Here is a 576,716-nt window from a genome sequence, read left to right as displayed (position 1 = left end):
AAGGACTTACTATACCGGCCTCTCATATTTTGTCAGTGAAACAAGTTTTGTGCTTCTGTGGTTGTTTATTTAATTTTGAATGAACTTCTTGAAGTTATTGTACAATGAATGTATTATTGATCTGTAAAGCACCTCACATTTTAGATAGTAACTCACAAGGCAGCCAGAGTTTGGCACAGTGAGAGTTTAGACTCTCACACACAGACCTTACTTATCAAGATCTCTTTTTCAGTCTTTCCTCAGCATGCTGCCCCCAGCTAGAGTTTTAAATCTTTATCAATGAAGCTTCTCTGTTTTAGCAGCTCCCCTCAATGCAGTAGTACTCAAATTGCCGCTGTAATAGACACATCTGAACAAGTACTTCAGATCATGGCACAAACTCAAAATGTTAACCCTGTTCTGCTGTTGTCATCCAGTTTGCGCCACTTTGGAAGTTCTCAATCCCCAGTTCTCATCTTCTGGAAGCATGTACAGTGGAAAGAAGAGCATATTGTGACTTAAGTACACATTTAAATTTCCTAATATCATGGATTTTACCAACCAATTATGTGACCTGCTTCGCCCAGTCAAATGTGCTGACCAACATTTAGAGACACCATATGGTAAACCAACTTAGTAGAGTTTTTGATATTGGATATTAATGAAGATCAGTAAAAGCGACCATCCCATGTCCTTCAGGAAGCCATTTATTCTCAAGTAAACAGCTGATTGCAAAGGGGACACTACCCACCCGCTTTACTCCGGCTTCAGGATGAGTGCACAGTAGTTTAATCCATCGGATTACTTCCCATTCAAAGTTCATCTGTCTCAGTACCTTGAATAAGGGATCCCATCCCACTCTATCAAAAGCTTTCTCAATATCAAATCAGCCACTGCAGTGTCCCTCATCTCCTCGTGAGGAGTGTTCCACCTGTGCCAGTCAACAGAGATTAAATACTATACTCCTTCGTGGGATAAATCCCATTTGGTCTTCTTTGATTATTAATCACATTACTCCCACCTGACCACGTGCCGAGAGATTACTGATTATTTTGGTGTTTGTGTTGACCATGAACAGCGGGTGATACAAGCCCAGCAAGGTGGGGTACTTACCAGGTTTGGGGATCACTGACGCCTCTCTCATCGATGAGGGTAGGAGCCCCTCTTCAGAAATCTCCTCCACCGCCTCCCTCAGCTTTTTCAGTGGCAGCCTGGGCGCAAGTTTATTAAATTCAAGGAGCAAACCGCCTGTCCAGGCTGTCTTCCCATTCTGCATGACACTGGGGGCTGCGCAAAGTTCGTTACTAGTTATCGGTGATCTAGATCCTCCCGCACGTCCCTCAATAGGAGGGAAAGCTACACCGATTGCAACTAGGCAGTTATCTGGTACCGCCCTTTATGTGTGTGTACATGTTGCAAGTGTAACCAATCGGTCTCATTAATGTCTGCTTGAGTATGGTGTACCCGGCCTGCAGCATCAATTACTGTGGCATTGCAGGGTCTATTGGTTTCTCCACCAAGGAGCCAGGCCAGCAGAGATCCAGTCTTGTCTCCCTCTCTGTGTAATCGCTGTTAGAACCTTGTATATGTGTATTTATCTAGCCTATGATATGCTGCATTTAGCTGACATTTTACGTCTACCAGAGCCTTCGCGTCCCACCTGCCAAGTACAGGTAGTGATGTATTTAAGTCCACCAACCGATGGTCTAACTCACGGATCTTCTGGTCGAATTGTCTGGCATCTACCACTGTGTCCGCATACCACCACCTTCATAGCCTCCCCCTCTGCAGCTCTGTGGGCGGCTGACACCCCGTTTCCCTCAAAATGCCTCGGCAAGGTCTGACGGAGACAGTTGGTTAACTCCATATTTGTAAGGGTCTGTACCCTCCGTCTCTTGGTGGGTGAGCGTGCCCATATCCTCCTGTGCTGGAGCTTCAGGATCAAAGGGGAGTGGTCTGAGGAGTCTACCCAGATAGGTCACTTCATTACACTCAGAGCATTACCTCTGGCTGATATAAAAGTAATCCAGTCTGCTGTTGAGCCGTGCAGTGGCGAGTGGTAGGAGTAAATCCTAGCCTATGGGTTTCGAAGTCATCACAGTCCTAGTAACAGCATCTGAGTGGTGGCATCTATAAGTTGCATAGTCATTTTGGATGGAGGTTGTCCTTTGCTGGGTGCCTGCCAATTATCAGGATACCAAACAATTAAAGTTGCCCGCCTCGATCAAGGGAGTTCCTAGTTGTGGCAGCATCAACTCCTAGAGTTTATGTATAAAGGTGGCATTGTCAGTGGTGGGGTTATAACCATCAAGGAGACAAACAGGTGCCACACCCAGGGCCCTGACTAACATGAGATATCTACTCCCAATCCCTGATCACCTCCCCTGCCACAAAGGGCACTCGTCCATCCACCCAAAATGATACCCCCTGGCATGTGAGCAGTATACCGCAGTGCACAGCTGTCCTGTCCATTTCACAGCCAATGTGCCATGTTCCTGCAGTGTTAGGTGTGTCTCCCCGGAGAAGCACTATACTTGTGTGGTGTCACCTCATGTAGGAAAAGACCCTATGGTGCTTAGTACAATCCTTCAATCCCTGGAGTTTTCAGGTAAGTTGAGTATTCTCCAGGGGCACTGCATTGTACCACACCCAGATCCCGCTCTTCTACCCAGCCCAGTGATGAAGGAGAGATGCAATGGAAAGTCAGTCCTTCACCTTGAGGGTGCACAGAGTGCCGTGGATCCCTGTGTAGGCGCTATGCAAAGGAAATAGACAACAAACACCCAACCCCCGACCATGGACCCTAAAAGGGACTATCATCCCAAGAATATTAGTACATGGACTTGTCCACCACATTCTGCATAGTTCTGGTCCTGATACCCAGCCTTCCTTCCAACCTCAGGCCCACATTACACAAAACCAAATAAGCTATCAGTCCCCAACCATCAAGGATGAACCCACAGACAACACACGTGAGCACCAAGTCCCCAGTCCCGAAGGACATATAGGTATTGTAGTGCTCAGCAAGTCTTTATCCGTGGCAGCCAGGGTTCCATCGGCAGCCGCTTCAATACACTGTGGAGGTGCCTCCAATGATGGTGTTATGTGGTGTCATAGTGGGCTTGTTCCGGTGTTAGTCGATCCCTGATAGCCAGTGTGGCTCCCGCGTGATCATAACCGTCTGACCAATCCAATGCGATTTCAGGAATAGAGAAGAAGGGGTCGTGCTGTCCTGGATTATGAAGGGACCCGCGGAGAGAGAGACGCAGTCTAGTCTCTCCACGGGTGGATTCGGGACGGGGGAAGTGGCACGCAAGGCACCCGATTGGTTAGATGGTAAGTGGGGGCGGGGATTAGGTTAGGCTTATAAGAGGGGTGGTGGGTGGGGTCGGCCCTTTTGCGCGCCGACTTAGGAGGGAAGGAGTTTAATTTAGTGAGAGGTAAGGAGGTTCCCCAGTTAGGTCAGCTAGGCCTTATAGCAGCGTGGGGCTACTCGGTTGCCAGGGCACCGGGACGCGGCTTATAGAGAGAGGAGGGCACCGGAGGAAAGGGGGGGGCGGCCCGAGGGTAATTTTCAGTTCGGTTTCGAAGTCGGGAGGCGGGGGAAACCATCCCCTTGGGCCCATAAGAGCAGCGCCGCTTCAGAGGGAGCCGGCCCCTCTGGCACTTTAATTTCCAACGCGCGGAGAGCGCGCGCGGCGGCACGAGGCGGCCCCCTGGACCGTGGGCAACACCAGGAGGCCGCATATTGAAGGCCAACTACTGCAGGCCCAGCGGCACAAGCGGCGACCCCGCACCCTTGCGGAGGGCCCCCAGAACAGGCAGCAAAAGCGCACCGGGTGGCGAGGGCCCCTCGGTAAAAAAAAAAAAACAAAAAAAAAACGTTTTTTGCAGGAATTGGGTAACTACAGCTTTAGACCCCCTTGCCACCCCCCAAGCAGGTGGGCCACTGGGGGAAACATTGAGCACGAGGGCCCGGGCAGGACAGGCACCTTAAAAAAATAATAATAATAATAATAATAATAATAAATACAAATAAATAAATATAAAAAACACACACAAGGATAAAGATATAAGACCATATATACATCTATCCAGAGCCCGGGGAAGTGAGAACAGGACCATATTAGAACGGCAGCTGATAGTGCCGGCTGGCGGTATGGCCACAGGCCACGACGCAGAGGCAGTGAGGGCCGCGCTACGCGTACTGGGCGAAGCAGGCAGGGCAGATTTGCTCAGGCCAGGGGTTTTAGATCAGGCTTGGGTCGGGATGGCACGCCCCACCAGGGCGGCATCTGGCAGGGTCGCGGCCGCCGGGGAAAAAGATGAAGGGCCTATACCCCCCGGACAGGGCACGTCGGCACAATCGCTTCAAGGTGCACAGAGCCCGCTGATGTTCGGCGAAGAGACACAAGCTTCACAGGTCAAGGGCACAGACAGCGCGCAGGCAGGTTTTGACCCCGCAGGCCCGGGTGGGCAGGCGGCGGGGGGGCCGGGTTCGAAGGACAAGGCAGGGAGGCAGAGCAGCACATACCGGGGACCAGCGGGGTTTGCGCCCCCCTAGATTTGTCATACCACAGAGGGGAGGCCCCCAACCCAGGTTGGTTTGGGGCGCCAGTAAAGAAAAGATGCAAGTACGCCGGAAAAAACAGGGGAGGGCCGGGGAGGGCCAAGACGGCGCCCCGCCAGGCATGGGGGGGGAAAGTCAAGACACCACAAGAACCAAGGGCCGTGGTGAGCCAGAGATCGCACACACAAGGGAACTGGGAACAGGCAGATACCTGGGACTTAGAGGCCAGAATCAAGGAACAGCGCAGGGTGGTATTAGAGACGGAGGCCAGGTGGGCACAGCTGTGCAAAGACAGGGAAGAGGCGAGCACCTACAGCGAGACAACTCCTAAAACTAGAGAGGCCAGAGGGCAACCAGGTATGCGGCAGCCAGGGCAAGAGAGCGGAACCTGGGTATGGGTGCAACAGGTAAGAGGAGAACAGGGTCAAGAGGTTAGAGCGGCTGAAGGGTTAGTTGGCGCGGGGAAACCCGGTGACGCAGACAGTCACGGGGACAACAAGGCAGCAATGTCAACGACAGAGGTTGGCAAGAGGCGGTACACGCCGACTGGGCGCAAGACGGCCCAAACTCGTTGGCACGAAGCACTGGAGGGGTCTACGGCGGCCTTCTCCACACCGAGGGACCAAGGACACCGTCACAAGGACACGCCTTCAGCGGGCAGGGAGGCAAACGAGAGTACATCAACCAATGTGAGAGATGTGGGCCAACGCAAGGGCCAGTGGGAAGGAGAGGATGAGTTGGAATTGGATTACGAGGAGGAAGGGGATGAATGGGAGGATGGCGAAATACGTGATTGGGAGGTGAGCGATGTGAAAAAGGGTGGCGGGCGAGGGCGCAAGAGCGGCGCAACCTCTTCTTCGTGCTCTGTTTTACAGGTTACAGCTCCTTTAGAAGGCCCCACTGGGAGTAGGCAAGTCATGCAGCGTGGCAGGAGCTGGAAAGGAGTGCCAAAGAACCTGGGGGACACCGCTGAAGGTAAGAAATGGTGGTCAGTATGGGGTGGGGTGGGACAATAAGGGAGGCTAACACGAGTAGGTCCATCGGAGTAGGTGACGGGTCAGTGTTGGAGGTAACAGGCAATAGCACTACGCAGAAGGCGGGCGAGAACAAAGAGAAAGAGGGTACCGCCACGATAGATACAGCCACAGCAGGAAAGGAGGATAAGGGGGAAAAAACGGTAGAAGATAAGGAGGGGGGAAGTCACAAGAAGAGGCTGCCGTACATGGGTTTAGCCATGCCACTGGGTTCACATGTGGCAGAGAAGACAAAGAGCAAGATATGGAAACACGAATACGTAGATGTGTTTAAACTACTACATAGGGACATACAGGTGAAGGAAGGGTCCAAAGAGGAAGAATGGGAGCTAGCACGCAGGCCCCGGGTACCCATAACAATGGACAACTGGACGTCGGCCTTTTTGATATTCGGAAGTATATACTGCGAGAAATACCCAGACAGGGCTATCGCCCTGTTTAAATACGTGGATATAATTAGAAAGGCTCAAATGCATTTTGGGGGCTTCGCGTGGCTCAGTTACGATGAGGAGTTCAGGGCCCGGGTAAGTGTTAACCCAGAAAAGCCATGGGGTGACGTGGACTCCGAACTGTGGATGCAATGGATGGCATCGGCACAGACAGCGGCGTCCACTCACACGGCGAGCGGACTGCCGGTGACCTACAAGCCCTTTCAAGCGCGCCCCGCCCATGGAGGGGTGGGCAATTCAACTAAGACAGGGGGGGCAACCGCGGGGGCTTGCTGGAACTTTAACAAAGGTTTTTGTTCCAGAGCACAATGTAGGTTCAAGCATGACTGCTCCAAGTGCGGGGGTCGTCATCCAGTCACACAATATTTCTCATTGTCCAGCCCAGCGGAACAGTGGAGGGCTTCTAGGGGGAGAGGGGCACATGGCGCTCCTGCGCCAAAAGGGGCCTACACCAGTTAGACTGGAATTTCTGCGGCCATGGTTGCGCATATACCCAGATAGGGATAAGGCACGACTATTGGAATGGGGCTTTAGGGAAGGTTTTAGATTAGGTTACCAAGGCCCCCATCAAAGGAGATGGGCTGACAATTTGCGGTCAGCCAAGGAGCATCCGCAGATTGTGCGCGACAAAATAGCAAAGGAGGTAGGGTTAGGCAGAATAGCAGGCCCATTTTACAAGTGGCCAAGTGACGCTCTAATGATATCACCATTGGGAGTGGTACCCAAGAAGGCGCAGGGAGAATTTCGTTTGATTCACCATCTGTCATGGCCCGAAGGGACGTCAGTCAATGATTTCATTGCCCAAGAGGACTCTAAGGTAATTTACGCGTCAGTCGATGATGCGATAAAGCTGGTCCTAAAGTGCGGTACGATGGCGGAAATGGCAAAAAGTGATATTCAATCAGCTTTTAGATTGCTTCCTATTCATCCAGCAGACTTTGACCTCTTGGGCATGCAGTTGGATGGCAACATCTACGTGGACAGAGTGTTGCCCATGGGTTGCTCAATATCATGCGCCCTTTTTGAGACGTTCAGCACCTTTTTGCAGTGGGTTTTTGTGAAGACAAGGGGGCATAGGTGGGTGACGCATTACTTGGACGATTTTCTATTCGTAGGAACGCCGGCATCTGGGGTTTGTGGGCGGGCCCTGGACACGTTTCAGAAGCTAACACAACAGGCGGGTGTGCCTTTGGCCCCGGAGAAAACAGAGGGCCCCACGCCGATCCTAACCTTTTTAGGCATTGAACTAGACACGAGGACGTTGGTCGCTAGGTTGCCAGCGACAAAAGTAGGGGAGATACTGGATTTCTTAGCAGTGGTGCGCACTCTGCACAAGATGGATTTGCGGACAGCTCAAAAGCTGTTAGGTTACCTCAATTTTGCATGCAGGGTAGTTAGGGGAGGTAGGACTTTTTGCAGGCGGTTGGGACTTTCCATGTCAGGTGCCGTACTTCCGCACCACAAGATACGAGTGTCATTGACATTACGGGAAGACATTAGAATATGGGAGATTTTTCTGAGAAGGTTCAACGGAGTACCAATGTCTTTTGGTGAGTCAGACACAATATGGCAAGTACAAATTTTCTCGGACGCGGCAGGAGCGTCGGGGTTTGGATTATACTGGGATGGGAGGTGGTGTGCGGAGTCTTGGCCGACATCCTGGAGGCAGCAAGGGAGAAGCATAGCGTTCTTGGAGTTCTTTCCCCTTTTAGTGGCACTAGCAGTGTGGGGACAGGAATTAGCCAGCAGGACAGTGATTTTTCAAATAGACAACATGGCGGTGGTAGAGCTGGTGAATAGACAGAGACCAAGGGATATCAGAGTTTTGCGTTTGTTGCGGCAGTTTATGCTTTTATGCTTATCTTTGAATGTCATATTTAAAGCTGCACATATACCAGGGATTTACAACGAGATTGCAGACTCCCTATCTCGTTCACAGTGGCGGCGTTTTCGCGAATTGGCCCCAGGAGCAGATCAGAACAAGACTGTGGTCCCGGCAGACATCTGGGAATGGGGGGCATGACGATCACGGGGCTGGTGGAGATGTCATTAGCAGTATCCACGCGGCGTAATTACAGACTGGCATGGTTGGAGTTTCAATCTTAGAACAGTTTGGGGGCAATTTTTTGGAGCAAAGCCTGCGGTACTGGAGGCACGGACCAGACGTTTCGTGCTGTTTCTGATCAGGGTGGGTTTATCTCCGGCGACAATTGGTGGGAAACTGGCTGGAGTGTCTTTTTACGGAAAACTGTTTTTTGGATATGACCCAGCACACAGTGATTTATTGGGTAAAATGCTGAAGGGATGGAGCAGGGTTAGAACGAGTGGGGATAGACCAGCAAGAGAGCCCATTACATTCGAAATGTTAGTAGAGATGACACAGGTGTTACCAAGTTGTTGTAGGGACGAAGATGAGGTGGGTTTATTTCGTTTATGCATGTTGTGGATGTTTTTTGGTGCATTTAGAGTATCAGAGTTGTTGGGGGTGGGTAAGGATATTGGAGTAAGGAGAAAAGAGGTATGCATGCACAAAGACAGGTTGGGGATATGGCTAAGACGGTCCAAAACGGATCAGCTGGGTAAGGGCAAGTGGATATGGCTTGAGAAAGGAGGAGTCGAAGCGGCTTGCCCGGTAAAAGAATGGGTCAGTTTCAAAACAAGGTGGCCAGGGGCAGGTGAATCAGGGGTTTTTATGCATGTGTCGGGGAAAAAGCTAACTAGTTATCAATTGTTACAAGTGATGAGAATGACCCTTATAAGGATAGGGCGGCGCGCAGGGGATTATGGAACACACTCATTCAGAATTGGCGCAGCGACGGAGGCAGCACATATTGGCTGGGATTGGGCTAAGATCAAATCCATAGGGAGATGGAAGTCTAGATGCTGTGAGCGGTATGTCAGGCCTTGAAAAGTGCAGAACGAACAGGTTGGGGGGGGGCGTTTGTGGTTAGTTTATCAAGACTGTGGTTACAATGTTTTTTCTTTGCAGGCTTTGTGGCCGGGCCAGAGAAGGAAAAGATGACGACGTGGTTGGTCGGCCATTCGTTCGTTCATTGGGCGGCGAAATTTGCAGAGAAGCAAATTTACGGCAGATCATTGGGACTGCCCAGCAGAAGCCATGAAGTGCGTTGGTGGGGCAAGAGTGGTATGAGGTGGGGGAGTCTGCTCCCATTTATCACGGGTAACTTGCCGCAGTGGGGATGCCCAGATCTTTTATTGATTCACCTGGGTGAGAATGATTTAGTGAAGCTATCGGGGCTCACTTTGATACAATTGATGCAGAGGGATCTGGAGCTCTTGAAATGGAAGCTATGCGGGACAAGCTTGGTTTGGACCGAATTTGTGCCAAGAAGGGCATGGAGAGGGGCGATCAATCATGGAGCCATTGAGCGGGCTCGAAAGAAACTGAACAGAGCCATGAGAGTTTTTTGTTGGGCTCAAGGGATCAAGGTTTTAAGACACGGGACATAAAAGAAGGAGAGCAAGCGTTATTTCGTGATGACAGGGTGCATCTATCACAGATAGGTAACGTGTACTATATCACAGAACTGAGAGTAATGCTGGAAAGCATATGGGGTACAAATATGTGTACCCGAAAATAAAAGGGGGTGGGGCAGCGAAACGCCTCACGGGTTTCCCTGGGTGGCAGGAGATGGGGGAGGGTGGAGAGCCAGGTGCGGGCTTGTCCACCATTCCAGGGGGAAAACAAGGAGGTGAAGCATCAGAGCGGGGAGGGGTAGGCTACAGGCAAGGAAGGCATGGGTGGAATAGGGGAGCATATACAGCAGGAAAATTGAAGGGAGACATTTGAGGAGAAAATGAAGGCGAGGGAGTTGTAAAAGTTAAAGTCTGCTTTAAAAGATATACAGTTAAAGGTTTTGAAATATTGTTTGTGTTTAAATCCTGTTCTAATAAAATGACCTTTTACACCAACAAGAGTGTCACGTATGTATGTCCCGATGAAGGGACCCGCGGAGAGAGAGACGCAGTCTAGTCTCTCCGCGGGTGGATTCGGGACGGGGGAAGTGGCGCGCAAGGCGCCCAATTGGTTAGATGGTAAGTGGGGGCGGGGATTAGGTTAGGCTTATAAGGGGGGTGGAGGGTGGGGTCGGCCCTTTTGCGCGCCGACTTAGGAGGGAAGGAGTTTAATTTAGTGACCACCCACCCACCCAGCTTAGGAAGACAGGGGGAGGAAGGGTTTTTAGTAGGCAGGTTAGTTAGGTCAGGTAGGGGGGGGTCAACAGTCATTTAGGACAGGTGAGTTGTGAAGAGGTAGCAGGAGATGGGGGAGGGTGGAGAGCCAGGTGCGGGCTTGTCCACCCTTCCAGGGGGAAAACAAGGAGGTGAAGCATCAGAGCGGGAAGGGGTAGGCTACAGGCAAGGAAGGCATGGGCGGAATAGGGGAGCATATACGGCAGGAAAATTGAAGGGAGAGATTTGAGGAAAAAATGAAGGCAAGGGAGTTGTAAAAGTTAAAGTCTGCTTTAAAAGATATACAGTTAAAGGTTTTGAAATATTGATTGTGTTTAAATCCTGTTCTAATAAAATGACCTTTTACACCAACAAGAGTGTCATGTATGTATGTCCCGAACCACATTAATTGCTTGCGCTGCGACGTTGTCTATCTATTTAACATCTATCGGTCCCGAAGCAACCTGTTTTATGCGCAGTACCCCTCAGTGTCAGCAGAGGGAGCCCGGGGACCAGACATAAAGCCGGGGCTTCGGCGGGAGAAAAGTTACAGCGAGCTGGGTTAGCTCTAACAGTGCACAGTGTACGAATACTTTGTACATTTTTATTTTCCTATGGCATGCAGGTGTCAGCGGCATATCTTTCCTCAGAAGCCGTTTCCTTTTTTTTTATGGGCAGTCAGCTATTGTAGCAAGCATAACCTTTTCGACGTTTATCGGGAGGATCTGTCCGGCAATTAACTCCGCAGTGCTCTTGGCCAGAGGTGCTGGTTATCTGTGTTGCAGCGGTGAGATGGCCCCGAGTACAAGCGACGAGCCATGACCAGGGTGCGGTAAGGTTTATTGGGGTCTCATACACCTGCCCTCCGAGCGCCGCTTGTCCCTGCTGTGTTCCGCTGGTGCTGCCTTCATATATGCCGCAGCAAAGTCGGGGGTCAAAGGGGCTGATTCATGTATCAGGAGCTCTCTGTACTAAGCCATAGGTGACCCCTCAACGCAGGAAGAACTGCGCTGTTTTGTTGAACTCTGGAAAGCGGCAAAACCCTTGGCATCGATTGGGCCCTGAAGATGGTTTCGGAAGCCCATGAAAGGACCACCAAGCAACCGGGAGCTTCCCCTAATGGCAAAGAAAGGTGCCAGACCACAACAAAGACACCCTCCCAGCCCTAGGGGGTGGAGGTGTGAACCAGCTGCTGGAGGTCTACAGGTGAAAGTCCACTGCTCCCTCCCCCTCCCCCCCCCGGGTGTGGCGGGCCTGTTTATGATGCCAATGTGATAGTGGTGGGACAAGGTAATGTAGTTATACTCCCTACACCGCAGGGTGAAAATAGCACTGCTAAAGTGCCTGCTGTAGAGAACTACCCGGGCTCTCCTATACTTTGTTGCCATTGCCGTGCGCTAAGGCGGTGCCAGGACGAAGGTTATAAATAATAGTTGGGAGCTGCACTAGGCAGCCTCCACTTGTGCAGCAACTTGTGTCCATGTGTTGTTCTTGTAGGTCTCTGCAAAAAGGCCTACCTACACTGGCGACGAGCGGGGACAAACAACGGCGCTCCAGTCGAGACACCCCGAGGAAAGGCGCCCACTCACCCGACAGAGACCGTTGGTGTCTGATCCCCACCCCGCCTCCTCTACCAAGAGCGGTGCGGCGTGCGCTCCGCAACAGCGATGCAGCAAGAGGGCGTGTGGGACCGGCAACACCCTACCGTGAGCTGGCGGCGTCCAGGCTGCATCTGCCGTTTCGCTCGCCAGGTCGGGCGAGGACTGCAGAACCCGCTGCGTGGCGCCGTTGGTCCGATGCCCGCAATCCTGACGAGTCGGCCACGTTGACAACGACTGAAAAGAACAAGCATTTACAATGCAACGGGTCTCGCGTTTGCTCATGTTAAGAGCTGATCGCGTTGTAAACTCTTAACCCGACTTTTCACCTATCGGGCAAAAGTGCATTTATGTACATAACCCGAAAAAGTGAAATCAAGTATGTAAAGCGCTCGACTTCTGCCAAGCGAGATCGCGCTCGTAAATTAGAGAAAAAACAAGTCCACGAGCCCGATGGAAAACAGCGAGCCTCACATGTTTTCTGTACTTGGTCGCTGCGCTCGAGGAGGGCTAGCCACCGGAAAAGGCATGACATATGGGTGCCTTCGACTAATGAATGCAAGCAGATTTTATTAGGGAAGCCCACAAACCAATAAAAAACACTGACGTGAAGTTGACAGGGCTCCGAGCCCTTTTCTAAATACAAAAGAGTCTCACTGCGATATGCATGCGCGATCGCATGCAACGCAGGCTTGACCCTAAAAAGGTCTGAGGAGCGCCTGTAGAAGTGCATGTTGCCTGGATACGGCTACGCGCATCTCAGTGCACTCCGTATAGCAGAGGTGAGAGTACCCCGGGAGCGCCCATCGCATGCCTGCAGGGGGAGGCGTGGCCACGTAGTTAATCCAGCAGCATCCAATAATAAGCTCCAACACGGTGGGGAGAGCTGATTACCCAGAGAAAGGAGAAATACAATACAGAGACCAGCTAACAACACAATCTGCCCACCAACAGCACAAGATAGCCCACCTGACCTGCACCTGGGGCCCAGACACATAAACCCTCCATGAGGTGAGCGCCAAGACAAAGGGAGAGGAACACTCAACACTCAACACTAACATAGCACAGTTCTGCATGTGTCTAATCTCACAACGAATGGCAGCATGAGTGCACTGCAGCAGGAGAATGTACAGCGTCCAGCGCCCGTCCATACCAACGCCCACCCATCGGTCACTGCATTGCCCCCTTTCAGCCAACTGATAGACCCGGCCCCGGCGGTGCCACGATGGCACCTGTGGTTAAATCGCTTGGACAATTATTTCTGCGCCACAAGAGAAACCGACGGAGCGGTGCGCAGGTTCCTGATGTTACTGATGGGTGGCAATGAACTCCAAGAGCTGTTCGATTTACTCCCGGACACTGGTGACAGAATGGATTACGACGCTGCTGTGTCCGCCCTGAACAAACACTTTGACCCTCAACTAAACCCTGATTACGAACGTTTCAAATTACGACAGGCCCAGCAAATGGACGCTGAATCATTTGACATGTTTTATGCCTGACTCAGGAAGCTAGCCAGCACGTGAGTGGGCCTCAACCAACAAGAGGAGATCGGAGCTCAGGTCATCCAGGGGTGCCGGTCCAACATGCTTAGGAAGCTGATTATGAGCCAGCCAGGCATTTCCCTAGACGAGATCCTGATCTTGGCACGCTCCCACAAACTGTCAGCTGTCTGAGCAGATGCCATAGCCACAGCGCGAGGACAATCCATGTCAGCTGCATCCGCAGCGCATCTGACCCAATTGAAGGAGGACGCCATACAACCCCGCCAACCATCAGGGTGTCGACCACCCACCTCCAGACCAGAAGAACGGGTGTGCGGAAGCTGTGGTTATGAGCACAAGTCGGCGATGGGATGCCCGGCAAGAGGTAAAACATGCAACCGGTGTGGTAAAAGCAACCACTTTGCCAAAATGTGCAGGTCAGGAAGGATCCGGCAAGGAGAGTCAAAGGGAAAAGAGGCCAGGATCAAGAATGTAACCACCGACAATGACGCTCCCAGGGAGCAGGCAACCACCAGGGTGTCCACTTTTGAGGAAGACGAAGAAGAGGACATTTTCGTTATCTCGTTTACTGGTTGGAGACAACAAAAGAGGCGACCGCCCCCCAAGTGCACAGTGAGGATCAATGACACGCCAGCAACAGTGCTCATAGACACGGGGCATCAGTCAACGTTATGGATGATGTCATCATTCGACAGCTGTCCCCCACGCCACATCTAACCCCAAGCACCACCAAGATATATACTTATGGAGGACGAGACCCACTTCCCCTCAGGGGCAGAGTGGAGGTGTCTGTGACCAGTGGGGAGCTCTCATCCCGTGCGAGGTTCTACATAGTAATAGGAGACAGTGGCACCCTGCTAGGATGTCACACGGCGAAAGACCTAGAACTGGTGTTCTTCGCACGTCAGGTGCACAACTCTCATATCGAATGCCTCCTCAGCTCTTTGAAGGGCTATGCAGATTGAGAGGAAAGTGCGTCAAGCTACACGTCGACCCGGATGTCACCCCGGTCGCGCTACGACACCGCCGTGTGCCCTTCCACCTCCGACCGGCAGAGGAGAAAGAACTGCAGTTGCTTGAAGTCCAAGGAGTAATAGAAAAGGTGGAAGGGCCCACCCTGTGGGTTTCGCCCTTGGTGGTAGCGCCAAAGCCCAAACAGCCGGGAGCTATTCGTCTATGCGTCGACATGCGCCTGCCAAACAGAGCCATCCAAAGAGAGTGACACATAACGCCCACCAAGGACGATATAATAGCAGACCTCAATGGAGCACAGTGGTTCACAAAGTTAGATCTAAACTCTGGTTATCACCAGATGGAGCTAGACCTCAACAGCAGGAACACCACCACCTTCTCAATGCATGTAGGGCTCAGACGCTACAAAAGACTGAGTTTTGGGGTAACCTCAGCGGCCGAAGTGTTCCAGAACGCCATTAGGGAAACATTGTTGGGGCTGTCAGGGGTCATCAATCTGAGTGATGACATCTTGATATACTCCAAGATGCGAGAGGAGCACCATCGACATCTGAGGGCCACCCTGCAGAGACTAACAGACGCAGGCCTCACGCTCCACAAAAAGAAATGTGCATTCTACCAGACATCCATAGAATTCTTTGGATACATCTTTTCAAAGGACAGTCTGCGCGTGGACCCATGCAAGGCTGATGCCATTCACCATGCTCCACTTCCTCAGAATGCTACCGATGTCAGGAGCTTCTTGGGGATGGCGACGTACTGCGGCAGATTTATACTCCAGCTAGCTACCATGGCAGAGTCTCTCCGACAGCTCACCAAGGCAACACACCGGTGGGAATGGAGCCCAGCTGCGGACAAGGCCTTCTCAGATGTGAAAGCTGCACTTCTGGATAAATCTACCATGGCCTACTTCAACTCCCATAAAAGAATGGAGGGAGTGGTGGACGCTAGCCGGTGGGGCTAGGAGCTGTTCTCCTACAGGAGCAGCGTCATCAAGAGTGGACTCCTGTCGCATATGCCAGCAGAGCATTGTCAGCTGTCGAGACCCACTACGCCCAGATTGAGCGAGAGGCATTGGTGATCCGATGGGCATGCAAGCACTTCCATTTATACATTTATGGGCACGAGTTCCAAGTGGTAACAGACCACAAGCCTTTAGTCTCGTTGTTCGCAGGAAGCCTGCGTTTGGCGCCTCCGAGGATTGAATGATGGGCTGTCCTCCGCCAACCCCACCGGTTCAAAGTCATCTACCGTCTGGGGGTGAACAACCCGGCCGACTATTTGTCCAGACACCCATCAACCAAGACACCCGAAGAATCCCACGAAAGAGACGAGGAGAACACATTAAGTATTCGTGAGAATGGTCATCCAGTCCGCCTGTCCCAGTACCTTAACGGTGGTGGAGATTGTAAAAGCCACAGAAATGGATGCGGTACTGAACCAGGTCAAAGAAACACTTGAAAACAGGCGATGGAAACATTTCCTGGGGAACACAAAGTCGTGTGGCCAGGACGACAAGGCAGCTATGCAAGGGATGTGGAGAGTACGGGATGAACTATCGATGGGAAGTGAAGGCCTAATTCTTCGGGGAAGAAGGATAGTGCTTCCTCAGAGCCTGTGGACTGGAGTGGTGGAGTTCGCCCATCAAGGTCACCAGGGTGCGGCCAAGACAAAGGCAAGACTCCGCGCCAAGGTGTGGTTCCCTAGCATGGACGCCAAGGTTGATGCCAAGATCCAGAGTTGTCACTCATGCATGATCACATCAGGAGAACCGCCTGGTTGCCCGGTAATCACCGAACCTCCCAGCCAGAAGCCATGGTTGAAACTGAGATGGACTTCGGGAGTTTCCCGGATGGAAGGCTGACCGCAGTCTTGATGGATGCTTACACCAAGTTTCCTATTGTGGAGCTCGTAACATCCACCTCTTTTGAGAACGTAAGGCCAGTGCTTGACAAGACTTTCGCGATGTTTTGGCTCCCGGAAGAAGTTAGAACGGACAATGGGCCTCCATTTCACAGTTTCAGTCATATCTGGACAGTCTGGCGATACGCCACTGCAAGATCATGCCGTATTGGCCCCAGGCCAATGATGACATAGAGAGATTTATGAGAACTCTAAATCGAACACTGAGGATTGGTGTGGAGCGAAAAGAAGATGGTGAGCAATGCCTGCATCAGTTCCTAAGCACCTATCGGCAGACGCCCCACAGTACGACGGGGTGCGCCCCAGCGGCGCTGCTGTTCAAGGCTCCCCACAGGACTGTATCCTGGCCGATCCCCACTGTGAGTCCTGGATGTGGAAGCTACCCAACGGCTCTGGCAACAAACCAATCGAAAGGCCAGCGAAAGGAGGCGGGCCCGCTGTTGCGATTTTCAGGAAGGTGATCGGGTGGTTGTGAAGAGTTGGAGGGCAGGATGAAAATTCCAGACGCCGTTTGAACCAGAGGCATGAGAAGTAGTGGCTGTTCGAGGCTCCATGATAACGGCCGCTCAAGGCGAATGGCGAGTGACCAGGAATGCCTGCCATTTTAAAAGAGCTGGTGCTCTGCCCACATCTGAAGATGATGAAGAAGAAGGAGGGGATGCAGGTGCACCGGAAAGCAGAGACGAGGGAGTGGGGGATATTCCTGGAGTGTGTCCCTCTGCTAGAGCCAGCCCATCTGGTGACCGGAAAACTGGGAGCACACTCAGTCGGTGTGAGAGGTATCATCTCCGACCCAACCCAGCACCGACCAGTCAGCTGAAAGACTTTGGGGGTGATTTGCCAGAGTTCCCCGGTCCAGAACACCGCTCCGCGGTCAGGAGACCGCTGCGGTGATTCTGTGTTTCCCGCTGGGCTGGCGGGCGACCGCCAGGAGGCCGCCTGCCAGCCCAGCGGGAAAACCCTTCCCACGAGGAAGCCGGCTCCGAATGGAGCCGGCGGAGTGGGAAGGGTGCGACGGGTGCAGTTGCACCCGTCGCGAATTTCAGTGTCTGCTGAGCAGACACTGAAATTCTTTGTGGGGCCCTCTTACGGAGGCCCCTGCAGTGCCCATGCCATTGGCATGGGCACTGCAGGGGCCCCCAGGGGCCCCACGACACCCCATACCGCCATCCTGTTCCTGGCGGCCGAACCGCCAGGAACAGGATGGCGGTATGGGGTGTCGGAATACCCATGGCGGCGCAGCAAGCTGCGCCGCCATGGAGGATTCCTTTGGGCAGCGGAAAACCGGCGGGGGACCGCCGGTTTTCCCTTTCTGACCGCGGCCAAACCGCCGCGGTCAGAATGCCCTTTGGAGCACCGCCAGCCTGTTGGCGGTGCTCCCGCTGTCCCCTAACCTGGCGGTCTCGGACCGCCAGGGTAGGAATGACCCCCTTTGTCTGTTGAAAACAGCCACTACTTCACTATACTCGTCACTCTCGGACATATACCCCTGATCCAGCGTGGGTGCCGATATGGGGCGACTGCGGCTACAGTCGAGAGCCGGAAGGGCGCAAGGAAGTGCTACTGATATATATGTAGTTTGTCACTCAAGTTAGACAGGTCTCGTATTTTGCTTCGGATTTTCCTTCTCCTTTTTTCTTTCTTCTCTCTCTCTATCCTTTTTACTTCTCTTGTTTCTTTTATTTAAAACATGGGAGGGATGTAGAGAGCCACCCGGGCTCTCCTATACTTTGTTGCCTTTGCTGTGGTGTAAGGCGGTGCCAGGACGAAGGTTATAAATAACGTTGGGAGCTGCACTAGGCAGACTCCACGTGTGCAGCAACTTGTGTCCGTGTGTTGTTCTTGTAGGTCTCCGCAAAAAGGCCTACCTACACCTGCCACTCCTCTCACACGGGTAACGGGGTAGATCCTACACCACAGGGCTCAGGCCCAGTCGGGGGGCTACGGTTTCAGTTCCCTCTCATCCAGCACCCCAAGTAGCGGGTCCGATAGCAGCATCTTCGGGGGTCGGGGTAGTTCCCAATAGCACAGCAGCCCAGGTTTTGTCACAACCAGGGCACAAGTCCTAAAAAAAGAAGTGGGGGACTAACCAAGTTAGGCAGTATGCAAATAACATCTTGGGGCGTGACGTCACACTTGACATCACAACCCATGACCTCACAGGAAGTTGCATCAGATCTTAACACCTCAGACATATATTTAGAAGTTCTGTCACAACTACATTTGAGTGCCTTGTCAGAATTAACAAGTGAGGATTTGCTATGGGGTTTGGCCCAAAAAGTTACATGACCTTGACTCGAAAATCTGGGCCTCAATTTATACATTTTTTTTTTAAAAGCTCTACCACAAAGAAATTGGCAGAAAGTTTAAACATGGTAGTAAATCAATTGCAAAGTCTGCATTTTAAAATATCTTATGGGGATAAGGCACCTGCTGCAGAGAGGTAACTGGGTTACAGTTTTTAACACAAAGATGCTTTTGTAGGCTGCAGTTCACAACCTGTAATCCTCCTAATATAGCATAGTGAGCTATGAAGGACCTGTGACTCCTACACCTTATAACTCTCATTGTATTATGTAAAACATCCTGTACATTGATTTCCACACATAAGTTATTGTCAATGTTAATGTTTACATATGATGTAAAGCACTTGGACACCCTGCTTTGGGATGAGTAGCGCTATAAAAGAAATAAAGCAAAATAGTGGTATTTTGATTGTTATTTGTGTAAATGCTGGGACACACCTACACATCAGACATTTTTACAGTGCATGCATACCTCTTGTATGAAGGGACTGAGCAAAGTGAAATCCATGCAGCACTTAAGTACACGTGAAGTGATAACAAGCTGTGTGCCTTTGTTTCCTCCATTGCAGCTAGGTGTGAGGCTTGAGACTGCTTCCAGTAAGGCCAATCAAACAAAGGAAAGGCTGATGGCCCCTTAATTTCAGCCTATGTCCAGGGCCAACAGGAATTTAAAATAAGAAAGCCCTCTCCTGTCCTGCATGTTGCTGCTCAGAATGACCAAAAGCACACAACGTGCAGGCGATGAAGATAGTGTCCTGCTACACCCCGACAAATTCACCACATTTTACTGGGGCCCAACTTCTTGGCAAGGTGGTAGGCATCCACCCTGTGAAAGTGGTGGGCGGAGGCCATCCACCCAGGTGTACCCCGACTTCTGGCCTGGGCACACCCACAACAAGGACGGCGCTCACTAGCGGGGGTTCAGAGCAGGCCTCCTTTAATCCTAGCCCCAGTTGGTTTGGCACAGCCTCACCCACCCTTGCTCCCCGATCACTTGGCATGTTCCCGCAGAAACCAGGGACAAGATAGAAAAAGAGGAATTCTGTGACGTTTTTGACCTAAGTGCTGGGATAATACCTGGTAAGGGAAAGGTTAGTAAGGAGGGAGAGCATAAACTGAATAAGGTTTGGGTGGAATGATCCTTAAAGAACTGGGTGATAGGTTTCTCCATATATCCAGCAATTCTAACAGAGAAGTTCCCCGTCCTACCCCCTCAGTTATTTGGGTACATGTCCTTGACCCACAGTGCAGCTTCCGAATTCCAGGGCTCAGCTTGGCTACAGAATGGCTTTAAATTTAGGCAGATGAAAGCAATAAGGCCATAGGTTGCTTGCAACCAAAAGGAAATAAATGCCTGTTCCTCTGAGTTTATCGTGGGGACAACACATGGGAAGTACCCGCAGTCCTGTTGGACAGGCAGTGGCATGGGGACAAGAGAGCAGCCTCCGGGCAATACAACAACAAAGAAAGAGTGCCTTACAGGGTCTAACTGCAAATTCAAACATCTGTGCCCATTCTGTGGAACCCAGGGGCACCCAGAAATGGACAGTAATGATCCTCATCCTTGGTCAAAGCCCCCAAGGCCCAAAATGACAAAAATACACCTTCCTCCTTGGTCAAAGCCGCATCAACAATACGGTTACACATTTTGGCACATTCTCTGGGAACATATAGACACGGTCAAGACACACATCTCCTTTAATTCGGTTTCAGGGATGGCTTCACATCCCATCTAGACATCCCATCCAGAGCCTTACCCTCTTCAGTCCCCCCTAGGAGTCAGCAGTCTATTGGGCAGCAGTCAGAGTTAGCCAGGGAAACGTTACAAAAGGAAGTGATGGCTGGGAGAGTAGCAGGTCCTTTTGATCCCCTGCCTCTAGAAGGCCTGGTCTGCTCACCTCTGGGGCTAGTGTCAAAACAAGAGCCAGGCAAGTTTAGGTTAATTCACAATTTGTCCTTCCCAGATGGGCATTAAGTCAATGATGTCCTCCAGCAAGAATGGTGCACCGCCAGCTACACTTCCTTTGAGGCTATTCATAAGCTCCAAAAACGGGGGTGGGGAGCATTGATGGCGAAATCAGATATTGAAGCTGCATTCCGCTTACTGTCGGTGCACGCGGAAGTCACTCGCCTCCTAGGTTTCACATTTGAGGGCCAATACTATGTGGACCTGTGCATGCCCATGGGCTGCCCCACAATATGCTCACATTTTGAGACCTTTGGTGGATTCTTGGAAGGGGCAGTAAAGGTCCTAGTGGGCTCAGATGACATAGTGCACTGTTTGAATGACTTCATGTTCATGGGGCTGCCGGGATCCCTCGCTTGTGGATGGGCCCTTAAAGGTTTTCACGAACTACCGCAGGCTTTTGGGGGGCCTCTGTCAGAGATAAACTCAGTGAAGGGGTTTGTAGGTTACCGCAGAACAAGTTCACAGGATTTCAGACATCCCTGGCTGCATGTCTGGCTGCCAAAAAAGTCACTCCAACAATCGCAGATCTTTGTGGGCCTACTGAATTTTGCCCTCAAAGCCATCCCAATGGGGAGTCATTCTCCAAAAGCATTGTCAGGTCTATGGAAGGCCTTCCAACCCAACATCACCACACACGCCTATCTACAGAGGTCAGAGATGATATGGTCATTTGGAAGGAATTCCTGCAGAAATTTAACATTACACTTGTGTGGCGCCAGCTTGCCAAATCCAACTCTAATTTGGCTTCTACACAGGCACAGAGATCTCGCAGAGGCCACAAGGTCTTCTTCAAACAATCTTAAGGGCTATAGCTGAGGCAACTCAGCAGTCTTAGGGGGAAGGGCGAGTTTGCCAGTAACCTCATTGTCCTGTGGCAGAACTGTTGAGCAGAAGAGAATGGGGGCTACACAAAAATTGGATTGGATTGCAGATTTGTCCCCTTGTTGGGGTGTTTTGATCTTTTGGGGCACGGGGCTGGCGGGAGAGAGGACAGATCTGCTGGTTGTCCTGGACCTTTCCGCCCTACCCTGAGTTGCCTGGAATTGATGATTGGAGGGGACTTCGCCTGGTGCGGGTACCCCAGCATTTGAACAAAACAACACTTTTTCCTCTCATTTCGGAGACAGAAAGTTCTGGAATCTGAGAGGAGCCACAAATTTCCACTTTGACCCAGCGTTCCCCCAAGTCTCCCAATAAAAATGATACCGCACATGTGTGGGTGGCCCAGGTGCTTGCAACAGAAAAATGCCAACAACCAGTACAGATTGAAGGGATAGGACAGCGAGTTGATAAGCACATATTTTAATGTTATATATCTTTTAGGCTGACTCTGCATTGGGGACCGCCACAAGTGAGGTATCATTTTACTTGGGAGACTAAGGGGAATGCTGGGTGGTAGGAAATTTGTGCCGCAACGGTGATCCCACAAAGAAAAGTGAGGACAATATGCTTTTTTAAGCAAATTTTGCGGTTTGCAGAGGAGTCTGGGTAAGAAAATGTTGGGGGATCCAGGCAAGCCACACCTCCTTGGACTCCTTGGGGTGTCTATTTTTAAAACATGTCTGGGTTTGGTAGGTTTCCCTAGATGAAGGCCGCACCCGGGACCAAAAACATAGGTGCCCACCCCCCCAAACACAGATGGTTTTGCAATAGATCATTTTGGTGTGTCCACATACTTATGTGATGTTCCAAACACTAAAATTGTGAAAACAAACGCTCTTAGGTTATGTTAAAAAGACCCCTCACCCACCAACCAAATTGGTGGCATGCTTCATCATCGGGGTCCCACCCGAGACACCTAGTGTGTCACAGGTGTGAGGCAACGCCTGATTACAGCGGAGCAGGTTTTGTCATTTTTACCACACATACTGGTTGGATTTGGCACGAGGGTGAGTGACGGTTCAGTGGACCAAATTTTATTAACAAGAGATTTCACAAAAATTAAATGCACTGTTAATAACGGAAAGGCCAAAAAACTGAACCAATGACTCACAGCTCGAGAGCTGTAAAGCCACGACAAGGCACCAACCGCTTTACAGTCCATTCACACACTTTTCATACATGACATGCACAAGACCATTCACACCGCCAGCCACGGGCCCAGCACATTACAACACTCGCATCAACAGACAGCACCACTGAAGGGCCCATCATTTACAAACGCCCACATGCATGATACAGCAATCACACTAGCTGATGGGAGTGTGTGGACTGGCGTTTGGCTGGCAGTGTGTTGCAGTAGCCAACAGCAAGACAATATGTACACCGTCAGCCAAGCGCCACCCCACACACAATGGCATCGCTTTTTTGTTTGTTTTAAAGACAAAGAAACCACTAACTAATTAGAAATAATTACAAAACTACAAACACAAAAGCTCTAACTAAGTACATGACAGAAATGCCAACCATGAAACTGAACACATGAAAATATAAAACAGGCAGTTTACACTCATGGTAGTTCCCAGTAATTCTTCTGGGTGTGGTAATTCTTGAAACAATCACCTAGGCACAGCCCAGGCTTTGAAGGACAATCTGGGCAGTACATTTGAGTCTCCCTCCGGATACCTCGTCGAGCACAGACTCTACATTTCTTAGTTGGAAAGTCTTTTTTGGGCGTGGGAGCAATGTGCTCAGCAAAGTGGCGAATATTCAATCTAGCCACATCCCCCACCACTGCTTCTCTAGGAGCTCTTGCCTGTTCCACCACAATAAGGCTCCCTATCACCGACTCCTGAAATTTCACAAATGTCATCTTTGACTCTGGAGATCTATCCTTAAACACAATAAAAGCATTAAAAGTCGCCAAGTGGAAGACGTGAATTGCTAACTTCTTATACCAAACGTAAGACTTACGAATAGCATTATAAGGTTCCAACCTCTGATCAACTCTATCTACACCTCCCATGTGCTTAATATAATCTAAAATGCACACAGGTTTGCGCAATTCAGCAATCTGGCCCCAAACAGTCACGAGGGAAGTACTCTCATCATGGATGGTACTTAACATGTAGACATCCCTCCTGTCTGAAAATTTTAAAGCTAGCAGCTCATCATTCCGCAAGGCACTGCACTGTCCCCTCTCAAGTTTTTTACAGACAAGCTCCCTTGGATAGCCTTTCCGGTTACAACGAATTGTGACCCAAGCAACAGTGTCCACTCTAAACAATTCCTTGAACAACTGCACTCCAGTGTAGAATTTATCTACATACAAATGGTGACCTTTTTTGAACAGTCGTGAACCAAGTTCCCACACAATTTTCTCAGTAACTCCAAAAGTGGGAGGACAACCAGGGGGGGTCAATACTGGAATCCCTACCAGTGTAGATACGGAAACTATACACATATCCTGTACTACTTTCAGACAGCATATACAATTTAATTCCATATCGTGCCCTCTTGCTAGGAATGTACTGCCTAAAAATCAAACGACCCTTGAAGAGGACCAAAGACTCATCCACAGCTATTTCTTTGCCTGAAACATAGACCTCTGAAAAACGATCTACAAAATGATCAAGGACAGGCCTAATCTTAAAAAGACAGTCAGAATCAGGGTGATCTTGTGGCAAGGCTAATGCACTGTCAACATAATCCTAAGAAGAAGCAAATACTGATTACGACTCATGGTTGCAGGAAATATAGCTGTTGTCATCAAGAGACTAGTAGACCAATAAGAAGCCAGTGACAGCTTCCTTATCAACCCCATCAAAAGAGTCAAACCCAAAAACCTTTTCATCTACTCCAAATTTGTGGGAATCCACTGGGTAGCTCTAGAGTGTGCCCTAAGTCTAGCAGCGTTGTCGCTCAAATACTGCTCCGCATATAAATTAGTCTGCTCAACAATCTCTTCCAAAAACACATCATCCACAAATAACTCAAAGAAATTGACAGGCAAAAAGTTCTCCCGATTGACTCTGCACCCTGGGAGACCAGTAAAGGCAGGCAACTCTGGCTGCTCCATGTTTTGAGCAACCCATAGTTCAGGTCTTCTAACGGGAAACCTTTCAGCCCCAGGTTGCTCCACTAATGACACATCAGTGTCCTCCTCTAAAGCAGGGCCCTCATCTGCACTGAGAGTGGCTTCCTCATCAGAAGATTCCTCTCCGACAGAAACTTCACTGCCAGAATCTCTCACTTCCTCCTCTGCCTCAGATGCAGAGTCCGTCTCATAATCATGATCAGACAATGACTCAAAAAGCATACCAACCACCTGCTGAGCGGTCATCCTGCGGCTAGCCATGATCTTTCCTACGAAAAGTAACTGGGCAAATGCACCACCAACAACCAGCACTGTGTAAGATAAGTAATAAAGTGTAGCTTTATCAGTAAGAGATATAAACTCAAAAACTATACCTCTCACTTGCCTGAAAAAGCTTGACTCACCAGCAACTACTCTGCACAGACACAGCAATCACCAATGATATCCCACTAAAAAGAAAGAAGTAAAAGCAAATTAAAAATAAGACAACACCAATATCATTGTGCACAAATCTAAGGACAATTTCACACACAATCCTGAATTTAGTACACCACCTACAAACATGTCATTCATGCATGGCAACAATACTCCTTTGGAGTAAATTGTTTTTACTTACCTAAAACATGCAACTATGCAAACCGCAGGTCAGCCACCGCCTAAACCGCAAGGAGCCACAGCAAAGAAAGCAAAAGCTTTGAACTAGAACAAAAAGGAGACTTTTTAAAATCACAAATGCAAATATTTCACCAGTTGACGAACACCCCACCATCAAGCATTTAGAAATTGGTGCCTAAGTGGATTCTGCCTCCCATGGGGCAGATGGACCTACTAAAAATAGGCCTATCTGCCCCAAGCGGGGCAGAAAATACCTGTAGTAGTGTGTCCACATGGGGAACTCCCCTTGCCCAAGGGGCCACCCCCAAACAAAAAATACACACACACATACTATCCCTGGTGCCTAAGTGGCTTCTGCCCCCCATTGAAGGCAATGGGCCTAAAAATAATAGGCCGATCTGCCCCAAATGGCTAACAGTTCTATGCCCCCTTGGGGTGGCGCCCCTTGCCCAATGGGGCACCCCCCACATAAATAAACAAATAAAAAAACATCACTGGCGATCCAGTGGTTTCTGCCCATCAGCCTAAAAATAATAGGCAGATCTTCCCCACAAGGGGGGCAGAAATGTCCATAAAACACATGTCCCCAAAGGGGAGCGACCCTTGCCCAAGGGGCCGCCCCTCCATCCACTAAACACACACACACACACACACACACTATCCATGGTGCCTAAGTGGCTTCAGCCCCCTTGGGGGCAGATGGGCCTAAAAAAAATAGGCCGATCTGTCCCAAAGGGGGGGCAGAAATGGCCAACAGTTCTATGCCCCACTGGGGGGGTGCCCCTTGCCCAAAGGGGCACCCTCCACATAAATAAACAAATAAAAAAACATCCCTGGCGGTCCAGTGGTTTCTGCCCCCTTTGATCAGCCTAAAAATAATAGGCTGATCTGCCCCCAAGGGGGGCAGAAATGGCCCCAGCATTGCGATCGGGCAGCAGGAATGCTCAAAGAGACACCGGGGGAAAGGAAAACCCTTTCTTTTCTTCTGAGGCCTCTCTGATTCAAACCCCCCACCCGGCGGAGGAGAAACTCACCTGTTTCTCCTTCAATTGCGCTGGAAGCAAATGGCTTCCAACGCGACCGGCACCCTGTAATGATGTCAGCACGCGATCGTTTGCTGACATCATTAGGGGGAGGGGAGGCAGGGGTGGAAGGGCTTCCCCTTCCATCCCTGCCTTGGGAGGGATTGGGTGGGAGGGAAGGCCACGAAGGGAGCGCTAGCGCTCCCTCAGAGCTCCAGGCCGAGGACGTAATGGTTACGTCCTCGGCACAGGAGCACTGTGCCGGTGGACGTAACCATTACGTCCCCGGCACAGAAGAGGTTAATATATCTAGACTATACCTTGGAGAATGGGGCATTCTGCATTTCCCTTTTTTTCTATTCTTACTGTGATTAAGACCCATTCGAGGAGCTGTACAGTTCCTGATATCATTTTAGTTCTAACTTTAACTTCATTGCCTAGATTGCTAATGGTGAATGCTGATCCCTTGGAATTTGTTTCCTAAATGGTTCAGTTAGCTTAGAGCCCAACTGTGGCTGAGCCATTCCCTTTCACTGTCCCCTTGCTGAAGCTGACCAGACGGATGTACAACTGACGAAGAGAATCACAGCTTGCTGACCCTTTGAGGAGAGGTGTACGAAACATCAATATGCTTTACAGGTTTTGTTTTTCTTTCTGGGTACCAACCGCTATTTTGGTAGAGCCCTAGTCAGATGTTTTCCAGTTTAACTTTTGACTACATTGTTTTTGAGGTCCAAGCATGCTATTCTAATTCGAGGGTTAGTTAGAAATCTCAGATGTTGATGAAAGGTATTAACTAAGGATTGATTTTGCTCTTGAATTTAGATGTATGTCATTTCTGTTACGCAAATAGTGTTGTTATTAATTTGTACCATAACTCTTGAGTGCTTGATAATCAATGCTTTGATTAGATTGAGATTCTCTCAACAATTTGGTCACCGGGTGTTATTCGTATATGTGTATCATTTGGTGTTGAGATTAATTTGCGTGATACTAGCATTGTTAATATAGGGAAATAAACTTTCTAACTTTACTAAATGGTGTGGTTATTCGTGGCCACCTGGGTCATGGTGGGTGAAGTCTTCTGTTTCAGGGTTTCTGACAAATTGATTGTTGTATATGTTAATGTCACTTAATTTGGTTATGAGCATTGAAGGAAAGGATGGTGGAACCACTCTAAGCGCAGTCGAAAGGTCCATCAGACCTCTAACACATCCCCTTATAAATAGATTATATAAGATCACATAAGGTCAGACTGACTTACAAAATTAAATTCGTTATTATAGAGGCATTTCTTTTAAAATACAGCAGACAGGGCATTTACTAATCAGAGGATGTACATGATCATAATACGTTTATTCGTTTTTTATTTCTCGTCAGCATACTCACACTGTTTACATACTTCTTAAATTCTCATACTTTTTCATTTTCATTTCATATATTTTTCCGTTTTTAAGTTGGTGAATAAAAGGAGGGCACCTTTTATTCGTTCCTCATCGTTTGTTTTCTTATCACCAGCTCTGAGTCCATTAGCATGTGTTTCTGTGCTGTTCGGACTATTGATGTTCTGTCTACTGTGAACACTACAGAGATTCTTGGGTAATTAAGGTCTGTTGTAAGATGTTCACCAACAAGTGCTTTTGTCATGCTGGACTATTCTCGTGAATAACACAGTAATATTTAAAGCGTCTGCGGGTTGTGTTGCAGTTCTATTGTTTGTTGTTCTGTTGCTTTTAGCAAGCACAGGCTGCGAACCAGAAACAGCTCTTTAGAATGTAGTGTTGCCACCACCAGATGGCATTAAAAGGAGTTTGGGACTAGATTGTAAGTACTTCTCTAACAAAGTGTGTGTAGGAATGCACACAAGACAACATTTTCAAATAGCAGTAGGCTCTAGAGACTGCCCTGGATATGAACTTTCGAAACAACCCTTTTGCTAATCACAAGACTGTGCCAATATAAATATAAGCCCCCAGATAACATGTTTATGCAACATGATTACAGGTGCCAGTGCGATGCACTGCTTCCCAAGAAACATTGTCCGCCACCAGTCTTCGACAGAAACAAGATAGATAAACAGCTTCAGACTGTGCCAGCTGATACCATGTCCCACACCATTCCTCCAGTGCCAACATCTCATCAGAGTGCCTGCATCAGAACAGAGATCACGTCATGTGCTGGCATGATGTGCCAAGGTGCTGGCATCACATGCCTGGGTGCTGACATCACAGAACAAAGGACTATCATCATTTGTCAGAGTGGTTTGATCAGATGTATGCCAACTTAAGGTGCTGATATAATATACCAGTATGGTTCCTAAAATATCAGGGTAATTTCATTATATGTCTGTCCTGACTTCATATGCCAAGGTGCTGGCATCATTTATCAGAGTGCTGACATAATATGTGAGTTGAGGTGCGGGCATCATATGCCAGGGTGGCGCATATAAACTCTGAGTGCTGTTGAATGCGCTAGTCAGGTGGTTTACATATACCAGGTTTCACCTTTTTATTAACTAGTGTCTATGGAGCCAGTCATGCAGCTATTATGCAAGCATAGGGCTCTTTGTAAACCGGGCTTTATGTTTATGTGAACTCAAAAAGAGTTTCCCGGCGCTACACGGTAGGTTAAGGAAATCAGGACCCAAGCTTACTGTGAGAGGAGAAAAGTCTTAAGTTTTTTTCTTAAAAGAGCCTTCATCCTGTATCTGCCGGAGGAACAGAATCAGAGAAGTATGGAGGAAGCCATATTGCTTGCGCCCTGTCCTCAAGAAAGGACTTCAGCCAATTCCAGGCATTATCTCTTATCCTGATTTCATTAAGTCGGGTGAGCAGTCTGGCATGTGGAACAGTATCAAATGCTGCTCAAAGGTCCAACAGTACAAGAACCGCTCTGCCACCCGCATCCGTTGTGGCTTTGGTTGCTTCTGCGACTCCCAGCAAGGCAGTTTCCGTACTGTTACCTGGCCTAAAGCCTGATTGGCTAGGATGGAGTAGTATGTTGGTCTCTAAATAATTAGACATCTGCCGATTAACACATTTTTCCAGAATCTTGGCAGGTGCTGGAAGAAGGGTGATGGGTCTACAGTTCCCCGGGACATCAGGATCCGTGTTAGGCTTCTTTAACAGTGGGACCATTTTTGCCTTCTTCCATCATTCAGGGACCTTCACATAAACCAAAGACTTATTTAGCAATGCATTTAATGTAGGGTTAATAGTGTCAATACCCAATGCTAAAGTAGAGGGGGGCTTGGATCATCAGGAGAGCCCGATTTATTGTGCAGAATGGCTTTTCTGGAGTCTTCCAATGAGATAGTATTAAATTCAGACAATGCACAGGGTGGAGTGGCATCCGACTGATTTTGCAGCCACAGCTCAGTACCTTCATTGGCCTCTAAGATTAGGGAAGCAGAAAGACTTAGCTTGATGTCCTGGGAGTGAAAGAAAGCAGCAAGTTCCTCACACCACTCAAGAGACAGGGGCTTCCTTCTGCAGCATGCCACCGGATCCGTGAAATCCTTTACCGTCTAAAAGGTTTCTTATTTGCTTCCTTATCAATCCTTCTTTTGAAATATCCTCTCTTCTTATCAAATTGACATATATTTTAATGCCTTTTTGTGTAGTGCTTTAGCTTCAAGGCTGTAGCGCTTCCTCCAAGCTCTTTCTGCCCTTTTACAAAGTTTTTCTTCCCCAGTTAAAGGTTCTCATTAAACCAGGGGTTGGAAAATGACTTCCTGTTGGGCATCCCATTGGGGAGAGGGGCAACACTCCCCACAGATCTGTGCAGCCAATATTCATATCCCTCACTGCCTGAATCAATGGAACCTAAAAATGTAGACATGTTGCTTTCCAAAGAACACTGCAAACTATGAACTGAAACTATGAATGTTAGTTTTTGACATACAGAGTAGTCAGGGGAAACATGGCGTATGCCCTGTCTACCATTATGTGCAGGGCTGTGACTATTATGCATTTATCGTACTGCAAACTGAATATCTACCATGTTCTGATGGAGGATGAACAAGGCAAGCAGGGCACATGTCACCCATACCTGTAGCTGTGGGGGCAGAGTTCTCCGTATTGCATTGTGAGTATGTAAAGTGCACTATCACTCTGGAGGGTATCCTGTGTCCCATGTAGGAGCAGTCCAGGCAGATCCATGAACTAACCTAGTTGAAGAGCCAAGTGTTCAGCTTCGTGCAGAATACAATCGTTTTAGAGGCGGTGCATATGCGTATGGGCAGGTCATTCCAACCTTTGGAAGCAAGGTAGGAAAAGTCACTACTGCCTCCTCTGGTGCTGCATATGCATGGAATGTATGCAAGTATGAGTCCTGCTGGGCCAAGGTGTCTGGCAGGTATCTGAAATCTTTTGAGGATTGCTGGGCCAGTGCTGGGTAAGGCTTTGAATGTATGTGTCAGGAGTTTGGAAAGAGCTACGGATGGTGAGCCAGTGAAGCTGTTTGAGCTGCAGGGTATGTGCGTGGTGGGGTGTTTAGGGGCAGGCTGGCTACTGCGTCCTGTATGATTTAGAGTCATCTGTTTAGCTGAGTGAGGGAGTTATTCCATATCGTGTTGAGTGTGGCGCGATAGGCTTGAGCCCATTGGTGAAGATTAAGTGATAGCTTGTGTATCTGTACTACTTTGACTACCTCAAAAAAACACAACATCCCACTTGACCTGTACTTCTTCAATTGTGAACTTAATTCACTATGGACTTACCAGAAACAATTCCGACATATAGAGAATGCATTAGCATTACTTTTATTTGCTGATATTTTCACAGAATATTCACAATTTTTTCAAATATTAATTTGATTTCTTTTTTGTCGTATATCAAAACAATTTTATATAGCTCAAATCAATCTTATCATGAGCTCACAATACATTAAAAATATTTAATTTTAGAAAACCAATGCAGTACATCACAACAACTACATATACTTTGATCCACCCCGACTTGTCAGTCCACTCTCACACTTCAACACTCATCCTTATCCATTCACACTATCATACTCTTTACAAGACCCAGCAACAACCTTCATACATAAAAGACAAACTGGAATAGCTCTTCTTTTTCTTACCTGGTGTAGTGTTGTAGGCTGGGTCCACACATAAAAATAGTTGATGCACATTTCGGTGGGTAAAGGTTATTATAATATTTATCCAACTTCTTTATGACCAGAGTTTGGTACAAAATCAATGCTGATTGACTAATGGGGACTTATAGCGATCCCAGAAGGTCTACTCCTAATTTTTTTCAGGGGTGGTGAATGAATACCCTCTATACATAGAAGATCTGTACACTCTTTCCATGAAGAAAAGACTTCCTCAAAATAACTGTACATGATGTCTTTTCAATGTTTTCATCTTCTCATGACAAATGAGCCATCTGCCATTTCTGATCAACAGTCCAAAAGGATCTCTTTATAGATTATAAAGGCTAACCTTTACATTTTTTGTTTAGTGTTCCAAGTTCAGCTGTGGACCTTCTCAGACATCAAAATAAAGCCACCTGCCTTCTACCTATGAAATATACCTGTCAAAGCACATGTAGCCTACGCTTTTCCTACCTGTTTATGTCTCTGTCCCCTTCAAAATCCTGACTACTACTGTATACTTTCCAAGTGAACCTTTACTACTTGAAGCTCAAGAAAAATGTCTTTCATGCATCTTCAGCACACGTACTGTGCTAAATCCAACTCCTTCCAGTTTGTGGATGGAAGCTGGGGGCGTCTAAGACTGCCTTGCTAGGCACACAGTTCCAAAACTGAGTGACCATATCTACCTTTGAAACTAAAGCAAGAATTCTGGAGAAGACTGCCTAAATTCCCTAAGAAGCACTTGAAAAACATCTAAAGACTTTATGTTTTTGCCACACAGGGAGCTCCATGGCAACATGGCTTATGTTCCATCTACTGTCATCAGTGTGGTGACTATAATGCACTTGTCATTTGGTGAACAGAACACCTACCACATTGTGACTGTGGATTAAGGGTGTCCAGCAGGCCCTAAGCAAGCTCATGATTTCCTCAAGTAGAGGAAAAACATTTCTATGGCTGCTTGCCTAGTGAAGTAGTGGCCCATGGAAAGTATGTATTCATGCACAGCGATTGAAAGGTATATGTTAAGGCAGCTCCACTCTAGATAATTTCCCAATACTTCCCTTTCGCATGGTAAAACAAAAAGCAAGTTGGAAAACAGGGCTGGCTGAGATGGGCACTGAGGGAAGTAAAAATGACTCTCCTGCCTCTTTCCTGGCTTAGAGCCGACTCTAAAATGACAACATGGTTGAGTCTTTTTGGCTATTGCAGGAATGAGGTTGGCAAAGTGTAAATACTGCAGCCTTGCCACACCCTCCATAGCAAATGAAGTGGAGGCTGCTGATTCTTCCTGTGGTGGTCTGACGATAAACAACACACGCCTTGTTTGATGCCATCTGGATCAGATAGGTAAACATTTTCTTATACCAAGCGCACGTTTTACAACTCAAATTGTATAGCTGAAGTATCTGGTCATTCTTACTCACTCCACCCATGAACTGGTTGTAATTAGGTATATAGGTGGGATTGTAAACTTTGGCCATTTGTCCTCAAACTGTGAGTGCACTCATCATGAATTGTAATCAGCATGTATACATCATGCATATCAGAGACTGTGAGCAGTTTGATGAAAAGCAACACAATGCTCTGGGAATTTCAGAGCTTCTCACAAACTATCTCCTGCTGCAGTCCTCTGCGTGGACAAAGAACAGTACTGCATGCCACAGTGCCATCTTTGTCCAGCTCGCTGAATAGTCCAACTTCATTATAAAAGTTGTCCGCATTACCTTTGTGAAGGAGTAGCTAGACAAGCTCCCATACAATATACCCCATGATTCTCCGAGTGTTGGAGGGTAACCTACAGGGTTTAGAGTCTTGTCTTTCCATGTATACACTCTCACTGTATACATAGCCAGTCAATCTCTCACACAGCATGTACAACTTTATGCCATAGTAAGCTCTTTTGCTTACAATGTACTGCCTAAACAGCAGCCACCCTTTGTACAAGATCAATGAACTTATCAATGGCTATATTCTTTTCAGGAGAATTAATCTCTGGAAACTTAGCAGACAAATGTTACATAACAGACCGAATTGTGAACAACCTGTTCAATCACTGGAAAACGAGTTGTCAGGTGAAACTCTGTCAACTCAAAATTCACTTCCAGATTCTGTTCCATTGTCCTCCCCCTCACATGCTGTTACAGTATCTGATCCTGACTTAGAGCTGTCCTCCATACCTCATGTTAAAGACTATGCAGCAGTCATCCACCGAAAAACTATCTTTACTGACTGGCTAAAACCTTCCTTCTAAAACACTGTTCTACATAGAATGTAGAAGTATTGTTCTAAATCAGTCAGTTGATGTGTGCATGTGTGAGATGTGTGCAACAGTAAATAAAAAAGACATATTTTTTGCTGAAGCTGCAGGTTCTCCAAAAACACTTTAAAAAAAGACAGTATTACTTCATCTTCCCACGTACCCCATACAACAACATACGTTTGCCATGGTTTATGGAAAACTTTATACTTGGGGAAGATACTGGGCCATTGCCAATATAAAAGTAATTTACCAAATCAAAAAATCTACCTTGGATCTCAAGAAGCACACATTCATATAGTAGTCCCTGCAACTTTGTGCGCAGGCGTGCTCCTTGTAGAAACTCACAGTTCTATATCCCGGGTCACTGGATTATGTGGCAGGAGAGCACCAAATTATGTGATAGGATTCACTAAATCATACATCAAGAAAAAGAAAACTATGCAACTTAATGCAGCTACGTTTTTTTATGGTATTACTTTGTTATTTTGTGATTTGAAAACATACTAATACTACCTGAACAAAGATTTTATCTCATTAGCGCCAGTATAGCAACCAAATGCAGAGATAAGCAACTGAATGATGACCAGTTAACCTTTGTGCATGACCTTTCACTGTGTGCGAACATATGTAGCCACATTTTTAGTATCTTTTGATCGTTTTAAGCTACACATTTTTTTTATATTATAAATCTTCAGATTATGCAGATTTGATAGATTATGTGGCATTTATTTTTCATAAATGATTCACACACCCCCCCCCCCCCCCGGCCCCAATAATTCCCTCCCCCCAGGAAACAAATTCCACATAATCGATAATCCCTTGCATAATCAGAAGATTTATAGACGAGAAATGTAGCTCAAATGGATCATAATTTACTAAAGGAGGCAACCTATATACTGAGGGCTGACCCCTAACTGCATTTTTTTTGTGGGGGTGAATGTGTGCTTTCTGCTGGGGGGTCACGGTTGGCCCCATAGAGAAAACAGACATTTCCGCAACAAACAAAAAAAATGTGGGGTCGGCCTGTATGCCTGAATGACAATTTCATCACTATTTATTTATTCAATTTTAACATCCACCTTTAAAAAAAAAATATATATATATATATATATATATATATATATGTGCCACCAAGGGGAGGGGGCTGGGGTTGGCCCATTTACCACGAGGGATGACCCCTCCACAAACACAGGTCCCTGGTGGCTTAGTGGACTTTCTGGCAGTGTACCATGGTGCTACCACGATCCAAACCCAGGAAACCATTTCAGGAAAACATTGTTGGGGAGGAGAAACCCTTCCTTTTCCAACAATGCCTCCTGGAAAGCTGGGGAGGCATTGTACCCGCACCCAACCTTACTGGGAGGTGGATAAAGAACTAATCTGTTGTCTCCCCTGCCACGCAAGGAGAATTTGAAGTCAGCGTGCATCACAGTGCGCTAACATCACCAATGGGCTGAGAAGGGGACAGGGGCTAACGCAGACCTGATTACATGTTACTCCCGCCCTTTGTGAAAATAAATAAGTACATTAAAAAAAATTAAAAACAAATCTGCAGGTGCAAAGCACCATCATACACAATGGGGGTTAGTCGGGTGGTGGGGAGTTAGTGCAGGTGTCCGCTATTGGCCGACACCCTCACCCAAGGGATTACATTTTACTCTGTTTTTGTAAATAATCTAAAAAATAAAATAAAAAAAGAATACTTACCTGACACGCCGTGCCACCTTGCCTCTGCTGCTGTTGCTGCCTCAGTGCTTCTGCCTTCCTCCCCCCCACCCAATCCAGATACTTCTTTCATGCTGTTATACAGCATGAAAGAGGCGCCAGGATTGGTCTGAGCGTCCAGGGAGGGAGTGGGAGTCTGCACTTGGTCTCCACCCGGCTGTGAAACACAGCTGGGTGGAGAGTTCCAAGTGCGCATGTCAGTTTGGCAGTTTGGCCGGCCTCGGCACTCCTCCCCCCCGTGACACAGAGAGTGCTGGCCCCGCCTCGCCCTACCTAAGCAGCAGAATAAAATGATAATAAAAATGCTTTTATTATCATTTTATTTTTCTGCTTCCTCCTTTCAGCAGGGGGGCGACGTTTCTCCCCCATTGGTTTCAAATTCCAGGTTTAGGGTTTTTTGCTGCTGCCACTAGTCTCTTTTAGGTTTGACAGATGACTTCCTGGCGGCCCTCAAACTGTGGGATGAGGCTACAGTGTTTTCATTTAAAGTTAAGTATTCCTGGAGGTAGCCAAGCAGTGTCTTCTTTTCTTCTGAGAATTTATATTTTTAGTGTGTCAGTCCTTCAGGTCTTACCCTTAGGAACCTCTATTCTGAGATCTAATAACCGTGCAATTGGGGCATGATCCAAAATGCATTGGACGCTTATGTTGCACAATGTGATTTTATTCAATATCACTGCATTTGTCAGAAAGTAATTGGTTCTGGTCTCAGTTCTACAAGGGTATGAAAAAAACATATATTCTGAGTCTCTCTGGATTAGGGCTCTCATTGTGTGCATCTTTGGTGAATTTTAGGTGGCAAGTTTCCACACTACCTTCACGTTTTGAAGTTGCTTTTTGCCAATTTTGATATGGCCAGATATATCGCCCTGCACTAGGCGTAACCCCTTGGTAAGTGTATATAGTCAGGAGTTCTTGTGATGTATAAAAAAGAGAAGGGGAAGGGTTCAGGAGGCTCAGAACAAGTGGGGGGATATGCCTCTGGATACTGTGTGCTGCCTTATATGGGTGAGCAACTTACTGTACACAGTGCGGGTCACTCCTACTTCTAATTGGTTAAGAATGTAATGGACGTCTTGATTGCAGAATCTGGGCTTTAATGGGGGACCATGATTTATCTCTTTTTCTTGAAGTATCCTTCCTGTGATTTGTCCATGATGAGAGGATTCCTGTTCCTGGTGGACACAGAGGCAGGTTCGGCAAATTTTGCAGTGTTACAATCTAACATGTTGGACCATGATGATTCCGCACCTCAGTGAGGGGAATGGTACCACTTCCATCGAAGTTTCCCACAGTGTTTCCAATAGGTCTTTGAGTTCTTGTGGGTCATACTGTCCCTATGTTTTGCCAACTATCATAACCAGCATAGTTACAGGATCTAGTCTGCCATACCTGATATTTTTTAGTTTCAGTGCGTGGCCTTGAGCAAGGATTTTATCCCATTTTAGGTGGGTATCATAGGAGAAGCCCGCAGCAAAGTAGAGTTTCCTATCTTTGTAGACACAGACACAGGGGTGATGCTGCTTGACTGCCTGCAGGATGATTTTGGCATAGTAAGCAAATAATGGTGACTTAGTGAGGTCAGCGAGAGAGGATTTGACACTTTTTCTCAAACTATGAGCTCTCTGGAGCTAAATGGCTGAGCCAAATGCAATGTTCAGATTTTTAGGCAGGAAGTTGGCCAGAAAAGCGAATAGGTTACCTCCCTCGACATACTCAGGCAAGCCATATAAGCAGATGTTGTCCCTCCTACTTCTATCAGCAGTTTTTCCCAAACTGTGGGTTGTGTCCCACAGGTGGGTTGCCAGACATTTTTTGATGGGTTGCAAAAGTTCAAGCAATAAATAAAGATGCCTTTAAATTCTGTATTTATCTTATCACAGACCCTTCACTTTCAGGCTATGTGGTCTGACGAATTGCTGCTTATTTTTTTTACATGGGGATTAGTGTAAAATGTATTTTTTGTAATACAACAAAATGTAAATACCTGTAAATGAACTGCGCGCTTCAGGAGTTAGGGAAGCATAATTTTTTTGTAATCCTGAAGTGTGCTGGAAACAAAGAGTTTAATAGGAACAAAACAAATCAAGAAATTTTTCTTGGTGATACACAAATGAGAAATATTCACTGAAGCCCAATTTCCACAAGTTATTGTTGGTGTGCAATACAGTTTTATCAGTAAAACTGTATGTCTGTGCACATTTAGTGCCCGTTTTAATGAAAAATGTGCTATAAGTAAATGACAGTGCACTGCCACACAATACTTTAGTTGTATTAAAATATTTCCTGCCTCATGCCCATTAAACCTAGGTAGGTCGCAAATGTTTTTTGTTGTGAAAATTGGGTCCTGGTTCTAAAAAGTTTGGGAAGCATTGGTTTGAGGCGCTGTTTCCAGGCATTTGTTGAAAAAATGTATTCTCCTATATAAAATATCTCTATGTTAGGAAATGTATATATGGTGACTATATGATGGCGAATATTGTTGATGTGAACAGAGTAGTTGAACCTAGTCAATTCGCAGTACCCATTCACTGCCACTAGATGGGTGTTTAGGATAGCTTTAATCAAGAGTTCTGTCTCCAGGTACAGTGACAAGTTCTTACACAGCACTAGTGACGTAACATTAGCCCCGCAGTGTGGGGTAGCCCCGAGCTCCAGGGGGCCCACTCAGCAACACACAGTCACGCACTGTGCATTGTCAGGCACTGTGGACAGGCTCCTGACTAGGTCGGTAGAGGCTGGGAAGGACGTGACCCCTCAAGTTTCATTACACCACTGCCCAGTACAAAACTGCAGCCATCAAGATTGAGAGCACAGACTCTCAACAGGTTAGATGGAATATTCTCTTTCAACACCAAGTCAAACAGCTGATCCGCGTCGTTCTCCCCAAATGCTTCTGATTAGAAAAGGTTTTAGAAGAGCAGCAGGGCTTCGGATGTTTTATTTCTTCAGTTGAGAGCTTTGCAGTGTTGTCCCCTCAGGCGGTAGTACCACACCGTGACTCCGGGGAGGGCGGGGGAGAAGAGGAGTGTTTCCCCACATGGGTAGAGTAGAATGGTTTGGCCCAGTGTGTACCTCCATTCATTGTAAAAAAAAGTTGCACCTGAAAAACGGGCGGGGTTATTTGAAATAAAACATACTTCCAGCATTGACGTGTCTGCCTCATCTGTTTTCTAGGCCGCGTTGGACCGCAACACTACACTGGTGACAAAGAGGCCACGCATGCGTCCCTCCGTTGTATCGCGTCGTCCCTCTGTGAGTGCGCCTCAACCTCTTCCCACCTTACGGCCTTCCAGTGAGAGCTGACTTGCCCCGACAGCACCTTAACTGCCCGACCTCATGTGCCTCCGTGCACACACGGCCCATTGCAGCCCTTCTTTAGCTACACAGCTACTGGCGCCCACCCGATTCTAGCGGCCTGCATGCTTATCAGCAACCCTCCTCGGTCACTGGAACGTCCTTCGATGACGTGCCCACAACGTGGAAGGCCCCACCAGTCAGCATCCTGACGGCTTGCCCCAGGGAGCAGCAAGCTACGCACCTTGGCAGCACCTGTTGCACAGCCATTTCTTCATTGGGCCACCCGAGCTTCGGGGAGTGGTAGCCAACTCAAATTCCGGCCTCCTTCCACACCGGACATGCCACACCCACAAGTATTGGCACCTACCTGCCAGTGCCCGTGCCCTGCCTCAGCTGACAAGCCCCTCTGCCTGGGCCCCGTGCCACACCCGGAGGGCTAGAATGCCTGCTGGGACATATAGCTACTTTGAGGAGATCCCTGCATGCTTTGAGGTAGGCCTTACGCCAATCTTGCAACCAGCGCTGCACTACAGGGAAGGGCATCCCATGCACCTGTTAAAGCCTTCATTATGTCAACCATCTCAGCCCTGTAACCATTCGTTGTTACAGGGGCCATGCCCACGCAAGCTGCCAGATAGAAGGCATGGGTAGAACACCTAGAGACCTATTTTGACGCTATTTACGTTGATGCTGAAAGGAAACACACCCAGTGCGTCATTTGGGAGGGGCAGACATCCACAAAATATCTAAGATGTCATCGAAGCGGGACCTCCACACACGTACACAACGCTAAAGAATGCCATAACTGCGCACTTCAAGACTTATGCCAAATCAGATTACGAATGCTTTCTGCTGCAGCAAGCACCCCAAAGACAGATGAATCAGTTGATATTTTCCATAGCTGCTTAAAGGAACTCGTTAGCACCTGTACACTTCCAAATGAGGATGAAACAAGAACACAGTTCATACAAGGGTGCGCATGGTCCAAGCATTGCAAACTCATCCTCCAAGAACCAAACATGGCCAGGACAGACATTTTGACCCTCGGTCAATCTAAAGAATTGTCCAAAGCATGTACCGCCAACATGAGCCCAGGAAAGCCTCCCCCAGTCAAAGTTGAACCAGTCAATGCGGTCCACAAAGACAGTGGCCAGTCCAGACCCAAACTCCCCATGCAAAAACAGGGAACTGGTTGTGCAAATGGTGTGGGGGTTCCCTTCCCCACACGGGACTGCCCAGCATGCTGGAAAACTTGCAGTGTTTGCGGCAAGCTAAACCACTTCTCCAATGTGTGTTTCTTCCATGCCAAAACCATCTGTAACTACCCCCAAAAAAACGGTCAAAGCCATCACCACTCATCCGATGGTGCTGACAGCAGCATGGATGATGATGACCAGGAGGTAGTCCCCATCGTTCAAGCGCTCGACCCTATTGGCAGCACCCACCGGCTCCTCCCCATGTGTCGTTTCAGCCCACTGTAACCTCCATAAACCTCATGGCCGCTGAGGTATACATCAAACTGTCAAACCCACCAGCCCTAAAAACCACAGGAGTTCTTCTATGCCTTTGGCAATCACACGCAACTCCAACTAGTGTGCGTATTCACTGCATAAATCACCCATGACTGTGCAAACCTCAACTCCAAAGTGTATGTCTCCCAAGAAGGGTCCAGCTTCCTCCTTGACTGTCAAACTGCCAGAGACCTCAATCTGCATGCCACTGATCTCGATGAGCTTGTCCAAGAATTAGCATTCCTTTTTGATCGCAAAGGGTGACTTACTGGTCAGTCCGCCTGCCTGCACATCAATGACTCGGGCACCCCTGTAGCACTCCACCACCTGCATGCAGCTTTCCACTTTTGCCCCAAGGTTGAACATGAGCTACAGCTCCTGGAATAAGCTGGCATTATCAAGAGGGTGACTGTCCCTACCACCTGGGTCTCTCCAATTGTAGTTCCCACGAAGCCAAAGCATCTGGACACCAATGTGCATCTGTGTCGGCATGCGGCTACCAAACCTCACCATCAAGGAGAGAATGGCATTTAACTCTAACAATAGATAACATCATTGGCGACCTCTCAGGCTCAAAGTATTTTTCTAAAATGCATCTTCGATCTGCCTACCACAGATGCCACTACATCCAGAAACCTGGCCTATTGCAATCTTTTACAAGCACACCGTGTTCTGGAGATACCCTCAGCTGAACTTCAGAATCACCAGTGTCACCAAAGTATTTTGGCACATAATTAAAGAAGTCCTAAGTAGTCTCTGGGCATACTCAACATGAGTGATGATATTCTAGTACATGCCCCGCCATTGGAGAGCCACCTCACCCGCCTCTGAGCTGTGGTCTCTTAAATGAAAGAACACAGCCTAACTCTTCACAGACGAAATGTGAATTCTTGAGAAGTGACATCTGTTTCTTTGGCTATTGGTTCTCAGCCTGTGGAATAGGTCCCAACCCAGCAAAGGTCTAAGACATCAAGGATGCTCCTGCCCCCTCATCTGTATCTGGTGTCCACAGTTTCCTTGGCATGGTGACATACTGCAGGCGCTTCATGAAGAAGTTGTCAGACTTCACCGGTCCTCTCTGTGAACTGACCAAAAACACCAGACTGTGGGGGTGGGGTGAAGAATACATGTGTGTGTGCGTTCATGAAGACCAAAGAAGCCCTCTCTGCCAACATAATGCTCGTCTACTTCACCCCCAAGCATGAGTCTCAACTAGCAGTGGATGCTAGCACCACTGGCTTAGGAGCAGTGCTGGCCCACCAACACGATTGTGGTGAATGGGGGCCAGTCGCCTATGCCAGTAGAATTCCCACAAACTGAACAAAAGTGCTCCCAGACCCAACGAGAAGCCATCGCAATTCACTGGGGACACCGACACTTTCTCATCTACTTGTACGGACAGTCCTCACAGATCATAAATCACTAATACCACTCTTTATAGGATCATCATCTAAGCCACTCCCACAAATGGAAAAGTGGATCCTGCAGCTGCATGAATTCAACTTCAGTCGAATACCAGACTGGGACGCGCAACCCAGTGAACTTCCTGAAGCGGAATGTCCACCGTGTTACCCCTTCGGAATCCCAAGAAGCCCAAGACACAGAAGAATACGTCGGACTAATACTAGACATTGCAAGACCCATCGCAATGTCACTCATGGATGTTGTAGAAGCAACCAAACATGACGACTGCATACAGCTGGCCATCCAAGCTGTCCTGTCAGGGGATTGGCAACCCCTCCAGTGCCCTGCAGTGTACTCAATCGAGGAAGCCAAAATAACTCTGCAGTCATTCAACCACTTCTGACACAAGTTGTCTGTCACAGAAGAAGGCTGCCTCATGCGTGGCCCACACCTATTCCTTTCCGTAATACTCTATGATGGGTGCAAACTGCACCCATCATAGAGTATTCAAGTCCAAAAACAGGCTCAGGAGCAAAGTGTGGTTTCCCAGCCTTAACCAGCAGGCAGTGGAAGTTGTTAAAGTTCCCCTGCCTGCCAAGCTGGCCACCTGCCTGATCCAGCTGCACCAGTAATCATGGAGGACAGCCCTACAGTCCCCTGTCAATGGGACTGTGTAGACTTTGGGAGCCTTCCCGACAGCTCTCATTTGTTCATTGTAATCAACAACTTCTCTCGATAGCCAGAAGTGGAAATATTCCAGACAACCTGTAGGAAGCTGGCCTGGCTTGTAGTGGGTACCAAGGAGTACTTACACTCTGTACCAGGTCCAGTTATCCCTTATTAGTGTAGAAGAGGTGTTTCTTTCAGCTTAGACTGATAGAAGGTAGCTATGGCAAAGCAGCTTAGGCTGAACTAGGAGACATGCAAATCTCCTACTATACCACTGGTGTCATATGCACAATATCATAAGAAAACACAATACACAGATATACTAAAAATAAAGGTACTTTATTTTTATGACAATATGCCAAAAGTATCTCAGTTAGTACCCTCAGTATGAGGATGCCAAATATACACAAGATATATGTACACAATACCAAAAATATGCAGTAATAGCAAAAGGAAGTAATGCAAGCAATGTAAAGTTACAGTAGATTGCAATAGGAGCACATAGGTATATGGGAAACACAAACCATATACTCCAAAATTGGAATGCGAACCACGAATGGACCCCAAACCTATGTGAGTTTGTAGAGGGTCGCTGGGACTGTAAGAAAACAGTGAGGGTTAGAAAAATAGCCCACCCCAAGACCCTGAAAAGTAGGTGTAAAGTGCACCTATATTCCCCAGAGAGCACAGAAGTCGTGATAGGGGAATTCTGCAAGGAAGACCAACACCAGCAATGCAACCAAAGTGGATTTCCGGACCTGAGTACCTGTGAAACAAGGGGACCAAGTCCAAGAGTCGCGACAATGTCGAAAGAGGGCAGATGCCCAACAAATGCCAGCTGAGGATGCAAAGAAGCTGCCACCGGAGGGTAGAAGCTGTGGATTCTGCAAGAACGAAGAGGACTAGGAACTTCGCCTTTGGAGGATGGATGTCCCACGTCGTGAAGAAGCTTGCAGAGGTGTTCCCAAGCAGAAAGACCGCAAACAAGCCTTGCTAGCTGCAAGGGTCGCGGTTAGGGTTTATGGATGCTGCTGTGGCCCAGGAGGGACCAGGATGTCGCCACTTGGATGAGGAGACAGAGGGGGCGCCCAGCAAGTCAGGGAGTCCTCACATAAGCAGGCAGCACCCGCAGAAGTACCGGAACAGGCACTTAGAAGAGGAGTGAACCGGAGTCCACGTGAAGTCACAAAAGGGAGTCGCACGACGCCGGAGGACAACTCAGAAGGTTGTGCACTGCAGGTTAGAGTGTCAGGGACCCAGGCTTGGCTGTGCACAAAGGAAATCCTGGAAGAGTGCACAGGAGCCGGAGCAGCTGCAAATGACGCGGTACCCAGCAATGCAGTCTAGCGTGGGGAGGCAAGGACTTACCTCCACCAAACTTGGACTGAAGAGTCACTGGACTGTGGGAGTCCCTTGGACAGAGTTGCTGAGTTCCAGGGACCACGCTCGTTGTGCTGAGAGGGGACCCAGAGGACTGGTGAGGCAGTCTTTTGTTGCCCGCGGTTGCAGGAGGAAGATTCCGTCGTCCCACTGGAGATTTCTTCAGAGCTTCTGGTGCAGAAAGGAGGCAGGCTACCCCCAGAGCATGCACCACCAGGAAACAGGCGAGAAAGCAGCAGGATCAGCGATACAAGGTTGCAGTAGTCGTCTTTGCTACTTTGTTGCGGTTTTGCAGGCGTCCTGAGCAGTCAGCGGTCGATCCTTTGGCAGAAGGTGAAGAGAGAGATGCAGAGCTCTGGTGAGCTCTTGCATTTGGTATCTGGTATCTGGTGTAACACCCTCTCTCTGAGGAAGTCCTTTGTTCTGCCTTCCTGGGCCAGGCCTGGCTGGACCCCAGGAGGGCAGAAACCTGTCTGAGGGGTTGGCAGCAGCAGCTGCAGTGAAACCCCGGGAAAGGCAGTTTGGCAGTACCCGGGTCTGTGCTAGAGACTCGAGGGATCATGGAATTGTCTCCCCAATGCCAGATATTGGGGTGACAATTCCATGATCTTAGACATGTTACATGGCCATGTTCGGAGTTACCATTGTGACGCTATACATAGGTAGTGACCTATGTATAGTGCACGTGTGTAATGGTGTCCCCGCACTCACAAAGTCCGGGGAATTTGCCCTGAACAATGTGGGGGCACCTTGGCTAGTGCCAGGGTGCCCACACACTAAGTAACTTAGCACCCAACCTTCACCAGGTGAAGTTTAGACATAGGTGACTTATAAGTTACCTAAGTGCAGTGGTAAATGGCTGTGAAACAACGTGGACGTTATTTCACTCAGGCTGCAGTGGCAGGCCTGTGTAAGAATTGTCAGAGCTCCCTATGGGTGGCAAAAGAAATGCTGCAGCCCATAGGGATCTCCTGGAACCCCAATACCCTGGGTACCTCAGTACCATGTACTAGGGAATTATAAGGGTGTTCCAGTATGCCAATGTGAATTGGTGAAATTGGTCACTAGCCTGTTAGTGACAATTTAGAAAGCAGAGAGAGCATAACCACTGAGGTTCTGGTTAGCAGAGCCTCAGTGAGACAGTTAGTCATCACACAGGGAACACATACAGGGCACACTTATGAGCACCGGGGCCCTGGCTGGCAGGGTCCCAGTGACACATACACTAAAACAACATATATACAGTGAAATATGGGGGTAACATGCCAGGCAAGATGGTACTTTCCTACACAACCCCCCCCCCCCAAACGAAGGACAATAAGACTAGCCATGACCTGATGAGCCTTCATTGTCTAAGTGGAAATATCTGGAGAGTCCATCTGCATTGGAGTGGGTACTCCCAGGTCTATGTTCCACTGTATAGTCCATTCCCTGTAGAGATATGGACCACCTCAACAATTTAGGGTTTTCACCTTTCATTTGTTTTAGCCAAAGTAGAGGTTTGTGGTCTGTCTGAACAATGAAGTGAGTGCCAAACAGGTATGGCCTCAACTTCTTCAGTGCCCAGACCACAGCAAAGGCCTCCCTCTCTATGGCAGACCAACGCTTTTTTCTAGGGGTCAACCTCCTGCTGATAAAAGCAACAGGTTGATCCTGGCCCTCAGAATTGAGTTGTGATAAGACTGCCTCTACCCCTAATTCAGATGCATCAGTTTGAACAATGAATTTCTTGGAGTAACATGGGCTTTTTAGGACAGGTGCAGAACACATGGCCTGTTTGAGCTCCTCAAAAGCTTTCTGACAGCTAGCTGTCCACAATACCTTTTTAGGCATTTTCTTGGAGGTGAGGTTATTAAGTGGGGCTGCAATGGAGCCATAGTTCTTAATGAACCTCCTGTAATACCCAGTGAGGCCTAAGAAGGCTCTCACCTGGGTCTGAGGTGTAGGGGGAACCCAATCTATGATAGTTCGGATTTTCCCCTGAAGTGGTGCAATCTGTTCTCCACCTACCAGGTGTCCCAGATAAACCACTTTCCCCTGCCCTATCTGGCACTTTGGAGCCTTGATAGTGAGGCCTGCCTTTTGCAGGGCCTCCAAAACCTTCCACATGTGGACCAGGTGATCATCCCAGGTGGAGCTAAAGACAGCTATATCATCTAGATATGCTGCACTAAAAGCCTCCAACCCTTGCAGGACTGTATTCACCAACCTCTGAAAAGTGGCAGGTGCATTTTACAAACCAAAGGGCATTACTGTGAATTGGTAGTGCCCTCCAATCGTCAAAAATGCAGTTTTTGCTTTAGCATCCTCTGATAACTTGATCTGCCAATACCCTGCAGTCAAATCAAAGGTGCTTAGATACTTGGCAGATGCCAGTGTATCTATGAGCTCATCTGCCCTGGGTATAGGGTGAGTATCAGTTTTTGTTACCTGGTTGAGACCTCTGTAATCTACACAAAACCTAATTTCCCTTTTTCCATCTTTGGAGTGAGGCTTTGGTACAAGCACCACAGGAGAGGTCCATGGGCTTTCAGAATGTTTAACCACTCCCAGTTCAAGCATTTTCTGAACTTCTTGTTTTATGCAGTCCCTGACATGGTCAGGCTGCCTATAGATCTTACTTTTGACAGGCATGCTGTCTCCAGTATCTATAGTGTGCTCACACCAAGAAGTGGTGCCTGGCACAGTAGAAAAGAGTTCAGAAAACTGACCCAGGAGATTTATGCAGTTGTCTTTTTGCTCAGCAGTGAGACAGTCTGCCAAAACTACACCTTCCACTAGAGCATCCTGCTCTGTGGAAGAGAAGAGATCAGGGAGAGGGTCACTCTCTTCTTCCTGTCCTTCATCTGTTGCCATGAGCAGGGTGAGATCAACCCTGTCATAGTAGGGTTTAAGGCGATTGACATGGAGCACCCTAAGGGGACTACTGGCAGTGCCCAGGTCAACTAAATAGGTGACCTCTCCCTTCTTTTCAACAATGATGTGGGGTTCACTCCATCTGTCTTGGAGTGCTCTTGGGACTATAGACTCCAAAACCCACACCTTCTGTCCTGGTTGGTACTGAATCAGAACAGCCTTCTGGTCATGCCATTGCTTTTGGAGCTCTTGGCCGGCCTGAAGGTTTTAACTGGCCTTTTTCATGTACTCAGCCATTCTGGATCTTAAGCCAAGTACATAGTCCATTATGTCTTGCTTAGGAGCTTTTAAAGGTTGTTCCCAACCCTCCTTTACAAGTGTTAGACCTCTTACAGGGTGTCCAAATAGGAGTTCAAAGGGGCTGAATCCCACTCCTTTCTGGGGTACCTCCCTTTAAGCAAAAAGGTTGCAAGGTAACAGGACATCCCATCTCCTCCTGAGTTTTTTAGGGAGTCCCATTATCATTCCTTTGAGCGTTTTATTAAACCTCTCTACCAGTCCATTTGTTTGTGGATGATAAGGTGTGGTGAATTTGTATGTTACACCACATTCCTTCCACATGGCCTTCAAGTGTGCAGACATAAAGTTGCTACCCCTGTCCGATACAACCTCTTTTGGGAAACCCACTCTGGAAAAGATTCCCAGGAGGGCTTTTGCCACTGCAGGAGCTGTAGTGGTCCTTAGAGGAATTGCTTCAGGATATCTTGTGGCATGGTCCACTACCACCAAGATAAACCTATTGCCTGAAGCAGTAGGAGGGTCAAGGGGGCCAACTATGTCAACCCCTACCCTTTGAAAGGGAACCCCAACCACAGGCAATGGAATAAGGGGAGCCTTTGGGGTGCCACCAGTCTTGCCACTGGCTTAGCAGGTCACACAGGACTTACAAAAGTCTTTTGTGTCCTCTGACATCCTAGGCCAGTGAAACAGGGGGACAAGCCTTTCCCATGTTTTAATCTGACCCAAATGTCCAGCCAAGGGAATGTTGTGTGCCAGAGTTAGGAGGAACTCTCTGTACTGCAGGGGTATGACCAATCTCCTGGCTGATCCAGGTTTTGGGTCCCTTGCCTCTGTGTACAAGAGGTTGTCCTCCCAGTAAACTCTATGTGAGTCACTGACATCCCCATTTTGCTGTTTGACAGCTTGCTGTCTTAGACCCTCTAATGTGGGACAGGATTGCTGTGCCACACTCAGCTCCTCCCTGGCAGGCTCCCCTCCACCCAAAAGCTCAGCAGTGTCTGCTGCCAGCTCCTCTGGTGAAGGTTCTGCACAGGGGGGAAATTCTTCTTCCTCCGAAGTAGAATCATCTGTAGAGGGAGGGATAGTGGGTAGGGATTTACCCTTACTAACCCTAGCTTTAGGGACCACTTGGTCCATTGTTCCAGGATCCAAGTCACCCTGTCTTTTTTGCTTTTTGGCCTGAGCCCTTGTCAAAGCAAAAATATGCCCAGGAATGCCCAGCATTGCTGCATGAGCCTCCAACTCCACTTCTGCCCAAGCTGATGTCTCTAAATCGTTCCCTAGTAGACATTCTGCAGGTAAATGTGAGGCAACCACAACTTTCTTTGGATCAGTAACCCCCCCCCAGTTGAGATTCACAACAGCCATGGGGTGGCTAAGAGTGTTGTTATGAGCGTCTGTCACTTGGTACTGGTGACCAAGGAGGTGTTGTTCAGGGTGTACCAGTTTCTCTATTACCATGGTAACTCTGGCACCTGTGTCCCTGTAGGCCTGAACCTCAACACCATTGATTAGGGGAAGTTGCTTGTACTTATCCATATTAAGGGGACAAGCAACCAAGGTGGCCAAATCAATGGCACCTTCAGAGACTAACACAGCCTCTGTGGTCTCCCTAACAAGACCAACCCCAACTAAATTTCCAAAAGTGAGCCCAGCTACTCTCTTGGTTTGGCTATTAGTAGGTTTGCTCCCACCACCACTGCTATTACTAGGGGCACTAGAGGTTGCAGTAGGGGTTGTGGTAGTGGGAGGCTTGGTGCATTTCTTTGGACAACTGGCATCAGTTGTCCAATGGCCTTTTACTTTACATAAATAGCACCATGGTTTCTTTACTTGATTAGAAGAGGATTTGGACCCACCACCCCCACCAGAGTGTTTTTGTGGGCCCGATGAAGACTCATTTTTAGATTTGTCCCCACCCTTGTCTGAAGACTTACCATCCTTCTTCTTGCCATCCTTGTCACCCCCTGTATGAACTTTTCTGTTCACTCTTGTTCTGACCCATTTGTCTGCCTTCTTTCCCAATTCTTGGGGAGAGGTCAGATCTGAGTCCACGAGATATTGGTGTAACAAATCAGACACACAGTTATTCAGAATATGCTCTCTCAAGATTAGATTGTACAGGCTTTCATAGTCAGAAACTTTACTGCCATGTAACCACCCCTCCAAGGCCTTCATCAAATAGTTAACAAAGTCTATCCAGTCTTGTGAGGACTCTTTTCTGGTTTCTCTGAACTTAATACTGTATTGTTCAGTGGTTAAGACAAATCCATCCAAGAGTGCATTCTTCAAAACTGTAAAATTATTGGCATCACTTTCCTTCACAGTAAGGAACCTATCCCTACCCTTTCCACTGAAAGATAGCCATAGGATAGCAGCCCACTGCCTTTGAGGGTCCCCTGTACCATACAGGCCCTCTCAAGTGCAGCAAACCACTTGTTAATGTCATCCCCCTCCTTGTAAGGGGGAACTATCTTATGCAGATTCCTAGAATCATGTTCTCTCACAGGATTGCTATCTGGAATACTGCTGCTGCCACCATGGGGTCCAAACCCCAACCTCGGCCTCTCTTTTTCTAAGTCTAGGGATTCCCTGTCTAGAGCCAGCTGTTGCTGTTTAAGCTTCAGTCTGGACTCTTCCACTCTCAACTTATTGAGTTCCCTTTCTAACATCTTGTCATCAGGGTGGGTGGGTTGGGAATGTCTTGACACAGAAGAATGATGTGAATGAACAGAGGGAGACCTATCCCTAACAGTTGGAACCCTAACAACCTGGCCTCCAGGAACAAAAACATCCCTACTGTGATGGGAGCTTCCATTACTACCAGCTATGCCAGGTGGTCTGCTAAGGGGCAGGTTAGGAAGGGCACCCTCTAACACTCTTACTGGGGGCTCCCCTGAGTCAGAGTGTGAGCTATCTCCTAACTTCTCAATTGAACTGCCAGCTAAGGCCTTATCATTTTCAATAAGCATGTTAGACAATAATTCTCTAGAGGGGTTCTTTCCTACCACTAAACCTCTATCAATGCAGACACTCTTTAGGCCCTTAAAGTTAATGTGGTCATAAGCTGTGCTGACCAAATTAAGAGGAGTTCCTACATCAGACATGATAGAAAAGGTTTAGGGACAGATAAAAGAGAGAAAAAAGTTTTAAGACTTTTTAAACCACAGGAAAAAAAACTTTTTCAACTTTTTGAAACTTTTAGAAAGTTTAGGAGTACTTTTCAGCACTTAGCAGATAGTGTAAGAGAAGAAAAGCAAAACTTTTTGGTTAGGTGTACATACACTGAACTTGTTTTGTATATTATTCTCTTATGAAAAGTACAAAATGACAAAGTGGTAAGTAGTTGCAAGTACTTATCCCACCGCTGCACAACCAATGTAGGAGGCTGGCCTGGCTTGTAGTGGGTACCAAGGGGTACTTACCCTCTGTACCAGGTCCAGTTATCCCTTATTAGTGTAGAAGAGGTGTTTCTAGCAGCTTAGGCTGCTAGAAGGTAGCTATAGCAGAGCAGCTTAGGCAGAACCAGGAGACATGCAAAGCTCCTACTATACCACTGGTGTCATATGCACAATATCATAAGAAAACACAATACACAGATATACTAAAAATAAAGGTACTTTATGTTTATGACAATATGCCAAAAGTATCTCAGTGTGTACCCTCAGTATGAGGATGCCAAATATACACAAGATATATGTACACAATACCAAAAATATGCAGTAATAGCAAAAGGAAGTAATGCAAGCAATGTAAAGTTACAGTAGATTGCAATAGGAGCACATAGGTATAGGGGCAACACAAACCATATATTCCAAAAGTGGAATGTGAACCACGAATGGACCCCAAACCTATGTGAGTTTGTAGAGGGTCGCTGGGACTGTAAGAAAACAGTGAGGGTTAGAAAAATAGCTCACCCCAAGACCCTGAAAAGTAGGTGTGAAGTGCACCCATATTCCCCAGAGAGCACAGAAGTCGTGATAGGGGAATTCTGCAAGGAAGACCAACACCAGCAATGCAACCAAAGTGGATTTCCGGACCTGAGTACCTGTGAAACAAGGGGACCAAGTCCAAGAGTCGCGACAATGTCGAGAGAGGGCAGATGCCCAGGAAATGCCAGCTGAGGGTGCAAAGAAGCTGCCACCGGAGGGTAGAAGCTGTGGATTCTGCAAGAACGAAGAGGACTAGGAACTTCCCCTTTAGAGGATGGATGTCCCACGTCGTGACGAAGCTTGCAGAGGTGTTCCCACTCAGAAAGACTGCAAACAAGCCTTGCTAGCTGCAAGGGTCGCGGTTAGGGTTTTTAGATGCTGCTGTGGCCCAGGAGGGACCAGGATGTCGCCACTTGGATGAGGAGACAGAGGGGGCGCCCAGCAAGTCAGGGAGTCCTCACACAAGCAGGCAGCACCCGCAGAAGTACCGGACCAGGCACTTAGAAGAGGAGTGAATCAGAGTCCACGTGAAGTCACAAAAGGGAGTCCCACGACGGAGGACAACTCAGAAGGTTGTGCACTGCAGGTTAGAGTGTCGGGGACCCAGGCTTGGCTATGCACAAAGGAAATCCTGGAAGAGTGCACAGGAGCCGGAGCAGCTGCAAATCACACGGTACCCAGCAATGCAGTCTAGCGTGGGGAGGCAAGGACTTACCTCCACCAAACTTGGACTGAAGAGTCACTGGACTGTGGGAGTCACTTGGACAGAGTTGCTGAGTTCCAGGGACCACGCTCGTCGTGCTGAGAGGGGACCCAGAGGACCGGTGAGGCAGTCTTTTGTTGCCTGCGGTTGCAGGGGGAAGATTCCGTCCTCCCATGGGAGATTTCTTCAGAGCTCCTGGTGCAGAAAGGAGGCAGGCTACCCCCAGAGCATGCACCACCAGGAAACAGGCAAGAAAGCGGCAGGATCAGCGATACAAGGTTGCAGTAGTCGTCTTTGCTACTTTGTTGCGGTTTTGCAGGCGTCCTGAGCAGTCAGCAGTCGATCCTTTGACAGAAGGTGAAGAGAGAGATGCAGAGGAACTCTGGTGAGCTCTTGCATTCGGTATCTGAAGAATTCCCCAAAGACGCTAAATAGCCAGAAAAGGAGGTTTGGCTACCTATGAAGGAGGATAGGCTAGTAACACAGGTAAGAGCCTATCAGAAAGAGTCTCTGAAGTCACCTCCTGGTCCTGGCCACTCAGAGCAGTCCAGTGTGCCAGCACACCTCTGAATCCAAGATGGCAGAGTTCTGGGGCATGCTGGAGGAGCTCTGGGCACCTCTCCTGGGAGGTGCAGGTCAGGGGAGTGGCCTTTGTCCAGTTTCGCACCAGAGCAGGGCTGGGGGATCCCTGAACCGGTGTAGATTGGCTTATGCAGAGATGGGCACCATTTGTGCCCATCAAAGCATTTCCAGAGGCTGGGGGAGGCTACTCCTCCCCAGCCCTGACACCTTTTTCCAAAGGGAGAGGGTGAAACACCCTCTCTCTGAGGAAGTCCTTTGTTCTGCCTTCCTGAGCCAGGCCAGGCTGGACCCCAGGAGGGACAGAAACCTGTCTGAGGGGTTGGCAGCAGCAGCAGCTGCACTGAAACCCCGGGAAAGGCAGTTTGGTAGTACCCGGGTCTGTGCTAGAGACTCGGGGATCATGGAATTGCCTTTAGACATGTTACATGACGCTATACATAGGTAGTTACCTATGTATAGTGCACACGTGTAATGGTGTCCCCGCACTCACAAAGTTCGGGGAATTTGCCCTGAACAATGTGGGGACACCTTGGCTAGTGCCAGGGTGCCCACACACTAAGTAACTTAGCACCCAACCTCCACCAGGTGAAGGTTAGACATATAGGTGACTTATAAGTTACTTAAGTGCAGTGGTAAATGGCTGTGAAATAACGTGGACGTTATTTCACTCAGGCTGCAGTGGCAGGCCTGTGTAAGAATTGTCAGAGCTCCCTATGGGTGGCAAAAGAAATGCTGCAGCCAATAGGGATCTCCTGGAACCCCAATACCCTGGGTACCTCAGTACCATATACTAGGGAAGTATGCCAATGTGAATTGGTGAAATTGGTCACTAGCCTGTTAGTGACAATTTAGAAAGCAGAGAGAGCATAACCACTGAGGTTCTGGTTAGCAGAGCCTCAGTGAGACAGTTAGTCATCACACAGGGAACACATACAGGGCACACTTATGAGCACTGGGGCCCTGGCTGGCAGGGTCCCAGTGACACATACACTAAAACAACATATGTACAGTGAAATATGGGGGGTAACATGCCAAGCAAGATGGTACTTTCCTACACAACCTCTGTGTCAGAAGTCGTTCCAAAGATAGAGAATATGATAGCCATGCAAGGTCTGTTTGAGGAGATCCGTACAGACAATATGCCCCCCTTCAATAGCCACAAGTGGGCAGAGTACCTCTGGTCTCAGAACACCAAACATTGTTGCATTACACCCTGGTGGCCCAAAATGAATGGAAAAGTTGAGTGTTTTGCATGAATTCTGACAACAGTCATCTGTATTGTTGTGGCGGAAGCCCACAACCTTGAAAGAGCCATCTATAATTTCTTCTGAGACTATAGACTCACACCTCATTCCACCACTGGCATTGCCCCCTGCCAGTTGTGTTTAGGAAGAGCATTGACTGACTCCATCCCACAAACAACCCCTCTTCTGGGCTGGCCAGCCAACTCCCCCAAACCACTCTGAGTCAAAGAGGGCACATCACAATGAATACGCCTCCTGTCGTCAGAGGGCGATGAAGAGTGCCATACAGATCAGCGACACTGTACTTGTTAGAGATCCCCACCCAGGGGGACATTTTCAAATGCCCTTTCAGAGTGACCCAAGGACGGTCACCACCATTAAAGCCACCATGGTGACAGCAGAGAAAGGAACAGACCTAGTCACCAGGAACATGTCCCAGTTCAAGAGTGCCAAGGAGGTTATCAGAGTACTCAATGGCCGGCGACCTGTTGGGTGACAAGAACTGGACCAGCCGCCCTGAGTGTGAGAACACTCCTAGCCAATCACACCTAGGCCCATATTTATACTTTTTTTTGCACCGCATTTGTGTCACTTTTTGACGCAAAAGTCGCGCAAACTTACAAAACACAATTATATTTTGTAAGTTTGCACCGCTTTTGCATCAAAAAGTGACGCAAATGCGGCACAAAAAAAGTATAAATATGGGCCCTAGTTTCCTGGGATCTGAAAGGAGACTTCCATCCAAACCAGAGATCCTGTCGCCAATCTACATCACCCAGTCCGAAGTGCGTCACCCTACAACAACCAGACCCCTAGAAATAGAAGAGTCCACTGTTTAATCCTCAGCCAGGAGTAGCCAGAGGCAGTACCATCTGTGACCCAACCTCAGCCCATCCAGACACTATGCTGACTTCCTGATTTACTGAATGTGAGTGACCAGTGAGACTAATCTTGTAGCAGACCATTTGACCTGCTTTCGCAATACTCACAAACTGTTCATTTTAATTGACTGTTGAGACATTAAGTTTGGCTCTGAAATTATGTTCTGTATTGTTGTTCAATCATATGGCAAAGGAGGAATGTAGTGCTGCCCCCTCAGGAGGAGGTACCACACCATGACCCAGGGGAGTGTGGGGGAAGAAGAATGTTTCCCCATATGCATAGTATAAATGGTTTGGCCCAATGCGTACGCCCATTCACTGTATAAAAGTTGTGCCCGAGAAACTGGTGGGGTTCTTTGAAATAAAGCATACTTTCACTATTGATGTGTTTGCCTGATCCACTCTCTAGGCAGCACCAGATCAACTCTACAAGCTTTAATGCCTCGTCAGAGGGAGAAAGTGCTATAAAAATACAATGTACAATTACAAGAAGCTCCTTACCGCCGTACATTCCTTGCTGCAGCACCTCTGGCAAATAAAAGCACAAAGAGCCCCCCCCCCTTTGTGTTATTTACGTTGTGTGAAGCCGGTCGGAACTGTGCCCTGCTTCATTCTCTCCTGAGAGCGCCACTTACTGGCATTAATGCAGATAGGGCCCGCATTTATTTAATACTTAATTCATTAAAATAGAAGCAGTTACGGGCAGAGAGAGACAAAATGCAGCTATATTTTTACTGCCAGGCTGTTCCCCAGACTGGTTTTTAGGTTTTGCCTGCACAGTACTTGCACTGTGCTTTCAAAATTTCTTGTATTGAAAAAAATCTTATATGAAGCATAGAACCCACAGATTACTTACCTTTACTTACTGCTTGTTGGAATCAACATTACTTTAATTTCCATGCTTCTGATTGGTCAGTATGTCATCTGATTTCCTTTTGCGTGTCTTCCTGTGGCTGCTGCTTTGCCTTTACATGCTGTGAAGCATGGCCCAAATACAGCTATAATGGCCATTGGCTAGTGACCAGTGTCCTTCCACTGGCTACGCACTTTGGGAGGTACTTTTTTTATTTGGTATCTAGCACTACATATGAGTGCATCTGCAGGCTGTCTCCTCTCTGGCGCTCTTTGCACTCTGAAGGCCATCTCCTCTCCTCCCCGGCACTCTACCCACATAGATGCTAGCACCGTCCCCTACTCATTATTGCATCCTCTTTCCCTCCTCATTGCATGCCCGTCCCCACCGCCACCTGCCTTATATTTAACCTGTCTCATCACTCATTTCTCCCATCTCTGCTAGTTTTTATTTTCTGCCAAGTGCATGGCTCTCTACAGTTTGTCTCCGTCCCTCATGTTACTCCCCCTTCACTCCTCCCACAGACCGTGTTGCTTGGCCATCCATTGTTGCCGCTCCTACAAGCCGAGGTGACCACCTGCCTGCGCAGCATTAATTTCCTTTTGAAGATTGTTTACATAGCTCCCTGTGGAAACACGTCCACATTAAAAATGCAAGGGATGACTAATTAAAATAATTGAATGTGATAAACATCTGCCCTTGGTTTTTCTTTCAGTTTGTCATTATGTAACGTTTAACTGATAACACTAAACATATTGTGTATCTTTTTGGTATGATGCTACTGGGGCATCCTGAAAGTTCCGATTTCAGTATTTCCAAACTCCAAGGGCATGCAAAAGTAAATGCTAGTGAGTGGATGTTTAAGTGTGTGTACATGTTATCTACCTCACAGAGGTGGCTTTTGGAAATACCAAGGCGGAACAAGCATTGGTGAAGCCAATAGGTTTCACCTATGCAAAATCTATTGGCTTTGTCAACGTTTGTTTACAATGTCGCACAGCAGTTGAGCTGCTGTGTTACATGGTTTATAGTTTAAAAAAAAGTCATATGACATAGCCAGCTTTGGGCACGTCATAGCACCTTTTTTACGTTATCATGTTGCACATCAGATCAACTGTTGTGCAACATGTTAAAAAAATTGACATGCTGCAAAGTGGCAGGGGAACTTTGCTATGCAGAAACCTACTATTCCATAGTCACTTCTCCTTACCCATTGGGTCTTTCTTTCCGCAAACTTACATGTTCAGCATTATCAAACATGCTTTGTTCTCTAGTACATGCCGGGAAAGATAGCTAGGTGGGGGGCGGGGAGATAAAAGGACTCAGTGCCCGTGATGCCAATTCTATGTGGCCGATGCAATCCACATGTTCACTGAGTGCCCAGCTCTATCTGGGACTTTAGATGAAAAGCTTAAACTGGGTATTTCCCTCTCTCCCCAGTTAGTTTTACTTGGCATCCAGAACGAAGGGGTCCCTAAAAGAGTGCGCCTGTTTTGGTTTGCTGATATGGTGGCACTTTGGCTGTGTATTGTGTAGAGTGGCCCCTCTCCATGCCTCCTAAGGAAGATTTGCAAAGATCACAAGTTTCCTTGCTCCTTCAGGTCCCAAAATAGAAAACACACCAACCCAAAGATAGAAGCAGTAGGCAGAATGGCACTAACCAAGGACCTGCTTCATACTCTATAGGCAATCAAAAATGAAGTTAGAGAGGAGATTAAAACTGATATGATAAAACGTATGGCTGCCCTCTAGACTGATCTGGCTGCAACACTGATCTCCTTAGAGACAATGTAGACTCGGTGGGCTGTAGGGTGCAGGAGATGATTTCCAAATTTCTTCAACTAAAAAAAAGCAAGTCCACCCTGAGAACTGAGCTTACCCTTCTGAAATCCCAAATGGAGGCAACATATCTTAAATGGGAAGACTTCAAAAATTGAGCGGGGCACAATAAAATCAGTGTTAAACATCTAATAGAAGCTGCAGAAGGAACTGGTACTACCTTGTTAATAGTACTCGTTTCCTCAATCACGGGAGACAGACATTCTTCAATCTGCATGGAGAGAGCACACAGTCGGTGTGAGAAACTGGATTAAAGATGATGGGGGGGGTAAATCTTTCTCAAGCAGCAACCACAATCCTTATCAGTGTGAACCACAAAAGTCACTGAATTATTCTTTGCTTAACCCTCTAGTACAGAGGTCTTCAAACTGCGAGGCGCAACCCCCTTGGGTCCATGGCTGCATCCCCAGAGGCAGTGGAAATGCATCTTGAACAACGTTTTAAACCAAGATGGCCTGGAAGGATGATTTTCTTCATTCAGCCCATTTCCAAGCTGTCTTTATTCACATAGAAAAGTATGTGCACTGCCATCCTGAGTGTCCTAGGGCAGGGTCCGTGATTGGAGTGAGAGGGTTAAAGAAGTGACTAAAATAGCAATATATTCTGTAACTATTTTGTTATGTTTTCACTTTCAAATAGCCACATATATAGCAACAGGTGCATGTTAAATGAAAAATGAATGCAAGTTAAAGTAAAGGATGGGAAATGTACTATTTTAGGTTATGAAACCTCAGTTGGCTAATGTGATCACTGCAGAGTCCCTGTGTCTGACAAGACAGTCACACAAAGTATTCATAGTTGTTTAGTGGGAAATAGTGGCTGCTTATTTATAGTGCTATTAGGTCCCAAACAGAATATTTATATATATATGGAAAATGTCACTTACCCAGTGTACATCTGTTCTTGGCATGAGACGCTGCAGATTTACATGCTGTGCATTATCCTGCCATCTAGTGTTGGTCTCGGAGTGTTACAAGTTTTTTTTCTTCGAAGAAGTCTTTTCGAGTCACCGGACCGAGTGACTCCTCCCTTTCGGCTCCATTGCGCATGGGCGTCGACTCCATCTTAGATTGTTTTCCCCGCAGAGGGTGAGGTAGGAGTTGTGAGTATACTAGAGGTGCCCATGCAATGGAGTAGTAATGTATGTACCTAATGTCTATTAAAATAATATTTATTTACATATTTACAATTTTCATGCAACTAAAAACGGCTACAGGCTACCCGAGGAGGTGGGAGGGCGCATGTGAATCTGCAGCATCTCATGGCACAAACAGATGTACACTGGGTAAGTGACATTTTCCGTTTGGTGGCATGTGTAGCTGCAGATACACATGCTGTGCATAGACTATCAAGCAGTAATCTCCCCCAAAAAGCGGTGGTTTAGCCTGTAGGAGTTGAAGTTGTCTGAAATAATGTTCTTAATACAGCCTGTCCTACTGTGGCTTGTTGTGTTGCTAACACATCTACACAGTAATGCTTAGTAAATGTATGAGGCGTAGACCAGGTGGCTGCCTTACAAATTTCTGTCATAGGTATATTTCCAAGAAAAGCCATTGTGGCGCCTTTCTTTCTAGTGGAATGTGCTCTTGGTGTAATAGGCAATTCTCTTTTTGCTTTAATATAGCAAGTTTGAATACATTTAACTATCCATCTGGCAATGCCTTGCTTGGATATATTACCTGCATGAGGTTTTTGGAAACCTACAAACAATTGTTTTGTTTTACAAAATTGTTTAGTTCTGTCAATGTAATACATTAGTGCTCTTTTTATGTCTAATGTCTGCAAGGCCCTTTCAGCTATTGAGTCTGGTGGCGGAAAGAAGACTGGGAGTTCCACAGTTTGGTTTAGGTGGAATGGTGATATGACCTTTGGTAAGAATTTTGGATTGGTACAGAGAACCATTTTATGTTTATGTATTTGTATAAAGGGTTCTTGAATAGTAAATGCTTGTATTTCACTTACTCTTCTAAGTGATGTGATAGCTATTAGAAAGGCTACTTTCCAAGTCAGATATTGCATTTGACAAGAATGCATGTGTTCGAATGGTGGGCCCATGAGTCGTGTTAATACAATATTAAGGTTCCACGAAGGTACTGGTGGTGCCCTTGGGGGTATGATTCTTTTTAGTCCCTCCATAAATGCTTTAATGACTGGGATTCTAAAAAGTGATGTATGTGTAATCTGCAGCTATTGCAGTGAGATGGATTTTAATGGAAGAGAATGCTAGATTAGACTTTTGTAAGTGTAATAAATAGCTTACAATGTCCTTTGTGGAGGCATGTAGTGGTTGAATTTGATTAGTGTGGCAGTAGCAAACAAATCTTTTCCACTTGTTTGCGTAGCAATGTCTTATTGTAGGTTTTCTCGCTTGTTTGATGACCTCCATACACTCTTGTGTAAGATTTAAATGCCTGAATTCTAAAACTTCCGAAGCCAGATTGCTAGATTGAGTGATGCTGGATTTGGGTGTCTGATTTGTTCTTTTTGTTGTGTTAACAGATCTGGTCTGTTTGATAGTTTGATGTGGGGTACTACTGATAAGTCCAACAGTGTTGTGTACCACGGTTGGCGAGCCCAGGTTGGTGCTATGAGTATTAGTTTGAGTTTGTTTTGACTTAGTTTGTTGACCAGATAAGGAATGAGTGGGAGAGGGGGAAAAGCGTAAGCAAATATCCCTGACCAACTGGTCCATAGTGCATTGCCCTTGGACTGAGGGTGTGGGTACCTGGACGCGAAGTTTTGGTATTTTGTATTTTCTTTTGTTGCGAATAAGTCTATGTTTGGTGTTCCCCAGCGGTGGAAGTGATTTTGTAGGATCTGGGGATGTATTTCCCATTTGTGAGTTTGCTGGTGATCTCGACTGAGATGGTCGGCTAACTGATTCTGAATGCCTGGTATGTATTGTGCTTCTAGGCAAATGTGGTTGTGAATCGCCCAATGCCAAATCTTTTGTGCTAAGAGACACAGTTGTGACAAGTGTGTCCCCCCTTGTTTGTTGAGATAGTACATTGTTGTCATGTTGTCTGTCTTGACAAGAATGTGTTTATCGGCTACTAGTGGTTGAAACGCTTTTAATGCTAGAAAAACCGCTAGCAGTTCCAAGCGATTTATGTGAAGTTGTTTTTGTTGATTGTCCCATTGATCCTGTATGCTGTGATCGTTGAGGTGTGCTCCCCACCCCACCATGGAAGCATCTGTTGGGATACCAGCTTGAGGCACTGGGTCTTAGAATGGCCGCCCTTTGTTTAAATTTATAGTGTTCCACCATTGAAGCGAGGAGTGTGTTTGGCGGTCTATCAACACTAGATCTTGAAGTTGACCCTGTGCTTGTGTCCATTGTTTTGCTAGGCACTGTTGTAAGGGCCACATGTGTAATCTTGCATTTGGGACAATGGCTATGCATGAGGACATCATGCCTAGAAGTTTCATTACAAACCTTACCGTGTAGTGTTGGTTCGGTTGTATGCTTGATCTTACATTTTGGAACGATTGGACTCTTTGTGGACTTGGAGTGGCAATTGCCCTTTGTGTGTTGAGTGTTGCTCCCAAGTATTGTTGTATTTGGGATGGTTGCAGATGTGATTTCTAGTAATTTATAGAGAACCCCAGTTTTTGTAGAGTTTCTATGACGTATTGCGTGTGAAGAAGACACTGTTGTTGAGTGTTGGTTTTTATTAGCCAGTCGTCTAAATATGGGAATACGTGCATATGCAGTCTCTTTATGTGAGCGGCTACTACTGCTAGGCATTTTGTGAATACCCTTGGGGCTGTTATACCAAACTGTAGCACTTTGAATTGATAGTGTATGCCGTGTATTACAAACCTTAAGTATTTTCTGTGAGAAGGAAGGAAGGATGGTATGTGGAAATACGCATCCTTGAGATCCAATGTTGTCATGTATTCCTCCTTTTTTAATAAGGGAACTACGTCTTGAAGTGTTTCCATGTGGAAGTGGTCTGATTTGATGAAGAGATTCAGTGTTCTGAGATCTAAGATAGGTCTTAAGGTTTTGTCCTTTTTTGAAATCAGGAAATATAGTGAGTAGATGCCTGTTCCTTTTTGATGATTGGGTACGAGCTCTATTGCTTGTTTTTGTAGAAGTGCTTGGACCTCTATTTGTAATAGGTCTAAGAGTTATTGGGACAGTCTGTGCGTTTTGGGTGGCACATCTGGCGGGAATCTCGTGAATTCTATGCAATAGCCATGTTGGATAATTGATAGGACCCATGCGTCTGTGGTAATATGTGTCCAGTTTTGGTAGTATGTGGTTAGCCTCCCCCCACTGGTGACAAGTGTTGGGGTGTTGTGACATTGAAGTCACTGCTTGGTCTGGCTTGGTTTGGTTGTTTGGAATTTCCCCCTTCCTCTTGGGAATTGTCCTCTATAGGAACCACAAAACCCTCCCCTTTGGTATTGTGCCTGATAGGTGGGTCTGGTTTGAGAGGTGTAAGGCTCAGATGTTTGTTGCCGAAATCCTCCTCTGAATTGTGGTTTTCTAAAGGTGCCTCTGACTTGTGGGGAATATAGCGCGCCCATGGCTTTGGCCGTGCCCGTGTCTTTTTTCAATTTTTCAATGGCTGTATCGACTTCCGGCCCAAACAACTGTTGTTGATTAAACAGCATATTTAACACTGCTTGTTGAATCTCTGGCTTGAATCCAGAATTTCTCAGCCATGCATGTCTGCGAATGGTCACAGCTGTGTTGACAGTCCGTGCTGCCGTGTCTATTGCAGACCTTACCTGTCGTAGCGTGCAAGTAGGGCTTGTGAATTTGCTATTCGCCATTGATTGGCTGCTTGTGCTGCCACTCGCTTGCCCGCTGTGTCGAATTTTCTACTCTCTTTGTCAGGTGGTGGAGCGTCTCCTGACGATTGAGAGTTTGCTCTTTTCCTTGCCACCCCTACAACTACTGAGTCCGGTGTAAGTTGCTGTGTTATGAACACAGGATCTGTTGGGGGAGGTTTGTACTTTTTCTGAACTCTAGGCGTGATAGCTCTTCCCTTAACAGGCTCCTGAAAGACCTATTGCGCATGCTTGAGCATGCCCGGGAGCATCGGCAGACTCTGATAGGAAGCGTGGGTGGATGCCAGAGTGTTAAAAAGGAAGTCATCCTCCACTGGCTCTGTGTGCATTGCTACGTTGTGGAACATAGCTGCCCTGGATCGTACCTGCGTATATGCAGTACTGTCTTCTGGTGGTGACGGCTTTGTTGGAGAACATTCTGGACTGTTATATGATCCACCAGTATCAGATAAGTCCCATGTATCAGTATCGTCCTGTGTCATCTCCATATGTGTGGGTGACTGCATTATAGGTGTTCCCACTGGTGACAATTGTGGTGAGTGAGGTGGGGCCGGTTGTGGTGAGAACATCGGTTGTGGAGATTTGTCTCTAACCACTTTTGCCTTAGGTTGCATTTCTGTCTCATGAAATGCAAGTTTCCTTTTTGATTTGAGTGGAGGTAAAGTTTGTATCTTGCCAGTCTCTTATTGAATGTGTAACCTCTGTTGTGTATGGTCAGGCTCTTCCATACCTAATTCTTGCTCAAATCGATGTCTTTCCTTGAGTTGGCTGGAAAGTCCTTGCTCTTCTGTAAAAGAGCTTTTTTTAGGCTCCGTGGCTGCTTTTTTCAGTACCGAGGTTTCTGTCGTTACAGTCTTTTTCGGTTCCGAGGAGATTTTCCATGGTTTGGTTGATTCGAAATCTCGGTGTCGAAATCGTTCAGTGCCGGATTCTCAACCGGAGTCGGAAGTCTTCGGCAATTCTTTGGACTTTTTCGGTGCCGATGTTTGGTCACCTTCCTTTCGGTGGGTTGAGCCATGACCTGCTGGCGGTGGCGTCCCCATGGCCTTAAATGTTTTGGTGTGACCCTGAGCTTTGGACGGGTCAGGTTTACTCACGGCTCGTTGCACCGTCGAGGGTCGTTCACCTTCGGATTCATCCGAGTCCATCTCTTGGATGGAGATGCTTTCCTCCTCTCCGACGTCAAGCTGTTCTTTCGGTTTCAACGCCATTTGTAGTCTTCTTGCGCGTCGATCCCTCAAGGTCTTTTTCGATCGGAACGCTCGGCAAGCTTCGCAAGTATCCTCTCTGTGTTCGGGTGATAAACACAGATTACAGACCCTGTATTGGTCTGCATAAGGATACTTTGCGTGACACTTAGGGCAGAAATGGAAGGGGGTCCGGTCCATTAGTTTGAGACGAAGGGTGTGGTCGGGCCGACAAGGCCTCGGTGAAGAGTGGAAGCCCCGAAGGGCCGCCGAAGCGGTCTTGATGTCGGTGCCGATTCACTAACACTAACCCGGTACCGAGTGATAACAATACCGTCGAATTTTCAATACTTTTGCTAACTTTCCCCGATTCGAAATACGAAGTGAAGAGGAACATGTCCGAACCCGATGGCGGAAAGAAAACAATCTAAGATGGAGTCAACGCCCATGCGCAATGGAGCTGAAAGGGAGGAGTCACTCGGTCCTGTGACTCGAAAAGACTTCTTCGAAGAAAAACAACTTGTAACACTCCGAGCCCAACACTAGATGGCCGGATAATGCACAGCATGTGTATCTGCAGCTACACATGCCACCGAACATATATATATATATATATCACTTATTTCTCCCAATGAAGAGAAAAACCAGCACTCTAGAATGAGAATAATGTTCTTTATTCACTCCAGCAGTCTCTCACTCAGAACGTTTGTCAACTGAAAAGAGCACAGTGTTAGAGTCAAGATTAATACTTAGCACATGTTAATTAGACCAAGATGGTAGAAATACTTACGTTTTTCATATTCGCCTGAAATAGGCATGATCCCCAGTCACTGTGCAGTGAATGTGTATGATAAACAAAACCAGCATTTCTTGATAGTTATTGCAGTCCTTCAAAGTAAGTAAATAAATCCCAAAGATATAGGCAAGTCAAAAATGCTTTTTCTATGGCAACATGGTCCTAACTATAACTACCTAGTGGCAACAGCCACTAGGTAATTATTATTATATATATATATATATATATATATATATATATATATATATATATATATTTATATTTAGTGTTGGAAATGGCCTCTCTGCCAGGTCAACCCCAAACCTTTTGCCTTTCTCCTCTTCTTTTTTTCTGACCTCATTTTTGCTGGTTTTAGGACTCTGTGCACTTTTCCACTGCTAACCAGCGCTATGCTCTCTCCCTTAAATATTGTGACATTGGTTCATTCCCAATTGGCATATTTTATTTACTTGTAAGTCCCTAGTAAAGTACACTACATGTGGCCAGGGCCTGGAAATTGAATGCTAAAAGTGAGCCTGAAGCACTGGTTGTGCCACCCACATAAGTAGCCCCTTAGCCATGTCTCAGGCCTGCCATTGCAAGGCCTTTGTTTGCAGTTTCACTGCCACTTCGACTTGGCATTTAAAAGTACTTGCCATGCCTTAAACTCCCCCTTTTGTACATATAAGTCACCCCTAAGGTAGGACCTAGGTAACCCATAGGACAGGGTGCTATGCAGGTAAAAGGCAGGACAAGTACATGTGTGTTTTATATGTCCTGGTAGTGGAAAACTCCTAAATTTGTTTTCCACTACTGTGACACTCGCTCCTTTCATAGGATAGCATTAGGACTACCCTCATATACTGTTTGGGTGGTAGATTCTGATCAGAAAGCAGTAACCAGGTCATATTTAGTATGACAATAATAGTAATAGAAAATCCTGCATTTTGGTGAGGTTGGATCTTAAATTACTATTTTAGATATGCCACGTTTGGAAAGTGAACATTTCTCTGCACTTAAAATCCATCTGTACCTTACAGCCTGTCTCCAATCAACGTCTGGGCTGGGCTGGTTGACAGCTTACTTGTGCCATTCACCTAGACAACCACAAACACAGGATACTCAGTCACACCTGCACTCATCTGCATACTGAATGGGTCTTCCTGGGCTGGAAGGGTGTGTGACCTGACACATACATTTCAAAGGCTAGTGGCCTGCCCTCACACAATGGACTGCCAAACCCCGACCGGGACCCTGGCAGACAGACCTTTTACTGAAAGGGGACCTTGTGCACTTCAAAACCACTCTTTGAAGTCTCCACCACTTCAAATGCAGTCTTGGGTATATAAACTGTGACCCTAACCCCACCAAATCAGAGAGTTCTGGACCTAAACCTACAACTGCCTGACTGCCCAAAGGACTAATCTGGACTGCTTTGCTGAGAAGGAGTGCTGACCTCTGACTTTGCTGAGAAGTGCTCTCCAAAGGCTTGGTTTGAGCTTGCCTCCTGTTTTCTGAAGTCTCAGGTCAAAAAAGACTTCATCTCTTGAAGAAACTCCTTGTGCACCAAAAATCGACGCACAGCCTGCCGGAAACGATGCACAAAATGCTTTGCGACAAGAAATGCACAACCGAACCGGAACAACGCAGCCCGACTTCCCAAATGAAGATTAAATGCATTGCCTGCCTTGCAACCGGAAATGTGATGCACAGCCCTACCAGATCGACGCACAGCCGAACCAGAATGACGCAGCCTGACTTCCTGAGTGAAGAATCGACGCAGCGCCTGCCATGCAAAATAAAATTTGATGCATCACCTACTGGATCGACGCAACGCCTGTGACTTCTTCCCGCATGCCCAGGATTTTCCCCGCATCATCCCTGGGCGTCAAAAAGATTCCTGCATCACAGTGAGGAACCAAGACTGTGTGCTGGAAATTGACGCAAAGCCCCTTGCAGCGTGGAAAGAAACTATGCATGGTCTGTCCCATGCCGGAAACTCCGACACACGCCCTATTTTTCCACGCATCTTCTCCTCTGCGGTCTCCATGCATGTTATTTTTGAGCCAAACCAGGTACTTTGTGCAAACAAGAGACAACTGTTGATTTATAATATTTAAGAGTCTTTTTAATCTTGTAAAAATGAGATCTCAACTTGTGCTTATTGAATCATTATCGTTTTGACCTCACTTTAACCAGATAAATATTTTTCTAAACCTGTGTGGTGTTTTTCACTATTACTGTATGATTTATTGTACAAATGCTTTACACATTGCCTTCTAAGTTAAGCCTGACTGCTCAGTGCCAAGCTACCAGAGGGTGAGCATAGGATCATTTGGATTGCGTGTGACTTACCCTGAATAGGATTGCGGTACCTTGGTGAATACCTCTGCCAACTAGAGACTCAATTTCTAATATATATATATTAATTAAAAAGTAATCAGGCTATACCTCAACACATTTTTATAAGTGGCCTTTAAAAGGACACACTGATGTCTTCTTTTTCCAGAAGTAAGGGCAGTCCTTCTTCTGCAGGTCCAGGTGTGTTGAGATTCAAGGTTCCGATGGTGCCATTTTTATACCTAGTGCCAGCCCATATGTGGGAGTCACTCTCTTTGTCTACTTCTCAACTGTTCCTGGTCAGTTCTTCCCCCTCCCTAGAATGGTTCCAGACTGTTTAGAGTCACAAAAGGCAGGGCAGGCAGCTCCAGATGTGGGCTGCATTTGTCAGTGCCAGGGCAGGCAGCTTCACAAGTCAGGAAGGGGTGGGGCAACAGCCCCTAGGTTACCTTTCCAAACTCAAGAAGAGCTGAGTACAACCCCTAGGCCATCCTGCTCCGGAGAAGAACACACTCCCAACACTCAAGGTTCTTCTGTCCCTTGTCTGGAAGGAATACACGCCACACCACTGGGGAGCCGTTAGGAATCTTGGAACAGGAACACTGGCAGAAAGGCACATTTGGTTTACACCTAAAAAAGGCAACTTTCTAAAAGTGTCATTTTCAGAATAATAAATTAAAATCTGACAAATTAGGGTTTTGAGTCACAATTTAAATGAGTGGAAAAGGTATCTATCTATCAGCTTCCAAACTGAAGTTATTAGTTATCAAGTGTTAAAAGGTAACCCAGTGTTAGCCAATGGGAGAGTTAGCCTTGCTACGACCGTGGGAGTTTTTCCATTGCCAGGATATGTTAACCTTAAATACACATGTCCCACTTTTTAAATACCATTCACCCTGCCTTATGAGATTTAAGCACCTGTCTGAGGGATGACCTATAACTATTTAAAAGGAAGGTGTAGGCTTGGGAAAAGGTTCATTTTGCCAGGCCGAAATTGTAGCTAAAAACTGCACTACAGTGGCAGGCCAGAGACATGGTTTAAGGAGCTACTTTAGTGGGTGGCCAATGAGTGCTCCAGCCCACCAGCAGCATTTGAGTTACAGGCCCTGGGTACATGCAGTACAGAACTTACTAGGGACATATACGTAATCTAAAAGGACCAATCAGATGTTTACTAATTTTACTCTCTTTAAAAGGGGGGAGCACAAGCCCTTTAGCACTGGATAACAGGGGTAAAGTCCTAAAAGATAACAAAAACTAGGTTAGCACAGGGAGGCAAAAATCTTGGGGGACCCTGCAGAAAGGGCCAGGTCCAATACTCTTTTATTCTCACAAGTAGAGAGATGCCGGGGGGCTTGAAGGGTACATCCTAAATGAATGATGCAGTATGACGGACCAGCTTAGTTTGGCCCGTGTAATAAACCCTGAAATGGGCAGGCACCAGTCTCTGTATCACATTGCATGGTTAATTTTTTTAATGTGTTTGGTTCAGAATAGTTTAGTTCAAGTTCTAGTTCAGAGAATATTCAGGAAGGACACAATTCACACCATGAGGCTCAAAAAGACTACCCTCTTCTGTCCTGGATGGTTTGCTTTATTTCTAACATCATAGCATTTTCACCTTTTCTAAAGTCACATTAAAGTTAGAATACTTTCACTAAATACAAAAGGGTTACATTCTTAATAAGAGAACTAAACTCCAGCAGCAGATGTGGGGTAAAAATATTACCTCCTAGATCTCCAAGAAACACACATGAAAAGGAAAGAAGAACATCAACTTAAGCAAGCAAGTTACTCACCTTCAGTAATGTCTCTTCTGGTAGAGCTTCCAACTAGCTGCAGATTCATCACAGTGTAAATTTCCAAGCCTCGATCCGAAAACCTTTGAAGCAATTCCATGTTAAGGTAGGAGCATTGTGCAGCTCAGCATGATTGGTTGGTGTTAGATGTGACGTTGCAGTTACTCTAAGGCCACCACCTCTGCATGTTTGTGTCATTTTCCTTCTCATAATCTTCCATGCCTTCTGACCTGGAGCCACTGAAATCAGAAGTGAAGTGTGCAGATGTTTTGAATATGGGATCTTATTAATGGACTACATTAGTCTATTCCACTGAACAGGGAGGAGAGAGCATCAGTGAGGAATCTGCAACTAGATAGTGTCTCTATCTGAAGCTGCGTTACGAAAGGTTGTGGTAGAGACTCGCTGCAGATTTGTCACCTTGAGAAAATATACCAAAGCAGTGTCTTGACCTGTGGTGGGTCTGTGGAATGATTTAGGCCAAGAAATCCTACAGGACAGATCAAGCAAAACGCCCATCCTATGGACCTGGGTGTCCAGGCAATTGTGCTTTGTGAATGTAGGGAGGGACATATAGGTGGCAGCCTGGCAAATGCCCATGATTGGTACCCCATGCAGCAGTACAGTGTTAGTACCCTTCACTCAGATTCCCCAGAAGGGGCTGAATTAGCTGAAGGGCTTACTCTGCGCTCACCCTTTATGTCCTTGTGAGCGTGTTGGTTTACAGCAGCGGCTGCTGGCAAGGGGGGTGGGGGGGAAGAGGCAAATAATGGAGAAAAAAAAAGAACACTTACCTGCCGCGCCGTGCCACCTCGCCTCCGCCGCCTCTGTGTTTCTGCCTTCCTCCCCACCCAATAAAGAAGTAGTGACCTCATGTTAAATATGGATTTGATAATATAACCATACAATATGTTTGTAATGTTGAATTAATATATGCTGACCAGATGGAGGGCAGAGTACTGATTCATGCTTTCTGTATTGTATTCTAAGTGCTTCTTATTTCAATATTTTGTCCTGATGATGACCCACCTGAATTAATTTATTTGATTGGGGTTGAAACGTTGACATTGTATTAGAAATTGCGGATTGACTTTTGAAAAATTCAGCAGGCTCACAGTACCTATGGTTATAGGTGCTTATTTGAGACCTCATGCTTTTCACCACAGTTTGGTTTTAGTTTTCATATAAACAGCACTGCAACACTTATACTAACACATAATTCACTCACACTGCGCTGTTATACAGGAGCACCTCAATTACTTTACTTTAAATTGTTGAATTTAAGTTTCTAATAAATGTGATATATTACTCACAAACCTCACCGGTACAGAAAGTTCTTTATGGTACAACCACAGTCGCAGAGGTTAATTCATATCCTTCCCCCAGAAGGACCAAAACATTTTTTGTCTCTGAATAAACATCTGGGTAGGTGACAGATGGGCTTTGTGCATTTCCTTAAGACAGCCAAACACAAAGGGAGCTGAGGTGTGTCAGTCAAACTCTGATGGTCCATCACCAGGCTGGTTGGTCTTTCTGAGCTAGATGGGACGCTAGGAGCTGAATAGGACTGCGCCTGTCCTCACACAAAGAGCTGAATAAACCCCTCTGGTGTGCCTTGAGCCAAGGAAAGAATGGCAGGGACTTTGTGCACTTCAAAGGCACAACTGGGTATAAGTACTGGACCCCACACCCCACCAAGTCTGTACACTTCTGGACCTGAGGATATTCTGCCAAGAAGGGCTGCTGTGCTGCTGAAAGGACTGTCACTCTTCTGGACTTGCTGGACTCCTACTTTGCTGTGCCTGCCCCGCTGCCCTCCTTGCCTGGTAGTGAGAAGGACTGGACCTAAATCGTTACATCCCCAGGACCAAGTGACTCCAAGGACTTGCTGACTTGTCTCCTGTTCTTCTGCAGTCTCCAGAACATCAAAGACTGCAACTATTCAACAGCACCTGTACTCTACCATCTGTGAATTCTGCCCTACCAAGTTGTGCCAATCCAGTCCTGGGCCCTTGGAAGTGGGTTCTGCAGCTGTGTGCCAATCAGAACCACAACATCTCTCCTCAATGCAGATACATCGCTGCTGAGGATGAGGACTTTGCATCGCTGATAGCTCAGCTCAGGATCGATGCATCATGATCAGCCCCGGCGCATCACCTTTGCATTGCCGGCTGCACGGCTCAATGATGACACATCACGTTCATTATAAGGGGTTCAACGCCACACCTCGAAGACATCGTATTGACTGCACGGCTCGACAACGACACATCTCTCCAACTGTGAGGACTGGAGCTGACTCAACTCCTTCGCATCAGCCCTCCTTGCTTCCAACATCAGCTCTTCAGCAGGACAAGGCTGGTCCCTATAGCTGACCCAAGCTCCATCGCTGTTGGCCTGAACTTTGGATTTATGCCAGTCTAGCGCAACCAGATAGCCCCGGTTGGCACTTAAAGCACTACATTTGCAGCTATTCTTAAAAAAATTCACATCTCGACTTCAACTTATTGGATTTTTGTCATTTTGGTCTTTTTTTTGTTCATTAAATTAAGCTCTACATCCTTCCAACCTGGTGTGGATTATTTTTGTGTGGTGTTTTTACTGTTTTACTGCACAAATACTACACATTGCCCCTTAAGTTAAACCTGACTGCTCTGTGCCAAGCTACTAAGCACAGGTTTATTTAGGGTTTGTATCTGACTTACCCTGACAAGAGTGGTGGTCCCTACTTGGACAGGGTGCATATGTCTGCCAACTACAGACTCCATTTCTAACAGTACACAATAATAAGAAAAAACAAGTCATTGTGAGGTGCTGCTCAATTGTCGACTCTGGATATTGCATATTTTTGGAGAATCTACAAACACTGATATCTTTGCATCCAGACATGTCTATTGGATGTAATGGTATATTGCGTTGGTAAACTGTTCATCATTACAAGAAGCTACGGATGAAAACGTTGCCACAAATAGCTTATTTTTCCTACTCATTTTCATTAATTTTTCATTTCAACACTAAGGGGGTTATTACAACTTTGGAGGAGGTGTTAATCCGTCCCAAATGTGACGGATATACCACCAGCCGTATTACGAGTTCCATAGGATATAATGGACTCGTAATACGGCTGGTGGTATATCCGTCACTTTACCGTCACTTTTGGGACGGATTAACACCTCCTCCAAAGTTGTAATAAGCACCTAAGTTTCTTTAGTAAAACCTAGTGGAATCTACACAAATGACCCTTTGCTGCACTCAGAATCATATCTACTTTTCAGAAATGTGTACCACGACTTTCAAATAGGTTGAAACAACAAAAATGGGCTACTTCTAAGAACAAAAACTGTGGTAAAAAGAGTTTGGTTGATACAGCCCTGCTTGTCCCTGATAGCTAGGAAGATGTGATCTTAGTACAGCGTACCTTTAATGCCATGTTTGGAAAACAAGTTCTTTCTTATACAGTGCTTTTTCTCACTTTTTTGTTTCCAAAAAACATAAACAATGTTGAGTTATATTTTAGCTATTTTCTTGGTTACCCTTAAGGGAGTACATTTAGAATTCCCTGACTTTAGGAAAAAAGGATGCAAATTTGGCATAGACACCTAATGCAAAAAATAAATTATGAAGTCATAAGCACAAAGTACCCCCCGAACAGCAACCAGCACTGGAAAGGCAATAGGTCTCATCTAGGCAAGAGCTATTTACTTTGTTTTAGCCATATTGTACACCAGTGTTGGACCTGGCCCTTTTTACCACCCATAGAAGTAGTCTTTCAAATCTGTGTCAGGCCTTCTGCCGCAGGGTCTGCGTGCACAGTTTACTACCACAGGGACCTGGCATTTAAATTTACTTGCCAAGCCTGGAACTCCCCTTTTACTAAATATAAGTCACCCCTAAGGTAGGCCCTAGCTAGCCCTGTGGGCAGGGTGCTATGTATGTAGAAGGCAGGACATGTGCCCGGCTGTGTGGCCTGTCCTGGTAGTGACAAACAGCCTATTTGTTTCTCACAGCTGTAAGTGCTGCCTTGCTCATAGGACTGCATTGGAAATGCCCTGCCTTATGACTAGGGGGGATTGTCTGATCTAAGAGGGGTAGCGTAGGTATGTTTGGTATGGTTGCAATGGTAGTGAGAAATGCTGCTTACTGATGTAGGTGGATTTTTTTATTCCCATTATAGAAATGACACTTTTGGAAAATGGGCATTTCTCTGTGTTTATGACTGGTGTTTTGCAGTTTGACTCCAATCCACGCCTGGGGCAGAGGAACAACTGGACTTTGTGCATTCTTTTCAAACAGCCTGTACACAGCGAGGGTGGAGGTGTCACAGCGGTGCATCTGCAAATTGAATGGTCTTCCTGTGCTGAAAGGAGAGGTGGGACACACCTGCATTTGTAAAGGCTAGCCTCACACAAAGGGCTCATTCACCCCCTCCACCCCCTCCAGTGATGTCTGGAGCCTGGGCTGGAGCAAAGAGGGGAGACTCTTAGAACCAGTTAGGACTGGTTGAAACCTCTCCCCTCCCCCCCACTTTTGTAATGCTTGTGAAAAATGAGTATAAGTACAGGAGATTTCCCCTTGTAGAAGAGACACTAATGGACTACTAAACTGGACACAGAGGCTGCTGGAGAGACTCACCAGGAACCGCCTTGGACTGCTGCTGTTGTGCTGACTGTGACCTGCTGGGCCACTAGGAGGAACTGACGCAGGCTGCAACTCTTTGTGCTGGCCTGCTTGTTTGGCCCCTACCGCCCTTTGCTGCTCCCTTTGACTGTCTCCAGGGGCTGGATGCTGAGGCCCTTGCTGCCTGCATCGCAGTTCTATAAGAGCCCTTTATTCTCTGCTTTCCCAGCACAAGGGAAGAGTTATGTTTACCTATGGCGCAGGAAGAGCGCTCTGCCTTCTGTACATTTAAGCGCAGGAAGAGCGATTTGCCATTTGTTCTCCTAAAGCGCATGAAGAGTGCTCCCCCTTGTCTTCTTCGGCGCTCGAAAAGCACCCTCTGTGTGTCCGTGCGAGAGGTCCCCCATCATGGGGGAGGTCACGAGGAGCTCTGCAGGACCACGCGGCCAAGCGGGGCACAAGCAGGAGCTGCTTTTCAGAGGATCACCACAGCAGCCCGGCCAAAGAAAGAGGAGCCGGCTAGCCGCAAAGTCCTAGCTGGGATGGGTGAGCTGCCTCGAGGAGAAGAAGGGAAACAGCTATGAGGCCCCCGATGCGCATCCCCAAGAGGGACCCGGGTAGTCAGGTGCCACCAGTCTCTCCCACCCGCCTCAAGAACGTGGTCGGCAGCCGACTGCCGTGCGGCTCTACACAGGAGGCCTAGGAAGGTCTCACAGATGCGAGGAGAGTTGCCCCACGCTGGGGCAGACACCCAGTAGCCTTTCTCCCTGACACAGGAGTCAGGGGTGCCTCGTCTGCCTTGCAGCTCATGGCCGAGTAGGAAGGGAGCCTCACCAGATGCTCTGCCCAGCTGGGGATTACTTGTTAAAGGGACCCCACCGTGTGAGGAGTGGGCCCGTCTCCCGCTGAGGTGCAGACTTTTTCTGTGCCTGTAATATTTTTGTCTTTCTAGTCTCCTACCCAGGTGGTATTACTTGCACAAAGTTGGTGATCAGCATACCTCAATTTTTCATGACCTGATGCCACTGATATGTTGAGCTTCTTCTGATAAGAGCACCAGTACAATCTTCAGGGGCTATAACCATTGTGCAGTAGGAATGATGTGTGACAAGACACCCTGAAGGAAAGGTTTTCCATGCCATATATCTTTATGTTGGTAATAAGGAGGACCTGCCACTTAGGGGTATGTTTTATTACATGGGCATTCATGATAGTGTTTCTGCATTCGGGCTGATGTGTTTTCATGATAACGTGGTACAGTGATAATGATGCCATGAGCTTTTCTGATGTTTCATTTTTGTGGGCAGTCATGATATTGCGTTGGCATTTATGAGGATATGTTTGCCATGACGTGCATTTCTAATAACAATGTTTTCCTGACTACCGCTTAAATTGCAGAATATGTTTTTTATGAGACTACTACTGGCTTTTGCAGAGTAACAGTAACTGAGTACTGCTTTTGTAGCAGGGTATTACGGACATGTGTTTGGTCTAATGATGTTGTGTACAATACAGTTTATTTTCATAAAACTTGTTGTGTTTCCTTTGTGGTGTATTTATTGTGTCACGTGTGTTGTGTCTGCTGTGCAATCGCTTTACACATTGCCTCTGAGATAGGCCTGACTGCTCATGCCAAGCTACCAAGGGGGGGGGTGCGCAGGGGTTTTCTTGGGTGTGTAACTCCCTCACCCTGACTAGAGTGGGTAGGTTCTGCCTGGCTTAGGTGCATACCCTAGCCAACCAGAAACCCCATTTCTAACAACCAGCGAGGCTGCTGTTCAGCATGGCTTAAAGTTAGTGGTGTAGAGGAGAGTTGCGTGGTGTATCATAGAGTGGTATGTCGATGAGTGGGGTAAGGTGTTGTGGAGTGGCAGAGTGTTGTGTATTGAATTAGCATTGTGTGGAGTTGCATAGAGCGGCATGGAGTAGAGTGGACTGGAGTAGCTTCAAAGTGCAGTGGCATGCAATGCAGCATCGTAGAACGCAGTGGTGCAGAGCGGAGCGGCACAGAGTTGAGTGATGCCGATGGCAGTGGCGTGGAGTTGAGTGGCAGAGTGAAGTAGAGTGCAGAGTTGAGTTGAGTGGCATAGACTGGTGCAGAGTAACATAGATTAGAGCATAACATAGTGCCGTAGAGCGCAGTGGCATAGAGGGGCGTAGTACAGAGTAGCTTAGAGTTCAGTGGCAGACAGTGCAGTGTTGCAGGGTAGAGTGTCAGAGTCCAGTGGTGTGGAGTGGTATAGAGCAGTAGCATAAAGTACAGTGATGCAGAGAATGCAGTGACAGTGCAGTGGTGAAGAGTGCAGTGGTGAAGAGTGCAGTGGCGAAGAGTTGCACAGGGTGCTGTGAAGAGGCATAGAGTATACTGTTTCAGAGTAGAGTGAAGTGGCATAGAGTGGAGTGGTGCAGAGTAGAGTGCGGTTGAGTACATAGAGTGTAATGGTGTGAAGTGGTGTAGAGTGCAGTGGTGCAAAGTAGATTAGAATGCCGTAGGGTGGACTGACGCAGAGTGCAGGGGCATAGAGTTGAATGTTAGAGAGTAAAATGCTTTGGCGTAGAGTGTACTAGCATAGAGTGCAGAGTGGAGTTATGCAGTGTAGATTTGTGTGGAGTAGAGTGCAGTGGTGCAGTGTAGATTAGAATGGGGTACTGTGGATTGAGAGAGTGCAGGGGCATAGAGTTGAATTTTACAGAGTAAAGTGCGTTGGCGTAGAGTGTAATGGCAGTGGCTTAGAGTGAAGTGTTGCATTGAGGTGTAAAGTGGAGTTGTGCAGTGTCAATTGGGGTGGCCTAGTGTGGTGTAGAGTGCAGTGGTGTACAGTAGAGTGGCAAAGAGTGCATTGGCGTATAGTGGTACAGGATAGAGTAGAGAGGCGTAGCCTGAAGTGGCATAGAGTGTAGAGTGCAGCAGCGTGGAGTGGTGTAAAGTAGAGTGGTGCAGAGTTGGGGGCAGTGGTTTACAGTGGCACAGAGAAAATATGGTAGCACACTGCCATTACATAGCAACACTTTTTAAATTGAAATGACCATTACATTTGCACAGACATACAGTTTTTCTAATAAACCTATACCGTGCACAAAGGAAAATGTGTGGAATTTGCATTATCTAGTGTAAATGATTTGTTTTGATCATATTAAAGTATCTGTTTTCCCACACACTTCAGAAATAACAAAATTTGGGCTTCATTTATGTTCCTAATGCTAACAGGTTCATTTAAATGTAGTGTGCTAAAAAAACACCTTTCCTACCCCAGTACCCAGCAAGATTGTCACATAAATCCTCTCACTTTGAAGTCAGAAAAAGAAAAGTAAACAAGCACCCTTGGAAGACAGCACCTAACATTTGACCTTGGTCTTTGAATGCACAGCAAGTGTGATGAGATTAAAATAAGATTTAGTGGCCTATTTACAGAAAGGGAGTTAGTGAAAGAGTACAATAAACACGGTTTAGGCAACGGGAGGGACGAATTGAACCTAAAAGAGCCTAGAGCAAATAAAGCCAGCAAATAGATAGTCATAAAATGTGAGTTCCAACCCACAAAGCCAATGGTAATCAACAGGCAGAATGCATTCCTAGGTCAAGTTTCTGAAAGTTCCCAAGATGTATTTAGCAAACCAAAGAGCACAGCTGTCTGGTAGGCTGCAACCCAAAAACAGGGTTCAGCAAGGGATTGGAAAAGCTTAAGCAGTTACAGCAAACACAAGGAATCATTCTCCAACAGTTCATGGCTATGCTAAGGAAGCCTCTAAGAGCCAATCCATACTGATGCTGTATTGGCCCCACTTCTGATGCTGACTTCAATGACAAGACTCAAACAGCTGTGTTATTTCAAAATACATGTACACAAGTTCAGGAATTACTGCTTGTGCTTGTCTTTTTTTTTTTTTTTTTTTAACAGTACCTCAGCAGGCTACAGGAAAGCCATACATTAAACTATAACAGATAGCATAGGTGGAACCCCTCTGAAAATCAAAAGCCAACTTTTACCATACAAACAGTTGCCAAATGAACTTACATTTTTAAAAATGTCAGAAGTTTTGTCAAATATCTTTTTATTTAGAAGCACTGTTGACATATGAAAGACCACCTATCATCGCTGTAAGCTGCAAAACGCTTTTGGAATGAAATAAGTATTGAGCAACATGTTGAGGTCTGATAAAATGGTGTCCTTCCAGACCGTGAAAGCTTACATTTCAGTTATCTGAGTGGACTCCGATCAGATTCAGTCTCTAGAGCAGTGGTTCCCAACCTGTGGTCCGGGGACCCCTGGGGGACCACGACTACTTAGAAAATTAAATAATATTAACAGATTAGCTCCCAGGCTTTCAGCAATGACTCATTGGGGGGGGTCTCCAAATTCCAATAATGATTCAGTGGGGATCCCCAGGATCCAGTAATGATAACGTGAGGGTCCACAGAAGTCAAAAGGTTGGGAACCACTGCTCTAGAGGTTTTGAGCTTCTTCCTGACTTATTCAATAAATCCAAAAACAAGGTTTGTTCAAACGAGGACTTGACAACCTTCATCAGAGTTTATGACTTCTGTATTACATTCAAAGAGAAACAAAACAGACCTCCAGTGACCAATTCTAAATATTTGTTTCAAATTATAAATAATTAAAGTCAAAAAATTGTGTTAGAAACATAATAAATAAAAAACGCAAAGGTTAACTCACCTGTAATAGTTTTTCCGGCTTGAAGACTTTTCTGGATTCACATGCTGTGCATTATTCCACGAACTAGACATTGAGTCCAGAGTTGTACTTTTTTTCATCAGTGGCAACAATTTGGTGGCCATACCTAATCGCTATTGATATCAGATGCATGCTCGTGAAGTCCCTGTGCAAGGTTGCCATCTTACGATGCTTTTTTTCAATTTTTGGTGACCTATCACATCTTTGTGCTTAATTACTCTGTTTGGTACACAACATTCTTACCCTTGTTTATTCAGACTTCTTCTTTCGGGACATGGAAGAATAACATATGAACCCAGAAAAGTCTCCAAGGAAACAGAAGTATACCTACTGGCGAGTTAACTTTTTTGTTTTGCATTGAGAATCTTTTGTGAAATAACATGCAGTAAACAGATTATAAAACGGCATTCCACCCACATGGAAGGATGGCTTGAAGGGAGTGTGAATTCGCAAACAGATGAACTTTCTGTCCTACCAATGTGTCTCGCTAGCCTATATTTCCAAGGCAGTAGTGTCTTGTGAAAGTGTGGACTGATGACCAGGTGGCTGTCATGCAAGTGTAATTTTTGAGTATGTTAACTATTAATGCTAACAGGACTCCATACTTCCTAGGTGAGTGGGATCTTGGTTTTGTCTCCAGTGACACCACTGCCTGTTTTTAATGTTTGGATTGCTTGCACTATCTATCTTGGAAAGTGCCCTTTGGGACTGGTAATACCTAGTTAGTGTGTATGAATGGCAGAAGAAAGTGGTTTTCTTTCCTACATGGTTTGTTCCCTACATGTAATACATCACAGCACCTCCTGATGTCTAATATGTGATGGGGTCTCTTGGCTGTTGGAAGAAAATTGTCTTGCGTGGTTAACATAGAATTGCGAAATGGCTTTGGCTGGGACCGACTCCCACTTAACTAGATGCTTCTGTCCCTTTGCACAGGATAGTGGCTTCTCCATTGCGATATTGGCCATGGTCCCTTCCACAGTAATGCCTCCCCTGTGGTGGTTTTCATTCTTCCACATCCAGTCCACCTACTTTTTCTGATCCCCCATGATGTGTAGGTTGTAGTGTCTCATCTCATGTTACATGAGCCAGCTTTCCTGTCTCATACGCAGTCCGTACTTTCCAGAATCAGAGTCTGCTTTTCAACTTGGCACTCATAACTTCTGTCATCCTGTCAGTAGTTTAAATGCAGCTGTGACTCCTGTCATTCATGCAGAGACTCAGGAAGTCCATCATGCCCAGGAGACTTGGTAGTTCTTGCTGCTGTTTCCATAATAAATACCTTTTTTATGGGGGCAGATTTGTCACCATTGTGCTATACCCCAACCTGGATGACCAATGGATTGTGCTTCATCTGGTCTCCACCCTTTGACCTTTACAATGTGGGCGGCCCTGCCAGGAGACTAAGCTCCCACCAGCATAGCGCTACAAATAACTAAGCTGACTCATGACAGACACATGACATGAAGGAGAGGAAATAGTCATGGGCATATTCTACCAAAAGATGCAGGCTGGACACAAAGCACTGCCGAACCACTAACTGAAGATCATGATGGGAGAATTGAATGCTAAATTGGGATATGACAAACCAAGACAGAGGAATGGTAAAGGAAGGTTGTGGAACAATGAACAACAATGGAGAAAGTGTTGTGATTTTGCACTGTAAATGATCTGGTTGAGGAGACGGTCTTACCCCACCGTGATATTCATAAACTAACTTGGTGCTCACCCAAAGGCAGAGAGAGAAACCAGATTGTCCACCGATGATAACCAGCACCTAAAGATGTGAAATACACCTAGAGATGCGAAATGCAAGATGACAGAATGAGAAGGGGAGTGGATGTCGCCAGTGATCACCATATAGAGATCATTATTGTGAAGCTAAAGCTCAGAAAAACAGGATCCAAAACATCAGGACTGCACTTCGATGTGGCACAGTTACAGGACCCAAGACCAAAGAGGCTTTCATCTCATAAATCAAAAACAGACTCCCAGTCCTGGCAGACAAGGGAGATGAGCCTCAGCCAACTGCAGACGCAGTCATAAAAAATGTGAATAGGTCTCTTCAATATATGTGAATAGTCTCTTCAATATATGTGAAGAGCAGTGAAACATTCCTGGTGACCAAGACAAGGAAGAGGAGAGAATGAATAAGAGTAGACTATTGTTCCCTGTGGCCTGCATGCGTGAGTGCGCATAAAGTCCCTTTCCACAGCGTGCACACACTCGCAAAGCGTGCACTTCACTCCTTCATGTGAGATTGAGACCATTCACCAGCCATGGCCTTTAAAGAGTAAGCACTGTGAAAAGTATGGCCTTTTTCTTGGCGGTGAATTGCAGTGCACATTTACAATGCAGGGTGGACAGAAGTTATGTACCTTCAGGGTAAGCCCTGGGCGTACTACAGCTGTTCGCATTGTAGAATCAGAGCTGCTTTCCATTTCAGAACATGCACTGTACAAATGCCTCGTCTCTCTAGTTCCTCCCCTCCACCCTCTATACATTCAGGCACAGAACAGCCTCTGGTCAGGGCTGCTAAAAATAAACATCAAACAAAAAAACTACTTTGGTTTACCAATGGACTGTGAGCCTGGTTCCTGGACCGGCCTCTGCCCAGCATAAATGAGTTGGTAAATACTGCCATTCTTCCAGAAGTTCACTGCTGCTTTTTAAATCTTTTCTTTGATTCACATGATGGATTCCTGGGATTTTCGTATGCCATTGCTCCATTGCTGTGTGTTCAATCAGTGCTGGCTTTAAAGCGTTGGTGCCGTCGCACCCGCCACTGACCTTTTGGGGTAGGTGGGGGCTGTGTAACAAATAACTTTTGGGCTTAAAAGCAGGTGCTGCAGATTTCCAAGGGCAACAATAAAGATATCAAGATAACTCTGGTGATTAATGCTCCTGCTGGAGAGAGAGCGGAGCAGAATTTTTGTCCAGTGGCAGTTTCGGCTCACCCTAAAGCGGCACAGAGTATTAATGTGCCCGCTGCAAAGAACGTGTGACTGACGTGTACCATGCAGATCACAGAACTGAGTGTGAGTGAACAATGAGTATATCTATGAAAAGGAAACGTCTGTCAGAGACTGACTGTGGATATATAAGGGGCACTGCTGCCGGGTGGTATTGAGAGACTTCAAAGGTGGGGGTGGGGCGCCAAAAAGACTGACGCACTGGGCTCCACCAGCGCTACAGCCGGCCTGGGGTTCAATTAACTTTACAACACAATTATTAATTTTAGGCACTGTCTATCAGTGCAACATTCCTAAACGTGATGATCATTTTGCATCTCTTCTGTTGACCCTGTATCTACTGATGTGTTGCTACCTGTTTTTCCACCTCGTCCGGTAGTCCCTGCTTTACATAACCCACCACCATTTACAGCATAGATAATAGTTTTCAAGGTAGCATACATCATTCCCATACTCTTTCTTTTAATGGAAAACCATGTTGTGATACATTACGTCATCACAAACTAGAAGGCCTGCTTGCCCCTAAGCACTTAGTAAGCCTCTTATTACAGTCTCCAAGAATGAAATCTTGACTCCATGCGTTCACGTGGCCCTGTGCCAAGATTTCCAGGGTTTCTGAATGAAATTATTTCATAGGCCTTTTTTAAACCAGTCTTTCAAGGTAATATTGACTATTTACAGCTAATGCACTGATGCCTTTTTGCTGTAAACCACTTTTTCTAAGAAAAGAAGAGCACATAATGACATCAACATTAGCTTAAACGTAAGTGCTGGTTAAATCTGCCATAGGTTTGCGCTAAGTAAAAATGCCCAAAAATAAATCTGGTTGTCGAACTGCAGTGTGCAACTGGGAAGCTTGGGATCGATCAATCAATCATTCATTCAATCAGTTTTTGTAAAGCGCGGCTACTCACCCTTGAGGGTCTCAAGGTGCTGGGGGCAAGGGGAAGGGGCCACATCTGAAGAGCCTCGCCGGAAGTGCTTCCTGAACATGGTAAGCAACTGGCTTTGTCTGAGGTGCAGATGGAGGTTGTTCCAGCTCTTTGCTGCAGTGTAGGTGAAAGATCGTCCTTCAGGGGTGGTTTTGCAGATGTGAGGTACGGTGGCCAGGGCCATCTCGGCAGAGCAGAGGGATCTGGCAGGGGTGTGGAAGGAGACGCAGTGGTTCAGGTAGGCTGGTCCTGGGTTGTGTATGGCCTTGTACGTGTGGATGAGAAGCTTGAAGGTGATTCGGTTCTTGACTGGTAGCCAGTGGAGGGTCCTCAGGTGTTGAGAGATGTGTTTGAGGTGAAGGAGGTGAAGGAGGTTCAGAATGAGTCTGGCGGTGGCGTTCTGGATGAGTTGAAGTTTTTGATGTTCCTAGTTGAGGTGCAGGTGTGGAGGTCCATGTTTGACCAAATTGTGTGATCCTGTTTAAATAATTCTTCCACTGATTATCCTATTTGTTCTTTATCATATATGAAAGCATTTCCAAAAACTTGCATTCAGAATGTGTGCTGAACAACAACAAAAAAGTCTTGTGTTCACAAACATTTGCCAAGTAAACGTGGTGGATGGGTGGCGTTGATTCCCAAGTTGTCGCTATCACTTCTGTTCCAACACCGTACCTGTCGGGCACTCTACTTTTCCAAAGGAGCTATGAAATATGCGGCTGTCCTGTAAGACTCATAGCATGGACTTCTACTCCTCTATTCTCCTTCATTGAAATCTTATAATGGTGCTACCTTCTGAGTTCTGCCCTTTTCTAAACTGGATGTATAAGTGCAACTAGAGTAAACAATTCGTGTTATGATAGTCTGTATCCACAATGCAAAACTGTCTCAAAACCCTGTTAAATAGAGCTATATCTGTGAAATGTCCTGTTTTTTTTCTCATTGTAAACATAAGTTTTGAATTGTAATTGCCACAGATTTATATGCTCTCATTCCAGGTGCACATAGCCTTGGTTGCAGCTCTTCTGTAGATCGTGCACTGCTGCACACAGGGGAAACAAATTAGAGGGAACATTGGACAATACACATAGCAAGCTATTAAAGACAGGAACACATCAAAAAATAGAAAAGAAACTCATGAAGGCAAAATCTGAGAGGCTGCAGTAGAGGGACAAGCAACAGTACATGGAAGCAAACAGGGAAGTCAAACAAATGACTAGAGCAGACAAGCAAGTGTACATGGATGGACTTGCCAGCCATGCAGAAGAGGCAGTCAGTAGAGGAGAATGTGGAAGTTTTTCAATATTCACAAAGCTAGCCACTGGTAAATCGTTTGCAACATACAACACCCCTCATGGACAAGCAAGGCAGACTACTCACAAGAGGAAAAACAGGAAGCATCCTGAGTCGAACACTTCCAAAAAGCAAAGTGGACATCCAAAAAGCAGAGAAAGACTTGGATATGAACACCGGCTCACTACAGAAAGAAGAAATCATCACTGCCATTCTAGCTCTCAAGAACAGAAAAACTCATGGACAAGACAACCTAGATGCAGAAATGTTCAAAGCAGACCCTGAAACATCAGACAAGATCATCCAGCCAATGTTTATATTGATTAGGGAGGAAAAGACAGTAACAAATGACTGGAACAAAGGCATCATTGTCAAGATTTCAAAGAAGGGTGCATTAACCAACTGTAACAATTGGTGTTTAATCACGCTTCTGTTAATCCCAAGTAGCAAAAATTATTACGCTTTTCTGATGCCATGGACAAGCAGTTAAGAAAAGAATAGCCTAAATTTCCGAAGGGCAGAGGGTGTATTGATAAGATCCTTACTCTACACAACAGCAGTGCACAGAGCGGCACAGACAGCTATAAATCAACTTCATTGATTTTGAGAAAGCCTTTTGGCATATATTGAAACCCTATGATATACTTCAGCAGATAGTTCTCATCATGAGCTTTTATGATAACTTTACTTGCAAGGTGAAAGGTAGTAAGTATAACTTTGCAGTCAAGAGCAGTGTGAGACAGGGATGTGTGATGTCAGGGTTGACCTTCAACGTAGTGATAAACCTGGTGATGCGCCACACAACAGAAGACCAAGCCAGAGACATCAGATGGACCTTATTCTCTACAATGGAGGATGTTGACAGTGCAGATGACCTTGTCTTGGTCTCTCTCACACACACCAACATATGCAGGAAAAGACATCTCAACAAAATATCTATGCACAGCAAGCGGGCCTAAAGATCAACACTAAGAAATTAAGTCATGTCACTCAACATCCTAAGCTCTTCACCAATCACGGTGAATGGGGAGGACCTAGCCATGAATGAAGAGTTCACCTTCCTAGGCAGTACTATCAGACAAAATGGAGTGGCAAAACAGTGACATCAAGAGCAGACTGAACAAACATAGAAATGCCTTCTGTCCATATTCTGGTCTGGATCAAAAATCTGGCGGATGACAAAAAGCAACATCAAACTGTCAGCCTTCCACACCAATAACCTGAAGACTTATATGCATTTTCTGGCTGCAAACCATCTCCAACCAGGAACTGCTCACCGCTCACCAGATGCAAGCAAGGGAGAATAGATACCATCATTAAGAGATACAAGATGGAGATGAATAGGACACACCATCAAGAGAGAACAAGTTCACACCAGAAGAACTCTCCACTGGATTTCAGAAGACAAATGGAAAAGACGCAAGCCAAAGAATGAGTGGAGGTGAATTCTGGAAACAGATATGAAGACCATGAACCACAGCTGTGGCACCACACAGAAACTTACCCTAGCTAGACATAAGTGGGGGTCTTTTGATGCTGCCCTACATGGGATTCAGCATAACAGTCAGTAAGAAAGATTTGGGAGTTTGTCCTCATGACCACCTTTTCCTTATGTATTTCTAAGTATGGTTCTGTGGACTCTTCGCAGCGATGTAACCTGAAAAGCTGTCTTGTAAGACATTTGAGTCCAGCCAGGTTCAAATGCTGCCTTTGCAAGTTGTATTAGCACCAGGCTGAAGTTCCAAATTGCAGTATGTGCTGACCTTTGTGTTTGTGGTACTATTTCTTTATACATCTTCTAGGAACCCAGAATATGTGTTAGATATAAAAAAATAAAAATAAAAAAAAAACAGTGGTAGTGTTCTGGTCCAATAAGGTGTATTTTTTCTCTTTTACACCAATGGGGGATTCTGATCCATTTGAGTGTGTAACGTTTTTGTGCAGTTGCTCTCCTAGCCTCTAAGAATTTTCATGCATCTCTGCGTTAAGGCCAAGTGTCCAAAATTTAGGTATTTAGTAGCTGTGCTGCTAGACTGAGGCTGGCTGGTTGATATAGCAAACGTGCCCCCCCCCCCATGCATAAGGAGTAGATTCTGTGGTGAAGGTATCTTTAACACACTGTCATCTGTCATCTCTACCAGGTTTGAGGACCATGGTTGTCTTGCCCAGTGCAGGCCAATTACTATAATTGTCGTGGCTGTCTGTAATTTCTCTAGTGGTAAAAATAGCATTGGTTAAAAGGGGTATTCAAATCTCCCTGACCAAGTCATCAAGAGGGCATCTCTTTCAGACAGCTGGCATGGGTACACGGACACACAGTCTCGATATACTGAGTTTTCATGTGTTGCAAATAAATCTGCATGCGACGTGCTCCACTCTAGGAAGATTGCAGGGTTGAGCTCCTTTTCGAATGAGGCTCTTTGTTGGCCATATTGTCAGTCTGCCTCTACAATTTAAATGCCTGGCAGATGTATTGTTATCAGTGTTCTCTTTCTTTATACAGATCATCTCCATATCTATTGTGCTAGTTTTACTAGTGTAAATGATATTGTTCCTCCTTGCTTGGTTAGGTAGAACATTGATGTAGTGCTGTTTGTGTATGTATTGTCTTCCCAAAATGTTTGTTTCTCTGGCACTGAAAGCATTCCACAGTCTTCAGTTCTAGAATATTTTAATGTATGATTTCCTGCAGGTTCTGTTGACACCTTATGTGCAGTTTTCTCAACTGTGTGCCCCCATCCCATGGGGGATGTCTGTTGTGATGATCGTAGAATGGGTGTTGGGGATGACAATTTCTCCATATTCAATAATTACCCTAGTCTGTGTAAGGTTTAATCTTATGGTTGTGCTGATGTGTACTAGTGGTCTGGGTGATGTTACTTTTGTGGAGTGAGAGTTTGTTGTAGGACTGGTTGACACACCCCATAGGTTTCTTGTGTCATGCTCATCCTGAATGTGCCGCTTAATTGTAGGGTCCGCATTTCCTGGGTTATTTTGTTGCCCTTTATTTTCTGCAGTAACCCATCCACACAAGTTCCAAACAGACTGTCCCCTGTGAATGAAATGTTAATGATGGATGCCTGGGCTTTTTATTTTAAGCCCGAGGCCCTCACTCATGTGTGTCCTCTGAGCATGGAGCCGGTGCACATTTGCATGCTGGCCGTTTCTGCAGCACCAAGGGCTGATTTTAAGCAGGTTTTCATTATGGCCTTCCTCTTTTATTAACACTTTTGTCTTCTTCTTGCATTGGCCACGGCAGCTCTGTATTTAGTCCTCCATTGTTCAGGAGGGCCCCTGAATCGGCTTTACACAGCCGTGTTGCAGCAGATCTTTTGATCTTCCTTCTAACCATCTCAATTTCCTTACTATCCTGAGTGGAGTGCTTGTATTTTATCTCTACGCTGGGCTGACTGTTTAGTAAATCTGCCTCTTTGAAGGCTTCTTTTCCATGGGATTTGTTTCCTGGGACCAAGGGTCGGGTAAGGTAGGTTATACCTCTGTACATGCCATCAAGGTTTTGAATAGGAAGAACACCTGTCTCCTACTCCTGAAATGCACCCTGTAGAGATCTTCTGCTTTTTTGACAACCACATTGTACACCAAGATGTCATCTGAAGGTGATGATCTTGAGGGGTACAAGTCTATTCCCTCTTCTGGCAAAACTGCAGCTATATTTTACCAACCCTCTTCTACAGCATTTTCCAATTCCCCTAATTGTCCAGTGCTTCGCCTACTCAAAGAAATTATCTTGCTCTTTCTGAGATTTAGGAGTAGTGGGTGGTTCTAGATCCATCTACCACGGTTCTGTTTTCTTGTACCGGTTCTGTTTTCTGACAGGGATCCTGAACCATCTAAGAGAACCACTGAACTCCTTCTGAAGTAATGCTGCCATTTCAGCTTCAAGTCACTGCTTGTTATTGATTTCATCAAGCACACTTGGTTTAGCGTCCAAGGAGTCTTTCTCTTTGGAGTTCAACCTCCCTTGCCCATTGACTCCTTCAGGTCTCAACGGTTTGCCCATAAAGGTGTCTTTATAATTCAACCCTAGGGGTTCTTTGGACTAACATCTCTTTTCGGCAGCTGGTAGTTTGGGCATCAATAGTGTCTACGCAGACTTCAAGTATGATGGTTGTAGCTCTGTACTTGAACATCCATGGGGCCTTTGACACTTTTTAAACATGTTTTCTTGCTTTAAGTATCTGCATGAGTTTCCTCAAAGCTAGGGCACTATGTTAGTGATACCTTGGTCTCTTCATCTCATAGTTTCTTATTAGTTGTAGCTCCTTAACGGAGACTGACTTGGTCCATGAGTGCTCCATGGTGTAGTGCACACCTCTGTATCTCCCTCACCATAAAGATTATTTGGAGGATTTCTTCATGAGTTCTACGGTCCTTGGGTACAGAGGTTAAACATATTTGTGGTGGCAATTTGGGTAGAACCTACCCTTGATCGTCCATTCTGTGACCCAATTAGTAGAAGCCTGAGTAAAAAACTTGTGTTTCAGTAGTGTTTTTAGTGCCTTTTGCCATCTGTCGTCAATTCCAACGTGGCAATTCTCTCTAGTTCCTTCAATGCCCTCTCTACATTCTCTCTGGATTGCTGGGTCCTACTTCCGAACCAAATGATGGAAAAAAGAATCCAAAGAGGGAGATCGTACATGGGGATTTTCATGGGCATGCGTCTGACATCGTGGGGGATGGACACAGCCACCAAATCTTCAAGAACACCAAGAACAAGGGAAAGAAAAAAGGTCCAGATGCCTTCAAATAGCAGAATAATATTCAGCATGCAAATTCAGAAACGATCCACACTGCAAAAATGGGAAACATTTTGGTAATAAAAAGGCAGTCAGAAAAACAGCAAAGTAGAATAAAGAGAGGAATTAGGCTCAGGCTGTGGTGTAGGAAGGGGGTTAATGAGAGTACCAGCCTGTCACAAAATAAACTACTGGTGGAGAGGAGGATTAGAAAAAGATGCACCGGGTAATGAAATAGTGAGAAAAGGTGGATAGTGTGTAACAGTGTTCGTCAAGTTGAAAGAGGGAAAAATATAAAACGTAGGATTGAAACAAATCATTTTAAATTCATTAATTATTAATACATACATGGATTTTTAAACTGCCTTGAACAAGATATAATTCACACTGATTTAAAATAATCACATAGGAGCCACAAATGTATTTAAATGCTTTCTTCCAATAATTGCTATATACAATGGTTTTCTGGTACTTTACAGAGCAATACATGTAGAGAGATCATTCTAGGACCATAAATTTCCCCAAAACAAAAACAACAAAAAAACCTACTACACCAAATGCAATGTGAAATGTAAATCGCGAGGGATGCTGTTGTAGCAACCCACTCTTTGCCAGTACCAAAATGTCAAGTTGCGTAGCTGAGATTTTCATACTTGGAATTTTCTTTCATAATTTGAATTTGTTTGGCGTCTCTTGTTAAGACTGTTTTGTAAATGCTATGGAGCCAATTAATGAATCGTTGGATACTGTTATCTAAATATTCCTCATTTTGGCCATCAGTTCTTCAAGACTTTGCTCTGAATCATCCACTGTTTCACCAGCAGCCGCGTTGCCTACCTATAGGCAAACAAAAGACACTTGGTTAACACCTTGTACACACTGCAGTAGATTAATGGTTTAACACTACTCCGCTGTTTACCAACAGGGAAGGGGACACTTAAGCAGAATGTGTCATTGCTGAGAGCTATCAACCTTTAACTTCCACGTGCACTGGCACCTACAAATGGAAGGAATTTGAGGAGTAATCAAATTTCTTCTACTCAAGAAAGCTTCCAAAAGGGTACATACAGCTGAACAGGAGATTAGAGACTAAAACTCATCTCATCATTGGTGAGGGGAAGGGGGATGTCTCCAGACTATCAAGATGCACCTGTAGCACTGCAGAGAAAACAACTTCTGCATCACAGTATAAGCACAACAGTGTCAGGCGCTGAGGGACTACACCGATTTCAAATCTCCTTCTTGCCATGCAGATGTTAATTCTGTGTAAGTAACAATCTGACCAAATGATCCTGAACAATTTAACATCAAAAATGCATTAGGAGCTGGCTCCACTAGCTGAACATATGGCTGGTAACATTATTAAAATGAGTTTGAAATTCAGAGTGAATTTAACAAGTGCAGTTAAAACCCATTAGAAAACAAAACTGCTAGGGTAACACAATGCTATACTGTTTATGGTTTTACTTTTGTAGCTTATTGCAGATTATGCAAAGGTAGAGAGACAAAATCTGTGAACAGTACTAGGAGACAGTGCATTAAATCACAACAGGCAACTAAACTGCCACAACTACAGCAAATAAAAACACTGCTAGTCGTATTTCCATGTAGAAATTGTCTGTAAATGTAAGTTATGATTGTGTTTACTTCTGATATAGGTATAACCCAGAAATCACACACCTTTTACCATCCCACATCGCTTAATAGTACAAGTAGATAACAAACAAAATGTGAAGTAGGTACTAGTTGAGGTGGCAGCAAATCAATAATTCAACCCAGTATTCAAAATATAAAATGGTCCATGGACCTCACAGGAAGAGGGACGGCATAGCTGGCACACTACTAAAAAAAAAAAAAAAAAAAAAAAAAATATGACAGACCCCTTCCCTCCAGTTTTGTAATGTGGTCCCAGAGCATATCTAAGTGGTCTTTTATAGGTAGTCAGATTTTTGTCTCCTAGTTTTCTAGAGCATGGACTTGGTATGCCCAAAATGGTGCCGGCAGTCTGCAGCCTTGTGAATAAGGCAGCATAGTTGATGATCACACCCATAGTCAGCAGTCTAGCTGTCAAGGCCCAAACTGTGGGTGCCATTTTAGGTGTTTTGAGCACACAGCCTGGAAAACCAGTCTTAGGTGTACCAGCCAGGAAGATGATTATTATTATTATTATTTTTTTTAAAAACGTTTTTACTTCTTTTGGGTGGTGCCCACTTAGGGTGAAGTGGCCCTCGACCCAAAAGTCCTGGGCGTTATGGTGAGCCCACCCTGCTACCTTATGTGGCCGTTAACCTGCTATGCCAGGTCCTCCTTGAACCGAAACACAAGCATCCCAGGACTGGTTTCGCCCCGGTTATGATCTCATCAGCCAGGCATACCTTGGTTCCAGGGACACAGTGTGCATAAAAACGATGGACTGGGATGCAGCCCCCGAGTAATTACCAGTGGCTGATTCAAGCATGCAATCTATCACTTTTTGTATACTTTAGTATATTGTCCTAACTCAGATGGGTATGCCCAGATTTGGGTCCCATGTACACTGTGTTACGGGAACCAAGATACACCTAGCTAATAGCCCACAACATGGGCCAAACTGATCCTAAGTTGCTTGTGTTCTGGTTCAGGAAGGACTTGGCTTGGCAGTTTGGGCTGGACTGTTCCCTTTGGACCAGGGTCAAGACTGATTTGCATATAGATTGGCCCAAACCGAGGTGGCACGGCATGCAAAATAAAGATGGATTGGGATGCAGCTCTGAGTAATTACCAATGGCTAAGAAGAATTCATGCATTCCAGCTATCATTTATGTATTTTATATTTTACTAAGTCCTGTAATGGCAGATGATAGCAGACACAAAAGTAATTTTACTCTTGTGTTTAGCAAATCAGTGTTGTCTGATCCACTGCCGGTATTTTGTGCACAGACCACAAATGGTCGATGGGAGCAGAAAGCTCCATCAATTAATGGGCAGGCCTATATTTTTTTTAAATGTTAGTCTGGACAGTGTCACATTTAGTCTTCGGGGCAACAGCCAAGATATACAAAAGTGTTAAGCCTGCCTGGCACCTTTCTTAAATGCATATATCGCCAAATCTGTGAAACAGATTTACATGAAACTACTGAGAAAGTGTGCTTTCATCAAAGTTCTACTTTCTTGCCAACTTTGACACTCATATGTTCGGTGTTATCTGCTGTATGCATAAGCAAAATTTCCAATGGGAGCCGGAATCGGAAGAGACATATTTTTTTGACCCAACCCTTAACTTATCTTCTCTGGTATGGAACCACACAAAATTGGCATGCTGGACCTTAGCCGACTACGCCAAGCGACTGCTAATCTTGGAACAGATCTGTCCATGGGATCAAAAGTTACAGACAATTACAAAAAAATGCTGTTTGAATGGAAAATGAAACTGAACCAGTGCAAAGAGTAGGCGAAAAGTGCTAATTCTGTCCCACATTTCATGCAGATCCATGTAGGTACCATTTTATGTAGATCCATGTATGTTCCATTTAATGTAGATCCATGTATGTTCCCTTTTATGTACAGATCATGGTGGCAAAGTTATTAGTAAATCAAAATAGTTTTTACCGTACCCCTCCTAAATATTCCTTCCCTTATTATATCTGCACAAACCTGAAGTACCGTCACCAGTAAGATCATGCTAACTGCCTCAAGCATTTGACGTAGACTAATCAAACATAACTGAAATAAACAATGGAAAATGTTATTTAACTTTGCCCCTGCTGTATCTTCATGAAAACTGCCCTGAGTTGTGTGGATATTTCATGGCCGGTGCATTGAGATATGAAAGTATGTAAGTCAGCAAATTATGGTGTTTGGACCAATGATGGCATCTCTGTGGCTTTATGATGGAGGATGTTTTAGCATACAGTTGCGTGGCACTGCCCTATGATGTTGGTTGCATAGGTAGATGATGCTGGTTGAGTCACATATGATGGTACACATGTATGAAACTACTGTCCCATGGTATCACACAAGCTTTCACTGGGTAGTTAGTGCAGTCCCGTGGGGTTAAAGCTTGAACAGTGGGTCTAAGGACATTTCTTTCTTCCTTTTAACCTCGGGGGAGGGAAGGTGCTCTCAGTCCCACAACATATGTTCTTTCCTACTTCTGAACTACAAATATTCAAAGCACAACTGAAAAGAAACTAAAGCTACTGAAAGCTGTAACTTACACTGAGAATTACTGTGCATTTATTCAGAAAACATGGATAAACTCAATTTTTCTGCGGTTCCAAAACCTGTACATGAAAAGTGAGATTACTGATATGGTTCTAAAGAAAGGCTGGGCAATGTTTAAGTATTCCATCAGATTTTTGTATAACTCATCATGGCGACTGATTTTACAACCAGGTATCTTACAGCCAATATTAATATCTTAATTCATTCATTCATTAAGCTGAATATTATAATCACCCTTTTTGCCTCACAGGACCTACTTGGAAGCTCTTGCTGGATTTTATGGTACATTAGACATCACATTGGCTGCCCACTGTGGAACTTCGTTTTGAATAAACATTAACAGTTTGGCAAAGCAATAGTATTAATTTATATTAACAAAACAATTTAGCAGTGGTAAGACTTTTTTTTTTTAAGGTCCGATCAAAAAGCGGGAACTAATATGCTACAAATAAGTAATGAGTAGTAGAAGAATCAGTTTATTTGCGTCTGTCTTGCTGCTATCATTGTGACGTGCGGTCTTTTCGGTCTTGGGGAAAAAATAAATTTGAGTGTTGCAAAGGTGCTTTTCTTAAGGCCGATTGGCAAGCAGCAATTTAGTGCATGTCCCTCCGAAATAATTAAAATTTGAATAAAGGACCGCACTGCTTGGATGGCAACTGGGGAGAGGGTGGGTGGTAAAGCAACATGGAGAGGGACGGGAGGATAAAAAAAGCTGTGCTGGCAGAGGAGGGAACAAGGGGGAGGGAGCAACACAGACCGTGTTAGGTATTTGGAAGGAAAAGAAACACAAGGGAGGGAAAAAGAAAATACATGTAATCTTAACATAAGGAAAAAAAGTGGCTCCTAAAAGTGAGCACTGAAAGTATTCAAGTCAATTAACCAAAAGAAGGGTAAAGAGGTCATAGGCCAGAAGAGGAACAAACACAAAAAGAAAAAGGAAAGTCACTGAATAAGAAGCAACTCTATAATAGCGACATGAAAGCCCAGCAATGGAACCAGATGATAGACGGGCTATAAGTCCACTGTAAGTGCTTGGAATAGCCCACAAAATGTCTGCCGCAACCTGCCTCGTAGGCAAGACTTAAGACTTCAGTGCACTGTGAGCATTTCAGGCTAATCTCAAATACAACAAAAACAATTCAAGCAAAAACAGACTTCTTGTCAAATGTCAATATCGATAATAATTTTGTTGCAAGTAAACAGTGGGACTAGACCACGTCTTTGGCAGGAAGAGCCTTAGAAGACAAACCTAGAAACAAGCAAAAGCTTATTTATAGCTTTCTAAAGAAACTATTTAGCAATAAAGTTTAACACTGATAAGAGTCCATTTATATGTATGAAATTTCCCTTGAGACATTCCTAGGTATTCTTTTATTGTGTGGAATCTATACAAGCACGCACATGCCTTTAATGACTAAAATATACTCGAATGGTCTATGCATGCCCAGACTGTTCCCTATATAAGGGTCGCATTTAGTAGGACTGTCTTTTTGAAGGACATCCTAAGTATTCCTTTCTGTCTTTAAAAAAAACTACAGTATTAGAAGATTTTCAACCCCGGAATGGGTGGTCTGCAAATGTGATAGTTTAGCCAGCTACACCTCAAGTACAATGATCGAACTACATTGATGAAACAGTACATTACTACAACATTACATTGCCTAAGTCAAGTAAGAAACTACAGCTTAAGGGTAAATAATTATTTATCAAAAATAGAGAAAGGTTTACTCTTATTTTTTTTTAAATGGGGATTGTAGGGTCTTCTCTTATCTCCAAGCTGAGGGAGTGGAAGCGAGATGTGGTGGCAGGCAATGCACTTAGAAGAGATTTTGAACATACAACTGATTTGACACACAAGTGCTGCCACTACATTGATGTAGCCACTACTGAGCTAACACGGACTTGTACATTAATTAAGGCAAATATAACTTAGTTAAGGATGAGTTATTTAATATTTACTCAGTTTAATATATTATTTATGTTAATAACAATATAATGCAAATTAATTGGAGGTTAGGGTAGGTTTAGTATTAGGATTATTTAAGTGTGTAACCTGAATTCATTTTAATACACAATGATTCTGAATTAGGATTATATTAAGGAAAAGGGGCAAGATATTTATTCCATTAATCACGGTAATGAATTATCTTTGTCAGCGTGAGTGGGGTCAGTGTTGATAATTTGGGATATGTATATTATGTATATGTTTGTGATCTCATTGGTCAGTTGGAGGATGGGTTGAACAAGAGTCAGCAAGCTCTTGTGGGTATAACCTTAGACTAGACCAGAGTCTGCACTTGAGTTTAGCTTGAAACCCTTACTCTGACGTGGACTTACTATACAAAAAACATCTAAAACATAAAACATCTAATGTACCTCTACTACGTGGATTATCTCATCTTAATTATATTTTTTTAATGAGTTAAGGGTTTGGATTAGTTACCAATGAATAATTTTACAGCTAGAGTTAGCATTAGTGCTAAGAATAATCAACAAAGATAATTTATTTACAAATATTTAGGTAAGGTTACTACTATGGTTTGCTCAATAATAATTAGCATATGTAATAATTTAAATACAATTATTTATGGGTGGGGTTAATTTCGGAGTTTGGTTGAGGATAATTAATTCTTTAATTTGATTAAGACATAAATAAATGATATTAGGGTTGCGGTTACTATTAAGTTGAAGTGCGCTTATTAAAATGGATTAATCTTAAATTAATTGAAATGAATTTAGGATTACATTCAGTATTAGGGTTGAATTGAGTAAATGTATATCAATTTAACTGCAATCAATCAAAGGTTAGTTTTAGAGTTAAGGTTAAGATAACTATGATTCATTGATACAAATGCAGTTTAAAAGTTTTAAGTGGTAAAGTTGGTAATAGGGAAATGTAAAGGATATTAATTTACTCCTACTAGAAACTTAACAGACATGTTACTATAAGAGCCAAGACAAAAATGATTACTTAACTAAAATTAAAAATAACAAAATTTAAATAGAAAAGGTTGCGGTAAAGTTAGGTTTGGGTAGTGGGGTTAGCATAGTGGAAAAATATTTAAAATTAATTTATTTTGTAAATTTAGTAGCCATCAATGTAGTGACCCATTAGTGTGTAATGAATTATATCAATTTCAAGGCTAAGCTATGATTTGTTAACAGTGTTAGCACAAATAATGATTCATACATTTAGCATTAAATTATGAGAAGCATACAAAAACAGCATTTATGCATGGTTTCCACATTTAGAAATGGGAAACTACCACCAGCATTATGCTGGAGATAACTGGGGAGTTGATCAGTGCCGTAATGTCGAACTGCATCATGTGTAAATCTATGCTAATTGTCAGAAAATACATTTAGCCCTGGTTGACAGTTCACAAACTGTGTTAATTTTGTGGTAAAGTGATCTACTTACTAGCCTGAAGCCAGTGCAGGGACACTGCACCTCCAGAGTAAATGTTACGTTCGAGATTAGAAATAGGAATGTATTAAAATGCTAGGCAGTGCAGAGCTGTAGAAGAGGGAATAAGTGTAAGAATGAGAAAATATGATTTCTCAGAATGAAAGCTGAAAAACCCCACTCTGAGGATTAATAGCCTGTATCCTGGCTGCAGAAAGCCAGCCTTAGCCATGGACAACCATCCAACAGCTATTCAGTACATTTTGTGTTTCAGCTGGTCTGATTGACAGTTCATTGGAATTATCAGGAAGGCAAGAAGGAGCTATGCCTATTCTGCAGTGAGTGGGGACATGTACACAGAGAATAAAATACATTTGTTTCATGGACATGGAAAGGCTGCACAGTAGGGCAGCCAATGACTATTTTTGTCTTGGTACTGGAGCCTTGGTATTAACTACACTTAAATGTATCATTGTCATTCACAAAAGGCAAAAGATGAGTCAAATATACAATACCTTATTTGGTACAGTGTATGCTACTGTTATTCCCTCTGGAAGGTCAGGTACTGGTCCAGAAGCAGCCTTCAACTCCTCTTCCGAAACTTCAGACACCAACTCAATACCTATAAAAAAAAAACATACACGACTTGTAAGCAACAATGACTGCCGATTATCTCACAGTCTGACTGAAAACTTAAAATATCATTAGTTTAGTACCGGCAAACAAAATAGACTGCCAGAACTGCCTTTATTGGAGGCAGTATGGAGCTAAGATCAGAATTCTAACCTGGTTTCCCACTTGGCAAAAAAAAAGAGACACGATTTCCAGCTTACAGTAACTATAAACAATTTACTGGAAAAAGCCCTTAGAAACATTAACATTCAAAAGAGTAAACAATTAAAATCGTAACCATTACATTATCCTAAAACATACAAATAAATGTTAGGGTGCAGGAATAACCTTGACGATTATAGGCTTAAACTTAAGAGAGAGATCTGACCGTCTATCAAATCGTTTATGCCTCAAAAATTCCTATGCAACTAAACGTAAAATAAGGCACGTAAGCCACTGAATCAGTATGTAGGTGCCTGACAAAACCTTCAGCCTAACATCACCAACACATGATTTCCAACATTTGAGTTCTCCAAAATTCGTTATGGATTAATTGGATAGTCGTGGACATCTTGTACCATGTGTACATATGTTGTGAGATGTTTCTTACCCCATTCATTGTCCTCATGTACTACATCCTCTTCTAGCACCATCGCCTCTTCTTTTGGCTTGGCTGCTTCTTTTGCCTGCCGATACAATGAGAACATAATGAAAAATATGAAAAATTACCTTTACAGAGATCACGCTGCTCTTAGTCCTTCCTTCCCTCCTTTACAGATGGTTGGCCGCAGGAAAAGAAATGACCTTTCTACAGAATCTGTGTAGTCTATTTTTTTATTTTTAGGATGGGCATATGAAGTACTCCATGTTCCTGTTCATTACTACCAATCATATTTTGATCCTCAAAATACAAATGAGTCTTGCCAAGGAAACTGTTGGGTGCACGTTATGAAGGAAGGAAAGCAAGGACAGACACTATCAGAAGCATGAAGAAGGTAATATTTCCTTACTATCTTTAGAAATCTACTTAAAAAAATGTGGTGAGTGGCAAGTGTATATGCACGTCCCATTTTTAAGCATATATCTTGTAGATAACATCCGAGGAGAAAGATACATATTTCCTAGAAATTGCAAGTAAAGAATAGTGCTCACAAACGATTAAATGTGGCTTACATTGCGGTCTCCAAAAGGCCACTGAAAGCTAACTTTATACATGATGTCTCAGGATAGCCCTAAAATGCCCTAATTTCATATGGATTTGGAATGAAGGATCACTATTTACCTGGCAATTGTTGGTATAACACTTTCTTGATCATGAAAGCCTTGGAACTGTTAAAGGATTGGGAACACATTACTAAATATCTTTCCAGCTTGTACTGCTGTAGATTCACATGCTTGCCTCTAACACCGCTCTAAAAATTTGTGGTCCACTTCGAATCCAAAGCAGTAGCATGTGAGTCGATGCAAACATTTCTCTTCCGTAGTGCTGTAGTTCCAGAACTCAAAAGCGATGTTTAAACCCAAAACAGAAAAAAAACAATCTTAGGAAGGGTTCTATGTTCAGGTGTCTTGAGGACTTGGAGGAGGGATTATGAGTGACCTCAAAACGAAAACCTCTACTTCAAAGAAAAACAACTTGCAAATTTGCGTTCACACTAGATGGCAGCAGTGTGCAAAGCATGTGATCTACAGTAGCACATACTGCCAATATGAGAAAACCACTTAGAGAAACTAAAACCTACTAAGAATAGGATAGCACTCGAGAGACACAAAACGATCTACAAAGATCAGTAGGCAAACAGATATAGCAGTGTAAAAGGTCAACAAACAAACAACTTTCCACACTTCATGCTTCCTTTTTCCAATGTATTTCTTGACAAATTGGCAGAGACTCGATTGCACATTATGCTGTTTCTGCCCCATGGTCTGTATTTGTTGATTTACTGAAGTAGATAAGGCAATTGTCTTAACCTTGTATATTTCCTGTTGTTTTCTACAGTAACTGTCATCGCAGTTTGGATTTGGCTTCATGATCATCGTAGGAAAGAAATCCTGCATTGCATTGTAGCCTAGGTAATAGCTTACGGTGCCAAACTTCAACAAATACCTACGAAAGAAAAGATGAAACATCCTATACATTAAAGAGCACAAATATTTTTACAAAACGTTTACCATAGGTTCGCAAGATACACTTCCCACACATACCCGAGTAAGAGGTGTGTATGGCCCTGTTTGCAAATATTTATGAAAAAAATAACTATTACAAATATATAACTATCAGAGGTGACCAATAAGGAACAATGTATGAAAAACATCACAACAGAAACACTACATACTTTTGCCAATAACATGTTAAAAAAATACCACAGTTCCCAAAAATGCCACTTTGGCTAGTCATTCCTAAATGCCCGTCGAGTCATTCCTTGATTTCAATTAATCAGGAAGACAGACTGGAGCGAAGGGGGGCGAAAGTGGGGGCCGTCAGGCTGCTGTGGAGAAGAGGGAAACAAAGCAGGGAAACAGCAGTAAGTATGAAGCACTCATTGGCAAAGTCAGTAGGTCTCATGTCTACAAAGCAGAGCTAATTAATTTGCTAATGCTTTTTATTACTGATCGCATGAAAAACAATGTTTCTGCAAAATAAAAGCCATTGTAAGAGGGCAATCGAAAAGCATGTATACACATGCGTAGTGACCTACAATGCCCTTTTGTAATTTACCGTTCTGAGACAGCAGACGGCTGCGATAGAAGAGTAAATTTAAATTAAAAATTAAATTATATACAACCCCATGGGATGCTTAAAACAAGTCCCAGCCATAAGGCCTGTAGTGAAGGGATAAAACCCAAGAACACCAGGACTTAAATGCTTTGAGTGGGTCAAACACAAGAATTGGGAAGAAAGTAATAAAAGCAAACCAGGCACATGAGGCAGACAACAGAGCCATTGAATCATGAGCATGGGATTGACCGAAGACCACTCCAAATATATGTGAATGTGTTGGAAACAATAGGTCTTGTCAATTAGAACTCTCAGTAGATCTTTAGTAAAAACTAAAATAAGTCAATCACAATGTAGAAAAAAGGGTCAGAAATAAAGTTAAGCCATGTCCTGAGTGAGAGAAGATCTCGAAGCTACAGGGCAAGCCTAGGCGGTGGAAAAAATGTGTTTGGCAGCAACTCAAAGGGAGGGGGGTGAGGGGGGAGGGGGCACAGGGAGTGTCGGCCTACATGATTGTGTCTATTACAATGTGATTGATGCCGTACAATAACTTTTCTGTCTTTGTGATATTTATGATCAGAACTGCCTCAGTTACTTAAACTTGTTATGGTGGGGTGGCCGTTTTTCCAATCGGTTGTATAAAAATATAATAAAGAGGTTCAAAATAAATGAATAAATAAAATGAAGCAGAAACAAATTAGCAGTAACCACTCCCTTCTGTAAGAACATGCTTTTGGTGCTAGGAAAACTGCCTTGAGAACATTAAAATGAGTGACAAGCAGTCACACGGACGCTGCACCCAGATCTTTCAATACTACACAGAGGTACACCCAAAATGGAACCCCCTCTGGTTCTAGTCTAGCGACTTGTTTACTGCTTTTTGAGCAACACAAAGCAAAACTCTAGACTACTGAGTATGCTATTCTATTTAGATGTCTTAATTAAGTACTTTCAAACTAAAATTGTCTGCACACTCGAGCAATTCATAGTAGTCCATGTTAAGCAGCCTAAGCAATTTGACACCTTGGGATCCACCCCCTCATTACACAACTGCATTGTAGCTCAAGGATGCTACTCAACTGGCACATCTTTACTGTCACGAAGACGACAATCTGGGTATTAGATACACAATAGGGGTCAAAAATAAACTGCTTCGGAGTAGGAACTGAAATTTTCAACAATGTATTTTGATATGTTTCATGAATAAGTTGTCTAGCAGCCAAACCATATTCTTTTTTTAATGCTTTATCATTAGTCTATTCATTTTATTGTGTCCACATGCCTGTAGACGAGCTTCCTGCGCCACTGTATATGTTTTTTGATACAGTATATTCCATTAGAAGACTGGGTAAAAAAAAACTGATCCCTACCAGTTTCCATCGTGAATTTAAATAGTCTAAAATGGCATTAACTTTTTTCCCAAAAATAAATCCGCTGCATTATTGAAAAATCTAACTCTAGCAATCACAGAAATGTAGGTCTTGCACTCCAATTTATTTACTGCTAATGTTCTGTTTCATGTAGACAAACTTATATTTTCATTTCTAAATAATACTGTCTAAATGTGTTTTCACAGGGAAGAACACACCCTCCTTGAGAATATTAACATTTTGTTGGAAGAGAATTGTATGTGTTCAAAGTCTCACCTAGCTTTCTTAGCAGAACTACAAAATATATTGCAATATTTCTAGTAAAGCTCCAGGTTGTAGAAATATGAGAGACTTTCAAAATGTATTTTATTGCAACTGTTTCATACTACATAATTTGGATTGGTTTATTCTGTGGGAACCCTGTACAACTGTATTATTAAATAAATATATGAGAACTTTTGTATAAGACCATTTTAAAAGTGCAGTCTTTTTGTGTGTGTTAGAAACCTGTTTTTTTCTAATCTAGGTGTAATCTAGGATTGCTCTCCCATTGTATTCTTTGTATGTTGATGACTTGAACTTTACTGAGTTATTTGATTGGTTCTGTAATCTAACTGGGCTTTGCACTTTGATGTATTGATTTTGACTATGTTTTTTTATGACTTATAATCGGAAAATAAACCTTCATTGTCTGTCATCCTTGTAGGACCAATTAAGTTGTATTTGTCTAAACTGAAATTGTCATTTATAATGAATGACCGAGGAACAGATTCTGCAGGAGCACCAGAATTTGATAGGGATTAACACTGCTGCTAGTCCATCAGTTGTGCAAGAGAGCGAGGTGGAGCGTGCCATCAAGGGTCTACAACCTCTTCCCCTCCGGTTACTTCCCAAGAAAGAGAGAAATAAAAACATCTTTAAACTTCTCTATTTCAATGGGATTTCTCCACAAACCAAAGTGCATCCATGACAACGTATCCTCCCAATAATTTATGAAACTACAAAAATATCTTGCAAGCTCATCTGGATTCTCTCAATAGGTCAGTGAAGCTATGGCCAGGAACAATATTATGGGGATTATTTTGCCAAAGCACTTCTTTTAGAAATGGTCTGGCCTTAATGTGCTATCTTCTCCTCACTTGTATAAAGCACTAAAAGTCTGATTTTGTTCTCCATACCTCAACACAGAGCATAGAACTGATAACAATGTGAAATTGGCAATTCCGAAACTGTAAGGCCCAGAGAAGTAGACAGTCCTCTGTCACCATTAATCTTCATAATCTCCTATCAGGCGATGGCCCTGCTGTTGATACTAGATTAATAGACCTCTTTTGTGTTGGGATATACCTTCCAGAAAACTGGGTCTTCTGGAGCTTGTTTTATTTCTTAACTATTTTAATGAACACATTAATTGCTGCTGGCCCTGTAATAAAAGGCCCGGGGGGCTATTTTGTGCTCTTGAACACCCCTCCAAAAAGGGACACACCAACTCTTAAGAATGGTTAACTGTTGTTTTCCTAATATGAAAAATATTCTTAATCTGAGTTATGGTTACTGTTTGCTGCTTCTATGTGTATAGCTGAATAACAACTAGACTAATCACAGTGTGAATACCCTATACTCTTTCAAGTCACTGAAATGTATCATATTTTTGTTCTTCCTCTTCAATCTGGATCTACTAGAGGACCTGTGTCAGAGAGAGAGAGAGAGACAGACGGAGATAGAGAGGGAGAGAGGTTCTTTTGGTACTGGAGTGTATTCTCTGCTATACTTGGAGGGTGTGTATCATTTGCTCATGAAAACAGAGGCATCATTGATTATGAATCTTTAAATTGGACACAAATGGAATCATACTACTTGATTCCGAAATAAAACAGCTATTGACAATTATTACAGCCAAAGATTACTCCCTCCACAACCTACAGAGGAAAATCAAAAGCCCTAATACTTACAACTGAACCTAATGTTTGATACAAAAAAAAATCTGCTATGGCACAGACATAGCTTCTGATGGAGATTCATGCGACTTCACGGCATAGTCTTGCTAAGAAAATGCCTGTATTTAACAACCACAAGTCTTGGCACCTTTTTATGGGCATACTGTGTTGAGCTGACAGTATAATGTAAAAGCCATGTGCAATTGTTTTTTTGGGTCTCAATAATAAGAAAGCAGCACCCCTTGTTTTATAGAAAGCACCAGCATCTCTCAAATCAAAAACATTGCAAACAAGTAGTAGCACATTTTGTTGTTTGCCACACTTTCTGGAGATGGCAATACCTTTGTTCCATGCACCTTTCGGTGTTGTAAAAAAAGGTGTGCACCCTCGCAAGGAAATATGTAATACACTAATGAACTCATTGTAGAACTTATCAGCAATGATTGTACACACAATGGCTACTTACTTCAGAACATTCTGAACAAGAATGCCTGCAACAACTCCCATGGTGGTTGGTAGACTGGCTGCGCAAACTCCCTCTCGTTTTAATGTTTTCTCATCAATGTTTGCAGCAACAACAAGGGGAGGTGCACACTTGAACAAAAGATAAACATGTCACTTTAAAGGGCTACTTTTTATATGATTCAAAGTGTTTAATCACAGAAATAATATCAAAAACTCAAATAATATGCTTAATAACATTACTGCTCGGAATGTTTCAGGTCTAAGAGGAACCATATACTGTTTCTATTCATAAGTAGAAAAACAAAAGGCTGAACACATTCATGAGAAGAAAAGGCCACATGTCTGTAATAATGGGAGAATTCAAAGGAGCCTCTGTAACGGCCACAAACCTCCTCATCTTCAAGTAAAAATGTTTTAAACGCTCCACTCCCCTCGATTCAGCATAGCTCTGTGCAAAACTTCCAACTTCTGATCCTTAACAATCCTGAAATTCAACACCACTGTTCCAACGCAAGGAGAGGTGATAGAAAATGTGACTTCCCTGCAACAATAATTTTACTGCTTGAAGCTATTCCAGATTCACATGCTGTGCGTTCCTCAGGCATCTAGTGGTTGAGATCCTCCGCTGTGGTGACTGGTGACTCTTAGTGCATTACTTTATTTGTTCTGGGGTTTTACATTTTTGTTTCCCCCATGCTCCCCTTCACTGGGAACGTGCTTCAAACTGCAAAACTATTGTTACAGATAAATAACCTTTGATTTTGCATTGAGAACCTTTTATGGATTCACATGTTGTACATCAATTAAGTGGGGTTGAATGATGGAACCACGCATCCTGGAACAATGCTTGCCCTAACAACGTGGTCGCAACAACGACTGCGTCGTTTCCACGCATGCCTATACAAGGAATTTAGTTGTAAAAAAACATTCCTAGTAAAGGCATGTGTGGAAACGCATGCGAAACAGCATGCGTGGTTCTGTCATACAACCCCCCAACTGCCCTGAGGCCCAAAACTACCCCCACCCCTAAAACCTAACCTGAACACTAAAAAAGAAGAAGAAAAAAAAAAACACTACCCCCACCTCTAAAAAGTAAACTACACCGCCCACCCTGAGTCGGACACCCTCCTCTCCCCTGGACATAAAAACGTAAGGACGCATTGTTAAGGAGGTTTTCCATTAAGTAGCAGTTGCAAAAGGAGTGGTTGCAAAAACGTGATTAAGATTCTTCTGCCTCTCTGCCTCTCCCACTTTGCATGGATATGCACAAAATAATGCTTTGTTATAGTATAGTCTGAGGACCATCTGGCAGCTGTGCATGTCACTGACATATATTCTCTAGAAATGCTAGTTTCCTTTCCTTTTTCCTTGTGGAATGCACCCTGTGTTTGTGACTAAGGGGTGTTGTTGCCAGGGTGTAACACTATCCTTCTTGTATCACTTCTTTCAATTACTATGCTGAAAGATGTTACTGTGAGTAAAAAGGCAGTCCGAAGAGTGAAATACTTCTTTGGTGCATCCATTCAAAAGGATGTTTCATGAGATGTGCCAGTACCAGGCTGAGGATCCACATAGGTTTAGGTTTAGGGGTCATTTTGGTGAGGAAATTCTCTTAGCTCCTTCTAGCAGTCTTTAACTGATGGAGTGCCAAAAAGGTTCCTCCCAGTGGAGCCTCGGGAATGAGAGACTAATACAGAGAAGTGCACCTGGACAGAAGCGTAAAGTATTTAATAATTATTTCCAAACCATAAAACCAGGATAACTACCTTGTTTTCTTTTGCACAGCAGTTGTGTGTGGTAGGCCCTGATGCCTGCCTCCCTCAGCACTTCCATGAATTTAATAGGTAATATAAGGTGCATAGGAGCTCACCCGCTAGGCCAAGGCTTGTTGACTCTTAATGACACTTTTTCTTTTTATAAGGGTAAGACGTTTTGAAAATCTGTTATCTTTCTACAGTAACTGTTCTGGAGCATTTCTATTAAATCAGAGTATCATGTTTGATTTGCCCGCTGTGGGGCTATTGGAATCAATGTTATGCTTGCATTTGTTGATCACAACGGGTATCATGGCGGTTGGTGGAACAATACAGGTAAATATTCCTGATCCGTTATCATTATTGCATATCCTGGGATAGGTACTTAGGGCACCTGGATGCTAAGCTTTGGCATTTTGGGTTTGCTTGTGCTGTGAATACGTTGTCCTCTGTGTATTGTCTGCCTGGATTAAAATTATTTCCCCAGCAACCTCACTGGGGAATGCTTTCAGTGCTTGGAAAACTGAATTAAGCTTCAATACATGCAAGTGTTTTACTCCTTGTTGAGTGCACTGTCCACTGAGCTTTAGATTCCGTACATGTGCACCCCTCCCTGTGTGGGATGCATCTCTGGTGATTGTTACTGCGGAGACTGACTGCTTGAACGGCATGCCATTGGTTACGTTTTGCAATGTCCACCACTGTATCTCTGTGACCTTTGACTCTCCTATCACTCTTGTATGCGTCACATATGTAACCTGGTAAAGGGAGCAACGAAAATTCATAAAATCATCATCACTAAGATTCTCATCACGGTCATATTTGTGGCATCTGGAATGGTAAGCTTGCTCCGACAGTGCCACGGTTCTTTTGAACTGAGAAGGGTTTGGCCGTGCTTGAGTCTAGTTCTGCCTCCTAGAAGTTCTCTCTTCATTGAGTTGCAGAGAAGTTCTCCACGCTAGTATATGGATATTATTTCCATTACCTGGTCTATGATGTGCTGGCATTGTTTGAATGAGCTTTCCTTTACCAGCCAGTCATCTAGATATGGGTAGTTATATTTAATCTGCCTTCAAAAGTGCACAACCACCACCATTAGACATTTTGTGAACACTCTCAAATCATACTTCATCCTAGTCCCTCAAAACTGTGGACTGGTATTGCATACTCCAAACCACATAAGATTTTTCTTGTTGCTCTTATTCACCAGGGTATGGCAGTAGAAGTCCTTCAGATCATATCACCATATAGTCTAGCTTCTGTAACAGTGGGATCACTTCATAAAGGGATGTCATTTTTAATTGCTTGGTCCTGACAATTGCTTGGGAATCTTTATTATTGGTCTTAAAGTCTGGTCTTGTTTTGGGATGAGTCTTTCCCCTACTGGTGATATATGTTGGTGGGTATCCTGCTTGAGATGCCAGATCCCTGTGGACTGGTTCTTGCCTTATGCTCTGGCACAAAAGAAGTGTCTATTCTGTGCAGTGTGCTATCACTATGGAGTTGTTCCCTCATTGTCTGTCCTGATTGGTATGGCTTTATTGCTGCTGTTTTTGCAAACAAGGCCTCCCTATCAGTTTTGAAAAAACACCCTGGTATGTAGTGCTACGATTGCCTTAGCAGTGCTATTAGCCATCTCCAGTTGCTGCATGGATTCCTCTTGGTTTTTCCATTACGGCTATCCCCTGTGAAAAGCTTGTTGATTATGGATGACTGATCTTCGGGCCTAATCCTGACACTCTGAACCAGGTGTGTCGTCTTAGTGTGGGTCCAGTGCACAACTGCCTGGCAGCTACGACTGTGACACCCAGGGAGGATTTCAGGAGTTTGTTTGCAATAGTTTTCCCTTCTTGGATGACTTTTATTTTAATTGTTTGAGCAGAAGCTGAAGGAAATCTTCAATCTTATCCTATTGCAGGTGATCAAATCTTCTGAGCAGGGCATCTGAATTGGCAATACTCCACACGGTGGCTGCTGCCCTCTCCATTTTTCAGTCTGCTACCTCCAGCCTTTTGCTCTGTCTATAGGTGGATGCCAATACATTAGCCCTTTTTCTAGCTGTGGACATTATAGACGAGTCCACATGTGCATTGGTTTTTGTGTATACTGGATCCTAGCTTGAAGGCTTATATTTCTTCACCACTCTCGAGTGACTGCCTTCAAAGAAGGTAGATCTTCAAAGGCTTCTTTGCCCTGGTCTACAATGCTAGTGAGCAGGGATAGGAACTGGCTCCTCTTCTGAGATGGTTAAAGCATCTCATAGGAACAGCCTGCATCTGTTCTACCTCAAGCTACAACCCGTATGTATCTTCTGCTCTCTTAATCACTTCATTATACAATAAGGAGTAGAGTTGCTGTCTCTAGAGAAGATTCAGGCTCTACCTCCTGTTGTACCTCTTCCTCCCCATGGGGGCCTTCCTTTAAAAAGGTTGACTGCACTCCTCGTAAAGGTCCTCCAATTCATCTTCCATGGCACTCATGTTTCTGTCAATCGGTGTCTCATCCCTATGCCACTTTCCCTTGTTTTAAAGGCATGCTACAAGATTGTATGGAATTAGACTTTTTCTTCTGAGTTGTGCCATCTTAGCCTCAGGCCACTGCGGTTTCACTCTTGACGTCCAGCGATGGTTGTTCAGCCTTAACCACCAAGCCATTCATCCTTTCTAGTGGCATCAGCGTATCCTTTCTCTTGTGTTCTTTTCCCGACCTAGAAAATGATTCCTCTTTCGGAGTCGAAACATAGTTCAAAAGTTTCTCTCACTGCTGTCTTCTTGGTTCAACCCAGGGGCCTCCATTATCTTCGAAACAGATGCCTCATTGTGGAAGGTTGTAAAGGTTTCTTTGAATTCAATGCTTTTGGCTCAAATCTGGTAAGCCAATAAGTTACTGTACGAGTACACTTTTCTGTACCAACACATGCTCTTTCAGTGCCTTTCCCGGTAAGTTCATAGTCTCCAAACCTACCTACATACATCAAATTCTGTGTGTCATAATTTTGCACTGCCTTGGTCTCTTCTGCTACCACATAAGTCCTTGGCGTCGGACAGCCCCAAGACTTTCACAGACACTTGTCTTACCTGGAACATAGCATAATGTGCTGAAAGTTGTTTATGCCTGACCTGTAAAGTTCTTGCAAAAAAAGTTGTATAGCCTTTAGACATATGATCCTTTGGGAGAGACAGATTAAAGTCCTTATGGATGCCAATCTGTGATGTCGATTCAGACAAAACCTAAACATGGTATTTGCTATGAATTTCTGAATTCAAACAAGTCCCAGGAATTAGCCCCCACTGCTATGCATTCTCTGATCCCACACAGCTGCAGCCCAATAGAAAAAAAAAACTGTCACCTTTACATTTTTGGACAATCTTTTCGACAGGTCACCTTGATCCCCATTTTTTTAAGAATGTGTTTGGATTGCCTGTCTTTTTGAACCCAAAAGTCTTGTGGCATCCATCTGTTTTTCCTCAAGTAGCGTTGATCTGGAGCCCTCAACAGTACTTTCAATCCATACGTCAGGAAAGAGAATCTAAAGAAGACATGCTTGTCCTGGGGTATTGTGGGCTTAAATTCAACATCACAGAAGACTGGCACTGCCCCCCTCTCATATGGAAACCCATATTGGGGGGTTATTGGGGGGGGGGGGGAGAGAAGGGAAGGGGGAGAATAGGTACACTTCTGGAACCAACAACTAGACAGAAGAACCTAGAAAAGATTCATATTGCATAAATACCAATGCCTATAAAAGCCTACCAGAAACTTCACATCAGGATCTCTATCCTATCCTCTGACCTAATATCCCTGCATGAAAAGCACTTAGGGCCTGATTATGAGTTTGTCGGACGGGATGACCCTTCCGCCGAACTTCCGACGGGGAGGCTGCTGCCTTACTGGCTACCTCCCACTGGTCCAATTACGACTTTCAGAGCAGCGGCAGTCCTGACCGCCACCTCAAGTCTGGTGGTCTAGTGACTGACAGACTCTTAACTAGGACCTTAGTCTGAAACACATCTAAGGAAACACACCAATAGAAAACACCAGATGCCCCTTAAGACAAAGAGACGTCACACAAAGAACATCTTAAAAACGGACACTCCTTTCAAAGAGTTAAGCTGTACATGCCTATACCTATCACGGACAGCAGAACAGAGGAACAAAAATAAGTACCGCAAAACAGGCAGATTCCCCTGGTATTAGAAGCTGTATATGTCCTGAAACTGCATTTTCACTGACACCAGACTCCATCCATATTTGGCCAAGCTCATTACATGCCTAAAAGACAATAAAGAAGTGCAAATTAAAAAAAATATATAAGTAGATAGCCAACAGCGGAAGAAAAAAAACTTTTAAACGCAGGGGTCATTATTTCATAGTAGTGTGTCTGCATTATTATATTAGCACTTCTATTTACATAACTGTCAGAGAACAGGCAGATTACATTTTCTTAAGATCAAAAGACTAGCTACACAGCCTTCATTCTGGAATGCAAAACAGTACAAGAAATATCCTACAGAGGTCACTCCTGAAGACAGGGGCACATTCAAATTACTACTATCATAATGCATTTACAATAAAAACAGCGTTAGGTATTCTGTAACCTAAACTGTTGTATTCAAAATAAGAGAAACACAACAAAAACATGTTCTCAGTTTAGAGCAACTCAAAATATATTTTAATAGGAGGCAGTTATTTTCAAAAGGCCTGCAGCTCAAAGAAAACAAATGGTCCCAGTACTAAATCAAAACATAATTCTGGGCCGTGCTTCCAGTGCGATCAGAAGAGAAACGCTTTTGCATTTCTATTCCGACCGAAAGGTGGGGGCAGGCAGAGGCATGAAAGGAAAGGCTTTTCCTTTCAAGCCTCTGTGAGCATTTTTGCAGCCCGATCATGAAGCGATCGGGCTGCAGAAATGCCCACTAGACACCAGGGATTTTTTGTTTTGGGCTGCTTTTATGTGTTTAGAAATAAGTGGAGCGGCTGCTCCCCAGGGCATCGGCTATTTTTAATTAGACACCAGGGATCATTATTTTTTTTTATTTATTTTTTTTTACATGTGGGGAGTGACCCCTTAGGCAAGGGTCATTCCCCTGGGGGCAAATTATTTTTAGGCTATTTCTGCCCCCCCCCCCCAATGGAGGCAGATCGGCCTATTTTCATTAGGCCAATCTGCCTCCAGGGGGAAAAAAAACCACTAGACACCAGGGTTTTTTTTTTTGCGCCAATTTCACGCAAGAGGAGCGACCCCTTAGGCAAGGGTCGCTCCCCTGGGGGCCAAATTTATTTTAGGCCATTTCTGGGGGCAGAAACCACTTAGGCACCAGGAATTGATAAGTGTATTTTGTTTGGTGGGGGCAGCCCCTTGGGCATGGGTCCCTCCCCATGGGGGCACATTACTGTTGGCCATTTCTGCCAAAAAAAATAAAAAAAAAATAATAATAATAAAAAATAAAAAAAAAGAAGGAGGATGGTGGTATGGCCATAACCCCACCCAACATAAATGGGGACAAAGTAGTTCAGCCCACCAGTGGGCAGATGGGGCAATTACCCTGATCAACTCCTGGGGGGGTTGGGAGGGGGCAGAAAGCCTACTAGATGCCAGGGAATTTTTTTAAAAAAAGGGGGGGGGGGCTGATGGCTACCAACGAGTATGGTTATGCCCCCACCCCAACTGAAGGGGGTAACAATATTTCAGCTCTCGCCCCGCACACTAAAATGTCTTATCCCACGGCAAGCAAAAGGACATTTGATTATTTTGGGTTTTGGTTTTACATTTGGGCCACGAGAGTTAGTTTTGTATTTGATAATTTTGATGTGTCCACATAGTGTTTTGGGGCATTTCCTGCCGTGGGCACAAGGCCTACCCACCCAAGTGAGGTACCATTTTTATCTGGAGACTTGAGGGAATGGTGGGTGGAAGGAAATTTGCGGCTCCTCTCCGAATCCAGAACTTTCTATCAGCACAATATGAAGAAAGTGGTTTTTTTTGCCAAATTTTGAGGTTTGCAAAGGATTCTGGCTAACAGAACCTGGTGATAGCCCAACAAGTCATCCCCATCTTGGATTCCCCTAGGAGTCTAGTTTTCAAAAATACCCAGGTTTGGTAGGTTTCCCTAGGTGCCGGCTGAGCTAGAGGCCAAAATCCACAGCTAGGCACTGTCAAAAACACGTCAGATTTCAATGTAAAAATGTGATGTGTCCATGTTGCGTTTCCTGTCGCGAGCGATAGGCCTACCCACACAAGTGAGGTGCCATTTTTACCGGGAGACTTGGGGGAACACAGACTAGCAGAACAAGTGTTATTGCCCCTTGTCTTTCTCTACATTTTCTCCATCCAAATGTAAGACAGTGTGTAAAAAAAGACCTCTATTTGAGAAATGCGCTGTAATTCACAAGCTAGTGTGGGGATCCCGGAATTCTGAGATGTGCAAATAGCCACTGCTTCTCAACACCTTATCTTGTGCCCACATTGGAAATACAAAGGTTTCCTTGATAACTATTTTTCACTCTTTATATTTCACCAAATGAATTGCTGCATACCCAGTATGCAATGAAAACCCACTGCAAGGTGCAGCTCCTTTATTGGCTCCGGGTACCTACAGTTCTTGATGAACCTACAAACCCTATATAATCGCTGCAACCAGAAAAGTCCAGCAGACGTAACGGTATATTGCTTTCAAAATATGACATTGTAGAAAAAGTTACAGAGCAAAACTTGGAGAAAAATGGCTGTTTTTTTCAGCTCAATTTCAATATTTTTTTATTTCAGCTGTTATGTTCTGTAGGAAAAACCTTGTAGCATCTATGCAAATGACCCCTTGCTGAATTCAGAATTTTGTCTACTTTTTAGAAATGTTTAGTTGTCCAGAATCTAGCACTGGTTTCACACTCATTTCTGTCACTAACAAAAAAAAAAAAAAGAACAAAAAAAAAAAAAAAAAAAAATGGGGTATATGTTCCAGTAAAATATGGTTTTCTGATTGAAGTCTGCCTGGTCCTGAAAGCTGGGAAGATGGTGATTTTAGCACAGCAAACCATTTGTTGATGCCATTTTGAGGGAAAAAAACAAACAAAAAAACAAACCACCTTCTGCAGCCCTTTTTCCCCCTTTAAAAAAAAAATATATATCTATATAAATTTTCGATGTATTTTAGCTAATTTCTTGGTCTCCTCCAGGGGAACCCACAATCTCTGGGTACCTCTATAGTCCCTAGGATGTTGGAAAAAAGGAAACAAATTTGGCGGGGGTAGCTTATGTGCACAAAACGTTATGAGGGCCTAAGCGCGAAATGCCCCAAATAGCCAAAAAAGGCCTAGCACTTGAGTGGGAAAAGGCCTGGCAGCGAAGGGGTTAAATAGTCACTTATGTAGCACTAATATGCGATGGCTAGATTACATGCCTGCCAATGGAGTGATGCTACATGCTCGTAAACCTAGAATCAAGATACACTAACGTTGGGACCGTTCAGAAAGGGGGCTATCACCTCTTTCTAAGCACTCTGCTGCACCATTCAAATAAGAAAATAACATTTAGTTACCTGAAACAAATCACAAAATTTAGTTTGTGCAAAGCGGGCAGCTCTTTATTAACAGAAGCTTAATAAATGTTGAAATCAATATTTATTGTTGGCGTTCATGCGCCAATATCTCTATCCCTTGCTTGAAACAATCTTTCCCTAATTCATCCGTTAACCATTCCACTCAATTTTTCAATAATAAAATTAAAGTTCAATTGTTAGATGTAAACTGTTGTGTTATTTAAATGAAGTTCTCAAGAATTATTGTCTAAACAAAAGACACAACCCCAAATAATGCCTCAAAATTATGTATGCACCCATGTAACTGACTCATAACAAAGAACTTGAGATGAATCTATTAAAAAAACATAAAAATAAAGGAATAGCTCATATCGCTAACCAGGAGCACATATTATGTGCCCTGTTGGACAAATGTTATGGGCTGAATATTCTGTCACTCTAGAACAGCATTTGAAGGGATCAGGTGCATAAGAGAACTGGTCACCACTACTTATACATAGAAAATTAGTATGGGCAACATAGGGAATACACATACTCACAGTATTGATTGCCATACGAGCTTCAAAGTTGTCAACACAGCTTAGGACAAGATCAACTGGCTTCCCTTCTTCAAGACCACCAAAGCTGAAACACAAAAAAAAAAACACAGATTAATTCCAAATATTCGGTCATGGACTATCCAATTGCTGGCCATCAATTTGTAAGCAAACAGGGTTTTTAAGATAAAGGTTTTTCCACAAAAGGTTTCTGCAAGCTGGTCAAGTTAAATGTATTTAACAACTTTAACAGAGTTTGCCTTTTGTGAACATAATGAATATTTGGTGTAGAGTCATCTCAAAGGATGGTTGCATTTTATTACATGCTTAACAACTGTTGCATGTGTGAAGGAGTGACTGCATAGATGATATGGCAAGATCTGAAACCGAGCATCCAGATGGGAAACAGGTGCAATATTTACACTCAGCAGCCTTGAAGGTGGGTTTATCTCAGCCCTAAAACAGGTTGGGATTTGGACATCACAAGGAAGACTGATACTTCAGAAATTAGATAACCAAGACCATAGCTCCAAAACAGATTGTTGCACAGCATTAATACTTCGAGGTTCTGTATCTGAGGCAAAGTCAGTGACAAACGCCACAGTAAAACAAATAACTTTCACATCTTATATATATATAAAAAAAAAAAAAAGACATATTAAGCTAAACCCAATGTGTCTATGTGATTACACATGCTACATGTTTACAAGTAGGTTACTGACATTCAGGCCTTGTTCAGGTACAAGTTTCCACAAAGCTATTTAAACCCAGTGACATCTGCAGGAAACACACAAAAGTGAATATTGTAGTGAAGTCAGAAATCTAGTATGGCCATCAAACAAAGGCACCAGAGGGAGTTTAATGACTGTGGAGTTTTTCTCAAAAGGATATAAAAAGGAGTTCATGAAACAGTGCAATAAAAATCCTCACAAAGTTCATATCAAAAAGAATTTCTTTACAAAGAACATGTTGAACTGATGCTTTACAAATGAGGTTTAGAGTTGTTGGAAGCAATTCAACTTGCATCTCGAATTCCAAAGTCTTACCTGAGCCTGTCCATGAAATGTTGGAAATTATCGACAGTTGTGATGTTGTAATTGTGAACTTCGAACTGGACATCAGGATTTATATTCCTTAAAAGCAAATGGTTACAATCACATAGGTTACTATTTTGCCCACCGTTCAAAGCCAAAAAGCATGTAGCCAAGATATCACACACCGAGAGTCACCTCATATCATCATAGGGATGGACCTTGTCACACCCTTAGAACTTCAACAGCCTGCAATCAGTGCACAGTCACATTTACTTTCTGCACCTTCATGTTACCGAGGAAAAGAGGCAGCAAGGCAGCGCCACGAGGAGCAGCTGCTATTCACAGGTACATGCACCTCTAATTGATATCCATGTTCCTTGTTTCAAGTTATTCTTCAAATGTATATTCTCAATTAAAGGCATTATCCACCAGAGAGGAAAAGCTCAGTAATCTTGATGATCAACATAATACACTCAGATTCAAATATATGGTTGATGCCATGTTATGTTATGCCATCATGTGCATCACTTATGAACAAATCTACTATAAGGATCTGTTCCACACATTACGTTGATAAACGAGGTCTTTATTTCAGTGTAAAGTAAAACAACTGCTCTCTCACGAATAGGCTTCAAAGGACAAAAATGGAACACGCAAATCATCACACTACAGTATGGTACCACTGTGATGTTGGGGAGTATTCACTAACAGATGTCACATCACTTCCTTTCCGAGCATCGGAAAAATGTAGTCAACATTAAACTGTACAATTAATCCAACATGTCTAAAAAGACACAAACAAAGCAAAACAGAAAAGAAATGGAAAAAATGTGGTGTCATGCCAGTCATGGACAAAGGAGGTCACAGGTAAATAACCATATATATTCAGAGCACAGGGGGTTAGAGCTATGTAGTAATATACCTAAATAACTATCTGTTGCATGTATAACATATGTAGTAATATACCTAAATAACTATCTGTTGCATGTATAACATCCCTCTTCTGTGATCCGATTGTTTGAAACCGGAGACAATAAGCACTGTTTTCTTGGGTAATTCAGGCTGTACTGTTGTAATAATATGGAATTCGAACTGATGTACTAAATGAGTAAGATGTGCTTGGTGTGCTATTTGGCCACATTTATTTTCAGTTGCATACATAAGTAATTCAATGAAAAAACGAAGGTTGAAGTAAAGATATATTTAGCTTTATTTACAACAGTTTAACTTACGTTTATAAAATCTTGCAACCCAAATTAAGTGCTTGTGACCGCATCCTTGATGTGAAAGATGCAATTACAGTTGTTATAGTTAAGCTTACAGATGTGATTACAATTCATATTACCCGTAACACTATAAGAAGTGACAACATGTAGTTTTATTTTTTTTGTTCAAGTATCTATTGTTACCTAATTATGTTGAGCTTCCATGGATGGTTATCTATTAGTATAAATATTGTGAAGTCATGAGCACTGCATTTCATGAGCGAGTAATTACAAACTTTTGCTTATTAAGTTATAGAACACAGCCATAACTTGATAATTTCAGTTGATTCTCGGTTTTAATTCACAAATATAAGTGCACCATAACTCTGGGTTTCATTGAGTTTCTAAAGTTGTACAATGTTTTTAAGTGTTATAAAAATGGTGATGCATAACTTCAACCTACCAGATGCGAGGTGCTGCAGGGGTTGAGAACACTGGAGGTGACCAACCCTTGCTGGGCACTGCGTAAGGCCCTGCGCCAAACCCACCATGGGTGGCCAATCCTGGAAGCGCAAACACTTATGCTTTGGAATTCAGCATCTGGGTCCACAAATCCAGTGGCCTTTTGTTTCTTTTTAATTAACCACAAGGAACTTCCTTTTTGGACTCCCACAACCAATTGGCATGCTCCTTTAAGCTTTTTTCCTTCATGAAGTGGGGATGATTCCCCAAGTCCTGCAATGGTGGCTGCAGCATTTTTGTGCAAGCCAAGGCCCGCCAATCAAAGTTTCCGCTAGCTTGTTTTTTTCTACGTCACTGTCAAATCTTTCTATCAGAGATAAAATGGCAAATCTTCAGATGGTTCAGTATGCTGGGTGCTGACCAGAAATGTAATGGTCACAGATCTGTATCTAGTATGGCCGACTAGGTTATGGAAGTGCATTCTAAATGCCTACAAGGCTGCTCTTGTTTGCCTACCAATCATTACAAATAACGATGCAGGACTGATGATGGGTAAATCAATATTCTCCTCTGTGCTGAGGAAACTATATTGGCTAACAAATGAAACTAGATGTGTATTCAAGGCTATGTGCATCACACCATTAATAACCCATTAATGGGTCAACCTTGCTGTTCCTTGAGAAGAGGAAGGAAAAATCCAGTTCGATGGCATGTGTAGCTGCAGATACACATGCTTTGCACATCCCGCCATCTAGTGTTGGGCTCGGAGTGTTACAAGTTGTTTTTCTTCTAAGTCTTTTCGAGTCACGAGATCGAGGGACTCCCCCCCCCCCCCCTTTCGGCTCCATTGCGCATGGGCGTCGACTCCATCTTAGATTGTTTTCTTTCCGCCATCAGGTTCGGACGTGTTCCTTTTCGCTCCGCGCTTCGGTTCGGAAAGTTAGTGAAAAACTCGGAAAATTAGACGGTATTGTTTGCGTTCGGTATCGGGTTAGTTACAACAGATCGACACCGAATTTGGAAGAGCTCCGGCGGCCCTTTGGGGTTTTCGATTCCCCAGCGGGGCCTGGTCGGCCCGACCGCGTGCGCCTTCAAGGCTAATGGAACGGACCCCATTCCGCTTCTGCCCTGAATGTCACAACAAGTATCCTTATACAGATCAGCATTTGGTCTGTAATTTGTGTTTGTCGCCAGAACACAAAGAGGATACGAGCATTTCGGTCCAGAAAGACCTTAAGGGACCGAAGAGCAAGAAGACTACAGATGGCGTCGGTGCCGAAAGGACAAAAACACACGGAGGAAGAAGAGGAAACCTTCTCCATCGAGGATTCAGACTCCGAAGAGGTTGATCCTGAACAGACGCCGAAAACCGTGAGTAAGACGTCGATACACAAGACTCACGTAAAGACCAGTAAAGCCCAGGGGACGCCACCGCCAACAAGGCCATGGCTTAATCCGAAAAATAGGTGACCGAGCATCGGCACCGAAAAAGGGCATGCATGTGTCGAAGTCATCCAACTCCAGTCGACATACCGGCACAGAGCACACTCGACCCCGAGACACTGGGTGAGAGCAGACTCGACCTCGAGACACCGGGTCAGAGCAATCTCGGCACCGAGAGAGCGGCACCGAATCAAGTCGGCACCAAGAAATCTGTACGCCGAAAAGCAAAAAAGTGTCGTCGGAACCGAAAAAGACAGCCAAAAAGGTTTCGATACCGAAACATCCGGCCTCGGAACCGAAATCAAGTTCCTACACAGAGGAACAAGGCCTGTCCTCACAAATGCACACACAGATTTGGACAGGAACTAGAGACAATGGAGCCTCTTGCATCCGGCAAACTCCTTGTTGGTGTGTCCACATTCTGCAACAAAAAAAGTGTGACACGTGTCCTAAGTAACTAGCATTGAGACCTGGCTCATTTCAATTCTTTTTCTCATCTGAATTTCACAGCTTAACTGCTCATTAAATTGCTCAAACTAAATAAATAAGCAAATCAGTTAATAAATAAAGGAGTACCACTGAGTCGGGGAATTAATGAAAGCCATAAATGATCTGCTAAGATTGACCCATCAAATCAGAAGAGTTAAAATGGAGAGAACTATTATTGTGTGCCAGTAATATGTTAATTAACAGTGTGGGAACAGAACATGAAGCAGACTGGTACAGTGAGCATGTATCAGCATTGCAATGGGAGACAGGTGGCTATGGCCTATTTGTCCACCTGGTGCCAGGGATTAGCAGCTGCCAATTTCTTTTACCCTCATTATATCTCCTTCCCTTGGCTGTGGACCATAATTCTAGGTCAGGACATTTATATCTGCTAGTGTTCTGTTATGTTATCAGCTATGGCTGTAGTGATTATCTTTGTACGGAACCCAAATAAAACCACTAGATTTAGCAGTAGTCTAATTTCTGTTTTTTTCCACCACTATCACTGCTACCACTGTAATGAATTTCCTCCTCAAAATGTGCTGGCAAATAAAACCTTTTTCAAATTTCCAAGGAGGCTCACCTTAGTGTGTGCTCTGCAGCCTCCACCTTGCTCAGCCCAGCTTGATGTGGTTGGAAGAAGAGCCGGTTCATGTTGGCAAGTTCCACCTTGTCATAGTCAAAGAGGAGAAGCTGCAGGAAACAGACAGTAACTGTTAAATTCCTAGGCACAAACATTATTATCAATAAAGAGCACAATCATCATATTGGTGAGAAATGATAAAGGAAATGTCACACTAAAGCATAGATGGAAGCGGTGTGGCACACTCATAGGTTAGCCATCATACTGCAAAGTCAGCCCTTTAGGATAATTGCTCCTATCTCAAGTCATAGAGGGTGGTTACACTCAGTTTCTACCACATTGCTTTTTTTCTGTCTGCAACTTAAAAGTGATTCACACAATCTATTTTGTTGGTGATCAGTGGAGATGGAACCATGTCACATTCAAACACAAAGGACCATATGTTTTTACAAGGGGTTAGAGGAAAAGAAAGGAGTTGAGGCAACTGAATTCCATTTGGCCCAAAAATGATGAGAAAACGACGAATACAGAAACCAGTATACATACATATATTGTAAAAATATGTTTTCTAAAGATACACTTTGGCTCTGTTACTCTTCCTTCTGTAACAACCTATGTGTATATATCGTCATAGGACAGAAACAATAACTAAACTCCTGTGACAAGGTTATTTGTTTGTGGGAAATCTGGATCATTGAGAGCATGGTCACTGAGTTCCTGGTCAAAACATGAATCTTTGACAGACAATGAACACATTGCCTGGCTAAATATAATGTATACCATTAAGCTAATATGCTACGACTAAAGAATTTGTTTTGTGTCTGTACATTTATACAATATTAAACACACCCTGGAAGATAATAAATTAGAGAAAAGAAAGTTGCATATGAAAATGCAGACTGTAAAAATTAAGACAATAGAATGTAGAGCGTGTTGCAGACAAGGTAAGTCTACACACAATGTATAGTGATCTGTGGATGTTGCAACAATATTATTTACACCTTGGGGGTTACACCAAAATTAGGATTATTTCCTACTTTCTTTGGGACAGTGTTCTCTCTTGAGATCTCAATCACCATCCTACATGTGTAACATTTGATAGGGTTGGCGGCAACCACAAGACCAACCACAAAATGACAAAGGAGAACATAAGGTCTGAATCACAACCTGAAGCTACGCTGGCCTCTTCAACTTCCCACACACAAAATGGGATAGAGGAAATGTGTGCAATAAGTCTATCCACTTGCAATTGCTCTGGGTAGCATTCCAACCCATCGTTCTTTTGCCCACCATGCCGCCTCAGTTTGGACCCAGCATTACGAAATCAGTCTTCGCCTTGTTCCAATAGGAATGGTCCAGCCTTAACTGCCAAGCCAGGTCCTCTCGGAACCGAAACACAAGCAACCCAAGACCGATTTTGCCCTGATTGGGGCTCTTCAGTCAGATGTAGTTTGGTTTCAGCAGCACAATGAGCAGGGAACCCACATCTGCTCATATTCTTGGCATTTAGAGCTTTACATCAAACACACAAAACGCATTAGGAAAAGTGCTTGCAAAATTCTAACCACTGGAAATCGCTCAGGGTAGCATTCAAAACCTTTGTTCGCCATGTCACCTCGGTTTGCACTCAGCAATATGCAAAACAGTTTTGAACCCGCTCCAATAGGAACAGTCCGGCACAAACTGCCAGGCCAGGTCTTCTTGAGGTTCCTTCTAGACGGGGCCTTGCCTGGCAGCTCAAGACGGACTCGTCCAATGAGGAGCTGGGTCGGTATTGATCTGCATATAGCAGGCCTTTCTCTAGAGTGGCATAGTGGGCAAAAAACAATGGACCAGAATGCGGTCCAAGCGACTGCCAGTGGCTGAGATGTATTCAAGCATTCCATCCATCGTCCTTGTTGTTGTTACAATCGGCGCCCAAAGTGAAACAGGTATGCCCAAATGTGGTCCTATGCTCAGTGTGCCATAAGACTGAAGCAACACTATACTGACAAGGACCAAGCAGGGCAAACCGCATCTGAGGTTGCCTATGGTTCCTTCTGGGGAGAGCCTCACCTCGCAGTTTGGGACCCAATTACCGTGAGGAGCAGGGTCGGTACTGACTGGTATAAGGTGGGCCTTTGTCTACAGTGGCAGAGAGGGCAAAAAAAAGAAATGGTCTGGAATGGGCCCGAGATTAATCAAGCATTCCACCCGTCACTCGTTATTGCTCTTCAACTTCCCAACGTGGATTTCTCTCATCTCTACCATTTAAGGTGAATTATGACCACACATATGCAACAATATGAAAGTGGCCAAGCAGGACACAATTATTTTTTGCTTTGAACAACTATGACTTAAACAGCTTTTGCTCTTGCAGCTTAAGGAAAGGGTTCTGCCTGCCCATCACCACAAGAATCAAACAACAAACTGTGGGGCATGTCCTGGAAACTGAAATCAAATAAATTAAGGATGCAGACTGAAAAGAAGCCACTATAGTTGTCTCAATTAAAAACACTGTGCTAAGGACCAGGCTTTAGTCTATCTGTCATAAATAAAATATTGTATTGTAAGTCATTTGTAAAGCGCATTCCGGCCGTAGCATCGAAGCGCTGAGGCGTACCAGTGAGTCGTAGGAATACAAAAAAAGAAAGGGATCAGGCGCCATGGCCATTCCATAGTCGCCATCCTAATGGGAGAACAGCCAAGTTTTCAATCTCTTTCTAAAACCAAAGTATGACTCCACCTGCCTAATCGCATGAGGGAGGAAGTTCCAGACTTTGTCTGCCCCCACCAAGAAAGCTTTGTCCCCCCCCATTTCACCCTATGACAGCAGGGCACCGAAATAAGCTGCCGAGATGAAGATCTGAGCAGCCGAACTGGCTGGTAGGGCTGCAAAACTGATCTAAGATAATCGCAGCCATCTTGATGGTGGGCCTTATCGGTTAAACTTAGAGACTTAAACTTAATCCGTTTTTCCACCGGGAGCCAGTGGAGTTGTTGGAGGCAGCTGCTAGCTGATGCAGAGCGAGGGAGGTGTAAAACCAAACGGGTTGCTGCGTTCTGGATTGGTTGTAGTCTGTGGAGTGCGGATTTGCTAATATTCAACATTAAGGCATTACAGTAATCCAATCTAGACATCACCAGCGCCAGAACCACCACAATTTTCAGGTCTGGAAAGATTTTCTTAAGGGTTCTTAATGCCCAGTAGCAACATTTAACTGTCTGGTTAATTCGTTGCTCAAATTAGAGGGATCTGTCGAATACAATGCCCAGGTTTCTAGCCGAGGAGCGCGGGGCTGGGCACTCACTACAAGACACTGGCGACCAACGGGGACTCCATAACTTAGTATCTAATCCGAAAAAAATTATTTCAGTCTTTTCCCCATTGAGTTTGAGCCAATTACTGCTCATCCAACTTCTGATCTCTCTCATACATTGATAGAATCTGTCGGCGGCCTCCTCCCAGTTGTGAGAGACCAGAACAATCAGCTGTGTATCGTCCGCATACGACACAATCTGAAAACCGAATGAACGTACTAGTCTGGCCAGTGGTGCTATGTAAAGATTAAACAGAGTAGGGCTGAGCGAAGACCCTGTGGGATGCCACATAGCAATTGAAAAGGAATAACCCTGTAATCCCCACAGGACACAGTAATGGATCTGTTAGTGAGAAAAGACTGGAGGATATCAAGTGCCCTATCTCTTACTCCTGCCTGATGCAAACGCTGAATAAGGCGCTGCAGGGATATAGTATTGGAAGCCACGGAAAGATCCAGTAAAACAAGGATGGCGCCTTCCCCCTGATCTACTTTTCTGCGAATGCTATCAGCTGAGGATATCAAAACAGATTCCGTGCTATGAGCTTGTCGGAACCCCTGTTGGGATGGATCAAGTCCCCCATTAGCTTGCAGGAAGTCAGCCAGTTCAGTATTAAGATGTCTTTCCAAGATCTTGGCCGTGGTGGCCTTCCCATTTTCGGGGGGAGTTGAGCAAAATTTGCATGCAGCTGGACAATTTTATTCTCACAAAAGTCAGCAACTTTTTGGCAGAAAGTGGAGTAATTCTCCAGACCAGGAGGAGGGGGCGGAAGGGTAAGAGTTCACACCACTTTAAAGAGTTCCCCGGTACACTCCAGGCTTCTCTAATAATGCAGGAGAAGTATTCTGTTTTAGCTATTTTAATGGCTAGTTTGTATTTCTCGAGGGAAGCCCTGAGTTTACCTCTCTCTGTCATGGTCTTGTTAAACTGCCATTTACATTCCTGACGACGATATAATCTCTGCAAATTTTTAAGTTCCTCTGAATACCATGGAGCTGAGGTAGTGCTCCCCGTTTGGGACCTAGTATGGCAAGAGGAGCCAGTGTGTCGATGGCCACTCTGATCCCCTTTTCAAAAGCCTCCAGTCTAGGAAGACCTTGTGCTTTAGCCTGGTCCCAACCCGACTTAAGTGCCCTGGCCAGGCTTGCCTCCTACACCTTGTGCCATGGCCTCCCAGGTCTAGGAGCAAAGGGGTGTTTTGATGGTTGCTTCCGTGCCAGCTACCTTAAAGGTTAACAGGTGATGGTCTGTCCAGTCAAGGGCCCTGTTGTCTAGCCTAGTGCAATTATCATGCCGGATAAAAAAATAAAAAATAAATACCATCCAGCATGTGCCCAGCACTATATGAAGGAGCAAAATCAGAAAGATCCCAGTCAAGACTTGTCTTCAGGCCCAGAAACTCGCTGGTAGCTGGGTCCGACTTATCTTCCAGATGGAGATTTAAGTCACCCAAAACTTTAGCCTTAGGAGACAGGGCAATCGGTTTGATTATAGTCGGCCAAGCCGAAATAAAGTCATTCTTGGGGCCTGGTGGCCTGTATATTAGCAGGCCCTCAAAAACAATGGTATACTGAAAGCGTAGCTTAAAGTAAGCCCCTTCACAAATGGCCTGGGCTCGCATTTAGCTCCTCCAATGAACAGTAGAAGTTACTCTTAAAGATCACGCAAGCCTGCCTCCTCTCTTCCCCAGCCTATCCAGTCTAGAGAAAGAGTAGCCTGGAGGGGAAGACACCAGGAAATCTGGGTTAGAGTCTTCTTTGGCCCAGGTTTCCATAATGAAGAGGCAGTCAAGATGAGCCGCTTCAATCAGGTCCCTTATTTCAAGCGTGTGCATGCCCCGGGAACAAGCATTAATTAACCTGCAGATCAAGTGTGACCAAATATAGCCTGCCTGGTTATTACTTCGAGGCCCAATCTGTATTTTGAGTTTAGGACACACCTTATAAGATGTTATTTTGGGATGCCAAGCGCATATCCTGCACTTCCATCCCCTTAATTAGTCAGGATCAGCGGGCTTACAGCACCTATGTGTAGTCTCAAATTTAGGAGCTAAGAGCTCCTGTGTAGAATATTTCCTATCCCAAGTGTGTCATGTAGTTATCAGAGCTAATGGGGAAAAGAATGAGGATAACTATGTGAGTGACACCCAGTACCCCTCCTGCTTTGTAGATGCGACTGTTAATGAATCTTTTAGACTTTACTAAACGTTCTCTTCCTTCATATCCACCACCATAAAGGACTTCATTTGCTTACTAATGCATTTCACTTAACAAGCACACAGGCGTAACTGTGTCACAAATTTATTGCATAGTGGAATACTGCTTGAAAGTTGCCAATCAAAAACATCTAAGCCCACCTGAGTATTAACCAGTGAATGGAAGCAGCATAGCAAGAGAAAAAATACCCCCTACTTTTAAATAAGGAACCTAGCAGGTTGACCAACTCTGTAAGAGGTTCTTGCAACAAGTAAAGATCAACTAAGTATTAAATCACTAAAAATGCTTGAGCTTTGACGGTCATGCAGATTTTTGTTTGAATTGGTGGATTAATTGTAGAGAACGTGAGATTGAATAAACAGAGAGAATTTACAAGACTATGTTTTTCTATTTTGCACGTGTACCTTTTGGAATCGTTGACTGCAAGGACAAAAAGCTGCCTAGAACTTTGAAGACAGATCAATGTCAGTCAAAAAGATGTGATGTCAGAGAACATCCCACAGAAGTTGTGCTTTGAAGAACAGATTGACCAAACAAAAAATGGACTGCATATTGAAACAAATCTACATGTAGGCTTTCCATAAACCTAGCAATAAGTTAACAATTTCCTATTGTGGGGGACATCTGGAGAACAGGGGAGCTGGTCTCTCTCGAGGACCTGCGAAGGGAATATATAATGAGGGCGTCTGTTGATTTCCAATACCCTCAATTGAAACATGCACTAAAGAAGCATATACAGGTAGGCGAACAGCTTCCGGAATCATCTCCGCTGGAAGATCGGTTGCCGTCAGAGCCAATGCTGGAGAAAGCAATTTCCCTGACCTATAAAAAAAAAAAAAAACACATGAATAACTCGCCCGACCCTGGGCATTCTCTGCAAGAGGCTTGGGAGGGCGACCTAGGAACAATAGAGGAGGAGGAGGACTAGCAAGAGGCCCTCCAGAGTCCAAGAGAGGTGGCAATCCATTCTCAGTTTTGCCTAATACAACTCAGAATCCTTCACAGATCATATTACTCCAGATCTCTACTACATTGCATTGGCTGCAGCGAGTCTGCATTGTGTAAGAGGGGATGTGGCATGGAGGGCTCATTCCTTCATATCCTGTGGAGCAGTCACACAGGAATTCTGGCAGCGAGTGGTCCGCATCATGACTCAGGTGACGGGCCTTGCGGTTCCCTTGGAGGTCAGATGGCTAGTACTGCACATAGCTGGTGAAGACAGGTGGCCGCGATATCAGAGGCTGTGGCTAATGCGAGCGGCAGGAGTAGCTACAAGAGATATAGCAAGAACAAGGGAAGCGGCCGAGCCTCCAGACATACAGGGCTGGGAAAATAACTTGGACTGGTGTCAACGAGCAGAACAGATGATTTATATGAGCCGCGGATGCCCCCGGAAGTATAAAAAAATCTGGTCTCAATGGGAGGAATATAGAAACTGGTAATGGAATGGAGCTGAAGGGGAGGACTAAGTGGGCAGTAGCATGAGCCTACCATCTTGAACTACAATTGTGGGGTAAGTAATATACTGTGCATTGTAGACTTGGGGAGCAGACTATGTCCCAATCGTAGATACTGCATCGAGGATGCATTGATAATTGCTATGTAGATACGAGAACCAAGTTCAATCCTCTGCAAAGACTTGGTGTTGAGTGTTATGTAGTGAGCAATAAAAAGAAGTTACACCAATAAAAATAAGTTTTTTTAAAACTATTTCCTATAGGATACCACGTACTTGACAACATCTTTTTTAAACATTCTTTCACCATCACCCTCACAAATATAAGGAATACTAGAATGTTGCAAATAAACCAAAAAAGTGTAGTGTTGTAATTCTTTTATGGTACATTAATATTAAATCATTATTAGACATATGTATTTTTATACAACATTTTCTTTCGAACAAACACAGTTTCCACACACAATCGTCTCTTGTCTCTCAATGTTTTGCACTGTCGTCAGTAGGCCCAAGCCAGCGGGACGGGACGGTGCTTCGTGACCCTCACAAGCAGTGTCCACAGGCCACGGTGCAGGCAGAATGCCTGGTGATGACACAGGAGTCGATGGTGCTGGGGTGTGAGCAGGCAATGCCGGAGTGTGGGGCCCACAGGTCGCGGTTCGAGCAGCGGCTCGGTGAAGTCGTCAGATGACGGCGTCGGGGAGACCAGGGTCGCGGTGCGAAGTGCGGCAATGCGACTCCATGTGGTGTCGCAAGGTCACGGTGCAGGCCAGCGATATCGTTGGCGGCATCGCAGTGGTTTCTCCTCTTGAACAGCACAAAACACACAGTTCCCAGTGCTGCAGGTTGAGGAAACTTAAGTCTTTGGTGTCCCTGAGACTTCCAACAGGAGGTAAGCTCTACTCCAAGCCCTTGGATAATTTTCTCAAGCAGGACACACAGCAAAGTTCACCCTTTGCACTCTTTTCAGGCAGAAGCAGCAACTGCAGGCCAGTCCAGCAAAGCAACACAGCATAGGGACAGTACTCCTCCTTCAGCTCTTCTCCTGGGCAGAGGTTCCTCTTGGATCCAGAAATATTCTAAAAGTCTGGGGTTTTGGGTCTTCTTCTTATACCCAGTTCTGCCTTTGAAGTTGGCAAACTTCAAAGCAAAGTCTCAAGTCTTTGCAATATCCTTCCTTGTCCACTCCAGGCCCCAGACACTCACCAGGGGCTCGGAGATGACATTGTGTGAGGGCAGGCACAGTCCTTTCAGGTGTAAGTGACCACTCCTACCCTCCCCTCTAGCAGAGATGGCTAATCAAGATATGCAGGCTACACCCCAGCCCCTTTTGTGTCACTGTCTAGAGGAGAGGTGTAAACAGCCTAACTGTCGAACTGACCCAGACGGGGAATCCACAAACAGGCAAAGTCACAGAATGGATTAAGTAAGAAAATGCCTACTTTCTAAAAGTGGCATTTTCAAACTAACAATCTAAAAACCAACTTCACTAAAAGATGTATTTTTAAATTGTGAGCTCAGAGATCCTAAACTCCACATTATTATATGATCTCAAAGAGAATCTGCGCTTTAAGGATATTTAAAGGCAGCCCCCATGTTAATCTATGAGAGAGGCCTTGCACAGTGAAAACCGAATTTGGCAGTATTTCACTATTAGGACATTTACAACACACTTGTATATGTCCTACCTTAAACATACACTGCACCCTCCCCATGGGACTACCTAGGGCCTAACTTAGGGGTGTGGCTTACATGTAATAAAAGGGACGGTTGAGGCCTGGCAAGTGGTTCGAATTGGCCCTGCAATGGCAGGTCTGAGTCACGTTTACAGGGCTACTAATGTGGGTGGCACAACCAGTGCTGCAAGCCCACTAGTAGCAATTGATTCACAGGCACTGGGCACCTCTAAAGCACGTTACTAGGGACTTATTAGTAAATCAAATATGCCAATTATGGATAAACCAATCCACAGTACAATTTATATGGGGAGCACTTGCACTTTAGCACTAATTAGCAGTGGTCAAGTGTGCAGAGACAATAAACCAGCAAAAACAGAGTCCAAAACCAGGAGGTCAGAAAGCAAAAAGACAGGGGAGACGTGCTAAAAGGCTGCCAGGTCTAACATAGTCCATATAAAGAGCAAGGAAATCTGTAGAGAAACAATCTCTCCAAATGTAGCTTTCAATTCCTCGTTCGTGTTGTAGTACATGTTAGTACAATCTTTGACGATGGCACCTTGGTTCGTTTTAATGCATGCAAGGGAGAGGAGACATAGCTATTAAGAGTGGTGATAGGACTATGGCGAGTCATATTTTATCAGGTCGAGCTATTTTTAGGACCTACTCGCCCGCAGTTAACAAACAGATGTTCTGTTCAGTCAGAAAGTGAAGGAGGCCTTTAAAATGTTGTTCTTATCACAAGAGCTCTGTGTTCAGAGACAGAGGTCAAAGGTCAGTTTGTCTTACAATTAAGTTTTCTTCTGACTATAGAGTTCCAGGATTTTGGCAGCTTTTTTCTAATAGACAACATTTAAATAGCCAAGTCAACTGTACAAACATTTCAAAATATATTTCAGTAGTTGTGAAAGCCCATTGTTTGTACCTGTGTGATGAAAAACATATTTTACTAGGATGAAAACAAATCATAACACTTTACTTGGTGATGTGCAAAGAATGAATATGTTCTTTGAAACCTGATTTACACAGATTTTTAATACATTAAAAAAAATCTCAGTAAAGCTGCAAGTTATTGGGAAGGATTCTGGATATTTCTTGGAAATATTCTGCCTGTAAATGACAGTGTGCAATCACATCATGCTTTAGAAATGTATTTATTAAAAGAGCACTGTTTCAAGATTTATATTTAAACACTCAATTAGTAAACTAAGAGGCAAGTAATGGATTGTGTGCCCCTATATGTGGCCTAGATTATTTGTATACATGGATCAAACGTTTAGTCTGTTTATTCAAACAACAAAGTTTTTTGTACACCAGGAATGCTAAGCTCACATATTTGAATGTACACTTATACGTGAGAATGAAGAAAAAGAGGACTCTGTAAACTAAGATATTTGCCTAGGATCACACAATTTGGGACGGGTCAGGCACATTACAGTTATGGTCAACTACATTTTTCAAGTTATTTGACCTGCAGGTCTAGTAACATTTTCATGATTTTTTGAGGTCTGATTGTGGTTTGTACATAAATTGTTCTTGTCCTACTGTGGTCCTGAGGAAGCCAAGAATGTTTGGGCCCGAAACGTGTCGAACTTTCTTGCAGAGAAGTCCAATGATTATAAATGTGATATAACCTACAATACGAACGAGGAATTGAAAGCTACATTTGCAGAGACTGTTTCTCAAAGGATTTCATTGTTCTTTGTATGGACTACATCCTGGTGTGTGAGGGGATGAAATATAGCACCTACCACCTGTTTTCAAAATATGTGCTAGTTTCAAGATGCAAGAGTGAAAGCCCAGAATATTAGTGCTAAAGTTAATCTCTTCTCTTATAAAAAGTTCTCATGTTGCAAACATCCTATGCCGACAAAAGTTCAGAGGCAGTTCCATAAATAAAGGCTCACCACTGACATCAGGAGTAATCTCCAGATCTAGTGTTTTCTTTTTATGTATAGCACAGCTTTCCTTCCAAGGTTTGTAAATTGAGTACCACAAAATTGATTGTTTTATATCACTTAGAAACAGATATCATTCCGATTCCATAGTGTGGCATGAGGAAACACCAAGAGAACCCAGGAAGGAAAATTAATTTGAATACACTCCTTTTGAAGAAAGTGCAAGACTGGAAAAGATATATCAAGTTCCTAAAATGCTGCATCTTATCCGAGAAAGTGTAAACACATGGTGTCTAGAAAAGCATTGCAGAATTACAGTTTTCTCTATGGAGTAACACTGAGCCATCAACTATGGCAGAAAGAAACGCAAAAGAATGCATTATATCTCTGAAGATTATATTCGAACGCCATACCTATACAACATTGCAGAGACATGCCATATCACGGCACAGTACTTACTGCATTAGTCACTTTAAAACGTCGCACAAACATGACTTAACACAAGCATTAACCACCAAGATGTCATGTATCAAACACAAAGAGCACATTAGACGGCACTTCAACAGAGCTCACACGCACACACACACTATTTAACTAGTATATCACACTACATCTGTTTTTACTGACATGCAATGGGCAGGTTGCCTAAAAGATGCATCATTAAAAGTAATCAACCTCATATCTCTGACAGCAGTTTACACACACACAGCTCAATGAATGAGACAGCGGCACCCACACTTCAAAATAGCCACAGAACTTACCTTTGCACGTGAATCAAATGCCCAAACCCACAGCAAGCAAGTTAAACTACACAGTTCTACAGGCGAATCAGAAGACAATGCCAAGAATGTATCACAGGACTACTCATACTCCGGTCTAAGATGGAAACCAAACATACATCATTACAGAACTTGAGGAAGCTCCTTCGGAGGCAAGTTATTATTAGCCAATATTTTTCACTGATAGACATTAAAAATGTATATTACCTTACCAATGCCACATCTTGTCAGCATTTCTGCAGTCACACTGCCAACTCCACCAACACCTACCACAGCTACTGAAAAAGTACGGATTTTCTGTTTAAAAAAAAAAAAGAAGTTAAATATACTCTGCACCATTTGATGTGTATGTGAATAATTATTCTATCAGAAGGCAGCATCATACCTCATAATCGTTAACAATCCCCATTCGCTTCAGTGCCATCAATCGACTGCAATGGAGAGGGAAAAAATGTGACAAGTTAAAAGAGAAAATGCCAGTAGGCTATTTATAAGGTACAATAAGCAGAAAACACCATTTTGTGTTCCTAAAAAAGTATGCAATAATAAGGCATCTAGTAAGATGAATGTGAGCTCATGAGACTTATGCAGAGGTCTGGGGTTTTAGGTCAGAACAGCTAAAGGGTGAAGCGCAAAAATTAAACTGAAATGTACACATTAAAACGGGTTATTATTATAATCCTAAAAAGGTCATCGGAAATGCCTAAAAAAAAGGCAAAGAAGCAAATGTAAACAATACATACTAAACCTTAATCTAATGCTTTCTGTAAATTCTGAAACTGTGCATAACGCCAACATTAAACTAAGAAGAGTGATGTGCCTTAACCTAATGGTAACATGCTTAACCTCAGAGCCAATTCGAAGCATAATGCTTACCCTGAAATTAATCAAAGCCTTGAGCTCCAATGCTGAGCCCGATGCTACCTTTGAACCAAAAGTATTGCTAACTTGAAGCCCAAGTGAAGTTCAGAGCATTACCCCCAGCTGAATGCAAAGACAAATCCTTGCAGCTTGCAATGCAGACTCCTATCAGCTAGGACATACAGTTTCCACGTTTAAAGTTTAAAAAATAAGGCAATTAAAAGTGCATTATGAAAAAACAAAATCATCTTAGGCGGTCAACACAAGTCACACCATCAACCTCGACATGTACCCTAGATGTAGAAATGCCACCACTTACATCCACCCTGAGACCGCTGCCATCAGTTCTGCAACTTATTAGGGCACAGAGGAATCTAGTATGCTACCAGTGTCTGGACTCTTACTTTTTAGTGACAGAGTTTCTGGTCTGAAGTCACTTTCTATTACTGGTAAATTACAGTTAGAGGGAACTGGCCTCATGCGAATGTAAAACGCTCTTATTTGATGACCAAGTGGTTCTGTTCTTCTGCCAGACTCAGGTATCCTGATTTTAACACTACGCTTCTTATCTGTTGCCAATGTTAGAATTTCCCAGTTTTAATTATAAAGGGCTTCTTGCCTGCTGGCAGTCACGGCAACCCTCACTCTTAAGGACTGTGCGGGGCTGAACTGCAGCAAGTTGCTAAAGCACCTAGTTTTAAAAACTGTAGCATTTTGGCTCTGTGCCTTAGGCCCTGTACAAGGACTGAGATGGGTCATTTGAGGAAGTGAAGTACCAGTATGCATTGGGATACAACACAACATTAAACTACTGTCTCTGAGAATGAGAAGGTGGAAGGGCAAGAAAGCAGTCAACCCCCCAAATGTGTTGCAACACACTGCCTGATAAAAATAAAATAAAAAAACAACACATTACATGACTGAACACCAGCAATACGCACCGACTCCACTGATATGTACAGTTTGACAGCAGTTGAGCACCACCCTTTATATAGATCTTAACACGGAAGTGTGTATCTTAAAGGAATGATGGGATATGGAGGTGGCTAGAGGGTGGGGATTACAATGATGAAGCATGACAGAAACAGCCTATCATAGTGACTGATCTGGGCTCCACAAAAAACTGTGACAGCTCCCGGCACAGCAGGATTGAAGTCCAGCATCTCCACACTTCTGGTATCCAATTTTTTGGGCTGACTACGTTTTACTATGGATAGTGCCTGTAGTTGCACTTCTGTTCTTATGGTGCGATGGCTGGCTCCCTGGACATATAAGAATTCTCAAAGGTGCCACCTGTAAAGGTGATATGCTGTAGCACTTCTGCATTAAAGTTCTCCATTTTGGTTCTCTGGATGAATTAATACCATTATATAGAGAACCTCTATAGATCTAAGTGCACCAACATTTTTGCATGGATTCGCTACTTTGTGGCTTTCTGGCACCACTAGTTTATACTTGTATAGTTCAGACCAACATGGACTGAAGAGCAGTATAGTATCTGAGCTCATGGTCGGAAGGGACTGAGGCAGACATGGGCCCAACTTTAACAACTGGGGACTTTCCCCACTAGTGTCCCTGTATTGCATAACCACCAACTGGGACTCAAGTTCCTCTTTTTAGCTCTTGATTCTAACGACTTAATAGAGAAAGTCAAGTGGGCTAAAAACTCAACAACACTAAATAATTGCTGTCCAGTCAGTGTTTTTACTTATAAAAAGTAGAACGGTGACAAGCTCTAACAAGCCTCATAACCAAAATGGGGCGCACACACACACACACAGAAGAAAGGTCCAACAGTGAAGGTATTCCCCTAAATGTACCCTAGGTTCATGTTACAGCACGGAAGGCAAAATGGTCTATGACAGTGGTTTTTAAGCTTTTGACTTCTATGGAGCCCCACTTAATCATGATTGGAATACTATGACCCCCCACTGGGTCATTACTGGATACCGGGACCACAGTTGAGGCAATTTCATTATTTGAATCTCAAAACAATACACTAAAACATTTTTATTTTTTTTAAAGCGCATTCAAACAAATACACAAATTATGAAATATCATCAACATTTACATTTTAATAATAGGAAGGCTGGGGCTTTTCGAAATTCAACTGAGGCCACCAATCATCCATCATACATACAATATTATGTGCACTGCTCCCACAAATCAATCTGAGGAAACCAACTTAATTTTAGCCTCCAATTGCAAATTCCTGCACAGTTACATAACATTTTCAGTTTCACATTTTGCTTATTTATTTACATACACTTTATTAATCTGTTAATAGTATTCCATTTTCTAGGAAGTCATGGATCCTCGGAGTAGGCACTGCTGACCCCCAGTTATCTCTTGGCCCAGAAAGCGTACTTTTGCAATTTGGTGTACATTTGTCCAGTAGTTTTAGAGATATTAAATGAAAAAGAAATATAGATATACGGGGAGCCGGAGGATCCACAGATCCTCCACGGCATGCCAAAGAGAGGCCTTCATTGGATTGGGCGCAATTTGAGAAAAAAGTTGTGGCTGCCATTTTGTTTATCGGCTCGGTGGGGGAAAAATAACAATGCATCCTGACCCCATAGGACAGATGAAGACCTGGATTTGGCACCACTTAGCAAGTCAGGACCCTCAGCTAGATATCCCAGGTGCTGGCAGATGAAGTCTGATGTCCCTGAGACTGCTTAACAGGAGGCTAGCTCAGGCCAAGCCCTTGGAGAACCTATAGAAGTGAAGTAGTAATATGGCTTTTCCTTGCTGGCAGAGCTCAGCATACTTTCATCTTCTAATGTTGATAAAGTCAGATTAGAATGGGACAGCAGTACATGACAAGTTGTTTAGGATAAAGCAAGGCTAGCTGAGACATTGCTACTAATGTGGTAGGAGGTGCTCCAAGAGCTCCCCATATTTGCACCTTCTAATGCTGATAAAAGCAGATTGTGGGCCATATCTCTGAAATACCGAGGGTCAGCCGGATGGGATCAAGACTTGGGCATCAACGAGGCTAGCCCAAGACATTGCAATCAGCCTAGGGGGTAAACTGATTTGTCCTAGCTAGTAGGGCTCAGATTAGTCCAATCCATAAAGGCATATTAGGGTCATATCTTCACAATGGAAGAATCAGTAGACCGGAACAAATTCTTTAGAAATAGCTAGCAGCCTTAATTGAGGCTTCCTGCCAGGGCTCAGGAAACTTACACCTTTCAATTCTGAGAAAAGCAGATTGTGAATCAACTCTCTACAATAAGAAGTGTCCACAAGAGGAGGTCCAGCACCCAGGAAACAGCAAAGCTAGCCAGAGACATAACAACCAGTCTTAAAGTAGTACTGGGAAGTATAATTTTGTCTGTGATGTGCCATTAGTGGCATAAGACTAAACTTCTTGAATGAACAAGGCAGCCAAAGGTTGTACGCTACCAGAGCAGACCAATGCTGAAGTGTCCATTAGACTCAATCAACACACTACTATGCTGGCTGGAGCGAGCATTTAGAGAGGTTGAATTAGGCGTTGTCTAGGACAAGGAATAATACATATTGGCTTATATTTCAAAAGCCAATGGCTATAGGCGGAAGCAGAATTAATGAGCAGCAGAGTTAGAACAGATCCACAAGAGTTTGGAAAGGACGTTACCTGTGGAGGCAAATATAAACAAAACATATTTTTCATAAGGTGCATAATGTCAGAAATAAGCTGAGCTAAAATGGAGAACTACCAAATCTGTGCCATGCTGCTCTCCCGGTCGAAATAACAGACGAGTAAGTCTCCTTTTACTAGATGGTCTCATTTGTTTTACCCTGAAACATCATTCACTACTAATAATTAATGTGGAAGTTTTTTCTGGGAGCAATTTCTAGAAGGTCAGGAGGATAACTTATTATGTAAACAAAAAAACTATAAGTATCTCTGGGGTCACAAAACTATTGGGTGTGCACAGATGGGTGAGGGCAGAAGAGATGGGTACCAGAAGGCAATCTGATTAGCTCTTGTCCTGTCAGAGCAGCAACCTAATGTGGGCTTCATTTCTCACCCTCTCATCTGTAGGGTACTTCTCAGCTGGGACTTCAGCTACAACCCACCTGGTGTATCCCTGACTGGTGCTTGGCCATCTTTGAGTGCCTGGGAGGGGCTTGAGGCACAGACCCCTGCTCAAGATATTACTCCCATTGGCCTAGCAGGAGTAGGAGGAATATGGCTCCTTAAAGTTTGTAGTTTCTAACTAGGTTGCCATCCTTAATAGCTCTTCCACATCCTTCCTCCTTCATGGACTATACATGTTCAGCAGTAGACAGCATGGTGCGTGGCTACTGATTTTATCACTAATTCACATTCTTGCACTTTTAGTATCCTTTTAACTCATTTGACAGCATCTCTGCCTGGTGCTGTATGGATTACTAGGCCTTCTTTTATTAACTACCCCCATCCTTTTTTAGTGCATGTAGGAAGCTGGCTCCTTATACACTATATCAAAATGAGATAGTGTGCACGGAGTCCAGGGGTTCCCCAGAGGCTTAACAGAGGTTAAAGTAGATAACACTAATGCTCTCTTTTATGGTAGTGTGGTCGAGCAGTTAAGCTTATCAGAGCGTAGTGCAAATCATTTGTTGTACACACACACAGACAATAGAAAAGGTACACTCAATGACTTAACTCCAGACCAATGGTTTTTATATAGCTAAAATATGTTTTCTTAATTTATTTCTAGAATCATGATTCAAGTTGCAGGTAAGTACTTTTAATAGGTTTGTATTTCATACATATATCTATAATACTTTATTTGAAATCGATAATTTATACAGTTTTTGAAATATTGCCAATTATCTGTTTTAAATGTTGACAGTGCAATTTTCAGAAATGTCCCAGTTTGGGGGGGGGGGGATGGGGGGGGGGGGTGATGTGGGGGGGCGAGAGAGATAGTAAGATTTACGGTTAAGTACTTGAATTACAGTTCCAGACTCCGGGGGTTAGGAAGTCCACAGGGTGGGGTTCAAGTTTACCCCTCACACCCACCGCCAGCAACACAGGGCCAGCCGGGTACAGAGGTCAAAGTTGAGGCAAATTTAACATGTGCTCATAAGGAGACTGGGGGAACTCGATTTCAGATCTGCAGGCAAGTAAGTACCTGTGTCTTCGGATGGCAGACCTGGGGGGGAGGGGTTTAGAGGTTTGGGGGGAGGGCCACAAGTAGGCACCAAACACAAACCCTCAGCAGCACTGAGGCGACCAGGTGCAGGGTGCAAACAAGGCGTCGGGTTTCCAATGCTGGTCTATTAGGAGGGACTCTGGGGGTCACTCAGATGCTGGAGGCCGGGTCCAGGGGGTTGTCTTCGACAAACCACAGGCTGGATAGGGAGGAGGGCTGCCTGCTGAAAGAAGCTGCACCGGAGGCCTGGGGGCTGCGGGTGCAGTGGTCTTTTAGGCGTTAGATATTTTCGTCCGGAGCTTTCGCGTACAGGGGGTCCTTGGGATTCCCTGTGCAGGTGTGGTCGTGGAGAGGTCAACCCAGGGAGGGCACTGGCTCACAATCACCTGGGGACTCTTTCTAGCTGGTTGGGCCACCTGGTCACCGGCCACAGGAGTTGGGTGCAGGGTGGTCAGGACTCATGGATCTGGGGTGGCTCTGGAGTCCTTTGGCGAAGTTCCTTTTCTGGACAGGGCCGCTGTCCTCTGGAGTTCTCAGTCCTTTGGGGTGCAGGGCAGTCCTCTGGAGCTTGGCAGAGGTCGCTGGTCCCACTGGATGCATCGCTTTCTTTGTGCAGGTTCTCTGAAGAAGTAGACAGGCCAGTAGGGCTGGGGCCAAGTCAGTTTGCATCTTCCTTCTTCTCTGCTGGGGTTTCAGCTTAGCAGTCCTTCTTCTTTGTCAGGTTGCCATGAATTTTATGAGGTGGGTTCAGGGAGGACCTTAAATCTTGGAGTATGGGGCGTTACAGAGGTCAGAGGGCAGCAGCCAATGGCTAGTGTCCCCGAGTGTGGCACTCCCCTTTGGGGAGGAGGACACAAGCCTAACCCTATTGGTCCCTGTCCTCCAAACCAAGATAGGGAATTCTGCAGGGAGGGGGGAGTCACCTCAGCTCTGGACACCTTAGGGGTGCTCACTCCTCCCTGTTTTCCCTCATTTTCCCTCCGGACTTGCAGCCAAAAGTGGGGCTTTATCCAGAGGGGCAGGCAACTCCACTAGCTGGAGTGCCCTGGGGCACTGCAACCAGAGGCTTGGGCCTTTGAGGCTCACTACCACGTATTACAGTTCCTGCAGGGAGGAGGTGTGAAGCACCTCCACCCAGGACAGGCTTTGTTTCTGCCCACAGAGAGCTGAAAGTGGGAAGCTGGCACAGACTGGTAAGTCCTGCACTACCGGTTTGGCTAACATACAGAGGGGCATCTCTAAGATGACCTCTGGGTGCATTGGTCAATAAATCCCACACTTGCATCAGAAGTTTGATACCAAACTTTCCAGTATTCAGTAAAGCCATTATGGAGCTGTGGAGTTCGTAATGACCAACTCCCAGACCATATGCTCAATATGGCTACTCTGAACTTACAATGTCTAAGAATGGACTCAGACACTGTAGTTGCATATTGCTCATGCAGCTATGCCCTCCCCTATGGTATAATGCACCCTGTCTTAGGACTGTAAGGCCTGCTAGAGGAGTGGCTTACCTATGCCACAGGCAGTGGTTTGCGGGCATGGCACCCTGAGAGGGGTGCCATGTCGACTTAGCCTTTTTCTTCCCACCAGCACACACAAGCTGCAAAGGCAGTGTGTATGTGCTTGTTGAGAGGTCCCCTAGGGTGGCATACTACATGCTGCAGCCCTTGGGGACCTTCCTTGGCCACGGGGCCCTTGGTACCGTGGCTACCTTTTACAAGGGACTTAACTGTGTGCAATGGGTGTCCTAATTGTGGGAACAAAAGGTACAGATTTTAGGAAAGAAGACTGGTGCTGGGGCCTGGTTAGCAGGATCCGAATACACTTTCAATCAAAGAAAGTTGGCATCAATATCAGGCAAAACGTGGGGTTGGGCGGTAACCATGCCAACAGTGACACTTTCCTACAATGTACGAGCATGTGGCATCCCACTGCCCCATGGGTAAAGGGGTTAGTCCTCATTAGTGTTTTTATAATATAATGAGCGAACCTTTCACATACTGTAGGAAGTTGGCTCGGTATGTGCTATTTCAAAGTAAGGAATAGCATGCACAGAGTCCAAGGGTTCCCCTTAGAGGTAAAATAGTGGTAAAAAGAGATAATACTAATGCTCTATTTTGTGGTAGTGTGGTCGAGCAGTAGGCTTATCCAAGGAGTAGTGTTAAGCATTTGTTGTACATACACATAGACAATAAATGAGGTACACACACTCAGAGACAAATCCAGCCAATAGGTTTTGTTATAGAAAAATATCTTTTCTTAGTTTATTTTAAGAACCACAGGTTCAAATTTTACATGTAATATCTCATTTGAAAGGTATTGCAGGTAAGTACTCTAGGAACTTTGAATCATTACTTTAGCATGTATACTTTTTACATAAAACACAATAAGCTGTTTTAAAAGTGGACACAGTGCAATTTTCACAGTTCCTGGGGGAGGTAAAGTAAAGTTAGTTTTGACAGGTAAGTAAGTCACTTACAGGTTTCAGTTTTTGGTCCAAGGTAGCCCACCGTTGGGGGTTCAGAGCAACCCCAAAGTTATCACACCAGCAGCTCAGGGCCGGTCAGGTGCAAAGGTCAAAGAGGTGCCCAAAACACATAGGCTTCAATGGAGAGAAGGGGGTGCCCCGGTTCCAGTCTGCCAGCAGGTAAGTACCCGCGTCTTCGGAGGGCAGACCAGGGGGGTTTTGTAGGGCACCGGGGGGGACACAAGTTAGCACAGAAAGTACACCCTCAGCAGCGCGGGGGCGGCCGGGTGCAGTGTGAAAACAAGCGTGGGGTTTCCTTCAGGTTTCAATGGGAGACCAAGGGGTCTCTTCAGCGGTGCAGGCAGGCAAGGGGGGGGGCTCCTCGGGGTAGCCACCACCTGGGCAAGGGAGAGGGCCTCCTGGGGGTCACTCCTGCACAGAAGTTCCGTTCCTTTAGGCGCTGGGGGCTTCGGGTGCAGGGTCTTTTCCAGCCGTCGGGAAATGGAGTTCAGACAGTCGCGGTCAGGGGGAGCCTGGGGATTCCCTCTGCAGGCGTCGCTGTGGGGGTTCAGGGGGGACAACTTTGGTTACTCACAGTCGTAGAGTCGCCGGAGGGTCCTCGCTGAGCTGTTTGTTCTCCACCAGTCGAGTCGGGGTCGCCGGGTGCAGTGTTGCAAGTCTCACGCTTCTTGCGGGGAGTTGCAGGGGTCGTAAATCTGCTCCTTGTAACAAAGTTGCAGTTCTTTTGGAGCAGTGCCGCTGTCCTCTGGAGTTTCTTGTCTTTTTCGAAGCAGGGCAGTCCTCAGAGGATTCAGAGGTCACTGGTCCCTTGGAAAGCGTCGCTGGAGCAGGGTTCTTTGGAAGGCAGGAGACAGGCCGGTGAGTCTGGGGCCAAGGCAGTTGGTGTCTTCTGTTCTTCCTCTGCAGGGGTTTTTCAGCTCAGCAGTCCTTCTTCTTGTAGTTGCAGGAATCTAGTTTCTAGGTTCAGGGAAGTCCCTTAAATACTAAATTTAAGGGCGTGTTTAGGTCTGGGGGGTTAGTAGCCAATGGCTACTAGCCCTGAGGGTGAGTACACCCTCTTTGTGCCTCCTCCCAAGGGGAGGGGGTCACATCCCTAATCCTATTGGGGGAATCCTCCATCTGCAAGATGGAGGATTTCTAAAAGTTAGAGTCACTTCAGCTCAGGACACCTTAGGGGCTGTCCTGACTGGTCAGTGACTCCTCCTTGTTGTTTTCTTTGTTTCCTCCAGCCTTGCCGCCAAAAGTGGGGAGCGTGGCCGGAGGGGGCGGGCAACTCCACTAAGCTGGAGTGTCCTGCGGTGCTGTGACAAAGGGGTGAGCCTTTGAGGCTCACCACCAGGTGTTACAGCTCCTGCCTGGGGGAGGTGTTAGCATCTCCACCAAGTGCAGGCTTTGTTACTGGCCTCAGAGTGACAAAGGCACTCTCCCCATGGGGCCAGCAACATGTCTCTAGTGTGGCAGGCTGCTGGAACCAGTCAGCCTACACAGATAGTCGGTTAAGTTTCAGGGGGCACCTCTAAGGTGCCCTCTTGGGTGTATTTTACAATAAAATGTACACTGGCATCAGTGTGCATTTATTGTGCTGAGAAGTTTGATACCAAACTTCCCAGTTTTCAGTGTAGCCATTATGGTGCTGTGGAGTTCGTGTAAAACAGACTCCCAGACCATATACTCTTATGGCTACCCTGCACTTACAATGTCTAAGGTTTTGCTTAGACACTGTAGGGGCACAGTGCTCATGCACTGGTACCCTCACCTATGGTATAGTGCACCCTGCCTTAGGGCTGTAAGGCCTGCTAGAGGGGTGTCTTACCTATACTGCATAGGCAGTGAGAGGCTGGCATGGCACCCTGAGGGGAGTGCCATGTCGACTTACTCATTTTGTTCTCACTAGCACACACAAGCTGGTAAGCAGTGTGTCTGTGCTGAGTGAGGGGTTTTCAGGGTGGCACAATACATGCTGCAGCCCTTAGAGACCTTCCCTGGCATCAGGGCCCTTGGTACCAGAGGTACCAGTTACAAGAGACTTATCTGGATGCCAGGGTGTGCCAATTGTGGAATCAAAAGTACAGGTTATGGAAAGAACACTGGTGCTGGGGCCTGGTTAGCAGGCCTCAGCACACTTTCAATTCAAAACATAGCATCAGCAAAGGCAAAAAGTCAGGGGGTAACCATGCCAAGGAGGCATTTCCTTACACAACCCCCGCCCAAACGAAAGAGGATGAGACTAACCTTTCCCAAGAGAGTCTTCATTTTCTAAGTGGAAGAACCTGGAAAGGCCATCTGCATTGGCATGGGCAGTCCCAGGTCTGTGTTCCACTACAAAGTCCATTCCCTGTAGGGAGATGGACCACCTCAACAGTTTTGGATTTTCACCTTTCATTTGCATCAGCCATCTGAGAGGTCTGTGGTCAGTCTGAACTAGGAAGTGAGTACCAAAGAGGTATGGTCTCAGCTTCTTCAGGGACCAAACCACAGCAAAGGCCTCCCTCTCAATGGCACTCCAACGCTGCTCCCTGGGGAGTAACCTCCTGCTAATGAAAGCAACAGGCTGGTCAAGGCCATCATCATTTGTTTGGGACAAAACTGCCCCTATCCCATGTTCAGAGGCATCTGTTTGCACAATGAATTGCTTGGAGTAATCTGGAGCTTTTAGAACTGGTGCTGTGCACATAGCTTGTTTCAGGGTGTCAAAGGCCTGTTGGCACTCTACAGTCCAGTTTACTTTCTTGGGCATTTTCTTGGAGGTCAATTCTGTGAGGGCTGTCACTATTGATCCATATCCCTTCACAAACCTCCTATAGTACCCAGTCAAGCCAAGGAATGCCCTGACTTGAGTCTGGGTTTTTGGAGTTACCCAGTCCAGAATAGTCTGGATCTTGGGTTGGAGTGGCTGAACTTGGCCTCCACCTACAAGGTGTCCCAAGTAAACCACAGTTCCCTGCCCTATCTGGCACTTGGATGCCTTGATAGAGAGGTCTGCAGATTGCAGAGCCTTCAAAACCTTCTTCAGGTGGACCAGGTGATCCTGCCAGGTGGAGCTGAAGACAGCAATATCATCAAGATAAGCTGCACTACAGGATTCCAACCCAGCAAGGACTTGATTCACCAACCTTTGGAAGGTGGCAGGGGCATTCTTTAAACCAAAGGGCATAACAGTAAACTGATAATGCCCATCAGGTGTGGAGAATGCTGTCTTTTCTTTTGCTCCAGGGGCCATTTTGATTTGCCAGTACCCTGCTGTTAAGTCAAAGGTACTTAAGAATTTGGCAGCCCCTAATTTGTCTATGAGCTCATCAGCTCTAGGAATGGGATGGGCATCTGTCTTGGTGACAGAGTTGAGACCTCTGTAGTCCACACAAAACCTCATCTCTCTCTTTCCATCTTTGGTGTGAGGTTTGGGGACTAAGACCACTGGGCTAGCCCAGGGGCTGTCAGAGTGCTCTATTACTCCCAATTCCAGCATCTTGTGGACTTCCACCTTGATGCTTTCCTTAACTTGGTCAGACTGTCTAAATATTTTGTTTTTGACAGGCATGCTGTCTCCTGTGTCCACATCATGGGTACACAGGTGTGTCTGACCAGGGGTTAGGGAAAAGAGTTCAGCAAACTGCTGCAGGACCTTCCTACAGTCAGATTGCTGTTGGCTAGAGAGGGTGTCTGAGTAGATCACTCCATCTACTGAGCCATCTTTAGGGTCTGATGAGAGGAGATCAGGGAGAGGTTCACTCTCAGCTTCCTGGTCCTCATCTGTTACCATCAACAGATTTACATCAGCCCTGTCATGGAAGAGCTTAAGGCGGTTCACATGGATCACCCTCTTGGGGCTCCTGCTTGTGCCCAGGTCCACCAGGTAGGTGACCTGACTCTTCCTCTCTAGTACTGGGTAAGGGCCACTCCATTTGTCCTGAAGTGCCCTGGGAGCCACAGGCTCCAGAACCCAGACTTTCTGCCCTGGTTGGAATTCAACCAGTGCAGCCTTTTGGTCATACCACAACTTCTGGAGTTGTTGGCTGGCCTCAAGGTTTTTACTTGCCTTTTCCATGTACTCTGCCATCCTTGAGCGAAGGCCAAGTACATAGTCCACTATGTCTTGTTTAGGCTCATGAAGAGGTCTCTCCCAGCCTTCTTTAACAAGAGCAAGTGGTCCCCTTACAGGGTGGCCAAACAGAAGCTCAAAGGGTGAGAACCCTACTCCCTTCTGAGGCACCTCTCTGTAAGCGAAAAGCAGACATGGAAGGAGGACATCCCATCTCCTTTTGAGTTTTTCTGGGAGCCCCATGATCATGCCCTTTAATGTCTTGTTGAATCTCTCAACAAGGCCATTAGTTTGTGGATGATATGGTGTAGTGAATTTATAAGTCACTCCACACTCATTCCACATGTGTTTTAGGTATGCTGACATGAAGTTGGTACCTCTGTCAGACACCACCTCCTTAGGGAAGCCCACTCTGGTAAAGATACCAATGAGGGCCTTGGCTACTGCAGGGGCAGTAGTCGACCTAAGGGGAATAGCTTCAGGATACCTAGTAGCATGATCCACTACTACTAGGATGTACATATTTCCTGAGGCTGTGGGAGGTTCTAGTGGACCAACTATGTCCACACCCACTCTTTCAAAGGGGACCCCCACCACTGGAAGTGGAATGAGGGGGGCCTTTGGGTGCCCACCTGTCTTACCACTGGATTGACAGGTGGGGCAGGAGAGGCAAAACTCCTTAACCTTCTGGGACATATTGGGCCAGTAGAAGTGGTTGACTAACCTCTCCCACGTCTTGGTTTGTCCCAAATGCCCAGCAAGGGGAATATCATGGGCTAAGGTCAGAATAAACTCTCTGAAACCCTGAGGCACCACCACTCTCCTAGTGGCACCAGGTTTGGGATCTCTTGCCTCAGTGTACAGGAGTCCATCTTCCCAATAGACCCCATGTGTTCCATTTTTCTTGCCTTTGGACTCTTCAGCAGCTTGCTGCCTAAGGCCTTCAAGAGAGGGACAGGTTTCTTGTCCCTTACACAACTCTTCCCTTGAGGGTCCCCCTGGGCCCAAGAGCTCAACCTGATAAGGTTCCAGCTCCATAGGCTCAGTTCCCTCAGAGGGCAGAACTTCTTCCTGAGAAGAGAGGTTCTCTTTTTCTTGTTGTGTTGCAGCTGGTTTCCCAGCTGACTTTCCTTTCCTTTTCTCTTGGTAGGCTGGGCTATTCTTCCAGACTCCAGCTCTACTTTTTCACCCTGTGCCTTGCACTGTGCCCTTGTCTTGACACACACCAGTTCAGGGATACCCAGCATGGCTGCATAGTTTTTAGTTCTACCTCAGCCCATGCTGAGGACTCCAGGTCGTTTCCAAGCAAACAGTCTACTGGGATATTTGAGGAGACCACCACCTGTTTCAGGCCATTGACCCCTCCCCACTCTAAAGTTACCATTGCCATGGGATGTACTTTAGTTTGATTGTCAGCATTGGTGACTGGATAGGTTTGTCCAGTCAGGTATTGGCCAGGTGAAACCAGTTTCTCTGTCACCATGGTGACACTGGCACCTGTATCCCTCAGGCCCTCTACACTTGTCCCATTAATTAAGAGCCGCTGCCTGTATTTTTGCATGTTAGGGGGCCAGGCAGCCAGTGTGGCTAAATCCACCCCACCCTCAGAGACTAATGTAGCTTCAGTGTGACACCTGATTTGCTCTGGGCACACTGTTGATCCCACTTGGAGACTGGCCATTCCAGTTTTAGCTGGATGGGAGTTAGAAGTGGTATCTTTCTTGGGACAGGCCTTGTCTCCAGTTTGGTGTCCAGACTGACTACAGCTACGACACCAGGCCTTTTTGGGATCAAAGTTTTTACCCTTGTACCCAGAATTGTTTTGTGAAGAGGCTCTGGGCCCACCCTCCTGTGCAGGTTTTTGGGGGCCTGTAGAAGACTCTTTACTATTTTTGTTTTTGGCTGTCTCACCACCCTTCCCCTGGGGAGGTTTTGTGACCCCTTTCTTTTGGTCACCCCCTGTGGAAGTTTTGGACACCCTAGTCTTGACCCAATGGTCCGCCTTCTTTCCCAATTCTTGGGGAGAAATTGGTCCTAGGTCCACCAGATGCTGATGCAGTTTATCATTGAAACAATTACTTAACAGGTGTTCTTTCACAAATAAATTGTACAGCCCATCATAATCACTTGCACCACTGCCTTGAATCCAACCATCTAGTGTTTTTACTGAGTAGTCTACAAAGTCAACCCAGGTCTGGCTCGAGGATTTTTGAGCCCCCCTGAATCTAATCCTATACTCCTCAGTGGAGAATCCAAAGCCCTCAATCAGGGTACCCTTCATGAGGTCATAAGATTCTGCATCTTTTCCAGAGAGTGTGAGGAGTCTATCCCTACACTTTCCTGTGAACATTTCCCAAAGGAGAGCACCCCAGTGAGCTTTGTTCACTTTTCTGGTTACACAAGCCCTCTCAAAAGCTGTGAACCATTTGGTGAGGTCATCACCATCTTCATATTTTGTTACAATCCCTTTGGGGATTTTCAACATGTCAGGAGAATCTCTGACCCTATTTATGTTGCTGCCACCATTGATGGGTCCTAGGCCCATCTCTTGTCTTTCCCTTTCTATGGCTAGGATCTGTCTTTCCAAAGCCAATCTTTTGGCCATCCTGGCTAACTGGATGTCCTCTTCACTGGAGTTATCCTCAGTGATTTCAGAGGTGCTGGTCCCTCCTGTGAGGGAGCCAGCATCTCTGACTATTATTGTTGGAGTCAGGGCTTGAGAAGCCCTGTTCTCCCTAGATAGGACTGGTGGGGGGGAATCACCCTCCAAGTCACTATCATCATCCTCTGTGTTGCCATCCACAGAGGGGTTGGCTCTATCATACTCTGCCAACAGCTCCTGGAGCTGTAGTTTGGTAGGTCTGGAGCCCATTGTTATTTTTCTTATTTTACAGAGTGACCTTAGCTCTTTCATCTGGAGATGGAGATAAGGTGTGGTGTCGAGTTCCACCACATTCATATCTGTACTAGGCATTATTCTTCTAAAAGTTGGAATGCTTTTTAAGAATCTAAAACTAGTTCTAGAATCCAATTCAAACTTTTACAAACTTTTAAACTCTAAAAGAAATGCTAACAGGGACTAACACAAGGCCCTAGCAGGACTTTAAAGAATTTAGAAAAATTTCAGATTGCAAAAATCAATTTCTAATGACAATTTTTGGAATTTGTCGTGTGATCAGGTATTGGCTGAGTAGTCCAGCAAATGCAAAGTCTTGTACCCCACCGCTGATCCACCAATGTAGGAAGTTGGCTCGGTATGTGCTATTTCAAAGTAAGGAATAGCATGCACAGAGTCCAAGGGTTCCCCTTAGAGGTAAAATAGTGGTAAAAAGAGATAATACTAATGCTCTACTTTGTGGTAGTGTGGTCGAGCAGTAGGCTTATCCAAGGAGTAGTGTTAAGCATTTGTTGTACATACACATAGACAATAAATGAGGTACACACACTCAGAGACAAATCCAGTCAATAGGTTTTGTTATAGAAAAATATATTTTCTTAGTTTATTTTAAGAACCACAGGTTCAAATTTTACATGTAATATCTCATTTGAAAGGTATTGCAGGTAAGTACTCTAGGAACTTTGAATCATTACTTTAGCATGTATACTTTTTACATAAAACACAATAAGCTGTTTTAAAAGTGGACACAGTGCAATTTTCACAGTTCCTGGGGGAGGTAAAGTAAAGTTAGTTTTGACAGGTAAGTAAGTCACTTACAGGTTTCAGTTTTTGGTCCAAGGTAGCCCACCGTTGGGGGTTCAGAGCAACCCCAAAGTTATCACACCAGCAGCTCAGGACCGGTCAGGTGCAAAGGTCAAAGAGGTGCCCAAAACACATAGGCTTCAATGGAGAGAAGGGGGTGCCCCGGTTCCAGTCTGCCAGCAGGTAAGTACCCGCGTCTTCGGAGGGCAGACCAGGGGGGTTTTGTAGGGCACCGGAGGGGACACAAGTTAGCACAGAAAGTACACCCTCAGCAGCGCGGGGGCGGCCGGGTGCAGTGTGAAAACAAGCGTCGGGTTTCCTTCAGGTTTCAATGGGAGACCAAGGGGTCTCTTCAGCGGTGCAGGCAGGCAAGGGGGGGGCTCCTCGGGGTAGCCACCACCTGGGCAAGGGAGAGGGCCTCCTCGGGGTCACTCCTGCACAGAAGTTCCGTTCCTTTAGGCGCTGGGGGCTGCGGGTGCAGGGTCTTTTCCAGCCATCGGGAAATGGAGTTCAGACAGTCGCGGTCAGGGGGAGCCTGGGGATTCCCTCTGCAGGCGTCGCTGTGGGGGTTCAGTGGGGACAACTTTGGTTACTCACCGTCGTAGAGTCGCTGGAGGGTCCTCCCTGAGCTGTTTGTTCTCCACCAGTCGAGTCGGGCCGCCGGGTGCAGTGTGGCAAGTCTCACGCTTCTTGCGGGGAGTTGCAGGGGTCTTTAAATCTGCTCCTTGTAACAAAGTTGCAGTTCTTTTGGAGCAGTGCCGCTGTCCTCTGGAGTTTCTTGTCTTTTTCGAAGCAGGGCAGTCCTCAGAGGATTCAGAGGTCGCTGGTCCCTTGGAAAGCGTCGCTGGAGCAGGGTTCTTTGGAAGGCAGGAGACAGGCCGGTGAGTCTGGGGCCAAAGCAGTTGGTGTCTTCTGTTCTTCCTCTGCAGGGGTTTTTCAGCTCAGCAGTCCTTCTTCTTGTAGTTGCAGGAATCTAGTTTCTAGGTTCAGGGAAGGCCCTTAAATACTAAATTTAAGGGCGTGTTTAGGTCTGGGGGGTTAGTAGCCAATGCCTACTAGCCCTGAGGGTGAGTACACCCTCTTTGTGCCTCCTCCCAAGGGGAGGGGGTCACATCCCTAATACTATTGGGGGAATCCTCCATCTGCAAGATGGAGGATTTCTAAAAGTTAGAGTCACTTCAGCTCAGGACACCTTAGGGGCTGTCCTGACTGGTCAGTGACTCCTCCTTGTTGTTTTCTTTGTTTCCTCCAGCCTTGCCGCCAAAAGTGGGGGCTGTGGCCGGAGGGGGCTGGCAACTCCACTAAGCTGGAGTGTCCTGCGGTGCTGTGACAAAGGGGTGAGCCTTTGAGGCTCACCGCCAGGTGTTACAGCTCCTGCCTGGGGGAGGTGTTAGCATCTCCACCAAGTGCAGGCTTTGTTACTGGCCTCAGAGTGACAAAGGCACTCTCCCCATGGGGCCAGCAACATGTCTCTAGTGTGGCAGGCTGCTGGAACCAGTCAGCCTACACAGATAGTCAGTTAAGTTTCAGGGGGCACCTCTAAGGTGCCCTCTTGGGTGTATTTTACAATAAAATGTACACTGGCATCAGTGTGCATTTATTGTGCTGAGAAGTTTGATACCAAACTTCCCAGTTTTCAGTGTAGCCATTATGGTGCTGTGGAGTTCGTGTAAAACAGACTCCCAGACCATATACTCTTATGGCTACCCTGCACTTACAATGTCTAAGGTTTTGCTTAAACACTGTAGGGGCACAGTGCTCATGCACTGGTACCCTCACCTATGGTATAGTGCACCCTGCCTTAGGGCTGTAAGGCCTGCTAGAGGGGTGTCTTACCTATACTGCATAGGCAGTGAGAGGCTGGCATGGCACCCTGAGGGGAGTGCCATGTCGACTTACTCATTTTGTTCTCACTAGCACACACAAGCTGGTAAGCAGTGTGTCTGTGCTGAGTGAGGGGTTTACAGGGTGGCACAATACATGCTGCAGCCCTTAGAGACCTTCCCTGGCATCAGGGCCCTTGGTACCAGAGGTACCAGTTACAAGGGACTTATCTGGATGCCAGGGTGTGCCAATTGTGGAATCAAAAGTACAGGTTAGGGAAAGAACACTGGTGCTGGGGCCTGGTTAGCAGGCCTCAGCACACTTTCAATTCAAAACATAGCATCAGCAAAGGCAAAAAGGTCAGGGGGTAACCATGCCAAGGAGGCATTTCCTTACACATACCCTCGGCCATCACACCGATGAGCACTGCGTCCCACAACATGACACCACTTTTCATATAGAAGACAATCTACTCAGATCCATATATGATGTGCTGCTCCAGTCCATGTTTCTTCTTTAAATTCTGGGACTTGTAGTCCTGTTTTGCAACGAAATAAACAAGAGTACAAGCTCTAGAATTCAAAGGAAAAAAAAAGATTTGGAGCAGTTCGTTATACAGGCACATGGGAAACTTGCCAGGGCTGCTTTCACATAGGTCCAAAACAAAACCGCCAACCTCGTAACATATCCTATATGATGTGGGATGCTACATGTATGCGTTTCAGAGCCCCGTGTAGGGGGAGTAAGCGTGACATATGCTACCATACAAGGCTGCACGGCTACCACTACACGTTAGCTGCAGAGACCGGATGAATACCTGTAAGGGTTGGAGTCCACCACCTCGGCGCTCATGGTCTCAATCCTGGCCCTCTGGTTCATGGAGCCCCCGCCGTGTGTCACGGTCTGCGCCTCCTGCTGCTGGGCTCTCACCCTGCCCAGCTCCTCCTCCAGCTCCCGGATCTTGGACTGCAGCTTCTCCACCAGGCTGGCAGATGCCATCTTGCCGGTCCCCACTACACACCTCTCAATGGCGATGCTGGCTCCGGAGCGGCCTGAGTGACACGTCGGTGCCCAGAGGGAGGAGGACCGAGTCCGGACCAGCTGGAACCACAAACCTCTCAGCTGAGGCGTGATTACTTCCTGTTAGAGGAATAACCCCTAGCGCGGCGACGCACGCACGTGACGACATGACGTCATGCACCATGCGTGGGCTGTGTAGTTAACCCACTGTACTCAAAATTCGTTTTCTGTAATTTGTATCTTTTTTATTACTCGTCCGCGGCAACTGAAGTAAACACTCTATGCAAGGGCAAATATGAAGCGTGTTTGTGTTTTCGCATTTTCACCATTTGCAACATCGTTTGTAGCGTATGTTCAGAGCTGCTCTTTTAATCATTTTAAAAAGTAATGTGAATGTGGGTGTCAGCTGTTTTTATGAAAGAAAACTAGTATTGGTGTGCAGAATTTTTTGAACGGGAGAAAGAAGACGTAATCATTTCGTGCACAAAAATCGGGCTAATTTCTGCTAAATGGGTACAGTTGGTACATACCAGAGTAATCAGTTATTAAGTGTTCACAGCTCTAAAGCTGTAAGCATCCAAAATTCTATGTCAGGACCTTTGAGGCTTCGGATTATGCTTTCTCTTTCTTTACTGTCAACACACAGCAGCCAATAAAAAAAACAACACTACATTTCCCAATAGCTTTGGAGCTTTGTGACCCCCAATCAGAGCCCACCATGTAGTATATAGATTGTAAACACTAAAGTCTGTCCTCTTTCTTTGCTGCTTCAACGCAGAGCTAAGTACTTCACATTTTCCCTTATGCTATTGTGGAGCAACAATACTATTGTTTATATGTTCGGTGTGGCTTATTGCCTTCAGGCACCTTAATTTTGTTGGATTGCTTATCACGCTCGTAGTGCAAGTGTCACATCTGCATCGGCGTGATTCTAGCCCATTCAATTGCCGTCGGTCAGGAGTGAGAGGGGAGGCCGCGCTAGTGCCTGGAGCAGTCCGCTTTCTGTTGTTGTCCTTGTGTCTGTGCACAGACCCGTTCTTGGGATCGGTGTGAGCATGCTACTTCGACAGAACACGGCTTCCCTTTTTGCTCCGTGTGCCACCTGCTCTACGCCCAGAGGGGCTGCAATAAAACAATAGAGCTTGGCTCTAGGGGATTTCTGGTGCTTTCTCCTCTGCTTCTTATTTGAAAACACTGGCAGGGAAGTTTCAACCTCCCTTTTAGCACCTGGGTGTCCCCCCATTAATATTAACTGTGCACATGCATTTGGAACCTCTTTTATTTTGTATTATATATTGCACTGGAAACCATGGCCAAACAATATCCATATGATGATCAGTGTGGGGCTTATGATACTGGCCATCATGACCAGCACATGGAAGAGCGCCTCGTGGAGGCATTGGACTTCCACGTTAAGGATTCAGTAAATAAGGCTTTAGTGAAAGCCCTGCGCCCTTTTGCACAACTGATTTTAAACTTTGGAGTTAGGCGCTTTGGCTGAGGGTTGGAGAACCCCACTCCTGTAGAGGTCAATATAAATGAGTCTGGCTGGTCAACATATGACCCTTTGGAACAGACCATTAATGCGGTCCTGAATGATCACAAGTATGATGCTTTTAGGAGTCATTAAGCTACTCCTTCCTTTCAAACTACACAAAATATGTCTGATGAGTCCAGTTCTTCTGATTCAGAGGATAATTCGACTCCTGACAAAAACCAGGGCAAGCACAATCGTAAGACTCATCATGCTGAGGAACCTTTGATTCCCCCCCAGAAAGAATTTACAATTTGATCCTGATGCTACCGTACATCCCAGGTCCATGGAATGGACTCCATGTCAAGAGGTGGCAGGGTATGTTCAATCAAGACTTCGGAAAAGTTTTGAGAAGGACATTCGCAACACACTGCGTTTTTAGTACCCCAGCCCTGTTCTCTACAGCAAAGTTGCAGAGACACCTGAACTAGATCCTCACATGGCGACCTTCCTTAAGAAGTATGCCACGGACACGAAAAAAAGCATTGATAGAGCCTGGCGGGGATGTCAGGACAAGTTATCAGATATTTCTGGACGCCTCACTAAGATTTTAGATTTAGCGGTTCAGGCCATGGAGACACAAGAAGTAATAGACCCTGATGTTCTGTTAGAATGGGCCCTAAGAGCCATCTGTTTATTAGGAAACGCCAATTACTCGATTACCACGGAACGTAGGAAGTCTCTTCCTCTGCGTATTGATCCCAAATTGGTAGAGTTAGCGCTATCTGATGCAGGTCCAGTGGCTAATGGACTATTGTTTTGCGACAGGTTCATCAAAGACCTGGCCAAATATGTGGCTACCTTCTTGGCTTTGGATAAGGCCCAAACTTCAATCAAGAAGGTATTTAACAGTGGCATTTTTTGTAGAGCCGGACACTTCGGAGGTCGAGCGCCAGGCTGGTTCAGTCCCCAGACCTCTTGTTCAGGGGCCTCTGGCTACCAAACCAATTTAAACTTTTACCCATCGAGAGGCAGAGGCTACAGAGGCCGCAATCCCAGAGGGCCTCACAGAGTAGGACAGTACAATCAGACTTCCTCTCAATGAGGTAACAATTCTTCCTTCCGGGGAGGCATTATTGGGGGGCACAGTGAGTATGTCTGTACACAACTGATCTTTGATCACACACGATGTGTGGGTACTAAAGACAGTAGCAGGTTACCATCTAGAATTTTATTACACTCCTGAACAAACGTTTATTTCGCCCCCTCTCAGTTTTTCCTATCAAGAGAGTGCTTTTATAGATCAAGAAGTAGAAGCTCTTCTTCAAAAAGGGGCCATTGTTCCTTCTCACCCTCATCCCAGAGGGTTTATCAGTACGATCTTCCCGGTCCAAAAGAAAGGAGGGGGGGTTCTCGCTTGGTGCTCAGTCTTCATCAGTTCAACGCGTGGATTGTGTACCGGCATTTCAAAATGGAGGGCATTCATCTCTTCCGAGATCTATTGGTAGAAGGAGACTTGATGGTCCGCTTGGACCCTAAGGACGCTTAGCTGACCATTCCTGTTTTCACTCCTCATCGCTGTTTCCTTCAGTTCTTTTGGCAGAAAAGGTGTTATGAGTTCACAGCTTTTCCTTTTGGACTGTCTTCCGCCCCTTGGTGTTTCACCAAGATCATGCACCCAGGTATGCAGTGGCTAAGAGAAAAACATATGCGTCTCATAGTTTATCTCAACAACATACTCATCATGGCGCAAGAGAAGCGTCAGGTACTTCTACACCCTTCCAGGACGATTCAGCTTCTTCAGTATTTAGGTGTCATTATAAACACAGAGAATGCCCATGTTAGATCGCTCCCAAAAGATAGATATTTTGGGGTTCAGGATAGATTCCATTTCGACCCAATTGAAACTCCCTTTGACCAAGAGACTAGCTATCAAGAAGGAGTTGAAGAAAGCATTGTATGTTCCTTCTATTTCCTTGAGTGTTCTTGCCCAATTGGTATTCCCCCTGGCTTTGTCTATTCAAGCCATCTTTCCGGGCCCTCTGCATTATCAGGCCCTTCAGAGATTGAAGATTATGCATCTCCAAAAAGGCCTATCCTATTTGGAACTGATTGTTTTGTCACAGGAAGCCCGAACAGAGCTTGAATTGTGGTTGACTCATATGTATGCTTCAAAAAGCAGAGACATTTTTGCCTCAGTTCTGGAGATTGTCATAGAATCAGATGCCAACAGATGGGGCTGGGGAACCATATGTGGGCAGATGGAGACAGGGGGTCGGTGGTCCCCGGAGGAACTTAAAATGCAAATAAATTGTCTAGAACTTCTAGCAGACTCATTTGCAGTGAAGAGACTGTCCCCGGTCAGGAAAAAAAATTGTATCCTCTTGAAAATGGGCAACATATCAGCAGTGAGGTATATCAAGAAACTTGGGTGGATGCAGTCCAAGATGTTAGCGGAAATTGCAAAGGACTTTTGGCACTTCTGTCTAGCTCATCAAATTTCGATCACGACGGAGTACATCCCGGGCAGAGTGAATGTAGTAGCAGATTGGAATTCTCGATATCTCCAAGATGTCAGCGATTGGAGATTACACACCAGAGTCTTTCAGTTTCTGAATTTTCTTGGGGGTCCTTGGTCGGTGGATCTGTTTTCGTCCTACCTGAAGGCTCAGCTTCCCGCTTTCACAGTTGGAGTCCGGATCCGATGGCTCTCAGCTTGGACGCCTTCCTTCAGTCCTGGACAGGAGAATTGAATTACGCGTTTCCCCCTTTTGTCATGATTCACCAAGTTCTGTCCCAGGAACCTTCATCAGAAGGTGGAGCCAATCTTGGTAACGCCATGCTGGAAAGCTCAATCATGGTTTCCAGTGGCATTGTCCCTTTGATGTGCTGCCCGGTGCGAATTTTGAGATCAGAAGAACTTTTATTGGATCCAATGGGGCAACCACATCCTCTCATTCTGGAACAGAAATTGTCGCTCATGGCATGAAGAATTTCAGCGGATCATAACAAATCTCAGAGGTTTCGGAGGACACTAGATTCTGCCTCTCTCAATCCCTGGCACCTAGTACACATAAAAGATATGCCTCTGCCTGGAAATGCTGGCTGGATTGGTGCAGTCAGAGGAGTGTGGATCCCTTGAGGGCCTCAGAGCAGATGTCTGCTAATTTCTTGTCCCACTTAGAAGCTCAAGGTTTAGCTTACAGGACGGCTAACAATTTTAGGTTGGCTATTTCGGCCAAACACCCTTGAGTTGATCTAAGTCTTTTGGGGAGCGCCCTTTAATATGTAAGCTCCTATGTGTTATACGCTTGATACGTCCCCCTCAATCAAAATACTCATCCTTTCGGGATGTTAATATAATTTTGAAATTCCTTGTAGCATGGCCTGCCAATGAGGGTTTATCACGAAAACAATTATCGGCAAAATTAACTATGTTACTTTGTCTGATTTCGTGTTGGAGAGTGTCAGACGTCAAAGCACTGGACACTGCAGGTAGGGTTTTTACTCCTATAGGAGTTTCTTTTCAGAATTCTAAACACACAAAATCGAATTCTACATGTATTTCTTATCCAAGTTTTAGAGACAACTCTAAATTATGTGTGATGAATTGTTTAAAAGTGTTAAAGGATGTCACTCGTGAATTCCGTAGAAATCATTCTGGGCAATTATTGATTTCATTGCAAAAAATCTTTGGTCCTGTGTCTTCAGCGACTTTAGCTAGATGAGTCAGGTGGTTATTACAAGAAACAGAAACAGATGTTTCCGTTTTTGGGGCTCATTCTGTTAGAGGCTCTATGGCCTCAAAAGCCTTTAATTCAGGGTCCAGATTGGAAGTTATTATGACAGCGGTAGATTGGTCATCAGACTCTACTTTTAAGTTGTTTTTATCATAAACCAATTGTAGATGTGGCTTCTGGGGTTATAGCTCAGCTTTAAACTAGCATAATCCGAAGCCTCCAATCCTGATGTAGAATAAAAAAAATTCTAGCTTGCACAACAAGAATTTTCAATTCTGTTAGGGACACGGAGTGGAGGATTATCCGCCTGTGATATGGGTAACATTCGGAGTTAATGTCTATGGCATATTGTGTTATGATTAAAAAGTTGTCCCAGCCGAAGTAATATGATGCATTTTCTCAGCTTTGGGATGTTACGTCATTCTTTTCTTTTTCAGATGAGAAAACCACTTGAAAGATTTCGGGAGAGATCTTCCTGAATTTCAACATGGAGAACTTCGGTTCTGAGTTGCACTGGTTGTGCTGTTTCGCTTCCATTGCCAAGAAGAAACCATGGGTTGGTGCTACGAGTATGTTGGTCGGTGTTGGTTTGTGTCTTTGATTTTGAAGGAAAGAGGATGGACTTTAGTTTTTACGAACTATATACTAGACGGTGGGCCCTGTTTGGGGGTCATAACCAGGCTGCAAAGCTGTTGGGAAATGTAGTGTTGTTTTTTTTAATTGGCTGCTGTGTGTTGACAGTAAATAAAGAGAAAGTATAATCCTTGCCTTCGTGTCCTTAATAGAACTGAAAATTCTTGTCACACAAGCTAGAAATTTTTGATTCTAGGTCAGGACCGGAAGCTTCAGATTATGCTTCTCCTTCTTTGCTGTTTATTACTGGACAAAACAAAGCAGCCAATAAGATCAAACTTTAAAAAAAACCTACATTACCCATAAAATATGACATCACAGTATCAGTACCAATCAGAGGACACCCTGCAATATATACTCAAGAACAACCATAACTTTTCTCTTTCTTTATTGCTTCACGAAAGATAAGTACATGGCCTCATATTTCTACAATAAGTTGTTCGATAATTGAACGCTCTTTTGAGCACGCATAGATTAAAGCAGCGCGTGTCCATACTTGTAGAGATGATTCATCACTAACATTATTTTGTTCCTTTTGTAGTTCCATCAGCGTGCGCGCATTGCGACGGTACACGTCCCTACCTTCGAGAAGTTCTCCTTCTCGATCGCCACCGACTGGAGTGACAACAGCAGATTATCGTTAACCGCTACCAGTGTTTCACTCCGGCGACAGGAATACAGCTGTTCTGTGTTTTTTCTGCACCCAGCGGTGGTGCGGGAGGCAAGGGGAACCCATCATTAGAAGCGAGGACCGTAGTCCTCTTTCTGGGTCGCTGCCCCCGTGCGCACTTAGCAAGTCAGTTAACAGATTTGAATCTGGAGAGTGAGCCTACACCATTAGACTCAGCAGGTTGGAGTTGGCTCCTGTGTGTTGTTGGCTGTCGAGCTGAGCGTTCCCTTCACGCCCGTGTGCCAGGGCTGTAATCAGGCTACTACAGGAATGTTTTCTTGAGGGTGAAACAAGAATTAAGAAAAAGGAACAAAATTTACATACAACGTTTAGAAGCAGGAACTTCTTTTCAAGTTGATTTTGCCTCCCTAAATGGCCTAAGACCTCTGGGGACCCCCCCTTAAATTATTCACTTTGCAGAGCTTTTTTCACGCTCTCCCTTAATAACAGCTATAGCAATGAGCGAAAGGCACAACCAAGATGATGCCCTCACCTCCAGGAACAGGAGGACTTACTCCTTGCGGAGGACATCGTACATGCTCTGGATGCCTCAGTAGCGCAGTCAGTTTATAGAGCCCTGGTGGCTGCGCTACAGCCATTCGCTAGACAGCTCAAGAGGTATGCCCTGACAGTCCCTCCCTATGGACAACCCAACCCTGTGCCTATCACTCCCTGCATGGAAGAGAGATCCCCTCAGGGCCCCGAATAACCCCACGCAGCCCCCATGGCCCCACTCTCCCAATCCACAGCTTCAGACCACCAATACTCAGCACAACCCTCCACCAGCACCCAGGCTCTCTCTTAGACGAATCACACTCCCCTCAGTCTGACTTGGATGATGACACACAGCCACAAAAACATTGACATCACTCCTCTGAGGACCAACGGTCTCCCCTCCCACTTACAGTATAGACCTTACATCAGCCGTCAACTTTGATCCAGACACAATTATCCACCCCAGGTCCACAGACTGGACCCCCCTACCCACAGTTACAGATTACGACCATGCAAGGCTACGAAAGGCCCTAGATAAAGACATCAGGAATCGCCTCAGGTCCGAATGCCTCCAGCCTGACATTCCCGATAAGGTGGCCCTGACTCCAGAGCTAGACACAAACCTAGTGACATTCATAAAACGCTCCACTAAAGACCCAAAAAACGGCATTGACAGATCATGGAAGTCCTGCCAGGACAAAGTCCTAGACCTTGTAGGTCCACTATGCAAAATTTAGTATTTGACGGTCTTGGCAAAAGAAACTGGCTCTTTGATAGACCCTGACACCCTTGCAGGATGGGCTCAGTGCACTTTATGCATCCTGTGCAGCGTGAATTGCGCCATCTCCATGGAATGGAAAAGATCAATCTTACTGCGGATAGGTCCCAAACTAGTGGGTCTACCTAGCGCTGAGCCAGGACAACTAGCTAATGGACTTCTCTTCTGAGACAAATTCGTAAAAGACTTGGGCAAGTTTGTCCACATGTTTACGGCCCTCGACAAAGCCCAGACATCCTTGAACAAGGTCTTCCAAAACCGCCTTTTTGCAAGGGCCGACAGAAGTAGAGGGCGTCTGTCCGGCTGCTCCACCTCACGCAGCTCTCACCCAGGGTACGCCTCGTCGGGCAGAGGATATTCATCTCAGTCCAGAAACACCTTTTAACCCCGCCAGAGCAGGGCAAGTCATGCCCGCTTCAACCGAGGTGGCTTCCGTAGCAGCTACAATACTAGCTTCAATCTGCAAGGTAAGCTTGATTCCCTCTTCAACAGTGAAATTAGGGGGCAGAACAAGATTCTTTCTGCACATTTGGGCATTACTGGCATCAGATCAATTGGTACTGGAGACAGTAACGGGCTTTCATTTAGAATTTTTCAGGAACACTCAGCAGACAACCGTACCAAAGCCAATCCATTCTTCCCACATAGATGATCTTTATCCAACAGGAGGTACACCAATTACTAATCAAAGACGCATTTGTCCATGTCCAGCCAGATTCCTCTGGGTTTTGCAGCCACATCGTTACAGTAAACAAAAAAGATGGGAGATCCCGTCTGGTAAGCAACTTGAAAGAGTTCATCAGCTAGATTCTTTATCGCCACTTCAAGATGGAGGGGGTCCCTCTCCTCAGGGACATTCTCAGAGAAGGCGACTTCATGGTATGATTGGACCTGAAAGACGCCTATCTCACGATTTCAATTCCCCCCGCCCACAGGAAGTTGCTACAGTTCAGATGGGAGGGGCAATGGTTCCACTTCAAGGTTCTCCCTTTCGGTCTCTCTTCCGCTCCTTGGTGCTTCACCAAAGGTTATGCGCCCAATGGCAGAACATATCTGTTCCAAAGGAGTTCGAATGATACTCTATTTGGACAACATACTGCTTATGGCCCAAGATGCCCAGACACTCATACCACATCTAGAATGGACCATTCATTTACTTCAAGATCTGGTAGGCTTACTAGCATCTTCCATAAAGACCATCTTTCCAGCACCTCTACATTACAGAGCACTCCAATGTCTAAAGATCCATCACCTCCAGAAAGGTCTCTCTTACGCAGAGCTTATAGATCTCACCCAAGAGACTCGCAGTGAACTTCAGTGGTGGTTGGATCACATGTCAGCATGGAACAGCAGGGCCATCTTCAGCTCTCTCCCGGACATTTTACTGGAATCAGACGCCAGCAAGTGGGGTTGGAGGGCCAGGTGCAATTCCCTTTCCACAGGAGGCCGCTGGTCACGCGAAGAATCTCTCCTTCACATAAACTGCTCAGAGCTGTTAGCAGGCTCCTTTGCTATAAAAACATTGTCCCCGAGCTCCAACTACTGCGATCCACTATGCATGGACAGCATTTCAGCGGTCCATTATGCCAACAAGCTAGGCAGGATGAGATCGCAAGTCATAGCGGAGATAGCGAAGGCTCTTTGGCATTACTGCCTCCAGAACCAGATTACTTTGACAGCGGAGTACCTACCGGGCCAACTCAGTACAATAGCAGACTGGAATTCCAGATATCTCAGAGACCACCGAATGGAAACTCCATCATTCAGTGTTCCAAGCTCTTCAGTTGAGATAGGGCCAATGTCACATAGATCTATTTGCATCTCACCTCTCTCACCAACTGTCCTGTTTCTTCTCTTGGAGACCGGACTCCATGCCTCTGGCCATGGATGCCTTCCTCCAACAGTGGAATGGGCCTCTTCCGTATGCCTTTCTTCCCTTCATAATGCTACCGAGAGTCAAACCCTACAACAGAAGGGAGAACTGATCCTATTCACTCCTCTTTGGAGAGCTCAACCCTGGTGTCCAGTTCGTCTGGGACCCTCCAGTTCAGATTTCCTCACTTCCGGGACTCTTGTTAGATCCGGCAGGTATGTCACATCCTCTTTTTGATCAAAACAAACTACAGCTCATGGCGTGGTGCATTTCTGGCAGCGCTGGTATCTGCCGGACCTTTCGGAGCAATCTGTCTCTTTCATATCCGCTTCCTGGTCAAATTCCACTCATAAACGCTACGCTTTGGCCTGACGTAGATGGCGGAGTTGGTGCAACACACGGAGCCTGGATCCCTTGGGGGACCCCGTTAATTCTATAGTCAATGTTTTAGCAGAGATGGCTTCTGAAGGCTTAAGATACTTCACGGTCAATAATTATCGATCAGCCATTTCTGCAGGTCACACATTCATGAATGGAAAACCTGTAGGAGAACACCCTCTGGTAAGTAGGGTGATGAGAGGTATGTGTTTGGCTAATCCTCTGCAACCAAAATATGCACATTTATGGGATGTTAATATTATCCAAAATCTCTTACGACGGTGGCTCTGCAACGCCAGCCTTTCTAGGAAACAACAACAGTTTATTTCACAATATAGTACATCTTCATACGTAATTCCACTGTATGATTATTAATTCTTTACATCATATTCCTTATTTTTTCCCTGAAAACCCACTTTTATAACCAAAAGAATCACTGATAACGTATTTTCTTAAAAATAGACATATCTGGTTACATTACACATATCTATTTTTACCACCCGCTCAATCTCACTCTACCACTCACTCCTGCATTTGTACTGAAGCATTAATTCCCTCACATATACCATTCATACCCACCCAGCCACTCATCACATTCATTAATAGTACAATGGGAAAAGAGATCTCCAGTTTCTGCTGTTGTTGTGTTGCAGGTTAGTATTTCACACAGAAACAGTCAACACACATTTTGGTGGAATAAAAGAAAAGTCCCTTCACCTTCTTTAGGACCATCTTTAGACTACTGGTGGATCTATAGTGGGTGTTCTCACCAGATCTAGATTCTATAGGGGGTTTCTCACCAGATTTGGATTCTATAGTTTACAAACCTAGGATGAAACAATCTGCTACCATGGGGCCCAGGGTCTTATTGTTAGTGAGGGTAGCTTTTAGAAGGTTGTCATATAATTCTGTCTTTCTTTGTACTCTCAAGAGTCATGTAGAAGGATATATATGGGCCTTGTTTAGGAGCCCAAGAAATGCCACAATGCTTCACTGAGTCCTCCAAGTTCTTTAGGTCTCTACCATCCATCCATACAGATTCTCTGTGAAAATTCAAAAAAATTGCTAAAGTTCATCTGAAACAAATTGTTCTTGTGTTTGCTGTTCTCATTTTACATTTCAAAGATGGAAAAACATTATTTTTGGTGTTTCTTTCATTGCTTGTTTCACAGGCCTTTTACACCCATATGCAGCAATAAGCTACTGAAAGATGACCTGTTGATCTTTAAAAAGGGCCTTCCAAGGTGCTGCAACACGTGCTGCTGTTATTTTTAGTAACTTTGATCCGTTTGAGATAGAAACATTCTTTTTTTAAATTAAAATCTGCAAATTATGAAGCAGATAATAGATTATGTGGCAAATGCAACAAGTACATAATTAGGCTGAAAACGCTGCGGTTGCAGAACCACACAATTCCAGTGGCCCTGAATATATTTGAACAATTGCTGCGTAATGGTCCAGTATCATCTGTGAAACCATCTACTCCTGGCTTTATTGCTGACACCCCATTGCGTTTTTGAACTTGTATTTGTATGTGTAATGTTGTGGTATTATTTTAGCGCTTTACACAGGCACATTTATTTTAGCTGTGTGCCTGAAGCCTGCGCCCTTTTACCTAGTTGCATTTCATTTTATTCCTTTTATTATTTTAGCAAAAGCTTCATTTGAGCAGTGCTGTTTTATTATTTTTATCACCTGCCATTTCTCGCAGAATTTGTTTTTAGTTCTTTTGCACCACATTTCATCTTGTGCTCAGCCCAAGGCTGTACGAGGCTATACATGATAGTTTACCGACTGTTGCCGGTCCAAAGAGTACAATGTCTACCCTAAACAGAAATATGCATTATCACATCAGGATAGTTCTCAGAACAACAACACGTTTGGTTATAAAACAACAAGCTGTCACAAACCAGGTTAGAAGGCAACATTCCAGCCAGCCATCTTATGCTGTACCATGTTGCATTTCTGCTAGACTGGCCCTTGTTGTTCCAAACGCCTGGGAGGACTGCCAGCAGACCAACAGGCAACCACTTGCTTATTATCCAGGTATAGGGATGGGTCTCCCTGCAGAGACTAAGTACAGGCAAATTAGGTCTAACACTGCTATCGCTCTCTTGTAGATTTTTAGTAGTGCAGGTAGGGATTATAGATTCACTATTGTGACAGAATGTTGGGACTTTTTATCTGTTTCTCATTTTTCGTAACAATGATAACAGTGTTGTGTTTTATTTTGCTAATAACTGCAATTCATGCCTCATTATGTAGAATGCAGTTGCTTCAATGAATGATTGAACCAAATCCTGCTTCTGTTTGTCTTTTGCATGAATGAGACTTGTGTAACTGAGAGAAAGGGGTAAGATTTGTTCCACCACTACTTCCTGAGAAGTCATAGTGTCATGTATCAGGCTACCACAAATTGCCTTTACTCTTGGGTTTTGGTGAGGTGCTGCTGCCAGCCAAAAGAGTTATGCCAACAGCTTCCAGACGGTGTGGGATAAGTCTCAGTCCCCCACATGCGGTAGTGCTGCCGTCCGAATCCAGCAGTCTTGTCCCCATGACGAGTGTCCTACGACAGTAATAGGAACAGGAAAGGGAAGACAAGGGAGGGGAGGATTACATATGAAAGGAGAGGATAAAATGCAAGAGGGAACACATACAAACCAGGAGTTCAATGGGTGTCCGGACACAGTCTGTTCATGAGAAGCAGTTTTGGTAGTAACACTTTAACATTGCAGGTGTGGGCTCAAAAATACCATAATGCAAAATGAGATTGGCTACAAAGTCAACACCAGGTGTTACAATCACTATCTGGACTTCTGGGTATCAGGAGAATTACTACACCATCTTAAACTTAGTAAGTATCAGCTGTCCGTTGTATGGAAGAAGGCTGTTGTCACCTTACTTTGCAGTGTTTGACACCGGTTGGCAATTACTTCCTCAATCATTGCACCTACATCTGGAAAATGTACCTTCTCCTTGAACATGTTATGGCTTTTAGTTTAAATTTATGGAATGTGTTGACTACCTGCGTCCTCATTTTTGGTTTATTTTGTTTTTGCAATTGTATATTGTGCAGGCCAGGTACAGTCAGAGGGCTGCACAGGATACAGGTAATACCTTATTGAGTAACTTAGAATACTTTCATCCAGAGAAAACACTTCCTGTTCTGTTACAGAATTTGGTATAGCAAATGGTGGATGGAATTATCTAGAATTTTATGGAGCGGTGTGGGCAAATCTAGGCTTGCGTCTTTGTGGAAGGGGTGAGAACCAGTGGTGCTAGCCATGTGGGTACTTATACAGTTTTGCCAAGCATAGAGTGGAGAGTGCAGTTCATTTAGATAACAATGTACGAAAAAAGTGCAGTGGGGGGGGGGGGGGCTGGACTATTAGTATTAAGCCATGAGCTTTACAAGGGGAGTTACAATTGGAGTAAGAATTGATGATAATAGATCAAACAAGTGGGGGAGAAATGGCAGAAATGAACGTAGAAGAAAGAAGCAATATAGTCTGCCACGAAGAAAAAAAGGGCAAGGTGTGAACCTCAGCAAAAACAGACTAGGCTCATTATAGCAATAAATGTGTTAGTGTACCAAGGGATTAGGCACAAGGAGAGGCAATTTGGGGAAAGAAAAGAGAGGGTGGGGTAAACGAGGAGGTACCTTGATAAGGAAGTAGAACACATGTTAGGTCAAGACATGCACCACGCAAGAGTTCTGTGGTGATCAGAATCGTAATGTTCCAAGATTGGTGACAAAGATGATTGTTTTAAGTCTGATGAGTGGGATTATTTTAAGTCTGATAAGGGAAGTGTTTCTTACAGAGTAGAGTCTTGATATCACTCCAGCATTTTGAGGATGGGGACAATGCAATTCAAGGGAAAGAAAGTTTCATTTATTTGGCGCGGACCCCAAAAAGGATTGATTCAGAATTTGTATCATTTAGACTTTAGGCATCTCTGCGCCCAAAGTTACCTTGTATGCCTTCTGCAGCCTCGTGAAATTGTGGCTAGTTGTACTGAGAGATTTAGCTGTCAAACTTTTGAGGCAATGCAATGAGATGAGAGTTCGCTTGTGCGAAGGTGAGAGAATGCAAATGTAGTCATGTGTTTGAAGCAGTGTTTACCCTTGATCAAGCATGCAGCCAGATGTACGACCTTCAGCCCTACTAGCATTGTTGTGGCGGACTGCATGGTGGGAATTTCATTTTATGCTGCAGATGGCTAAGAAGGTAATGACTGAGAGCAAATATTAGGCTCAAATTAGATTTTAATGTTCCCTAGCAGGCAAAGTTGCCACTGGATGCTTTTCCCCAAAGTTTTTGGTGTAAACATCAAGTTGCACCCTACTGTTCAAAACAGAAGCTAGAGATTTTGTATTAGTGGCAAGCATGTGAAAGTTACCAAGACAAGTTAGAGCCAACATGAAGTTTTTTTATGGTAATTCTTTATTGGCTTTTTCACTATACAACAATGTATTTCCGAGACGGGTTCAGGAGACAGGTATAGTGGTCCGGTCTAAAAGATGACTCGATCTTGGCCTTCTTTTGGCTGCCAAGATCAGTACTTCACCGAAACAACAAGGGAAGTGGAGTAAGGGAGAGGATGGGTGGTGGGGAGCTGGTGTAGGGTGAGGGGGCTAGCACAGGATGAGCTACCAAGATGTCATGAGGTGCCTCGTAGCCTACGCCAGAGTCATAACAAAGCACAAAGCCACCAATTACCCTGTGAAACGGCTGCCCCCCTGGTAACTCACCAGGATCCAAAGGCTCTGGATTATAAAGCAGTGTTGATGACGCCAGAACCTACGAGTGGTAGTGGGGCTCAAAGGTAGGTTCACCCACAGCAGGTGTAGGACAGGAAGGGCTAGGCAAACTGTGCGGCTGCCGGCCCATCAGAGGTTTTGGGGGCGAGAAGCTATGGGGAATTCTTGCACTAGGGCTGCAGCCAAATATGCGCTGGGTGGAATTGGGCTATGGCACCGGGTAGAGGAAGGACTCCTAAGCAGCCTCAAATGCATCTATTTGGTTGTTGAGTTGATAGATGACCAGTTCACACTCCGCGACCCTGGCCAGCTCAGGCTTACCATTCTGAGTGGGTGGGGACATTGGGCAGCCGCCGATATATGAGACTGCACACCTTTGCGGCCACAAGGGCTGTTTCCAGCCACAGATGAGAATGTTTAGTGGGCACCACACAGTCTGCCATGTCATGTTAGCGGGCCAAATCCATTGATAGGCAAAGTTGTAGACCACATGCGCCCAGGGTCTCACACAACCATCGAGTACGGCTGGAGTATCCTACAGTGGCAGACGACATGTAGGAGATGGCAGCCTCCAGTGTCACTTCTGCAGCACTGGTCATGTGGCAGGAGTCCCACACCGGGGAGTCCAATACCAATTATGCAGTACCTTAAAGTAGTGACGTTTCAATTTGGCCTTTCAAAGGAAGGTGTTGTATGGAAACGAGGGCAGACCAGTTGTCCACGGTATAGTTTCAGTTTAAGAGAAACTGTCATATCAGCTGAAGAGCTTCCCAGACCAGGGCTGAGAAGAAGGCACTGATGAGAAGGTTATACAAGTCCTGAAATGACTCCCCTGTATGTACCCCAAGTCTCTAGGTACCTTTGAACAGGAGAGTGGAGTGTAATATCACCGCTATCCAAGGACACCCTGAGGCAGTGTATCAATTGGAGTAGGACCAATGCTGGGATTGAGGGAGGCCAAACTCTGAGTGGAGGGTTTGGAAGGGTTTAAAGGATGTGCCTTTGAACAGATGATCAATACGTATGATTCCCACAGATGTCCAGGAGGACCAGGACATGTGCGGTCACCTATACGAATCCTGGAGTTGCCCCAAGGGGGTGGGAAAGGGCAGAAGCATGCAGCCACGACTCCTGTTTCAGTGTACCATGCACCGATTTTCACATCATTAACATAGCATTGATGACCGAATTGGCAATCTGCGGGGTGTGTGCCATGTATTTGTAGAGGGTAATGAGGAACCTGTTGTTCTTGAGAATAGCAGTCTCAATGGTGATCCACGTGGGGAAGTCTGGGGTGCAGGTTATCTAGTAGGTCAGCTACGAATGATGGTTGGCAGAATAGTAACTGGCTACTTGTAGGAGACACAGGCCTAACCGATTTTGTGTGGGAACAGAGCTTGTCCAACTTCATATGGACTGCGGGCCCCAGATAAATACTTTGATCATAGAGTCAATCTGAGGGAGTGAGGCCTTGGGAATCAACAGCAGGAGCATGCCAAATATATAATTAAAAGGAGTGTGATTACCAGTTTGGCTGCTTGCACCCAACCCCAGAGAGACGGGTGTAGCGCTGTAGCAAGTGGAGGGGCTAAGTTGTCCTCTACCATGTTGGAGAGACCTCTGTTAAGAAGGACTTCCAGGTATTTCATCCCCTTTGGCACTCACCTAAAGTTGAAACCGTCTATTCAGGCCCGGCAGAGAGCCTAGACCTGGGCGGCACTGCACACTTATACCAGTTGACCTCGTACTAGGAGAACTGCAAATAAATTCCCAAGAGTCGAGTAAGGGTAGACAGGGTGTCTGCCGAATGAGTCACAGTCATGAAGATGTCATCCACATAGAGAAGTGCCTTGACCAAGATATTATGCACTGTGCTTCCATATATCTGATGCAAGGTTCTGATGCCAGGGCCAGGGGCTCTGGCTCCAATAGGAACAAGAGCGGGAAAAGCTAGTAGCCTTGCAGGGTTCTGTGTTTGATCAAAAACCTACATGAGAGGAAGCTGCCGCAGTTCAACTGGGCCATCGGTGTCCGATACAGCCACCCAACCGTCATAATGGATTGATCTCCAAGGCCAAATCTGCATAGGACTTTAAACAGATACAACCATTCCACTTTGTTAAATGTCTTCTCTGCATCAAGTGAGATGGCAACAGTCTCATCATCCCAGTCAGTGGAGGCCCATACGAGGTGCTCAAGTTCTCGTAAATGATTTCTGGAAGAGTGTCCCAGTACAAAACTGACCTAGGAAGGATGGATAAGGGACAGGATCACCTTGCCCAGTCTAGTCACCAGGATTTTGGCCAGTATTTTGGTATCAACATTAATGAGGAATATGAGGAACATTCCAGAGGGTCTTTGTAGTCTTTCGCTAGGAGGGTAATGGTAGCTTTGTTGGAAATGGCACCTAAGGAGTTAGAAGTCCCAGCCGCCTTGAATGCCTCATGAAGCATTGGCATTAACAGGGGCTTGCAGGTTTTGTAAAATTCTCCAGTAACCCATCCTCATCCCTTTTTAGGTCGAGTACAGCGCTGCTTTTCTGACATGTTGGTATGTATCTGGGCTTTTAATAACACAAACATCACGCTCATCACTACCACTCGTTTGTGGGTTGCCTTTCAAAAATGCTTTGATGACATTGGTAAATGGCTTACGTTTGTCCCTCCATGGGGAGGTTTTGTTACCGCCTTGGCCATCGCCCCTGTTACATGGCTAATTGCACATTTCCCGATAAGTTTAACGGCAAGCAAGCTTCTTTTTCCTTTTCTATGTCTCTTCACGGTGATGCTCATGGCGCCCGTGGCACTGTGAATCGGCTCGCTTATTTGAAAATGTTTTACTTTAAATTTTCAATTTATGTGGCAAGAGAAGTCTGGTTAGGAGTTTACAACGCTAATAGCGCTAACTCGAGCAAATGCGAGATCCATTACATTGCAAATGCTTGTTTTGAGATGTAGGCAGTGGCGGTTTCTATTGGTGGACTGAGAGGCTGCGCCCTTTTAATTTCACAGCGTTATGAATGGTAATTGCAAAACGCATTTATCATCCATACTCCATTACAAAAAATTGGTACTGTGCAGAGCTGCCTCGCTGAAACAGACATGAGGCAGCTCTCCTTAGGTTACGTCATAGTATTGGAGAATCTAACGTAAGCAGGCTACGGGCTGACATGTTGCCAGCCCGGGTCTAACACTTTGGGGTCCCCAGGGGGTATCAGGGCATTTTTAGTTTTAGGGGCAGGGGTGGGGTGGGGTCGATAATTTTTACTTTTTAGGAGTGTGGGGTTAGGGCAGTTTAGGTTTTAGGGGCTGGAGTGGGGGGTCGGGGTATTTTTACTTTTTGGGAGTGGGGGTTGGGGTGGTTTAGGTTTTAGGGGTGGGGTGGGGGGTTGGGGTGCTTTAGGTTTTAGGGGTGGGAGATTGGGGTGGTTTTAGGTTTTAGGGGTGGGGGGAGGGGTTGCAGTAATTTTAGGGGTGGGGGTTGGGGTGGTTTTAGGGTTGGGGGTGGATGGGGTCATTGTAATTTTTAGGGGTGGGGGGCCAGGGCTGGAACCATGCATGCCGTTCACTAATGCCTTTACCAGGAATGCCTTTACAATGAAAAATCGTTGTTAAGGGCATTCGTGGTAAAGGTCACAACCGGCTTCCTTATGGAAAATACCTCCATCGATACCAACCCGACAGAGCTGAGGTCATTTGGGGACAAACTTAATACCCTGTCTCTTTAAGTTTCCTCTCACTTTTCTTTCTCCCTTTTGCTGCTCATTTTAAATTCTTCACACCAAGGTGCACCTCTCCTTACTAACTCTTTCCCTCCATCGCTCTCTCTATTCTCCTTCATTTTATATTTTCTCTCTTTCTGTGTAGTAGGCGCAGAACCAGGCAATCAATGGGACACTTGGCACTTGGCAGAATCCTCTATTCTGCCTGGCTGAGAAGAAACAGGTGATTTATTCAGCACATTCTGGGCCAGATTTACAAGGCCCTTGCGCCCTTTAGGGCCACATTTGCAGCAAAAGTTTTGTCGGAAATGTGACACTAACGGGCCACTACCATAGCACCATATTTACAAGTTGGCGCAACCTAGCTTTGCGCCACCTTGTAAAGCCTTTGCGCCACACCATGCATAATATATGCATGATGTATGCAAAGGGGGGTGTTCCCTCGTTAAAGGGTAGCTAAAAATGCCGCAATGGAAGCTAAAAGATTCCATTGCGCCATTTCTGGCCTCATTTTTAATGACTGCTTAAAGCAGGCATTAAAAATGAGGCTCCCATTTATTTCAGTGGGCCTCTTAAAACTATACTGGATTAGCGTAATTGTTTTTATGCTAATCCAGTATAATGTTACAATAGAGTCAATAAAATTACGCCATTACCCCTAACATGCCCCATGGTGTGCCATATTGTAAATACAGCGCTACTATGGTGGCTTTAGGGGACTCAAGGGGGCCGTAAGAAAAGTGGCACATCACTAGTGATGTACCACTTTCTTGTAAAGATGGCCCTCTGTGTATAGAAAGCTAGGCAGAGACTATAAGTGAAAGTCCATAGGCAACATTTCTGAAATGTAGTCATTATTCACAGGGGCAAACTTTACAAGTTGGCTAATTAGATGCATGTACTGGGCAAGTGACTACTTTTCGGAAACATCAGATTTGTGTTTTCTCCGTCTGGCAGAATTTAGAATGCTGCCTGCCAGCATGACCACTGCTCTTTGCCCTGTGCTTAGAGGCCAAAAATGGGATGACTACATAGTCTTCACTCTTAACACCTTTTGGAGCCACTGACAGGCAGGGTAAGAAACGCGCACTGCCAGCAGCCTGAATTCCAGAGCTTTCTATCATGGCCCATTATAAAAAGATGAAATGTGTATATCAGTCCAAAGTACACACTAAACAAACGTGATGTGCTTACACGAAAAAAGCACAAAAACACAGCACCTTGGAAATGGCAAACACTCTTAGCCAATGTAGGTTAAGTAAAATGTAAATTAGAAACAGTAACTAAATCGCTGACATATATTGCCTTAACTTTATTTTCATTAATTTTTCAGAGACCGATTAGTGCTTTTTGAAGGTGAAGTTAAGCTCATGAATATAGGGCCCAACGGGAATCCATTTCAATGTCTGTTTATAGTTACTCTTGGGTCTGTGACCCGGAGGAAAACCAAGTGCTGGATACAAAGGCACATGCAACCCACATTTATTCAAACTCATAACACTGGTATTGCGTGCATTTTGCCGCATGAGGTACGACAGGAAAAAACAGAAACACGTTTATGAATATTGTGTTTTGATTCCGAAAGAAGTGTCATGCAATTTGTGTTTAATATCCAACAGCGTGCATTGCTGCCTTGTAATCTGGAAACTAGTTTCTATCCCTACCGTTGCCAATGTCTGGAAGTGATGACCAGTTTAATAATTCCCAAATGTTCTGCTCGATTTGTGACTAAAAGTTGGTGTTTTTAGCATCACATAATACAGTCAATAATGCTAATAATGCACACCTCAAAACTTGGCAAGGAGCATGTTTAATTCCCTTAGCATAGTTTGTTTGAGCAAATTTAATTGTAAACACTTTTCTTGCTTTTGATTGGAATTTCCTTAGTATTAATCCTCATTGGAAGTGTGGCAGTCAGATCAAAAACTCCATTAGTTTGCCCGCCTGTGACTGAACTTTCCATAAATTACCAGCCTCTCAAAACACTTCCAAGAAGTTCCATAGCACTAATACCTACCTAACCCAGAGATAACCAGTCCTAAATGTTATCTTTATATACTGCTGTAAACAGACCCAGCATCAGAAGTGCACCTGTCAACTGGTCCTACCTTTTCAGATAAAGATGTAAAAGTGATGATAGATGTAGCTTCACTTTATCATAATTAAGGGTGTGCAACCATTAATTACGAATCTTGAATATAAGCCAACCATAGTTTATAAAGTTTCCTTCTATTCTTACATGTACACCCTGACACAATTAGCCCAGCACATTACTAGCAATGCCGAGAGGTCCTGGAAGTGTCTCCATACGGTAAGGTAGCTCAGTTGTAAAGTTCTGATAATGACTCGCTAGAACAATAGCCGTCTTTCTGCAAAAGGCTGATGTTATCACAATCAAGCAATGGTAGCTTCCCTTCAGGAAGGTTGAAAGGATGAGCATTTTGTGGCAATAAAAAGACAGGTTTGATGTACAGATTGAAATTCAGAACCTTTGCAAATGCACGTTTAGTGTATTTTCCATGGGCAGGTGCCACTCCTGTATTCCGTGGTCCTGCTCTTTATGTAGATTCTCCTGCAGTTATTTTTGACAGCCATCTGATCATCTGTGGTAAGAGGCATGGGAGTGGCCCTTGCAAATCCACATCCACAAAGTCATGACTAAGCGGGAATTGAAAAACACTACCCGTGTCTTTTACTCACTGAGTCTTGAACAAAGGAGAGGATGTGTGCACCAAAATACACCAATTAAAAAAAAAGAATTCTGTGAGGGACAACACCCCTATCCCTCCCCATAAACATCGGGCAAAATTCATTCCTTGCTCTTACGCCTCACCACTTTCAAATTCCACCTGCTGCCATTGGTTGTAGGGCAAGCAGTCTGCCACCTTTTCCCACTTATAATGCCTCCACTTGAGCTTCATGAAGTCCTTTTCTTCAGCCACCAGGTAATACTGATTGATGGCTAATGTGTCTGCTTCCAACTGCTGCCGGTTCTGTAACGAAAGGTCTCTGTTGTAGGCTGCAGTTCAAGTGCCTTGCCCAAGTGTTGCCTTTCTAGCAGGGTTTGTCATCTCTTGAGGGCAGAATAGCTCATAAGGAATTCAAATGTAGAAAGGTAGTAGTGGCGTATAAATCGCATGTCCTATTGACAGAAGTAAATGTGAATAAAGGAAAAAAAAATAACACAGCTAATTGGGGTGATGCTTAATAGGTATCACATATCCTAGTACCAAAGGCACGAAAAACAATGGACCAAAAGATCCACTGTATACTAAAGTACAAAAGGATACCCAAGCACTCAGGTAGCAGTCGAAAAGCAAATACAAGTCCAAAAAGTAACGATTCGTAGAAGAAAGATCGATTCAAGTGAGTTTATTGAAACGTTGGAGATTCTGTGCTCCAAAATGCATATGTTATCACAACAACAGCCAACACATGTTTTGTTACCATCCTTGACTTTTTCAAGGCTACAACTACGTGAGAGTACAAACAGCAATAATGGATTCAAAAAAGGTGATCCACAGTAAAAATTTCTAGGTCTAGAATTATGATGTAAAGCTTGTAAGACTAATCAAGAAAGGTAATCATTGACTGTCACGACTTTAACAGAGCCTGTATTATTGGTGTTTCTGGGACTTATTGTATCACAAAGGTTAATTGACGATGCAAAGCTAAGGACCATCCTCCAAGTATGCGCAGTCCCGAATAATCAAGGTAGGTCAGTTAAGAAACCTTGATAAGTCTCTACCTGCAGTTCCAACAGCGAAATGGCAGTGCGGTGTCCAAAATAAAGGCATAAGAAGTTCCTGCCATGTGGCCTTCCGTGCAACCTAAAGCATCTGTGGGGAGGACACTGAGTGGACATTCTCAGAATGGTATACATGTATGGACATGTCAGTTCAGGGAGCCTTGTCCTATGGGTTTTAAAGGAAGCTGTGTTCATCCGCCATCCTCTCGTCCAGTGTCACAGGTGTATGTTTAACAGAGTGGGGCAATGATTGTAAATCCCTCCAGGCAAGATGTTGGAGTGAAAAAGGAGATGGAGCAGGTGACCATGAGTGAGGAACAGTCAATCTTCGAAGAGGAGTTGCGTACTTTTGAAAAGTAAGAGTAGTCCTCAGTGGGATGGGAGAGGTACCAGATAACATCCAGGCCATGGTCTCTGAGCGCATCCTTCAGTATGACCCTGTCTATTGTGTTGTGAGTGTCAGGGGGTACAGTCCTGTCCAAGAGAGGGTCAATGGTAATGTTCAGTCTCCCCCAAAATGACTACCCTTGTGGTGCCATATTCTTATGAGTAGGCGGGAAACATTGGAGGAGAACTGTGCTTTGCCCAAACTAAGGGTGTAAACCGATCCCATGATAAGGGCCTGATTCACAAAGGGCCTCCACACTCATGGCAAAGGCTTTGCAGTTGTGGGGAGGTCAGAGCGGAATCTCCGCAATGACAATTCTCATTGCAGAGATTCCGCCCTGAGTGCGGAGAATTCCCCATGACTGCAAGTCCTCGTCCATGAGTGCCGAGGTCATTTGAGAATCAGGTCCAAGTGAGTAGCCTAGCATTTTCATTTTAGCAAATACATAGCTGTCTTCTTGGTCTACCCATGTGCACAGCAAAGTAAGGGAGAAATGACTTGCTAAGAAGTATGGCAACCCCTCACTTCCTAGAGGTGGCGGCAGGGGGTGGGAGGTACATGTTTCCTATGTTAGACCAGCAACTATGTACTACCCTGTCCACCCAGTCCCTCTTTAGCTTGTCGGCATTTGTCGAGGAAAGGTGTATCTCCTGAATCAGGGCTACATTAGCACATTTGTGTCTGAAATAAGTCAGTCTTGTGTTCCTTCACAAAGCCATTGAGGTCATTAACGTTGAGGGAGAGTATATAAACCAGTATGTGGTGGGAGGAGGTCGTGGTCATGAGGACTCGGTCTGAGCTCAAGCTGGATGGGATGGAGCAAGAGGCCCAGATGGCGCATCAGGGGCGGGTGAGACAAGCGATACTCAACCAAGGACGAGAGTACAAACCCACTCATGTTGAGGAGGTGATTGTGGGGAGATTGCGGACAACACGGAAGGGGAGAAGAAGAATGGAAGAGAAAAAGGAGGAAGCACAGAAATGGAGTTGAAAACGGGGAGAAGGGGCTTAATCTTTCACCTGCAATTCTTACTCTGCTATCCGATCACCACAGGGAACCTTGGAAGGGGTGCGCATCTATGTACCTGATAGGAGGGTAGAAGGTGGGGTGCAAACTAAGCTTCCATGAAAACGGGTATGAGGTTGGCGAGTTAGGGTAGGGGCATATAACCAACAACACAACGGGCGGAGCCAGTGAGATTGCAGAGAGGTCATCAGTGGAACTGGCTGAGATACATAGGGATTTACTACAAACAATGGTGAGCCCAAGAGTATGGGAGTCTCTGGCCGAAGTAGACATCAGGAGCCTACATACTATCCAGTGTCCAGGTCCACAATACAACATGGTCCAAGTGCACTGATACCGGGCTCAAGCTTCTCACCACCTCAGGAGCCAAGGTGACTCCACAAAGGGCGAGAGGCGAGAGGGCCAACCTTAGAGAATCCCCGCCAGTGAAGGACAGCTGTCCCTTAAAAACAGTCAGCGGAGGATTTCATATCAGTACCCTTCTTATCTTTCATTGGCTAGCGTAATTTGTTTCTCTCTTGCGCTAGAGTTTCAATCACTCTGTTGAGGCCCACTCTTTCCAACTTTCTGAGGAGTGAGGTGGAGTGTGTGAGTCTGTCCAGTCAAGCTGTTGCTAATGCTCACTTTTGTGGTGATTCTCGTCCTCCAGCTCAGGTCCATGCTGCTTCATGTCCATCGTAGTGAGTTATTCTGCTTCCAGGTAATCTGCAAAGGCATCTGTGTCCTGGAATTCCAGTGATCAGTCCTTCAATCATGTCATGCCCCTCTACCTCTTCCCGCACGCCATGGACGGTTTTCCACTGGGACCGGTCCTAGAGATCAGTGACGTTCTGTTGGGTATGCCCAAGTTCCCCACCCCACATCCAGTTTGCGGGTCACCTGCCTATCGAGGTCCTCCAGGCGGGGATTCACTGCATCCAGGTGCTTGTGGACAGTTGACAAATCAGTACATGGCATATTTATTTCAGAGGACAGGCTATTCATTGTGGCATCCAAGTAGGTAATTTTGGAGCCCAGTCCAGAGATTTCTTTAAAGGTGGTATCAAGTGCCATATCATGCTTGGAGGCCGGCCCGACTTCAGCCCGGCAAGCGTCTCTGAGAATGAGAGCTAGCATGATGCCTTTGGGCCTGATATGTGGCAATCAGAGTGGATATGGCTGGTTACCAACAAAGAATATGGAAAGGCCCCCAACCAGCTTGCAGGGAACCAGGAGGGAGGAACAGTGACCACAGAGAGGAGTGCAGCCCGGGGGTAAGCACACAAGCAGAGCATCCATGATAGAGAGGTCTGCCTGGCAATTTGTTTGGCACTATGCAGGGAGAGCTCAGGTCCGGGCCTCTGATCAGCCGACAGGATGCATAGTTCACAGCCCAAAAGGCCACAGAAGAGAAGCCATTGGCTTCAGAGGCTGATGTAGGTTACCTCCAGCACGCCACTGCCATTGACTGTAGCACAAGGAGGATGAGGCGCAAAAGCAAAAGGGATGTCCATCAGTCGCTGCTAGATCAGCCCAGTAGTCAGTTTCTCCTAGTTGGGACCATTCCACAGCCCCTCAAAAGGCCTGTGCAGCCACTGCGCGTTGGCGTGTGAGGCCGTGTGGTGATGGTCGGCCAGCAGGAATGAGACAGCATCTGCCGAGGTGGGCCAAGGGCGTGGAGACAGGATCTGCAGCCATCCACTCTGCTGGTGTTTAGGGGACAGTGCAGAGGTGGCCTCATGGAGTCGGTAATGAGGCTACGGCCACTTCACGTCTCTGGGAAATGCTGACCCAGGGCTGCCAAGTCCCATCTGAGAGGAAGCCTTTTCCGGGCTCTTTCAACGGGCCCAAGGGTCCATAAACAACACCTCAAGCAGTCAGGTGGTGTGGGTGCTGTCCTGCGCTCCGTAGGAGCACCAAAGCACTGCTACAGGATCCCAACTGCAGGCAGCAGCCCCTCCATTAGGGCCCAGGGCGCAGGTGAATTTCATAAAGCTGCCATCTTTCTCCGTGGCTGGCTCCGCCCTCCCAGCATACTGTTCTAAAAGAGGAAGTAAGATGGCAATTAGGAGAGGAGTAGGAGTTTTGTCTTTTGAAGATGTAGCTTCAAAAAATAAAGAGACATCAAAGTCCATACCTTACATTGGTATTGATGCCTTGTTGAAAAGGCTCATCAGTGTATTGATGGATTTTTAAATTCATATTTCTCAGTATCTCCCATACGGATGTATATGTTGAGCAGTGGGAGAGAGTAGAGCCTTGGGACTCCCCTAAGGTGGGCGATCCAAAGGAACTTAGGTGGTCATTCTGACCCTGGCGGTAAAAGGCACTTACCGCCGGTCAGAAGACCGCCATAACACCGCCGCGGCCGCGGTAAACCGCCACGGTCATTCTGACCCGCAACTGCCAAACCGCCAAAAACCCGACCTCCACTGAAGGCCGCCACATCAACGGTCAGCGATAAACTGGAGATGACCAAACCTCCACCGTCACGCCAACAGAAATACGCCCATGCCATTCCGACCCACGAATCCACGCGGCGGTCATTCAAATGCGGTATTCCATTGGCGGTACACACCGCTGCGGTCAGAATACGCACCCAGCTCCAAAAAATAGCCACATTGGACAATTTGAAATACACACACCTGATACACATACATGCACCACTCCCACACATCCAATCAACTATAAAACACACACCCACATCACCCACAAACCCCCACTACTAGAAATTCGGAGAGAAGGCGAGATACACAGAGAGAGCACAGCGAACGCAAACCACAACACACAGAGGAACTCAACATCATCACCCACACTACATCCACGCACAAAACACCACACACCACCACACTCATCACCACAAACACCACCCCACACCTCATCCACACCACCCCATGGCACCCCAAAGACACCCCAGGTTCTCGGACCAAGAACTCAGGGTCATGGTGGAGGAAATAATTAGGGTAGAGCCCCAGCTCTTCGGCACACAGGTGCAGCACACCACAATAGCCAGGAAGGCGGAGCTATGGCAAAGGATCGTCGACAGGGTCAACGCTGTGGGACAGCATCCCAGAAATCGGGAAGACATCCGAAAGCGCTGGAACGACCTACGGGGGAAGGTGCGGTCGATGGTGTCGCGACACAACATCGCCGTGCAGAAGACTGCCGGCGGACCCCCACCCACTCCACCTGAATTCACAGCATGGGAGCAAGAGGTCTTGAACATCCTGCATCCTGAGGGCCTCGCAGGAGTAGGCGGAAGAATGGACTCTGGTAAGTCTAATCTCAACTACTTCATACCCCCCAACCACCAGCATGCCAACCCACACCCCCACCCTCACCCCCAACCCCCCATCACACATCCTCCCTGCCAATGTCTCACCAGCACAACCCACCCAACCCAACCCCAAGCCCTGAATGCCACCACAAACCATGGACACCCATCACCTAAGCATGCCCACTGCACATACCCATCCCCCCCACAAACCACCCTCACAACACCTCCCCCAAGGGAATGCCAGCACTGGGGGACAAGGGCACCCACACATTGCACGCTATGGCACACACAGAACCAATAACCATACTCTTTTACCCCTGCAGGACCCGAACGCCAACACACCGGCCAGGAGGGTTCAGAAATGTCCATCCCACCCCCAGAACAGGCCCCCAGTGATGACAGCAGCTCTGTCGACCTGGAACCAGATGACCAGCCTGGACCATCGGGGACCTCTGGACAGTCGGTTCCCCTCAGACAGCCACAGGCCACAGCAGACCTACCCCCCTCTGGGAACACCAGCACAGCACCCACCCAGCGGGCCCATGCCTCTGTCTCCAGGACAGGTCAAGCAGCGGTGTGTCTACCACTACAGGGCACCCAGGGTAACCCACCACCCCAACAACAACAGGGACCTGGGGGCAGTGGTAGTGGGCACACCGTCCAGGGGACAGAGGCCCAGGAACAAAGGGGAACTGGGAGGGCTGCTGTGCGACAGAGGGAGGACAGGCCTAGGGAACCCACTGTCCAAGAGGCCCTCACCACCATCATGGGAGCGTACCACCACTCCCAAGAGACGATGGCGACGGTCCTGGCCAGGTTCCAGGAGATCCAGGCCATGCAGGAGGAACAGTACATGGGGTTCCGGGAAGAACTGCGCAGCATCAGTTCCGCAATGGGTACAATCGTGGTGGCACTCAACCTGATTGTCACCACATTGTGGGACCATGTGGCCCCCCAAAGGGCCCCTGCCACTAGCATGGAGGAAGAACAGCCGACCACCTCCGCCGGCGCTAGTGGACAGGAGGCCCCTACACAACAGCAACGGGCCCCCCGGACCCCACCCCCTGCAGAACAAGAACCACCCCGCAAGAAAGGCCTGAGATCTAGGAAGAAGACAGAGTAGGATGTCAAGACCCCCGCCATGCAAGGATCCCCCCGGATGTCATCCCACTGTCCCACTTGTTCACCCTGTCCAACCTTAAACTGCCCCTGCTCCACCTTCCACAGGCATATGGACAATGCACCTGTGCGACTGAGAGTCTGGACTCTGCCATGGACAGTCCTCCACCATCACCCATCACCCTTTTAGAACTATTCCACAATATTTGCACTTCAATAAACACAATTATTGCACAAAATCCATCTGGAGTCTGCAATTTTTTTTTTTTAAACCAAATGTATTAGACAAAACCAACCAAAAATGTCCAGTTACATTGTGATGACAACATACCAGTGTCACACAGCTGTAGTCCATGGTGAAACAAAGCAGAGGTCACTCCGTGGGGACCACATCTCTGAAATTTGAAGGGAAATTCACAACTCAGTTACCATACATTGGGGGGAAAGGTCAGACAGTAGAGAGCCAGTACTGTAAAAGATATTTTAAAATGCTGGAGTTGATTCTTACCTGTGTGTCACTGGAAATACTGCAGTATCACTGTGTCCCTGTTGTCTGTGTCGTCCTCTTCGTCTTCCTCCTCTTCACTCTCCGCAGGCTCCACAGCTGCCACAACACCACCATCTGGACCATCCTCCTGCAGGAAAGGCACCTGGCGTCGCAAAGCCAGGTTGTGAAGCATGCAGCAGGCCACGATGATATGACACACCTTCTTTGGTGAGTACATTAGGGATCCACCTGTCATATGCAGGCACCTAAACCTGGCCTTCAGGAGGCCGAAGGTCCGCTCGATCACCCTCCTAGTACGCCCATGGGCATCATTGTACCGTTCCTCTGCCCTTGTCCTGGGATTCCTCACTGGGGTCAGTAGCCACGGCAGGTTGGGGTAACCAGAGTCACCAATTAGCCACACACGCTGTCTCTGTAGCTGTTCCATCACATAAGGGATGCTGCTATTTCGCATGACGTACGCGTCATGCACTAACCCTGGGAACTTGGCATTTACATGGGAGATGTACTGGTCAGCCAAACAGACCACCTGGACATTCATGGAATGAAAACTCTTTTGGTTCCTGTACACCTGTTCACTGTCTTTTGGGGGGACCAAAGCCACATGGGTCCCATCAATGGCACCAATGATGTTGGGAATGTGTCCAAGGGCATAGAAATCACCCTTCACTGTAGCCAAGTCCCCCACCTCTGGGAACATTATGTAGCTCCACATGTATTTCATCAGGGCAGACAACACTCTGGACAATACCTTGGAAAACATAGGCTGAGACATCCCAGATGAAATGGCCACTGTAGTTTGAAATGATCCACTAGCCAAAAAATGGAGTACTGACAGCACCTGCACTAGAGGCGGAATCCCTGTGGGTTGGCGGATCGGTGACATCAGGTCTGCCTCCAGCTGGGCACACAGTTCCTGTATAGTGGCACGGTTAAGTCTGTAGGTGAATATGATATGTCGTTCTTCCATTGTCGACAGGTCCACCAGCGGTCTGTACACGGGAACATTCCTCCGTCTCCTCGCAAGTCCCAGCGGACGGTGCCTAGGAAGGACAACATGGAGCACAGAGTCAATCAACCCACAGGTACGTTCCCACAGATTGGTCAGTACACGAATCTCTATGCAGTGAATGGCATGTATGAGTGTCGATGCAAGGCCTAGGCATGTGTGACGCAGTAGGAATTAAGCCATGTGGGCCCTTGAAATGGCGGCTGCCTGACCTGTGAAGTGTGACAATGTGATGTGAGGTCATTGCGCTGGCGTGGCACACCGTGGCGGTAGGCGGTCGAAGACCGCGGCGCAAAGCCGCATTGGATAACATTGAACCCTATGGGTTTCAGGAGCCAATGGCGATGTGCGCCGGCGGTCGCGGTACGCACCGCCGCGGTACGCACCGCCGCGGCCGTAACCGCCATTTTCTATCTGCTTAATCACTCGAGACCTGATCATCCACAGGAGAGGACCTATACTGCAAGTGCTGCTGTGACCTCGGTCTGGAAGTGGTAATGGCTGCTGCTACTGGGGAAAGGGCCCCCGCCTTCAGTTCAGAAGAGTTGGAGAAGCTCGTGGACGGGGTCCTCCCCCAGTATGCGCTACTCTACGGTCCTCCAGACCAACAGGTGAGTAAACGGGGGCCAATGCTTAGTGGCCAATGGCTGGGATGAGTGGGGTGGATGTACGATGGAGGGGAGGGGAGCGAATGAGGAATGCATGGCACGACAGATGAGAGCATGTGCCACATGGCAAAGGTTGGGGAGGGAGGGCCACTCACATCCACCATGCAGAAAAGTGATGAAGTTTCTTTTCACCACCTGTACATGTCACATATGTCAGCGCCCATCAGAAGATCGAGATTTGGCGTGCCATCGCCAAGGATGTCCGGGCCCTGGGGGTCCACAACAGACGGGGCACCCACTGCCGCAAGAGGTGGGAGGACATCCGCTGCGGGAGCAGGAAGACCGCCGAGGCTCTGCTGGGGATGGCCTCCCAACCTAGGAGGGGTGCCAGTCGTACCTTGACCCCCCTGATGTCCCGGATCCTGGCGGTGGCCTACCCCGATTTGGATGGGCGCCTGAGGACATCACAGCAGACACAAGGGGGTGAGTACCAGCACATTCAGCTATACTTGCGAACAGTGGAGGTGCCTGGGTGGGGGAGGAGGGCTGTGGGTTTCCCTAGGCCAGGGCGATTTCTGTAGGCTAGGCCCCTCTGTGAGGCATGGCCCTGTGCCCCCGCCCCCCACCTCTGTAGGGTGCCTAGTAACGCTAGTCATGGACCTGTGTATTCTATGTGGGCAGTTGTCGACCATAGGCTTGTAGGGCATGTCCCAGTGATTGAGTAGTGTACCCCAAGTGCGCAGCGTAGTGCAGGGGGCTTCTGTGTCTGTCCTCTCCGCCAACGGTGGCCCCAATGCATGCACTCAACTTGTCTTTATTTCTCCACCCCCCCCATTTTCTTTGTCATTCTGTTAATGTGTGCATTAGCATCATCAGGCGGAGGAGAAGTGGCATCGGCGCAAGAGGGAGCTGCATCTCACATGGCCCCGGATGGCCATGCAACGGACTCCGAGTTGACCAGTGAGACGGAGGGCGAGGGGGGCTCCACCACGGGGACCCGTGCAGACGTCAGTGACACCGACACGTCCTCGGATGGGAGCTCCCTTGCGGTGGCGGCAACATCCGTGCCCACCTCTACTACAGGTACAGCCGCCACCCAGCGCACCAGCTCCGCCCTCCCAGCAGCCCCTCAGCGTTCGGCCCGTGCCCGCACGGCCAGGAAGCTGGCCATCTCCTTCGCCCCAGGCACCTCAGGCCCTGCCCCAGTCACCCCTGCTGCCCTCAGTGAGGAGGTCATTGACCTCCTGAGGACCATCATTGTTGGGCAGTCTACCCTTTTGAATGCCATCCAGGGTGTGGAGAGGGAGGTGCATCAAAGCAATGCATACCTGGAGGGCCTTCATTCGGGTCAGGCTGCCCAGCAGCGATCGTTCAACGCTCTGGCCTCAGCACTGACGGCAGCCATTGTCCCTGTCTCCAGCCTCCCTCTTCCAACTCCCTTACCCAGTCCCACTCCCCTGTTCCTCTGCCTATCCCATCCACACCTACAGACCAGCCTGCACACACCTCAACACCCAAGGGCAGCTCATCCAGACATAAGCACCACAGATCACACAAACATTCACCCAAGCAACATCCAGATGCAGACATGCCAACAGCCACTACCTCCTCTGTGTCCCCCACCTCCTCGTCTCCCTCCTCCCTCCCTGTGACGTCTACACTCACACCTGCATGCACACCACCATCAGCCAGTACGCCCATCACCAGCACACCCTCCAGACCAGTCCGCACACGTGCAATCACCACCCCCATTGCCATGTACACGTCCCCTGTGTCCTCTCCCAGTGTGTCTGTCACCCCCTCTTCCAGACCACACAAACGCAGGCAGGCACCCACCCAACAGCCATCCACCTCACGACAGCCTCCGTCACAAGCACCTGCACCCAAAGACAGCACACTTGACTCTCCTACAACCACATCCTCTTCCTCCACACCCATACCCACTCCAGCTACCCTTCCCACTGCTCCCAAAAAGCTTTTCCTCTCAAAATTGAACCTCTTTCCATCACCTGACCCACCCCCTCCATCTCGTAAGAGTTCCAAAAACACCTCAGCCACCACCAGCCCAGCAACTCCGAAGACCATCGTGCCTGGCTTTTGGAGTCCGCCATTTCCTTGGGCAGGAACATCGGCCAGCAGCAAGGGGACAGCCAGCCCCCCCCCTGGGAAGAGGACCAAGAAAGGGAAGGGCCGGCGCGACAGGCCTGAGACGGCTGCCCCCAAGGAGAGTAGCCTTGCCCCGTCACCTGCCACATCCAGTAAGGGAGGCAAGGGCCACGGAGATTCAGGCAAGGAGGGCAAGGGCAGCAGGCCACAAAAGTCAGGAAGCAGCCACCCTGGCCAGGAGGGCCCCACCAGCCCCATTCCGGGTGTGTCGGAGGACACCCACGGCCCCAGGACTCCATCACAGGAGGGCCCCGCAACGGAAAGGTCCGATGCTGACTGAGCGGGAACTATTGGCCAGGTTTGGTTCCCTCAAAACACAAGACAGGCACCGCTGAACAGGGCCCCGCCGTGAGAAGCACCGCTGAACAGGGGCCTTCAAGACAGGCACCGCTGAACAGGGCCCCGCCGTGAGAAGCACCGCTGAACAGGGGCCTTCAAGACAGGCACCGTTGAACAGGGGCCTTCAAGACAGGCACCGCTGAACAGGGCCCCGCCGTGAGAAGCACCGCTGAACAGGGCCCGCCAAGACAAGCACTGCTGAACAGGGACCCGCCGTGAGAAGCACCGCTGAACAGGGCCCCGCCAAGACAAGCACCGCTGAACAGGGGCCTTCAAGACAGGCACCGCTGAACAGGGGCCGGCAGGACATGCACCGCTCCGCTGGGCCCTTCCTGTCAAGCACCGCTCCGCTGGGCCCTTCCTGTCAAGCACCGCTCCGCTGGGCCCTCATCTCAAGCACCGCTCCGCTGGGCCCTCCTGTCAAGCACCGCTCCGCTGGGCCCTCATCTCAAGCACCGCTCCGCTGGGCCCTCCTGTCAAGCACCGCTCCGCTGGGCCCTTCCTGTCAAGCAACGCTCCGCTGGGCCCTCATCTCAAGCACCGCTCCGCTGGGCCCTCCTGTCAAGCACCGCTCCGCTGGGCCCTTCCTGTCAAGCACCGCTCCGCTGGGCCCTTCCTGTCAAGCACCGCTCCGCTGGGCCCTTCCTGTCAAGCACCGCTCCGCTGGGCCCTCATCTCAAGCACCGCTCCGCTGGGCCCTTCCTGTCAAGCACCGCTCTGCTGGGCCCTTCCTGTCAAGCACCGCTCCGCTGGGCCCTTCCTGTCAAGCACCGCTCCGCTGGGCCCTTACTGTCAAGCACCGCTCCGCTGGGCCCTCATCTCAAGCACCGCTCCGCTGGGCCCTCCTGTCAAGCACCGCTCCGCTGGGCCCTTCCTGTCAAGCACCGCTCCGCTGGGCCCTCCTGTCAAGCACCGCTGGCCCATTGGCAGGGCCGGTTCTGTGTCGGGCAGGGCTTCACGAGGCACTCTGGCCACCATGCCTCCTCCATGACCAGTGGAGTTTGTAATCCACCTGATGGACTGTGGCTTTGCACTCCCAGGATGGTCCAGTGGGCAAGCCACCCACTGTAGAGACTTGAGAGACTGTGGCTTTGCACTCCCCAGGATGGTCCAGTGGGCAAGCCACCCACTGTAGAGACTTGAGAGACTGTGGCTTTGCACTCCCCAGGATGGTCCAGTAGGCAACCCACCCACTGTAGAGACTTGAGAGACTGTGGCTTTGCACTACCCAGGATTGAACAGTGGGCATGGAGGCCCTTCGTGGATCTGGCGTCGTGGACTCATGTGGCTGAGGTGCCCCCCCTTCCCTTCCCCCTGAGGTGCCTGTAGTTTATTTTTGTGATGCCCCAGCAGTGTTCTCTCCAATGGACTCGGTCTCGTGTGTGGGCTTTGCCCATGTGTTGATGCACATTGGCCCCCGAACATTTGAAGCTTGCCAAACTGTGCCGGACTTTTGCTACGTGTATTTATAGTTCATGATGTTAAATAATTTTTAATATATTTCATAGTTCACTATACTTAAGATTTCCTATATTATAGCTCTATTTTTACAATCATTTCTTTTTGTCTTTGCATTATTCTTTGGGGTTTGGGGGTGTCACTCTGACTTGTTACTCTGCATTGGTGTGTAGGTATTTGGGTGGGGGTGTGGGGGGGTGGGTGTATCGCGTATGTGTGTGCCCGTAACCTTTCCTCCTCCCCCCTCCCCTGTGTCGTAGATGCAGTACTCACCGTTGTCGTCTGCGGCGACGTTCGTGCTCCTGGTAGAAGAGCAGGAAGGCAATGGCTGGGAGGATGTGGAGTTCCGGTTCCATGCTGTCCCGATTCCGCGTGGAGTGTGTCGAGGTGAGCGTTTTCCGTTCGAAATTTCTGTTTCTGCCGTGTTTTTATCGGCGGGGCTCCCGCCCCGGAAAAGGTGGTGGATTGGTGAGTCGTGATAGGGTGGGCGGTACATTGTCTGCCGCCTGGCTGTTGGCGGTGACCGCCGCGCTGTTTGTTTGTGCCGCCGTGGCGGTCGGAGTGATAAAGCGGCGGGCTGTGTTGGCGGTTCCCGCCAGGGTCAGAATTCCATTTTTTGGACCGCCAGCCTGTTGGCGGGTTGGCCGCCGCTTTAACACCGACCGCCAGGGTCAGAATGACCCCCATAATATTTAATATTTAATCTTCAAATTGCAGGTATTCTTAGTGTATTTACACAAATTTTAGTTCAATTTGCTAATCTGCAAGCAGAACATCTTTGGAGAAGTTTGAAATCCAAGGAGACGAGTATTGAGTGTGTATAGACTACCTAGAAATGTACACATTTTGCTTGCGATATGCTTAATGCACCTTTTCAATACTTAGGTTGTATTAGCTACCATCTGCTCAAGGGACCTTTTGAGGTCTAGAGTTAGCCGAGACCTCTTCATTTAACTAAAATTATATGTGGAATATACTTACCTAAAGGTCTTTCAGCTACCTCTCTTCACCAATTGGTCTGTTGTTGTGTCAGTCACATTTTACTTCCAGCTACTACAGCATAAGGCAGTCGGTCAACCTACTTCAGCCACTTTCTCTCACAATGAGCACACACATACTCTCTCTCTTTTTTCCCTTCAGTGCCAGTGTTTTTGTTTTTACTTTATAATTACTTTATTATTACTTTTGTGTTTAGAGTCTGAGGTGAACACAGGACGCTTTATATCAGTTCCTGTCTCCTGCCAATGCTGTTGTAAATTTCTTTTGGACTGCCCTTTGAGTATCTGATCGCTGATATTTCACAAAGTACATTTGAAACTGTTCTGTATTAGGTTATCCTCTTTTTACTATTTATGCAGTAATCGTATTGAAAGCTTCAGTATATGCATGTGACTTCATAAGTGGATAATTCTTCAGAACACGTTTATTCTGGACTGAAGTTCACCAATGGTTCTTTAATAAATAAAAACAGCCTTTTATCATGTTTAATTTGCAGCTCCTTTAACACTCTTCATTTATTGCATTATTTTCTTTCTTTCTTTCTTGCTTTCCTTTTCTTTTTCTTTTCTGTTCTTTCATTCCTTCTTTCTTACTTTTTGATTTCTTACTTTATTTCCCTCCTTCTTTCTTTCCTTCCATGCATCCCTTTCTTTCTTTCTTTCTTTCTTTCTTTCTTTCTTAAAGGGAGGAGGCTAGCTGCCATTGGCATAGTGATTGGCATTTTCAGGGCTCTGTTTACCAAGACCTTTTGATTTTGCTAATATTGTGTGCATGTCATGGTTACTTACATGCATTTTCAGCCACTCTTCATCAATTTGTCTGTGGTTGTGTCATTCACATGTTTCTCCGAACCCACTCGAGCATGTACTAAGGGGCAATGCATCAGCCCACTTCAGCTATTGGCTGTCTTCACTATGATTTACCTGACGCTGCCCTTTCGCAACCACACACAAAGTACTTCCCTTCAGTGCCAGGGAGTACTATGGTAATGTGTGCTTTTTTCAAACCCAAAAACATTTTTGCCTTTAGTCAGTGTTTTTTATTTCTAGATTGACAAATGCCTGGCAGCTTCCTGAACAATAAAGTTCTGCAAAAACCATGAGAAAACAAAACAAGAACTGCCAAAAGGCTTGCGGAGAACTCCAGATCTATTAACTTTGCCAATGCTTGTTTGAATTGTAACGAAGTTGGTACCTCACAGATGCTGTACTGCTGTGAGACCCATGCATGCCCTCTGTATGAAGCTAGCCAGTTTTTTCTCTTACAAAATTGGACTGTTTTACAAAAGCATTCCATCTTCTGAGTGGTTGTCATTTTGCCCAATTTCCCCCGCGAGGCTGAACCCTTTAGCTCAATTTCCTGTCGTCTCAGCGGCTGGCGTTCAATTATTACTTCTCCAGAAGACCTTTGCATAGTCTCTACTGTCCCAGCACTGTCTTTGTGCTGCAGTCATTCTTGCTGAAACACTTACAATGATAAAATAATCATTTGGATACAGAAGATGTATTCAGCCCCCACCCCATTTCCCTGCTGAGGCACAATCTAAAGTTGGCAAGAAGTCTAGCTTTCCATCCACTTGGGTTCAGAAGATTCTCATGTTTTCCCCTGGTAGAGTTTCCACCAGGCATGGGAACTGAATCTACACTTGTCAGGGAGATGCATGAGCTGAGGCTGGGCTAGGACTTGGGACATTCTGTCTGGCTGTTTTTTCATGAGGACTCCTTAGCCTTTGAATCAGAGAATTGTCGTTTCATCTTGATCCACCTTTTGCTGACCCAAGGCCTGAACAATTCTGTCCATGTCCGGTTTACATCTTTCCCACAAAGGTTTTTATGGCACAAAGCTTAAATATTTATCCACTCGTCTTTGTCTATATGCACATAGCCCCATCTCCGCTCATGAGCCTTATTTGCAGTTCCCCACTATCAATGCTCTTGCTATGTTGCTAGGGCTCTTCTTTGATGCTCAACATTTGAAGTTATGTCACGAAGTGCTGAAGTCCATACAAAGTTCTAAAAATACATATATTTTGTTCATTTTTTTTACTGTGTAGTTTATAGCACCAGCATGCCCAAGGACAATAGAAGACTCTAAAATAATAATTTTAGTAGTCTGAAAAAGGGGTAGCCTATTCAATAGTTTTCTTTAATGACACATATTGCATGCTGGAACTTGATGTGTAAAGTACTATATCATCAGTGGATAAGGCTCTAAGTCTACCTCCTTGCTCCAATTATTAAAAAAGGGACTATATATTTATTTTTTCTACCATGCTGTGCCATTTTTTTATGCAAGTCAATCAAAACCCACCACCGCTGCCTTATTTGGCGTTGAACATTGAGCCTATTAGTTGATTGACCATAAATGTCACCAATTAGGTTGCCTATAAAATCTCTCATCCAACACCCCAGAATAAAAACCTTTTAGTTATCATAGATCCATGGGGGTAGCCGCTGATTCAACCTTATGGGAAATATTAAAAGCAAACATTTTGGCATCAACATTTATGACTGAGATTATCGATGTAGCTTGATGTTTTAATTGTGTCAAATGTTTTTCCCCACATTTGCATTGAGAGGGCATTGTCAGCGCATTATGGAAACACATTCATCTCAGAAACAAGTGGAGCCGAATAGTCAAGTTGAATTTTCTGTGCAAAAATAATTTGGCAATTTCTAAGCATTTCTCTGTTGAACCTGCAATTTCGGAGGTCCATCTTACGATCACAGAGTGCTTCTCTGGTAGTTTTTTGCTGAGTTGATGTGGCTTTTATGTAATTTGAGATCTCCAGCTTTGTCATCTATCTTGTTTACAGTATACTTCCTCTCAGCTATACATAGATATGTGAGGTTGTTTTTGATAAATGTTTGTCTCTATATTGTTTGAGAAGCACATATTTGTTTTTTCTCAGTGTTTAGGGCCCCACACAGCCATGGGCTGTATTACTTCAGCTTATCTCTTTTTAAAGCGAGGAGTGTGGTTCATAATGACATGATTGATTGGGTTGTGTCTAGGCCTGGTCGGAAAATGTCATCCCCTTGCAGAATTGGCAGAATTTGGTGAATCAATGTAACTCTTGTAACACGGAGTTCTGGCCAAGTTCCGCCAATAGCAGCGTAGTGGAATTTGTTCTCCTGCGAGGCTCCAGAAATGAGATTTGGCGTCCCTAAGCACGATTTCCAGTCATTAGGAGGACTTCCGGTGAGATTTTCTAACACGGGCGGTGACGGTCGCAGTTTAGGGGTGCTTTTCAAGTAGATTTTCTACTCAAGCAGCAGCAAAATCAACCTGAATGGCAGCATGTGGTGCCGTTTGCTCTGATTTTTTTTAGTTTGGAACGCACTACTGGTGCTAAATTGCAGCACGAGCAGTGCAACATATTAGTTTTGAATCCTGGAGCCTGCCTTCACCTACCAATTTTTGTCTCCATGTTTAAATACACAAATTATGGGGGCGTGGTTTGGCTAGGAATGGAGTAGGACGCACATCGCCCAGGCTCAGATCCCCGTGAGCCATACTGCCTACAAAAAGCAGGCTATCCCCTCCAAAATTGCTCTTAGCGGAGCCGGGATACCTCTGACTTAGGTTACACTCTTCCCGAACCCGATTAGCAACTTCTTGATACATGCCAGAGACTGGCCGGTGACTGGGGCCTCCAGTGTGCCACGGGCGTTCTGTGCTATCTTGTGCCCACAATGATCTCCCCCAGGGAACGCTTTTCTCCTAGTGAGCAGGTAGGTGCCCAGCAACGACCGAAGGAACCCCGTAAAGCAGCATCTCCTGCCTCTCTGCCTAGGGACGCCACGTGGGATGGATCAACTGCAGCATTGGATGGCTTCCCGTCCCCAACAGGGCCTATGATTGGAACCAGGCCTGGGCAGCGGTGAACCCCGCTTTCCAAATGGAGGAAGATTGGGAGTGCATGGTGCTGAGTCCGCAGCCGCCTCCCCTACCATTGCTCCAAGAGGCAGAGGTTGTACTCCGGGACTGGCACGAACTGCCTGGCCTGCCTGTAGACCAAGAGGACCGAGACTCGGGCCCGCAGCCGCAGCCCCCGAGCTTGGAGGACATACTGACGCCACTTTAGCTCTGCACCGTTCAGGAAGGCCTTGGCGTCAGCAGAGATGGACGCTCTCCTAATATCACAGACGAGGCTTGAGGACGTGACTGCTCCCCATCTCAGGCCCATGCAAGGGCCTTGAGGTTGACAGTGTGCTGGACTGCCTGCTTCTGCACCCCCCCCCCCCACACGTGTGATGACGTACGAAAGTTCCAGCCGGAACCTGAAGGCCGCAAAAGATCTACCACCTACTCTGGACCTGGGGACCCTGCAATTACAGCCCCAACTTTTGTGGCCCACATTTAACTACCCTCTACCTGGATGAAATCTGGGATGGAGATAAGCACAACACCTGGTGACCAGATCGACTAGCGCTAGAGCTGATGAAACAGCACCTACTGAGGTGCTCACTGGTGCACACAACAGGTAAGGGGCATGCCTCCTATGCCTGGATTAGGCTCTGCCAGTGCCCCAAGACCTACTTTCAGAAATGGACTACCCCATTGGTGGGAGAGGTTCTCCGCGAGGGTACACCTAACATTCTCTTTCAAACCTTGGCAGCTTGCCAGATAGCACCCCTGGTTCCTGTGGCACATTGGGGAGATGCTGGACTCTCTTGTGAGAGACACCCACATTTCAGCCAAACTTGCACAGCCCGACAGATCACTCATGCTGCTTGCTCCTGGGTCACATCAGCTCCCCTTGTGCCTTCCCTCCATGAGACCAAAGCCACTTGAACACAACAAGCCACAACCCTGCCTATCATGCCCAGGGGCAAAACCACGAGGCACAGTTCAGTAGCCTCTTTCTAGGTCAAAACTTCATCATCCGACATGAGTGGAAAGGGAGACCCCTCTGGCCAGCCGATGCCAAATCCTCATGCTCTCTCAATCACACAGGACTATATGGAAAAGTTCCTGGCAGACATCCATCAGGAAATAGACTCCTTAAAAATTGACTTTAAAAGCTGCCTTTAATGACATACGCAAGGATGTGACATCGGTAGGAGAGAGAGTGGAATCTCTAGAACGCATCTTAGACTCCACAGCAGAAGACCAAGAAGTACTCTGGTGCCGACTTAACACATTGGCCGAGCAACATATCGAGCTCCAGACCAGACAATAAGACCTGGAAAACAGAGGTCATCGTAATAACCTACGCATCAGAGGCATCCTGCGAGGGGCGGAGGGAGACAATGTCATGTCCTTCACCAGAGACCTCCTAGGATCCATCAGGGGCACAGGAGAGGTTGCACCCATAGTCCTGGATAGGACACATAGAGTGGCGTCGGCAGCTGGTAGGCCGAATGTGCTTCCTGATATCAGAACCAGGGTCCACTATTTCCAGGACAAGGAGACAATCCTCAAAGCTACAAGGGGGAAAGCTGATCTAATATTCCAAGGGCACATTGTTCAGATTTATCAAGACCTCTCCCCATTGACTCTGAAGAAAAAGAGAGACTTCAGGCCTATGATCGAGTACTTGCAAAATCAAAATACTAAATAACAGTGGCTCCACCCCTTCGGCCTCCTGGTCACATGGAACAGAAAACAATGCATAACTTTCCCACTAACAGAAGCTCGGACAGTCTTGGGATTGTTAGAGGATCTCTCCAGCAGAGATAGCTCACCTCTCCCTTCCACTCGCTCTGACGCTTGGCAACCCCAATAGCGAACAGTCCAGAGGCGCAACCAAAATCGCAAACGTGCAGCTGCTCAATCCTCCCACACGGAGAAATCTGATATCATTGCACAACTTCAGAAGCTGGAGACAGAGCCTCCAAACTCCTCAGCTGATTAGATCTAAATGATGGTACCTGTGCCTCATCCTCTTCCGGACACTGGACCTGGCTCTTGCTGACTTACATATGACCCATATCTTTCCCCTGACCCTCGGCACGGGCCTTGGACTTTCACAACTCACACAATGTTATCTGTATCCTGACTGCTTAATTTACTAGGATATGCACACTCCAGACTGCACACATTGGCACTACTCCTGGCCTCCACCCACCCTTTTTTTATTGAACTTTATTTCCATTAAGGGAAACCCCCCTATTGGGTTGGAATGCTCCCCCGACCCTCCTTGGATTGGTTCAACTGGTTGGGCCTGTTAGCTCCTTGTATTCTCCCTCAACTTACTCCACCCCAGATCCTTCTCTGTCAGGTCTCTTACAACTCTCTAGGGTGGCCACAGAACCACGCTTGGGCCCCCTCACAAACTACCCCGATGAATTAACAACCCCTTTCGCACGTGGATAGTATTCTACAACCCCCGCATGAATGACACAAATTATTTGAAGTTACTGTCCCTCAACCTGCAAGGGCTAATCTCCCCCAGTAAGCGGCTTCAAGTCTGGCGTTACCTTTTACAACAAGAACCAGACATAATCTTCTTGCAGGAAACACATTTGGTGCTGTGGCACACAAGAGGATGATTTCCAGCATACTTGGTGGACATGCCCCTCTCTCACAATTTTTTGGAAGGGGATACTAAGTCATATCAAGGGCACACTGGGCTACTCAATAACAGCAGATTATCACACAATCATACTAGGAATCCGCCCAACCTCACTAGCGGTCACAACACATTCAGACTGGTACCTTGTAACCCACATGACTGGAGCGGCCAAACAGCTTCTAGCCTGAGCTTGCAAATCCCCATCTGCTCCACCAGTAACACCCTGGTTCACACAGCTTTGGCACACCATAGCCATGGAACAGATGACACATAAACTGACCTTCACTGACAAAAGGTTCCTTCCCATGTGGACACCCCTCATTCACTATATTTCCCGTCTAGAATACCCATGCTTCCAACCCCATAGGCTACGTGAACTGCACCTGTTTGACTCATCGAATTAGGAGCACATGCCACCCTTTTTCGAACAGGGCCATCGTCACTACCTAGGCCACAATGCCCTGACCCCGGCCTAACCCCAGGACCCCCGCCAGAGCAGACACCGACCGGAGACCCTCTTTCTCCCGGTTATTTCCTTTCCCCGTTACCTTTATCCTCGTATAACAATCCTTCTTCCTAATAAATGTGCAAAGACTCTCAGACGTGTCACGAGGTCCTCTAAGTAGAACTTTGCCCTAAGTACACTAATAACATACTGACATGCTAGGGGAAATGTCCTCTTCTCTCTCCTCCCACCATACTAGAGACAGTACTAACCTCTCTAAACGTTATTCTGTAGCGCTGTGTCCCTGAATGTATTGCTGACAACGCCTTCTTTCTGATACAAAGCTGATGTAAGAATTTAAAATGTTAATAAAGAGATTTTTAGTAAAAACACAAATTATAAAGGCTATTGCCATTAGTGGATGGTTTTAGAAACCATATACAACGTAAACTTGTAAATGGATTACTATGAATAAAAAGGATGTTTTTCTCCTCAGGGTTTTGAGTGACATTATAGACCAGTGGTTCCCAACCTTTTGACTTCTGTGGACCCCCACTTTACCATTACTGGAGCCTGGGGACCCCCACTGAATCTTTATAGGACTCTGGGGACCCCCTACTGAGTCATTACTGAAAGGTGAGGGCCTAATCTGTTGATGTTATTAAGTTTTCTAAGCAGTCACGGACCCCCTGAGGAGGCTTCGCGGACCCCCAGGTGTCACTGGACCACAGGTTGGGAAACACTGTTATAGACCATTGGAGTTTTGACTTTTGGTGTCATGATATTCAGATGACTAAGCGTGACTGCAATTGTGCCAACTGTGAAGGGATGTATACATGAGCACTATCTCTATGCAACCAACTCCCTGTACTTCATGTGATGGGTAATTGTTGAAAACAAAAACATTGAATTTCAAACATACACATGCATTAGCACTTCTACCTTTGTTTAAGGCAATTAGCTCAAGCTTTGACACTACACACCTTAGTTTCACTTTGACTTCTGCAGAAATGCCAGTTAACCAGTACCGATAATAACCTGTTGTTCCCTAATCTTGGCAGAAGTATAAGTTTATTGAAACTTTACTACTTGATGCATGACATTTGTAAACCCATATGCACTGAGTCCTCCCTGTTTCTTCACAGGGTCACATAGTGAAAATAACCCCAGTCTGAATAGCACAAAGTTCGTTTTCATCTGCCCTATGATTTCAGAATATTGGAATCTGCCCATTCAACACAATCTTTCGAAAAATCAGAATTCCATGTAGCAAGGTTGTGGCTGCAACAACCTTCTCTCTGAGACAACCAAGAGTTGGTTGTCTGCTTGGATTCATAGTTGATTGCTAGCACACAGCTGAACAGCACACCGTGATAACTTCCATTCTGTCCTTCCCTAAAGGCACACATCACATGCTCCACTTCCTAGCAATACACCCTTGAAAGAGAGCCACCAAAGTAAAAGGTTTGCCCGGCATGGAGAAGGGAGTCGCCGTTCTTAGATGCTGGGCCTCAGTGCATTTAATGAAACCCACCTCTCCGAGGTTAGTGACCTAAGAAAATTGGACTATACCCCTCTCCTCTGAAAATCCTATCTAGCTAGTAAAACTTCACAGTTGGCTGATACATTAAACAACGAGAGAGTTAACTCTCGATGGGATCCGGTTTAGCGAATCAATGTAAGACCTGATAATGTCCCCTCTTAATGTGTCTAAAAGCAGTGGGAATTAGCTAGTTGTGTGCTAATGTGAGGAGGACCTGGGATGGTGAATCACTAGCAGTTCTCGCTCTCCATATGCCTGAATTGTTGAGCAATGTATACACATGACCCTTCAAACAACTGTTTTGATGTGATAATTATTAAATTATACATCTTATGCTACTGTTTTTGTTTAGTTCATTGGCTTCTATATATCGGATGAGAAAGTGAGTGGGTTTACATTCTGTAAGGGCTACAGAAAGCCAACGTGGCTTTCACCAAAGGCTGTGGAAAAACACAAAAATGTTACATTGCAGACACGTACTCATGCACTTAGCAAGTGAGCCGAGAAGGGAGGAAGGGGTGGACTATGAAAGGAGAACAGTTTTGCACTGAATCTGAAAAGAAGAGTTTTTAAAATCCCTTCCTCAGCAATAGGAGTGTGTGTGCCAGTCTGAAACAGAGATGCAGATTGTTTCAGAAGTTGGGGTATTACAGCTGGAGACCTGTGGTTTTTTAAAATCTTTTGTCGGGAATAGTCTGTTTCATCAGATTTATGGGGCTTGGGGTGAAGCTGCGCCTGAAGAATGAGAGGTTTTCAGGTAGATTTTCCAGTTTTCTGGTATAGATGGTCTAGTGAAGCGACCACAAACACGATTGGTTCACTGATCCTCTGGAATTTGAGATTAAATGTAATGTCACCTCCTGGCTTATGTGCAACCAAACCATCACCATCCCCTTCACCCAGCTGGGTAACATCAGCAAAAACATGCTCATCACCCGTCACAAGCAGGCCTTTCCTAGAATGGCTACAATACACATTCTAAACTGTGCCCACAACAGGCTTCGCTGACATGGTAAAAATTGCTATGAACATGCAAAAATGAGTGCAAGAAACAGAGAAACTAAAATATGTCTTCATGAAGGGTGCCATAGGGAAGACTTCTCACAACTCCTCTGTTGCATCCTAATACATTGTGTTGCAAGAACGCCTGCTGCAATAGTGGCTTTTGACATTTCACTCAACAAAAAGCTACTGATCCTTTGGACTCCTTGTCATCTGCAGACGTACTCTGTTGAGTTGCTGACCTAAGGGTGACATTTTCAGGACACTAGCTTCTCACATGTCACAGGGAATACTACCTGAGGCTTACCAATCCATTGCCACAGGGTGCGCTCAGCTGACACCTCTTACAGCTGTGCCCCAGTATCTGGTGGAGGTAGAGAGGGTTTACAAGCAAAGGATCAGCATCTTTGGGATGTACAGTGAAAATCTCATTGCACTGCTTGTAACCTAATGTGACCCTTGACATGGTTGCAGTGTGGGAGCAGCAGCCTACTCCTAGGCTAGAGTCTAGGAGCTCCTAGGCTAGGGTCTGCTCCTAGGTTACCCCTGCCCATGTCAAAATATTGATTGCACTCCAGTTCATGGCCATTGGACATTCCAGAGGATCTCCTCTGAAAGCACTGGGATTTCACAGGTAAACTAGTCTTGATTCTTGCACAAGGCACTGAGATACATCAACAAAAGAGTGCATAAGTTTATCACCATGCCACAGTCACAGGAAGAAAGGCAAAGGATGCCAAGAGAAGTTTAAGCTTTTGCCCAATAACCTCATGTGCTAGGTGCCACTGACTGAACCCATGTGGCACCTCACCACACAGCACACCTTATCTGCAGCATACACCATTGGCACCCCATCAACGGGCAAGTTGTCTACAATGCCAGGGCATGTTAGAGAGTTTTGGTGCATTCTTGTTTTTGTGCAATATTAAAAATGTGCAGAATGTATTTTTACACTTGATTGTACATGTACACACTGATATGGTATCATGAACTTTAAAATGATTTTCCTATGATGTGTAGAAGTGTGTTTTCCTTATCCTTGTTAATTAGCCCTCAATTATGGCCTAGCAGGCATCTTTTACAAAATTATTGCCTCTTTTGTCTTCTCCCTGCACATTTCACTGTTTATTTCTGCACCACACAGTCAAGTAGAATCATGTTTGTTTATTTCCATTGCCAATGTTCATGCTGTTCCCGAAGTATCTTCCCTAGCTCATTAACAAAAGTGTAACCTATTTCAAGGCTCTTTCGCCAAATTACTGTGCCCTATTAATTCATAATAACTAGCTGATGTTCATGCATCAAGCTTGTTTCACCATCTCCATAGAATATTCATGTACTGGGATGGTGCTAAGGCACAATGACATTTGATAGAATTGAGCTCTGGTTTGCTGAGAATGTAGCATTTGCACATACTGTGATGAAACTGCAGTTTTACTTATTCCATATGCGAAATTAATGTATACAAACCCTCGATTTTGGGGGTGAACCATAAGTCATTTCTTGAAGACTTAGATGCTGCTAGAGATGCTGTCTGTTTCTCTATTGATTTTGCTGCCCAATTAGGACTTTAAATATTTTTGAATTTTCCCTTCTTTGTAATGCTCTACTTGCTGAGAGCCTTCACAGCATTGACTCAGTACCGTATTTCTTTTGAAATTTTGTAATAAATCATTAAGCTATTCTGCTGATCTAGAACTCAGTTTTTGAGTGGGCACTTTTACCCAATTGACTGTTTTTCTGATATTTGATGTATTGGGAAGGGCATTATCTTGGGGGCCGATTGCCTCATGAAATTGAGGTTTAACACTGTCTCTGATTCAACAAATTGTAGGCATTCTGTTGAAGGAAATTTTGGGGATGTTAAAATTGCGGGGGGCCCCCGTGCCTACCCCTTTGCCTACTTCACTCATGTGCCAGATGCATTAACCACACCCATGTGGCACTTCTGCCACCTCAGCACACCGTTTCCTCAACGGTCACCGCTTGCACTCCATCAGCTGGCAAGCTTACCTGCAGTGCCGGGGCCTGCATCATTGATATGTATACCGCCTTCCCTGGAAGAACACAATACTGCTGCGTCTTCTGGCTCTCACCTCTTGCACTTTGCTCAGTTGCTGGGGATTTTGGTGACATGTGACTCATTGGTAAGTAACACCACCTCGCACTAGTGTTAAGTATGCATCCGGGGCATCTCTAAGCATACTCAATAATCACTAAAATACAAAACACAGTTATTACCCTCACATCCACTGCTTCTTTGTTGACATGAGTTATAAAATGTATTCAGATGCCCCTTTGTACAAAATGAGCATGTCTTTTTTTCAGGTGATGCTGGGTATGCTTTCTCTTCTCCCCATCTTCTCACAGCTTTCAGCCTTCCAGTCACAGTACTTCCGTAGGGCACACGGACGTAAACAAGTCACTTTTGAATGCACTTTTAGAATTCTTAAGTCACAATTTAGATGTCTTGACCATAGTAGGAAGGCCGGTGTACTTCCCAAAAGTTGTGTGTATTACTGTTTTAGCATGTTGCATAACACTCTTATGGAACGGTGCTTACATATAGATCATGATGCTAATCTACACCCACTTCAAGGTAACCAGGGTTGGGCATAGAAGTCAGAGTATTCAGGTGCAGAATTTTCTAGCTAACCCATTTTTTACTTCAACTGCTAGTTTAGTTGCTCCATTTTTGTTATTGGAAGTCTCTTGCCATTGATGGATTGATTGGTGGGCTACTACCACTTTGTCTATATACACCATCCTGAGACAACTCTGTTTATTTCACATAATGTCATTAACCACTATTCAAAAATAACTTGCCTCTTAATTTCCTATAACATTCAAACACTTACCATTAACAACTCTTGAGTACAAACTCTGACATAGTACACGTTTTATGTCCAGCATCCTAAATATATTACTTAACACACATACATCATAAATCTATTAACAATCCATGTTAATAGCTTTATGACTCCATTAATCGTTTAATGTTGTAGCTACATGCAGGGGTCTTCATTCTACATGCGAATGCACCGCCTCTGCTTGCGGAAGGTTCCCTCCAGCATGCAGTGCAATTACATAAAGGAAGAGGAATTCAGACATTTTGTGGACATTCTGGGCCTGATTCTAACTTTGGAGGACGGTGTTAAACCGTCCCAAAAGTGGCGGATATACCACCTACCGTATTACGAGTCCATTATATCCTATGGAACTCGTAATACGGTAGGTGGTATATCCGCCACTTTTGGGACGGTTTAACACTGTCCTCCAAAGTTAGAATCAGGCCCTCTGTGTCATCCTCACCACCACAACAACATCCTCTTCTATCCTGCTTGCTGCTCCCTGCCATAATTTAACCCCTAACATGACTGAGGGAATCGATGAGAGGGCCCCCTCCATTCACGAAATGGACATAATTAGTCAGGGGTCCAAAAGTACCCTCAGCTTTATGAGGGTGCCTGCTGATTAACGCAGTGCAGCGTCAAATCTGGCCAGCATCACCATGCGGTGCTGTGCAGTCGGTGTCCATAACCAGCAGGGGAAGTTCTGCTGCAAGCGCCGGGAGGACATTCATTGTTGGGCCCATTTCAAGGGCCAGGACATCATGGGGTTGTCCTCCCAGCAACATTTGTGGCACCCCCACATGACACCACTATGCAGGAGGGTCCTGAGAGCATACTGACCAGACCTTCATGCTTAGCTGGTATGAAGCATTTTCCCCATGTAACAATCCTATTCTGCGAGTCGGTCACCTGCTACCGACTCGCAAAATAGGATTGCATGTCGCTGTTAGGAAGGGGTGTGCCAAGGGCGTCCCTTTCTCATAGCGAGTCACAGGGGGATGCAAGACTGTTTTGCAACCGTGAATGTGGTCGCAAAACAATCACAGTTACCACCAACTTTGAGTTGGTGGTAACCCATTCGCAAACAGGAAGGTGTCCGCTTCCCCTTTGTGAATGGAGGCAAAAATATTTTTTCAGAGCAGGTAGTGGTCCCATGTACCACTACCTACTCTGAAAAAATGAAAAGAAAATGTAATTTTTTTTTGTTGGAAATGCAGCCCATTTTCGTTTAAGGAAAACAAGCTGCATTTAAAAAAAAACTGCTTTATTTAAAAAGCAGTCACGGACATGGTAGTTTGCTGCCCCCAGCAGGCCAACATCCTTTTGATTGGGGCCATTCCCAATGGGAAGCTCTGAATCTGACGTGGCCTCATGACCTCTTTTAAAGTAGGTCTCACATCTGCCTCCCTAATGTGCCCCACCTCTTGTCCAGTCTTCATGTCCATCTGTGATGCCTGTTTTCACTGCCTCACCTGTGTAATCCTTTTTCCGGTGGGGAAGGCTGAGAGTGAGGATGGCTATGAACATTTGCCCCAAAACCATGAACTTGATTCAGACAGCCCCTCTGGCTTGGAGGGATGACTTTATTATAATTGTGGGCACATGACTCACTTTCTGGACAATGTATGGACTTTAGTTTTTTCCCCTCTGTATATGGACTTCCCTTGATGTTTCCTTGTGTATTTGTATTATTTTCCAACCCCTCCAAGTTATCATTTCCTATCTGAGTTAAGACTCCATATTCTTTAATGTTTCCCTTTCCCAAACACAGTTTTTAGTTTCCCCAAAATTACTATTATCAATTTTTAAATATGTCCAACTCAAATGTCTTTCTTCTTGTTTATAAATTTTGAAGATTAACACCTTGCATGTCATCCAAAAGAAATGTTTAGTTTATTTAGAAGATGTCTTAAATATCAGAATAACATTTTAAATGTGTTACACTTTGATGGCAAACAGAGAACAGAAAATACATAACACTTTACTATGTAGTGCACATAACATCAAATATTCGACACAGATCAAAGTTAGATACAAGTACCTTATCAAAAAGTGAACAGATTTGTATTACTCCAAAAACATTATAGTGATCGTGTTAGGAATAAAGTTGCTATTTTCTACACATCAAAATGTATTTTGTTTGGGGGGGATTTATCATCCAACTCTGCCGACGCAATGCTGGTGGTGAGATTGATTGAGACTGTGCGGGTGGTTAGGTTGGTGATATTGGAGGTGAGATGGTGAAGATGGTGCAGGTGGTTGTGGAAGAGTTGTGAGGTTGGGAGGTGGTGGTGGTTCCCTCCTACGTTTATGCAGAACCTCTTGAAAGCTTTGTCTGTGAACTATGATTTTGTCATTTTTGCATACTGCCTCATCATCTTCCTTGCCAATGCATGTTGCCTTGTACTCTCTTCCTTAAACATTCGAAGATGTTCTTGGTGCATCTTTGCCATGTGTTGCTACCATTCTGTAATGTTATCCAAGGCATGAGTCTGTCTAACAATCATCTGAGGGAGTCCACAGATAAGGGCCCCATTGCATTAATATTCTCTTGCACAATAGACTTCTGTTGGTAAAACTGATCTTTCCAGGCAGCAGCATTAGATCATGCTAACTCAACCCGCATGCCTGGCCATCTGACACAGCCATCTGACATATCAGATGGTCACGCATGTGGGTGGAGTTGGCATGAGCTAAAGCACTGAGAGGTGACATCTGGTCAGTTGTGGTTGAGGAGAATGATGAATGGGGGATACCTCCTCCACCCTAGGGCTGTTTTCGCACTCAGATGATTGAGAGAAGCCTGGCAATGCACTTTCAAGGGAAGTGTGTGTAGGAGATTGTACAAAGGCACCTGTAAGCTGAGGACTGTGTGGAGGTGAGTGTTGCTTAGGTGGAATAGGCATCCATGGCTGCTTAGCTAATGACTGGGGGCTGGCAATCCTCAAAAGCGTTTTAGGACGAATACTGTTTCTCTACCATGAAATGGCTGTCTTAAAGATATTCTTTGTGGAAGCAACATCTTCCTCGTACAGCTCCTCATCACCCACCAGCTCCTGCTCTTCCTCTTCTTGTTGAGAAAGGCTGGACGCTGACATTATTGCGTGGATCAGGATTGTATTCCCTCCTCAGACTGCCTGCTGTTCACCACTTGTTGACGGTTCAGCATCATTGTATTTTGCAATGTCCCACACTTTGACACATCTTAGGGCAATTTTAGAAGACAATATATATTATCGAAAACAATAACATTACATATTGAGCATGGTACCAATAGGGATGTGTTACAAAAGGCACTCAGCTACCCTTTAGGAATAAAATGGTTAGCTCCAAAGCAATAGAGACATTTAACTTAGCATTGTTTACGATGTATTTTTTGTGTGGTGCCAGTCTGGACTTTGGTGCACTGCTAGGAGCAGATGTTGTGGCAGGCTGTGGATGGGACAACACAGGGACTTCAAAAGGTAAAAATAAAAGAATGAGTATACAATAGTGTAACTCTAGAAATGCCAAGATGATATTTTACTATAAATAAAACCCATTCACAACACATTGTCAAATTTAGTGTTAGGATTCATGAAAACAAGTGATATCAATCCTCTAGTTTTACTCATATTGTTAGCATAAGGACATACATTTTGTGAATGTGGGTTGTGCTGCAAGACATGCCCTGTGTGTTGCCCTGCTGTAATTACTTTGCCTCCTGCCCGAGCTGAAGAAACCAATCTACTAGAAAGTGTGCCTGTATGAAAAGAATATAAAAAATAAATATTAATGCAACATGAAGGAACATTTACAGCTTATGTTAAAGGGTGTTTTTGAGCAGTATATATGTGCTGTGTGCCTAACAATATAGGTGTGAGTGAAGGAAACACTTGTGAGTAATTAAAGGTTATAGGGGAGAGAAAGGGGTTTAGAATTCTACATGGCATGACACTAGTAATGTCATAAAGTGGCAGCCCATATGGCAGGTGGGGTTGCATTTTGTAGAGGACAGTCTCCTCAAGGAATATGAGATGGAAACGAAAACCTGTTGGCCCTCCAAGAATAACTTCAATTAGCTGAATGCCAGAGAATCTCTCCTCCACTTGCCCCGTCTCATTTTGCCTCTTTTCTTTTTAATATTCCCCACAGTGTGCCCAATGCATTTATAAAGTCTGTCACCTCTTGCTATAAAATAAGGCTGCTTCTATACACAGTGTGAATGAAGGTAGCAGATGTGAGGTTTGTTGTATTTTTACAACAAACTTAACTACAAGGACTATCTCCTCCTCAGTGAAATTGTTCTTCTTTTTCAGAAGTGTGGTCTACATTCTTCATGCAGAATGTGGTGGCTGCAGAAACTGAAGTTGAAGAGGAAAACATCAGATCCTACGGTGCAGCCAGTATTCATGTTGTTGGAAGGGAATGGAAACCGGTGTGCGTGATTGGTTTCAGGTGTATGTAATTCTGCTCTTCACATCCATGTGGAGATCTCCACCTCTGAGGTAGGGGCCTCAACCCAGAGTGCTGAGATCCTGCAAAGTGTGCAGACCATTAACTATGGTTGTAACGTTACTGCCAGTAACTTAACAGCCATAAATTATGTGTACTATGACTCTACCACCAAAACTGAGGGGGTGGAGATACATGATCTTCACTTTGCAGTAATTTTACACTTGTAAATGGTGAATAACCAAAAGTAATAAAACAAGAGTAAGAGTAAACACACATGTGTAGATTTACTGAAATGTACATTTACATTTGTGAATAGCCCCAATGGCTCTTGTACCTCCAGAGTTAGGGGCTGCAACAAAGGGAATAAGAAAGGCAACTTGATAGACTGGTTCACATGAAATGGCAATACAATTTTCAGCGTTGTCTTTGGGAACCTACATGGAGGGTTTCTCAGCTGAAAAATATTTAAGTTCATTAACTCTCCTGAGAGAGGCGATAACGACAAAGAAAACTACCCCAACTTCCACCAGAGAAATTGCAGTGGCCAGGGTAGAGTGGCTCCAAGGGTGTCCACATAAGCTTAGTGAGAACAGTGGTATGGTTTCTGGAAGGCAATAGGAGCAGATTCATAGGAATTATTATTTTAAAGAGTTCCACTAAAGCCTTAATAACAGGGACTTTCACAACTGACTTTCTCTATGTTTTTGTGATATGCAGCTATTGCCACTAGTTGTAGTTGTATATAAGCGTAGCCTAGCCCTGTTGTCTGCAGGGGTAACAGATAAAAGACAATGACTCTTGCTACGAGTTAAGGGCTAAATTCCAATCCGTGTGTAAGCATGTTCACATGTTTAATTGCATATTACACAGAAACATCGACAGGCACATGCCAAAGTCTCATACAAAATCACCAATGAACGTCACACTTTGTAAATCAGATTGACTGCATTGATATTTGCAGGACATTGCACGTATCATTGCTAGTACTGACTGCATTGGCATTTGGAGGATTTTGCACCCAGCACAAAGCTTACATTCATGTTACTCTATGAACCATCACAAATATAGAAGGATAGTTTGAATATTAATATTGTGGGCTCTCAGTATTCATGAGCAGACAGCACATCAATTGGTACTTCTACTACCATTTGCCACCCAGAGAATGAATGAGATTAAACACTAAGGACCTGAAAAAGACAGTATTTCTCACTGAGAGACTATAGGCCATACAGATATATAGAGTATATTTGAGGAACACCAACCACTTTGGTGAATGAGTGGGAGGACTTCAAGGCTATTATGAGAGGTGAGTGCATGAATAAGATATACAGGATGAAGAGAAGAATACATCTCAGCTTTACACAGCAAAACGTGAAGTTAGTGCCACTGCTCAGACAGGAACATCCAAATCATAAAAGAAAGGTACGCGAGGCCCAAAGTGTTCTAGAGATGAACTGAAATGAGTTAGGCATGTTAGCTCGCACAAAATGCAGACAAAAATTACATAGGGAGGGAGACAGGTCTGCGAGACTTCTATCATATTTCTAAAAAATAAATAGAGGGACCAACTTCTCTGGTGCTGGCCTGAAACAAGCCTGACAGCACAGCAGCAGTCAAACAGACTAGCACCAACAAGACCTTTGCTCAGTACTTGACAAGCCTGTCCAAAAAACTGGCACAGACCGATGACTAGTCAATATAGACCTTTTGGGGGGTTAGGGTTAAACTGCCCCATAAAACAGAACTGAGCTAGAATTGAATCTCCGAAAGGAGGAATGTTTTACAGCTGTACTTGAACTACCTCTGAAATAAATCCAGGAACAGATTGTTTCCCATTAGAGTTTTATAATACCTTTATCACTGCATTTCCTAAAAGACTCCTGCAAGTCTACGAGAAGGCTAAAATAAAAAATGCTGGAAACTAAGAGACCTTAATGGTTATGGAACCCAAGCCAGACAAAGATCTGATAGCACCAAACTCGTACAGACCACTGGCTATTTTAAAAATGGACACTAAATTGTTATCTGAAATACTGGCAAATAAATTCTGGAAGGTGATCAAGACCCTGGTGCAAGAAAAATCAATGCAGATTCATTCTGGTCTGAAAACATCTATGAACCTTAGAAGCTGAGAGCGTAGTTTAAATATTACATATACTAGACGTGAAATGCTTATATTCATGATTAACGATGCTACATAGAAAACGACAATAATTAGAGAAATGTTTTAACATGCATTTAAAATTCAATAATAATGTGTGTGGACACAATTATATACGTGAACCAATAATGATAAGTAAAACTGTTTATGCTATGATTTGTATTAACATTTATGATATCGTGTTCGTACTAAAAGCTTATAGGCCGTAAGTTAGCGTAAGTTGTAGACTCGACTGCCTAGCTCTCATATTAAAGCATTTTTCTCTGTTTTTCAGTGTGCTGACTTGCAAAGGGCCATGACCCGGCAAATGTTATTTTCTTCCAATTTGGTAGATTCATGTATCTTTTGTGATTCCGTTCCCATCCGCATGCTTGCTGCTTTGGTATAACTTTGTATATAAATTCGAAACAAAAGTAGATGAAAGAATGTACAAGGACATTTGACCGTGGATAAAGGAACTTATGACCCGAGAAACGTGCCAAGTGGTGACGAAAACCCCCCGGATGTGCCACCTCCGAAGACGTCAATTATGAAGACCAATCAAAGTGTTATAAATTATCATGGGGTGACAATTGGGATTGCCTAATGTATAATTTGATAGGTTAAAGATAGTGGGGTATAGTGGATATCCAATAGAATTTTGGGGGAAGGTATTACGAAAAAGGGATAAAAACTCATGTCACAGAGGGGACGTTAGAACTAGGTAGGGAATGCTATTGATTTTATCCAGAAACTCTGTCACTCTGTTTGGTGACTTTGAGCCTTAATAAACCATCCTCGCCCATAGACTGCCCCTTTACGCTTCCCCTCCTTATGAGGGAAGTGTCCCCTGTCCTTTAGACGAGGTTAGACTGATGGGGTTTCGACCGATGTCCTGAAGACGAAGACTGATCCTGCGTTCTGACCTAATCCTTGGAGGGTAATTATGACAATGCGATTTGTAATTTGTCAGTTTGCTTTTCCTTTCTAGGTACCAACTGCTTATTTTTATAGAAACCATAGCTAGATATTTTTCTAAATTGATGTTCTAAAATATTTTGCATGAAGCCCAACATGCTAATGCTAATTGGTGGTTAGGGTAGGTAACCTCTCTGACTGACGAATATAGACTAAGACTGACATTGCGCTATGCTGAACTGAGACTTACGTGATATTATTTGTATTCTGATCTATGTTCACGCCGTGTTATGTTTTTATGTTCATGATTCTCGCATTAATGAAATCTTATCACAGTTGCCATATTGTGACTATGCTCTTATGCTTCTTGGTTTTGTGATTGACACTTCTGCTAGTGGATTGTAATCAATAGGGAATAAAATTCATAAAATTCTATTAAAAGGTGTGGTTATTAATGGCTGAAAGGTCATGGTTGCGTCGACAATTTGATTAATGTCTTTAACCAAAGTAAAATGCATTGTGGTGGTGAATATTGATGATATTATTGATATATTGCTTGACATATTGATCAGTTATCTCGTCCTACGGTGTCTCACCACTGGGTCACAAGATTCATTGGCCTAAAACGAGTCCTAATGTGTAATAAATTAACAAAGAAGGACACGTTAACAAAGGCTTAATCATATCATGCACGCAACAAAGAGCACAGAAATGTAAGGCATTCTAAAGGCGCTCAACATTGAAAAAGCATTTGGCATGCTGGGCTGGGTATATGTTTGATATCATTGCTAGGATGGGCTTTGGACCAGACTACTTATGGTGGGCATGACTGCTGTACCAGGAACCCACACTGTGAATTAGATCTGGGGTGCCTCATTTCAAATAATTGGTGTGTGGAGATTAGTAGAACGCAGGGTTACCCGCTTTCTTCCCTCTTGTTCCCACTGGCAGTTGAGTCACTATTGATCAGGCTAAGAGGGATGATCCACCCATGGGAAACCAGCGTGGGGGACACAGTACATGCAGTGTCCGTGTAAGTTGAGGATTCACTGCTATACTTCGTATGCCCACAGACCTCAATCACTCGCCTGCTGTAAGAACGACACACTTTTGAGAATGCTTCTGGTTTATATAATAATGGAAATATATATTTTTTTATACCCTGCGACTAGCTTGGCAGGGAAGCCCATTGAGGACATCCTGCATTGAGACTATAGTGGGAAAACAATATATATTCTGCTACATAGAGCTCCAGATAAGCCATTCAGCGGAGCCTCAATGTGATTATAAGATGCAGAGAGGGATCGGGGGTCACAGAGCCTCAGGCCAGCTCTGAAATACGTTGCCGCTGTCCATAATGGAGAGGATGGTGTTGGCTAAATTGGTGTTCCTCCCTAGATATCTGTATATACCTTGAAATAAAATGTGACTGATCCAAAAATGTGCATTCAAAGAGATCGACAGCATGCTGATTTCACTAGAAATGGCCGGTAAAAGAAGCAGAGTACGCCTATCCACACTTAAGCCAAACAGAGACCACGCAGTGTTGGGTCTATTGGACCTGGAACTGTATTACATGGCAGCACAACTCCCACACACAGCACAATGGTGCAGGCAAAGAGAGAACTGGGAGAAGAGACTACTCCGAGAATTGATTGTAGAAGATACGGTAACAATCTGCCTGATGAAAATGAGCTTCCAATAGAAGGATGCGCCTCACGTGGTGCATCAGGTGACAATCACATGGGGAACTGGAGTATAGAGTACTGAGACGACCCCAGTTCAATGAATAATTGCAGATCCATTCAGGCAATAAGCCAAACAATAATCGGGTGAGATGGGAGGAGGGAGCTTGACAAACACTAGGGGACCACTATGGTGGATTACTTCAAAGAGGCTAAGGAGGAATTTGGAATCTGTTTAGACAATTTCTCCAATTTGTGAAATTAACAGAAACAGTGAGGGAGATCTGGACTGGATTCCCAGATACACCAACAACCTGGTAAATCTTGGGAGCACTTTCAGAAAAGGGTTGCAGACCGATATAAAGTATTGGAAGCAGCTAGGACACAACCCCACCAGTGAGTGGCCGTTGTGAGGCAATCCACAGACAGAAGAAATGGGGGAAAACATGCACCAAAGTACAAAACATTGCCAGTAATGGCAGATTCAAGCTACCACATCATCACTAGCTCCACCGCACATACCTTGCTGCTTCCAGACTACATTGGATATACCCTGACAGATAACTAATTTGCCCGAAATCTGGAGAGTGCAGGCCACATTCTTGCACATGTTCTATGCTCGCCATGTCAGTCTTAGGTCGGTCCTCCCAAAAATGTTATCCCTTCACCCTTCCTATTTTTGCTGAATTAGTTTTTGATGGCCTTAGGCCTCTGTGCACTTTACCACTGATAACCAGTGCTTAAGTGCTTCACCTCACTCCGTAAAACATGATAACATTGTCTTCAGCCTGATTGGCATATTTAATGTACTTATACGTTTCTCAGAAAGTGATGTACTATACACAGGGCCTATAAATTAAATGCTACCAGAGGGCCTGCAGCACTTATAGCCCCACCCCTCTCAGCAGCCCCTTAAAACATGTCCCAGGCCTACCATTGCAGCCTCAATGCAGTTTAAACTGGCAATTTGAATTGCCAAGCCTTAAACTCCTCTTTTGTTGCATGTAGGTCACCTCTAAGGTATGCCCTAGGTAGCTCATACTGCAGGATGCTATTAAAAAGGTAGGACATGTACTTTAATGTGTTACATGTCCCGGTAGTGAAAAACCCCTAAATGGGTTTTTCACTCTCTATTGGGATGCCTATTTCTCCTACAGGATACCACTGGCTTAATTAGCTAACTTTTGATAGGGAAAAGGTGAACATTTTGTGTTTGGTGTCTGAGAAATTGCAATTTAAAACCCTCTTTAATGGTAAACTCAGATTTTTAGTTACAATTGTGAAAACTTCACTTTTAGAAAGTTGGCATTTTCCTGCAGTAACTATTTGGCTCCTGCAGCCTGTTACAGGACTGGGTGTAGCTGACAGTTGGACTTTGTTTATTCCTCTCAGACGGCCAAACAATAGCAGGATTAGGTGTGCCTCGATGGGCCATCAACTGGCAGGACTGGTGGCAGAGCTGGGCACAGACCCACTTGTAACTGAATTGGATGTGCTATGCCTTCAAATAAAGGACTTGTCCCTCTTGCATTGTTCATGCAGCCAGTTTGGAGCTAGTGCAGTGGAAGCAGGAAACGTCAAACCCTTCAAAGGGAATTATCCAGAAACTTCTACTACTTGAAAGTACCAGGTATAAAAATAGGACCCTCAGACCCACTCTTCACTTCATGTTCTGGATCTGCAGAAGAACTCTCAGAAGATTACCTGGTACTATAGCCTGCTGTTTACTTCAGTAGACTGCTTTGCTGCAACAGGGAGGACTGTTGTGCCACCTGAAGCTTTCCTTGAAACCTCAGGGGCCTGTCTGCTGCTTGAGTCTTGTTCTGCTGCTGAACCCAGGACTACCAGAGTGACTCCAAGGGCTAGTTGGATGGCTTCCTTATCACAGCCTCAGGAACAGGAAAAAGGCTCCAACCATATTGAACACATACATGGACCCAGGCAGAGTCCTGAAGCCCCCAAGTGGTGCCCCTCCAGTCCTGCCTAGCTAGCCAAAATCCAAAACCTGGTGATTAGAAAATCTTTGGCTAAAAACAGCTCTGAAATCTGGGAGGAGACCGGGACCAATCTGCTCGTCTATCCGTCCAAGGTGCAATGCCAGTTGCCCTATCTGTGCGCCAGCTCCTGCTACATTCTTCTCCACGGGAGCAAGCCCTGTTCAGCAGTCCTTCCCCAAAAGAGTATCCAGCCTTGTGGAACTCTTGTTGACTACAGCCTTCAGCCTCGTCCCGCTGAAGGTTTTTGACTTCCATAAACGTGACTAAGTTTGAACTAAGTATTCTTTATTGCCATTTCATCCAGCAGTTCCCGGACAATGAGGCTCCCAGCTCCGACACCACCTGCAGCCTAGGCCCGCTGAACATTACCTTCTCAGAACATTTCCCAATCCACTTTTTGTCTCTGGCTTGTGCGCTACGTCAGTTCACCCAATTAGGATCCGACCGGCTGTCAGAGCAGTTTGGCCATGGCGGAGGTAGATTAGTCTCCACTGTGGTGAAACTATGGTCCTCCCACTTTTAAATTTGGCGGGCGGACTGTAATGATGGCGGTAAGCACACTCAGTCACCATTGCAATGGAATATGCTTACCACCAACATTTAAATTGGACCGTAAGTCTGGACATAGATGCAAATTTTCCTGTGGGTGAATGCACATCACCAGTAGTAGAGTGTCACAGATGCTATGCCTGCATTGTAGCAAAGAGAAATAATTTAATTGGCGTCTGCCATATTGTTTGTGCCTGACCTGACCTGGTTATCTATAGCTCATTGCCCTGGGGCTATCAGTGTGCGCAGCTAGAGGGGAAGATTTGGCATTTTACTTTTTTAGGGTGGCAAACAGATGAACAGTGGAGGTGTCCCCAGAGGTGAAAATCTTGGCTGAGACTTTGGAATTTGATTTCCTATTCAAGAGGTTCCTTTAGAATTCTGCTGAGTAGATCTGCAAAGCTGATGTCCACCCAGAGGAGATGCTCCAGCAGCATGTCTATTTGACAACTTAGCCAATGCCAAATTGCTTGAAGTAGCTTCAAGTATCGAAACATTTGGATCGACTGCCACTTCTGACAGACAATTGTTAAAGATTTGTGGGTCTCTAGTGACAGAAAGACCTTATAGTATCAACATCCTCAGGCCTGGTGGCAAGCATTTTGCATGGGAATGTGAAAGTAGACATCCTCAAGATAGGTGGAAGCCATGTAGAGGGGCCTCTATCTTGGACTTCTCTGGCATTGAAACGTACATTTCCACATAAAGCTCATTGTGAGTACAAGACCTGACTGCTGGCCTTGAAAGGATTGATGCCATTGACATGGTTCCCCTTGAATATTAGGTTAAACCTTTGATCCTTTGTGGGTCTGCATCCTGTGGAAACCAGTCTACTGCTAATAATGATGGGTGAATTTCCATGACTTTGCTGTCATTGTGTACTCCGTCTTGGAAAGAGTCTCTAGAGGAACTCACCCTCCTCCTCTTCTACATGCACAGGAACATCATGGTGTGCGGGCCTCGTATTATAACTGCGTGTTACACAGACGTTTTGTCAGGCAGTCCTGCCAAGTATAACGCATCAGACTATCACATTTTAATACTGGTGTCCACATCACCGCATTAAAGTGCATTGGTCATGCATATATAACTCCCTGATATGCTTAGGTGGGGGGGGGGGTTCCAAACAAACAGCTTGATGTGCAGCATTTGATCTCTGCACTGTTCCTCTGCCTGTAAAGCAATTTACTCTGTCGGTTGGCCTGAAAGGCTCATTGTTATGGTGAGATGGCACACAGGGATACATTGTGTCTTTCCTGTGCACAAAACAGATGTTTGCTCCCTCTCCCAGCCCGCCCTGCATCTTTGAGAGCCGTCTGGCTCCTGGCTCTTTCAGCACGGGCTAACTGGGAAATGGTGAGTAAGAGGGGTGTGCTTCCTCTAGTCTTTGGCTGGCGAGGGTGGCTGCTGAGTGAGCAAAGAGTAACGTCATGTGTGTTATTCACACAAAGTATTTAAATATTTAGCGCCTCTGCTCCCAGCCAGCTGTAGACACACTGCTTTAATTCAAGCAGCGTTTTCATTTATTATGTTTGCTGACACCCGAGAGGAAGAAGAGTTTTTCATGCATTCAAGAGTGATTTTACTGATTGAGAACATTTAAGTAACTTTTTGTTATGTTTCATAGGCAGTACTTCATTTGTGGCATCAGGAGACAGTCCTGAAAGTGTCACTCATAGTTGTTGACATGTTGTAGGATGCTAGGCCTCTATGTAGTGTGCAAAGCTAGGCACACTGTGCAGGTGGTCCAGGCAACCATACGTTGGTTTACATAGGTAAAAACTATACCATCTAATGCTCTACCTTGTATGGTAGTTTGGGCGGGTAGTTAGGCTAATCTTGGAGAAGTGCAAAGCATTTGTTGTACTCACAGTGTCAATAAATGAAGACATACACTCAAAAGAATAACTCAAGACCAATTAACAAAAAATACTTCAGAATTATATATAAATTGTAAGACCAAGATCATCAAAATTGGGTAAGTACTTTTCAGGTTATGAATTTTTAATAAAGTTAGTCTTTTGTGCGTAATTACGCACCATAGGAATCAATGTCGAAAATACTTTGAAAACACATATAAAATCAGGCAGTGCGTTTACCAATGTTTACTTTTGCAGGTATATTGAGGTAATCGGTGGGCACCATGGTCCAGCTGGAGAAGTTTGCGTGGCTCCCGGTTTCGGAGGGAGCAGTTGCAGAAAGTCATTGTAGCTGGTGCCAGTCGACTGTGGGGGACCACTGGGAATAAAGAGCTACACAGGTGGACTTAAAGGTAAGTCCGGTGGGTCCCCTTGGATTGTCAAGATCGCAAGGGGTGGGGGACCCTTAGGACACAGCTGGATCTTTGGTGCAGGGTACAGGGCAGCCAGGTGCAGAGTAACATGGTGAGCCAGGAGCTGTGTGCAAAGGTACCCTTGCAAGCAGGAGGTAGGTCACTTTGAGGGTCGCTTGCATGTCAGCAAGGGCACTCTGATAGGAGGTCTGGATGGTTCCTGAAGTCCCTAGATTGGGGCTTCCTCGTGGTCCATTTTCAGTCCCGAATGGACTGTCCTTCTGGTTGTCTGACGTGAGGTGACCAGTACCTAGGGCTATTGGATGGTCTCGCCACTGGAGGACATAGTGCCACCAAAGGAACACTGGCAGGGTCTGTCCTCACGGTCCGGCGGGCAAAGTTTGGTCTGACTGCAGCATCAGGTTCCTTGGTCAGCAGCCGGTCAGTGATGTGGCCTTCACTAGGTGTTTGGTTCCTTGATGGTGTGGAGTGATACCTTCACTCTGGAGAGAGATCTTCAGCGATTTGTGAAGAGTGGAGGTTCTGTAGGGGTTTGTAGAATCCGTCCAATGTCCAAGCAACCCCTCAGCAGGGATCGTCGAGTCCTGGGTGCATCAGGCAGCATTTGGCGCCTTTTCTTGGTGCAGCAGGACTTCAGTTCTCGAGCCTTTTTTGTTGCTGGTCTTCTTTTGTCCCTGGAATCTGATTTCTTGGTCTAGGGATGCCCACTAAATATTGTATTTAGTGGGCGTTTTATAAGGTACCTAGTAGTGACCTTTTAGTCATCTACCTTAGGGTGACTACACCCACTAGGTGACCACTTCCTGTGGTCAGAGGTCACTACCCTACACCTGATTGGCTATTTTTCTTCCATGCAATATGGAGGAAAATTAAATGGAGAGGTCACCTCACATGCAACACCTTAGGGGTGGTGCAAGCCAGGACTGACCACTCCTCTTGTCCTTTGTCTGGTTTCCTGCCTTTACTCCAACCAAAAGAGGGCGTTTGCAACAGGGGCAGACATCTCCTGCTAGCAGCAGGCCTGGGGTTGAGTTTCAAGGGCGATAAGCCCCATGAAGCTTTCTAGCAGTGCAGTCCACATTCCTGAGGGAGGGGGTGTTAGCACCTTCACCCAGGAAGGGCTTTGTTCTGAGTCCCCGAGAGGAGGATTTCTCACCCCAGGGGCTCAGATGTTTGGTGGGGGCACGCTGGTTGTAACCGGCCAGCAACCATGCCAGGGTACCAGTTTGGATTTATCATTCTTAGTTGTTTGATACCAAACAACCCAGGGTTCCGGGTACTCATCATGTAGCTGTGAAACTCGAACTGACCAGTGTCCAGCATATGCATTAGAATGGCTCCCCTGTTCATGTACTATGTCCCAGGTTTGGCAAGGACACAGTAGGGGCATATTGCTCATGCATCTATGCCCACACAAGTGTAGTGCATCCTGCCGTAGGGCTGGAAAGCCTACCAGAGGGGTGACTTACCTGTAGTGTATAAAGTGTGTAGTGGACAGGGCACACATGCTGTGTGCCATGTAGAGTTTGTCTTTTGGGATTGCATTAGAACACTCAGCCTGCAATTGCAGTGCTTGGTGCTTCTGGATGCATGGCCCTAGATGGTGGCGCAATCTGTGCAGCTGCCCTCAGGGGCCTACCCTTAGTACCCCATGCCCTTGGTACCCAAGTAACAGTTACTAGGAACTTATAGTGGCAGCTAAAGGTTTTGCAAACTGTGCCAATGCATCACAACAGTTTTAGAGAAAGAGATCTGGCCCAGGGAATGTGGTTAGCAGGGGCCCCAGGAACTATCAACTTTGGGACTACATTAAATACCAGGCAAAAAGTGGGGTCTAACCATGACAAACAAGGCCTTTTCTCAGGCGTCCCTCATAATTACACTGAAACTATGAAAATGTCACGCATAGCAATCTAAAACCTTGGCAGCTATGGTCAGGTGGGGAAGCCATTACGAGGTACGGCACCAGGGATGAGTCATCATGAACATCCACCCTATAGTCATGTAAAATGTCTTCCTGCTGGTTTGATAGCTCTGGGTCCTGAAATGGGAGCAGTGGACCTGCCACAAGGTCGTTGGACAGAGTGCAGTGGAGACAGTTGTGGTGGTGATACAATGGGGTCAACTTTCATCTTTGAGACAGTGAAAGTCCTAATCTCCTAGAAAATGGCATGCTCAAATGTAAACCTGCCCCCTTCTTATGAAATATTATTGTTAGTACTTTATAGGGTACTGATTATAGGTTCTTGCCAAATGTCTTGTTTTGAGGATTCTAAATATTTCACACTTCAAACATATTTTTTCTTGTCCAATCTGAATACACTCCCTAAATAGAAGTTTGCTGTTTTTTTCATACTGTCTCCATAAAAATAAAAATAAATCATTCAGGCTTGCATAAATGCAACATCTTCCTTTAGGAAATGATCCACTCATTCAAGATGGGTGTGCACCTTCGGTACACAGACTTGATTCCTTGAATGTGCTCCTGCTAGCCACATTGGCATAAACTTTGTTTTCTTTAAGAATTTTTTTTGAACTCAGAAAATCCACTTTTTCTTTAGATATACAAGTGAATGTTGTTCAATATTTCAAAATACTATTCACACAAAATTTTTGACTATCCCACTCAATCGATAAGTCATCTTTAAACTACAGACACAATATTACATGTGTTGGCATTTATCTAGGTTTTGCTCACTTCTTCACTTACTATTTAACAATCAGATTAACACAGCTGGTCTGAGCAGAGGGCCTGCCAGCTTTGCCATTTAAACCTTCTATAGTTTAACCTGTCTCTCACAATCCTCAATAAGGGTCAATCCTTCCTTTCAGAGTAATTCACACCAGGCATTAATGGACTTGAAAACTACATTCCAACTACAAACTATCTGATATTGCCGGGGCCCTGGCACAGCTTGGTCTCATGAAAAGTGCTATAGTTGGCACTAACTGCTGTCAGCTAAGCAGTTTGATGTGTCATCTCATGAGATCGCTCAGGACGAAATGATCACAGAACTGTACGATATGCAGTGTCCCTGGAGCCTCACCAAATCCTGGTAACTTAGTGTGCAGGTCAACTTAGGCCAGATCCACCAAAATACTTCCAGATCAAGGACGGTGGGCAGGGTCCCTGTCCCAATCCAGTCTTCCCATAGATCATTCCAAACCAAGATGATCATCATACATGCACTTCAAAGCCAAGGAAGCCCCCTACTTGAAGATACTAATACCAGTCTATAAGCACTCATTCAAACCAGGGCCTGGTGTTTTAGCAACTTAGGTGGTTGACTAAAGAAAGAGACTGTTGATCTCCCTTTATTGTTGTTGGTAAGTGCACTAGGACTCAGACTGTATTCAGAGTAAATGCTTACTTCAGTCATAAAACATAAATTATTTTTTGTTAGTTGTGTCATAGACCTTGATGTTGACTGCATTAGCCTGTTCCCTAGAGAATACACATTGTGTGGTTCACTCCAATCCCAAAACCTGACTGATGTGTGGTTTTGTTCATGGCATAGACTCCAATGTGCATGGCGTGGGATCTCCAAGTGTGAGTGGGTCCTATTATTTTTTAGGAAATATATGGGGTATTTACTAAATCCATTATCTTGTTCCATATTCCTCTTTTTTTTTAGATCTTGGGTTACTACAGGGGTCATTTAGGCCTGCCAGATCAGCCTGGATGTGGCCTCTGCAGCCCTGGCAGAGTACAGCCCACCATATGTAGTGAGCCCCACTATGAAGGCAGGGATCACTGTGCCATCAGGAGAGCCACCTCTATAGAGCTGGCTCCAATGAAGGCATTGATCTTTGCCATGTGGGCACCATGTTTGATGTGACTGCTCAGCAAGGTTTTTTATGTATCATAAAAAGAAAGAAAACCTTAGTTTTGGAAGTTTTGTCCATGTGCATAGGGGTTACTGTGCGTTTTCCCAAATCGGGGACCGCCATGCCTCGTAAGATGGCCCTAGGAAGGAGAAAAGGCTGCCCTTAAAATTGGAGTGTGAGCACCACTGTGACATAACCCCGGGTTTATGCCAGAGAAGCTACCTTGTGCCTTAGAGTGAGGGAACCACAAGGTTGGTGGGCAAGAGCACCACTGATTTATGGCAGTGCTCCCACAATGGCAACCTCTAAATGACCTGTTGTTTTCATACGTGCACAACACAAACGCCATAGGTGCTTACTTTGCACATACAACACATGATACATAGTGCACACAATCTTTCCCCTGTGGCTATGGACAAAGAACATCCCTGAGGCATGAAAGCACACTCTGCCCCTCTGTGTGCAAGACACCACCTCCCTGATGTACCATATGTATAATCTCAGCTGGCCTATCATCAGATGTTGAGCCAGGCTCCCTAAGGGGTTCTCCTGTGCAGTGCCTCCACCTACACTAACAACCGCTTCTGATGTATGCAGGACTGCTTAAATGTCCCTACTCAAGATTTAGCATCCACATCTCTTTTGTAAATCTAACCAGAAAAAGTCATAGCTAGAGCGGAGGGAGTAATCACACCTCATTCAATCTTCAATAATAGCTCGCACACCTTCTGATTTACAACCTCATGTTGTGGGGTCCCGTCCTGGGAATCTGGGTCACCATGCAAACCTTTGCTCCATAGAGCGCGTATTTAAATTGCATTCTTTATGGAAGCAACATGGTATTTTTTTTCTCCATAAAATAGATATAATTTAGAAGAGCAGAGACATTCATCAGTGATTCTTACTAAATAAATTAAATTCGGAAAAAAGCATTTTACTTTGAGCCATGATATCTTTCAAGGGATACTTTTCTGCAACTCTGTAGCCAGACACCGCCAAGCTGTGGCATCCATTACACACAATCCTGGAAGCTCTGTTTTGCATTTTGAGGGGAGATATATTTGGTGTATTCAGTACCAGATCTTCTGTAAAGCAAGTGGAGGTTACTAATCATTAACTCAAAATAAATTACTAGTATGAAATAATCTTTATTTTGCATTTTAATGTTCCACATGGAATACATCCAGAAGCTTAAAGATATTACAAATATGCAGTCATTAATATAAAATTAAGGCACATCATATTAGGGATAATTACAAAAGGAGTTTATGTTAATCGAATAGGGCTCCACCAGACATGGGAAGAATATGCCAGATGTTTTATTTACCAGGCTTCTTCATCACCATGCTGTAGAAACCGTGTCAGACAAAATGATCAAGACTGTCAATCTAACACAACAGAATCTTATCATTCATTGCTTACAAATCCCCTTCGCAATTTTTTTGAGTCTCTTTAACGACAGTAGTATTTTGCCAGTAATTATTTAAAGTTATGTCAGTTTTTGATTTGAAATGATTTGAGCCCGCAGCTCCTACGTCATATTCTGGCATTTGTGAGTATGATGCGTAATGACTGCCCTTGTAGAGCTCTTCTTTATAGCACGCATCAGTGACACGGCTTTACATTTTTGCCATCAGTTGCTTGGCTTGTTCGTTTAACTCCATTTTTGCGACAGCTGATAAATGAACTTCGTCTGGGCCATCCGCTATACGTAAAGTGCGAATAAGAGAGTACCTGCAACAGATAATATGTAATATGTGTCACTGCAGTCGACACACTTGCCAATGTAACATACAAGCATTACAATATTTGCAACACACATTGTAAAATTACATTATAATTACCTTAAAACATATTTGACCAAAAAGCTCACTTGAACCATACATGCAACACTAATAAAATAAACAACATTTTGCATATAAGCACCCACTTTTGCATGGTAGAATTGTGACACTGCTTCTGTACAGAGCAAGAAAGCCAGAACCCAGCTGTGCCTTTTTTTTACTCCTATTTTGTAATCATAATAGCATTTTATAGTGCATCTCTGTCTTGACTTGCGGGCTTATAAAGGCAGCTATCAATGTCGCTCAGGATTTTGGAGGTAAGAATTTTATTTTTCTGTAAATAAGCAACTCTCTTCAAAGGCCCTTGCAGGCATCATGCCGACTCTATTTGAAAATCCCCAGCACATGGTTGATAAAAGTATTGGGCACTGTTTATGTGTATTGTCTCAAGCACTGAAGGGCAGAGAAGGAGCTCGGGTGATGTATGAGCTGGCGCTCCTCGGGAAGAGAAAAAACCCTTTTACCTCAGACTCCCCCTCAGGGTCAGACTGTGACCGAAAATAGGCCTGGACAAAACATTCCCCATTACCTAATGAGACAGCTAAAAAGTGGCCCATGTTTGCAAATCGGAGCAGTTTTGAACACACTGTATAGGTGTTTTGCAAGGTATTAAAGACCATGGATTTGAGCTTTTTGCAGGCAATGAGTCATTTAATATCCGTGAAATCAACAGTAGAAAACCGGCCCAGCAAGCCATAAAGCCGGCCCACCCACTGACCTTACAGGCCAGCCCCATGGTCACTGCGCGACTGCCCTACAGGACAGCCCAACACTGCTCCCACCTAAGTGAAATGACAAGGAATGGTTATAGCTTCAATTCAGAACTGTCGAAGCCCCATACCGGCTATATGAGAGTGTCCTAAAAGAAGCAGCACCGTCACCATCGTTCACGATGGACAGTGAGGAGCTGGATGTCAAGAGCCACCCTGGTGAACTTTTTGATATTCAGGTACGCTTTCATTAATGTTTCTCAGTGTCAAATGCTTCACTATTGAGAGCCTCAACGTTAAGGCACCTTTGCCATCAAGCAATCGCCAAACCTTCAGATCAGATTCAGCATCCTAGCCAATAATGTTGGAGCTTAGATAGGCGAAGAGTAGGACAAAGGCAATGTCTCAGCCATCAGGAAGATCTTGCTGCTCTTCGTAAGCCATCACTTATGCAAGCAAGTGCCCCTTCCAGCTACAAGTACCACCATAACACTTCTTCCACCACCTAGCTGGCTTATGCCAGAGGTTTCACAGACCTACGAAAAGAAGACCTCATAATGGCAGGTCATGTTATTCATCGACATACTAGGTCAATGTAGAAGAGATGTCACAGGCATATCGCAACAGATAAAGGTGTCGCTCATGGCACAGTCTCAGTCTGGAGAGAGTATGTTTCACATGACCTGAATTCATTTCAACAACAACTTCTCTGTTTGGAGGAGGAGGATATTCGAGTATTTCATGAGGTCTCAAATAGAGGGAGAAAAGTTAACTTTACTACCTTTATCTGGAAATACAGATATTTGTAATTGTTGACGCCTTGTAAATGAAACCTCCAATAAGAGCTCTAGTTTCGTCAATATTCAGTCTCCTGGAACCCCTCACCCGCCCTCCACCCTAGGGAGATATTTCTTGTACTGGCATGCAAGAAAGCAACCAAGAAAAGGCATGGCAAAAGTTCAAGTCTCCAAATTAGGAACTCATGTCCAGGGAGAATTCTCAGGGGAATACTGGACTATTTCAGTTTCTCACTAAAGTTTTCTATTCTACTTTGTCATCGTCTTCTGCTTCCCCAGACAAACATAGCAAACATACGTACTCTTATTGACAAAAAAGTTTGCCAGTGTCTACATTACTTTAGGTGGTGACTGTTTGGAGGAGATTCTAGTATTTCATGAGGTCTCAAATTTTGAAAAGTTAACATTGATACCTGTATCTGTAAATACATTTATTTTGAACTGTTGAAGCATTGTAACTTAAACCTTCAATAAAAGTTCTATTTTCTTCAATACCCAGAGAAAAAGCATGGCAAAAAGTTCAAGTCTCTAAATTAGGAACTCTTATCCAAGGAGAATTCTTAGGAGAATACTGGACTGTTTCAGTTTTTCACAAATGTTTTCTTTTCAACTTTGGAATCGTCTTCTGCTTACCGAGGCAAACAGAGCAAGTGTACATACTCTATCGACTTTTCTTTTCTTCTCTTTGTTGCTCTTTCACTTTTGCATTTTCTGCCTTTTTCTTCTATCACCTCTCGTTTTCCCTAGTGCTTTTTCCTTTCTCCTCTCATCCTCTGCCCTCCTCCCCCAATGAAGCACCTTTCCCACCCTCCCGCCTCCCAGCTGACTGCTCCCCCAACCCCTCTCACCTTCTTAATGGCGGCACAGCGCGGCCATACCGCTGGCGCGCCAATGGCAAGCCTGTCTGCGTCTGGACTATTCTAAGTTATTTTGGATAACAGAAAGCTAATAAGCATATAGGGCATTGAAATGTATAGGTATTTGTTGTATTGATATGTGTAGTTTGTTTGTGGAAATTTGAACTATTTGATTTGTTGTCTTGTTGTGAGTGAGTCTGGAGTCTGTTTTTTGTGATGTTATTAACCATTAATTGTCTTTGTGTCTTTATGTGAGTAGTACTTTTCTTTGACTTTTTTTCATTATTAATGTTTATGTGATTAGGAATACAATTTACACATTTTTGTAATAGGTTCTCACTTGTCACTTATGTTTGTTTGTAAACATTTATAGGAGAGGGACATTTTTTCTTTAAAGATAGATGCGTCTGGACCGCGCCAAGTGCCAAGAACCCTGGTGGCTTCGGTTAAGGTCCCTCCCCCCAATCCTGCGCCTTGAGACCCTCACGGGTGAGTAGCCGCTCTTTATAAGCATTGCTTGATTGATGGATTGAGTTGGCTGGAGTCCCAGGGCAAAGTTAAAATGAATGTTGTGGCTTCTCCCACCAACCATTTCAAACACCAAATTAACAAAGGCAACAACAAAAGACTACTTTGTAGCAGCAAAGGCAAAAATATTGTTCAGGGATACTGGAAATTTCTTCAGCAATCTGCCTTCACTAGTTAGCACCCCATGAAGAGGAAGCATGTTCAAACGTCTTCCAGTATCACAGAGTATACCAAAAGAAAACAGGAACTAGATGGTTATGATCAGACAAAATCAAGTTTTAGAATTCTCAAGCAATCATTCCAGCAAGGTCGTCAATAAATTTTTTCCTGTATTGTACTGTTATAGTAGATACACTTTTTGAGCTGGACATGAGCGGATGAAAAAGCTGTGATTCCATGGGATATAGTCCTCATACTTACTCACAAAGATAGGTCCAAGGAACAATCTGCCCATTTTAGATCACAACACCACAAGAACGTGCAACAGTCAAATTCATTTTATAGTGCTAACAGTCAACTCTTATCGGATCTACTAAAAAGGTTGAAAATTATGCTTCCAATAAGTATGTTTTCTTTAGATCATTTTGAGAAATGAAAACGTTATCCAAGGAAATCTTTTCCAGGATCCTGCACATATGAAGAAGTATCTGAATGTTTATGAATGTATTCCAACAGGATATTGAGGCTTAAAAATCTTGTGGAACTATACTGAGTACAAAAATATTGTGAAGGTATGAACATTGATGATATATATGTTTAAGGTATGTGGATATCAAGTTAGGCATAGTAAGTCTAAACTTAACTATGTATATACTTACCTTCACAATATTTTGAACTCGATATTTCAGCAAGAACATTTTGCCCCATGGTGTTTGTTCTTGTAAAGCTTGGCCATCATCCTTAACTATTCCAAACGACTGCATGATGTGCTACATTGTGAACATCAAGGCCAAAGAGGTGCTAGAAGTTGGCTCTGATGGCACTCACCCAAAACTAAAAGAAAACCAGGCAAAAGCGTGCAGGCACTGAAACAACCAGCTGCTTCTTCTTCTTTGAGTCTCGAATTTAGGCAATGGTGTGGCCTCCATTCATGCAGTGCAATGCAGCATGAGCATCACTTCCCTTTCTGAAGTCCTCTGCATCACTGTATCTTCATTTTTAACATTCTCTATTCACCAAAATATTTTGTGCAGCCTCAGACCCATTCTGTTATATAAACCTCTAGTCCTCTACTGAGACTTCTTTCTCTCATGTCTCATTTTGTGATGCCACAAAGTAACCACCTGCCATAGTCACCTTCTTCAACCTTTGATACAGGTGACCACCAGATTCTACTCAACACTCTTACCTGTTTCACCACTGCCGATAGCTTCAATGGCTACCCTCAAACCTCTGCAACAGTTCTTGCCCTGTCTGCTGATGCTCAGCAAGCTGCCCCTCTTCATGTTGATGTACAACCTCCTTAGACACCATTTTTTTCTGTCTTGGTTTATTCTCTTTCCACTCATTAACACCTCAAATACACACTCAAGTCTCAAACTGTTTCACCGCTATCAAACACTCGTTGGCTTTACGATCCATCTTGCTCAAATTACCCAAAACACGGATTATCCATTTCCTTGCTTCACTCCTGAGCCCTGTTTTCTTTACCCCTCCTGATCTTACTCCTGCCCCCTCTAACTGAAACTCTGGGGTGCTCGCTGACACAATAATAAACCAACACTCAAACTCCACCACATCCACTGAAGCAAAATATCAGCTAATCAGCATCCAAAAAAATGTCCTCTTATCTCTCATTGTACAAATACACTTGTGAAAGGAAGTGAGACTAAAACAATAGCTTATTTGTGATCCTCCCAAAGTACACCTTCTTACCCCTTTACAGAGTAATTACATTTGTAACCGATGTAGTTGTCACTCTTCCCGAACACTAGTCCACCTCTCTCGATCAGCTACGGACCTGATGAGTTTTCACTGCTATCCTTCGTTATCAAATTGATTTTTTGATTATTGCCACTTACCTGGATGAAATTCTTAGTACTCACTTGCCCGCCATATTTGCTGTTCTAAATTTCACCTTCCCACTGCTCCTAAATCCATGCGCTCCACATTTTGCTTTTTCTCACTACACATGCTTCGACCATATGTTTCGACCATTAACATGCCGCCCTGGTTGAATTCAGAAAATACCCTTTCGCTGTGCCTTTTTTAGTGAGGCAACACAGAAATATTTCTACAATTTCAGATAAGATGAGCAAATCAAACATTAATAACTGAGTGAAGCACATTCGTTTCCAGATAAAGACAATTCTCTCACTGTGAAAAGTTAAAAACTGAGTTTCTCGTAGTAGGAGACTTGACCAGGGATATAATATGTTTTGACTTGTTGAAAGCCCAGGAAGACACCCAGTTTTCAGCACTTAAAGTAAAAAGCATTAGGGTGCTACTGGATTCTGATCTCTTTGGCCCAACACTGCAACACGTAGTGAAGACACTAATACTAAGTAATGAGCATTAGAGTAATTTAATTCTACTCCTCTAGCCTATCCGTGCAGTGGAATCACCAGGACCTTAGCATTCTGCCACCTCGATGACTTTAACAGCACCTAGGCATGCACCCTCAAAAGAGAATTAAAACATTTCAGAAGACTGAGAATGAGCTATAGAAAGTGAAAAAACACAATCAGTGTTTCGTTTGCCTTAAAATATCTCCCCTGACTTCCAATCGCCCAGATAATCAAATCAAATAAATATAAGAGATTGTGAGTCGAGTTCAGTGTCTACCATGATGTATGGTTAGATAATCTTCAGAACTGAGCCTTGGATCCAGCAGAACAGATAATTAAGCCAAATTCAAACAAAGCAAACAAAAAGTCAAATGTGTCTTCCAACAATGACAGATTTAAGCAAAGAGGATTGATCAGGCAAACTGAGAAAAGTCAAAATGGCATACAAATAACCCTTGAGGGTGCCTATCCGTGCTATCAAAAGCTATCAGCTGCCAGTGCTCAATCTCCACACAAGAAGGTGAAGATTGGACAGGTTTGGGTGGAGAACCGCCCCCCTCTGCTGTGACAAAAGATCCTCCCGAAGGGGCAGTCTGATTGGCGGATCGATGGCCATGCTCAAGAGCTCAGGATACCATACTCTTTTTGCCTAGTCTGGAGCACAAAATGACTTGGGCGCAGTCGTTCTTAATCTTCTTGAGAACTCTGGGCAGAAGTGGTATTGCGGTAAAGGCGTAAAGGAGGCCTGAGTTCCACTCTAGACGGAAAGTGTCACCAAACGAGTGCCGCCTAGGAAACACCCAACGTGCAAAACTGCGTTCTCTGGGAGGCAAACAGATCTAACCAAGGCTCTCCCTACTGCTGAAGAGACCTTGTGCCACCCCTGGATGGAGACACCATTCGTGATCGACCAGGCATTGACAGCTGAGTTTGTCTGCTCTGGCGTTCAGAGGACCAGCCAGATGTTGAACCACCAGGGATATGCCCCGATGTTCCAGCCATATCCAGATGTACAGAGCCTCCTGACAAAGGCTCCATGACCCCACCCCGCCCTGCTTGTTGCAGAGCCTCATAGCGGTGGTGTTGTCCATGAACACCTGCACCACTTTCCCTTTGAGAGAGGGAAGGAATGCTTTCAACACCAGTCTGATCACCCTGAGCTCCAAAAGATTGATATGGAGCTTGGACTCCATTGAATATCAGATGCCTCTGACCTCCACCTCTTCCATGTGGTAGCCCCATCCCAGGAGTGATGCATCTGTCACTACGATGAGATCTGGTTAAGGGAGGGAGAGGGATCTGCCTCTGACCCAATCACGGTTCGAAAGCCACCACTGCAGATCATGCTCAGTCCCCTCTGAGATCTGGACCATGTTGAGATTCCGCTGACGCTGCGCCCACTGGAACTTCAAGTCCCACTGCAGAGCCCGCATATGCCAGCTGGCATGTGTCACCAGCAGGATGCAGGAGGCCATGAGGCCCAGCAGCCTAAGACCATAGCCTGAATATCCTGGACTCGCTGCTCAGGAGGATAGGCCCAAAACTGTACTGTGTCCAGAACAGCTCCTTTGAAATGGAGTGTCTAAGAGGGAGTGAGGGATGATGTGACTTTGGCACGTTTATAGTGAACCCCAGTGAATGCAGGAGGTCCACCACAGTCTGAAGGTGGGAGACAACAGCCTGGGACGAGCCTGCCTTCAACAGTCAGTCATCGAGGTAGGGGAAGGCTGAAACCCCTAACCTGAGCAGATGAGCTGCGACAATCACCATCACCATCACTTTTGTTAATATCCAAGGGGTGCTGGTAAGGCCAAAGGGGAGCACTGTAAATTGAAAATACTTGTGACCTTCCACAAACCGCAAGTAATGTCTGTGGGCAGGCAGGAAGGGAATATGCGTCCTGCAAGTCCAATGCTACAATTCAGTCTCCTGGTTCCAGGGCAGATAGGACCTGAGCCAGAGGGAGCATTTTGAACTTCTCCTTCCTGAGGAAGAGATTGAGGGACCGAAGTTCTAGGATAGGGCAGAGGCCCTTGGTTTTTAGGGGCACCAGAAAGTAGCAGGAATAACAACCATGACCTACTTCTGGCACAGGGACCCTCTCTATGGCTCCCTTGGTCAAATGAGCGACAACCTCCTTGCAGAGAAGTGCCAGGTGATCCTCCGTCACCCGATCATAGGATGGTGGCATGGATAGAGGGCTAGTCTCCAATGGGAGGGAGTAGCCCCTTTGGACTATTTTCAAAACCCACCTGTCTGACGTGATGATGTTCCATCGGGGCAGGTGATGGCGAATCCTGCTGTCGACTGGTCCCTGATTGGAAAGCGTCAGACTAGGAAGGTTTGGATGCTGCAGCTAAGGGGTGAGCAGTGGAATGGCTAGACCCCTGGCTCCCTGATCCACGCGAATGCTGGATCCCCCGTCCCCAGCCATGCTGAGGCTGAGTAGCATGCGCACCATGGTGGCTGGCAGGGAACGGACATGGCTGGCGCCCCTTCCATTGTAACGGATGGAGCAAAAAGCAGACTGAGGGGGGCGAGTGGCAGCAGCGAGGCCAAGGGACCAGGTCACAGCCCCGGACTCCTTAAAGCACTCGAGCTCCGGGTCTGCTTTGTCTCCGAAGAGATGGATGCTATCAAAGGGCATGTCTATCAGGGTGGATTGGACATCCCCTGAAAAGCCAGATGTCCTTAACCAGGTGTGGCACCTTCAGGCCACCGTCGAAGCAACCAATATGCCGAGAGAGTCGGTCGTATCCAGCCTATATCTGATCAGGAACTTAGCTGCATCTCTCCCATCAGCTTGGGAGAGAATGGCCCGGGCCTCCTCTAGGACTTGTGGCAGCAGTTGCGCAATCGTCTACAATAAAGAATGGGTGTAATAGCCCAAGAGGCATGCAGTGTTCACAGACCACAATGACAGGCTGGAGGAATTAAACTATTTCTTCTCAAGATGATCTAGCCTTTTGGATTGCCTATCTGGGAGAGCTGAAGGGAACGCACCATGGAATGTTGAGGCTTGGATGACCAAGCTCTCTAGGGTGGAGTATTGGGTCAGGAAAGCCGGGTTGTTAGGAGCAGGCCTATGGCGGTGGGCTATTGTCCTCTTAACAGGAGCCCCTGTGCTGGTCTCCAGCAGGACATCAGTGAGGACTTCCTTGAAGGCCAAGAGGGGTTCAGATGTGGAAGCCCCAGGCTGAAGCACCTCAGTTATGAGGTTACTTCTGACATCCACTGAAGGCAGCTTGAGACCCAAGACCTCGGCCGCTCTATGCACCACCATGGAGTAAGAAGCCCCCTCCTCCGTAGCCACAGTAAGGAGAGAAAGCATACCAGCATCAGGAGAGGTATCCAGACTACTGGCTTCACCCAGTTCCTGAGGCCAATCCATAGGTACTTCAAGCTGGTATTCTAAAGGGTCCATCAACCCCTCCATACTCTCACCGAACTTGTACCTATAAGAAAAAGGGTCAGGATTCGACCAGGGGACCAAGACCCCTGCCAAACTGAAATCGGCAATGAGCAATGCCGCTCCGACTCAGTGTTGGATTCGGCAATGAGTATAGGATCAACGTCGCCTGCGGGCCTGGGCAGCAACAGGTGCGTTGACGCTGGAACCGTCATTGGGGAAGGTCGCTGTGGTACGACCGATGCCGGTTCGGATCCGGATCCCTGAGTGTCCCTCGGAGCAGAGGCCGAAGCCGCTGGTGAGAGATCCGAAGAGGCCCTTGCTGACCCTGCGGGCCCAAAGGCTTTCTAGCAAGGCCAGACTGCCCAAAGATGAGGCGCATGGCCTCATAAAATTCCTAGAGTTGGGCAGGGGTGGCTCCGGCACCTGGTAACTCGGGGAGACGCGGAGCCCACCAAGAAGTAGGCTCCGAAGACAGAGGCCTACAACAAGGATGCTCCTTCTCCCGCGTCGACTGACCGATGGGGTGAAGTCGAAGAACGCTTATGACTCTTCGACATCTTGTTGTGCTTACCAGTGTCTCCCAGTATTCGAATGGGATGACAATGAGTGGTGGTGGCTCTGTGAGCGGTCTCAGGATCTTCCTCTGCGATGCGGAGCCGGACACCGGGAAGCGAGTAGCTTTAGAGGCCGCTCCCTCAAAGCCTCCGGGTTCATGACCCGGCAGTCGGAGCACGACTTCGGGTCGTGGTCGCAATCAAAACACCACGGGCAGATAAGGTGCTGATCTGTCACCGACGTCATACGGTGATAGGAGTCGCAGGGCTTGAAGCACCAAGAAGTAAAAAAAAAACGTTGAAACGAAAGGCCAATCAAAAAGCGACTGTAGGGGTAGTTCTCTTTGGGTCTGCATGCAGGCTGGTGCAGAAAGAAAGGAACTGAAATCAGCGCACCGGGGTGGCACCTTATATGAGCCGCGCTGTCATATGCGGCGACCACAACGCCAACAACGGACATGGAGTCGATTGACCACCTAAAGGAGAGCAGGGGTACTGCTCGAAGAAAAATCTCCGGCTGCAGACTGACGCCTGGGGGAAATTCTAAGGTCAGGAATCTGAAAGTAGAAGTGTCTATCAGATGTATAAAGCTTAAGGTTTGGATTTCCTAATAGCAAATTTTTCCGATTTGCTATTAGGAAATCGCACACTGGTATGTACAACATTGTGTTTAACACTGTGTGATTTTCACATAGGTTGCAAGAGACCTGCCTCATTAATATTCATGAGGCAGATCGCAATTTGCAACCCATTTGGGAATTGCCGCACTCACAGGGATGGTGGCCTGCTGCGGTCAGCAGACCACCATTTCTGTGACTGCTTTTTTTTTTTAATACAGCAGTTTTTTTTTTAAATGCAGCCCGTTTTCCTTCAAGAAAAATGGGCTGCATTTCAAAAATAAAAATGAAACGTTTCAGTTTCATTTTTCAGAGCAGACAGTGGTGCATGGAAAGACTGCCTGCTCTGAAAAATTGTGTGCACCCCGATTCACAAAGGGGAAGGGGTCCTATGGCGACCCCTTCCGGTTTGCGAATGGGTTACCACCAACTTGAAGTTGGTGTTAACTGCAATTGTTTTGCGATGGATTCCCGGTTGTAAAACAATCATACATCCCCCTGCGACTCGCTATTAGGAAGGGACGCCCTTGGCACGCCCCTTCCTAATAGTGAGTCGCAATCCCTATTTTCCAAGCAGAGCCCCAATATAGGGATGGTATATGGCAAGAAGCCTTTACCGGTCACAAACGGCCACCAGTAAAACAGTTTGATAAATTTGGCCCATTGTCCTTTCTTGGATTCTAGCATTATGTACAATGTCCTACTGTAGAAAATGTCTCACCACCCATTCTAGATTTCCAATACGTAAGAATGACTAATATCTAACAATTCAGGCATTTAATCATGATTTAAGTGTAGGTGTTTGGATTTACAACTTTATTAATTGTGCAAAATGTCTTAAAGTCTACCTTGAGCTTCACTAGTAGAAAGTGCCAATTTTTAAGAAAAGATGAAGACTAATCTTACTTATTATCAGTCTGGTTGCAATATTCTTTAGTGACAAATTAGTTCCTATTGCTTTCGTATCAGAAAAAGGGATCAGAGCAACAGTTAGTAAATGAAAGAAGACACAATATATGCCTTGGCTGGCAGACTACTCCGCATAGGAGAGTTCTTGCTGGTCTGATTTGTAAGCCGATCAAGGCCGAAGCTTGACTGTTATCATTAATGGTCTAAGGCCACCACAGATGCCCAACAGATGACTAAGACTGAACATACACACGCTGACCATTCACTCAAGATTTTGATTATATTTAACATATGAAAATCTATAGGTAGATTAATGTTTGGGTTTTGTGTGTTGTGATGTCAGTCTAAGCATCAAAAGGAATAAAGCATCATATGTCTTCTTCACCATTGGCCTATGCTTTGCTCAGCATAGTTGCAGCACTATAGTCAAAAGGCTCTCCAGGCATTGTGGCCATTTAAGTTGTGTACCCCTCTTTGAAAGAATTCATTTTCTCTGAAGGAAAGACGTTTGTCGAGCACTGCTGTGATGGAGTCACCATGACAGTAGCTCAGTTTACAGTAGAGAGATGTATGCCAGGCGGGGGGAATCTCTAATTCGGAGGGCAGCCCATCAGCATGAAGGCAGGGGTTGTGATCTCGGACACTCTGTCAGGATGGAAGGCCACCGGCTGAAGCCAAAATAAGGCCAAATCTTTGCCCAATTTTCTAGGAGATGAAATTGACTGTACTCACATGAGTCCTAATGGAAAATCCTGGCATACTCCAGCTGCTCCACATACTTGGATAGCGTTGTCTATGACCTTACTGGCCATCCTTGGAGCCACGATTTTTATCATAGCAATCTGTAAAAACAGAAGCAGGTACTCAATAACAATTTCAAGAAAAAATATATAAGCACTTATTAAAAACAAAACATTTTTTTTTTCTTAAATGTTATTTTTTTTAATTTTAAAGTGTGAAGGAACTATACAAAAAGTATATTGTAATATGGAGGTAAAACATATAAGGAGAAAACTGCACTGAGACAGCAAATTATTATAAAAGGGTAATGTAACTAAATGCCTCAATAATACTTTAGGCTATATGCTAAAGACAAGGGGATCATGATCAATGAAAGTGAGGTATGAAGTACTAGTTTCAGAGTCCGCCAGTGTTCCATGCGTTCTCTTTCCATACCAACTTCTCAAAACAGAAAGCCTCCTTTTATGTGTATGAATGCAAAGTATATTTTACTTGTATGTACATTCAATACCGTTATGTGGCAGAAAAGCAACACGCTGATAAACAGCACAGAACCAAGGGAGGATTCACCTGTTCAAAGTCCATTCTTCAAAATACTCTAATCACAGTCAACTCAATTCTAAAGATCCATAAAGATGAGTACATTGAACCCTGGTTTAGCTTCTCGTTGCTGAGCACCTTGCATCAAGGAAACCTCTGGACGTTTTCTTGACTCAACGTGTGGGTTGAAGGCAAGGACGGCAGTGTACAGGAAATCTGTAGGAAACACCTAGAGTTTGACATGATTTAACCCAGAGTTAGTGCTATAAAAACCCTTATGTAGGGCATGGAGTTCAACAACTATTAGTCAAAGTGTAACACTGTGAAAATCCTTATGAAGTGCCTCGGGTTTGTCCAGATGCATCCTAAGCATAACCCAGTAGTATGACCGCACAATGCATGCCCTATATGTGGATGTCCCTGTCCTTTCACCTTCCAGAACCTGTGGCTTGCGGGCGAAGGCAACAATAGACAGAAAATCCCTTTGAAATGACCAGAGTCTGGACAGATTTAGTCCAATGGTCTGCTTCCATGGAGAATGGTTGCAGCACTGTGTGGTCCTTCCTGGTGGACATGTTTAACTGTGCATGCAGTGAAGGCATGCCTAGCAGGCTAGAAGAACAAGGCTCAGTTTCCAGCAGAAAAGTGCATAGCACTTTATCAGGGAATTAAAAAAATCTGGGCACAACTAACCTTTCTAATTAGCTTTAGGAAATAGGGCGACAAACTAACAATAGTGCTTCCTGCTCAAGTGAGAGAGGAAGGTAGACAGAGCTGTGATGTGATGACCTTGGACAGGATAGGGATATTAAATTATTGGAAAACAAATGAGGAACAGTGAACCCTTGGGGCAGGCATTTGTAAGAAGTGGAGCAGAGTAAAAACTCCCTCAAAAGTGGCGGATATCTCGACTACCGTAATAGCCATAGGCTATTGTGCAGCCGGCTGGAGATCCGCCATGTGAAACTTTAAATAAGGCCCTTTGTCTTTGCATTATTCGCGTTCAGCTTCTTAGTTTTCATCTTAGTGTAGACAGATATTTTGGAGATGGTTGATGGCTATGGTGAATAAGCCAGTATGTGTAAATAGTCTATATGAAACGTCAGGCCTTGATAAAGGAAAAGTTTGTGAAGAGACATCATGTAAATATTAAACAGAGGCAGCCAGAGGCATGTGCCATTATCAACAATATACGCAACTGGAGATCCATCAAATTCAAAACCTGCGGGGCTGCACATTCTACACATAAGGCCAAAAAGGGAAGCGAACCATTAGTTGGTTAGTTCAAAACTCACACCACTACAACTAGACCTGAAAAAAGGAGCAAGTGGTTGAGGTTTGGACATTAATTCTTCTACTTGATCCAGGACGTCAGCTGAGCCACTGTGCAATTTATTTAGTTGGTCTCAGTGACCTGGGTGCTGACATACTAGTATCTGAATCAATTCCAGAGAGGCATTCAAGTGGAAAGTGGTTACTTTCTCCAAGATTTTGTTACAGCAACATTATATTAGATAGGGAACAGAAGCTGGAAAACGTGTTTTGATCCAAAATGGGTTTCTAAAAACCAAAACAATCCCCTTCCGAGCCAAAACAATTAAGTAATAATCAGAGCAATAACCTTCCTTAATTCATCAACATCCCTGGTACTGACCTAGTCTCCTTTGGGCTCACAAATGGCTGTAATCAGAATTGTTTCACTAAACATGATTGTAGGAAAGTGCCACTGTTGGCATGGCTACCCCCCACTTTTTGCCTAGTGTTGATGCCAACTTTGACTGAAAGTGGGAGGGGCCCTGCTAACCAGGCCCCAGCGCTCTTTCCCCAAAACTGTACCTTTGTTTCCACAACTGGCACAACCCTGGCACACAGTTAAGTCCATTGTAAAAGGTACCTATGGTACCAAGGGCACTGTGGCCAGAGAAGGTCTCTAAGGGCTGTAGCATGCATTATGCCACCCTAGGGGACCCCTCACCAAGCACATGCACACTGCCTTGCAGGTTGTGGGTGCTGGTGAGGAGAAAGGGTGTCATGCCCACAAATCACTGCCTGTGGCATAGGTAAGTTACCCCTCTGGTAGGTCTTACTGCCCTAAGACAGGGTGCACTATACCACAGGTGAGGGCATAGCTGCATGAGCAATATGCCCCTACAGTCTCTAAGTCCATTCTTAGACACTGTAAGTGCAGTGTAGCCATATTGAGTATATGGTCTTGGAGTTTGTCATTACGAACTCCACAGCTCCATAATGGCTTCAGTGAATACTGGGACGTTTGGTGTCAAACTTCTCAGCATAATAAATCTACACTGATACCAGTGTAGGATTTACTGAAAAATGCACACATAGGGCATCTTAGAGATGCCCCCTGTATGTTAGCCAAACTGCTAGTGTAGGACTGACCGGTCTGTGCCATCCTGCCACTTTCAGACAATTTTCTGATCTCATAGGGTGGGTGCCTTTGTGCGCTCTGTGGCCAGAAACAAAGCCTGTCCTGGGTGGAGGTGCTTCACAGCTCCCCCCTACAGGAACTGTAACACCTGGCGGTGAGCCTCAAAGGCTCAAGCCTCGGATTACAGTGCCCCAGGGCACTCCAGCTAGTGGAGATACCTGCCCCCCGGACATAGCGCTACTTTTTGTCGCAAGTCCGGTGGGAAAATTAGGGAAAACAGAGAGGAGTGACCACCCCAGCCAGGACTACCCCTAAGGTGAACAGAGCTGAGGTGAACCCCTACCTGCAGAATCCTCCGTCTTGGTTTGGATGACAGGGACCAATAGGATTAGGTTTGTGCCCGCCCTCCCCAAAGGGAGTGGGCACAAGGAGGGTGTAGATACCCTCAGGGACAGTAGCCATTGGCTACTGCCATCTGAAGTTTTAAACGCCCCTAAATCTAGGATTTAAGGGCCTCACTGAACCCAGCTCACCAGATTCCTGGCAACCTAACAAGAAGAAGAAGGACTGCTCAGCTGAAACCCCCAGCAGAGAAGAAGGACGACGACTACTGCTTTGGCCCCAGCCCTACTGGCTTGTCTCCTGCCTCAAAGAACCTGCAAAAGACCAGTGACGCGTCCAGTGAGACCAGTGGCCTCTGCCCATCTCCAGAGGACTGCCCCGCGCCCAAAAGGACCAAGAACTCCTGAGGACAGCAGCTCTGTCTAAGAAAATCTAAAGCCAAGGACTCCCACCTCACTCCGGATGCTAAGTCCTGACCGCTGTGCACCCAATGCCCACGGCCTGTATCCGGGTGGTCCCCCCAGCAAGAGAGGTTTCACAGGTGATTGCAATCAAGTACCCACCCTGGGATGACCTCTCCAACCCTCCACGATGATGCCTGCAAAGGGAATCCCGAGGACCCCCCTGACCGCAAAGCTCCAGACAAAGATATCCGATGCCTAAAGACACACTGCACCCGCAGCCCCCAGGCCTTGGAGCACCAGACCCCCAGTGCGTCTAAGTTCAGCAGGTGGCCCTCCTCCCTGTCCGACTGGTGGTGTGCCCGAGATACCCCCCTGGATCTCGCCTGCAGCCTCTGAGTGACCCCTGGGGTCTCCTCATAGACCAGCATTGAAAACCAGACATCCTGTTTGCACCCTGCACCAGGCCTCGCCTGTGCCGCTGAGGGTGTGTGTTTGGTGCCTACTTGTGGCCCCTTCAGTGCTCTTCCAATCCCCCCTTGTCTGCCCTCTGAGCCACGGGTACTTACCTGCACGCAGGCCTGATTCCGAGTACCCCCTCTCCATAGGAGCCAACGTTAAATTTGCTCAACTTTGACCTCTGCACCTGACCGGCACCGTGTTGCTGGTGGTGGGTGTTTGGGGTTAACTTGAACCCCAGCCGGTGGACTTCCTAAAACTGAAACTGTAAGTTTTGGACTTACCTGTAAACCGAACAAACTTTTCCTCCTCCCAGGAACTTTTTCTGAAAATTGCAGTGTCCATTTTTACAACAGATTATTGCCAGTATTTCAAAAACTGTATTACTTACCTATTTCAAAGTACTGTAGATACCTGTGTGAAATACGAATCTTTTAAGAAACTTACCTACTATTTGAATCCTGTGGTTCTAAAAATGAATTAAGAAAATATATTTTTGCTATATAAAAAACACTGGTCTGGAGCTAAGTCCTTAAAGTGTGTGATTCTTCTATTGTCTGTGTGTGTACAACAAATGCTTTGCACTACCCTCTGATAAGCCTAACTGCTCAACCACACTACCACAAAAGAGAGCATTAGTATTACCTACTTTAGCCTCTGTTAAGCCTCTGGGGAACCCCTGGACTCTGTGCACACTATATCTCACTTTGATATAGTATATACAGAGCCAGCTTCCCACAGCGATCATTAAGTTATTAACCAATATACAGTGATAGCCACAGCCAGGGCTTTACAGAAATATGCTCTAAGCCATTGAGAATTTTGAAAACATAGTTTGAAACACTGGAATCAAATATGAGGCATGGTTGTTAAAGCGCAATTGTGGCAATGATCATCTTCCTGTAAGTTTTGAATTTCCAATGAAGGGTCCTTCTAAATTCCAAAGATGGCGATTTAAGAAAGACCTTTGTTTCTTTGTTGAATTAATTTCCAATAACTTTGGATCCGTAGTGACTCACTTTTTTAATTTTGATTCATTATCACTATAAAGGGGTTAATTAGAAAAATAACATTCCGAAGTTTAGAGTCCAAATGGTTCAACAATGTCTTGTGGAAAGGACACTGAAGTGCACGGGGATAATGCCTAACACACAGGAGGCTCATTAGCTGCAGATGCCAATTTGCATTTGAGTATGGTAAGCTTTGTTTTAGACTTATCATGAATTGAGATCACGAGGCTAAGGCACATATCACACCCAACTGCACAGTAATCGGACCAATCTATCATATGCACAGATGGATGTATGAGTGACTTTTATTATGTGTATCTGTTTTTATATAATGTCCAAAACTGACTCTGATGGTATGCTTTGCCAAGATTCTGGCAGCTTAATCTTTAACATCAAACACAACTGGAGCTAGCCGGTCTGCTCTGTGACAGCAAAGAATGATCTGTTAAGAGGTAATGCTCAGACAAGCAGAAGTGGCAGCCCAAAGAACCCAATAATCAGTGTAAGTGAAAAATAAGGCAGTGTTCTCCATAAAACGTTCAAAGATGGATCTTATGCTTTATTTGTTGTATTCACATATCTTTACAAATAAATGGCTGTCAACTAGCCAAAGAACTTCGATGTTTAAGGGCTTGCATGTATGTTCTTTTTCGACCCTCATGCAGCTATTTTCTGGATCCAAATGGCCATTGGCGTGTGCTCTACAGAGGGATTATCAATGCAAAGCATATTGTGCACACAAATCTGCAGATCAACTAGGTGTTGCATAATGATTTTCTGGACACCTACTCCCAGATTAACAATGCTCAGATGAAGGGTTAGGGAAGTTTAATGCACATGTCAGTAACACCATAATGCTAAACCAAGAGCAAATGTACCCTTCCACAAATAACATCTGAAGTGGACATCAGTTGTGTCTTAGTGGCTGATTTGAACATCAATCATAAAAACTGAGAGTAATCCTGGCAAAATACGCTTTGCACCCGTATTGTGCATGGGATGTTTTAAAATTTGAAATGTGGAGTTTGCCTCTTTCAATACACAAACATGAAATGCTATACTTACTTTGAGGGGCTTTGGGTCAACCACTTCAGAGATTGACTTCTTGTGCTCAGGAAACTTGAGCATTGGCCTAAGACATTGCCAGGTACATCTCTGCAGCCCATGGGAGTGTTTTAGTGCGACTGACTATTTTCTGTTTAGGCGAGTCCTTCACTCTCCAGTGGTATGTATGATGGATTATTCTACAAGCAAAATCTGGGAGCCCTGGCGAGCAAGTGCTGTCAAAAGCACCTGCAAAATGGATATAATGAAACGAGCATATAAAACACAATAGATCTGCTTTTAATGTGTGAACGTAGTCAAGCAGTATTTATGCAAGCCTGTTTTGGCATATTAAAGGCTGTTTTTCTGTGTATGTGGAGCACTCTTGTAGGTAAAATGTGAATCTTGTTTACAACACTGAAAAAATACTGCTGCACTGAAAAACAAAAGAAAAGAAAAAATATTTGTTGTCTGTACAGGGAGTGCAGAATGATTAGGCAAATGAGTATTTTGACCACATCATCCTCTTTATGCATGTTGTCTTACTCCAAGCTGTATAGGCTCGAAAGCCTACTACCAATTAAGCATATTAGGTGATGTGCATCTCTGTAATGAGAAGGGGTGTGGTCTAATGACATCAACACCCTATATCAGGTGTGCATAATTATTAGGCAACTTCCTTTCCTTTGGCAAAATGGGTCAAAAGAAGGACTTGACAGGCTCAGAAAAGTCAAAAATAGTGAGATATCTTGCAGAGGGATGCAGCACTCTTAAAATTGCAAAGCTTCTGAAGCGTGATCATCGAACAATCAAGCGTTTCATTCAAAATAGTCAACAGGGTCGCAAGAAGCGTGTGGAAAAACCAAGGCGCAAAATAACTGGCCATGAACTGAGAAAAGTCAAGCGTGCAGCTGCCACGATGCCACTTGCCACCAGTTTGGCCATATTTCAGAGCTGCAACATCACTGGAGTGCCCAAAAGCACAAGGTGTGCAATACTCAGAGACATGGCCAAGGTAAGAAAGGCTGAAAGACGACCACCACTGAACAAGACACACAAGCTGAAACGTCAAGACTGGGCCAAGAAATATCTCAAGACTGATTTTTCTAAGGTTTTATGGACTGATGAAATGAGAGTGAGCCTTGATGGGCCAGATGGATGGGCCCGTGGCTGGATTGGTAAAGGGCAGAGAGCTCCAGTCCGACTCAGACGCCAGCAAGGTGGAGGTGGAGTACTGGTTTAGGCTGGTATCATCAAAGATGAGCTTGTGAGGCCTTTTCGGGTTGAGGATGGAGTCAAGCTCAACTCCCAGTCCTACTGCCAGTTCCTGGAAGACACCTTCTTCAAGCAGTGGTACAGGAAGAAGTCTGCATCCTTCAAGAAAAACATGATTTTCATGCAGGACAATGCTCCATCACACGCGTCCAAGTACTCCACAGCGTGGCTGGCAAGAAAGGGTATAAAAGAAGGAAATCTAATGACATGGCCTCCTTGTTCACCTGATCTGAACCCCATTGAGAACCTGTGGTCCATCATCAAATGTGAGATTTACAAGGAGGGAAAACAGTACACCTCTCTGAACAGTGTCTGGGAGGCTGTGGTTGCTGCTGCACGCAATGTTGATGGTGAACAGATCAAAACACTGACAGAATCCATGGATGGCAGGCTTTTGAGTGTCCTTGCAAAGAAAGGTGGCTATATTGGTCACTGATTTGTTTTTGTTTTGTTTTTGAATGTCAGAAATGTATATTTGTGAATGTTGAGATGTTATATTGGTTTCACTGGTAATAATAAATAATTGAAATGGGTATATATTTTTTTTGTTAAGTTGCCTAATAATTATGCACAGTAATAGTCACCTGCACACACAGATATCCCCCTAACATAGCTAAAACTAAAAACAAACTAAAACTACTTCCAAAAATATTCAGCTTTGATATTAATGAGTTTTTTGGGTTCATTGAGAACATGGTTGTTGTTCAATAATAAAATTAATCCTCAAAAATACAACTTGCCTAATAATTCTGCACTCCCTGTATACGTTGCTCGCATGACGGAATGTAATCTGTGAATAGTCAGTTTACTTGTGAGATGTAAAATGGTCTCTTGTGCGTTGCAAGGCAATGCCTCCACTAAAGGCAGAAAGATGCACCAAGCAGTCAACAGCGCTAGGTGAGACAGAAACATCTTTGTGGAGCCAAAACCCTCTCTATCTACATTTTAAAAGAATTTGTAACAACAGGCCAGCTGACGGCTGTTAAAGGGTTGCTTTATTCCGTGTAGCATCTATTTTTCAGATGCTTTTCGCAGCAGTTGATCTGCACTGCTGCCAATAGGTTTGACACTTCAATGACACGCCTGATTTTCACGCCATAACAAAGTTAAACCTATTGTCTTTACCAGTGCCTTCTACTTCCTGTATGATTGGTTATGAGAAGCTAAAAGCTGGTAGGAAATATCTGTGTAAAAACAGAAGATAATGCAACTTGAGCTCAGCTCCTAAAAGGCTACATAACTATAAAGGAGATAAATACTTCTGGTGGATGCTTTGTCCCTACCGTGTGCGTCTAGATGACCCCCTTAATGTGTTACCCAAACCAGGTAACATCACCAGCTGCAAGCAAAATTGCAAGCACTTCACTTTCAGACTGAAGGCCTGATTTAGAACTCAGCAGACTGGCTACTCCATCACAATCGTGACGGATATCCCGTCTGCCAAAATATAAATCCCATTATTTCTTACGGGATTTAGATTTTGGCAGACAGGATATCTGTCAATGTTGTGATGGAGTAACCCGTCCGCCATGTTCTAAACGAGGCCCTAATTTCCTCGTCTCCCGTTGCCGCCAGTAGCGTTGCCCCCTGCTGGTGCCTCCTGTGTCCATTCCTGAATATCATTAACAAGAGAGTCATCAAACAGAATCAAACCCATTGGTCGCCTGCGGCATGAGGGAGGAGGAGATGGAGTAGAGGCAGGGGGGCACTGCAGTTGCTAGGCCAGTCTACTGGGCAGCGTCTGGGAAGTGGTGGCCAGAGCTTCACTTTCCCGAGACTGGATTAGATCCATAGGGATGGGTGTGTCCATGGTGCAGCATGCCAGTAACCACAAAAAGAGAGATGTGCTGAAGTAGCTCATTTGCAGACCAACTGTGGCACCACCAGTGAGTGCCCCATCTCCCACCATCCCAACCAAATGCAGTGCACTCTAGCACACGCCCCTCGGCCAACACTCAGGTCACACCTCCACCACCCCAAAGTGGACACTATCACAATCTTCAGCCGTCACAGTATCAGCCAGGCACCAGCACAGTGGCAATACCACTTATGCCATGGGACAGGCCTGCCTTCTAGTTATGCTAACAAAAAAGCTTGGGCAATACTTAACAGAAGGCATTCACCCTTAGGGCCTCAGATTATGATGAGATATTACCTCTTTTCTAGCACGTGCACTCCCCACTGTGTCGATGGCCTTCGCAGCTTTCAGCGTCAGCAGTCGTGCCTGCTCAATGGCAATACGACTCTCCGCAATCCAGTGGGCCACAACCTCCTGTAGAGACCACAAAGAAAGAGGTATCAACAACACGCAAGTTACTGGCCAGCTTTACTTAGATTTAAATCGAGGTCAATGCTGATAACCACAATTGAGCCTAGAATTTACAATAGGTTATAAAAAATATGACATCAAACTTCATTACACAATTTTTTAGACATCGCTTGTATTAATTACATACAAACTTGTGAAGGAAGGGACATTTAGAGTTGGGGGTAATGCAACATCTGTTAAAAATCAGAAGCAGTCCGGCCAGTCTAACTTATGGCCCCCATCTGCTTTAGAGGTAGGTGAACAGGTTTGATTTAAAAAAATGCAGCTGGTCTGTTACGGCAATTTTTCTGACAGTGCTAGCAGGCTAAAACCTGTAGTCTTGCTCATCCCAACATTCCTCATCCATCAATTCCATTGTTTTGTAAAAATGAGCCTTCTGAGTATGTGTTGACCGTATGACTATCAAACAAACCTACTGCTAACAATATACTTAGAGTGGACTTCTAGTCTTCCCTTTCCTTTGACCAGCTTCTTTCAGCCACTGGCTAAAGACTCTACAATCAAAACCTGGCTCAGCCCATTGCAGTGTTTATCTCTTCTCTATTGCTATTGGCTCTTTGAGTGCATCCTTCCACCTCTGCTAGAGTGCTTGCTTTGATCTGCATGAGCAACTACTTTACAGCTAAAGTCCTCTCAGCAATCTGCCGACTCCTCATATGTCTCTTGTTCCAATGCAGGGAACTTTTAAGACATAGGCAAAGTGGGTGATTTCCCAAGGCCTCCGCCTTCCAAGGGCTCTCCCTGTGAAAATTAACTTCCTCTTTAGCTCACTTCTGTCTATTTTTGTACCTTAATTGTTAGCATATAATTCAATATTGTTTGGCAATATAGGGCTTAAATTCCCATAAATGGGTAATAAAATTCACAGTTATTCCGAACAGGAGCCCCCAAAATATTTCTTGCCTGGGCCACCCGAAATCCTTAAGATGACACTGCTCCAATATGCTGACACTAAGTGCTAGCATGAAAAACCCAGACCAATTGCCTTTGAAAATTAGGGGCATATTTTCAAGCTCCAGTGGTGCTGTGCACTGCACAATATTTACAAAGAGGCGCCAAGCCACTTTTTTGTGACTTAACATCACCTTGTAAATATGGGCCGCCCCGGACAGAGTGTTCTGCGGCAGAGGGGCTTGCAATAGGCGTTGCTGTGGGCACTCCACCCCAACACCCATTGCTTCAGATGCTGCCCCAGATTTACAAGGAATCATAAATATGAGGCAGCGCCAAATACTAACGCCACCCCAGGGGTGGCATTAGCATGCCGCAACAAGGAGAAATACTTTTATTTCTCCTCGTTTTTGCTTTTTCATTGTGTGATGCATTCTGCAGCACAAATAGAAAGAACAAAACACCACAAATGATTGTTTATGTGCACATAAACAATCATTCAATAATGATGATTTGCTACTTGTACGTGTACTGCGTTCTGCAGCACACACAGAAGTGCCAAATCGCCATTGTAGATTGTTTAATGTGCAGGAAGGGACACCTTCCTGCAGATAAACAATCTTTCCCTTCAACCCAGACACCCTTGCACTTTGGTGAAAGGATGCCTGCGTTGGCAGCTAAATTTAGTGCCCGCGCTAGAGAAAACACGGGTATGCCATATTTTTGTTAATATGGCGCATTCCTGTGTTTCAGAAGTGACGCAACGCTGCCAATTTTGGCGCAGCGCCACGCTGCACAACTGTCTAGTAACTATGGGGGTTATTACAACTTTGGAGGAGGTGTTAATCCGTCCCAAAAGTGACGGTAAAGTGACGGATATACCACCAGCCATATTACGAGTCCATTCTATCCTATGGAACTCGTAATACGGCTGGTGGTATATCCGTCACTTTTGGGACGGATTAACACCTCCTCCAAAGTTGTAATAACACCCTATATCCCTTAATGTTTGTGTAAGTAGAATAAAAATTGTAGCATCACAACCAAAATGTGTCAACCTGTTTTTCAAAACCAGTGCACTTTTATTAGTAACAATTAGCCTGAAGCTCAAACCTTTTCAGAGATATACCCTTCCTGCAAACTTTGATCCATATCTGCTCACTTGCATGATCTCCTCAGCACGTTGCAGAGTTGAGCATTCTCCTATCTTACTGAACAGATTTAGAATTCCATCCCTTTTCCCCTGCAGACACAACTCAATCATCTGGTTCTACACCTCTGTTCTCCCCTCCCTTCCTCTCAGTGCTGTTCTGCTTCTGAATTCCTTTTTCACTCGTGTTTATTCACAGGAAAAGGTCAAACATATCTACTACTGGGGCCCCTTTCAGGGAAAGAAAGATTGGAAACACTGCCCCTGACAGGGTGAGCCTTAATATCAGAAAGGGGATCTTTGCACCTCTTAGCACAGTTCCACAAACCGCATGATCCACCCACAAGTGATGTACTAATGATTCAGACACAGTGGTACCAGAAACAGCAGACTGTCCACTTTGTACTGCAGATAGTGAGAGGTGACGAAAGCTCATTGTCCTTTTGCGATCCAGCCTGTGCACTTACCCTGCGAGTTGTGGAAGAGGAACAACAATGAAATCTGAATCTTTGGGTTGAGATGGAAATAGCACACTGCAGTTTTACAAGCAAAACAGTTTCATCTTGCAACACAATATGTTCACCTCTGGTTGACAAATGGAACCGCCATCTCTCCAACACTTCTCGCTACCATGATTACAATCAATACACAGTTTTCAGGGTTACTCATAGGAAACAACAAGAATGCAGGGGCACAAGTCCCATCAAACTGTTTAGCATTATGTTAGGGGCACAGCGGGTAAATGCACCCATCCTTCCATTCATGTACGCACTTATTCATCTAAACATCCATGAAATCAGGGAAATGCACAGACAGCATCTGTCCACCCAAATGCTATCCTTTACCCTCTTAAAAACAAAAAAGCATCAACTTGTGGGATCATTTCTCACAAAGGGATGAGCTTGAGATAGGCCTCAGAGTACACAGAGTCACTTTGCACCCCATGTGTATGATGCGGGCAAGTGAGCTGCACTCTTTACTCCCAGAGGTGCCAACTTCTGAGCGGGCACTGATGCTCGAGCCCGAGCAACATTGAAACTGGGGGCTCCAGGAAGCTCACTGAAGCCTAAGATTTGCTCTGGATCAGAGGCTCCAGCAGTAATAGGTTCTTTTAATTGTAAATTCTGACATCTTATTCCTTGACCTGCACTGAGCCTATAGTCTTTTACTCCATTATTTTCTTTTGTGTGCCTTGTGCCTGGGTCTTACTGATAAAGCTGATGTCATGACCTCAACTGGCAATGGGATAGTCCTGGCACTTCAAGGAGGCATTGAGGTGCAGTACAACACTGAAACCCTTGGTCGCCCATCCTCATGGTCTACCACAGATCTCTAATGTAGGGACCAAAATAGAACACAGGAAAGGGGGAAAGGACTGAGGACAGAGAAGCAACATGCTCCAGCCATACCCACACTGTGTGCCATGGACAAGTTCACTTCTGGCTACTGTATATCTGTATTTTCTGTGTTCAGGTGCTGGTCCGCTTACGGGATAGGAAGGGTGGAAGGTGAATGGGGTCTTGTTGGAGGACCAGAGACAGAGGGAGAGAGAGAGAGACGGCCCGTCAGGACACACTGCAGGAGTACGTGAAGAGGGGCCAGAGAAGCATCACGGGGACGCATCTAACCCATGCACTAGTGAAGAGGTCTTACGCCCATTAAAGAGTGAAACTCCATACTCCAAGAACCAACAGCTGATCAGTGCTGGCACATCAATATGTGAATGACATGTACAACAATCATTGGCTAAATGGGGCCCATTTTTTTATGCCCGACCCTTCTCTGTGTATAGATTGAAGTAGTTCTGTAAAACAGATCTATAAATATCAACACATGATTTTTGTTTTAGGGGAATGTGGGGAACTTTATAAAATATCTCTTCTCTGACTCCATCTTCCCGTCTGCCTGGTACACAGCCAAGAACACTTGACTGAAGGCAGCTGTTGAGAATCTAAATAGATTTTTGTATGTGAACTTCAAGCATTTTGGCAAGTTGCATTGTTTTTCTCTTCAGAAGAGCACTTGATATTGTAATAGCATGCATGCCAAGCATGGCCTTCATCAGTTATTGATGTTACTCTGATGTTTTCAGCACTTGTCAGAATTTCCAAGCAGTTCTTGTATGGTGGGCTTCAGCATTCACTACTTAATTGATAATTTACGCATTGTTTTTGAAAACTAATCCCCACTGGGAAAATGTGCTTCTTATATAAAGTAAAGGGATTTCTAGAACTAATGGAGAGAAATACGGCCAAATGCATTTTTTTATTATTTTGTTTTTTCATAAGACTTCAAACACAGGATACTTTACATTTCCATGTAGACACAATCAGCAGTACGTCCAATAGAATTTTATTGTGTATATTATAAGTGTTTTCTCCTAAACCATCTTCTTACAGAGAAGCTGCAGAAGAGCAGTTAGGGTTTATTGTTGTGGGCATGATTTAGAGGTTGGCGTACGGTGTGGCGGGGGCTTTATGGTCGTCACAGTGTCTTTACTCTGCCACCCCACAGTGAGCTCGATGGGTTTGTATGAACCACCCTGATGGCAGTTCATACAAAGCCCTTTAAAAGTTTTGTGTGGGTTCAAAACTACTAAAAGGTCTTACTTTTCCAAAAATGAATTCCCAGTGCAGGAGTTTGTTTTTGGAACATTAAATACTAAAGGCCCCAACGCCACTGGAACTTTCTCCCATGGTGTGTTGGGGGGGGTCATACCAGTACCATAACGCCTAGCAGGGTATAAAGGCATGTGAGTGGAGATCACATTGCTAAAAGGCTCAGCCACCGTGGACAGGACGGCAATGGTTGAAACGCGTAGGTGTTATGCTGATGTCAATTAAACAAACTGGAAATTAAAGCTACCAGGAGGGCAGCGTCTGATTTTGGAGTTTGAAATTTAATTGGGGATAATGATCATATCTCCAAGGCTGCAACAGTGCACAGTTTTTATGACCAGTGTGCTTTGAATAAATAAATATATATATATAGATATAGATATAGATATATATATAAATTCACTGAAAAAAACAAAGGTTACAGGGACGTTATGGTTAGAAAATAGAATTAAACAAGCATTTTCAATGCAATGGGTCTCGCGTTTGCTCGAGTTAGAGCTATTAGCTTTGTAAATTCCTAACCGGTCTTTTCTTGCCACATAAATTGAAAATGAAAAGTAAAACAGTTCACATAAGCAAGTCAATTCAAAGCGCCACGGCTGCCATGAGCGTGAGCGTTATTGGCTCCCTGCGTGAATGTCTAGAAACGATCGCGGCTGGGATCAAAGGCAAACCGGAAGAGGGGCCGTCACACGCTGTAACAGGAGGAAGCCTGATGTAGTGTGATGGCCCACAAAGATGTCCACTTAGTGAAATCCCCTGGGAGAGAACTCAGCACACAAAGTTGGGACATTTCACAAAATGCACCAATAAAAATGAAGTATTTAAAACAAGCACAACAAACAACGAATAGCAAGATTGGGTGTGGTTAAAAGCTGACAGGGAGGTTACAACAGGCCAGAGCGCATGTGCGTTCCACCCTAAAAAGATCAGTTGCTTCAAAAGCATAGTGCTAATACATTTTCAGGAAACAGGGATAGGTTACATATGCGCAAATACACTCCTTTGATGCTCTGCAATTTAAACCCAAATTAAAAAGTGCAACCTATTTCACTTACGAAACACAGTTTGTTTTAAGTTATAGTGGCAAAAACATTTGCAGCCGGTAATCCTTTAGTTACCTGTTAGCAGTGCTTAATTAGTGCTTGTTGTTTCCGGTGCTGAGCACCGACACTTATTTTTGAGGGCCGGCGCTTATTCTTCTGCCCTTACATTTGCTGCGAGCAAAAGACATATGGGAAAGACAGAAGAAGAGAAAATGAAAAAGCGTCACAATGGGAGAAAGCAGAAAGCTGCAAGAGTGGTCTGAAGGGGCAGGGAGTGGCTTTAAAGAGATTGAAGAGGCCCGAGATGGCCTCAAGATTACGCTGCTTCAGTATTCTGTGTCCCATATTTAATTGCAGCAGCCACGTGTTTAAGAGGAGGGCTTTGAGCACCGGCACATTTTATATACAAATTAAGCACTGCCTGTTAGCACCTTTTCAGGCTGAGACGTATTCACACCTTTGCTTTGAAATCGGCGCCGGGGTGGAGTGCGATGTACCTAACAAGGAAGAATACTTGCAGGCTTTGATTTGGAAGGGGCGTAATCCAATGTATGAAGCAATACGTTAGCAGGCCTATAAAGTTAGGCATCACAAAATCACTAAGCGTTTGTGTTTTTTGCAGAGACAAGCGAATAGCCTAAAATACTATAAATCAAAGGATGTCAAACCTCCCACAGAGAGGGCACTGGTTCCCAAGAAGCAAAGTCTGTCGCTGTAAATCGTAAACCACATATGCTGTACAACGAAATGTTTTCTGAAGTACACATGGCAGGGTCGCCTTTGGGCACGTTTTAAAACTATTTCTTTGGTTGATTTAAAGGGATAAGCACAGTGCACCATACCTTTAAAATTCCTTTTTAACAAATTTTTTTTTGCATACTGTGTGAAAGTTTAACTTACAAGACGCATGCTATCTGGAAATATATAGAATTGCTGTGGAGAGAACACTGTGGCAAAGCACAGCAGAGCTGGACACTGATAGTGAATGTTATAGTGACAAGGGAAGGATGGTATGTGGGACGAATAGAATCGGTCTGGAAAGAGAACAGTAGTAAAGCGTACAAGAGAGCTCAGGATGATAGAATTGGATGGTGGTGTTTTTCAGAAACAGAAAACCAATTATTAGGTGTTTCATGCGAGGCAATTTTTTTCTGTTAAAAAATGCTCTTTTTGCTGTATAATTGTGGGTTATTAAGCACTAAATACAGCCACATAAATAGGTGTGCTTAATATCAATTGTAGCGCTGAACTAGCCACGTGTTGGAAATCCGTCAAAACCAATGCGTTAAATCTAAAAAGCGCATACACACATTCCCTTTTTGATAGGAATGTTTAATAAAAAGTTAGTTTAAGCTCCGAAACAAAAGACACGCACAATGCATGGTAAACGTGCATTCACATGCTACCTTCTGTCTAGAAAATCATTGTTTATGGATACATTTTGCAAACACACTAACATTGTAACAATGCCTTGAAGCTGCCACAAGCCGGAATAAAAGAAAGTAATGAACGGTGCTGCCTTCTTTCTCACTTTTGTAACAAAAAAATACACAACTCGCAAAATCTCGGAATGCAAATATTATGAATTGCTTCCTGACAACAATGTGAAGTACTTCCCAAGCTTCTTGGAACTTCAAAGACGCTCGCAACAGTTTACAGCTCATGTCCAAGAAATACTACCGCACCACTTTACTGTCTGATTATGTAGCCCTGTAGATTAAACAGACCTCAGTGGGAAGCAGGCTCGGTTGCTTTCCATAATAGAGAGTCGATCTGTCAGCCTTGAAATATTACGCTTACATTAAAGCCCTGTGGATTGAAGACAGGCGTTTTTATTACTGCGCTTCAGAAAACCCCTCGTGGCCACTGCAAGTTTACATGAAAGCGTTATAGATACAAGCATTTCGCGGGTTTCGCATTTACTCGAGTTAGAGCTATTAGCGTTGTAAACTCCTAACTGGACTTTTATTGCCACATACATTACAAGAGAAACAAGCATTTGGAATGCAATAGTCTTGTGTTTGCTCGAGTTAAAGCTCTTAGGGCCAGATGTAGCAAAGGGTTTTACCCATTCTGTGTCTATGGGAAAATTAGTTGGTACATATGGCCCTTAGTGTTGTAAATTATTGACTGGACTTTTATTGCCACACAGACTGAAAATAACAAGAGGAAGAGAGCTAGAGCAAGCTGACCCTGGAAACGTCCCTCTCTGCTGTTGGTTTATGTTTACAGAGGGAGCTGGTGGGGAGGAGGGGCTGATCAAACACCCACAGTGTAAGACAAACAGGCCAATACTGAAAGAAAATGTCCCCTTCAGAAGAGATAAACAGGACATAGCATAATTATACAGTACTTTGTGCTGCTCCCAAAGAGAAAAAGGCAGGACAAAGAGGCAGAATTGACCACTAGCAAGCAAGGACTTTTGAATGACAGGGGAACCAACAAATGAAATCACTGGAACCCACAGTATAAGTATACTTAAAAAGTATACAAGTTAAACGCTACGCTCAACCTAAAAACCACAGACACTCACTTAAAAAACCCAAAGGTTACAGGGACGTTATAGTTAGGCTCACATTTTAAACGTACAAATCCATATTAATTCATCAGTTATAGTTAGAGTTAAAGTTATTTCAAGTAAATATAACTCATGCCTTAAGGTAACTATAACTTGCGTCCTCGCCATGCACAGTTTTTTCGTAAAAGTCTTTACTGCAAATATTACATTGATATGATTAGTGATGTTATCAAAGATGTCATGAGTGATGTAATTTGTGGGGTAATTAGCAGTGCATGGTGAGGGCGTGAGTTATAGTTACCTAAGGGGTAGCGAAGTGTTTACTGTGGCTTGGCTGCAGCTGTCAAAGCTGCAGCCAAGTCACAGCAAACAGCTATGTCTCGGGGTGGGTACCCCGGGATATAGCAGGAGCCAGCCCTGGGGCCGTGGTGGTCTCCACGGCCATCAATACCTCCACGAGGGGGCGCTGTGCGGCCCCCCTCCAACATGTGTAGCCTCAGGTAGGTGATGGTCCCCGGGGATAATGGGTGTCCGAAATGGACCCCCTATAAGAATTTCTAATATAGCCCAGTAACATTTTTTTACTGCAAATAGTACATTGATATGATTAGTGATGTTATCAAAGATGTCATGAGTGATGTAATTTGTGGGGTAATTAGCAGTGCATGGCGAGGGCGTGAGTTATAGTTACCTAAGGGGTAGCGGAGTGTTTACTGTGGCTTGGCTGCAGCTGTCAAAGCTGCAACCAAGCCACAGCAAACAGCTATGTCCCGGGGGTGGGTACCCTGGGATATAGCAGGAGCCAGCCCTGGGGGGTGGTGGTCTCCAGAGCCATCAATACCTCCACGAGGGGGCGCTGTGCGGCCCCCCTCCAACATGTGTAGCCTCAGGTAGGTGATGGTCCCCGGGGATAATGGGTGTCCGAAATGGAGCCCCTATAAGAATTTCCAATATAGTCCCATAAATTGTTTTTACTGCAAATAGTACATTGATATGATTAGTGATGATATCAAAGATGTCATGAGTGATGTAATTTGTGGGGTAATTACCAGTGCATGGCAAGGGCGTGAGTTACCTAAGGGTTAGCAGAGTGTTTACTGTGGCTTGGCTGCAGCTGTCAAGTCTGCAACCAAGCCACAGCAAACAGCTATGTCCCGGGGGTGGGCACCATGGGACATAGCAGGAGCCAGCCCTAGGGGGGTGGTCTCCAGGGCCATGAATGGCTCCACGATGGGGGCCGCGTGGCCACCCTCCAACATGTGTAGTCCCGGGGAGGTGGTGATCCCAGGGGGGCCTGCAGGCCCTTGCACCTTATTGGTTAACTGCCCCAGGGAGCTGGTGGTTCCCGGGGCAATGGAGGGGGACCACGTGACCCCTTCATCCAATTCCTGTAATGCCCTGCGGGGAGGTGGTCCCCAGGGCACAGGTCCCCCCTCTGGAAATATTTTAATATATCGCCCCAGGGAGGTGGTAGTCCCAGGGACAGAGGGGGAGGTCACCAGACCACATTCTAAAAGCATTTCGCCCTGGGGAGGTGGTGGTCCCTGCGGTGCCCGAAGGCTCCCCCTATTAAAAGAAAACAGTGCCTCTGGAACCTGGTCCACTCAGGGGCTTATTTAAAAACAAGCGCTTGAGCCCATGCTTGTTTCTTTTAATTCTTACAGCGAATTTGTGACCCCCATCATGATTTTGCTGTAATTTTTTTTTCAAATGCTTTTTTAGCACTGGGGGGATCCCTTTGGGACCCCAGCATCAATGCTAAGGGGTCAGGGTGTTCATACCCTGGCCCATTTTGTTTTTTTATTCTTTTTATTTCTTCCTTATTGAAGTGTTAGCAGCCAATCAGATCTCAGCACGAGATCGGGAGGTGTTGCAAATCCTTTGTGTCCATAGATATACAAATTTGGATTTTCTTAAATTTCTTAAAAACTACTGAATGTATTTACACCAAATAACAAAAAGGGCCCTTTCTGGACCAAGAGCTACCTTTCTGCCAAATTTGGGGTAATTCCGTCCAGTGGTTTTCGCTGTTCAATTATTCCTATGAGAATTAACATTGGAAATGCTCTAAATTTCACCCTCCCCCGTCATCTCGGCCTGCTTGATAGATCACCCCAAAACTTTCCAGAAAGCAGCTCACGTGACTGTCGAATTTTATTGGAAACGTTTGTGAAGTTTCATCATGCGGCACCAAAGATATAGGCAAGCAAAAAACAGCTTTTCCTATAGAAACTAGGTCCTAACTATCTGGTAGTGACCGCCACTAGGTAATATATATATATTCCGTTAAAAAAAACTAAGTTTACAGGAATGTTATACTTGGGTTCATATTTTACACGCACAAAACCATAGAAATTCAGTAGTTATAGTTATCTCAAGTTACTATAACTCGTGCCCTAAGGTAACTAAGATGCACCCCCCCACAGTTTTTCATCAATAATTTGAAAGAAAATGTTGCACTGATATTATCAATTATCAATAACATCATAGAAGATGTTAAGAGTGATGGGAATTAGCAGTGCATGGCGAGGACGCAAGTTATAGTTACCTTAGGGCACGAGTTTTAGTTACTTGAGATAACTGAAAAACAAGGTCACCTCTTTCAATAGGAGGAGGTGGAAGATTAGGACATTTAAACAAGGTGGCATGGAGCACCTGAAATAGACCAATCAGCCTCCAATTGGAAAATGATTCCAAAAATGATTCCAAAAAGAATATTAAAATCACCAACTGCCTTGACCATATCCAACAGTGGATGAGACACATTTTCTCTACCTTAATGGAGAAAACCCCAATAATGTTTTAACGAGCACCAAATAGGTATGTATCTACATTTGCCTTACTCCAGGGTTTTGGGATTTCCCCCATTACAACTGAAAAAGTCAACAACCTAGGAATTATTTTGAAGTGAGAACTTTTATTTGCCCATCGAATCAATGTGATTAAAGGCGTCTAATTGCAGCTTTCCATGTGCCACAAAATTCTTCCTCTTTTATGCTTCCTGGCAAATAGATCTTACAAAAGGCCTTGATATGGGATCTTCTGCAATGCACTATATTCTGGACTGCCTAAGAAACTTATAGACAAAGTAAATGAGGCTGCCACAGCCGGCTCTCATTGGAGAGCAGATGCAAATACTGAATTATCCATGCAGCATAAAGGAAAAAAGGGGATTTACTATCCCCTCCCAATATACCCACATGAGAATCGTCAATTGAGCATCAGTACATCTTATTATCGAACTCTCCTTCAAACAGCTCAAAAAATCAGGGCCCAAATAGTGGAATCCCTTCGACTCTCCCCTTAAAGGAGCAAAATCTTGGCTTTTCGTATATATTTGGAATACAGTGATGTTCATTTGCAAACAAGTGTCTTTTGCTACTTTAGTAATGGAAGGGAACATCTAATCAACTAATAAACGGTTATGTTGTTACTATCACCCGAGTGCAGACAACTTTGTAATTCTATTATACCCCCTTTTAGGTCGGGTCTACTACACAGCACATGTGCTGCCTATTGTGAGGCGTATTGTGGGCTTATCAGGAACATAATAGGGTTTGGAAACCATGCATTGCTTACCACTGGTTGGCCTTCTTGCCACTCATCTGCCTGCTTCTTATCTGTGTCCTAGTTTGTCAATCTTGTCAGTCTTGTGTTTGACCCTTAAATGGAACATAGCCTTGTTGCTATCTCTTTTGATTGCTCCCCCTTCTATGCTTCCACTTGCTTCTCAGCAAGCACTACTTTTTTCTTTTAGGTTAAGCACTCTGTAGAAGTCCATGTGTTTTCCAGTTCTCTTCTTCATGTACTTCTTCCCCCCCCTGCGCCCCATGTTGCTCACTGTCATCTGTATGCTTCTCCCCAACAAAGTGTTGCTTCAGTCCCTGTGAGTTCCCTGTTGCTTCTCCCCACACACCCCCTTCCTTCTAGTCCATTGCATTTACTGTCTACTTCCACCCTGTGCTCCTTCCATTCCCACCCTCTGTGTTGCTTTCCTCCACCCACACCCTCCTTTTCTGTTGCCCACTGTTTCTCCTCCGCAGTCCCAAGTTGCTCCTCCTCACCCTCACCGGACCACCGCCCACCAGCATCCTCCATGTTGCTCCTCTCCACCCGCACCCTCCTTGATGCTCTGCCCCAATTGCATTTCGAAAAAACACTTTTACACTTTTTTTATTTTTTTATATATTGATCTAACACTGATCGGAAAATACAAAGAAATAAGTCAGCTGGATTATTTTGCAGGTGCCCGCATGTGTGGTGCACACACTTAAAAAATGAGGTGGCGTGGAAGTTTTTTTTTCTTTTCTTATTTAGCTTTGCTGTACTGCATCGCTAAAGAATATTTACAAAGCCAGCAAGTCTCAAAGGCGAAGCCTATTGACTTTGCCAATGCTTGTTAAATATGCTTGTTTGCCCCGGTCCATTTGGCCAACAGTAGAGAAGAGAAGAAAAATAATGGAAGAAAACAGAGCAACAATCAAAGAAATGATGATGGATACAACGATATTTACCTGCAAGCAATGGCAAGGTACAACGAGAATAGATCTGAGAGTGATATTCCGCGATCGACAGAAAAACCAATGACCATAATGTCACAATTTTATAAACATGACCCATCCTCCTGGAGTACATTAAGCTACTAAAGGCAGTTAGTATGGGCCTACAACCCACTGTAGATTGCTATATTTGAAGAAATTCAGCACCAGACATAAGTAGTGAATACTATAAAAAGCCTGAAGAAATCACACCTGGTTTGATGCCTGGAAAGAGGGCCACACTGCATTTGAAAAGTCTTGTGCACCCTTAAGACAATGAACAGAGGGTTGGGATGGATTAGGGACACTAGCACATTGTTGGAGGCAAATGAGAATGATCAACCCCTTGAAACTTTACAGCATGACAAGAGGTATTTTGAGGCAGCGCACACGACTCAGTGCATCATATGACTCCAAAGCATGGAAATAATTATCTTTATAGAAGAGCTTAACGTATCTCGAACATACAACTATAACCAACCCATACTTACAAAGAAGTGTTGCCAATGTCAGAACCTTTTCTTCAGCATGTTAATGGCATTTTGCCTCCTTGGTGTTTATTTCATAACAACATAAAAAGTGCTTGCATGTTCTTGTGACCCATAGGAAGGAGAGCTATCAAAATGAATTTCCAATCTTTGCACTGGTAGTACACACTGTTAAGGATCATAGGCTGCCTTTGCACAGTTCTAACATGGGACACTACTTATTAAAGAAAAACTTGAAAACCTCAGTTCTGAAGAAAGTACTCATATGAGGAGAGGTACTGCTGTTCGGAGCTTTTATACTTAAGGCTGTGAGGCTATGTTAAGGGAGGAGCCCTTGTTTTCTTACAATGTGATAGAGCCTGCAATATTTCAGATCTCCCTGACATGTTTATATGTAGCAATTCTTGAGAGCAAAGAAATAAAGGGATTTGAAAACACTGAATCTAGTGCCAAATCCAGATGATGTTCTGTCTGGATATATGATTTGTATAATTAATCTTCTGCCAATGTCACTAGTACCGGGTCAAAATATTAAGGTGAGCACTTACCCACACAAACTACCAATAGTGTGATCTCAAAGTGACGTGGTACTGCTTTCTTAGCTGTGGCTAGCAAAAGCATTCTGTTAAAGCCACAGCAGAGTCAGGAAGGAAGTGCCTAGCAGCTGCAAAAAAAGTAGATTTACAAGAAACAAAATTTAGAGACTTATTTAGAGTTTGGCAGAAAGGGTACTCTGCCACAAAGATGGTAGAGTATTTTGGCCGCCATTCGTGTGGTTCATCTGTTCTATTTCGAGTCAAGGAACCACCATGATTCTGGCAGCAACGCCTTCATTCAAACCTTTGACCATTGACAATATGACATTGATCAAAGTCCCTCAAACTGCAAAGAATGCTGATGTAATTTTTTCCTGTTTGAGAACAGCAGGAAATACCTGGTGGTCCTAGCAAATAAATGGCTCCCACAAGCTGGAAGAAAACGCCCAGTGTGTTAGGGCCATTTTTTTTGTTTTCAATAACAAAAAGTGGGAGCTTTTAAAAAAAAAAAAAAAAAACTATGCTGTGCAGACATACACTGACCATGGTGGCTGAACAGCAAAGCTTCAGTGCCTCCAGCAGAGCTGCCATTGTTTCAGCTCTTCAGAAGGCACTGAGAGCTCTGCAGGCGCGGCTCCTCCGTATGGGGGGAGGAGCGTCGCCCCCAGCCAGCAGCAACCGCTGCAAATCCTTTTATATGGAAAGGATAATAAACTCTGTTTGTTATCCTTTCCATGTGATGGGGCAGGGCATTGGGGTGACGAGCTGAGGGGAGTATACTGTGCACTCCCCTCAGAGCGCATGTGTGTTTGGCCAGCCGTCTCGGGCCGGCCGAACATACATGTGCACGGGGCTCTCTCCAGCCCAGCAACATGGTCTGGGCACTCCCAGCCAATCCTGATGCTGCTTTGAGCAGCGTCAGGATTGGCACAGAGCAGGCTGGGAGCCTGTGCCTGCAGTTGACGAGGGACAGAGGAGCGGCACGCGGCAGAGGAGGTAAGAAGAAAAAATAAAATAAAATTTCTCTTGCGTGCCCCGCCAAACCCACGCGAGACTCTCCTGGAGCTCTGTCTGCTTAGCAGAGAATTCAAAACAGGGTGGGCTGCAGTTCACTCTCTGATGACCTGGTGGAATGGAGTACAGCCCGTCATAAGCCCCTAGTTTCCTGGAGAAATACAAAATTTCAAATGATTTTGAATTTTATTCTTGGGGAAAAAATACATTAAAAAAATACATAAACCACTTCATTTCCATGCGATTTCTGATGCAACATTCGGATTGAACTGCTTTACCCTAAGGCATCTTTCACACAAGGGCTTGTGTTTTTTTTTTGGTATGCCGACCATCTGATCTTGACTTTCTGCTAATATGCAACACAAAACTAAAAATAGTTGCAGCTGTTGTACTTTTGTGTGCAATACTTACATGCTCATAAAGTTTCTTCCCGAAGGACTCCCGCTGGCCAGTCCGCTCACACATGATTTGCAGAGCACGTTCGGCCACGCCTATGGTCCTCATGCAGTGGTGGATACGGCCTGGTCCCAGGCGGCCTTGAGCAATCTCGAAACCTCTTCCCTCACCTACATGCAAAAGGATTAAACAATAAAGTGTTTGCTCCACCATTTTCAAAGATATCCCCTTTTTAAAAATTCAGAGGCCCTATGTGATCAATAATTCACCTTTAATCCAAGCTGCATGTGGTTGGTTCAAGGATCATTCTCATCAACCTGATTTTTCCATTTATCCTTACCACGCCTTATATCATCTGCTGAAAGGCTAGTACCTGGTCCAGGGCAACAACCTGCTCTGTTTAACAAGACTAAGGAAGATGATGCAAAAACAGAACTAATAAGGCCTGCCGGGCTGTCCTGTACATAACATTCGGGATGTCCAACCATCCAGTTCTGTACTACTTCCCACAGAGGTTTCTACAGAGCTACTGTATGTTGAGTAGTTTAAAGTATCACTGGAGACCCCAAGGACTAAAATGGGTATCCAATTTTGGATTATTCAGCTGTCATTAATGCTACATTCTATAACCCCCCCCTATTGTGTTTCTTGATATTTGCAGCAGCACCCCACATGCACTAAGTAGCCAGTCAAGGAAACATGGCAGGGTGTAAAAAGGTTAAAAGAAAAGGCAAGATACCTCCTGCGTTCTCATAATGTTATGGTGTCTCAACTGTCCTCTGTAGCTCACCATTGTTATTGTGTTAGGAGCAGTGTTTGTGGTTAAATGAACCCGCCCCTTAAACGTGCTGTACAGCCAGCACCATTACAATTCTTCTAGATTCTGCTAGTAAAACCTCTATGCCTGTTACTGCAGGTGAACAAAGTGCCGCCGTTTGGGGGCATCAGGCAGTGGTCATGTCATCGGCTTGACCATGCAGACCCTTGACAGTTGTTATGCCAAAAAGTCACACTGTAGTCGCAAAGATCAATGCACGAACAATTGGGACACTGAGACTGGAAACCCACATGCAGCGTCACAGCTTCAACTTGGCATTTTTTGCTTTGGTTTGCACCCTTTTATTTTCTAGTCCACATAACAAAAGATGCGGGTGTGTTATAAATCCTACACTGGGTTACAGTCCTATTTAAAATGATAAAATATATATTTTCTTTCAAACCAATACAATGCCTCAGATTGCTTTCCACAACAACCGAGTGATCAAACCTTTCTCTCCTGTTCCCATTTCTCAGTTGCCCAAGATGGTTCTTTCAATTTCACTCCTCTTTCTTAATGATATATCGTGATGTGTTTGTTCTTTATGGTACCCATCTATCACTTCTTCCAGGTTGCACATTATGCCTAGAGCTACTTAACAGTTCTTTAAATTCCTTTTCCCATCCAACTATCTGTCATTTTTACTGGGTCTGCATGCCACCTCTCTGTTGGGTCCAGTATCACTTGTCCAGGCCTCAAAAGCAATTACTTTTTTTTTTAACCAAAAGCATGGCTCAGTAAAGAATGTGGGTACAGCAGGGGAACCATTCAAGGTTGTGATACAAGTGGAAAAAAAATATGCGGTGAAGTAAAGATTTACAAAACATTTAAATAGGCTACAAAGGAATGCTCCTTGAAATCCTAGCAGCAGCTGATCCAATGAGCAATACCGTGCTTGTGGAAAATAAAAGTAAATGTCAGGAGGGCCTGAGATTCTCTGTAAACATGAATACAGTAAGCAGCTGTCCAACAAATAAAATAGGAAGGGGGATAAGTCATGAATATTACTGGCATGCGTGGAACAGAGTCAACTCAACAGGCACCCAATTACGACAAAAAAGGAGGCCATCATTTTGAAACATATAGCATAATAGCAAAATCATTTCTACAGTACCACAAGCAGACATACTTTAGGTCAAAGGATTTACACTCTAGCCTGATCTGCAGCATATCTGAAGAGGAGGCTTGCTTCAAAAGACAATGACAATGAGGGTGTGCCATTACAGCAACAGTAGGTCAGAGTGGGAATTTATAACGAGACAAAAAGAAACACCAGGGGCCGCAGTACAGACGTGCACCAGGGGCGTAATGGGCATGTATTCCCGCTCTGCGCACCCCCGAGGACTTTGGTATTACAGAAGGGGCCGCAGACGCTTGTGCGGCCTCCTCTGTAACACTGATAAAGCTGGTGCACATATAGAACCAGTGCTATCACCAGAGGGTGTTCCCTCATTTGCATGGTGGGATGGCCCCATGCAAATGAGGGAATCCCTTTGCCTTTGCCCCACGCCATATTATAGAAGCAGGCTCACAGGCAAAGAAGCAGTCAAGGAGACTCAGTGACAGTGCGTCAACTAAAAGGTGGTGCATTGTTAGTGCGCCCCCTGATGGCAGCCCACTGGAGGGGGAAAGGGGTCCCATGGACCCCCCCAGACATCCCCTTGCAGGTGGATGCAGCCTACACAGTGAAACACGGAGCAGCTCTAAAGAAGCTGACCATTTTCCACATGAATGCGCTGTTCCAAGGGCATCGAGAGTTCACGGCTGCCCTGGGGGCAGCACATTCATGCTAATAAGGCGCATTTTCCATGTTTGCGCCAGGCACACCTTTTTAAAAGTGCACCTGCTGCAAACAACGAAAATGGCCTGTATGTGGGATACTGCACCGGTAATGACTGGCAACGCATCATGTTCTATATGACATATAGAGGAAACTCCCGTACCTCACTTACACAAATAACCAAAAATGCACAGATGAAGGGTGCTCTCACACAATTAAATAAGGAGGCACCTATAAAAGTATTGCCTAAACCATACTGAGATTTAATATCCGGGTGGGGGGGGTGGTCACATGTCAGAATACCAACAACAAAAATATTGTGCTACAATAATATCATAGACAGGATATTGTCTCCGAACTATCGTCAAGGTAAGTATACATGGAGAAGAGTAGATTTATTATTCTTAACCCCACATCTGTATACCTTGAAGATATAGTTATATTTGGAATAAAGTTTAGTAACTCTATGCTTACTTACCTATACTTGACTTCACATTATTTAAGTAGTAGGGTATTATATTTTTTGGATCATAATATTTAGCAGTCTATAATAGGGTACCAAACTCAGGGAGGAGGTAGTGTTTGGGCATATATGTGCTAAAGTGTCATTGATATTTGTAAAACCAAAACAGTATAAGTTGGTGATACATACATCAGTAATGCTTCTTTTTTTTACATGTTTTTACATGTTACGTACCTGAGGAAATGCGCTTTGGGCCCTTTCGTTTTAATTTTTCTGGGGTTGATAACATATCTACTGATGAGTTGTATGGTAAAAACAACTGCTATTTATACTTCCTGCTTGCTACAGGCCTGTGACAATATATGCAATAAAAATATGCTTTTATTAACGTCACAATAATTTGAGACCAGGTAGGGCCTTCTAAGGATGGAAGACATGTCAACACCAGTTAGACCAGAGACACAAGACAGTAATAATTAGAGAAATAACAACCTTTACCACCCCCTACCAAGGAAGGTGGGAGGGATCTAAAAAAATATGATTTAACACACACACACACACACACACACACACATTTTCCTTTTAGAGAAGAGTAAACATATCGGAGAATACTTACCTAGGATTAAGTTACCACTTGGCACCCGCACATTATTAAAATGTACTTCAAAATGGCCGCCATGGGGAGTGTCTGGAAAAAATATATATTATGGAACTTAACTTTAAGGACATTTATATTTCCTACACAAAGCATAGTTTATAAGACATTAGTTACTTTATTCACTAACGCATTAATATGTTTGTAGGTGTATTTTATTAAGCTGAGGGTGGCAGATTCAGATTGCATGCATCCAAATCCGATTTGAAACGCATGTCTTAACGAAGGGAAGCTACCTATGGATCTGAGATTTATATAGTGTTGTAAGCATAAAGTATTTATAAGGTTCTCTAGGAAGCTTACCGGGACTCAATTTATCTGGTTCTTATTGATGCATTTACGTACTCTTGAAGTCACTGCAAGTTTTTATCTGTATCAAATCTGTGACGAATACCAAATCTACTTTAAGAAATGAAGCGGATATCAGTAGAGAACTGAGTACTGTACACTTATGGAGAAAGTTCAATCTATACCACACTGTTTGGAAACACTGAAACTCTAATGAGAATACACCACAGAGTATTCAAAAGAATCTCCTAAGAACAATGTAGGGTCTATGCAAAAGCTGTAAAAAAAAGACACCGTTTGCTAAAAATAACCAAGATCTGAAGGTGCTAAAGATCATACTACCGGCACCCTTCATTGTGTGGTGAACACTTTACAGATAATCCTTCTTCTGAAGCAAAACAAGCATGATTACATAGCCGACCAGATGCGCACACACTTCCAAATTAAGTATAAATTATTGTGCTGACACAATCCCTAATAACTCAAGGCTGCATACACTCTTCCAAATTAAGTATAAATTATTGTGCTGACACAATTCTCCCTAATAACTCAAGGCTGCATACACAAGTTAGCATCTACTATGTAGAATCTTTCTCCAGTTGGAAACCTTTTCTGCAGAACCAAAAAGTTCTGTGGAGCATAATGAATACAAGTCAACTGTCACTCGTGAATGCAAACATTTATAACATGTTAAGTACCTCTACACAGCTGTGGTGCATTAGGAGCACACACAATTTGTAAACACTTACGATCATTAGCTGCACTCACACTGTTCAGAATTACGTAGAAAAGTAATATAGTAGTTACTTGCCACTATGTAAACTGTAAAACAAATTTGCACACTCATTGGATGATGTCATCAGTGATGTCAGTTAAGATGTCATCAGTGATGTCATAAAACATGTTATGAGCGATGTAATATGTGAAGTCATAGAAAGTGCATGGTGGGGCATAAGTCGTAGTCAGCCCTGCTAACTATAACTGGTGAATTTCTGTTTTTTTTTGTAAGTTCAAACCATTAATGTTGACACTGACAAAGTCACCTAACTATAATGTTATTTTATCATTTGGGTTTATCAGTGAAAAAAAAATAAAAAAAAATATATATATATATATATATTCTTATATATATATATACATACACACACCCATGCAGGGCCGCTCCCATGTGCTCAAAAGCTCATGTGCAAACCGGCTGTGCTAGGCATCTGCTGATACTACTAAGGGTGCCTGACCCCCTTGGGGGAAACATCCTGAACAACTAGATCTAAACCACTACTTGCCTCAACCACTACTGCTAAACAACTAAAAAGTCTCTACAACTAAGTACTGAACAACTACTGTCTAAACAAAAATTGTGCCTGAATAACAAATGCCTGAACAACTCATTTTAAGGTAAGGTTTTCTTTTTGTTTTTTATGGTTTATTAGTTGTTTAGAATATTTATATATATATATTAGTTGTTCAGGCAATTGTTATTCAGGCACATTGTTGTTTAGACAGTAGTTGCTCAGTTCTTTGACATTTTCTTTTGGGGCTCGGCTTCCTGGTAGAAGTGTCTGCAGCCAATCAGATCTCAGAATTAGATCTATGGGATCCGCTGCCCTACACATACAAATTTGGATTTCCTTTAATTTCTCCAAAACTACTGAATGGATTTACATCAAATCACAAAAAGCACACTTTGAACCAGAAGCAGCCTTTCTGCCAAATTTGGTGTCATTCTGTCCAGCGGTTCAGGCTGTAGTTGTGTTCAAAATTCCTATGGGAAACTGCATGGGGCTAACACATTTTGGGGACACCCCCCCCCCTTTTTTTCTCAGCAGCCCCTGGTTGACGGATCACCCCAAAACTTTAAAGACAGTACCTGAAGTGAGTGGCAGACTAGTTTTGAAAATTTAATGTATATTTGTCAATCGGCGCCAAACAAAAAACACTTTTCCTACGTAAACTAGTTCCTAACTTGCGACCGCCAGTAGGTGATATAATATATGTACACCTATATATACATATATATATATAGAATACATATATATATGTATATATATATATATGTACATATACATATATACACATACATATATGTATTCTTGAAATATTTTGTATAGTGCAGACATGCCACCTTTTAGTTACCTCAGTATTGTTTTGTGAAGGGGAGTACGACATTCAAACACTATTTAAAAAAAATACTTAATAGGGACTCGCTGAGCGTAAATGAAAATGACAGCCTTACACTGTCTTGGGCTTCTGCTGATGCCTCCACTGAAATTTTCTTCCAATGTGTTACTACTTGATACTATCAGAGCTCTTAGATAATATGCCAAATTCACTCTAGATGGGCTGTGAGCAGTGTGATCTTACCTTCAAACCCAAAAACCTTCAGTCCCCGGACGAGTTGCACCCCAGGGGTGTCCAGGGGTACAAGCATCATGCTGTGCTGTTTGTATCTGGTGAAAACAAATTGGAGGTTGAAGGCACTCAATTGCTTATAGCATAATGTTTGCACAAGTAGACAGCATTATCAGTGAATTAATAACTTTCATATTAAGACAGGCCCTGGTATTACAGCCATAACTCATAATTGGAAGTACCAGAAATACATTCTTCCATTTGCACAGCAATATTGGGTGCCATTGAAGAACTGCAAAGATTCAAGGATATAGGTACCCAGTTGCCCACCACATACGTTTCTGGAGAAATTTCCCAGGATCGAAGAAATTCCAAAATGTAATTGTGCTACATAAATTTCCAATTGACTTCTTCTGATAATCCTTCAAGGCCCTTGTTACATAGGTATTACTAGATTTGCTGATGATATTATGGGCATCCACAGTCTTATTAGTTCCTCATTAATTTATGTTAATTCTACTAAAGAACCAGACCTAAATACCTAACATAATACCTTTTATTTTTATGATATTTAAGTTGATCTTTATATTTAGTTCCTATAAAACTATGAAATGTATTATATTAACTAACGATCCACATTTTATTGTTCTTATAACTGCATTGCTTGTGCTAAAATGTAATAAAAGAATATTCAACAAAAAAAATAACAACACAAGGTGACACCAGGTTAGCCTGGAAATAAGGGGGTGCTTGTTTGCCTACAAGCTAATAAAATCCCATCAACGTTTTCCAGGTTGACCAACATACAAATAACCTCCACAAAATGAAATTATTTATAAAAGTGCATCAGTGGGTCGATGAGCACAGTTCTCCTAGAAATGCACCCCCTAGTGACTGCACAGGTGTTAACATGTCCATTATCCTAGGGCTATGCGCGAAACGGCCTGGGAGGCCAATAAATGACACTGAATAGTGGTGAAAATGCTGGGACAAATTTCATTTAGGTGAGGGTGCTGTTGTACAGTCAGAGATATAAGAACACGCGTTGATACAGTATCTCTGACCAACCTGCTACGAAGGCAACGCACAATGAGCATTCAAGGGGGAGCATTAGACTGGGTCACCTCCTTTTTTATCCAAGAACATTCAGTCAGTGAGAAGATCATCTTCCTCTACGAAGAATAAACTGTTGTCCCGTTTAGTTCACCTGGACTCAAATTTATGTTTTACATTGTTTAACTTGTATACCTCTCCTCTGGCAAGACTGATGCAGAGTTTCAGCTTCTTCCTTATGTTCTGCACCAAAGACACTCAAAGTGTAGTCGCGGTGTTTGATGAGACAGAAGCTGTACACAACTTTCATGTTTGTATGGTCTTGGTGATCCATTGCATATGCAAGAATGCACTCAAACTGAATGGGGATAAGATGGAACTTTTGAGTTTTGGCCCTCTGTAATGATTATCTGTAATCCTGCATGAAGGCAGGCTGAACTGGAAAGTTCTCCTGTACCGAAACACTCTGTCAAAAATGTAGATTTCATAACAAACAATGGACTCAATTTGTAAAAACAAGTGAATGCGGTTTCAATATCTTTCTTTTATTAATCTGATAATGCTCTGTGAAATACTTCCCAGGCTACCATATACAGGTACACAGGCTAGTGACCCAGCCTACCGTTCTCTCTTGCTTGGACTACTGTAACAAACTATAATATGGCTTTCAGACAAAATCATTACCCTTTTACAAAGAGTCCCTGAACTGGGCGGCTAGAATCCTGACCAGATTAAACACTATGATTTTATCTCCCAGGTGCTGGAGGCCAGTAAGAAAGAAACTAGAGTTCAAGATTGCGAGTATGACACACACAGACTTCTATAAGCAAGGCCTGGAGGTCTTTCTCTCCAAGCACCAAAGATACACCTCCACATAGACCCTGAAGTTCTGTTACTTGAGTCAATTGCAAGTGTACAGGTGGGAGGTCTTTCTCCTGCCTGGCGGCTAAGCTTTGAAACAGCATTACTTTATACTTACATGCAGAACCAAAACTTTTAATGTTCAACAAGTGCTTGAAGACCTGGCTATTCAAATAAGTTTACAGTGCTGGACTAGTGCCATAATACCATTTTGAGGCTATCTGTCTCATTGTAAAATATCAACATCAGTGCTTGAAATTGACTTTTGGAAGTGCAGTTACTCATTATGGCAGAGAACAGGTTTGCTGCTGTGACTTGAAACATCACCTTGAATGAATGAAACCTCAGTGTTTTGGGGAAAAGGGATATTCTGGCAGGGGTGGCAGCGCCTAGCCCCCCCTCCCCCCGCCAGCAGCAGAAGCTGCAAACCTTTAAAAATAAAATGATAATAAAAAAATTGTATTATCGTTTTATTTTTAAAGGGGTGAGGCCATGGGGGTGACGAGCACTGAGGGGAGAGCACAGAGCACTGTCCTCAGTGCTCATGTATGTTTGGCCGGCTGTCTCGGGCTGGCCAAACACACATGCGCACAGGGCTCTCTCCAACCCGGCACTGTGTTGCCGGGTGGGAACGAGCAGGCCCAGGCCCCTAGCCTGCATCGAAGCACCCAGCCAGGGTGCTCCTGCCAATCATAGCGTCATGACTGGCCACAGGGCAGGCTGGGAGCCTGAGCCTGGAGTGCGGCGGGGAGTGGCGGTGAGGTTCAGGTACGTTTTTTTTTTTTATTCCCCCTGCTCCCGCCACTTTGCCCAGCCACAACTGTGTACCGGATGGGGTTTGGGAGTTGTCTGGTGAGGCAAGAAGTGGGACTGCTCCCACAAATGCATTTTGAAAGGGAGAACCAAGCACTGTACTTTGGCTTCTGAGTGCAGCAGAGGAACAGGCACTCTTTAGAGAATCCAGAATCTACTGCCTTCTCTTTTTACTGTTCCCCAGTACACTCCAAGCCAAAATGTGACTTTATGCTTGGCTTCTGCTTTAAAACCGCTCTTCCGACCCATCTGCTAAGATGTCTTTAATAACTCCTCAGGCTAAAAGCAGTTTTTAAGATACTGTTTCTTACTAGGAGTGTCTGAATGATCTGGCTCAGTTTTGCCTCAAGGAACAGTGCCAGTGATGATTGGCTGAATACGTCACGAATGGCATGCGGCCACTTAGCAGCAACTTTAAAGTCTTAGGAAGGGCCAACTTGTAAAAGAACGATCACCTCGTATACGCATCCTCTACAAGCAGATGCCGTCCCTACACTGATCGTGCTGTAGACAAAACACTTATCCAACAGGAGGTAATTCTGAGATAATGGCAGGTGGCTCTCTCCTTGTCACTTAACAGTATCTCCAAACTTTCCTCTTACAACCAAGCTGAAGGGTTAGGACGTTGGTTTTTAATTGTTCTTAAAGTGTCGGTTATTCTGCACGCCACTTCAGCTAGACGAGCCTGATGAAGACTGAAAACCACTCACCTTCCCGAAGGAGGCCGGAAACCTGACCATGGTGCATCTGGGATCTCCAGGAGGTCAAGTCAAGGATTGGTCTTGATCGGAAGTCATTCTGCACTGAAATGGGAACCGGTCCTTATTCCAAGGAAGTGTGCCAGTCACCTTCAGGAAGAACAGGAATGCTTTTCCAGAACACTGCCAGACTTGGAAGGTTTGTCATGGGTGACTGCAATGAGTTCTGTGGTTGTGCTCCCATAACCCATATCCATCTCCGGCCGTACATCTTATATCTGAATCTCACCTACGTGCTCAGGACTGTCCTCCTGGATTTGAAGTTCTTTTCAGAGTGCAGGAAGGAAAAAGAGCCTGAAAGTACCCAGGGCACCTGTTCTCCTGTGCCATGACTGTGGTGATCCTTTTAGACGAAGCCATGTGATCCGAGTTTAAAGACAGAGTTTGGCTGTTTGATTTTACAGTCTATGCAGTTTTGCAATCTCTTTTTTAGGGACTCCAGTATAGAACATCATGCCCGTATCAGGTTTCGACAATACAGAGGCGTTGCTTAGTATAATGAACATATACAACGAGAATTTACAATTCCTTTTATTAGTTTCATTATATCAGGCTGCCCAACACTTACTTTGATGTAGAAGCATTTCCGGTCCGGCCCATAACTATGGCGATCTTGCAATTCGCAGTTCCAGCCCCTGAAAAAAAGTGCCTATCAATTAATGAATTCACAACCAGAAAAGCTAAAATGGTAGCATGCAAAATGTAAGGGCAAGTTAAGTTGGCGTGAACATTTGTTACATGAACAAAAGCATGCAATATTTGGTAGCACAGAATCGTGAAAATCCTCGTTGGAAACACTAAAAATGTGACTTGGTTTATATGAAATACCACATGTGCTATTTATCTGTGCAATAAATTTACTGGTAATCATTTTACCATCCTCGGAAGGACAGAAAGCTGTGACAGTCTTGCTGGTATTCATACTCATGACCTGCAAACCACAGCAGATCTGTGAAAAGCATTACCTCTCAGGGCCTCCTTGCCAGCGGGTAAACAATATCCCCAAAGAGGACCACGTTGCTCAACAGAATTGTTTATTTTACTCACATTGTCTGTATCTGCAATGGTCCTGAGGAGGGAAGTATGATATAAGGTCTACATTGTTGCTTGTAGAACCAGAAGACCTGCACTCAGTCTCTACATCTTCACTCACCTGCATTGTCTGATCCCTGTAACACAGTTGCCAGGGCCCACAAAAGCTAGTAGAAACAGGTTAACATGCTTAATAATAAGTGATATGTACAGAACTTGGACGTTTACAATCAGGACAATTTTTTTTCTTTTAATATTTGCATCTACTCTAGGGGTGCACGAAATTCACAAGTGTCACTGGATATAATGCACTTGTAATACGGTGGACGGGACATCAGTGCCATTTTTTACAGTATAACCCGTCCACTAAATTCTAAATCAGGCCCTTAGGTCCTAATTCATATTTTGGTGGATGGGATTAACTCAGTCAGAGTGACCGAGTAAATTACTCCATCCCCACAACAGAGTCCCCAACTGCCAAATTTAGAAATGCCAGAAACTCCACTCCAAAGAAAGGTGTCTGTCTACTCCACCGGTTTTGAAGGTTTGCCAGTAAAGCAGTGTAAGAGGCAAGAGTGGACAACAAATTGGCCAATCACTGTTGATAGCATCCTGTTGTGTTTGCACATGGTACTGAATATCACCAATCCTAATGAAAACGTTTACACATTATCTTCAGACACCACCCAGGAAAACCGAGAACCGCTGCAATTGCTTTTCATTGGGAAGGCTTTAGTCTTGGAATATGCTGAGTGAAGTATCAATCGACAAATGGACACATCATCAGAAGTTGTACCGCTGGAGTTGAGCTTGTGTCATTCCCAGCTTTTGTTTCGGAAGAGTTGAAGAGTCTGGATTTGGAATTTTAGAAGCAACTGACATTAAGGGAACTGATGCGGAGATTAAAGAAACCAATGCTGAACCTGAGTGTACTATGGCATCATGATAGCTTAGGAGGCTGCGTTGATGGCTAGGGTGGCAAACATACTCAAGAAGGGTTGCACAAAGAGAAACCCAACTGCTGCTGAAATAGGATCTGCAGAAAAGCCTACAAAACAATGACTGGTTCAGATGGCAAGCAAGGCCCGCCTTTAAGACCTATTCATTTTCTTGCCGTGGTATGCAGAGGCGAATGCTTTTACTACGTATGTTTTTGTTCCTCTGTGATCTGGTACAAGAGTCGTTTCAGCTCTGGAGGGCGATCAAGACTTCCTTTTTAGGCTTCAGAGAAATTCTGCATTTTTTAACACAAAATCCCGTAGGAGAGTACTGATCAGTGCTCGGCTGCAAAAATTAGTGTTGGTGTTGAGCTCTGTAAAACACTGGTACAAATTAGGCAAACTCAGAGCCTCAAATGGTTAATTTCACTTACAAATAAGTCCTATTGCTGACAGAATAGCTATCATTGTACAATTTGTTTCTCGCTTCCTTTTTTCTCAGTATGATTTTTTTCTCTCATTTGATTGGAACATGCTGCTCACGAACGATCATAAGTTTGTCTGGCTCAATTCAGGGGGATACACACTACAGTTTTACATATAGATAGAATGTTTAAGGGTTGGGAAGTTCTCTGTTACATTGTACTAGTTCAAATCCTGCATTTGTTTTGTTATGAAAATCTCAATAAAAAACAAAACACGAGCAAACCGTATTTAAATTAAGCATTTATTCAAATACATCCTGAAAATTGCTGGGGAATGAATAGGCGCTATAGGTGGAAAATCAAGGGTAAACATGAAACACAAGTCAAGTATGTGAATGTTACACGAAACACAGCTCTTGGTAGGGTATTTGGCCCAGACAGTCTTTGTTGGCTTCCAGCGGCAACTGGTTGATATAGGCGAACTAGGTGGCTGCCAATACGGATGTCAAATTTGAAGTGCCGGCTGCACAGTGGCAGCTGTTGGCAATAAGTCCACGGCTGCCTCAATAGTTCTCCAATATTACATTGTGTGTATTGGGGGAAGATCACTTGTGGTCTGAGCGGTTATAGAACTCACCTCCGGAAAAAGAAGATTGCACGGGATGTAAACAGAAGTGCAAATCTAGTTCACTTCTTTGTACACTGCAAAAATCACAGACTGGTGGACATACTTAGCAACTTCTTTTGGTATTGGTTATCAAACCTGCAACCATGCAGTACATTATATAAAGATTACAGGCCAGATGTAGAAAGCATTTTGCATGGTGCAAACTGCAAAATGCCTTTTGCGATGTACATTCACAATTTGCGAGTCGGTACCGACTCGCAAATTGTGAATGCGGCTCGCAAATAGGAAGGGGTGTTCCCTTCCTATTTGCGACTCGCATCGCTATGCTAAATTGCTTTGTGACCGCGAATGCGGTCGTAAAGCAATTTGCAGTTACCACCAGTGTCACACTGGTGGTAACCCATTCGCAAAAGGGAAGGAGTCCCCATGGGACCTCTTCCCCTTTGTGAATGTTGCCAATAAGGTTTTTCCAATGGACCACTGCCTGCTCTGAAAAACTGAAACCAAAAGCTTTAGTTATTTTTTTTATTTTGCAACTCGTTTTCCTTTAAGGAAAACGGGATGCAAAATAAAAATAAAAAAAATGCTTTATTTAAAAAGCAGTCACAGACATGGAGGTCTGCTGACTTCAGCAGGCCACCTACCCTGTGAGTGCAGGGACTCGCTATGGGGTCGCAAAATGCGACCCACCTCATTAATATTAATGAGGTGGGTCTTTGCGACCCCATAGCGACTCGCAGTCGATGTCTGAGACACCATACTGCATCCGAATTTGCGAATCGGAAATTGCGAATCGCACTGACTCGCAATTTCCAATTCGCAAAATCGGAAATTGCTACATCTGGCCCTAAGTTACTTGTTATTCAGAAGTTGGCCATCCTCCCATCCCTCTGAAAACAGAATCCTTGATTAATGACTTGTTGCAACTATCTCTTACTCAACGCATTCTATTCCAAAAGTGTGATGATGCTGAAACTTTTCAGCCCACATGGGATGAATTTTGCATATGATATGATAAAATACTAACTGTCCACAGATACTGACTAGTAGAAAGGCGTCCGAAAGTAAAAGCAAGAAAAGATAGATAAACCTGTGAAGAACACAAAATACTTTTAGAATGACTTTCAAATGTACATACTTTGATTTACAGTTTGGAGGACAAGTGCTCTCACTAATCTGATTAATATCCTGCCTGCTTTATTAGAAGACTATTGTATCCTAATGCGTTTGTAGTTAGGCGGACGGGGCAGCCCTCATACTCATGATGGGGTAACCAGTTCACCAAACTCTAAATCAGGTTCTTTATCTTCTACTGTAAATCTCAACCAAGCAGAAGCTAAAAACGTAGGTAAAAAAAGATCCATAATTTAGATTACATACAGTTTTTGGTACAAATATTGTGTTCTGTGTAAGTACTATTTTGCATGCCATACTTTTCGTTGATGTAGCTATATTCTATTTAACATATTTCTAACTATAATGTCTATTGAAAAGTTGATGCTGTGAAAAAAACACATGCATCATTGGCTCCCCTATATACTAACAAATATGCTTTTTAGAGGTGTTGATTTTAAAATCCTTACATGTGAAAGAGAAAGCCAACATTCTTGCTGTGAGCCAGACAAGCAGACTTGCCCACATCAGCCCCACTCCTGTTTCCCATTTCACTCTTGCAGACACTGATCAGTTTTAGAAACGTTAGTCCAAATAAAGACTTTTCTACTGAAGACATGAATTCACACGAAGTGGCCTGTTTCATCTCAAGAGAGGAAATGCTTCCACTTAAGTTTGACATTTTATAGGTTCATGGAAAACATGTGCTTAAAGTTGTTATTAGGTATCGTGTATCTGAAATGTGGTTCACAGATGTAGAGTTTCTTTTAATGTTTCAGGCCGTAAAATATCAGATGTAGACAATTATAAACAATTTACTTAATCTTGGAGACATCTCTTTGTTTAGAACCACTTCTGGAAGGAGAGTAAATAGACTGTCTTCAGTTCACATAAAATGTAGACTTTGATGTAATATCTATTAAACAGTGTCACATAGCAGATTTGCAAAATGCTGCTGGAAATATCTGATCTAGTAGTTTCCACAGACCCAATAACCTACAGATCAGACACATAGAGGTCTGGTGTAGATAGTTTTATGGCCAGCCGGCTTCTGTCTATGCTTCTTTGCAGTGATGGCCCTCAGTACTTTGTACTGGTGCAACCCCGCAGTTGGGATTACACGAGCATTCAAAAGCTTTCCAAAGAGGTCGGCCCCTGTGTGCCTGTCCACAGGATAGTTATGTAGTCTGTGGCTGGGTGGGTCCAAATAACAATGATCTATTTTGTAATGGCCTCTTCTCAATACTTGAACACCCACAGAATGAACAAGAACAGCATGTCCTTGAGTGACATCAGCAAACCATCTGGATGCTAAGGTCACTCATTTAAGTGAGAATGGGGGTCAGATCTTGCATATTCTCTAACTCAGTGGTTCCCAACCTTTTGACTTCTGTGGACCCCCACTTTATCACTAATGTAACCCAGGGACCCCCACTGAATCATCATTGGAGTCCGGGGACCCCCCACTGAGTCATTACTGGAAGTTTGGGACCTAATTTGTCAATATTTATTAATATTTTTAAATTTTCTAAGCAGTTGCGGACCCCCTGAGATGGCTCCGCGGACCCCCAGGGGTCCCCGGACCAAAGGTTGGGAACCACTGATCTAACTCATCCACTTACACATTCATTTCAGTGAGTTAAGCACCCATTCTTGATATATCTATGTGACTACAATATCACTTAATGCTGTAACTGTAGATGTCCTGTCAGTGATGAAAGCTTGCACTAGTTTTCCCTGCTGATTCTGTTCTGCGGGGAATGGATGGTTGCACTTGTGTTCTGTGAGAGAGGGAAGCTTGCTTTGCTATACTGCCATGCTGTATCTGTTGTATCAAAAAGCGAAGCTCTGCTGCCGCCCGGTTTTACACGTCCTGTGATTTAGAACGCTTGTGCTGTTGCTGCCCTAGCTCTACCTGCCTCTGAAGGAGGGAAACTTGCACAGTTTCTGTCGAATGTGTAGCTGTTCTATGAAGAAGGAGTTCCACATCTTATTAAAAAAACACAAAGGCTATACTGAATGCACTTAAATAAAGTTTTCTATACGCCAGGGACTGTATACTTCTGAGGAAGATGCCTGAACCCAAGTGTATAGAATAGAGAAACAGGGACCCTCCAGTTTTCAATCTTTTTTTAGAGAGATACCAGTAAAAGATATATTTTTAGCTCACTCACACACAGTTTTAATACATGGTTTAACAAGGGGGGAACATGAATGTTGCTAACAACATAATTTCAAGCAAACTATCCCACAACTAGAAGACCGTGCAGCCAGTGAAGGGGTGTACTCCTGGGGGCTTCTTACTGATAGATGGGGAACCCATGATGAGGCTTGGATACAAGACAGGGAGGGGTCATTTCCCTATATGAGTACTTGAATGTAAGGTAATTCCTTAAGAGGTTTCTTACAAGATGTTTGCGCTTCTTGTAAGTTTATGTCAGTTTACAAGGAGCATACAGTAGTCATGTAACCCCTCTCACTCCATCTTTAATGTTTACATAGCTGTGTTGTGTCTTTCCTGTATTTGTGAGAGATTTGTGTGAGATTTATTCTGCTACACTCAGCTGTCTGTTACTTCTTTGTGTTAAGGAAGGTTGTGCTGCTGCGATCCATATTTCACCTTTACGGTGTTGTAAGGTTTGACATAAAACTTCCCACTACACAGTGTTATGCACTTTTATGTAACATGAACATTACCCATTAATGTTGCAGCATTTTACACAAACTCACAAGATTACAAACAAAATTTGGAGACTGCAAAAAAAAAAAATCAATAACATTCTGATTGAACCATGTAAGAAATTGGGTTACTGATTGAGGGGATGAAACCCTACTCAAGCAGGAACCACAATCCTTGTCACAGGCAATCCCTGAATTACCCTGTGCTCAACCCTTGGGTAGTTTGGAACAGAACAGACTTAACTCATAGGCACTGTTCAAAGTATTTCTGCAACACTTCAAACAGTAACACAGGGAAGACACACTACAAATATATCCCGCACCAGATTAGAAAGAAATCAATGGCTTTAATAAATAAGACAAGACCACAACCACTGAAATCCAACCAGTAGAACTGGAGATATGCAATCTTAAAGATTTTAGTAAAAATGTTGCAAAAATGCATTGGTTCTGCTCGGTCCATAGAGAGGCTTGGAGACCACCGTTAGTCCACTTGCAAGGGTCCAAGGCCTGGAGGGCACCATTTCGCAGGTTAGGATTCACAGATGGCAGAGTTCGGGTGTTGGGTTTGAGGCTGTTGGAGCCTTCTATCCCAGAGGCTCTAGTCATGAGGCCAGCCAACTAGCCCCTGGAGTCACTCTGGGGTCCTGGGTTCAAAAGATGCAGGTCCAGTCCTTCTCACTCAGGCAAGACGGCAGCTGTTCAGCACAGCAAGCAAGGCAACAGTATAGCAGTCCTTTCAGCAGCACAGCAGTCCTTCTTCCAGGAAGAGAATCCACAGGTCCAGAAGTGTACTGAAGAGTTGGTGCCTGGGGACCAATATTTATACCTGGGCCTTTCTTTGAAGGGGGGAAGCTTCTAGAGTTTTCCATTTTAAGTCCACAGGCATCCTGCCTTCCCTCCCCTAACTCCAGGCTGACTACAGGGGGCATGCAGCCCTTTGTGTGGAGGCTATTCAAGTGTACAAAGCTCCGCCCTCCCATCCCGCCAGTGATTGGACATCCAGGCACACCGAAGCTCTCTATTGTGTGTGACTGTCTAGGAGAAATACAAAAAGGCCAACAGACAGCTACACTCAGTCATGTGGCCCAGAAACAGACTATAGGCACTAAATAGCCAAGGCAGAAAAATGCCAACGTTTTCAAAATTGAAATTTAAAATCTGACTTTACAATAAGAGATTATTTTTTAATTACAGTTACAAAGACACCAAACATGAGTCAATTACCTCTTTTCATTTGGAGATTAAGTGTACAAGGTAACTCTATTGCCATCCTATGAGACACGCTGGCCTTGCAGTAGTAAAAAAATCAAATGTAAGAGTTTTTCACTGGCAGGAAATGTAAACTTAAAATTACATATCCTGCTTTTTAAATACACTGTGCCCTGCCCTCTGGGCTGTCCAGGGCCTACCTTAGGGGTGGCATTTGTATTGAAAAGGGAGGTTTGGGCCTAGAAAAAGGTTTATTTTGCCAGTAAAAATGGCAGTTTAAAACTGCACAAACAGGCTGCAATGGCAGGCCTGAGACATGTTTAAAGGGCTACTTAATTGGGTGACGCAGTAAGTGCTTCAGGCCCACTAGTAGCATTTACTTTACACAGCCTGGGCACATGTAGTACCACTTTACTAGAGACTTATAAGTAAATAAAATATGGCAATTATGGATACGCTACCATGTTTTAAGGAGCGAGCACATGCACATGTGCACTGGTAAGCAGTGGTAATGTGCACAGAGTACTGAGGCCAGCAAAAACAAGATCAGTAAAAATGGAGGAGGGAGGCAAAAAGTTTATGGAAAGACTATCCTAAGACTGACAGGTCTCACAAACCACAATGTAATCGTGGAATACTATGCACAGGAAATAAAATCATACACAATATGCCCAGATGTAGAAATCAGAAGTGCCAAAAAAGGTCATACAGAAACATAACAGCCAGGCAGAGGTGATGGGACAGTGAAAGAGAGAGGTAAGATTATACTTCAGCTCCTTATTAACGATAGCCAAAAAAGTAGTACGTAAACTCAGGGGTTTGGTGTCGAAATGTCTAAACTTTTGTTGCATCCCCAAATAGGAACTGTGCCATAGTGCATTATTCCTGAAAATGATTGGTTCTCGGAGAAGTGTGTCAGATTTGCTAATGGATTTTAATACCTCCTGAACGTTTAAGCTTTAAATCCAAGTATTGGGAAGAAAGGTGAGCAGTATCTTGTGGCAGGGCCTAATGCCTGCAACAGGAATGGATAAAACCAAGGACAATGGGAGCCTTTGGTGGAGACTCCTATTGACCTTGGCTGTATCTATTCTTGTTGCAGGCATGAGGCCCAGCCACACAAGTAGTGCAGCGTTTTTATCAGCACAAGTGAGGTAGGGATTTTGTGAATTCCTGCAGATTCCAGAATTTTCCATCACAAAAATGTAAGGGAAATGCATGATTTCAGGCACAGTTTGAGGTTTGCAGGGCATTGTGGGTAAGAAAACTTAATGTGCTTTACTCAGGGCACACCACCCTGCAATTCCCTGGTTGTCTACATTTCAAAAATGTCTGTGGTTGGTAGGTATTCTGTGAGTGGCGGCTGAGCATGGCCCCAAATCCCGCAGCTCTCCATTTTGTATCAAAGTCTCTTGGCCCACCCACACAAGTGAGGTACCATTTTTATCAGAAGACTTGGGGGAATGCTGCGTGGTAGGACATTTGTGGCTCCCCTCAGAATTCAGACGTTTTTGTCAAGGAAATGTGAGGAAAAGGTGTGTTTTTAGTCAACGTTTGAGGGCATGTGGTTAAGCTAATGGTTTCGGATGCAAGAGAATGGTGTGAAATGCACCCTAGACTCCCCCAGATATCTAACGTTCAGAACCGTCTGGGTCTGGTAGGTTTTTCCAGGTGGCAGCCTACCAAAGCCCAAAAAGTGCAGTCGTTCACCTTTGTAAAAGGGATGATACTGGGAGTTGGCCAAACTCTCCAGGCCCATTTGTAAAAACAACACCCAAAAGAATCAAATGTCCTTTTACTTGCCATTGGGATGGATGGCTTTAGTCTACAAGAAAGCAGAAAGACTGCTGAGGATTTAGGGGGAGGGTGGGGCCTGAGGTTAGGCTGGAAAAAGACCCTCCCTATTATTTTATTTAAAATATATATTGCTGCCATATAATTTTTTTTTTTTCGCAGAGGGGCAGAGCAGGCTCTCCTGTCCTTGTTGTTTGCCCTTTCCGTCCCACCTCCTCCTGATTCGTTGTTGACATCCCTCCCACCCACTCTCACATTTCGCTCCCACTCGCCCCCCACCTGCCTTACAACAGTAAGCGATATGATGGCCGTGTCATAGCGCTTTGTTTTACTTACTTAAAGAAATAGTGCTTTGATTTACTTACTTTAAGCCATCTTCAAAAAACGCTGACAAAGCCAAGTAGCTCAGGCAGAGCTATTTGACTTCATTGTTTTTTAACAGATATCACCGCAGCGCGCAATAAAAAAAACTTCTTAATGGGCAGGGTTAAAATATTACATTGACAAGGCAATCTATCTTTGTCAGCAATTATGTTCCATGAGTTTTTCCTCAAGAAAGGTTGTGGTATATGGAGCTCGTGCGAAGGCACTCCAGAAGACCAATCATCAGCACTTATACATCTGAAAAGGCCGCTCCTTACTGTTCTTTCCCACAGGTGCAGGATGCTTTTAAACTAGAGGATGCTGCAAAGGAATATACATCTATTTAGACCCCACGGAATATACACGGATTGAAAACACACATCCGAGCTGGATGTGGCGACATGGATTGACATGGGAAACTTGATAGCTCTGGACAGTTCCTGGTTAGTTTGTGTGAATACAGAAATGCATAGTAGAATTCACTGTGTTTAGATATGGCTTTACACAGGCACTTGTACGTACGTGAGAAGGTCTGTTAGGTTTTGTCTTTGTTGCAGTTTTATACAGCGTAGACTTGCCCCGAAAGTATTGGAATGCTTTACAGTTATGCTACTCAAGATCACATTCACTTTTAAGGTTTCACCTGTAAAGTGCGCATGTGCTGTCAGTGAAAGCTATTGTAAATAAAAACAAGCATTGGCAAAGCCAATAGGTTTTGCCTACGTGAAATCTATTGAATATGGCAATGTATTTTTTACATGTCACCAGTAGCGGTTCCTCCGTTAGGGCGTCTCCCTCCCCCACCAGCAGCAGAAGCTGCAAAACCTTTCACAATGAAGGATCATAAACAGTGAAACGGTGTGGCATTGGGGTGGTGAGCAGTGAGGGAAGTGCACTGTGCACTCCCCTCAGAGTGCGTGTGTGTTTGGCCGGCCGTGTTGTGTTTGGCCGGCAAAACACACATGCACAGTGTGTGCTCTCCAGCCTGGCACTGTGTTGCCAGGCTGGAGAGAGCAGGCACAGACACCCAGTCTGCCTGGGAGCGCCCTTGCTGGGTGCTCCCAGCCAATCCTGATGCTGCTGAGCATTGGCCGCAGGGCAGGCTGGAAGCCTGTGCCTGCAGCGACAAAAGAAAGAGGAGTGGCGCTGAGGTGGATTAGGTATGTTTTTAATTTTTTTAAATTACATTTTACTCCCCGACCCCTGCGCGCCGCACCGCCCCTTTTGAGCGCAGCGAGCCGCGACTGCATGTCACCCAGCAGTTGAGCTGCTCTGACACATGGCTTAAAGTTTTTAAAATGCTATAATGCAGACAATGCTAGCAGCATCAGTGCTTTTCTTCCTCTTTGAACCATGTTGCACAGTAGCTCAACTGCTGTGCAACATGTAAAAAAAGATTGAGAAAGCCAATAGATTTTGCATGAGCGAAACCTATTGGCTTTGCCAATGCTTATTTTTAAAATGCAGCCTGTTTCCCTGAAGGAAAAATGGTATGTATTTAAAAAAACAAAAAGAAACGTTAAAGTTACATTTTGTAAGAGTAGGCAGTGGTTTGTTTCAACATTCACAAAGGGAGGGAAGGGGTCCTGTGAGTACCCCTTCCCATTAGCAAATGGTTACCACACCACCCTTGAGGTGTTGGTAAAAAAAAAAAAAAAAAAAAACGTTTTGCGACCATAATTTGGTTGCAAAAAATTCATACATACCACTGCAATTCGGTATTTAGAAGGGACGCCCTAAATACGCACCTTCCAAATACTGTATCACTAAACACAACTAGCAATTCAGTAACGTTACTGAATCGCAATTTGCGTTTATATGGAAAAATAATTTTTGCAGGTGGAAACGGGCCACTACAAAAATATTTTTGTACATATTGCCCCATATGTCCGAAACACTGACAGATGAATCCAGAAACTGTGAAAGAAGTTGGGACTGTCCCATTGTAATTATTTTTGTGCAGTTTCATTTGGCACAAACCTGGTTTAAGGGCATTAGAATGCTTTCTATGAGCACCAGAGTTTATTTCACAAGGTTGTACTCAGTTATTTTATGCACAGGAAAATGAAGCGATTTGCCCAGAGTCACAAGATGTTGAGCCGACGCTGGGACTCGAACATGGTTCCTCAATTCCAAGGGCAGCAAGTCTGGCGGTTAGGCCTCATCTCTCCACTTAAAACTAACAGCAACCAGAGAAACAGTGCTATGCAAGGCTGCTGCTCCACAAAATGCTTCTTTTGCAACTGTGAGGCATGCAACAAATTCTATTTCACAGAGCAAAAGATTGTAATGTGTCATTTTTTTATATACACCATCGGCAAATGAAAAATAAGAAAAGAAGCGTTAACTATTTAAACCTTCCAGATTCCCATCTGATACAAGAGAATATTAAAAATATAAATGTTTTCAAATAAGTAAACTTGGTACGAGCAGTTTTGTTGGAAAAGCTGCAATAAATGGAAATACTTTTGGAAAGAATTGCGGAAACCACAAAGTTGACAGACATTAAATTGCAGATTATTGTCTGGAATGCAGGTTCGGCTTCCAAGCTTCCACTGCTCACATAAGCCATCATTTTTCTAAGTAAAAAGAGGGTTATTGTCAGGGAACACAACATTTTTTGATGTAATTGCAGAAAAAACTCGAGGCACCCTAACCAAATAAGAAAAAAACTCTAATGCGCGTGTACAACTTCTTAAATGTTTCTTCTAGTACGAAGGAAAGCAAATGGGCTCTGGGTACAGGACTGTGGAGGCTGAGAGCAAAGGGACAAAACAGCAGAATATCACATTAATTAGTTACTAATTCCTGCCTTTCTTAGTCTTCATACTTTGGATGCCAGAGGAAAACCACAGATCAGGAGACAGGAGTTTGGTTTTGGAAGTAATTCCTTGGAGAGATTTGGAACCAATTACAAAGCCATGAATCTGGGCTGGAGCCAAAGGTCCAACAGCAGTCAAACTGGCTTTAAGTACATTAGCAGCTAATCATATTACTGTAGGAACTAAGGAAAGAAGACAGAAGACTGTTAAATAAACAAATGGATTTTTTTTGCCTTTGTTGTCCTTTTTTAATCGAGAAAATGTCGAGATAAACTGAGCTTGCATGCTCATTAATAAATAACACAACTCTACGTCACTCAGCTGCAGACAGCACTGGGACATAATTGTTACATATATTATTTTACGTAGCACAGATCCATAAAGGCCTACCATACGCTTTACAAAAAACAATATAAAATACAAATGAAGATACATGAAATAGCACTGAAAATCCGAGCCAAAGCAAGGTTTTGGCATTTTTTAATGTCAAGAATAGCAGCAGCAAGCGCTGCTTTTCTGACCTGTTGTAATGTATTTGTGGGCTTTAACCATGCCCACCTCATGACCATCACTTTCATTCGTTCCTAGGCTTGCCTTTCAAAAATACTGTGATGTCATTGGTAAATGCATTACATTTTCCCACCTTGAGGCTGGTTTGCTGCGCCTTGCAGACTGACCCTGTTGCATGATTGCCGATATACTTCAGCGTGGGCGAACTACTTTTTCCTTTTGTCTCTGCCCCTCACGCTCTATGGCAGCCATGGCCCTCACAGTGTGAAGTTGATCAGTGGTACTGGAGCGCTTACCACATTGTTTTCTTTTGTCTATTCCATTTGCGTTCCTTAGCGTGAACAGTGCAAACTCGATCAGCGGTATTGGAGTGCTCGTCACATTGTTTTATTTTGAATCCCCACTTCATGCTCCATAGCTTTCAAAAACAGTTATAATTGGTAAATACATTATGATAAAAACAGAGAAGTCCTCAAAGCGGCTCTCCTGACACAGCGAGAGAGCCGATACTACAATATTCAGTGCACTCGAGAAAGCCGCCCCAGAATGCTTTGTGGGCATTACTTTTACAAATCATTTTAGCCATAATTCAGCCTGTGGTGGTCCCAGGACAATGGGACCACCTTCAAAACATTCACAACAACGTGTGCTTTCTGTCTCCATTATCTCTGGGTCCTCACACTAGGTTAGTGGGGACCCTAAAATAATAACCCCTTCTACGATTCAGTGTATTTTTAAGCACTCTCATGGCTAGAGCTTTTGTGTTACAGTGGGAAGTAGTTTGTGTTTTAAGGGCCTTGTTTGTCATATTATTGTAGTAGGCCTGCTAGTCCTAAAAATGTGTAATGCATTAAGCCCTCTAGGGGCTAAATATATGGTTTCACTGCATTACTAGTGTCCCTTTTCTTTTCATGAAGTTATGCTCTTTAGGGGGTAGCTATATGGTTACATGCCCATGATCCTAACAAATGCTACTTTTATTCAGTGTCCTCTAGGGGCTGACCTAAGCATTACAGCTGACATACTATAAGATTTGCGGCACAAAAACTCACCCCATAATGCTTTTCAGGGCATTGCTTTTACATAACATTTTTGCTCATACTCAGCCTGTGGTAGTCCTAGGACAATGGGACCACCTTCAAAACGTTCAACAAAATCTGCTCTGTCTAAATCATCTATGGGTCCCCACACTAGGTTATACTAACTCCTCACAGCATTCAGTGTCTTTTTAAGCTCTCTTGTGGCTGGAATTTTTGATTTACAGCTGGGAGTAGTTTGTGTTTTAAGGGCCTTGTTTGAAATAATATTCCAGTTGGCATGATAGCCCTTTAGTTATAAGCAGGTCCACTGGAATTATGTGGCAAGAAAAGTCCAGTTATGAATTTAAAATACCAATAGCTCTAACTCACGTAAATGTGAGATCATTTCCATTGTAAATGCTTGTTTTGTTTGAGAATCTGGTCTGAGTTTGACAGGACAGCTCTAAAGACCAGACCAACACTGATGTCAGTATTGTGGTCCATTGTGCCAAGAAAATGTAAATTATGTGACATTATGCAGCACATTTTATCACTAAATTATTTTGCCATGTTTAAGCTTGTTAACACTGTCTGGGCATTAATTGTACCTCTTTAGTATTACGTTAACTCCCAAATATAGCAATAAGCCGCAGTAAGGTGACCATGCAAACTTTGCAAAGGGCCTTCTACTGCATGGCAACACGTGTTGCTGTGTGTTTACCAACTTTTGAACTGTTAGAACTAGAGACAACTTTTTTTGGTTAAAAACTGCAGCTCATGTGGCAGATGATGTATTATGTGGCAAATGCAGCAAATCTACAATAATGCGAAAATCGTCACGGCTGCACAATCTCATAATGCCAGCAGCCTTGATTATACACTACCTTCTTCGACTCGCGACTTTGGTAGCTTAGTTATAACAAGCATTGTCAATGCCAAGACGTCTCATATTTCTGAACTTTTGGTTTTGCCAAGGCTTAAAAACAAAAAGAAAATGGTCATGTCTATATTGCTAATGCTGAACAGCACCAGTAAAATTAAAATAAACCCATGATGACTTGAGTTCTGATAGCTGTCCTCTCTATAGCCCCCCATCTTTAGAGGTCAGAAAGACACACCCTTATCTTTGTTAACTCCCTCAAGTTCCAATTCACAGCAATTCTGTATTTTGCCAGCACAAAAGCAAATCTATAAATCTATTTCTGGCCTTCGCTTTTTGGGCCTCTGCTTATGGTCCAGCAACCACACTGCCAGTTTAACCACCAATCTCTTATTTATAATCTCGGATACTGAGGTTGTTATAGCTCCCCAAAACCTGTCACCACTGGACAATCCCATGCGAAGTGAAAAAAGTCAGTGGTACCTTGATCACACCTTGGGCAACAGTCCTCAGCTCCAGGACCAATCTTAGATAATCCTGCTGGGGAAAGATATGTCTGGTGCAAATAACTGAACTGGAATAGCTTAGGGCAGTTCTAGAAACAGTCTTGGTGTACTCTAATGTTTCATCTTCCCATCATCCTTCACCCATCAATCTGGAGTTTCTTCCATTTCCATCTCACAAGGCAGCCTAGCCGCCTTTACTGGTGCTTCATGTGTCATGAACTGGCCTGGACCAGTATTGCATGTGCTCGTATTTGTTCAAGTGTGCACAGCATGTTGCCGCCATAAATGATGGACTCTACACACTCCCGCCTCCATACAAGGGTGCTGCTCCCTTGTTTGTGCTATTGCACAAGGTTTCGTGGGGAGCCATAGCAGGATGTCTGGAGCATAAGCTCCGGGCTAGTTGTTCTTCAGGAGGGGCAGAGGGCGGTCCGTTTGAGATCCTGATGGTCCTTTCCTTGGTTTGGAAGAACTGCAAAAGTCGCCTCCCTGGTGGACTATGGTAAAGTGCCTGCTAGACGTGGTCCTCATATAGCACATGTATATAGCTCGGAAGCAGCTGTTCTTTAAATGTGAAATAAAAATCCAGTGCAGTCTGTCTAGACCACGAGCTTTCCTTCTGGGTAGGTTGTCCATTGCGCCTTTTATTTCCTCCAATCTAAGTGCTGTTTCCAGGCGTTCCCTCTGATCAAGTGTAGTGTTGTGATGGGGATGGCCCTCAGATAGTTTTAAATGTGCTCTGTCTCCCAGCTAGGAGAGGCTGCATACAGTTCTTTGCAATAGGCAACACGTATCTCAGTTTGTGTACTCATGGTGTTATCGGGGTTCAAGTGTGTGACTTTTATTGTTAGCCTAGGGATTCCGCTGCCACCCGCTGGGTTAACAGTTTGTCGGGCTTGTCCCGGTCCATGTGTCCTTTCTTCACAAATTTCTTATAGTTTACACATCTAAACTGGTCCATTAGCTATTATACTTGCTTTTGCCATCAAATCAGCCATTGTGCTACCTCTTGGTTACTTGGGATTTTGCATTCTGCTTGTCTGATAATTTCTTGATTTAACACCTTTAATGTTTGCTGTAATGTTTGTTCTAGGCCATAGATGGTTTTAATATTGATGCTCCATATCACAGGGGTACGAATGGGTTTCTGTTATGTCTCCGGGTGGAGGCCACTGGTGTAGAGCTCCTCCATGCCAGGGTTGTTTTTAATGGGGTGTGATGAGAATCTGTGAGTTCACCATCTTGTGCCCTTCTCTGTGCATAGCTAGGTGCATGTCTAACCTTCTGCGAGTAGCAGGGAACAGGGAGTGAAAAGAGTATTCACACATTTCTGGGAAAATTTCTTCCGGATATTTACCATCTTCCATTGCTGTATCCCCTCATTAATTTTGTTTGAGTTTGTCCTACAATGGGTTTACCTGTAACGATAGGACCAACAGGTCTACATCTATATAATGGATACAATTTTAATCGCCAGCCACAGCCTGGTATACATTGATTTCTAATGAATTCTGAGGAAAGACAGTCGAACACCTGGTTAAAGTTCAGGGCACAGATGCTAGCTAGGTGCAGTGGTTACCCCTTTATCGTTTACTCCACCATCGCACTGATGAAATATAGGACACCCACGCCTACCCAAATCAGGGTAACCTTGGAATAAGCTGGAAATATGGTACCTATATGTTGATCTTGCCATTATTTCTGGAGTCTCTCAATGTCCTTCTGTGTGAGATGTGTCTGCATTTAAGGAGGCATGGGATCAATCTCTTTGGGCAGGAGACCCCCAACCTTCTGACATTCCAGGTTATGCAGTTATATTTTTTTCAGCAGCCCCTGTGAGAGTAGGGTCGTGTATATGTGATTCTACCATGTTGGGTACGTCTTTCTACCTACTGAATTAAGGCCTCTTGTGTTTAAACCCACCGAGTATCCCTTGTGTACTCCACCACACCCATGTGTCAATTCCAGAAACTAATAAACCATATTTCAACTTCCCATCCCAGGTCTGAACTCCACCAGTGTTCCGACCATAAAATGTAACAATAAATATGAAGTATAGTAAATTATCTAGTAATTGTAAAAGAGGTTTGCCCAAGTTTCTTGCCTCCCCATGCCACCACGCCTTCTGTTAGTGTCTATGCCATAGGTATGCTATGACAGCCATGATTTTTACACTGCTTGTCTCCTGTGTGTTGGACCCCCTCAAAAGGTTATATTTGCTGTCCGGGTAATACTATGTTGCAAGCAGTCATAGGAGTAATCGCAGAACCTCATACATGAACAGGGCCTGTGGTGGACGTCTAGGTGTCCAACTCTGTTGCCGATGATCCCCGGTCACTGGAGGAAATTGGCTTTGAACTCAGAACCTCTGAAACACATTGGCCATTATTTGGGCTCTTTCATTTGCTGCCTGTTTTTTAGTTCAGTCTATTTTTTACCTTGTCATTTTCCCTGCTTCTTTTAATTTGTTGTTGTCTCACTGGGTCATTGGGCTCGTCTCCTTAGTGTAAGTCTCCTTTACTTTCGATCCATTTCCAGACTTCCTCTGGTTCCATGAAGAAATGTGCCTTGTTGACTGCCACCACCCTTAATTATGCGGTAGATCAATCTGTATTTTTGACATCGCTGTAGTAGTTGTTTTTTAACAGCCAGAAAATTGATGTTTAGGCGGCACTGGATTTGATGTAAATTGAAAATATTCCATCAGAGTTATTTGGGTTAAATAAAATTAAGCCCGCTGCCCATCGCTTACTACAGTGGCCTTCATTAACGTATGAATGCCCTACCTGGCACAAATATAGGGACTGTTATGTGATAAGGTCCACGTAATTATTAGTTCAGGTTAAAGAGAATATCTGGCTCTACTGGGGCTTATAATGTATCCGAGTCTGAAAAAGGATTAATGTGGATTTCCTTGGGTCTGCCTTGAACAAAACGTGGTCATTCAATCGGGGCAGTAGAAACAGGATCCGGTATTTAAAATGCCTGTATTTGGCCGCAGAACTTTAGCAGAAGGTGGTATTATCAGTCTAAAGTCTGTAAACTGATTTATTTAGACGTAGATGGTGAGAAATGTAAATCGTTGAAAAGCTCTTTAATCTTTATACGTTTTATTTTGTTTTCTTACTGTTTTCATCCTCTTTAGTTCCCCTCTACTGCCTGCTGTGACTTTGAAGTTCCAGGATTTGTGCGGCATGAATTTAAGCCTCGAACTTTCTGACTGAATATTTAAATATGTGGAAGTGCCGGAGTACCAAACAGGCAAAGTAGGCACCAGCTATGGCCCCACTTCTTTTAGGGGCCCCGCGATGACGGATCAAAATAATATTGATTTGATCTTGAAAGAAAATTACAATCAAGCTTTCTTAAATTGTTTTCAAGAGATAGAAAAAAATGAATCAACTCAAAGAAACGAAAACTTTATATTAAAGACTCTATAGAGAAAATACTGTATTATTGTAATGTACCCATTAACAACTTAAAGTACATAAAACACAGTCATCAGATTCACATAACAGTCTGTCTCTTACAAGCTCATCTTCTGTCAGCTGTCAGTTTGTAAAACGATCTGGTGCAATCTATGTATGTGTAAAGTTGTTTTGTTTAACGAAATTGGTTTATTAAAATCGTTAATAAAATAAAAAACATATTAGGAGATACTGTGCTGGGGGGCCCCAAAATTTCAACTGCTAGGGGCCTACACAGGGTTTAATCCCACATTGTGTGGGATGATATCATGTTCACTCCCTGGTACGAATTACCAAGTGTGATAATTATCATACTGTCTCACTTTTTCCTGCTAAATTCCGGCAGGTCAAATACGACAAAGTTTATTGGGGGAAAAGGCCTAGGAAAAAAGTAGAACATGCCGACTCCTGTTTCTTAAAACTAATCCGCATAATATACATCATTTCCCTTTACAAAGTCAGATTATGAGGTATTTAACACATGTGGAAAATACCCAAACCTATTTTGACAAACCTGACATATTCAGAATTTGGGGATTTCAAGCGCGGTGTAATGTGCATCTCAAACTTGTTGTGCACAAAGGTTAAGGAGCTATGTAGGTCTAAGGAGCTGTGTAGGCCGGCCAAATATATTCACAATTTCCTGCTGCATAAGCAGGGAATATTTCACAAAAATCACAAAAGTGCTTCCACTGGCAAGGCAAGAGAAACAGACTGCCCTGTCACAGTTACCTGATGATAATTATTTTTTTTGTTACTCAGAAACAAACTTTCAAACCATTGATCTGTTTTATGAGGGAAAAAAAAAACAAGAAAGCATGATTGCCAATTCACAAAATGCCAGGGGTAGCGGAGGTGACCATATGCCGTTTAACCTTTACATTCATTCACACACGCATGCTTACGCATACACAGTGCTTTAAACAGAAATACAGAGGTGCAGTTACTCGCTATTTAGAGTACCTGTTTGCTCCTGAAAAGTGCCAGCACTCAGCCATTGTAGTGTTGTGCATCAGTGCTGAAAAGTGCAGGTACCCTCCCCTTCAAATTAAAGAAGTGCAGTTACTCAGTACCAGACAGTACCTGCCTATTTAAAGCACTGCACATACACACTTATTTACACATACACACACTTGTTTTCACATAAACACTCTCACCTTCAAGCTGCACACAAAATACTTTCAAAATCATTTTTTACTTACCTCAGCTGCCAGGGAGGGTCATATTCAAGCAAACTGTAATTCATTCTTTATATAACTAGTTGCGAATAATAAAATATTATTCACTATTTGTGTAATAAAGAATTGACAAAAAACTAGTAAAGTGAGGACCTGATATATGTGCCTAGGACTGATTTCGCCACCTCTGAGGACATGGGTCGCAAATGCAGTGCTAGGGGTCTCACGGGACAAGCCAGAGGTCGCAGATGCGACCCCTAATTGATGTCCATGTAAGAAGGAAAGGATCTAACACAATGGGGGTTCCCAGCTCGTGCGGCATGTTTTTCCCTAATTCCGATTGTATAGCATTGTTTATATAGTAGGCTCGCACCAGTGGTGTTGCCCCGTGGTTACTGCATGCCAGAGAACAAGTGGCAAAGGCCCGGACGAGAACAAAGAAACAACACTCCTCTCAGGTTTTAAAATCCACCTCCAAGAGAAACAGCACGAGTCACAAGCAAATATAACACTTTCCGAAGACACAACTCAAACAAATGTTTGCATTGTGTACTGTACAGAAGAAGTGATGTATTGAAAGCAGGAAAGATTTCAGCATCTTTTATATGTGAAAACAACCAGGAAATATCTTGAAAAATTCATCATGTGAATGTGTCCTGAGACAGGGCACAAGTCGGGAGTAACATATTTTGATAGTGCACCACTAGTTGCAATATATCACAAGAGTCCACAAATCATAAAGCACCACTTTCGTTCATTCACTTTTCTTCTTTTTATTCAACTTCTCATTGGAACAAATTCATAAAAACAGCAGCCAACGCGTTTCGTCCTCAACACAGGACTTCTTCACAAGTCAGGAGTAAGCGCGGGTAGACGGCGTCCTCCCATTAATTTCACAGGGTGGACGCCGTCTCCTCTGCCAAGTACTTGCCCCACAAGGAAACATGCTGAACTTTACCAGGACACATTCAGCAGCACATGCCGGTTGTCTGCCTTCCCTTCCCAGTAACGAAGTGCTGGGGGGAGGCTTTTTATTTTCACCTCCAGATGGGCCAAAGATAAAGGTCAAATTTAAGATGACAGCTCTCCTTTTCTCTAAGGATCAGTGCTTTAAATGGGCCGGTACTGTCCGGTACAGAGTACCAGCACTTTTTTATTTTGAGAAGGAGAGTACCTACACTTCTCAAGAAAAACGTAATACTTTTATTTGGAGAGTACAGGCACTTCTCAGAAATAAGCATGTACTCTGTTACAGAGTATCTGCACCTCTATTTTTCCATTTCAAGCACTGTCCAGGATGATCCTGGCTGGGACCTATTATAAGCCTCACACACAGATGAAAATGCAATAGAGGAGGAACAAAGGCACACACCAAGTACGTCACAAGTACTTAAGAGAAACTACGATTGGAGGCAAGCTTTTGACTTTGTTCAATCATTATATATAAAAATATGCATGCATTCTCAATTTAGCATTGCTAAATTATGTCTCTTTTATTGACATACTGAATTGACATCTGTTCGATACATTTCTAAATCCCAGGGCCTGCATCGCCATATGTGTAAGATGCTACTTTAATATTCTTGCTGACAGTTCTTACTATCTGTATTGTTCAAGGAGGCTTTAGGCTCTATTAAGTTTTTGTGAGGTGTCTCCTTTACATTTTTGCACTATGACAATTGCTAATAAAAAGATGTCAAAATAGAAAAAAATATATGCATGCACTGGAAGAGTGTCAGATGTTTTGAGCTGTACGAGTATATAAAACTTGCAAGGTATGACTTTGTGATGAGAACATACATTCTGTGTGCAAGAGGTCATGTGAAATTCGGTGGGCAAAAGGGTTGTACGAGTTGGTCCCAATATCAAAATGTACCACAGCAGAATATAGATCAGGTTTTTTTTCTAAATACTTCAAATTACGTATTCTAAATATATCCCAATGCCATAATCCCTTAGTGTATCCGGATTAGGAAAAATACATTGATTTACATTGCATACATGGTTACCACACAATTTCTGATAAACTTTGCTCCCAATGTGTGGTGGAGTTTGCAAAGTCAGGCATTCCTGTTGTTCAACAGCTGGGCTGGACAAATATTTTTGGCATTAAAAATAGGTAAATGATGGCTAAATATCAATTTTGCCTTATCTGCCAAAAAAATCTCTTTTGCAACTCTGCAAATAACAGTCCCCCCTGCGTGCTAGGGAGGACTGCTGAGAAGTAAGCCGTGTGCTGCACTGCGCCGACCAGGCTGGAGCCCGTGTGTAGTGCTGAGTCGGTGACACCGTGTGCCAGGAGGCGGTGCTGTGTGACAAGAGCCTTAGCGTTGTGCTCTTGCGGGCTGCGACCTCATATGCCAGGAGGGGACGCCACTGAAGATTTCACCATGCCAAATGGATGCAAGCCTGTATACTGTGAGATACAGTGACTGCGTATGCTAGAGGGGGTTACCAGGAGCATGAAGAAAGGCAGCCGGGTCTGCCATTCCCTACCGGGAAAGTGAGGATGCTGTAGGACCTGCACATCAGCACCTGGGTGAGGGATCTGTGACAGGATCATCATAGCAATCCTCCACTGGGAGACGAATCGGATACTTATTGCAGGAGGTGCAGCAGAGAACTTGTGGTCACTTAAAGAGCGTGACCAAGTGTGAGGGACTCTACTCTCGCAGAGTGCAGCCACCTGGGTCACATGTAGCAGACTCACCTGAACTCAGTTGCTTCAATCGCCTGCCGATGGTAAGTGCTCCGGAAGTCTAAACGATGCATGTCTGCAGGTGCCGGTAAGCATGATTTCGGGCCTATCAGCCCCGCGGGGAACTTGCTGCTGGTTAAACTCAGAGTCAAAGTGGATTATTGAGAGTTGGACTGCTTGTAGTGCGTACTCTGCCTGTTACCAGTAGTGAATAGGGAATAACCACTATTGCGAATGCCAAGAGAGAGTGGTACAGAAAATTGTAAAGAAACGCATCGTCCTCGGGGTGGGGACTGTGTGATTGTTGTGAATGTCGTTGTTTTCCTTTGTGTTGGTTAGCGAAAGAACTTCAATACTTCTCTTTTTCCATAAAGTTGAGTTTTGACTGGACAGCAATTTATTGCTACTGCTGAACGCATTCGTAGTAGTGAGTCCATGTCCTCTATGCTGAAGACACACCTCCCCACGAGGGAGCCTTGGACTGCTGGGACCATGACTACACTGAAAGTCAAGTGCAGAGAGTACTCGACGCCAGTTACTCAAAATCCACAGTGAGACGGGCCCTTGGGCATCAGGAGTAAAAGGCTCCAACCCCCACGGTTGAGCCCAGTAACCCTTGCTTGCCCAGTGGGGTTCTGACACGAACCATTATTTTATGAAGGTGTTATATTTGCCACTTGTAATTTCGCTCATGCACCTTTTGAGACCTCAGTCTTGCCTATTAGTTCAGACTCTTAAGGCTTCAGCCCCTTTGTCCACCACTGATATTCAGTGGGTCATCTATCAAACAGGGTTTTTGGTTGCAGATACCTAGCTCAGAGTCAGTGAGCTACACGTTCCATCCCGTCATCAATGATACAATATTGTTTTAATAATTACGAAGTGTTCTTTACATACATCCGTTATTACTTTGACATGTCGGACTTTCATACTAGTTAGCAGACTGTTCAGTCTTCGAGACTGCAAGCAGATTCCAAGAGGACTTTTTCCACAAGATTCCATGACATCTGGTGCTACTCGGGTGGAATCCTCTGCTTCAGGGTGCTACACCGTTGCAGGTTTCCCTCCTCAAGAAGGCCTTCATGTCCACGCGGTGAGGATAACGGCTCTGCCCATCACTTTATTGTTCCCCATCTACTGGGACGTCATCTGCAAGGCAGCCACATGGTCTATGCTGTATGCCTTGTATAAACATTCCATTCATAACTTCAGTTTGTGAGCGGATGCTCGGGTTGGTCGAGCCGAGTGAGGTGTAGTAATGAATGGGTTGACTAAGTTGGACGTATTAGTAAAGTGATCTGCCACTACCCGAACCACTGGTGACAGGGCCCATTTTTCGCGCTTGCAGTTGGTTCCCAGAGCGTCATTGTTACGTCATGTGTAGTATATGTCTGAACACGGCTCCTACAATTTAAAAATTGGCTATTAACGCTTTGTACCACCCGCCTCGCCCTGCGGCATGGTGTATCTGACCAGCATAGAGAAAAGGATCGAATGACTAGCGCCTGAAATGTGCGTAAGTCTCACGTTATTGGCCAGCCCTGCCTCTGTCTTTTAGAATGGAAAACCATTGTATAATGCCAGCATTTTTTTCTTTTCTTTTTTTTTACAACAGGTGCATCTTATTACAGAACGGAATTAAGTGGTTACCGAACCTTTTTGGCCCAAATCCATTTTACTCCGATTAAAAACTCTCTGGTGCCAAATTGTATATACACACAAGTGGAAGGAGTCATTCCTGTACATCTGTGCAGGCTCCGGCTGGAGTCCTTTTCTGAGAGACTTTAAGGGTGAATAAGAGGTAAACAGACATCCCCCCACGCCCCACATCCCTATTCCGGCCGTCATGCCGTTTCACGGAAAACGTTCCTTTCAGGAGGCCAAGGGGCCGGTGCCAAAGGCGGGGTCGGTAACGCAAAACTATCCATGCGGCAGGCGGGGGTGCACACAGCGCCGAGCACAGTCTGGCAGGCGGCGCTGTGCACCGCAGATCACCGCTGATGAGCGCCCGAGGACGACACAGGTCAGTCTTTTCCACTGACGACAGCTTTTTCCTGTACAATTCTCCTCGTGAATGGTTTCCATGGCGCAGGGCTGGACGGGCCATTTATTCTACGGGGCATATCCCCGGTTGGCTGGAATTCCAGAGCAACTCCTTGTGCCATGTCACCTTTACTGCCCCTACCCTAAATGCAGTGGGGTAACGAAACTTTAAGAGCCCACCCCTGCTCAGTACACGGAGTCGTCCTAACACCCCTCCCCCCCCCCCCAACCCGCCCGCTTACGATGCTGAGGAGGCCCTCTGAGGCTCGCCCCCTCGCACCGCTGGGGCACTGCCCAAATGCCCCCCTACCGGAGGTTAATTGAAGCAGGCAAGTGGGGACTTCAATGGTGGAGATTGTGTGTTTCCTTGTAATAAGGTTCATTATGAGTGGATTTACATTGAAAAGTTTTAGTTGTTTAATTATCCAGTTTTATTGAGAGCAAATACGACCCGAAGGTATTGGAGCGCTTTATACGAGTACCACTCACCTTACACGAACACATTAGTTTTTTGGGAGGCCGGGGAGATTAAGTAATTTCCAAAAATCACAAGATGTTGAGCCAATACTGAGTCTAGAACAAGGTTCCCCACAGAGCTAAATTTGTAAATAAAAACGTGGCGGAACACGGAATACTGAGGCAGAGTAATTCTGAAACCATCTGGGCCTCTTCAATCCATTTAAAGCCACTTCCTTCCCCTTCAGCTCATTTTTGCAGCTTTCTGCTTTCTCTCATTGTGACGCTTTTTCGTTTTTCTCTTCCTCCGTCTTTCCCATATGTGTCTTTTGCACACAGTAAATGCTTGAGGCAGAAAAATAAGCACCGGCCCTCAAAAATAAGGGCCGGTGCTCAGCACCGGAAACAACAAGCAGAAATTAAGCACTGGTTCCCCACCTCCAAAGTCAGCAGCTCTGGTCTTAGGTCACGTCCTCTCCAAGTGTTGGAAAGTGGTTTATTAGTAAGGGCAAGCAGGAACCTACACTTACTAATAATGCCACAAGTGAGGTCTGGTCAGGATCACAATAAATTAATCCTTGCTCAACCCTTGGTAGCTTGGCCCACAGCACTTAGGCTTAAGTTGGGAATGTGTGTAAAGCATTTAATATCAACAAAACAGTTAATAAGGGTTGGCGACTTTAAGTCTGAATAACATTTTCCATATGTACAAAGACAGGAGTATAACTGGGAGGAAGACTGGGCAACAAGGAAATCTCTAGATTTTCCACCAGGCCAGCGACTGGTCAGTGGAATTCAGAAAGCACCAATTTCATGTAGCCACATGCGACTGGGTGTTCTTGAGTGGCCTTTAGTGGTGGCCACACCACAAGATTCTTAGGGAGCAGCCAGCCAGAGCTGAGGTAGGGGTATGGCTTGACCCCATGGAATCAGAGCTTAGGCCGAGCCCTGGACCACCTGTCCTTTAAATCACATAACAGAGGACTTGTAAAACATAACAAGAGCGCTTAAAATTGAAGAAAAAACACTTCTCTATTATTTGACAACTGTGTCACATTAGATATTTGCACCGAGTGACATTTCTTGCAATTTGAAAGCTTCTAAACCTACTGACCGCTCCTGATTTACAGAATTTTTCAGAATATATTTTGCAGTTGTCCATAGCGCGAACTAGACCGCTTTACATGCGCATTTTTTAATTCGTTAATTATAGTTTAGGGAAGAACAGTGCTTAATTTGCGCTTGTTGTTTCCGGTGCTGAGCACTGGCACTTAATTTTGATGGCCGGAGCTTATTCTTCTGCCTCAAGCAGTTGTTGCGAGCAAAACGTTCGTATGGGAAAGATAGAGGAAGAGAAAAATGAAAAAGCGTCACAAAGGGAGAAAGTAGAAAGCTGCAAGAGTGAGCTGAAGGGGCAGGGAGTGGCTTTATATGGCTTAAAGAGGCCCGAGGTGGCTTCAGGATTACGCTGTGTCAGTATTCCGTGTTCCCACATTTAATTGCAGCAGCCGCGTCATTGAGAGGAGGGCTTTGGACACTGGCACGTTTCTATTTACAAATTAAGCACTGGGGAAGAAGAGACTAAATGATCACAGGACGTTGAGCCGACGTCGAGACTCGAACACCTGGTTCCCCAGTTCCACAATCGGCTGCTCTGGCCAACTCTACACCCTCTCCATAGATGCCCCCAAAGGAGACAAAATAATAAATAATACAGTGAAAGGCTACACCGAGGCAGGCAGCTTGCCGCCAGGTGCCAATGTGAACTTAAACTGGCAGTAGTGGCTTGGTCATATTTTTATTTTGTTCTGCAATTAATTTAAAATGCAAGTCCAAGAAAGGCGGTAACGCAGCTTTCACACGTACTCATGATTGGGCTGTGTTACAGAAGGCAGTCTCCCATTTTCAGAATATTGCTTTTTACCTTGAAAGTGCATACGGAAAGACACCCAAGGAAAGCCAGGAACCCGGGGCTAAGATAGTACAGAAGGCAACAGGCCGGTCACTGTGTAGTTATAAACAAAACCACAGTATACGGACGATAAATGCCCAAAAAACAAAAGTATTGTAGTTTTTGTACAACATGTTTTAAAAGAAGTTGAGGATGAAAAACGGCACAATAGTGTGTGGAAAAAATATGCTTGACGTCACGCTTAGCGACTATAAAGTGTAAAAATAAAAAGATCCGACGTGGTGACTCAAGGAGCTACAAGTCAAAGCCGTTTAGACCCTTATAAGGATGGAGGCTCATCATCAAATCCAAATGTTACATATAGCATCGTAACACAACATCAACATATGGATACGAGGGTAAGTATGATAGGCAAGTGGGTGTCATCAATTGTTCATAACCATTCAGAAACATAATTTATTCATTTTCTCTTATGCAATCTTTTTCCTCTCCTTGGCCTATCAGTCCCTGGTTGTACCCACAGATCTGATGAGGACCTTTCATCCACAAAAGGGTTGAAACGACGTAGACTTGTAGTTCCTTGACTCACCACATTGAAGCTTTGATGTTTTTCACTCTTGACAGGCACTAGGTGTGAGCATCGAACAGGTTTTTTTTTTTTTTTACATACCATTGTGCTGTTTATTGTCCCTCTCTTCCTTAAAAAAATGTTGTACAAAAAAATATCTTACATTTTGTTTACAGCCTGGCATATTTGGACCCAGTGACTTGCCAAGATATGTAGTGTTGTCCCTGACATATTTGCATTTATTGACTACTATTGTTTTGCTTAATAACTGTGCAAGAAGAATTGTGTAGCTGTGTGTACTGGCTCGTCAGTGGCTCGTGCAACAGCTGGGCCCAAGAACAGCTCAGACCACAGACCAGGCTTTAGTCTGCCTTCCATCTGTACCTGCAATGCCAAATCTGCACATCAGAACTACCTTAGGACCTGTGGCCTGGAGCGGGAAAATACTTCACATAATTGTATATATGTGGGTTCAGGATGCAGGCCCAGCCCTTCTCACTGAGGCAGGAGGATAACAGGACAGTAGGGCAGTACAGCAGGGTGGTAGTCCGTCTTGCAGCAAAGCAGCACAGCAGTCCTTCTTCTGATTTTATCACAGGTCCAGATGTGTACTGAAAAGTTAGATCTGAGGGTCCATTATTTATACCTGGCGCCTACTTTGAAGTAGGAGAAGGCTCTGGAGGTTTCCATCCTCTGATGTCTCAGGCATCCCCTTCCTCCCTGCTGTGGCCCCAGCTTGAATGGGGGCATAAAATGCTAGTGACAAACCCTCTGTGAGTGTGTTTAGGCAGGGCCATTGTGATGTGCAAGGTTGCTAGATGACAGCTCCACCCCCTGGTTAAGTCAACATGGCCCATCTAGCCAATACATATCTTCCCTTTGTCTCACTGTCTTGGAGAATTACACAAGGGCCAAATGCCAGCTATATCTAGTCATGCCACCCAGGGACAGACTGCAGGCACCAAAAGGCGAGGAAAATAAATTGCTAACTTTCTAAAAGTGGCATTTTCAGAATTGTGATTTAAAATCCGACTTCACCATTAAAGGGGGTTTTTAATTACCATTCTCTTGACATCAAACTCGAGCTGTCTTGCTACTCCCAATTGAAGGTTATAACTTATTAAATGTAATAAGGAAACCCACTGTTATCCTATGGTAGATTTATGCCTTGCAGTAGCGAACAAAAATGTAAGAGTTTTTCACTAGGTCATGTAAAACCTAAAAGTAAAGGTCCAATATTTTAAATACACCGCTTCCTCCCTCTGAGCTGTTCACAGGCTGCCCTAGTGGTGACATATGTATTAATAAAGGAAAGTTTAGGCCTGGCAAACGGGTAATTTGCCAGGTTGAAATGACAGTTTAAAACTGCAAACTGAAAACACAGACTGCAAAGGTAGGTTTGGGACATGTTTTACAGGGCTTTTTAACTGGGTGGCACAATCAGCGCTGAAGGTCTACTGGCAGCATTTAATTTACTGGCCTAGGTACATGGGGTATTGCTTTACTAGGGACATACAAGTAAATTAAATGAGCCAATTCGGTACAAGCCAATTGTACCTTGTGTAGGAGAGAGATCATAAGCACTTTAGCACTGGTTAGCAGTGATATTTTTTCACAGTCCTAAGACTAACAAAATGAGATCAGGAAAAATAGCAGGGGTGAAGGCAAAAAGTATGGGGGAGGAATACCCTAAGGGTGTCAGGTCTAACACAAGAGGTTACAAAGATACTAGGACAGAAACAAATAGGTACTCAGAGGAATGATTAAATAGGAAGTGAAAAGTATTTTTTAAAACTGAGATATATGTGGCAGGACAGGGAGAGCTTGTACTGCAAAGAGGAGATACAGAGAACAGGATAGAGATGCAATAAAATCCCGCCTGAGGGGGGGGTAGAGAGGCTTGGGCATGATCCATGAAGTCTCAAAGGTTAAGACTAGGAGACATGGACACTGGAGTACAGAGTCCATATGTAGCACTGAGGCATGGACATATGGACTGAGCAACTAACTGTTGATCAAAGGGAAGGACATGCCGCAGATTGGGAGACAACCAGTCCCCTGTCTCCTATATGCAGATGATGTCATTTCGATTGCTAGAACGGCTAACATGCTGCAATTATTGTTGGAGTCATTTACTTCAATTATACACAAATTCGATTTAAGAGTTAATTACTCCAAATCGTTTATTATGGTTAAGGGCCCTAAAAATACTAAAACAAAGTGTCACCTGATCGGCATGCCCAACTTGCTAGAGTTCCTTATTTTAATTATTTTGTGGTACCCTTCGATCGCGGGTATTACTGGGGCCATTTACTAAAAATTAGATCCCAACTATTTCCTAAAGTCACAGAAACAGCTTTTTACTTCTTTTCCAGGCTGGACTCTAAGCCAGTAAAGGGGTTAGCTCAAATATATAAGAGCGAATGTATGTCAGTGGGGCTTTATGGTGCTGGCGTTTGGGATTTACTCCAAGGTAGAAAGTCTCTAAATAATAAAAACTAGATTTGTTAGTGGTTTGTTATCCATCCCCCATTCTGTATCCTCGTTTATTGGCCATGATGAACTTGGTCTGTCATACTTAGACGATGCGGGTTGCATCGCACTGCTAATGCTATGGTTTAAGATCTGGTGCACGCTATACGCAGGCTTCTCCAGGCTTGTTCTTAGAGATTGCTTAGGCCTGCAGAAAATACGAGATCCCATAGTTAAATTATGTTAAGCAGATGTTTACAGAACTAGGTGTCACAGAATTTTTGCATCCACATTTGATTACTGCAACTTCTAAAGAACGATGAAAAAGTTTGCTTTAGGAGTATTGATTTAGTGCACAGGCGATGAAGGCACAAGTCCTACTCTAAGTTAAATGCCCCCGTGGGAATGGAGCCTTATCTTGCACTAACAGGTTTCCCCCACCACAGATTATACCCCACACGGGTGGGACTGAATAATGTGCATTTTTTGCCAGCATTTGCTGCACAGGGCACTTGGCTCAGGTCCCTCCCCAGATGGCCCTGCGACAACTTTTCTCATCTAAACACAGTTCAATTTATGCAATTTTGCTCTCTAAACAAACGTTTACTTTCTAGACTTCTGACTCAATTTTACGGGATGTAAGTATTAGACATTACGTGGCTGCTCTGGCTTATTTACAACAGCTCAGTTTGCCGCGAATTTGTTATGCAGTACTTAGCTACATTAGGGGCGCCTTAGCAGTCAGGAAACTATATGGTGACGCAATCGTTTCCCATTTAGGATACTCGTTTTGTTATATTTTAACTGTCACTTGACACCAAATTCTACGGTAACATTGTACTGTGATAATGCATAATCTTTAGATGTGTTTTGGGATACAGTACTGTTTTATTGATTTTATTGTGCAAAGTTTTTCACTTTATGTAATGTACGTATTGTTCTGTGTGCTTTTATGGCTATTCTAGCCAAATAAAGGTTTTAGAAGGCAAAGAGGAAATTGAATCATCACAAATGTTGTCATAGTGCATAATTAAAGTCACTAAATTAACCAGATCTAAACCCTCTGTTAGCTATGGCAAAAAGAAGATAAGCTTAACTTTGGAGCAATGTGTAAAGTATTTATGCAGTACCAAAACAGTAATAAAGTCATAATGCAAAAAATAAATATCCTGAACTGAATAGGAAAAGTAGAGTAAAATTTAATGAACAAAATGACACCAGACACCAAAATGACAGAATTCCAAACAAGGAACCAGAGATATGATTTTTTAAATGTTTTAAAGTTGGAATAGCGCCAAGAACCAGTCAGTGGTCAAGGTAGACCAGGACCTAGGTGCAATTTGATGCTGACCACAGAGTGCGGGTCAGATACACCACCCAGGTGTGTCTTGGTCAAAGATTTTACCCATCACTTCTATCTAGAGGAAGGGGAATGTGGCTTTGGACACATCGACTTTTGATGACAATTTGTACTATAGACCACAGTAGACTTTAACAAATTCTATAACTGAGGGTGTTTCTCGTCAATCTCAAATTATTTCAATAGGAATGGATGACAGGAACTACTGCTGAGTCAGTGGGATAGTTCGGGCCACATTGTATACCACAGAGAATGTGCCTGACTACAGCACTGGCATGAAATGGCCACCATTCTCTAACTTAGGGCTGATTTAGAGTTTGAAGGATGTGTACTCCATCACAAACATAAAGGATATCCCAGACGTTTTATTATAACTGCCACTGGATACAAAGAACTTGTAATTAGGTGGACGGGATCCATCACATGTGTGCCGGAGACACTTTTCAGCTAAAATGTAAATCAGTCCAATAGTCTAGTCTAGTAGCTGGCAGAAGTCTAAGGTCTTGAAATCAAGCAATAGCCTAAAAAAATCAAGACATGGAAGGAACTTGCCTATAAGCGAAGGAATAGTTGCCTATTAAGCTAAGTTTCTAATGAATATAATAAAACCCCTAGCAGTTCCCTTAAAAACCCTCAGCTAAGAAGACAATATGGATACAATCTGAAAATGAAACTGCTGAAATTCCCACAGGTAAGCGGAGTTATGTAACTACAAGGCCCAATACACTGTTTATCAACTCTCCCATGACAACACTGATGACTTTGCAAGTAACATAATCAAGGCTACCACTGATGCAGCGACACATTTTACATTGCATCAAGATTAATGGGTGTTGTACTTTCAATCCCAAGAAACGTATATCCTGACAGTCATTGAAGGCATTTATAAGACACTATGGCTGTCGCTATCTAAATGTCTCCCTGATGATAAACAGTGCAAAAAGACTGCTACAGTTGCACTCACACTTCATCATTATATTCACAGAAATGAAAAGTAGTTCTAAGGCTGTCAGCATCTATACGTCACTTACCTAAATATATGTGCACAAAGGATTCCTGTGGTTACACCTCTACTTATTTGAGTTTATTGGTTTATTTATAAAGAGCTTGTTCAAACATCAGAATAATACACCATTCAACTGCTGTACATGTCCAAGTAACAGGCATCGCCCGAAGCATTAGACATAGTTGGAAGGATGCCACATCTAGATGTGCTCACAGAAGTTATATTGATTTTGATAATAAAGGCTCTTGCAGCTGCGTTCATAAGCAGAAGAGAAGATGGAATTAAAGAGATTACATGCGGTGATAAGTTTGTAGTACCACCGTCAACATCTGGATGTTTCTGCGGAGATTAAAATACAGAAAATGGCTAGACTCTTACTTTTATCAAACTTATTTGAAAGACATCTGAGAAATTCAATTATTTGCAGCTTCAATTATCTTACAGATGACGTCACTGGTGAAGCCAGATGTCACCAGAATGATACAGATGATGTCATTTGTGACAACCTGTGACGCTGGGTATAAGTGAAAAAGCAGAAGCAAACCAAATCATCAGAAATTATGAGAACATTTCTGTGGCGGTCTGGGAAGTGGAAGTAAAAAGCGTATGGAAAATCTGCAGAAACGACAGCTAAAACATATTATTTCTTCATTTAGGAGGCAAAATATGTTTTATAAGTAACTACCAACCATTAATGGCGAATTTTAATGTTTTTATATTGGATATTATATTGGATGTTGCATCTCAATTGTAATATCCTTTGAAGTTTAAGGGAGTCCTTAAGGGTATTTTTATTACACTGAACAGTAAGTCATCCTATTAGAAAATTACATCTTTCATTTAACGTCGTTTAAGTCATTATTTGGGGTTTCGTATTGATATAGAGTAACATGTGCATCACAGTGTGTGCTGGGCATGGCCTAGTGGGCACTGGTTCAGGCCACTTCCTGTTGCAAGTACCCACGTGACAAGAATTCCCTGGGCCCAAGGTTAGGCCTTTGGTCCTCAGTACATTACAGCTGTGATTACAGCACATGTTGCTCACAGACCGCTGATTATGTCATTAAGGTAAATGGGTTCCAGGGTGAGTAGGAATGTGCACCCGGCACAGCTAATTGTGCTCAGTCGGATGTCACTTTCTGTAATGGCATGCGGGTTGTCCAAAGGAATGTGATGTCACGGCCACTACGCCGAATTATTTATCCAGATAACATCATTACAAACATAAATTTGCTTCTCTGAAGCATGGGATTGTCAGATCAGATTTACTCAGGCGATTGGGAGACAGTGCTTGTGGATTCTGCTCACTAAAATCTATAATCAGATATTGCAGGTTGTCATAGATAACTTTCGATCATTGCATTCACTCTTTTGGAGGACATCAAAAGGGGAAGCACACCTAAATATTTAGGGTCTGCTAAAAAGACATGCAATAAGAATCCAAAACACAATGCCTTTAAAACCCTCATAAATAGGGCCAGGTGCCTGACAAGTCTTCACAATGAGTGAAAGACAATGGTCGGGTTTTTAGCCATCTGGACCAAACAGTCTATGTTAAGCTGATCTGTATAGTGCCATTTTCACCTGTGAGGGTATCCATGCGCTTAGCAGGACGGTAGGTGGAGGACTCCCTCGGTTATTCAAAAAGCCAAGTCCTCAGCCTCATGCAGAACTCAAGGAGCAAAGCTCTGATGAGGTGTAGGAGGTTGTTCGACGCTTTGGGGGATATGTAAGAAATGGCACAACTTCTTGCTCTTCTGTGTAGGTGGGGGAGTGTGCATGTGACAGTCTGGCCAAGTGGGTGTGTCTGTAGGGTTGGTGGAAATGTATGCAGCTTTTAAGGTATGTGGGGCCAATGTTGTCAACGCTTTGTATGTGTGCAGGAGGAGTCTGAATTGAGCACGTGTGTGTATGGGTAGCCGGTGGAGTTCTATGAGGTGTGGTGAGATCTGGGAGCAGCGAGGTAGGTTAAATACTAGTCTGGATGGTTTGGAGTTTGTTCAGGATATGTTTGGTGATTCCAGCATAGAGTGGGTTTCTGTAGTCGGGTTTGCTGGTTATGAGTGCCTGTGAGACTGTTTTCCTGGTGTTCTCTGGTAGCCACTTGAAGATTTTTTGCAGCATCCTCAGGTGGAGGTTACTGAGTTAACCTGGGCAGTCATGTTGAGTTTGTCATACAAGATGATCCCTAGGTCTCAGAGATGGGCGTGGTTCCAAGGTCTGATGGCCACTAGAAGGAGTCCCATGGAGCAGTCTTCTTTCAGAAAATCACAATTTTGGCCTTGTCCGAGTTGAGATTGAGGCAGCTAGATCTTATCCAGTTGGTTACTTCAGTCATGCAGGTGGCAACATTGGTTCTTGTCCTGGGTGTCTTATCCGTAATGGAGGGCATAGTTCTGTGTCATCTGCGTAGGAGAGAATGTTGATGCAGAACAACCTGATGATGTTGACTAATGAAGTCATCTAGCTGTTAAAAAGAGTCGGGCTAAGAGATCGTGTCTTTTGAAGGATAAGGTGGCATGATGGCTTTCTGTGTTCTTTCAGTAAGGAAGGATCAGATCCTTGGACGCCTGGAGCGCAGATCCTTGGATACCTGTCTCGTGTAGTGTTCTGATCAGGATGGAGTGGGAGACTGTGTTGAGGGCTGCCTCAGTGCTGTGGTTGGGTCTAAATCCTGATTGAGTAGTGTCCAGCAGCTGGTGTAGGCCAAGTGGTCTACAAGATGCTTGTTGATTGCTTTTTCCATGACTTTGGCTGGGTATGGTAGCATGGAGATCAGGCTGTAGTTTGCTAGCTGGGTGGGATCTGACAAAGTGCTTTGACTTTTACATCTTTTCAGGCTTTCAGAAAGGTGGCGGTGGCAATGGAGGTGTGTAGGATGCCGGCGAGCGTTTCCTTGATCAGGAACCCCCCTAAGCTGTAGATGTAGTGGGGGCTAGGATCTGCAGGGGCTCCACAGTGGATGGGTCTCATGATGATGGATGTTTCTTCTGCGATGATCGATTTTCAAATATTCATTGCATTTCCTGAGCCAACTCTGGGTAGGCTGGAGGAGAGACTGCTGGGGTTCCGTGGTGGGTCAAAGTTGTTGTAGATAGTGATTTTGTTGCTGAAGAATTCTGATAGGTTGTCACAAAGGTTTGGGGGGGTGTGTTGCTGTGGGTGGTGGATGCTGCTGCCGTGAAGTATTTTGACAATTGCAAATACCCCTTTGCTCCTGTCGGCCCTGATTTCTAGGGCTGATTCGATGACACTTAAATTCAGTCTGTCATCTCTCTACATGTTATTTTCTTTGCGACAGTCTCGCCATCACAACTTTCACCAAATGCCTCACAGTTCAAGAGAAGACAATGTCTGTAAAAATGCTTTTGAGAACTTTACACTGTTTCCTCTCACACACCAGGGAATGAGGGCTACACTGAATGTACGCAATATACCTCATTTTACAGCACAGGACCAAATACAGGGACAGCAAAAAGTTCCTTGAGTGACAAAGTTCGTGCCTAGGGAATCTTTGGGTTGGAAAAGTCACACAGAGTAAAAAAGTCAATTAGCCCATCAATGCAAATGGCATTTGGTAGTTGGTTCTGTAAGTGCCAAATAGAGTTAATACTATCAGATCCAAACTGCGGCATGGGGTGGTTAAGGAGAGGGGAAACAGCAGGCGCATCATAAAAATATGTCCTGGTGATTTTGTTTTTTTAGGGTGAGGTACTGCCTACATGACTTCATGAAATGGCAGAAGGTGAATAAAGCAGAACTGTGCTGACAAAGGATGAAATTGTGACACACGTGCGTCTAACTAACTCGATTCAGGTAAGACTCAAGGAAGAACCTCCATGAAAGTTAAGAGGGCATTCAGAAAGCAGACTTTTGGGAATAATTTATGGCACCGGTGATGTGCAGTACCAACAATATTCTTGATCTTCTAGGACGTTCGAAGCATTTCATTTAAAGTTTTTGCTCCAGTACCAGGATACGATACAAACGTGGATGAGGTCACAATTACCGAGCAAACCCAGCCCTTTAGATCACTGGTTTGATGCAAAAGCTCAGACTTCAGGTTGGACACAGTCAGTAAACTACAAGTGTCCTACAGATGTGGTAATAGCATCCGAAACCTAATTAAAGTAGCCAATTTCCTAACCTGGGTTAGAAACACAAGCAAAAATGTCTTACTTGTATGGAGAAGATGTCTGGGGGCTGTCTGCTCATTTCTGGGCTAGCTGGGCAAGTTTTAGCTTATCCCCAGTTTGTCCACCGACCTCATTATCGTGGTTGGGGCAGAACTCATAGCCTTCGATGTTAGACTCAGATTACTTATTTGTTTAGTTTTATTTATGTATCTATTAGTTTCCATTTCATCCCAAAAACCTCGTATTGAAGGAGTCAAGTGTTCAGTTTTTCCTAAAACTGAAATAACATAACGTGTATTTGCACGTTCTCCCAGAAGGGTATCTTGGAGCTGAATAACAGAATGATGTCCTCCAAGGAACTTTTGCCTTGAGAAAGTATCAGTGTCACAGCCTGGGAACAATGGAGGTGTAAGACCCCTTCCCCTCTCCAGATATTAACCCCTGCACGCTGAGCAGGTGTATCGTGGCAGCCGCACCCACCCACAAAGCCATTGTGCCACCTTTCAGATTTAAGAAGCCTGAATTCTATCCTATAATGCAATGTTAAATGCAGTAATTACAGAACAAGAAACATGGAGAAAACTAATGAAAGGGAGAGAACGTAAGTGACTGCCATTTCCCGTCATGGTGTCCTACAAAGTCCATTAGTTTCAACCATATGCCCATGTAAAACGAAAGATGTTGCGGGTATCATGAACATGATTGCGGGTACCAAGGTACACACTCGCAACTAAGTCGAACAAACTGAAACAAAATGGAAATATCCTTTAAAAAGAATCCTAAAACACTTCACCTTCTAATTAACATAAGTTACATTACAACGTAATTGAAATATATTGTCGACACAGTTAAAAGGTACACCTTGCACTAAAGCTTTTAATACTTTATAGGAGGTGCTGGTAGGTCCGCTGCATTGGATTGAGAAACAGATGGTATTCCCATCTGGAACTGATACTGTTCTGCAGGTTGTGTTTCAAGCGGAATATATTACACAACGTTTGTGTGTTCGGGGGGGGGGCAATTCATTTCCTGAAGGAAACATTTCCAGGCCTTGTCTCAATGTTTAATTTGTGATACTGGTTGCATGTGGTGGGCACCAACACTCTTTTTTTGGGAACCAGGGTATATTCTTTCTCATCAGACACTGACCCAGAGCAAGTGAGGGACGCACAAGAAAGAAGAAAGAGAGACTGGAGAATATTGGGCAATTGAGAAAGAAGGTATGAAAAAGATCCTGTTATAGTGGCATAAAGAGACAGGAAGTGGAGCGCGGTGGAAGAATGAACCATTAGGTAGAATCGAGTTAAGGCTGCATTAGTGTAGCAAATTCCCCTTTTTTGAACGGTCAACCCAGATTTTTCACCTTTTCCTGTGCATAATAATTGCTGGTCTGTGACACTGCTAATCTGTGCCACAGTGCATGTGCTCTCATCCTATAATGGTAGTTGTAAAATATGTATCACCCAATTGGTCTACTTATCGGTCCTGAAAGACCATTGGAAACGGAGCAGAATATGATGTGGGAGCTAAATATCATATGTGGGCTGCAATGTGTATGAATTCGCTTTTACTCTATCAGGTGGGAGGAGAGCTCATATGAACAGCGGTGTGGTTATGCTGCTGAAGACAAACCTGTCTGGTGGCGGGAGGGCTCTGTCACCTTGTAACAAGTGCTCCTGGGCAATTTTCCAGCAAGGGCAAGAGGAAGTGGGGTACTTTGAGAAAATAGGTGTGACTGCGTGGCAGAAATTCTCCAACCACTGCCTAGTGAGCCTGGCATCTCAATCTCTGCCCTCTCCCTAAGAAGACTCAATCTGAAGAAGAGGGTGCTGCTGGAAGAAGGCATCTGACTTTTTCTGGAAGAAAAGGACTCACACAATGACTCCTGCTGTCACCCAAAGTCTGGCTCGGTTCTCCATGGGACAAGTGGTTTTATTTCTGTTTCCCTGCTTCAGGGGCAAAAAATCGAAAGGACTCCTGACACCAAAAGAGACCAGCTGACCAGAGAGGACTGGAACCTTGCAGGAGACCTAGCTGGAGAGAGACCAGATGCCCGGAAGCCTGCCTTGAGGACACGGGGATGGAGGACTGACCAAGACAAACTTTTCCAACAGTTTGAAAAAGTTCAGACTGCATCATTATTCTTTCTCCTGAGGGCAGGGACAAGGTGCTGATGCTTGCCCTGGATGGTAGCACCCAAGACGGTCAAGAAAACCAGATTCGTCCAGCACCGAGGTTTTTGACATGCTGAAAATGGATTCACTGAGACATCGCTACAAAGGTATCCGGTCTAATGAAGTCCTTCTTTCTACGTTCAGTTTTGCACCAGAGGAGGAGTTTGACGTCTAAAAGAGTGACTAAGTACAAAGGTAAAACCTTGGACCGGGGCTAAGAGGCAAATCTATCCAACCCATAAAGCAACACCAGCAGCTATAAAAACAGGTTTCTTCCACTCAGACATTTTGGTGCAAAAACCAACATCCTTAGCTGGAGATCATTGATGACAAATCTGACTTATAGGGACCATCGCTGGACACAGCCTTGAACCTTTTCATGCTGGAAGATTTTAACTTCACTTCAGTGACTGAAGGCCTAACTTAGAGTTGGCAGTGCGGTTCGTTAGTAAAAACATGACAGATATACCATCCACCTTGTTACAAGTACCACAGGATTAAATGCACTTGATGTAAGAGAGACAGGATATCAGTCACATTTGTAATGGACTAACCTGTTTGCCAAACTCTAAATCAGACCCCAAGTGTGAAGGTAAAAACTCTTACCAGGATCACCAGCTTGGTGTATCTGACCTCCACAGTCAACCTGACATCATACCTAGGTCTTGGTCAACCAATAATTGTTTTTCTTTTTGTTGGCACTTTTTGACTTGAAATTTCAAAATACATATTGTCAGTTTTCCTAAACCGCCTTTAATGATGTTAGTGACTTTTGTTAATTAAAATTTTCTCTCTCTATTAGTCTACATTGGATTGGGAAGTTTATTGTGTTGTCTTTTGCATGTTGAAATTGATGGTAGTGTTTGAACTTAACACACACTTCTCTGGGCATTGTCTGCTGTTTGTCTCATAGATACCAGGGTTTTTCTCAAAACTATGTTTTGACCTAACCTGAGGGTTTTTAATGTAACATTTGTTCTATTTTTTATAAAAATATAAACTTATAAAACATCTAAAAATATTAACAAGGTTTGCATCATTGTACATTTCTAGACATATGGCATTCTTGGTATGTTTTCTGCACTGAAACCTTTCATTTACACCTACAACTCTTAACCTAGTAGATATAAACTTTACTTCCTGTTTCATCACTTACTTGTGGTCCATTCTTAAATAACTAGAGTGGGTTATTGAGTTGGTAGGGGTACACCTGCAAATTAATAACCGTATTCCTGACGTGCATCAAACTTAAAATAAAAAAAATTAAATATTATACAAATCAATATTAAATATAAAATCCAGGAGCCTTGCAAAAATGGTATGGAGTGTTGAAACAACAGAAGGTGGACTTTGAAAAATGGGTAACTAAAATGAAGTAAAATGATTGCAGGATTGTTATTGGGGAGAAGATGCCAAAGAACTAAGGGCCAGATGTAGCAATTTCCGCATTAGCGATTTGGAAATTGCGAGTCGGTGCGGATGCAGAACGGAATCTGTCCATAGGGACCCCTTTCCTTTTGCGAATGGGTTACCACCAGTGTGACACTGGTGGTAACTGTGAATTGCTTTGCGACCGCATTTGCGGTCGGAAAGCAATTTAGCATAGCGATGCAAGTCGCAAATAGGAAGGGGACACCCCTTCCTATTTGCGAGTTGCATTCACAATTTGCGAGTCAGTACCGACTCGCAAATTGTGAATGAGCACCGCAATCGGCATTTTGCATGGGGCAAACTGTGATTTTTCTCCAGTGGAAGGCTAGCCTAAAAAGAGAATTAAGCAATGTCCCAAACAGTTTTATGCTATGTCCCATATGAAATAACAGGTGTTACAATTCTTCTGCACATGACCTCCCTGTACACCGAAGACAACTTAGAAAAAAAGCACTGCAGATATGTGGCTGTGAAGGGGCAAAGTGGAAATATACCTTGAAGTATAGCATCAGAGTACCTTCACCTTTAGGACAAGGAGGCATTTATAATTACTTTTCATCTACATCTTGCTAACTTTGCACTCAGAAAGGCAATAATGCACGCAGACCTGATGTGGCAATGAATCAAATGAATTTTAATCTGGATGGAATTAACATGAATCGCTGAATGCCCAATTTAGCATTTGATGCATCAAGTGCAAAAAATAATGAGAATGGCCCGTGAAAGGCCTTATGCTCTCATTTGTTTGGAGTTCCCTAAAACTTACTCTAGCTTTTACTACAGTTGATGTTTTAGCACTTCATTTATATGGTTTTGTGGAGGAACATGAATTGAAAATCTTCACAATGTGCCCTTCTATAGAATTCATAGTATAGTGTACTCGTAGCAGGGCTAAGTCGGCCTTTGATGCTTACAAGCACTTAAAAGAGCAGGATTTTTCTCTATGTGGCACTAGAGGAATATTTCTGTGATTCATAATTAAAACAGGACAATTCCTCTTGTATTCATGATATTTTGTTCCTCATTACTAAAAATAATAAAAATTTTAGGTAGTTGACATTTAATAAAAAACTGTTTTTTGGAGTGATAGTTCTCCTAGAAGCTTTCCTAGGAGTTGAAAATACTCTGCTTCAGGACCCAACATTTCTATTCAGTGTTTTGTATGTGATAAAAGAGAACTGTCCTTAAACTTGGTCAACGGGAGGCACAATTCACACTTTATTTAGCTTTACTACTTCAGAAAGAGAAGGGAACCCAGTGAAATTTTAATGTAGAACTTCCCACAGTTGCACGGAGAGCATGACTGTGTATTTTAGATTGCTGCCTACCAGACAGCACCACTGTCTGGTTTGCTAAAGACATCTTGGGGACTTTCAAAAAGTTAACCTAGAATGCATTTCGCTTGTTGATTACCATTGCATTGCATTGTGGTTTGTAAATCGAACTTTTTGGGTTTCCATTTGTGGGCTTTATTTGCTTTAGGCTGTCCAGGTTCAGTTCGCCCATCCATTGCCTAAACCTTGTTTTCTGTATCCTTCCACAAACTCGGTTTCCGTTAACAGGCCTTTACATCATGTTCTTATCTCACCACGTTTGCTCTGCATTCAAGACTGAGGTCAAATGTCAGGCGCTGTCTTCCAAGAGGGCCTGTTTACTTTTCTTTCTCTGACTTCAGTGTGAGAGGATTTATGTGACAATCTTGCTGGATAATGGGGATAGGAAAGAGATTTTTTAGCACACAACAACGTTTAAATGAACTGTGTAAGTATTTCAGAATATATCAGAAAAATGAAACCACAACTGAAGCACATTTTGTGTTATTTCTGAAGTGTGTTGGAAACAAATATTTTAATATAATAAAAACGAATCATTAAACTAGGTGATGCAATTTCCACACATTTTTGTCTGTGGACTGTATAGACTTACTAGTAATACTGTATGTCTATGCAATTGTAATGGTCATTTCAAATGAACAAGTAATCTGCAATGTCAGTGTGCTACCACACCATGAATACTCCACATTAGGCCACTGCACTCTATTCTGTACCACTCCACACCACTGCACTCTACTCAGTGACACTCCACTTTACACCACTGCACTCCGCATCATTCCACTCCACTGCACTCTAAGCCATATCACGCTACGTCTCTCTACTCTACCCTGTACCACTCTACTCTATGCCAAAGCACTTCTCGCCACACTACTCTACACCACTGCACTCTTTGCCACTGCACTTTACACCACTTCAGTCTAGGCCACACCAATCTACTCTGCACAACTCCACTCTATGCCACTGTACTCTACGCCACTCGGCAACACTGCACTGTGCTACTGCACTCTATGCCAGTACACTACACCAATGCACATTATTCTGTAAAACTTAACTCTACACCCCCTGCATTCTTTATTAATCCATTGTATGCTACTCTAATCTACTCTGTACTGATGCACTATACGTCAGTACACTCTACACCATTTTATTCTATGCCATTACACTCTATGCCACTCTACGCAACTGCACTTCACTCTGCACTACTCTATTCTATGCTACTTCAATCTACTCTGAAACAATCTACTATACACTACTGCACTCTATGCCACTCTACTCTTAATCACTGCATTCTACGCCTGTGCTCTCTATACAACAGCACTCAAGGTCACTGCACTCTACGCCACTCTACTCTATGGAACTGAACTCTATGCCACTGAACTCTATGCCACTATACTCTTCTATGCACCACTCTATGCTACTCTACTCTGCCACACTCTAAGCCACTACACTGTATGCCACTCGACTCTATTCGGCACTGTACGCCTCTCAGTTGTACTCTGTGCCACTGCCATGTGCATCACTCAACAATACCCCACTAAACTCTGCATCACTCTACGCCACTCTGCCTACTCTGCACCACTCTACTCTACTCTATTCTGTGCCACTCCACTCTGCACCACTTCAATCTACGACACTGCATTCTATGACGCTACATTGTATGCGGCTGAATACAATGCCACTGCACTCAATGCCCCTGCGCTCTATGTCACTATACTCTGCAACACTACACTATTGCACTCTACACCAGTCCACTCTACTCTATGCCACTCCAGTGTATGTCACTCCACGCGATTCCACACTATGCCTCTCCAATACGCGACACTCTCTGCCACCCCACTCTTCAACACTCTATTCCACTCTTTGCCATTCCAATCTATGCCACTCCAGGCCACTCTCCTCTATACCACTAATTTTTAGCCATGATGAATTGCAGCCAGGCTGATGAACAACATGGCTAAAACACATTGACAAAGCCAATAGCTTTTGCATTGGCAAGACCTATTGGGTTTGCCAATGCTTGTTTATCCAAGATTGAAGTTAATTATTCAAAACAAATAGGTATCACCAAGTTATTCATCTTCCTTTATTTCCTTCTAGGAATTCTAAGTGATGATCCGTCAAAACAGCAACATGACCCAGAGTCCAACCACAGAATACTATTACACAGATGAAGACAATTACACTCTTGATTACACAGACTATGAACCACTTTGTGAAAAAGGAGATGTCAGAGAATTCACCAAGATCTTCTTGCCTGTGCTCTACATCCTGGTCTTCATAACTGGTGTGGCTGGAAATTCCACGGTTGTGGCAATTTACGCTTACTACAAAAAAAAGAAAACTAAGACTGATTTCTACATCATGAACTTAGCAATTGCAGATTTGTTGCTCCTCTTCACTCTTCCTTTTTGGGTGGTAAATGCCATACACGGATGGGTGCTGGGAAGGGTGATGTGCAAGGTCACGTCTGCCTTGTACACAATGAACTTCAGCTCCAGCATGTTGTTCCTGGCTAGCATCAGCGTCGACAGGTACATGGCAGTAGCCAGAGCCCAGAGTAGTCCAAAGCATAATAACCAATGCCGGGTAATCTGTTTATCCATCTGGATGGCTGCCACTTTGCTCTGTGTTCCAGAACTTTTCTTCAACACGACCAGGGAACATGGAAATAGACACATGTGTCTGCCTGTATTTTCAACAGACCGGGCCAAATTTATGAAAGCATCCATTCAGATCCTAGAAATAGTCCTTAGCTTTGCGGGACCATTTCTCATTATGGCAGCCTGCTATACCGCCATAGCAAGAGCCCTCATCAAGACTCCAAATATCAGGAAATCTAGACCTCTGAAGGTCCTGATGGCAGTGGTGGGAGTTTTCATTGTTACCCAACTACCGTACAATGTAGTTAAGCTCTGCAGGGCCACAGATATCCTATACACCTGGATAACGTCCTGCCACATGAGCAAGACCATCGATGTGGCCACTCAGGTAACGCAGACTATCGCACTACTTCACAGTTGCCTAAACCCGATTCTCTACGTGTTCATGGGGGCATCGTTCAAAAGCCAAATTATAGAACTAGTGAAAAAATATGGCACCTGGAGAAGGCATGGTGTGCACAGAACTGAGGAGTACTCTCTGAATTCTGAACAGTACACCCAAGAAACAAGTAGCTTATCTATATGATATAACGATGGCACCAAACACTGGAGATTTGTACAACTTAAGCTTCAATTAGATTTGATTTCACATAAAACATTTATGTTGGACCTTTAGAAAAAATTTCACAGGGGTTTTTCAGTGGTTCGGATAAATTATTTCCATTAAAAGACACAATTTTGTTTGTTCGTTATTTGGGAAGTGGTGCCATCAAATTTACTTCAATGCACCCCTTCTTCATTTTACTGTATTTTTTCTTTGCTATTCAAATAAACAGCCGCTCATGGCTGACAAAGCACCCTCTGCTGCTAAAAATGTATGTTTGTAACACCACAAATTAAAAGAAAAATCAAGAACAAATTGATATGATTTCCAACGTGTATAATAGTCCATAGGCTGTAATTTTTACATATCTTCAATGTTTAAAAAAAAAACTTCATCTGGGCATATTAGTGTTAGGATGTGAATACTGAGTCCCTCATTATGACACTGGTGGTCTTTTTGGAAGACCGCCGTGCTGGCAGCCACCAAAAGACTGCTGTATTACGAGTCAGAGACAGAAGACCACAAACCCAACAACACCAGGTCGGCTGAGGGCAGGAGAGAGGCGGTTTCACCGCCAGCAACACCATGCCGCAAGGACTCCACCTGCCATATTAGGAGCAGTAATATGGCATGGCGGTCCTTGTACAGCGGTGCAGCATTGGCTGTGGAGGCGCCGACATCCACACCCTCCCGGATGAGCTCCTCGATGAGGGCTGCTGTGCGCCCCGGACAGGTAGGTGGAGCAAATGAAAAAGGGGGGTTGTGTGTGGCAGGTGCATGTGTGTGGAGTGTGCGTGTATGTGTGCGAGCATGTGCGTGTGTCAGAATGGGTGTGCATGCATGCGTGTGTGGAGGGGGAATGTGTGAAAGAATGCATAGGGGGTGGGGAGTGTATGAATGCGCAAGGGGGGTGCGTATGTGTGAAAGCGAGTGGGGGTGCGTGTATGTCAGTGTGAGGGCGAGTGGGGGTGCATGTATGTCAGTGTGAGAGCGAGTGGGGGTGCGTGTATGTCACTGTGAGAACGAGTGGGGGTGCGTGTATGTCACTGTGAGAACGAGTGGGGGTGTTTGTATGCATATGCTCGGGTGGGGGTTTGTGTCTGCAAGTGGGTGGACAGGTGGGGGGTGTTTGCAAGTGTGTGGACGGGTGTTGGGGGTGTTTGTAAGTGTGTGGACCGGTGGGGGTGTGTGTGCCAGCGACAGGAATGGGGATTCCGGTCACCGGGTGCATTACCACCAGGGTTTTTGTGGCAGGGCGACTGCCGTGAAAAGCCTGGATTTTTTCCTGCCTTATAATACGGCTGGCGGTCCTAGGCCTGGTGCCGGCCCAGAGGAGCTCACCTCCGGCCACGGCAGTCCAACTGGATTAGCAGGATTGGCGGCGTTGTGGTGGTTTGGCTTTGGCCAAACCGCAAGACTCGTAATGCAGCGGTCTTTACCGCCGGGTCCGTGGCCATTAGACCGCCACTGCGACTGTGGCACGCTTAAGACCACCACACTCGTAATGAGGCCCTGAATGTCCCTTGTGAATGCATTACTAGTTTGAACCACATGCCTCTAAAATGTTTGATGCCATCCCACCACCCTTTCAAATATCTGAAGAATTAATTGAAGTTCACTGGCTTCCAACTGCAACCACAAGATGTATATATTTTTTTTTTAAAAGGACCTAGCTCATTACAAGTCTGCTTGGAACACATAGGACATAGTTCTAGGGCATAGATGTATTCCCTCAATCTATTCTGTATATTTTATATAAATACAATGTTTGTCATGTTTCTTTGTCAAGAAATCTTTTCTGGGTTTTCTTAAAAATAGAAAATACCAATATGGACTGTAGCATTCAATTACATATTAACAGAAATCAAAACAAATCCAAACAAGCTTTTGGACATGAAGTTTGTAACCTGAATCAGAGATACACTACCAGAAAGCATTTACAAGTCCCTTTTTATGTCTGTGAACATTAACAGACCATCTTCACCACTATTTAAATCCAAGAACGGCTTTGAGAGTGGGTTGAGTTTGATTCGTTTAAGCAGTTTCAAGCCTCTGTGGAAAGTTTAGATAACTAAGCCGACCAAGCACTAGCCAAAGGATCATAATTTTTTAAAATTGTTATTTCCAACAGATTCCCCTATTCTTATTATGACTAACATTTATAGTAATTTCAACATATAATGGCAAAGTCAAACATCCAAAGAAAAAACTGAGGTGTAATGCATCACTTCAATGTTATCCCTCTTTTCACAGCAACTGGCATCTAATATCAACTTAACAGTAGCTGGTTTTAATATGCTTTAATATTATCAAGTTCTCTAGAAGGATTGTTGAGAAGCTAACTTCAACATTTTCAAACAATCGATTGTTGGTGGAAACCCACATCATGGTACCAACAGTATGAGACCTGTGATGTTAGCAAATAAACCTTTATCATGTGACAGACATGTCATTGTCAAAAACCGTCTAGAGGAACCATATATCAGAAAATCAAGGGAACCAGCTACATTCAATCAAAATGACTAATATGACTATTCAAGGTACTAGATACTGACAACAAGTGTTTACGTTTAGAGGGCAGTCTATCACATATACAAAGTGGCTCTTGGCTCATATCCCAAGCCCCCTACTTTCACAGACATAATTTATAGACTATTATGTCTACAACACATCATTATAGGTATAATAGTATGCCAATTATGCCTACAAAGGTGTGGGCCTGGATAAGGCCTTCACATTTCACAGGGTTAACAGAAAGGCTATGTTGTTCAAACATGTTCATTGGTCTGGATATTATGTCCATGAAGGAAAAGAGCCAGCGCACAAGAATCCTCTCCATAGGTATAACAGACCAACTAATTGGTCCACTGAACCCTTGCTGAAGTTCTTTAACTTGTCACCTACTCTACTGTCAGAAACCTGGTAAAAAATTAAAAAAATCAAAGAGACCTCATGCTTCACTCCTTCATGGAGGAAATTCTCGGTTAAAGAATATCATGCTTCTGAGGATTATACAACAGTGGGCCTTGAAAGATTTTATAAGTCTGTTTTTCAAAACGTTTCTGCAGAGAACAAAACATCTTGACATATGTAAAAAACATAATTTGTTAAATTCCATTACAATGCCATCATTATATCTGGACAGTGGCAGTCCTCTTGAGGCATACCAATACAAGCTGGAACCAACCAATCAGATATGTCACAACAAAATTAAAGAACTACTCACTTAGTAGAAGCCAAAATATATACACAAAGCAAATCCTCAAAGATAAAGAACACCTATTTATGAAATGGCAAAGGAAAAAAGGCTTGTATTCATGCACTGTCAAACAAAAAGACTTACTTGTGCAGTGTCAAAGAAAAAGGGACTAGTGTTTATGCAGTGTCAAAGAAAAGAGACTAGTAATTTTGCAATGTCATTCTGGAGTAACAAGAAGAATTGGTCCTTCTTTTGAAGCATGCAGTCAATGCCATATGCCAAGCACAGAGAGACGTAGGATGGTCCGTTCCATCCTTGTTGCTTTCACTTACCACTGGACCACCACTTCTTGCCATTGATGATGTAGCTATCCCCGTCTCTTACCATGCTACATCGCATGTTTGTGGCGTCGCTTGAAGCTATGTCTGGCTCTGCAAAGGAAATGATGCACATATGTAAACTGAGAATCAAGAACTGTACAAAATTAAGAAGACTATCTCAAAATGTTTACTTTAGGATTTTCAGAAAGTAAGAGACTGCTCACACTGACGGTGTCTTTGGTTTTAGTTATGTCTATGTGCAGCTCTCAATCACAAACTGATCATCTGCCCTTGACTTATTGACACATTTTTTAACAAAATATACTTATCCACAGAAAATGTGCATACATTACAAAATTAATGAAAGAGGCATTTTTGTTATTGATCAATTAATTAATCCAGAGTAAAAGCATTTTTTGGATTCTTTCTAAATTTGACCTTATTTGACAAATGCACATGATATACATCTGTGTAAGCTACTGTGAACTGGTTATGTGAATTTGCAAAATGGAAGCAACATCATATGCGATCAACACACAATTTCTTTTAGATCCTGTACATGTATTATATTAATTATTTTTAAAGCAAAGTTCAGATTATGGCGGCATTAGGCAAGTAGTTTAAAAAGTACATTACAAAATGTTAGAAAATGCCAAAGTTAAAGTGTCACTACAACCTTCACTGATCATCAGTTAATGACATGTAAATGGTTTGCTTTTAATGTTTCCCAATTATTGCATTGTGAGGTGCATGCAATATTTTTAGTGTTATTTTTTACTATTCCCTATCAGCACAGATCAAATTCACAAAGGGTTTCTATAAGTAGTTGGGTCATACTCCTGATTAAGGTGGGACTTACTTTTGAATCTTCAGGAGTAAGACACTACTCACAAAAAGGTTTTGCCAGTCTACTTTTCTATACTCATGTGTACCCATTGATTGGGAAGAAATATGATAGTTAGATATTTATTCAGTATGCTTAATGTAAAAGAGAAAGCACTCCCGCTTAGGATTATAAAAACGTCATCTAATGTTCACCAAGCTCTAAAAGTAGACAGATCTCACATCAACTTCACTCTGTCATTATTAATAAAAAGCAGCCAAAATCCAGTTGTCTTGTGTGTCCGGTGAGAATGTGCCATTGTTCTAATGTTGCAAGACGGATATATATTTTTTTGCTTGGGGTGTGTTGACTTTGGGTGAGAGTGCATACACACAGGCAAGTGTTTAAAATGTGTAATGCTCATTCTTTTTGTCTGCCCGAATGGATTTCTAGTATTTTTGTTTTTTTGGGATGGATGTTTATTCTGGCTGTTTGCAACATGAGACCATGTACATGGGTATGTAAGTCTGGTTGGATGTAGTAATGTATTGAGTTAGTTCCAGAATGTGTACCATGTATTTGCACTGGAATGATCAAGTTACTCGGACAGCAGTAGTAGGCGTGCTTCATCAAACGTGCAGTTTTCAGGATTTTAATTTGCTACATTAATACAATTTGGTTCTGCTGCATTATTAAAATCCACATGAGTCTTATTTTACCTCCGAAGAGGCTAGTAATGGGAATTACTGGGCCCATCGAATTACAAGTCCTATAAACAGAGATGTTTTAACCGCTTCTGTGCCGAGGACGTAACCATTACGTTCTCGGCCTGGAGCCCGGAGGGAGCGCTAGTGCTCCCTCCGTGGGGTTCCCTCCCACCCCCCCCAAGGGAGGGATGGAAGGGGAAGCCCTTCCCCTTCGACCCCCAAACCCCCACCTCCCTGTGATGTCAGCGCGCGATCGCGCGCTGCCCGCACAGAGGCTGCCTCCCATCGTGCTGGAAGCTCAGCTTCCAGCCGATCGGAAGAGAAATGCAAAAGCATTTCTCTTCCGATCATGTGATGGGGGCCTGAGAGGCTTCAAAGGGAAGAAAGGAATTTCCTTCCCTTTGAAGTCTCTCAGAGCATTTTATCCGGCTGCTAAAATGCCCACCAGACACCAGGGATATTATTTTGTTAGGAAATTGGCATAAGAGGAGCGACCCCTTGGGCAAGGGTCGCTCCCCAGGGGGGGCATTTTTTTCAAGGCCTTTTATGCCCCCCCCCGGGGGCAGATCGACCTATTATTAGGCCGATCTGCCCCCAGGGGGGGCAGAATCCTCTAGGCGCCAGGGATCTTTTTTATTTTTTGTTTTGTTGTTTTATTTTTGTTTTTTAGAGGTGGGGAGCGACCCCTTAGGCAAGGGTCACTCCCCTAGGAGGCAAATTATATTTAGGCCTTTTCTGCCCCCCTTGGGGGCAGATTGGCCTATTTTTATGATGCCAATTTCCCCCCAAGGGGGGCAGAAACCACTAGACGCCAGGGAGCTTTTTTCTAATGCGAATTTCACGCAAGGGTCACTACCCTGGGGGGCAAATTTATTTTAGCCAATTTCTGCCCCCCTGGGGGGGCAGATCAGCCTATTTTAATTAGGCCGATCTGCCCCCAAGGGGGGCAGAAACCACTAGGCACCAGGGATTTTTGTTGTTGTTATACAGACGGGGAGCGACCCCTTAGGCAAGGGTTGCTCCCCTGGGGGGGGGGGGGGATTGTATTTAGGCCATTTCTGCCCCCCTTGGGGGCAGATTGGCCTATTTTTATGATGCCAATCTGCCCCCAAGGGGGGCAGAAACCACTAGACGCCAGGGAGTTTTTTTTCTAATGCGAATTTCACGCAAGGGGAGCGACCCCTTAGGCAAGGGTCACTACCCTGGGGGGCAAATTTATTTTAGCCAATTTCTGCCCCCCTGGGGGGGCAGATCAGCCTATTTTATTTAGGCCAATCTGCCCCCAAGGGGGGGGGGGGGGCAAAAACCACTAGGCACCAGGGATTTTTGTTGTTGTTGTTTTACAGAAGGGGAGCGAACCCTTAGGCAAGGGTCGCTCCCCTGGGGGGGGGGGGGGGGGGGCAAATTGTATTTAGGCCATTTCTGCCCCCTTTATGGGCAGATCGGCCGATTATTGCTATGCCAATCTGTCCCCAAGGGAGGCAGAAACCACCAGACTATAGGGATCTTTATTTTTGTGCGTCAATTTCACACAAGGGGAGCGACCCCTTAGGCAAGGGTCGCTCTCCTGGGGGGGCAAATTTATTTTAGGCCATTACTGCCCCCCTTGGGGGTAGATCGGCCTATTTTTATTAGGCCAATCTGCCCCCAAGGGGGGCAGAAACCACTAGGCACCGGGGATTTTTTTTTGGCGCCAATTTCACGCATGGGGAGCGACCCCTTAGGCAAGGGTCGCTCCCCTGGGGGGCAAATTTATTTAAGGCCATTTCTCCTCCCCTTGGGGGCAGATCGGCCTATTTCTATTAGGCTGATCTGCCCCCGGGGGGCAGAAACCACTTAGGCACCAGGGATTGGTGTGTGTGTATGTGTGTGTTTTGTTTAGGGAGGCAGCCCCTTGGGCAAGGGTCGCTCCCCATGGGGGGACATTACTGTTTCCCATATTTGCCCCCCTTGGGGGAAGATTGGCTTATTTTTGAAAGGCCCATCTGCCCCCAAGGGGGGCAGAAAGCCCACCAGAGACCAGGGAAGATTTATTTTTTAAAATAAGAGGGTGGGGGTATGGCCATACCCCCCACCCCAAATAAATTACCTCCAATTCACACCCTGTGGGGGTAGGGGGGGCAGAAAGTCTACTGGATGCCAGGGAATAAAAAAATAAAAAAAAGTGTGGGGTGGTGGCTACCAACCAGTATGGGCCTGGTTATGCCCCAACTGATGCGGGAAACAGTCTTTCAGCTCTCCCCTGCACACTAAAACATCTTATCCCACAGCAAGCAAGAGGACATTTGATTGTTTTGGGTTTTCGTTTTACATTTTGGCCATGATAGCTTGGCTAACTCTCAAAATCGTCCCACTTGGAATGGTCAGGGCTGCACGTAATGGACTTTGGGACGCTGCCATGTAGAAAAATCTACAAGACCTAGACACATCTGAAAACTAAACATCTAGGTGATTCCAGGGTGGTGTGCTTCACAGGTACCCGCACCATTTTCTTACCCACAATGCCCTGCAAACCTCCAACTTTGCTGGAAATCACACATTTTCCCCACATTTTTGTGATGGAACCTTCCGGAATCTGCAGGAATCCACAAAATTCCTACCACCCAGCATTTTCTCATCTATACTGATAAAAATTCTGCTGCACTTGTCAGCCTAAAAATGTTTTTTTTTCAAAATGCCCTTTTTGACCCGCTTTGGTTCCCCCTCAATTTCAACATGTTTTTGGCTCTTCCCTGTCACAAGCACTTGGCCCACCTACACAAGTGAGGTACCATTTTTATTGGGTGACTTGGGGGAACGCTGGGTGGAAGGAAATTTGTGGCTCCTCTCAGATTCCAGAACTTTCTGTCGCCGAAATGTGAGGAAAAAGTGCTTTTTGGCCATATTTTGAGGTTTGCAAAGGATTCTGGGTAACAGAACCTGGTGAGAGCCCCACAAGTCACCCCATCTTGGATTCCCCTAGGTGTCTAGTTTTAAAAAATGCGCAGGTTTGGTAGGTTTCCTAGGTGCCGGCTGAGCTAGAGGCCAAAATCCACAGCTAGGCACTTTGCAAAAAACAGGTATGTTTTCTGTGGGAAAATGTGATGTGTCCACGTTGTGTTTTGGGGCATATCCTGTCGCGGGCGCTAGGCCTACCCACACAAGTGAGGTACCATTTTTATCGGGAGACTTGGGGGAATGCTGGGTGGAAGGAAATGTGTGGCTCCTCTCAGATTCCAGAACTTTCTGTCACCGAAATGTGAGGAAAGTGTTTTTTTGGCCAAATTTTGAGGTTTGCAAAGGAGTCTGGGTAACAGAAACTGGTGAGAGCCCCATAGGTCACCCCATCTTGGATTCCCCTAGGTGTGTAATTTTCAAAAATGCACAGGTTTGGTAGGTTTCCCTAGGTGCCGGCTGAGCTAGAGGCCAAAATCTATAGCTAGGCACTTTGCAAGAAACACCTCAAATTTCAATGTAAAATTGTGATGTGTCCATGTTGCATTTCCTGTCGCGAGCATTAGGCCTGCCCACACAAGTGAGGAACCATTTGTATCGGGAGACTTGGGGAAACACAGAATAGAAGAACAAGTGTTATTGCCCCTTGTCTATCTCTACATTTTTTCCTTCCAAATGTAAGACAGTGTGTAAAAAAGATATCTATTTGAGAAATGCCCTGTAATTCACATGCTAGTATGGGCACCCTGGAATTCAGAGATGTGCAAATAACCACTGCTTCTCAACACCTTATCAACACCTAACACCCCCCTCGCCGCAGAACACCTGCACTTCCAGATTCGCACCGACCCCAGGACCACCCTCAGAGGATCCCTCATCTACCGTCCCCCCGGACCGCGCACCCTTTTCAGCGACTCCATCACCGACTTCGTCTCCCCGCACGCCCTCGCATTGCCGGACTACATCCTCCTCGGCGACCTCAACTTCCATCTGGAACAGAACAACGACCCCAACACCACCGCCCTGCTCGACAACCTCGCCAACCTTGGCCTCAAGCAACTGGTGAACACCCCCACCCACATCGCCGGACACACGCTTGACCCCCTCTTCTCCGCCAGCAAACACGTTTCCTTCAGCCACACCTCCGCTCTACACTGGACCGACCACAGCTGTGTCCACTTCACCTTCCGACGCGAGACCCGCCACCTCCGCACTCAACCCATCCCTCGTCGACAGTGGAACAAAATCCCCGAAGAACAGCTCTTCTCCACGCTCATAGACAACCAACCTACCTTCACCACCGACCCCAACGACGCAGCCCTCAACCTCACGAACTGGATCACCAACTGCGCAGACAACCTTGCTCCCCTCAGACGCCCTCCACGACAGACCAACACCAAAAAACCTCTCTGGTTCTCTGACATCCTTAAGGAATCGGAGAAAACCTGTTGCGCCCTCGAGAAAGCCTGGCGCAAGGACCACACCGCTGACAACATGACCACCCTCAAGAACGCGACCCGCGAACACCACCACCTGATCCGCGCAGCCAAACGGAATTTCTTCACTGATAGACTGGACAAAAACAGCCACAACAGCAGAGAACTCTTCAGCATCGTTAAAGAGTTCTCCAACCCCACGCCAACGCCATCACGCCCTCACAAGACCTGTGCAACTCCCTCGCCACCTTCTTCCATCGCAAGATCACCGACCTCCACAACAGCTTCGGACACCAGACCCAGCCGAGCAACACGGAACCCACACCCCCAGCCATCACCCTCAACGCCTGGACCCACGTCAACAATGAAGAGACCAAAACCACCATGAACTCAATCCACTCTGGCGCCCCTTCGGACCCCTGCCCACACTTCATCTTCAATAAAGCCGACGACATCATCGCCCGCACCTCCAGACCATCATCAACTCCTCTTTTTCATCGGCTACCTTCCCCGAAAGATGGAAACACGCCGAAGTCAACGCCCTACTAAAGAAACCTACGGCTGACCCAAGCGACCTGAAGAACTTCCGCCCCATCTCGCTCCTCCCGTTCCCTGCCAAAGTAATAGAGAAGACCGTCAACAAACAGCTTACCCACTTCCTGGAAGTCAACAACCTTCTCGACCCCTCACAATCCGGATTCCGAGCCAACCACAGCACTGAAACCCCCCTCATCTCAGTCACAGACGACATCAGAACCCTGATGGATAACAGTGAAACAGTCGCCCTCATCCTCCTCGACCTCTCGGCTGCCTTCGACACCGTCTGTCACCGCACCCTAATAACCCGCCTCTGCTCCACCGGGATCCAAGGCCAGGCCCTGGACTGGATCGCCTCATTCCTGTCCAACCGCTCCCAAAGAGTCTACCTCCCACCTTTTCGCTCAGACCCCACCGAGATCATCTGCGGCGTCCCTCAAGGCTCCTCGCTCAGCCCGACACTCTTCAACGTCTACATGAGCCCCCTCGCCGACATCGTACGCAAGCACAACATCATCATCACCTCCTACGCCGACACCCAACCTATACTCTCCCTCACCAAGGACCCCGCCAGCGCAAAGACCAACCTACAAGATGGTATGAAGGACGTCACAGATTGGATGAGGCTCAGCCGTCTGAAACTGAACTCAGACAAAACGGAAGTCCTCATCCTCGGCAACACCCCGACCGCATGGGACGACTCCTGGTGGCCCACGGCCCTTGGCACCGCTCCGAGCCCCTCTGCCCACGCCCGCAACCTCGGCTTCATCTTGGACCCTCTTCTCACCATGACCAAACAAGTCAACGCCGTGTCCTCCGCCTGCTTCCTCACCCTCCGCATGCTCCGCAAGATCTTCCGCTGGATCTCCGCCGACACCAGAAGAACCGTGACCCACGCCCTCGTCACTAGCCGCCTGGATTACGGCAACACCCTGTATGCTGGGACCACCGCTAAACTCCAAAAACGTCTGCAACGTATTCAAAACGCCTCCACCCGCCTCATCCTCGACGTACCCCGCAACAGCCACATCTCCGCCCACCTGAGACACCTGCATTGGCTCCCAGTCAGCAAAAGGATCACCTTTCGACTTCTCACCCACGCACACAAAGCCCTCCACGACAAGGGACCAGAATACCTCAACCGACGCCTCAGCTTCTATGCCCCCACCCGTCTCCTCCGTTCCACCGGCCTCGCTCTCGCCGCCGTCCCTCGCATCCGCCGCTCCACGGCGGGTGGGAGGTCCTTCTCCTACCTGGCGGCCAAGACCTGGAACACCCTCCTCACCAGCCTCAGGACCACCCAGGACCACTCCGTATTCCGGAGACTCCTCAAGACCTGGCTCTTCGAGCAGCAGTAATCCCCTTCCCCCTAGCGCCTTGAGACCCGCACGGGTGAGTATCGCGCTTTATAAATGTTAATGATTTGATTTGATTTGTGCCCATTTTGGAAATACAAAGGTTTTCTTGATACCTATTTCTCACTTTTTATATTTCACCAAATTAATTGCTGTGTGCCCGGTATACAATAAAAACCTGTTGCAAGGTGCAGCTCCTTTATTGGCTCTTGGTACCTAGAGGTCTTGATGAACCTACAAGCCCTATATATCCCCGCAACCAGAAGAGTCCAGCAGACATAACGGTATATTGCTTTTGAAAATATGACATTGCAGAAAAAAGTTACAGAGTAAAACGTGGAGAAAAATGGCTGTTTTTTAACCTCAATTTCAATATTTTTTTAATTCAGCTGTTATTTTCTGTAGGAAACCCTTGTAGGATCTACACAAATGACCCCTTGCTGAATTCAGAATTTTGTCTATGTTTCAGAACTGCTTTCTGGTATCCAGCATTGGTTTCACATCCATTTCTGTCACTAACTGGAAGGAGGCTGAAAGCACAACAAATAGTCAAAATGGGGTATGTCCCAGTAAAATGACAAAATTGTGTTGAAAAATTGGGTTTTGTGATTCAAGTCTGCCTGTTCCTGAAAGCTGGGAAGATGGTGATTTTAGCACCGCAAACACTTTGTTGATGCCATTCTCAGGGAAAAAACCACAAGCCTTCTTCTGGAGCCCTTTTTCCCCATTCTTTTTTTTTTTTTAACTCAATTTTCGCTGTATTTTGGCTAATTTCTTGGTCTCCTTCAGGGGAACCCACAATGTCTGGGTACCTCTAGAATCCCTAGGATGTTGGAAAAAAGGACGCATGGGTAGCTTATGTGGAGAAAAAGTTATGAGGGCCTAAGCGCGAACTGCCCCAAATTGCCAAAAAAAGGCTCGGCACAGGAGGGGAAAAGGCCTGGCAGCAAAGGGGTTAAGGCATGGTCATAGCTGGCCGTGGCCCAGGACTCAGCCTTTCAGAGGGGCCCATGATAGAGCCATCTCTGTTCTGCAGGGACCTTCAATAAATTTGAAACAGACTGTTTTGAATACAGTTTTCCTTTAATTCATTTGTAATATGGGGGCTGAATGCGAGCCATTACAGATATTTTGGAGAGAAATCTCTGTTATTCAGCACCATGCAACATCCATAAAAAAGTTTAATTTAGATTTAAACAGGATCTAAAGTATGAGAAATGGCAGAGTGTCGCAGAGATTATTCGCAGTAATATTAGTGCGCTGCTGCTATTGAAAACACACGTCACTAACCCTGAATACTACATGTAAACACATTTAGAATTTGGACCAGTGTCCCTGTCCACTGCCAGTGACCTGGCCAAAGAGGACATGAAAGAGCTGAAATTGGGTCATGGATTCAAAGTTATTACGAGCCGATGGCCCCAAAATATGTTTTGCCCAAGGCCCCCGAAATCCCTACGATGTCCCTGCCTATAAGAACATTGTAGGTCTAGTGTTTTCTACGCAGGAACTGCAGATGCTGAACCAAATGAAAAGTGAAAAATCTGGATGTACTTTCCCTAGAGTAATAAGAAATTGCCTGGGGCAATCGAGAATTTCACAGTAATTCGTCAAATCAGAGTGACCACATTATGAAGCTCTAAGTAGAGTAAAAATAAATGTCACAATTCATAGATACTTTCATGATTTTATTCCTTCTACAAATGCATGAATTATACATTGAGCGCTTGTTTAAGAGCTATATGCATAATGTATGAGGCTGCAGCAAACATCATAGACATGGTTTCTTACAAGTATTCAGGGTAGGAATCTGGTCTGGTGTGTGGTTGGTACCTAAGGTACTTGCAACTTATACCAGGTCCAGGTATCACCTATTAGTGTAGTGTAGGCAGTGTCTAGAAGCCAGGCTTTCTAGAGGTAGCTGTGGATGAGCAGCCAAGGCGTATCTAGGAGACATGCAAAGCTAATGCAATACCGCTGTAGTCACACAGCAATCACACACATGAAGGAAACATCCCAGTGTTACCAAAAGAAAGATACTTTATTTTAGTGACACAATTACCAAAAAGTACTAGAATAGCAGCCCTCCAATAGGAGGTAAGTAACACACTAGATACGTACACTATTAATCAGAAATAGGCATAAAAAGCAGTAGAAAACAGTGTAATTGCAATAGACAATAGTGACCCAAGGGAGAGCCCAAACCATATCCTAAAAAAATGGGATGCGAATGCAGGACCCCCACCTAGGTAAGTGGACCGTGTAGAGAGGAGCTGGAGGAACTAGGGAACCCCAAACGTAAGTACCACAGTGTCCCCCACGGACCATGAGGAAAGGAGTAAGTTACTGGATTTTCCCCAAACTACCCAAAAAGGCGAAAAAGAAGATAATGCAACACCCAGACAAGACTGCGAGAAACCAGCAGTGGATTCCTGAAGAGGAAGACCTGTGGAAAAAGGAGACCAGTTCCAGAAGTTGCAGGAGTGTCTGGTGGTGGCAGGAGCCACTACTCACCAGTCTGTGGTTGCAGGAGTTGGTCGTCGGTAGGACGAAGACGATCAGCAATGCAATGCAATGCAAAGAGTTACCGGAGGAAGCAGTCGACATCCGACACTGGATGGAAGATTGCAGTCGGTCAGTGGCTTGGAAAGGCCACCAACAAGCATTGGCGAAGGCAGAAGTCGCGGTGAAGCAAAAGTGGAGCTGCCGGGGAACAGCAAGGTCCAGGAGGACTCAACCAATGGGAGGGAGTCCTGGGAGGACCCTCTGCAAGGCAGAGAGTCCACAGAAGAAAAGGTAGCCCCCACAGGAGACCCACTGGAAGAGGAGCCAGGAGTTGCAGAGGAGCCCACGCAGCACAACTGGAGAAGGGTCACATGCCACAGGAGAAGCACGTAGAGGGCTGTGCATCGCAAGAAGGAATGCTGGGGGCTGGGGCTACCTGGAGCCTGAAGATCCCTTGGAGGAGATGCCAACAAGCCTTGGTAGCTGCAAGAGACACAGTTCATGGGGGTACTGTCCTGCGTGGGAAAGCAAGGGCTTACCTCCACCAAAGTTGGACAACTGGCAGAGAGGACCAAGAGGGCTACTCTGGACCACCACTCGTGATGCAGGATCCACGCAGCTCAGGATAGGAGGAGATCAACGCATATGGTTGTCATTGCTGTTGGTGCCTGCGGATACAGGGGAGTGACTCCTTTACTCCAAGGGAGATTTCTTCTTCCTTCTCATGCAGACTGAAGACTTCCTGCCCTCAGAGGATGCACAGCCAGGGAAATGTTGCAGAAGCTAGAAGGAGCCGTGGAAACAATGTTGCAAGAAGAGTCTTCGTCATGGATGAAGATTGTCAGTACCTGGAGGGTGCAGTACCAGTTCCAGTTGCTAGAAGTCGAAGTAGAGGTTGCAGAGGAGTCCTGCTGGAATCCTGCAAGCTGAATTAAGGACCCATCACAGAGGAAGACTCTAAATAGCCCTGAAAGGGGGCTTGGTCTCCTACCCAGGAGACCACCTAACATGAGGGGGCCCTGACATCACCTGCTTGACATGACCACTCAGATGCTCCCAGAGGCCTCTGCCCATCTTGGATTCGTGAAGGCAGAATCAAGGGACCCTCTGGAGGAGCTTTGGGCACTGCCCCTGGGTGATGATGGACAGGGGAGTGGTCAGTCCCCTTTCCATTGTCCAGTTTTGCGCCAGAACAGGGACTGGGGGTCTCTGAACCGGTGTAGACTGATTTATGCACGGAGGGCACCAAATGTCACTTTCAAAGCATACCAGTGGCTTGGGGAGGCTACCCCTCCCAAGCCATTGAACACCTATTTCGAAAGGAAGAGGGTGTTAATCCCATCTCTCAAAGGAAATCCTGTGTTCTGCCATCCTGGGCTAGAGCTGATCAAGCAGCAGGAGGGCAGAAACCTGTCTGAGGGGTGGCAGAAGCTTTGCCTGCCTGGAAAACCCCAGAAGGCTGGTAGGAGCAATGCTGGGGGTCCTCTAAGGAGTGCATGGAATCATACTTCCAATACTGGCAACAGTATTGCGTTATGATTCAGATATGTTTGATACCATACATGCCCAGGTTCGGAGTTACCATTATGTAGCTGGACATAGGTAGTGACCTATGTCCAGTACATGCATTAAATGGTGTCCTTGCACTCACAAAGTTTAGGAAAATGGAACAGGAGTTCTAGGAGGGACCTCTGCTAGTGCAGGGGTGCCCTCACACACAGGTACTTGCACCCTGCTCTCTGGGCTAGGAGGGTCTACCATAGGGGTGACTTGCAGTGACCTGTGGTGAAAAAGTGCATGCGCCTTTTCATGCAGGCTGCCAAGGCAGGCCTGCAGTCACATTTTACATGGGCTCTCTATGGATGCATATATACATGCTGCAGCCCATGGGGAATCCCCTGGTACCCCAATGTCCTGGGTACCTGGGTATCATATACTAGAGACTTACAAGGGGGTACCAGTATGCCAAATGTGGGGTGTGTGTTGTTCAAGCAACCAAATTTACAGGGAGAGGGCATAATCACTGGGGTCCTGGTTAGCAGTATACCAGTGAACACAGTCAACATACTGACAACAGGCAGAGAATGGGGGTAACCATGCCAAGACTTTCCTACACTCAGTTTGGAAGATTTATGTGGTGGAGGGAGTAAAAGGTGCTGAAAACAGAATTTTGAGCTTCCCAAGGCTTATCTTCAACTGAACCTGACTTCTCATGAGTTTGTTGTTATCACAACTGACACCAACTACTATCAGGTCCAGGAAAGAATCACTCAGTGAGATAAATCTGGACAGCTACATGCACAGGACTAAGCGCCTGATTTGAGTTTGCTGTAGAGAGTACTCCGAACAAACGGCAAAGGAGTACCCTCTCCACCAAACTGAAGTTCTGGCCACTTCATTTAGAGTCAGGCAGAGCTTAAGTATATCAATGATGGAGACTGACATACTCCTCTGATGGTCCAACAGAGTAAGGGCCATCCTACGTTTGGCCACTTGTCTGCATACCCTATTAAGAGAGGAAAGATGAATGGACAGTTATGCCATCCAAAACGTGGCAGTAAGTGAAAGAAAAAACATTTTAATGACTCCCACGCCAAGGGAGAAAACTCCCATGGTGAGGTGGCTGGAGGCTCGGGTTTGAGGGGGTCATTGCTTTTTATTTTCAAAAAGAAAATCCAACTTTGGGATTTTGTTTCTGAAAATGAAAAGAGATATTGATAGTGTATATTATGGCATCATTATGTTGATGGAGCCGCACACCACACCTTACATGCATTGACAGTAACCACTGTGACTAGTTCTAGCCAATGTAAGGGCTGACCCCTGGGGTGGCGAACATCCCTAAATTTAGAGCACGGTTACTCCGTCCAGGGATTGCCATAACAGAGCAATTACTGTACTCTGAAGTCTAAATCAGCCACTGAATCGGCTTGGCTTCAAACTGATGAAGCTATTCCTTCAGGAACACTACAGAGTGGCTGTCTCACCTTGGCAGAAGCAACACTCTACTGGGCAGCATCCTTCAGACCCATATGCAGCATCTGAAGTGAGTTCTTCATGGGGTGCCTTACCCCATCAAGGTGTGTTTAATGAGATAACCCGAATGCACTGGGTTTTCCTCCCCACCTGCATAGTCTTCAAGAACTGTTGCTTCAAATACAAGGCAGTCAACAATGGTATTCCACCATAGCTACTATCCAAGATCAAGACGCCTGGAGCAGCAGCAGCATTCCCAAACTGGAGATCAGGAATTGCAGGAAAGAGAATACCAGATGCCGGGCCTTGCCTTGTAATGTTTAGAGAGTGCAGAACTTGATTTCAGTAGAATTTAGCCAGAGATCATCAATCCTCCATTCAGAAAACTGCTCAGGTCCCTACTCTTCAAGCAACACCTCTCTTCTGTTTAAACTCTCAGTTACTTAACTTAACATCTAACCTTATCTTTTTAACCATCACACGACCACAGTTCTCTACTTCCGCATGCTACTGCCTATTACAACTCATTCACCCTCCCCATGCTTCTACACTGCTCCTTAATCCAGACAATCCTCCCTGTTGGCAACCCGGCATCCGCCGTCCACCTCCGCTGCAGTTCACCAGGAAGATTTGCTTTCCTTCTCCTTTTTATGCTGCATTACGGGATACCCTTTCAACTTCACCTGTCCCTCAATGCCCCCTCTCCACTGATGCTCATCTACCCTACCTGATTTTCCTACTTCTGTGCCTTTGTTGTTTTTCCCATTCCTTATTCCCTTCCCTCTTTTAACTCCATTAAATCCATGTATTGCATCTTTCAGGGCCCACCCTTCCCTTACCCAACCTTCCCAGCATTGTATCGCCCCTAATACTGTACAGGAGTCTGTTACTTTGTAGCTAGCCTTGCACTACTCACATCTACATGCATAAAATATTCTGGAATCTACCCTCCCTCTCCCGCTTGCCTGCCAAGGCTGTGTCATAAGCATTCATCTTTTCATGCCCGTCTATGTGCGCCGCCAGCACATATAAAAGGGGAAAAGAACAGTACAAGTAACTTTATACCCTGTGTACTCTCTCAGCTTTGGACTCATCTCCTGGGAACTTCTCATGTTCACCACTTCTGTCTATCTGGATTCCTAAGTAATCAGAGACTTGTGATCCCCAGTTTGTGTACCATTTCCTCTAGGCAAAGACTCACTAAGACTATTTTCACAAATTCTCCTTGAATTGTACGGTGAGATACCAGTACTGAAATTAACAGTTCTGCATGTTATCTCCCCGCAAGTTTAAAGGGATCATAAGTTGAACTGCCAGGGATGAGGGATAACCTGCTGGACAACTACGTGCTTTACAGCTAGTCATTGCTGATTTCATAGAATTTAACATATATTTACCACCTATGCTGGGCAGGTGGTTAATACCTGCGGAAAGCTATTGCAAGTCAGGGGCTGGTGGCCTCTCATGACACATGCTTTATATATATGCTTATCACAGCAATAGAAGAAGCTTCTGCACACTGCTCAGACACACAGTAAAATAGCATATGACCAGGGCACAGACTGTCTCTAATTTAGAAGGGGCAGTAATGGAGAAGTCGCTGTGGAACTGGCAGATTCAGAGCCCATCCAAATTTTAAATCAGGCCTCTTGTGTCATTTTTCAGGCATTCAATGTTAGTATAATTATGCATCAGACTAGGCAATAGGAATCTATTTTATCTAAAAACAGACAGTGTTGCGTTACAGTGTCTCACATTACCTGTCATGCAGAAACAAGACTGGATTTTTCCCTCAAGGAGTGGTTCCAACCACTGCCTTTTCTGTTCTTCACTCCCATACAAGTGGAGTACCTCCATGTTGCCAGAATCTGTAATAAATAATGGGCTCATTATATCTCAGCACAGTATTGAAATGTTACATCAAAACAGTCAGATATCAAATCATGTTTAAGACTATGCAGAGAGAAAAATGTTATGGGGTTCTGAGGTGAAGGATCAAAGGGTCTCACAAGCAAAGTGGAGTGATAACTAGGACCTATGTGGTCATTCTGAAATAGACAGAAGTGGAGGATTTACAGACTATCAACCTAAGAAGTGCTGTCAGGCTTTTTGATGTAACTTGTACCTTCAATGATACTATACTGGTTATCTGGTAATTGAATAATATTCCAAGTACAAAAAAGAATTGTGTTCAAGGACCTTTGACTCATCAACAATTGCAAAGGTAAAGTCATCTGCAAATACCGCCAGGAAAATACAGACCATCCCGAGCTCTCCGGTGATAGGAAACAACCACTGTCAGACCTACCACAGAAGCAAGACCAAATGTGACAGGTGATTTGCAGGCAGTGCCTTTGGAACTACCTGCCCCCAGGCACCCACAACACTCCAGGCCTGTCTTTGCCTCATTCCTACATAACAGAGTTCAAAGAATCAAAGTCAATCAAACCCTCTCTGGCACTACTCGGGTCTCGATTGGAGTACCCGAAGGTTCCTAGTTCTCACTCATGCTATTCAAGTTGTTCATGGAACCTCTCACTGAAATTCTACAATGTTCAAATATTCATTACCACTTGAACACAGATGATACACAATTATACCGGAGAATGTCATGACCCGAGGACGTCAATACTCTCAACTACTCCCTGATGAAAACCCAACAATGGTTAACCCACAACCACCTTACGCTCAACATACTCAAAACTGAATTCCTCCTGATCGTCCTCCACAATCACTCTGCCCCCGCAGAAGAATGGCTCAAACAACTTACAGCTCTCAATTGCGCCCCACACATCATTGACCCTACTGAATCACTTGGTGTAACGCTAGACAAGTACCTGAATATGCAAGATCATATAAGTGCAACCACCAGGCGAGCCAACTACCAACTAAATATTTTAAGGGAAATCAAATGTTTCTTGCCCTGGGATGACTTTCAGTTGGCAGTTCAATCCCTAGTCATCTCCAGATTAGACTACAGGAGTGCTACTCTTGCAGGTTTACCAAAAGCAAGGCTGGCGCCGCTAAGGGCCGCGCTGAACTCAACGGCTAGGCTCATCACGGGATCCAGAAAATACGATCACATCACACCTGACTTAAGACTTCTAAATTGGCTCCCGTTTGGAGTAAGGATCCAGCTGAAGATGGTCTGCATGACACACGAGGCGCTCCACCAAAACATTCCAGTCTACCTGGCCAATAAACTGGAATTGTCTGGAGGTAGTCACTCCTTGAAAAGCGATAATTCACTACTAGTGAAACCGCAGAAGCTTAACAAAAAGAAAACTTACAACCGCTCTTTCTCCGGCCAAGCCCCAAGAATATGGAATACTCTACCACCTGTAATCGGGTCAAACCCCTCGACTACCTCCTTCAAAAAAGACGTGAAAATGCTTCTGATGAACAAATTGCTTCAGTAATTTCTGTGAAGTGCTCAACTGACTTATATTAATGGAGGCACCGCCGGAGCGTGAATCTGCATAACCGTTTTTGTCACAGTACATTTGGTTTGATTCTTGCTTATTCCTGATTGCTTTCTTACTGTATGTGTATGACTTGTATGCTGTTTGTACAGAGCTCTGATACCCTTATGGGCAGTGCTTTAAATGGAAATGTCGAAGTGCAGGTCCTCACTCTTCTGGGTACCTTTTTGCTCTTGAGAAGTGCTGGTACTCTCCCGTTGAATGTATTGCAGCAGTGCTGAGAAGTGCAGGCACTCTCACTTCCGAATTAAAGTGCAGGTACTCAGTACTGGACAATACCTTCCCATTTAAAGCACTTGTTAGGAGTCATGTTGGCGCTATATAAAACTCCTCAAGTAAATAAAATAAATGAATAAACATATCATCAGGAATTGACAAGTGGCAGATAACTGTACAATTATTCTCATAGGCAAGGGACTTAATAGCATGTTTAAAAAAACTAAAACACTCAGTTGTCAGCATGAACTGTGCCTCTTTTATAACAGGTCTTCACTCTCCCCATGGTGGAAATTCCTCCATCTTATATAAAGAATGTAGCAGGAATAGCGAAAGAATGGTGAAGGAAAGGTCTCTTTCTTTTGTCTGCTTCCTCACTCTAAATCATTAAACACAGTGGCTAGTATGGTGTTTGCCTTATTACAACTACATTAATAAGGGAGAGGTCCGAACTGTAGGTCCAACTGTGAAAGTCTTAAAAGACAAACCTCTGTCTCTGATTTTGTATGGTATTGTGGCTACCAGCGGCCAAATTGATTTACAGTGCAGGAAATCTTTATATAATTCCCTAAGCAGGTTCTTAGATTAAAAAATTATCCGGGAAGCCTACATTTGCTTCGAACCTTTATCTGCTAAAAGTCTCCTTGATGACCAAAGGCTGTTCTTCATTTGTCTAAATCGCGAAGAGTAGAGGTGGACTCACTACAGTTGAACTGGCTAGAGATGTGTGACTACGGGAAAGGAATATAAATCCTAGCTAACTATTACAATATACATATGGTGAAAAAAGTTGAAGCTTAGACATGGAAGAAGAGAAAATTGAAGAGCGAAAGTTGAAAAACATTTTGAATGAAACACTCATGCTACAGATTCTTGGTATTACCAATTAATGACTTCAGAGGGCCCGGAAACAATGCACGGATGCTAACTTTTGTTGTAGGTTACGTGGCTCTGCAGGGACGATACATAGAGGTCTCTGGTTTACATTTTTGAGATTTGTTCACCTTTGCTTCTACAGAACATAATACAAACATCATGTTGATGTGCAATTGGCTTTTGCTTCACAAGGGGGATGCAATATTGAACTCATATGCACTGCAAACTACCATTAAGACCAGAGATTCAACAGAAAGGTAATGTAATTTGGCTTGTGTACATCAAGGTTAGTTAGTCCTTCTGTACATACAAGTGCAATTACTTTGATCAACATGGTTTATGGATTCTGAGAATAAAGTCTAGTTCCTACATGCAGATTTTGAAATAACAATTAAGAATCAATGTAGAACGTAGTTTTGGGGTAGTTTTTATGAAATGATGCTTTTGATTGTAGAATGCTACACTTTAAACTGTACATTGGGTACTGAAACTGCATTATACTGTAGTGGTTGTAATTAACTTCACAATAAAAGTTTACACTACAATATAATGTAGTTGTCCCACACTTCAAGCAGACATTGGATAGCAGGCTCAGTACTCATTGTCCCTACACACCACACCAGGAAGCTCCCTGAGTACAACCACAGACCTATTTGTCTCCAGCAGAAAAATTCCAAGTTGATGGTTTGAAACTATTCCCACCACCCTATTTTTGACTTCCTAGACAAAACATGGTTTCTCCCCTAAGGACTATGATTTTTTTACTGTAGTTAAATTGTCTGATCTCATGAACTGCCAAGCAGGCAACATTACTGGGTGCAGTTGTGAATGGTTTGATTAATACACCATTCCGATCTCTTCACAGCCAAGCTCTGACTAGTGATCTGATATGATACATGTAGAACATGTTTAAGTCTTATGTGTAGTTTGAGCTTTGCAAATTTGATGGTCAAGTTGAAGTTGGAGATCTATAATAGAAATCAATCAATTCATCAAGGATTTGTACAGCGTGGCAATCACCTGTGAGGTTCTCAAGGTGCTGGAGTTTGCTAGCTGCTTCGAGGTGGACTGTTCATTCGAGCAGCCAGCTCTTGAGTTCTTTCCTGATTGCTGGAGTGGTGGAGCAGACCTGAGGTGCAGGGGTAGGCCGTTTCAAACTTTGGCCACAAGGTGTAAGAAGGAGCATCTTCCGCTGTTGCTAAGGCGGATCCCAAGGGTGTCTGCGAGGAAGAGGGTGGCACATCGCAGCTGTCTGGTGGAAAGTCATGCATTTGTTGATGTATGCTGATCCTTCGTTATGCAGGGCTTTGTATGCATGGGACAGCATCTTGAACTGGCATCTCTTCTGGATTCGAGCTAGTGAAGCTTTTTGAGGTGGGGTGATGTGGGTTCATCTGGGGTGGACGAGGACAAGTTGGGCTGCGGGTTTTGTATTGACTTTTGTCTCTTCAGGAGGTATGCAGTGATTCCTACATAGAGTGTGTTCACGTAGTCCAGTCTGCTGGTAATGAGGGCCTGCATGATGGTCCTTCTGGTGTTGACTGGGAGCCACCTGAAGATCTTGCAGAGCATGCTCAGGTTGTGAGAGCAGGCGGATGAGAGTGCATTTACCTGCTTCTTCATGGGTAGCTTACTGTCCAAATGATGCTGAGGTTACGGGTGTGATCTGTCAGGGCGGGAGAACAGCCGAGTTCCACAGGCCACCATGCTTCATTCCACGGTGAGGCATTGCTCCCAAAGATGAGGACTTCCGTCTTGCCCATGTTGAGTTTGCGACAGTTGTCTTTATCCAGTCGGCCACCTTCATCATACATCTGTGGAAGCTGGCTCTGGTGGTGGAGGGGTTTTCTGACAATGAGAGGATGAGCTGGGTGTCATCAGAATAGGAGATGATGTTCAGTCCGTGTGTTCTGATGAGGTTGGCTGGAGGGGGGTGGGGTGTTCATGTACATATTGAAGAGGGTGGGGCTGTTGGACGATCCTTGGGGGACGCCGCACATGATCTTCTTGGGTTCCGAGGTGAACAGAGGGAGATGGATTCTCCAAGTTCTTCCTGAGAGGTATGAGGCGATCCATTCCATTCTATATCAATCTATTATGGAGCTACTAACTGAAACTAGTATTTCTGAATAATTGTTAATACTTTGGGCTGAAGCTTGTGCATAAATGAAAACTGCAATCCCATAGTTACTGTGACCATGTATGTGCTTCCCCCAGGATGAAAAGTTGACAATGTATACTTTTTTTCTGGTTAAAAACTTATTTTACCACTTTATAGTATGGAAGTGGAGCTGTAGATAGCCTTTTAACTGCATGTTTTGGTCCACACAAGGGCTAAAAAAACAAAACATATTTCTCAATTCTCTTCATTCCAAAGTATCACAATGAGGGCATCAGCACCACATTTCTCTCTAATGGGCAAAGAATTGTCAATCTCAAGAAAAACAATTTGATTAAGTCATTGGTGTCTAAACAATCAGTTCTCTTAACAAAAGACAAATATTTTTGCTTTATATAGTGTAAAGTAAGGCGTACCTTTCACTTAGACGGACTGACACATCTCTTTGGCTCTCACAGTGACATTTTTATGTCAGGCTGATGTTTAGAAATAAATGTTATTAAAACAAACTTGTATTACACTTCACCCATGGTAATGTTCAAATGACAACACAATAGCATATTTTCAATATAAGCATTATTAGGTTTCCTTAATTATGTGATGGAGGGTGTAAATCTATGCAATATTCTCATTCAGATACAGACAATGACAAACAGAGGTCGTAAATGGTTGGAAATGAATGTAAATGTAATTGTAATTGTCTTAGATACTTACCTGGTGGTTGGCAGTTAAAAACATCTGAAGCAAAGAAACATTTTCCCAGCTCCTCTGCAATAAAGGCGTAGTCAAGCTGGCTGAGACCACTCACAGAGGGCAAGAAGAGGTTCCAGAGACCTTCGGCCTTAGCCATTTCCTATTCACAAAAGAAGAAAAAAAAGTGATCTAACAGAGTGACAGAAAGCTCCCACGATGTAGGTGCAGACAGTGGTGGCATGGACATTAAGGCCACAATATAAGCTAAGTGGTAATGCCCAGATTAAAACTATGCACACTTAATGAACGGCACCCTGCAGTAACACCCTGCCTGTACCATACATTTAGGAGGGAGCCGAGGCCGGGCAGGGGGGAGGGAAGAGGGGAGGGGTAAATGAAGAGTTGAGAGATGTCCAGAAGCAGGTCAGGCTGTGGTCTGGCAGGTGGGCGCAGTCCATGCTCCTCGCTTGCTGCAGAAGGTGGTCAGGTGGTGCCCGCATCCACAGCCCAATCCTTAAGTGATTTTTACAGCCAGATTTTTAGTAAAATCTAGCCCAGTGTTTTGATTGGTTGGACAAGTAGCCCCCAACAGCCAACTCCTAATGAGAGCCTAAGAAGTATAGATTAAATCTGTCTTACATAGGCTTAGATGGGTCTGATCTTTGACAGATTTCCAGGAAATCCACAGGAGATATATTTACAAATAAATCATTAAAACTTATTTACGTAGTCAGTGGTTACCATGAAAATCTTTCACGGGTCTGGCCCTCCAGAATCTAGGTAGCCTACAGAGGTGTTAAACCAGCTGCAGAAGAATCAACCCAAGGTGCTCATTCACCAATGACAACAGCAGGATAATAAATATAGGCTGAACATAAGAAATTAGGCACTTTCCATAAATACAATCTCTGAGGGTGATAGTAACTAAGGATGTGAACTGCTGACTAGCAGTAAAATGAAGGGCGGAAAACAATAGAGAAAACATACTTTGAAAAAGAGCGTGAGAGCCAAATATTAGTGTTGATGTGGGCCAGTCCTGTTGGAAGGATTGGGCTACTTCCTTTCTGAGTGGCTGTGTTGACACTTGCCATCTGTTCTGCTTTGATATGACTGTCACATACAGTATTGATTTTTCAGACCATAAACCTCATTATCTTGAGATTCATGGATGCTTGAAGTGATTTGTAATTATATGTGTTGATATATGCAGTAATTCTCTATCTATATATCCCAGCCGAGGTGTACACGCTTCATTATTTTGGCTAAGTGGTTTATTTTTTATACAAAGAAGGACTTTGTTAATCAGTTAAATCACAATTTGAATTAAACTTCAGAAAACCAGAAGGGGTTAGTGTATTCCTTCTAGGCCTGACACTCTAGATTTCTTATAACTTAGGGCCAGTGGTTAATTTGTAAATAAAGAATGTGCCGTTGCCCAAAGCCCCCCTGTTAAACACGCAGCTTCTGCACTTAAATGAGCGAACATGGAATACTGAGGCAGCGTAATCCTGAAGTCTTCTCGGGACTCTTTAATCTATTTACAGCCACTCCCTGCCCCTTCAGCTCACTCTTGCAACTTTATATTTTCTCCTATTGTGGTGCTTTTTCGATTTTCTCTTCCTCCATCTTTCCCATATGTGTCTTTTGCTCGCAGTAAATGCTTGAGGCAGAAAAATAAATGACGGACCTCAAAAATAAGTGCCAGTGCTCCGCACCAGAAACAACAAGCACAAATTAAGCACTGCTTAGGGCTTTAGCAAATGTTATTATGTGGGTCTTAGTTCGGGTGGCTCAGGGAAACCTGACGGTCTCTGGTGCTTAACAGGAGATAAACCTTCGCTAATGGGTGTAAAATATGGGACAGGGATACAGTTATGGGCACTCCGAACCTACTTCCGGCCCTAGGGTACCACTCTGATAGCAGGGAGATGGAATAAATTGTCATCCGTAAAATAGATGTCTATCAAAATTCCACTTGGAAGACATGGAGAAAGTCTTGGGTGCTCGTGGTGCTGCTCGTGGGAATTTCCTGGTAACTAGGTGTCCAGTCACAAGTGTGTGATTAGAGACACAATCTGAAATCCTGCATTTGTAGACACTGTATTCCAATAACCAGTTAAGGACCAAGGGCCAGATATATCAAACATTTTTGCGATCTTGGGGCATTTGCGATTGCGAAAATGCATTATGGTATGTATCAAGTCCAATTTGTCACTACATACCGATTCGGTATTAGGAAGAGGTGTGTCAAGGGCGTCCCTTCCTAATACCGAATCGCAGAGGTATGTATGATTGTTTGTGACCGTGAATAAGGTTGCAAAACAATTGCAGTTAACACCAATTTCAAATTGGTGCTAGCCCAATCGCAAGGGACCCATTTCCCTTTGTGAATGCATGCAAAAATATATTTTGAGAGCAGGCAGTGGCCTCATCTTGAAAAATGAAAATGCATAAAAAAAAAAAAGATTGCTTTATTTGGAGCCCAGCAGGCCACCATCCCTGTGATTGTAGCCATTTGCAATGGGTTGCAATTTGCAACCTACCTCATGAATATTAATGAGGTAGGTCCATTTGCGAGCTATATGAAACTCCTGGCGTTTCATACATTCCAATAGCGATTACTTAATTGTGATTCACACAAAAATCGCAATTTGGTAATGAAACTGCCAGTCACGGGCAAATTTAGTGGCAACTAGTAGAGTCACTGGTCAAAACAGGATCAACAGAGACCTCGCTCTTTAGATTTGGGTGGCAACTACTTTAGTCAGTGATAATCCAATTATATCTCTGGAAGAATAATCGGTTAGGAAGATAACTTCAATGGTTCTGGAAACAGGAAGACCTCCTCCATCCAGAAGGACCAACACCACATTAGGTTTGGGAAGGAGACTGCTAGGGCCGAGGCGAAGGGGGGATTCAGGCAGCCTATGGGCAACTTGATGAGTTTGGGACAATGCATACCCCCAATTCTTGATATTGTGAAAAGCACCTTGACCGACATGCTGTTCTCAGTGCCAACTTGAGGTGGTGGTTATTATTTCATTTACAACCATATTCTCTGAATTTCTTTTTGGGCAATACAATTTGAAGTTTGAGTCCCCAGTACCAAAAATAAACACTACTCAACAAAAAGGCATGTGCAAAATCCACTATCCTCTCCATTACCTTCCCCTATTATAATGGTGGCGGAAGCAGGAACGCTCTGGATGCTCTGGGGAGAGACGGATTCAGAATCGCCCACCCATGCAGTTGCACACACCCTCTACCTAAAGGGAGAGGGAAGACATCTCATTATGTGGCAATATAGATCCACTGGAGACCACACATCTGCTACACTTACCCACTTACGGACATTTGGGAGGACGACCTGCGGAGACCCTTACACGATTCAGAATGGGACAGGGCCCTGGAGTCTCAACAAAAAGTTTCTAGAAATGCCTGGTTCAAACACATTCAATATATGGTACTACACAGAGCTTACCTCTCACCTGCGAGGCTAAACTGAATGTTCCCTAATACACATCTATCCTGTCCTAGATTCTCCTCCCCAACTGCAGATCTCCAACATATGCTGTGGTCTTGCCCAACCATAGCACCCTACGGAACTTACCTCTGAACTCCTGGGGTTAACTATACACTGGAAGGCGTCCAACCTCTGTCATTACCTAGGTGGCACAGGGAGCTGCTCTGATGGACAGACTCCAAAAGATCAGCTTTGCACTGGGAGGAGGCCCGTCGCATACGGCAAAGCCCTATAGCTGCAGCTTAGGATACTATGCTGATGGAATTCAGGGCACTAAACGAACAGTCTACCCCTTGCTCCCCATATCATCCTAGGCTCCCTGGACCCAAACATCCCCACCCCTGGGTGGATCAACAGAATCTCCCTTTCCGATTACGAGTTACCCCCTTTCAAAAACCATCTAAAGCCTACATTTATATTTTATACCCATCTACTCACCCGTGAAAAACTAATTCTCCACAATGAATGGGATGCAAACCTATAGCCCCCTGCAAAGCCTGCCCCCCCCATTCCCCCCTTAAGGGGGCCCTGTCATAACCCCGGGAATGTCATATCCCAGGTATCCTTGTTTTTTATCATACATAAGAGGCTTGCATACAAGTTGATCTCCCCCCACCTGTTACCTTTCTATAAACCCCAGCCTCCTATATTGGTTACAAGAGGCTTCATTTATTAAGCATCCTTAGTTTTCTGCCCGCTATGTGCAACATAAGGGGAAACACACACCCTTGACGATAGAACCCGGAGACGTTTCATATATGTCCAAACACCCCACACACTGAACAACCAGTCAGCGCTTCTTCTGATCCTCTCTATCCACCAGCGCTGACACACAGGACCCCTTTTAACACTAGCCATACAGTTACCACTTGCAGTGCCCAAATCAAGACTGTTACCCCCCTCACTTGGTAACTAATGTTCAAACTGTATTGCTGGTACTACTGTATTCTCCTTTCCTTACTCCGTCAATTACAATGTTGCATATCAATAACCAAAAATTAATAAAAATGATATTAAAAAAATGGGGGAGGAAGTCTACCTTTGAATGGCACAGCATTGCCAAACGTCCTCTGACTTAATCAGATACATTTTTCTTTCATATAATATTTAATCTTCAACCATATTAAATATATAAAATTAAAAATGTAAAAGCCGATCACTTATAATTAATTTTAAAATTGAGCACAAGTATCATACTTGATTACAAACATTGACTATGTTAGTTAACATCCCAGTGTTATAACAAATTGCCAGTATATCAATAGTCATTCATAACACCAAAAAATAGCATCTCTATGTTGATATAATCATTATATAGTAAACAGACCCAAATTAGGTATATCTACATAACACACAAAAATATGAATCATCCACCCATGAAAACCAGTTATGCCATTCATAATTTTCCATAAGTTCAAAATCTTGAAGCATAGCTTTTTATTATGATATTAAAAACATCCCTCCATTTCCATAAGTACTGAAGGTGCCACAACAGAGGTTTGTTCTACTAGAATCTGTTTTTAAGTCAAAACTAAGGCTTTCCCCACCCAAATTTTCAGTCTGAATATAGCTAAATTATCTGCTGTGACATACTTGAACAAAGTAAACATTTGCATTGGTAAATTCTGTAGGTTTCAAACATTCATGCCAAAAAGCCTGACTTTTCGGCAGCTCCCACACAGATACCAATTTGCAGTTCCAGCAGTAATCGGAAAAAGACAGCTTTGTATATCTTAGTTTAGGACCAAGTTCCTCCTCTGCAAGTTCCTTTCCCAATCTTTTCCACATCTGCAGAGTAAACTGAGAATCATGATTGTCTATCCACCAAAGTCTGTGCTTATCTAAATGACCTTCATTAATATTATAATCATAGAGTAATTTATATACAACAGATAAAAATATTACATTAGATTTTAGCATTTTTATTCAAGAAGACAGCAGTGGAATACCCCCAGTCACTGAAGACAATCTCACTATTGGTAAGATAGCCGTCGATATTTGCGAAATATTTTTGTAGTTTAAATTTAAATTTAAATTGTATGTTATTCTGACACACGTCGTATATCAAAAATACCACCTCTTGTCTACAAATTCTAAAAAGTGTCTTATTAAGTTTAACAACTCAGTGCGTAAAAAAGAATACAATACTTACGCAGCAGAAAACCATCAGGCTTCATTCAATAAAATGTTTCCCCCATACATATTTCCCACATATATAACAATAATTAGAGGTCAATCTTAAAATATGGAAATATGCCACACCCTTCTCCAGTGGAGTGGAAGCAATTGTTAGTCTGTGTAGGAAGCTGGCCTGGTGTGTGGTGGGTAACTAAGGTACTTACACCTTATACCAGGTCCAGGCCTCTTAGTGAAGTGTAGGCAGTGTCTGGAAGCCAGTCTCTCTAGAGGTAGCTGTGGATGAGCAACCAAGGCTGATCTAGGAGACATGCAAAGCTCATGCAATACCACTGAAGTCACACAGAACTTACACACATGAAAGAAAACACTCAGTTGTACAAAAATAAAGGTACTTTATTTTTTGGAACAAATCTCCACACAATACTATAAGGGTAACCCACCCATAGGAAGTAAGTAATACACTAAATATATACACTAGTAATCAGAAACAGACATAGAAAAGGTTAAAAAACAGTGCAAATAGCAATAACCAATAGTGACGCTAGGGGGAGCACAAACCATATACTAAAAAAATGGAATGCGAACAATGTACCCCCATCTAGGTAAGTAAAATGTGTAGAGGGGAGCTGGGAGTACTAGAAAACCACAGAGGTAAGTTACACAGTACCCACTGGCGACCATGGATGCAGGAGTGAAACACTGGATTTTCCCCAAACCATCCAAAAGGAGGAAAAGAAGAAAAAGAAGACACCCAGACAGGACTGCAAGAAAAACCAGCAGTGGATTCCTGAAGAAAGAAGACCTGTGGAGAGAGGGGACCAAGACCAAGAGTCACATTGGAGTCCAGGAGGAGTAAGAGCTACTACCCACCCAGTTGTGGATGCAGGAGTTGGTCGACAGTGATGAAGAACAGGTCAGCACTGCAGCCTTGGTGCCAGAGAAGAGTTCCTGATGGATGCAGATGATGTCCCACACTGGAAGGAAGACTGCAGATGAGTGTCAGTGCAGGTATTCCACCAACAAGCCTTGGCAAAGGAAAACTCTCAGTTAATAGAAATGAGGTGCTGCCAGGGACCAGCAAGACCCAGGACTCAACCCAGGAGAGGGAGCCACAGGGGGACCATCAGCATCGCAGTGAGTCCACAGGAGCAGAGGCAGCACCCACAGGATGAGGACACAGGAGTCGCAGAAGAAGCCCATGCAGCACTACAAAAGAGGATCCACGCCGCAGGAGAACCATGCCGGAGGTTGTGCTTTCCAGGATGGAGTGCTGGGGGCTGGATCTACATGTCGCCTGAAGATCCCTTGGAGGAGATGCAAACAATCCTTGGCAGCTGCAAGAGACGTGGTGCACAGGCTTACTGTCCTGCGTGGGAAGGCAAGGGCTTACCTTCACCGAAGTTGGACAGCTGGCAGAGAGGACCAAGAGGACTACTCCAGACCACCACCCGTGATGCAGGACCACGCAGCTCAAGATGAGGGGAGATCCATGCAGCCAGTCGTCACTTGTTGTAGGTGCCTGCGGCACCTACCAAGGGAGATTCCTTCTTCTTCTTGTGCAGAGTGAAGAGTTGCAGTCTTCGGAGGATGCACGGCCGGGGAAATGTTGCAAAGCTGCCAGGAGACGTGGAAACAAAGTTGCAGAAGAGTCTTCTTCTTTGTAGCAGCGTCTGTCAGTTTCTGGAGAGTCCAGTTGCGGTTCCAGTGGCCAGAAGTTGAAGTGGAGGTTGCAGAGGAATCCTGCTGGAATGTTGCAGGACGAATCTGAGGACCCACCACAGAGAGAGTCCCTAAATAGCCCTGCAATGGGGATTGGTCACCTAACCAGGTAAGCACCTATCAGGAGAGGGCTCTGACATCACCTGCCTGGCCTGGCCACTCAGATGCGCCCAGAGCTCCCTGACAACCTTGGAAACAAGATGGCAGAACCCAGGAGGCCTCTGGAGGTGCTCTGGGCACCACCCATGGAGGTGGTGATGGACAGGGGAGTAGTCATTCCCCTTTCCATTGTCCAGTTTCGCGCCAGAGCAGGGACTGGGAGTCCCTGAACCGGTGTAGACTGGTTTATGCACAGAGGGCACCAAATGTGCCCTTCAATGCAAACCAGTGGCTTGAGGAGGCTACCCCTCCCAAGCCAGTCACACCTATTTACAAAGGGAGAGGGTGTTACCTCCCTCTCCCAAAGGAAATCCTTTGTTCGGTCTTCCTGGGCTTGATCAGATCAAGCAGCAGGAGGGCAGAAACCGGTCTGAGGGGTGGCATCAGCTGGGCTGCCCGGAAAACCATGTAAGACTGCTGGTAGCATGCTGGGGGTCCTCTAAGGAGCCCCCAGAGTGCATGGAATCATACTTCCAATACTTGCAACAGTATTGGGGTATGATTCCAACATGTTTGTTACCAAACATGCCCAGGTTCAATGTTACAATTATGTAGCTGGACATAGGTAGTGACCTATGTCCAGCACATACATAAAATGGGGTCTCCGCACTCACAAAGTCCAGGAAAATTGATCTGGAGCTTGTGGAAGCACCTCTGCTAGTGCAGGGGTGCCCTCACACACAGGTACCTGCACCCTGCCCTCTGGGCTGAGAGGGCCTACCATAGGGGTGACTCATAGTGACCTGGTGTAGTGACCTGTTGTGAAAACGGGTGCATGCACCCGTTTCACGCAGGCTGCAATGGCAGGCCTGCAGAACCCTTTGCATAGGCTCCCTATGGTGGCAGAATAACTGCTGCAGCCCATAGGGATCCCCTGGAACCAAATTGCCCTGGGTACCTAGGTACCTTATATTAGGGACTTATATGGGGGACCAGCATGCCAAATGTGGGAAGAAAAATAAATAATTTAGAGGAGAGAGCAAAAATACTGGGGTCCTGGTTAGCAGGAACCCAGTAGACACAGTCAAATATACTGACAGCAGGCAGAAAATGGGGGTAACCATGCCAAGAAAGAGGGTACTTTCCTACAGTCTGAAGGTCTACTAACCAACTATAAATCAGGCTTTAGATGTGTTCAATTTATTCTTATTTTGCATTATTTCTAAGACAGTTGAAAAGAGCAATTTTGTGTTATTTTAGTAATGGTCCATGTTCTAGGCGTATATCTCCATTTTGAATCAGTCAGCTGAGACTACTGTGTTTCACACTTTCCTTAGCTGTCAAAAAGTTCTAAGTGGGTTCTTATGTGACCATAAGTGATTAAAAAAGCAATAACTCTAACATTCATTCAACAAAACAAGAAAATATTAAAAGAAACACGGCCCACTGATGGGTGTCCATTACTGGGATGAACTGACTGTAAATGCTAAACCTTTAGAAAACCTTTCTTCATCAACAAGTTTGCACAAATGCTCCACTATGAATGGCCCGTACCAAATTACCAATACTAGTTCGGTGAAAGGTTTTACTGTTTCTTTTCATACCATTCCTTGTCCCTTCTTCAAACGTATTGGGTAGGAATCAGTTCCCTTCCTACTCTTCTCTTTTTTTTCTTTATGCATTTTGCTTTAACAAATTTGTCAGAATCTGTTTTTGTAAAATGGGACATGCTCCAAAAGAAAATATGTTTTCTTCTAACATGGAATTCTCCAAGATGGAGTCCCATTAACAATAAGTTATGCTGGAAAAGGCCCCTACAAATGTTCAGACAAAGGCCCAAACATCATAGACAGTATTCTTCGTTTTCAACAAAATGGGCGCAGACGTAAAACTTTATTTAGTTTTTTTTTCCCCAATTAATTCTCTTACAAATGTGTTTCACTTCTCTACTCCTCAAAGCAGGTTATAATTATCTGTATCTTCTGCCTGGCCTCGTTGACTTTGGAAATGTATTCAAGTGGGAATTGAGAAACTCTTCATGAAAGGTATATCTTTGTTTAATAACAAAAGTATGACTCCAATGAGAACCTGTGCTGGGATTCAGGGACACACGAGTGGACACAGCTGAGAGATATTGATGCACTTGAATTGGGTAATGTGAATGAACACTGATATGGCTATATGTATTACGCTTCACATTGCTTGTTGTATACTGCATGATATAACCACAAATAAAAAACAATAAACTATGACAATGTTGTCGACCTACTACTGCCAATTTCAAGAATACTTACTTGGTTTTAACTAATAATTAAATGAACTGGCAAACTAGGGAGCCACATCATTAGTACAGTTCTGCTGAAAACCTACAGGAAGAATATATGGAAACACTAGATAGCATACCACACGTTGCCAGCAAGTGAACAGATTGAAAAATTAGTTTTCTACATGGGACAAAGGAAAATTTTCCATCAGACAAATAGATATATGAGCATATCCTCAATGCAGACTCCTCCCAAAGATGTATAGCTATAAAAAAGCTTGCAGGGACATCATGCTGTATTTTTGAGCGTATTAAAAGAATCATTTGCTTTACAGGTATGAAGAAGAATCACATTAGGGAGTAGGCCCACAGAATATCATTTCTCAAAGTGACCCAAGGAAATACAAAGAAAAAGATGGTTAAAATGATGAAATATCTATAAAAGTGATTGCAATACACTATCACAAAATAGGATATTCTATTAACTCATTCTTAACAGGCGGCAACACTGGCTGAGCTAGAGAAAGAAGTTCAGGTCCTTTAGATTCATTTAACACATCATCATCACACATACATACACTAAATATGCTTATTAATTCAAGTCAAATATTCATGACATGTTACTAAGTATCTGTCAGAAAGATTTTTGTTTCCCAGTACCTGAAGTCTCCCAACAACCGAAGGCTTTTTCCATCTATCTGGGGAATCTTGATTTTTGATATAATAATCCAAGACTTCCTAAAAAATCAAAAATGAGAGAGATAATTTGAAATAAATGTGCATATTAGCATAAAGTTATTGTTATTTGCAAATGTAAAAAGTAATCATAGATTGATTAAAGCATTGGACGCTAAACTTTGACTTTTTCATCCAATAGCAATAAAAGTCTTTCAGAAAGGCAAAGCGACTGGGAGGACTTCCTAGAAGGATATAGGCTTCCTAAAAACCTATCAGTATGAAGTGAAGCTTAACTGCTGGACATTCTTCAACTGTTTGAGACGATTTTTCCTTATCCATCCATACCCTTAAGGTTGCAGGTATACTTGCACGTAATTAAACTCTATTTTGTACAAAACTTCTTTTAATTTACATATTTGGTAGCACCCACATACAGTACCTAAAGCAACAACCTGAAAGGGTACTACTTAGGATAATCTTTCATCTGCCTAAAGTTCGACGTGTCTTTGTTTAAAAACCTTTAAAGTTTTCACTTTAGGAGCATGAGACAGAATGACTTTATAAAAGTGAGGTAATTTAGAATAAGGTGACTCACAACACATACCTATAAACCCTCTGAAGTTTTCATGTCTACATTTTTTTTTCTGGAGCTTGAAGGTGCCCTCATATGGCCATAGGAATAAGAAAAGCCACCCTGCGTGAGCCTTTCACAGATGCAAACAACTGTTATTAGTGTCCAGGTATTGATTAGATCATGGCTTTGCATCACAACTAGAAGGAAGATGCTACTGCTGTCAAGCAAAGGAGTTGCAGATGCTGGTTTAAACCCATCTTTCAGGATTGTCTTTTGGCATACGTATGGAACGGGATTTATGTTTTGGGTTTTATTTTTTAAAGAATCGGACCAGCCAATCTCTAATGTTTGCTGTACACCTCCACCACAAACCCTTTGTTAAAAGGTTAGGGGCTTTCCATGTATAAGCTTTTGATAGCATAGTTACATGCAGAAAGCACAAGACTGGTTCGCTGGTCACCGAGGATAGAGCATGCAGAAAGTCCTCTTCAACATCCCAAAGTGAACTGTTAGTACTTTTTGCAGTAACTGAAAGTTTGTAATGTCTTCCAAAACCTTTCGATTAATTCACACATACACCATATGGGCAAATAAGACCTCATCTCCTTATACCCTCTTCTGCCTCAATAGTAGTTCCAAACATTGTCTTTCATCTTATCATCTTACTGGGGTAATGTACCAATGTAACATTCATTTATGTGCATTTGCTTTCTATCTTGTGCTGAATGAGGACTAAGCCGCTATTTATAAATACTAAGCAAGAAACTCTGTGAGCTCAAGCTGAAACTCCTTTTGCCATTTTATAATATATATGTGTTTGATATGGATCCTTTATTTTAAGTATTCAATATTAGTAGGGAACTTCTCTTGCCTGGGTGCCAAATAACAACAAGTCTTCCACTGATGTGGTTTCTCTATTTGCCCCTTGTTGCACTACGGGCATACTAGCCCAATGAAACAGCTGTGTTATTCTTTAAACATCTCTCATACCTCATTGATATCTCTTGCATATTGTTCCCTTGTTTTCAAAATGCCATTGACAAACAGGTGATCTAGTTTGGGGAAATTGTTCACTGGTCATCCTAGATAACGCGTGTGAGGCATGTCAGGAAGAAAGTCAGGATTGTATATGATCAGTGTCAGTGGGTAAGGGGAGTTGGGTATCACCACCTTAATCCAGTGTGCCGATGTAACGGTGGACAGCAGGGGTGCTTAAAGTTTGAGTTTTCTAGGGTGAATCAGTGAGGAGGACTCAAAGAATTTGGATGCTCTGAAATACGTTTACACAGAGAAATATCATTAACATAAAGAATGACTGGATTAATTTAGGATGAATTGAAATAAATGAGATTCATAGATACACTAAAGGTTCAAGCTGACAGACTAATGAATGCAGTAGGCGTTTATCCAGAACAAGTGCATCAAGGAGCATTCTTCACCTCCTGTAGAAAGCAACATTGTCTTCTATGGGATAGTCACTAAAGGTTTCTTAAAAGTACTTTACATGTTTCCTGTTCCAACTTATAACATGGACTAGGTGTGGTAGATGGCTTATGTTATCTCGGCAGAGTGTTAAGGATTCTATGTCTCATGCTGAAGTCACATATGACCTCATTTTAGAATGCAGAGTGTTGGGCACTTGGCTGGGAAGAGAGAAGAGAGTTGGATGTCTAGGCTGTTGGTGGATAGGATGTTCCAAAAAAGAACCTACTTATAACTCAATGGATCATTAAGACTTCTCTTTTACACTGGCGACGAGGGTCCTTTGGAGCGTCCGAACACAGAATCCAATCTCATAAATTTGGATTTTGGACTTCAGAACATTTTTCTTCAAGCAACACCTTTTGGAAGAAATTACCAGACTTTTGTGAAGAAACTCTTTTCTCAAACTTTTTTGCTTCTATCAACTTCATCTGATTTCCCTCATTTTAAGGTACTTTTCTATTGTATTGCGCCTTTCCCATCTCTTCGGTGTTTGTAACCATTTAAATTTACCTGCCGCAACCGTCTAAGGAATCTCTCTTGCGCCTACCTCAGCGCGCTCCCCAGCGTTCTGCTTCACCACCGAGTGACAGGCCTTCCAACTTTGCGTGCTCTTTGGAGTGCAGCACTTGCGCTACATCGCGCCTGCTCTCTACAGTGCGGCTCTCGCGCTACACCGCGCGAGTAGAAAACGTTTGGATTGTGCGCATGTCGCGTGCTCCTTGAAGTGCGGCCCTCGCGCTTCATCGCGTGAATAAAAAAAACATTTGGATTGACTGCACGTCTCCTTCCGGAGTTAAAAGGAAGTTCAATCCTCGAAGGAAAAGGAAATATTTACTAAAAAAATAAGGGGTATTTCCTTTAGAAAACATCCCATTCGTGATCGGAGTTTCTTCAATTGAACAAGAAGATTAATTGCTTTTGAAACTAGGAGGAATAGACGATTAAATGGTATAACAGTGAAACTGAAACAAATTATACCAAGGAAATACTTGGTTAACAAGCATATAAGGCATAAAAAAAATATATATATATTTTCTCTTATTAGTGTTGGTTTAAACTCTAAGAATGCAAAATATTTCACCTCCTACTTTCTTCTTAAGCATGCCTGGGGAACCACCAATAAAATGGTCAAAATGGAAAAAAACTTTTCTCCATTACTCTAGGGTCTGTGGGTCTAATTTGTCCAATGAGAGGAAAACAGCCCTACTTATGCACTGTTTGGGTTGTGAGGGACAGGACATTTTTTTAAATCTGCCAGACCCTGGCGATGAATCTACAGATCTAAATGAATTTGAAATATGCTTGAAAAAACTTGATCTACATTTTTTACCCAAGACTAGTACCATCCTAGAACGCTATCATTTTGGTAAGAGGGAGCAAAGACCTGGCGAAAGCGTTGAAGAGTATATTACTGCTCTTAGGAAACTAGCAGCTACTTGTAAGTTTGGGAGCACAACTGAAGAAAGAATTTGTGATCAATTTATGTTGAGGTGTGCTAGTGGCAAGATGTGACAAGAGTTATGGAGCAAAGATGACCCGTCGTTACATGAAGTTGTTATTCTAGCTAAGAGTGTAGAGCATACCTTAGCTTGTGTTGAGGAACTTGAAAAAGGAAAAAATGTGGGAGTAAATAAAATCACTATGAAAAAAGAGCAAATTGGTGCGAAAGGAAATAGTAATGACAGAGAGGAAGATAAAAATGACCAAGGAGAGGGGAACAGATTCAGAGATGCAAAGTGTTTTCGTTGTGGGAACAGTGGCCACTATGCATCTTATAGGAAATGTCCAGCGATTAATATAACCTGTAGAATATGTAACAAGAAATACATTTTGCCAAGTGCTGCAAATCGCAAAAGGGCCTGACACCAGTGAAAGTAGTCGAGGATTGCATATTGTCAGTTTCCATCGGTTCTGAAAAGAAAAAACATCCAAAAGATGTTGTCACCATTCTAGGTGTGACAAGTGAAATGCTGTTCGACTCAGGAGCATGGTGGGCGTTGATCTCCAATGAAGTATTTGATGAACAACTGAGTCACAAAGTTGAACTGAAAGACCCTGATGTTATTCCGGGAGGTTATGGAGGACAAGTCATCGATCTAAGAGGATATTTTGAAGCAGAAATTTCTTTCAAGTCCAACACAATCTATGGGAAAATGTATGTTCCTATAAAAGAGGACAGTGTTCTGAGTTGGCCACATCAGAAAGGCTTAAGAATTATTCTGGACCCAAACTCTCCCACTCCTGTCATGATCAAGGATGAGTTTGTTAATACATTGCAAGGGGTGTGTGAACTTGCGGTGCAGAAGGAGGGGATCTTACCGGATTTTGTTAAGGAGTACAAAGAGGTTTTTAGTGAGAAGTTGGGCTATCTGAAAAGGTATACCCATCACATAAGGATAAAAGAAGGGTCAGTTCCAGTGGCTGCAAAAGTACGTCCTGTTCCCTCATTCTCCTTACTCACATCACACCTAATAACGTTCTCTGGTGACAATCGAGTGTTCGCCTTACGATCTCTAAACAGTTCAAACAGGACTTTCCCTGTAGTAGAATGAGGCATGACTCTGTAAGCATGGAGAAACCTTTTAAGACCACCTTTCCAGTTCCTATTGGATGCAACCTCAAATTGTATGCACTCTTTCACACACCTGTTAAATCTCTCTACTGTACCATTCCCTTCGAGATGATACAAGGAACACATTTTATGCTTAATGCCATTCTTTTGAAAATATTCTTCCATTTCACCTGAAACAAACTGTGGTCCATTGCCCGTCACCACCGTATTCGGCAGACCCTCACGACCGAAAATATTTTTGAAGAATTCAATAATTCTCTTAGTTTCAATGCTACTGCAAATTCCTACTTCCGCCCACCTAGAATACTGATCAATCAAAACCAAAATGTAGTTAGATCCGCCTTTCCCATATACAGGTCCAACAATGTCTGCAGCCACTATATCCCACAGTTTGTTAGGCATGTCCCTAGTACACATTGGCTGCACTCTTGTTTTGTAAACCTTATCACTGTTGCAACAGTCTGGACACTCCCTTACCATCCTTTCGACCATCAAGTCCATATCTGGCCACCAATAATTAAGGCGAATTCTAGCTTTCGTCCTACTCATCCCTTGATGTCCTTCGTGACCTAGCTCAATAATTTTTCTCCTCAAAACTACTGGAACTATTAATCTTAAACCACGTAACAGGATGCCATTCTCCACCGATAACTCGTCCGTCACTTTCCAAAATCCACTCAAATCCTTGTCCCGTTTAGTATTACACTTCCATCCGACTCTAAGTTCCTCACACACTCGTTGTAGTACAGGATCTTCAGCTGTGATTTTGTGTCCAAGGTATTCAACTTCAGTTTTGCAGAAAGAACACTTCTTTAACTTTAGAGTTAAACCATGGTCTCTCAGAATATCCAGAACTCTCCTAACCCTCAAATTATGTTCATTCATTGTCCTACCATGTATCAAGATATCGTCCTGAAAACACTTTACTCCTGGTTCGGAGCCAAATAGACTGTACATTAACCGTTGAAAAACTGCTGCAGCAGATACTAAACCAAAAGGCATCCTTATGAATCTGAATGTGCCAAACGGAGTAATGAAAGTGGTGTAGTCTCGTGAATCAGCATGCAATTTAACCTGATGGTACGCTGAAGTCAGATCAAATTTGCTGAAATATTTGGATCCAGATAGCATCGTGACCATTTCTTTAATGTTTGGCAAAGGAAACTGATCACTGACCACACATCTGTTGAGATTCCTCAGATCAATGCACAGCCTTATCTCTCCAGACTGTTTCCGTGCAACAACTATTGGTGAAACCCATTCTGAGGACTCTACTGGCTCAATAATTCCCTCTTCGCACAATCTCTTTATTTCTCTCTCCACATCATCCTTCAAAGAAATAGGTACAGTAGAGAGATTTAACAGGTGTGTGAAAGAGTGCATACAATTGGAGGCTGCATCCAATAGGAACTGGAAAGGCGGTCTTAAAAGGTTTCTCCATGCTTACAGAGTCACACCTCATTCCACTACGGGGAAAGTACCGTTTGAACTGTATAGGATGCTCCAGCAAAGAACCTACTTATAACTTAATGGATCATGAAGACTTCTCTTTTACGCTAGTCATGTCTGACATGGACCAGGCCAGTTTAGGAAACAGTTGTGACTGTAACATAGATCTGACAATATATTGGATATCTCCCGTTGTGGACATACCAAAGAGTATCACTTTGACCACACAAAGTTTTTATTATTCTAGATGAATGTCCATAGTTTCATTTGAATTTTACAGTTACTATGGCTAATAATAGTGGAAGAGCCCTTTCTACATATAACAGATGAGGCATTAAGTCAATTTTAATGCAATTGAACCTGACCATCCAAGATATCTCTAACTTTCCCTATCTACAGAGATCGTCAAACACGGTGTCTACCAACAGTGGGATATTACTACTGGAGACAGAGGGGAAGGCTGGGGCAATAGTCATCATAAGCTATTTAATAGTGGGTTGTGCTTCACTGAAACCACGGTTTTCAAAACTTTGGCGCTCTTAGCTAGGTGTATCATAGTGCCATTTGTCTTGGATGTTTGGTAGTTTAGTTTAAAGGCAGAAACTGCAGCAAATCTCTATAATCATGACTTAAATGTCATGCCCGTCCCAGCTGAGTCAGGCAGGAAGGACTGATTGTCATCTGAGAATAAAAGTAATTCAAACTGCCTAACCTTGGTGGTTAGGCCCCAAGTGCCATGATTATTATCAATTTTAAGAATAAAAAGTTTAATGGAGAGACAGAACACCAGTGGGAATCAGGACAAATCGACTTGGTAATTTACTATTGCATTTTAACAGTGTTGACTGTTGGGTAAAGTTAGATTTGATTAATGCAACAGGAGGCATAATTTATACATGAAAGCTCCAGCTCACTCTTTTTAATGCTTTCTCTATGTCTAGCAAGAGAAGACACATTAAAATATTCTCATGGGCATCCTTATCAATTGCACTGAACACTAACCTTATGTTATCTAAGATTTTTCATCCTTCAATAAACCATGCCTGATATAGCTAGATGCCTCTATGTCCATTAGTGAGAATTTTTGTGTACATTTTCAATATCACAGTTTAACAGAGAATCGCTGCATCCTCCTCATAGAATGAATACATATGATTGTCCTATGGGGGGCGCTAAGATATTGCAAAAGTCATACATATGTTCTTTAGGTCTGAGTGCAAGGGTTAAGTTTGAAAAAGTTGCGCTGTGACTAGAATCGTGAGAAGGCATCCATGAAGCCCTCATCAGAGGTCTGAATATATACTGTTGAATCTTCGACCTATTTTTATGTAATTGCGAGTTTAGACTAGCCAAATTTTATAAGCTAACAGCCTGTTGCTTTATCGCCTAATTCATAATAATTTTATTTCATATTTAATAATTTGTGTGATGTTATTTTAATGAGGAGGGCTTCTAGTTCTCTTCTTACCTTCCCTAGCTTCAGATAAGCCATTCAGAAGTATGTACTTCTGTGTTCATTTTCTAGGGTTGGGACTTCTGCCTCCAATTCAGCCAGTCTCAATTTGACTATTTTATTAAAACGGCTGTGTGTGCTATGAGTTGCCCCCTCAGTAGTGCTATGGCTGCATCCCATACTGTGACCAAGTAAATGTACTTTTTGAGAGTCTTGTGTATTCTGATACGTAGCAGAGAATCCTGAAAGGCTGTTTCATCTAGTTTCCGTGCCTGAGAGGGCTGCGAGGTCAGTCTATACAAGATCATAATCATCGTAACTGGGTATGTTTGAGACAAGTTTGATTGGATATGTCTACAGAGACAATTTAATTAAGAAGAGTCCTCTATATCAAACAAAAGTCAATGAGTGAGAGGGATCTGTGTACATTTGAATTAAAGATGTCTTGCTCTCCAGAATGGGTTGTACACCAAGCGTCTACAAGGTTTAACTCTGTCAAACAGTTCAGTTGTGACAGTAGAGTTGCTGTGCTATGCCGTGTGGAAGATGATTTCCCTATGAACAGGTCAAGGCCTACAGTAAGATCTCCCCCAATTTGTACTTCTTCTCCCAATCGTGCCACAGTAGGGAAGAGGCCTGTATAGAAAGCTTCATTATTGTCACTGGGCCATTTATCAAGAAGATTCAATACACTGCTGTGTTACCTGCCCTTCACTCCCAGGACCCTTACCTAATTATCTGTAAGTGTTGACTCCAAGTTAAATCTAGAGTTCAATCTTATCAGTACACCACTAGCCTTTACTTGCAAAGTAGAACCTCAGATTAGGAAAATCTGCAGCCAACAAGTGTGTCTCTGGGATAATATTACTTCTTCCCCTTTAGTATACAGCCACTTCAATAGGGCTTTTCTTTGATGGGGGAATTTAAGCCCTGTACTTTTGATGTCAAGACCTAAGCTTCATGGACAGCTGTAATTATTTTATATGTGGCAGGAGCCACTAATCATCAATTCCTCATCTCTGTCGTTCTGCAGCACGAGGGATAAGACAGCTTCCACCAAGTTGGACCTTTCTTTCAATCTTGGTGCAGTTAGTGATGCCACCTTTAATAACTGATTGTTTAACATTTTCAATAAAGTACATCCAGTACAAAAAAGCCAAAACTAAGAAGAAAAAAACAGTTTATGACAATTATAAAGCAAACAATATTATGTTTTAAGTCAATGCTCTTGTAAATGATTGCTAACATTCTTGAATAGGTGAATAAAATGGAGACTCAATCACACATTACTGTGTTGGGCAAGTTCCATGAAAGAAAGCGAGTGCGAGGGAGAACTTCCATCCCCTAGTGTCATTTTCGGGCGCTAGAACGCCTCCCGGTGAGATTTCCCAGAAGGTCGCAACTGGTCACATTGAGAAAGCTGCCACTGGAGCAGAAAATCTTTGTGAGCGGCAGAAAGAAGCAGCGCCCTCGGGCACGCCACGTGGTGCCATTCGTGCTGATTTTACAATTTCTATGTAACTCAGCAGAATTCTGTGGAGGGAAACTCTGCAAGTTCCGCCCAGGCCTAATTTTGGGTCAGAGTGTAACAAATATAAAATTGGAAATCATTGACAGGATAACTAATTAGGTTGATGATGAACTGAACTGTTTCCTAAATATACAGTGAAATAGGAGCAAAACTAATACCACTATGGATGTTTACTAAGAATTTGTTATTGGTTGTTTGGTTTTGGGGTGGAAAATGTGAAAATAGAACCTTTTTTTAATGAGGTACTAGTGAGCAGGTCAGCAAGGATACTGACCTCAAGAGGTTTGAGCAGTGTAGACCAAACCATCAAAATAACCTTGGTCTCTGAAGCTTCTTTCTAGTGCAGCTTAAGAAAGTGTGATGTGTTGTCACTTGTTAATTTGAAGTGAAAGTATATGTTATCACACAAATACATCCAAATGTAAAAACATCAATTACATTGAAAAGGACATTAAAAAAATGTTTGCTTCAACCCCAATGTTGCCTATGTAAAAGCTACTGTTTCACTCTTCAGCTATAATTCCCCTTGGAAACTCATTTTCTTTTAGCAGTTTTTTGAATGCTCACTTACAAATCAGTATACAGTGCATGTTTGGCAGCTAATTGTAGAGAAGTTGCAGGGAACTTTGCACTGGAAAGAATCTAAAAGCTGTTTGTTTGGTTTTGAATACTAGATAATATGGCTTCAGCAATGACACTTAGGGGGTCATTATGACGTCGGCGGAGGAAAAAATCCATCCACCGAAGTCCCGACAGGCAGGTTGCTGCCAGTGTGGCCGTCTTCCCACGATCCCCATTAAGAGTTTCCCGCTGGGTCAGACGCTCAACAGCATTGTCTCCAGCTCCGGCGGCAATGCTGTTGTGCATAGGGTGCCACAGCACCCGTCGTGATGTTCACTGTCTTGCAAGCAGACAGTGAATATTGCGACGGGGCTGGCCCCTCTGGAGCCCCCTGCACCCTGTCTCCACCAGTCTTTACATGGCGGGGCTACCGCCATGTAATCGCCGGCGGAGAAGGGACTCATAATCCCTAAGGCAGCGCTGCTTGCAGCGCTGCCCTGGCAGATTAGGACTGCCAACACCGCCAGTCCCTTGTGTGGAGGAAAATTGTCGGTGCTGGTAGTCCGACTGTGGCGCAACTGCAACAGTCATAATGTGGCTGTCAGACTGCCACATTGGCGGCGGCCCGATCGCCACTGCGGCCCTGGCAGTCGTAATGAGGCCCTTAGAGTTTCCTGCTTTGCTATTTTCTAAAGCTATTCACTATAACTTGCCACGTGTGTGTTTTATATGTATATAAAATAACCTTTTCAAAACATGTTTCACAACTTATAACAACAATTACTACAACACAATTTCCAATTCTCTTAGAAAATGAACAGTTTGATCCATAAAACGAACTAAAACACACTTCAGTGGCAGACATCAGTTTTGCCTACGCTTCTTGTGACTTGCAGTCATATGTTTAAAATGGAGATACAATACTAAAAGTAATAGAGCTCCTGCAAGACTTGTAACAAAGTGAGAGGCATATGTGGCGCTGCAGCATATGCGGCGCTGTGAACATACCAGCATCCAAATCTGATGTACTGGCCCTACTGGGCAGATTAATGGTTAGAGACCTCTGGCAGGAATTGACAGAAATTGTAAGAGTCATTACATCTGCTGATACTCAATACATAAAAGGTGTTTGTTCTACGAAAACATATATGATAGGCCCTATTTAGGTTACAAATGTAACTTCACTTCAGAAATATTTTTCCTGTTTATATTGAGCACTGAATGCTTCCCAATGGTAAATTCATAGTTTTCCGCTGATAAGGACTAATGCTACAGGGAGCAAGTGACAAATGTTGAAGCGTTGCATTATTTCCAAAGGTTCTCTTTCACCGGTGTCTCTTGCACAGTCATATATTCTCTCTGTCTCTGTAAAAGCGGTTTGCTTGCTCGCTCATTGTCTCATGGAATCATATAGTTTGCTGTGATTTGGGAAAATACGGTCATTGATTTCATCCAAACAGAAAACCATTCCCTAGGATGACAAGTATAATAAACCGCCAATTTTGGAAAGAGTAAAGAACGTTGCTGCAGTACAGTGCTTAATTTGTAAAGAAGTATCAGAGCCCAAGGTATTTAATGGAAAGCCATTACTGTTTGCACCACCCACAGCCCCAGACAGCACTGCCAAATGCCAGTGCTATGGATAACTACTAACTATCATACGCCAAAAATACGATCATTACGACAACTCCATCTCACCCAATAAAAATATCAGGCTCAGAGAATGGGCTGGGTGACCTGATACATATAAATATATGCATATATATATTTGCATATATATATATATATATATATTACATTGGTTCATTATGTAATGTTGCTGATGTGCTCTGTTAAACAAATATAGGCAGACAGCACCACCATGTGGTGGACTATCAAAAATAAGTGCTTGTGTCAAGAAATAAGTGCCAGTGCTGAGCACAGGCAAACACACCACAATTTAAGCACTGCTATAAGGGATGCAGGAGAGTAGCATAGTAGCACTTTTGGTCATGCTGTTGAATTTACAATGAAGCATTCATGGGCATTCAGGATAATTTGCAGGGAGCATGTCTGAATACTCCCCACATTGTAGATTTATACAGATTCACAATAAGTCCAATAACCATATGGAAGGTCATTAGGACCCTTTCAGACAACTCACCAGGTCAGCAGAGGCTATGGCCCCCACTCACATGGCACTGAACTGCATGTCATAATTAGAGATCCTCGCCCGCCAGGTGGGGATCTTTAAAGCCTTCACTGCAACCACATGTGCAGCTGTTGCAGTTAAGCTATGACTTTTGTTGAACAGGCACCTGGTTGTTTCCCAATGCTCAGTAAAGTGTTTTAATTTCCAGAATGAACCCCCTGAAGCAAGTGCTTGTTCCTGGAAAACAATATCCTAAGGGTTGTGGCGCTCAGACTGTTTTTTCCCTAAGCATCACAGTCTTCAATTGATTTCTATGCCTGTGAGTGCCATACTTTAAATGGAGGTTTGGGGCAGGGATCTTTGTCGACAGTCACCACTTCCAAAATATGGCAGGGTGACTGTCACTATGATCCGCCAGCCTAATGGTGGACGAGATGTCCGGTCAAGGGTGTGTGACAGCGGAGCCAATAGGCACAAACCAGGTCCTTACCTCACCTTTAAATGGGGCGGGGGAACAGTAGGTTTTGATGGGGCAGAAAAATGCTGAATTATGGCAGCTCTCCCATTCCGTCAAATCTGGAATTACTCCCCGTAATGCGTCATTTTAAAAGTTGGAGTACGTACAAGCAATATCATTGCAAAAACTTGGGATGTCATTCTCTACTGAGTTAAGTCTCCTTAAAGTAAGATATCAAATCTCTGTGAGGAACTCAATAATTGTATGTCTATGAGTTGACTGAGCATCTGTGTGTTCTGTAAAGTACAGCTCATGGGGGTGGTATGCAAAACACAGCGAAAATTTGCTGTGCTCGGTCTACCAGAAACCCTTTGCACTACCCAATAAAGGACTGTATAGTATATAGATATATATATCCTGAAATATTTATTATTCAAATGGGACACACATGCGCGTGCGCTGGAACACAGGAAACCTATTTCATAGATAATGGAAAAACGTTTTTTTATGCCTTTTGTAGGGAACTGAAACATAAAATACACAGTGATTCAGATGATAAATCAGAGATAGAGTATCAGAAACATTGTACGTAGCGCACAGATTCAGCTTATCACGTTGATGCTCCACACATTATGGGACTATGAATAGCTTTCTATGCCATGAAACCAGCAATGAGGCAAAAATCAGTTCAAACTTCGGGCATTTGCGTTATATGTTTATATTTTAGTTGTCACTGCAATCTCAACACTGGAACTATTACAAATTAATCTTTACCGCACAATAAACGCAGCCTGCTCTCACCTGCTGAGCCGGGTACACATGTTCCTGCATGAATTGCTTCACCTGAAGCAGGACCCTTTCACCTTTCTTACTTAGAAGAAAGAGGTTAACCGCTGGACTGGGCTGTGGTTCTGTGGCAGTCAATGCTCTGAAATATGAAACACTCTTTTAGGTGATGAAAAAATCTATTTGTCTATTTATAAATGGAAAAGATAATATGTAAGTGGCCAGAAAGCTGTGAGGGCCTGTTCAGGAAAACAATTTGCAAAAATTGCTCTTTGTTTTTGGAGATTAGTTTGAATCTCCAAGAACAACATTTTAATAGAGTAACCTTTGACTGCCGTCTCGTATTGAAAATACTAACCATGAAGCTTCCATCTACTAGCTGAGGCGAGAAGCATACTTGGCACCTAAACATGTGTTTAAACAAGCATTGGCAAAGCCAATATGTCTCGTTTATACAAGGGCTATTGGCCTTGCCAGCGTGTTTTAGCCACGTTGTACATCAGCGTGGCTGCTGTTCAGCATGGCGTAGAGGACAGTCGCGTGGAGTGTTGTAGAGTGGAATGGGGAAAAGTGCAGTAGAGTGTTGTAGTGGGGAGTGGTAGAGTGTGTTATGTACTGGAATAGCATAGTGTGGAGTCGCGCAGAGTGGCATAGAGTACAGTGGACTGATGTAGAGTGCATTGGCGTAGAGTGTTGTAGAGTATACTGGCATAGAGTACAGTGGCATTGAGTGTAGTTGCACTGAATTCAGCGGCATACAATGCAGCGTCGTAGAAATTAGTGGCTTAGATTAGAGTGGTGCATAGTGCAGTGGGGCCGTCTGGAGTGGCATGGAGTAGAGTGGTGCAGAGTAGAGTGCAGTGGCATAGAGTAATGCGGAGTGGAGTGGCACAGAGTTCAACAATGTAGAGGACAGTAGCTCATAGTAGTCTTGAGTGGCATAGAGTGCAGTGGCATAGAGTGGTGCAGAGTAGAGTAGCAGAGAGTGGTGCAGAGTAGAGTATAGTGCGGTAGAGTGCAGTGGCATAGAGTGTAGTGGTACAGAGTGGAGTTGTGCAGAGTAGAGTGACATACAGCTCGTGAAGGAGAGTGCACTGTTGCAGAGTAGAGTGTCAGAGTAGAGCGGTGTAGAGTGGCATAGAGTACAGTGGCGTACAGTGATGCAGAGTAGAGTGCATTGGTGTAGAGTGCAGTGGTAAAGAGCAGAGTGGCTTACAGTGGAGTGGCGCAAAGTGGAGTACAGCGGCGTAGAGTGCAGTGACAGAGTGCAGTTGTGTAGAATGCATTGGCGTAGAGTGCAGTGGTTAAGAGTAGAGTGGCATAAAGTACAGTAGAATACAGTGGAGTGATGTGGAGTAGAGTGCAGTGGTGAAGAGTAGATTCTTTCAGAGTAGAGTGAAGTGTAGAGTAGGGTGGTGCAGGATAGAGTGCAGTGGCATAGAGTGCAGTGGAGTAGATTAGAGTGGCATACAGCTGAAATGTGTAGAGTGCAGGGGCACAGAGCTGTTACATAGTAAAGTGCATTGAGGTAGAGTGTATTGGCATAGAGTGCAGTAGCGTAGAGGGCAGTGCTGCAGAGTGGCATGGAGTACAATGGTGTAAAGTGGAGTTATGCAGAGTAGGCTGGTGTGGCTTAGACTTGAGTGGTGTAGAGTGCAGTGACAAAGAATGCATAGGTGTAGGATAGAGAGCCAAACAGTGCATTGGCAAAGGTCGGTACAGGGTACATTAGAGAGGTTTATAGTGAAGTGTAGAGTGCAGTGGCGTAGGGAGGACTGGTGCAATGGCGTAGAGTGGTGTAAAGTGTAGTGGTGCATAGTAGAGTGCAGTGGTGTAGAGTGGTGCATAGTAGAGTGGAGTGGCATACAGTGGAGTATTCACTGTGTGGTAGCACACTGCCATTCCAGACAACACATTTTCGACTGAAATGACCATTACATTTGAACAGACATACTAATAAACCTATACAGTGCACAGACGAAAATGTGTGGAAATTGCATCATCTGGTGTAATGATTTGTTTTGATCATATTAAAGTATTTGTTTCCAACACACTTCAGAAATAACAAAAAATGTACTTAATTTGTGTTCTTAATTCTGATATATTCTAAAATGTTGTTGTGTGCTAAAAAAACCTCTTTCCTACACCTAGTATCCAGCAAGATTGTCACATAAATCCTCTCACTTTGAAGTCAGAGAAAGAAAAGTAAACAAGTGCCCTCAGAAAACAGTGCCCAACATGCTTGTAGAAAGTTCATTTTTGTATGGATCCACTGAATAGCCGTCTAATTTCAGTTTCTTCGACTTCAAAGTGGCATTTGGCACCTGGCAAGCTCATTAGAATAATGAAGCGTAGACCAAAGCTTTTGAAACTAGGGTATTAACAGGTGTACCAACTTTCCTCAGGCAGCTAATTTCCTTTACAGGTGCCAGGGGACCCTCTTCTATTGTTCTGAAATCACAGCATTTTAATAAACACATTGCAAAGTACTGGAGTTTTTATTGACTGTGTGACATTGAATAATCTAATCCTGGCTACCTGATTGTAAAAAGTCCGGGACTCAATGGCCACATCACAAGCTAACTGTAATCAGAGGAAGTATTGATCAAATACTGTAAGAATTCAAGCAATAACAACTGTGTACGTTACCCAAGAGAGGAAAACAAATGCATGATGACTGAAAGAAGAAAGGTAACACAACGTAGAAAACCAGGGCAAGAAATATAAAGGTGATTAAGGAACAAAATGTATTTGATAGGACTGCATAACATATGCAAATAAATTTACAGTTTGCCAGAAGCGTATGAGCAGACTGAAATAGAGTTTCCACAGTTAGGGCTTTTGGTCTCTTAGAATGTCTTCTACCAGTCAGAGATCATGAACCATCGGTTTGTAGATGAGCAAGAGGACATATTCCCTTACTCTCTGCACAAAAATTTTATGTGCACAAGTTCAAAGAAATGTAGAAGTGGCCACTCCTCTGTCCACCACCAGATACATGCGAATTCTTCACAAATCTTGCTGTGCAACAACTTCTAATCGTTAATCTCAAGTAGAATTACCAAAACGTCATATGTTTTATTGCACTATCATCCAGTACTTGCTCCAGCTAGCCATGTTATTACAAAATATATATCAGATTCTTTGTGCAAAAACAAAACAAAATGGTAGACCTCAATATCCCTCGGAATTCCCTCCCTCTCTGACCAAACAAGTCCAGCCCACAGAGGATCTAATAAAAATACCACTTTACCCTCCTCCCCCCCTTTTCAAGGTGCAGCACTGGCACATTTTGGACAGGTGGTGATGAAGTAGTTTTTTACAAAGTGCAACAATTACACTAACAATGTTGTCCTGTGACCTGGAACTACCAACCAGATACAGCAATCCTTTTACTGAAAAAAAATCTTAAAATCTTTATAAAACCTTTGGGGACTGCCTTCACCCCTTAAATGAAGGTGAAGGGAGTACCACAGTTTGGGTGCCAAAAAGGAGAAGTATGCCCACCTTTACAGGTTAAGCTTATTCAGGGAATAATGAACAGAAAAGCATTAGCAGACCGTAAAGGCCGGCACAAAGAGGAGATGTAAAATTTATCTGCTATCATTTCAGAAACTACCTTATTGTAGGCCCAATGTGACATGCACACAATTTTGAATTGAATTATATTATCAAAAGGTATACAGTGCAAAGTCTTCAATATAGGGACAGTGGGCTCATTATGCGTAACATATGAAATTTAGCGGCCCAATTGTGTACTCTCAGTAAACTGGCTATTGCCTCAATTGATAGCTGCAGGTATAGAGCTATAAAACAGTACAAGGGCGATAGAATGGTGGCTTGAACTACCTTTTTATGAGTCTTTTTGAGAATCATTTGGAGTACTTTAAACAGTATCCTCAAATATAAAAACAGGAAGCTGAACCCAACCTTATTTATTTGTTTATCCATAGTAAAATTGTTATTAATCATCACCCCCAAATTTCCAGTTTCTGATACTAGGTTTGGAGGGTCATTTAAATCAGCGGGCCACCAACTCGGTCCATTGGTGATAGTCATCTTTCCAAAACATAGCAACTTCGTCTTATCACCATTCAGCTTTAGAGCATTGACATACATCCCTTTCATCACCGAGATCAGACAATCATGCAAATTTAGGGCAGCTGTAGATTCATCCACCACCAAGACCACAACGTGGGTATCATCAGCATATGACATAAGTGATAGCCTAAATTTTTATCAATGAAGCTAAGGGAGAGACACGGACCCTAAACAGAGTGGGGCTCAAAATAGAACCTTGGGGTACCCCACACAATAACGGTCTTTCATTAGAAGAAAAGTTTGCAATTAATACCCCCAGAGAATGACTTCATAGGAATGAAGAGAGCCACTCTAGGGGTTTACCTTGCACGCCTACCATCTGTAGTCTTTAGCGCAGGACACTATGTGAGAACGTATCAATCACAGCACTAAGGCCCAACAAGATCACGGCTGCACTACAACCTCCATCTAATAACATCTCGATGTCATCCAAAACTGACACCAGAGTGGTCTCAATACAGTGGAGTGGTCTGAAATCCATGTGTGTTTTATCGAGCACATTATTGACCTCTGAATGCTTCTTCCAATTTCTATCAATATCTCTTTCTAATATCTTTGCAACAAAAGGTACTCGGGAGATAGGCCTTTAGTTCGACAGTTCAAGCAGGCCTGCTGATTGTTTGTTTAAAATTGGGAGAATACAAGCATTCCTCCACTGACTGTCAAGGGCAGACTACTGAACTGACTACACATGTGTAATGATAGGTGCCAGAAACTGCACCGCCAGCAAAAGGTGGGGCATGGGTCTAATGGATCCACCAGGAAAGCCGCCCTCCAGGACCATATCAGCACCATTGCACACTACACCAAAGAGCTCTTTGCCGTAGTCAAAGAGTTTGCCAAACCCCAATCGGGAGCGGCAAACATCCCTCCATCTCAGGACCTCTGTGGTAGACTAGCCACCTTCCTCCACCAAAAAAAGCAAAGACATGTACGATAGTTTCGGACCCCAAGACCCTCCGAGCCCACCAACAACCCTCCAGCTGGGACCCTCCGAACCTTCAAAGATCCTGCACTGATGGACCACCCTCACCATAAACGAGACCCGGTCCATCATGAGCGGCATCAACTCCAGAGCACCTACTGACAACTGTCCTCACCATATCTTCAACAAAGCCAACAACCCCATCGCACCCGGGCTCCGTCACACTCTCAACTGTTACATGGAGACAGCTACCTTCCCCAAGGACTGGAAGCACCCGTGCCTGAAAAAACCCATAGCCGACCCCCTGGACCTCAAAAACTACAGTCCCATCTCTCTGCTGCCTTTCCAAGCCAAGGTCATTGAAAAGGCCATCAACGCACAGTTCTGCAAACACATGGAGGCCAACAACATCCTGGACATCTCCCAATCAGGTTTCAGGAGCAACCATTGCACGGAGCCCACCCTCCTCGCCGCCACAGATGACATCGTCTCGCTCCTCGACCGCAGCCAAACAGCAGCCCTCATCCTACTGGACCTATCAGCCATCTTCAACACGGTCTTGCATCACACCCTCTGCTCCAGACTCCATACAGCTGGCATCAGCGGAAAGGCCCTACCATGGATATGCTCCTTCCTGACCGACAGATCACAGACAGTCAGAACTCCCACCTTACCTGTCTGAACCTATGGAGATCAACTGCAGAGTTCCAAAGGGCTCCTACCTGAGACCCACACTCTTCAACATTTACATGGCCCGCTCGCATCCATCGTCAGGAACCACGGACTGAAGATTGTCTCCAATGCCGACAACACCCAGCTGATCATCTCACTGACCAAAAACCCCACAATGGCCAAGAAGAATTGGGGATGGAAGCTGTCGCCGCCTGGATGAGGGAGAACTGCCTCAAACTCAATGCTGACAAGACTGAGATCCTCATCCTTGGAACTTGCACATCAGCCTGGGAGGACTCCTGGTGGCCTGCTACCCTCGGCATCCCCTACCCCAACAAACCATGGACACAACTTCGGCTTCATCCTGGATTCATCGCTCACCATGACCCACCAAGTCAACGCAGTCACATGCTCCTGTTTTTACATTCTCCGACTTCTCCTGACGATCTTCAAATGGGTCCCAAACGACTGCTGTAAAACCGTAACCCACGCCCTGGTCGCCAGCAGACTCGACATTGGTAGCGCCCTCTATGCCAGCACCACCTAGAAGAACCTGAAGAAAGTACAGCACATCCAAAACTCCTCTGCCAGACTCATCCTGGACATCCCCCACCGCGAACACATCACCAAACACCTAAGAGACCTCCACTGGCTTCCTGTCGAGAAAAGGATCAACTTCAAACTCCTCGTCCACGCATTCAAGGCTATCCACGACCAAGGACCCACCTACCTCAACCACTGCATCACCTTCTACTCCCCCACCAGACCTCTCGGCTCAATGGGCACTAGCCACCATACCTCGCATACGGAAGACCTCGACCGGAGGAAGATCCTTCACCTACCTCGCTGCAAAGAGCTGGAACACCTTGCCTTTTCACCTCAGGCAGTCACCATCATTGCCTCAATTCAGGAAGGACCTTAAGACCTGGCTCTTCGACTGAATCACAGAGGACCGACCTCCTCAGCGCCCTAAGACCCTTACGGGTGAGTGGCTGCGCTCTATAAATCCAATTTGATTTGATTTGAATGGGGAACTCAACCTTATTGCTAGTATTAAGGCTTTTACCGTATTATCTTCTAGTGGTTCCAAGCATATCAACATCAAGTGTGGCATAGCAGCCATCCAGGAATGACTTAGTACCAATGCTTTCATTGGTAAAGTTTTGCATAATATTGCTTATGGCATCATGAAAGGGCGCCAAAAAAAGGATTAACAAAGCTCTGTAGAAGCCCCAACCCCCCTTTAAGAGAAGGAGGAAAAACCAAAATCTTTCAATACTTGGAAGACTTTTTGGTCAGTCGAAGTTCTCAGCCTCTAAGATTTTGTTAAAGTAATGTACTTGCCAGCCTACAGAGTTTTTATTGTTTAAAACTTTTTAATTTAGATTTGTAGATCTTTACACCTTCCTCTGCATATCCAGTGTGCCACTTACGTTCAAATATCTCACATCGCTTTTTTACAGTAATCAGTTTTGAGGAATACCAAGGAGGAGAAGGGTGCTTCCGTTCTTGTGAATAATGCAAAAGACAGAGTAAATCTATTATTCCTCATTTTAACAGATGGCGTAATGCAAAATGACATGAACAGGGTTTGAACAAAAATTATAGTAAACTTGCCACTGTTTTAGGGATTTACAAAATGGGAAAGTGAACAAAAGTGAACAAATGCAAGTTGCTTCACTTTCGAAATACAAAATATAGCACAACCTCGAAGGCTTAATCTGGTTATTCAATTTTGTGTTGTGCTAGCCAGAAACAGTGACACCATCTTGCTCCGTTCTAGCCCAGGTTCAAAGGTTTTGAGGGAGTAGTGGTAAGACGACAGGTCAGCCAAGGAGGATCCAAAGGCTAGATGAAAAGTCCACTTAGAGAAGCGTGGCACCATGGTTCGCCATCAATGTGTTTAACATGAGGAAAGAGGTAGATGCTGGATTTGCCGGTCCCCAAGGTGATGAGATGGGTGTTTGCCTACATCCGCTGGCTCGCCCTTCTGTGGTGCAGTAGTGGTACAGAGGTGGTGCCGCAGTAGTGGTTCTTTCCCCCATGCGTATAAATCTGGCTGCCACTTTGGGGCCAAACACATTTTACATTGTGAATCTATGGGATATTTGGTTGGAGCAAAAAATATTTTTTTTCAACCCTCTCTTGTTACTGAAACAACAATGATGATAATATTTCTCCAGTGCAACCTTTACATATAATGTTCATATCTGGACAGACGCATTTCATACGGCACAAGTACCCTTGTAGAATCTCCTGGAATAGTAGTGTACATTCACTACATGATCCCTTATTTATTGTCTTGCATAGTGTGGACTGCATAGCTTAATTGCATCTCAGTACTTGTATGAAGAAAAGCTTTAAAAGAAGCAAGATGGAAGGTCAGCAGAGACTGAACAAAGCCAGTCTCATCTGTTCTTGCGTTTGTTGTCAGTGATCACTCAATCAATCAATCAAACCAAACTTGTAGAGTGTGGATTATCACCCATAGGGTCTCAAAGCACTGTGGTGCCTAGTGTCCAAAGTGTCTGGTGTGGTGTGTAGGTCGTAATTATTTGTTTTGCAGCTATGATGGGGGCAGATGCATCTCAGAACCTGAAGATTCTGGTCTTGATGGGTAGCAAGCGTAGAGTTCTGTACTACATAACCTACTTGTAGAGCAGAGTTTCTTGGTCGGGATCCACTGGTGGATCGTGAACTGACTTTTGGTGGGTCATGAAAGTCCAAGCAATAAAAAATGCCTTAAAATTCTGTATTTATCTTTTGATATTTGCTATACTTAAATCACAGAGGTCATATGTCAGGCTATGTCTTCTGACAAATTGCTGCTTATTTTTTTAACATGGAGACTGGTGTTTACAAACTCCTCTCACTTTCCAGTCAAAGAAAACAAAATATGTGACAATCTTGCCGGGGTACAAAGAATGTGAAAGGAAAGGCTGTTAATAACTATAAATGATCTGTACACAATCAGCAGTTTGGAAAGCAAACATGAAGCACATTTTTTTGTAACTCCGAAGAGTGATGAAAGCACATATCTTAACAGGATCAAAACAAATCGGGCACATTTTCTTGGTGATGGACACATTATAAGTATTAATTGCCACACTTTATCATTTGTGTGCCATTTAGTTTTATATAGTGTTATCAACGAAACTGTAAGTCTGTGAATATTTAGTGGCCATTTCAATGAAAAATATGCTGTCTATATAACAGTACGCTACTATATAATACTTTAGTTACCTTAAAACATTGCCTGCTGCATGTCCATTAAATGTTGGTGAGTTGTGAAAGTTTGTCATGCAAAAAAGTGGGTTTTGGTTCTAAAAACCTTTGGGAAGCACTGATGTAGAGTATTTGTAGAGCAGAGTTGTGCTGGGCAGGTTCTGATGCATAGCGCCTCTATATCTATCAAAAGACTTCAAGATATACATTGCACTAGTACTTTGCACACAATTGCTTTGGAGAACACAAGCGGAATGATCCACGTTGCACTGGGGTTGCACAGCATCTGGCTACTCTGACAACTGAAATACATCAACAGGGTGGAGGAAGGTGCTTTCTTGAGGCCAAGAATCAGTGCAAGCATGCAAAACTTTATGTATGTAACAAAGGTGCAAACTGTTGTCCTTAAGCTAAAGGTATGTACCTGCAAAATCTCAACTGGACATACTGCTACAACAACAAAGGTAAAGCAACAATAAAAACTCCAACGATTTCAATTAATATGTAATGTTTTGGGGTCTGAAATAGTCAGTGATCAGTAAGAAGCATCCCTTTTATGGGGTCTATTTTGTGGCTGTGACATTCCCAGGCACATGTAAACACATCAGGGGACACCATCATGCAAACTACACTCAACAGCATACTTCACTTTCAGGACTTTTTGTGAATGTACATTTTGTTTATCTTTATATCAACACAGGCACATCTGTGTTTTCCAACATTACTATTCTGTGTATCAGTGAAACAATATGCACCATCCTTACTTTTTTGCTAGTCGTAACCCATGTTCTGCTATCGGCTTCACTACTTCTCCAAACCTGTATGCATTCTCCTGGCTCGCATTTCCCAGCAGAAATCGACCATATATTCCCTGAATTTGGAAATAAAATAAAAACAATTTGAGAATATGATTCATTTTATGAATTCATGCTCTACATTTTTTAATGTGTCATGCAGAAAGAGTTTAAAGAGAATGGAAAAATGTTTCATCAAGACAACTGAGTAACTACAGAGCTGCGGTCAAGATGTAGAGGACTCTAATCATAGCCTATTTCCACAGCTCATGCCAAAATCTAGTTGTTTAAGGGACACGTGCTTCAAAAACAATAAATCACTAACCATTTTTGATAAAACCAAGTCCTCTCACTGCTAATGACAGTAGGGTTATTGTTCGGTTTCATACAACAGAAGATCAAATATAGCCTTAGAGCCCGCCGTAGCGGGCTATACCATCCATTAAAGGCCCGCTCAGGCGTTAAAGGCCTGAGCCGAAGATGTGGGCCTTTAACAAGGGAGCGGGACTTTAAATGCCGGTATAGCCCAGCTAAAAGGCTATTAGAACATTCTGCCGCTAGAGGGCAGAATGTTCTAATAATTACAACAAAGTCCTCACAGAGCCCAAGGGGAATGAAATCCACTCGGGCTCAGTGAGGCCTTTGTTCACAGCCAGTGCTGTGAACAAAGAACATTGGAACATTGACGCTTGGGCTTTTACTGGCCAGTAAAAGCCCAGTGCACTCCATTGCGTCCAATGGAGCTTCCAACATTCTATTGTTCTAATATAGCCTTAGAGCCCCCTGTAGCGGGCTATACGGGCAATTAAAGGCCCGCTCCAGCATTAAAGGCCCTAGTCAAAGGCTAGCAACATTCCAATGTTCTAATAAAGGATAAAGGATCTGAAAGCATGGTTAAATGCCTTGGTACAGTTTACTTGGACTAACGATCATTTGAATCCATCCTTACATGTCTACAACACATATTTATTCTGTGCGCCTATTGTTTGAAGATAGACTAGGTATACAAAATACAATTGTATTGGTTAATTTAAATTTCCATTGATTGTGTATGGCATTGTTCATTGGTTTGAATGGGGTAACTCACAAGGATGACAAATTCCCTGAAACTGAAAACAGATTTTCAAAGCAAAGAGTGTGAAAAATATTTCACAAGAAGCCCTGTCCTGATGTATCGCTAATTGGCATTGTTCGTATTATTCTGTGCTTTGTGGGTCCTTGGTTTCATATTTATCTTGAAAGGTATGATCATCCATTGTGTTTGTGCAAGATTTGTGTTTTCTAATTTATCAATAGTTACCATAATAGTAAATATTCCTATTACAAGGTATTAATTTTGGTTCTATCATGGCTGTAAAAATTTGCTTGGATCCTGCACTGGTTTAAAAAACTTAATATTTTAATTTATTTAAAGGGGACCAGATCCTTAACAGGAAAATATATTTAGTTCTTAAAAGTGTACATAGTTTCATGACTGAGCCTAGAAAGAAGGAATCAGATACTTACCTGGAAAATACCGGCCGTCTTAAAGAGGGCAAGAGCAAGATGAAAGTTCCAGTCATTTAACTGCACAGGAACTCCTCTGCGGTGGAAATAAATTGATATCAAGTCTTCAAGTGGTGGAATCACTGCATAGAGAAAAAAAGATTAGCATTTCCATGCTACAAGTATTGTATATTTTAAATGTGTTTTATTGATTGTACAGATTGTAACAATCAAAGATGTATCTTAAAGTGTTCTTAATCATAGATCACCATTGATATTATAATCACTACATATTAACAACTTATGTTACAATTTCTCCATGGTGGCTCGGCAGTACAGTGGAAGAGGGCTGCTAGCAAATCTAGGTACGGTTGATCCATAACAGATTAACAGGATATCCATCACATGTCTAAATTCACATATTTACATTCATTGTATCTAAACGACTACCCTATTGCGATGTTAAAAATCTGGCATCGATCAGCCTTCCATGGACCAAATCTAGACATGCTAATTGAGCACTACATAGCATTTATGTGATTACATAGTAATACATGGAAACCTGCAAACCATAAATAAAAGCTCACCTCTATTTCCTTTTTACAGTTGACTTGTGATGCCTCTGCACAACAAGTTACTTACCTTTGGTAACAATTGATCTAATAGAGACATCTTCTAGTTGCAGATTCCTTACCTTAGAATTTCCCCAGGTGTAAGACTGGATCCATAGGTTTTTCTTCAATCAGTACCCTTGTGTGCCATTAATTGACTCCGTGTGCGTCGTTGGTGTCGTGTTCGCCATGATGATGTGGTGGTTGAATATGGGCACCACCCCAGTTCACTGACGTCAGTTTCCTTCCACAACTTTTCACACCAGTAGCGCAGAGCCATGAAGAACACAGAGAATAGTGTGCCAGAACTAGGGCCCTGAAAAGGAAGTCCCTGTCCCTAGAAATAAGTTCACAGAGCAGGGAGGATGGGCGGGGCGGTAAGGAATCTGCAAATATAATATGTCTTTACCAGATAATTCATTACAAAGGTAAGTAACTTGCTCATCTGATAGAGACTTCTAGTTGCAGATTCCTTACCTCAGAATAGACACCCAGGCAATACCATCCTCGGTGCTGGGCTGCGGACCAAGATCAGACCAAAAAGTACTGCAGGACAGAACGGCCAAAGTAGCCCTCTCTGAGGAGCTGACTGCCCAGACAGTGTTGCTTTGTGAACGCCCACGTTTCTATCTGGCAAATGTGCAGGACCGTAACTCTGTGGTTGCAGCAGTAGCTCTGGTGAAATGGGCACGCAAATACTCAGGGGGTTACTTCTTTGCCAAAGCGTAGCATATCTTGATGCAGAGGACAACCCACCGAAAGATGGTCCGCTTCTGCACCGCCCATCCTTTCTTCACACCTACAAAGAGTTGATTGCCCGCCCAAAAATCCTTTATACAATTGAGGTAGAACATCAATGCTCTTTGTGGATCTAGATGGTGGAGTCTCTCCTCCTCATGAGAAGGATGTGGGGATGTGTAAAAAGTAGGCAAAGTGATGGATTGGCCTACATGAAAGGGCGTGGCCATTTTAGAGAGGGAAAAGGCCCTGTTACGAAGCACCACTTAGTCAGGACGGACAGATAAAAATGGTGGCTTTGAAGAAAGCTTGTAGCTCGCTCACACTGCGGGCAGAGCTGATGGCAATAAGGAAAGCAGTTTTCAATGTGAGGAGCCGCAAAGGACAATTATGTAGTGGCTCAAAAGGAGCACACATAAGGAATGCAAGTAAGAGGTTTAAGTCCAACTGGGGCATTATGAATGGCTTAGGTGGAAACATGTGGGTGAGTCCCTTAAGAAACCTCTCAATAATGGGAGATTAGAACATGGAGGGTTGATCTGGCAGTTTGCGGAATGCGGAGGTGGCAGACAGGTAACCTTTAAGGGTGACCAAAGCAGAGCACTGCTGGGCAAGAAAGAGGATGTGCAATAGAACCTCAGAAAGAGATGCAGAAAGAGGATCAGCAGACTTGTTGGAACACCATGCCACAAATTTGTTCCAATGACAGGTGTATACCACTTTGCTGGAGGGACGTCAGGCTGCCAAGATAACATTGCAGACTTTGGACAGAAGGTGCAAAGCTGTCAACTGCCGCCGCACAATCGCCATGCAAGGAGGCAGAGAATGGAGAGGCTCGGGTGGAGAACAGTCCCCTGCTGCTGTGATAGAAGATTCTCTCGAAGGGTCAGTCTGATAAGAGGATCGATGGTCATGCTTAGAAGCTCAGGATACCATACTCTTCGTGCCCAGTCCGGAGCCACAATGATTACTTGGGGTCGTTCTTGATCTTCTTTAGAAATTTGGGCAGAAGTGGTATTGGCGGCAAGACGTAAACGAGGTCTGACTTTCACTCAAGGTGAAAAGCATCACCGAGCGAGTGCAGCCTAGGAAACACCAACGCACAAAACAGCTGACATTGCACTTCTCTGTGGAGGCGAACAGATCTAACCAAGGCCCTCCCCACTACCGAAAGAGACCCTGCTCCCCCTCCGGATGGAGATGCCATTCGTGACTGGCCATGCATCGACGGCTGAGTTTGTGTGCTGTGGCACACAGAGAGCCCACCAGATGTTGAACCACCAGAGATATGCCTTGTTTTTCCAGCCATGTCCAGAGGTGCAGAGCCACTACACAAAGGGTGAACGTCCCCAAACTGCCCTGCTTGTTGCAGTACCACATGACAGTGGTGTTGTCTGTAAACACCTGCACCACTTTTCCTTGGAGAGAGGGAAGGAATGCTTTCAATGCAAGCCTGATTGCCCTGAGCACCAGAAGATTGAGGAGGAGCCCAAACTCCACCAGAGACCAGAGTCCTCTGATCTCTGACTCCCCCATATGGCTGCCCCATCTCAGAAGTGAAGCATCTGTAACTACTGTGAATTCTGGTTGGGGATGGGAGATGGATCTTCCCCTGACCCAATCACGATTCCAAAGCCACCACTGCAAATCTTGTGCAGTTCCCTCTGAGATCTGGACCATGTCTGAGAGATTCCCCTGATACTGCAGCCACTGGAATTTCAGGTCCCACTGCAGAGCCCACATATGCAGTCTGGCATGAGTTACCAGTAGGATGCGGCTAAGCCATGAGGCCCAGCAGCCTCAGAGTAATACTCATCGACATCCAGGATAGAGGCTGAAACATCAGTACGATAGCCTGAATGTCCTGGACTCGCTTTTGGGAAGGATAGGCCCGAAACTGCACTGTGTCCAGAACAGCTCTGATGAAAGGGAGCATCTGAGAGGGAGTCAGGTGTGACTTCAGCATGTTTATGGTGAACCCCAGTGAGTGCAGGCGGTTCGCCGTAGTCTGAAGGTGGAAGAGGACAGTCTGGGGAGAGCTAGTTTTTAATAGCCAGTGCAGATGAGCTGCGACCACCGCCATCACTTTGGTGAACACCCGAGGGGTGCTGCTAAGGTCAAAGGGTAGCATGGTAAACTGAAAGTGCTTGTGAATTACCACGAACTGCAAGTAACGTCTGTGGGCAGGCAGGGCAGGAATGTGGATGTAGGCATCCTGCAAGACCAATGCTACCATTGAGTCTCCAGGGTCCAGGGCAGACTTGAGCCACAGTGAGCATTTTGAACTTCTCCTTCTGAGGAAGAGATTGAGGGACCAGAGGTCTAGGATAGGGAGAAGGCCCTTGTCCTTTTTGGGTACCAGAAAGTAGCGGGTACAACAACCACAGTCTACTTCTGGCACAGAGACCCTCTCTATAGCTCCCTTGGCCAAGTGAGCCGTAGCTTCCTCACGGAAAAGTGCCAAGTGATCGTTCGTCATCTGGTCGTAAAATGGTGGCATGGCTGGATGGGTAGTGTCGAAGGAGAGGAAGTAGCCCCTTCAGACTATTTGCAAAACCCACCTGTCCGTCACTGGATTACCAGTGAGGCAGGTGATGGTGAATCCTGCCTCCAACTGGTCCGGGCTGGAGCGATGGACTAAAGGTTTGGAGGCTGCAGACCGGGCGGAGGTGGACTGGGTGACCTCTGGCTCCTTCATCAACAAGCCTGTTGGATTCTGCCCCCATGGCAATGCATGGCTCGGTCGCTGGTGGGAAAGGGACGTGGTCAGGTGCCCCTTCCGTAACCACAGGGACTGAGGGGGACGAGGAGCAGATGCAAGGTCATAGGACCGAGCTGTAGCATGAGACTTCTTAAACCGTGCGAGCGCGGAATCCACTTTGACTCCAAAGAGGTGGGTGCCATAGAAGGGCATGTCCATGAGTGATTGGTGGACTTCCCCAAAAAGCCAGACATCCTCAACCAGGCATGGTGCCGTAAGGCCACCATCGATGCAACCGATCTACCCAGTGAGTCAGTCCAGCCCACAACATATTGTGAACTTGGCTGCATCTCTCCTGTCAGCAACTACTTGGGAGAGAACGGCCCGGGCCTCCTCTGGGACCTGCAGCAGCACCTGCACAACCGTTTCCCATAAAGTATGGGAATAGCGACCCGAAAGACATGTGGTGTTCACAAACCGCAATGCCAGACTGGTGGAAGAAAATAATTTCTTTCCAATTTGATCCAGTCTCTTTGATTGCCTATCTGGGGTTGTGGATGGGAATGTACCCGATGAAAAAGAGACCTGGATGACAAGACTCTCAGGCGTAGGGAGTTGGGTCAGGAATTTAGGGTTGTTCAGCACAGGCCGATAGCAGCGGGCTATTGTCCTGTGCACAGGAGAACCTGTACTGGGTCTGGACCAGTGACCCTGTAGAACATCAGTGAGGGCTTCATTAAATGGTAAAAGGGGTTCCGAGGTGGAAGCCCGAGGCTGAAGCACCTCATTCAGGAGCTTAGTCCCGACTGCCACAGAAGTTAGCTCAAGGCTGAGGACCTCAGCAGCCCTTCTCACCACCATGGAATACGACGCTCCCTCCTCCGTAGCCACAGTAGGGGGAAAAAGCATGCCAGTGTCAAGAGCGGTATCCAGACTGCTAGCTTCGCCCAATTCCTGTGCCCAGTCCTCCAGGCTGGAATTCTAAATGGTCCAGCAACTCCTTCACACTTTCCCCATAGCTGTACCCATAAGAATAAGGGTCAGGTTCCAACCTGGCGAATGTAGGCCACATCGAAGATGGAACCGGCGTTTAGCGATGTCGGTCGGGCTCTGATTCGGGTATAAGTATGGGGTCGACAACTATAGTGGGCCTGACCGACTTGAGATGGGTCAATGTCTTTGCTGGCACCAAGTAAGGTCGCATCGGCACGACCTGCATTGGCCTGGATCCAATAATGGAGTGGTTCCTAACCTGTGGTCCGAGGACCCCTGAGGGCTTGCAAAGCCTCCTCAGGGGGTCTGTGACTGATTAGAAAATGAATATGAACAGATTAATAAAGTGTGTGTAAATAAAGTAGAAAAATGTACAATTGGAATTTGTAAAAATGTACTGTAAGTGTCAAGGAATTTGAAATTGGAGGCTAAAAATTAAATTAGTATCCTCAGATTGATCTGTGGGAGCAATGGCGGTGCATCAAATAGAATATAGTATGGATGTTATGTGGCTTCAATTGAATTTAGAAAAGCTCCAACCTTCCTATTCATTTTTATTTGTTTGCAAATGAAATAAAATGTGTTTGATGCAATGCTTATTTTTTGTATTTTTTTGTGTACTGTTTTGAGGTTCAGATCATCAACAATGATTACACCTGAGTTCCAGGCTTCCAGTAATGACTCAGTGTGGGAGGGTCCCTGGATTTCAATAATGATTCAGTGGGGGTCTCTGGGTTCCAGTAATGATAAAGTGGGGGTCCACAGAAGTCAAAAGGTTGGGAACCACTGCAATAATGGATCCTGAGTGGCTGCTGGCGTGGAAGCTAACAGGGCCCCTCCTACTCCTCTTGGCCAGAAGGTGTGGCAGGAGGGTCGGTCGGTCTGCCCAAAAATGAGGCGCGTGGACTCATAAAACTCCTTGAGTTGGGCAGGGGTGGCTCCGGCTCCTGGAAACACATCGAGGTGCAGAGCCGACCAAGGAACATTCTCTGAGGACAGAGGCCTAGAGCATCGATGTTCCTCCCATGTCGCATCGTCCAAGCGACGGGATGAAGTCGAAGAACATTTGTTCATTTTGATTTCTTCTTGTGACCCGAATGTCCTGAGGACTTAGAGTGTCATGAAGAAAAGTGGTGATGGCTCCAGGAGCGGTCTCATGACCTTCCCAAACGAGACCAGGAGTGATGCGGAACCGAGTGCCCGGCCACCAGGGGTTCTAGGGACCTCTTCATCAAAGCCTTCGGGTCCATGGTCCAGCACTCGTAGCATGACTTTGTGGTGTCTGGAGCGCAACCACAACCCAAACACACGAGGTGCGGATCTGTCGACAACATCATGAGGTGACAGGAGTCGCAGGGCTTGAAACCAGTCTTACGTGACATCCTGGATGCGCCAAAAGAGTGTTAAAAAAAACTCAATAAAACGATCGAAGTCAGTCAAAAAACGACTGAGGGCAGCTCTTCTCCAGGTCAGTGCATAGGCTGGTGCGAAAACAAAAGAACTGACGTCAGCACGCCTGGGTGGCGCCTATGTACGACTGCAACTTCATCACGGCAAGCACAACACCAAAAAGACGCACAAGTGTACTGCTCAAAGAAAAATCTCCGGATCCTGTCTGCTACTATGAAACAATTAAAAGTATGCTTCCGGTCCCTATTCAATGGTGTTCTGCCGTTACAGGCCCTTATGCCTTGGTTTAAGTCTGGAACATTTAAGAGAAGGGCCAAGGGAGAGCATTTTTTAATAGAGAGGTTGGCTAGTTTGGGGCAGACCACATTCTGTCTTCCTCAGGTGTTATCGCCACAGAGTTGTTATCCAGAGGTTCAAATTGGCAGCTGAGATCCCCACCCACAATTTTTAAGACACCCCTATGCGCGGATGCCAGGTGCATGTTAAGTAGCTCAATTTCTGGAGATGTCATTCTATTCCAGACAGGTCTTAAATATATGTTGTAAACATAGGGAACAACATTCTGCGGGAATGTCCATCAGGGTAACACAGAGAATATTTTCAGTAACTATCTCAATCTCCCTTGTCACACAGCTAATGGTGGTGCTAATCCAGGTCATGAGTCCCCCGAGGGACTACCCCTTCCCATTTGTTGTGCCACCTTGCTAAAGTTTATGTAGCCCATGCGGTGGACAGGCATGACTGACCAAGGCTCTTGAAAGAGAGAGAAAGATCATAAATGCTTATTCAATGGCTCCATTCAGGGCAATTAAATTTGGGACCTACCCTGCTATGTTCCGTGAGAGTAAATTAGTGGAAGATATGGGATGAGATGCACGAGGCGTGTTGTAGTCACCTACCTTTCCTGGCACCCCAGTGACTTCAGGTGGGTTGAGCTCTGTACATACGGGTTTGCTTATCCATACCTGGCTATCCTTCCCACTACACAAAAGCCCAGTACTAGGCTGCGCAGGGGGCTTGTGTTGAAGATGAGTATAGAGTTGGGACCCATTATGGGCAGATATGGAACCAGGCCTGACAATCTCAACGGACAATTTAACCAGAGTTGATTCTACTTGCTTTATAATTAACCTATCGCCAAGCTCTCTGATGTCCTGAGAACCAGTTATATAGCCAACTTGATATCTTCCTCCTTCACCCGGAAGGTAGGTACTTTCCTCTGTTGCACCACCCACATGTGAGCACTTGTCTCTACAACACCTTCACTGGTGACTGCATGAGCACACACACAGTTTGGGTCAGTCAGTCCACGCCAGCTAAAACATCAAAATTGCTGGAGACAGGAATACTACAAACCACATGATTACATGGTGGACCACTGGGGGTCAGCACTGGTTCAGATGAGGGTGGGAGTCTGTGCTTTTGTTTATTATCACAATGCCCAATATAGCAACAGGGATTGTAAAAATAACCTAGGAACACTGGGGCAATGCTCGTCCCACCCACCGTTTTGCCTGTTTGCCCAAAAAAGGTGTCTCCTTACCAGAAACCACTCCTTAAAATTGATGACTACACAGTCTCCAGGCGATCCACCGGCCCTGGTCTAGTCCATCCCAACCTTCGGGTAAGAAAACTATTGTTCGCCAGAGAGAGGGGAAAGTCCCTATGACACGCTAACCAATTCAAAGGCTTGTTTGCAAGCTCTTCATGAGTTTCCCTCTGATCCTCTCGTAGTTGTGGGACTCCAATTAAGATAGCCACACAGGGACAAGATGTAGCTGGAAGGATAATCACAGGAAATGTCTGACTGTGCGAAGTTCTGATTTACCCTGAATTCCCGTTAGTGCATTTGTTTCGGCCCAGATGCTCCCCTTGAAGGCTCCTAGTAGCATTTAAGCTGCAAGCTGGCGTAATATCTCTAGATTCCAAGGGACATGGAGTAGCATTAGCTGAATTGTGGCTATTTGGTGCTATGAAAGTGGATGCAACCGTCCCCAGGGAGACCGAGGTGGTTAAAGTGTTGGACACAGCACCCTGCTCACCTGTGGGGACTGGCCTAGTACCTTGGTGGCCAGAAGATAGTATTAGTTTAATATCTTTGAGTCCCTGTTCAATAACTGAGATGTGCCCATTAAACTGGAGTGAGTTCCACATGCACAGTGTCTTTAATGCCGGTAATACAATCCTCTAACAGTTGGGCTGGCCACGAATGCTGTCGAACAGACCCCCTTCAATTGCTGGGCTAGTGAACTGATCCACAGAGGAGGGGACCGTCGTACGATCAATTTCGACACCAGTCTCAACAAGCTTGTTTCGTGCCTCATGTCTTGTCCACTTAGTGATCTTAGAGGCCAGAGGACACATCCAGGAGCACACCTGCAGGAAATGCACTACGGATGACAAACACCAAGGTCGAGCTCGACTCCCGTCCTATTCACAAAGGGCAGCATCAGAGGCAACATTAGGTAAACAAGCTTCGGTGGTAATAGATGGTGTCTGTGGAATCAAAACAAGGTCCATAGACAGTCTCCTCTCTGTCAATTCGATCTCAGTAGAAATAGCCCCCATTGCCCTCTACAATTTCCTACTAATGTGATTTATTTGGAGCAGGAGATGAAACTGAAGATCCTCTGCGCTTTTTCTTTTGCACATGGTGCATGATGGAGGTAAGCTAAAGCTCACAAATGGGCAGTGTGCTCATAGGCTTGAAGTCCAGAACTTCTCAGGCAGGGGGAGCAGTGGGGTATAAAAATGAGTGACACAACCCTAGTGGCTTTGCAGTCAAAGGTGAATTAACAGTAAGTGGCAAGACCAGATGCCTGTTTCATCTCTTAGAACAACATTGTCAGGGTGAAGATGAGGTAAATGTAATGAAAAGCCACAACTTAAGCAACACAGTCTGCCATATGGAGCAAGGAGGAAAACGGATAATGCCACTCACCCGGGTTGATGTCGGATGTTAGGGGGTGACCCAGTTTTTCACTACTGCAAGATCTATCTCTCCCCTATACTAACATTGGAATTATCTTATTACATTTTATAAGTGTAATTTCCAATTAGGACCAGATAAATATTTTGAGTTTGGTGCCTCTGGACTCACAATTTAAAATCACAACTTATGGTGAAGTTGGATTTTCAGTTACAAGTCTGAAAATGTCATTTTTAGAAATATGGCATTTTCTTACTTTAACCATTCTGTACTTCTGCCCGTCTCTCAATACACATCTGGGTGGCTGGCAGCTGGGCTCTTGTGCATTCCCTCCAGACAGTCACACACTAAGGGAGCTGAGGTGTGCCATTACCAGGCTGATAGATTTTCCCAGACTGAATAGAGGGGAAGTTGCACCTGAATAGGTCTGTGCCTGCCCCCATACAAAGAGCTGCATAACCCCCTGTAATGTGTCTGCAGCCAGGGAAGGAAGGGGAGGGACCAAGTGCACTTCAAAGGGCTCACCTACTTAAAAGGCACAACTGGGTATAAGTACTGGACCGCAAGCCCCATGAAATCAGTACACATCTGTCAGGAAGAAGGACTGCTGTGCTGCTGAAAGGACTGTCACTCTGCTGGATTCCTGCTTTTGCTGAAATGACCTGCTGTCTGCTGCCCTCCTGCTTGGAACTGAGAAGGTCAGGACCTGCATCTCTTCATCCCAGAACCAAATTCACTCCAAGGGCTTGCTGGCTTGACTCCTGTTTTTGAAATCTCAGAGACACAAAAGACTTCCGACACTCCTGCTACAGGTCCTGTACCCGTTTCCAACCAGGTTCTGATGGCCAAGAGGTGCCGATATAGTCCTGGGACCTTAAAAGTGGTTTGTGGCTCCTGAAATCAAGCTTTTGGGTTCTTGCTACCACAATTGAGTCCGCTTGCACCGGAACTGTGCCGCTCTAACAAAGAATCAGTGTGAGCCACTGAAACTTTGTCTCTTTGCACAGCCGCATCACAACTCGCGACCACAAGGCTCCAATCCACCTGTCTGTGATGCCTGGCCAACTTCTCACACCCGTGGACCACCACCAGCAATGCTTTCCTTGCACCAAGGAAACTTGTTCCTCATGAGTGGGAATTTTATCTCAACTTGAGAAGGTAAAACTGCAACTGGACTTTCCTGGGACTGTATTAGACCCGCGCTCCATTGCAGTAAGATAAACTTTTGGATTTCACTCAGTCTAGAATGACAAAATAGCCTTGGTTGGCCCGTTATGCTTCTATGCATTATCAATAAGTTTATTCTTGCGTTTGCACTGTTTTAAGTGTTGCAGATATACTTTACACATTGCCTCTTAAGTTAAGCCTGACTGCTGTGTGTCTAGCTACCAGATGGTGAGCACAGGTCAACTTTTAATGAGTATCTAACTTACCCTGACTAGGACTGTGGTTCCTGCTAGAACAGGGTGCATACCTCTGCCTACCAGAAACTCAATTTTTAAAAATTATTTTTTGTTTTTAGAATAAGAAATCTGAAGGAAAAACTAGTTCTGTTTTCCATGTTTTCTATGTCTCCATGTTTGAACTGCAGTTGTAATTATGCTATGTGCTGTGATTATAAATGAACTCAGCCTTTGGCTTCTTTCCTCCATATTGCCACAGAACTCATCATGACTGCCAATTTCCTTATAATGAATGGCAAGAGGTACCTTATCCCATATATAATGCATGGGTTGTGTAATCCCTGTATATTCGCCTGTCTCTATTTTGTTTATAACATAATAACAGCAATCAGAACTCAACTGTTATAAGTTACTACAGTCTTGTTCTGAAGTCACAATGCCTGCTGCCAGCAGGCCAAGGTGAAAGGTAGGTCAGGCCATGGAGCATAATTCAAGCAGCTGTTTATCAACTAAATTGAACATTGCTTTTCTTTCTTCTGCTCTATTTTTCTACGTTACAATGAAAAGCAGAGAGAACATATTTATTTTTGGCTCTCCTTAGACAGTTGGAGCTAGTCAGAGCTAGAATCTTTCTGCGTGTTTCTACACATTCTGAGCAACTGCAGCTTTTTTTAAACTGACTTCCATTGAGCTGTTTATAATAACTGTTTGCAACAAATACCCAACAAGTTTTTGATGAGTTTAATTTTACACTAAAGGTTCTATTTTTATTTTTCATGTTTACAAATATGCTTGCGCTTTCATATGAACGAGCTATGCATCAAGGCGTTAAGTGATTTATGGGAAAGGCGATGGTGTGAACATGTATTGTATGGGATAAAGTACCCCCTGGCATATATAATAAGGATCCTGCTAGTCACCTCGGAGTTCAATAACCTTATAAAAGGGCTCGGCCTTTGGCCTTGTTCCGCTATATGATTATCGAACTACTCAGTGACTTGCAATATCCTTACAATGTACAGCAGGGGTTACTTTATCCCTTATACCATCTTATAAAATGATGGCTCAAATTACTCAACCTCAAAATAACCCAAATCTAAAAACAGTGTTATGAAATCAAATGAGTAAATACTTTGGGTTGCACTCCTGTCCATTGTTTTTGATTCACTGTGCTGCTCCAGACAAGGACAAACCATATGCATATCAGTATAGGTCCTGCTCAGTAGGAACAGTGCAGCCCAAAAGGTCAATGGAAACACAACTAACTCCCCGGGAATTTGTTTTTGTTAGGTCTCAGAGAAATCATATGGGCCCCGGGTCTGAGCATGCCTAGCACATATACAGCATCTCACAGGGTAATTTAGAAAAAAAAAGTGAGCTGTGTAATGTTTGAATTAATATCAGTCATTTGTAATCACTTTGGGCCACTCTCCAGCCAGTTATTTTGTCAACCCATACAAGAATATACAATATTCGATTCAGCCTTGATACAACTCCTGCTGGAGCTCCAACCGCAGGTCAAGAAATTACATTTCCATATGTTTCTACATAAGGATACATAATACAAAAAAGTAAAAATACAAGTCTACCTTTTCAATGTTGCATGCAAATGCCAAATCTAGGAGGATGTAGAAGTTATGGTAAACAGATTTTGTAGCAAAGTGCTAAAAGAAAATGATTTTACATATTACAGTAAAGAAAGGTAGGAAAACAAATGTCACACCTTCCACATCCGCTACACTAAAATTCTTGCCAAGATCAATATATTTGACTCCAATACACAACTCATATGGCACAGTGAAGTAAGCAAAATCTGCCAAGGCGTGGCCAATAGTTGAAAGTTCCCAGTCAAGGACAGCCACGACACGTGCCTTAAAAAGGAAAAGAAAAAAAAATGAAAGAAAAAAATTACACATTGAAGTTATCCAGGATTTAAGTATACCAAAAACATTTCAATTGTATTACATGTGTTGGGTGTTTAGGCTTTATTTGGTGCTCCTGGGACCAATAGCTCAATTTTCTCTGCATGAACTTGTGCTGAGATCATGGAACCATTTTGGAACAATGAGCGACTTCAGAGTCTGAAGGCAAAGTATGCACAGACACAGAAACATAACTGCAATAGTACACATTCTGTGGGAACTTTTTCAGGACTCTCAGTTTGTGACACTCAGAGCCTCTTACTACTGGTGTCATAGGGCGTAACCTGACTAGCTGAAAACTGAGAAAGTACACAAATATAGCACTTGAACCTTAGGGTAGTGAAGGCCAGGAGTCCAAGGCTTACTTAAGGAGGTGGTTTGTGGTTAAAGACTATAAACGGAATAAATAATCCACCAGCAATCAACACATCATGCCCTGACCATGCTTTTACATCCCACAGCAAACAATAAATCAATGTCCAGCCAGTGCTTTTGATTTATACAAAGTAAAAGTATGTTACTGTCACATATAACTGTACATAATATGTAGAGGACACTTTGCATGTTATACCGATATCAAAGTTATGGATCACAGTGCATTTCAGGGAACAACCCCTGACGTTTCAGGGGAGAGAGTTAATTCAGCAAATGTGCATAAGGAACTGTGTGATCTCATGGGAAAAGTTCCTGCAGAAGCCATCTCTACTGTATGTCCCCTCCCTTGATATTGTTCACAATGTTACCCAGGAACTGGATGAGTTCTGGTTTGATGAGGTAAGGTTTCCCCACCCACCGGAGTCCCAGGCTACTCAATGACCTATGCATCGTTTGGTATAGTTTGTGTGGCACAAACTGGGCTTGCAGGTGTTAACTGCTAGCAGGAGTTAACCTACGCCACTTGAATTGGTGTGTTTTATGCCTAACCTAAGAGGGGCGAGTGAGTCTTTTTGATTAACCTTGCTCAAGTCCAAGCTCACATCCCTCCATCCAAACAAGCTAGGAGCGCCCCATGGATCGCAGCAGTGATTCTTGGCAATGAGCGATGTTCTTTCTGGTGACAAAGCACCATCCTCATAGGGAAATGTCACTGGGCTACGACCATGAGATGCGGTTGGTTTTTAGTTTGTGTGTCATGCTTCTGGACACTGTGGGCCTGATTACAACTTCGGCGGAGGGGATTACTCTGTCCCAAATGTGACGGATATTCCACCCGCTGAATTACGAGTCCATTATATCCTATGGAACTCGGAATACGGCGGGCGGGATATCCGTCACATTTGGGACAGAGTAATCCCCTCCGCAGAAGTCGTAATCAGGCTCTATGTCTGTTCAGCGGGATACCACGCATGGTACATTTATTGATCTTTAGGAAGATCTCTCAATCACATTGATTCAGGTCACCCTGGGCAAGGGCACCTCCAAAGCCCTTTCAAAGCAATCACTCAGCTCCTTCCTTTAAAGGAGGCCCTTAAGCAGTCTCCTTAGGCGTGTTGTAGAACCCATCAGGTTGCTAGTCCTGAACCTAACAGAGGAAGTTGGTGGTGGACAGTCCTCCCAACAAGCACAACAACATTGCTCAGCTGACACTGGTGCTGGTCCTCAGACTGTAGTAGAGAAATCTTGCACCATTGACTGGAAGTTTCTGTCCCGTCTTTAGAGCAATTATGTATTTCAATTGTCAGCAAAGGGACTGGTTTTGAGCAGTTCCTGCATTTTGAGTATTCCTCATATGCAAGTCAATCCATAGCCTTGGTCTTCAGGTGTCAACAGTAAGATGGGATGGAGTTGGGAGTCTCCTATAATCGGAGACTCAACACAAGGGCACAAAGAAAAGCAATGAAGTCCTACTTAGCCACCTGTTAACCAGGGAACAATGAGGCTGGAAACATCAAGGGAATTTTCATGAGCTTTAAAGCGGACTCCTTCCTTCCACACTAAAATTTGACGTACCACAAAAGACCTCTGAAATATCCTGGAGGTGCCCAGCAGTTACTCTCTCCCTCCATCTTAGGTACCACTGAAATAAGGGAAAACCAAAATGGATTTGTGTGTGGCAAAAGCCACATGTCATATACACTCCATATAAAACCTCCACACACAGAACCCACATGTACACAAGTGAGTCATCCATGTCCCACATGGATGGAGCAAAGGACCTGGTTGCACAGGAATGGCAGATCAATTTAAAAATACATGGAAAGACAGTAGTCGCGACTCCTGGCACATAACAGGTACAAAGTCCTGCTCTGCCAATATCACCTGTCAGTCTTCTCAGCCACGTGATCTGAGAATAGTGAAAATCAGCAAAGCATGGTGCACATGGTGTGTTCCTTGGGGCCACAGAGCACCGGTTGGGTTTGCGTTCCTTGTCACAAGCTACCCTCAGAGAAACATGCATGAATGTTCTCAATGAAATACTTTGTCACAATCTACCTATCAATTAAATTAATAATAAATGTACAGCGAATATTTAACAAGTGTGCAGTAGTCAAAAGTCAGATTGACTTTTTTTTATTATTTCTTCTTTTGTGACTATGTATTTAATATGTGTATATGATAATTTTTTAACAAATTATATATTTATTATCAGATTAAATTTATAGATATTTTTCCTAGACGTTTGGTATCCGTACTTGATTTTTTTCAGGCTCATAAGTGTGTTAATAGATAGAATGATAGAGAGTATGATGATGCAAATGTGAGTTTGTGTTTCTGTTTTTTATTACACACCTAGGGAAGTAATTGTGAATTTAGTTTAATTTAGCGCAGCTCTGCTAGTGTGTAAACTGGTTTCAGTGGCATGCTGGTAAAACACTTTAAAGAATTTCAACAAGATTCTAGTTTAGTCATTAAAGAAGCCGATTTAGGTGGTGATTACATTTTAGTAGTCCCTACAGATTAAGATAGAGAGGCCATGATGCACTAATCCAATCCTCTATGCTACATGCAATCATGTCAAACAAGGTAGCATCCTGACGTTGACCATCCTATAGCACCCAGATGTTGATCATCGCACAAAAAACACGGGGAAAACGAAATCATGCAAGTATGACTCAAGGAAATAGAAATGAATTTCAGCATTTGCCTTTCCATTACTGGGTGTTCCAATTGTCTACCTTTAGAGAAAACCCTAATAGTGTGGCTCTTATCTCTACAGAAAAACAAATGTACACATTCACTTCTTCCTCTCGCTCTTCCTTGGCTTAGAGGTCACTATCATCCCCTTCCGAGTGCACTGATTCACAATTAGGAGGTCGGTGTCACATTTTAAACTATTATAATGAAGTGTCTTAGCCTATTCTTCCCTTTTCACCCTTCTTTTCTCTGAGCCAATTTAACATGCAAAGTAAAATGAACTAACCTCCCACTATAGACCAACAATTAGGAATTCTAGAACATAACATCCTTGATTTCTTCTTCCATTCGTCCATCAAAAAATAGTAGCCTACCACTTGTCTTTCCAATTTGTTTTTAACCCCTTCGCTGCCAGGCCTTTTCCCCCTCCTGTGCAGAGCCTTTTTTTGGCTATTTGGAGCAGTTTGCGCTTAGGCCCTCATAACTTTTTGTTCACGTAAGCTACCCACGCCAAATTTGCGTCCTTTTTTTCCAACATCCTAGGGATTCTAGAGGTACCCAGACTTTGTGGGTTCCCCAGAAGGAGGCCAAGAAATTAGCCAAAAAACAGTGAAAATTTCGTTTTTTTTTTTTTAAATTGGAAAAATGGGCTGCAGAAGAAGGCTTGTGTTTTTTTCCCTGAAAAGGGCATCAACAAAGGGTTTGCGGTGATAAAATCACCAGCTTCCCAGCTTTCAGGAACAGGCAGACTTGAATCAGAAAACCCAATTTTTCAACACAATTTTGGCATTTTACTGGGACATAACCCATTTTTACGATTTTTTGTGCTTTCAGCCTCCTTCCAGTCAGTGACAGAAATGGGCATGAAACCAACGCTGGATCCCAGAAACCGCAACATTTCTGAAAAGTAGACAAAATTCTGAATTCAGCAAGGGGTAATTTGTGTAGATCCTACAAGGGTTTCATACAGAAAATAACAACTGAAAAAGAAAAATATTGAAATTGAGGTGAAAAAAACATCAATTTTTCTCTAAGTTTTACTCTGTAACTTTTTCCTACAATGTCAGATTTTCGAAAGCAATATACCGTTACGTCTGCTGGACTCTTCTAGTTGCGGGGATTTATAGGGCTTGTAGGTTCATCAAGAACTCTAGGTACCCAGAGCCAATAAATGACCTGCACCCTGCAGTAGGTTTTCATTCTATGCCGGGTATACAGCAATTCATTTGCTGAAATATAAAGAGTAAAAAATAGCTATCAAGAAAACCTTTGTATTTCCAAAATGGGCACAAGATAAGGTGTTGAGAAGCAGTGGTTATTTGCACATCTCTGAATTCCGGGGTGCCCATACTAGCATGTGAATTACAGGGCATTTCTCAAATAGACGTCTTTTTTACACACTGTCTTACATTTGGAAGGGAAAAATGTAGAGAAAGACAAGGGGCAATAACACTTGTTTTGCTATTCTATGTTCCCCCAAGTCTCCCGATAAAAATGATACCTCACTTGTGTGGGTAGGCCTAGCGCCCGCGACAGGATATGCCCCAAAACACAACGTGGACACATCACAGAAAACAGACCTGTTTTTAGCAAAGTGCCTACCTGTAGATTTTGGCCTGTACCTCAGCCGCCACCTAGGGAAACCTACCAAACCTGTGCATTTCTAAAAACTAGAGACCTAGGGGAATCCAAGATGGGGTGACTTGTGTGGCTGGGACCAGGTTCTGTTACCCAGAATCCTTTGCAAACCTCAAAATTTGGCTAAAAAAAACACATGTTCCTCACATTTATGTGGCAGAAAGTTCTGGAATCTGAGAGGAGCCACAAATGTCCTTCCACCCAGCGTTCCCCCACGTCTCCCGATAAAAATGATACCTCACTTGTGTGGGTAGGCCTAGCGCCCGCGACAGGAAACGCCCCAAAGCGCAACGTGGACACAGCCGAATTTTTGAAGGAAAACAGAGGTGTTTTTTGCAAAGTGCCTACCTGTAGATTTTGGCCTGTAGCTCAGCCGCCACCTAGGGAAACCTACCAAACCTGTGCATTTCTGAAAACTAGAGACCTGGGGGAATCCAAGATGGGGTGACTTGTGTGGCTCGGACCAGGTTCTGTTACCCTGAATCCTTTGCAAACCTCAAAATTTGGCTAAAAAAACACATGTTCCTCACATTTCTGTGGCAGAAAGTTCTGGAATCTGGGAGGAGCCACAAATTTCCTTCCACCCAGCGTTCCCCCACGTCTCCCGATAAAAATGATACCTCACTTGTGTGGGTAGGCCTAGCGCCCGCGACAGGAAACGCCCCAAAGCGCAACGTGGACACATCCAAATTATTGAAGGAAAACAGAGGTGTTTTTTGCAAAGTGCCTACCTGTAGATTTTGGCCTGTAGCTCAGCCGCCACCTAGGGAAACCTACCAAACCTGTGCATTTCTGAAAACTAGAGACCTAGGGGAATCCAAGATGGGGTGACTTGTGTGGCTGGGACCAGGTTCTGTTACCCAGAATCCTTTGCAAACCTCAAAATTTGGCTAAAAAAACACATGTTCCTCACATTTCTGTGGCAGAAAGTTCTGGAATCTGAGAGGAGCCACAAATTTCCTTCCACCCAGCGTTCCCCCACGTCTCCCGATAAAAATGATACCTCACTTGTGTGGGTAGGCCTAGCGCCCGCGACAGGAAACGCCCCAAAGCACAACGTGGACACAGCCAAATTTTTGAAGGAAAACAGAGTTGTTTTTTGCAAAGTGCCTACCTGTAGATTTTGGCCTGTACCTCAGCCGCCACCTAGGGAAACCTACCAAACCTGTGCATTTCTGAAAACTAGAGACCTAGGGGAATCCAAGATGGGGTGACTTGTGTGGCTGGGACCAGGTTCTGTTACCCAGAATCCTTTGCAAACCTCAAAATTTGGCTAAAAAAACACATGTTCCTCACATTTCTGTGGCAGAAAGTTCTGGAATCTGGGAGGAGCCACAAATTTCCTTCCACCCAGCGTTCCCCCACGTCTCCCGATAAAAATGATACCTCACTTGTGTGGGTAGGCCTAGCGCCCGCGACAGGAAACGCCCCAAAGCGCAACGTGGACACAGCCAAATTTTTGAAGGAAAACAGAGGTGTTTTTTGCAAAGTGCCTACCTGTAGATTTTGGCCTGTAGCTCAGCCGCCACCTAGGGAAACCTACCAAACCTGTGCATTTCTGAAAACTAGAGACCTAGGGGAATCCAAGATGGGGTGACTTGTGTTGCTGGGACCAGGTTCTGTTACCCAGAATCCTTTGCAAACCTCAAAATTTGGCTAAAAAAACACATGTTCCTCACATTTCTGTGGCAGAAAGTTCTAGAATCTGAGAGGAGCCACAAATTTCCTTCCACCCAGCGTTCCCCCACGTCTCCCGATAAAAATGATACCTCACTTGTGTGGGTAGGCCTAGCGCCCGCGACAGGAAACGCCCCAAAGCGCAACGTGGACACAGCCAAATGTTTGAAGGAAAACAGAGGTGTTTTTTGCAAAGTGCCTACCTGTAGATTTTGGCCTGTAGCTCAGCTGCCACCTAGGGAAACCTACCAAACCTGTGCATTTCTGAAAACTAGAGACCTAGGGGAATCCAAGATGGGGTGACTTGTGTGGCTCGGACCAGGTTCTGTTACCCAGAATCCTTTGCAAACCTCAAAATTTGGCTAAAAAAACACATGTTCCTCACATTTCTGTGGCAGAAAGTTCTAGAATCTGAGAGGAGCCACAAATTTCCTTCCACCCAGCGTTCCCCCATGTCTCCCGATAAAAATGATACCTCACTTGTGTGGGTAGGCCTAGCGCCCGCGACAGGAAACGCCCCAAAGCGCAACGTGGACACAGCCAAATTTTTGAAGGAAAACAGAGGTGTTTTTTGCAAAGTGCCTACCTGTAGATTTTGGCCTGTAGCTCAGCCGCCACCTAGGGAAACCTACCAAACCTGTGCATTTCTGAAAACTAGAGACCTAGGGGAATCCAAGATGGGGTGACTTGTGTGGCTGGGACCAGGTTCTGTTACCCAGAATCCTTTGCAAACCTCAAAATTTGGCTAAAAAAACACATGTTCCTCACATTTCTGTGGCAGAAAGTTCTGGAATCTGAGAGGAGCCACAAATTTCCTTCCACCCAGCGTTCCCCCACGTCTCCCGATAAAAATGATACCTCACTTGTGTGGGTAGGCCTAGCGCCCGCGACAGGAAACGCCCCAAAGCACAACGTGGACACAGCCAAATTTTTGAAGGAAAACAGAGGTGTTTTTTGCAAAGTGCCTACCTGTAGATTTTGGCCTGTACCTCAGCCGCCACCTAGGGAAACCTACCAAACCTGTGCATTTCTGAAAACTAGTGACCTAGGGGAATCCAAGATGGGGTGACTTGTGTGGCTGGGACCAGGTTCTGTTACCCTGAATCCTTTGCAAACCTCAAAATTTGGCTAAATAAAACACATGTTCCTCACATTTCTGAGGCAGAAAGTTCTAGAATCTGAGAGGAGCCACAAATTTCCTTCCACCCAGCGTTCCCCCACGTCTCCCGATAAAAATGATACCTCACTTGTGTGGGTAGGCCTAGCGCCCACGACAGGAAACGCCCCAAAGCGCAACGTGGACACAGCCAAATTTTTGAAGGAAAACAGAGGTGTTTTTTGCAAAGTGCCTACCTGTAGATTTTGGCCTGTAGCTCAGCTGCCACCTAGGGAAACCTACCAAACCTGTGCATTTCTGAAAACTAGAGACCTAGGGGAATCCAAGATGGGGTGACTTGTGTGGCTCGGACCAGGTTCTGTTACCCAGAATCCTTTGCAAACCTCAAAATTTGGCATAAAAAAACACATGTTCCTCACATTTCTGTGGCAGAAAGTTCTGGAATCTGAGAGGAGCCACAAATTTCCTTCCACCCAGCGTTCCCCCACGTCTCCCGATAAAAATGATACCTCACTTGTGTGGGTAGGCCTAGCACCCGCGACAGGAAACGCCCCAAAGCGCAACGAGGACACAGCCACATTTTTGAAGGAAAACAGAGGTGTTTTTTGCAAAGTGCCTACCTGTAGATTTTGGCCTGTAGCTCAGCCGCCACCTAGGGAAACCTACCGAACCTGTGCATTTCTGAAAACTAGAGACCTAGGGGAATCCAAGATGGGGTGACTTGTGTAGCTCGGACCAGGTTCTGTTACCCAGAATCCTTCGCAAACCTCAAAATTTGGCTAAAAAAACACATGTTCCTCACATTTCTGTGGCAGAAAGTTCTGGAATCTGAGAGGAGCCACAAATTTCCTTCCACCCAGCGTTCCCCCACGTCTCCCGATAAAAATGATACCTCACTTGTGTGGGTAGGCCTAGCGCCCGCGACAGGAAACGCCCCAAAGCGCAACGTGGACACATCCAAATTTTTGAAGGAAAACAGAGGTGTTTTTTGCAAAGTGCCTACCTGTAGATTTTGGCCTGTAGCTCAGCCGACACCTAGGGAAACCTACCAAACCTGTGCATTTCTGAAAACTAGAGACCTAGGGGAATCCAAGATGGGGTGACTTGTGTGGCTCGGACCAGGTTCTGTTACCCAGAATCCTTTGCAAACCTCAAAATTTGGCTAAAAAAACACATGTTCCTCACATTTCTGTGGCGGAAAGTTCTGGAATCTGAGAGGAGCCACAAATTTCCTTCCACCCAGCGTTCCCCCACGTCTCCCGATAAAAATGATACCTCACTTGTGTGGGTAGGCCTAGCGCCCGCGACAGGAAACGCCCCAAAGCGCAACGTGGACACAGCCAAATTTTTGAAGGAAAACAGAGGTGTTTTTTGCAAAGTGCCTACCTGTAGATTTTGGCCTGTAGCTCAGCCGCCACCTAGGGAAACCTACCAAACCTGTGCATTTCTGAAAACTAGAGACCTAGGGGAATCCAAGATGGGGTGACTTGTGTGGCTGGGACCAGGTTCTTTTACCCAGAATCCTTTGCAAACCTCAAAATTTGGCTAAAAAAACACATGTTCCTCACATTTCTGTGGCAGAAAGTTCTAGAATCTGAGAGGAGCCACAAATTTCCTTCCACCCAGCGTTCCCCCACGTCTCCCGATAAAAATGATACCTCACTTGTGTGGGTAGGCCTAGCGCCCGCGACAGGAAACGCCCCAAAGCGCAACGTGGACACAGCCAAATTTTTGAAGGAAAACAGAGGTGTTTTTTGCAAAGTGCCTACCTGTAGATTTTGGCCTGTAGCTCAGCTGCCACCTAGGGAAACCTACCAAACCTGTGCATTTCTGAAAACTAGAGACCTAGGGGAATCCAAGATGGGGTGACTTGTGTGGCTCGGACCAGGTTCTGTTACCCAGAATCCTTTGCAAACCTCAAAATTTGGCTAAAAAAACACATGTTCCTCACATTTCTGTGGCAGAAAGTTCTAGAATCTGAGAGGAGCCACAAATTTCCGTCCACCCAGCGTTCCCCCACGTCTCCCGATAAAAATGATACCTCACTTGTGTGGGTAGGCCTAGCACCCGCGACAGGAAACGCCCCAAAGCGCAACGAGGACACAGCCACATTTTTGAAGGAAAACAGAGGTGTTTTTTGCAAAGTGCCTACCTGTAGATTTTGGCCTGTAGCTCAGCCGCCACCTAGGGAAACCTACCGAACCTGTGCATTTCTGAAAACTAGAGACCTAGGGGAATCCAAGATGGGGTGACTTGTGTAGCTCGGACCAGGTTCTGTTACCCAGAATCCTTTGCAAACCTCAAAATTTGGCTAAAAAAACACATGTTCCTCACATTTCTGTGGCGGAAAGTTCTGGAATCTGAGAGGAGCCACAAATTTCCTTCCACCCAGCGTTCCCCCACGTCTCCCGATAAAAATGATACCTCACTTGTGTGGGTAGGCCTAGCGCCCGCGACAGGAAACGCCCCAAAGCGCAACGTGGACACAGCCAAATTTTTGAAGGAAAACAGAGGTGTTTTTTGCAAAGTGCCTACCTGTAGATTTTGGCCTGTAGCTCAGCCGCCACCTAGGGAAACCTACCAAACCTGTGCATTTCTGAAAACTAGAGACCTAGGGGAATCCAAGATGGGGTGACTTGTGTGGCTGGGACCAGGTTCTTTTACCCAGAATCCTTTGCAAACCTCAAAATTTGGCTAAAAAAACACATGTTCCTCACATTTCTGTGGCAGAAAGTTCTAGAATCTGAGAGGAGCCACAAATTTCCTTCCACCCAGCGTTCCCCCACGTCTCCCGATAAAAATGATACCTCACTTGTGTGGGTAGGCCTAGCGCCCGCGACAGGAAACGCCCCAAAGCGCAACGTGGACACAGCCAAATTTTTGAAGGAAAACAGAGGTGTTTTTTGCAAAGTGCCTACCTGTAGATTTTGTCCTGTAGCTCAGCTGCCACCTAGGGAAACCTACCAAACCTGTGCATTTCTGAAAACTAGAGACCTAGGGGAATCCAAGATGGGGTGACTTGTGTGGCTCGGACCAGGTTCTGTTACCCAGAATCCTTTGCAAACCTCAAAATTTGGCTAAAAAAACACATGTTCCTCACATTTCTGTGGCAGAAAGTTCTAGAATCTGAGAGGAGCCACAAATTTCCGTCCACCCAGCGTTCCCCCACGTCTCCCGATAAAAATGATACCTCACTTGTGTGGGTAGGCCTAGCGCCCGCGACAGGAAACGCCCCAAAGCGCAACGTGGACACAGCCAAATTTTTGAAGGAAAACAGAGGTGTTTTTTGCAAAGTGCCTACCTGTAGATATTGGCCTGTAGCTCAGCCGCCACCTAGGGAAACCTACCAAACCTGTGCATTTCTGAAAACTAGAGACCTAGGGGAATCCAAGATGGGGTGACTTGTGTGGCTGGGACCAGGTTCTGTTACCCAGAATCCTTTGCAAACCTCAAAATTTGGCTAAAAAAACACATGTTCCTCACATTTCTGTGGCAGAAAGTTCTGGAATCTGAGAGGAGCCACAAATTTCCTTCCACCCAGCGTTCCCCCACGTCTCCCGATAAAAATGATACCTCACTTGTGTGGGTAGGCCTAGCGCCCGCGACAGGAAACGCCCCAAAGCACAACGTGGACACAGCCAAATTTTTGAAGGAAAACAGAGGTGTTTTTTGCAAAGTGCCTACCTGTAGATTTTGGCCTGTAGCTCAGCTGCCACCTAGGGAAACCTACCAAACCTGTGCATTTCTGAAAACTAGTGACCTAGGGGAATCCAAGATGGGGTGACTTGTGTGGCTGGGACCAGGTTCTGTTACCCTGAATCCTTTGCAAACCTCAAAATTTGGCTAAATAAAACACATGTTCCTCACATTTCTGTGGCAGAAAGTTCTGGAATCTGAGAGGAGCCACAAATTTCCTTCCACCCAGCGTTCCCCCACGTCTCCCGATAAAAATGATACCTCACTTGTGTGGGTAGGCCTAGCGCCCGCGACAGGAAACGCCCCAAAGCGCAACGTGGACACAGCCACATTTTTGAAGGAAAACAGAGGTGTTTTTTGCAAAGTGCCTACCTGTAGATTTTGGCCTGTAGCTCAGCCGCCACCTAGGGAAACCTACCAAACCTGTGCATTTCTGAAAACTAGAGACCTAGGGGAATCCAAGATGGGGTGACTTGTGTGGCTCAGACCAGGTTCTGTTACCCAGAATCCTTTGCAAACCTCAAAATTTGGCTAAAAAACCACATGTTCCTCACATTTCTGTGGCAGAAAGTTCTAGAATCTGAGAGGAGCCACAAATTTCCTTCCACCCAGCGTTCCCCCACGTCTCCCGATAAAAATGATACCTCACTTGTGTGGGTAGGCCTAGCGCCCGCGACAGGAAACGCCCCAAAGCGCAACGTGGACACAGCCAAATTTTTGAAGGAAAACAGAGGTGTTTTTTGCAAAGTGCCTACCTGTAGATTTTGGCCTGTAGCTCAGCTGCCACCTAGGGAAACCTACCAAACCTGTGCATTTCTGAAAACTAGAGACCTAGGGGAATCCAAGATGGGGTGACTTGTGTAGCTCGGACCAGGTTCTGTTACCCAGAATCCTTCGCAAACCTCAAAATCTGGCTAAAAAAACACATGTTCCTCATTCTGTGGCAGAAAGTTCTGGAATCTGAGAGGAGCCACAAATTTCCTTCCACCCAGCGTTCCCCCACGTCTCCCGATAAAAATGATACCTCACTTGTGTGGGTAGGCCTAGCGCCCGCGACAGGAAACGCCCCAAAGCGCAACGTGGACACATCCAAATTTTTGAAGGAAAACAGAGGTGTTTTTTGCAAAGTGCCTACCTGTAGATTTTGGCCTGTAGCTCAGCCGCCACCTAGGGAAACCTACCAAACCTGTGCATTTCTGAAAACTAGAGACCTAGGGGAATCCAAGATGGGGTGACTTGTGTGGCCGGACCAGGTTCTGTTACCCAGAATCCTTTGCAAACCTCAAAATTTGGCTAAAAAAACACATGTTCCTCACATTTCTGTGGCAGAAAGTTCTGGAATCTGAGAGGAGCCACAAATTTCCTTCCACCCAGCGTTCCCCCACGTCTCCCGATAAAAATGATACCTCACTTGTGTGGGTAGGCCTAGCGCCCGCGACAGGAAACGCCCCAAAGCGCAACGTGGACACAGCCAAATTTTTGAAGGAAAACAGAGGTGTTTTTTGCAAAGTGCCTACCTGTAGATTTTGGCCTGTAGCTCAGCCGCCACCTAGGGAAACCTACCAAACCTGTGCATTTCTGAAAACTAGAGACCTAGGGGAATCCAAGATGGGGTGACTTGTGTGGCTGGGACCAGGTTCTGTTACCCAGAATCCTTTGCAAACCTCAAAATTTGGCTAAAAAAACACATGTTCCTCACATTTCTGTGGCAGAAAGTTCTAGAATCTGAGAGGAGCCACAAATTTCCTTCCACCCAGCGTTCCCCCACGTCTCCCGATAAAAATGATACCTCACTTGTGTGGGTAGGCCTAGCGCCCGCGACAGGAAACGCCCCAAAGCGCAACGTGGACACAGCCAAATTTTTGAAGGAAAACAGAGGTGTTTTTTGCAAAGTGCCTACCTGTAGATTTTGGCCTGTAGCTCAGCTGCCACCTAGGGAAACCTACCAAACCTGTGCATTTCTGAAAACTAGAGACCTAGGGGAATCCAAGATGGGGTGACTTGTGTGGCTCGGACCAGGTTCTGTTACCCAGAATCCTTTGCAAACCTCAAAATTTGGCTAAAAAAACACATGTTCCTCACATTTCTGTGGCAGAAAGTTCTAGAATCTGAGAGGAGCCACAAATTTCCTTCCACCCAGCGTTCCCCCACGTCTCCCGATAAAAATGATACCTCACTTGTGTGGGTAGGCCTAGCGCCCGCGACAGGAAACGCCCCAAAGCGCAACGTGGACACAGCCAAATTTTTGAAGGAAAACAGAGGTGTTTTTTGCAAAGTGCCTACCTGTAGATTTTGGCCTGTAGCTCAGCCGCCACCTAGGGAAACCTACCAAACCTGTGCATTTCTGAAAACTAGAGACCTAGGGGAATCCAAGATGGGGTGACTTGTGTGGCTGGGACCAGGTTCTGTTACCCAGAATCCTTTGCAAACCTCAAAATTTGGCTAAAAAAACACATGTTCCTCACATTTCTGTGGCAGAAAGTTCTGGAATCTGAGAGGAGCCACAAATTTCCTTCCACCCAGCCTTCCCCCACGTCTCCCGATAAAAATGATACCTCACTTGTGTGGGTAGGCCTAGCGCCCGCGACAGGAAACGCCCCAAAGCGCAACGTGGACACAGCCACATTTTTGAAGGAAAACAGAGGTGTTTTTTGCAAAGTGCCTACCTGTAGATTTTGGCCTGTAGCTCAGCCGCCACCTAGGGAAACCTACCAAACCTGTGCATTTCTGAAAACTAGTGACCTAGGGGAATCCAAGATGGGGTGACTTGTGTGGCTGGGACCAGGTTCTGTTACCCTGAATCCTTTGCAAACCTCAAAATTTGGCTAAATAAAACACATGTTCCTCACATTTCTGTGGCAGAAAGTTCTGGAATCTGAGAGGAGCCACAAATTTCCTTCCACCCAGCGTTCCCCCACGTCTCCCGATAAAAATGATACCTCACTTGTGTGGGTAGGCCTAGCGCCCGCGACAGGAAACGCCCCAAAGCGCAACGTGGACACAGCCACATTTTTGAATGAAAACAGAGGTGTTTTTTGCAAAGTGCCTACCTGTAGATTTTGGCCTGTAGCTCAGCCGCCACCTAGGGAAACCTACCAAACCTGTGCATTTCTGAAAACTAGAGACCTAGGGGAATCCAAGATGGGGTGACTTGTGTGGCTCAGACCAGGTTCTGTTACCCAGAATCCTTTGCAAACCTCAAAATTTGGCTAAAAAAACACATGTTCCTCACATTTCTGTGGCAGAAAGTTCTAGAATCTGAGAGGAGCCACAAATTTCCTTCCACCCAGCGTTCCCCCACGTCTCCTGATAAAAATGATACCTCACTTGTGTGGGTAGGCCTAGCGCCCGCGACAGGAAACGCCCCAAAGCGCAACGTGGACACAGCCAAATTTTTGAAGGAAAACAGAGGTGTTTTTTGCAAAGTGCCTACCTGTAGATTTTGGCCTGTAGCTCAGTTGCCACCTAGGGAAACCTACCAAACCTGTGCATTTCTGAAAACTAGAGACCTGGGGGAATCCAAGATGGGGTGACTTGTGTGGCTCGGACCAGGTTCTGTTACCCAGAATCCTTTGCAAACCTCAAAATTTGGCTTAAAAAAACACATGTTCCTCACATTTCTGTTGCAGAAAGTTCTGGAATCTGAGAGGAGCCACAAATTTCCTTCCACCCAGCGTTCCCCCACGTCTCCCGATAAAAATGATACCTCACTTGTGTGGGTAGGCCTAGCACCCGCGACAGGAAACGCCCCAAAGCGCAACGTGGACACAGCCACATTTTTGAAGGAAAACAGAGGTGTTTTTTGCAAAGTGCCTACCTGTAGATTTTGGCCTGTAGCTCAGCCGCCACCTAGGGAAACCTACCAAACCTGTGCATTTCTGAAAACTAGAGACCTAGGGGAATCCAAGATGGGGTGACTTGTGTAGCTCGGACCAGGTTCTGTTACCCAGAATCCTTCGCAAACCTCAAAATTTGGCTAAAAAAACACATGTTCCTTATTCTGTGGCAGAAAGTTCTGGAATCTGAGAGGAGCCACAAATTTCCTTCCACCCAGCGTTCCCCCACGTCTCCCGATAAAAATGATACCTCACTTGTGTGGGTAGGCCTAGCGCCCGCGACAGGAAACGCCCCAAAGCGCAACGTGGACACAGCCAAATTTTTGAAGGAAAACAGAGGTGTTTTTTGCAAAGTGCCTACCTGTAGATTTTGGCCTGTAGCTCAGCCGCCACCTAGGGAAACCTACCAAACCTGTGCATTTCTGAAAACTAGAGACCTAGGGGAATCCAAGATGGGGTGACTTGTGTGGCTCGGACCAGGTTCTGTTACCCAGAATCCTTTGCAAACCTCAAAATTTGGCTAAAAAAACACATGTTCCTCACATTTCTGTGGCGGAAAGTTCTGGAATCTGAGAGGAGCCACAAATTTCCTTCCACCCAGCCTTCCCCCACGTCTCCCGATAAAAATGATACCTCACTTGTGTGGGTAGGCCTAGCGCCCGCGACAGGAAATGCCCCAAAGCGCAACGTGGACCCATCACAGAAAACAGACCTGTTTTTAGCAAAGTGCCTACTTGTAGATTTTGGCCTCTAGCTCAGCCGCCACCTAGGGAAACCTACCAAACCTGTGCATTTCTGAAAACTAGAGACCTAGGGGAATCCAAGATGGGGTGATTTGTGTGGCTCGGACCAGGTTCTGTTACCCAGAATCCTTTGCAAACCTCAAAATTTGGCTAAAAACACATGTTCCCCACATTTCTGTGGCAGAAAGTTCTGGAATCTGAGAGGAGCCACAAATTTCCTTCCACCCAGCGTTCCCCCACGTCTCCCGATAAAAATGATACCTCACTTGTGTGGGTAGGCCTAGCGCTCGCGACAGGAAATGTCCCAAAACACAACGTGGACACATCACATTTTTTCATAGAAAACAGTGCCTACCTGTGGATTTTGGCCTCTAGCTCAGCCGGCACCTGGGGAAACCTAGCAAACTAGTGCATTTTTGAAAACTAGAGACCTAGGGGAATCCATGATGGGGTGATTTGCGGGGCTCTGACCAGGTTCTGTTACCCAGAATCCTTTGCAAACATCAAAATTTGGCCAAAAAACACATGTTCCTCACATTTCTGTGGCAGAAAGTTCTGGAATCTGAGAGGAGCCACAAATTTCCTTCCACCCAGCGTTCCCCTAAGTCTCTCCATAAAAATGGTACCTCACTTGTGTGGGTAGGCCTAGCGCCCACAAAAGGAAATGGCCCAAAACACAACGTGGACACAACATATTTTTTCACAGAAAACAGAGGTGTTTTTTGCAAAGTGCCTACCTGTGGATTTTGGCCTCTAGCTCAGCCGGCCCGGGGGGGGGGGGGGAAATGCCCTAAAATAAATTTGACCCCCCACCCCCCCCAAACCCCCCCTGCCCAGGAGCGACCCTTGCCTACGGGGTCGCTCCCCCTGCGTGACATTGGCGCCAAAAAACAAATCCCCGGTGCCTAGTGGTTTCTGCCCCCTTGGGGGCAGATTGACCTAAAATCGACCAATCTGCCCCCAAAGGGGGCAGAAATGCTCTAAATACAGTTTGGCCCCCAGGGGAGCGACCCTTGCCTGATGGGTCGCTCCCCATCTCTAAAAAAACAAACATACAAAAAAAAAAACACAAAAAGATTTGCCCTGGCGCCTAGAGGTTTCTGCCCCCCCCTGGTGGCAGATCGGCCTAATAATAGGCCGATCTGCCCCCAGGGGGGGCAGAAATGGCCTAAAATAAATTTGCATCCCCAACCCCCACCCCTACAAGGTCGCTCCCCTTGCGTGACGGCGCAAAAAAAAGATCCCTGGTGCCTAGTGGTTTCTGCCCCCCTTGGGGGCAGATCAGCCGAATCAAAATAGGCTGATCTACCCCCCAGGGGGGCAGAAATGGCCTGAAATATCCCCCCCCCCCCAGGGAGCGACCCTTGCTTAAGGGGTCGCTCCCCTTGCGTGAAATTCACGCAAAAAAAAAAACTCCCTGGCGTCTAATGGTTTCTGCCCCCCACCTAAAAAAAAAGAAAACATCACCAAAAAAAAGAAAAAAAAAAAAGCTCCCTGGTGCCTAGAGGTTTCTGTCCCCCCTCCCCCCGGGGGCAGATCGGCCTAATAATAGGCCAATCTGCCCCCAGGGGGGGCAGAAAAGGCCTTCCTAAAAAAAAATATCCCCCCCTGGGAGCGACCCTTGCCCAAGGGGTCGCTCCCTTTTGACAGTTTCATTCAAAAAAAAAAAAAAAGCCCTGGTGTCTAGTGGGGTTTCAAAAGCCGGATTGCAAGCAATCCGGCTTTTGAAACCCTGTGAGAGACTTCAAAGGGAAGGAAATACATTTCCTTCCCTTTGAAGCCTCTCGGGGCCTCCCCCATGGGATTGAAAGAGAAATGCAAAAGCATTTCTCTTTCAATCGCGCTGGAAGCTCTGCTTCCAGTGCGATGGGGGAGACCCTGTGACTAATCAGCGCGCGCTGGCGTCACCGGGGGGGGGGGGGGAGTTGGGGGGGGTGGGAGATGAAGGGCTTCCCCTTCCATCCCTGACTTTGGGGGGGTGGGGGGAAGCACACAGAGGGAGCGAGAGCGCTACCTCTGGGCTGTGTGCAGAGGACGTAGTGGTTACGTCCTCGGCACAGCAGCACTGTGCCGCAGGACGTAACCACTACGTCCGCGGCACAGAAGGGGTTAAAGCTGGTTGTTTACAATTATGCCATAAGCAACTCACCAGGTCTCTAGATCATTGGCTCCTTCCCATAATCTCCTATTGAACTATTGTAAATACCAGCATTCATACATCTATTTGAACTGAAGTTAGAAACTGATAAACATATCCTGAAACATGGCCACTCACATCTATAAAGTGTGTAGCATAGGACTGTGCTTCCTTCAGGAGTCACCATAATAAGCAACACTTTAGTTTAAAAGACTTGTACAATAGGGAGACAATTCATGAAGTGTAACAAGGATTCCTTGTCTCCTGTTTGCTTCTCCTCAATATCTCACAGGAAAGGTAACTGGGCTCCCTTCAGTGCATCACCAACAACCACTTGTATCAAACTTGAATGCAACTCCCTCACATCCTTCAGATCTGGCTATTGCATTACTCAGATTACTGCAGCCAAACATTGGTGACCTTGAAAACCAAGTTCCTGGATGAAGTAGCATCTGGCCGACTGATTCTTAGAGATGCTTACTTTGAAAATGGAAATTGGTTTAACCTGCAGCAACTTTGCACTGCTGTATTTTGAAGATTTTTCCAAGATCATTCAGGTTCTGCTCTATGACTCTTGAGGACAATTCATGAATGCCTCACAAACAGTGGAGCCCAAACTGTTTTTGGTTCCCAAAGAGAAGATTAGGAACAGCACCCAGAGTTAGGAAAGCCCTACAGATGAAAATAGCTGCTAAAGGGCACCCACAGAAAGTGAAGGTGCCAACATTGAGGAGCTCCTAATATAATCTACAATGAAACTAAATGACAGCACATAAAAAGCAAATGCAAATACCCCTCCCCTCCCTGAATTCAGAATTAAGACAGCACAGCAAACTGACTGACCATGAGATCAGCCCTTTAGTATACTCGCAGCGTGAACCACATGGACAAATTATCAAGAAACAATCATGTTGAGCATCAAGGCAACAAAGCCACCGTGGTACAACTAATTGTAATCCAGAATAGAAGTTTCAAATACAACTCCTCTACTTGCCCCTTTTCTACTGTCAGGTTGACCTTGATGTGGATTCTGGCCTATCACCTAGAAATGGGCGATTCCTGAGGAGCTTGTGAGTGGTGGATGCACTCTGAGAATATACCTTTGAATGGACACATGATGGTTAAAGTTGCAAGTCCTTGATTTTTTGATGATCCCTCGCCCGCCCCTGGACAAGAACCCATGAAATTTTTCACCTACCCCTGCTAGCTACTGACTTCACCTTCAGTTTATTATGTCTGACTGCTTGTTGCACCTTTAAGCTTGAGTTGCTCTTCTGGAAAGACGTCATTTGCTGAGAAGTAAACTGCATCCTATAAGGGACAACTTCAGCGATGATCATAAAATGCAACTAATCGTGAACTAATACACATTTGCTCACATTAACCGTTGCCCAATTGAATGCACTCACAGGACCACAACATTAAATTCCTACCAACAAAGGTATAGTCATACAAAAGAATGCACAAAAGTATAAACACAGTGATTGCACTATAAAGAAAGCCACATTGGTTAAGGAAAAATACCAAATTACAAGAGTGTGCTCACCATCACCTGATTATGGAAATAATACATAGTCAGACTGGACAACCTACATTGTTCTTTACTTACTCAGGCACAGTAATTCACTTTGCAAAGAGGACATTCTTTTGAAAATCATTTGGTGGGATATAACCTTTGTAAAAGTTGACCTAATGTATGCATTTCCGTACTTTTGTGACTTTTTGTCAAAACTTATAGAGACCTTAACTTCCACTGAAATTTTACTTTTTTGTTTAAAAAAATAATGCAATTAGTTGGTGTAGCATTATTGGCTGTAGCACCCACCTCCTTTGGATGAAAAATGATATTGTCCAACCTGAAGTCGCCATGAACCAGTTTTTGTTCATTATCTCTGGCAGGCACATTGTTAATTAACCATTCAGACAGGTCATTCATAGCCGGGATGTCCTTATTTCGAGATCTCTCATACTGTGCTTTCCACGTTAACACCTAAGGTAGCAGGTACGAAGAACAAGATCAACAGTCAGGGGCATGAAGCACAATATACCATAATACATACTCAATATAACCAACTGTAAAGCATAGCTAACATCAAAATGTCAATATGATTAAACATTAGAAAATTAGACATCAAAATAAGGTATTGCACAAGGAAAACACATTCCTTATTTAATTCCCAGCTAGAAAAGACACACAGAAGCATTACAAGTGTGTCCAGTATGAAATTCCTGTATTACTAAGGTTTGGACATGTAGTTGTGGATTATGACAATATTCGTTTTCAAATATCATTGCACACAAAACCCGAAAGGCTTCAACTGAAGTCCCTTGGTGCTTATGGGATATAGAAGAATTGCTGCAGTATCTAACAGTGATGAAAATTCAATGAACTAAATAGTGAAAAATATCATTGTCCAAGGCAGTGTATGATGTGAATGGTGTGCCCACATTGTGAAACTATGTGAGCAAGACCCAAGGGATATGGGGGAATGAAGGCGGTTCTTGCACGGTGAATTATTGCTTATCCTGTCAGCTATGGGTCAGCATAGACCCACAAGTGACAGAAAACTTCAATCTATGCTGACACAGCTCAGTGGGAGCCACAGTCCGCATAATATTCGCTCTCCTCTCTAAAGACTGAGAGTGAAGAGCAGGCAATTGGCCGGGGGGAGGGAAAGGAAGGCCAATGACATCCACTACCCTTGTTTATCGTCTTCCCTGCCGAAGTATTCTTTTTAAAAGCCCAGTGCCTGGGTAGTGGATATCACGAGGCAGGATATCAGGCATATTTTTAGGTCTCACTTACAGACAGCTTATCATTGGTTGGCTTTCTTGTCACTCTTTTTCCTTGCTTTCTATTCAATTGTTTTTCTTTCTCTTTTTGAGTATGTCCCTCTATTGGAGCATAAATTCTTTATCATCCTTTGGACTGAATAACTTGATTTCTTTCACTGGTAGCAACAACTGCGTTTTTCACTTTCTTTGAGCACTCCCTGGGAGCGCATACGTTTTCTAGCTTCCCATCAAATCCACATCCCTCATGAATGCAGTGCTGCTCCCTACGCCTCCCAACTCACCTATAAAGGCACAGCAACAGATAACTTTTTGCCATGGTTTGACTAAAGAGCAAACTTTATTGATTTGGTTTTTGTGAGAAAGTGGATTATTAGTTGAAGTGGATGGTAGTTCCCTTCAAGTATGCCCAGTTAGGTCTCAATAATTTCAACCCGACCTCAACCCCTGGTAGCATTTGCAGACAGCAGACAGGCTTAACTTAGGAGAAATGTGCAAACATTTTCAATACCAAAAGATGTCGAAAATAAAAACACAATTAAAAATTCACTCCAGTTCTTGAACGTAAAGAATGTTTTAATTAATATATAGGCACAAAAACTACAGAAATCCAATGAAGGGAACCAGAGATATCATTTTTTAACAGTTTAAAATAATTCTAGAACTAAAAGCACAACCAAAGCAAAAAGCACCAACTACAAGTATCTGGTTGTGCTATACCGGGAAAAAGCCAAAAGTTGAGGCTGACTGCAACGTAGAGCAGGCTGGATGCAGGGACCAGGTTCAGTGTGGTGGAAAGTTTACTTCCTGGCTTAGTAATTTTTCTGCAGAAAATTCCTTGTTAATGAGGTCATTGGCAGGTCAGACTGCAGGCTGGATCTCAAGTAAGGATCATAGTTGGTAGCCAGCTAAAGTGTGGGTCACTGGTGGGAACCTCAGCTCCTGTGGGAAATTCAAGGATCTCGATGTCTGCTGCAGAAAAGCTCGAGTGGGAAAGTCTGAAGTTTGGGCCCAGGAACGCATCATCGATGACCAGGTGTTTCTCTGCATTGGCCCCTGTAATAGTCCTCTATATTCAGACTTACAAATTTGTCTAGAAGTCAAGCTTCTTATAGCAGGGCAAACTGACAAGTTAAATCCGACCAGCTGTATGATGCACGCAATCCCTTTGTAGCCTCCGTTTCATTTGGTAAAAAGTTCAGGAAAAGTTTTTAAGTGTCCAGACTTGCAGCTTTGAAGGGGACAAAGTACACCCTAACATCAGCCATTGGCCCAGGTTCTTTTTGGGCACTGCTTGGGGGTTAGGACTCAATCTTTCAGAAGCCACCAGCAAGGCCCAGAGGCAAATACAGTTGGAACTGGTCAACTGGGATCAAAAGAAATTTGGGTTATTTGCACATTTTGGGTTCCTGGAGTTTACAGGAGGCTAGCCTACTAGCACTTGCAGTCTTTTCTTCTGTCCTGGATGCAAGTGGGATCAGGTCCAGCCCTTGGGTTTTCTCTCCACATGTCAAACAGCAGGTGCATTCCTTCTTCTGTCTGCCACAGAGCCAGATGTGTTCTGAAGAAGGTATCAGGGGAAGCCACATTTATGCTGGCACTAGCTTGTGAGTGGGGGAGATGCTGATAGGGAAAAAGTTCCCTGTGGCAACTCTACTCATGTTAATAATATTTGTTTAGGGGGTGGCTCTAAACAACTCCACAGTGCACTGATCTGCAAAAATCCAACATGCCAGAACCCCTGCAACCCAGTTATGAAATAGTTTCACACCTATTTCTGCCATCTTTGCTGTCCTGATTACCTGGACAATGGAACGGGAAAGCCTACGTGTGGCCTAAGTCCCATATTTTCTGATACTTCTTTATATATACCCTAAATTTGTTAACATAATCCTTAAAGACACCTCCTCCCATCAAAGTGTCTTTTGTTCCCTTTCCTGGGAGCCATTCACATCTCCTGGTAGGGTGGAATCAGGCTGTCAAGTGACAGCTTAAGGTTAATTCAGAAAGGCTACTAGAGGATTTAGGCAAGAGCAAGGTGACTTTCTAAGGCCACCTTTCCCTTAAGTTGCACAAAACCTGACTTTGATATGATTTAAATATTAAAATCAGTGGTTGAAGTATTTTTCTAGCTAGTCCCTAATTGAACTTAGCACTTACAAGAATTATTGTTTTAATCAATGGGAAAGCCATCTATTCAGCAGTGAAAAGTGACTTTGGAGCATTTTCACTACAATTGTACGTAAAACATACCATGGTCATATTCAGCTTTTTCATAACATGCCCCCATCCTTATTGGCACTTAACACCTATCTTGGGGTGACTAACTGACATTAGAAAGGAGGATTTAGGCCTGTCAAAAGTAAGAGTTTAAAGGGTCAAAAAGGCAGTTTTTAAACTGCCCAGCTAGGCTGCAGTGCAGGCGGAGAGTCATGATTTCACTTGCCACTTTAGCAGTGGCACAGTGAGTGCTGCAGTTCACTAGTCACATTTAACTTGCACTAGAAATGTATAGGTAAGTTGAATATTCATATCAGGGATTAGCCAATTCTACATGTTTTTCAGGGTCAGAGCACATGCACTCGGCGGCAGTGCCCCATTGTTCAGTCTAAACCCAGCAATAAAAATCTAACAGAAAGTGGGTGGGGGGGGGGGGGATTACCACACCAAAATGGCATTTTCTTTTTACAGTTTTGTTTTATTTCTTGAGTTACACATCTTGCATTTAGGTTCAGGTCTTCTGCTTTCACATATTCTTTAAGAATCATCTTACATATATTTGAGGCTGAAGATTATTTTTTACGTAATCAATCAGTCCAGCCATGGAAAGTCAACTAGTTCTATGTTGATGTCCAATATTATCTTTAACACACCATATATGCTTCTTTCTGTCACTCCTAAATCAAACTTTTGCTGCAAAGAACAGGTTACTTACCTTTGGTAACGTTCTTTCTTGTGAATACTCTATCTACCCACAGACTCCTCATCTGAACGTACTCCAAGACGCCAGACTGGATCCAGAAAAGGTTTAACATCGCAATCCTCCTACACACCACTTGATGGAGCATGAGGCTACATGCTGAATCCACACTGCCCTGAAGTGATGGATAAGAGTCACATTTAAGCGACACCACTGAACACCTACACCAGCTTTTTGTCTTTTCCCTTTCCATACCATCAGACGCAAAGCCAGAACAATTGTTGGCACTGGTGTGCTGAAAATAACTTGGGACCTTTTTAGAAGTTAGAAGGAGGCCACATCGCAGAATTGGGGTGGTGAAGAAGTTTACCAATGATAAGCAACTTGTTCTTCTGATGGATAATTCTAATGCAGATTCCTCATCGTAATAATCATTTGGAATAGATAGCAAAGCAGTACCTGCCCAGGTGGAGTGTTTGAGGTGTCTTGCAGGATCGATAAATGCAGTAGTGCTTTGTGAACAGACCCCCACATAGCAACCTGGCAAGTGTCAAGAACAGGCACTCTGCTTCCAAACATAGTTCTTATAGCCTTGGCCTTATTGGAATGGGCTCTTAGACCTTACAGAGCCTTTTTCTTGGCCATCGCACAGCAGATCTTTTGTTTTATTTTACCTCCTTTTTATTGGTTTTATATAGTGTAAAACTACGTACAGCATAAGGAGGTAACACACTATTATATGACATATCACATATAGAACTGTTGAGATCACATTTGGCTCACTAGTCAGCTGGACTCCAGGTCTTGGGAATGGTTCACCATAACTCCCATATTTTCTGATATTTCTTTAGACACCACCTTAATTTGTAAATATAATCCTCAGCCTTGGCACACCAGTCCATGTCCCTTGTCCATTTCGTCAATAAGGGGGCCTTGACTAAATGCCAGTGTAGGCCAATGTCTCGCCTGGCAATAAGCAACCCCGTTGCCACCAGCTGTCTCATAGCCCATCGCTCTCCCCATTCGTTTATAAGTCCCAGGAGTGCAGTCTTAGGGCCTGTGTATGAGTGTGGCGGGCCATAGACCGCCACACTCACAATGGCGGTGTGGATCACCGCCAATGCAGCTGTCCGACCACCACATTACAACCCTGGCGGTCGGACCACAAGCTCTGCCAGGATCTCGGATCCCGGAGGTCTGGAGGTGTCAGCGGTCCTAATCCGCCAGGGCAACTTTGCCCTGGGGATTATGAACTTGTTCTCCACTAGCAGTTTCATGGCAGTACCACCTCCATAAAAAAGCTGGCGGAGAATTGGTGCAGGGGGCCGCAGGGGTGCCCCTGCACTTCGCATGGGTAGTGTAGGGGCCCCCGGGCCAGCACCATCACAATGTTCACTATCTGCTTTGCAGACAGTGAACATTGCAAGGGTGCTGGTGCACCCTGCTGGCTATAGCATTGCAACCAGCTAGATTTCGAGCCGGAGACAATGCTGTAGCCTGTTTCCCGCTAGGCCAGCGAGTGGAAACTTAGGTTTCCGCCCGCCGACCTAGCAGGAAACCCATAACAGCTCCAGCAGAGAGGTCGCCGCATAGGCAGGAGCCACCCTGTTGAAAGTTTGGCAGATGGAGTTTTCCGTCTGCCAAACTCAAAATGGCCCCCACAGGGTCAGGTTCGCCAGGTAAACCCACAATTCTGGACAGGGCCAAGTGTATATAAGACCAGGTAATGTTGGGCATTCCCAGATCATGGGATAAATGCACCCAACAAAACTCTGCACTGGAAACAGTGGGGGTTGTTACCTCCCGTGATTTTATTAAAAATGGTTGGGCTATAGTAAACTTGGCATGAATATTGCAAGTAAATTAGTCTCAGTCTCATGGATACTGCTAAAACGCTAAGGGTCTTCTTCGCCTTCACCCATTCTGTGTCTTCTAAGGGACTGACATCTTGTGCCCATCTGTCCTGCAATTTTTATATTCACTAGTATGTGATACAATTTGAAAATACCCTTCCCATCCAAGGCTGCTAGTGTGATCTTTGCCCCAAAGGACTACAATCTGGTAGGGTGCCTATGTCTCTAATGTGATCTTTAGAAGAAAGGGGCAGTTGAAAAGATCAGTAGAATTGTGACTTACGCATGACGTAAGTCTCTTTTAAATTTGAAAATGGCGGTATGAGGCCACTAGTCCAGAGGTCATCTAATTTAGAAATGCCAATATGATCCCACAAGCAGAAAAAACCCTCTCAACCCATAGGGTGTTTAAGCCCGTTACCTTACCATCACGGACCTCCATTGTCAAGACTTTTCCCCTTTTAAATCTAGTGAAGTGCTTGATGCCAGCACCTCAGCGCCATCAAAGTGGCAGGGGAAATTTGCAGGAAACAAAGAATTTGGTAGATTGACAGATTGCCCAAGGTGGAAAGGAGTCACCTGATGAGCTGAAGCAACCTCAATGAGGAAGATGTTCTTTAAGGTCAGGAGATGCAGAGGAGCAGCTATGCATTAGTTCAACAGGCTTACTCATGAGAAACTTCAAGACCAAGTTGAGGTCCCACTGTGGCATCACAAACGGTTTGAAAGGGAACATGTGCATCAATCCTTCATTAAATATCATCACAATAGGTGATCTCAACAAGAATGGTTGGTCTGGCAAAACATCGAAAGGCCAAAAAGGCAGACAAAAAAACTTAATGGTGCAAGGCCTTTCTGAGCCAAAAACCAACAAAAGGACATCCAAGAACTTTGCTAGTGAGTGGTCAGTCTTATGAATGCCACACTATGCCATTAATTTATCCCAGTGTATGGCATAAATAGATTTTGGGGAAGGTTGCGTGACAGCAAAGATTACATGCACCGCTTCAGGCAGATGATCAAACCCTTTCGTTCCTATAATGAACTACGTGCAAAACAAAAAGAAATAACATGTTGCCAAAAATCTCTTCTAATCGATGATCAATGTTCAATTAAGAAAAACAGATCATAAGAATGCAAAGCTAGTTCTTGTTTTTGTTGTTTAAACAGCAGCTACAATGAGTCTCTGTGACCTGCATTTCACCTTGTCTCTTGGAAGCAGGTATTTTGACATAACAGATTTGATACACTATTTTATTACAGGTGACCAAGTCACAACTCAACTCTAATGAGGAAAATAGAGATAGATGTGCGTACTGGGATTTCAGGCTTATATTTGTTATGTAGAGACACCACAATTCTTGTTGAAGAATACACTAGAATGACGTGTGGATTATCCACTCACTTTATGAGATGAAAATCTTATTTTACCATTTATGTTACTCAAAGCAGTGCAGCATCTGGTCTGTCATATAAATTGGAACACTTTTTTCCTTTTTATAGGTGAAATCATTCTGTTAACATTTCATGAAAATATTTTATTCACCAGCTTTGTACAAAGGTATATATTGTATCATACTTATAGTATTTCTATGCTATTCCAAATTGAATCCAGGGTGAAACAATCTGTGCATGAAAAAATATATATTGGAACACCCTCCGATAAACATAAAGAAGGCAAGACTGAAGCGTAAGATAAACAGGTGCTACTAGAGAGATTTAAGGACACACAGAAAAGACGGAGTTTGCAGTTCCACTTCCTCAGAGGTTACCTGTCTTCTGCAATATCCTTCTCCTTTGCCAAATCCTTTGAGATCCAGAGCATTTACATCTAATGCATGTAGCTGTGCAAGAGTTTCTGTCATAGCAACATAGAGGGCACATCGTTCTGCTGGACTTACTCCAGGCAATGAGATATCTCTGAAGATACGTCCCTGAAAGAAAAAGGCATTCTTTAAAGAAAAGAACATTACCCTAACTCCAACACCATTTTGCCTTCAGTCACTGCCTATGTCCATGAGTAAGGGATGCTCCCTTCATCTTTCTGTAAATGCTGCCATTCTGCTACATAACGCCTATAATGACATCAGTCAATAGTGAACCAATCATTGCATTCTTCCACCTACAGTCTTCTAGATCCAGAATCTGCACTTAAGACTAAGATTCATGACAGAGACCTATTTCAATTGAGGGCCTATAGACAGAGTATAGATCACACATTTCTATTTCAACTTAGGCTCGCACTACGAGTGGCCATTAATTCCAAGGGGCGCAGTAACTGTAGTGGCTGGGCCCACTAGCAAAACACAGGTTTGGAGGGAACACTACTGATTGTTCCAAGCAGAGGCTTCACCTGCTAAATGCAGGTGAAGTCTCCAAGTAGAATATCTGGAAATTGGCATGTTGTTCCCCAAACACTTGTAACTACGGTTATTTCCACCCCCTGAATTATTGGGAGCCACAGTAAAGCAGGAGCTGTGTAACACGCTGGGACTCTTGTAATAAGGCATAATATGCTTTCATACTTAAGAGGTAGAATCTGTAGGACCTGGTTGCTAAATGAAAACCTCTGAGCTAGCCAGAGTCCTGATGAGCCAGAGTCCCTGAAAGAAAACCCATATATCTTTGTTTAGCAGAGGAGGAAAGGACTGACAAGAGCCCCAGTAGGAAAAAAGACACTATTTCCAACAAAGTGAGCGCTTTAAAGAGCACTAACAATACTAACTCAAGTTGGAAGAAAGCTTTATAAAGCTCATACAAGCGTTGTACACAAGACGGAATAGAGCCCTCTCTCTTAAGGTCCATCATTCTATGATTGAACAGGGATGATTTAGAAACGCCTGTAATAATGCCTTCTGACTAGAACTTTAAAGAATTAAGCAAACAGCCACTCAAGACTATATCCCTTACTGGCTCTTGCACAAACCTGTGTCCAGTTCTGAGGGTTACGAGAAATCTGCATCCAATCTGACTTTGCTGATGTGGAAAGATCTTCAGTTTCCAGATCTGTGATATTGAATTCCAGTATCGGTAGATTTTGGCCAGCATAAAAGACTTAGCACCGCATCTGTCCAATACTGAATACAGGTGCACCACATCTTTTAAATCATTAAGGGCTAGATGTACTAAGAAACGGGTTTGTGACTCGCAAATTGCGAGTCTGATCGACTCGCAATTTGTGACTTGCAAACCCATATGCAGAATGGTGTCCCTGACAGCATCTGCGAATCGCAAGGGGGTCGCAAAGACCCACCTCATTAATATTAAAGAGGTGGGTCGCAATTTGCGACCCCCTTGCGACTCGCTGCACTCACAAAGATGGTGGCCTGCTGGAGACAGCAGACCACCATGTCTGTGACTGCTTTTTAATAAAGCAGTTTTTTTTTCTGTATTGCAGCAACGAGTTGCAATACACTCGAGAAAATGAAACGTTTTTGTTTCATTTTTTCAGAGCAGGCAGTGGTCCTGCCTGCTCTGAAAAAATGTTTTTAGAGCCATTCACAAAGGGGAAGGGGTCCCATGGGGACCCCTTCCCTTTTGCAAATGGGTTAGCACCCATTTGAAATGGGTGTTAACTGCGAATTGCTTTGCGACAGCGTTCGCGGTCACAAAGCAATTCTACATCGCGATGCGAATCGCAAATAGGAAGGGGAACACCCCTTCCTAGTTGCGAGTTGCATTCCCATTTTGCGAGTCGGTAACCAGGTTACCGACTCGCAAAATAGGAATAAGCATCACGATGCGCGTTTTGCATGGTGCAAACAGCGAAATTCGCTGTTTGCACCATGCAAAACGCTTTGTACATCTGGCCCCAAGAGTCTAATCAACTCAACTCAACTCTGACTGATGTTCCTTAACCAGGAGATTCCTATTTTCAATTTTACATGACAGGAACTGGAGATCTTGACAACCTTAGCTCATGATCTGCCCACTGCTTCTATCTGATTTCATTGCATACATTTAGTCTACATTTTTTATGATGTTCTAAAATATTAGAAACTGCACATCCTCCCACAAATATCCATCCTATTATAAGCGTGATCCATGCGTGAACAATTTCTGACGTTTCCCACCATATTCTGCATTTTGTTAAGAATGTTTTTCAATCAGCTAGCAAGACAGATGAGTATGTTTAATACTTCTTCGACAAGTAACAATCTACAGGTATTATGAGTTCAAAGCCCCGCAAATTCAGCTCACTCTTTCATCATTACAAGGTCTGTGAAATGGATACTAATATATTACTCAATATTAAAACCTGTTAGTTGGAATGCTTAGAACTGACAGGAATGCATTATTAAGCAGTAACCTCTGCGGCTTCAAACACTTAGCAAATGGATTACTTGTCCCAGAAACTGTTTTTATTTAGAATGCATTTTGTTAGTATCACGGTGGTAAATATGCAGACCTTGAGATGATTGTATGACGTTAGCATGCATGCCTTTACCACACATGTGATACAAAGCTCTGACCTTTACAATGTATTGCATTAGATCATGGTCTATACCTCACACTCTTGTGGTAATATCTACATATACACACATTATACACACACACACACTACACAAACAAGGGTGAAAGTAGAGTTATACGAGAGGACAGTAGTTAGATTTTAACCAAAATTTACCCAACATAAAAAAACATTCAATGAAAAAACACTACTCTTTTAAATCCAAAAGGGACTCAAACTGGCTATTTATACTTAAATTATATAAGTATAACTTGCACGGGTGTAGATTTCAGACGTCATCAGTGATGTAATATATGATGTCATACGCAGAGCAAGTCAGTTCCTGTGGCCATCTGAAAAGTGACTTGACCTGGGGAAAACTGAGGGGGTGCAATACTTATCGTGACTGGTAGCTACCGCATGGAAAGACGTCTGCAGGGAATTCGGATAGCTGCACAACAGGAGTTTGATCAGGGATTAGAATGTTGTCCCATATTCATGCCACAGAGTAGCAAGGTAATGGGGACAGACACCCAATACAGATCTTTACACCAATGCACATATCATTATTATGTAGACATTAGGATGCTCCACTAAACAAACTATTTGCTATATTTGATGTAACAACTAGCAACAAGTTTGGAAATAAAGTACAGAGAAGGCATGCTTGCATGCATACTGTAAAGAAATAATAGCTATTGACCAAAACGTACACACATATATACAACAACACACCTGAACATGTTCCATTATGTAAAACTCTGTTCCGATCACTGTACTATCATCACAGTACAGTAGCGATCTGGGTACGGGAAATCCAACGGAGGATAATGCTTTCTGCACACGATATTCTCGGTCAATCTAATCAAAAGAAGGTTAAAGAAACATCAGTTATGAAAAATATGACATGCATTTGGCCATGGCAGCAACCTACATAGCAGCATTGAGCTCCAACATTGGTAGGCAAACAGACTCAGGTGTTGGTACCATATGTGTTAAGTGATAAAGAGTCTACTATAGATAATCATTTCATGCAGATTGTGGGCTCTTCAGTCATATTCAGGAGCATTGCCACATTTGTGCAAGAACTTGGAAAAAAAGGATATTTCAAAGACAAACTCATCTTTCAAAAATAAATGATTTGCATTCTCTTCCTAAAAAATATTTTTCTGTCTTTAGAAAAAAATAAACGTTTCACGAAAAGAACGTTAATCAATTAACAAAGATAAAAAACAAAGCAGAATAGAAAGTAACACTGAAGCAACTGATTGCTGCGTCATACTACACTAAGGTGCAGTCACAGTTTAGCCAGTCAATGTCTTAGCTCTGAGGAGCAGGGATTTTAAATGGCGGGCATTTCACTCTTCTGTTTTTATCATTATTGTTTTTTACACAATTCTTTTTTCTGAAGCAATTTACTTACTTCTCTTTGCATTATTTAGAGACGTTTTTACGATGCATATAATTTGTGTGTAAATTTTAGTGACCTTCTTAGTACATTGTCCTTCAATGACGGTGTGTATGTACAGCGGACACTAGATAGTTCCAAGCTGGCTTGTTGCATTCTGGTCTTACATTTTGTTTTAAAGAATGTCACTGTAGCCAGAGCCCAGATGTGAACACCTACGACCACTGCTGACCTGACAGAGGTACTATAGCACTGAGTCATTTCTGCTTCCTTCCCCCAGACTAGAATGGGGCAGTAAAGCAAAGAGGCAGAGAGCTCATTCTTGGTGCCCCCTTCCCCTTACTATGAAACCTTCTCCCATTAAAAAATGTACTAGTCAACACTGAGGGTCGTCTACATAAAGGGGGTACTGATGTGTGGTGGTTTTTAATGTTGAGAAGACATCAGGTGGACCTTGAAGTTGACAAGTACATACTGCATGGAGCCCCCCCCCCCCACTTCAGTGGCAACACTCATTGACCTCGAGGGGCGTCATTTACAAAAGGAGTTCAAAGCTTTAGACCTCAGTGATAAGAAAGTGTTAAGAGGAATCATGGTAAGAGGATTTAAATGGCAAGAAAGCATCAACGCCTGAAGAGACCATTGACAACAAGATGTTGGCAGAAGAGGACAAACTTTGTGTGGGTCACAAAAGGATATGAATGCTCTGGAAAACTTTAAAGTTAACATTTCTAAAAACAACACTTTCGATTATTAGTTCTAATAATAAACACTTCAAAAACAAAACACTTCCAAACATGTTTGTTCCCAAAATATACTGACGACGGAACTGCATGAAAGGGAATAAGGGTATAAGGTACATGGTTTGGGGTATAGAATTAAACATTTGAGGTATGGGGTTAGAGAATAAGGTTTAGGAATTAATTGTTAGGATACAGGGTTAGGAGTTCAGGGTATGCAGTTATGTATTAGGTGTCAGCGACCAAGGGCATTGCGTTAAAGATATAGGGGTCAAGAGTATGGGATTAACCATAAGTGTAAGGATTAAGGGTATAGGTTTAAAGATACAGTGTTAAAGGGCTGGAATTGGCTATTAGGGATTAAGAGTTTATGAGTTAAGGGTGACTAGTATAGGGTATATGGGTTAAGGCTGTTCGGTTTGGTGCTGGGGTATGAGGTTACGGGTATAGAGTAAATGGTATTGTTTTCATGGGCTGGGGCATAAAGTTCAGCATTTGAGTACAGGGTTAAGTGTTTCAGGTATAGGATTTAGTGTTTTGGGTATAGAGGTTATGACACTAGTTAACAAGTCAGTGATTTGGGGTATAAATGTAACTCCTACAATTGCACTGATTTAGTGTTGCACTGGGAAATTATTGTTTTAGTTAAAAAAGTATCCTTTTTAGTAAAAAAGTATTCTTTTTTGTGGGAAATTATTGTTTTAGTTAACAAAGTATCCTTTTTAGTAAAAAAGTGTTGCATTTCTCTGTAACATTGCACTTAATTTGTTTAAATGGCACTTCAATTTCTTATTGATGCAATTAAAAGTATTAAAGACGAACTGATGCTACGTCACAGTTTACGTTTTAAATTTATAAGTGTTAAAAATGGGGTCTCTAGCTGGCAGTTGGTTTGCACCCTATCCTAGTAGGATCTCTCACTCTAGTCAGGATAAGGGAGATACCCGCTCAGATAACCCCTGCTCATCCCCTTGGTAGCTTGGCACGAGCAGTCAGGCTTATCTCAGAAGCAATGTGTAAAGCATTTGCACATAACACACAGTAACACAGTGAAAACACTACAAAAGGACACCACACCAGTTTTAGAAAAATAGCCAATATTTATCTATTTAATACAAGACCAAATACAATAAAAATCCAACATACAGTAATAAAAATACTTCAGTTTGATGCAGTGTTTCCCACCACATTGAGAATTACAAGGAATGCAGGAATACTTAATCCCTGCTGATTCAGCCCCCTGGACATTTCACCATCTAAAAGCTTGGGAATTCTTCAGGTGGGAACGGGCCGACAAATGGGCAATCGCCCTGGTAATCAGGTGTAGTGTTTCCGATTTCCACAGTATGTTTCCGATTTCCGCAGTAATTTCCCATAGTTCATGGGGAACTCAGATACAAACATGGAATCCCGTGGTATTTCGGCATCCCACGTTTACTGATACCTTGGGTTAGAGGTCCAGGAACGCCAATGTGGTATTCCAGTCCTCAATATAATTAGGCCCCATGTCATTTCGGTACTGGCAGACTGTGTTGGAATGTATTTTCCCATTGAAATGGGGTGATGTCCCTGTTTCCACTGGAGATATCACATCCATTGGGTCCTTACTGCACAGCTAAGGCTGATAATTGGTACAACGCACAAGCATTTTCTTCTGAACACCTTGCCCAGACAGCAAATATTGTATATAAGGTTTTGTCAGGAACAAGGACTTCTCCAAGTATAAATAATATCAAATTGGTGGACTGAAAAGCGCTCCAGCAACCCACTCGCATAGTGTGCCTTTAGACATAAAAGAGCAACAATAGCTCTATCACCAGGCATGCTTGGTACTCTGTAGCTAATTATTTGCCTGTCAATCGTTATCTTGCTGTTATCCAGGTCTGCATTGTGTATTTCAAATATCTGCATTTTCCTCAGCAAGCAGGGGAAATTTAGCAGGTCCAAGACCATCTTTTGTAAAACTTAAACTCTTGCTAATTCCTAATCCGAGAACTGCAGGTCAAGGTATTTATCTTCTTTGACAAGAAACAGTGATGTGGACATTTCTAAACCACCTTTTTCTCAGAGGTCCTCTAATGATCATTTTAGGGGAAGTTTGTTTTTTTAATCCCATGCACACTATCTTGTGCAATTTCAAGAGGTAAAAGAATACTTAAGCTCTACATACAGATATTAGGATGCTATCATCAACAATAGTTAGTACAGTATTTTTCTCGATTAAAGACTATTCTTTCCAAATTTTCTTCCATCATATACCATATCAGATTCATAGACCACAAAAAAAGAGATAGTTCTTATAAACTGAGGAGGTCTTACTAGCAAAATCCAATCAGTAGAACCAGAGATGTACAACTGTAAAGGCTTCAGGTCTTTTAGGTCATGCCTAAAAGCACAGAGCGCCACTTGCTGCAATTCGGTTGTGTGAGGCCGGGTGAAAGGCACAATTTCAGGCCAAATGCGATAGACAGCTGCCTGGATACAGGAACTAGGTTAGCCCTGCTGAAAAAGTTACCTTCAAAGTCTAGCATGAAGAGTCCAGTCCGTGGTGGAGGGGGCCGCGAGGAGCAGGAAGAGCGTCACAAATAATCATCACTGTATAGTGAAGAGAAGGCCTGATGCCGTGGATGGCCATCACTATTGTGAGCCTCTCGGGCTTCGTGCATGGTTGTTGCTGGGGATTTGCATTGGCGGCCACCACAGGCTGTTCATGCTGTAGCACGAAGTGTGAATTATGCACTGCTAGGTGTCGCTAGTGGTCGCTAAAGAATAGGGTTCACCAGAGCTTCACATTGGTAGCTGACAAAATCTTGGTGCAAACAGGCCCAGATTTCTCATTTTCTTGGGGAGAGCTCAATTGATGCCACACCAAGGGTCCAGAACATGAGAAGCATCTTGTGGGGATAAGGAACTCACTCCAGCAGAGGTCAGCAGGGACCAGGCAGCACGTTAGCTGGGCAGTTGCAGAGAGGATTCTGTAGCATGTTGTGTCATTGTTGCTAAGAACAGGAGGTCAGTCAGCTGACCCTTGGACTCACCACAGCCTCGAAAGATGGGTGCGGGTTCAATATTCCTTCTCAACAAGCAGGGGAGCACAGCAGCACAGCAGTCCTTCTCCTGTAGCATTGACATGTCCAATGGTGTACTGAATAATTGGGTCTGAGGGTCCAATACTTATACCTAGCGCCAGCTTTGATGTAGGAGAAGGTTCTGGAGGTTTCTACCCACAGAGGTGTCTGGAAATTCCTGCTTCCTTGCCCCAGCTTGACGGGGGCACAAAAGAATAGTGTCAACCCCTTGGTTACTGTGCTCACGCAGAGGCTTTTTGATGTGCAAGTGTAGTAGGTGACAGCTCCTCCCCCTCATCAAGTCAGAGATGACCCATCCTGCCAAACACCTATTCATCCTTTGCCCCACTGTCCGGGCACAATACACAAAGACCAACTGCCAGCTACACCTAGTCATGTGACCCAGGATACAGGCTGCAGGCACCTAATGGTAAGGATAAGAAAATGCCAACTTCCTGAAAGTGCCATTTTCAGTATTGTTACTTAAAATCCGATGGTACCATTAAAGAGGGTTTTAAATTACAATTCTATAGCCACCAAACATGATATTCCTATATGCCCCAAATTGAAAGTTACAACTTATTAAAGGTAATAAGGGAACACAATGTTATCCTATGGAGAGGTAGGCCTTGCTATAGTGAAAAACAAATTAAGGAGTTTTTTGCTGCCTACTTAAAAGTACTTGTCCTACTATTTAAACACAATGCATCCAGCCCTCTGAGCAGTTTAGAGCCTACCCTAGGGGTGACAAGTATAATAAAAAAGGAATGTTTAGGCCTGGCAAAAGGTTTATTTTGCCAGGTGCAAATGGCAGTTTAAAACTACACACACTGGCTGCCCTGGCAGGCCTTAGAAACGTTTAAAAAAGCTGCTTAAGTGGAAGGCACAATCAGTGCTGTAGTCCCACTAGTGGCAAATAATCTACAGGCCCTAGGTACATGTAGTACCACTTTACTATTCAAAGAATCCACAATTCCCAAGCCAAAATACTGTTTTAATGTTCCAACATATTTAAGGGAAAAAGTCATAAATTTTCTGGATGCCCATATTCTTTAACAGATGTTCCCCCATTTTATCTAATCAAGATGGTAGCCCAATGTTTGTCTCAAAACTATGATCCAAGGTCCGGAGCCTACATCTTAAATAGGTTCAATCCATAAACCAATAGTCAATCTATAGTTGTTACTGTAGTTTACAATCAACATTTCTACATCAAAGGTAATGGGATAAATCCTACTTCTCAAGCAATCCAAGTATCGCAAGATGAAACAGTCCTCTTTAGTTCAAACTGTTCAACTATTTAAAGAATTTGGCATGTTAATTGATTCAAGTTAAGTCTTGTGCTGTTACAATGTCCCATTACTGGAGTTCTAGTGTTCTGTGGTTAAACATTGGCTTTATAATTATTGATACATTGTTTTGCTTTCTATGCTCAGCCTCACAGCTTGTCTTTGGCTTTATTTAAGATAGTTTCAGGATACACTTATCCAATGCTACACATTTTACCTTTGTCAGCTGGGAATATGCCAAATGTTGTTTCAACTTTCATGATGATAAGGCTATACTGTAGTGAACTGTTGTCATCAATTTCCCTTATAAGTAATGCAGTATACCATTTCCATCTCTCTAGGATATATCTACATCCAAGAAATTGTTTTGCGAGATTACTCACCAGCAGGGCCACACTACTCTCTACCCTACATGTGTGTAGCAATCATGACCACCAGAACATTTAACAGTTCTGTGCTGCCCTAGTATTATTGGAATAAACATGCATGATGTGTAAAGTGATGTCGTTGCAACTGCAAAACAAGCTTCAGTGGGACTTGGCAGCTGTGAAGTAACATGTGTGCTCAGAGAACCGAATGCATGATGTGTCACAGCTCAGAAGTGCTTTGTCACATGTTGCCTGGCCTTCATTGACTGGGATATGCACATGTACGTTTGAACACCATTAAGACTGGCATTTCTTTGCTCTCTACTGATGAAGGATGAGATCCAGAAACATATACATGTGTCTAGAGATATACAGCACTATTTGTACCAACTTTGGTGAAAAACCATAGTCAAATTTGATGTAAGCTCTAATTGTGTACAGCATTAACCATAAAGCAAAGGGGCGAACTGTGCTGGGATGTGAGGCACTGTGCTCCCAAACTGCTTTCTGTTTAAAAGACTCTTTGAGCCAACATGCTGACGAGTTTTAGAGATTCATCTGTGTGCCTGTGAGGGGTGCTGTGACCTGTGAAGATTTAGGCAGCATTTCCAGCAACCCAAAATGAAATTTGTTTTCTCTCTACTGATGAAGGACTAAATCCAGGAACATATGGATGTGCCTAGAGATAAACAGCACTATCTGGACCAACTCCGGTGGAAAACTACAGTCAAATTTGAAGTAAGGGCTAATTGTGTACCGCATTTACCATAAAGCAAAGGGGCAAACTATGCTGGGATAAGAGGCAGTGTGCTCCCAATCCCCCTACCATTGAGACTTTGGACCACACTGTGATACCACTCATTCTCTGAAATAAGCAAGTGGACAGCTTAGGGCAGTACAATAAATACCTTGGCATGGGCAGCAATGGCATAGCAGTAAACAGTTACTTACAGGAGTTCGCCCCCCAATGTCTTACCACAGGGAGTAGATAATTCCCAGTGATGAGAACAATGCCTCTCCACTATCTTATTTTTTGCAGTCTTTGCCTACATTAGTTAAAGATGCTCTTATACCTATAACATGTACAACACTGTCCCATTCATCTCAGTGCCTTCACAATATTCCTTGGGGTTCCTCAACTTTTAGGAGGGCTGAACAGCTTTCACTATGATGGCTACTGCGACCTTCAGGGGATACCCAGCAGATCTCTCATCAATTTACCCAACCTCTCTGTTAATCGAATGTCGAGCATCCTCCGAAAAGTGCTTCTTGGTATGTTGTCCAACGTTTCCATCTTGTTTTACTGAGTTACCGTGGTAGTTATGGTATTTCAAGGTCCCTCAGATCTTCTAGCAACCTCCAGCTTTTTGTCCTCCAGTTTTTGCACAGCAGCGACACACGCCTGTGCTGTCTGCTCTTCTACAAATACCTTTACTTTGGTCTCTATGACCCACACAGCAGATTCAATAGCAACTTTTTCTCTTAAATGTAAGCTTATAGTGCATTGGTAGACTGGAGGAGCAAGTTCTCACCATGTACGAATTCAGACTCATTAGTTGGCAGTGTTGATGAGTCCCACTGCGTGTTCTTCTGCTTGCGCAGCGTGGCATCAAAAAAAGTCCGCTTTGCCCTTCTTCCTCCCAGTTATGCTTTGTTCCAGTTTCCAAAGCTGGTTTACAACAGGGCCCTCTCAATGTTTGGGGTTCCGCCAAGATGCGAGGCCGAGGTCTCAAGGGCCCGTCCACAAGGATACTCCAACAAGACCTCTTATTTACATGTTCATGATCCCCTGCTAATAAGGGGGAGTAGCCGACAAGCTGTGGATATCAGCTGCACTCTTCTGGCTCGCTCACTGCTTCTTGGCAACCTACCCATACCTGTGAGCCATCTGCCCAATAGTGATGCCAAAACACCACAATAATGCAAACCAAAAGATAGATAACATAACGTGTATATGTAAAGCGCACTTTCACCCTAATAGTTATCTAGACAATGAAATAACAGACATCTACTGTTACCCAATTTAATGGTACTCATTTGATCAACCTCTGGTACATTTACAAGTAACAAAGAACAATCAGAGACAACTGCTTGTCTGGCAAAGAAGTGCTGCAGATCCAGGTTTGATAATTGAAAGTGTAAATTTTTTAATGTTTGGCCTGCGACATCTCCTCTATCGCTCAAACATACTTCTTTACACAATATAAAATCCAAAACACAAATCAGAAACTTTTGTTTGCTTAGACTAAAAAAAAAATCATATGAAGAGCTCACTAATTCTCTTTCATGCCATTGAAGGTCTGTTGTAGAGCCATTTTAGTGATGTCTGTGGGCTTGTTATTTTAGCAACTAGGCCTGCTGCCTGTGCTCTTTAGTCTAGTAACATTTAATTTTATTTTATTTTTTTCTTTTAGAATCAACCACATTTGTGGTGATGTTTTACATCACTTTATCTTGCTGTCCTTTTGCCTACGAGTGTTTACATTTCTTAGCAAAACATGTTTTCACTCTGTACTTTTTCAAGGCTGCAATGAGACAGGATTGCCAGCACAAGTAGTATACCACGTCTCTAACATTTCACAGAAACATAGGTATTTTTACGTGGGGAGACTTTCTCAGAACACTAGTTGTTTTATTATAAAAACATCTCTCTGTCCTATGCACGTTAGAGGGAGCTTCTAGCCAAATGACTATGACTGCATGCTGTCTGACTTCGTTACAGCTGCTCGCTGAGACTACCGGTTCCCTGGCCTATACGAGAATGGTGTCTCTATAGACGTAAGGCTTTTCCGCTACTGTCGTACTCAGGTATGGGAGATAATGTGCTCCCAGAGGGGTCCTGAAGTGTGGTTTAGGGCTTATCCCGCTGTGCTCTAACATAAAACATTAGTAGCGTAGGTAGGCATCACACATCTTGCATACTGGCAGTATGGTGGGACTTTTCTTGTGTTTCACTTTTCTGGTCACCATTTTGCTTCTAGTATGTTTCATCATCCGAATTATCGAATTTCATGTTTTCTTATCTAGGATGCAGCTGATTCAATAAATCTTATTGAACCATTCCCTGCTTCTGTTTGTCTTTGTATGTGTGAGGAGAATGTAACTAAAAGAAAAGGATGAGATCTGATCCACCCTGATTTCCCTGAGAAGTCACAATGTCATGCGCCTGGTTGCCAAAAATCACCCTAGCTCTCGGGCATAAGTGAGGTGCTGCTGACTGTCCGGAAACAGATTAGGCTGGCAGTTGTCACATGGTGTGGGATTGGACTCAGTTCCCCATAATTCAAGTGAAGCTGCAGCCCAAATCCAGCGGCCTCATTGGTTCAATGAGAGCCAACGCAACAGGTAATTTGGTCCAAACTGAAGGGGAAAAAACAATGAAACACTCTGTATCACTGAAGGTTTAAAAAAAAAAAGTTTTAATGAGTATTGGATCAGGCAGAGTTTGATGGAGCATGAGCACCACCGTAAATTGGAGGTGCTTGCGCCCCGCCAAACTTGTGGTTTTATTATTATTGGTGTGAGAACTGCAGGGTTCTGAACATCGGAGATCTAGCTGGAGGCTGTGAGTGTTGGCCAGCTGTAAGAAGCCCTGGTTGACAATGTCATCCACATCCCCTTGCTCCTATAGGTTTTGGGGGGTGCCTGCACATTAACTGTTCACCAGCAACCATCACATCTAAATGTAATTTGCCGATACTGTCAACGGCATGGAGTACCACACTTTATTTTCTTTCATGCTGCTTACATACATGCAAAAATACAATTACAAAAAATAAATGCAGATGCTACAATCACATAGGGCAAGGGGCTGATTAGTATATTTAGACTGCCAAATTTGATAGCTGTACTAATTCGTACATGTGGAAGAAGATAATAAAAATGAAACATGGAAAAACACTGAATTCACTAGGATTGAAAGGTTTTGTCACATTAACTGTGGGGCAATCATCACAGGATGTCTTGTCCAAGTTAGCTGTTCTGCCATAATTAGTTACTACAGAAAGGGCCACAGCTGGAAGTACCTGCACAAAGACTAGGTATGTACATTTGGAAGTTGACAGGGTGGTGATCGTGGTTTAAATGAGTGAAATTGGTTTGAGCTGACCATGTGTCCATAGGAAATAGTACAAAGGAAAATGACGGAGGTCCTGAATACTCCATGTGTTGGTGGACATTTGCCACCCCATTAGGGACAGCTGGTATGAGAGAAAAATAATCCCAAAGGGTGCTCAGGGGAATAATGAGGGTGTACTCAGATGTCAGGCCAAGGGAGTTTCAGCAAATCCCTTCTATGTGGCCAGTAACTTGCTCATGGTAATTGTGCCTGCCAACCCTGCACCTGCCTACAGGGACTGAAGCAATATGTGGGCCCACATCAAGGGCTGAGAATGCAATTTGCATATTTTCAGGAAGGAATGAGAGAACCCACAGTTCTAAAAGAGTTAACTCAGTGTGTAGTGAAAGAGCTCTGTTTAGTCATAATATAGAGGCTGCTTGGACACCAGCTCCTTGCACTAACTTCACACAGCTCTAAAGACCTTCTAATTAGGGCTATTCAGTATCACCCCAGTGCCCAGTCAAGTGTCTTGTGTTAAGGAGGTCCTTTTACAACAGACACTGTCACTTCCTGAAAATGCTTTCTGGCACTGTTCAAGCACAATAAATACTGCTTCCTGTGTTGCTTTCTCTAAAGTCCCTCACATCAACTTATAGCGAAACCCATTCATCATGGGGTGGTAGTACACTGCCTATACTGTACCCGATGAGCGCCAGGCAGAAGCTTGCCAGGAGGTTTCTTTCGGAGAACATATTCTTTCGGCCCCTTCTGCAGGTAGAAAGTTGGGTTGGATTGTCCACTTCTATGAAAAGTGAAATGAAAAAAAACAGATCCAGAACTATTTTCACATTTCTCAAATGGACATTTTAACTTACATGCATAGATACCACACATAAAACATGAACAAAACAGGCCATAAAAGTAATAAACTTTACATTTAGTACATATAAGTGACATATTCTTATAATAAGGACGAGTATACTTTTGAGTCTTAGGGCCGTATGTCCAAGTTTAGGAATTGCGATTTCATTATGTATGAAACCCATTGAGCTTAATTCAGTAATCCCTAATGAGGGGTCACAATCGACCTACCTCATGAATATTAATGAGGTAGGTTGCATTTTGCGACCCACTAAAAATTGCAGCCATCACAAGGATGGTGGCCTTAAGGGGGTTAGAAGAACACAATGTCTGTGATTGATTTTCAATAAAGCCATCTTTTTATTCTTGTTGTTGAAATGCAGTCCGTTTTCCTTAAGGAAAACGGGATGCGTTTCAAAAAATAAAATGGAATGTTTAAGTTTCATTTTTTAGAAGTTGGCAGTGGTCCTAGCGACCATTGCCTCCTCTTAACAAGCCTTTGCAGTGCTAAAGGTCTTGCATTTTCTTGAGTTAGAGCTATTGGCATTGTAAAGGCATAACTGGACTTTACTTGCCACATAAATTGGTCAACCCTGCCGCATAGTTCCACTGGCCCTGCATATAACTAAAGCACTTCCATTTACCTTCTTCCTCTATCTGCAGCAAAAAATGAAAATATTACCATTATTTTTTATATTATTATTTTCCACCCCAGCCCCCCCAATCTAGTGTGGGGACCCAGAGATGACCCAGTCAGAAAGAGCACATCGTGAGGTGAGTTATGGGAAAAAAATGTTTTGTAAAAGGAATGCCCTGTAAAGCATCATGGAGAGAGTTTCTGGGTGCAGCAAATATTGTAGCATCTTGACTGTAATGCTCAGAACAGCCCCTACAGGGCACCACTATAAAAATAACATTTGTAAGAAACTTGGTCATGAAACCATATAGTCAGCCTCTAGAGAGCACAACCACCTTAAAACATAATGGCAAAACGTAATGCAGTGTAACCATATATTTAGCCCCTAGAGAGAGTAGCGCATTACACATTCTCAGGCCTAGCAGGCTTACTAGAATAATATTACAAACAAACGCCTTTAAAACACAAACTACTCCTAGCTGTAAAACAAAAGTTCCAGCCGTGAGAGAACTTAAAAAGATACTGACTGGTGGGAGAGGTTATTATTTTGCAGTCCCCCCCAACCTAGTGTGGGGACCCAGAGATGCCCTAGACAGACAGAGTGCTCGTGCTGAACATTTTGATGGTGGTCCCATTGTCCTAGGACCACCACATAAAAATGAGTTATGAGCAAAAATGTTTTGTGAAAGGAATGCCGCACAAAGCAGTATGGGGAACGTTTCAGAGTGCAGCAAATATTGTAGTATCTTGATTGTAATGCTCAGAACAGCCCCTAGAGGACACCATAGTAAAAATAGCATTTGTAAGAATCATGGTCATGTAACCATATAGTCAGCCCCTACTGGGCATAACAATATTAAAACAGAATGGCAGGAAGTAATACAGTGCAACCATATATGTAAGCCCCTAGGGAGCTAGTGCCTTACAGATTTTCAGCCCTAGCGGGACTACTGCAATATTATTACAAACAAGGCCCTTAAAACACAAACTACTCCCAGCTGTAAAAAAAAAAGTTCCAGCCATGATAGAGTTTAAAAAGACACTGAATGGTGGGGGGGGAATAAACTTTTGGCATTAGCCCTAGAGGGCACCATAACAAAAATATAATTTGTGAGAAACATGGTCAAGGAACCATATTTCTAGCCTCTAGATGGCATACCCCCATGGAAAAAACAGGATAAAATAATGCAATGTAAAAATATACTTAGCCCCTAGAATACATTTTTAGGGGTATCAGGCCTACTGCAATGATATTACAAACAAGGGCTTTAAAATAAAACTTTTCCCAGCTGCATAACAAAAGTTCTAGCCATGAGAAAGCTTAAAAGATATTGAATGGTGGGAGGGGTTATTATTTTGGAGTCTCCACGATCTAGATTCAGTGAATATTTTGTCACTCCACATGGTATATGGGGAGCTCTAATTATAATACCACCTCATAAAATTAACAGCGGAGTATATTTATTATAATTAGTGTGGCATAAAACTAGTTTTTAAAAACATTTTAAAATGTAAATGCGATTACAATCCAAACTTTTTTTTAGGTTTTTAACGTTTTACTTTTTAATGTTTCTTTGGCTACCTCCAATCATGTGGATTGTCATACAGCAGTCACTGCTGAAAAATTCTGGTTCATGAATTACAAATGACCAACAAAGTTATCCCTAGGGGGTATGTTACATAAAGGGTCAATTATTTTCTTCACTGTAGGTAAAGAATCACAGCTAGGCCAGTTTCCACAAAGCCCTGGACCGTAGCAACCAGTAGTTATTATCATTGGTGCAATCCAGTGACGGCCTCCACAAATCTTAAGGGGAAGGGTGGGCGGGGGTTGGGGACAGGGACGGGGAGTGAAATAAAAATAATAATAAAAAAAAAAAGTACTTTTCCGACGCGCGCTGCCTCGCTCTTGTTCCCTCTCGATGGTGTTGGTGTCCCAGTAGTTCCTAGGACACCAGCACAGGCTCCCTATGCAATCCTGGCGCTGCTCTCATGCTAAACCAAGTCGGCTTGGTCTGTCGCTCAGATACCGCATGGGAGTCTGTGCAGTTTCCCCAACTCTGCTGTGTAACACAGCTGGGTTGGAGAAACCTAAAAGCACATGCGTGTTTGGTCGGCCTAAGACGGCCGGCCAAACACACATGCACACTAAAGTGCACTCTATTCCCCTTACCCTTTCCTCCCTCCCGTGGCCCAGCCCACCCCTCCCTGCACATGCTGTTGGCTCAGCCAGCAGCTGAAAAATAAAAGAATAGTAAGCTATTCTTTTATTTTTCAGCAGCTGGTTTAGCCAGAGGAGCGACGCTCTTTCACCATTGGGAAGGAGCCACCCCGGCTGTAAACCATGACTTTTGTAAGTTTGGAATTTATAATGAATTGCTAACCACACTACTAATACCAAGAGATTTAAATCCAGTGCGGTAGACAGTACTCCACCAGTATTGTGATGCTGTGTGAAAATGGACAGTTGTTTGTGTCTCTCACAAATCATGTGTGACCAAAACCTGAAAGATTGAATGCCTGTTCGCTCTGTCAAAAAAGAAACAGGAATCAATTTACATTATAATTATCTCAAACTGAGAAACCTGATATCTTACATACTTCTTGCTGCAGACTATTCTTCTGTGTGTCCCGTGGTAAGAAATTCTAGCCACCTTTCAAAATATTTGAAGAGGGAGCAACATGCCTTGCAATGCCAACAAGAGAGGACTTCCATGCGCCTGAGCTTCATAACCTCACAGTGGGGTGAGTCAGTGCTAAGTGTATATGATCCACCATGTTTCGCTCTCTGGAAGATGAAAGCAGAAGAACTCCCAGGAGACACCAAGCACCTGAGCCACTATGATACTACCATGAATGCTTACATCGTCTACAGCCCAAACATTTACACACACAAAAAAACCACACACACCCCATCCCCAACTTGGTATTGGCATTGTTCTAGGCTATAGACCTCCTGGAACTTCACAAGACTGTAATGAGGAATGTTTCTCATAGGAATAGATCCCCAGCTGTGCGCTCGTGTCAGTTCTGCATCCTTTTTCTGCTGTCTTCAGAGACGAGATGAGTAAAAAGCCATCAAAAGATACATGAAGCCAGACCAGTGAATCTAACTATAAGCACACAATTTAAAATGCAACAACACCAGAACTTCGATGCCACTAGAGCAGGAATGCCAACTTCTCCTTTAAAAAAGGAGAGGCGGGCATCTAAGGAAAGACAGAGTGCTCATCAGAACGAACATTTAAAAACAAACCTTATTGGTCTGGGCACTTCTTCCCACATCTCTGAATGATTCTCCAAGTAAGATCTATCCAGGATTGGGTTTGAGGCTGAAAAAGCTAAACTAAGATTTCAAGGAGAACAGACTTGGAAAAATAGTCATCAATTCTGGACTGGTAGTCTAAACCCCTGAGGGTCTAAACCCCTGAGGGTCCATGAAGCCTACTCAGGGGGTCCGCGACTGCTCAGAAAATATAATAATATGGACAGATTAGGTCCCCAGCTTTCAGTAATGACTCAGGGGGGGTCCACAGAAGTCAAAGGTTTAGGAACCACTGGTCTAAACCATCATATTTCATGAATGTCTGCACAAACACCCAGATCACAAGGCAACAGACATCAGACATAGGAAACCTCTCCATAATGCTGATGAAAGTAATTAGCTCTACCTGTGTACACCAGAAAGAGCTTTTCCTTTGTCAGGCTTAGATCTTAATACAAAGAACTACGCAAAGAGAACAGGTACCTATGGGAATCCCCTAACCATTCTTCTGCCATTCAGAACTAACAAGCAAGTGATTTTCTAAGAACACCCCCTATGGCTCTTTCTAGGTAGAAGCCGCCAGCTTACTTGGATCCTAATTTAGAGTTGGGTGGACATGTGCTTCAACAAAAATATCTCATCTTCTTTATTACAAGTGATTTATAACTTAAATCACTTGCAAAAAGGTGGAAGGGATGGTACATTTGCTGATTTTTAAGGGGAAAAGATCATTGAAGATACGATAGGGTCACTGAAAAACAACTATTTTACTCTGCATTGTAACTTTAAAGAAACTTGTGTTTGTAATTAACAGGCTGGCCAAACCCTTGAATCTGTCTACCCAATTTAAGAACTGTAGTCCAGCTTTGATGGTGTCCTAACCCAAGCCTCCTGAAAACAAAAGGTGTGCATTGTGGGTAAAAGCGTCTGACTTTGAAGGATCGACATTGTTAAGTAGGCCAATGTTACTCCATAATAAGCTATGTAGAGCATTGCCTGCAGTACTACTGGTAATGAGTAGATTCAGAATTTAATTCCAGTTCAAAAGGTGGAGCAAGGTTTGGCAAAGCATTAGCAATAGCAGTGAAGGGGTGCAGCACGTGTACCTATCTGGGCGTAAACACAATTTTATGGTAAACTATGGTATCAAAGTCAAAGAAACTGTGTGAAAGATCCTGTATCCCAGCTAAGCACTACACTGATGTCTATGAAAAGGGAAATGCAATGGTTAAACCAGTGCACACTTTACAGCAACATGCAGGTTATGAACCCTGTGGACATGACCTCAAAGACAGCCAAGAAGAGAAATGTATGATTCATTTATTTTTCAGTGTCACTGTGGTTGTTGGTTACAGTGCTTCCTTCAGTATACAGTAAATTGATATTCAGAGTTAAACTAAACAAGGAGCATTCTGTGTGCAAAGGTTGCTACAAACATGCTGATGAGGCTATAATATTGCTACACACTGATAGGGAATTAATCATTACTAGGATCTCATGGTGAAACAAGTTGTAGGGCACACAATCTTCTGCGAATGAAGAAGCCTTTAATACATAATCTGTTTAGTTGGAAGCCAAGAGGAGAAATGCATGAAATTGTTTAAAATGCCAATGTCAGTTGCTTTAATTAATGTGCAAGCCTACCTTTTATGGTTTTTGGTTTGCGATGGTGAAGTGCGGGCATATTTTTACCATCAATTCGGCTAGATTAAAGCTATAAGTAAGCCAAAATTCACCAAAGACTGCTAGATTTTCTGCACTGCAGTCAGGGTTTTTGAAAAAGATATTGAAGCATGCACCTAATAAACTTACTACCAGCAAGAGGTAGACCAGCTACAACGCTACCATCTAGATGCAATATAGTCTTGGTTATACAACCCTCCTTATTCACACGGGTGCATATTTACCTTTCCTTCCCCTGGTTGGTGGTCACAAGCCTTTGCCGATCAGAAGGTTGCTTATTTTTGGTGCTGAAAAGGTTAATATTTCCATTCTGCCACCATCACACATCATGAAAGTAGGTTAGTAGGGACCCAAGAGTATTTTTGTGCATCTGCTACCTCCATGTATACATCTGCACAGGGGTTGGTTGTTTATGGTTGCTAAATTAGCATCAGTGCACCAGCCTATTATTCATGTACCAGTCCCTGTTACCTGGTCTTTGTGGCCAGCTCTGTGGTTCACCATTTGAAATTCCGTTCTTCAGTACTGTCACCATCTCCAGGGGTTGTAGGAAAATGTGTGCTCAATGACTGCTTCCTGCCGCTTGGTGTGTACTGCTTTATTGGTGGCAGCGGAGGTCTTTTGGACAGAACACCACGCGCCCTCATTTTCCCAATCCATGCTGGCACCCTTGGTTTCTGCATATACCATCATTTAAGATGGCGCTGATCTTTTTCTCGTCAGAAGGAACAGCGGCAGCCCCTACTCACTTATCCTCAGCACTTGTGTTGGCCCAGCACAAATATAAGGAAGACCAACTGTCTCCCATACCCAATGCATTGCATCAATTTGGTAACTTTTTTCCACTGGGTTCATCATCCAGTTATCTCTGTATTTGCTCCTGACTAATAGGCCTGGCACAACCAAGATGACTTGTTGTGAACAATACACAGGACGGGCTTCTGGTCAGACCCTGCCAGCTTCAAAAACGTGTCCTCCATATTCTGAATCAAGGCAGCGGGGTATTTCTATCGCACTGTTGGCTATTAGGTATTTAGTACGCCCGACTACGGAGTTCACGAGGTGCACTGTTTTCATGAGCAGCAGAGGCTGACAGGGACTATTTGTTGAAATCAGACGCCATCTTGTAAAGAAGACCCCAACCAACTGCATTCTTCATGCAAACCAAATGCTTACCCAGAGTACGGTGTGATCTAAGAATGTAAATGCACTGTAACGTTTAACAGGTGCTACTTTTGAAGAAAGGGTTTTGTGCTCAAAAGCAAGCATTTGTTTGGTAAGATGGTACTGGTTTCAATAGTGAGATTCCCTTTGCAAAGAAGGCTTTCTTTGGAGCAGCAAAGACCTTCTTTGAACAATACACAGCAAGCGGGCACTTTGGATCAGCCCCTTCATCCATTGCCTATTTGAAGTGTACTTCACATTTTGCATCAGTCAACAGAAGTATTGCTCAGTTTCACATTCTGCAGAAATGACTGCCCAAAAAAACAAACAAATTGCCCATCTCTGGTAATGCAGATGAACACCTCCGTGGCCTCTGCATGCGGTGCAGTAGCAGACAATTAAGTGAGGGGCTGCCAGCGACAAGCCGCCCATCTTTACGCACCCGGGTTAGGCTAGCTATATAGAGTTATAAGATTAAATTGTGGCTATGTTAGGATAGGGTTTTCCAAAGAAGGGAATGGACCGCCATTCTTATATGGCTGCTACTTATTCATACAGCTGTAAAAACCTCAGAAACAGATTCCTCTCACAGATGGTAGGTGGCATCCTATTAATGCACTGCTTGTAGCCTAGTGCACACAGACCCTGGTGTGACATCATCCCTGCTTCACCCACCACTAATGGCATTACCAAAGCAAGGCGCAAAACCAAATGGGAGGGCGGTAAATGTGCAGTCATTTGTCCCATGTTCGCCACCCATTAAGTTTGTTGTTGTGTTAGGTACCCGATTACTCCTGGCTTTAATGTGAAAACACAGGCATTCCGAATGTCTGTCTGCTTCTGTTAGCATGTTACAGTCGGACCCATTGGCTTTGCCAGTGCCTGTTGTCCTTAGGTCCTACGCTCCCTTTCTTGATTAGTGACCCTTAGATATTCTTGAAGTTTCAGATGCCATTCTTCATCAGTTTTGCTGGAGAGCTGTCCCACTGCTTGATACCCTTCTAAAATAGTTCTGGTCATTTTCTACAATGAAGTTCCATTATGGGAGTTTCTTTATAATAAATTAGTTATTTATTTTATTTTTTAGGACTTCGTCATGTTGACACCCATTTGTACAATAGTTTTCCCTCTGTTTAACCGTGTAGCTGTGTAATGAGATGCCATTTTCTCCACCCCTATCAATGGGAGGTTCTACAATTGCCAATAATTGATCAGACTCTTAATGAGAACATGGGGAAGATAGAATAAATTGAGAATGTGGAACCTTCCCAACCTTGTTCTAAATGAGAAAATCATTTCTATGTCATGTGTCTCCATGAACTTCAAGAGTACAGCTGTGCAAATGGAGATACAGCTGCAAGCAGCAAATCTGTTGGCTTGTAATACAGATGCCACATTTTAACAGTAAATGCACAAGACAGGAGTAATGGTGCCCCGATGACGGGGAGCAAGATGGCAAGTCCACGTGGGGCAGTATTACTGGAAGGGCACACCTTCTGGGTCTGTGCCACGGTGCACCTTTAACATGGGGTGCCGTGGCGCAGACCGGGGCATGATACCCTATTACAATCAATGTGCTGCAACACAGCCCCAAACGTGTGTCTGTTCTGAGGCAGTAAATTAATGAAAGGCAGAGCAACTGTTTGAAGCAGCCTCTCCATCTTTCACAGTGCAGGTGGTACTCAGCCTGCACTTCAAACAGGCACAGAGCTCCACTTGCAGGGAGGTGCAATGAGTGTCTGCACCCATCTGCAGGGTAGGCTCGGAGGAGGTTGGTGAGATCTGTGTTTGACCTGGCCCTTTTTGCCTCCTTCTTCCTATTTTTCTGACCTGTTTTTGTTGGTTTTAGGAATCTGGGCACTTTACCACTGCCCGCCAGTGCTAAAGTGCAAGTGCTCCCTGTCTAAATTGTATTGGTAATTGGTTTATCCATAATTGGCATATTTGAGTTACTAGTAACTCCCTTTTAAAGTGCACTAGGTGTGCCCAGGGCATGTAAATCAAATGCTACTAGTGGGTCTGCAGCACAGATTGTGCCACCTACATGAGGAGCCTTGTAAACATGTCTCAGGCCACTACCCACTGCAGTGTCTCTGTGGGCAGTTAGGTACTGCCAGTTCTACCTGGCAATTGTACCCACTTGCCAGGTCCAAAACTTCCCTTTTACTACATGTATGTCACTTCTGAGGTAGGCTCAAGGCAGCCCCATGGGCAGGGTGTAGTGTTTTTAAAAGGTAGGACATGTACTGGCGTGCTTTACATGTCCTGATAGTGAAATACAGCTGAATTTGGTTTTCACTACTGCACGGCCTCTCTCTCCTATAGGATAACATGGGGACTGTGTTGAAATATCTTTTGAGTGCAGTTTCCCATTGGGAGCAAGTAGAGGCATTTTCATGCTTAACCATTCTGTGCCTCAGCCTGGCTACTGAATACACGTCTGGGTCAGGATGACAGTTGTGCTGGTTGTGAATTCACTCTAGACAGTAACACAAAAGGAGCTGAGGTGTGCCCGGCATATCCTCATGGGTCTTCCTGGGGTTGAGTGGTGGGAGGAGCTGACACTTGCACCTGAATAGGGCTGTGTCTGTCCTCACACAATGCAGTTGCCAACCCTCTAGAGTGTGTCTGGGACTATGGCAGGAAAGGCAGGGTCTTGTGCACTACAAAGACTTTCCTATGAAGTTTACCTCTACACCTGGTTCCTTAATACAGCTCAGGAATAGACACAAAATGTTTCCCTCATTTACACGAGGACAGACTCCCTTGTAAACGGATGAATCCTGCTTTAGGATCGGACTGGCACTATATGAGCATCATCGCAATATGTATTAAAGAAGGAGCCACGCAAACATTTGCAGCCCCATCTGTAATACAAAAGTGCCTGAAAGCAGTCACACCCCCAGGGCACTTCAAAATATTTTGTCCAAAAATGAAGGAAACATTACATTCAAGGCAGTTCCAGGACTTTTCTTTCTTGATTTCCCTCATTCCCAGCTGATTTGGAGTGAACTGCAGGCAGGTGCCAGCAGGCACCAAAAGAAATCTGATTTTACAAGAATTTTCTCTGGAAACTCTGAGCGGGTGACCCTCCGCAAGTAAAGGCCCTGTCACCCAGGCAGGTCTTGTCAACTGTTCCACCCAATTCCTCTATTTTCCTCCCAAGTTTATACAGTTTGTGATCTGAGGGAATGGATGAATGTGTGTTGTTGAAAAAAGGAATAGTAGGACTATGGATACTGTCAATTTCTCCATCAATCTGTGTGTGAGAGTGAGAAGATGCCCTGGTAGTTTTCAAGAAAAGTGATTAAAAAGAAAAAGCCTTCTGGCAGCTAACAATTTCTGGATGATAAACGTCATGATTAATGCTCCGGAAAGGTATTATGGGTAGCTTGCATTGCCATGCCTCGAAAATGCCATCAATAATGCTCCACTCTGACAGAATGAAGATAAAGCCCCCGAACAACGGAACTTGTTGAATTTCGAAGCACTTGGAAATGCAGGATAACTAGTGAGACAGCATAACCATGTAATGCTGTTTGCCTTATATTTGACTGCTTCCCTGCATGTGTATATCACAACATGTACTGATATATAACAAGAGAATTTTTATATTGTTTTCACATTAACTTCAAGTGTTCCACATCCTTAACATTCCTGCTACGTTTCATGAGTCCCATTGACCTAGAAGCCATTTTATTTGAGGTACTATGGCTGCACATTTCCTGCATCCTGTAATAAACTGTAACCTCACGTACAATGTTGGCAAATAAAAGTGTGATTTGGGGATAATAGTGAATTCAACAGCATGCTTATGTATCTTCATCTTCATTTCAATGACTTCTCACATTCTCTCCTTGAGAAGACTCTGCCTCCTGCTCGTTAGATAGTTTTGCTGAAGTAACAGTTTCTCTCACACGTTTATGCTTCATGGAATTGTACGGAAAGGAATGTGTATAAGAAAAGTCCAAAGTTGCATGCATTTTACCCTTAGATGTTCCAACTGTTTTTTTGAGAGAGGACTCTTGTAGGTTGAAATTACAATTGGCTCCTCATTATTGACTGTGCCATTTGATATGTTTGCATTAAACACGTGTTAGACTTTTAGGAATCTAGATGTGTTGTATATAATTAACACTAGCAGGAGTGTTTTTCACTGCCTTGTTGCCAAGGGACACAATGAGTGATGAACAAATTATCAGAATCTCTGAAAAAGCCTGCACTGCGCAAATAAAACCTTAGTGTGCAACACCTGCAGATGGTGTGACACATATTTAGATAAAGAAGATTGCCATCCAGGACTGGAAACTAATTCCTGGTTTAGATGCAATTCTTTCACATTATTTGACATTAAAATAAAGGGTACTGCCTGTAGGACACCACCCTGATTTTCAGCTCCTGGCGGATGTGGTAGCCACAAAGAAAGCTATCTTGCAGGGAAGAATGTCTCTGTCAAAACAGAATACAAAAAAAGTGATGGCTGGAAAGCTTGACTAATCTCTGCCACTGGGAATTACTTTGGGCCCATCCCAGTCCATTGTTTTTTGGCCACCCTGCAACCTCTGATAAGACCTAGCCATATCAGAATCAGCCTTGTTCCTGCTCCAATAGGAACAGTCCAGAGCATGCTGCCAGGTCTAATGTGAACAGGAACACAAGTAACACAAGACCGGGTTTGGTCTATTTGGGCCTCTTTGGTCAGGTGGAGCTTAGTTCCAGTAGAACGATGAGTACAGGGCCCATGTCTGGGCAGAACCAGCACTCAGGGTGCCATAATGAAGAATACAAAAAAGTGATGTGTTAAACAAGTCAACTAGTTCTGAAAGGCCTGTGCATAATACCACTTGAGGAGACTGCACGTGGATATAAGGCTGCATGCTATAGAGCCCAGGAAGCTATTAGGTCAGGAAATGCTCTGGTGCTTTGGCCTGATGCCTCCAAAACAAAGATGGATAAATAATCTGTTAGTCTGAGTTTATGGCATCTGCCAAAATGTAGTTAATCTGCCAGGATTCATGTTGATTTATGAACTCGATACATAGATATGAAAAGAGTAGAAGTAAACTGAATGTTATAAGCAAAAAAAATAGAATATCAAACAAGAACACTTGCTAAATTATAAGGGAGTGACTAGAAAAAGCAAAAATAAAAGGAGCATTTATAAATAGCCGATTTGCAGTCTCATATTGAATCAAAGCTGAACTATAGCCCTGGGGAAGCGGAAAACTCAGTGAACCACTTGTTGGCTGTAGGTCATATAAAATAAGATTCAATATGATGTATTTTTAAGATATATTTCAAACTCCAGTGATTTTGGATCAGATCACATGTTTTGTAATACAAATTGTATGCTATAATATTATGAAGTGAAGATATGTTCTTTTGCCTTTTTAGAATAGCAACCCCTTGTATGGGGTGTTACAATGGAAATACCATGTACGTTTGGGAATACGGAGGCAATACTGCACAGATTTGATGGCTTTCATTGGAACAAGGCCTATAAACATAGCGTGTCCTTCAGGGTGTTTCAGCAGTCACTCACTGTTTAATGGCTCCATTGCCCATTTGTTTTTTGCTCAATTAAGTATTCAGATGGGATCAACTTAAATCGATTCTTGGATACTTCTGGCTTGCACATCATCTGACATGATATCCAATCTCTCCTTGAACTTCAACTCCATTTTGCGGTAAGGTTGTGCCTTGAGGATGACTCCAGTCCTCTCTAATCTTTCCATCTCCATGAAATGTATTTTTAATTATGCCCGAGCCACTTCTTCCATGCAACATTTCCCGGGTAAGACTTTGTTCTACTACCCAGTTCAGAACTTTGTTCTGTCCACCCACAAACTTCTAATTCTCAGTGAATGCCATTCTTCTAAGAACTTGTATCGATGATGCAGAGGGCCTCACTCGCCATTGATCCAGTATGTTACATCAAGTGGGTTTGTGGTATCGGAGAAAGAATGAGGTATAATACCCCAACCACACCCACTTATTGTCCTATCATTTCAGTATCGGTCCTGCATTAGAAGGTTAGCTCTGTAATGTTCTATTTCAAAGAAGCGCTCTACTGACAGCAGCAGTTACAAACTTCTGTGCCTTGAAGAAAGACATAGTGGCAATGGAATAACTGCTGACATATAGGTTTAGGTGGTGATGAGACCTGGTCACTTACAGAAACAAGTGTGTTGGGCATCTCACAGTAAGTTCTTTAACACGGCAATTTTGTTTTGGGGAATCTTTTTCCAAGACCAGTCTGCATTTTCATGCAATTCTCAACTAGGTAACAGGAAGAGATCAGGGGAACAGACTAAGGGGGTTATTATGACCCCTGCGGTCGGTGCAATAGTGGCAGTAGTACAGCCATATTATTACATTGGCGGTTTGGCCAAAGCCAAACTGCAAATGTAACACACCGACCGCCAAGGCAGTAACGACCGCCGAGCTGGAGACTACAGTCTCCAGCCCGGCGGCCGTCACTAGGCCGCCCATGGCATTATAATCCCGCCCACCAACATGGTTTCCGTGGCTTATGTACCACCACGAAAACCATGGCAGTAGGCACTATCAGTGCCAGGGAACTCCTTCCCTGGCACTGATAGGGTCTCCTATTGGCGAGTGGAGCTGTTCGCATGGAGCGAAAACAACGTTACATTTTTCCACCCTTGGTGATATTAACATGAAAGCAAGCTCCTTTAATGGCTCTAAATTATACACTGCTAATTAAACTATTCGAACACTAAACTCTCATGTGAGGAACACCCATTTTTTAACTAAGTCTCTTGGGAATACAAAACAAAAAAATCTGCTTATGGAAAGAAACAAAATAAAAAAAAACAGAATACCAAGTTAAAAAAACAAACAGGAAAGAAAACTCAACTGACAATAAGAGCATTCTAAATGGCAAATGAACTTAGACAGGTGGTGAATATAAATCAGCTTGGCAGCTACGCAGTGGTACAGAGGGTTGAGAATTAAAGAAGAAACGGGTAGGTTGGGCCAGGATGGTCGAGATCTTCTCCTACTCTTTACAATGTCATACTAGTATGAAAGGTAAGAGTAAAACGACTGGGGATATGCAAAAATGTACCAACATATGGAGGCGAACCCAGATATCCGACGCTATGTGTAACAAGCAAGACTTCCCAAACCCGTTTCTAAGGGGTGCGGCATATTATTGGGGGGGTGGGGGGGGGGCAACTAAGCAATATCAACCGTGAAAGAACCCTCTGGCATTCAGTCTATGTAGGAAGTAAAGTGGATTACTGAATATGTATGTGTTTTTGTTTCAAAGTCATCTTAACCCCTTCACTGCCAGGCCTTTTCCCCCTCAGGTGCCAGGCCTTTTTTTGGCTATTTGGAGCAGTTCGCCCTTAGGCCCTCATAACATAAGCTACCCATGCCAAATTTGCGTTTTTTTCCCCAACATTCTAGGGATTCTAGAGGTACCCAGAGTTTGTGGGTTCTCCTGAAGGAGACCAAGAAATTAGCCAAAATACAGCAAAAATTTCGTTTTTTAAAAAGAAAATGGGGGAAAAGAGCTGCAGAAGAAGGCTTGTGTCTTTTCCCTGAAAATGGCATCAACTAAAAGTTTGTGGTGCTAAAATCACCAGCTTCCCAGCTTTCAGGAACATGCAGACTTGAATAAAAAAATAAAAAAATGTCAACACAATTTTGGCATTTTACTGGGACATATCCCATTTGTACTATTTTTTGTACTTCCATCCTCCTTCCAGTTAGTGACAGAAATGGGTGTGAAACCAGTGCTGGATCTCAGAAAGCTAAACATTTCGTAAAAGAAGACAACATTCTGAATTCAGCAAGGGGTAATTTGTGTAGATCCTACAAGGTGTTCCTACAGACAATAACAGCTGAAATAAAGAAAATATTGAAATTGAGGTGAAAAAAATGCAATTTTTCCTCAACGTTTTACTCTGTAATTTTTTCCTGCAATGTCAGATTGTTTAAAGCAATATACCATTAAGTCTGGTGGACTCTTCTGGTTGCAGGGATATATAGGACTTATAGTGTCATCAAGAACCCTGGGTACCCAGAGCCAATAAATGAGCTGCACCTTGAAATGGGTTTTCATTCTATACCGGGTATACAGCAATTCATTTGCTGAAATATAAAGAGTAAAAAATAGGTATCAAGAAAACCTTTGTATTTCCAAAATGGGCACAAGATAAGGTGTTGAGAAGTAGTGGTTATATGCACCTCTCTGAATTCCGGGGTGCCCATACTAGCATGTGAATTACAGGGCATTTCTCAAATAGACATCTTTTTTACATTACATTTGGAAGACAAAAATGTGGAGAAAGACAAGGGGCAATAACACTTGTTTTGCTATTCTGTGTTCCCCCAAGTCTCCTGATAACAATGGTACCTCACTTGCGTGGTTAGGACTAAAGCTCGCGACAGGAAACGCAACATGGATACACAAATTTTACATTGAAATCTGACGTGTTTTTTGCAAAGTGCCTAGCTGTAGATTTTGGTCTGTAGCTCAGCTGGCACCTAGGTAAACCTACCAAACCTGTGCATTATTTTAAAGTAGACACCTAGGGGAATCCAAGTTGGGGTGACTTGTGGGGCTTTCACCAGGTTCTGTTACCTAGAACCCTTTGCAAACCTCAACATTTGGCTAAAAACCACTTTTTCCTCACATTTTGGTGACAGAAAGTTCTGGAATTTGAGAGGAGCCACAAATTTCCTTCCACCCAGCATTCCCCCAAGTCTCCCGATAAAAATGGTACCTCACTTGTGTGGGTAGGCCTAGTGCCCATGACAGGAAATGCCCCAAAACACAACGTGGACACATCACATTTTCCCAAAGAAAACAGACCTGTTTTTTGCAAAGTGCCTAGCTGTGGATTTTTGTCTCTAGCTCAGCCGGCACCTAGGGAAACCTTCCAAACCTGTGCATTTTTCAAAAATAGACACATAGGGGAATCCAAGAAGGGGTGACTTGTGGGGCTCTCACCAGGTTCTGTTACCCAGAATCCTTTGCAAACCTCGGCCCAAAAACACTTTTTCTTCACATTTCAGTGACAGAAAGTTCTGGAATCTGATAGGAGCCACAAATTTCCTTCCACCTAGCGTTCCCCCAACTCTCCCGATAAAAATGGTACCTCACTTGTGTGGGTAGGCCTAGTGCCCATGAAAGGAAATGCCCCAAAACACTATATGGACACATCAAAATTATCAAATACTAAACTACCTGTTTTTGCGGGGGCTGCGTTTTTGGCCCTGGGCTCAGCAGCCATACAGGGAACCTCCTGAACCCAAACATTTCTGAAAACGAGACACCAGAGGGAATCGAGGGAGGTGTGACTTGCATGGATCCCCCAATATTTTCTTACCCAGAATCCTCAGCAAACCTCAAATTTAGCTAACAAAAAATCACATTTTTCCCACATTTCTGTGTTGGATCACCGCACCGGGACAAATTTCCTAACACCAAACGTTCCCCTCAGTCTCCTGGTAAAAATGATACCTGACTTGTGTAGGTGGGCCAAGTGCCTGTGACAGGGAAGAGCCAAAAACATGTCAAAATTGAGGGGGAACCAAAGTGGGTCCCAAAGGGCAGTTTGAAAAAAAACATTTTTAGGCTGACAAGTAGGGCAGAATTTTTATCGTTATAGAAGAGACAATGCTGGGTGGTAGGAATTTTGTGGATTCCTGCAGATTCTGGAAGGTTCCATCACAAAAATGTGGAAAAACGTGGGATTATCAGGCAAAGTTGGAGGTTTGCAGGGCATTGTGGATAAGAAAATGGTGCAGGGTGCATGTGAAGCACACCACCCTGGACTCACCCAGATGTTTAGTTTTCAGATGTGTCTAGGTCTTGTGGATTTCTCTACATGGTAGGGTCCCAGAGTCCAAAAAGTGCAGCCCTCACCATTCCAAGTGGGACGATTTTGAGAGTTAGCCAAGCTCTCATGGCCCGAATGTAAAACCAAAACCCAAAATAATCAAATGTCCTCTTGCTTGTGGTGGGATAAGATGTTTTAGTGTGCGGGGGGAGAGCTGAAAGACTGTTACCCCCTTCAGTTGGGGTGGGGGCATAATAACCATGCCCATACTGGTTGGTAGCCACCACCACACTATTTTTTTATTTTTTTATTCCCTGGCATCTAGTTGACTTTCTGCCCCCCACCGGGATGTGGGTCGGGGTAATTGCCCCATATGCACATTGATGGGCAGAACAACTTTGGCCCCATTTATTTAAGGTGGGGGTATGGCCATACCCCCACCCTCTTATTTTGAAAACAAAATCTTCTCTGGTTTCTGGTGGGCTTTCTGTCCCCCTTGGGGGCAGATGGGCCTTCCCAAAATAGGCCGATCTGCCCCCAAGGGGGGCAGATATGGCCAACAGTAATTTGCCCCTATGAGGAGCGACCCTTGCCCAAGGGGCTGTCCCCCCAAACAAAACACATACATACACACACACCAATCCCTGGTGGCTAAGTGGTTTCTGCTCCCCACCCCCCCCAAGGGCAGATCGGCCTAATAGAAATAGGTCGATCTGCCCCCAAGGGGAGCAGAAATGGCCTAAAATAAATCCCCCCCCCTTGCCTAAGGGGTTGCTCTCCTTGTGTGAAATCGGTGCAAAAGTGTCTAGTGGTATCTGTCCCCCTAGGGGGCAGACAGGCCTAATAAAAGTAGACTGGGGGGCAGATATGGCCTAATATAAATCTGCCCCCCCCAGGGGAGCGACCCTTGCCTAAGGGGTCGCCCCTCTCCTCTAAAAAACAAAAAACAAAAAAAATGATCCCTGGTGCCTAGAGGTTTCTGCCTCCCCACTCCCCTAGGGGCAGATTGGCCTAATAACAAAAGGCCGATCTGCCACGAGGGGGGGCAGAAAAGGCGTTGAAAATAATTGCCCTCCTGAGGAGCGACCCTTGCCCAAGGGGTCGCTCCCCTTGCCCAAGGGGTCGCTCCCCTTATGCCAATTACCCTTCTAAAAATGATCCCTGGTGTCTGGTGGGCATTTCAGCAGCCGGATCGCTTCACGATCCGGCTGCTGAAATGCTCTGAGAGACTTCAATGCTTTGGCATTTCTCTTCCGATCCATGGCCTCTGATGAGGTCAGCGCGTGATTGCGCGCTGATGTCATCAGACATCACTGGGGGGGGGGGGGGGGCATGCGGGGGCAGCACTTCCCCCAAGGGCCAGTAGTAGGACATAATGGTTACGTCCGTGGCACCTCAGCGCCGCAGCCACGGACGTAACCATTACGTCCATGGCACGCACCCAAGGGGTTAAACCTTGTTGTTCAATTATTTTTAAAATATACCGGACGTCACAATTTTTTTTTCCTGAGATGAAACGTGCTAAAAAATGATGTGACGTATCAGCTAGGATTATCAGTGCCTGTGCACAAACAAAAAAAAGCTCACGGCACCCACCAGGTGGAAGATGGGTGGCTGCAAGAGGAAGCTGGCCGGGATAGTCTCAGTGTTATGACTGCATATTGCACTACAAACCGCTGCAGACCTGCAAAGTTGTTTCACAAAATTTTCAGCACATTCAAAGTGATGCCCCTGATTCTCTTAAACTGCAAATCAAGTAGGCTCCTTGTCACATTAAAACTCCCTGCTGATTAACCAAGTTACAGTTTCAAAACAATGTGAAAGCTAGAGAGTATACACAAAGAAAAAAAATACTTTCTTAAGCATCAAACCACTCGAGTGGTTCACGGCTTTCTTTTGAGTCTCTCCTTTACCTTAAGCTTACGCTATCTCTTCCCCTCTAAGAAGAAAACAGTTGCAGTCCAGGCTTGGAACTGCCTGCTCGCACTATATTTTGCAGACGAACACATACTTGTCCAAGCAGCCTCAGCAGTCATAGCTATCCACGTAGTGAGATTCCTTTCGTGCTGCTATGATGCAACGCAAATGCAAACAAGCATTTGCAATGCAATGGGTCTCGCACTTGCTTGAGTTAGAGCTATTAGCATTGTAAATTCCTAACTTTTCTTGCCACATAAATTAAAAATGAAAAGTAAAAGCCGATTCAAAGCGCCACCGCTGCCATGAGCATAAGAGTCATTAGCTCCCTGCCTGACTGTCTAGAAAGGATCAGGGCTAGGATGAAAGGCAAACCGATACTAGATTATCATACGCTGTAACAGGAGGAAGCGTGACGTAGTGTGACGGCCAACAAAAATGTTCACTTCGTGAAATCGCCTGGAAGGGAATTCAGAACACAAAGGAGGGACATTTCACAAAATGCACCAATAAAAATGAAGCATTTAAAACAAGCACAACAAACAACGAATAGCAAGAGTGGTTGTGGTTAAAAGCCCACGGAGAGAATACAAAAGGCCAGAGCGCTTGCACGCTCGACCCTAAAAAAATGAAAAGGCTGGTGAGGTGCACTTTAAGTGACGTAGAACTAAGTACCGGACGAAGGAGGGGCCATCACACAATGTAAAAGGAGAAAGCATGACGTCGTGTGATGTCCAACAAAAATTTTCTTTTAGTGAAATTCCCTGGGAGGGAACTAAGCACAAAAGGAGGGTCATTTTGACAAATGGATCAATCAAAAAGAAGCATTTGAGACAAGCACAACAAAGAACAAATGGCAAGAGTGGGCATGGTTAAAAGCCCATATTGAATACAACAAGTCTTGCAGACACTGCTGCCTACGCTCGACCTAAAAAAACGTCAACAGCTATTGGCTGTTGTTCACTCTGTCGGTAACTGACAGGACTGTCATACAATCTGGAAATAGAAGCATCACAATCTAGGACAACCTCCAAGAAATTGCTAGTTGGAGAGATGTTTATGGCATGTCCATAAGAATGGTGATTAATTTATACAGATAAAAATATTTCTTGACTGACAAAAAATCTTAACAAATTCACAAGAAAGTTAGGCGTCACTCTGATGGAGTTGCCATGGACCAGTGAATTTGGTTAATTCAACGAAGCTCTTATTAGGGATCAGATAGTGCATTGTACAAATTAATCTAACGTGGAAACAACATTTTTGCATGGAAAACCTACATTTGAAGTGGGTCTTGAGCACACAGTGAGGAGAAGGTTGGTCCTGTCGATGCAGGTTAGTTCAGTGGAAGAGATTGATTCTGGATTTTTTTCCTACATAAGCATGGTGACTCTTAAGAAGATGCCACGTGAAAAATGGAAAATGATGAGGAAGTGATTGCACCTTTTTCTGTAAGCAGAGGAATTAACCTTTCTCCAACAGAGGTTCCAGATTAATCTTGGGTAAAAGCGGTATTAGACTTAGTTGGCCCTGTAAATAGAGCAGTAGAGAAAGGTGTGTTTATACGAGTGGTGCAGGACAAATTTAACTATTACCACAAGAGTAGACATAGATTTCCTCAAGAAAGGATTTACAGAAGAGGCGGTTTTCAGGCTCTTTCTTACAGCTCGTGGAATGCACCTGAGGAGATGGAGGGTTTCAGGACCTTATGTGCGTGGACCTACATAAATCACAAAAGAAACAGGTTGGTGGAGAGAGCAAACTAGACAATCAAAGAGTGTTTGGAAGTTATTATATGAGAACAATCTAGCACTGGAAAGAGGGAATGCAGTTTTATGGTCATCCTGCAAAATACCAAATGAAGCTATGGGTTTGTATAATTTCTGGAAAATTAGTTCCATTGCATTATTATTATAACATTGGGGGGATATTAAACCAGGAGTTGGTAACCAAGGAGAGGGTGCTATGAATCCTAGAATATTTATTTGGAACAGCCGTCCCATATCAACGGTGCAGTGGGTATACTGCATGGATGTAAGTGTCTTGCCTAAATATATAAACTTTGAGTTTAATGAACAGTCCCAGGTAGGCTTTCTTTTGGCTGTAGAGGCTATAATAAAAAACAAGCACTGGCAAAACCAATATGTTGCGGCAATCCGAGAGCTACTGGCACTGTAAATGTCTTTTAGCATTGCTGAATAGGATCATGGCTGCCGTTTAGAATGACTGAAAATCATGGACCAAAGCGATCTGATGCAATCAGCACTGACCACGTCCTATCACTACTCTTTCATAGCGCTACTTTTCAATTTGAGAGTTGCTGTGATGCACAGATCAACTACCTGTGATTAACTGCTAAGTTGCTGACCAGTCTGGAGGAAAACAAAGATACCTCCAGCAACTGGACTGGCATGTACGCCAAACAATGAGTTCATGTACGTTTGATGAAAAAGAAGCTACATCTGGCACTCTGGAAAAAAGCAGGCATTCATTTATGTAGTGGATTTTTGAGGTACATAAAAAGGAATTCAGCCGGTCATATCTCTAGTTTTCTATTGGGAAATCAAGCATTATCCAAATGAGAAATAACTGGTTACTTCCTTCTCTAATGTTAGGAAACTGAGGGTCTAAAATGCCATCTTTTTGACTCGAAAAGAACTTGAACAGGAGGTGCTATTTTAAGAACATCACAACTGCTACTTCTTGGGCTACAAAGGAAGTCACTGTGACACTCTGCCATTAGATATGGCCAGTGTTGTGTATAACCTTGACCATTATGTGTCCTCGTATGTGCACCAATACTGTGTTTGTAGTGTTCGCATCTTTGTTATGTATGCATCTGGATAGTGTATGTGTGTGTGCGTGAGTCTCTGTGGAGTAAGCTAATAAGTTTCTAGTCTGTGTACCTCTGTTTTGTGCATACCGCTTTTCTTTGTAGCCACCTTATGTGTTTATGTTGTGTGTAGTGTTTGCACCCTAGTTGTGCATGTATCTACTGAGTGTGCCTGTATGCTCCCAAGTCTCTGTACACTGTCGTGTTACTCTATAACTGTGCTCTTCAAATCTACCTCTGAGCAACTTGCACCCTATCTGCTGTGAGCATGGGCTGAGATTAAGGCGCTGTGAGAAGAGTACAAGGCGCTTGCTGTTTTTTGCCCAGCGTTTTGTAACACTTATCTGCTTACTGTCTGTGTACACACTGCCCCATTCCCACTCAGTAAAGTTGCAGCTCTGTATGTTATGTTAAAGTCATTTCTTTACCTGTGGCCTGCAGATTACATCAGAAGAAATATGTGTTTATATTAACCTGTGCACATGCATCAAAGTATTCACATGCTAAATATTTGCTTTCTGAGACTCCGCGTTTATAAAAAAAATATATTTCTCATTTATTTGTTTATTATCTGCAGATTCCTTGAGTATTAAATTGGGGTGTCATTTACATCTTGGACAGGTTAGGCTGCCAGGTATTCCTGTTGAATTTACATCGACTCTATAGACGACATTTCACACACAGGTGGTTTAACTGAGTTTTTGTTCAGACCCCTTAATATTTTTATTTCCGACTGGTTGCCAGATTTTCCCATGTCACGTCAGTCACTTTCATTGGTTTGTGGGCTTGCCTTTTAAAATCCACTTGCTTTCATTAGTGAAAGGCATGCATGTGTCATGCCTTTTCCGTTTTTTAGCCCTCCTCGAGCGCACCGACTGTCTACTGAAAACAAACGAGGCTCGATATTTTCCGTACGGTTTCTGAACTACTTTTTCTCTTTATTTTGCAGCGCGATCCCGCTGGACAGTAGTCAAGCGCTTTGCATGACGTCGATCCTTTTACATAGGTAATTGCACTTTTGCCGGTTACATAGATAATTGCACTTTTGCTGATAGGTTTCACTGCAAACAAACTTTTATTTCCCTTTGTGTGTCTGCTTTGTGTGGATGGCAGCCATCAGCTCGCTTATGTGAAACTTTTACTTTTCAGTTTATATGGCAAGAAAAGTCTGGTTTGTTAAGTGAAACTGTTTTACTTTTCATTTTCAATTTATGTAGCAAGAAAAGTCTGGTTAGGAGTTTACAATGTTAATAGCTCAAATTCGAGCAAACACAAGACCCATTGCATTGCAAATGCTTGTTGTTTTAAGTCTGCAGCCCTGGGACTTCAAACATTATGTGTGCCAGCACTGCGCTTGTCGGCAAAGTTCTGGTTCACTTCAGTTGATCTGTGTAACAAAAGGCAGACTGAACTGGAAAAAACAAACAAGATCGAGAGCAAGGGTGTGGGAAGGGAGAGTAAAGAAGAAAGACTGGGCAGAGGGGTGAAAGGGAAAAGCAGCAACACAGATAGGGGAGATGTCCTTAAAACACAAGTTTGCAGACAATTAACAACAAGCATTCGCAATGCAATGGGTCTTGTATTTGCTTGAGTTAGAGCTATTAGCGTTGTAAACTCGTAACTGGACTTTTCTTGCCACATAAACGGAAAATGAAAAGTAAAACAGTTTCACATAAGCGAGCCGATGACCACCATGAGCGTGAGGGAGTCACACAAAAGGAAAGAGAAGTTTGCGCGCAGTCAGACATATCGGCAAAAGTGCAATTTTCCATGTAGCAGGGTCGATGTCATGCAAAGCGCTCGACTACTGCCCAGCGAGATCGCGCTGCATAGGAAATAAAAAGAAAAAGTAGCCCAGAAGCCATATGGAAAACATGAAGCCTCATATGTTTTCAGTAGTTTACCGGTGCTCTTGAGGAAGGGTAAACACCGGAAAAGGCCTGACGTATGCATGCCTTTCACTAATAAAATCAAGCGAATTTTAAAAGGGAAACCCACGAACCAATCAAACTGATGGGAATGACGTGGGTGTGGTTAAAAGCCCACAGAGAGATAACAACAGGGGCCAGGGCACTTGCATGCTCGATCCTATAAAAGCTTCAAAAACCGGGAGAGGTGAAAGGAGACAAGTACTTGGTCCGTGCTCTATGGGAGTGCCAAACACAAGAGGACATGACTCCTGCACACCGTATGGAATGGCAACAAAGCAAATAAGAGGAACGCTGAAGCTTAAAATTAGTAAGCTGAAGGTGGGCCATAAGCCAACCCGTTGAAAACAACGTGTCTCTAGAGACATTGCATGCGCGGTCCAGCTGAGACCCAAAAACTAGATGAAGTACATGACCTACTATAAGAAAATGTACAAAGTGGAGGAACAGAAAGTATGGCTGACTGTTGGATGGTGGCCAAAGGTGCACGCTGTTCCTAACGGCAAAAGCAGTCACTTAATTACACAATGTAACGAAAGACAGGAAAAATGTTGCTGTTCTTGGCAATGTTCAAAGCCACCAATATGGGTAGGAAGCACCATTTTGCCTTCAGTGTTAGTAGACTGGTCCCTTTAACTAGTATTTGCTGTGTTCGGATGAACTTTACTGTGCAGGTTGTCGGCTTATGTTTTTGTTGTGCATGAAAAGTGCTGTGATATCCTATCACCCATTTACAGGGGAGAACTAGTTACTGAGTCCTTATGCATTGTAGAATGTTAGTAAATATTCCAGGCTCAATCAAATTCTGAGTGGTGCAGTAAACACAGGATCTAGAGGTCTGACAGCGTTTTACTACTGTTATCCAATAAACACGAGTATTTGACTAGTCATGGTTTTCTGCATAAGTGCTCTCCAATCTTGTGAATTGTAAACAGACATCAATGTCTATCAAGTGCTAAAGGAACACTTGGCTCAGTTGCTCAGAGGTCATACTAAGATGGGCCCTAGGACTTCAGGAGAAGGTGGCCTCAACCACCATTACCCTTAGGTAGTTTGGTCTCAGAGCGGCACAGAGGCACCAGAGAAGGTGGGTCACAAAAAACTTTAAATGGACTATGCTGCGTAAAATGTGATGTAGATCGAACTGGAGGCCTAGTTAAATTTCACAGAGGACAGGAAAATTGATTTGATGTGCAGATGACTGATGGGCAGAAATCACAGATTTCTTATTGGTTACCCAAATGCATTTTTGTAAAAAAAATGTTTCCCAAGTCGGATCATGGCCATTAGTTTGAGAGGAAAAAAGAGGGTATGTAAAAAAAAAAAAGTTTTGAACTTATGCCTATATGTTGCAACTAAGGATCCCTGTTAGCACAACCTTTGTGCCCAGCAGCTATAATTGCTTACAATGGCCTTCGCACTTTAACCCTAGCACATGTTGCATAACTGAAGAACTTGGTTCCTCTCTCATGTTGGCAAGTTGACACTCCCAAGCCTCTACGCATGTCCGTGTTACAGCACTGGCTGGAGAACCTGCTTATTTTAAATGCATGGGGCGATACAAATACAAGAGATATCATTGTATACTAGGCCTGCAAAATATCTGCTACATAAATGAGCCTCATACTTTTGGGAAAGACGGATAATTTTCTTGAGTGCACGCAACTACTTGGGAGTGGGTTGGAATTCTGTGCCAGCCATATCCCTGCTGCACCCTAGACTGGGACACTCATATCAACAAACCAGTTCTGAACGGATAAGACCAAACGGCTGACAAAACCTACTGCAGAACTTTCCAACTCTCTCGTGTAGATCAGAATTACGCCTGGATTATGAGTGGGCCGGGAGATTCCGACCCGTGATAAAACCCCTGTTTGCAAAGAGGTTGGTATTATGAGTTGTGCAGACTTTAATATAGGGACATTACATCAACCCGGCTGCACTGTACTTCAGAATCACTAACACATCAAGATGCTCCAAACCCTACTGACACCAATTTACCACATTTTATTATGTCCAGGTGAAACTAACTCATGCACCATCCTTCCAACAAACAATGTACCCTCAAAACACTTAACACACATCATAGTATTGCAAACCATGGCCACTTACTAGTCACCACTTAGCACTGCATTCTAGGCGTATTAACTCACTACACTGCTATTTATGCTAGATCTAACAACCAAGGGCATTGCACTATCCCAACACAATCAATTGTATCTTACGGACACTAGTTCATTGCACTACACCCGGAGGACAAAAATTCACTACACAGCAGCCCAGCTGCTTGGCCTCAATTCAACAGGTGTATCAATGAACTCCCTTGTTTCCCTGAGGTCCCCGACAATAGGAGTGCTAATGTAGTGCATCAGAAGAACCAACATTTTGATTTCAGGCAATACTGAACCGTCCTCTCTTCCTGGTGATCTCCTCACCACTCATTGTGCACACACTGGTGTCTGGGGAGTGAGGAGTGACTGGCGAGGAGGCTGTGATTTTGCACATTGTTTTGCAGGACCTAAAGTGAATCCTTGTTGCTATAGCTGGAACATTTCAAAAAATCTTATTAACTTTGTAAGGCCATTCGGTGCTGTATATTTGTACTACCACCATTTGGTTTTCTGTGTTTTTCATCCCTAACAGGCGAGTTAACTGCGGGTTATTACAACTGAATCGATCTTCTGAGACTCACCTCAACAGGCGTGAGGTTCAGAGTTCAGTATAAGCAAAATGGAGGCATGTGAGATGTATGCCTCAGTTTTGCCTACACTGAACTCTGTTCTATCCTACTTAATCCCTAATTCCTCACCCCTCTTTGGATACCGGGCTAGAAGCATTCCCAAGACATCAAACATTACAACCGCAGTATGATTCACTCTCATTGAACTTGTTGTTCTTCTAGATTTGCACAGCCAACCAAAACCTTTCACTATGCTCATTCATTGGACTCACAGAAATCCCATCAGTCTGTCCATAAACATTCATTCTACATGGGAGTTTACAACAGCGAAAAATGGCCCTACCCAAGAAAAAGTACTGCTCATCCTGCAAGCGGATGTGCTCCCACCTTCTCCAACGCCGTTCTGAGCAATGCCCTCCCACAGGGCTCTACATTTATTATGTCAAATCAACCATCACCGATAATTCATCCCTGTACAACTCCTGTACTCTTCCTCTGTCATCAAATTCTCCCCTCTTCATCCCACCCAACCACGTCCTTCCCTCATCTTTTCACCTTCCTCTTTCTCCTCTTTCAGCTATCATACCTTCTTGTACATCACCTTTCTCCCCTTGGGTACTGCATATTTGCAGCTTCTTGTCCTCCCATCCTCCAAAACCTTACCTATTGCTAATAACTCTTGTTCATTAACCCAAGTATCGAATGTAATTTTACCTGTTCTCAAAGCACATCCCTCCTACGTCCTTATCAATAAATGTTGACCCCCAATCCAAATGACCTCTCTACCTCACACCCCGCAAACATGAACTTTATTTTTTATTTCTATTAATATAGTTTAATTTACTTTGACAAAATTTCAACAGTTGAACATAGAATGATTTGTAATTTACGCCATCATTACATTTGCATCCATCCACGTCATCTGTGCTTAGCCTCAGGCAAATTAAAGAAATTGTAAACCATCATAAACAAAGAAAAGTTTATCATGACCACTGTTCAAGACATGCATGCGTTATGCTAACTGTGATGCATTTCTCGCAACCCTATCATAGTATATGCTTCCTGATCATAGGTGGCACCAAGGGACTGTCTTGTCATGGTAAGGATTATCTTTATTCCAAATGTTTCTCACTGTGATTCAGGACATCCATATTTCTTTTCCGTTTTTTATATTTTGTGCTTTCTCCAAACACATTGAAAACCTTTTCTGCCACGCTCCTTGATATCCATAAAAGGGTCATATTTGTCTGAGGGGAGCCATCTAGTACACATCTCCACGTCCATCTAATGGGGAGTGTGGTTGTCTCCCTCAATAGGATAATGTTCCAGGTGGTCCTTCTTGTGCCATTCCCTAGTCTTCTGTTGCCTTTGTAATGGTAGTATTCACTGCCTCTGCCCATTTGTGAAGTTCTTTTCTCTTTATGGTGATCCTTGGGGTATTTGGGTGCCTCCAGGACATGGCTACCTGCCGTTTGCCCAGATGTTTGCCAAGTCGACACAATAACATTGTAGCTTTCTTTCTTTGGCCTGGACATTAAGCCTAGCAGGCAGTTAAGAAGGATATCTCATTGGTCCTCATCTGCTTTTAGAACACTGGAATGTTTGGAGCTCCACTGAAGACAATGGAGTGTTCCGGGCTTCTAATGGCCGGTAGAAGCCTGGGAATCCAACATTCTAATGTGTTGGTTCACAGCTGTTGCTGTGAAGAAATGGCCTCACGGAACCCGAGAGCTTGTGAGGCCTTTGTTTTATTTATTAGAACATTCTGCCCTCTAATGGCGGAATGTTCTAATAGCCTTCTAGCTCTCCATAGCTGGGCTATAACAGCATTAAAGTCCTGCTACCTTGTCCAACACTAAAGCGGGCCATTAATAGGTGGTATAGCCCACTATGGTGAGCTATAAGACTATAGTAGTGCCCCAGTGAGGGGCAGGACCCGAACAAGTTTCAAAACGGCCCACCTCCCCTGATTTGCATCTCAGGGACTCATTTAGAACTTTATTGTACATCTGATGCAATCTGTGTGGTATCATGTTTGTTCTGTGTAATACGTTCTATTGGGATTCTTTAAAAATAGGTATTTATAGGTGCAGTGGCGGTGAATGCCAGTGCTAGTAGACATTCCTTCTCTGTTAGGTCTCTTCCGAATCTTCTTTAATGAGTCTAGTATATATTGATAAGCCCTTCCACGACTCAATATATCATCAATAACTCCCTTTTTGCTCCTCCCTGGGTAGCACATGCAGTCTGCCATGTGTTGGTGGTTCTAATAGCCCAAACTCCCTTTTTGACTCTATTGCTCCTGCAATGCCGCTCCTATGTCAAGACTGGCCCCTGTTACCGGATAGATCTGTCTTAGGTCTGTAAAACTCATTAGCCTTGTATATTGTCTGCCACCATTAGTCTTCCAGTGAAAGCTTCTAGCAGGGGTTTTTGTGGCACCTAAGTGGCATCCTGGGTGCTTAAGTTAACAGCCAAGACTGCCATCCACTACAGCTGTCCTACTAGGTGTCATGATTCATAATCTGCAACATTCCTCCCCCGACTTCCCCTGTGCCCCACCCCCACTTCACTGCAACTGAAGTTCCTTAAGAGCCACCCATATTCCACATATTGGAGTGAATACCAACGATCTAAGAGTCTAAAATATGCCATTGAGTAGTATTAGTGGTATGTTAATAAAGAGATTTAGGAACCAGAGCATGATCACCATTTTAACAAGTGTTATTTTGCCAATATGGATAGAGGGAATCTCTTATAGAATTATAGTTTTGCTTAGTTGCCGGTTATAGTGTTACAATCAATTATTTTGGGGTCTTCATGATATATCTGTACCCCCAAATACCTAGAAATCACAGGTTACCACTGCAGTTGTGGTACATGTAAATACGTTGATTCTGTTGTGGTCTGAGGTAGCAAAGTGAATAAGCAGGATTTGTCATTGTTGAGACGTAAGCCAAAAATATGTGTCTGAAGGACCTTCCCTGTTACATAATAACGTTTAGAACATTGAACGCATTGCACAGGTACAGCAACACATCATGTGCAAACATAGGTGTTGAATCTGTGTATTGGTCAAGTACTAAGCCCCTTCAGAAGCCTTATCTTCAAATCATTTCAGAGAGAGTCTCCGTAGCCTGGACAAACAGTGACAATGAGAGGGGGTAATCCTGTCCAGTCCCCCTCATCACCTCCCAGGAGTCAGATACAATTTAGTTTATCTAATTCTGGTTGCGGGTGCTGAATATAAGCGTTGAATCATCTTTATAATTTGGAGTTCAAATCCCATTTTTCTCATTTCAGTAAGTACAATTTGTCCACTTTTCCTTCTGCGCATTGATTGATGCTGCTGCTGACAGACAAGCATTCATTGGGGAACAGAACACTAAATAGAATAGACTTGTAACACTATGCAATATATTTCTGTTGAGCACAAATCCAGATTGATCCGGATGACTCAAACGGGGCAGGATTTGTGTTAGCCTTTTAGCAAGTATTTTATCTACGATTTTCCAATCTAAATTAAACATGGATAGTGAACGATATGACTTTGCATCTAACAAGCAGTAGCTGTGCCACAACTTCTCTGGTAGAAGTACCTCTGTTCCTTCGCTATATGATACATTTATAATAGTTAAGGGTACAAATGGTCAGAAAAGGTAGTGCAGAATTGAGTAATCAGCCCATCAGTGTAAGAACTTGTAAAACGTTTGCTCTTTATATACTATCTCAAAGTAAGAGATAGTGTGCACACAGTCCAAGGGTTCCCCTTAGAGGTTGATAGTGGCAAAATTAGATAATGCTAATGCTCTATTTTGTAGTAGTGTGGTCGAGCAGTAGGCTTATCAGAGGGTGGTATTAAGCATTTGTTGTACACACACAGGCAATAAATTAGAACACACACTCAAAGACTTAACTCCAGGCCAATAGTTTTTATGTAGAAAAAATATATTTTCTTAATTTATTTTAGAACCACAAGATTTGAGGTAAGTACATAAAATTCAAGGTACTTCACACAGGTAAGTATAGAACTTTGATTCAAAGCAGTAGTACACACAGTTTTAGTTAAAAAGGCAATCAGCTATTTTTAAAATGTGGACACAGTGCAAAAATCAACAGTTCCTGGGGGAGGTAAGTTTGATAAGGTTTTTCAGGTAAGTAAAGCACTTACACAGTCTGTCTCCTGGGCATAGGCAGCCCACCGTTGGGGGTTCAAGGCAACCACAAAATCACCGCATCAGCAACACAGGGCCGGTCAGGTGCAGAGGTCAAAGGAGGGCCCAAAACACATAGGAGCCTATGTAGAACAGGGGTGCTCCGGTTCCAGTGTGCTAGCAGGTAAGTACCTGCTTCCTCGGGGAGCAGGCCAGGGGGGTTTTGTACAGCACTGGGGGGGGACACAAACAGGCACACAAAACACACCCTCAGCGCCACAGGGGTGGCCAGGTGCAGTGTGCAAAGTAGGCATTGGGTTTGCTATTGAAAGCAATGGAGGGACCCAGGGGTCACTTAGACGATGCAGGCAGGGCACAGGGGGGGCTTCTTGGGCCAGCCACCAACTGGGCTAGGAAGAGGGCCGCCTGCTGGTCACTCCTGCACTGCAAGGTGGTTCCTCTGGGTCCTGGGTGGCTGCGGGTGCAGTGCTTGGTCCAGACGTCGGGTTCCTTGTTACCAAGCAGTCGCGGTCAGGAGGAGCCTCTGGATCCTTTCTGCAGGCGTCGCTGTGGGGGTGCAGGTGGGTCGACTCAGGGTACCCACGTCGTCGTAGTTGCCTGGGAGTCCTCTCTGTGGTGAGTCCCCGGCTCTCTGAAGCTAGAGCCGGGGGCGCTGGCTGCAGAGTGAGAAGTCTCACGCTTCCGGCGGGAAGAGAGAGTTCTTTGGAAGTTGCTTTAAAGTTGCAGTTTTTGAACAGTGCCGCTGTTCTCGGAGTTTCTTGGTCCTTCGGGTTCAGGGCAGTCATCTGAGTCCTCAGAGGTCGCTGGTCCCTGTCGGATGCGTCTCTGTGTAGGTTCTTGGAGTCTGCAGACAGGCTGGTAGGGCTGGGGCCAAGTCAGCTGTCGTCTCTGTCGTCTCTGCGGGGCTTTCAGGTCAGCAGTCCTTCTTGTTGTTGTAGGGTGCAGGAATCGGATTTCCTGAGGTCAGGGTTGTCCCTAAATACTATATTTACGGGTGTGTTCAGGTCTGGGGGGCAGTAGCCAATGGCTATTGTCCTGGAGGGTGGCTACACTCTCTTTGTGCCTCCTCCCTGAGAGGAGGGGGGCATATCCCTATTCCTTTTGGGGGAATCCTCCAGTCTCAAGATGGAGGATTTCTAAAGGCTGGAGTCACCTCAGCTCAGGGCACCTTAGGGGCTGTGCTGACTGGTGGGAAGCTCCTCCTTGTTTTCCTCATTATCTCCTCCAGCCTTTCCGCCAAAAGTGGGGGCAGTGGCCGGAGAGGCGGGCATCTCCACTAGCTGGGATGCCGTGAGGTGCTGTAACAAAAGGCATGAGCCTTTGAGGCTCACTGCCAGGTGTTACAGTTCCTGCAGGGGGAGGTGAGAAGCACCTCCACCCAGTACAGGCTTCAATCCTGGCCACATAGTGACAAAGGCACTCACCCCATGTGGCCAGAAACTCGTCTGGTTGTGGCAGGCTGGTAGAAACTGGTCAGCCTAGCACTAGGAGTCGGACTGGTATTCAGGGGGCATCTCTAAGATGCCCTCTGGGTGTATTTTACAATAAATCCCACACTGGCATCAGTGTGCATTTATTGTGCTGAGAAGTTTGATACCAAACTTCCCAGATTTCAGTGTAGCCATTATGGAACTGTGGAGTTTGTATTTGACAAACTCCCAGACCATATACTCTTTATGGCTACCCTGCACTTACAGTGTCTAAGGATTTGCTTCAACACTGTAGGGGCATACTGCTCATGCACTTATGCCCTCACCTGTGGTATAGTGCACCCTGCCTTAGGGCTATAAGGCCTGCTAGAGGGGTGACTTACCTATGCCACAGGCAGTGAGAGGTGGGCATGGCACCCTGAGGGGAGTGCCATGTCGACTTAGTCATTTTCTCCCCACCAGCACACACAAGCTGTGAGGCAGTGTGCATGTGCTGAGTGAGGGGTCACCAGGGTGGCATAAGACATGCTGCAGCCCTTAGAGACCTTCCCTGGCAACAGGGCCCTTGGTACCAGGAGTACCATTTACAAGGGACTTATCTGTGTGCCAGGGCTGTGCCAATTGTGGGAACAAAGGTACAGTTTAGGGAAAGAACACTGGTGCTGGGGACTGGTTAGCAGGGTCCCAGCACACTTTCAATCATAACTGGCATTAACAAAAGGCAAAAAAGTTAGGGGGTAACCATGCCAAGGAAGGCATTTCCTTACAGAACCCCTTTCAGAGGGCCACGGGCGGGGGAAGCAGGAGCTACTGGGCCCAATAATGGTGGTTGAGGCCACCTTCTCCTGAAGTCCTAGGGCCCATCTTAGTATGACCTCTGAGCAACTGAGCCAAGTATTCCTTTAGCACTTGACTCTCAGTAGTAGCGCAAGTCCAGCAGTCAAAGGCTTCTCGGGAAGGAGGTAGCTGCAGGGAAAACAAAGCCTCACAACTCAGAATACATAAAGTGATCCCCAATAAAGACTGTCCAGTGAAAAAGCATTTATATATGAACACAGAGTATAATACTGCACACCACAAACAATACACAAAGTCTTCTCAAGAGGGATATACAACTATTTCCTGGGACAGCCTTTCAAGACCAACCTCCCTGTCAAAGGTCAGTTGTATTTCCCCAGTTACAGGAGGTGACTTCCAAAGCTAAGCCCTGTTAGCAAGTTCGAGCCTTAGATTTTCACCAGGCCATTGTGGGACTTTTATCTGTTCCCCCGAGGCCCAGCCGCCCAGAATTCAGTCTTATCCTCTCTTGCTAGAGTGCCTGGGTGGAGTTTCTGAACCACCTGTCTGTGGCCCGGGGATGAGTAGAGATCGGAATTCTACGATAGTGATGGCAGAGTTCCATGTCGCTCCTCCAGTCCCAATGTAAGTGTTTCTGAATCCGTCAGAAGGTCAGGGAGTTTCTAGATCAGATAATTCAATCATTGTTCTTCTTCTGCCAGTCACTGCGTGATCCTCCTTGATGCCTGCATACTCCCTCAGGTCGATGGACCTTTTTCTTCACAATGCCACCCCTCCTAGCATAATGGGATTCGGGGGGGGGGGGTTGGGATTCTACCTACACATGTTCCTCCAGCCAGCTCAGGGGCTCCCACTCCGGATCCACAGGCCTCATATATTGCAAGACTACTGAGCCCTGTGCATCCTTAGTGTTCCCCGCAAATTAGTGTGTAGCTTTCCACGTACTGCTGCCATGGGCACACATACGTTAACATCTCAGCATGTAAAACAGGCATGCAGGCCTCCATGCACTGCTACCAATGGCATACATACCGAACAGCAGGCTATGTAACGAACGTGCTTTTCTGGCCCTCCATCAATCCTGAGGGAGGAGAAGGGTGACCTAAGGACCCTTCAACTGGACTTCAATTGAATGGACCAGTAGGCTCAGCTCCAGTGGCACAAGTAAACGGGAATGGTCAAGCTACTGATCCCTAATATTTAAAAAAAACTGCATGCTGCCACTACTGTGCTCGACTACTTAGCTTAGCTCTTGGTGGCGTGCACACAATCCATGTTTGCCCATAACCACAATTTGTTACCAAGGATTTAGATAGCACCACAGCTGTGGCAAGTGTATTACTATGCAAGGGACTTTTCTGTCCCAACAGACACCCCTCCCGGGTACAACTACCCCACACCAATTCCTAACCTGCAGAGGTGAGGTCATTAGATTGGTGAAACCAGTGGGTAAGTCTATCATATTCCCATGGCTCCATGTGGCTCACTGCTCCAATAGAGACTCTAAACCTTGAAAACAGATAGACCATTTCAACAATTTAGGGTTGTCTCCCTTCTTAGGCACTGCAACCTATCCTCAAACGAGTAAGGGCAGAACGTATGCAAGGCCCACACTATTGCAAATCACTATTTCTCAACAGGTGCCCAGTTATGTTCCCTGGGTAGTAACCTCCTACTAATAGGGCTACCAGACGCGCTCTTCTCTTGTCCTCCGGTTGAGATAACACCACTCCAACTTCTTTGTCAGAGGCATCGGTCTGTACAATGAAAGGCTGCCTACAGTCAGGTGCTTTCAACACTAGTGCACTGCATAGTGCCCTCTTCAGTTCATGAAATGCCTTTTGACACCCCTCAGTCCAGATCACTTTTCTGGGTTGCTTCAAGGAGGTCAAAATAGTCAATGGAGCAAATATACTCCCATAGTTCCCTACAAAGTTACTTGGTACCTGGTTCGTCATAGAAATGCCCTCACTTCAGTCTGAGTAGTAGGCCATCATGGACTTAATTTTGGCATCCAACAGGCAGATCTTTCTGTTCCTCATCTCATCCCAAGGTGGGCTACAGAGGACTACCCTGCCTAGCATTTGTTTGCCTTAGGGTCAGTTCTGCCTTCTGTACCCTAACCAACACCTGTCCTATGTGCTTGAGGTGGCCCTGCCATGAATTGCTAAATAATGCAATATTGTCCAAATAGGACACACAGATCTCCTCCAGCCCTGCAAATCACTGAAAAGTGGAAGAACATTATTCAACCCAAGAAGCAGCTTCTTAAACTAACACAACACCACTGGTGTAGAAAATGCAGTCTTCTTGTTGGCACCTGGTGCTAAGGCGACTTGCCAGTCGCCACAGGTCCAATCAAAGGGGCTCAAGTACTTTGCAGCATCTAACCAATCCACTACCTTATTCACTCTTAGGATTGGATGGGCACCTGTCCTGGTCACCTCACGGATAAATTGGTACTCCACAAGTGAGTAGACCTTGCTTTGGTAACAGTAGCACAGGAATAGTGGGAAACTGGAGGTATGATATCTCTCAATGACACCCCCTGTTACAACATCTTCGCATTGTCCACCTTCATGCATCATTGAACCCGGTTGAGCGGATGGTCTCCTGTGTCTGTCATGCATGCAGACTGATGCCAACCCTGGAGGCAGTGAGAAGAGGTTGGAAAACTGTCCTAACACCTCTCTACACTCTCTATGCTGCTCTGGTGTTAAATGAAACTGTCCTCAGTGCCATCTTTCATGTCACTATGCAACAAGTTGGAAAGAAGCTCAGCGTCTTCCTGAATTTCCTCTGCTATAGCTTTGATATTCACAATATACACTCTCCAGAGGTAAGGCTTCAGCCTGTTCAAATGGAACACTTGGGTTCCCTTGTGGCACCTGTGTCCCCAAATAATTTATGTCAGAAACCTTCTGAGCTACTTTGTATGGCCCACACTGTTTGTCTTCCAAAATCCCTGAGACAAATAGGCCTTAGATCTGAAGCATACTGACCTTCCTGATACTCAGTGAGCATAGTTTTCTGGTTGCACCACCCCATCAGCGCCTGGCTGGCTTGAGGGATTCCATTGCTTGACTCATGCATTGTGTCATCATTTCTTGAGGCCACCGCATTCTTCTATGGAGGCTCTGAGGTACCTTCTCTAACCAAGGTGGGTGGACCCTGAGCCCATAGTCTATAAGAAATTCCAACAGCACATGCACGCTAGTGCACAGGTCTGTCTAGAATGTGCCTGGCTGTTTGACTCTCCTGTCCGGCAGGACGAGTCACAAGCGGCAGCCTGGCACTAAGGGCGGCACAGTCTTTAATTATTTTATTATGTGTAAAGTGGATGGCAATTGCTGTTAGCAATTACCATCCACATAATCTGAAAAACTGGTTGGGCAGGGCCCGACGTCCTATGCCAGAAACCACTGCTGGTGTTAGCCTTCCGCAGCTTTAGTCAAGGCAGGATTGATGGGAGCACCCTCTTCTGAGGTTTGTTTCTCCCTATTATGCTTCTCAGTATTACAATTGACAGTACAGATTAATGGCCAGAGATATCTTCTAGTGTTCCTCAAAGATTGCAATCTCAGACTCCAGTGACAATTAGGGGCTTTTACCAAGTACTATAAATGCACTCTTACTTTCTTCTCTCTCGGTTCCTCACCTGCTGTTTCACCCCAGCAGAGCACCATTAATCACATTAGGGGCAGGCAATCAGGCACCTAAACTCACAACATATTCACATTGGGCCTTTCTGTACATTGGCCAAGGGGTCTTTTTCATATGCCTTTTTACAAATCAATGCCACACAACATTCATACTCCCCTTCACATAACAATGAATCAATGTATGCACTTTTTGGAAACTTTTCTCAAAGTATGTAAGGTACTTCTTGGATAAATGGTAATCCATTTTAAGAAATCCAAATTGCTAAATGTTTTGGGCTTTCGTTTGAGCACCCTACCATCTTTTGGCACCAGCAAACGATCCATGCCAAATGTGTTTGACTTATGATACAAAAATTCCAAATTCCAGTATTAATGAAAACCACAGACATGCTGCTGCATGCGGTACAGCTTTCTTTTTTTTTTTTTAACTCTTTGCAATTCTCAAAATGTCCTAAAAATAGCTTATGAACTTGGATGCATAAAACACAGAATAAACAGATTAGGTCCATTCCACATGCTCAAAACAGAAATTGCAGCTGGTCCCGGCTTCCTTATGTGTGCAGGCAGTGTGAGCTATTACCATGTTTCCCCTTCCCTTGATTGCACACGCATTGATAGCAAAAGGTAACAGAGGTGGATAGCATGCTTAAAATCCACCTGCTACCTGCTAATGAGATCAAAAATCTTTGCATGGCCAATTTAGCATTCCATCTTTCTTAAGTCTGTAAACTGAATACTAATAAATGGAGTAATAGTAACCTTTGTTATTTTCAACACTTAAAAAAAGCAAAACTGCAGTAGAATGTACTATACAAATATGAATAACATATTTTACATTTACTTGTAAATACCACCAAGCACTACACAAACACAAATAAAATAAAAAAATAAAATAAAAAAAACAGGAATGTGTATACAAAAAATAAAAAAATAATGACTCGCCCACCTCTGATGGGTCTACAAAAAGATTTGCAGAACTAAAGAAGTCCCAAGGGGGAGGCCCCATGCTATAACTATGAAGTTTCACACAGGGTGGCTTTGGCCATACATGGAGTTATTTTCCCTCTTATTATGGCACAGAATTGCATAAAGCAATCCAGCTGATGAGCAGATTCAGATAGCCGGTAGATAGTAATCTTAATCAGGCCTGGCTTTAGGGCACTGCGGCCTGTGCCACTGCATGTGGCGCGGAGCTCGGGGAGTAGCGGGAGCTGTATTTTGAAATGTTTTATAGGATTAAAAACACCTGCTGCATAGTTTGTTGAGTGTCCAGAAATATTCAGGCAAACATAAAAAGTAAAGATAACTCTGGTGATTAATGTAACTGCTGGGAAGAGATGATGTTTTGTCTAGTCACCGTTTTGATTCACCTTAAAGTAGCACAGAGGGTTAAAGTGCCTGCTGCAAAACAATGTGTACCATGCAGATCACAGAACTGCACTTTATGTATATAGCTCAATGGGTTATTGCTTTTGTCATATAGATCCTTTTGCTACTAAGTTAAAATCCTAATGTAGCACAGTGAGATGTAAACTGGCAGCAAACAGTTGCATGCAAGATGCAGGTTAGAAACTTATGCTTTTCTCATCTTTATCCTAAGGTGGCCAAAAAGGGTGGTGGGAACAAATTCTTATTAGTAAAGCCAACCCCAACCACATTTTTACATGTTATATATTGAATTTTTACTTCTGATCAAGCACTCTTAAAATAATGTCTACCAGAATGGATGGCATGCGATTCCTACACCGTGTAGTCCCCATTGTCTTATGCAACATTTCCGATATTTTGATTTACACACATATGAATCTTTGTCTCTGTTTATGTGTGTGGTATAAAGTGCTCTCACACCACATTGGCTATAAATGAAATAAAATACATGTGAGACATGAGAGGCACCTTAGGAGGCTGGCTGTGAGGAAATCCGTAGAGAAGGAGGGCAATTGTGATACAAAGAAAGATTGCTGCACTAGGCGTGACCAGAGCAAAGCCGACCCCTCTTACAATACCTGCCCTTCTACCACGCAACTCTGGCATATCAACCTACCAGGCCTGCAATCTGACTGGCTTGTTACCCTCCTGGTGTGTATTTTTAAGTCCAGGCCAGTAAAAACATTGGGAAAAGGACTGAAATCCAGCATTTATGTTGTTTGGAACATATCTAGAACAGCAAAGACATAAAAATCAAGTTAAAAGTATTTGAGAGCTGGCCAAACCATTTCAGATTGGTAATTGGAGCAAACAGAGTGGTGACTGCTATGTTGCAAAATGGTCTTGGCACTTTATATGAATTATTTTTCACCCACCAGTTCTTGGATGTTGCTAATAGAAAAAGTAAACAAATGCCTGGTATTTTTTCCAAGAAAGATGGCAACTCAGCAACCAACAAATAAAAGCTTTTTCACCTAGATACATTGCAGCCTGCTTTAACACTTTTAAGAAAGGAACAATGTGCATCTCCTATACAAAGCCAACAGAGCTCATCTATGAGGGAGCTATCAGCTTTGTCAATGTTTCTGTCATGCTGGGCATCAGTACAGTTGAAAGAAAGAAAAAGTGTTATGACACTGCCAAGCTTTGTTTGTTGTGGAGTGAGAGGAAGTGGGTGGAGTGGAATAAGGCAACATTGAGTCGCGGGCAGCACGAATAACAGAGGGTAGGAGAGCGAAGCTGGTTGCAAGTTCATGAACAAGGGAGGATGGAGTGAGATAGGCGGTGGGGCATGCAAGAATTGATAAGCATTAGCAAAGCCAGTAAGTTTTGTCTACGTAAAAGCTATTGGTTTTGCCAATGTCCTTTAGCTATGTTGTATAGCAGCATGGACAGGCATGGCAAATACTGGAGTGGCATAGAGTGGAGTGGAGTAGAGCAGCTTTGAGTGGTATAGAGTGGCTTGGACTAGAGTGAAGTGGCATAGAGTGGAGTGGCATACAGAAGTGTGGTGTGGAGTGGCATGGAGTAGAGTGGAGTGGCGTAGGAGGGCGTGGCATAGAGCGGAGAGGAGTGGACTAGCATAGAGTAGAGGGGTGCGAGTGACGTAGAGTGGCTTGGCATAGAGTAGAGCTGAGCAGAGTGGCATAAAGTGCACTGGGGTTGAGGGCAGTGAAGTAGAGTTGTACAGAGTAGAGTGGGCTAGAGTGCAGTAATATAGAATAGAGTGGTATACAGTACAGTGGCATAGAGTAGAATGGTGCAGAGTAGAGAGGCGTAGAGAACAGTGGCATAGAGTGCAGTGGCAGAGTAGAGTGCAGTGGCTTGGAGTGGTGCAGAGTAGAGTTGCAGTGGCATAGAATGGAGTGGCAGAGTAGAGTGACAGAGGGCAGTGGCATAGAGTAGAATGGTGCTGAGTCAAGCACAGTGGCATAGAGTAGAGTTGAATAGAGTTGTGCAGAGTGGCGTGGAGTTGAGTGGCAAAGAGTAGAGTGGTATAGAGTGCAGTGGTGCTGAGCAGAGTGATATAAAGTAGACTGACGTAGAGGGCAGTGTAATAGAGTAGAATGGTGCAAAGTTGAGGACAGTGGCATAGAATAGAGGTGAGTACAGTTGTGCACAGTAGAGTGGAGTTAAGCTGAGTGGAGTGGCACAGAGTAGAGTGATGTAGAGTGCAGTGGTGTAGAGTACAGGGTAGCGGGTGGGAGGAAAAAGAAGCAACATGGAAGGGAGGCAGGTGGAAGGAAATAGAAGCTACATGGACAGCGATATGGGAGACGGAGTGAAAATACAAACACTGATATGAAGTGCTTGAACACAAAGAAAAATGTAGCTCCAAAAACGGGAGCAGTGGATGGGCACAGGTACTTGGTCCATGCTCGAAGGGAGGGCCAAACACAAGAAGAGGGCATGACACTGGCATGCTGTGACAAATGGGGGTGAAGAAAATAAAATCGACGCTGAAGCTAACAAACGGCAAGCTATGGGAGGGCTGTAAGCCCATTGTATCTAAACAACTTGTCTTGCAGAGAGAGCACATGCGTTGTCTAGGCGAAACCTAAAAACGGAGGAAGACACACAGAAGGAGAGTAAAGTGAAGAAAAATGTAACACCTAAAAAAAAATGGAAAGACACAAGTAATGTGCCCATGCTCCAGAAGAAGGAAAAGCCTACAAAGTGGAAGAAAGCAGGTAAATGTTCAACTTATCAGAAAAATCTTAAAACAGCAAGGACCAGGAGAAACAGTGGTGTAAACAGTGTGCTAGGCCCTAGTGCAAAGAAGAAAATGGACACCCAGCTGCTATTTAACCGATGAAATACAGCAATAATCAGGGTTCAGTGGGCCCCTCATGCCAATGGACATGGTGACACTGCACCGGCTGAACCAATGGAAGCTACGCCTTTGAGGAGAAATTGTTTAAAATGTGTTGTTGACCTGTTGTAATCATACCGGACAGATAATTAAAGTAAACAAAGGCATAAATGCTATGTTAAAAACAAATGCAGACAATTTTATAAGCGTTATTCTATAAATATCATGTACAGCCCTTTGCAGAATTTTAAGCATGAACAAATCACCCCTACTTTTCTTTGGGGAGGGTTGCAGATGTAAACTGAACAAAGACCATCTTAAAATGCTGCTACAACAACAACAAGCATTTACAATGCAACGGGTCTCGCGTATGCTCATGTTAGAGCTAATCACGTTGTAAACTCCTAACCCAACTTTTCACCTACCGGGCAAAAGTGCATTTATGTACATAACCCGAAAAAGTGAAATCGAGTATGTAAAGCGCTCGACTTCTGCCAAGCGAGATCGCGCTGTAAATGAGAGGAAAAAAAAGTCCACGAGTCCGATGGAAAACAGCGAGCCTCGTATGTTTTCTGTACTTGGTCACTGCGCTCGAGGAGGGCTAGCCACCGGAAAAGGCATGACGTGTGATTGCCTTCGACTAATGAAGGCAAGCAGATTTTATTAGGCAAGCCCACGAACCAATCAAAAGCACTGGCGTGAAGTTGACAGGGCTCCGAGCCCTTTTCTAAATACAAAAGCGTCTCGCTGCGATGCCACACTATCACTGGGATCTTCATGATGCCTTTCAATTAGAAAGCCACCAGATCACATGTCAGAGGTTGCTTTTCAGTAAACCATTCCAGATCACATGTCAGAGGTTGCTTTTCAGTAAACCATTCCAGATCACATGTCAGAGGTTGCTTTTCAGTAAACCATTTTTTTTTGGGGGGGGGGGGAATAATGAAGCTCAGTTTCCTAAATGGAAAACGAGATGCATTTAAAACGAAAAATTAAATGTTTTACATGTTTTAACCCTGCCTCTATAAGTGAATGCGTTCCCACCTTCTAAGGTGGTTTGATTGCAAAAAAACATGTATACCATACGGAATCGGTATTAGGAAGGGATGCCTAAACACACCCCTTCCAAATACCGATTCATAATGTTTTCCTAAACCCACTTAACGATTTGGAAAATGAAGGAGGGACAGCCTTCTGAGCACTACCGGTAGCTTCGACGTGTTCACCTGTTTAACCTCCTTGTTTTGTGACAAACATGGAGCACCCGGTAATATCCTTTAAAGGAGTGTCTTGTACAATTGTAAATATATAAGCATATAAGTTTCCCCAAGTGGAACTGTCTTAAATATGTGATACCATCCTTCTGAGAAGACCCATGGACAGGATTCTATTCCTCACACAGGGTGAGGTCTGAAGATATACCAGGTCAAGTTTATAACTTATGCAGGCAATCCAGAAAGGTATTTTATCCTGCTTATTATGCTTTCCCCCTAGCACTACATTAATGGTCTGTGGATTAAATGTTGGCAGCAGGTGTGCAGTGTGCAACAGTGGTGCATGAATGTTTACCCATGGTCTGCAACATACACTGCTGTAATTGTCTCTATACACGTATTAGTTCCATTCATATTTCATTAGCTGGTGCTGCAATCAGATGCCCAAGGTGTGGACAAAAGTTATAATCCAATAACAATGGCCAAGTCATCACATTAACAGTAATGGTCACATTCTTACCAGTCTTAAGAATGGAGCAGCTCCCTGTCAAACCACTGTGTATTCTCCTGAAACCCAACAGACACCTCCCATTGTTTAAATAAATGGAACATACCTCATTGGACGTTCCATAGGCTTATTCCAAAATGGCCAGAGGTAGGGCCCATGAATTAAACTCTTCCCATGAATAAACTGTTTCTGTTCTGCATGCAGTCCTACCAGAGACTACCAATAGTACGTATCCTCATGCTATCCCCCTATGGTGGGCAACGCATGTGATGTTGGGTTGGTCAACAGACCTTGCACATTATTCCGTGTAGTAACTGCTGCAGCAATGGCACAAGAGCAGGCTCTATGTGCTTCTGTTTTGATTCACTTGTCAGACACACAGACGTACTAGAATGCTCAAAAATGGTAACAAAAGACAGAAATCTACTTTGCTAGCATACACCTTATGTTAACACTTGAAGGTCAACAATTAGGACAGATTATAGTAGTATATCATTAGCAACATATAGTGTCACTGTCTATCACAAAGAAAGAGCTCAAGAAAAGCACAAAAAAGAGTATTATACTCTATTTGTGTACTAAAAATGAGACAGTGTTAAAAGGTAAGAGTTAAAAAAGCCCTTAAAAACCTAAGGAAACAAATTTTGCTGTGCAATATCAATTTAATAGCCATGACACTTGGCAATATTGTACCCCTTTCCCCCAGCAAAAAACAATTACAAAACTCAAGGAACATTAAAGTAAAGCGGAACATATGCTACTTGTACGTATTGTATATGTATTTGGAGAACAATAATTATTTTTACAACCTCTATACACCTACCCAATAAACAGACCTCTACAATTGTAGATCAGTAAGTGTTACACTTGAAAGCTAAGGGTTACCAAATATTATAACAAGAAAAGTGCCATTAAATATGGTATCCCCCCCACAAAAGTAGGATGTTAAAGCTCACAACAGAAAAGTAAACAAAATCAAATAAACATATAGTGTCTCATAGCGACTAAAACGCAATTTCAACTGGCATATCACTAAAAGGTAATCCATGAAAAGTACAACGAGATAGTGTAATTATATATCAGCTATAATATTTGGTATTCACACGCAAAAAGATCCTGGATAACATACAGAAGAAGCATAAGGCCGAAAAAAACCTCTATTCCCCAATCTAAAAATGAGGCCATTTCAATTAAACGGTATCAGTAATAGCTAATCCTTAAAAACTACGAGATACCAAACAATATAAATATTATAAAATGTATATAAACATACTGTACTTGATCATCAAAAAGCACCCCGGAAAACTGAGGAGAGGAGAAAGAACAGTAACATAACTAGTGGTGTTAAATGCTCAGAATCCCTTACATTTAAAATAGGATACAAATTTAAAAAAAGCCTGCTATCCAAACCACCCTCCAACTATTGCACCACTGTGCTGTGGATGTCCTCAACAGCACGTGCAAGAATAGAAATACAATTTATATTAACTTGCTTAAGGATGAGTTCATATCTGGTGTTATGTCAAAACAGTGGAGATTTATATATGTGGAGTATGCATAGTTTACTTGATAACTACATGTATTTTGGGTATTTTGGTAAATGTTATTATCTTGAAAAAAAACTGTAGCTTGCAACATTTCTGGTTGCAAAGTTTGCCTCTTGACCATATGTTTGCAACAAAAAAGGTTGCTTTTGACCATCAAAACTCAAAACCTGGCGGAAAAAGGTGCAAGCAAGAGCCAAGTATTTAATCTCTACTCCATGACAAATGTATGTGCCAGAAAAGACCAGAGAAACACTAGTCGCACAAAATAATTACAAAGCAGCATAAGTGTTAGTAACTGAATAACTTTGCGAGCCTAAGGAAAAACCTGCAAGGAGTTCTACCCAAGATTAAGCTTGAATAATATAAAAAAAACGCACAGCCTTATTCATAACCCCCAAAAATAAGATCCACAGATAATTATCTTCAAACCACTACTCAAGAGTTGGCTCTTTCCTACATAACCACCATACTCAAACGGTAATGTACAGCATATCCTCGTGTATGTAAACATTTATAATTTAATTATATCTGTGTATATGGATATGTGAATTTCTTTGAACAAATATGTATAACTAAAGTTTTACAAAATATATACTCTTGAGGCCTGCTTAACAAATGTATATTATTCTATGCTTACCACGCTCCTAGATCATTGCATGGTTTGTTATAAGTTGTTTGATTAGATGCTTATGGGTCTCTGTTTTATTTATGTATCACAATAGCTAAATGTTTATTGACAAGCACTTCCCTATTGACATACTGAGGCTACAATAAAAACAACTTTACATTTCAGTAAATTATCTCCCTTATACATATATTCCTTTTCTATGTGATAATGTATCTACAGGGAGTGCAGAATTATTAGGCAAGTTGTATTTTTGAGGATTAATTTTATTATTGAACAACAACCATGTTCTCAATGAACCCAAAAAACTCATTAATATCAAAGCTGAATATTTTTGGAAGTAGTTTTTAGTTTGTTTTTAGTTTTAGCTATGTTAGGGGGATATCTGTGTGTGCAGGTGACTATTACTGTGCATAATTATTAGGCAACTTAACAAAAAAAATATATATACCCATTTCAATTATTTATTATTACCAGTGAAACCAATATAACATCTCAACATTCACAAATATACATTTCTGACATTCAAAAACAAAACAAAAACAAATCAGTGACCAATATAGCCACCTTTCTTTGCAAGGACACTCAAAAGCCTGCCATCCATGGATTCTGTCAGTGTTTTGATCTGTTCACCATCAACATTGCGTGCAGCAGCAACCACAGCCTCCCAGACACTGTTCAGAGAGGTGTACTGTTTTCCCTCCTTGTAAATCTCACATTTGATGATGGACCACAGGTTCTCAATGGGGTTCAGATCAGGTGAACAAGGAGGCCATGTCATTAGATTTCCTTCTTTTATACCCTTTCTTGCCAGCCACGCTGTGGAGTACTTGGACGCGTGTGATGGAGTATTGTCCTGCATGAAAATCATGTTTTTCTTGAAGGATGCAGACTTCTTCCTGTACCACTGCTTGAAGAAGGTGTCTTCCAGGAACTGGCAGTAGGACTGGGAGTTGAGCTTGACTCCATCCTCAACCCGAAAAGGCCCCACAAGCTCATCTTTGATGATACCAGCCCAAACCAGTACTCCACCTCCACCTTGCTGGCGTCTGAGTCGGACTGGAGCTCTCTGCCCTTTACCAATCCAGCCACGGGCCCATCCATCTGGCCCATCAAGACTCACTCTCATTTCATCAGTCCATAAAACCTTAGGAAAATCAGTCTTGCGATATTTATTGGCCCAGTCTTGACGTTTCAGCTTGTGTGTCTTGTTCAGTGGTGGTCGTCTTTCAGCCTTTCTTACCTTGGCCATGTCTCTGAGTATTGCACACCTTGTGCTTTTGGGCACTCCAGTGATGTTGCAGCTCTGAAATATGGCCAAACTGGTGGCAAGTGGCATCGTGGCAGCTGCACGCTTGACTTTTCTCAGTTCATGGGCAGTTATTTTGCACCTTGGTTTTTCCACACGCTTCTTGCGACCCTGTTGACTATTTTGAATGAAACGCTTGATTGTTCGATGATCACGCTTCAGAAGCTTTGCAATTTTAAGAGTGCTGCATCCCTCTGCAAGATATCTCACTATTTTTGACTTTTCTGAGCCTGTCAAGTCCTTCTTTTGACCCATTTTGCCAAAGGAAAGGAAGTTGCCTAATAATTATGCACACCTGATATAGGGTGTTGATGTCATTAGACCACACCCCTTCTCATTACAGAGATGCACATCACCTAATATGCTTAATTGGTAGTAGGCTTTCGAGCCTATACAGCTTGGAGTAAGACAACATGCATAAAGAGGATGATGTGGTCAAAATACTCATTTGCCTAATAATTCTGCACTCCCTGTATATATTTATTATTTTACTCCTACTGCACAAGAGAAAAAACAATCACTCTCTCCAATGCACAACTCTGTCTCATCCTAGACTTCCCTCAGTCTATCCTTTATCTGCACTCTTTGACTCATCCCAAAAAACCTCATTCTACTACTATGATCTCCGAAATACCTCTTCTTAGACCCTTCCCTCCTCTATCCCTACTGGTTCACCCCAAACCTCAGTTCACTACGAACAACCCTACCAAATTCTTCCCCATGTATCTCGCCTTTCAGTTATCGCAAACGTAATTTTACTACTATGATCTCCCTAATCCCTTCTATATACTCTTTTTTGGACCTGGCCTTTTTGCAGGTTCATCTCCAGACTTTTTACCTCCATCCTCCTTTTTTTCTGACTTCTTGCTGTTGACTCTAGGACTCTGAGCACTTTATCACTGCTGATCAGTGCGGATCAGTGCTAAAGTACAGGTGCTCTCCCTTCTAAAGTTGGTATGATTGGCTTACACCTAATTGGCACATTTAATTTACATGTAAGTACCTTGTACAGTGGTATCCCTACACCAAGGGTCTGTAAATTAAATGATACTAGTGGGCCTGCAGTGCTGCTTGCGCCACCCACTGAAGTAGCCTTCTAACCTGTCTCAGGCCTGCGTGCACAGTTTTCTGCCACAGTGACCTTGCATCTAAATTTATTTGCCAGGACCAGAACTCCCCTTTTACTACATATAAGTCACCCCTAAGGTAGGCCCTAGCTAGCGGGCAGGGTGCTATGTATACAGAAGGCAGGACATGTGCCTGGTTGCGTGGCCTGTCCTGGTAGTGACAAACAGCCTATTTGCTTTCTCACTGCTTTGAGTGCTACCTTACTCATAGGATTGCATTGGAAATGCCCTGCCTTATGACTAGGGGGTATTGTCTGATTTATGAGGGGTAGTGTAGGAATGTCTGGTATGGTTGTAATGGTAGTGAGAAATGCTGCTTACTAGCATAGGTGGATTTTTTATTACAATTATACAAATGCCACTTCAAGAAAGTGAGCATTTCTCAGTGCTTATGACTCTGGTGTTTTGCAGCTTGACTCCAATCCACGTCTGGTCAGAGTGACAGTTGGGCTTAGTGCGTACTTTTCAGACAGCCTGTATACAGAGAGGGTGGAGGTGTCCCAGAGGTGCATCTACATTTTGAATGGTCTTCCTGGGCTCGGAGAAGGGGAGGTGGGGCACACTGGCATTTGTAAAGGCTGTGCCCTGGCCTCACACAAAGGGCTTGTTTACCCCCAACTGATGTCTGGAGCCTGTGCTTGAGGAAAGAGGGTTTCTCTCCTGGAACCAGTTGTAATTGGTTGGAACCTCCTCTCCCTCTCTTTGTTAAACCTTGTTCAAAACAGTGTATGGGGTTTTCCCCATGAAAAAAAGACACTGAAACACTTTTATCATGCTCATAAATGGACACAGAATACCGCTGGAAGGTCTTACCAGGAACCGCCTTGGACTGCTGCTGCTGTGCTGTGAGCTGCTGGGTCACTGGGAGGGACTGCCACTGTCTGCATCCACTTTGTGCTGGCCTGTTGCTGGGTCCTGCCGCCCTGTGCTCCACCTTGGTGTCCCCAGAGGCTGGGTGCTGTGGCCCCTGCCCTCTGCAACCTTTTGAATTCCATTGCTAAAGCGCATGAGGAGTGTTTTCCATTTTATGGGCATAGCTCCTGGTGAGCGTTCCACTGTATGTGCCAAGAGAGCCTTGAGAGCACCTTTGTTTGATTTAGTAAGCACCTTGAAAGCGCTTTATCAGTGTGCCTGAGCGAGGAAATCACCGCACGACCCGGACGTTTGGAAATCCGAGCACGCTGAAGGCACAATCCTTGACGTGTCCCCGGGGCACAGGACAGACGAAGGCAGGAGCACTCCAGTTGGTGCCCCCAGGGCACAGAAGGCCGTCAAAAGGTGCCCCAGGGCACGAGCAGGTGTCCACTTCTGGAGCGTGGGTCGAATGCGGCCGAGCCGCAACTGAGGATGGAGCCGACTCCCATTAGCAGAGGCCGGGGAATTGCCGATGATCGCCGGGGAAGGAGCCCGGAGTTGGCAGCCACACCTCAAGGGCGCAGGCGCCTGCGGGTTGCACCACCCACACCGGAGAGGACTGAGAGGTCTCCCTGTTTGGTTGGAGGGTGCGGGCCCCCACTTTCTGTTTTGTTCTCCCTTCCTGGGCTGCCGTAGTGGAGAGGAGCACCGATCCGGACCGTCCCACCACGCCAGCAGAGAGGAGAGCCCGTGCCCGACAACATGAAGATGAGGTGGCCTCCCAAAGGAAGAGTGGGGTCATCGGTCCCCATACTGTCTTTGTACTAGGAGCTCCGGTGTACCTCCCTGCATTTGGGCTTACAGGCCCGTGTCCAACAGAAGCGCAAGTGCCGGTACGAAGATGTCTTTGCCTTTTGTTATGACATTGTGTGTCCCCATAATATAGGCATTCTGGATGATGTGTCTATGGCCCTGTGATGTTCCTTGTTATAAGCATTTATGCTAATATGTTTTCTGCTCATGACTTGCATGTGGTTGCTAATGTTCCTGTTATGGGCATTTAAGCGGATATGTTTTTATGACTTGTCATGTGTTTATTGATGTTCCTGGTATGGGCATTTATGAGGGTCTTGTGACGTGAATTACTGTAGTAATGTTTTTCCTGACAACTGCTTATATTGCAGAATAATGAGTAACCTGTGTGTTATATGTAATTACTGCTGGTTTCTGCAGGATATTAGTACTGTGTAATGTTCTGACAACTGCTTGGGTAGCAGGGAATTACTTATATGTTGTGTTTAGTCTAATCACGTTATGTACAATACAGTTTATTCTTAAATAACTTGGTGTTGTGTTTCCTAGTGTGTCACGTGTGTTGTGGGTGTTGTGCAATAGCTTTACACATTCCCTCTGGGATAGGCCTGATTGCCCGTGGCAAGCTACCAAGGGGGTGAGCAGGGGTTATCTTGGGTGTGTAACTCCCTCACCCTGACAAGAGTGGGTGGGTTCGGCCTGGATTAAGTGCGTACCATAGACAACCAGAAACTCAATATCTAACATTAGTTGTCAGTGGTGAGGATAGACCTTGCATAATACCATTGTGACTCATTGTTACACCACAAACTGTATTTTAGCCCATCACATGTTTTGTTTCTCCTGATTTTCTCTCATTGGTCATTTTTCCTGTTTACAGTTCTTACGCTTGGGTATTTGGTTTGTCACACTTGTGTTTACTGTACCTTTTCAAAATGGGGCCAACCTTTAACCTAGAGGACCTGCCGTTTTGCACGCAGAAGGAATTAAAGGGGTTCTGTACAGAGAGGACTGCTAGAGCAGGGACCTCAGGAGATCTCTGAATTTCTCGGAAAGGTTTGCGACATATACCCAGAGGAAGAGTTTTCTTAGGGGGTACTCAGAAGATACTTATTGTAATGAGGATTCCCAATGGGAGGGCTCCCAGACCTCATTCCTATTGAGCAGTGAAGAGCCTGATCAGGAGGGTGAATATGACCGGCGGGGACCCCAGTTTACAGGGAAGGGCTCTGTAATAGGGAGTCCCTTGCTGATTCCAGTGTTGTAAGCAGTGTCACCTCTCATTCCTTGTGGCCTGATAAGCTTAGAGATAGGCGGGAAAAGAGGGACCTGAAGTTGCAGCTAGCGCAACTGGCTCTAGAGGAGAGAAGGGCTGAGGTAGAAAAGACCTTAGTACAGGAGAGGATGGCAGAGGCAGAGAGGGCCTTTGCCAGAGAGACTCGCTGTTGAGCGCAGTCTGAAGAGTCTGTACCCACCAGCATTTCTCTGTGCTTATGACTGGTGTTTTGCAGCTCAACTCCAATCCACGTCTAGGCAGAGTGGCAGCTGGAATTAGTGCATACTTTTCAGACAGCCTGTAGACAGGGAGGGTGGATGTGTCACAGAGGCGCATCTACATTTTGGATGGCCTTCATGGGCTCAGAAAAGGGGAGGTGGGGCACACTTGCATTTGTAAAGGCTGTACCGTGGCCTCACACAAAGGGCTCCTTTACCCCCAACTGATGTCTGAAGCCGGTGCTGGAGGAAAGAGGGGACACTCCTGGAACCAGTTGTAACTGGCTGGAACCTCCTTTCCCCATCTTTGTTAAACCTTGTGCAAAACTGAGTACAAGTACAGGGGGTTTTCCCCATGAAAAAGAGACACTGAAACACTTTTATCATGCTTGTAGCTGGACACAGAATACTGCTGGAGGGACTCACCAGGAACTGCCTTGGACTGCTGCTGCTGTGCTGACCTGTGACCAGCAGGGTCACTAGGAGGAACTGCCACTGTCTGCATCCCCTTTATGCTGGCCTGTTGCTGTGTCCCGCCACCCTATGCTCCACCTTGGTGTCCACAGAGGCTGGGTGCTGTGGCCACTGGTCTGCAACCATCTGGGCTTACCGGCCCACATCTGACAGAAGTGTTTCCTTTGTTGTGGGGATAGTGTGTCAAGTGTGTCGTGGGTGTTGTGCAATCGCTTTACACATTGCCTCTGGGATAGGTTTGACTGCTGGTGCCAAGCTACCACGGGGTGAGCAGGGGTTGTCTTGGGTGTATAACTCCCTCGCCCTGACTAGACTGAGTGGGTTCTGTCTGAATTAGGTGCATACCATAGCCAACCAGAAACCCCATTTCTAACACCCTTCCTGCCTCAATCACTCCTTTTTTCATCCCAAACCTCATCTTACTACAATGATCTCCAAACTGACTGTTTCTGTACTCTTCCACCCTTCTATTTGTCCAATATTCTATTCTATTCAACCCAACTAACACAATCACATGTTCACGGCTCAAATTAACTCATACTTCCCCATACTAATCCACAACTAATCCTTTTCGGTTCTGAAGTAGCGTGTTACTTGCCAAAAAGCAATTAGACGCCTCATCAAGAATAGTAAGTGCTATATAAATACAAATACTATGTTGCTTGCTTGGAGAGCTGGCATGAATGTTGGAGGTGTGGGCAGTATTGATAAGAACAGTGAAATGCGAAGCTCCCTAGACACCAGATGAGCATACTTGTGCTTGAGGACATTATGACAGATGTGCTATCCAACAATATGCCAGAGTAGGCTATTATAACTGGAAGCAATGTAGCACATCTGGCCTTGAGAATAGAACACAATACCCAAGATAAGGCATCTATAACTGAACAACCTCTAGATGTGCTTCCTCAACCTGGGTTAACATACACAATGTGAACTCTTAAGCCATCATAAACTGGACACAATATTTCAGATGAAACTTAAACCACTTGACAATTCTCTAGAGGTGGCCTCAGAAAAGTTCACAACAGAAAATAAATAATTACAGGGGTTTGGAATTTAATAAAATATCTACTTCTCCATAGAGCATGTGCTTTCATAAATCTTCTTGCCCTTGGGCTGGAGGTAGCGAAAAGGCAAATAACGCGGAGTACTGTGGCACAATTTGTGATAGCATTACTTCATTATCTTGTCATTTCATCATTATTTAGCACTGTCTGGGAATAGGCTGCACCTCATAAGCAATAGAAAGGTGACAGGTCAGGTTTTGCAAAGGGCTTTCCACTGCGTGGCAACTCGTTAGTAGCTTTTGAACTTTGATCAAGAAACTTTTTTTTTGCTCAAATCTGCAGATCATGCTGCAGATGATGGTTTATGTAGCAAGTATGGCAAATCTATAACTATACAAAAAAATGCCGCTGCCACACACTCACATAATTCCAGTGACCCTGGTCATAACTCATGCATCGGAATTAGCATACCCCAGATAAGCCAACTGGAAAAAATACATTTCCACCAAAAATTCCAAAGGGTGCCTAGCAACCCAAAGAAAATCTGACCACTTCATGACCTTGCCATTATATAAATAATGCCACCAGATCGCCCAGAGAAGTGATTTTGCCTCAGAAGGCACACAGAACCAAACACTGTGTAAAAGAACAATTCTATCTCCCTTCACTGCACCCCACAGTTCTCCTGGTGTCTCTATGGTCATGTTTTGTTATTTATCCATTTTGCATCCCTATGAAATGTGGACTACAAAGTACTGCACACAAGAGAAGCACATGCTGTAGCTTGTGGTGGAGCTAGACTTGTTACCAGCAAGTGGAAACTAGACAAAGCAAGCAGACAATATATCCTCTGTCAAAACCCAATGACAGATCTAGGCTAAGTGTTCTTTTCATGTTCTTTTTAATTTGAAAGTTTTTCCCTTGAATTTGGTATGCACTTCACTTGGCACTCTCAGCAACTGCCTAGTTCAACTATGTCTGTAACTGTAGTGACTGCAACTATTCTGTGTGTAAGTGAAGCTTGAGCTTCCGCTGCCATCTTGGAAGTACTAACACTGTGCGAGTTAGTGGATATTGCACTGCTGATGGCCCGGACTTCAACCTGGGTTATTTAGAGAGCTCTCAAATTCTTAAGCAATTTCTTCACGCTTCTTATGCTTTAGGTTTACATTTCAAAATGGATGCTTTACGTTCACTTTTTCAAAATGAGCAACTGTTTTAATTGCTTTTGCCATTTTTCTTTTTTTGGCATAGACAAAAATTCAGGGCAGACTGGTAAGTAACCAGGGCGCCATCATTCAATTTAGGAAACATGCACTGCCATTGCACTTACTGCACCAGTTCAGTATCTGTTAATAGAGCTTTGTAAAACTGCTCATTGCATAAAGCCAAAACATGCAGGTTTCCGTTTCCCTCTTTTGCTTTATGTCATTCCGTTTTCTTCACCCTTTACTGTTTCCCCCTTATGTTGCTTTGTTCCCATCCGCCATTCCTTCCCTTCTTCTTTTATTCCCTTCTCCTCCTGATTACATTATTATTTGATTGCATTTCAGGGCTTAAGTTGGCCGGATCTTGCTGGTGCTGAGCTCCAGCAGTTTTTAAAATAAAAAAAAAACATTGACAATGCCAAAAGGTTTTGCATATGTTAAATCTATTAGCTTGGCCAATGTTTTTAGACATGTTGTACAGCAGCACAGCCTGCTGTGCAAAGTGGCTCTAAAGAAAAAAGAGTGATGTGATGCAGTCAGTGTTGTCCGCATCATATTGCCTTTTTTGTATCTGTTTAACTATTTTGCATCACAGCTTGTGCTGCTGTGCAATAAGTCTAAATAACACATCAAACAAAGCCAAATCAGATCATCATTTGCTTTGTTTAATGTTGTTTGTTGAGGATTGGAAGGTTGCAGGGGTCAAGGGTAACCATGTATGACGTGGCAGCAACACTAAGAACATCAGAACGAGGGTTGAGGGAAAGCCACATGTGGGAGGTGCAGAAGAGGGAGGGATCAGAAACACAACAAACTGTGGGAGGGGGTTGGGGTAAGAGCATAGGAGGTGGGATGTACTGGAGACACATGCACTCTTATAAAATGCAAGCTAAATATTTTTTTAAAGTAAAAAAAAAAAAAACTACTTGCAGAAGCACATGGCCTTTGGAAATGCCCAAGCCAAGAAGCATGCTTTGTCCATGGCCCTTGGCAGGGACAAACTGAAAGCCGCAGGAGACGCTGACCAAGAAGAAGGAATCAAATGAGAGTCAAAGCTAACCAAGTATGGGCTCTAAGCCATTTTAAGCTTTTCTTTTTTTGTTAACAAAAGGTTTAGCTAACACTACATGCGCTGTCTTAGGCAATCCTACAAAAGGACACTGAAACTGGTCCCTACTGGGCTCTCTTCTCATGCCGTGGACTACAATACTCACTGATGGCCTAGCCGAGCAAAGCAATTCATGTGTCTCAAGAAGAGGCAGTTACTTTGCCCATGCTGCATGAGTCACATAGCAGTTCTCATAGTACTGTTCCCTTCAACGAAACCACAAAAGACACTATGGCCCTTGTTAGACCTTTCACCCTTGGCATGGTCTCCCTTAACTTTTTGCCTCTGCTTCCTGCTTGATGTGTGCTGGACTCTGTTTTTGTTACTCTGGGCACTTTACCACTGCTAACCAGTGCTAAAGTGCAAGTGCTCCTATACAAAATGTGTATGTAATTGGTTCATCCACGATTGGCATATTTGATTTACTAGTAAGTCCCTAGTACAGTGCACTAGAGGTGCCCATGGCTTGTAAATCAAATGCTACTAGTGGGCCTGCAGCACTGGTTGTGCCAGCTACATTAGTAGCTCTGTAGACATGGCTCAGACCCGCCACTGCAGTCTGTGTGTGCAGTTTTAAACTGTACATTCGACTTGGCAAGTGCACCCACTTTCCAGGCCTAAATCTTCCTTTTTCTTACATGTAAGGCACCCCTAAGGTAGGCCCTTGGTAGCCCCAAGGGCAGGGTGAACCGTATGGTTAAGGTAGGACATATAGTAATGTGTTTTATATGTCCTGAGAGTGAAATACTGCTAAATTTGTTTTTCACTGTTGCAAGGCCTGTCCCTCTCATAGGTTAACATGGGGGCCACCTTTAAATATGATTAAAGTGTATATTCCCTTTGGGAGCGGATAGACATATGGAGTTTAGGGTCTCTGAGCTCACAATTTAAAAATACATATTTTAGTAAAGTTGATTTTAAGATTGTGTGTTTGAAAATGCCACTTTTAGAAAGTAAGCATTTTCTTGCTTGAAGCATTTCTGTGACTCTGCCTGTTTGCGGATTCCCTGTCTGGGTCAGTTTGACAGTTGGGCTGGTTGCACCTCTCACTAGACAGTGACAAAGGGAGCTGGGGTGTAGTCTGCATTCCTGATGAGCCATCTGTGCTAGGAGGGAGGGGAGGAGTCGTCACTCACACCTGAAAGTGCTGTGCCTGACCTCAAACAATGCAAGTCTCCAACCCCCTGGTGTGTGTCTGGAGCCTTGCCTGGGCAAGGCAGGATTTCACAAATAAGAGAGACTTTCCTTTGAAGTAGGCCTACTTCACAGGGCAAAATGGGTATAAGAAGGGCACCCAAAACCACAGACTTTAGTACACTTCTGGAAACCAAGGGGATCCTCTGCCTGGAGAAGATCTGAGGAAGAAGAGCTGCCCTGCCTGTGACTGCACTTTGTGGAGCTATCCTGCAGTTCTGCTTCTGCCTGTGCTAGAGGACAAAGACTGGACTTTGTGTCACCTTCCTTCTTGCGAAGATCTCCAAGGGCTTGATTTAGAGCTTGCCTCCTGTTGTTTGAAGTCTCAAGAACAGCAAAGTCTTCTCTCTGCCAGCACCTGGAGCCTCTGGGCAGACTCCTACTCTGCCAAGTGGTGTCGATCCAGTTACTGGGACACTGAAAGGAGAAGCTGGCAGCCCAAGAGTGAGAAATCCACGCATAGACTGCCGTGCGGGGGAAAAGATTGACGCAACTCCGATCTGCGGCTGAAAAATCGATGCACCACCAGCTCTGCGGCTGAAAATCGACGCTCGTCTGCAACATGACCGGAAGATTAACGCCCGCGGCTGCAGAAACAACGCACAGCATTGCTGATGGGGGCTGGTCAGGTCGCAACCCGCACTGCGTGGTTTTCAGACCATCATGCGGCTGAATTTCTGATGCAAACATCGCTGGGCGTGTAAAAACGATACAAGGCCTGTCCGGACCCAAGCGTGCTGACCAGATCAACGCATCTCTCTCCTGCGGAGAGAAGAAACAACGCATGACAAGCCCTTTTGCACGCACACTCACCACTGCGTAGTTATTTTTGACGTACCCAAGGTACATTTTCACACTAACAGCGTTAGCATTGTGTTTAAAACTACATGAAGACTCTTTTTGGTTTTTAATTGATAACTTGACTTGTGTATTGTGGGTTTTTGTCGTTTTGGTTTTGTTTTGTTTAGATAAATATTTTCTATTTTTCTAAACCTGTGTTGTGTCATCCTGTAGTGTTTTCATAAAGTTACTGTGTGTGTTGGTACAAATACTTTACACCTAGCACTCTGAAGTTAAGCCTTCTGCTCGTGCCAAGCTACCAAGGGAGAGAGCGGGGGTTAGCGGAGGGTGATTCTCTTTCACAATGACTAGAGTGAGGGTCCTTGCTTGGACAGGGGGTAACCTAACTGCCAACCAAAGACCCCATTTCTAACAGCCCTCATTACGATCCTGTCCAAATTACAAGATCAGCGGTTTGGCCAAAGCCAAACTGTCGATACTCTGCCCGTCCTGCCTCTTTTCCGCAGGCCGTCGGGCTGGAGGTGAGCACCTCCAGCACGATGGATGCTGTAATACCGTTAGCAGTAATATGACGCAGGAGACCGCCAGCATTTTTCTGGTGGTCTTGCATCCTGGAATAAGCATTCCTGTCGCCAGGATACTCTCTCGCACACATCCACATGCCCACACGCATGCACTCACACACTTCTAAACACAAACACACCGCCACTCACTCGCGTCATACACCCCCATTCACACTAACATACGTACACAAACACCGCACTTATGCACCCATTCACTCCGGACCTCAGCGTATACATTCACACCCCTCTCCCTCCTCCTCAGCGCATACATGCATCCACACCACCCTGCCCTGTGCACCGCATACACGCTCTCCCCGTTCACTCACACAAACCCACGCCCCCTTTCCCCTTCCCCTCACACACTCACCCCATCCACTTACATACACATGCACTCGTATATAAGCACTCACCCCTTCCATCCGCTCAATCGCACTCATGCAATAAATCGCTCACACACGCACTCACCCCCATCCACACTTACAGGGAGTAAGTCAAACAATCACACACACCCCTCACCCTATCCACAATCACTCACACACGCAGACACACACCCACTACACTCCACCCCCGCATTCGCACACACAAACACCACCCCCCCTTCTTCTGTCCGACGATCCACTTACCTCATCCGTTGAGGAGGTCATCTGGGAGGGGACAGGTCCCAGCGCTTTCACCGGTGGCAGTGCCCTGCCATAAGAACACCGCCACACCATATTACGGCGTGCTGCATACTTTTGGCATGGTGGTGCTGCAAGTGAAACCGCCTCTTCTCCACCGACCGCCAGCACCACTGGTGTCGGTATTCTGCCTGATTTCAGAAATCAGTCGGAATAGGGTGGTCTTAAGACCACCAGCACTGGCAGTCTTTTGGCACCAGCGGTGTCGGCGGTCTTACGAACAGTCTGACAAAATCATAATGAGGGCCTATTACTGAAAGAGGAATGCCCAGGGTGTTGTTTTAAACGCATCCTGGGCTTGTTATTGAAATCTTCAATTCAATTTGAACCTGGACAGACTGACCTTGGACTGCACAGGAGCCTCCTGTACTTGCCTTGCACGATGTGAAGGGTACCAAACCTTTGCTGCTGGGTGTCAGCAATCATCCTCGGCCAAACACTGCATTTGAATAAGTTGAGTGATGAGATCGGATTGCACTTTGCAGGAACTGCTGAAATTTGAATGATTTTGTATTTTGTTTTATTAAAATCAGGACTCAATCTTGCATTGACGGCAGGGCTTTAAGTAGGCAAGGTCCGCTCAGACCTGGCAGTAATTAAAAACAGACATTGAAACGGGTCCCTATTGGTCCTATATTATCCTGAACTTTAGAGGCAAAGAGATTCAGTGACTTCTGAATAATGAATGTGAAAATGTTAATGTAGCTCATAGCAGTGTTTTAATTCATGTTTTTGTTTCACATGTTTTACTTAATAATGTACTTTATAAAGGTGTTTGCTATGTCCAGGATGATGTGTTTCTGTATTTTTTTTCATGTAGCCCATTACTCTTGTATAGCGCATTCTTTGAGCTGAGTCGCCTTCAGGAGCTCACATCAGGCCACGATTGAGAGCTCTGGAGTAGAGGCTGAAAGCAGTGTGAGTTTCACACAGTGCCTATCTGTAAGTTAGAAAGGCATTCAGAATACATGGTCATCCAGTCATTGACCTCTCTGCAGAGCGCATAGCCCAATGTTCACGTATTGCAGCCTCAATTGGGACGCTGTGCAAATGCATGTGAAGGAGGCACAGTGCTATCAAAATATTGACAAGGCAAAAGTAAAAAGAAAATGCAGTGCTTTCGGTATGGGAGAAGATTAGAGAAGAACTGTTGGAAACCGCTAAACATTCAAGTTAGTAGGTTTGCACAGACTCAAAAGGGAATCCCAGCCCTTGAATTACTACTTGCCACTTCTCCTAGCCCCAGTATGTAAATCTGCACAAAGGTGGCAAAATAAGGGGCATATTTATTAAAGAGTTGAGTCGCCCGCGCGCCACACAATGGAGCGCAAGAGAGACCCGCAAATCGCTGCACTGCGCCACTCTGCCCTGGGAAGGAGTTCCAAGGGTGAAGCATGGGTGTTCCCATGCATCCACCCATACATTTTGGTGCAGTACCAGATTTACCATTAGTGGTAGAACTGGGAATGAATCTAAATCCTGCCTCTCTCCAGGTAAAGCGTAATGAGGAGAAATATCTTTATTTCTCCTCATTACTTACTCTTTCTACGTGTGCTGCATTCTGCAGCACACACAGAAAGAAGAAAATGCCTCTGAGGATTGTGTCTGTGTAGGGAGGTGCTCCTTCCTGCACAAAAACAACCCTACTTACAACGTAGAAATACTTGCACCATAGAGCAAGGGTGTCTGCACTGGCGCTAGGCAGCACATTGTGCACCAGCGCAGGAAAAAGACAAATGCGCTGTACAATTTCAAATATGGCACATTCCTGCCCTTTCCCTGCCACACAGCATGGTAATTTGCTGTACTGCGTGTTTTCTCAACAAATATGCCCCTAGGGGAATTACTAGAATTGAAGCCCCACTATATTATGAGCCCTGCTATAACACGACAGGCTATTATCATAGTTCATATAATGAGATGGGTGCCATGCAGTGCAGCCACAGCAAAGGGACAAGTAGATTTTTTTTTTTTTTTTTAATATAGGACAAGCACATTTGTAAAGCAACCTGTCTCACGGACAAGTAGATATTTTTATAAATTCCACAACCCTGAGAAGAGAGTGAAAAGAGGGTGCTGAAGAGGATAGATGAGGTGTAACATGTATCGAGGAGATGCGGAGAAAGAAAAAGAAAAAAAAGGGTGTCTTGTCTAACAGAGTGAACCTAATGGGCATGATTTTGACACCGAAGACCACTATCCCTTACACAGGGGTCAGTAATGGTTACTTCACAGTCTCATAATTAAAACATTTTCAATATTAATTGTTTACAACAAAATAATTGGCAAAGCCAATAGACCTGGCTGGCTTCTGGTGTACATCAGTTGTTGTGTTATACATCTGAATGCAATAACGGAAAGCTATGAATGGAACCAAAATACTGTTCAGTGGTGCACTTTGTAAATCACAGACAACACACCCTTAATAACATAGATCATGACCCTTTTGGAGACCCCCACTCACTTTTTCATCTCATTTAAAGCACTGATGAGCGGTTTTACATATGTCTTTTCCTCCTCCTGACCGCCTGAATTTCCCAGCTCATCTTTTGTGCATATTCTTTCAGCCTGGTTCATGTGCACCTGCCCGTGAGAAGCCAGACTCCATGGGTAACAGTTAACAGAATCTGAGCACACATGCTTCTCTGAATGTCCCCACATCTCTTCTAACAATTCAAGTTGTGATCGAGACCTGGGCTGTATAGTTACACTCCTGCACTACTTTAGACATGACAGGGAGTTAGTTACTGCTCCTGAATGTATCCGCTTCACCAGGGAACTCAAATGTTTAAGGACGTTCTACTAATGTTTCCTCTTTGATGACAGTCAAAAGGATATTTGAAAACATCCTTGCATCTATTGTTTTGCGCTTCAGTGGGTGCTAAAAGAAATATCACTATACTCCTGTGACATAGCCCGTGCTATATGCAGCATTCATTTCCTCTTTGTCTTCCTCCGCTCATTTCATGACACTTTAATAAATTAATTATACGGCTAGCAAACAGAGATAATGTTGTCAAAGGCCAGGTAGGTTAACCGCAGAGTGCTGGTCAGATGTAATAAAGAATGCCTTACCACCACTTGTTGAAAACATCAGGTTGAGTTTAAAAGACCTTTCACTAGGGGGAAACACAATTGTATCTAATTTTTTTAATTTATTGTATGATTTTCATATTTTCAAGAGGGAAACGTTTGTTCTTTCACGCTCAATTTCAGTAATAAACAGCTGAGTGGTATTTACTATTTTTCTGTGGGTCCATTCTTTTTGCATGCTCTTAGGGCCTCTGTGGGCTCACTCTCGCTATCTCTTGTCATCGAGGCCCTCTGTAAGACAGGCCGCCAGGACCCGTTTCTCCTTATTGGAGTGTTAAGAGTCTCCCTGTAAGAGCCATGGTTGGAAATGAAATGCAGCGGATGGCGTCAGATGGACTGTATTTCAGTGGTAAGAGGCCACAAAAGAAAAAGCACAGAGTAAACCCACATAAACATGGTGATTTGCAGGTCTGGCCTGGTTGTGCTTAAAGTGCACAAGTCATGTTCTTCCTGATTTCTTTCATTTGCCCTGGCGGGAATCCGACGTAGCTGCCACATCATCATTTGTAACTGATTGCACTGATTTCCTCTGTGCGCAACTGCTAATTTTGAATGGTTTTAATTTTGTGCTTTTGTAAACCACCTGAAAACATGGACAATGGTGGATTTACTGACTTTCTTGATGCTTTCCAGAGTTTCCTGTGTGACAGCTAGGTGTTATTTACTTTTGCAGCTGCTGAATGTTGTGGTGTGCATCAATGCAGGCCTGCAAATGCAAGCCCATTATTAGGACGCTATTGACAGCTGCTGGATATAGACAGTGTTAGAAATAGGGTCTCTAGTTGGCAGTGGTTTACACTCTGTCCAAGTAGGGACCCTCACTTTAGTCAGGGTAAGGGAATCACACAGCTAAGATAACTCCCTGCTCACCCCCTTGGTAGCTTGGCACGAGCAGACAGGCTTATCTACGAGGCAATGTGTAAATTATTTATGCAAACAATAACACAGTGCAAACACCACAAAAGCACTCCACTCCTGTTTAGAAAAATAGCCAACATTTATCTCAGTAAAACAAGACCAAAATGACAAACATCCAACATTCAGAAGTAAAGATATGAATTTTTAAAGATTAAATATCAGCAAACCACTTAGAAACACAATAGCGCCTTGCTATCATGGCATCTTGACAGAGTCGTTCCCAGTACTGACTGATGTCACTTGCGAGGGAGTCCGGGCTGGTCATGGAGTCGCACGGACCCCAGGTACAGTAGCCTGGAAAACGATGAGGAAACATAGACGTTGTACGGAGTTGGGGAGGTGATGCATCGCTGGTGCCAGTGCAGAGTCAGTTCCTTACTGCTACCGGGTAGGTGAGGTGACTGTTCCTCTCTGTGAGGTAGAGGGAGGCAAGGGGGGGGTGAGGGGGAGGTGTTGGGGTGAGGTGCTGGTTCCATACAGGTGCAGGAGAGGTGATGCAGCGTCTGTTCCTTATTGTTGTAGGGGAGGTGTTGCGGTGTCGGTGGCGAGGTTTCGGTTGGTTACAACCTGGGGGGGTGGAGTCGGGTGCCATGGGCATCAGTGACACGCCACTCGTGCTGTGGTGGGACTTCGGAGGCGCTGCGGCGCCATCGAGCCTGCAGCCTTGGGCACAGTTGTGCCACTAAGCGGAGACCATGGCTCCAGTGCAAGCAGCGGCACGGAGTAAGACAGCGGCACCAGTTCCAAAGTCACTCTGGAGTCGATGTCCTTAGATTCTTCTTGGTTGCACCAGAAATCACTCCCAAGAGCCCAGGAACTGGATTTGCACCACTTGATAAGTCAGGACTCTCAGTAAGAGCACCGGGTGCTTGCAAAGTCTTTGATGTCTCTGAGACTTCTTGACAGGAGGCAAGCTCAGTCCAAGCTCTTAAGAGAACCTTGGAAGGCAGGGAGTAGAAAGCAAAGTCAAGTCCTTTCACTCCCAGGACAGACGTGGCAAGCAGCAGGCCAGCACAGCAAGGCAACGGGCAGAGTGGCAGTCCCTCCAACTCTTCTTCCTGGCAGACTGTCCTTTGTCCAGAAGGATTCTAACTTTGTGGTGTCAGAGGTCAATTGTGGTGTCAGAGGTCAAGTACTTATACCATTTCTGTCTTTGAAATAGGCAAACTTCAAAGAGAAGTAGTTGCAGTGCAGAAGGCCCTGCCTTTCCCTGCCCTAGCCACAGACACATTCCAGAAGGTTGGAGACTGCTTTGTGCGAGGACAGGCACAGTCCTATTCAGGTGCAAGTGCCAGATCCTCCCATCACTCTAGCTCAGGAATACCCATCAGGAAATGGAGTGCACACCTCAGCTCCCTTTATGTGGCTGCCTAGAGTGAGTTCACAAACAGACCAAATGTCATCCTGACTCAGATGTGTATTCCACCGACAGGCAGAGGCAAAGAATGCTTAAGCAAGAAAATTCCCCACTTTCTAAAAGTTGAATTTTAAAAAACTTACAATTCAAAAGCCAACCGCACCAAAAGTTGTATTCTTAAATTGTGAGTTCAGAGACCCCTAATCCCATATCTCTATTCGCTCCCAATGGGAAATTATGGAAATTAGACTTAAAAGGTATTTTAGGGCACACCCCATGTCACCCTATGGGAGAGATAGTCCTTGCAATGGAGAAAAACAACTTTAGCAATATTTCACTATCAGGACATGTAAAACACAACAGTACATGTCCTACCTTTTAAATACACTGCACCCTGCCCATGGGGCTGCCTTGGGCCTACTTTAGGGACAACTTACATTTAGTTAAAAGGAAGGTTTTGGCCTGGCAAGTGGGTGCACTTGCCATGTCGAAATGGCAGCTTAAAACTACACAGTCACTGCAGGCCCACTAGTAGCATTTGATTTAAAGGTCCTGGACTCACATAGTGCACTTTGCTAGGGACTTACACGTAAATCAATTATGCTAATCATGGATAAGCCAATCGCCAATACATTTTAGATAGCATATGCACTTTAGTACTGGTTAGCAGTGGTAAAGTTCCCAGAGCCCTAAAGCCAAAACAAAAAAAAGTCAGAAAAAAATAGGAGGAATAAAGCTAAAAGTTTGGGGATAAACTTGCAAAAGGGGCCAGGTCCAACACAAAGTACATCCTTGTCTTCGTAGGGTGTGCATAATACACTAGTTAAACAGAGCAGAAGAGTGAGCATATGTCACCTGGTACTATTCACTTCACCACACTTGCTCTCAGACAAGCCCTGCATTACAAAGAGCATGTTGCATAAGCAGGGTTTAATGTCTCGGTAGATTAATGCATATACTTCATGGATAGATTAATGCGTCTACTTCACGAATCCATGTTTGGCTTCAATGTAACGTTTGAATCCCTGAAGGGTTAAGGGTTTTGTGTTAAGAGTTTATTTCACTTTATTTGTTTCAAGGCCTCGTTGTAGTTATACTTTTTGTGCATTCAGTAAACCAGCCTGGAAATGTGCCCTGAAATAGACAAAGAGCATGGGATATACGAACTCAAGGGAATAACCAAATATAAGAAAACGATTGCAGAAATGTGAGCTCGAGCTGCTTTGCGTCGAAATTTCATATGATATGGCAATGCCAATCGAAGAATTAATGTCCAGTTGTCAAAGAGCGCAAGAGGGTATTCAATGACTTTCCGACAGGAGCGAAGCGCAACTTAGATTATTACCCAGGTGAAGTCCGTGGCACCTGGAGACCTAGTACTTACTTACCTGTATTGCTTAACAGTCAGGGCGTGCGACGCGTCTGAAGGGAAGCCTGGAAGTCGGTCCTCCAGATACCGTTCCAGAGCGCGTTGGTTAAACCTGTGTTGCTCCCGAACAGCTCCGCACTCAGTCTCGGCCATCACGACCTGCTGCAGAACACACCTGCAGAGCGAAGTCCAATATTTAAGTGCACTTTCCAACAAGCACGCATGCGCAATCCTACCCTCCAATCCCATCACCGTAACCTAAGTAACAAGTTACGACGCTATAGGAACGGCATTAGGAATTAAGCCAAGACTACGGCCACGACTTGATGAAACACAACATCTGGCGCAGTAAATTTCGTGTAAAGAGAGGCGGCCATCTTGCAATGGTGGCAGGTTAAATGCTATAAATTTGTTCAATTAAAGACCGCTTATTCTGACGAGAAAATAAAATATTCATGCGGACCAAACAAAAGAGCTGCACGACGAGTTGTTATCTTTATATATTTGATAAAGTATTTACAATTTCGTATAATGTACAACATATGACTAGAAAGAAAGCTGGGGCTGTCTACGAGAAAATTAACTGTCAATTCGAAGGCTACCGCTTGACTTGCCACCAAACTATCAAGTTACTTCTTTGCTGAAACCACCTATTAACATGTAACCAAAGCACACGCGATCTTCCTTATAGAATACAGCACCATTGGGGTAGTGAAAACAAATATGTCATCCAGGGTGGCATGGCCCTAGTTCGAAAGAAGGTCCACTTCAATTGTGATTTGAATAGCAATTTTGTTTGGATTGAGATGCTTAGGATATGTGGGACCGGGTGAGCAAAAAGTGCACCCAAACATACCTAAATGCGTAATTTTACAGCTTATGTTGGGCAACTTTAGATTTATACTCGCCAGGTACTGATATACTCATAATTGCAGGATCTCTGCTTTTTGGTGTTCTACATTCTGTGAAACATATTCAGAAGTGTTTAAAGACACAAATGCATCTGCCCCTCCGATTAAATTATTCAGTTGGTCAGCGGTGTGCAGAACACCGAGTTCAGCCCATGCAGAAGAGCAGAAGGCACTGGGATCCTCTTGCATTTCCTCCTCCAGTTCAGCTACTGTTTCCTGTCCGCTGCACGGAGTTCATAGCATTCAGACCAGCTCCTATGCTACTCGTTTTGTAAGGCACTCGCTTCCTCCTGCGTTTCCCCCTGATGTTCATTCTGCTGCAGTACTTGCAGCATGTCCCCTGCTGTCTGGTGCACGGCCTGCAGTCCATCCCTATCCAGCTCCTGCAGCAGCAGCAAGATGGCACTAACGACGTTAGACTCTCTCTTCCAGCTGCTACTCCCAGTCTGCTTTGGGGACTCAAAGGAAGAGAACTTGTCCCGGGGTAGCGGCTTCATTCCAAGCTGCTCTCTGATCTTGTTGGTCTCCTCCATGCTGAAGTTCAGCAGGTCGCTCTCCGTGTCTGTGGCAACCGTGGGCGTTGGGTGGCAACCATTGCCTACGCCGGAAGAAGGCGCCAGCAGGAGGTCCCCCTCCTCCTTGGCCTGGGCCAGCTCATCCTCGCTCACGGCCTGGTTGTCCAGCTTCTGAAGGCCGGGCAGGGCCCTCAGGACCGTCATCCGGTAACGGTGGGGGTCCGGCCCGCAGCAGGGGTTCTCCGCCAACCAAAGCACCCGCAGGCAGGGCAACCCCTGCAGGTGACATACCTCGCGCAGGCTCTGGATGTTGTTCTTACGAAGATAGAGCTCGGCCAGGTTCTGGCACTGGCTGAGGGGCTGCAGGCTGGAGATCTGGTTGACGCTGAGGGTGATCACCTCGATGTTGGGAATCTCACGGCATACGGATATATCGCTTAGCCGGCTGCCCCAGCAGTTCAGTTTTCTCACGCTCTCCAGCTCGCACGCCTTGGCCCGCGACAGCACCATCTTACGAGTTAGCTTCATCTTCGTGCTCGTTCGCTAATAACTAGGCGCTATCGAGCGGTGCTAACTCCCGCAGCCCGTGACAAACACGTTACATGGCCGCCATGTTTACGCAACGGAGAAAGCTGGTTGCCATGCTAGTCCATCTTCTATTTCAGTTGCCAAAATCGAGGAAATGAAAACTTCAATGACAGCTCTCTCAAAAATGAAAGAAGGACTTAAAAACAAAAAAGTCCGTTTTCTGTGTCAAAACCAGTTGCTTTATTATGTTTGTCTCTTACTTTGTCCTCAATACCAGTCAAAACCTAACAACTAAAGACCACAAGTTGGGTAGCGATGAGCTACTATACTAAATTCACTGTTGGAAACTGAACAAGAATAGTACAGTTGTCTTTTTTTTTCCTTTCGGAAATCTCAACTCTCTTCCTTTAATACGTCACCAGAACCTCAAGGGGGCGGTAAAGGACTGTGCTACACAGCCACCGCTCCAGTCTCCTCTTCAGCCAAGCATTGCTGAACGGACGAAGGGCTCAAAGATAATAGACGTGTCAGCACGTGCCTGTACAGTTTTATTAGGAACAGGAACAAAAAAAAAATCTGGATATCGCGACAAAGAATTTTCAGTTATATTAAAGATTATGCTTCTCTTTATCTTTACTGCCAATGAAAACGTTTTTGAAACCATTAAAATGAAAAACATGCTACATGGTATTTCCGTGACATCACCCTATTCATCCAATCATGTCTCTCCACCACATATAAAGTTCGTTGTGGCCATTTTAAATCCTTTTTCTTTGCAAGATATCCTCGCACCACAGATCCTCTCTCCAATCATTGGAGATGCAGCTGCGACTTCCTCCAGAACTCTTGAACCCAAGAAACAGAACTTGAATCCAACGAAGCAGCAATCAAGGATTGTTCAACCACCTGCTTCATCCATATTTGTTTTCCGCACCTGGGACAAAGAAAAACATCCCGTAACATGAATTTATCATCAAGACTATGTCAAGAAATGGCAAAAAATAATAGCAATAGGAATACCATATCCGCTATAACGAACCTTTCATTGGTCTTGTAACAACGTTTTTGGGTGGGATAATACTTGCCGCCGTGTCCTTAATAGAACTGAAAATTCTTTGTTGCGATAGCTAGAAAATGTTTTATTCTATGGCAGGACCGAGACTTTGGATTATGCTTGTTCAAAGCTGCCCCACAACAACTGACACCACATCTAGAATAGGTTTCTGATAAAACATTTTGAAAGTGGAGTCTGAAGACCAACCAGCTGCCTTCATGATGTCTTCCAACCTAGAACCTAGTGCAAATGATTTATACGCCATCACCCCCCTAAAGAATGTGCGAGAAAAAGGGGAGTATCAATGCCTGCTTCCATCAATAAACATGTAACCCACCTTGCTAAGGTGGCTGAAGTGACAGGATTAAATATTTTTTGCAAGGAAATTAGTGCTTGACCCCCTAGAGATTGTCACAGTCTCTGGTACAATCTTCATACACTTTCAAACATTTTACCACACAGAGTTTATGATGATCCAGAAATGTCAGATAAGTGACACAACAAATGTGAGTTTTAGTTCTGTTAGCTATACGAAAAAGAACCCCTGTTGGGGAATGGCAAAAGTCTTTGGCAATCTCCGCTACGGGTCAGGATTTGGTGCCCCCCAGTTTGTTGATGTCCCTGACAGCAGATATATTGTCCATTCGCAAAAGGACACAACATTGGTATTTGGTCGGTGACAATGACCGAATTGCAAAGGAGCCAACCAGAAGCTCCAGACAACCAGACAATTTATGTGTAGCTGTAGCTCCAATGGAACCAGCGATCCCATGGAGAGAGGACCGCATTGTGCTCCCCATCCCCACTGACTCGCGTCCGATTCGATCACCACATCCAGAGTGCAACCAAAAATGGCCTTTCTATTCCATGCCTCCATGTGGTCTAGCCACCACGAGATCTCTGTCCTGGCCTCCGAGGACAGGGTGATTAGTTCCGAATAGTACAAGCCTCTACAAAGATGAAGGATCTTGAGCCTCTGTAGGGCTCTGTAATGCAGTGGGCCTGGAAAAATCTCCTGGATGGAAGATGCTAATAGTCCCACCAACTGAGCCAGGCCTCTCAAAGACACCGTAGAAGAGGTCAGTGTTAGTCTCAGCTCCCTTTTGATTGATAGGATTTTCTGGAAGGGAAGTTGTAATGTTGCGTGACAAGAATCCACTGTGAAACTCAGAAATTCCGTCACTTGGGATGGAAACAGACACGATTTCGGAACGTTGATTATAAATCCTAGATCTTGCAACAAGTTGACTACCCAGTGCAGATGACAAATCACCTCATCCCGACTTTGGGCAATGATGAGCATATCGTGTAGATAAATAATAAGACAAACGCCTCTGAGAGATTTGACCACCAGTTTCATCAACTTGGTGAAGCACCAAGGGGCGGAAGACAGTCTGAACGGAAGGGCGGTAAACTCTTACCATTGGGAGCCCCAGCAGAATTAAAGAAATAATCTGTGTGGTGGGAACATTGGGACTGACAGATAAGCGTCCTTCAGATCTAGACGCACTAAACCATAGTTGGTTTGTAATAAGTCCCTGAAGAGATGGATCCCTTCCATCTGGAAGTGGCGATAAACCACACAAGAATTGAAAGTTTTCAGATTGAGGACCAGCTGAGAACCTTCTCCTTTTTTCTGTACTAGAAAGATAGTGCTGACAAAGCATCTGGGTGAGGAGTTATCTGCTCTATAGCCCCCTTCTGTAAAATACTTTGAATTTCTTTGTCTATGAAAGACCCCTCTTATTGGGAAAAAGGCTGTTGAAGGGGAGGGGTGTCTTGAATGGAGCTGTCATAAAACTCTATCTTGAACCCTTGGACCATCTGTATAACTCCTGGGTCGTTCAAAATAATCTGCCATTGAGATAGAAAATGATGTACCCTCCCCCCCAAAACCACTTGAAGAGGAGAAATTAAGTTTAAGTTTACCTGTGGCATCTTCAGATCTGGAATAGGAACCTCTGAAGGTGTTTCTTCGGTAATTGCCTCTGGCTTGTCTCTGTCTGGAGAGATAGTAGATGTTTTGTGCTTGGGTGGAGGTTTAACACCCCCCCTCGGGATTGAAAACCTCTGGTAGAGGCTTGATTATATCTGCGGCCTGGCACTTGACCTCAATAGCGTCCGGCCTTGCCAAAAAGAGAGCTCTGAAAAACTTTTTTCAAAGGGGACTGAGCCTTATCTAATTTTGAAAATGTAGCAACATATGTTGCTAAATCAGTCATAAAATGATCTCCAAACAATTGGTCATTAGCCAAGGCACCCCTGTCTGCCAGAGCAAGTTCTGCTAATTTATGATCAATTCTCATGAGGATGGAGCATCTCCGCTCTGCGGAAATGGTGCAGTTCGCGTTCCCCAGCATACAAATGAGCATTGTGCCCAACCTAACAAAATATCTGGGTCCACCGGAATTTGTGATTCTTTTGCTAGGGTTGCCATCACTAGGATTTTGGTGAGAGGACCCGCCAAGACCAGCACCTTATCTTGGCACCCTTTCCAGGCCCTGTCAATAACTTTTTTAGGGTCCCTGGTGTATTTTTGAAGAAATACCGCCATACTCTAGCGAGGGATGAGGGCACTCAGTGCATAGTTTTGATCTCACATCGTTCTCAAAACTCTTGCGGATCTGGACTGCACATACTCCGCCACCTTTTTGGATGGACACCATTCGGTGGGCCTGGGATGCATGATGGAATCCAGATCAATATCTAACAGGCGCTTTGTGTGCGAGTTCTCGAAGTGTGTTTTGCGACTGCGTTTCGCCGGAGGTGGGAGTCATCCCCACTAGAATTTGACAAAGCCCTTGATTCTGCGTCATCTTGCACACCTCTAAGGGTTGTGACGAAGTAGAGGGGCTTGAGTTTCCTGCAAATCCATAGGTTTGTTCTGCCAATACTTCTTTCGCCATGGATTGCAGAGGCGCTGAATGAGTTCATCCTTGTTCCACTGTCGGTGGTTCCACCAGTTGCGGAGGTTGCGCCAATTCTTGAGCTTTATGCGCTTTATGTCTGATGGTGTAGTGGACATCGAAAAGGCCTCAGAGCGGCCGCTAAGGCCCTATTCACGGATTCTTGGACCGAGTTATCAATGGCCGTCACCAATCTGTCCTCGAACTGCACCTCATTGGGATCAGTATGTTTCCCATAATCATCCCCATAGCCCTCATGTGCATATAGCTCCTGTGGATACTCTGCCATTGTTGAATCAACTTTATTGTCCAATTAATAATAATGATGGGGATGAAGTTGGGGGTAGCTCTGGGAAGGCACGTGCCTTGAGGACCAATCCTGTGCATAAGATAGGGCCCAAGTGATGGACAAATATAAATTAATCTGGGAGGAGGTGCCTAAACCCCTTGAGTAGAGCTCTAATTGTATTGTGCAGCCTCCTCAGGCGTAACAAAGGAGCAGAGGTAGCACTTGTGCAATCTCAAAGTCTCTAGACTTTCCGATTTGCCGAGTGCACGACCTGGGTAAACCTTGCGTGTGCGCGATCGGGCACCGCCAATAAAAGAAGGACTGCGTGACAAGAATGCGTCCCGCTCCTTTATCCCCCCAGGTGGCCACATACAAGGCTGGACCCAGAACCCTGAGGTTCCCTACAAGTGGCCGGAGCTCTGCTTCTGCTTTTCACCCAACCGCGGTCTTTGGCCCGCCGCGTCAGAACAAGGAGCTGCACAAAGCGACGCGCCTGCAACTTTGACCACGCGCCCCTCACCGAGCACAGTGCCACTGGCAGGCTCCTTCAGAAGTGGAGAAGTCTTTATTAAAACGCATATATAATATTCCTACCACTTATCTGATGGCTGCTGAGCAGCAAAGAAAAAGGATTTAAAATGGCCATGACTGACTTTATATGTCGTGGAGAGACATAATTGGATGAGCAGTGTGATGTCATGGAAATACCATGTAGTATGTTTTTCATTTTAATGGTTTCAAAAACGTTTGCATTGGCTGCTGTGTTTGGGCAGTAGAGATAAAGATAAGCTTAATCCGAAGCCTCTGGTCCTGCCATGGAATGAACACATTTCCAGCTGTCACATGAAGAAGTTTCTATTCTGTTAAGGACATGAAGGTGAGGATTATGCTTTTCAATCTTTACTGCAAACTTTTCAGCAGCCAATAAAAAAATATGAAACACATAAATCCACATAACGTATTAAACCAATGTGGGAGTTGCTAATTCTTTCTCATTTCAAATGCATTACGAACTGAGCTAACGCTAACCTAAATTGTCCTCCATCTTTCATTGATATCAAAATACATCATGTGATGACTACTACTGTTTTTGTCTTGTTCTAAATAAATAATTCTGAGTTTACACTGACAAAGAGCATTCCCAGAGACTTTCCCGCAGTGTACCTAACAAGGACATTCTAACTGTTTCAGGCCATTGACATACAAGGTATCAACTAGCACGTTCGAATAAACTGTGAGAATGACTGAAATCCAATGCAATACTACCATGAGAGGATCTCTGATTGTATTCTGTAGAGAAATGTTTCTTCTAGCTTGTTCCCTAATTGTACTTAACTGGAGAACCATGTACTTGTGTACAATTGTATAAAAGTATTTGTGTAAAGCCCTATAAATGGGCATGTAATTTTTTGTACCTGGAACCCCAATTTTTCACCTTTAGAAGGCAAATCTATGCAGGATTTAATGTAGAGCTGTACTGAGTGCTTTGTACTTAAGAGCTTTAGCTTTGCTGCTAAACTTACTGATGGCATATTCCATGAACATTGCTTAATAAATCTGTATATACAATTTCTAAAGACAGCTCTTTTCTGCCATTCTCCTGGGAATGATTCAGCATAGATTATTTAACCTGCTCATAATTAAGTGGGGGTCCAAACGGGGAGTACCAAAGTCTATATCAAGACTACACTGCTCCCGGTCCTAGTCATTGGCGAGTCTTTTGTTAGAAATTGTGTTACTGGTTGACTGGGGTGTGAGACCTGGTCAAGCAGCAGCCACAATCCTACTCAGGGTAAGGCACAAGCAAACCCCATATTAATCTGTCTTCAACCCTCTGGTAGCTTGGAAGAGAGCAGTTAGGCTTAATTTAGAGGCAACGTGTAAAGTATTTGTGCATCACTAGCAAACAGTAAAACCATGAAAACACCAGACAAAAAGACCCTTCACTGGGTTAAAGAAATAGATCTTAATTGAATAAATAAAAAAAGACCAAAACAACACAAATCCAATTAGAAAGAACCGGAGATACAAAATGATAAAGTTTTTAGAAAAAATAGTGTTAAAAGATGTGAAGAACCAGCTGTGGATAGCTGGTTATGCCGGACTGGGACAAAGTCACAAGTTCAGGCCGACTGCGATGGAGGGTGGGCTGGCTACAGGGACCCAGTTAGGCGTGCTGAACAGAGTACCTTAAATCCTGGTTTGCAGAGCGGTGCAAGGGTCCTCCTTGAAGATGCATTGTGCAGCCAAGGCGATGCGTCGGTTCTGAAACATGGCAAAGCTACGACGCAAGGTTTTGCATCATTGTCAAGGAACCTATCAAGGAGGGCTTACGCTGCAAATTATGGCATCGAGGATGCATCGCACAGTAAGGGCAATGCATCTGTTCTGAGGAGCTGTAAGGCTGGAATGCAGATTCTGGCGTCATTGTCAAGGCTGCCATCAAAGACGAATGTGAGGAATTGCACTGAGGATGCATCGCATAGCAGCAGTTCCGAAGAGGCAGTGGGCTGCGATGTGGGTGTTAGCGATGGAGGTCACCCATGTAGCAGCAGTGATGCGTCAGTTCTGCACAGGTTTGCGCCATGCAGCAGAGGAGATGCATTGGTTTTGCTGGATTAATGTTAGTGAGTCTGTTATCGAGCTGTTTGTCAGCCTGTATGGTTACATGTTGCTCTCAAATTGCTAAGCTGACAATGGCTAGACCAAGGGCCATTCATCAAGTTGATAGTTGTGATTAAATATATTATATGATGAAAATGGGAATAAATTACACTTGAACAAATGATGGACTATTAGATCAAAAGGAAGGATTGAGAAAGAGTAATTTCTGTGTTTCATGCAGTTCTCATTTATTCTGTGCCATCCAAGTTTTATTTATTCATGTTCTCTAGTTGATCTGTGTATGTGTGGTTCTATTTCTGAGAAATGCTTATGTGTTCACATATTGCTAACCACCAAAGGTTCCTGCCACTCAGAAACAGCTGAATATTTCCTGTCTTGTAATAGCTCAAGGCTTGTTCCTTCACAGGAGGGGACCGCTGAAGTCAGCTGAAGTCTGCAGGAAATTCTGCTGAATTATCTGTTTTTACCATGCAGATTAGGCCTTTTCTGATTTATGTTTAAAACTAATGAGGGAAAGACCAGAAGTGTAAAGTTAAGAGGTCCAAAGGTGGTAACTCTGTCAGGAACATGTATATCCACATCTTTTCAAGGATGTTTGCACCCTCTGCAATAGTTTTGTTTCCTGACTCATCTGTTTCAATTATAAACAATGGTGTCTTGAACAGTTAGATATTGTGTGCATGTTTTCTTCAGTAGAGCTGCTGGACTGAAGTGTATCCGGGTCTCAGCAGAGCTGCAGATAAATAAACAATAGATTCTTTTGCACGCCTGCATTCTGTCCCATTTGTGAGGAGTGACATTATTTACACTTTCAAAAGCAGATAGAACAGGGCTGTAAGCCCTACCACACAGTAGAGAAAGATCAAGATAGGATGGACATCATAACCCTTAAATGTAGAGTACTGAGAGAGATTCTGGATTAGTATACGCTCTCCCTAATGAATACAAATAGAAATAAAGTAATGTTGTGGATTCATTTTAGTTTGCTTGGGTACAGGAGTTTAGCGTAGCCTCATTTTGCAGGCCTGTGCCTTTTTACCTAGATGAACATGCTCTGTTTATTATCATTCTTTTATTCATTTTAACCCCTTTGCTGTCAGGCCTTTTCCCCCTCAGATGCCAAGCCTTTTTTTGGCTATTTGGGGCAGGTTGGCGCTTAGGCACTCATAACTTTTTGTCCACAAAAGCTACCCGGCCAAATTTGTGTCCTTTTTTTCCAACATCCTCGGGATTCTAGAGGTACCCAGAGTTTGTGGGTTCCCCAGGAGGAGACCAAGAAATTAGCAAAAATACAGCAACATTTTCGTTTAAAAAAAAAGAAAATGGAAAAAATGGCTTCTGAAGAAAGCTTGTGTTTTTTCCCCCTGAAAATGGCATCAATAAAGGGTTTGCGGTGCTAAAATCACGATCTTCCCAGCTTTCGGGAAAAGGCAGACTTGAGTCAGCAAACCACATTTTTCAACACAATTGTGGCATTTTACTGGGGCATACCCCATTTTTAATATCTTCCAGTTAGTGACAGAAATATGTGTAAAACCAATGCTGGATCCTGGACAGCTAAACATTTCCAAAAAGTAGAAAAAAAATCTGAATTCAGCAAGGGGTCGTTTGTGTAGATCCTTCAAGGTTTTCCTACAGAAAGTAACAGCTAAAAAAAAAAAAAAAATTGAGGTGAAAAAAAGAGCCATTTCTGTCCACTTTTTCTTCTATAACTTTTTCCAACTATGGCAGATTTGTGACAGCAATATACCGTTACATCTGTTGGACTCTTCTGGTTGCAGGGATAAATAGGGCTTGTAGGTTCATCAAGAACCCTAGGTACCCAGAGAAAATAAAGGAGCTGCACCTTACAATGGGTTTTCATTGTATACACAATGGGCACAAGACAAGGTGTTGGGAAGCAGTGGTGGTTTGCACATCTCTGAATTCCGGGGTCCCCATACTAGCATTTCTCAAATAGATGTCTTTTTTACACACTGTCTTACAGTCGGAAGGGAAAAATGTAGAGAAAGACAAGGGGCAATCAATCAATCAGGGATTTGGAAAGCACACTACTCACCCGCGAGGGTCTCAAGGCACTGAGGAAAGGAGAGGGGAGAACAAGGGGAGGGGAGAGAAGGCGGGGGCTGCTGCTACTACCCGAACAGCCGGGTCTTGAGAAGTTTCCTGAAGGTAAGGAGGTCTTTGGTCTGGCGCAGGTGGGTGGGAAGAGTGTTCCACGTTTTGGCGGCAATGGCACTTGTACTTCTATTCTGTGTTCCCCCAAGTCTCCTGTTAAAAATGGTACCTCACTTATGTGGGTAGGCATAATGCCCGCAACAGGAAACGCCACATTGACACATCACATTTTTACATTGAAATCTGATGTGTTTTTTGGAAAGTGCCTAGCTGTGGATTTTGGCCTCTAGCTCAGCTGGCAGCTAGGGAAACCTAGCAAACCTATACATTTTTGAAAACTAGACACCTAGGGGAATTAAGAATAAGGTGACTTGTTGGGCTCTTACCATGTTCTGTTACCCAGAAACCTTTGCAAACCTCAGAATTTGACAAAAAACACTTTTTCCTCACATTTCGGTGATAGAAAGTTCTGAAATCTGAGATGAGACACAAATTTAATTCCACCCAGCATTTCTCCAAGTGTCCCAATAAAAATGGTACCTCACATGTGATGGTAGGCCTAGTGCCCTGTTTGGTTACTTTTCTCTGAAGTATATTTAAACGGTGGGCCCCGTGATTCCCTATGTTTAAGGTGTGGAAAAAGTGAGAGAGCAGGGCAGGATGACTGTCCCTGGGGCTCTATGTTAGGACAGAGTTGCTGTCCTAAGGGTTGTAAAGCTAGACAGGCGTGCTGTCTTAGCGGGGCTAGAGCAGGCCAAACTAAGGGTCCTAAAGGAGGACATGGTTGCTGTCCTACCTGGGGTACAGAAGGACAGGGTTGCTGTCCTAAAGGCTCTACAGAAGGACAGGTTTTCTATCCTAAGGTGTCAGGGGTGGGGCAGTGTTGCTGAGCCAAAGTTTCTCTGGGAGGGCAGGAGGGCTGCTCCAAGTTTTCTAAGACAGGGCAGGTTTTCTGTTCTATCTTAGTTTCCATCCAGAGGGGTTCTTTTACCCCTGGAAGCTCAGCTGTGGCAGCTTTTGGCTCTTGTGGTACAGGCTCCACCCTGGGGGTGGTAGCCTCCCTCAGAGGAGTGGGATCCTTAGTGGGAAGGTGGGCAGGGGATAACTTGGTATCCTGCATGCCTGTGTTTTTAGGAGTGTCCTGGGCCTTTATTCCAGGCTCAAGGGCTCCTTCCCTACTTTGCTCTTTAGAGAGGAAAGAGAGCAAATGTTTGGGGATGCCCACCATGGCTGCATGGGCAAGGAACTCTACCTCAGCCCAATCTGAGGTCTCTAGGTCATTCCCTAGGAGACACTCAACAGGTAGGTTAGGAGAGACTGCCACCTGTTTAGGGCCAGTAACTCCACACTAGCTAAAGTGTACTACAGCTAAGGGGAGGCACTGAGTAGAGTTGTTGACATCAGTGACTTGGTATTGGTTACCAAGTAGGTGTTGTGCAGGTGACACTCACTTTCCAGTAACTATGGTGACACTGGCACCTGTGTCCCTGTAGGCCTTAGTCTCAACACCATTTACCTGGATGTGCTTCTTGTACTTACCCTTGTTAAGGTAAGGGGACAAGCATCTAGGATGGCAAGGCCAGTGCCACCCTTGGAAACAGAAGCTATCTTAGGGGTTTCTATACCTACCCCAGATCCCACTATGTTCCCGAAGGTGAACCCAACTACACTTTTGGGCTGACTACTGACCACCACCACTACTTCTACTAGGGGCACTAGGAGTGGAAGTGGATGTAGTACTGGTGGAAGGCACAGGGCCTTTACCAGGACAGGAACTGTCCCCTGGCCTATATTTCTGCACACATAGCACCAGGGCTTTTTAAACATGTGCAGGAGAGGAAGAGGTTTTAGTCCCACCCCCAGAGGAGCAGAGGAGTTTTATGGGCCTGATGGGAAGTCCTTCCTTTTATCTTTGTCCCCATCCTTGTCCTGAGACTTACCTGTTTCCTTTTTCTTATCTTATCTTATCATTGTCACCCCCTGTATGAGCTTTTCTGCTCACAATTGTTCTGACCCATTTGTCTGCCTTCTTTCTCAATTCTTGGGGAGGGGTAAGATCGGAGTCTACCAAGTACTGGTAAAACAAATCAGACACACAATTATTAAGTATATGCTCTATTAGAATAAGCTTATATAAGCCCTCATACTTATTGACTTTGCTACCATGTAACCAGCCTTCCAAAGCCTTCACAGAGCAATCCACAAAATCAACCCAATCCTGGGAAGACTCTTTCCTGGTCTCCCTGGAACTTATCCTGTAGGGGTAAGACCAAACCCATCCAAAAGAGCACACTTCAACACACTGTAATTGTCAGCATCTTCCTCTTTGACAGTAAGGAGCCTATCTCTTCCCTCGTCAGAGAAGGAGAGCCAAAGGATAGCAGCCCACTGTCTCTGGGGGACCCTCTGTACTTTACAGGCCCTCTCCAGAGCAGAGAACCACTTTTGAATGTCATCCCCCACCTTGTAGGGGGGAACAACTTTACTCAGGTTTCTGTGAATCAAGAGACCTCCCTGACCCCCAGGTTCTGTGAAATCAAAGTTGCTGCTGCCACCATGGGGTGCTAACCCCAACCCCTGCCTCTCTCTCTCCACTGCCAAGGCCTCAGTGTCTAGGGCTAGCTGTTGATGCTGCAGCCTCAGCCTGGCCTCCTCCAGTCTCAGTTGCCTGAGTTTCCTATCTAGATAATCAGCTGGAGTTGTGCAGTGGCTCTCCCCAGATGCTAAGGAGAGGTGAGAGTGGGCAGATGAGGATCTATTCCTATTCTGGAACACCCTCTGTACCAGCCCTAGAGGCACAAAGGAGGACCTACTGGTATGCCCCCACTTTACACTACTGACAGTGCTCCTAGCAGGACTGCGGGTGTTCCTAGGCTTTGTCTGATCCTCCCTGGGTTTGTCCTGACCCTCCTCAGTATCTAAATTCTCTTTTTCTAGCACTGGGGGGCAAAGTCCACTTCTTCCTCCTCCTCCTCCTCCTCCTCCTCCTCCTCCTGGCTACCAGTTTGTTCCTGGTCATGCTGGAGGAGCAGGGTCTTGTTGGAATATCTCCCAGGCTTCAGCTTTCTTTCTGCACACAACTCCCTAAGCTCTTGGAAGGTAATTTCCACATAAGGAGATTCCATGACCTGAGCTGTGTGCTCTGCTGAAGGCATGTCAGCTAGCTAGAGTGGTGTAGAATCCCTAATTACACTAAGAAGTTTGGAGTAAAGGCTATGCCTAAACATTTCTCTTACCCAAACCCCAGAGACTGTTTTCTGAAACTTGGTACAGTGTAGACCCCTAGCTAGTAAGTGGTCTTTCTTGTTGTAAGTAGCAAGTGACAAAGTGGTAAGGCAATTGCAAGTGCTTATCCCATTGCTTCACCACCAATGTTGGAAGCAGGCCTGGTGTGTGGTGGCTACCTAAGGCACTTACACCTTATACCAGATCCAGGTATCCCGTATTAGTGAAGTGTAGTCAGTGTCTAGAAGCCAGGCTCTCTAGAGGTAGCTGTGGATGAGCAGCCAAGGCTTATATAGGAGACATGCAAAGCTCATGCAGAACCACTGTAGTAACACAGCACGTATACACATGAAAGAAAACACTCAGCTGTACAAAAATAAAGATACTTTATTTTTGGAACGCAAAATACTAGGAGGGCAATCCTCCAATAGGAGGTAAGTAATACACTAAATATATACATTAGTAAACAGTAATAGGCATACCAAAGGTTAGAAACAGTGGTGACCCTAGGGGGAGCCCAAACCATATACTAGAAAATGGAATGCGAACACAGAACCCCAACCTAGGTAAGTGGAATGTGTAGAGGGGAGCTGGGAGTACTAGAAAACCACATAGGTAAGTAACACAGTACCCCTCAGTGACCAGGAAAGCAGGAGTAAATCACTGGAATTTCACCCAAACCACCCAAAAGGAGGAAAAATAAGACACTCCAACAAGACTGCGAGAAACCAGTGGTGGATTCCTGGAGAGTAAGACCTGTGGAGAGAGGGGACCAAGTCCAAAAGTGTCCGTGGAGTCCAGAAGGTGCAGGAGCAACTACCCACCCAGCTGTAATTGTAGGAGATGGTCAACGGTGAAGAAGAACAGGTCAGCACTGCAGCCCTGGAGCTGGAGAAGAGTTCCGGAGGTATGCAGAAGATGTGTGAAGACTGCACATCGGTGTAGGTGCAGGAATTCCACCAACAAGCCTTGGCAAAGACAAACATGCAGTAAGTTGAAAAGTGGTGCTGCTGGGAACCGGCAAGGCCCAGGAGGACTCAACCCAGGAGGGGGAGTCACAGAGGACCCTCAGAGACACAGAGGGCCCACAGGAGTAGAGGCAGCACCCACAGGAGTCCCACAGGATGTGGACACAGAAGTCGCAGAAGACACCCACACAGCACTACAGGAATGAATCCCACGCCGCATCAGAACCACGCAGAGGGCTGTGTGTCACAGGAAGGAGTTCTGGGAACTGGAGCTACACGCCGGCTGAAAATCTCTTGGAGGAGATGCAAACAAGTCTTGGCAGCTGCAAGAGATGTGATGCACAGGGGTCCTGTCCTGCTTGGGAAGGCAAGGGCTTACCTTCACCAAAGTTGGACAGCTGGCAGAGAGGACCAAGAGGACTACTCCAGACCACCACCCATGATACAGGATCCACACAGCTCAAGATGAGGGGAAATCCACGCAGCCGGTTGTCATTGCAGCAGGTGCCTGCGGATGCAGAGGAGTGACTCCTTCACTCCAAGGGAGATTCCTTCTTCTTCTTGTGCAGGCTGAAGAGTTGCTGTCTTCTGGGGATGCACAGCCGGGGAAATGTTGCAAAGCTGTCAGGAGCCAAGGAAACAAAGTTGCGGAAGAATCTTCTTCGTGGATTGAAGAGTTGTTGGTTCCTTGATGGTCCAGTGGCCAGAAGTCGGAGTGGAGGTTACAGAGGAGTCCTGCTGGAATCTTGCAAGCTGAATCTGAGGACCCACCCAAGAGATAGACCCCAAATGGCCCTGAAAGGGGGATTGGTCACCTAGCCAGGTAAGCACCTATCAGCTCTGACATCACCTGCCTGGCCTGGCTACTCAGATGCTCCCAGAGTTCCCTGCCAACCTTGGAAACAAGATGGCAGAACCAAGGGACCCTCTGGAGGAGCTCTGACCACCACCCCTGAGGTGGTGATGGACTGGGGAGTGGTCATTCCCCTTTCCAATGTCCAGTTTCACGCCAGAGCAGGGACTGGGGGTCCCTGAACTGGTGTGAAATGGTTTATGCATGGAGGGCACCAAATGTGCCCTTCAAAGCATACCAGTGGCTTGGGGAGGCTACCCATCCCAAGCCAGTCACACCTATTTTCAAAGGGAGAGGGTGTTGCCCCCCTCCCCCAAAGGAAATCCTTTCTTCTGCATTCCTGGGCTTAATCAGATCAAGCAGCAGAAGGGCAGAAACCTGTCTGTAGGGTGGCAGCAGCTTCGGCTGCCTGGAAAACCCTGTAAGACTGGTGGTAACAATGCTGGAGGTCCTCTAAGGAGCACTCAGAGTGCATGGAATCATACTTCCAATATGTGCATCAGTACTGTGGTATGATTCACACATGTTTGATACCAAACATGCCCAGTTTCGGGGTTACCATTATGCAGATGGACATAGGTAGTGACCTATGTCCAGTACACACGTAAAATGGTGTCCCCGCACTCAAGTCCAGGAAAATGGAACTAGAGTTCATGGGGGCACCTCTGCTAGTGCAGGGGTGCCCTAACAAACAGGTACCTGCACCCTACCCTCTGGGCTGAGCGTACCTACCATAGGGGTGACTTGCAATGACCTGGTGCAGTGACCTGTAGTGAAAATGGGTGTATGCACATGTTACACGCGGACTGCAATGGCAGGCCTGCAGAACACTCTGCATGGGCTCCCTATGGATGACAGAATAACTGCTGCAGCCCATAGGGACCCCCGGTACCCCAATGCCCTGGGTACCATATACTAGGGACTTACATGGGGCACCAGTATGACAAATGTGGGGTGATAAAGTTTCCTACAACCATGTTCGAAAGGAGGGACCCTAATCATTGGGGTCCTGGTTAGCAGAATTCCAGTGAACACAGTCAAACACACTGACAAACAGGCAAAACGTGGGGGTAACCACTGCTAGAAAGAGGCTATTTTCCTACATGTTGAGATAAACAAAAACAAAACAAAGACAAAATAAGTCAGAGAGCAGATTCCCAGCACCCGGAAACCTCTGAAAGGAGATATAATATTTGAAATAGGGAAACTTTAAGAAGCTCCTGATATATGCCAATATACTGATACATGTCCCTCTCGTTCCTTTCAGGACACGCCGCATAAACAGAGTGAGAGAGTTGGCCGGTCTGAACACTGCATGGACTACACAAAACAGAAAAAGGACCCACAATGCTACTCAGAAACTTATATTAAAAAAGAGGATAAATCTCCACAACAGAAGCCTCAATTTAAAAAGAAAAAGGTAGCGGCAATTTCTGTTATACATGCCAGCAATCTTGATAACATTGCTGAAGAAGAGGACGTGGGCAGCAACTCTGCTGGACAGCGTAACAGAAGTCATAATTTGTCCCCAGAGTCTTATAGTTCATCTGGATGTGACAGCAACTAACTACTTTCTCATCATAGAGACAGTGGACAGGCGTGTTTTCCCACCCAATAGGGTTTATGAGTTAAAAATTCACACTGAATGGGACATAGAACACACTATTAAAGTCATCTTCTGAGAAGCACTTAACTGTGATAATTTTGTTGGCAGAAAAAGACTTGCAACCTGAATTTGTCCGGAAGCTCCCAAATGGGAAGATGTCATGTTGTATTCTTTCTAAGTCCTAGTTCCAGACGTGGTAAAGGAAGCCTATGCAGCTGACTGGGCTTTAGCGCATGCTCCCGTACTGTACCACAACCATATGGGATGGGAAAGGAATCTCCCAACCATGTAATACCACTTAGGTCGACACCACAGCCTCAACCACAGTATCCCATTAAGCATGAGGGTAAAGTTCTAGTGAGAGAGATTCTATCACAACTCGAGTACCAGGGAATAATCGAATCCTGCATCTCTGCAACTAATAACCTGTTATTCCCTGTTGCAAGACCAGACCATTCTTATAGAATAATCTTAGATTACAGACGTATAAACAGTCACACACTCACATATGCAACACAAAATGCACACAGCCCAGCACTAATTAACAACATAGTGCGTAAAAAATATAAAACAACCATGGACATTTTCAATAGGTTTTTCTGGCAGAATCTAGTGCCGGAAAGTCAGGATATCAGCGACTTCACCACCTTAGGCTCATATCAGCACTTTTGTTGTTTGCCTCAGAGGTAAAATAATGGCCCATGGTTGTTTTCAGCCTGTGTAACATCAATATGACATGATATTGACCCTGAGGCGTTGTCCTATGTTGATGATATTTATCTCACAGGCAACGACCTCAACATTCATCTTGCCAGGGTCGATCGGATCATTCTTAGATTAGCCGCCTAGAGATATAAATTCAATTTTAAGAAAATAAAAATTGCCTTTCTCAGTGTCCTATTCCTATGATACGAGTTATCAGATGAAGGCAAGAGCCTGGTCCTGCACTTTCTAGAAAAATGATCACAACTTGAACCACCAAATACCATCAAGAAATTACAGTCAATGCTGAGTAACTTTAACTTTGGCAGAACATACATACCTGATTATGATAATGCATTAAACATCTTTCTGACTTAATTCTTCCAGACAAACATTGGACACTTGAACATACATGCATTCCCAGAGACCTTCAGCAGGACATGCTTGAAGCAAAACATTTACACACAAGTAACAACAAAACAAACTTGGTCATCAGAATAATCGCTGGTGCCATATCACTTTAAATGAGGGTGACACTGTACCGATAGCATACAAATCTTGTTTGTATTCAAATTCAGAACTTTTGCGCCCACAGAAAAGATGCTGACAGCTGTACAGATGGCTGTTATAAAGGAGAGGCTACTATCCCAGGGAAAACACACTATTGTCATTCCCCCGGTGTCAGTCTTAGAGGCTGTTACTAAAGCAACTGTTCCTAATGCTGAAGCATTGCATCCATGCTGGATTCATTGGGCAACTTCTCTAACTGAAACCGACCTTGATTACATTTTTGACCCAAAATTGCAAACAAAAGAATGTATCCAATATGATCAAGAGTACCCCACACCTACTTATATACTTCTACCTGATCTATTATTTATACTGATGGTTCAGCACAACCAGGTGTAGGCACAAAACATCAATACTCAGCCGCCTGCGCAGCCATAGGCGGTGTAATGAGGTTTACCCTCAGAATACCTACACGCAGACCCTGGGGAACTGCACTGCACTTCTGGCAGAGCTTAAGACTCTAATGTCGGCACTGGAACATACAGATCCAGCACACCCCACATTAAGTGTGTGTGATTCCTATTACTATGTTAAGTCCTACAATGATTATCTCAATCATTGGCGTTTGAAGAGGTTCAGAGATTCAAAGGGGAACACCATTAAACACAGAACATTGTGGGGAGAGTAGCTGATTTTAAGGGCAGACTACTAGATGCTTAAGTAGTACATACATTGGGCCACCAAGTGTAGGAATACATGTTGCAGTTAACACGCTGACTGATGAAGCAGCCAAATCCGCATATGCTATGGCTTCTGTTGCTGCAGTGACTCGTTCTCAGACGAGGTTGGATAATTAGACACTGGCTGCCGTGAAAGCCTTGGCTGATGGCCAGCCTTTGCCGAAAGCATAATCTGCAAAATACTCATATCGTGTTAGTGCTCAGAATCTTGCATTTGCAACCATTCCAGGGGTTGGATATCGTGTGTTCCCCAACAAAGATCAGAGACCAGATCTTATTAAAGCAGCATATGAGGGTGTTGCTTCTGCTCATGCATGGGTGGCCGCCACCATTACTTTTCTATAGAAATGCTCTTGGTGGACAGGTCAATACAAACAGATAAAGCAATGTGTCCTTTGTAGTGCCATTTGCCAGCAAATAAAAGGTTCCATTATAAGGCAGCCACCGCAAACATCCCTCTTAGTGTCAAACAGACCACTACAATGTGTGTACCCTACAGCCTGATGGCGCACACAAATACATCTTAGTTGCTGTTGATTGCTGTTCTAGATTCCTGTGGGTATGGCCACAATAGTCACTGATGGTCGAACACAGTAGACCACAGGTTCCATTGAGTAGTACCCGCTCCCCTCTCACTACCCAACAGGACATACTTCTACAAGCAGTAAACAACATTTCTGCAAGCACCAATTGGTACAACAATGAAACAATTGTCTCCTCGAGCATGGGTAGTGTGGAGAATGAGCTTTTGCTGATTCCAGTCACCGCTTCACAGGCAAGACAAATTCGAGATGTGGAATTATACAACACCAATTCCACACAGACAGACAGCATCTTATACTATGAACCTCAACAGCAAGTAGCGGGTAGGTCGCTTCCCTGCCGCTGCAGCTCCGCCTGCCCAGGCCCCTGCCAGGTTGTTCTTGCATTTTATTTCCTTCTTTTGACGTTCCTTCTTTGTTTTTTCCTATTCCCCTCTATTCCTTAGCGCTTTCTTTCCTGTCGCTGCCACCCTTGCGGTCCCGCCCCCCTGCTCCTATTTGCTCTCCTTCCCTCCGGCCTCCCAGCTGACCCTTCCTTCTTATGGCGGCCGCGCCGCTGGCGCGCCAAAGGCAAGCCCGTCTGCGCCCGTCCGCGCCTGGACCGCACCCAGCGCCAGAACCCCTGGCCCCCACCGCACTCAAAGCACCCGACTAAGATACGACGCCGCCTCCCTCTACGCCCTCAACACCGGACGAACAGCCACCTGCTACCAAGCCAGCCCTAAACGAACCCATGGACCCTTCACCTGCCAAGCCTGCAAATACACATTCCGCCGAACCTGCAGACCACCCACCCGCCCTCGCAACAACAACCACTTCAAGTGCATCCTCCTCAACACACGCTCCGTCCACAAGCACGCCATCGAACTATGGGACCTCCTGGACACAACAGCACCAGACGTTGCCTTCATCACAGAAACCTGGATGAAGGCCTCCTCGGCTCCAGACATCGCCATAGCCATCCCCGACAGCTACAAGATCGCCCGGAAGGACCGCGTCAACCAAACCGAAGGAGGAATCGCCATCATCTACAGGAACACCATCAACATCACGACCACCACCGAAGACACCCCCCTCGCTGCCGAACATGTACACTTCCAGATCCTCACTGACCCCAAAACCACCCTCAGAGGAACAGTCGTCTACAGACCCCCGGGGCCACACGCCCAATTCAGTGAAACCATCACAGACTTCATCAGCCCGCGCGCCCTAGCCTCACCAGAATACATCCTCCTCGGGGACCTGAACTTCCACCTGGAGAAAAACAATGACAACAACACCGCCACCCTGCTCGCCAACCTCGGACTCAAGCAACTGGTGAGCACCCCCACCCACACCGCTGGCCACACACTCGACCCCATCTTCTCTGCCAGCAACCACATCTCCTTCAGCCATTCCTCCGAACTACACTGGACCGACCACAGATGCGTCCACTTCACCTTCAAACGGGAGACTCACCACCATCGCACACAACAAATCCCCCGCAGACGCTGGAGCAAAATCTCCACAGAGCAGCTCCTCTCAACACTGAACCAAAACCCACCAGCCAACATCACTGACGCCAACAACGCAGCCCACAGCCTCACACAGTGGATCACCAACTGTGCCGAAAACCTCGCACCACTTAAAAGCCCCCCAAGCGGGACCAGCATCAGGAAACCCCCATGGTTCACGGACGCCCTCAAAGAATCTAAGAAATCCTGCTGAACCCTCGAAAAAACCTGGCGCAGGGAACAAACCACAGAAAACATGACAGCCCCCAAGATCGCCACCAGTGAACACCACCAGCTGATCTGCTCCACCAAAAGGACATCATTCAAAGAGCAACTAGACAACAACACCCACAACAGCAAGGAACTCTTCAACATCGTCAAAGAGCTCTCCAACCCCAGCGCCAGCTCCAACAACATCACACCCTCACTAGAACTCTGCAACTCCCTCACTACGTTCTTCCACCGAAAGATCGCAGATCTACACGACAGCTTCGGACCCCAGACCCCGCCCCCTACCACCGAACCAGCAGCCCCCACCACTACACTCAGCTCCTGGACCCCTATCAGCTCAGAAGAGACCAGAAGCATCATGAACACCATCCACTCCGTCTCCCCCTCGGACCCTTGCCCCCATCATATCTTCAACAAAGCCGACTCCGTCATCGCCCCCCATCTCCGGAACATCATCAACAGCTCGTTCGCATCAGCCACCTTCCCCGAGAGCTGGAAACACGTGGAAGTCAACGCCCTCCTGAAAAAACCCACGGCTGACCCTAATGACCTGAAGAACTTCCACCCCATCTCTCTTCTCCCCTTCCCGGCCAAGGTTATCGAGAAGACCGTCAATAAGCAGCTGACCGCTTTTCTCGAGGCTAACAACTCGCTCGACCCTTCCCAATCTGGATTTCGAGCCAACCACAGCACAGAAACCGCCCTCATCGCAGTCACCGACGACATCAGGACTCTGATGGACAACGGAGAAACAACCGCCATCATCCTCCTGGACCTCTCGGCTGCCTTCGACACCGTGTGCCATCGCACCCTAATAACCCGCCTCCGCACCACTAGAATCCTAGGACAGGCCCTAGACTGGATCATCTCGTTCCTCTCCGACAGAACCCAGAGAGCCCACCTCCCTCCCTTCCGCTCAGAACCCACCGAGATCATCTGCGGCGTACCCCAAGGATCCTCGCTCAGCCCAACCCTCTTCAATATCTACATGAGCCCCCTCGCCGCCATCGCACGCAAACACAACATCAACATCATCTCCTACGCCGACGACACCCAGCTGATACTCTCCCTCACCAAAGACCCAACCACTGCCAAAACCAACCTACAGGAAGGATTGAAAGACGTTGCGGAATGGATGAAGCTCAGCCGCCTAAAACTGAACTCAGACAAGACAGAGGTCCTCATCCTCAGACAATCCCCATCCGCCTGGGATGACTCCTGGTGGCCCACGGCGCTGGGCACTGCACCAACCCCCTCGGATCACGCACGCAACCTCGGATTCATCCTGGACCCCCTCCTCACAATGACCAAGCAAGTCAACGCCGTCTCGTCATCATGCTTCAACACCCTAGCTTGCTCCAATAAATCCTCCGATGGATCCCCGCCGAAACCAGAAAGACAGTTACCCATGCCCTCGTCACAAGCCGACTGGACTACGGAAACACCCTATAAGCAGGTACCACCGCAAAGCTTCAGAAACATCTACAACGCATACAGAACGCCTCCGCACGCCTCATCCTCGACATCCCTCGCCACAGCCACATATCCGCCCACCTGAAACACCTGCACTGGCTCCCCGTCAACAAGAGGATCACCTTCAGGCTCCTCACCCACGCACACAAAGCACTCCACACAATGGGCCCCGAATACCTCAACAGCCGCCTCTCGTTCTACACGCCCACCCGTCACCTCCGCTCAGCCAGCCTCGCCCTCGCCACCATCCCACGGATCCGCAGAACCACCGCCGGAAGATCATTCACCTACCTGGCAGCTAAAGCATGGAACTCCCTCCCCGCACACCTAAGAACTACCCAGGACCATCTCGCCTTCAGGAAACTCCTCAAGACATGGCTTTTTGAGCAGCAGTAACTCCCCCCCCCCCTCTCCAGCTCCTTGAGACCCTCTCGGGTGAGTAGCGCGCTCTATAAATGTACTGATGGATTGATTGATTGATTGATTGAGTAGATCCATCCACTAGTTCTGCACTGGCTCCTGTATTTCCATTGACTGCTTCTGGTTACTTCAGCGACAGTGATGACGATTCTTCCGATTCGACAACAGAAACTGCATCAAAGACACGTACGCTGTACATATGGCTCAAAAATAACAATTTAGTTTATCTATGGTATTATCTCTAGATACTGCTGACATTTCTTGCCTTTCTGCCAAGGATTGGTTTTGTAATTGTTTTCTTTCTCTTGATAAATTGGCATTACCTTCCTGGACTGTTGAGGCGGTGGATAAGGCTTTAACACCTTACTTATCTTCTCATTAAGTTTGAAGAGACTTATCCCTTGTGAACGTTTCAGCAGTTCCGATTCCTGATGGGATTGTTTGGGATAGTGTGCCCTTTAACATATATGGCCCTACTGAGGTCATTCAAATTCCATATGTGTTTAAGATATCAATGACTGACCTGGTGTTGTCTCCGATGACTGGGATGTTAAAATGGTTGATTCTATGCTTGCTGAGCTAGACTACACTGTTTTTGAAAGTGAAGATGTGTATAGGAACACTGTGAATTATGGGGAAATGTTCTGTTACAATCAATGGGGACATTACTTTCTGTACAAAGCCAGTAGACTCAGATCAGTTTTCAAATATACACAATGGGAACATTGTCTGTCTCCACATGTGGGAAGTTACAAATTATATGGAGAAACCTTTGTATATTTTACTGGGCAAGACACTGGAAAATCTGAGTCACATTACTTCAAATTACCACTTTCCAGAATGAGGAAAATATTGCTAACCGATACAAAACTGATTTATTCAGACTCCTTTATTTCCTGGCTTGCTGTTGAAGGCTACGAGTTTTGGAAAAACAATATTGATGTGAAAAGTGAATGGGGAACAAAAGATTGGCAGAAACAGGGTAGGAAAGCTTTGTTTAGAGCATGCCTTATTCCTTTGCACATTATATTTTTAAATGAAACAGTTTAACAAAGATCATACTTGGGGTAGGCAAAAATAAAAGAAATGAATGTGCCTAGCATCTGCAAAATTTCACAATTGGCAAATGGTTCTAAATCTTACTGGAGATCAACTAACACCTTGGGTTCTGAAAGGTATCTTCAATTCCTCACTTTCAAGTCCCAGCGGGCGGTTATTGTGTTCAAGGACTCAAACGGTTGCCAGGCACGCTTTATTAATTCCTCAGGGGGTTTCAGAGCAAGCTGGCCAGACCCTTGCTATGTCTTGGGGGAACACTCCGGTATTGTTACTACATACAGTATGGGTAAACTGTGCCAACAGTGGTTACGTTCCTCCATCTTACCAGGTGTGAAGCAACTTCTTACTCTCCTTTCTGACAAAATAGATTTATAAGATTTCTTGTTTGGAACTAGGAAGCCATGCCAAAAGGCTTCCTGTATGGCATAAATAATGTGATTTAGAAGCTTTCCCAAATGGAAGCGCCTGCACATAATGGCATGAACATTTTTTTCAACAGAATATATACCTTAAATAATATAGGGGGTCATTCTGACCTTGACGGTCTTTTCGCAAGACCGCCGAGTTACCGCCGCGGTGAAGACCGCCGACCGCGGCGGTATGCCGCTGTGCGCATTCCGACCGCTGGGAGCGTTCCGCCGGAAAACCGCCAGCAGCCACACTGGCGGTCGGCGGGAAAGTGGAGACTGGTCAACCTCCACCGCCACGCCAGCAGAACACCGCCCACAGAATTACGACCCACATTTCTGTGTGGCGGTCTTCTGTTGGCGGTCTTCTGTTGGCGGTCACCTCCCCATGGCTCCTGTCGCCTCCCGGAGGACCAACGCACAAGGTAAGTTGATCGTCCGTGAGGGGAGGGGGTGGGGGGGTGTTGTGTGATGTGTGCGTGCATGGGGGTGTGCGTGTGAGTGTGTAGAGGGGGTGTGTGAGTGCGTGCGTGCATGCGGGCGGGGAGTGCTGCTGTGCCTACGGGCAATGTGTGTAGTTCGGCGGGTGCGCATGTCGGCATGTATGTGTGCGGGTATGTGTCCCCGTTGTGTATGTGTGTGTGTAGGGGGTGTGTATATGTGCATGTTGGGGGTGTGTGCATGTCGGGGTGCGTGTATGTGCATGTCGGGGTGGGGGTGGGGAGGGGGTTCGTACCACCTCTGGGGGGTGGCAGGGGGGTGGAGGGTGTGGGGGGAGGACTCGGGGGGGCAGTGGGGGGTGGGGGAGACCCCTATCAGTGCCAGGGAAGGAATTCCCTGGCCCCGATAGTGCCTACCGCCATGGTTCGCATGGCGGTTCCCGACCGCCAGAAACCGCGGCGGTAAGCAGGGTCATGATACCGTTGGCGGTCTTGGGTCGACCGCCGGACCGGAGTGCGCAGACTCCAGCCCGTCGGTCATGACCGCCGTGGCTGTCGGAGTGGGGAAGTGGCGGTCGATCGCGGCGGTGACCGCCGCGGTCAGAATGCCATTTTTTTGACCGCCGGTCTGTTCGCGGTCCGACCGCCGCCTCTCCGCCGACCGCCAAGGTCAGAATGAGGGCCATAGTGTCTTCTGCGATTGACATCATACAGAATGACATGTCTTTTCTCCAACATGAGCAGAGTCAACAGCGCTCCATCATGCAGTTGGGTTGGACATTGCAAGTGCTGAAGAATGGCCTTGTGCCTTAGAAATACATAAATAGCAGCAACTTGTTAGCCGCTTTTAATCTTTCGGGACAACAGTGGACAATGGCTAAGAAAGAAGTTAGTTTCACTATGCTTAACATTGAAAAGTTAGAAAAGTTGCCTTCTACTGTGGTGGTAATTCCTTTGGCAGTATGGTTAATACATGGAGTTGATGATTGACACCTTTTGTTTCACAAACTGTTTGAAACATTTTTCTGTAGGCAGATATGTACGTCTAGGAGACAGTCACATACACAAAGTGGGGGAGTTGCCTTTTGATTACAAGTGTCTGAACAGTGAAACAGAGGTCTTTCTTAGCGGAAGCGAATGTGAGACTACTATTAGTCATTCTATGATTTGTAAGCACGTGTCCTTGTACAGCCTTTGCAATGTGGAGATCGCCAACTTGGCAAGCCATCTGAGGGGTACTCCTGTCCCTTTGATACGTCCAGTATTTCAGATACTTTCAAATGGAAGTTATTTGGTTATGAACGGAGAAAGCTGCTGCGGCATGAAACCTGGAATTCCTTTTGTGATTTCGGTTTCTCAAATTGTAACTTGTTGCCGCCATGTTTTATTCCTCCCCTCACAAGAGATAAGAGTAGCGGAATTGTGGCCTCACATTGCTACTTCAAATGTAAATTTTGACAAGCTGAGCATAGGAAAGGCGCTATTGTCCCAAAAAGTAGTAACTTTGACATCAGTAAGATGACGTATGATCTCCAGATAGCAAGATCATCAGCTGAGATACAGTCTGTTGGACCTTGCCCTTTTTGCAGGGCCATCCCCAAACTTTTTGTAAATAAAATGCTACTAGTGGGTCTGCAGCAGTGTTTGCGCCAACCACAGAAGTAGCCTTTCAAACCCGTTTCAGGCCTGCTAGCACGGGGCCTGCACGTACAGTTTACTGCCACAGGGACCCTGCATCTGAATTTACTTGCCAGGCCTGGAACTGGCCTTTTACTACATAACGGTCACCCCTAACGTAGGCCCTAGCTAGCCCTATGTGCATGGTGCTACGTATGTAGAAGGCAGGACATGTGTCTAGTTGTGTGGGCTGTCCTGGTAGTGACAAACAACCTATTTGGTTTCTCACTGCTGTGAGTGCTGCCCTTTTTGTAGGATTGCATTGGAAATGCCCTGCCTGATGTCTAGGGGGTATTGTCTGATCTATGAGGGGTAGCGTAGGCATGTTTAGTATGGTTGTAATGGTAGTGAGAAATGCTGCTTACTGGTGTAGGTGGCTTTTTTATTAACATTATAGAAATGCCACTTCTAGAAAGTGAGCATTTCTCTGTGCTTATGATTCTGGTGTTTTGCAGCTTGACTCCAATCCATGTCTGGGACAGAGTGACAGCTGCTCTTTGTTCATACCTTTCAGACAGCCTGTACACAGGGAGGGTGGAGGTGTTACAGAGGTGCATCTGCATACTGAATGGTCTTCCTGGGCTGAGAGAAGGGGAGGTGGGCACACCTGCATTTGTAAGTGTTGTGCCCTGGCCTTACACAAAGGGCTTGTTTACTCCCAACTGATGTCTGGAGCCTGTGCTGGAGGAGAGAGGGGACACTCCTAGAACCAGTTGTAAGTGCTTTTCTTTAGTCCTTAAAGTGCATGAGGAGCGCTTTCTTTTATCCGTTGGAGCGCATGGAGTAGCGCTCTGCTTGATGATTGTGTCGCGCTTCGAGAGTACTGTTTTGGGTCTCCTGAAGGAGGATATCACCGCCGCGACCCAGGAAGGCTACGACATCGGAGCATGTCTGAAACGCGCTCAGTGAGGTGCCCCCGGGGCACAAAAAGCAAAGTCAGGAGTAAGCGCGCTTCTGGTTAGTCCTCCCAGGGCACGGAAGCCCTTCCAGGAGCACTCCCAGTGCACAAGCAGGTGTCCATTTTCGGAGCCTGTGACTACCACAGAAGGGACGGAAGCCAGCTCCCCCATACCATGGACAGAGAGCTGCCTGTGCTTGATCATCCCAAGTGCGAAGGTGGGCGGCAACGTAGGAGGCCCTGGAGGGTTTCCGCAGCACAACCCACCGGAGTGCCCCAGGAGTCAGCAGTCGCGCTGCGAGGACATGGGCGGCTGCCAGTTGGACTCCCACCGTGGAAAGAGACCCCGAGAGGTCTCCCTTTGTGGCAGGAAGGTGCAGGCTTGCTTTGTTGTGCTCCTCCCGGGCATATTTTCGGGATCGCGGGGGCCTTGATTGTTAGGGGCATCACATCGCAGGACGGACAGAGGCCTCAACTGAGGCTACGTCCCGCTGAGGGCCAATCGGTGCCTTTCAGCATTAGGAGCACAGGAGCTACTGTGTTCCACCCAGGAATCCAGGATTACTGGCCCGGGTATGACATAAGCGCAGGTGCCTTTATGATTATGTCTTCGCAAATTTTGATAATAGGTTCATTCTGACATATGTCTGTTGGTGGATGTTTCCCCTCATGTGCATTCATAATGTTGCCCATGCATTCATGATAGTATGGTAAGTGTGACCTGTGCAGTTATGACAATGACAACCTGACTGTTTATGTTGCAGAATTACCAGTAACTTGTAGGCTGGCTTTTGCAGAGTAATAACACTGTGTAATATTCTGACAACTGCTTGAGTAGCAGGGTATTACTGACATGTTGTGTTTGGTCTAATTATGTTGTGTACAATACAGTTTATTTTTATATAACTTGTGTTGTGTTTCCTTTGTGGTGGGTATAGTTCATCACGTGTGTTGTGTGTATTGTGCAATCGCTTTACACATTGCTTCTGGGATAGGTCTGTACCTCTGAATGCACACCAATGGTGTTCCTGGCGTACAGCCTGTGTCTGCTGTGCACAAGGATCTGTTGATTTTCTCAATGAGAGTTCATTCACGGATATGCCCCTTGAAACTGAGGATGATTCGCGAGGCAATTTAGGAGGCACAGCTTGTGAATCTCCTGACCCCAGTAACATCTGGCACAATGGTTGGTGCCACCTCCGCAGGTCATGCTGCGTTTTGCTACATGGCTCCCTCTGCTAATCCTTTAATTCACCTGTCACATGCCGAAGTGGAATCCCTTTTGGTCGCAATCTCAATTGACGACATCGGAGACCTTTTGCAAGACCATAATTTTTGTTATTTGACCATTGGCTTTTTTAAAAGAAAAACAAACAAAATATGCAAAGAGTGACGCCAAATTGCCTTTCAATTTGGCCTGTCTGATGGCCTGTTTTGTTTGCCACTATTGACGTTTCATCTCTTATGTATAATTTTAAACTTGCTTTTAGAATTTTAGTTTAGAGCATTTTTAGTCTTTGGATTTCACACCGTTGTTTCGTCAATAGGAGAGCGTGTCATGGATCCATTTTAGTTTGCTTTGGTACTGGAGTTTAGCTTAGCCTTGCTGGCCTGTGCCCTTTTACCTAGATAAACAAGCTCTGTTTATTATTATTCTTTTATTCATTTTAACAGTACTTGCAGTTCTTGCATTTTATAACAAATGTTTTCATGTTATAATCAGTTGCCATTCCATGAAAGCATCATTATCAGTAATTTGCGTATTGAATTGTCATCATGTCCCTCGGCTTCACAGAATATGAGCATGTCAGGTATTCTTGTTATGGTATTGAAGATGCAAGTTTGCACACACAATCGACGCTTAGGTACATACACGTCAGGATGTCTGCATGAACAATAACATGGGCCTTATACAAACACTCTGTGAGATCAACGTCATTAAAGGGGGTTCCACCCAGGATCTTCATCTATACTGGTTGTGTCATTTTGCAGCTGACCTCAACCTTTGTGTCTCTACATCGCTTGATTTGGGGACTGGAGGCTGACCTTGTTCCAAGGAACGGGGGCTAGGGAGCTTCTCATTGACATGGTTTGGGCAGATTAGGTTTACCATACCTTGCTGTCTTTAAGGTGGACATTATGCTTTGGGGAGGAGTTTGTGTATTCATATTTATTGCAAAATGTTAGGATTTTTCATATTCACATCACTTATTTTTACAATCCTGATTTTGTCTTGTTATTATCCTAATCATTGCAGCTCATGTATTTTATAGTAGATTGCAGTCTTTTTAATAAATATATTGAAAACTTTCCTGCATCATCTTCTTTGCCTGGGTGTGTGTAAGAGACTAATTTCCAATGAGAGAAAAGAGTAAGACTTGTTGTACTGCGAATCCCTGAGAGGAGTTCAGAGTCCATGCAATAGGCTACCAGAAATCACCTTCACTATTCATGTTTTGGTTGAGGTGCTGCTAAAGAGCAGGGAGGGTTCGGCTGACAGTTGCCACCTGTTGTGGAAGTGACTCAGTCACCTACAATCAGAGTTGCTGCCGCCCCTGGACCTGCAGCCTTGTCGAGATACAAGGGTCCTTACAACAGTATACTGTTCCGTATTGGAGCTTAGATCAAGCAGTTAATGTTTAGATCATGAAGGTCACTAGAAACGTTGGCTTAGTGAAAAAAAAGGCCTCACCCACCGTAGGATAGCATGCTTCATCATTGTGCCATGCTCCTACTTGGACTGGAGCTGCAATGTCCAATGGGCCCCATGAAGGGGCTCTTTTCCAGAGATCTTTTTATCGCCAATCTTGTCATCAAAAGTGTAACTCAAATACCCCCGGTGTTGAAGCACAACAACAGGACTGTTTTGAAAGATTGGAGTAGCATTACTAAAAATGCTCTATTGATCTCTAATAGTTGTTTTTATTTATTAGAGAGGTTTAGGATACTTAACATAGATTTGGAAGGAAGACACGCTGAAGAAGCAGGAAGATGCCAGGGGAGGAGGGAGATTTCAGGGAAAGGGACTTGAGGGGATAGCAAAAGAGGCACAAAGTGGGGAGAAAACAAAGGAAATACAAGAACAAGTTGCTAAAAGTAGCAGAAAGTGGGCTGAAAACAGAAGGATGTTAAAAGATGCTAAAAGTTGCAGAAAGCAGTGTAAAAAAACCAGAGAAGGGTGCTAAAAGAAGGCAGAAAGTGTGATGGAAAGCCAGAGATAGATGCAGCAGATATGCTGAAAGGAAGGCAGAAAGCAGGGTGAAGAAACCAGAGAGAGAGACACAAGAGATGGTAACAAGAGGCAGGAAACGGGGTGAAATAAAGGGAGAAAGATGCAAAAGAGATCCTAAAAAAGGCAGAAAGCAGGGTGGAAAACAGAAAAATGCCTGAGAAAAGCAGGCTCAGAAAGCAAGAAGCAGAAGAAAAGTTCAATGAGTGTGAAAGAGGTGCCTGTGAGAGAGAGAAAGAGAGCGGAGTCCTGCTGTCCTTGTCCCATTCACCACAATGTGGAGATATGTCTATCTCCGCGACAGAAAAAAAAGAACACAAGGAAACAAGAACACCCCCCTCCTGCTGGGAGTACATAATGTGTACTTACCCAGCATTCCTCTTGCGCTATCAAGCTTCAGAACATAAGACCGGCAGAACGGGAGGGTGGGCGGGGTGTGATGAATGGGACAAGGACAAAAGGGCCAGGAGTAATGAAGATTACCGGTAAGTAATAGGACACTGCCCCCATACCCCCCTACTCCTCCTCCCATTTATCACAGTGTGGAGAATACCCAAGCTTCCAGAACCTGACTTCTGAAAACCCGGAGCCAACTGAAAAAAGGAACCACTATAAGGGAGACAATACAAAAAATGCAGGAACCCAAAACCCTGATTTATTAACAGTAGAAGAAAACACAAAAGCACAAATGCAGGTTAAGAACAGACAGCCCTCAAAATCCCCAGGTGAAAGTTAGTATCATCACTCAAAACATTCTTCAAATGATAGTGGCTAACAAGGTGTCAGAAGAAGCCCAGGTAGCAGCCCGACTGATTTAATGAATGGACACCCACCAAAGCTCAGCCCAGGGGGCCGCCACACCCCTCGTGGACCAGCCCCAAAAGAAACAAAGAGAGACTGTGATTTCTGAAAAGACCTGGTATGGTCCAAACACGAATGTAAAGCCCTCTTTACATCCAACAGAGACCAATCCACTTCATCAATCACCACCAAAGCTGGCAATACTGTAGTGAATCCTAGTTTGTTTTAATGGGATAACAGGAGTTAGCTTAGCCTTCACCTTGCAGACTCGTGCCCCCGTCACCTAGTGACTTTGAACCTACTTAGCTTGCTCTGTCTTAGCCCATTTCATTATTTAATTCATCTAAGATGGCTGCCTTGTTTATATTAGGCCACTTGTTATGCTTTGCATTATCAGTGCCACTGCGCTAAGGAGTCAAGATCAAGTGACAAAGACAAACAAACAGTAGGTGTTCACACTTAAGGACTTTCCCTCTATACTTTCGAGGGATTTGTTTATAATAATTGCCGCCCCAAGCATGTCTGTTATCTATTGTGTGGGAACACACCTACGTCAGGGGTCCTGGTAGATCTGTATAAATACATTGCACTTTAGACAGATAATCAGAGGGATTCCGACCAGAGGGCATCGCCACCATTGCTGATATCGATGCTGCACGTCGTCTTGACGCTGACTCAGTCTTCGTGTCCCTGCTGAGTCTGAGATAGAGACATCATTCCAAGGTAACGGGGGTTGGGAGCTGCTCTCATGGACATGGCATTGGCAAATTAGGTTTAACAAACCCAGCTCTCCTTTAGGTAGGAGGTTAGGCCTAACATATTAGGGTATTAGGACATGTTACACACCTTATGTCTTTTCATGCTATTGCAAGATGGTAGGGGTCTTTGTAATAATGACTCTTGTCTTTACAATTCTATTTCTTGCACTGTTCATTATCCTAATCATTGCAGCCCATGCAACTTATCGCAGAATGCAGATGTGTTAAATAAAAACTATTGAAACTTTACTGCATCTTTGTTATTGCCTGTGTTTGGATGAGATATGTTGTATCTGTGAAAAAGGGGTAATCTCCGTTTAACCACGACACTCCCTGAGATGTCTTACTCTCGAGTCCATGCGTAAAGGCTGCCACAAATCACCTTTTACTATTTGGGTTTTCGGTGAGGTGCTGCTAGTGAGCCGGAAGGGTTGGGACGACAGCTGCGACTTGTTGTAGGATAGGCATAGTCACCTACAAACAAAAGTGCTGTCATCCTTAAACCAGCAGTCTTGCCTCGAGCAAGAGTCCAAACTACGACAATACCACTTCCTGAGAACAATGAAATTGGGAAGGGACTTTAGGGTTGAAGGAAGAGTACAAACGCAACACAACTCCATCCTCCATAAAATACAGAAAGTGTTCCCTGGCCATGAAGGCATTCAATTCCCCAGTACGCCGGGCCGAAGTGACAGCCAACAAGAACACAATCTTAAAGGTGACAAACTTAAAGTCAGCAACCTCAACAACTCAAAAGGAGCCGAAACCAGGGCTCTCGGGACCCAATGTAAGTGCCAGAAAGGAATAAAAGGCTTTATCACCAGATCCTTCAGAGAAAAACTCTGAGGCAACCTAACCACCATGTCATCCGCATCCTGCATATTCCTCCAAGGAGAATTAAATGCCTTAATTGCCACCCATTCAGCGTGCAAAGTGGACACAGCCAATCATTTTTCAAAAGCCTCCCACAAAAACTGCAGGACCATGAGCAGGGAGCAATTCAGCGGAGACACCCCAACCGGCTCACACCACCACTGAAAATTACCCTAATGGCAATTATAAGACTGAAGAGTAGCAGGACTTCTAGATCTCTGAACAGCCACCGCTAAATGTCGGGGAAGGCCCTTGAGTTGCAGCCCCCTCCTCTTAGCTTCCAAACCGACAGGCACGGATGCCTGAGATCCAGAGAGGGGACCAACCGGAGAGAAAACAGAGAGCAATGAATCAACCAAAGACCCTCAACTGCCATCAGCTTGACAATTAGAAACCACAACCCCCTGGGCCAAAAGGGACCACCAAAATCACCACCCGGGACAACCCCCTCAACTGATTTAGAAATTGTGGAATCAAGGCCCCTTGAGGAAAGGCATACAACAGGTGGTCTGGCCAGGGAAATGACAATGCATCCACCCCCCGGGCTCCCACCTGAGGAGACCGGGCACAAAGGTGGAGTACCTGAGCATTTAGCTGGGAAGCAAAGAGATCCAGGAAGGGAACACCAAACCTCCTGCACACCTGCCGAAACACACCCCTCGAGAGAGAGAGTTCCTGTGAGGGAGGAACAAAAATTGCTCAGGGCATCTTCAACCCCATTATCCACTCCCCGAACATGCACCGCCCTCAGGGATAAAAGATACAACTTCCCCCACTGAAACAAAGGCAGCGTCACAGCATTGAGGACTGGGAATGAATACCCCCCCCGGTTGTTGAGCTATGCCACAGTTACTTGATTGTTGGACCTCACCACCAGATGGTGGCCCTCCAGAAGATGACTGAATCCCATGATTGACCTGAAAACAGCCATCGATTCCCTCCAATTGGAGGACCTGCAGCCTTACTGAAAGGACCAGAAAGTCTGATTGGAATGTTCCCCCAAAGTAGCTCCCCATCCCAGGGAATTGGCATCTCTGGTGAAAACCAAGGGAGGATTATGCTGCATAGGAAACCACCGCAGTAGATTGTCCTTCAGAGCCCACCACCACAAGTCCCCCAAGACGGTAGGAAACACTGGAACCAATAGATCAAAATTCCCTAAGCGAGGATCCCAAAAGGACAACAGATGGATCCACAGAGGCCTGAGGTGAAACCTGGCCCAAGGAACTGTGAACACTGCAGCTGCCATGATACCCAAGAGACAAAGCCAAACAGGGACTGAGAATGCAGGACTGGCCATCAAGTCCAAGGCCAGGGACGTTAAAGCCTCCACTCTGGGAGGAGGCAGGAACACCTTGTTGAGCTGTGCCCCTATAAAAGTCAGATCCTGAGATGGCACCAACTGACCCTTGGCCTAATTGATCAAGAACCCATGAGCCTGAAGGGCAGCACACACTCTCTGAAGATCCCGGAGAAGCTCCTCCCTTGAAGGGGCATGAAGAAGCCAGTCGTCCAGATAAGGGTAGAGATGACAACCCTGAAGATGAAGGGAGGATACCAGAGGAACCACCACCTTTGTGAACTCTTGTGGAGCAGAGCGTGGACCGAATGGTAGAACTGTAATTTGATAATGTTCTGCCTTGGAGACAGAACCTCAGAAACTGTTGTGACAACGGGTGGACTGGCATATGATAGTAATTATCCTGAAGATCCAGAGTGCACATGTAATGCCCCTGCATCACCAGAGGAACTATCCACTGCAAAGACTCCATCTTGAAAGGCACATGGCTGACAAATTTGTTTCAGTGCCTTCAAATCTAACACCAGGTGGAAGCCCTGGTAGCCTTTGCCACCAGGAAAATAATTGAGTAGAACGCGTGACCCTGTTCCAGAGGGGGTTCTCCCCAAACCGCCTGCTTCTGCCCAAGGGAAAGAAGGCCCTGACGAAGCTCCTCCCTTTTGGCCAGGAGGGACGGCCATGGAGTCAGACGCACCCCAGACAATGGAGAAGTCTCCCCAAACTTGATCCTGTAGCCGTGCCGAACAATGTCCAACACCCAAGCGTTGGAAGTAGACTCCTGCCAGGTCTGGAAAAACACTTGAAGGCCCCCCCACCACTGGTTCCTGCCCTGCCGTATAGTCAGGAACGCCGCTTCAAAGGGGGAGACTTAAGCTTCTGCTCCTGACCTCTACAAGTTGGAAACCTCCCATGTGACCGCACAAACTGCCTCCTAGGGAGCTGGCGCAGGGGAGACTTGTATTTGGAGAAAGGCCAGTGGACTTCAGAGAAGACGAATGTTTCTTCTCTTTAAAGAGTTTGTGAAGTCTATTTTCAAGTTCAGCTCCAAACAAGATAGAATCCTGAAAAGGCAGCCTCAACACAGAAGACTTCTGGGTTGCATCTGTCTTCCAGTCCCTCAAGACCAGATTGCGATGGGCCACAACACATGCACCCTCAGCCAGAGCCGTGGCCCTCGCCACATCAAAAAGACATCAGACAGAAACCCCAGCTGATGCTCAATGAGATCCAGACCCCCGGAGCAATCAGAGGACTCATCCAATGCCCTGCATGGAGTCTTGAGGTCTGAGATAAGGGATTGTGCCACATAAGTCCCATATACACCAGCACGCAGAGCCAGATGTGCCTCTGAGTACCTTCTTGAGGGAGCCATCCACCTTCTTGTCCACGGGCTCCCAGAGAATTGCATCCTCTGCCAAGGAAGTACGCCCCACAAGACTGGCCACAAAGGAATCCACCTGGACAGAGTCAGGAAAGTCAGTCTGCATATCATGCAAAGGATACAGTTTGGCCATAAAACGAGGCATCAACATTTAATCCGTATCCCTCCATTCCCTATGAAGTGCTTCTTGAATACAAGGATGCACATGTTCCGGGGCCTCATCCTCTGGAAAGCCCATGTTACATTTAATATGGCGAACCAGTTCAGGTAACTGCTCCTTGGCAATGTACTTTCCTGTCAGCTCCTCAGGGCCTGGACCCTCCTCCTCTGAACCAGGAGACACAGCTACAGAAAGGACCTTCTGCTTCCCTTCCACTCCCATCTCTAGTAATGTCTCTTGAATGAGGCGTTTTAAGCAAGCCTCCTCATCCCCCTTCCTACAGAGCTTTTGAAGGAGAACGGGCGGAGAAGAACAGGAGGAAGAAGAGAAAGTGTGCTATGTGGTATATTGTATACCTGTGAGTGGGGCAGGGGATTATGACATGCCAGTATTCTATCAGCCAGCATTCTATCCGAGTTGCTGCAACACTGGAGCTGAGCTGAGCAGACCTGTTTCGTGTATGTGCGGAGCTTGCACGTTAAACTGTAAACTTTGCACTTGTGTAGGCACTATTCACCAGGTCTCAAGGCACTGTACACACACTGCTGTGGAACCCCTCCTGGCTTTTCCTATGAGGGCCCTCTCCTGGGCAACCCCCAGGGTGAAGCCAGGCATCCAAGCTGCTGTCAGGGACATTGTGGAGATTAAGCCAGCCCAGAGTTACAGAGTGGGACCCATTAATTAGATGAGGCACCAAGGGGAGAATCTGCCGCAGGAACTGAACCTTGGTCGATCTCTGCATCAGGGTCTGCCGCTCTAACCATTGTGCCACACTTCTCCAGCATATCTTGAATTCCGCCTGCCTCCTTATTGTTCTTCTACTAGATCACCACTACAGTTTGGAGACAAGATTGGTCATGACCTATGGCAAAAGAAGATTTAATCAAGGGCATGGGGGAACTAACCCACTGTTGACCTGCTGCGCGTAGCTGTCACTAATGAAACAGGTGCGGAAGTACAGCGAGCGGGAATGCGGCGAGCTACAGAGGAAGCGCGAACTTCAAAAGGTTACCTTCATTTAATTCTGTATCGGACACCGCTGATTATGTAAGGGCCATGTTCAACCTGCATTGCTGCAACACCATCGATGATTCCCTTCGCGCGCTTCACTTAGCTGGTTTGGCACACGTCTGCCTGCACCCTGGAACGGAGCGCATCTCACTAAATGGTGACGTGTGACGCAAGGTAGCATAGGGGCGCCCATCTTGTATGCGCTACAGTGCATCAGGTCACACAGCGTGACTTCACGTTGGATTTTTTTTTTCATAGCTCGCACAGAAAAAAACCAAGACTACAACCTGTTTTATCGTGGCAGAAATTAACTTTTCTGAACCTCCGTGTCGTACGTGAGTTAACGTACGAGGCCGGAGGGACAGAACTGGTCTGTCTTCTATGTTTAGGCGCCTCATGACGCCACGACCAATCCGTAGCGAGGACGGTCGTGACGTCAGGGGGCGGCGCGGCGGAAAGGCAGAGGCGCGAACAAAGCGCGGTGTTGCGGCCGGCCGGTTGCTCGTGGGCCTTATTTCTTGTGGCAAGAATAAAAGATATTAACATGAAATCCGGCTCCCTCGCATCCTTCATACTTGCCACTACAAATGGCGACGAGGGTCACAGCTTCTACCAAGGCCCACGAGTGTAGCCCACCTTACCTGGTGTTTCGGGAGGCAAGTGGAAAGCGCTGATATCTCTTCACGTGAGACTACATGCAACCCCTAAGGCGCTGATGCTGCGATCTCCACACGATTGATTTTGACGACTCCTACCGTTCTGCGCAGCCCAGTAGCCTCCCATAGTGGATGCTGCACCTGCATCACGCGGTCCTTCCAAGTGTGGCGCCCGCTTTCCGGCCATGTCGCAGACAGGTCATATCTGCGTGCCTCCTCTCTTCCTGGACTCTCCTGGTAAGCCATGCCTGAAGTGGAAAGGATGGCTGCGCGCATTTGAGAACTATATTATCTCAATTGATGGTCAGGGGTATAGCCCCGAACGAAAAAAGTCTTTGTTATTCGGACTGTTGGGGAAGGCTGGACAAGAGGTTTTCGATAGCCTGCCGGTTTATGTGAATCCCCATGGAGCCACAGCTCCGCTGAATGAGTACCAGGAGGCTGTACGGCGGCTTGAGTTGCAGTATGCGGAGGAGTGCAACATCATGGTGGGGCGCCATAAATTCACACTGCGGAAACAAGAGGAAGGAGAGACTATCGAAGAGTATATTGCATGTCTACGTGTTCTAGCTCAAGATTGTGAATTTGCAGCGATGACTGATACGTACATTAGAGATCAGGTGGTGTTCTACTGCCATTCAAAGAAAGTGCAGGAACGTTTGCTTTCATGCAGGAATCCTTCACTGAAGGACGTAATAGCCATTGCAAAGGCAGTGGAACGCTCCATGGTATCTTCCAAGGAACTGGCGAACACTAGTCAGGCTTCAAATGTGTTCTATGTACAGGACAGCCGTAAACATGTGCCCAAGACTTCAGACAGGGCGGCGAGTGATAGAGGGGGAGGCAGGAGGCAGCTCGTCTGTTTTAGATGTGGGTCAAAGGATCACTTAGCGGATAGCAGGGCCTGCCCTGCCGTGCATAAAAGCTGTTCTAAATGCAGGAAGTTGGGCCACTTTGCGGCAGTATGTAAAGCAAAAAAATATAATACGGGCATGAAAGTGAGCTCGGTAAGCGAGAGTGACACTGATGCGGATGCGGATGCGGACATTGTGTTGTCCATTGATGGTGAGGACGGTAGAGTGAAGGGTCCCATTGGCTCCGTCATGATTGGTGTGATAAAATTGCCATTTACGGCTGATTCTGGTTCCCCCCTTACCCTGATCTCTGATAGGACATTTGATTCGAAATGGCAAGATGTACGACTGCATGAGACGGATGTGAGTCCAAAGGCCTTCGGGGAACACGACATAGTGATGAAAGGTTACTTCTGGGACTCCCTCACCTTTCGAGGGCGCACTGTGAGAACAAAGATATATGTGGCTGAAAATGGGAGGAGCCTTGTGGGATGGAAGGACCTGGCGAAGCTAGGTGTGATGCTAGTCCCTGGGGCAGAAGATCCCATAGTTCTGAGAGATGACTGGGTCAATTATGTGCAGCCTGATGATTTACATGATGGATTAGCTGAGGTCCTCGAAATGTTTGACTCCGTTTTTGAAAACAAGGTAGGGTGTGTAAGAGGATTTGTGCATGCTATACGGTTAAAAAAGGGTGCCCTACCAATTAAGCACAAAGTCAGAACGATTCCTCTTTCTGTAAGGGGGGAGCTTAAGGCTGTTCTTGATAAGCTGAAAAGGGAAGGAGTAATAGAGGAAGCAGGTGCATCAGAATGGGTGTCCGCAATCGTGGTGTCCAAGAAGAAGAGGACAGGGGACATTCGGTTGTGTGTAGACCTGCGATCACTGAACAGAAATATCCTGGTGAACTGCCATCCACTGCCCAACATTCAGGAGATATTGTCGGCCACAGCAGGATCGAAGTTTTTCACCCTGATAGACCTGAAGTCTGCATACCACCAGGTATGTCTCACGGAGGAATCCAAGGAACTTACCACCTTTATTACCCCGTTTGGAGCATACAGGTACATCCGTCTTCCATTCGGCCTTGCATCGGCCTCGGGCATCTTTCAAAAGCTAATGGACCTCCTCTTCTGCGATATGAAGGGGGTTGAAGCATTTCAGGACGACATTCTGATACACACGGAAGACGAGAAGGGGCACTTGGAACTGCTACGCAGAGTGTTGGAGGTGCTACAAAAAAGGGGGATGACAGTCTCCAAAGACAAGTGCAAATTCATGGAAGGCAAGATAGAATACTTAGGGCATGTGCTTACCCCAAATGGCATTGCGCCGAAAGATGATTTAGTGAGGGCCATACGAGATGCCCCTTGCCCAGGAGACAAAGATGCCTTGCGATCGTTCCTGGGACTCAGCGAATACTATTCCAAGTTCATGCAAGGATACGCAACCACTGTGGAGCCTCTAAGGAAACTGCTACGGAAGAACGAAAAATATACGTGGACACAGGAACAAAGCACTGCCTTTGAATCCGTCAAACAGGCAATCGCCGCGGCCCCAGTATTACGACCGTACAATAAGGACCTCCGGAATGTAATCACGGTTGACGCTAGTGCCAAGGGAATCGTTGCAGTGTTTTGCCAATTCCAAGGGAAGAAGGAGAACACTGTTGCATTTATATCGCGGTCATTGAGCGAAGCAGAGAAGCACTACAGCACCATCGAGCGGGAGACGCTCGCATGCGTCTGGGCCGTGGAGAAACTGAGAAATTATTTGTGGGGCAGGGAGTTCGAATTAGTCACCGACCACAAACCCTTGATATACATGATGGACGGTGAAGGACTTGGCAATGGCAAAGCCAGCTCGAGGCTCCTACGTCTACTGTCTAAGTTGCAAGAATATCACTTCACCGTCAGACACATCAAAGGGGGTCTCAACTGCAGGGCGGATTGCCTATCTCGCATACCGATCCCGGATGAGGAGAATGATTCCCTGGACGACACGGAGTGCGTTGTGGCAATGGTTGACACAACAGCCATGTGCGAGGGATCCATATCAGAGGAAGAATGGTTGACGGCTCAGGAGAAGGACGTGACTATGCGGAGGGTGATGGACCACATGAAGGCTCATTGGCCCCCTATCCGGAACTTGCACAGGGCACTCGGAAGTTTCCAACAGATTAGTTCCGAACTCACCATCGAAGGCGGCTTTGTGAAGAGACACGAGCTGTTTGTACCTCCGGAAAGTTTAAGAGCCAAGCTAATCAGGATTGCCCATAAGGGCCACCCGGGCAATACCGCTACAAAGAATCTCCTCAAGCAGTACTACTGGTGGCCAGGGATGTGCAGCGACGTCAGCAGATTCATTGATCGGTGTGGACCGTGCTTAAGGGCCGATAAGCACTGGAAGACGACAAAAGGAGAGTTGCAGCTGGTGGACATTCCTGCCGGCCCGTGGAACAAGATTGCCATTGATTTTGCGGGCCCATTTACAATGCTACCTGACGAGTGTAGACATCTCATCGTCCTTACGGATTACTTCTCCAAATGGATTCACTACAAGTTTGTCAGGGAAGTTACCACTGAACGAGTGATCAAGGCATTGACGAAAATTTTCGCGATTGAGGGACAGCCGAAGATCATGGTGTCGGACAACGGCACCCAGCTAGTGTCCAGGCAGATGATGGATTTTCTGTCCAGGTTGGGGATTAAGCAGGAGAAGACCCCGCTGTACAGCCCGAAGAGCAATGGGCAGGTTGAGCGTATGAATAGATTCCTCAAAGAGGGCGTGCAACAGGCGATCGCTTCCAACATGAATGTGAAAGCGTTTCTGGCGGACAAGGTGCACACTTTCCACAACACGCCCAGTGAGGTTACTGGACACACTCCGTTTTATTTGATGAGAGAGAGAAGATGCATGAGTGAGCTTACCCCCAAATTCAATAAGTGGTATGACATGAACCGTGAAATTGAGGCAGAATCTGATGAGAGGTTGAGAGTCAAAGCAAGAATAGTGGCCAAACAGGAAAACAATAAGCGGTACGCTGACATGGTGAATAGAGCCAAAACTAAAAATATAGCGCAAGGGGATTGGGTATTGGTGAAGAAACCCAACAGGGTGATGAAGGGGGAGTCTGTGTTTCAAACCCCGGTGCGTGTGCAAGGAGTGACAAGAGGGGCAGTCTGTCTGGAAGGAGCGGGGTGGCGGAGCAAGGACGACATAGTTAGGCTCAAGGCTGGTCAAGAGAAAATCATCATGAAAGATGTCCGTGTGGATGGGGCCGAATGCACGGATGATGTTGACGAGTGGCAAAATCACGAAGCCAGGGATGTAGTCATTGATGAGGAGGAATGTGCGAATACGTCTTCCAGGCGAGGAATAAGTGGACAGGGGAGTGCAGAGCGATGCGAGAAGGCATGGCGTGGCTTGACGGCTGCCTCAGGACAGAATGGTTGCAGGCCCGAATCTGTGGAGAGCGACAGTCACAATGTAATGGGGTCAAGCCGAGAGGATGCGTGCGCCTTCAAGGCGAATTCACTTCAGTATGTTACTCCGAGCAGGCCAATTAGGCGTATCCGAGCACCCAAGAGGTTCGAAGATTTTGTTATGAGGTGAAGTTCCTTAAGTTTTCTTGTTCTGTTAAAAAGGGAGATGTCGTACGTGAGTTAACGTACGAGGCCGGAGGGACAGAACTGGTCTGTCTTCTATGTTTAGGCGCCTCATGATGCCACGACCAATCCGTAGCGAGGACGGTCGTGACGTCAGGGGGCGGCGCGGCGGAAAGGCAGAGGCGCGAACAAAGCGTGGTGTTGCGGCCGGCCGGCTGCTCTTGGGCCTTATTTCTTGTGGCAAGAATAAAAGATATTAACATGAAATCCGGCTCCCTCGCATCCTTCATACTTGCCACTACACTCCGGTGAACTTTTATACACCGGATCTCCAAAAAATCCTAAACGTATGTTCAAACAAAAAAATTCTGAACACGTGAGTGGGTCACAAAAACCTTAACCCACTCTTGGCACCGCCACACCGAGTGCCTTCCCACCCAAAAACCTACCTATGTAACCTAGCCCTAAGACCCGCCCCCCATACCACCGCACACCTATCCTCATCCGTGGCCCCTTCCATTGTGGGAAGGCACCTAGAGGGGGACTGGTCATAGCCTTGCTCCCCGTGTCCCTGTATTAAGCCATGATGTACAGCAGAACAGCTGAAAACTCGTTATGTTAAGCTTTATGGCGTGGCAAAGGCGGGCGTATGTCAGTTTAAATAAAATGAAGAATACATATATAGTTAGAAAAAAATCGCTAGGAGCAGCTAGCGCTCTCCGGGTCACAGCACTTTTCCCCTAACTTTAAGGTTTTGTGGTTATTTTATTTAGGCTGTGGCACCCTGCCCCGTTCTTGCTTGCCCCACGTAATCCCCACTCCGCGTTGCTTGCCTCTCCCCTCGTACCACACAAACATTAACAAGGCCAACATACTTTATAAAACCGAGACCTAATGGCTTTGCCAATGCTTGCCTAACTTTGTAAGTCTTGCATCAAAAATTCTTAACATGGAAAGTGCTACCAGCCCGGACTGCTAAGGATTCACACGGAAGTGCAGTTTTTGCTGCTTACCCGGAGTCAGGTAAGCCACAAGCGTTGTTTTCACAAGGAGGAGGGGTCTGCATGCAAGCCATTATTTGACGTGGTTCCCACCTGGCCCACGAACGCGATGCTTCAGCTCGGGGCATGGAGGGCGGGGAGCGTGCATACTCACTGACCGAGTATAACCTGCCTTGTTTGAAGAAGAGCCGGGACTTTGCTGTGTGGGTGTCATCTGGGGCAGATCACGATGGCCGAGGATGAGTGTGGAGCCGTCCGGGAGGAGCACAGGTTCAACCAGCACGCACTGGAGAGATACATGGAGGACCGACTACCAGGCTTCCCAGCGGACCCATCCCAAGCCCTGACTGTCGTGCAGTACAGGTAACACCCGCCTCCTGGGGTCTAGAGACGCACAGACTAGCGCACAGTAAATCCCAGAGTGGACAGGTAACTTGTCTCCTGGTGACGACGAGTTATCCGGCAACCCTCAGCGCAGGTGACAGCACACGAAATCGCTGCCTTCATTTCGTACCTGACAGCGCAGGTAACGCACTCCTGGCAGACTGTCACCCCAAAGTGAACAGTGTGTTCCCAGTGTACGCCGAGTAGAAAGTAGCTTTATGTTTTCAAATCTTTATGACCCACAGATGCCCGCACCTAGAGAGGACACAGTCCAAAGTATGCTCTATGCAAGAGGAATAATGTACACGGAACAAAGTACAGGCCTAGAAATAGCTACCACTCCTAGAGAATGGAAGATTAAGTAAAACATGGCATGTAAAAAGGACCTTAATCACGGACATAGATTGCCTTAATGTTTTTTTACATTCATTTCTGAAGAAATCTTTTTTTACCAGTAAAGTTAAGGTCATTAATAAAAGGCTTGCAAGGGGCTCATTTCAATGACTTTTTTCAAATTACTGCAAAGTCTGAGATCCAGAGGGACCCAGCACACCTAAAGTCCCGGCTTTAAGTGAGATGAAAAAATATGGGGGGAGGGTCCTCTAAGAGAGGTGGCACCTATTTAAATCTTTGCTCATCCTGGTAGGCAGCCTTTATGTTGGCCAAAAGGTGGAGGGCATGGCCCCTCTACCCTAAAAGAAGGACCACTTCCGTCTTACACCTCATCTCTTTCCTCTCCAGCACTCTATTTTAATCTCTCTTGAATACACATCCTTGCATTTCCTTCACTTCACCACCCCACGAACACATGACACACAAGCACTGCATTTTCTTTTACTTTAATCTTGTCAGTATTTTGACAATTGTGTTACTCCTTCACACACTTGCGTTGAATCACAATTGCGACTGGAATACTTGACCATTGCTCTGCAGAGACACCAAGGTTTGGATGACCATGATTTCTGAACACCCTTTTCACCCTCTTGCAGTCACAGTGAGAAACTCGCACTGCCTCCAGCCTCAGCTCCAGAGCCCTTGATCATGGCTTGTTATAAAAACCTGGCGCCAACTCAGTTCAAAGTAGTACTATATAAGAGTAATAGGCTACACGAAAAGAAATGCAGAAACACAGAACCCCCTAAGCTAACACTCAGGGAATGCTCAAATGTGAATTATGGACAGGAACAAAGGGACACATGTACGAAAATGCAATTTTGCTTTTCTTAAATAGCGACTTCAAGGAAATCGCTATTCAAGAAATGCAAAATGCAATGTACAAAGATACCAATTTCCTAATAGTGATTCCTACAAAGTAGGAATAGCTATTAGGAACTCGCTATTTAAAAATTCCATTCGATTTGAGTCAATGGGCCTGTTTTGCATTTCCCAAAAGGCGATTTCTTATTAGAAAATCGCTATTTAGGAAATGAAAAATCAAGGATGGCAATGGGCAAAAGGCCCCCCTTGGTGCACCCCCAAAATAGGGGTGCTCCTGTAGAGCACACATATACCCAAGGGGCACGTGTGTGCTCTATTGCAATAAAAAAAAGCACTTTTTTTTTTTTTTTTAAATCGCACCTAGTGCTTCAAGTTGATGGTAATTGCATCTCCTTAATGCTAAAGTTGCATTTAGGAAATGCATGGTACGTCAGAATGGGAATCGCAAATAGGAAATCCCTATTTGCGATTTCCTATTCTGGGAATCACAAACTGCGATTTCTACAGGGTAGAAATCGCAATTTGCAAATTCCTTAAAGGGCTTTGTACATAAGAAAAGCCCATTTTGCATTTCTTAACGCCCCGAAATAGCGATTTGGACCATTAAGAAATGCAAACTGGCTTCGTACATCTGGCCCTATATCACTGACATGGAATACCCTACCATTGTTTTTACATTCCTTATTCAGTATTCCATCTGTTTTGGTCATTGCAGTTAAGGACTGAATATAGGGTCTGAAAAGGAGCCATTTCAATGTCCAATTTTAATTACTACCGGGTCTGAGACGCGGACGGACCTGGCTTACTTAGATCCCTGCAAAAGTTTACAATATCTCTGCATTATTATGTTTTTGTAGAGAGGGTGATGTAGATCCCTGGATGTGCGTGTTCATGCTTTCCACAGACCCTTCTTTAGAAAGACAATTCTGGCCTATATTTGGCCAAAGTATATATGTATATGTTTTACAATAGGGAGCCCTGCCAAGTTTTCCATGTCCATGAGTGTTGTGCTGCTCCAGTCCAGGTTTTTTCTTTGAATTCTGGAGCTCGTGGGCTTGTTTATTGCATTATAGAACAGGCCTACAAGTCACACAATTCAAAGAAAAGTCCTGAACTGGAGCAGCATACCATGCATGCACCTAGCAGACTTGGCAGCTATCCATAAGATTAGGGCAATCGCAAAATAGTTTAATGATCTTATGCACCCGCTTTGTCACCTATAGATCACAGAATGATTTCTCATCAGGGCTGACTCTGACGTCAGAGCATGCTATTTTTGCAGAGATAGGGCCAAAGTGAAATAAGTGACATATGTAAAGTGTGTAAAATACATTTCAAGTTAAGCATTTATTGTTAATGCTTACACAAAATTCTGTGTTACACCTTTTACTTAAGGTTTGGGTAATTGTTCAAGCTAAATTATAGTGGGTGAAAGCAGCAGAATTTGGAGCAGAGATGGTATTAGAATAATAATGCAGTGGTAGACTTCAGGTGTGGCACCATACCCCAACAACGAATATTTACAAAGAATGAGGGCCAACTGCAAAGTGCCTGTCGAACTGCAAAGCTTGGAGTTCTTTTCTGGTTGCATAGGCATATTTTGCTTCCCTCTTCCGAACTTGCCCCACTTAATCAGTTTAGGTTTATTTTGGATTATAAAAAAAATCCATAAAACCTGTATGAACAAATACATGGCCTCAAATAATGCAATTAAATTAATTACAAAATACTGTAAGAATTACTATTAAAAAATCGTAAATGTGCCCAGTTAACCTTTGCATTGGTCCTGCCGCTGCACAGCATTATGTTTTTAGCACGTCTCGATCTGTTGGAGGTTAAAACAGATTTTGTTGACATATGAAAATGATTTCAGAGATTATGTAGAAACCGCAGTTAAACCATAATTATTCATAAAACTCTGCGGCATGACATAATTTCAGTAGCCCTCCTCAGTGGGACACTCGTGCATAAAACTTGTAATCCCTAGCTCCTTTCCTAAGGGTGCCATAGGTGTAGAATTAGGAACACCACTAACTCCGCAGAAAAACTATTTTTTTGTATTTATTCAAGTAGTGGTTCTTCTAAACCGTACAATTCTGCTCTACACAAAACATTATATTTTTTGCTTCTAGGTTTTTTGATTGGTTTCCTCGAGGCTGTCCTAATAAAGTTTAATTCAATGTCAATCTAAAGCGGGCTATTGTTCAAAACATGTTGTGACTGTATGTGGTATTAATATACCGCAAATGAAGCCAAAAGTAGGCGAGAGAGATGCTAAAGAGAATTTTGTACTATCCAGTATTAGACTCACCGTATCCTTCCATAGAGTGAACACCTTGACTTCCGAGCAAGTTAGGCATTGCACAACTTTGTCCTCTATGTTCACTTCTAAACCCACATCCTTCTTGGCAGCAGACTTTGGAGGACGAGCCAAGTCTGCAAATCTATGAGCGCGTGTTACTGAGATTACACTGGGTTTATTACTAAAGCCTTCTTTATTCAGGAGCGAAATTACCTTATGAAATACCGCTTTGTCTGTTATTTAGTCAGTCATTGTTACTGCACCTAGGACCTGATTGTATACTTTTTTTTAGCGCCGCATTTGCGTCATTTTTTGATACAAAAGTGGTGCAAACTTACAAAATATAATTGAATTTTGTAAGTTTGTGCCGCTTTTGCGTCAAAAAAGACACAAATGCGGCGCTAAAAAAGTATAAAGCAGGCCTTAGTTTTCCTGGGTTTGGAACACTGGGACAAATTTTTCCAGGTTGTACTTTTGCCCAGAAAAATGCACCAGACTTTAGCTGCAGCAGCATCACGCTTCTTTCCAAGTTTTTTTCTGACAGGGCCATTATAGAAGGCATCTCCATGCCGGAATTTACCTTTCCCTTCCCTCTTCTACTAATTACAAACTCTCCCTATGCTCACCCTTGCATGAGGCCCCTGCATGAATTTACCACCTGCTCAGAGCTGTTGTCCATTCCAAGGGGTTTAGGTTGTAATTGCAATATACTGCTGTGGGTTTACTGCACAATGACAGTAAATTAACATACAACTTTACAGCCCTTCAAGTACTATGCAGCACAGAATCAGGGCCTAAAGGGCAGTGACTCCTCCCCAAGTAGCACACTTGAGGTCACACCTCCAGAGTCAATTATTCAATGACCTCCCCCCCCCCAGCAAATTTCCCACCGAGCTAAAGGTCTCACCCATCCTCATGAATGTCATAGCAGACCCATCAACCTTCCTATTAGTGTCAAGCCGTCCCTTCCTGTCACAAACATCGAAAGGTACTTCTCAATCTCTACCTGCCTCCTTCCCTTAGTTGTGCGCCAAAAGATCCAATAATGCCTCCCTTCTGCCATTTCCTTTGTCCCCTTTCACCAGCATTACACAAGGTGCCACCATTTCTGCTGGTAAAGGCAACATCTGAGTCCCCACCAAGATCTCATCAAATTCTTATGGTTCGATGTGATCACAATGTTTTTGAAAATATGTTTTGCAAATAAAAAAAATATATTTGACAATAACATTGTTTTTCTATGTAGTATATTATTTTGACCATCTTTTGACTATCGTTCTATGACTTTTGTCCTTCCCTTAAATCGTATGTTCTTTTTTTGTACTAAATGTATTTCTGGTAACATAACTTATACTCTTCACATACATATATACATATCTGTCGGTCTATCTAAAGATATATGCTATGGGGATTCCCATTGTTTTAGTATTGTTTGGTGGTTAAACAAACCCCTTGAAACTCATTTTTTATATCTTTTAAATATGCTTTTCCCATGTATAAGTTTGTGCGAGCATATAAACATGTTTATGTTTTTATTTTGTTTTTAGGTAATTTTTATTTCAGTGTAATCCACAGAAACCCTCTTTCATTTAGATACTTGATTTTGTTTGTTTTTTGAGGGCATGCTTCAAACACGCTTTCTTCATATGTTTAGATAATGACATAGAGCTACAGCAATTGAAACAAAATCATTATGATTAGACACATCAAAAGTATAAATACAACACTGAAATTCACCTGTTATAGTTTACTGCGCTAACTATAACTTGCGCCGCCCGGCCGCCATGTCCTTTCTATGACCTCACTTATTACATCACTCATGAAATGTTCAATGCCATCACTGATACATCATCCAAACTACTGTTTTAAAATTACTCTATAAACCAGTTCAGCATTTTAGATATGAAAGTAAACATTAACATGCACAGAATCATGTAAATCACAAATTATCCCTCACACACATACGGATCCCCAGCTGAACAAAGCTCCACCTACACGCAGCCTCACCAAGTACCTAACACTTTGTGGACAACCAACCTCATGTAGGCAATCCATCAGACATGCAGCACATGGTCTTTATCCTGTGAATAACTCTTCACACTCTCTTTAGATATCCAAGCCACGTTAGGTGGCCAAACCTATTCTACGCACAGTCTTTGCCCGGTACCAAACCTTTCACTGATAGCCGACTTACCAACATTAGTCAACAAGGGATTACTCTGCATTGAGGAGAAACATCAGAATATAATTTACATACAGAAAGGATTTTACTTGGTCAAAGTATTTAGATATGCCTCAGAGAGTTAGATCGTTGTCAATAGTGGCTCCAGCAGTAGTCGAAAAAGTAAGGGTGGTAGCGGACAGCCCTGACTATTTCCATTTCTGATAGGGAAGTTGCGCAATAAGAATCCACTGTATTTCTCTTTGGCCGTCAGAATTTGATGCAGCTACTTGATGTTTAAGGTAACCGGTACTTGATCTTTAAGGTAGCAGCTACTTGACCTTTAAGATAAAGTTCTGCCCTAAACCCACCCTCTCCACTGTCCTAGAAATAAAGCCTACTTTATGCTGTCAAAAGGCCTTTTCCACATCCTAAGAGGCAACTAACACCTCATCCTGGCAATTTTGTGTTTGCCTTAGGAGGTGAGCCAATATCCGTTACTGATTTTGGGATGATCGCACTAGCACAAAACCCACTTGAGAGTTATGTATTACCATTAATCAGTGATCTAGAAGAGTAGTTAATACATTCCAGTGAGTAATTTCCCTCTTTCAGAATACATAAAAGAATAGCTTTGTTAGACAAAGGATTTCTGCCTCTTTAAAAGTAGGGTAAAGGTATGGCAACTAGGTGCTCCTTATGAGTTTTTAAGAATTTTCAGTGTAATCAATCCACACCGGGTGAATTTCCATGTGTGCAGTGCCGCAACTGCAGAAGATATTTCCTCTTTTGTGAGCTCTGCCATGAAGAGCTACCTACCATCAGGAGAGAGGGAGGGGAAGTTCAGCTGCCTCAAAAAGTCATCTTCTCCAGCTGTTGTCTCATACTTTTGAAATATGTATACATTCATAATACAAGGCAAAACCTCAATGATCTCAGGTGGTTGTGTTGACAGCTGATCTGGCATACACATCTTCTATTGCTGATGGAGAGTCCATCTGAAGCATTTGGAAAGCCAGAGGTTGCCTGTATTCTCTCTTCATTCATAGTGATGTTGCTGCAATCTGATTAAAGCTGGTGAAGAACTAATTGTAAGCAAATCTCTTGGATAGTCTGGCTTGTACTACGGCAAAGCAATTTAGGATTCCAGCTTAGTCTCCCATTATGAGGCCCCTCCATATTACCTTACAGGCATCCCACCGTAACTGGGCCGATGACTGACACCTCGGTCCTTTTGTACTCTGACATGCACTTGAAGGGCTTTTTTGTCTTCAGGATATATGTATTCTGTGGCCCGCATGAGGTACAGGAAGGTTGGGTGCGGTGTAAGGCACAGGGAAAGTCCATTCTGCACCATTGAGTGGTCTAGAAATCATCCTTCCAGGATACATGCATATGGCACATATGGTAGTGAGCTAGTAAGGAAGTAGTCAATATGCAATGATGTGCTGGGTGCAATGGAAACTAATGTATAGTCTTGGTCTTTCAGGTGCAGGAGGCAGAAAATATCTGAGGTTGGGGTTTGTTATTCTATCTCTCATCACTACCCTATTATAGTCGTCCCACCTGAGAATAGGGCCTGTTTTGTCAAAGAGAGGATCAAGAACCAGGTTCCTGTGCCCCACCTAGAAATTGTGGAGGAGCCAACTTATGTGAAAATATGCAACAGATTGAAGAAGGTCTTATTAAAAAGTTTGGGAATGTATATTGAGCCTATTTAGAGACATGCTCAGTGCCCCATCAGGCCAGGGGGTTCTAACAGCAATATAGAGAGAAGAAACCCTCTTCAGCAAGAGCTGCAACACATTTTCTACTCATGGTGGCCTTCAGAACTAGGATCTGCAGTCCGAAGGTGACTGAGTCACTCTTCCACCAGTTGGTAGCATACGGCCCCACCCTCCCGGCTGTCTAGCAGCACCTCACCCAAACCCTGATGGTAACGGTGATTTGTGGCAATCTAGCGCATGGACATCGGAAGACCTCTTAGGGAAGTAGTGGTGAAACAAATCTTACCCCTTTCTCTCATTAGAAATACATCTCTTAAACACACACATGCAAGAAAGAAGATGCAGGATAGTTTGCAGTACATTTATTGAAAAGATTACAATCTACAATAGAATGCATGAGCTGCAATGATTAGGATAATGAGGAATAACAAAATCAGGATTGTAAAGATGGGAGATGTGAATATGAACAATCCCAACATATTGCAATACACATGAATATACAATCCCCCTCCAAAGCCTATTCTCTAGCCTAAAGCAAGAGCAGGGCATGGTAAGCGTAATCTGTCCATGCAGAGTCCATGAGAAGTGCACCCTCCATGGTTACCTTGGTACAAGGTCGGTCTCCAGATCAGGCTCCGCAGAGACACAAAGGCTGAGGCCTCCTGCAGAGTAACATGCAGAATAGGTGGAATATCCTGGGTTGAATCCCCTCTGATGGCCTTTGTCCCACAAGGTGTTTATATAACAAACATGTTTTGTTCTTACAAAATAAGCGTCATGCGGGTATGTACTTAAGTGTTAGACTGTTGGCAATGTCATAATATTATTCTGTGTGGTACGCATTCTTGTTCTTGTCAACCCAGGACAGAAGAGCACGATTAAATATGTCATGCATATTACTGATAGTGACACTCTCTGAATGGCAGCTGATTATGAAAATAAAAACATAATCACTAAAACAAATTGTGCTAAAAGGAATAAAAACATATAAAAGAAAACAGTGTGTTATGTAGATAAAAGGGCACAGGCTGCAAGCCTAAGCTAAGCCAAAATCTTGTACCCATGCAGGAAGCTAAAATGGACCCAGCAGAGGTCCTTAAACTTAATTCGGGCTCTAACAGGAAGCCAGTGCATCTCCCTTATAGCTTGTGACACTGAGCACAATTTTAGGAGGTTCAGTAGTACCCGGGCTGCAGCATTTTGAAGGGTCTGCATTTTATTCAGAATATGGTTCTGAGAGCCAACATATAGGGCATTACAGTAGTTCAGTTGTGATATAACAATAGCTATGATGACAGTTTTTCTCAGATCAGTCAGGATGAAAGGGAGTATTTTCTTTAGTCTTCTTAAGGTAAGAAAACAAGAGGAGTTTACATTATTGGCTTGTTCCCAAATAGTCAGGTTCCTTGCTTTCTGAATTGGCGATGGCAGGGTCCAAGACCAGCCAGCCACCATGAAGTATTTCAGGAGGAGGAATTATTGCCAAATAGCATCACCTCAATTTTCTCAGAGTTTAACTTTAGGCAGTTCCTTTTCATCTAATTGGCTATGCTGCTCATGGCGATGTTCAATTGTTTGGCAACTTTTTTCGGGTCAAAGGGGACAGAAACCACTATTAGGGTGTTGTCGGCATACAAAAAGACTAAAAACCCATGGGATTGAAACAGGTATATATGCATTAAATAGTGTAGGGCGTAATGAGGATCCCTGACGGACACCACAGTGAAGGGAGAAGAGGGTCTGAAACAAAATTCTCCAGGGCTATCACTTGTTCTCTGTTGCCCCAAAAAAGATCTAATCAGTTTCAGGGCTGTGCCTTTGATACCAATCTTTTCAAGTCAATTGACCACGAGAGAATAGTCAACCATATCAAATGGGGCCAATAGATCCAGAAGGATCAGGGCCGCACTGCCTCCTTGATCTACAATGGTTCTGATTTCTTCCTTTGCTACCACAGGGGCAGATTCAGTACAGTGATTGGGTCTAAACCCATGCTGTGCCGGGTCAAGAAGATTATTGACTTCCTGGTTCATGGCTTTCTTCAGGATTTTGGCCGATAGAGAAAGGCGGGAGATTGGCCTATAATTCTTCACCTCCGAGGAGTCCTGGGAGGGATTCTTTAGGAGATAGAATGGATGTCTTTTTACACACATCTGGAAAATAGCCCAAGTCTAGACTCCTGTTTAACAGCAGGGTGAGCTAGGCGGAGTTCCTGGATCTGAGGGAGCACCAGATTTTGTAGTTTCTATCAGAGAAGCAACTTTCTCTTCACTGAGAGGAGTGGTGGAACTAGATTATTGGATATCATTGTGAAATATAGTTTGTTTACCTTAGTGAAAAAGTAGTCCGCTATTTTATCTCCGGAGCTGCTGGTCCGGCGTAACCTTATTTTTATGACACCAATTTGATAATGACTTTACTGTACTGAAAAGCTCCTTTATGGAATTGCCTGCTGACCTGACTTTATCCATAAAAAATGTGGTCTGCATGTATTTGCATATTGTACTATTTGATCTGAGCTCCGGGGAGTACCATGGAGCGGAGGATGTGGACCTATGGTTTGTCCTCACTTTCAGGGATGCTTGCTGAGTGACGGCAGTGTCAACCCATTTATTGCAATTATCTGCCGCTTGCTGAACTTCCTCATTCAGTAGAGGTTGTGTGTCACATAACAGTTTTTGTAGTTTTGAATTGTCTGTGGTTTTTCAGGAGCGGTATTTTGATGCAACTGGTTCCTTAAGAGATGTGGGCCTCAGGATGGGGGATGGTCACTTTAAACATAATGACTGAGTGATTGGTTCACACCAAAGACGTGATTTTACCAACCCTTAGTCAGGATTGTTAGTAAAAATGCTGCCAAGTGTGTGGCAGGCTTTGTCCCTTCCTCAAGGCTGCAGCCATATAGGGTTGCCGGCAAAAGTGGTACACTGTGTCTCCGACATTCACAGAAACATTCATATCCTTATGTGGGGACCTTTATTTAGAAAATCAGCTATTTTATTATAAAACACTTCTCTGTCCCATACACGTTAGAGGGAGATTCCAGCCAGATGACCACTACTGCATGCTGACCACCGAGGGACTTTGCTACAGCTGTTTGTTGAGACTGCTAAATCACTGGCCTATATGGGGACGGTGTCTTCTCAGACAACGGGCTTCCTTGCTCAGGTATGGGGGATGATGCTTTCCCAGGGGGGAAACCTGAAGGGCAGATTAGGGCTTATCACACCTTTCTCTAACATAGTTTAGATAGGAAATATATACATTATTCCTTGTGACAGTATGATGAGGCTGTTTTTGTGTTTCACTCTTCTTGTCACCATTTTGCTTCTAGCATGTTTTATCATCCTAATTATTGCAATACATGCCATTTTATCTAAGATGCAGTTACTTCAATAAATCTTATTGAGCCGGAATCTGCTTCTGTTTGTCTTTGCCTGTGTCAGACTGATGTAACTGAGAGTAAGGGATGAGATCTGATTGACCACGATTACCCTGAGGAGTCCTCTCTGTCATGCGCTTGGTTTCCACAATCATCCCCGCTCTCGGGTGGAGATGAGGCACTGCTGGTTGATTGGAAAACCCAGATTGGGCTGACAGGTGTCACATGGTGTGGGATTGTACTCAGTTCCCCACAATTCAGTTGATTCTGCTGCCCAAATGCAGTAGCCTCATTAGGATAATGAGAATGTACGCGACATGGCACCGCCAAGGTTTTGTGAGGCACCAATTTTCGGATCCTCCTAAGTATCGCTGTCTCACTGTGCGCTAAATGCACCTCAATGCTATATAAGGAGACGTCCGTGGTGTTGAGGATTTCCTCCTCAGCTAGGTAGGTTGTACCTATCCAATGCTGTAGGTTGTTCAAGCTTGAACCTTAAAAGGATCAATACCCATTTGGTGTCCTTATCTCTGAACAAATACCTTTACCATTACCATGGCGAACCTGCAACGGGTAGTAATTGCAGTAAACATGCAACCACCCCTCACAGCGCATTTATTGATAAATGGTCTCAAAGGCCAGGGGGGTCCAGTCACATTTTTTGTTGAGGCTCATCCGCCTACAGAACAAAAACATTTAATTCTTGGGTCACCTTTCCAGCAGTTGATGGGAACACTAACACATATCATTAGTACACATCTGCTAACATACCTGCACAATACAGAGCTTATGCATACTTATAGATACCTCTGTCTTTTCAAGACCATAATAATTAGCTTAATGGCACCCTGCCACATAAAATTTTACACATTGGGTTAGGTCCTCTGAGCAATGATGGTCCTACCTGGCCTGTACTTGCCACATGCACACAGCACCCTGATGCAGCAACCTTGGTGGTAGCTGAGGTTTGCTGCTTATATACAGAGCTCACAGCATTATACAGACTGTTAGTACAGTTTGTAATGCAAACATTAAATACTAATCCAGCACATGCTGGCACATGCAGTTATGCCAGGCATTAATCCTGCTAGTGTGCATTCGATCATGGGTAAAGTACCCGTCAAGCGGGAGGAGATTTCGTTTTGGTTAGCTCAAAAAATTAATGCACAGGAAGCAGTTTTTCCCCATACTTCTCCTCAGGATATGCATCGAATACTCACTATGAGCTTGCCATTTGGGATGGTTTCCACTGTAGATAACTGCAATACTTGCGGCACGGTATTTGCCACGCTCTATACTACCGCACACGGTACACCAACACTTGCCAATCTTCCAGAGGTGCTAAAACAAATTCAAGATGAATACGGGGATGCCCTGGTCCTTGATTGGGGGATGCAATTGACGGGCAATTTTGCCACAGTGTCTTCAATAATATTGAGAAATCTCAAAGGGTAGGCAGTTGCACTAGCACTGTGTATGCAGCTCCAGGACGTTCCAGCACAGGATCAAGATCGTGAGCTGTCAAAGATTATCGCAAGACCTACTCTAGTATTGGTCGAGATAGTCTGGGGGCCAGACCCATTAAACCACAATTACAGGGTAGATCTAGTAAAGATTCTACCAAGCAAGCACCTGAAGGCTCTAGAAAACTATGGGAAAAGAAAAACAACAAACACCTAAAAAAGAAAGGGGAGAATCTCCGCATTCGGTGACTCCTCAAAACCGCTATAATCTTAGAAAGAGAGATAGTATGAAACAACTGATAGATATCAGTATACTGATACACGCCAATCTCGTTCCTTTCAGGACTCACCAGAAAAATGCAGTGAGAGAGGTGGGCGGTCAGAGCAGCGAATAGAGTACGTGAAACCGAGAAAGTCTCACAACGCTCTTCTGAAGTTTCTGTTAAGGAAGAAGAGCAACTTCCCCAACAAAATTCGCCAATTCAAAAAGAAAAAAATGGCAGCAGTTGCAATACAAGAGGCCACACAGGAACAGCTCTTTACTGAAGAACAGGAAGTGAGCTCTAGCACTGTTAGACAGTGCAGAAGGGGTCACAATAGTTCACCAGAATCTTCATGAATTTCTGGAGGTGAAAGCAACTGATGACTTCTTACAAGTTGAGACTGCAGATTTGTGTGCCTCCACGCTTGATAGGGTGTATAAAGTAACTATACAGTTAGAAGGAGATATTGAACGCACAATCAACACCATCTTTTGGGATCGCGTCATTACCATTTATGATATTTTGCTACCAGAATTTGCCCGTAATCTCCCTTATGGGGAAGAGAATATTGAACAGTCTTTCTCGCCCCTTGTTCCCAGAAAGCACATAGAAATACACGCCGTTGATTGGGCAGTGGCACTGGCACCCGCGTTATATCACAACCACATAGGGTGGGATAAAGATTCCCCCTGTCATGTAATTCCCATTAAATCCCAAACTCAACCCCAATATCCAATAAAGCATGAAGCTAAAGCACCTGTGAGGGAAATCCTCACACAGAGTACCAAGGCGTAATTGAACCCTGTGTCTCACCAATGAACAATCCATTGTTCCCCATAGCTAAACCAGACCATTCATATTGAATAGTCTTAGACTACAAACATTTTAACAGTCATACACGCACATTTGCTATACAAAATGCACACAGCACTTATGAACAATATAGTGTGCAAAAAATATAAAACAGCTTTGGATATTTCCAACTGATTTTTCTGCCAAAATATAGTTCCTGAAAGTAGGGACTTAACAATTTTCAGTGCTTTAGGCTCTTAGATAATGTTTTGCCGACTCCCACAAGGGTACCAGAACAGTTCAGGACTTTTTTCAGCTCGTTTCATATCTATTTTACACTACATTGAACCTGAGGCATTGTCCCACGTAGATGACATCTACCTCACGGACGATGACCTCATGCAACATATAAGACGGGTTGTTGTGGGATCCAGTTCATCCTGAGGGAAATAGTGTTGTGGAACAAAGAAACCAGGATTTAAAGCAATCCTTAACAGCCAGAGTATGAGGCTCGGGTCATAGTTGGCTTACTCACCTGTTGGGAGTCCAGAGAGCACATAATAATCTGCCCAGAAGGTCCCTGTGGGGGGCGTACCTCGTACGAATGATTGTTCGGAACACAAATGTATTTTCCAGACCTTGATGGTCCTGGCGTGGAGGCGGCAGATACACCTTTTGACATAAATGAACGTGTCACTGTCTTGCAGGACTTACAACAGTTATGTGATGACAACTCATCTGCCAATGTCACCTCCTTGGGAATAAGGGATGTATCAATAACATCTACCAGCTGGATTCCAAAAGTTGGGGATTTAGTGCGTGAAAAGATTGCTGTGAAAAAAGAGTTTGGTCCTTCTTTTCGTGCTCCGGTTCCAGTCTTGGGAATACATGGTACCAGAACTGTCTTTTTACCACCGCTGCCTGGTTCTAAAGAAAATCGCTTTGTCTCCATAAACAATGTCACGCTACACCATATGGCTGATCCTGCACAGCAGATCTAGAGGGCTCCTAGGTAGTACCCGAATCCCTCTTACTACAGACCTGGATGTTCCTCTACAGGTTTTAAGCAGCAACGCTGACACCTCTCCGAGCTTGGCCAGGGTAGAAAATGATCTTTCATTAGTTCCACTAACTTCTTCTGCGACAAGAATCGTCAACAATATTGAGCAATTTTACTCAAATTCTACACAAACGGATGGTATAGTCTACTTTGAACCACTTCCAAATACGGCTCCAGTTTTTGCACAAACTGCTTCTGGATACTTAGACGTCAATAACATTTTCACTGACTCATCTGCCTCTTCTGTAACAGAACTGCCAAGGGCAAGCAGCTGATAATTTGGCTTAAAATTAACTATTTCATTCTTCAGTGGAACTACCTGTGTTTCTTACGGACTATATTTGCTTTGTTCCTTTGGATTGGGTTTGTCATTGTTTTATTTTTACTGATACATGGTCATTGCTGGGGCGTGGCCACGGAGCCGAGCATGGCGCACGCTTAACGGATCGGCTCCGGAGGGGCCGACTTTAAATCGGTGCCTGGACGCGCTGAGGCGGGCGGTCCTGTGTCCAGAGCGGAGTGGGACGACTGCTGTGGACAGGGGGACCGCGGAGGTGCGGTCTTGCCCCCCTGGAGGGGGCCCCCGAGTGACTGGGGCTGTTCGGGGCTGCGAGGAGACCGCGGCCCGGCCGGCGGGCGGGGCCGAGGCGCGCTGTGCCGGGGGGCTTCCCGTGTTGGTGCGTTGCAGGTGAGCGGCCGACGCGACCGGAGCGGCTTTAGTGCGGCTGCGGCCCCGGGGGCGGCCTCCGGCGGACTCGTGCGCCCGGTGCGGGCTGGACCCACATGGTTCGCCGCCGGGTTGCGGCCGCAGCCCCAGATTGAGCGGTACGCAGCGCCCGGCGCTAGCCTTGAATGCGGGCCCACCCTGAAGGGGGGGTGCAGGCTGGAGCGTCTGCTGGGGGCACCTGCCGGCGGCAGGTCGGCCTTCTGCTCGGGAGGCGGAGCCTGATGCCCCCTGACTGAGGGACTACGCACAACGGAGAGACGCGGGGACGGGGGGCCCCCCGGAGCTGCCCAGTGAGGAGTCCACTTTGGGTGCACCCCCCTGGAGAACGCATGACCGGAGCCCTGGTGTCTGCTGCCCGGGAACCCCCGGATGCCGATGACGGGACTTACTACGCTCAGGGCGCCCCAGGTTGAGTACTGATTGTCCTTTGTGGGGCGAGACAACGGGGAATCGCCTTGCACCATCTGCTGTCATCTCCCAGTGTTGGGGGCCGGGTGCCCTTGTTCCCGGGTGCGGAGCCCCCTTTGGTTGACCGGACCAATCCCGACCGGAAGGCCTTGCTGAACCAATCACTTATACGCACAACAACGCAAATCTACAAAAGCATGCCAGCCCCGGTTTAGCCCAAAACTGGTTTCTTGCCTATGTAGTAGATGTGGCGCGACCGGGGGACTGAGCATGGCGCACTCACGATCGTTCGGTCCGCGGGGGGCCGCTGGTGGATCTGGGCCTAAGCGCACTGGGCGCTAGCCTCATTGAGTCGCCCCTACCTGCCTGGCCAATGCCCCCCAAGGGCAAACATAAGAGCAAAACCATGGACCCTCCGGCACATGCACCACTGGGGGAAAATGAACCGTCCACGCAAAGCCAGTCGGAAAGCAAAATGCAAAACACTCTTGACAAAATACTGGGTGCCATTGAGGACACCAAATCCACATTACAGCGCGACATCAATCAGGTGGCGATAGAGGTGGGCCTCCTGAGAGCTGATCATCACAAATTGGCTGACAGAGTAAAAGAAGCGGAGGCAACGCTAGCGGAAGTAGTCCCAAAACAAGATGATGTATCAGCGGAGGTGACCTCCTTGGTTGGCAGAGTGGCGAAGCTTGAACAGCGTGCTGAAGACGCAGAAGGCAGAAATAGGAGGAATAACATTCGCGTGGTGGGCCTCCCTTAAGGGGCCGAGGGGTCGAATATGGTGGAGTTTCTGGAGAAATGGCTAAGCACAGTTGTCCCACCAGGATGTCTGACCCCCTTCTACTCACTGGAGCGAGCACACCGTGTACCGGCTAGACCGCTGGCTCCTGGCAGGCCACCGCGAGCAGTAATAGCTAGACTCCTGCACTACAGGGACAGAGACATCCTCTTGCAGAAAGCCAGGGAAACGGGCCCGTTTAAAGTAGCCAATGGCGAAGCAACATTATTCCCTGACTTCACCTTGGAGGTCCAAAACAAGCGCGCCTCCTTCCTAGCCGTTAAAAGAACCTTGCGAGAAGAGGGGATACAGTACTCGCTGCTCTACTCAGCAAGACTACGAGTGATTGCGGAGGGGAAGACCATGTTTTTCCAAACTCCAGAGGAGGCATGGGAATGGCTCGAAAGATCGGGGACACGGCCGACGCGACCAGTACCGGAGAACCGCGGGGCGAGCGGGACCCGGCGGGCCTCGAAGGGGAAAAGACTCAGAGACCGCCAGAGACTAACACCAACGCGGACACAGAGGGAAACTGGCAAGAGAGAGGCCCTGGAGGCAGCGGCCAAGGTGGGTGGAGAGTCGCCGCCCCGGGAGATCTCTGAAGAAGAATCGGATGATACGGTTGTGTCCTCGCCCGACGGCTCTGGGGACTCGACCTACGCGCCAAGAGTGACCCCGCAGACCGCTGACGAACTTGCATAGATCGTGCCCGCACCAGCGCTGAGAGGCGAGACAAGATAAGAAGCGAAATGGCCCCTCCGGACCTGGCCGCTCCCCCGGACCTGACTCTTGCCTGTCAGTCCTGACTGGCGAGTATTGCGGTGATGTGTTTGAATAATTTGCAGTGTTGCAGAACTTATTGGGCAGCCTACAGTTCCGGAGGTGCCCTGGGGATGGGGAGTTGGGGTTTGCAGTTACTAGTTATATCGGCTACACGTGCGAAATGGTACGAGCATGAGGAAGGTACAAACTTGCGGGGGGAATCGATCGGGGCCTTGGGCGTGCCGACCCTGCATGCAACAGGCCATGAGAATAGGATGGCGAACTATAATATCATAACTTGGAATGTCAGGGGGATGGGTACTCCTGCTAAGAGACATAGAATCCTTTCCTTTCTAAAAAGGAGAGGGGTGCAGATAGCTATGCTACAGGAAACCCACCTCGCATTCGGAGAGGGAGAGAAACTAAGGCGGAGATGGAGGGGACAGGTGTTTGCCACAGAATATTCAGCTTACGCAAGGGGAGTCCTGATTTGGATTAGGGCGGGGGTCCCCTTCACGATTGATTCCTCCAACATTGACAATGAGGGAAGGTTTGTCATATTAGAAGGGAGATTACAGGGGCTCCAGTTGACCCTGAGTTGTATATACGCCCCCAACCAGGACCAAACAACATTTATAACGAACCTGTCTAGGCACCTTACTCGTCAGCACACGGGGGAAGTACTAATAGGTGGAGACTTCAACGCAGTGCTCGACACTGACCTAGATAGATCTACCCCCCCACTACAGGGAGCAACATCAACCAAAACAGCAAAAAAATTAGTTGAGTGGCTAGACGCCTGGGGGCTGGTAGATGCTTGGCGGTTACAACACCCAGCGACCAGGGACTATTCGTTTTATTCGGGTCTTCACCAGGTACACACCAGAATCGATAGGATAGTTTGCACTGCGGGACTGGCTCGTAGAGTGACCCATGCTGAATACCTTGCCCGCACAATATCAGATCACAACCCTCTATTACTGACATTGAGAGTATCACAGGACAGACCCCCCATACCGTCATGGAGAATGCTCCCGACAGCGCTTGAAGATCAGGCATACAGGGAGGAATTAAGATGCTACCTAACAGAACATATAGAAACTAACCAGGGATCCACTTCCTCCAGAGGCATAGAGTGGGAGACACTCAAAGTGGGGACGCGGGGTCACTGTCTTGGACAGTCAGTGGGGATAAAACATACGCTTGAGAGAGAATTAAACGCGCTGGAGAGGGTCATACATGAGGGGGAGCTGAGACAGGGCTCTGCAGGGCAAGTGGATGAAGAGTACGATCGTGCACGTAGAGAGCACTCCCAGGCTGAAGAGCGACTTAGATGCCATAGTATGCAAAGATACTTGGCATCCATACAGTCAGAGGAGGGAAGATCTGGTAGACTATTGGCATGGTTGGTGCGCCCGAACAGAGATAGTGACCCTATTGCAAGTGTATTAGACTGGGGAGGAACACGCAGACTTAGCCCAGAATCCATTAACGACGCATTTAGAGATTACTATACACACCTATATAGGAGGCCCACAGACATGGAGAGGGGGACCCTCGACAATTTCCTAACTCGGATACCTTTACCGGTATTGAGCCCAGAGGGCAGGGTCGGCTTGGGGGGCCCAGTGACTGTGGATGAGACGGTTGAGGCGATTGCACAGTTGGCCCCTGAGAAGACCCCTGGTACAGATGGTCCTCCTATGGACTTTTATAAAAAGTATAAAACCTTACTAGTCCCCAGACTGATAGAAATGTATACGGAATCGGCAAAGAACGGAGAACTCCCACGCACATTGCGTGAGGCATTGGTAGTGCCACTTCCTAAAACAAATAGCAAGGAGGCATCAGTGACACACTATCGCCCACTATCAATGCTAAATAGCGACTTTAAGATCCTCAGTAAGATCCTGGCCAACCGGCTGTTGCCCCTTATACCCACCCTGATACATCCTGACCAGAACGGTTTCATACCTGGTCGCAGCACCTCCCTAAACCTTAGGCGTATTTTCTCTATCATACATATGCCCAGTGAATCGAAGCCGCCAACCGGGACCCTGCTAGCAGTGGACTTTGAAAAGGCCTTTGACTCAATTAGGTGGGACTACCTGAGGGCGACAATGTTAAAGATGGGTCTGGGTGAGGGCTGGGTCGAATGGGTGGACCTGTTATACTCATCCCCGCTGGCAAGGGTCAAGACAGGTAGGACAATCTCTGGTGCCTACCCAGTGCACCGAGGAACCAGACAGGGATGCCCCCTATCCCCATTGTTGTTCGCTCTGGCGATGGAGCCCCTGGCGGCCTTGGTACGAGGGGAGGGAGCTGACAGAGGGATTCAGTGGGGACCAACTGATCACATTATATCGCTATATGCAGATGACATCTTGATCTATCTTAGAGATGGGGCGAGTGGTCTCCCCTGGGCCCTGAACGCCCTGGAGGAGTTTGGAGAAGTGTCAGGATTACGACTTAACCGTAATAAAACATATGTGTTCCCCCTGGTGCCTGGATATAGTTGTCCTGCAACATGCCCAACAGACCTGAAATGGGCCCCACGGACATTTAGATACCTGGGGATCCAGATCTATCATGACGTGGGAGACTTGAGAGAGGGCAACCTTGGTAATGCGCTCCGATCCCTGAGACCCTCGGTAGAATTTTGGCGCTCTCTGAAGCTGTCGGTGATGGCCAGGGTGGCGCTCTCCAAGATGATCATGTTCCCCGACCTCTCTACTACTTTGCCAACTTGCCACTGCTAATACCCCGAACATGGTTCCGCGACCTGAACGCAATACTCAGAGAACTAATATGGGACAATGGGCGCAGGCGAACTACACTTACAACTATCTGCAGACCACCCAACGCGGGTGGCCTTGGAGCCCCCAACTTTGAGGCATACTTTTTGGCATCCCAATTACAGTGGATACCCGGCTGGCTTGCGGGCCAGGGCCAACTGGATTTATATACAGCCCAAGGAGCAATAGACACGGCGTGGATTACGACATGCATGACAAACAGAAAGATAACCCCCCCTGGGAACAATATAATGATAAAAGTGGCGCTGGCATGCTGGAAAAGATGCATGAAGAGGGCGGGAGTGGGTCCCCCGTATTCCCCAGCTTTGCCACTGGCGGTGCTTGCCATAGAACCCAAGGGGAGAGGGCCGGGAAGCACCGGACTTGGCCCCTGGTTGTCAACTGGAATAGAAGTAGTGGGAGGACTCTTCAAGGAGGGAGTGCTGAGGGGATTTGCTGAATTAACGGAAGAGGGGGTTCCCGGGGGGCAGTTCCTGCTTTATGGGAGGCTAATACATACTCTTAAGACCCACTGGGGCACAGTGAACGCGGAGCCTACCATACACGAGGTCCTGCACTCGCTGTTGACATTAGGGGAGGAATCACATCTGATCACTAAAATATATCGGGCCCAAGTTGAGGCAGCATTGGACCCATTACGGTCGCTGAGAGGAAGGTGGGAGGGCACAATTGGGCGGGAACTAACTGACTCAGAATGGAGGAGAACACTGGCCTACCCCCGGAAAATATCACGTAATACACGGCTAAGATACATTCAGTATAATTATTTGCACAGAACCTACCTCACGCCTCACAGACTGTTCCGTATATATGGAGGGGCTCTGGGGAATTGCCCGAGATGTGGAGGAGGAGGGGCAGATTTTGACCACATGGTTTGGACTTGCCCAGCAATCCAGACGGGCTGGAGGGAAATATTGCCCACCCTGTCTGAATTGTTTGAAACTGAGTTGAGACCCACCCCTGAACTGTGCCTGCTGGGCCTCAGACCAGCTGCGCTCTGCGGAAAAGTGGAGGGGCGCTTTTTGGACCTTTCCTTGGCCCTTTATAAGAGACTAATCTCGAGGGGCTGGAAGGCCACGGATCACCCTCCACTGTCTGACTGGAAAAGGGATATATCAACATGGTCTAGAGCTGAACTGCAGGTCCTAAAAGCAGAAGAAGCCAGAAATATTCGCCAGGTTCCTATAGCCCCGTGTGGGAGAATTTAATGACGAACTGGGAGAGTATAAATAGGAGGCTGGCAAGCCCAGTAGGAGAAACCAGTGCAACTCAATCCACACCGAGGATGGAACCAAATGGTGGAAGCACATAGACAGGCACCCAAAATCCGACCCAAACCACACATAGATCGCACCAAGAGTAAAGGTGGGAGGATAGTTGGATCCCTGACCCCTGAACCACTGACAATAATAGTAAGCAACGTGAGTGACCCGCCACCTCCACGGTGCGCAGGTGCGCCCTGGAATGCCATCTTCCCTCACCCAAAAATGAGCACATTACAGTACCTTCAAGCTAGCAATCACAAAAGTCATTCGCACCAAGCCGTAAAGTTGACCGTTTGTGGTCCTTTGATTTTCTTTTTTCCCCCCTTCCTCCTTTCCCTACCTCCAACTAGCTCAATACGAGTGTCAACAGAAATTGTACATCGCACACCTCGGGTTTCCCTCCCCTTCACCTTCCGCTTCTCCTCCCACCACCCTTACCTTCCTGTATCTAGCCCCGAGCACCACTCTCCCAAGTTACAAGGAAGAAGGGGTCCAAGTTTGTTGGTTGATTGTTGAATACACAGCACAGCGAATTACAGAAAGGAAATATACATTAACAAAGTAAATGTGCACAATTTATGGAATAGAAATCATTAAGACCAACGATAATAAAGAGTGCAAACAATGAGCACAAAAAAGAATATAACAATATAAGCAAAAAATGCATGTAAAATGAACAAATATGAAACCGTGTAAAAACAAAATGTTAATAAAAATATATTTAAAAAAAAAAAAAAATACATGGTCATTGCTTTCCTGAACGTTCTACAATTGAACTGGTGGATGAGGTCCTAAAACCACATTTTTCCTCTCACAAAGACCGCAGGGACTTGTCCCTATTGAACATTTCTGCTACACCAATTCCTGAAGGGATTGTTTGGGATAAAGTATCATTTTATATATATGGCCCGACGGAGGTCATCCAAATTCTGTATGCATTTAAACTTTCCATGAACGATGTAATAACACCTGTTGTAGTTTCTGATGATTGGGATGTGAAAACAGTTTATTCAATTGCAATAGTTCACTGTATATGAAAGTGAGGCTGTTTATCATTCCAAAGAAAATTATGGAGATATGTTCTGTTATAAATAATATGGACATCATTTCATTCACAGAGCAAGTATCCCAAAGACTATTTTTAATTCTAAGCAGTGGGAACAATGTCTGACTCCTCCAATGGGGAGTGACAAAATATTTGCTGAAAAGTTTGCATATTTCTCTGGGCACAATGTTAAAAATTCAGAGTTGTATTATTTTAAATAGCCAGTAATGGAAAGCCAACACATTTTATAGACTGACACAAAATTGATTTATTCTGATTCCTTTGTTTCCTGGTTAGCTAGAGAAGGCTATGAATATTGGTTGAAGTCGATAGACATAAAAGATGTGTGGGGAGCAAAAAATTGGCAAATAAGGGTAAAGGAAGCTTTATTTAGTGCATGCCTGATACCTGTTCAGATGATATTTTTAATGGAACTGTACAACAGACAAGTTGTTTAGGCTTGGCAAAAATTGAGGTTTTGAATGCGCCCAGTATTCTTGCCCCTGCAAAATGTTACAAATGGCAAAAGTACATTAATGCAACTGAAGACCAGCTTGATGAGTGGGTCCAGAATGGAACATTTAATACATCACTTTCACATCCTAGTGGGTGGTTATCGTGGCCAGTTGACACCAATGGGTGTCCGACACATTTTGTAAAACCCACAGGGGTTTTTAGAACAAATAGACAAGACCCTCACCTTGTGTCATCGGAACACTTGGGTATAGTGACAACATATAGTGTAGGGAAAATATGCCAGCAATGGTTTACAAGTTCCTCACTTGATGCTGTTTAAAGCACACCTCAGTCTTCTGTTTAACGGTACAGATTTGCAGGATTTCATGTTAGGCCTCAGAAGACAATGCATAAAGCACTTCTTAGACGCAGTATATTATGAATTTTTGAAACTTTCCCAACAAGAAGCTGCTGCCCGGTTAAGGCAAATAGATCAGGAAAATTTACAGAAAGCATTAGCCGTTGTAGATAATGGGATTAACAAGTTATCCGACCAGATATACACTTTAAACAACATTGTCTCTTCTGCAATAGACATAGTACAGAGTGACATGTCATCTTTACACCATGGACAGAGTCAACTAAGGTCCATTATGCAGTTAGATTGGACACCACAAACATTGAAAGCAGGTCGCGTTCCCTGGCAGAATGTTAGTGCAAGAGACATATTTTCAACATATAATTTAACGCGGCAACAACAAATAATGGCTAAAAATGAAGCAACTTATGTCATGCAAAAGAATGAAAAATTAGAAAAGTTGCCCTTTACTGTGTCTGAAATACCATCTGCTGAATGGTTAAAACACTGGGTTATTAATCTGCCTATTTCAATACTTCAATTCACATCCTGCTTGACACACATTCCAGTAGGCAGATATGAAAGGCTGGGAGATAGTTATATACACGAGGTGTGGGAGCTTCCCTTTTCGTACAAATCTTTCAATGACATGAAAGAGGTCTTTCTTAGCTGCAGTAAATGCAAGACTTCTGTGAGCCATTCGATGGTTAGTAAGCAGCTGTCTTTGCATGGGGTGTGTAATGCCTCGGCAGCAAACTTGGCTTACTATCCGAAGGGAGTTCCAGTCCCCTTGATTAGACCTGCGTTCCAGGTGCTCTCAAATGGAAGCTATGTGCTTCTTAACAGTGATAGTTGTGGAATGTGAGCCGGAATAGCTTATGTCGTTTCAGTAGCCCAAATTGTCACCTGTTGCTGAAATGTCCTTTTTCCCCCTACCCAACAAATGGAAGTAGCATAGATTTGGCCTCATATTGCTACTTCAGCTGTGACTTTTGATAAGTTGAGCAGACTCAAGTCTTTATTGTTTCAGAAACATGTAGCGCTTACATCTGTGCAAGAGACCTATGCACTTCAAGTTGCAAGGTCATCTGCAGAGATACAGTCCCTTTTAAGTACAAACTTTCCGAGACACTTTGGTGAACTCATGGAATGAATATTTATCACATCCAGTACCACTGGGGACGCCATTTCTTTAAGGTTGTTGGTTCTGGTTACGTTCACACCTTTTCCTCTATATTTGGTTTAAAACCTTCAGCCATACACTCGATATTTTCAAGTGTTTTCGGGTGATATCCGATTACTTTGGCTGTAATAAGTGGCATTCTGCTGTTGCTATTTTTTCTGCGCAAGGCTGTCTCTTCACAACAAGGAGGACTGAAAGCACTTCAGTCAGCGCAATTGTGTCGTGAACGCTTGATACTGTATTTCGGAGCACCACCCCTGGAAGAACTGGAGTGTGATTGATTGGTCTCTGTCATTCAGACTGGTTTTGGATTGTGTGCAGCCCTTGTTTTGATGCCTTGGGTGCCTTTTCGAATGTGCACTGAAAGTTTGTCTTTCTTCGCAGTGCTTACTTTCATTGGACGCTGATCTGTGGATGTTCTAGCTTGAGGGCTCATTGCCAGAAGTGCGCGTTGAGGGTGCGTTTGCTATGGGAAGCTGTCTATGAGTTGCCCTTCGTGGATTATGCAGCTCTGAACTCAACATTAGGCACAACACAGAATGCTGCTGCCTCAGCTGGAGCTCAGGCTTTGGAACATGACTTCAATAGACCTTGTTGAACTATAATCTGCTTCTGTTTGTTTTTGCCTGTGTGAGACTAATGCAACTGAAAGAAAGGGACGAGATCTGATCGACCACGATTCCCCTGAGGAGTCCTCTCTGTCAAGCGCCCAGTTGCCACAATCATCCCCGCTTTCGGGTGGAGATGAGGCACTGCTAGTTGGCTGGAAAACCCGGACTGGGGCGACCGGTGTCACATGGTGTGGGATTGTACTCAGTTCCCCACAATTCAGGCAATTCTACCACCCATATCCAGTAGTCTCATTAGAATAATGAGAACCTACGCGACACCAGCTCCTCACTTATATTGCCTGTCCACCCTAATTAAATCATAGCCTTCCTGGATGCCTGCTTTGAAATCTGAGTCAGACGCCACATCTGCCCATGTCTCTATCAGGAAAGAAATATCATTTTTTTCCAAATCAGGAAGATCTACAAATCTTGTCTGTCTTATGAATGACCGCGTATTAAGGAGCATGCAGGTTACTTCGTGGTCTGTGTTAGTGAATGGATTTATAATACAAGTCTGAATTTGATAGGCATTTTTATTGGGCAGTGAGCATGAAAAGAGAAGCCACATTCGGTAAAAAGGGACTGGGCGAGGGGAACATTGAAATTGTAGCAGGAACATCACCAGTGCTAACGATGTAGAGGAGCTCAGCCCTGGAGTACTTTTGGGGGGAGGGGAAGATCTAGGGACCCTGGCTCTTGGAGCTGTCCGGCCGCAGCTAGCCGCAGACAGGCTTGCCATGGGTGTGCCCGCTGTGCAGACGCGCTTCGCGGTTCCTTAAGAAGGCTTTGCGTGGCAAAAGGTGGTGACGAATGCCAAAGACGCGCTAGAGTGCTTTGGATAAGAAATGCTTGGGCAAACAAAAGTGTGAGTGAGGTCTAGCAACCCCTTCAAGCATCACAGGCTCTCCTGTGCTACAAGAATCCTGGTAACCAAAAATAGACTAAAATAAACATGAGAAAATTAGAAATCATAAACCACATAAAACTGCAGTAACTGCCACAAAGACTTCAGTCCATACAAAATGCTGCAGTTAGACTCATCTTCTACCTTCCCCGAAGATCCCACATCACAACACACCTCAGGCAACTTCATTGGCTCCCTGTGCAGAAGAGGTGTGTATTCAAGCTGCTGACCCAACTACATTAGCCACCACCTGAATTTCCCCGACTGTCAAAAAGACCACGCTCAGCCTCCCTATCGCTTGCCCACACTCCACCCATCCACTGAAGCAGAAGTGGAGGATGTGCCTTCTCCCAGATTGCAGCAAAAACCTGAAACAGCCTCCCCACCCACCTCCAGACCATCACCTCTCATCCGGAGTTCGTAGAGCCCTCAAGACCAGCCTAATCAAATGAGCTGATGAGACCTGCAAGTGCCTGGATATCTTTGAGGGTGATAAGTTGCTCTTTACAAATCCTGTTTGATTGATTGATTTCAGATTCTGGTCTAAAACCAACAAGCATCTCTACTTCACATTGGTGGCAAGTGAGTAGACAAAATGTTTATCACAGAACCTTCGAGGAGGAAAGGGACATTTTTCTTCCATGATGTCTCCAAGATTGCTCTTGTGTTTTGGTGCTGGAGAAGTCCAGCAATCTCAGGACAAGGTACATTAGCAGTGATTACATTCCTGTGATGGATTTAGTGGGCCTTTTGTTTTCCTAGGGCCACTGAAAATGTGATGTCCAGTAGTCACAGAATGAAGTTCACTACCAAGTGTAGCATTTCATCTTGCTCCACATTTTCAGAAATGCCCTAGAATCTTACATTGTTGCATTGAGAATGGTCTTTCATGTCTGTCAGTTTGCAATTAATTTGCCAGATATCCTATCCCTGATCTCGGAGAGTCAAACCTCCTCTACTGAGAGTTGCTGTCTCACTGTGTGTATGAGTCTGTGCCTATGGATTTTGCTTCCTTAGACATTTCCATAAGATGTGGTTCATTTTCCCTGAGGCCAAGATGATATTTGAATGCTCTTTCATTAGTGTATTGAACGTGATATCAGAAGGCTTAGCCATGGCTGAAGATGATGATGTCCAACACCGCTAGAGCCTCTGAGAAAAATAATGTCTTACCACTTTCTGGGCAGAAATATGCACCACGGTTGAGGGACAGTTGAGTTTTGAAAGTGCACATAATTCTTTGGAGAGGTGCCGATATCAACCCCCGAGCAAGCGAGGAGCACATATGCTCATAGGACCTAGCATTTTATGGGTCTAGGGGGACAGTCCATCCTGCCAAACTAAATAATCAGTGTCATACTTAAAAACCATCCACCAGTAGGACCAATGCAGGCATAAAGCAGAGGTGCCTAAAGATGCATCACCCTGGTACACGCACCCCACCATGGACAATGATGAGTCAGCAGTTGAAGTATGTTGGTGTTTCACCTCTATTTTGCCTACTGCCATAAGACAACCAGACTACATGCCTCATAGAAGTAAGGAGAGTGTGAGGTAGGTGTCATTTGCCATCCACTTGGGATCAGATGGTCTGAGGGGTGACCACTCAAGGCCGATAGTGTTCTCCTGTTCTATAACACTGTGCAGTACTTCCAAGTATACTACTTGTATTCATTAATAACTTTTCAATCACACTCTCTTGGGGTCTCCTACCTGGTATGAGCTGCTTACGAAGGTCTGATGGACAGGCAAACCACTAAGCAACTTGAGTCAGAGGAAGAGATGCTGCAGTCTGACTCACCTCATGTGCTGTCTTATACAGAGCAATGTAACAACTGAAGTTCCTGGCCCAAGGTTCTGTACCTGCTGTTTAGGAACTCAGCAGCCCATGGGGTCTGGTGTATTGGCATTAGGTGGCATTGGGGTGTAGCTCCAATCCCAGATGTAGGTCAGTGCTGAGGGGTCTGTGATGCCTAATCCTGGGAGAGCTGCTGAAGGGCGCCAGGTGGCTGCAGTCCAGTCAGCTTAATTAATGTTTGTAATGTTGTGGTAGACTCGTGAAGGGAATAGACCACAGTGAGAAAATGTTTAGGCAGGCTCCCCATGTTCCATGGGTAGCAATGGTATGGGCAGTGAGTGACGTCTGTTTGGGAATAAATAGGTCTGCCTTGTTCTAGGGCAGGCCTAAATAGCTAACTTTTGTGTTGAGCCTCATTTTCTCCACTGTGCTGCTGCTTGCACCCGCCCCACAACAATGGCGATGAGGCCAGCAACTTCTGCCTGAGCCTGCCGGCATGCATTGGTGTCTGTGGTGCTGAACGCCTGCTTTTCGGTGTTCTCCTCCACTAAACTGCATTGCTGGAGGAGACGGTTATGGTGCCTATATCAACTGTGCAGTGCAGCGTTTCCTGGAAATAACAACTAGGGTTGCGCACACACTGCAGGCATCCAAAACACTGGTTCATCAGTATGCACCACGTTTCCACTCATAGGTGATTGTTGGGCCTACTTTTGCAGCCTCATGTGCACAGGGCCTCTCATGAAGATCAGTGGTGCCCCAACTCTGAGTAAGGAAAATAAATAAAAGGCTATGCATGGAGAAGGAAATGAATAGACAAACTGAGATTTCAGGACTGACACCTGAAGGCAGATGAGATAAGCCAGTCTCAAGTGCCACTGCTGCTGCTTTTACCAATCGACAAAGCCCAACACCCATCGCTACTGAGTCTCGGTGACAGCTGGCAAGCACCAGGCTTTCTGCTGCACGTAAGTGGCTATGGAAGGCATTCAGGCAATTGATCCTTTCATCAACTCTGACCCCACATCTAAACAGAGTCCAAAATTAATACTATCGGTGGAGCGATAGGATCTTTATTTCACTAGTACAAGAGTAGCTGCCAAATGCCAGTGAGCACTGCTCCTCCACATTCTAGGGGCATACGTCTATAAATTATCTCGTACCCTCACGGAGGCCGGACCTCCCCACACATCGGTGACAATGTTTGTAGCCCTCAGAAATGTGGATGATGAGGCATAGTCCATAGAACAAGGTCTCGCCTTACACATTTCACCCTTCCTCTATCACTCCATTCTCAATCTTGGATGTAAATCCAACAGTCTAAATGTTTCCTCTTCCCTAATCTCCTCTGAAGCAGTCTCATGCTCTTCCAAGCCCTTAAAATTGTATTCCTTTCTTATTATATTCTATAATGAAACAATGCTCTTCCTCAGTTAGAAAACACGAATAAGCAACATCTTAGTTTCAGTCTTGATTTGTACTATTTTTTTTAAAAGAATTTCCCATATTTTATTTCCTTGTTATCTTCACTAATGAATAAGTTCTCTACTGTCACATTAAAGTCAATTAGATGGAGAGAAAGAAGTTCCCCGTAATTAAAAATAGTTACAAATACTTTGCAGGATAAAGAATAGGAAAACTCCAGTTGTACATGCATAGCCCCTCCTCTCCAGCTGATTTAGGAAGAAAAGTACGAAACAGCTTTTAACTTTTATGACTTCAATATACTCCTTCATCATTCTTGTATAAACATTATTTCTAAAAACCACTAACTGGATGTTTTTCATGTACTAGTATTTCAGGGACTTAAGATTAATTCTGTTTGTAGCATTGCTAGTTATGTTTTTTTTTTAAATTTCCGTAGGAGTTAGGAAGCACACCAGTAGATCACCTAGTGCTATTAATATTATAGTTAATAACTACATCCCTAAATCTTTACAGAAAATGATGTACCCTGACTTCATGTTAGAAACAAAAACAATAGTGGGAACATTGGATTTCTTCTTCAATCTATAACAAAATTAGTATTCAGTTATCATTTCTCATAAATAATTTCAAAAAATCAAATGAGATCTCCAATTCAGAGTCATTAAAAAAGAAAAGAAAACTCTGCAATCTTTATGTTTTCTTCTTTTTCTCCAATGTCTTTCTTATTTCTTTACCAGTTTTTAAACAACTAATATTTGGGTCTTCATTTTAGATCCCGAAGTCTCTTTGTACCATCAAGGTGGTTCTGCTTCTGAGTCAGTCTCTACACTGGAATCTCTTCCAAAAACATTATGATTCTCATTCAATTGACAATAGTCATCTTCATCAGTATCATCTTCTTCTTGACACAGGAACTAGATACACCCACTCTGGTGAAGTATGCTTTGAATTAGGAGCTCTCCATCTGGCTTATCTCTTTTCAGTCGATGTTTCACTCTCATTAGTTTCCCAGACTAGCTGCTTACTTGTCTTTTACTTCAGTTCCCAGTGCTTTTTCTAGCCACTTCTTCAGACCCCACATCTTCAATGATAGTTTTCAGATCTTGATTATTCTCACATTTTTGGTTCTCACTTTGTCTTGATCTTTGTTCAAATTTTCTGTTGTCTATTTTTTTAACAGCAAATTTTCTTATTCCAGAGGCAGTATTTTCAAATCAAATTTTAAGTTACAACTCATCAAGCCTTTTATTTTTATCAGAGTCTACTTCTTCTTGCAGCCACTCATACGTAGCTTTTTTGCATGCTACGCTACTAGTTCTTCACTATGATCACCTTGTAACTGGACTTCTGGAGTTTCAAACTCTTCATCTGAACTGTCACTCACATCAAACTGTCTTTTTAGATTTTTTTCTTGAGTTTTCAGACTAATTTTCAGTTCGATTTTCAACTTGATCACCAGTCACAAACTTTCTACCCTCGCCGAATACATGCAGCAAATGTTGCTTGGCTTGTCACTCACACTGTTACTATATTCAGCAGTCTGTGCCTCTTGGTCATCACCTTCTGTCTCTTCCACTGCTTCAACTGCTCCAACTCTTTTTGAATGAGTAGTGTGGACCAAGGGAGGCACCCCAGGCACACTTGTTGCACTATTGGTAGTTAAGATGGCTTGGTGAAGGCCACTCCACCTTTCATCGAAGCAACTTTTGTGATGGTATTTCCGAATTACAACAGAGTCTCCTGCCTTTGTATTATGACACGGTGTGCCTCTGTAAGCTTCTGTAGCTGCACCCACCTGGCGAAAAGCAGGTTTTACCACATTAGCCAGACCTTTATAGAATAGTTTAATACAATATCATCAGTTATTGAAACTAATGCAGATGAAGGGACATATGCAAGTCTCATTGCTCTTCCCATAATAATCTCATGGGTAGACAGTCACGTTGTCTTGTTTGATGTACTTCTTATATTCAGCAACACAAGAGGAAGTGCATCAGGCAACTTTCAACTTGTTGAGACATAGATTTTTGCCAGTCTGTTTTTGAGAGTTTCATTCATACTTTCCATCACACTGGAATCGCTAAATATTAGTAAAGATTCGCTATTAGAAACTTGGAAAATGAAACCTACGTACATTACCCTTAGTTACAAATCCTGATAACTTGTTTTATAGCCTAACTTTATCCATTTTAAATTATCTGGAGCATCTTCTTCCAGGTCTCTCAACTCACTTAAGTTAACAACATTATTTACAGATTTCTCATTTTCATTTTCTTGAATCACTGTCTCTTCCTGAAAGGAACAATAGCTTGCATTTGGTCAGCATATTTGTTTCCCAATGTGATCAAATCTTTGCCAGTTTTATGGGCTTAACACTTTACAACTGCCACTTATTTTGGTTTCTCCATTGCGTTCAACAAATCTAATATAAAAAAAGAGTGTACATAAGAGCATCTGAAGAGATCATGAATTTTTGCTGCAACCAGAGCTGACCATAGTCATGAACAACATCAAATTCGAACTGGCTATCTGTATAAGTGGTCACATTTAAGTTCTCTGATAAGTAGCAGGCTCTTGTTAGGGGAGCTAATACTACTATTTATGCTGATGTCACATTTGGAAAAGAAGATGCATATACTGTCTCTGAAACAGAACATACTGCAAAAGCATCTCAGAATCTACCATATGGATCCCTCAACTATCCACAAACAATCTCCAATTTGAGTTCTCAAGTGAAACTTCTTTAATATCGGGTCTTGGCTTTGTACTTAACTCAGTACTTTGATGCAATCATTCTTGAACTCATCATTAACAATAATTTCAAACTGTTACAACTAATTTTAGACATCCTGGAAGACTTACAACAACTGGATCCAACACTTCTGAGAGGTAAGCAATTGGATGCATGAGTTCTGTATGTTTCTGTGCAAGTATGGAATCTGCACAACTATCTTTTTCATGGCAAAATAAGACATAAATCATACTGTAATCAGGCATACATCTTGCAGGCGCATGACAAGAACTCTCTTAAAGTATCTTAAATGATTTGAGGCACTCATCATGAGATGGTACCTGATTTTGAATATCATTACGGTAGCCTTACTAAAGGCTTTGCAAGCTGCAAAAAGTTTGGAATCCATTGACAACAGTAGACAACAATTCCTCAAAATATCCGAACCGCTCTCTGAGTGGTTGGGGGACTCATATTCAGAATTGCAGAAACGTGATGCTTTTGTACACCCTTTTCAATATGGTGTCCAGGATAGATAACTTTCTTCTCACAAAATTGCATTCTTTGCATAGAGGTCTTGCACAATTCCCCATTTCCCACCTGGTTTTCTAATTCCCATTATCGGAGAATTTCATTGAATGTGAAGAACCTCTTGAAAGATCCCCTGATCAATCATTTTTTCAATCACTGGTTTCATTCCCTCTTCAGTTTCTCCATTTAGTCTGTATTGTTTAGTTTTTGTAAATATTGCATTTGGTTTCACATTTATTTTCACTGGTTCTGCTGAGTTGATCAATTCAGTTTCTTTTCCTGGAAAATCCCATACTTCCTCTCTGGCTGTAATCTGGAGGAAGGTCTTTTTTTGTCAATATTAGGTCTATTCTGGTACTTTCTGCGCTACTTTTGAAAAGTGAATCCTTATCTTGTGTTTCTATTGCAACACCATCCAGTGTACAATAAATAACATAGTTCATCTTGCAAAGCCGATCTCTTCCAAGCAAGTTCACTGTGTTTGAATCACATAGAATAAATTGATGTTTTTCTGCATTTAACCTATTTTAACGGGTATATCTGTTGATACTTGATTAACAATTTGTTTTTTACTAATCCTTACAACTTGGACTTCTCTTCCTGAAAGGGGTATGTTCGGTACTACCATAGAACGGACGGTAAAGCGGGTAGCCCCGTATCAATTAGAAATGAAACCAGGTGACCATTGAAGTCTCCATCAATATATGGGCCACTTGGGTCTATCCATAGAACTGCTCCAAGTAGGCAGTCCTTCTCCTCCCTTCTGAGGCCCGCCATCTCATCTGGGATGATCATCGCATTTGGCTGGTAACCTGCATTATATGGCATGTTATTTCTCATGTTTTGTTGCATTATTTGAGATGGTAGTACTGGCATTCAAAATGTCTTCTGATTCTTCATATTTGACATTACTTTATTTCTCTGTACCTGCTGATTTTGTATATTCTCTTGAATTCACTCTGATTTCTGTGTACATTCCCTTTTCCTGTGCTCAGTCCGGCCACAATGACAAGATGTAATCTTTTCTTAACATTTTAACAGTTCCAATTATTCCATTCTCGCCGTCTCCTTGTACTCTCCAATTTATTCTATTAATTTCACTTCACACAAAACTTGTATTGAACCCTTTATTGCCATTAAAATTGCATTGTTTGAGCAATCATCAGCTTCACTTTCAAATTCATCTGCTTTTTCTCAAGATAATCACTACTATTTTACTATTTCTTAGCCAATTTAAAAAATCTCATCAATACCTATTGTCAACAAACACAATTCTCTTTGAATATGATTATTAATCTCTAAATTTAATTTGTTCAGAAAAGCAAAAACAATATCTCCAACAGCATATTTCTCTAGGTTTTCAACTTCACTATGCTTTTTAAATATCTGCATCAACCTCTCATACTAAGAGTGTACTGACTTTTTCAGTTCCTATGTTCTTAACATCTTCTCCCAATTAATTGCCATTTCTGGAAGAATTATTTTTAGGTGCTCAATAACTATCACATATTCCCTGTGAGATCATCCAAGTGATAGCAACCCACTGTTTTGCTAGCAGTAGGGACAGTTGCATAAATTTCCATTCCATTTTCCTACCCTTTTGTCGTCTAACAGCCCCCAAGAGACATGCCACTGGGTTTAGGTCCATCGTCACCTCCTCAATACCCTCCAAACTCCGTACCACAAAGTCCCAGTAAACATGTACAGAGGAACAATACTGGGCTAAATGAAGGTAGCTTGCAGGTCTATTTCAACTTTGTTGGCATCTATCTGTTTTGGTGGGGTCTATTCTATGTAGGAGTACTGGAGTGACATATGTGCAGTGTATATAATTAAAATGTATTAGTTTAAATTGAGCATTACATGACCCTTGCTTGAGCACAGCACAGCTCGCCTTCCATTGGGCATCTTCTAGAGGTGTAGCCAGTTCATCTTCCCAAGCTGCTGATGCCTTAAATTCTCTCCTAGGTGTATAGGCAAGCGCGGCTCTATAAATATGGGAAACTACATGTCTACCGCCCTCATATTCCAGTAGGGTCACAAATAATGCTGATGACGTTAGGACTTCTTGGTCCATGGGCCATATCATACATTTTATATTAATGATACTTGTGTATATTAGGAATTGGCCCTGACTCAGCCCAAAGTTCTCTTGTGCCACTTCAAACGTTATGAACGTCTCATTGGAATACAGATCTGTGAGTGTCAGACAGCCCCCATCTCTTCAAGCACTGACATCCACTGCGGTGGAACGCTTGAAGGTCCCACAAACCAAACTCCTGCTAGAAAGGGGCATGCCCCAAAACCACCTTCACTGCTCATTCCCAGAGTATTGTTGTGTATTTTAGTGTGTATGGTAGTGTGGAATCACCCCGTCCGCCTGCATAAAGGAGCTGCGAGAGCCCTCACGTGAATTGTCCCTAAGCAGAGCCTTCTGCCAGTAGTCCCCCTCCGCTAACCAGTGTGCTGCGTGTTGCAATTGTAAGGCTAGGTAGTAGAACTGTAAATTAGGCAATGCCAGTCCTCCTCCCTCTAAAGGTTGGTGCAAGGTCTCACTGGTCACTCTACTACGGCCTCCAACCCATAATGAGTTTAAATGCTTAAAGACTGACCGAGGAAGTGTGTTGAGAGAATCCTGCAGCATATATAAGCATCCCGGTAAGAATACCATATTTGCCATTGCCACACGCCCCATTAGCGACAATGGGAGGGTGTTCCAAAATTGCACTGACTTGGATAGACCCAGTATTACGCACTCTGTTATGTTGATTTCTCTGCCTGACCGTATAGACCTCCATTATTCCTAAATATCAGAAGTGGTCAGTTTCCCATCTCAATTACAGATCCGGTAATGCATTGGGAGGCAGTGCCACTATATGTCCCACTAGGGATATCAGTGATTTTATTCATGTTGATGCGTAAACCTGAGAGGCTCCCAAAGGTTTCTAACTGTTCTATCAGTATTGGTAGTGATTCCCTTGGTGCTGTCATGTAAAAGAGTGTGTCCTCTGCATAGAGCGAGATCAGGTGGTTCACTCCTCCCACTCGGATGCCCCACCTCTGCATATCTTGGCAAAGCCTCAGAGCAAGTGGCTCCAAAGCCGTAGCAAATAACAGGGGTGACAATGGACACCCCTGGTGTGTTCCCCTCCCTACCTGAAGCAAATAGGACTACAGGCCAGCCAACCTGACCCTGGCTGTGGGTTCCGTATAAAGCAGTCGGACCCATTTTCAAACTGTGGTCCAAGCCCGCTGGCCTTTAATACCGAAAGGAGGTACCTCCAGTTCATGGTTTCAAACGCCTTGGCAATGTCTATGGAGACCAAGGCCAAATCATCCTCCCTGTCCTCTATTGCGTGAAGCACATGCATCAACCTGCGAATGTTCATGGTCGTATTCTGTCCGGGTATAAACCCACATTGGTCCGTATGGACCAATCGGGCTACCTCTGGACCCAACCGCATAGCAAGGACTCTGCACAGGATCTTTGCTTCCAGATTGATCATAGTTATAGGGCAATAGGAGGCCGGATCAGATGCTGCAGAACCGGGTTTCAGGATCATTGCTACGACCCCTTCACGTATTGACAGGGGGAGTATTTTTGTAGCTAGTGCTTCCATATACACCTTCATTAACGAGGGGCCACCATAGCGACAAAAAGGTATGATAAAATTCAGCTTTGAAGCCATCATTTCCGGGGGCCTTCCCCAGTTAAAGAGATTTAATGGCAGCTTTAACTTCCTTAAAGGTAAGGTCAGAGTCTAGGGCTTGTTCTGCAGCTTTACCGAGCTGTGGGATTTGTATCCCGTTCAGATATTCTGACAGTCTGTCGCATTTGGGGTTGCCCGGGGTGGCATAGACCTGCTCTAGGTAATCCCAAAACACAGCCAGTATGCCTCTCTGTGTTCACGCCTCTCCCCCTTGGAGTTTCGTAAGGTCGAGTACAGAGGTATGGGGCAGCTCCTCCCTTTTCCGTTTTTCACAATGTTTTTTCACAATTTCCCCAGTCCTGTGTTTTCTCAATCAATCTTTAATAATATAGGCTCTCAGTATAATAAGACCCATTTCCCTAATTTCATCACGTGTCAAATGGGTCTTGTAATTTAGTTTTGAAATTTTTCATTTTCCTTACAGCAACATTTCATTAGCCAATTCTTCTAAATTATCATGCGTTTCTTTAGCACATCTGGCTGCTTCTTTGATCACATATCTAATCTCATCAGCATTAGATATCAGTCGTCTATTTAAATCCACATTACCCTGAAGCATTTCTCCAAATTCTATTTTAAGAATCCTAATACAAATTTCTTTAGGTGGTGGCTCTACCACCACTGCAGAAATGGCTTTCTCCATCTCACTTGTACTAGGCAATGTCATGGTAGTCAGGACTCCTCTTTGGGCACTTGGGGCAATTTAAACAACTTCAGTAGAAGCTTGGACTGCCACTGTATCTCCACCTCTACCAACTTCAAGTGTAGTTTGACTTGGTCCTGCTGGTCTGCCCTGTATAAGGAGGAGGTCTCAACATGAATACTTCAATAAAGAACTTAGCATAATCATCATCTTTGGACTCTTCATCTCATTTCTTATTTGTCTTATCTGGTTTTGGCTGTTCAGTCTCGGTTACTGTAGTAGGGAATGTTTTACCATTTCCCAGTTTACCTATTGTTCATGCCGTCTCCTCTCTATTTTGGCTTCTAACCAGCCCCTGAAAGACTTCTTAATTGATCTATTCTTCTTTCCTCCTTATGTCTCTGTTGCCATGCAATCTCATTTATTGAGCGCTTCAATCTGGGTAGCTCTAGGCATTGTTTTCATATTGTAGATAGTCTTGCTTAAGAAATCTAATTTCTCAATATGTAAGGTACCACACAATGAGAAATTGTAATTTCTCATTGTGGGCTATGTACTTATTCCATTCAGGGATCCAGACACTCTTGTAATACCCACTCTCTTCATCTATTTCAAATGCAGACGTGCCTTATTTCCGCATTTTCTGACCATTGTTACGCTTATCCACTATCTTAGGTTCAAGTTATTTCAATACTTCAACCATGTTTTCACTTTCTTACACTTAGAATAACTCAAAATCAAAACAATGCTGAAAATTAACTTTGCGGACAACAACCAATAACAGCATGGCTCTGTCAAAGGTCACCCTATCCCAGCATGGCTACACTGACAAACAGCCAATCATAGCACTGCCAGTGATAACTTTGCACCAATCTCAGCACGGATCCCTTAGCTGATTTGTCAATCCTAGTGCATTTTCTTTGTGGACAAGGAAACATCTAAAGGTCCACAAACAATTAAAATCAATAAACCCCTTGTCTGTTTACCCTAGAAAGGAAAATTAAGGCAGTTTTCATAAATGAAATACACTCTCGTCAATAAAAGCTAAATTTTGAACATATCAAAGAAAGAGAGAATCAGAAAACAAGATTTAAAACTCCACACACCCTTCAAAGTTCTCGCTAGGCAAATCTCTGTCCAGCAGTATTCTCCCGCAGGAGGATCCAGCACTGGAAAAGTTGTCAAGACTCCAAAACATCTTTCTCCTTCTTTTCTCCTTCATTGTAAGTGCCTATGTCGCAAATTTCTTTGGGTACTCCTTAAAAAGGATGTGCTCTAACACTAATAAGCCTCTGCTACCAAAAACATTTGGAACTGATCTCCAATATTTAGATACCCCAAAACTTTACTTAAATAATTTGGCTCTTGTGTCTCTAGTCAGTCTAGTGGTTAGAGATTACACTTCTCATCAGAAAAAAACACAACTTAGCAGAGTTAAACAGAAATAAATATTCAAAGCATAGAACTGAGTTCTAGGCCAAAAATAAGCAAGCAGTGGATTTTTAATACAGAAAAAATTTAATGCAGTACAAGAGTATGGAGAAAATATGCATAAAATCATCATAAACGCCAAAATACAAAAATACAAGAAAACAGTCATAAACCTAGTAAAAATCCTCAATTTGGCAAGTTTATGCAAAAACCTAAGAGTCAAACTCCTAAAAAGTACTGACAGCATCCCAATAGAAAGTCTAGCAAGAAATGGACAGAGGCTCTGGAAGAAAATGAAAAGTCTTCCCCAAGAGCCAAAACTCAGAGGTTTTATACACAATTCATGTAAGCTGTTGTAGGAACCTTGGCTCTGGTTGCAGTACCCCCCACTTTTTGCCTGGGTTTTTGAGGCAACTTTGACTGAAGCGCACTGGGTTCCTGCTTCAAAGGTCCCTAGTACCAGTATTCCTTCCCTATAATAAAACACCTGGTCACTTGATCTCCAAGTGACTAGGCCCATCAGCATCTCTGCAAGTCCCTAGTAAATGGTACCACTGGTACCTAGGTCATGGGTACTGAGGAGGGCCCCTAAGAGCTGCAGCACAACCTGTGCCACTGTATATAACCCAGCACCAAACTTAGGCAGACTGTTTTGCAGGCTGCGTGACAAGGTGCTCCCCAAAAGTTAAAACACAACATTGCACACACTTGTGTACCATATCCCCTAAAAACACTGCTTGTAATATCTGTAAGTCACCCCTACGGCAGGCCTTTCAGCTCCAAGGCAGAGTGCACTAGATTACAACTGAAGGCATATATACATGACCAAATATGCCCCTACTGTGTCTTTGTCGACTCTTAGACATCGTAAGTGAACAGGGAAGACATATTAAATACATATGCTAGACACTGGTCAATACGAGTTCCCACGCTACATGATGGTTTCACTGAAACTAGGGATGTTTGGTATCAAGCATCTCATATTAATATACCATCATTGATTCAAGTAATGGATTTATTAATACACGTACCCAGAGGACACCTTAGAGGTGCCCCCTGAAAACCTACCGTCTAATAGGTAGTAGACTGACTAGTCTCAACCAGCTCAGCCACCATAGACCTGTGCCTGACCTCCTGAGGTGAGAGCCCGTGCTCTCTGAGGCCAGGAACAAAGGCTGCTCTGGGCAGAGGTGTTGACACCTCCTTCATGCAGGATGTGCATTCCAGGGCGGGAAGTTTCAGCCGCCTTTGCTATGCGACCCAGGTCTCTCCAGATGATGGAGATGACCAGCCCCATGTCCTGACCCCACTTCTTGGAGGCAAGACAGGCGGAAAACTGTGTAAGGTTAGGAGGTGTGCCCTAAGGTGGGCTAGCGTATGTGGACCCCACTTTTCAGATTCCTCCATCTTGTTTTGGATGGAATAAGCATTCTAGGGTCAGGGTTATGCCCACTCCCCACTGGAAATGGTCATATAGAGGGTGCCGACACCCTAAAGGTAGGCAACCCATTGGCTGCTGCCTGTCACTTCCATTAATGCCCCTAAATTTAGTATTTTGGTGGCAGCCCTGAACCCAAGTACTCAGATTCGACGGAACAAGAGAAGAAGGATGAAAAAGAGTCTCTGCCTGGCAAGAACAGCAGAAGAGCTGTAAATGTTTGGTGCAAAACCCTGCCCGCTCGCAACTCTCTCGACAATCCCATCAGAGTGACTCGTCCTGCAAGCTGGAGAGCTACAAAAGCCTTGGGTAGCCTGCCAGCACCTCACAAATTGCTCCAGTATCCCTTGGACTAGAGGAGCTACTTCCCTGTAGTCCACAGGCACCGACCAGCAGAGTCCAGTCCATCGATTTGCAGCTTCCCAGCCCAACTGATTCCGCAGAAGAGGAGGAGGAGGAGAAGGTACTTGTGCTCTGGAAGACCAGATGTGTCTCCCCACCGAGTGTGAAGATACCAGGACCAACCAGAGCCATGCAGCACCAACCCCTGGGGTACCGGATGCCCTGCACCAACCACCAACAGTGAGAGTCCAGTCCGGTTCCCACTGCACCACAACCGAGCAGCCATCGAGAGAGAACAGCATCACTGCCCTGCTCTGCCCCCTTGCTCCAAGACCCCTTGCAACCTAAGCACCCGTTTGGGAGCTCCAGTTTTGTCCCAAAGTCCCCCTGTGCTATTCCCAGATGGTTCCCTTCACCGTAGCATGCCCAGCTACAACCTCACCAGAACCCATCTCCTGGTGAAATCCAGAGAGTTCCAGAAGAACTGCTGGTAGTGCTTTTGACCTTGGCTTCTACAACTCCAAACCCTGAAGGTGACCCCCTGAAATCGACTGTATCTATCTTTATACATCCCTGAATTTTCCTCTCATCAGATTGCATTGTGCGTAAAGGCGCATAGGTTTGAATGTTTTACCTACCTGTGAAAATTGCTAACAAAAACAGTACTTACTTTGGAACAAAGTTCTTTGTTTCAAAACATATATAAGAAGAAGTGTTATCTTTCTAAATTGGTCTTGGTTTTATTCTTTGAATGTGTATCTCATTTATTGCCTCTGTGAGTAAAATAAATGCTTAGCACTGCCCTCTGATAAGCCTAACTGCTTACCCACACTACCACAAAAGAAAGCGTTAGTATTATCGACTTTAGCCTCTGTGAACCAATTGAAGATCCACTGGTGTACTTCCTTTCCTGACTCTAAACATTTTAATGTGCATTTCGAATATATGATTATAAATGAACATCTTAACTTTCAGAATAAATGTGAAACACAAAGAGAAATGTTACTTCAATAAATGCAACTTAAAGTGTAACTATAAAATGTGAATCAAGAATGCATAAAAGCATTTTAAATGAACATTACTGTGCATGTTTAGTGTTTCAGTTTTCAATGATTACATTCCATTAACACGTTTTAATTAATTCTCACTCATGTGAATTTTTTTAAGGTACACAGTAAATATAATATCGAATGTAAATGCATATTTTGCACAATGATGACATGTAAAGGATGGAGTCTAAACTGCGCTGCTCTAGTTGCAACCGCATTAGTTCATCAACTACGAATCTATCCTTTATAGAAAACACCATAAATTGAAAAATAATTATCACATGAATTTGCACACTTCATTTTTTCGAAAATGCTGCCACAGTACTATAAAAGTTAATATTCAGGAGCTATTGTTTGTTGTATACATTTTCACTGAAATTCTGTTGAACACTGGAAAGCCCATTATTTTTATATAAAGATTGGAGAACCCTGTCCAAAAAATGTTTATTTTGGAGGTTTTGAATTTGAAGTGATTATTGTCCTATGGACAGTGTGTGCTACAAGTTGCTGTTAGAGTGAAAAAAATGAGGATTCAGCCAGTAGAGGGTCCTAATGACTTCTGTAGTGCAACATACATCACTCTGTTCCGAAACTTGACCGGGGTATGTGAAGTTGCAAAAGGTTTTCCTCTGCAAAAACTTTTCAGTCTTTGTCGATTTTTGTGATGGCTGCAAAGTTTTTTAGAAAAACATGGCAGGAAAAATATCTCACAAAAGTACGTTTTGCAGGACCTTTGGCTTGCATTCGCAGTGGACATACTTTCCAAAGTCTATCAACTTTGCAGGACTTCATGGACGAATATTCTTTTAGTCTGGTGGGAAGCATTGTTTTTCACTATCAAATGTTTGATCCATTGAGTCGTTCTGGGAAGGATGGGCTCCTTACCGTTGTGATCCTTCCTTATGCTGTGTTTTTTCTCTTTTTTAATCCCACTGCACCACTGCAACTCTGTGGGCCACATTTTGCATACCCCGTTATTGGGGCGGCAAGCGCGGCCCGTCCTTTAGGGCGTAGGACCCCCCCCCACACCTTTTGCCCCTCATGAAGAGTGCCTGTCAGGCTGAGCAACACGCTAAGGGGCTGCTGGGAGGGTGGTGCTGGTACAGGGGGTGGCATCTGTACCTGTAGTTGGGGTGGGCACAGAGGTGTCCACCACCACCAGGGAGCTTCCATCGGAGCAGGTATCACTGTTCGAACTGTCCCCTTCAGTCTCTGCCGTGGTGCTCCCCTCGCCCTCCATCCCACTGGTGCCCTCACCCTGAGGGGATTTGGACTCCTGGGCCCTGTGGGATGCAGCTCTCCCCGTCACCGGTGCCTCTGCTCCTCTGCCAGATGATGCTAATGCACATAAGGACATGGTGACAAAACAAAAAGGGGGAGGAGAGACAAAGGATACAGTTGGTCAATGGCGGCAACAACACCACCGTTGGCGTTCATGACACACACACACAAGGACCAGCCCTACGCACTAGGCAATGCCCTAACAGTCACAATGCTAGTCACCAGCAGGGATACCGAACGCCAATTGCAGCATACCTGAGACTCACAGACCCCTGCCCAGTGGTGGATGCCTACTAGCTTGGTTGGAGGAAGTTTACATCAGACCCTGCCCAACATGGGACCTACCCTGCAATTACCGGCCTGTCCTAGGGGCACCCACAGGACCACATCCCCCACCCGGATGCCACTCCACCACAAACAAGTAGTGTTTTGGGGCACTGTATTCACCGCCCTGTGGCTGCTGTGATGCCCCCAAGCGCCCATCCAGCTCCGGATATGCCACTGCCAGAATGCGGGTCATCAGGGGGGGTCAGGGTTCGACGGGCACCCCTTCCTCGTTTGGAGGCCATCCCCAGCTGGGGCTCCACCGTCTTCCGTGCCCAGCATCTCAGGTCCTTTCACCGTTTGCGACATTGGGTGCTCCGCCTGCCGTAGACCCCCAGGGTCTGCACGTCCTTGGCGATGGCACGCCATGTGCCCTTTTTCTGATGTGCGCTGACCTGCAGAGAAATACACGTAGGAAAAGGTATCAGTCAGACCATCCTGCCTGTTACACTCATGGCCCACCATAACCCTCACATCCCCTTATGCACAGACATTGCCCACTATACATGCAGCACGCTGCCCAGAGCCCTTCCACCAAACCACCCTACACAAGGCCCTCACACACAGCACTCCATGCATTCATGCCCCGTGCATCGTGCTCACAATGTACTCACCTGTTGGTCTAGAGGCCCATACAGCATTCAGTACTGGGGTAGGACCCCATCCACCAGTCTCTCCAACTTTGCCGCGGTGAAGGCAGGGGCCCTTTCCCCGGGGACACGAGCCATGGTCCGTTCCAGACACAGTTCACAGCAGCACTTGCAGTGTAGGCCCTCTCCTGTTGAAGGTCAGGTAGCAAGTGAGTGAACAGATAGAAAATGGCGGTCACGACCGCGGCGGTGTGACCCGTCACCGCCAGCGTACATCACCATTGGCCACTGTAACCCATAGGGCCCAATGGTAACCAGTGAGGAGTTGCATGGTGGTTCTCGACCGCCTCCCGCAATGGCGCACAGCATCAGCGGAATTACCTCATTTCCACATGTCCCTCCTAACAGGACAGGGGTGGGGGCAGGCCATGGCACCTAACTGCGTCACAGTACACATAAGTACCATTTGGGCCTATCCAACAATATATTGTTGCAATCACAACATGCAATGAAGTCTAGGTCTGCCAGATCATCGTAGCATGCTGTATGTTGCACAACCTTGCCTTACGTCGCCAGGTGCCTTTTCTGCAGGAGGATGAGGCTGGAGATTGGCATGTGGCAGCAGTGGACCCTGTGGACAGTGAAGATGAGGAGGCAGAGGATGAGGATGAGGACAACTGAAGTGCAATAATTCGACAATACTTCCAATGACACACAGGTAAGACAGTGTAACTTAACTTTTAATTGACAGTTTTGTGTTTGACATTGTCACTGGCAGGCTGATTTTCCAACTTCTATGGCCACTCACTTTATCCTTTAACGTCTCTGTTTGCAGATATTTGTGCCCCACTATCTTTCCAGGGTGTGTTAACTGCAGCCAACTACAGGTCATTCCTATGTATACATTACTGAACAGTTGTATTGCAGTGTTTAAAGCTTGTTAAACGAATACATAGTTCAATCATTTGACAGACTCCATACTTGTATTTTTTCAAATGGTGTTTATTTAAGTGCTAATAAGTAGAGGGGGATGTGCAATGGGCTGGGGTGATGGTGGAGGAAAGTCCAGGATAGAGTCCAGTCTATTTGGATTACAGATGCATTGTCCAAGGGGGCATAGGAAGGGGAGCAATGGAAGTTTAAGGTCGACAGGGTGACTGGGTGGGACACAAGGGTGATTATCAGGAGAGTCTTATTTCCTGGCGGGGGTCTTGGCAATAATCTCTGGCTTCTGCCTGGATCGCAGGGACTGTTTGCGGGGTGGTTCTCCTCCTGCAGGGGGAGGGGTGCTGGTGGCCTGTTGGTCCTGTGGTGGGGTCTCCTGTTCACTAGCAGCAGCGGAGATAGAGGGCTGTTCATCAGTTTGGCAAGTGTTAGGGGCCCTTTTGTGTGCCACTGCCTCCCTCATGGTGTTGGCCATGCCTGCCAGCACCCTTGAAATGGTGACCAGGGTGGTGTTGTTGTTCTTCAAGTCCTCCCTGATCCCCCAGGTACTGTCCCTCCTGCAGCCACTGGTTCTCCTGCATTTTGTCCAGTATCTGGCCCATCGTCTCCTGGGAATGCTGGTATGCTCCCAGGATCTTGGTGAATGCCTCCTGGAGAGTCGGTTCCCTGGGCCTGTCCTCCCCCTGTTGCACAGCAGTCCTCCCATCTTCCCTGTTGTCCTGTGCCTCTGTCCCCTGAACTGTGTGCCCACTGCCACTGACCCCAGGTCCCTGATCGTCCTGTGTCTGTGGGGTGGCCTGGGGTCCCTGTAGTGGTGGACACACTGCTGATTGATGTGTCCTGGGGGACAGAGGTATGGGCCCACTGGGTGGGTACTGTGCTGGTGTTTCCTGAGGGGGAGGCTCTGTGGTGGTATGGGACTGTGCCTAGGTAACCGACTGTCCGGAGATCCCTGATGGGCCAGGTTGGTCATGCAGATCCAGGGGTCCAGAGCTGCTGTCATCACTGTGAGCCTCTTCTGGGGGGCGGAATGGATGTTGCCTGCACCTCCTCTCCAGTGATGTTGGGTGGGGGACCTGTGGGGATGTAAATGCAGTGTTATTGTTTCTGCGTGTGACATCTTGTGCATGCGTGTGTTACCTTCTATGGTTGTTATTGCCCTGGCAGCTTTGCCATGTGTGAGTAGTTATTTGGTGGGCTAGGTAATTCTCTCTAGTGTGCATGCTTTAGTGATAGGTGTCCATGCAGGTCTGTGATGGGGGTCCATGCACTGGTGTTACATGCAGGGCTTGGTATTAAGAGGGGTGGGTTGTGATGGTGGGGTGTGTGGGAGGTGGTGGAGTTATGGTAATGAGGGTAAGAGTGGAGGTATGTGATGGCATGCAGGTAGGGTGGGTGATAGTAATAGAGATTTGACTTACCAGAGTCCAGTCCTCCTCCTACTCCTGCCAGGCCCTCAGGATGCATGATTGCCAAGACTTGCTCCTCCCTTGTAGTTAGTTGTGGGTGGGGAGGAGGTAGGGGTCCACCGCCAGTCCTCTGTATAGCAATTTGGTGTCTTGCTGCCACGGAACGCACCTTCTCCCGTAGGTCGTTCCACCTCTTTCTGATGTCATCCCTTGTTCTGGGGTGCTGTCCTACGGCGTTCACCCTGTCCACGATTCTCTGCCATAGCTCCATCTTCCTTGCAATGGATGTCTGCTGCACCTGTGATCCGAATAGCTGTGGCTCTACCCGGATGATTTCCTCCACCATGCCCTTAGCTTCTCCTCTGAGAACCTGGGGTGTCGTTGTGGTGCCATGGGAGTAGTGTGAGTGGTGTGGGTGAGGGTGTGTGGGGTGATGTGTTGGGGTGTGTGATGTAAGGTGCATGGATGGTGTATAGGTGATGGTGGTGTGTGGCTGTCGTCTTGTCTGTGGTCTTGCTATCTCTCTTGTGGCACTTGTTTGTATTGGTAAAGGGTTGTGGGTAATGTGTGTGTGTGTTTTATAGTGGTGGGTGTGGTGTGTGTATGAGTGTCAGGTGTGTGTTATTTTAATTGTCCAATGTAGTGTTGTTTTGTTAGTGTGTGTGTATTTTAGGCATGAAAGTATGTAGCACCAATGGTTTACCGCCATTGAATGTCCGTTGCAGTGATTCGTGGGTCATAATGTGATGGGAGACGCATCCATCTAGTCAAAGTAGCTGATGAAACTGGGCAAAAGGGTTTCTGTAAAGAAATTAGCAATTAACCACCAATGCAAGAGTTTGCAAACAATAGGAAGTTCACCCACAGGTTTACTGTCAACAGGCAAAGGACCCCCAGAAATGTCTGACCTGTAATTGTTTACAGACCTATAGGCCATACCAGAAGCGGCTAATGAAGACAAAAAATTCACAATCAACGAACAAATTGCTGAAGAGGGATCAGCACCAATTACACCAGTGCTTCCAGGCTGAGTTGTAGCGCTTGTGAGTACCTGTGGACCAGGCCTTAGAGATGAAGTCTTTAGATTCTTGCGAAAGGCCTTCTAGACTCCATCTCTCCCTGAAACTCTCCACGCCACAAGAGAGGCGTTCCTATTGAACAAGAGGATGAGGAAAGCCTGAAGGGTCCAGAAGGAGATTCCATTGCAAACAAAGAAGGATCTGGGGGAGCAACTCAGTTCCAGAACCACAGGGAGCCAGGCCTTTGCTCTCCATAGGGGAGTCACTCAAATCAGATCTGCATTCTGATGACGAGCCTGCACCAAGGCCTGCGGATCCGGACACCAGCTAAAAAACTAATTCAGCAGCTGGTTGAGACGGGAGGCAAAGAGTTCTATCGAGAAGGGACCTCAGTGGCCTTGAAGAGAATGGAAGACTTTTGGCTGTAGCCTCCAATCACTCCAAGTCTCGAAGGTGACAAGACTGTCCACCCGCTACTGAGTTGTGGCAACCCAGGAGATATTCCGCCACAAAGGATATCCATTGTTGAAGGCAACAATTCCAGAAATCCTTGGCAATCTCCACCAGAATGCAAGACTTCGTCCTGCCCAACCTGTTGACATACCTCACCGTGGAAGCGTTGTCCATCCGAAGTAGGATGCAACAGTCCGATTTCTCCTGGGGAAAGGCTTTGGATCACAAAGGAGCCCGCCAACAGTTCCAAGCAATTGATATGCAGGTCCAGCTCTGCCCTGGACCAACACCCCCCAGGGAAATCAGGCCACAGCAAGCTCCCCAACCTCATTGGCTGGCATCAGACTCGATCACGATCTATGGAGATGATCCAAAGATCGCTCTGCCATTCCATATGCTCCAGCCACCAGAGAAGCTCCAACCTGGCCTATGGGGACAGGGGCATTAAGTCTGAGGCTCTTCTGGAGGTGAGATATTTTGAGGCCTTGGCGGGCCCGACAGAGAAGAGGATCTCGGAAGACAGCATGTATCGAGGAGGCAATAGACCCACCATCCGTGCAATGCATCTCAAAGATAATGTCTGTTTGCACAACATCAATCTCAGTTCCTTCTTGATTTTGCAGATCTTGAGAGGAGGAAGAATCAATTGTGTCAAAAATGAATCCACCTGAAATCCCAGAAACTCCATCCACTGTGAAGGGATCAGAATGAACTTGTGATTGTTGACAATGAACCCCAAGTACTGTAGGAGCTATATGGCCCACTCGAGGTGAGTAAGTATGAGAAGAGGGCATTGAGGCATGATGATGATATCATCTAGACATATAATTAGACAAACCCCTCTGGCTCGAAAGGATTCCGCAACTGGGCACATCAACGCCAAGGGGCCGATGACATGCTGAAAATGAGGACCTTGTATTCGAAGCATCAACCCTGCCAAAGAAATTGCAGGAACCGTCGATGAGGTGGAAAATAGGAGTGGTTAAATAAGCATCTTTCAAATCTATTCGTACCATCCAGTCCCCTTCTCGTAGAATATCTCTTAACAAGTGGATGACCTCCATCTTGAAGTGGCAGTAGAGAATCCACCTGTTGAGGTCTTTCAGATTTACAACCAAGTGGGATCCACCACCCTTATTTTCCACTAGGAAAATGGGACTGAGGTAACTGCGAGGAAAAACGTCCTATATGGCTCCTTTGTCAAGGAGGTCTGACACCTCTGAGGAGATGACCTCCTGATCTGTAAGGAAAAAATACATCTTGGTGGGGGAAACCCTTGAACTAGGGAATCATAGAACTCCAACTTGTAACCCCATATGGATTCTAGAACCCAGGGGTCCTGAGTAACTGTTTGCCAGTTGTAAAGGAGTAACCTGGTTCTGCCCCCCCACCCCCCAATTACATCTGATGTTAAAATGAGGCTCAGCTGTAGGGATGGAGTCTGGATAAGAGGCTTGGGAGCCTCTGGATTGTCCTCTCCAGAAGCGGTTGCAACCTGCATGAGGTCGGGAGGGATAAAAGGTGGAGGGAGAGTGGGAGTCCTTATAACCTCCTCTGTATTGCTGGTACGAGCCCCTCTGAGGACCTTGGTAGAAACTGCGGCCAAACGCTCGCCCTCTAAAGCGTCCGGCCCTGGTAAAAAGTGGGTGGAGGACCACCTTGATGGAGCCCTGAGCCTTATCCAGGTTTGCGTATGTCGCTACAAAATTAGGTAACTCCTTGAGGAAGGCAGCACCGAATAGTAACCCTTGAGCCAAGGGCCTGCCTCCGAAGTGGCAAGATCGGAAAATTTGGGTCTATCTTAATAAGGATTGAATGCCATAGCTTACTAGAAATCGTGCAGTTGGCGTTCCTCATAAAACACATGGCCAGAGAAGCCCAGCCAACTAGAACATCATGATCGAGGAGTGTCACAGACTCCTTGGTGTGGAAACGCATGTCGAGTACCTTTGTCAGAGTCCCAGCGACAGCCCGAAGCTTGTCATGACTCCCGCGCTAGGCAAGATTAATGCCCTTCTTCTGGTCTTTTGAGAATTTGTTCAAGTAAGTTACCAGTGTAGGGTCTATTTCTGGGGTTTCGGTAGCTTTGGTAAGGAGATACGGTCTAGGGCACTCAAACCTCAGCGGAGATCTGACATCCTTGTCAAAACTGGGGTGTATGTGGGCCTGTTCATATTCCACCACCTCAGGCAGAAGGGTCCATGAGGTCGACCTAGGATGAAAAATATCCTCAGGTTCACACCTCAGGACCTTAGGAGCATTGAAGGCCACCGGTGAGTGGCGAGACTTCTCAGCATGTTTACAGGGATGGGGTGGGAATCATCCCTTGCTCCAGGCTTTGAGTTGAAGATGAAGACTCCAAATCCACCTGACTCTGTTTGAGTGTAACAGTAGAGGCACTATAGTCATGGTCCTTAGACAGCAACCTCACAAATTGTTTAAAATCAATGATGTTGAGCCATAGAGTCCAGTGAGGCTGAGGGTTCCTCTCTGCTGCTTGTTGTAGTGCCAGGGATCTAGTCCTGCTTCTCAGCAAAGTCAAACACATGTTGTTTAATGGGCTGTATAGCCCTAGCCAAGGCCACATTTACAGTGTGGTGTACCCCAGTGTCAAGTGCATAGACCAAGTCCAGTTCAAAAGACACCACAGAGTCATCATAGTAAATACCTTTCCCTGAATCCTCTTTATAAAAGAGGTAAGGGCCCCTAAGTAGCAAAATCAGGGAATACATGATTGTAATAATGCTTCAAAAATGAAGCGGGAGGTAAATCACACTCACAAAATTACCCTGAGGCAGGTAATATCAAGCAACCCATTATATCTAACTGGGTGAGAGAAATAAGTATAGCGTGGAGGGAGACCTGCCAGGAACAATAACGTAGGCAAAGCCTAATTGTATTTATTGCTGCCCAGAAGATAAAGTCAAACTGGGTGTAGGTGGAGAGACGCTCGCTTGGAGTCAGAGACAGTTGCACATGTCGCTACCA

The 576,716-nt window shown here is 44.7% G+C and overlaps 4 protein-coding genes across 6 annotated transcripts; 1 reads left to right on the top strand and 3 right to left on the bottom strand.

Moving 5' to 3' along the window:
- Positions 1–87,236: 87,236 nt before the first annotated feature.
- UBA5 (ubiquitin like modifier activating enzyme 5) lies at positions 87,237–147,101 on the bottom strand. Of its 2 annotated transcripts, none has more exons than XM_069211894.1 (12): positions 146,766–147,101; positions 128,281–128,326; positions 128,108–128,192; positions 116,571–116,680; positions 112,401–112,487; positions 111,358–111,442; positions 107,451–107,555; positions 101,531–101,658; positions 97,010–97,145; positions 95,649–95,724; positions 94,942–95,048; positions 87,237–87,654 (listed from the first exon to the last, which is right to left on the bottom strand). In XM_069211894.1, exons 4-12 carry the CDS (start codon positions 116,639–116,641, stop codon positions 87,571–87,573), a joined length of 879 nt encoding a protein of 292 aa, XP_069067995.1. In that variant the 5' UTR covers positions 116,642–116,680; positions 128,108–128,192; positions 128,281–128,326; positions 146,766–147,101; the 3' UTR covers positions 87,237–87,570. The 2 variants fall into 2 exon arrangements, with proteins under 2 accessions (XP_069067995.1, XP_069067996.1); XM_069211895.1 differs by having other exon boundaries at positions 128,103–128,192; positions 146,766–147,091.
- A 66,353-nt stretch (positions 147,102–213,454) lies between these two features.
- Positions 213,455–482,941, bottom strand: ACAD11 (acyl-CoA dehydrogenase family member 11). Its single transcript, XM_069211890.1, has 20 exons — positions 482,730–482,941; positions 419,061–419,160; positions 408,161–408,286; positions 404,748–404,909; positions 397,235–397,399; positions 377,292–377,439; positions 364,805–364,926; positions 363,269–363,375; positions 353,597–353,723; positions 340,565–340,642; positions 330,183–330,321; positions 324,536–324,643; positions 309,515–309,613; positions 261,192–261,258; positions 257,151–257,236; positions 254,463–254,534; positions 250,802–250,956; positions 235,418–235,534; positions 225,794–225,903; positions 213,455–214,060 (listed from the first exon to the last, which is right to left on the bottom strand). Exons 1-20 carry the CDS (start codon positions 482,861–482,863, stop codon positions 213,946–213,948), a joined length of 2,337 nt encoding a protein of 778 aa, XP_069067991.1. The 5' UTR covers positions 482,864–482,941; the 3' UTR covers positions 213,455–213,945.
- ACKR4 (atypical chemokine receptor 4) lies at positions 285,780–306,110 on the top strand. 2 transcript variants are annotated; one of them, XM_069211891.1, is made up of 3 exons: positions 285,795–285,910; positions 297,410–297,520; positions 304,877–306,110. In XM_069211891.1, exon 3 carries the CDS (start codon positions 304,889–304,891, stop codon positions 305,963–305,965), a length of 1,077 nt encoding a protein of 358 aa, XP_069067992.1. In that variant the 5' UTR covers positions 285,795–285,910; positions 297,410–297,520; positions 304,877–304,888; the 3' UTR covers positions 305,966–306,110. The 2 variants fall into 2 exon arrangements, with proteins under 2 accessions (XP_069067993.1, XP_069067992.1); XM_069211892.1 differs by lacking the exon at positions 297,410–297,520 and having other exon boundaries at positions 285,780–285,910.
- A 254-nt stretch (positions 482,942–483,195) lies between the features above and the next one.
- Positions 483,196–484,784, bottom strand: CFAP410 (cilia and flagella associated protein 410). Its single transcript, XM_069211893.1, has one exon. The coding sequence runs from the start codon at positions 484,662–484,664 to the stop codon at positions 483,882–483,884; it is 783 nt and encodes a 260-aa protein (XP_069067994.1). The 5' UTR covers positions 484,665–484,784; the 3' UTR covers positions 483,196–483,881.
- Between the last annotated feature and the right edge of the window lie 91,932 nt (positions 484,785–576,716).

The sequence above is a fragment of the Pleurodeles waltl genome, chromosome 10 (assembly GCF_031143425.1).
Source record: "Pleurodeles waltl isolate 20211129_DDA chromosome 10, aPleWal1.hap1.20221129, whole genome shotgun sequence".
Lineage (NCBI taxonomy): Eukaryota > Metazoa > Chordata > Amphibia > Caudata > Salamandridae > Pleurodeles > Pleurodeles waltl.
The sequence above is the reverse complement of the archived record's forward strand: the minus strand, read 5'-3'. Positions and strand labels throughout refer to the sequence as shown.

What these genes read in the sequence shown, in the direction of transcription:
- CFAP410 (XM_069211893.1), bottom strand. Translation starts at nt 484,664, where the DNA reads ATGAAGCTAACTCGTAAGATGGTGCTGTCGCGGGCCAAGGCGTGCGAG.
- ACKR4 (XM_069211892.1), top strand. Translation starts at nt 304,889, where the DNA reads ATGATCCGTCAAAACAGCAACATGACCCAGAGTCCAACCACAGAATAC.
- UBA5 (XM_069211895.1), bottom strand. Translation starts at nt 146,947, where the DNA reads ATGGCATCTGCCAGCCTGGTGGAGAAGCTGCAGTCCAAGATCCGGGAG. An exon ending in CTCGTATGGCAATCAATACT is followed by an intron (nt 107,556 to 111,357) that starts GTGAGTATGTGT and finishes ATTGTCTTTTAG; the next exon opens with GCATGTAATGAGCTTGGCCA. An exon ending in GGGAATCTGCCTGTTTTGCG is followed by an intron (nt 101,659 to 107,450) that starts GTACTTATTTTT and finishes CTTTTGTTCAAG; the next exon opens with TGTGCACCTCCCCTTGTTGT.
- ACAD11 (XM_069211890.1), bottom strand. Translation starts at nt 482,863, where the DNA reads ATGGCCGAGACTGAGTGCGGAGCTGTTCGGGAGCAACACAGGTTTAAC. An exon ending in CGGTTGTTGGGAGACTTCAG is followed by an intron (nt 330,322 to 340,564) that starts GTACTGGGAAAC and finishes TTTTGTGAATAG; the next exon opens with GAAATGGCTAAGGCCGAAGG. An exon ending in GATTTTCCATTAGGACTCAT is followed by an intron (nt 214,061 to 225,793) that starts GTGAGTACAGTC and finishes TATCTGTTGCAG; the next exon opens with GTACTCTCTTATTCGCACTT.